The 552,213-nt window shown below is 39.0% G+C and overlaps 24 protein-coding genes, 5 long non-coding RNA genes, 253 other non-coding genes and 1 pseudogene across 286 annotated transcripts; 264 read left to right on the top strand and 19 right to left on the bottom strand.

Moving 5' to 3' along the window:
* Positions 1-27,083: 27,083 nt before the first annotated feature.
* LOC120326901 (uncharacterized) lies at positions 27,084-37,813 on the bottom strand. Its single transcript, XM_039393262.2, has 6 exons — positions 37,618-37,813; positions 36,796-36,936; positions 35,340-35,434; positions 29,729-29,894; positions 28,772-28,959; positions 27,084-27,909 (listed from the first exon to the last, which is right to left on the bottom strand). The coding sequence occupies exons 1-6, from the start codon at positions 37,775-37,777 to the stop codon at positions 27,745-27,747; spliced, it is 915 nt and encodes a 304-aa protein (XP_039249196.1). The 5' UTR covers positions 37,778-37,813; the 3' UTR covers positions 27,084-27,744.
* A 65,839-nt stretch (positions 37,814-103,652) lies between these two features.
* LOC144422134 (uncharacterized) lies at positions 103,653-108,757 on the bottom strand. Its single transcript, XM_078111970.1, has 2 exons — positions 104,842-108,757; positions 103,653-104,755 (listed from the first exon to the last, which is right to left on the bottom strand). Exons 1-2 carry the CDS (start codon positions 108,755-108,757, stop codon positions 103,653-103,655), a joined length of 5,019 nt encoding a protein of 1,672 aa, XP_077968096.1.
* A 56-nt stretch (positions 108,758-108,813) lies between these two features.
* Positions 108,814-111,130, bottom strand: LOC120337192 (uncharacterized). The gene is made up of 2 exons (XM_039404911.2): positions 110,583-111,130; positions 108,814-110,373 (listed from the first exon to the last, which is right to left on the bottom strand). The coding sequence occupies exon 2, from the start codon at positions 110,064-110,066 to the stop codon at positions 108,837-108,839; it is 1,230 nt and encodes a 409-aa protein (XP_039260845.2). The 5' UTR covers positions 110,067-110,373; positions 110,583-111,130; the 3' UTR covers positions 108,814-108,836.
* A 2,275-nt stretch (positions 111,131-113,405) lies between these two features.
* LOC120326909 (lysM and putative peptidoglycan-binding domain-containing protein 1-like) lies at positions 113,406-118,517 on the top strand. Its single transcript, XM_039393269.2, has one exon. The coding sequence runs from the start codon at positions 113,518-113,520 to the stop codon at positions 114,115-114,117; it is 600 nt and encodes a 199-aa protein (XP_039249203.2). The 5' UTR covers positions 113,406-113,517; the 3' UTR covers positions 114,118-118,517.
* Positions 118,518-118,549: 32 nt separating this feature from the next.
* On the top strand, positions 118,550-125,372 carry LOC120326894 (golgin-45-like). Its single transcript, XM_039393255.2, has 5 exons — positions 118,550-118,946; positions 119,805-119,939; positions 121,266-121,366; positions 122,252-122,388; positions 123,140-125,372. Exons 1-5 carry the CDS (start codon positions 118,551-118,553, stop codon positions 123,562-123,564), a joined length of 1,194 nt encoding a protein of 397 aa, XP_039249189.2. The 5' UTR covers position 118,550; the 3' UTR covers positions 123,565-125,372.
* Positions 125,373-127,134: 1,762 nt separating this feature from the next.
* On the bottom strand, positions 127,135-129,344 carry LOC144422038 (uncharacterized). The gene is made up of 3 exons (XR_013475118.1): positions 128,728-129,344; positions 128,114-128,200; positions 127,135-127,352 (listed from the first exon to the last, which is right to left on the bottom strand). It is a non-coding gene; the product is annotated as an uncharacterized LOC144422038 (long non-coding RNA).
* Positions 129,345-132,809: 3,465 nt separating this feature from the next.
* Positions 132,810-145,888, bottom strand: LOC120326920 (uncharacterized). Its single transcript, XM_078112306.1, has 12 exons — positions 145,509-145,888; positions 144,709-144,906; positions 144,239-144,314; positions 142,031-142,183; positions 141,306-141,426; positions 140,131-140,304; positions 139,718-139,815; positions 139,235-139,412; positions 137,819-138,015; positions 137,046-137,281; positions 133,954-134,217; positions 132,810-133,215 (listed from the first exon to the last, which is right to left on the bottom strand). Exons 1-12 carry the CDS (start codon positions 145,768-145,770, stop codon positions 132,824-132,826), a joined length of 2,349 nt encoding a protein of 782 aa, XP_077968432.1. The 5' UTR covers positions 145,771-145,888; the 3' UTR covers positions 132,810-132,823.
* A 1,759-nt stretch (positions 145,889-147,647) lies between these two features.
* LOC120326898 (PIH1 domain-containing protein 2-like) lies at positions 147,648-155,830 on the bottom strand. The gene is made up of 6 exons (XM_039393258.2): positions 155,631-155,830; positions 153,368-153,491; positions 152,088-152,212; positions 151,021-151,330; positions 149,797-149,933; positions 147,648-149,222 (listed from the first exon to the last, which is right to left on the bottom strand). The coding sequence occupies exons 1-6, from the start codon at positions 155,799-155,801 to the stop codon at positions 149,088-149,090; spliced, it is 1,002 nt and encodes a 333-aa protein (XP_039249192.2). The 5' UTR covers positions 155,802-155,830; the 3' UTR covers positions 147,648-149,087.
* Positions 155,831-158,108: 2,278 nt separating this feature from the next.
* On the top strand, positions 158,109-162,814 carry LOC120326918 (cyclin-dependent kinases regulatory subunit-like). Its single transcript, XM_039393276.2, has 3 exons — positions 158,109-158,527; positions 160,637-160,764; positions 161,296-162,814. Exons 1-3 carry the CDS (start codon positions 158,358-158,360, stop codon positions 161,340-161,342), a joined length of 345 nt encoding a protein of 114 aa, XP_039249210.1. The 5' UTR covers positions 158,109-158,357; the 3' UTR covers positions 161,343-162,814.
* A 3,283-nt stretch (positions 162,815-166,097) lies between these two features.
* LOC120326886 (cystathionine beta-synthase-like protein) lies at positions 166,098-188,890 on the bottom strand. 2 transcript variants are annotated; one of them, XM_078111494.1, is made up of 18 exons: positions 188,758-188,890; positions 186,468-186,559; positions 182,797-182,906; positions 181,531-181,665; positions 180,146-180,225; positions 179,464-179,598; positions 177,503-177,572; positions 177,051-177,142; positions 176,100-176,221; positions 175,551-175,639; positions 174,780-174,885; positions 173,403-173,474; positions 172,837-172,971; positions 171,659-171,767; positions 171,361-171,445; positions 170,814-170,882; positions 169,689-169,709; positions 166,098-168,839 (listed from the first exon to the last, which is right to left on the bottom strand). In XM_078111494.1, exons 1-18 carry the CDS (start codon positions 188,785-188,787, stop codon positions 168,754-168,756), a joined length of 1,638 nt encoding a protein of 545 aa, XP_077967620.1. In that variant the 5' UTR covers positions 188,788-188,890; the 3' UTR covers positions 166,098-168,753. The 2 variants fall into 2 exon arrangements, with proteins under 2 accessions (XP_077967620.1, XP_077967621.1); XM_078111495.1 differs by lacking the exon at positions 169,689-169,709.
* Positions 188,891-193,861: 4,971 nt separating this feature from the next.
* LOC120326908 (uncharacterized) lies at positions 193,862-198,545 on the top strand. The gene is made up of 4 exons (XM_039393268.2): positions 193,862-194,014; positions 195,263-195,424; positions 196,184-196,346; positions 197,518-198,545. The coding sequence occupies exons 1-4, from the start codon at positions 193,934-193,936 to the stop codon at positions 197,688-197,690; spliced, it is 579 nt and encodes a 192-aa protein (XP_039249202.2). The 5' UTR covers positions 193,862-193,933; the 3' UTR covers positions 197,691-198,545.
* Positions 198,546-198,690: 145 nt separating this feature from the next.
* Positions 198,691-209,770, bottom strand: LOC120326895 (inositol 2-dehydrogenase-like). The gene is made up of 8 exons (XM_039393256.2): positions 209,599-209,770; positions 208,470-208,593; positions 208,043-208,113; positions 207,064-207,175; positions 204,636-204,844; positions 202,684-202,820; positions 201,337-201,502; positions 198,691-200,288 (listed from the first exon to the last, which is right to left on the bottom strand). Exons 1-8 carry the CDS (start codon positions 209,699-209,701, stop codon positions 200,074-200,076), a joined length of 1,137 nt encoding a protein of 378 aa, XP_039249190.2. The 5' UTR covers positions 209,702-209,770; the 3' UTR covers positions 198,691-200,073.
* A 6,927-nt stretch (positions 209,771-216,697) lies between these two features.
* Trnav-uac (transfer RNA valine (anticodon UAC)) lies at positions 216,698-216,770 on the top strand. The gene has a single exon. It is a non-coding gene; the product is annotated as a tRNA-Val (tRNA).
* A 252-nt stretch (positions 216,771-217,022) lies between these two features.
* Positions 217,023-217,095, top strand: Trnav-aac (transfer RNA valine (anticodon AAC)). Its single transcript has one exon. It is a non-coding gene; the product is annotated as a tRNA-Val (tRNA).
* An 893-nt stretch (positions 217,096-217,988) lies between these two features.
* On the top strand, positions 217,989-218,061 carry Trnav-aac (transfer RNA valine (anticodon AAC)). Its single transcript has one exon. It is a non-coding gene; the product is annotated as a tRNA-Val (tRNA).
* Positions 218,062-218,163: 102 nt separating this feature from the next.
* Trnav-uac (transfer RNA valine (anticodon UAC)) lies at positions 218,164-218,236 on the top strand. Its single transcript has one exon. It is a non-coding gene; the product is annotated as a tRNA-Val (tRNA).
* A 252-nt stretch (positions 218,237-218,488) lies between these two features.
* Positions 218,489-218,561, top strand: Trnav-aac (transfer RNA valine (anticodon AAC)). The gene has a single exon. It is a non-coding gene; the product is annotated as a tRNA-Val (tRNA).
* A 57-nt stretch (positions 218,562-218,618) lies between these two features.
* Positions 218,619-218,691, top strand: Trnav-aac (transfer RNA valine (anticodon AAC)). Its single transcript has one exon. It is a non-coding gene; the product is annotated as a tRNA-Val (tRNA).
* A 1,286-nt stretch (positions 218,692-219,977) lies between these two features.
* On the top strand, positions 219,978-220,050 carry Trnav-uac (transfer RNA valine (anticodon UAC)). The gene has a single exon. It is a non-coding gene; the product is annotated as a tRNA-Val (tRNA).
* Positions 220,051-220,301: 251 nt separating this feature from the next.
* Positions 220,302-220,374, top strand: Trnav-aac (transfer RNA valine (anticodon AAC)). The gene has a single exon. It is a non-coding gene; the product is annotated as a tRNA-Val (tRNA).
* An 887-nt stretch (positions 220,375-221,261) lies between these two features.
* On the top strand, positions 221,262-221,334 carry Trnav-aac (transfer RNA valine (anticodon AAC)). Its single transcript has one exon. It is a non-coding gene; the product is annotated as a tRNA-Val (tRNA).
* A 102-nt stretch (positions 221,335-221,436) lies between these two features.
* Positions 221,437-221,509, top strand: Trnav-aac (transfer RNA valine (anticodon AAC)). The gene has a single exon. It is a non-coding gene; the product is annotated as a tRNA-Val (tRNA).
* A 309-nt stretch (positions 221,510-221,818) lies between these two features.
* Positions 221,819-221,891, top strand: Trnav-uac (transfer RNA valine (anticodon UAC)). Its single transcript has one exon. It is a non-coding gene; the product is annotated as a tRNA-Val (tRNA).
* Positions 221,892-222,424: 533 nt separating this feature from the next.
* Positions 222,425-222,497, top strand: Trnav-uac (transfer RNA valine (anticodon UAC)). Its single transcript has one exon. It is a non-coding gene; the product is annotated as a tRNA-Val (tRNA).
* A 252-nt stretch (positions 222,498-222,749) lies between these two features.
* Positions 222,750-222,822, top strand: Trnav-aac (transfer RNA valine (anticodon AAC)). The gene has a single exon. It is a non-coding gene; the product is annotated as a tRNA-Val (tRNA).
* A 309-nt stretch (positions 222,823-223,131) lies between these two features.
* On the top strand, positions 223,132-223,204 carry Trnav-uac (transfer RNA valine (anticodon UAC)). The gene has a single exon. It is a non-coding gene; the product is annotated as a tRNA-Val (tRNA).
* Positions 223,205-223,823: 619 nt separating this feature from the next.
* Trnav-aac (transfer RNA valine (anticodon AAC)) lies at positions 223,824-223,896 on the top strand. The gene has a single exon. It is a non-coding gene; the product is annotated as a tRNA-Val (tRNA).
* A 1,341-nt stretch (positions 223,897-225,237) lies between these two features.
* Positions 225,238-225,310, top strand: Trnav-aac (transfer RNA valine (anticodon AAC)). The gene has a single exon. It is a non-coding gene; the product is annotated as a tRNA-Val (tRNA).
* A 367-nt stretch (positions 225,311-225,677) lies between these two features.
* Positions 225,678-225,750, top strand: Trnav-aac (transfer RNA valine (anticodon AAC)). The gene has a single exon. It is a non-coding gene; the product is annotated as a tRNA-Val (tRNA).
* Positions 225,751-226,841: 1,091 nt separating this feature from the next.
* On the top strand, positions 226,842-226,914 carry Trnav-uac (transfer RNA valine (anticodon UAC)). Its single transcript has one exon. It is a non-coding gene; the product is annotated as a tRNA-Val (tRNA).
* Positions 226,915-227,623: 709 nt separating this feature from the next.
* Trnav-uac (transfer RNA valine (anticodon UAC)) lies at positions 227,624-227,696 on the top strand. The gene has a single exon. It is a non-coding gene; the product is annotated as a tRNA-Val (tRNA).
* A 252-nt stretch (positions 227,697-227,948) lies between these two features.
* Trnav-aac (transfer RNA valine (anticodon AAC)) lies at positions 227,949-228,021 on the top strand. Its single transcript has one exon. It is a non-coding gene; the product is annotated as a tRNA-Val (tRNA).
* A 263-nt stretch (positions 228,022-228,284) lies between these two features.
* Positions 228,285-228,357, top strand: Trnav-aac (transfer RNA valine (anticodon AAC)). The gene has a single exon. It is a non-coding gene; the product is annotated as a tRNA-Val (tRNA).
* A 309-nt stretch (positions 228,358-228,666) lies between these two features.
* Trnav-uac (transfer RNA valine (anticodon UAC)) lies at positions 228,667-228,739 on the top strand. Its single transcript has one exon. It is a non-coding gene; the product is annotated as a tRNA-Val (tRNA).
* A 383-nt stretch (positions 228,740-229,122) lies between these two features.
* Positions 229,123-229,195, top strand: Trnav-uac (transfer RNA valine (anticodon UAC)). The gene has a single exon. It is a non-coding gene; the product is annotated as a tRNA-Val (tRNA).
* Positions 229,196-229,446: 251 nt separating this feature from the next.
* Positions 229,447-229,519, top strand: Trnav-aac (transfer RNA valine (anticodon AAC)). Its single transcript has one exon. It is a non-coding gene; the product is annotated as a tRNA-Val (tRNA).
* A 309-nt stretch (positions 229,520-229,828) lies between these two features.
* Trnav-uac (transfer RNA valine (anticodon UAC)) lies at positions 229,829-229,901 on the top strand. The gene has a single exon. It is a non-coding gene; the product is annotated as a tRNA-Val (tRNA).
* A 538-nt stretch (positions 229,902-230,439) lies between these two features.
* On the top strand, positions 230,440-230,512 carry Trnaa-ugc (transfer RNA alanine (anticodon UGC)). Its single transcript has one exon. It is a non-coding gene; the product is annotated as a tRNA-Ala (tRNA).
* A 244-nt stretch (positions 230,513-230,756) lies between these two features.
* Positions 230,757-230,829, top strand: Trnav-aac (transfer RNA valine (anticodon AAC)). Its single transcript has one exon. It is a non-coding gene; the product is annotated as a tRNA-Val (tRNA).
* A 308-nt stretch (positions 230,830-231,137) lies between these two features.
* On the top strand, positions 231,138-231,210 carry Trnav-uac (transfer RNA valine (anticodon UAC)). Its single transcript has one exon. It is a non-coding gene; the product is annotated as a tRNA-Val (tRNA).
* A 633-nt stretch (positions 231,211-231,843) lies between these two features.
* Trnav-uac (transfer RNA valine (anticodon UAC)) lies at positions 231,844-231,916 on the top strand. The gene has a single exon. It is a non-coding gene; the product is annotated as a tRNA-Val (tRNA).
* A 634-nt stretch (positions 231,917-232,550) lies between these two features.
* Positions 232,551-232,623, top strand: Trnav-uac (transfer RNA valine (anticodon UAC)). Its single transcript has one exon. It is a non-coding gene; the product is annotated as a tRNA-Val (tRNA).
* Positions 232,624-233,153: 530 nt separating this feature from the next.
* On the top strand, positions 233,154-233,226 carry Trnav-uac (transfer RNA valine (anticodon UAC)). Its single transcript has one exon. It is a non-coding gene; the product is annotated as a tRNA-Val (tRNA).
* A 252-nt stretch (positions 233,227-233,478) lies between these two features.
* On the top strand, positions 233,479-233,551 carry Trnav-aac (transfer RNA valine (anticodon AAC)). The gene has a single exon. It is a non-coding gene; the product is annotated as a tRNA-Val (tRNA).
* Positions 233,552-233,859: 308 nt separating this feature from the next.
* Positions 233,860-233,932, top strand: Trnav-uac (transfer RNA valine (anticodon UAC)). Its single transcript has one exon. It is a non-coding gene; the product is annotated as a tRNA-Val (tRNA).
* A 633-nt stretch (positions 233,933-234,565) lies between these two features.
* Positions 234,566-234,638, top strand: Trnav-uac (transfer RNA valine (anticodon UAC)). The gene has a single exon. It is a non-coding gene; the product is annotated as a tRNA-Val (tRNA).
* A 1,339-nt stretch (positions 234,639-235,977) lies between these two features.
* On the top strand, positions 235,978-236,050 carry Trnav-uac (transfer RNA valine (anticodon UAC)). Its single transcript has one exon. It is a non-coding gene; the product is annotated as a tRNA-Val (tRNA).
* A 633-nt stretch (positions 236,051-236,683) lies between these two features.
* On the top strand, positions 236,684-236,756 carry Trnav-uac (transfer RNA valine (anticodon UAC)). Its single transcript has one exon. It is a non-coding gene; the product is annotated as a tRNA-Val (tRNA).
* A 1,239-nt stretch (positions 236,757-237,995) lies between these two features.
* Trnav-uac (transfer RNA valine (anticodon UAC)) lies at positions 237,996-238,065 on the top strand. The gene has a single exon. It is a non-coding gene; the product is annotated as a tRNA-Val (tRNA).
* Positions 238,066-238,317: 252 nt separating this feature from the next.
* Positions 238,318-238,390, top strand: Trnav-aac (transfer RNA valine (anticodon AAC)). Its single transcript has one exon. It is a non-coding gene; the product is annotated as a tRNA-Val (tRNA).
* A 308-nt stretch (positions 238,391-238,698) lies between these two features.
* Positions 238,699-238,771, top strand: Trnav-uac (transfer RNA valine (anticodon UAC)). The gene has a single exon. It is a non-coding gene; the product is annotated as a tRNA-Val (tRNA).
* A 633-nt stretch (positions 238,772-239,404) lies between these two features.
* Positions 239,405-239,477, top strand: Trnav-uac (transfer RNA valine (anticodon UAC)). Its single transcript has one exon. It is a non-coding gene; the product is annotated as a tRNA-Val (tRNA).
* Positions 239,478-239,729: 252 nt separating this feature from the next.
* Positions 239,730-239,802, top strand: Trnav-aac (transfer RNA valine (anticodon AAC)). Its single transcript has one exon. It is a non-coding gene; the product is annotated as a tRNA-Val (tRNA).
* Positions 239,803-240,112: 310 nt separating this feature from the next.
* Positions 240,113-240,185, top strand: Trnav-uac (transfer RNA valine (anticodon UAC)). Its single transcript has one exon. It is a non-coding gene; the product is annotated as a tRNA-Val (tRNA).
* Positions 240,186-240,722: 537 nt separating this feature from the next.
* Trnav-uac (transfer RNA valine (anticodon UAC)) lies at positions 240,723-240,795 on the top strand. Its single transcript has one exon. It is a non-coding gene; the product is annotated as a tRNA-Val (tRNA).
* A 252-nt stretch (positions 240,796-241,047) lies between these two features.
* On the top strand, positions 241,048-241,120 carry Trnav-aac (transfer RNA valine (anticodon AAC)). The gene has a single exon. It is a non-coding gene; the product is annotated as a tRNA-Val (tRNA).
* A 313-nt stretch (positions 241,121-241,433) lies between these two features.
* Trnav-uac (transfer RNA valine (anticodon UAC)) lies at positions 241,434-241,506 on the top strand. Its single transcript has one exon. It is a non-coding gene; the product is annotated as a tRNA-Val (tRNA).
* A 535-nt stretch (positions 241,507-242,041) lies between these two features.
* On the top strand, positions 242,042-242,114 carry Trnaa-ugc (transfer RNA alanine (anticodon UGC)). Its single transcript has one exon. It is a non-coding gene; the product is annotated as a tRNA-Ala (tRNA).
* A 244-nt stretch (positions 242,115-242,358) lies between these two features.
* Trnav-aac (transfer RNA valine (anticodon AAC)) lies at positions 242,359-242,431 on the top strand. The gene has a single exon. It is a non-coding gene; the product is annotated as a tRNA-Val (tRNA).
* Positions 242,432-242,739: 308 nt separating this feature from the next.
* On the top strand, positions 242,740-242,812 carry Trnav-uac (transfer RNA valine (anticodon UAC)). Its single transcript has one exon. It is a non-coding gene; the product is annotated as a tRNA-Val (tRNA).
* A 633-nt stretch (positions 242,813-243,445) lies between these two features.
* Trnav-uac (transfer RNA valine (anticodon UAC)) lies at positions 243,446-243,518 on the top strand. The gene has a single exon. It is a non-coding gene; the product is annotated as a tRNA-Val (tRNA).
* Positions 243,519-244,152: 634 nt separating this feature from the next.
* Positions 244,153-244,225, top strand: Trnav-uac (transfer RNA valine (anticodon UAC)). The gene has a single exon. It is a non-coding gene; the product is annotated as a tRNA-Val (tRNA).
* A 530-nt stretch (positions 244,226-244,755) lies between these two features.
* On the top strand, positions 244,756-244,828 carry Trnav-uac (transfer RNA valine (anticodon UAC)). Its single transcript has one exon. It is a non-coding gene; the product is annotated as a tRNA-Val (tRNA).
* A 252-nt stretch (positions 244,829-245,080) lies between these two features.
* Positions 245,081-245,153, top strand: Trnav-aac (transfer RNA valine (anticodon AAC)). The gene has a single exon. It is a non-coding gene; the product is annotated as a tRNA-Val (tRNA).
* A 308-nt stretch (positions 245,154-245,461) lies between these two features.
* Trnav-uac (transfer RNA valine (anticodon UAC)) lies at positions 245,462-245,534 on the top strand. The gene has a single exon. It is a non-coding gene; the product is annotated as a tRNA-Val (tRNA).
* A 633-nt stretch (positions 245,535-246,167) lies between these two features.
* On the top strand, positions 246,168-246,240 carry Trnav-uac (transfer RNA valine (anticodon UAC)). Its single transcript has one exon. It is a non-coding gene; the product is annotated as a tRNA-Val (tRNA).
* A 1,339-nt stretch (positions 246,241-247,579) lies between these two features.
* Positions 247,580-247,652, top strand: Trnav-uac (transfer RNA valine (anticodon UAC)). Its single transcript has one exon. It is a non-coding gene; the product is annotated as a tRNA-Val (tRNA).
* A 633-nt stretch (positions 247,653-248,285) lies between these two features.
* Positions 248,286-248,358, top strand: Trnav-uac (transfer RNA valine (anticodon UAC)). The gene has a single exon. It is a non-coding gene; the product is annotated as a tRNA-Val (tRNA).
* Positions 248,359-249,358: 1,000 nt separating this feature from the next.
* Positions 249,359-249,431, top strand: Trnav-uac (transfer RNA valine (anticodon UAC)). Its single transcript has one exon. It is a non-coding gene; the product is annotated as a tRNA-Val (tRNA).
* Positions 249,432-250,064: 633 nt separating this feature from the next.
* Trnav-uac (transfer RNA valine (anticodon UAC)) lies at positions 250,065-250,137 on the top strand. The gene has a single exon. It is a non-coding gene; the product is annotated as a tRNA-Val (tRNA).
* A 1,239-nt stretch (positions 250,138-251,376) lies between these two features.
* On the top strand, positions 251,377-251,446 carry Trnav-uac (transfer RNA valine (anticodon UAC)). Its single transcript has one exon. It is a non-coding gene; the product is annotated as a tRNA-Val (tRNA).
* Positions 251,447-251,698: 252 nt separating this feature from the next.
* Positions 251,699-251,771, top strand: Trnav-aac (transfer RNA valine (anticodon AAC)). Its single transcript has one exon. It is a non-coding gene; the product is annotated as a tRNA-Val (tRNA).
* A 308-nt stretch (positions 251,772-252,079) lies between these two features.
* On the top strand, positions 252,080-252,152 carry Trnav-uac (transfer RNA valine (anticodon UAC)). The gene has a single exon. It is a non-coding gene; the product is annotated as a tRNA-Val (tRNA).
* Positions 252,153-252,785: 633 nt separating this feature from the next.
* Positions 252,786-252,858, top strand: Trnav-uac (transfer RNA valine (anticodon UAC)). Its single transcript has one exon. It is a non-coding gene; the product is annotated as a tRNA-Val (tRNA).
* Positions 252,859-253,110: 252 nt separating this feature from the next.
* Positions 253,111-253,183, top strand: Trnav-aac (transfer RNA valine (anticodon AAC)). The gene has a single exon. It is a non-coding gene; the product is annotated as a tRNA-Val (tRNA).
* Positions 253,184-253,493: 310 nt separating this feature from the next.
* Trnav-uac (transfer RNA valine (anticodon UAC)) lies at positions 253,494-253,566 on the top strand. Its single transcript has one exon. It is a non-coding gene; the product is annotated as a tRNA-Val (tRNA).
* Positions 253,567-254,103: 537 nt separating this feature from the next.
* Positions 254,104-254,176, top strand: Trnav-uac (transfer RNA valine (anticodon UAC)). The gene has a single exon. It is a non-coding gene; the product is annotated as a tRNA-Val (tRNA).
* A 252-nt stretch (positions 254,177-254,428) lies between these two features.
* On the top strand, positions 254,429-254,501 carry Trnav-aac (transfer RNA valine (anticodon AAC)). Its single transcript has one exon. It is a non-coding gene; the product is annotated as a tRNA-Val (tRNA).
* Positions 254,502-254,814: 313 nt separating this feature from the next.
* Positions 254,815-254,887, top strand: Trnav-uac (transfer RNA valine (anticodon UAC)). The gene has a single exon. It is a non-coding gene; the product is annotated as a tRNA-Val (tRNA).
* A 529-nt stretch (positions 254,888-255,416) lies between these two features.
* On the top strand, positions 255,417-255,489 carry Trnav-uac (transfer RNA valine (anticodon UAC)). Its single transcript has one exon. It is a non-coding gene; the product is annotated as a tRNA-Val (tRNA).
* A 656-nt stretch (positions 255,490-256,145) lies between these two features.
* On the top strand, positions 256,146-256,218 carry Trnav-uac (transfer RNA valine (anticodon UAC)). The gene has a single exon. It is a non-coding gene; the product is annotated as a tRNA-Val (tRNA).
* A 252-nt stretch (positions 256,219-256,470) lies between these two features.
* On the top strand, positions 256,471-256,543 carry Trnav-aac (transfer RNA valine (anticodon AAC)). The gene has a single exon. It is a non-coding gene; the product is annotated as a tRNA-Val (tRNA).
* Positions 256,544-256,851: 308 nt separating this feature from the next.
* Trnav-uac (transfer RNA valine (anticodon UAC)) lies at positions 256,852-256,924 on the top strand. Its single transcript has one exon. It is a non-coding gene; the product is annotated as a tRNA-Val (tRNA).
* A 294-nt stretch (positions 256,925-257,218) lies between these two features.
* On the top strand, positions 257,219-257,291 carry Trnav-uac (transfer RNA valine (anticodon UAC)). Its single transcript has one exon. It is a non-coding gene; the product is annotated as a tRNA-Val (tRNA).
* An 863-nt stretch (positions 257,292-258,154) lies between these two features.
* Positions 258,155-258,227, top strand: Trnav-aac (transfer RNA valine (anticodon AAC)). Its single transcript has one exon. It is a non-coding gene; the product is annotated as a tRNA-Val (tRNA).
* A 599-nt stretch (positions 258,228-258,826) lies between these two features.
* Positions 258,827-258,899, top strand: Trnav-uac (transfer RNA valine (anticodon UAC)). Its single transcript has one exon. It is a non-coding gene; the product is annotated as a tRNA-Val (tRNA).
* Positions 258,900-259,763: 864 nt separating this feature from the next.
* On the top strand, positions 259,764-259,836 carry Trnav-aac (transfer RNA valine (anticodon AAC)). The gene has a single exon. It is a non-coding gene; the product is annotated as a tRNA-Val (tRNA).
* A 308-nt stretch (positions 259,837-260,144) lies between these two features.
* Trnav-uac (transfer RNA valine (anticodon UAC)) lies at positions 260,145-260,217 on the top strand. The gene has a single exon. It is a non-coding gene; the product is annotated as a tRNA-Val (tRNA).
* Positions 260,218-260,850: 633 nt separating this feature from the next.
* Positions 260,851-260,923, top strand: Trnav-uac (transfer RNA valine (anticodon UAC)). Its single transcript has one exon. It is a non-coding gene; the product is annotated as a tRNA-Val (tRNA).
* Positions 260,924-261,175: 252 nt separating this feature from the next.
* On the top strand, positions 261,176-261,248 carry Trnav-aac (transfer RNA valine (anticodon AAC)). The gene has a single exon. It is a non-coding gene; the product is annotated as a tRNA-Val (tRNA).
* Positions 261,249-261,557: 309 nt separating this feature from the next.
* On the top strand, positions 261,558-261,630 carry Trnav-uac (transfer RNA valine (anticodon UAC)). Its single transcript has one exon. It is a non-coding gene; the product is annotated as a tRNA-Val (tRNA).
* Positions 261,631-262,166: 536 nt separating this feature from the next.
* Positions 262,167-262,239, top strand: Trnav-uac (transfer RNA valine (anticodon UAC)). Its single transcript has one exon. It is a non-coding gene; the product is annotated as a tRNA-Val (tRNA).
* Positions 262,240-262,895: 656 nt separating this feature from the next.
* On the top strand, positions 262,896-262,968 carry Trnav-uac (transfer RNA valine (anticodon UAC)). Its single transcript has one exon. It is a non-coding gene; the product is annotated as a tRNA-Val (tRNA).
* Positions 262,969-263,220: 252 nt separating this feature from the next.
* Positions 263,221-263,293, top strand: Trnav-aac (transfer RNA valine (anticodon AAC)). The gene has a single exon. It is a non-coding gene; the product is annotated as a tRNA-Val (tRNA).
* A 227-nt stretch (positions 263,294-263,520) lies between these two features.
* Trnav-uac (transfer RNA valine (anticodon UAC)) lies at positions 263,521-263,593 on the top strand. Its single transcript has one exon. It is a non-coding gene; the product is annotated as a tRNA-Val (tRNA).
* Positions 263,594-263,902: 309 nt separating this feature from the next.
* On the top strand, positions 263,903-263,975 carry Trnav-aac (transfer RNA valine (anticodon AAC)). Its single transcript has one exon. It is a non-coding gene; the product is annotated as a tRNA-Val (tRNA).
* Positions 263,976-264,284: 309 nt separating this feature from the next.
* Positions 264,285-264,357, top strand: Trnav-uac (transfer RNA valine (anticodon UAC)). Its single transcript has one exon. It is a non-coding gene; the product is annotated as a tRNA-Val (tRNA).
* A 252-nt stretch (positions 264,358-264,609) lies between these two features.
* Positions 264,610-264,682, top strand: Trnav-aac (transfer RNA valine (anticodon AAC)). The gene has a single exon. It is a non-coding gene; the product is annotated as a tRNA-Val (tRNA).
* Positions 264,683-264,989: 307 nt separating this feature from the next.
* Positions 264,990-265,062, top strand: Trnav-uac (transfer RNA valine (anticodon UAC)). Its single transcript has one exon. It is a non-coding gene; the product is annotated as a tRNA-Val (tRNA).
* Positions 265,063-265,371: 309 nt separating this feature from the next.
* Trnav-aac (transfer RNA valine (anticodon AAC)) lies at positions 265,372-265,444 on the top strand. The gene has a single exon. It is a non-coding gene; the product is annotated as a tRNA-Val (tRNA).
* A 675-nt stretch (positions 265,445-266,119) lies between these two features.
* Trnav-aac (transfer RNA valine (anticodon AAC)) lies at positions 266,120-266,192 on the top strand. The gene has a single exon. It is a non-coding gene; the product is annotated as a tRNA-Val (tRNA).
* Positions 266,193-266,916: 724 nt separating this feature from the next.
* Trnav-aac (transfer RNA valine (anticodon AAC)) lies at positions 266,917-266,989 on the top strand. The gene has a single exon. It is a non-coding gene; the product is annotated as a tRNA-Val (tRNA).
* A 308-nt stretch (positions 266,990-267,297) lies between these two features.
* Positions 267,298-267,370, top strand: Trnav-aac (transfer RNA valine (anticodon AAC)). The gene has a single exon. It is a non-coding gene; the product is annotated as a tRNA-Val (tRNA).
* Positions 267,371-268,094: 724 nt separating this feature from the next.
* Positions 268,095-268,167, top strand: Trnav-aac (transfer RNA valine (anticodon AAC)). Its single transcript has one exon. It is a non-coding gene; the product is annotated as a tRNA-Val (tRNA).
* Positions 268,168-268,476: 309 nt separating this feature from the next.
* On the top strand, positions 268,477-268,549 carry Trnav-uac (transfer RNA valine (anticodon UAC)). The gene has a single exon. It is a non-coding gene; the product is annotated as a tRNA-Val (tRNA).
* Positions 268,550-269,183: 634 nt separating this feature from the next.
* On the top strand, positions 269,184-269,256 carry Trnav-uac (transfer RNA valine (anticodon UAC)). The gene has a single exon. It is a non-coding gene; the product is annotated as a tRNA-Val (tRNA).
* Positions 269,257-269,890: 634 nt separating this feature from the next.
* Trnav-uac (transfer RNA valine (anticodon UAC)) lies at positions 269,891-269,963 on the top strand. The gene has a single exon. It is a non-coding gene; the product is annotated as a tRNA-Val (tRNA).
* Positions 269,964-270,597: 634 nt separating this feature from the next.
* Trnav-uac (transfer RNA valine (anticodon UAC)) lies at positions 270,598-270,670 on the top strand. Its single transcript has one exon. It is a non-coding gene; the product is annotated as a tRNA-Val (tRNA).
* A 355-nt stretch (positions 270,671-271,025) lies between these two features.
* Trnav-aac (transfer RNA valine (anticodon AAC)) lies at positions 271,026-271,098 on the bottom strand. Its single transcript has one exon. It is a non-coding gene; the product is annotated as a tRNA-Val (tRNA).
* A 176-nt stretch (positions 271,099-271,274) lies between these two features.
* Positions 271,275-271,347, top strand: Trnav-uac (transfer RNA valine (anticodon UAC)). Its single transcript has one exon. It is a non-coding gene; the product is annotated as a tRNA-Val (tRNA).
* A 634-nt stretch (positions 271,348-271,981) lies between these two features.
* Trnav-aac (transfer RNA valine (anticodon AAC)) lies at positions 271,982-272,054 on the top strand. Its single transcript has one exon. It is a non-coding gene; the product is annotated as a tRNA-Val (tRNA).
* A 309-nt stretch (positions 272,055-272,363) lies between these two features.
* Positions 272,364-272,436, top strand: Trnav-uac (transfer RNA valine (anticodon UAC)). Its single transcript has one exon. It is a non-coding gene; the product is annotated as a tRNA-Val (tRNA).
* Positions 272,437-272,688: 252 nt separating this feature from the next.
* Trnav-aac (transfer RNA valine (anticodon AAC)) lies at positions 272,689-272,761 on the top strand. The gene has a single exon. It is a non-coding gene; the product is annotated as a tRNA-Val (tRNA).
* A 267-nt stretch (positions 272,762-273,028) lies between these two features.
* Trnav-aac (transfer RNA valine (anticodon AAC)) lies at positions 273,029-273,101 on the top strand. Its single transcript has one exon. It is a non-coding gene; the product is annotated as a tRNA-Val (tRNA).
* A 1,006-nt stretch (positions 273,102-274,107) lies between these two features.
* On the top strand, positions 274,108-274,180 carry Trnav-uac (transfer RNA valine (anticodon UAC)). Its single transcript has one exon. It is a non-coding gene; the product is annotated as a tRNA-Val (tRNA).
* A 1,242-nt stretch (positions 274,181-275,422) lies between these two features.
* On the top strand, positions 275,423-275,495 carry Trnav-uac (transfer RNA valine (anticodon UAC)). The gene has a single exon. It is a non-coding gene; the product is annotated as a tRNA-Val (tRNA).
* A 1,197-nt stretch (positions 275,496-276,692) lies between these two features.
* On the top strand, positions 276,693-276,765 carry Trnav-uac (transfer RNA valine (anticodon UAC)). The gene has a single exon. It is a non-coding gene; the product is annotated as a tRNA-Val (tRNA).
* A 630-nt stretch (positions 276,766-277,395) lies between these two features.
* Trnav-aac (transfer RNA valine (anticodon AAC)) lies at positions 277,396-277,468 on the top strand. Its single transcript has one exon. It is a non-coding gene; the product is annotated as a tRNA-Val (tRNA).
* Positions 277,469-279,165: 1,697 nt separating this feature from the next.
* On the top strand, positions 279,166-279,237 carry Trnav-uac (transfer RNA valine (anticodon UAC)). The gene has a single exon. It is a non-coding gene; the product is annotated as a tRNA-Val (tRNA).
* A 760-nt stretch (positions 279,238-279,997) lies between these two features.
* Trnav-aac (transfer RNA valine (anticodon AAC)) lies at positions 279,998-280,070 on the top strand. Its single transcript has one exon. It is a non-coding gene; the product is annotated as a tRNA-Val (tRNA).
* A 305-nt stretch (positions 280,071-280,375) lies between these two features.
* Trnav-uac (transfer RNA valine (anticodon UAC)) lies at positions 280,376-280,447 on the top strand. The gene has a single exon. It is a non-coding gene; the product is annotated as a tRNA-Val (tRNA).
* A 252-nt stretch (positions 280,448-280,699) lies between these two features.
* Trnav-aac (transfer RNA valine (anticodon AAC)) lies at positions 280,700-280,772 on the top strand. Its single transcript has one exon. It is a non-coding gene; the product is annotated as a tRNA-Val (tRNA).
* Positions 280,773-281,077: 305 nt separating this feature from the next.
* Positions 281,078-281,150, top strand: Trnav-uac (transfer RNA valine (anticodon UAC)). The gene has a single exon. It is a non-coding gene; the product is annotated as a tRNA-Val (tRNA).
* Positions 281,151-282,486: 1,336 nt separating this feature from the next.
* On the top strand, positions 282,487-282,559 carry Trnav-uac (transfer RNA valine (anticodon UAC)). The gene has a single exon. It is a non-coding gene; the product is annotated as a tRNA-Val (tRNA).
* Positions 282,560-282,811: 252 nt separating this feature from the next.
* On the top strand, positions 282,812-282,884 carry Trnav-aac (transfer RNA valine (anticodon AAC)). The gene has a single exon. It is a non-coding gene; the product is annotated as a tRNA-Val (tRNA).
* Positions 282,885-283,525: 641 nt separating this feature from the next.
* Positions 283,526-283,598, top strand: Trnav-aac (transfer RNA valine (anticodon AAC)). Its single transcript has one exon. It is a non-coding gene; the product is annotated as a tRNA-Val (tRNA).
* Positions 283,599-283,892: 294 nt separating this feature from the next.
* On the top strand, positions 283,893-283,965 carry Trnav-aac (transfer RNA valine (anticodon AAC)). The gene has a single exon. It is a non-coding gene; the product is annotated as a tRNA-Val (tRNA).
* A 1,137-nt stretch (positions 283,966-285,102) lies between these two features.
* Positions 285,103-285,175, top strand: Trnav-aac (transfer RNA valine (anticodon AAC)). The gene has a single exon. It is a non-coding gene; the product is annotated as a tRNA-Val (tRNA).
* Positions 285,176-285,479: 304 nt separating this feature from the next.
* Trnav-uac (transfer RNA valine (anticodon UAC)) lies at positions 285,480-285,552 on the top strand. The gene has a single exon. It is a non-coding gene; the product is annotated as a tRNA-Val (tRNA).
* A 398-nt stretch (positions 285,553-285,950) lies between these two features.
* Positions 285,951-286,023, top strand: Trnav-uac (transfer RNA valine (anticodon UAC)). The gene has a single exon. It is a non-coding gene; the product is annotated as a tRNA-Val (tRNA).
* Positions 286,024-286,715: 692 nt separating this feature from the next.
* Trnav-uac (transfer RNA valine (anticodon UAC)) lies at positions 286,716-286,788 on the top strand. The gene has a single exon. It is a non-coding gene; the product is annotated as a tRNA-Val (tRNA).
* Positions 286,789-287,264: 476 nt separating this feature from the next.
* Positions 287,265-287,337, top strand: Trnav-uac (transfer RNA valine (anticodon UAC)). Its single transcript has one exon. It is a non-coding gene; the product is annotated as a tRNA-Val (tRNA).
* A 630-nt stretch (positions 287,338-287,967) lies between these two features.
* Positions 287,968-288,040, top strand: Trnav-cac (transfer RNA valine (anticodon CAC)). Its single transcript has one exon. It is a non-coding gene; the product is annotated as a tRNA-Val (tRNA).
* A 512-nt stretch (positions 288,041-288,552) lies between these two features.
* Trnav-uac (transfer RNA valine (anticodon UAC)) lies at positions 288,553-288,625 on the top strand. The gene has a single exon. It is a non-coding gene; the product is annotated as a tRNA-Val (tRNA).
* Positions 288,626-289,255: 630 nt separating this feature from the next.
* Positions 289,256-289,328, top strand: Trnav-uac (transfer RNA valine (anticodon UAC)). The gene has a single exon. It is a non-coding gene; the product is annotated as a tRNA-Val (tRNA).
* Positions 289,329-289,622: 294 nt separating this feature from the next.
* On the top strand, positions 289,623-289,695 carry Trnav-aac (transfer RNA valine (anticodon AAC)). The gene has a single exon. It is a non-coding gene; the product is annotated as a tRNA-Val (tRNA).
* Positions 289,696-290,000: 305 nt separating this feature from the next.
* On the top strand, positions 290,001-290,072 carry Trnav-uac (transfer RNA valine (anticodon UAC)). Its single transcript has one exon. It is a non-coding gene; the product is annotated as a tRNA-Val (tRNA).
* A 252-nt stretch (positions 290,073-290,324) lies between these two features.
* Positions 290,325-290,397, top strand: Trnav-aac (transfer RNA valine (anticodon AAC)). Its single transcript has one exon. It is a non-coding gene; the product is annotated as a tRNA-Val (tRNA).
* Positions 290,398-290,702: 305 nt separating this feature from the next.
* On the top strand, positions 290,703-290,775 carry Trnav-uac (transfer RNA valine (anticodon UAC)). Its single transcript has one exon. It is a non-coding gene; the product is annotated as a tRNA-Val (tRNA).
* A 251-nt stretch (positions 290,776-291,026) lies between these two features.
* Trnav-aac (transfer RNA valine (anticodon AAC)) lies at positions 291,027-291,099 on the top strand. The gene has a single exon. It is a non-coding gene; the product is annotated as a tRNA-Val (tRNA).
* A 305-nt stretch (positions 291,100-291,404) lies between these two features.
* Positions 291,405-291,477, top strand: Trnav-uac (transfer RNA valine (anticodon UAC)). The gene has a single exon. It is a non-coding gene; the product is annotated as a tRNA-Val (tRNA).
* A 634-nt stretch (positions 291,478-292,111) lies between these two features.
* Positions 292,112-292,184, top strand: Trnav-uac (transfer RNA valine (anticodon UAC)). Its single transcript has one exon. It is a non-coding gene; the product is annotated as a tRNA-Val (tRNA).
* Positions 292,185-292,436: 252 nt separating this feature from the next.
* Positions 292,437-292,509, top strand: Trnav-aac (transfer RNA valine (anticodon AAC)). The gene has a single exon. It is a non-coding gene; the product is annotated as a tRNA-Val (tRNA).
* Positions 292,510-293,150: 641 nt separating this feature from the next.
* Positions 293,151-293,223, top strand: Trnav-aac (transfer RNA valine (anticodon AAC)). Its single transcript has one exon. It is a non-coding gene; the product is annotated as a tRNA-Val (tRNA).
* Positions 293,224-293,517: 294 nt separating this feature from the next.
* Trnav-aac (transfer RNA valine (anticodon AAC)) lies at positions 293,518-293,590 on the top strand. Its single transcript has one exon. It is a non-coding gene; the product is annotated as a tRNA-Val (tRNA).
* Positions 293,591-293,895: 305 nt separating this feature from the next.
* On the top strand, positions 293,896-293,967 carry Trnav-uac (transfer RNA valine (anticodon UAC)). Its single transcript has one exon. It is a non-coding gene; the product is annotated as a tRNA-Val (tRNA).
* A 760-nt stretch (positions 293,968-294,727) lies between these two features.
* Trnav-aac (transfer RNA valine (anticodon AAC)) lies at positions 294,728-294,800 on the top strand. Its single transcript has one exon. It is a non-coding gene; the product is annotated as a tRNA-Val (tRNA).
* A 304-nt stretch (positions 294,801-295,104) lies between these two features.
* On the top strand, positions 295,105-295,177 carry Trnav-uac (transfer RNA valine (anticodon UAC)). Its single transcript has one exon. It is a non-coding gene; the product is annotated as a tRNA-Val (tRNA).
* Positions 295,178-296,340: 1,163 nt separating this feature from the next.
* Trnav-uac (transfer RNA valine (anticodon UAC)) lies at positions 296,341-296,413 on the top strand. The gene has a single exon. It is a non-coding gene; the product is annotated as a tRNA-Val (tRNA).
* A 476-nt stretch (positions 296,414-296,889) lies between these two features.
* Trnav-uac (transfer RNA valine (anticodon UAC)) lies at positions 296,890-296,962 on the top strand. The gene has a single exon. It is a non-coding gene; the product is annotated as a tRNA-Val (tRNA).
* Positions 296,963-297,592: 630 nt separating this feature from the next.
* On the top strand, positions 297,593-297,665 carry Trnav-cac (transfer RNA valine (anticodon CAC)). Its single transcript has one exon. It is a non-coding gene; the product is annotated as a tRNA-Val (tRNA).
* A 512-nt stretch (positions 297,666-298,177) lies between these two features.
* On the top strand, positions 298,178-298,250 carry Trnav-uac (transfer RNA valine (anticodon UAC)). The gene has a single exon. It is a non-coding gene; the product is annotated as a tRNA-Val (tRNA).
* A 630-nt stretch (positions 298,251-298,880) lies between these two features.
* Trnav-uac (transfer RNA valine (anticodon UAC)) lies at positions 298,881-298,953 on the top strand. The gene has a single exon. It is a non-coding gene; the product is annotated as a tRNA-Val (tRNA).
* Positions 298,954-299,247: 294 nt separating this feature from the next.
* Trnav-cac (transfer RNA valine (anticodon CAC)) lies at positions 299,248-299,320 on the top strand. The gene has a single exon. It is a non-coding gene; the product is annotated as a tRNA-Val (tRNA).
* A 1,215-nt stretch (positions 299,321-300,535) lies between these two features.
* Trnav-uac (transfer RNA valine (anticodon UAC)) lies at positions 300,536-300,608 on the top strand. The gene has a single exon. It is a non-coding gene; the product is annotated as a tRNA-Val (tRNA).
* Positions 300,609-301,227: 619 nt separating this feature from the next.
* Positions 301,228-301,300, top strand: Trnav-uac (transfer RNA valine (anticodon UAC)). Its single transcript has one exon. It is a non-coding gene; the product is annotated as a tRNA-Val (tRNA).
* A 995-nt stretch (positions 301,301-302,295) lies between these two features.
* On the top strand, positions 302,296-302,368 carry Trnav-cac (transfer RNA valine (anticodon CAC)). Its single transcript has one exon. It is a non-coding gene; the product is annotated as a tRNA-Val (tRNA).
* Positions 302,369-303,267: 899 nt separating this feature from the next.
* Positions 303,268-303,340, top strand: Trnav-uac (transfer RNA valine (anticodon UAC)). The gene has a single exon. It is a non-coding gene; the product is annotated as a tRNA-Val (tRNA).
* A 911-nt stretch (positions 303,341-304,251) lies between these two features.
* Positions 304,252-304,324, top strand: Trnav-uac (transfer RNA valine (anticodon UAC)). The gene has a single exon. It is a non-coding gene; the product is annotated as a tRNA-Val (tRNA).
* A 205-nt stretch (positions 304,325-304,529) lies between these two features.
* On the top strand, positions 304,530-304,602 carry Trnav-uac (transfer RNA valine (anticodon UAC)). The gene has a single exon. It is a non-coding gene; the product is annotated as a tRNA-Val (tRNA).
* Positions 304,603-304,854: 252 nt separating this feature from the next.
* On the top strand, positions 304,855-304,927 carry Trnav-aac (transfer RNA valine (anticodon AAC)). The gene has a single exon. It is a non-coding gene; the product is annotated as a tRNA-Val (tRNA).
* A 305-nt stretch (positions 304,928-305,232) lies between these two features.
* On the top strand, positions 305,233-305,305 carry Trnav-uac (transfer RNA valine (anticodon UAC)). Its single transcript has one exon. It is a non-coding gene; the product is annotated as a tRNA-Val (tRNA).
* Positions 305,306-305,557: 252 nt separating this feature from the next.
* Trnav-aac (transfer RNA valine (anticodon AAC)) lies at positions 305,558-305,630 on the top strand. Its single transcript has one exon. It is a non-coding gene; the product is annotated as a tRNA-Val (tRNA).
* Positions 305,631-305,935: 305 nt separating this feature from the next.
* On the top strand, positions 305,936-306,008 carry Trnav-uac (transfer RNA valine (anticodon UAC)). Its single transcript has one exon. It is a non-coding gene; the product is annotated as a tRNA-Val (tRNA).
* A 294-nt stretch (positions 306,009-306,302) lies between these two features.
* Trnav-cac (transfer RNA valine (anticodon CAC)) lies at positions 306,303-306,375 on the top strand. The gene has a single exon. It is a non-coding gene; the product is annotated as a tRNA-Val (tRNA).
* An 88-nt stretch (positions 306,376-306,463) lies between these two features.
* On the top strand, positions 306,464-306,536 carry Trnav-cac (transfer RNA valine (anticodon CAC)). Its single transcript has one exon. It is a non-coding gene; the product is annotated as a tRNA-Val (tRNA).
* A 534-nt stretch (positions 306,537-307,070) lies between these two features.
* On the top strand, positions 307,071-307,143 carry Trnai-uau (transfer RNA isoleucine (anticodon UAU)). The gene has a single exon. It is a non-coding gene; the product is annotated as a tRNA-Ile (tRNA).
* A 630-nt stretch (positions 307,144-307,773) lies between these two features.
* Positions 307,774-307,846, top strand: Trnav-uac (transfer RNA valine (anticodon UAC)). Its single transcript has one exon. It is a non-coding gene; the product is annotated as a tRNA-Val (tRNA).
* Positions 307,847-308,098: 252 nt separating this feature from the next.
* Positions 308,099-308,171, top strand: Trnav-uac (transfer RNA valine (anticodon UAC)). Its single transcript has one exon. It is a non-coding gene; the product is annotated as a tRNA-Val (tRNA).
* A 294-nt stretch (positions 308,172-308,465) lies between these two features.
* Trnav-uac (transfer RNA valine (anticodon UAC)) lies at positions 308,466-308,538 on the top strand. The gene has a single exon. It is a non-coding gene; the product is annotated as a tRNA-Val (tRNA).
* A 209-nt stretch (positions 308,539-308,747) lies between these two features.
* On the top strand, positions 308,748-308,820 carry Trnav-uac (transfer RNA valine (anticodon UAC)). Its single transcript has one exon. It is a non-coding gene; the product is annotated as a tRNA-Val (tRNA).
* A 294-nt stretch (positions 308,821-309,114) lies between these two features.
* On the top strand, positions 309,115-309,187 carry Trnav-uac (transfer RNA valine (anticodon UAC)). Its single transcript has one exon. It is a non-coding gene; the product is annotated as a tRNA-Val (tRNA).
* Positions 309,188-310,182: 995 nt separating this feature from the next.
* Trnav-cac (transfer RNA valine (anticodon CAC)) lies at positions 310,183-310,255 on the top strand. Its single transcript has one exon. It is a non-coding gene; the product is annotated as a tRNA-Val (tRNA).
* An 899-nt stretch (positions 310,256-311,154) lies between these two features.
* On the top strand, positions 311,155-311,227 carry Trnav-uac (transfer RNA valine (anticodon UAC)). The gene has a single exon. It is a non-coding gene; the product is annotated as a tRNA-Val (tRNA).
* Positions 311,228-311,814: 587 nt separating this feature from the next.
* Positions 311,815-311,887, top strand: Trnav-uac (transfer RNA valine (anticodon UAC)). The gene has a single exon. It is a non-coding gene; the product is annotated as a tRNA-Val (tRNA).
* A 587-nt stretch (positions 311,888-312,474) lies between these two features.
* Positions 312,475-312,547, top strand: Trnav-uac (transfer RNA valine (anticodon UAC)). Its single transcript has one exon. It is a non-coding gene; the product is annotated as a tRNA-Val (tRNA).
* A 630-nt stretch (positions 312,548-313,177) lies between these two features.
* On the top strand, positions 313,178-313,250 carry Trnav-uac (transfer RNA valine (anticodon UAC)). Its single transcript has one exon. It is a non-coding gene; the product is annotated as a tRNA-Val (tRNA).
* Positions 313,251-313,599: 349 nt separating this feature from the next.
* Positions 313,600-316,460, top strand: LOC120333297 (uncharacterized). Its single transcript, XM_039400694.2, has 2 exons — positions 313,600-315,146; positions 315,501-316,460. The coding sequence occupies exons 1-2, from the start codon at positions 313,688-313,690 to the stop codon at positions 315,512-315,514; spliced, it is 1,473 nt and encodes a 490-aa protein (XP_039256628.2). The 5' UTR covers positions 313,600-313,687; the 3' UTR covers positions 315,515-316,460.
* A 3,098-nt stretch (positions 316,461-319,558) lies between these two features.
* Positions 319,559-319,631, top strand: Trnav-cac (transfer RNA valine (anticodon CAC)). Its single transcript has one exon. It is a non-coding gene; the product is annotated as a tRNA-Val (tRNA).
* Positions 319,632-320,164: 533 nt separating this feature from the next.
* Positions 320,165-320,237, top strand: Trnav-uac (transfer RNA valine (anticodon UAC)). Its single transcript has one exon. It is a non-coding gene; the product is annotated as a tRNA-Val (tRNA).
* Positions 320,238-320,531: 294 nt separating this feature from the next.
* Positions 320,532-320,604, top strand: Trnav-uac (transfer RNA valine (anticodon UAC)). The gene has a single exon. It is a non-coding gene; the product is annotated as a tRNA-Val (tRNA).
* A 294-nt stretch (positions 320,605-320,898) lies between these two features.
* Positions 320,899-320,971, top strand: Trnav-cac (transfer RNA valine (anticodon CAC)). The gene has a single exon. It is a non-coding gene; the product is annotated as a tRNA-Val (tRNA).
* A 293-nt stretch (positions 320,972-321,264) lies between these two features.
* Positions 321,265-321,337, top strand: Trnav-uac (transfer RNA valine (anticodon UAC)). Its single transcript has one exon. It is a non-coding gene; the product is annotated as a tRNA-Val (tRNA).
* A 294-nt stretch (positions 321,338-321,631) lies between these two features.
* Positions 321,632-321,704, top strand: Trnav-uac (transfer RNA valine (anticodon UAC)). Its single transcript has one exon. It is a non-coding gene; the product is annotated as a tRNA-Val (tRNA).
* Positions 321,705-321,998: 294 nt separating this feature from the next.
* On the top strand, positions 321,999-322,071 carry Trnav-cac (transfer RNA valine (anticodon CAC)). The gene has a single exon. It is a non-coding gene; the product is annotated as a tRNA-Val (tRNA).
* Positions 322,072-322,443: 372 nt separating this feature from the next.
* On the top strand, positions 322,444-322,516 carry Trnav-cac (transfer RNA valine (anticodon CAC)). The gene has a single exon. It is a non-coding gene; the product is annotated as a tRNA-Val (tRNA).
* Positions 322,517-323,051: 535 nt separating this feature from the next.
* On the top strand, positions 323,052-323,124 carry Trnav-uac (transfer RNA valine (anticodon UAC)). Its single transcript has one exon. It is a non-coding gene; the product is annotated as a tRNA-Val (tRNA).
* A 207-nt stretch (positions 323,125-323,331) lies between these two features.
* On the top strand, positions 323,332-323,404 carry Trnav-cac (transfer RNA valine (anticodon CAC)). Its single transcript has one exon. It is a non-coding gene; the product is annotated as a tRNA-Val (tRNA).
* A 294-nt stretch (positions 323,405-323,698) lies between these two features.
* Trnav-uac (transfer RNA valine (anticodon UAC)) lies at positions 323,699-323,771 on the top strand. The gene has a single exon. It is a non-coding gene; the product is annotated as a tRNA-Val (tRNA).
* A 294-nt stretch (positions 323,772-324,065) lies between these two features.
* On the top strand, positions 324,066-324,138 carry Trnav-cac (transfer RNA valine (anticodon CAC)). Its single transcript has one exon. It is a non-coding gene; the product is annotated as a tRNA-Val (tRNA).
* Positions 324,139-324,673: 535 nt separating this feature from the next.
* Positions 324,674-324,746, top strand: Trnav-uac (transfer RNA valine (anticodon UAC)). The gene has a single exon. It is a non-coding gene; the product is annotated as a tRNA-Val (tRNA).
* A 207-nt stretch (positions 324,747-324,953) lies between these two features.
* On the top strand, positions 324,954-325,026 carry Trnav-cac (transfer RNA valine (anticodon CAC)). The gene has a single exon. It is a non-coding gene; the product is annotated as a tRNA-Val (tRNA).
* A 294-nt stretch (positions 325,027-325,320) lies between these two features.
* Trnav-uac (transfer RNA valine (anticodon UAC)) lies at positions 325,321-325,393 on the top strand. The gene has a single exon. It is a non-coding gene; the product is annotated as a tRNA-Val (tRNA).
* Positions 325,394-325,687: 294 nt separating this feature from the next.
* Positions 325,688-325,760, top strand: Trnav-cac (transfer RNA valine (anticodon CAC)). The gene has a single exon. It is a non-coding gene; the product is annotated as a tRNA-Val (tRNA).
* A 535-nt stretch (positions 325,761-326,295) lies between these two features.
* Trnav-uac (transfer RNA valine (anticodon UAC)) lies at positions 326,296-326,368 on the top strand. The gene has a single exon. It is a non-coding gene; the product is annotated as a tRNA-Val (tRNA).
* A 294-nt stretch (positions 326,369-326,662) lies between these two features.
* Trnav-uac (transfer RNA valine (anticodon UAC)) lies at positions 326,663-326,735 on the top strand. Its single transcript has one exon. It is a non-coding gene; the product is annotated as a tRNA-Val (tRNA).
* A 294-nt stretch (positions 326,736-327,029) lies between these two features.
* Trnav-cac (transfer RNA valine (anticodon CAC)) lies at positions 327,030-327,102 on the top strand. Its single transcript has one exon. It is a non-coding gene; the product is annotated as a tRNA-Val (tRNA).
* Positions 327,103-327,396: 294 nt separating this feature from the next.
* Positions 327,397-327,469, top strand: Trnav-cac (transfer RNA valine (anticodon CAC)). The gene has a single exon. It is a non-coding gene; the product is annotated as a tRNA-Val (tRNA).
* Positions 327,470-328,003: 534 nt separating this feature from the next.
* Positions 328,004-328,076, top strand: Trnav-uac (transfer RNA valine (anticodon UAC)). The gene has a single exon. It is a non-coding gene; the product is annotated as a tRNA-Val (tRNA).
* A 294-nt stretch (positions 328,077-328,370) lies between these two features.
* On the top strand, positions 328,371-328,443 carry Trnav-uac (transfer RNA valine (anticodon UAC)). The gene has a single exon. It is a non-coding gene; the product is annotated as a tRNA-Val (tRNA).
* Positions 328,444-328,737: 294 nt separating this feature from the next.
* Positions 328,738-328,810, top strand: Trnav-cac (transfer RNA valine (anticodon CAC)). Its single transcript has one exon. It is a non-coding gene; the product is annotated as a tRNA-Val (tRNA).
* Positions 328,811-329,104: 294 nt separating this feature from the next.
* Positions 329,105-329,177, top strand: Trnav-uac (transfer RNA valine (anticodon UAC)). Its single transcript has one exon. It is a non-coding gene; the product is annotated as a tRNA-Val (tRNA).
* Positions 329,178-329,429: 252 nt separating this feature from the next.
* Positions 329,430-329,502, top strand: Trnav-uac (transfer RNA valine (anticodon UAC)). The gene has a single exon. It is a non-coding gene; the product is annotated as a tRNA-Val (tRNA).
* A 294-nt stretch (positions 329,503-329,796) lies between these two features.
* Positions 329,797-329,869, top strand: Trnav-uac (transfer RNA valine (anticodon UAC)). Its single transcript has one exon. It is a non-coding gene; the product is annotated as a tRNA-Val (tRNA).
* Positions 329,870-331,569: 1,700 nt separating this feature from the next.
* Positions 331,570-331,642, top strand: Trnav-uac (transfer RNA valine (anticodon UAC)). Its single transcript has one exon. It is a non-coding gene; the product is annotated as a tRNA-Val (tRNA).
* A 294-nt stretch (positions 331,643-331,936) lies between these two features.
* Trnav-uac (transfer RNA valine (anticodon UAC)) lies at positions 331,937-332,009 on the top strand. The gene has a single exon. It is a non-coding gene; the product is annotated as a tRNA-Val (tRNA).
* A 294-nt stretch (positions 332,010-332,303) lies between these two features.
* Positions 332,304-332,376, top strand: Trnav-uac (transfer RNA valine (anticodon UAC)). Its single transcript has one exon. It is a non-coding gene; the product is annotated as a tRNA-Val (tRNA).
* A 1,331-nt stretch (positions 332,377-333,707) lies between these two features.
* On the top strand, positions 333,708-333,780 carry Trnav-cac (transfer RNA valine (anticodon CAC)). The gene has a single exon. It is a non-coding gene; the product is annotated as a tRNA-Val (tRNA).
* Positions 333,781-334,806: 1,026 nt separating this feature from the next.
* Trnav-uac (transfer RNA valine (anticodon UAC)) lies at positions 334,807-334,879 on the top strand. The gene has a single exon. It is a non-coding gene; the product is annotated as a tRNA-Val (tRNA).
* Positions 334,880-335,084: 205 nt separating this feature from the next.
* On the top strand, positions 335,085-335,157 carry Trnav-uac (transfer RNA valine (anticodon UAC)). The gene has a single exon. It is a non-coding gene; the product is annotated as a tRNA-Val (tRNA).
* Positions 335,158-335,451: 294 nt separating this feature from the next.
* Positions 335,452-335,524, top strand: Trnav-uac (transfer RNA valine (anticodon UAC)). The gene has a single exon. It is a non-coding gene; the product is annotated as a tRNA-Val (tRNA).
* Positions 335,525-336,644: 1,120 nt separating this feature from the next.
* On the top strand, positions 336,645-336,717 carry Trnav-uac (transfer RNA valine (anticodon UAC)). The gene has a single exon. It is a non-coding gene; the product is annotated as a tRNA-Val (tRNA).
* Positions 336,718-336,969: 252 nt separating this feature from the next.
* On the top strand, positions 336,970-337,042 carry Trnav-uac (transfer RNA valine (anticodon UAC)). Its single transcript has one exon. It is a non-coding gene; the product is annotated as a tRNA-Val (tRNA).
* A 205-nt stretch (positions 337,043-337,247) lies between these two features.
* Positions 337,248-337,320, top strand: Trnav-uac (transfer RNA valine (anticodon UAC)). The gene has a single exon. It is a non-coding gene; the product is annotated as a tRNA-Val (tRNA).
* A 294-nt stretch (positions 337,321-337,614) lies between these two features.
* Trnav-uac (transfer RNA valine (anticodon UAC)) lies at positions 337,615-337,687 on the top strand. The gene has a single exon. It is a non-coding gene; the product is annotated as a tRNA-Val (tRNA).
* Positions 337,688-338,317: 630 nt separating this feature from the next.
* On the top strand, positions 338,318-338,390 carry Trnav-uac (transfer RNA valine (anticodon UAC)). The gene has a single exon. It is a non-coding gene; the product is annotated as a tRNA-Val (tRNA).
* Positions 338,391-339,049: 659 nt separating this feature from the next.
* On the top strand, positions 339,050-339,122 carry Trnav-cac (transfer RNA valine (anticodon CAC)). The gene has a single exon. It is a non-coding gene; the product is annotated as a tRNA-Val (tRNA).
* A 293-nt stretch (positions 339,123-339,415) lies between these two features.
* On the top strand, positions 339,416-339,488 carry Trnav-cac (transfer RNA valine (anticodon CAC)). Its single transcript has one exon. It is a non-coding gene; the product is annotated as a tRNA-Val (tRNA).
* Positions 339,489-340,022: 534 nt separating this feature from the next.
* Positions 340,023-340,095, top strand: Trnav-cac (transfer RNA valine (anticodon CAC)). Its single transcript has one exon. It is a non-coding gene; the product is annotated as a tRNA-Val (tRNA).
* Positions 340,096-340,606: 511 nt separating this feature from the next.
* On the top strand, positions 340,607-340,679 carry Trnav-uac (transfer RNA valine (anticodon UAC)). The gene has a single exon. It is a non-coding gene; the product is annotated as a tRNA-Val (tRNA).
* A 252-nt stretch (positions 340,680-340,931) lies between these two features.
* Positions 340,932-341,004, top strand: Trnav-aac (transfer RNA valine (anticodon AAC)). Its single transcript has one exon. It is a non-coding gene; the product is annotated as a tRNA-Val (tRNA).
* A 305-nt stretch (positions 341,005-341,309) lies between these two features.
* Trnav-uac (transfer RNA valine (anticodon UAC)) lies at positions 341,310-341,382 on the top strand. Its single transcript has one exon. It is a non-coding gene; the product is annotated as a tRNA-Val (tRNA).
* A 294-nt stretch (positions 341,383-341,676) lies between these two features.
* Positions 341,677-341,749, top strand: Trnav-uac (transfer RNA valine (anticodon UAC)). Its single transcript has one exon. It is a non-coding gene; the product is annotated as a tRNA-Val (tRNA).
* Positions 341,750-342,001: 252 nt separating this feature from the next.
* On the top strand, positions 342,002-342,074 carry Trnav-uac (transfer RNA valine (anticodon UAC)). The gene has a single exon. It is a non-coding gene; the product is annotated as a tRNA-Val (tRNA).
* A 294-nt stretch (positions 342,075-342,368) lies between these two features.
* Trnav-cac (transfer RNA valine (anticodon CAC)) lies at positions 342,369-342,441 on the top strand. Its single transcript has one exon. It is a non-coding gene; the product is annotated as a tRNA-Val (tRNA).
* Positions 342,442-342,735: 294 nt separating this feature from the next.
* Positions 342,736-342,808, top strand: Trnav-cac (transfer RNA valine (anticodon CAC)). Its single transcript has one exon. It is a non-coding gene; the product is annotated as a tRNA-Val (tRNA).
* Positions 342,809-343,710: 902 nt separating this feature from the next.
* Trnav-uac (transfer RNA valine (anticodon UAC)) lies at positions 343,711-343,783 on the top strand. The gene has a single exon. It is a non-coding gene; the product is annotated as a tRNA-Val (tRNA).
* Positions 343,784-344,035: 252 nt separating this feature from the next.
* On the top strand, positions 344,036-344,108 carry Trnav-aac (transfer RNA valine (anticodon AAC)). Its single transcript has one exon. It is a non-coding gene; the product is annotated as a tRNA-Val (tRNA).
* Positions 344,109-344,402: 294 nt separating this feature from the next.
* Trnav-cac (transfer RNA valine (anticodon CAC)) lies at positions 344,403-344,475 on the top strand. Its single transcript has one exon. It is a non-coding gene; the product is annotated as a tRNA-Val (tRNA).
* Positions 344,476-345,721: 1,246 nt separating this feature from the next.
* Positions 345,722-345,794, top strand: Trnav-cac (transfer RNA valine (anticodon CAC)). The gene has a single exon. It is a non-coding gene; the product is annotated as a tRNA-Val (tRNA).
* Positions 345,795-346,691: 897 nt separating this feature from the next.
* Positions 346,692-346,764, top strand: Trnav-uac (transfer RNA valine (anticodon UAC)). Its single transcript has one exon. It is a non-coding gene; the product is annotated as a tRNA-Val (tRNA).
* A 294-nt stretch (positions 346,765-347,058) lies between these two features.
* Positions 347,059-347,131, top strand: Trnav-uac (transfer RNA valine (anticodon UAC)). Its single transcript has one exon. It is a non-coding gene; the product is annotated as a tRNA-Val (tRNA).
* A 294-nt stretch (positions 347,132-347,425) lies between these two features.
* Positions 347,426-347,498, top strand: Trnav-uac (transfer RNA valine (anticodon UAC)). The gene has a single exon. It is a non-coding gene; the product is annotated as a tRNA-Val (tRNA).
* Positions 347,499-347,750: 252 nt separating this feature from the next.
* On the top strand, positions 347,751-347,823 carry Trnav-aac (transfer RNA valine (anticodon AAC)). The gene has a single exon. It is a non-coding gene; the product is annotated as a tRNA-Val (tRNA).
* Positions 347,824-348,117: 294 nt separating this feature from the next.
* Positions 348,118-348,190, top strand: Trnav-cac (transfer RNA valine (anticodon CAC)). The gene has a single exon. It is a non-coding gene; the product is annotated as a tRNA-Val (tRNA).
* Positions 348,191-348,717: 527 nt separating this feature from the next.
* Positions 348,718-348,790, top strand: Trnav-uac (transfer RNA valine (anticodon UAC)). Its single transcript has one exon. It is a non-coding gene; the product is annotated as a tRNA-Val (tRNA).
* Positions 348,791-349,081: 291 nt separating this feature from the next.
* Trnav-uac (transfer RNA valine (anticodon UAC)) lies at positions 349,082-349,154 on the top strand. The gene has a single exon. It is a non-coding gene; the product is annotated as a tRNA-Val (tRNA).
* Positions 349,155-349,448: 294 nt separating this feature from the next.
* Trnav-uac (transfer RNA valine (anticodon UAC)) lies at positions 349,449-349,521 on the top strand. Its single transcript has one exon. It is a non-coding gene; the product is annotated as a tRNA-Val (tRNA).
* Positions 349,522-349,975: 454 nt separating this feature from the next.
* On the top strand, positions 349,976-350,048 carry Trnav-cac (transfer RNA valine (anticodon CAC)). Its single transcript has one exon. It is a non-coding gene; the product is annotated as a tRNA-Val (tRNA).
* A 293-nt stretch (positions 350,049-350,341) lies between these two features.
* On the top strand, positions 350,342-350,414 carry Trnav-uac (transfer RNA valine (anticodon UAC)). The gene has a single exon. It is a non-coding gene; the product is annotated as a tRNA-Val (tRNA).
* Positions 350,415-350,708: 294 nt separating this feature from the next.
* Positions 350,709-350,781, top strand: Trnav-cac (transfer RNA valine (anticodon CAC)). Its single transcript has one exon. It is a non-coding gene; the product is annotated as a tRNA-Val (tRNA).
* A 535-nt stretch (positions 350,782-351,316) lies between these two features.
* On the top strand, positions 351,317-351,389 carry Trnav-uac (transfer RNA valine (anticodon UAC)). Its single transcript has one exon. It is a non-coding gene; the product is annotated as a tRNA-Val (tRNA).
* Positions 351,390-351,843: 454 nt separating this feature from the next.
* Positions 351,844-351,916, top strand: Trnav-cac (transfer RNA valine (anticodon CAC)). Its single transcript has one exon. It is a non-coding gene; the product is annotated as a tRNA-Val (tRNA).
* A 293-nt stretch (positions 351,917-352,209) lies between these two features.
* On the top strand, positions 352,210-352,282 carry Trnav-uac (transfer RNA valine (anticodon UAC)). Its single transcript has one exon. It is a non-coding gene; the product is annotated as a tRNA-Val (tRNA).
* Positions 352,283-352,576: 294 nt separating this feature from the next.
* Positions 352,577-352,649, top strand: Trnav-cac (transfer RNA valine (anticodon CAC)). Its single transcript has one exon. It is a non-coding gene; the product is annotated as a tRNA-Val (tRNA).
* Positions 352,650-352,942: 293 nt separating this feature from the next.
* Positions 352,943-353,015, top strand: Trnav-uac (transfer RNA valine (anticodon UAC)). Its single transcript has one exon. It is a non-coding gene; the product is annotated as a tRNA-Val (tRNA).
* A 294-nt stretch (positions 353,016-353,309) lies between these two features.
* On the top strand, positions 353,310-353,382 carry Trnav-cac (transfer RNA valine (anticodon CAC)). Its single transcript has one exon. It is a non-coding gene; the product is annotated as a tRNA-Val (tRNA).
* Positions 353,383-353,917: 535 nt separating this feature from the next.
* On the top strand, positions 353,918-353,990 carry Trnav-uac (transfer RNA valine (anticodon UAC)). The gene has a single exon. It is a non-coding gene; the product is annotated as a tRNA-Val (tRNA).
* A 294-nt stretch (positions 353,991-354,284) lies between these two features.
* Positions 354,285-354,357, top strand: Trnav-uac (transfer RNA valine (anticodon UAC)). Its single transcript has one exon. It is a non-coding gene; the product is annotated as a tRNA-Val (tRNA).
* Positions 354,358-354,811: 454 nt separating this feature from the next.
* Positions 354,812-354,884, top strand: Trnav-cac (transfer RNA valine (anticodon CAC)). Its single transcript has one exon. It is a non-coding gene; the product is annotated as a tRNA-Val (tRNA).
* A 293-nt stretch (positions 354,885-355,177) lies between these two features.
* On the top strand, positions 355,178-355,250 carry Trnav-uac (transfer RNA valine (anticodon UAC)). Its single transcript has one exon. It is a non-coding gene; the product is annotated as a tRNA-Val (tRNA).
* A 294-nt stretch (positions 355,251-355,544) lies between these two features.
* Trnav-cac (transfer RNA valine (anticodon CAC)) lies at positions 355,545-355,617 on the top strand. The gene has a single exon. It is a non-coding gene; the product is annotated as a tRNA-Val (tRNA).
* A 536-nt stretch (positions 355,618-356,153) lies between these two features.
* Positions 356,154-356,226, top strand: Trnav-uac (transfer RNA valine (anticodon UAC)). Its single transcript has one exon. It is a non-coding gene; the product is annotated as a tRNA-Val (tRNA).
* A 622-nt stretch (positions 356,227-356,848) lies between these two features.
* Trnav-aac (transfer RNA valine (anticodon AAC)) lies at positions 356,849-356,921 on the top strand. Its single transcript has one exon. It is a non-coding gene; the product is annotated as a tRNA-Val (tRNA).
* Positions 356,922-357,226: 305 nt separating this feature from the next.
* Trnav-uac (transfer RNA valine (anticodon UAC)) lies at positions 357,227-357,299 on the top strand. Its single transcript has one exon. It is a non-coding gene; the product is annotated as a tRNA-Val (tRNA).
* A 630-nt stretch (positions 357,300-357,929) lies between these two features.
* Positions 357,930-358,002, top strand: Trnav-uac (transfer RNA valine (anticodon UAC)). Its single transcript has one exon. It is a non-coding gene; the product is annotated as a tRNA-Val (tRNA).
* Positions 358,003-358,621: 619 nt separating this feature from the next.
* On the top strand, positions 358,622-358,694 carry Trnav-aac (transfer RNA valine (anticodon AAC)). The gene has a single exon. It is a non-coding gene; the product is annotated as a tRNA-Val (tRNA).
* Positions 358,695-359,206: 512 nt separating this feature from the next.
* On the top strand, positions 359,207-359,279 carry Trnav-cac (transfer RNA valine (anticodon CAC)). The gene has a single exon. It is a non-coding gene; the product is annotated as a tRNA-Val (tRNA).
* Positions 359,280-360,180: 901 nt separating this feature from the next.
* On the top strand, positions 360,181-360,253 carry Trnav-uac (transfer RNA valine (anticodon UAC)). Its single transcript has one exon. It is a non-coding gene; the product is annotated as a tRNA-Val (tRNA).
* Positions 360,254-361,251: 998 nt separating this feature from the next.
* On the top strand, positions 361,252-361,324 carry Trnav-cac (transfer RNA valine (anticodon CAC)). The gene has a single exon. It is a non-coding gene; the product is annotated as a tRNA-Val (tRNA).
* Positions 361,325-363,279: 1,955 nt separating this feature from the next.
* Positions 363,280-363,352, top strand: Trnav-cac (transfer RNA valine (anticodon CAC)). Its single transcript has one exon. It is a non-coding gene; the product is annotated as a tRNA-Val (tRNA).
* A 2,172-nt stretch (positions 363,353-365,524) lies between these two features.
* On the top strand, positions 365,525-365,597 carry Trnav-cac (transfer RNA valine (anticodon CAC)). Its single transcript has one exon. It is a non-coding gene; the product is annotated as a tRNA-Val (tRNA).
* Positions 365,598-366,542: 945 nt separating this feature from the next.
* On the top strand, positions 366,543-366,615 carry Trnav-cac (transfer RNA valine (anticodon CAC)). The gene has a single exon. It is a non-coding gene; the product is annotated as a tRNA-Val (tRNA).
* A 133-nt stretch (positions 366,616-366,748) lies between these two features.
* On the top strand, positions 366,749-366,821 carry Trnav-aac (transfer RNA valine (anticodon AAC)). Its single transcript has one exon. It is a non-coding gene; the product is annotated as a tRNA-Val (tRNA).
* A 499-nt stretch (positions 366,822-367,320) lies between these two features.
* Positions 367,321-367,393, top strand: Trnav-aac (transfer RNA valine (anticodon AAC)). Its single transcript has one exon. It is a non-coding gene; the product is annotated as a tRNA-Val (tRNA).
* Positions 367,394-372,392: 4,999 nt separating this feature from the next.
* Positions 372,393-372,465, top strand: Trnav-aac (transfer RNA valine (anticodon AAC)). Its single transcript has one exon. It is a non-coding gene; the product is annotated as a tRNA-Val (tRNA).
* Positions 372,466-375,081: 2,616 nt separating this feature from the next.
* Positions 375,082-377,489, bottom strand: LOC120326921 (uncharacterized). Its single transcript, XR_013475031.1, has 3 exons — positions 377,363-377,489; positions 376,549-376,663; positions 375,082-375,547 (listed from the first exon to the last, which is right to left on the bottom strand). It is a non-coding gene; the product is annotated as an uncharacterized LOC120326921 (long non-coding RNA).
* A 6,224-nt stretch (positions 377,490-383,713) lies between these two features.
* Positions 383,714-388,613, bottom strand: LOC120327156 (uncharacterized). The gene is made up of 5 exons (XM_039393582.2): positions 388,455-388,613; positions 387,456-387,551; positions 386,002-386,124; positions 385,292-385,480; positions 383,714-383,862 (listed from the first exon to the last, which is right to left on the bottom strand). Exons 1-5 carry the CDS (start codon positions 388,524-388,526, stop codon positions 383,752-383,754), a joined length of 591 nt encoding a protein of 196 aa, XP_039249516.1. The 5' UTR covers positions 388,527-388,613; the 3' UTR covers positions 383,714-383,751.
* A 101-nt stretch (positions 388,614-388,714) lies between these two features.
* On the top strand, positions 388,715-410,585 carry LOC120326877 (uncharacterized). Of its 2 annotated transcripts, none has more exons than XM_078111661.1 (14): positions 388,715-388,989; positions 396,945-397,114; positions 398,395-398,586; positions 399,271-399,362; positions 401,222-403,114; positions 403,595-403,697; positions 404,002-404,147; positions 405,467-405,559; positions 406,244-406,432; positions 407,016-407,078; positions 407,838-407,897; positions 408,673-408,723; positions 408,944-409,000; positions 409,435-410,585. In XM_078111661.1, exons 1-14 carry the CDS (start codon positions 388,910-388,912, stop codon positions 409,546-409,548), a joined length of 3,303 nt encoding a protein of 1,100 aa, XP_077967787.1. In that variant the 5' UTR covers positions 388,715-388,909; the 3' UTR covers positions 409,549-410,585. The 2 variants fall into 2 exon arrangements, with proteins under 2 accessions (XP_077967787.1, XP_077967788.1); XM_078111662.1 differs by lacking the exon at positions 388,715-388,989 and adding an exon at positions 390,987-391,092.
* A 3,345-nt stretch (positions 410,586-413,930) lies between these two features.
* On the bottom strand, positions 413,931-416,130 carry LOC144422008 (uncharacterized). 2 transcript variants are annotated; one of them, XM_078111688.1, is made up of 4 exons: positions 415,892-416,130; positions 415,305-415,451; positions 414,963-415,111; positions 413,931-414,190 (listed from the first exon to the last, which is right to left on the bottom strand). In XM_078111688.1, the coding sequence occupies exons 2-4, from the start codon at positions 415,418-415,420 to the stop codon at positions 414,066-414,068; spliced, it is 390 nt and encodes a 129-aa protein (XP_077967814.1). In that variant the 5' UTR covers positions 415,421-415,451; positions 415,892-416,130; the 3' UTR covers positions 413,931-414,065. The 2 variants fall into 2 exon arrangements, with proteins under 2 accessions (XP_077967814.1, XP_077967813.1); XM_078111687.1 differs by lacking the exon at positions 415,892-416,130 and having other exon boundaries at positions 415,305-415,810.
* Positions 416,131-416,228: 98 nt separating this feature from the next.
* LOC120326881 (uncharacterized) lies at positions 416,229-419,784 on the bottom strand. Its single transcript, XM_078111686.1, has 3 exons — positions 417,584-419,784; positions 417,093-417,207; positions 416,229-416,523 (listed from the first exon to the last, which is right to left on the bottom strand). Exons 1-3 carry the CDS (start codon positions 419,707-419,709, stop codon positions 416,392-416,394), a joined length of 2,373 nt encoding a protein of 790 aa, XP_077967812.1. The 5' UTR covers positions 419,710-419,784; the 3' UTR covers positions 416,229-416,391.
* Positions 419,785-425,089: 5,305 nt separating this feature from the next.
* On the top strand, positions 425,090-425,934 carry LOC144421949 (uncharacterized). The gene is made up of 3 exons (XR_013475062.1): positions 425,090-425,188; positions 425,709-425,780; positions 425,869-425,934. It is a non-coding gene; the product is annotated as an uncharacterized LOC144421949 (long non-coding RNA).
* A 3,314-nt stretch (positions 425,935-429,248) lies between these two features.
* On the top strand, positions 429,249-430,781 carry LOC144422029 (uncharacterized). Its single transcript, XR_013475105.1, has 2 exons — positions 429,249-429,476; positions 429,762-430,781. It is a non-coding gene; the product is annotated as an uncharacterized LOC144422029 (long non-coding RNA).
* A 1,911-nt stretch (positions 430,782-432,692) lies between these two features.
* LOC120344655 (uncharacterized) lies at positions 432,693-434,664 on the bottom strand. The gene is made up of 3 exons (XR_005569758.2): positions 434,551-434,664; positions 433,605-433,768; positions 432,693-432,829 (listed from the first exon to the last, which is right to left on the bottom strand). It is a non-coding gene; the product is annotated as an uncharacterized LOC120344655 (long non-coding RNA).
* Positions 434,665-436,869: 2,205 nt separating this feature from the next.
* LOC120326880 (RNA-binding protein 26-like) lies at positions 436,870-443,508 on the top strand. 2 transcript variants are annotated; one of them, XR_013475042.1, is made up of 4 exons: positions 436,870-439,228; positions 439,877-440,157; positions 441,280-442,517; positions 442,578-443,508. XR_013475042.1 is itself a non-coding variant. In XM_039393235.2 (3 exons), exons 1-3 carry the CDS (start codon positions 436,907-436,909, stop codon positions 441,485-441,487), a joined length of 2,811 nt encoding a protein of 936 aa, XP_039249169.2. In that variant the 5' UTR covers positions 436,870-436,906; the 3' UTR covers positions 441,488-443,508. The 2 variants fall into 2 exon arrangements, 1 of the variants encoding a protein (XP_039249169.2); XM_039393235.2 differs by having other exon boundaries at positions 441,280-443,508.
* Positions 443,509-453,915: 10,407 nt separating this feature from the next.
* On the bottom strand, positions 453,916-462,070 carry LOC120327070 (uncharacterized). The gene is made up of 7 exons (XM_039393461.2): positions 461,917-462,070; positions 459,969-460,041; positions 458,450-458,564; positions 457,810-457,858; positions 456,663-456,772; positions 455,960-456,043; positions 453,916-454,060 (listed from the first exon to the last, which is right to left on the bottom strand). Exons 1-7 carry the CDS (start codon positions 461,987-461,989, stop codon positions 454,049-454,051), a joined length of 516 nt encoding a protein of 171 aa, XP_039249395.2. The 5' UTR covers positions 461,990-462,070; the 3' UTR covers positions 453,916-454,048.
* An 8,635-nt stretch (positions 462,071-470,705) lies between these two features.
* On the top strand, positions 470,706-479,342 carry LOC120326915 (chitin-binding domain protein cbd-1-like). Its single transcript, XM_039393273.2, has 7 exons — positions 470,706-470,807; positions 472,142-472,211; positions 473,234-473,345; positions 474,359-474,419; positions 475,520-475,623; positions 476,369-476,452; positions 478,158-479,342. Exons 1-7 carry the CDS (start codon positions 470,726-470,728, stop codon positions 478,167-478,169), a joined length of 525 nt encoding a protein of 174 aa, XP_039249207.2. The 5' UTR covers positions 470,706-470,725; the 3' UTR covers positions 478,170-479,342.
* A 1,202-nt stretch (positions 479,343-480,544) lies between these two features.
* Positions 480,545-506,726, bottom strand: LOC120327165 (limbic system-associated membrane protein-like). Its single transcript, XM_039393595.2, has 10 exons — positions 506,590-506,726; positions 501,036-501,108; positions 500,278-500,405; positions 499,399-499,506; positions 488,588-488,716; positions 487,366-487,500; positions 485,990-486,119; positions 484,918-485,087; positions 483,935-483,973; positions 480,545-483,392 (listed from the first exon to the last, which is right to left on the bottom strand). The coding sequence occupies exons 1-10, from the start codon at positions 506,639-506,641 to the stop codon at positions 483,229-483,231; spliced, it is 1,128 nt and encodes a 375-aa protein (XP_039249529.2). The 5' UTR covers positions 506,642-506,726; the 3' UTR covers positions 480,545-483,228.
* A 3,990-nt stretch (positions 506,727-510,716) lies between these two features.
* LOC120327043 (vacuolar protein sorting-associated protein 29-like) lies at positions 510,717-515,499 on the top strand. Its single transcript, XM_039393426.2, has 3 exons — positions 510,717-510,900; positions 511,331-511,442; positions 512,191-515,499. Exons 1-3 carry the CDS (start codon positions 510,768-510,770, stop codon positions 512,495-512,497), a joined length of 552 nt encoding a protein of 183 aa, XP_039249360.1. The 5' UTR covers positions 510,717-510,767; the 3' UTR covers positions 512,498-515,499.
* Positions 515,500-518,532: 3,033 nt separating this feature from the next.
* LOC120326900 (rRNA 2'-O-methyltransferase fibrillarin-like) lies at positions 518,533-525,500 on the bottom strand. Its single transcript, XM_078111854.1, has 7 exons — positions 525,356-525,500; positions 524,581-524,742; positions 523,237-523,394; positions 521,682-521,852; positions 520,969-521,101; positions 520,268-520,380; positions 518,533-519,168 (listed from the first exon to the last, which is right to left on the bottom strand). Exons 1-7 carry the CDS (start codon positions 525,366-525,368, stop codon positions 518,998-519,000), a joined length of 921 nt encoding a protein of 306 aa, XP_077967980.1. The 5' UTR covers positions 525,369-525,500; the 3' UTR covers positions 518,533-518,997.
* A 341-nt stretch (positions 525,501-525,841) lies between these two features.
* On the top strand, positions 525,842-534,510 carry LOC120327024 (eukaryotic translation initiation factor 3 subunit F-like). Its single transcript, XM_078111813.1, has 7 exons — positions 525,842-526,000; positions 527,100-527,250; positions 527,540-527,683; positions 528,611-528,719; positions 529,972-530,091; positions 532,864-532,977; positions 533,397-534,510. The coding sequence occupies exons 1-7, from the start codon at positions 525,892-525,894 to the stop codon at positions 533,490-533,492; spliced, it is 843 nt and encodes a 280-aa protein (XP_077967939.1). The 5' UTR covers positions 525,842-525,891; the 3' UTR covers positions 533,493-534,510.
* Positions 534,511-535,481: 971 nt separating this feature from the next.
* LOC120326914 (uncharacterized) lies at positions 535,482-548,960 on the bottom strand. Its single transcript, XM_078111535.1, has 5 exons — positions 547,549-548,960; positions 545,406-545,548; positions 542,223-542,353; positions 540,442-540,508; positions 535,482-539,209 (listed from the first exon to the last, which is right to left on the bottom strand). Exons 1-5 carry the CDS (start codon positions 547,620-547,622, stop codon positions 539,076-539,078), a joined length of 549 nt encoding a protein of 182 aa, XP_077967661.1. The 5' UTR covers positions 547,623-548,960; the 3' UTR covers positions 535,482-539,075.
* A 375-nt stretch (positions 548,961-549,335) lies between these two features.
* On the bottom strand, positions 549,336-550,655 carry LOC120327000 (nicotinamidase pseudogene; annotated as a pseudogene).
* Between the last annotated feature and the right edge of the window lie 1,558 nt (positions 550,656-552,213).

Raw genomic sequence — 552,213 nt, 5'->3', positions numbered from 1 at the left:
CCAAATTCATGACCGATAACCGGACAAAAAAACGTGCTCTGTCACATGTTTGTCCACCGAAGTTAAATCCATCTAAAACTGTATGGTGTCATGGCATGCAGAATACAAAAAATCTTGCCAGGCGTTTGAGTCATGGACGGTTATTTACAAATATAGAAAACAAACATAAGTATCGGAAACTCTAGTTGCAAACACAAGAAATATCATCCGTGAGAATTCGATCACGGTTTTGGATGTTAAAGCTGGCTCGACACTACGCGTTAGGATTACATTTTCCATCTCACCTCCGTTTTGCCTGTGTGTATATGCGAGGGTATTGCTGGACGGGTGTCTCACAAATGTCGTGTCACACTTGTCCCACGTGTCCCAATTGTTCACGTTTCCAATTTGTTTCGCGTATCTCACTTGTCACACTTGTTTCAGGGCAAAGAATACAAGTGGAACACGTGATACACGACTTTTTCAACACCGTTGCCAGACTTCTCAGCGTCGTAGGGTGATTCACATGACCGCTGGTTGGTTACGACTTCATCAACAGTCAAGTCCATCTGAAACAAATAAGTCCCAAACTCAACATGGCCGACTAATGGGATTAGAGGACACGTTAGAATATGTTCCAAATTACCTGGAAATTCTGAGTTGAAGTAGAGAAAACAAAGCAGAAGGCCTAATTCATCCTCTTGGATTTTTTACAAGGATTTAGCATGAATCAATTTTTATTGAGAGCATTTACGGGCACTCCAGAATTATGTGTACCAATATGGCGGTAACTAATTTTGTTCACCTATTTTACATCAAGTTATGTGAGGGGACTGAAACCTATGAGCAGGGGGTATTATCACTTGACTAACTCGTAATAGAACTAAATAAAGAAAATCGGAATAAAATTATGGCCTAATTCTAACCTGGTACACACATTGCAGGAGTACCTATTTAAGAATAAAGCGAGCCCGACCCGTCCTCCTGAAGTATGCGCACCAAGATGGCGCACAACCTGAACTCAGGTTGTGTATCAGGTTAGGGTTTAGGGTGTGCGACATCTTGGCGCGCATACTTCAGGAGTACCGGGAACCTCCATATCCGCAAGGTTCCAGGCGTCCACAGTCAGGAGCTTTTAAAACGTTATAGAATTACGGAGATAACGAGTTAATAAGTAGTAGATCAAGTCATTATCATCACATAACTAGTGTTCTGGTAAAAAAAATTGACTTGTCATAACTTTTCAATTCATACCGCGTTTTCTCTCCCGAAAAATAACACTAGGGCTGATTTTCGGGGTATGTCTTTCATTTTCATATATTAAAAACAAAATTACAAAGTAGAGAAATACGAGACTTTCAAATAAATAAAATAGGAAAACCGATTTTCACTTTATTCTAAATAACACGTTCTTATTTAAAAAAAAATGCTCAATATAGACTATTGAAACGTGTAAGGGAGATTTCTTGCTATAAATTAGGGCAAACAAAAATTCACGCTATTGACTATAGGTCTTATTTTAAGGGGAGGGCTTATATTAGAATCATTTTTAAAATTCAGGTTAGGTATATTTTTTGGGCTAGGTCTTATTTTTGGGAAAACACGTTGTATGGTATGTTCGCATACTTTGCTAGTCAGCGACGCCATATCAGACAAAACTTGCCTGAGTCATAGACGATTATTTACAAATATAGAAAACGTAAAGTATCAGGAACTATACTTGCACACACGAGTATTGCACAGTATTTTCGTCTGTGAGAGTTTGATCACGGTTGGGATGAAAATAGATGTGACCACATGACAAATACAATGTACAGCATTATTGGTTTTCGGACGAATTACTAATGATTGGTAATTTTAAAAAACTGAAGGGAAGTAAAAGGCAAAATGCGTGGAAATGCATTCTAGGAAAACTCATTTAGACCGTTTTCTAGACTTTTATTAACTTAAAGATTACTAGGCTGTTATACTGAAACAACAGAAAAGGACAATTTACGTTAACCAAATAAAACCCTCGCTTTGCCACTCGACTATTAACATCTTCAGATCACCCAGCGATTGTGCCACCTTGGCCACAAATTTCATCACGTAAAATCAAGAGCAGCTTATCCCTACCCGAATAATATTTAACTCTTCTCATGGTCAATTTAATTTGTTCTACTCAAGTATTAATTGAAACAAACAATTATTGGACGGAAATTGAAAAAAAGGGAATATTAGTCCACGTCGTTAAGACTACTTCCTTCTCTCTGAGTCATTAGTATATATTCATTAATATATTGAACGTATATTGAAAAGGTCGAGCAATGTTCAAATAAAGGGACACGAAAACCAAAGTAGTACGGGTATGTATAGTAGTCACAGTAGACTTCGTCTGACAACTGAAGCGAGTCAGCGACCGCTGGGAGAGTGCAATTTTTAATTTTGACCTCGTCATCGCACACACAAACGAATCCCATAAACCAGGGCTACTCAACTATTTTTACCGAAGGTCCGCATACAAAACTTCAAAAATATTTGGGTCCGGTCTTTCCAGAAATTATATTTACGCATCCTTAAACACGCTATTCCTCGGCCGACTAATGATTATTAGCTAATCAACATTGTTTATTATGGCGGTATAGTTCTTTTCGTATATATTTAAATCTATAAAAGTGATTTTATAACTGGAAACTTCAAAAGTGGGGTTAATTAATGATCCGAAATAAAGGATTAGGCGCGGTCCGAATCGAATACCCGAAAGGTCCAGATTCGGACCGCGGTCCACCAGTTGAGTAGCCCAGCCATAGACCCCACGCAAATTTTCGGAATAGATAAAAGTAATAGCCTTCTAGAAAAAACACAATCTTTTAACTTCAATTGGTTCAGTAGTTAAAGAGAAAAGCGATTTTCTACAACAACAATTATAACAACATAACAATAAATGGATTTATAGCTCCCCCTCGTGTCCAACAAGTAGACTCGATTTGTGATGCACCCTTCAAACTGTTATGAAAGATAACAGGATAGCAATTCTAAGCTTTGGTAAACATAAGAACACCACAACTTAACATGGTAAACAATAGAATAACACGTATACAGTAAAGTAGGCAGTAGACAGAACTAGGGTAATCAAGAGTACATTGTTTATCTAATAATTACACTGTTAAGTAACAATGACACCACACAAAAAATGGTCTATGCGCACAGCTCAGAGTGATAAAAGTTAAAACAATTCTTATCATGCATTTCTGAATGCAATTTTTTCGAGGAAAAGTCAGCCACTCTCACTTACACAAATGTAAAGGGATCTCGTCCTTGAAAAAAGTTACCGGCAATCACTGGTTGGTAATGGTGATGCAAACCGCACCAGAAAATACTGATTGAATCGGCAGTTCACGTCAACACGGTCAAGAGCTTTTAGGTCAGAGGAAAACTTCTTCTACTTTTATAAAATTATTGCCAACATGTGGCGCTACAGAGCAAAATGTTCGCATTTTTACGTCTTGCGAGATTCTCGATGCATTTATTGGAAACGAAATGGAACCTATAGATCGTTTTGTAATGATGTTTTTGTGGATCATCTCGCTGTTACCGTATGAGAAAATCGTGTTTCTCTTTAATTACTAGACCTATTGCTTCGAAATTTCAGTGGTCAAAGATCGTATTTTTTGCTAGAAGGCTATTACTTTTATTTATTTCAAAAATTTCTGGGGCTCCATGGATTCGTTTTTTTATGTTCGATCATCAAAATTAAAAAATGCGCTCTTTATAGCGGTTTCGCGTTAGCGATCTTGTAGACTAGCGAAGTTGTGAAGCCTGTGGAACTGGTATGCTATTGTGACTGACCGCATACCCGTACTATTTCGAGTACTCCCGAAGTATTCGCACCAAGATATCGCACAACCTGAACATAGTTTGTGAACCAGGTTAGGGTTGTTCAGGTTGTGCGTCATCTTGATACGAATACTCCCGAAGCGCCCTATCTTTTGTCCGTATATTTTAGCATCGTACTGTTGTTTCAACAAATATTCTGAATCTGTGGAAGGTTTTCATTACAGCACGAGGCTAGAGAGCTAGTCATGCTTACACTAACATACACGAGTTATGCTACACAAGTGGCGCACCTACGCATTGTTAAAAAAATTGTAAATAATAGCCGTTGGAATCCACGCTAGATGGCGCGTAAGGGCAATAGAAAGATGGTATTTTGATTAAACTCCGTTACACTGTAGGAAGCTCGGATTTTTTGTAAAAAGCCCCCGCCACTAATGGAAAATATGAGATTTAAGAAAACAACCTAGCGTTTTTGAATAACAAATTAGTAATTATCCAATTAGCGTTAGGAATGATTTGAAAATGTTAATTTCGGCGCAATCTGCATTACTAACCCCAACTGCATAAATACTAATTTTCTTATTTTAAGCGTTGGCGGCGATGTTTTTTGATGGCAGTGACTTTGTACAAAAAATCCGAAAGCTGTACGATACAAAGTCTACTTTAGCTTGGCCAGGTATAGACGTTCTCATGGGAGACGAAGGACATCTGGAACATTCATCACACACAGTTATGAAATGAATTAAATAATAGAACTCAATAACCTTTCTCGAATAAGTGTAATGGAGTCATTTTATCGGCAAATTGATCGACTATAATAAATACTATAAGCGTATGCATTTTTTTCTTTACAAATCTGTTCTCATAATCTGTTAAGTCAGACTAGGATCATATGGAGACCCCCCTTACAACTTGTTTTATGGGCCGGGTGCCGCTATGACCCTTTCCAGGCCCGTCCAAGGGGACTGCAGGTCAATATTTCGTAGTGAAAATTCAAAAATTTGAAAATACACCCATTAGTTATGAAACCGCCAATTTTGGAAGTTTTGTTGTAGAATATGTAATTGTGACCAACAATTACACAATTAATGTCTATATTTGATCATAATAAATTATCCATTCAAAACTCTAACCGCATTTCATATAAATAATTCCAAAAATATTTATTCATAAATATAATTTCCACTAAATTTAGCAAAATTTGAATTTGATTTAACCGTTTCGAACTGCCTCATTAGTAATATGAATGCTATTATAAGTATAATTACAGGGATTGCTACATTAAATTTTTTTTTACAGGCTTTACATTTTCGCTCTATTGGAGGCCATTATATATATATAACACAAATAATTGCTATGTTAAATTGCGTTTCATATTCGGCCATTGATAATCATCCCGAGTTCAGATCTTGTCCAGCAAAATAAACACGTTCTCAGGTAAACACGAAAAAGGGGCACCACGGCAATTTTCATATCCGAAATTTCAACGGCGCCTCAATGTTTAATGAAATAAGTCGACTTAGACCTCAATATTGTCCCGGATAAAATAAATTTCCTATCGAATCGAAGAAGAAAACAAAGGAAAAAAAGTAACCAAAAACACAATTTTGCAGAGACGGTCGATAATAGAATAGTTTAAAAACCATAAGTATTTAATATAATAATCGATTGTTTATGTATCAAATAATTCTATTTTGAGTTAATCACAGTTTAATCGTATACAATTATATGGCCGCCCATAAAACTTTTGTTGAAATATCAGCATGATTTAGCAGCCCAGGAGTTTAATTATATATTTATACGTAAAAACAGAGTGCGTAAAAATAAAAGCTCAAATCTACCCCAAAATTGTTTATTTTGAACACTCAAAAATGTCAAAAGTTCAAATGGATAAATCAATTAAACAACGTTGTTGACTGACTTAACTTTTTAGTTGCGATTTTGATATAAAATCAGAGCATATGAAATGAAACTGGAATAAAAACCGAAATATTGTATTTTTGGCGATTAAGTCTACCCGGTAAATAGGACTAGGACCGTTTTTAAGTCTGAAAAATGGGTTCTCGCATATAACCTGCCAATAAGTCGGAGTAGTAAAATCGCTTTAACATCGGAATCTCAAATTATCATGAAATGCCTTTTGAGCGGTCGCGCGTTTGCGCATTGGCTAAAATAGCCAATAATGAGGTTTTCTTGTAGGGTAATATTCAATCCATAATGACTAGGGGAATTCAAAATGTCTTCAAATTTTATTCTGATTCTGTTCAATTCGCGATTGCGTCCACCATAAAAGAAAATTACCTAATACAGATTAAGGCGACACCAAAAAATGAAAATTACCATACTCGCCTAATAAGACGACCCCCCCCCCCCCAAAAAAAAAAAATCAGGCCAAAAATTTGGGTCTAGAAAAGCGACTTATTCGCCGGGAAATACGGTAAATCAAAACTATAGAATTACTGCGCTGTATTACGTGTTAGTTATTAGCTACTGACGCGGGGTTCGGAACAGTTCAGGTCGATGCGTCTAAGGAAAATGATATGAAGTAGTGAATTCGGCTCTTCTGAAAAAAGACCCGCCACTAATACAAATATGTGAGATTTGAAAACGAAAAAAAAACGCCATGTTTTTAAAATAACAAATTAGGGTATTCCCGAAGTATGTGAACCAAGATGGCGGACACTGGAACGTAGTAAGTGTACCGGGTTAGGTCATATTCTCAGGTACGAATACTACGGGAGTCACTTGGCTAGTCCTCGAAATTGTAATTGTACTAAAATAAGGAAAATTGGAATAAAATCATGGCCTAACCCTAACCTGGTACACATACTACGTTCCGGTGTCCGCCACCTTGGTTCACATACTTCGGGAATACCCTAATTTGTTATTTTAAAAACGTGGCGTTTTTTTTTTGTTTTGTTCAGTTGAGATTAAGAGTGATTTAAAAACGTGAATTTCCATCGCAATCTGCATTTCCTAACCCTAGCCCAACTAGATAATTGACATTTTCTTATTTTGGGCGTTGGCGAGGGTGTTTTTTGATGGGGGCTTTGCAAAAAAAGATACGTGAATTTCACATAAACGAAGTCCTATTGCAATTTGTTATGCATAAGATTGCTATATAGGCCTTTCATTCCACAGGGAAATTCTCTTTGTTTAAAGATAAAAAATATTGGTTGCTCCCGAAGTTATGTGCATCAAGATGGCGCACAACCTGAACATAGTATGTGTACCAGATTAGGATTCAGGTTGTGCGCAATCTTTGTGCACATTCTTCCAAAGCGCCTATTATTGCTATAAATACTACTCAACTGTACAAAAGCGGGAATGCGACATGCGACCCTATCAGAGGAACTTATAAAGATTGAACAAATAATGATAACATTGTGTTTATCCATAAAAATGAAGAAATAAACAGTTCCAAATTAGGCAAAAGAAGGAATTAAACTAAAAGGTTTGAAACCACTTGTCTTGAACATTTAAATTTGCCAGATGAACAGAGTACAAACCACTGGTTTAACTGAACTTAGATTAAGATTACGATATGGAAAGACCAAAAAAATCTGTGACAATTCAATTACATCGCGAAAGGCCGAACGAAAAGTCTGTGATATTTCAATCCAATTATTCGCGCTGCGCGTGCAATTTGTTACGCATATCAATGCTATATTCGTGTTGTATTGCATGGGGAAATTATCTATGTATTAACATCTCGTCAGAAATACCTTAAAAAGTGAAATAATTATCCCAGCTTGCGTCATACAAGTCTAAAGTACTAGTAATTTTGTAAGCTTTCGACTACTTATTTGGTGAGTTTGTGTAATCAAGTACAAACAGTCGAATTTCCGATATGATTATATAGCTATATACTGATTTCAATCTGTTTCTGAACTAGGCGAAGTTTTTAAGTTAATGGCGAATGAGAAGTCGGTGATATGTTTGATCCAATTATTCACGTTGCTCGTGCAATTTGACACGCATATCAATGCTATATCCGTGTTGTAGCCAATATGAAAAGTCTTTCCTCATTTACATGTTGTCGTCAAAAATATCTCAAATAGTGAAATAATTATCTCAGCTTGCGTCATACTAATCTAAATACCAATATTTGTATCTCTATGCGACTAATAATTTAGTAGTCATTCGCCTATTCATATGGTGACTAACAGAAAGATAAGCCAATAGAAATAAAGGCGATAAGAGCATCGACTTTAAATAGACACCGAGATTAGATCTCTAGGTGTGATGATACGTTGGGAATTATATAAAGATAAATGCTTTATAAATACATGGAATGTCCTAAATAGGGCGACCCAGAAAATAAACTTAAAATTTGTAATAACACGACGAAAATAGTTGAATGAATTTTCCAGTTTCACATGTTAACGAAAAGTATTTATGGAATTCATAATATTTATATGTAACTAGATAATTTTCCTCTCAGCCTCGCCCTCAATAATAATATTCTATGCGGCCAATAATGTAGTAGTTATTTACCTATTTATATAGTGACTAACATAAGATAAGCCAATAGAAATAAAGGCGATAAGAGCTTCGACTTTAAATGGGCACCCAGATTCAATCTCTCCATAGAGATAAATGTTTATATGAATAATTGGAATGTTTTAATTATGGCAATTCAGAAAACTCACATGGTTATGTCAAACAGTCACCGATAAGTGAAAATATTCGGTGCTTCTGTAGTATGCGAATAAAGATGGTGGACACCGGAACGTAGTATGTGTACCAGGTTAGGGTTAGGCCATATGTTCATGTACAAATACTACGGGAGTCACTTGACTAGTCTCCAAACTCATAATATAACTAAAACAAGGAAAATTGGAATAAAATAATTTTCTAACTCCAATCTTACACACATACTACGTTCCAGTATCCGCCATCTTGGTTCGCATACTACAAGAGTACCAAATATTGTATTAATAAACAAAAAGAATCCTTCAGTATTTCTTATCAAAATCATTACGCCGTGATTGAGAAGGGGAAATGGGATTCGAACACTAATTAAATACATTATTTATTTAAGTTCTTATACCGCCCATATATATATATTTCTTTTATTCAATTTTTACATTTTATACTTTTTCAGAAAAACATCATAATTCGAATCTTTAGCTCAGAGTTACAGGTTAACAAATTTTTCTTAATTTCAAATTTTCATTTTCACATTAAAACCTCTGTGAAGGAGAGATTCTTTACAGCATATACTAAAGGTGGCGTACGTGCTACTTTCAAGCAGTGGTGGGATTCAGCCGGTTCGCACCGGTTCTATAGAACCGTCTCATAGAATTTTATGAGATCAGCGAACCGGTTAGCATTACTGGTTAGCTTTACAGATAACTGTTTGTAACAGAACCGGCTGAAAAATATGACTTTTTTGAAGGAACTGGCTGACGAAAAATTTGAATCCCACCACTGCTTCTAAGTGCTAATATTGTTGTGTTACTGTAGCAATAATCTTAACATAGTCAATCAAAGTATATACGAACAATTGGAATTGATAACCTGCAATTTGTTGAGCATACTATTATTATATTCGTTTCGTATTCAAGGAGAAAATTTTCTCTGCATTTACATGAGGTCGTCAAAAATATCTTGAAAAGTAAAATAATTATCCTAACTTGCGTCATACGAATCTAAATATCAATATTTGTATTTCTATGCGGCCAATAATTTAGTAGTCATTTACCTATTTATATGGTGAGTAACAGAAGATAAGCTAATAGAAATGAAGGCGATAAGGGCATCGGCTTTAAATAGGCACCGAGATTGGATCGATAGGTGTGATGTTGGGAATTATATAAAGATAAATGCTTTATAAATTCCGAAATAATTTAAATTGGGCGACACAGAAAATAAACTCAAAATTTGTAATAACATGACAAAAATAGTCGGATGAATTGTCCACTTTCACATGTTAACGCAAAGTATTTATGGAATTCATAATATTTATATGAGACTAGTTAACTTTTCTTCTTAGTCTCGCCCTCAATAATATTATTTTATTCTTATCAAGACTGAGGTTAATTATCAAATGAACGATTATAGTGATGTTCAATATTCGTGAAATTCAATGATATTAATAGATGCCAATTAGTAAAAACAGTCATTTTGTTATAGTATATGATAATTGATTTGTGGTATGACTCCAGAAAGCAGACAAATACTACTCTCCATCTTTTTTTGATTGTTGGGAAATGATTTATGGTGGATCTTATCAAACATTTTTTACGCAATAATCGTTTTCCTTTGCTTTTATTGAATCTTGTTTTTAAACTTATTGAAAAAATGTAAAAGGAATTGCCTGAATCATAAATGAGAACTTTTCCTTTACATGAGAGTACGAAGATGAAATATCGTAAAGTACTAGGCACGCATATTAAATGATTCTACCCAATAACAACTGATCATATTTAATTTCTAGGTGTGACGAAATTTCGGAGTTATATTGAGATTTGAGCTTTATTGGGAATTTATCGGGAATTTATTTATTCAAATGCATCACTTTTTAAATCTGATTTGGTCTCATTATTAACGTGTTTGGATACTATTTTCAAATTTTTGTGAATTTTGGGAAATAATGATATGATAGATGTCTTATCATAACATTAGTTCCATGGGAAAACGTTTTATTGATAATTTTATAATTCTCAACATTTAATCGCGATGGAAAATAATTCATGTTCGAAATCATGATAAACGTGTTTGAATACTATTTTCAGATTTTTTGTGAATTTTCGCAAACATGATGGGAGATTTCATCGACCTTCAATTTATTGGAAAAATCATTTTTATTCGCTTTGATTGTATTTTTATTCATCAAACCAGCATGATTGCATAAGAGAGGAAACTTAAAATGAGAAGATATATGAGAAGATGAGAGTTATATTAGGATTCATCATTTATTAAAAAATATTTTTTTCAAATACATCATTAAAAATCTTATTTGAACTGGTGACGAATGTGTACAGATACTATTTACAATCAATTTTTTAATTTTGGAAAATAATCGGAAGAATTGCAAATTAAAAATTGGGTTTGATGCTATTTCCAACTTTTTGAAAAATTTTTTTTGTAAACAATATTTACAATAATAGATCATCGTTGAACTGTGCTACAGACAGCAGTCAAATGCTATTTTCACTTTTTATTAATTTTGGAAATATAACAATATGCAACATATCTTGTCAGGGGTTCCATTTCATTTGAACCCGCGTACATTTGAACCTACGACAATTGCACCTGCATACTATTGCACCTATAGAAATTTACATACGGAACCCATACTCACCCTATCAATTTTTGTGCCTAACTAGCGAGTAAAGATAATGTTTCATCATATTTATGAGAGGTGAAAATGATGCCTCACGAATGTAGGTCGTTGCAAATGGCAATAAAATTTTAATTTCCTTCTCTGACAGCAATGGATATTCGTCCGCAACACTCAACCAAAAACATGCAATGGGTTTTAGCACCCGCATATAGATTGAACCCGCGGATATACACATGAGTTCAAATGTACGTGGGTTCAAATGCACGGTCACCCTTGTCAGGACACTAATTCTATAGAAGAAATGTTTAGAATTGCTTTAATTAGATCATATTTATCAAATCATGTGTGTGTACAAGTATGAAGTTAACTAATTTTGTTCGCCTGTTTTACATCAAGTTGTTTAAAGAGACTGAAACCTATGGGCAGGGGGTATATTCACTTGGCTAACACACAAAGTCCTTGAACTCGTAATAGAACTAAAATAAGGAAAATCGGAATAAAATTATGACCTAAATCTAACACACACTACGCGAGTACCGTTTTTTAGCATGGTGGAGAAAATATTCTATTGGTTACCGAAATGGTTGACCTATCTCTTAGTCGATACAGTTGAAACAACGCGTAGTTCGAAGAAGCCGACAACAGCAAAGAGAAAATTGTCCATTGATATACAGAGTAATGAGAAATGTACACTCGAAGATTATGCATCCACGTTGTTCGTAAGAACTCCAGAATAATTTGTTTTTGTTGCTCAACTATTTTTGGCATCTATAAATATTATTTAATCGTTTCAGAACATCATCATTATGATTTGATTATTATTACCAACTGGAAAATCAAGATAAGAACAAAAAAATATTATTGGAGGCGAAGCTGAGAGGAAAAGCGCAAAAGTGTAAAGAGAAAAGTCCCTTTAAAAATCCTACGAATGAGAGCAAGACCATATATATTCAATATTTTTTGATGAGAATTTTCGGTAGTTTCAAGCCGAATGGAGTAAGACTGAAAAGCACTTTATTCTATTTATCATGTCCTGTCCTGCCCAGAAATGGACAAGGTTTTGGGACCAGGGTCCATGTGAGTGTGACGTAAAGAGTGACAATTTATAAACAATATTTACAGTGTTACAAAAACAAAAGTGGAAAACAATAAGCCTCGTGCCAAAACTAAATTTAATAGAAATCTCAACAAACTCCTAGAGCTATCATTTAGCTAAAACATCAAAATTTGGTTTTAATTTGGTTGCGGCAGCATCAGGCGGGCCATATTGAGATACCCAATGGGCCTGATTCGGCCAGAGGGCCTCAGTTCGTCCATGACAGTGTTAGACTGTACCCTTCAAGGAGTGCTTTCGCTCGATAACCAGAATTGGTTTTGGGGTCTCCTTTCACCCTGAAGTACGTTTTTTTTCTTTTTTTTTTCTGAATTTGTGTATGTACAGTTCGTATTCCCTGTATGGCAGAGAAATAAATTATTTCTTACGTTTACTTTTATAGTTTTCATAATACAATACTTAAATATATGGGCACGACGGTCGAAACGGAGCAGTATCAAATCTTTTACAGTGGATAGTCTTCCTCATCTAAAAACTGACTCCAATGACCACGGGATCGCCAAAATGCGATCGAGGAACCGCCACACGTTGCGCATTATTTTAAAGAAGTCATCACATAAAACTCTAAAGTAAAATAAGAATCCCATTGATTACACAAAAATGTTTAATGAAATAATAGCCCGCTAGCGACAACAATAAACGGAACCGCCACAAGGCGCGTAATTTTTGGTTTTGATTACGTCACCACCAAGTGAATAATGAATCCCATAGAAACCAAAGGTAATTTTTTAAATAAATAAAAGTCTTCTAGCGACAACAACAATCTTTAACCACTGAAAATGCCAAAGCAACTGGTTCAGTAATTAAATGGAAAGAGCGATTTTTTACAACAAGGAGAACAATACTAACAACAACAACAGCAACAACAATTTTACAAAACAACCCACAGTTTCACTCCGTGGGCAATAAAAGTCCAATTTCCTTCATTGAGCCACTTTTCTGATTAAATATTAAAATTTTTAAATGAATAATCAAGTATGTTTTCAAATATTTTCTCAAAGCAAGACCTCGAGAACTCACTCCTAAATTAAAGAGAATGATCCGTTAGCAAAATACAGGCGATCACTAAAATGCCAGAAGCTCCTGACACTATAAAGCAGGAGTTTCCAAACCGCGGCCCGTGGGTCAAATCCGTCCCGCATAATGATTTAAAATGGCCCGCCGAGCTTGAGTGAAAGCTTAGAGATATCACAAAGCAAACGAAAACTAGACGCTGAAAACGGACGTTTCGTTGATAAATGTCAGTGTTCGTATTTCTACAATGAAAAGAATCAGACTCCAGCGATTTATCTTCTTTGCCAACGAACTATTCGAGATCTGAAGGAATACGACATTAAGCGCCATTATGAGTCGAACAAACATGTTTTAAAAAAATGTCAAATAAAAGCGAATCCACAGAACCCCAGCTAAACCGTCGCGTACTTTCGGGCGCTACACTCTTCCGGCCCGCGAACACCCTTAGGATTCTAATTTTGGCCCGCGGCTAATAAAGTTTGGGAGCCCCTGCTATAAAGAGTAAGCTCAGAAAGGGCGAGGCTTGGATCAGTTCACAACAATGCGCTCAGGAAAACAGCTTTAAGAAGAGAATAAGCCTTTTGTTCCGATAATAATTTTCAAAACGAATCATAAGTTTACTTTCTGCCCAATAAATTGAACGATACGGAGGCGGAAGTAGGGTCAATATCAACCGGAAAACAGATTTGAGAAGGAAATTATCCTTTCGTCCCAACAGTAATTTTTCAAAACGAATCGTGAGTTCCCTTTCATGCCTAATAAAGAAAACAATGCGTATGCGGAAGTAAGGTCATGATATTCACAAGGTCATTACTTCCCGTGAAAAGTCGAAATTCCTATTTCAGTTGACCAAGTCCTAAATCTATTCTATATTTATTGATATAGACTCACCTAATTGTAGGAGTGTAGTCTTGATATAATTGACTTTTGTTGTTATTAAAACATGAAAATACATCAAGAACACGCTTTATTTCCGAAAAGGGTGAAATTTTCCAATTCTGGTGTTATCTCTATTGTCATCTCTTTAGTGTGACGCAAACGTTCCCAATTTGAGGCGCGTGCGCCTGAACTTAGAGATGCTATCTTATAGTAAATATCAATACTGTATATTGTTACACCACAATCGGTCTTTGATTTTGTTGTCTGCCTATAATTTCATTCATAATTACGTGACATATTTGTGCTTTTCCGTGGAATCGATGAAATTTTTTTGGGTTCGTTTATTTTTAGTGGGAGCGTTCTTAGGTATGACAGAACTTTCATTTTTATCTCTGTTGATACGAAAGACGATAGGACAAATTAATCATAATGTGATACGTGGGATATCGTTTTGTTTTCGATCCAAATTGAGTCTAGAAAATAGGTGATCGGCTGAGCGATCTAGATGGGTCTCAATAGCTCAATATTTGCTATCGCAGCATTTCCGGAACTATTTTTTGATTATTGCAACTGACGTAAAGCTCAACGGAAGGCATAAAAACAATTAAAATACTTCATTTACAACTAATTTTCGGAACTGACAAATAACACACAAAACCGCAAAAACGAGGCAATGTTTACAGCCATGCTTCAAAATCTATCTGATCGAATTCAAAAATTCTAATTGTTATGTCATCGTTGATTTTTTTCTTCTGATTGTTCATTGTTACAGTAATAAACAAGAAAATCAATGCACGGGGAAACATCTATAGACCCAGCGCTTACATGAACCACTCCAACACTGCGAACAGTCTCGCAAATAGCTTTTCCCCACGAGGTCAATCTTGTAAGACACGCGAGGCAATACAAGTTGCGAACGTGGTACTCTCGTAGTATGTGTACCAGGTTAGGGTTAGGCTATAATTTCATTCCAATTCGCTTTATTTTAGTTCTATTACAAGTTCGGGGACTGTTTTTGTTAGCCAAGTGAATATAACCTCTGAGTATATGCATCCGTCCCTTTACACAACTTGATGTAAAGTAGGTAAAATTTTAGTTACCTCCATATTGGCACACATACTTCTAGAGCACCGCGAACAGGCTGGGTCACTCACTTGGAGAATCTCGCAACTTGTTTGTGATAACAAAAAAGGAATACAGCACAAAAACTTTGTGTTCTGAATGTTAAATTGTTGGGAATTGATTAAGCCTTTTTTTAATATTCATTTATAAATAAACCACAGTTGCTCCGTCAATTACAGCATTATTAGCCACTAAAGATACTTATATATAATCATATAAAGATAATCTATTATAGTACATATATCTTGAAGTTTTCCATTCTTGATCATGTTCTTTTATTTTACCATTTTTGTATGCAATGTACCATTCAATTTCCTTTACTTCATACAGATATGTGGCATTGAAGATTGATTGATACTTTGAATTGAAATTTTGACGTTGTTTCATTGCGAATCCCAAAGCATTTTCCAACAGTTAATTGTATCATATTGGTGACCATATATTTGATCATTGCTGTCTTGTTTTTATTCATTATTCCAAATCTAATTTTTTTAAGCTAATATTTCACCTTCATGGGGAATTTAAAACACTAAAACAGTTCGTGTTTTGATTGTTATTACATAAGTTCGCTTGGAATCAATTGAACCTTCGAATTCAAACTTTGCCATCGTGTGAATTTAGGGACATCGATTGCACAACCATCGTGGCGCTATATTTAATAACTGTTTTCTTGTTCTATTTAATTTTCAGAATCTAATTTTAAGCTAATATTAGCATTATGAATCAAAGGACACGCGACAAACGTCCGAATTTTCTATTTATAGGTATATTTTGAAAAAGATAAAATCGAATTAATATGACTATTAGAATAAATATTGTTCGCGTGGGTTGTTTGTATTTCAGACTCGCAATTATAGAACAATCTTATATAAATGTTATGATTTACGTAAAACCCAAATTTATTTTTCAATCCAACATATAATTTCTGTCTTTCTGTCGATCGAGATTCGATTCTGGAATCATCAGGTATTCGAATATGACCAGCCCTAGTTGGAAGGAATTGAGTAATACGGTGAATTGCGTTGAGACCGGTCGAGTCGAGAACAAATTTATTTGACTTATTTTCATTGGTACTCCCGTAGTGTGTGTACCGGATTAGGGTTAGGATATAATTTTATCCCGATTTTCCTTATTTTAGTTCTATTACGAGTTCGGGGACTGTCCTTGTTAGCCAAGTGAATATACCCTCTGCCCATCCATAGGTTTCCGTCCGTTTACACAACTTGATGTATAATAGGCAAACAAAATCAGTTACCTCCATATTGGTACATACACTTCTGAAGCGCCCTTTTTATCAATGTAATAATATCGGTAATTCTAAATGTATAATCTGAAATGGCAATAATATGCATGCGTTGCATAAAATAAGTTTTTATTGTTGTTGTGAAAAACAATATAAATTGAGGCCGACATTCAAAAGGTTCCAAAAATAATACATATGTAGGGGCGTCATTGCGGTACACGCAAACTATCTTTTGCGGAATTAAAATAATGTGTTGTTGAGGCCACGTGTGACGAATTGCCATTCTTGTAAGAGTTTATGGAAACAAAGGAGCGATATCGCATCCACAACAACAACAAAAAACAGGACAAATGCTAAAATTTCAAAAAAAAAAAATTATTTGAAAGTATCACAAAGAAATAGATGCCCTTCAACACCAGGTCTTGCTTCTGGTTTAGTCATTTTCTTAAAACAGATTGTCTGGTTGTTTCTAGTATATTCTAGTTGGATTTAGTGGCTATACATATATCGTTTTTATTTTGTTCCAATTTTTCTCACGTCATCCGATGCTTCACCCCACTTATGAAACTTATGGAAACACATTTATAAATCCTTTTATTTTTGTATCTGTGTATCTGATAAATGATGCTATTTTATGTAAACTAGTATGACTCCATGCCATATTGGTACACACACTTCTGGAGCGCCCTTATTATCAATGTAGTATTATCTATAATTCTAATTATACAAGCTAATATGACACGTAGCCTTACTCAATTATATGCATGCGTTGGATAAAACTAATTTTTTTTTTCTTTTTTCGGAGAAAACAATATAAATTAAGGCCGACATTAAAAAGGCTACAAAATTAATACACGTGTGCGAACGTCATTGAAGTCTTGATAACATGTTTGTTACACACAAACTATCTTTTGCGGAATTAAAATAATGTGTTGCGGAATCGTGTGACGAATTCCCATGATTGGAAGAGTTTATAGAAACAAAAAACTAGAATCGCAACCCACAACAACAACGAAAACGGGACAAATGCTAAAATTTCAAACAAAAATTTATTTGAAAGTATCACAAAGAAATAGGTGCTTTTCAACACCAGGTCTTTCTTCTGGTTTAGTCATTTTCTTAAAACAGATTGTCTAGTTGTTTCTAGCATATTCTAGTTATATTTAGTGGCTATACATCTGTACTAATATACCAACAAGTTCTGAGAACCAATGACACTTTTGGACACAAAGTGGACCTATGGATTGTTTTGTTATTATGGTTTTTTTGATTGTATTTTTCTTCTCGTTGTTATGAAAATATCGCTTTTTTTAAGCAATACTGGACCAATTGCTTTAAAATTTTCAATGGTTAAAAATTGTATTCTCGCTACCTATATTTATTTTAAAACTTTCTCTGGGCCGCAAAACGTCTTTTTGTTGTGTGATGATCTTTTCAAAATTAACAAAAATTATTTGTAGCGGTTCTTAGACCTCTCTCGTGCTAATTTGCTACGCGAAAGTCGGAAGTTTTTTGACGGTACCGGTACCGTAAACGGCGAGGTATGCCACTGCTTCGCTTTTGATATTCGTGCGCATATATTTTCGCATCGTTTTCTTATTATTTTGAAATTACTACTTCCAAATATTATATATTGCAGCTGACACGTCATTCGGAAATTAATAATCAAAAATTTGAAGTTAGTTTCGTAGACCACCCTAACTAATATTTCCTGAAATACATTAACCAACACGATATTCTCTGCACGTAAGCTTTGCAATGTACGTAATGTATTCTTAATGTTGCCGCAAAACCCTTATCAGACCACGTCATCTCTATTGCAAATATATAGGCGCAACCAATAAACCACCCAATTTTAATATTCAGTACCAGAATACGAAAAAGGTTGTTCAACTTTTATTTTGTTCCAATTTTTCTCAGGCCTTTAGCATTAGGATTTACATATTCATCCCGGGGAGAGAAATACCGAGAAGACGACCTGTATACCCACGCAGGGTAATCATAGGTGCGGTGACGAACATATTCCTGGCGCGTAGCACAATGCGCCACGCCACTGAGCCTTAACTTTGAGTTTATGGAAATCCCTTTATAAATTTTTTGATTTTCGTGTTTGTGTATTTGATCAATGCTATTTTGTGTGAATTAGTACGACTCCATGCCAAATATAATTTTATAAGTTCAGGTAAATCTTACCAACTAAATACAAATAAAACATGAGGCGTGATTCATGGAACAGAGGACATAATAGCAATACAGAAGGACACGGCGTGAGCATGCTCCGTTCGTTGAGTATGTTCTCGTCAAAAATTGAAAACGGAAATCCGTGTGGTGGCGCATTCTTCTCAAAACCATCAACCAGGAAGGGAAATCTGGAAATATTCGATTGTCTTTATATGATTATAAGTGTGTTTTTTTATGAGTAAGAATTAATAATGCTGTAACTGTACCGATCAACTGTGTTTTATATATTATTGAATAGATAAAAATTGAAAAAATAAAAAATAAATCTGGAAATAGATGAAAGTACAGGCGTTACATGACGCATTTAAATACTGCACATTTTATTTATCAGTAGTTGCAAAGGAAAGCATTTTTGTTTCAACTAATTCCACAAGAACTTCCAAAATCGTTCATTTTTACCAACGAACAAACAATTTGATTCCATGAAAAAAAGTTTTGTAACCGACTTAAGAAATGTCTGATGACCATGATTAAATCTCAAATCGATTTAATAAAAATATTCGCCATTTCAAAATATTTTTGTGAGATGCTTCCACGCTTTTTCTGGGAACAGAGGTTTGCACAACCACTATGAATAGAAAAGAGAGTCATTTTACAAGAATTCGAGCTTTTTGAGTTGAATTTTTCAAAAATACGTGAGAACATTTTTACAAAGAGCAATTTAGTATCAATTAGGTCAATGTTTTGGTGAAGGGCGCAGTACTCCGAAGGATTGGCTTTCTCAAAATTAAAGATAAACATCAAATAATACAATAGTTCAATTTCAATTTTGTTATGAAGTAAGTTCTTAATATAGGTATCTTAACCAGGTCTGTTGTTTTTTACTCAGTTATTAAGTAATGTTACTTTATTCGGTGCTCCCGAAGTATGCGAACCAAGATGGTGGAAATCGGAACGTAACATGGGTAACAGGTTAGGGTTAGGCGATAATTTTTTTCCAATTCCTTATTTTTTTCCAATTCCTTATTTTAGTCCTATTATCAGTTTGAAGACTAGCCAAGAGCCTCCCGTAGTATTTATACCTAAAATTATGTCCTAACCCTAACCTAGTACACATATTACATTCCGATGTCCACCATCTTGGTTCGCATACTTCGGGAGCCCCCTTTATTCAATACACCTGTTGAGGGCAAAACAATATATATATGGTGTAGATAAGTTCCCTTTGCAATTTAAAACAAGAGAGCAACGCTCAAATATATGGACACGTAGACGAGAGCGAATCAGTCGGTATCTTACCAGTACCTTTGACGCTACCGGTACCATCAAGAAAATTCTAGATTTTCAGTAGCAGGAATTTTGCAGAATTAAAACGTACAGCCAGTCTCCAGGCGGACTAAAATCCGTGTTCCCGTGGTTAAAAAAAAATACAGAGAAAGTTTGAACGAAATATCAAATTTAATAGAATTCATAAAAAATTCAGAAATAAATAAAAGTAATAGCCTTCTAGAAAAAAATTCCATCTTCAAAGCAATTGGTCCAGTAATCAAAGAGAAAAGCGACTTTTCAAAAACGTGTCAAAGAACAAGAACAACAACATAATATTGAAACGAAGGATATGTCCACTACGTGTCCAATAAATCAACCATTTATGAACACCCAAAATGCTATTACACACGTATATGATAATCTAGATATACAGAACCGTTCATACCGTCGCGTCATAATTTCAATTTTGTTACAAAGTCAATTCTCAATATATCTTAACCAGGTTTGTTTTGATATGTGTTTATTCAAGTTCACTTTATGAACACCCTGTTTAACATACCAAACCGCTCAATAAATAATTCTGGGAATAATTGATTCATACATTCATTATAACACAATCATCAAGATAACAACGGAACGTGTCTTTTTACTCAAATTCCAAACTGCTATTCGTGTGAGGCCAATCATAGACATTAAATATTATTTAGATGACTCATGTAATAGAATTCATGGGAAGATGTAAAAGATCTTATCTTCAGGTTTGGCTTTTGACGATTTTTCCTTAATCGAGACTAAGTAGATCGTTTCGTGAATTCTGGCTTCAAGAATTTCAAAAATATAGTTTAATATTTTTCCACGAATAGTCTATTTATTTTTGTTACTTTGGTAATGTGTGTGTGGTATATATTCCAAAATATACCATGGCCATGAATAGTCGAAATATATTTAGATTTTAATATATCAATTCACAAACCTCCTACGACTTGATTTTATTTAACTGTTGAGCTTATTGAAGTAAAAAATTGAGTGCAATTGGCATTGGAGTACTCCCAAGAAATGCCATTCACCTATGAAAAAGTCTCTTCCGCGGTGAAGTAAGGTGATGAGTGGCAAATCCATCGTGTCTGCCGTATTAAAAATAAGAGATTGCCTTTTTTAAAACAACGTAAGGCCGTTTCGCGTATTTCAGATTTGAAAGTTTTAAAAAAATCACATCTTTTGCCACAATTAATCGGCTTAAACGATTTCAAGTTCCCATTGATAGCAATTTTAAATAGTAATTGTTTTTACCTGAAGGTGTCCGTGTAGCAACTCCTAATAACACACTTCACAAACCTCAGTGTGGCGCGATAGAGCGTTGAATATAACTGGGCTTACGTCACAAGTTTGAAGAGATTTCGAACCGATTGCGAAAGCCATCACTGGAATTTGCTTACGCGTGATGCACCATAATATTACCGCACGGTTTCAGGAGCTCAGCCTTTTAGTGGTTTTCTATAACTTCCATTAGAAATAAGTCTTCTTTTACTTTCGAGTGCGCGTGACCTTGTTTTAAGAAAATCTTATGACATGAGTTATTAGAAAATTCAATTAAAATTGAAGTAATGGCCTTCTAAAATACCACGATTTATCGAAATAGTTTTGAAAATGTAAACTAATAAGCCAGCTTTATGTTTTTCTTTATGCACCAAAGCACAATATGCATACGTATATATAAATGACTGTTTACTTGTATTCTGCGTTTTGAAAGCAACACGATAATTAAACAATACAGTTTTTAATGCCTAAACAGTCATACACAGAAGAACTTTAGAGAGAATTTTGAAGAGAAACTAAAAATAAAAAAATCGGCAATGAATGGATATTACACTTGTATGAGGGAATCTATTAACCAGTAGTGAAGTACAAAATAATATCTCGTCATTTCAAAGATTTTGACAAAATTATTAATAATCCGGACATCCCGAATATTTTAAATAAGATTCGGATATAATTGTAATTATTATTTCTAAATATGAAATTTTAATTGCGAATGTCCTAATATTATTAATATTTTGCGCGAAAATTATGATATTTTGTTTTGTAACAATAGTGACAATTAAATTTATTAATTCAATTGTTCGATCATAATAGTTAAGAACAATTCAATTTATTAACCTAATTGTTTGATCATAATTGTTAATAGATAGGATCCCTCATTTCCTTATTATATTATATATTATTACACATATTGTTGGTAATTTGAACATAATAGGAAAAAATAATTTGAAATTTTTAATTGATTAGTTTTTCTCCGCCCGTGTGTGGTATACTGTGCCTTAATTTATTAATTTTTCATCATATGCAACTTTCTTCAAAGGAATGTTTAAATTTCAATCAAAAGTCACTGATAGAAAAAGTTGCAAGTAGCCAATAAAAAAACAAAATAGGGCTACGCGCTAAGCCTGACTCAACTTTAAATTTAACTGGGTTGGCATAGTCGATTACACATCCTCCCCTAAGTTTCCTTCCTTAAAAATAACGATGCTCCCGAAGTATTCGTACCAAAATGGCGCACAACCTGAACATAGTATGTGTACCCGGTTAGGGTTGTTCAGGTTGTGCGTTATTTTGGCACAAATACTTCCAGAGCGCCATAATAACTGGGTATCTTTCCACGATTAAGTTGTGAGCCTTAGCTTCAAATATAATCCTATATAAGTAGTTGGTCTTGTGGTCCTTTTTATTGCATATTTTGGTATTCTTAACTCTATTTGTATATCTATTTGTATATTTCATGTCTGTTGTCCTACTATAACGCAGCAGTCCTAAACTGCAGCTATACTTGTTGGGGTGCATGTCGCACATCTGTGTCTTAGGCCAGCAAGGTATTGAGTATGTATCCCGCCTCTGTTATGCCGATTATTTTTTGCCAGATACTGTTACATTTTTGAGGAAAATAAACATGCATACATACATTTGTTTATTGGCAGCAATAATTCATCTTGTCAGTCATACTGGGCATGCTTTTATCTGAGTCATGTTTTGTTGGTGCTTTGTCATATCATTGTGTACTGCTTGTATCTGTAAAACTCATGATTTTGTTTGTGAAGCAATAAACTAAACTTAGGTTACGACGAGTCTCACATCATAATAATACTCGAAACGCTTTGTATGGATTTCCGTTTTCACTTATTCTAAGGAGGCTTATCATAATTAACGATTCCGTGCTGGAATTTGTCAAGCTGTGGTTTTGTGATCTAACAATAGGGTTAAGCGAATTGCAATTATTACGTACAAGTGGTCTAGTTTCGAAAATTTCGGAATAAAAACAATCGATTAGTGGCGGGAAACGTTGTCATTATAATTTCGATTTAATTGTTTTTGCTTTCGATTTGAAAATTTTTGTAGCATTTAGGAATATGATATTTTTTGCTAATAATTCGCTGAAATTGTAGGTCTGGCTTAAAACTTGTTCAATTGCCAAGTCAAGTTATTTTTTCCAACCAGTAATGAACAATCACATACAATATTCAAAAAAAAAGAGAGGATTATACGATTTTACTGGGGAAAGGTAGTCTCGGGGATTTGAGCTGGTTACCGATCAGTGACACCCAAATTGGAGCGGTTCTTCCAATATTAGTATTGACTTTTTACATACAGACAAGTTGTCTATTGTACTACATCTTGTCACTGATGGAAGAGATGAAAAATGTTGCAAAGAAAAATAAAAAAATGCTTCACATATTCTGATATCTGAAATAACGATAGGAAAATCAATCTCTTTATATACACAGAAATACCATGCGGATCTTTGTGGTTTGGTGCGTCCTACAAGACCTACACCATATGTTCTCGAAATGCCTCATACAAAGACCCAGTGCTACGAGAGAGAAGTCTAGAGTTCTGCGAGCGCTTTGTTCACTTACTAAAATACAGACTTGGGTAGTTTTGTACAAATAATCAATAACGGCATTCAATTAAATTTAACAACGGTAGTGTCGAAATGTATCAACATGACGGCAATTCAAATATGTCATTTTCTATAAGTTCCAAAAGATAACGCCCAATTGTAAATACCGCCTTGTTGCCACATTTTGACATTACTTCATTAATATGTTTGTCAAGTGTATTTTTAAAATACAAAGCAGCAAATACATCCGAGTCATTGAATAGAGTAATTTTAATTTAATCAGGAACTTTAATCGATAAGCAACAATTTTTACAAATTTATTGCGGGGCTCCGTAAATAATAATAGTAAAGCTCTTCACGGGCTCCTAACATCAAAAGTTTGACAGCCCCTGTCCTGCACAATTAGATTATGAATGGGGATGAATATATGACTTCATAACAATTTGAGTGGTCTCTTGAACAGAAGGTCCCAAAGCAATTAACAATAATCTCATGAATTTGATTAAAGCCGACCAATATGTTTTACCGCCTGGGATTAACGCGTTTATTATTTAAGCATCGCGCTAACGCTGGCATGGGCATACCACGGCCCGCGGGCCGAATCCGACCCGTTGGGTAATTGAATCTGGCCCGCATGATGCTGCCACAACCAAACTGGACCAAATTTTGATGTTTCAGCTAAAAAATAATACTAACTAGAGCTGCGTGCTGCTTTAACAGGCTTCCCGCGTAAAAAAAAAATGCATTTTATTGCTAGCTGAGAACTTCTGCACATTTGAGGTGAATTTCAAGTTTGTAGGACCAATTTGAAAAAATAATAATAATAAATAAATAATAATAATAAAACACAGGAATACAATAGGTTCCCTGCTGACAAGCAGCGGGAAGCCTAATAAAAAATAATAACACAAGGATTTGTTGAGATTGCGATTAAATTTATTTTTGGCACGAGGCTTATGGTTTTCCACTTTTGCATTTGTAACACTGTAAATATTGTTCATAAAATGTAACTTTTTACGTCACACTTACATGATCTGTCAGTCTAGGCGGGAATATTTTTTGGCCTGTGGTCCAAACCTTACCCACGTCTGCGCTAACCACATTTGGAATGAATAAATTCTATAATTTCGCACAAGTTTTATCAAAAGTGGCCTCAAACACGAGTTTTTGAACCGGCAAACTTGAAATACACAAACCCTGTCCGCCATTTTAATTGAATATAATTCTCCAATGTGGCATATAGCAACAGTCATCAACCAAAGCCTATTTTTCGGTTGCCTGTAAATTACCTACCATCTCAGTCATAAAAGAAAATAATCTTTCAATCTCTCGAAATAATTAAATTTATCAATCAATCGTTTCATTCATTCGTGTAAAAATACTCTGATCTGTTTTGAAACTTCGCTTTCGACCGAAAGTACTTAAACTTTACTATTTATATTTTTTCATCGCGAGTTGTTTTTCATTTCTTATCAGCTGTACCACAAACTGTGCTTTATTGAGTTTAATTAAATCGTATAGATAGGTTTTTCTCAGTTTTCGGTAACGCAAATCATTTTCCAATATAGTGTGACTAAAAACAAACCTATGAATTTAATATTTACTAGTGCAGATACCGATATGTATTTAATTGTTCAATACTTGAATATCAAAAAGAGCGTATTTTTGGTGGTTTTTAACAGTTTTTGCACGTTTTGGCATGATTTTTGTAGTTGTGGCCCTCCGCTTCATTATCTGTGGCCCGCGTCGCATTCGGAGAAAAATCAAAAAATCGCATTTCGTGTTGTTTCGTCATAAAATCAACCAAAAAATCTTCTGAAATATTGTTGCATCATTAATGTCACTGAATTGACTAGTGGTATGGCTTTCTGAGGCAACTAGCGAAGTTAAACGAACGAAGTTCTTGACACTATTGTGGCCCGCGAACAATGCAGAAGTAATTTTGTGGCCCGCGGAGCTGCCAATCTTGGACCACCATGCTCTAAGTCTAGAATATCTCCCAAATGACCTGAGTCTGGTTTTGTTTTGGCCATTTTGTGCATAATTTATATTTCATGTAAAAATGAAAATTGCAGTAAACAGCAAGTGGCCACTACCAAATCAAATCATATAAAACAAGTACAAGTAGTGAGCGCACGCGATTTAGTTTAAATTCGAGCTGTTATCAAACTTCATCTGCTTCACCTCAAACTAATGAACCCACTTTTGTATTTTCAGAAATAATTTATCAGACTATTCGATCAGTAAATACTTTACAAAAAGAAAAAAAAGTCATATGTCAGAATTACATCACAAAAATATGGCTAATACAAAAACTGAGGAATGCACCTCGACCTTTGTGCGTTCAAATAAAAAACAAGATGGCGGCGATTCGAAATTTCCTACTGAACAGACACTACACAACACTGCGAATGATTCTCACCTACATTGCTAAGCAAAAACTTTCAAACACATAGTCAGAATAAAATGAATTTATTTTCAGAAAAAATAATAAATTTTTCATTTATAACGATACATCAGACGGAACGCAAAAAAAAAACATTGAGGTATCAAAGGATGAATAGATTTCCCACTAAAGACGAAGATATGCAAAACATGCAGGGATATTGTCAACGAAATCTAGAATAATAGGACTCTTAAATTCGAATAAAACTTTTGATAATGTTTGGTAAGTAAAATAAAGGGTAATCCCGTAGTATGTGTACCAGGTTTAGGGTTAGACCATACTTTTTTCCGATTTTTCATATTTTAGTTCTATTACGAGTTCGGGGACTGTCTGTGTTATCCAAGTGAATATACCCCCTGTCCGTAGGTTTCAGTCCCTTCACACAACTTGATCTAAAATAGCCTAACAAAATTTTTTAACTCCATATTGGTGCACACACTTTTGGCGCGAAGAGGAATGAACTAATCTCTGAGCAACCTTTTCGATACTAACAGCTATAAATGCTAAAAGCTAGAATCCCAAGATCACAAACAAAAATGAATATGCGTTAATTCTCGGTGAAAAGCGAAGTCAGATACGATTCTATTTAAGTTGTAAAATTTGGAAGACGAATAAAATGCGATAATGTCCTGTGAGAGTGGACGGGGAACTTAGCTGCAAATACATATTGAATGTCGAAACCTAGAAACCACGAATTTCAATGAAAAAACATCCTTTCTCAATAGGAAGCGATGTACACTCGGGCATAAAATGGATGCTTCGAGCTAGAAAAAAAAATTCGGGTCGTCTTGGGTCAATGAGTACCATAGCAACAGCTCTGAAATCTATGATCATAATTGTATTATTTCAAATAATCTATCTGGGAAAATACTTGAAAATGGAACCATTCAGATTTTTTGATAGAATGATAAAAACAAAATAAAATTTATAGAAAAATAATAGATGAATAAAATAAAGAAAAATAAAAGTAACAAAATAAAATGATTTGCTATCGACCAAAATCACACTGTTAATAACTTATAGCAATTTTATTTGCAGTGGGTTTCATAGTTTCACTCGAATCGAGAAGGGCAAAACAAAACAACAAAAGTGGTCACTGATTGCCAAGATACTATAATTATAGAATAATCAGGATTCTTTTGTGAACAGCTTATAGGTTGCAAGATGCACAATGTCTTGGACTTTTGATCGGGATAAAAGTGGAAAAAAAGAGGATTTTAAAATTTCATCTCGAAATTTTTAGGGATAATTGATATCAAGGATTTGCTGAATAAAGTTTAATATTTCAGTATGGCATAAAAATATGGCTTCACTTGCAATTCTAAACAGTCAGAGATCCAGTCACAGCGCTTTATTGGAGTAGTTATTGTTGACTTTGAGGGATTTTCTAATCGAATAGGTCGCATAGATGTTCAGAATTCTGACCCGGGTTTCGATCTACATCGACCGGGTTTCCACACAACTTGATTTCTGTCGACTTCTTTCCTTCCGCTTAACATTAGTAATATTCCCGTTTACGTCTTGGTGCGTGTCGACGTTTCTTTATATCACTTCTCAGAATTATTTCATCGGAATAGCGAACATACGAATTTGAATCTGTCCACACCAAAACCGAATAATGTTCCCCAGGTGTCAAATTTTTGAATAAATGTTTTCTGGTTGGCTGTAAAAGAAAATTAGAAATATATTAATGAATGATCACATGGAACATAAACGAAATGTTCATTTTTGGCGCTCCAGAAGTATGTGTACCAGTATGGGGGTAACTAATTTTGATCGCCAACTTTACATCAATTTGTGTAAAGGGACTGAAACCTATGGGCAAGGGGTATATTCACTTGGCTAACACAGACAATCCCCGAACTCGTAATAAAACTAAAATGAGGAAAATTGGAATAAAATTATGGCCTAACATTAACTTGGTAAACACACTAGGATAGTACCAATTTGTCTTTGCTTCTGAATTAAATGAACTTGCAAAAACAATCTTACGTAGATCTTAGAAATATGATCGTAATGATCTTTTATTGGTGTAATATGATGTGTGGGTGGTTTTTAATCATATTTTGAGCATATTTCATTCAGTTGATGGGAAAGGGGGTCGTTTTTATCAATTTTTCACTAATTTTGCAAGAATTTTGGTATTTTCAGTGGTTTTTGCACGTTTCGCAAGATTTCTAAGAATTTTTGACGCTTTTTGGACGTTATTGCAAGGTTTTTAGTGGTTTTTAACTATTTTCCACGGTTTTTGCACGGATAATTCCTCACACATTTTAAGAAGTAAGATATTATTTGAAATGCAAGTGTGAAGGACAGACCAGTGCTTGCCACCGACTATAGTCGTTCTACCTCAATATATATTTTTTGAATTGAGAAATTGCTTTATTTGATTTCCCATGTGTTAAACAACCTAATTTAGATAAGTTCATATTACTAACTGCATTTTGCGTTATAAATTGGGTCATTTTTTTCGTAAAATACCAAAAATAATTTTTTTTTTTTTTTTTTTTTTTTTTTTAACTTACATATTTAAGTTGAACAATATCTCCGACCATCACCCAACCGAGGAGAACTTTTTCGTTTCTCAATCTCAGCATTAGATTGATTCCTGATGATTGCTTTCGTAGTGGGTAAGTTGATTTAATGTCCAGAATAACCATTGTACCGTTGCCGATTTGTTTCAAACGAAATTGGATTCTCTGCTTTTGGAGTTCTGTTGAAAAGAATATTTTAAAATGAACAGGAATGAAATATATTAAAGTTTGAGTTCCCTTCTGTCCGCTCATAAAGTTCAATGTGAATAATTTAATAGTCTTATGGCTAGTAGTTAGAGCAGGGATGTGCAACCTGCGCCTCACAAGAAAAAATTTGGCGCCCCACGGAGAAATACCAATTCTGAATAAAGGTGCCGCCCGCCGTTCCACCCAGTTATTTGTATCTGATCCTTGTGTATTAGAGGCTGCACACCCATGGCTTAGTGTATAGGGGTAATAAGAGGATCCGACACGCGGTGCACAACTTTTTAGTTTTGACATAAAACTTCATACATAGAAAAATCGACTTCCATGAAGCCCAATTGTTCCACCCTTGTGTATTGAAGGTTGCACACCTCTTAGTTTGAGCATTAGACGTATCTATATGTTGGCAGCGCAGGGTAAAAATCTCCCAGTGTCGGCCACATTATCGATATGTAAAAGCCACTAATGGCAATGCCAGTCTCTTCAAAGGTAGAAGCTCTAATCTAATCTAATAAAAGACTAATTATCAACAGCCTTGGATGGTGTGAAAACGTCAATAAAGAAAAATCAAATATTAGGGCCTATTTTTACAAATAATATCTTTCATCGTGAAAAAAATACAGTGTTAAAAAATTTCAGTTAAGTCAATAAAATTCTTCACATTTTTGTTTGAATTTTTTATATCTCACCAATTTCTCAATATTTATTATTATTTAAATAATAATATATATCAAATACACTTACGTTTACATTTGCTCGCTTGCTCCATCTTCTTATCTTTACAGCCTGGTATTTGGTAGTTGATTGTTTTCGCATATCCTCGCTGAGGAGTGATGGTAATCTCAATCATTTCACCTGGCGTAAGTTTTTCTTTGGAACACGTCATGTCGATTACGAAACTGTGTGTGGTCTGAAGGAAAGAAATTCAAATTTCAAATGAATTTGAAAGTATGAAAAACAAAGTATACAATATATAAATACAAAATACAAAAGAAAAAATTGAAGTTTTATCATTCTTGATCTTAAAAAGCGAAAAAAGCACTTCGTTGTCTCTCTTCGTGATTGTAAAATCGCGTGTTCTGGCTGCAAACAATACTCCTATCAGGAAACAGAACGACCATACGCAAATTTTATCAAGAATTTTGTGTGAAGCAATCATCATGAAAAATTCAAAAATACTATTTGTGTCTGTATTTTTCCTTATTTGTTTCAGATAGTATTGAATTAAACAATAAAATTGGAAAATATAAAAAAGATTGTTTTAAACAGTGAACTCAACCGAATCTATCGGTGTCTCACCGCATCGAAAACGCAAAAATTGATAAGATTTGTTAAAGCATTACGTAGTCGCCACATTCGTTTGAAAACAGAGTCTATGATCGATTATATTTTGAACATAGAATAGGCAGTGGCAGTGCTGGGAAAGAGGGAAGGGGGAGGGGGGGGGGGGGAGTCATTGTCTCATTATTTTTGAAAAAGTAGAAATGGCCCTAGTTACTCAATGGATTGACTTCGATTCGCCATCAAGTAATTGCCAGTGGAACTTAGTGATTGAATAGACTTCTGAATCGGGCTCAAGATCCATGACATGACTGGGTGGCTCGCGATCCGGAAATCGGTAGAAATTCAACCCTACGCTGAGTAAGGCACATCGATACACAAAAACTAAATTTCAATTACACGACCTGTCAAAGGCCCATCATGCCGAGAATACGCCATAATAAGATATTGATCAAATAAGAATTTATACGTTGGAAAAATTTGATAAGATATAATTCAATCATGGGCGCAATAGGAAGGATCTACATGAATTGTATCCAGAACCAGTATATGATGCTACACAGACAAATCGCGAAAATCGATGCTTCTTAAAAACAGTCATTACGAATTTAGCGCTAAATTTCAAGTGTACGGCCTGTCAAAATCGAGTGGCATTAAGAATGTAAAATGAAAGATTTACATGAGATAAGCTTATGAAATATTGTGTGGGTTCGATTGTTTGCGATATACATCCTATGCGCGTTACACCGAAACTTCGAAAATAGCAAATGAGCAATCGATGTATTTAATCACCTAAATCAAACAATGCCACGGCATTTGAATATTAAATTAAAACTTTCTCAATTCGTAAAATAACTGGCAACAAAAAAAAAACTTCAATTTGAAACGTGGCTCATCAAATTGTATGAAATTTTTCCAAATGAACGAAATCAATTTTATCAAAAGAATTGCGATAGTTTATATATTTTTCTAAAGATATATTCATCAGATAAACGAATGCTTACGGGCGATTGTATTATTGGTTTATGTAATAACTTCATGCTGGCATATATGAAAACTTAATTCTTTGAAATACTTAAATTTTCATTTTGCATAAACGCTTCAGCTCGATACAGATGATTCGTGCACTTGGCCCGCGGGCCAAATGCGGCCCACAAGGTAAAAGTGGGCGGCCCGCGGAAAAACGAGTTTTTAATTTAGTTTAATCTGATAGTGCGAGTAATTCCAATTCCTTTGCGCTGCAAAGCCGGCTATAGCCGAGTCCAATTCATTATCTATGACGTCACAATGCCCTAACAGACAGCTTGTGCGAAGCCAACAACGCGTGTCTTATGATCAACAACTAAAATTTTATACGTGCAATTACTAGAAAGCCTATGTTAAATAAAGGTGCGGCCTGCGGTTTCACCCAGTTATTTGTATCTGCTCCTTCTGTATTAAAGGTTGCACACGCCTTAATTATTAAGACTTTACACATTTTTTATAGCCCGTATCGTATATCACTGAGTACAATTTATCTAAAACGCACTCGCGCATGAGGTTTCGCGTAAAAGTACTGCCAACAAAATAAGGAAAAAAAATACTGAAAAAATAGCATTTAGAAGATCCGTACATGAAATTGTCTCAAAATTACCATCAATTTTACTTATTTTTCAGCAGGGTTTCTTTAAGCTAAATACTAAACGACCGAAAATCGCAGATTATTATCTTGACGCGTTGTTGTGAAGGACATAGGAAAGTGTGATGTTATCAGGCATATTTAGAAACATGATTTGTGGCTTTCTTCGAAACTAAGGATATTGTTTACAGGAAACCCATATTCAATGAATGAGTAGCGTATTAAAATTATTTCACTCTGATTTAGCAAAGATGAATTATTGAAAAAATAACAAAAGTAACTGATATTTACAAGTAATGACAACAAATAAAATTGAGTTTAGTAGGGCATGGATTAATTTCCTTTGACAAAACAATATTTAATCCATCAATATTGGATTTTGGATTAAATCTTGTTATGTCAGAAGAGTTAGCAGACTAAAAAGCAGACTAAAGATTAAAAAGCAGAATATTGTTACAAGTAACAGGACGTTTGCCTACAAGTATGTGGCAGAAGTTTTCCACGCGAAATTCAGTTACATGAAGAATTCACAATTTCATAAGTGTTTTTTTAATCATATAGGATTTAACTGTTTTCTCGCCAATTGACATTTACTAGTGCATAGTGTAACGCCATAATTCTACTTGACGGTAAAATTTGCTTAGAGTTGAGTGCCCTTCAGTGTCCACTATTAGCAAATTTTTTGCGAAAACTGCAAGGAACTTTCGCATTTTTAGAGATGCGAAATCGCCATAGTACATAGTGCATTTAAAAAAGTTTAAACAAAATCTAGGCCATCGATCTTGCACTAATAATTTCACTGCTGCACACTGGACTTCCCTTGTTTCTGAGCGAGTCCGTGCGATTATGATTAAAGTAATTCCCATTATGAAGACTTAATTTAATCATATGTAATTTTAACAGTGCAAGAAATAGCATTGCAGAAATACATATTCAAATAATATCATTATCAAGAAATGTGCCATCCAACTTTTAATCAAAGACCAATATATATATCAGGCAGAAACTATTCTAGTATAAATGACATGAATTTATTATTTTTCATCGAAAAGCTTGAGTAACACCGAAAACCGTTAAATCCTTCTATCGGCGTCACCGTGTTATTTGTTTAGCGCTTGACATGTTTACAGTTCCGCGTGTACGAGGCGTCGAGTTTCGAATTCGGAAGCAATTTTAATAACAGTTTACATGTATTTGTAAACACATAGATAATCCTCTCTGTGGTATCGTTTTCGATAATGTAATGTAGCGTTCTGTTTCGCCTTATCATGATTTTAACAATTTATATACAGTAATCAATGGTAATTTTATATGTTTTTAACGACGTCCATCTACGCATTTCGTTCAGGCAGCAGCAAGTGCGAATCTACTATTTTTGTACATACTGAATCTTTCCAGGTCGCCATTGTGTGTCCAATTTATTACACTCTTGGTGGAATGGTCAATACAGGGTTTGAACCGAGGTGTGCAATCTGCGAACATAGTTAAGTCAAACGTTGTAACCACTAGGGACTAGGCCATCAGCTTTGACTGTCGTTGGACCGCGAATTTCGCAAGATAGTATTTCGGATATATTAGTCTATGGCGTCTGTCGGTTATTTATATTGAAATCCTCTTTTATTATTTGATGATGTTTAGGTATTTATTTTTAAAACAAGTTGGCAAATGTCATTAACCATGGAACAACCTTTGCATTTCCAGCCGATTTTAATAAAATCTTTCAATTTACTATCTGAGAGTTTTTAATTCATATAAGGCTTTAAAAAAGCAACATGCGACGACATAATCAGGCTAACTGTAAATAAACTAATAAATTTATTAACGTAGAAAGGCGAAACTATAGAATACTTTGCTCAAAGAATTACGACGAGTAGTTAAAATTTAAGTTTCAAGCATATAAACGCGATGTTTTGTTGATTTCAACTTTTCGAATTTCTGTATGACGCAATTAATGACATCATCATGACAGCACAATGGGTTAACTATATTTAAAAAATTTCATTTCGCTGACATCTGTGCATATACTAAGACGATTGGCTCGATTTCTGATTACGAGCATATGAACACGATTTTTTGTTGATTTTAACTTTTCGATTTTCTGTATGACGCAATTAATGACATCATCATGACAACACAATGGGTTAATTAAATTTAAAAACGCTTTACTTCATTTTGCTGACATCTCCACATGTACTAAAAAGTTTCAAAGCAACAGAACGCAGTATGACTCAAACTACTGCTACTTATAAACAAACGATCACACAACGACGGTTGTGCCAATCTCCACAACCTTGTGTCATGACTTTCCTGACACTTCAATTTCAAGCGGTCATTTTATTTAATGAAAATTGGCTAAAAAATAATTTTACAACAGGACGATCCCACTTGATGCGAACAAAAAAATTACAATTCAAGTTTAAATGAGAATAATAAATAGTATGATACAAATTATATAAATAAAATGAAAGTTCAACGAATCAGTTTGTCATGACTTTTCGAAAGATGGCTCGAAACAAGGTCACATGATCCGCGAATAAATATAGAAAGATTACGAATAAAAGAGCCGTAATCCATAACGGATACGCTTATATTTGCCTGGGGAATTATTTGTGTTTGAAATTTGCGAATATAATAAAGTTCCAACATTCGACTGTAGTGCGTTTGTTTCTTCTTATATATTCTTTTTTTTCAAGTAATATAAGTGTATAATACTCTAATAATCAGCCTTGACACACATATTCATTCAATAACTGCGAATCCCATTCATAACAGTGACTTTGACTTGGATATCGCTCCATTCTGTCTTTACCAAAAACAGTGTTTATTCAATAGTATGTGTGACTTCATATTTATGAATGTTTTGTTGACAAATTAATAAATCTATCAATCTATTTTATAAGTTCTTTAAGTCTCCTGTCAGACAATATTTAGTTTCGAGTAATGCACCGTCCTATTTTAAATAGTACGCAGTGGCATTTTGAATTTTAGTAGTAGTTTACGACTTTGCTCATAGATAAGGTAGTAATAGAGAAATTGCAACCGATCACTGACTCGCAATTTTCTCACATATTGGTTTATAGACATTTCATGTTGATTAGAATTTTGAAAAATGCCGCTCGGCGGTGTGGCACATCGTGCTAAGCGTTATAAATTCGCTCGCCATCTCTGATTATCTTGCGCGAGTTAGCAGGTTCGAATCCTCATGAGTAAATTATGAACGAGAGGATTGCTGGACTCCTCGCCTCCGACTCACGTAATCGCTGACCGGTTACGGCATCCTTCATCAAGTCCATGTACCTGAAACAAATACCTGGCTAACTAATCCTATATTTGATATGGACTGGTAACCGTACGAGAGACCGTGGTTCGCCATATGATTAAGTTGTTTTATCGACTTTCCATCTCCCCCGGGATAAATATATAAATCGTATATTTTTCAATATAATGTCACACTACCTGACTTCTTTCCGGCTTTGGTGTTGATATTTTTCCACAGTATATCGGTTTGGACATATCTGCTCGAACATCAATCTCATATGATTGTGGGGAATCTGTTTGGAAGAATTTTGAATCGTTATTTTTACTATTTTATTTATGTTGTTACTTTTGCTCACCTAATTTAAAGCACCCTGGGTACGGTGATGGGCTTGGGTACCGTGGGTGTTTGACCTGGTCCAGTGTTGCAAATTTTATGGTAAGTGGTTCGGAAACGGTGGGGCGCGCCCCGCATGGGGGCGTAGACAATTTTCGGTGGGGTCGGGTATAATACGGGTCCATCCACGTATTTTCAACGTGTTTTTGAATAAAACATACTTTCGTCTTACTATCTGTAACTTATTGTTAGCTAGTTATATTCTTGAAGTGGGGCACGAGACTTGACAAATTCGTAAACGGGGTAAGACGAAAGCATGTTTTGTTCATAAACACGTTGAAAAAACGTGGATGGACCCGTATTAGACTTGACAAATTCGTAAACGAGGACGCGGCTTGAAAAGTTTGAGAACTAATGTTTTACATACATGAACATCAGATATACGATTTATTATATTTTATATTATTTTTGAAAAGTATTCGCTTCAACAATAAACTCGAATTTAAAATTCTAACATAATATAAAATCAGAAATTATGCCGTATTTCAAAACATAAATATTATTTGAATTCAAATAAAAATAGTAGCCTAACTAGATATATAAACATTGGTATCTGAAACCTAATTCTATTTCAGAATACACTGCATGGTATCATATGAAACCGCCCATTGAAATATATCCATTTAAAAATCGAATGCGGGAATGACGGTATTGATACCAAGTCGGCCAAAATTAGGACGCGATACTCATTACTGGCAATCATCATTGTTATTTTTGTGAATCATAGACAAATTAGACCATTCATACTGCTGAAGTTGGACCGGGTTTAGCGAGTGAAAATATATAGATTTAACGACTGATTTATAACTAGTAAAACACCGGTTACATTTTGTAAAAAATATCAGTTTTTGGTTATTACAGAAGCATAGTAAACACATTTACGTAATGCAAGTTTTACCCCGATGAAATCACCGATTAAAAATATATCTTACAATTTTAATGTGCCAACGTGTTGAGAAACCGTAGGAACTAACTATTCAGGCGTCGCAAAATAAAGTTATCGAGTAGCCTACAAATCCCTACGCCAACCACTGCACACATTGTTTAATTAATGTATTGCATCGATCCCAAGAGATTACGGGCTTCTAACAAACAGTAGCGACATTCAAAACATTAATTTTTTTTTGACAAACACACAAAGAGCGCATTAAATGTTCATTTTTTAGAAATTGCATCATTTCACTCTTTCTATAAATAATAACTATATTTCAAGGCGAATGTTACTCGCATGCTTCAATAAATATAAGTTACGATACTCACTCGGAGAAAGTGCATCAAACGCAATATTTAATGCAGGATCGCCAGCATTTGTGATGAAAAGAGTAACTTTTATGTTTTTAATCTTTGCTGGTGATGTCACTTGTTGCGCTGCTCTATTAATTCCAACGTACATCCCACAACCTAGAATAGAAATATTTAAATTCATAGATTTTTTGAACTTCTGATTTCCCTGCGTTAACCACCGCAGAGTCTCAGTGGTCCCGTAACCGCTGGTTGGCAGCGTCCAAGTTCAATTATCTGGTTAGATAAATTACCCAACCTGACCACTTTTATCGAATTTTCTATACACCAGTATATGAAAATTTTACAATATTCCCCAAACGCATAGGTTATAGCCTTGAACATCAAGGTGCTTCAGGAATTGAATGAAGACTAAATGAAAGTCTTCCATGATTGAGAAATTGGGTAATTACTTCGAAGCCAAGCCACGCAGAAACCTTGAAGTGGTCCTCAACTTAGTCTAACCAAAACGTGGTCAGCCCATCACCTGAAGCTCTATAGTGCTTTACGTTTGAGTGATAGCTTGCATATAGTTTTTCGGTCTTTCTAAGTCCTATGGCACCTTACGTATTACCAGTACGTTTTTAAAGGAGACACAATAATAGGCCTATTTGGAACCTATCATATCAACTGCATGCGTAAAAGTTAAGAGTAAACAACGGCAAACTGATTCATGATCATTGCCAAGATTTATAGTGCCCTACGTATGAGTGATTGCCACAGTTTTGAAAGTAAGAGTTCTGCATATTTCCTCAAATAAAAAACTAGAAACAAAGAAAAAAATTGTTAGCGCAGTATTACCTTTCAATGATGCTCTGTAGATCCCGGTAACAAATTTTGCTTGGCAGACCGACTCCCACGGCTGCGTAGGAGGGTACAGTGGGAAAAAGTCCGGAAAATAACTCCCGCATGCGTTGGACGTAAAGAATAGTAAAATCAAATATTCGATGAACATTTGCATCGTGATTGACTAGGTTTTCAATGTTAAATAGGTTTAATTAACTGAAAATTATGTTGCAATTGTAATATAAATTATTAAATATAGTTCTCAAATATATGGACACTAATGGGTTTCATTGGTATTGGTATGGTAAGGCAAGAGAACGCTAAGTTTGTCAAAAAAAAAAACGGCGGGAAAGCAATACAGAGGAGGTACAGCAATAAATCCATATTTAATTGAATAAAAAACAGCAAAAAAAATTAGTAAAGTATAGGCTCAATTGACTGAAAAATAATTTTAAAATTATCATATGAACTACAATAGAGAATATCTTGAATACATGGATACAAAAGCAAACCGGTGCCGATAATATACGCTAATGTTTGGTTTCTGCGGGACTTATCCTTCTTCTATGCTTTTGTGCCGGTGGATCCGTATGCATATAATGCAAGGATGCTTGTATATCTGAGGAAGTCTGATCAGACAAAACTTTAGAATTATATTTGTGTCAGTGTGCGCAGGACTCTTGAATCACTACCGATAACATAATCGCCATTTCCAAAAATATCTTTCTCTCCCGTCTAAACTAGAACTAAATCTGTACAACAGTTTCGGCGGGTTTGTCTTCAATACTCTCGCACATCACGTTATATATGACCGACGTTCATAAAGTTCTTTTTTCGCTCCCTTTTTTTTCACTTTTTTCGTAAAATAATAACCGAAGTCAATTATACCATTCATAATTTTACACGCCGTGATTATGTTAAGATTTCCCGCGCATTGGAAAGCTTCACATTCCCGCTAAATTTTAAAGCGGTTTCGAGGTGTGTTTGGACGCTTTAAAACAAGAATATATATATTATGTCGAGCACATTACCGCTTTTTATACATTAATACAGTGGTTTCAAAACTTTTTTTCAAGCGACCCAAACTTTGTAAAAAAATAAATTTTGTAAAATTTCGCGACTCAAGGATTTGCTCAAATACTAGCCGGTATGTAATGATCATGCCTTAAATTGTCACAAAATTAACTGACTGAATAATACCAGCAGATGCCAAGTTTTTATGCTGTGATACTTTCCATATATACAATTACTATTGTGCAACACTTCAATACAAATATAAAATGAACATAAAATTTACTCTAAAAAAAATAGAAGTAATTTTCAAACAAGCGCCCCAAGAAAATTTTCAAGCGAACAAATTTTAGGTCGCGACTCTTATGTTGGAAAACACTGCAATAATATATATGTGTATCTGTCTTTCGTGTCCGGAACAACAAATTATTCAACTGAATTGCTCCGATCGCCATTTGAATGGCTGCCTGTGCTATTCTACTCTAATTTAAAGTAGTCATCGCGAATAGAACGAAATGAAAGAGACCCGCTCGCTGCTTGAATTCAGGTGGCGATGACCCATCGAACCCTCATCAATTGCCATGAATCAATGTTTTTCCTCTTTTGTTAGTTTTATTATGTGTGTTTATTGCTTTACGTTGATTCTTGTACGATGAAAATGAATATCTGAATCCGTGCTCGTGACCCCGCAGAGAATCGCTCCACGATTTATTAATATATTAAGCCGCAGGTCAGCAATTCTCAATCGAGGGCCCGTGGCCCGACCTGGGGGCCACAAAGCGGTTAGAGGGGGCCCACAATGCTGGGAGCTGAACTGATTTTACATTTCTCTCTACAAGAAAACTCCCCGTTTTTTCTAGTTACATTGCTTGATAAGGTCATTTCCCAGGGTGTTTTCATTTCGTTGAGAATAAATTGTTTGAACATAATAGAATTTGGAATCTACCAAATATATATACCACTGGATAAAAAGGAGACCATGAGTGCTAATAGACTCGGAGAGGGGTCAAGAGCCATAAAGGCTAGGAACCACTGACATAGGCTTTCAATAAAGCCGCCATTCAGTGAGAAAAACTGCGCATAACCAATTGTTATGTTTCTGAAGAAGTAAACAAGACCGCCGAATCACACAGAATGATTGAACGTATATTTGTTTATTTGGTTCAGCTGGAACAAACATGTGATGATTACTCATTGAATTCGTGACACAATTTTTACAGTGGCATTAAAACAGTTCCGCGTCTATTTAACCACAGATTCCCTCGCAATGATTCATCTACGCTTGAACCATGATTACAGAATCGTGCGCAATCGACCGAGAACCGCAGGTAAAATTTACATTGAAAAACCCGCATTGAGGGCTTCAAATTTCCAGCAGTTTATATAATTATTCTGACTACGCGATGTATCATGTCTGGCGTGAAATGTTAAAACAATCATAATAATTTCAATTACTGCGCGTAGGCGCGTACTATTTGTGCTTAATAATAGAAATACCCCAACCAATTGCAAAGGTTAGATGGCATGACGCAAGTGCAATTTTCCATCGGAATAATTGCGGGAAAATAGTGAAATTTTTCAAACGATTTTACCCTGGCAAATCAGCGCTATCTAAGGAACGAAAATTGCATGAAAATTATGAAATATGCGTAGCCGGTTATAAGCAAATGACACACGTTGTCAAACGTCCCTAATTTCAAAATAGGCAAACGAGGTACTACGCCACATTTATAATGTGGCGTCAATAATAGTAATTTTGAAACTCTAAAACTCCCAATCTAATAAAATAGATATTAGAACCTTGGGTGTCGCTGCTTTGATTTCCAGCATCCCCCAGTAAAACTGTAATTATCATTCTCTCGCAAATTGTGTACAGTTTTTCACCGACTTTGTGTTCAATAATGAAAAATACCCAAACCATTGCGTGCAATTTACAGTTGAAGTAATAGCGCAAAATAGTGTAATTTTCTAAACGATGTTCAAGTTTGAATGTCCGCAGTGACGTCTGCACGCTGATTACTTCGTTGTTTCTATTTTTATATGCTTTGTGATTTCGATTCGGATAAAATAAGCTTACTCGATTTATTATTATATATAACAATTGCTGCCAGACAAACTATTACAATCATTTCATGGGGCCGGGCAAAACTTCTGTTTCTACATAATAGTCCCTGAAATAACAAAGTTGACGCCACAGGGCGATAAAAATTGAAAGACACATGAAATTGGACGATCAGAGCTTCGTTTGTGGAAAGACAAACAATCAAACTAAGGCTCGTTAGCTCAATTGCAATACAAATAAATGCATTCAATTGATGCACTTTTGCGTGGGTGAAATGTTAATAAAATTGGGGAGATTCGCGCGCATTCCAAGAACTTGCATGGCGCAGGTTCAACTTTGCGTTGGTGTAATTGTCCTTTGAGGAAATTCCGGTACATTAACGCTGTCTAGTAATTACTGAATACGCCATCACAGTAACTTGCGTTTCTAGCTGATTGGACTGGCTTCATGTTGGGTGAAATTGGATTGAAACTTGTAACAGACACTGAACACAACAAGGTAATATCCCTCCACTTCTTACACACTACACCAGGGGTTCCCAACCCAGGTCATGTGGCCCACAGAGCAGGCGGACAACATGCCAGGCGCGAAACTAATTTAACTTCCCTTTAACAAGAGAACTCGCTTTTCCTAGTTTCATTGCTTGATAAAGGTATTTCATTGGAGGTTTTACATTGTTGGGCATGAATTGTTTGGACATAAAGGGATTCGGAATCTACCCATAAAAAAAAATACTATAAATACCACTGTAATGTTGAACAGGAATGCCATGAGTGCTAAAACCCTCCGAAAGGAAGCCACGAGCAACAAAAGGTTGGACACCATGCACTGCTCTAGACTCTACCCGACGAAACTATCCTTATCAAAGCAATCGAGAGGTTGCAAAGTCGAAAAGAATTGAGTTGAATTAATTAAAATATCGCTGCGTAACTCGATCACAATTTTTATACATTAGAATGGTTGCAAGATCCGGGTGCAAATTTGCGTTGGTGTGATTGCCTTAAATTTGGGGAAAATTCGGCAAATTAACGCCGTGGAGTTATTACCGAAATGCGCCTTGCAGTAATTTCTATGCGGCTGCGATTAAGAGAGAGATAATTAAAGTATGTCCTGTGCCTGCCTACGCAAATTGATCTGATTCTATGTGTCTGGAAATATTTTTTCAACATCAGTTTTCCGTAATAGTGCAACAAAATAGCAGAATCCCATTCCACGTACTTCATAGAACACTTTCTAAGACTAAAGACTAAGCTCTAATAAAAGTTTGGGGAAACCTCAAATACGCTGAATAAATTATTTTTATTGTCGCCATAAACTCTTGATTTTATCTTATTCACAGGCTTGTCCATGGGACATATTTTTCTGTCCCATTCCCATCGAATCCCATAGCAAATATACCCGTCCCATCCCATCCCATGGGATCCCATTGGAATACAAGTCAACAAAAATTGTTAAACTTAGGTTTAGCATCTACTAAATAGGACTACATGTACGAATAGACATGCAAAACAACTAGATTTATGGACTTTGTTAACTTTATATTCATATCTATTATACATGTGTCCATCAGCCCCCTTCACAAAGTATATTGTTAATGCTGAATATATTTCGCTCTTTATACCTAACAAGAGAGCTATGCTCGAATATATGGACACCAAGTCCATAACGAAGTGGTTTACCATAATTTCCCCGAAAATCATACGGTTTTCCTGTCCCACGTGTCCCATGGGAAATACAAATGTGTGCTGTCCCATCCCATGGGACGTTTCTTATGGGCGATTCCCATGGACAAGCTTTCTTATTCAAGCTTTTTGTTTTGTTTGTCACATGTTTCTGCAATACATTCCTGAAATTTTCTTAAGAACAAGAGAGCTATGCTCAAATATATGGACACGTAGCATCGCATAATTTTGATGACGTAATAGCAAAAAAATAAAAGTAATAGCCCTCTAGCAAAAAATATAATCTTTACTCACTGAAAATTCAAAAGCAATTGGTCCAGCAATCAAAGAGAAAAGCGATTTTAAAAACGTGTCATAGAACAAGAACAACAAGAACAAGAGAGCTACGCACAAATATATGGACACGTTAGACCAGAGCGAATCAGTCTTTACCGGTACCTTTGACGCTACCGGTACCCTCAAAAAAGTTCTGAATTTCCAGTAGCAAGAATTTTGCAGAATCAAAACGTACAGCCAGTCATGACACTGACTAAAATCCGTGTTCCCATGGATAAAAAATAATACAGCGAAATTTTAGACGAAATATCAAATTTCATAGAATTCACGCAAAATTTTAAAATAATTAAAATTAAATGCCTTCTAACGAAGAAATTAATCTTTAACCACTGAAAATTTCAAAGCAATTGGTCCAGTATTCGAAGAGAAAAGCGATTTTTTAAAAACGTGTCAAAGAACAAGAACAAGAACAACAACAACATAATATTGAAACGATCGTTATGGCCACTAAACGTAGCCAATAAGAACAACAATAACATCATATTGAAACGATCGCCATGTCCACTACGTGTCCAATAATTAATGTTAGATCAAACTCCTACCTCGTCCTAAAGATCTAGTTCGAGATTGCTGTGATATCAGGGGCGAGCAGGAATTTTTAAAAACGGGAAAACTGAAATTTCTAATTGTGAAGTTGGACCGTAACAGCTCGCGGTTCCGTTGTTTTTTGCTTTTCAAAGAGAGGGATAGCCTGGCCCGCGTGTGTATCAATACAATCGACAAAATCAGAACGATGTCAGTTGATAAAACCATGGGTCAATGTCCCATCCCCTCGCATCTGTAGGGAAAACACGGCGTTCCGTATTGGCGATATTAATGTACATTGAAAAACAGTTACTGCCTCTATGTAGCGATCTTATCTTACAAAACTACCTGCAGAATTTTGATGCTGACACCTCAAAACAGTTACAAAGAAGAAAACGACTTTCTACGAAAGTTATGATGCTATTTATCATAATCCAAAAGTCGTGACCACCGCTTAAACATAGCGGGAAAAGTGCACCGAGTTAAGAGAATATATACAATAGCTTTGCTAAAGCCCGCAATATGTGATCAGGTAAAAACAACAGGTTACCATTACTTAGGCCTTGCCCAGATTTGGAACAGAATATTTGATTGAAATGCGTCGAATTTAAAGTGGCCACGTATGAAGAGAACGCAAATTCACCAAACAAGGGGTTCTAAAACTTTTGATGATATGGAGCCCGTGAAGTTGTTTATGCTTCTTCGGACATTTGAAATTTTAACAAAGTCAGTATTTTATTAAGTAAACGAAAAGCTCGCAAAACTTCCGTACGGAGCATTTTAAGAACATATACACTAGTCAACCACCATGTCCCACATTGGGGCATTCCAAACACTTTTCTAACTGATGGAGACATCAAGGATTCGTCTGTACATCCTGAGTTTGAATATAGACAGCTGTTCCATTACATTTGAACCCATGTACATTTAAACCCACGACAATTGCACCTGCATACTATTGCACCTATGGATTTTTTGTTTTGTTTTGCGGATATTTGAACCCATACTAACCCTCCCCCATGGGTTTTAGCACCCGCATACAGATTGAACCCGTGGGTATACTATACACATGGGTTCAAATGTACGTGGGTTCAAATGTACGGTCACCTGGATAAACATATGGTTCGGTCTCACACTCCATTTGAATGCTCTCTTCTGTACTAGGCTTTCGGTTTGTCATACACACAGCAGGTATATGCATGGATATATGTTCCCAATTTATCGCAGTCTCAACAAATCCCTTAAGCTATTGTTTAGCTAAAACATCAACATTTGGTTTTAATTTGGTTGTGGCAGCATCAGGCGGGCCTGACTGAATTACTCAACGGGCAGGATTTGGCTCGGCGGCCGGAGTTTTCCCATATCATCATATTGAGTAATGAAATGGGGGGACGGAGTCTTCATGAAAAAATAATGCGGACCAGCCGTGATATAATTTCAAATATTACCAGTAATTGGTAAAAAAGAACCAGTTTTTCTACAGTATACAAACAACAGACTAGAGAACGTTTTCCTTGGTATTGATCGCTTTCGCGAACCTATTTTTTGTTTTTTCTGCGGTGGTTTGTATTCAGCAGATGTCTCAAAAATATTTACGCAAATTCTAAATATTTATAGAGATTTAATGTTTCTATTTACTGTGAATTGTTTCTGCGGGCATTTGCTGGAGCCAGAAAAGGGAGAATCGAATCGCTCATGTATCTAGTATAAGCAGTACATGGATTTCATGTTTAAATATGCATAGTTCTGCTGGTTGATTTGTAAATAATTCGTCTTCATCGCAACGTTGTGGTTAGCTCTCCACGTTTATGCTCATAAACACAACGTGTTAAAAAATATGACATTTGCATTTTGGAAAATAAGTACAAAGTCCTCTGCGCCTTATTATTATGCGTTCACAGTTTATGCATTGAACTTAGGGCTGGGCATTTCGAATCAAATATTCGAATCGAATATGAAATTATTCGAATCGGTTCAGAGCAAAATTTCGAATTGCCGCCATCTTGTTTTTTTACTTTCCGCCAATGTTCGAGGTGAATTTCCCACTTTTTTTTATTGAAGCCATACTTTTTCAACGCAATTCTGACATATGACTCTTTTCTGTAGTGAAGTATTGATGAAAACGTGTTTGTTATTGTGTGTGAACGCTCAGCAATCTGCCTGAGTGATGTATTCTATGTTTTTGGTAATTTATGTGTCTGGAGGACCTAATACAATAAGAAAGTTACATACAATTTTATATCTCTCAAGTATTCGAAATTCGATTCGATTCGAAAAAATTATTCGATTCGATTCTGAAATCCTCAGATATTCGAAAATGCCCAGCCCTAAACTTAAACTTCTAGCAAAGTCATGCAACCCTCTACACTATGCATTTTTTTCGTGTGGAAATTCTACACTCCCAAATAAGTACAAGCAAGTGAAAGGATTCTAAAAACGTAGGTTTTCAGAAATCTTGAGGGTCTAAACAGCGTTCCAAATTACGGAAAATTGCTATGTATGATACAAATTTTTTTTACATCCCAAAAGGGGGGGGACTTCTCATGGGTACGCCCCTGGTGCTGGGCAGTGTAACCCCTAATGTGAAGACTCATACAGCCACCGTAGTAAGGTCTAACTTTTAAATCGCTCGGATATCGCACCCACAAAAAAATGGACACTTATAATAATCAACAAAGAGACGCATTGCAGCTTTTTCATTTTGGCACCACTCATCTAAACTAGCTTATGACACCAAATCCAAGTGCGGTTTCGGAACTAGTATTTGAAACAGAAGGATAAGCCTGGATTACTTTCTGTAAACCGTCATTCCATATATATACAACAAGTTTCTATTTTCTTCCTTGGAAATCGAAAATAACGATTTTACCTAATAACAACTCGTGACGGGTTATAAAGGTAAATTCTAAATGTAAATTCATGAAAACCAGAAGAGAAAAGATTGAATGGATACTTATGACAACGTATTATTAAGAGAATACGGATAAATATTGTTCCGAACGCCATCCTCATGGACTGGTTCCATTATCTTTGTACATGGGTGCAAATGTCCGTTGGTGCAAAAGTTCAGGGTACAAATGTCTGTGGGTGCAAAAGTTTGCAGATGCAAATGTACAGGGGTGCAAATGTAATTGGGTGCAAATGTACGAGGGTGAAAAGTACGTGAGTGCAAATGTACCCGGATGCAAATGTCCGTGGGTGCAAATGTCCGTGGGTGCAAAAGTTTGCAGATGCAAATATACAGGGGTGCAAATGTACATGGGTGCAAATGTTCAGGGTGCAAATGTACATGGGTGCAAATATTCAGAGCGCAAATGTACATGGGTGCAAATGTTCAGGGTGCAAATGTACATGGGTGCAAATGTGCGCGGGTGCAAATGTACGCGGGTACAAATGTCCGTGGGTGCAAATGTCCTGGATGCAGTTTACGGATGAAATTGTACGCGGGTGCAAATGTACGCGGGTGCAAATGTCCTGAGTGCAGTTTACGGATGAAATTGTCCGTGGGTGCAAATGTACGCGGGTGCAAATGTCCTGAGTGCAGTTTACGGATGAAATTGTACGCGGGTGCAAATGTACGCGGGTGCAAATGTCCTGAGTGCAGTTTACGGATGAAATTGTCCGTGGGTGCAAATGTCCTGGTTGCAGTTTACGGATGAAATTGTCCGTGGGTGCAAATGTCCTGGGTGCAGTTTACGGATGAAATTGTCCGTGGGTGCAAATGTTTTGGGTGCAGTTTACGGATGAAATTGTCCGTGGGTGCAAATGTTTTGGGTGCAGTTTAAGGATGAAATTGTACGTGGGTGTAAATGTGCTGTCACCACATGGCGTACTTTATAGCGGTTTATCGGACTATCGCATAGATAGCTTCTTGGAGACATCTCAATATTTAACCGGTGTAAAATTGAAAGACATTAATTAGGTGATTAAAGAGAATAGGAATAAAATGAGAAACCAATCTCATTTTTCTTATTTGTTATGCTTAGAACTAAGCTCGCAGACTAATTCGATGATTGTTGGGCACAAAATGGGCCTATGGATCGTTTTGTCATTTAGTATTTTTCTTCTTGATGTTGTTCCCAAGCGCTTTGAAATTCTCAATGGTTAAAGATTGTTGTTGTCGCTAAAAGGCAATTACTTTTATTTATTTTAAAACTTCCTGTGGGATTTGTTTTTATATTCGACGTTCTGTCTGACGACGTCATTGAAATTAAAAACTGCGCACACCGACGTGGTTTCGTGATCGCATCTCAATGATTTGGTGGTCATACTACCGGTACTGTAAAAGATTTGAGGTTACTTCGTTTTGGCTTTATTCTCTAGTTCCATGTAATTGTTCGCGAACGGGAACCCCAGTTACGTACACGGAGCCAAATTTCGTTTATTTTTTTTTTCTTGTTGATATTGTGGGATTTCCCTTTCTCACTGCTAATCTTATCGCTTTCCTTATTTAAACGTGTTTATCTGACTTTTGTAACTTGTTTTGATTGCGATTTCAAGTTATCAAAGATGTGATGGATTCTCTTATACAAATAACAAAAGATATAGTTACAAGGATTAAGTGCAGTATAGCATCACAAAACATGTTGAAAATCAATTTTACTCTTTTCTTCTAAGTTACAGACAACCGAAACCGTCCATCATTGTTTGTTTGACATAAATCTATTGGTTCAAACTCAAATCCGTGGCGATTATTGCGTAAAAGTTGAAATTCCGTGACTTTTTTGTGAGATAACAATACGATTATGACACCACATTGATACTAATAATAAAAAACACGATTCTGTCATCGATAATCAAATTAATTGGTTCTTTGAAAAACGAAAAATATTCAAAGCGAGTTGGATCAAAAAGCTATTGCGCAAAAAGCTTTATCACAGGAGACCTTTAGTTTCAGGCATGTTCTGAAATTTAGAATGAATAAAAAACATTTTTCCATGCCAGTTCGACATTGCATACCGAATTTATAACACTATCAGCAAAGTTACGGCGAACACTGAAATACCGAAAGTAAATGGTATTCTGCACAATTGCAGTGACGATTTACGCGTCAAAATATCATTGCTCAACACGATACTTGGAAAAATTCAGATCGGATAGTAGAAAGGGTTGAATTACCTAGATTACTTCGACTTTTAGGACTACTGCATACCTCCATAAAAACACTATTTTGAGTTCCAGGGTATTACTGTATAGAAAATTGAGGCATTTATGTCACTTTAAAAGGAAAAAAAAGTATTTGCTGTAAAGTTTTAATAAAATCATGGTATTTGTTGAACAAAAAGGGCATTCAGTTGTTTGAGATTTCTCTACTTGACACAAAGGCAAAGATATTTAAGATCTACTTCTCCTGAAACACTATTCACGTCCCAGGCTGTTCAAGTGTTTTTAACATAAATTTGTTGAAAAAAACAAATAAACCGATATTTGCGGAATTTATTTTAGATAATCCTGTTATTTATGGAACAAAAAGTTAATTATTATTTCCTCTACTTGACACGATAGCAAAGATATTTCCTAATCGGATTTATAAATGTTTGTATTTAGAACAGTCATTGGTTTTGTGTTTCCAGTTAATAATTACTTCTGCACAAAGCTCCTGTCGTAAGCGTGGCAAAGTTATTATGTTCTTAAATTATGTTCCATTATGTTAACCCTTTGTACAACGTATTATTAATCTTCTTATGAAATTCTTAAACAAGTATTGTTTGGTGATACATGGGTTAATATTTTAGTTTGACGAAACTGAAGCAGATGTCATATTTACAACTTGAACAGATGAAAATGAAAAAATAAAATTTTTTATTAGCATTTAGGTGTAATTATGTCAAAGCAGTACATTATACAACTACCGTTCGGCTATAAGCAAAACCCATGCAGGTAATGGCAGTTAAAATCCCGTATGACATTTTGCCTGGCAACGTTTGCTTACAAATAGATGTGCAGCAGAAATATGGAATTACTTCAAAATTAATGTTGTTTTTGCTTCATGTTTGTTGCAGTTTTGGTACAAGACGTTCGCGTGAGAGTCCCATCATTTTGTTTCTAAATCGTCTAGATTGTTTGCTTAGGTATTGTTTTGCAAACATTCACGTTCTGGGCACAAAACAAAGATTTTTCTCTTTTATTAATATTTATTTCAACAAACTTCAGCGACCCGCTTATTCCTTGATACAAAGAGCAGTTTTTCAAGTTTGGATGTTTAGCTTCGAATGCCATTCTCTCACAACCTGTATCTAATGAACGCCAAGCAGTGTTTTGTTGCGTAACATTGTTGTCGCCGAGAAAAAAGTAGTTTTTTCTTAACTGCTATAATGACGTTCAAATTTGCATTTCGAAGTATTGAAGTGCTCTTAAAGGACTATCCTTTCATTTTTTTACTGCTTCTGATTCCCCAAGGTCCGTTGTTTTACTTAAAGTTAAAATTTTATTTTTTTTTTAAATAAATTGTGCCCCAATGCCGGTTTTCCAAGAAGCATGAGAATTGTTTTTTCCATAAATTGCAATTATATGTCAACTGAAACATGATCAAAGACCGTTGTTTTTGGTAAAAGTTTTTTTAAAGTAAATTATGCCCCCCGCAGGTTTTCCCGCATGCAGAATAATTTTCTACCATAATTTGTAATTATATCTCAACTGAAACATGGTAAACCCATAGGCTGCAACTTATTTGCAAGCTATAACGTAAAAATAACAAATAGCAAGCCTATGGGACGACCATTACCTTGTATATACCAACTGGTCGCTACCTATTCCAATGGTTTGTATATCAGACAGAATTCATGCCAATCGGTGACCGTATATACATTTGAACCCATGTACATTTGAACCCATGCGTATATCCACGGGTTCAATCTATATGCGGGTGATAAAACTCATGGGTTAGGGTTAGCATGGGTTCAAATATCCGTGAAACAAAAAAAATTCCATAGGTGCAATAGCATACAGGTGCAATTGTCATGGGTTCAAATGTACGTGGGTTCAAATGTAATGGAACCATGTCAATCAGTTAGCATTCCAGTGAATTTAAACTTTTAAAACAACTTTGGAAACAACTTAATATTGCTTACAACAACATTATAATATCCTACGCTGTGGATTAGTTCACAAAAGCAGTGTTTATATAAATACGATAATGCATGTAAACATGGGAATACTTCACAGGATTTACATATTTATCATGAACTTTATTCTGAAGGGCGCCGTCACCGAGTAACCGACTCACGTGAACCATCTTACAACAGCAATCCTCTCACACATAACCATCACTGCTTGGGATTCGAACCTGCGAACCCATGAAAGATAATCAGGTACGGTGGCGAGCGTATTCCTAACGCTTCCACACCGCCGTTCGTATTGGCGTTGCAGTTTTTATGAAAGATTCGATATGCAGAAGTTCGTGGCGTTATGATATCGTTTATAGCACGAGAGGAGAAAGGAACTAGCACTGGGCATTTTAAATCAAATCCAGTAAATTGTTTAATTAAATCGGTTCAGATAAAAATTTCGAACCACCGCTTTCTTTTTTTTTTCGTTTGCCAAATGTCGAGACGAATCTGTCAATTTGTTTTGTTAAAGTCATAGTTTTAAATGCAAACTGACATGTGAAACTTCTTTTCCGTGTGATTTATTGATGAACCATGATTATCATTGTGTGTGAACACTAAGCAAACTGCGAGTGCCAGCGAGATTCGATTCGAAAAAAAATACTCGATTCGATTCTGAAATCACCAGGTATTGAAAAAGGCCTAGGAGAAAACATGCTCATCCCCAGCCCCTTACCCCAAGCTTTTAATGAAAGCTTGTAGTTAAACTTTGTAATTAAACTTAGTCGTTCAAGAAATAAGGATAAACTACAGATAACTTTGACATAAGTTTGTAAATTTTGACTGTACTATAAAAACACAAAGTATTTCATTTAAGCAAATGAACTGGTTGATTGTTAGCAAAGAAAACGAAAATTAAAAAGAAAACCGCATTACGAATATCAGCAAATCCATTTTTTATGTTTCATAATTCTAAGTCATTATTTCAACAGAAAAATAGATTTAAATCCTCGTATTTAACAAATGCTTTTTGTTCTCAACAAACCGAAAAACGTGGCTGAGCAGATCGGTGTCATTCGCCGTGACATTTAAAATTGTCGCGAGGAATTATTTTAAATATTCTGTAAACAAGCGTAAATACTTCTAAGTTAATCAGATAATACTTTGCGGGGAACTTTTGGATTTCAATTTTTTTTAAATGGCATGCTCTGATTTATTCACGTATTTGAGCGAATATTGTACCTACCCGTACCCCAAATTTCCTGAAATAATTGTCACCTAAGTTCTTAAATTGAGTTCAAAGTGCAAAGGTCAATTTATATTAAAAAAAATGTTTATAAACACGAAATTCAACAAGTAAACACAATGTAATAATATTTATGTTTCGACATCCGTATGAGGTTGGATTTACGAGTGAATTCATTCGTTTGAAGTCATAATAACATAACTGAGTCATTTTGTAGCTTCTCAGTTCTCATCTTCGTAAATGCGCCATTTTGTTAGTTAATATTGAAAAAAATTTAAATGTGCCGTGATGCGGAATCTTAAATGAACAGGATTTGAGCTCAAGTGAAATATTTGGCATGCCAAAAAACAGTAGCTCCCGACATATCAGTGGATGTCAGCAGAGGATCTTGTTTGAAACGGAAGGCGTGAAATAATCGTCGTGATCTTTTTTCTGAAAACTAGAAAAGACAAATAAAAAAGTTTTGGGTCGCAGTGGCCATACGGTTCGCGCGTTATGCTTAACTACGTAAGCGTCCACATTGAGGCCGGTTTTTGGTTCAGATCAGGGTTGCCATATTGGCTTTTTTAAACAAGTTTGGCGTCAGAATTTCCGTTTGGCTTTTTTAAGTCTCTTTTAGTGTCTATTAATAAAATCATATGAAATTCAATATTTAATGTGTAACAATAGCCTATTGCTTAGCTACTTAACATTTGGATTTCCCCGAGCATCGATTTCCATGTTGATTACCTTAACCATAACCATTTATAAATAATTGCAGTTTCTGCAGCCGTTCAGGCAGGGTTGTAAACATTTTCTCGTTTTTATAGTTTTGCGTGTTATTCGTCAATTTTTAATTCTGTTTCCAAAAAATAGTTAGATAACTTAACTCAGTAATTTTGATTATGCCTTCCCAGGAGCTTTAGAGTTTAGTTGCAGTAATCAAAATTTAATCTCACGAACAATGTGATTAGCTACGCTAAAAATAACTATCAGTAGTCCACCTGGAAGCGGCAGGCGGTTAGATAACACTGGCCAACACATTTTTTAATGCCCAAGGTTTCTAAGCTGATTTAAGTTAATTTAGGGGTGCTGAGTACGAGTTACTATATAAATTGTGTTTTTTCCTCTTCACATAAAGCTTGGCAGTTTGCTGATGCTCTTGAGAAAGATGGCGACTGTTTCAAATATATATATTTGCAAGAAATTTTCAGGTCTAACCGCAGAAAAAAGCTGGTATTCTTGATGGACCCCAGGTTCGATAGTTAATGAATGACGCAACTTTCTGTAATTTATGAATGCATTAATGGCGTTTACAAATGTAGTAAAAAATTACAAATGTAGTACGGAAATCATACTAGTTTTTTTCCTATCAGGTCAAATTGTTGAACTATTTTCTATTTTTTACTATTACTAATCAATTGGATGGATCTACAGATATAGATAGTCTGTCACAACTTCTTGTGTTTATATGCTATATTTACAATGAGGCTGTATCAAAAGATTTGTTTTTGGACACGTAGTGTACGTATAGATCGTTTTGTTATTTTGTTGGTATTTTTACGAAAAAGTCGCTTTTCTCATTAACTACTAGACCAATTGCTTTGAAATTTTCAGTGATTAAGGATTGGATTTTATTTTTTGCTAGAAGGCTATTACTTTTATTTATTTCATAATATGCAATGGGATTTGTTATTGTGTGTGATGACGTAGTCAACAATTACGCACCTGGTAGCGGTTCGTCTATCGCGTTAGTCGTGAAGACTGCGGTAACGGTAGAGTACTGTGACAGATTGCAAATCTGTACTACTTCGTTTTGGCTTTCATGTCCATATATTTGAGCAACGCTATCTTGTTTTGAAAATCGTTGGAATTGCATATCAAGGGTGGGGATAACACAGACAGTCCCCGAACTCGTAATAAAACTAAAATAAGGAAAATCGGAATAAAATTATGCCTTAACCTGGTACACACACTATATGTTTGCGGTGACACCTGTTACTGAAGAGTTATCGACATGACGGCTGATGTGACAAATTACATTTCCTTTGTCTTTTAAAGAAAAGTATCCAAAAGATTCGGCAAATATCTACTTTTGGGCTTCCAGTGTAACCGACAGTTTCAAACTTTGTAATTCGAAAATTGATTCGATTTGCAACAACTTGGTTATGTGAGACTGGATTCAGTGCAATGTGTGTATTCAAAACATCGAAATCGGTTGAAACTTGAAGATGACTTGCGCCTTTGCTTAAGTGAAGCCGCGCCACGATTTCAAAAACTCTCTGATGGCGAGCAAGCGCATTATCCCATTAATGAAATTTTGAAGTAATTTCTGTTAAAATAGATGTTACGTAAAAGTGATTGTTTTCTAAATAGTATTTTAATTTTTTGGTCATAAAATCATGCCTTTTAGTATTTAGGAAATCCTTGGGACGCGATAATGTCAGAAATTTTTAATTTGAAAAATTTGGGTCACCTGAAAAAAAGTCGGGAATCACTGGTTCATATGCGATGGTTTTTTCATCCCACAATAGCTCTTTGATTACAGCCTTGTTCAGAAATAGTGTGCTAATAACCTGAAAGCTAAATAACTCACTTTTATAAAAATCGCTTCTTTACAAATATATGCCACCATTTTGTTTTCTAGTCTGTTTCAAGTAACGTTGGATTCTCATAATAATGAGGCTATTTATTATTCATTATGATGAATGAATCAGCTTTATACGTTCTAAAAAGACAGCTGCTCAGAAATTTGGCGATACTAGACTAGATTGACAATATCCAGAATGGTTTTTGGTTTTATATTGGATGATTCCCAACGCTCATGGTGTGGTAGAAGCTAAACGCTAATTTGCTTCGGTTTTTGTTTATGACAGATATAAAAGTCAAAAGCGTCGAGCAGGTTTTAAAATTCAAATCAGAGCAAATATTAATTTGCGACACATACCGTTGTTTGCTTATTAAAGAAGTAAAATAATAAATTTATCAACATTTCTTTGATCGGTTACCGGAAAGGTGGTCTGCTAGTCAAACGGTTGACAGTTGTTCACTTTTCACAAATTGATTGGCATATGTTGAGTAACATTCACCATTTTGGTCGATAAAATCTTAAAGCCTTCTCTATCTAAAAACCACTTGTGAAATGCCAAAACGACGATGCGTATTTATAAAACACTTCTACAGGTATATTCAAATTACTGTTTATATTCACGGTAAAGAAAAGTAAAACACATAATACAGATTGAATGTATTAGCAATGGCTACATAATTAACTACGGATTTACGATGGATCAACAAACTGAAGTTACCACGAACCAAAAATTTCTCATTTGTGAAGTAATCCGAAGAACAATGTTCCGTTTCATATAAAAAGCTAGAAAACGAAAACAAAATAACAAGTGTATTACGCATTAGAACGGACTTTAAGTTAGTGATATATCATCTGCTTTTACGACATAGTTAAACCAAAAAACACCCACAAATTTTTGTGTCCAATTCATTTGTTTTTGAAACAAGAAATTTATTTTCTGTTTACTGCTACTACCACTTTTATTGAAAAATGGCATTTCGACGAAACAAAATCACATAAACATGTCAAAATTACATTATGAAAAAGATTGTATTATTTTCAATTAGAAGTATCGATCAAATAAATCGTTCCTGTCTCAAACACATTTTTCAAAAAATGTTAAAAGTCATTTTTAATTAAAAAAAAAAAATTACGCGCTCAGCAGACATTTTGCACCAATGTCAAGCACCAAAGAATATGATTTACTTCTGTCTTTTTTTTTTTTAACTCTTTTTGAATATTATCATCCCGTATTTCTCACTGTACGATTGACTGGATTTTTTTCCGTATAAAAGAAATGTCAAATTGATCTTGATGTTTACCAATAAGTCAGCTATTCGACATAAAAGTATTGCAAATGTCTTATTAGGAAAATCGTTCTTGTGTCGATAATTTTAACGGATTTAGACATTAGTTAATGAAACTGGGCGAGATATAGTTAATTGTACAAAAACGTCAATGTTATGTCGTGGAAAATATCGAACCCTTTTTAATTAAAAGAGGAAGCTGGAAAGCCGTTCGCCTTAAACTAGAATACCAAAATATGTCGAATTCATATTCAATTATATTTGACGCCAGATGTCATCAAATGTAATAGATTCATTCACAATTTTATTTTATCTATTTTAAAAGTATTCTGAATCTTACCAAGATTATATTTCGTATAAAGCAAGGCTGCCCGGCCCGCGGAACTGTTTTTTGCGGCCCGCCCTATAAAGTTTGTGAGCAGACTTTTTATGTTTTTACCATGTTATATATCAATATATATAGTGTTAAGTACGTTTCTGTTTTTGGTGTGATTATTCCTGCCATCTATCTACATTCAAATGCCGGTTCCTATTATTACGTATGTGTCAAGTCTTGCACCCTGGTGGTGGACATCGACGTCAGTTTTTTTTTTATTTCTCGCAGAACTGAGCGTTCTGTTCGACGAACTCGAAGGATATTGTGCCATCATTGAAGACGAACGCTGAGCGTAATTATAGGAATGAATTTGGAGCCTAAATTTGCGAATTAATTTTATTCTGATTTTTTTCTTACGTGTCTGCTTTGATCGTCTTTATCGCCAGCGTAAGATAAAATGTCAACAATATCTTTGGTACTGGTCCGGGGACTCATTGTCCTTTTATGTTGGTATTTTCTTTTATCAAATGTTTGGGTTAAATAAGATTTCGGAAATATCGTCACTGCGTATCCGTCAATAATTCTGATAAAATTGACTTAACGGCATCGCTGCATAATGGTCACGAATCAGTATATATAGGATAGGCTATTCGCCCAAAAATCTTTGTAATGTTACTTCATTAAATATTTGTATTTGTGTTTCAAATTTTACGAAACGACCCACTTAAACTAAATATTCCCGCAACAGTGGCGCTCATTTAAACATTGTCCACGCCCCGTGTTACCAGATATTCGAATTGTAAACTGCTATTCTAATATTCGACTAGATATTCGAATAATTTGCCAGCCATACTCAGTAACAAGAAAACAGTAATAAAACTGATTGATTTGATGTTAATAAACTTGTCTTTTACGTATTGTGAAAGTTACCTACACCGAAATCAGGACTTTGCTGGTATTAATGTTTGATACAAACGTTTGCGGCCCGCAACGAATTTCGACACATGAAAGTGGCCCGCGAGACGAAAAAGGTTGGGCAGGCCTGGTATAACGGAATGTCAAATTGAACTCGTTTACAATGGCAAGTTAAGTGAGTCATCTCTCAGTCAAATATTTTATGCATATATTGTGAAAAACGGCTTTTGGCAGATAATTGTTGTGAACGGTAAACTATTTGCAAGCTGTTTTTTTTGTTGGAAGTTTCGATTCGTAATGTTTTATGGCGTCAGCGAAATTTTGCTAATGTTGAAATTGCGTTGTCATTGTTTTGCATATTCACCAACGAAAGTTGGATTACCTTGTTGGTGTTTTATAACAAGAGAATGAATTATAAGTTTGCGGTGAAGGCTTATATGTACTGAATCCAGTAGTTCTCAGATCTGTGGTACGAGTACCACTAGTGCTGTGGTATGCGACCAGAGTAAAAAACACAAAAGTGGTACGCATTAAGTAAAAGGTTGAGAACCACTGTCGCAAAGCAGAGATAATCGCGATAAAAAAAATTTCATTAGGCGTTACAAAGACACATTTTAAAGGCATCCGAAAAATTTGTAATCCAGAATGACATTTTAATGTTTGATTGTTTATTACAAAATCGAGCCATTCCTATATTAATTGAAACACGAGAGAAACGTTTAAATATATGGACACAAAGCTCAAAACGAGGCGCTCCGGAAGTATGTGTACCAATATGGAGGTAGCTAATTTTATTCGCTTATTTTGCATCAAGTTGTGTGAAGGGACTGAAACCTATGGGCAGGGGGTATATTCACTTAGCTAACAGTCCCCGAACTCGTAATAGAACTAAAGTAAAAAAAACGGAATAAAATTATGGCCTGTCCCTAACCTCGAACACACACTACGGGAGTACCCAAAACGATGTATTACGGGAATGTAATTGTTTTCACGACTGACCACCAGAACGCAATGAGCGCGAAACCGCCGTAAGGTGCAAACTATTCAATTGATGACGTCTGGTAAGGTGCAAACTATTCAATTGATGACGTCTGCACACACACAAAAACTAATCCCAAAAAGCCCACAGAAATTTTTGAAATATATAAAAGTAATAATAGACTTCAGTTAACAACAACAACTTTTTCACCACTAACAATTTCGAAGAAAGTGATCCAGTGAAGAAAAAGAAAAGCGATTTTTTTATAACGATAAGAACAAGAAAAAAGGATGAAAACAAAGAGATCAACAACATTACACCAAAACGATCCATAGGCCCACTTCGTGTCCAACAGGTATATGGGCATATCGTGGAAAAACATGACAAAACAATGTAACGATAAGTGGTTTACCACTTTTGTGATTGGTGTGACTTTTCCAAATAATCTTGACATTTTGTGGTCCCCTACTTAGAAAAAATAATAATAACTAGTCATATTTTCAAAGCGTTACAATCAGTTATTTTATTGGTCACGTTTAAATATAAAAAGCCAACATGCGGAAACAAAATGATAAATGCATCACAGGCAAAGAATTAAACAAATCAAGGTTAATCTACTTCAATTTGGTGTAGTCACCGTGAGCAGTATATCGTAAACCCCGAAAGATATTTATCCTCGCTAAAATATCAGATCTTTAAACTTCAGCAGTTATTTGTTGAAAGCTTTAATAATCTGAGAGACGTTGCATAAATGCCGTATAAAAATCACTATTAATACATCCTGTGCCGCATAGGTCATTGGATTGTTCATTTCATGTTATGTTGTAAACTTATTGTCTGAGGAAGTCTGATTTTTGTCGGACGAAACGATAGAGAAATACATTGTGTTGGTGTGCAGCATGAATGCAGCTTGAATTTAATTATAGAATAAATGTTTGATGTCATCTTTTGAACAAACCTCGGATTATAAACTGCATTTAGGACGGGATCCTATTATAGGGTGGTGCGCGTAACAGCTGGTCGGTTACAGCCTCCTCCACCATCAAGTCCATGCTTCCGAAAACAAATAACTATCTAATCCCATACCCGACATGAAAAGGTGGCCGTGGTTCGCCATATGGTCAAGCCGTTTTATCGGTTTTCCTCTCCCTCGGGATAAATATGTATATCTCATCCCATGAGCTAAATGTCTCTTAGAGGGCTATTTGTTTCCATTTTTTTCGGTTCCATAGAATGGAAATTTCCTAAAATCATATTCTGCGCCACAAAGTCTACTTTCGGTAACATTCACGCAGAACGATTTAAAAGAATGAATGTTTGTTGTCAGTTTTTAAACAAAACTCCCGTATATAAACGGTATTTAAGACGTGCCCTTCTTAATCACAACACTCCCCTATTATATAAGCTAAATGTCTCCATTGTTGTTATTATATTTCGTGTCTAAATTTTATAAATTGTTGTGACAGCCATAATCTTCTAAGACAAAAAATACTTTATTCAACTAGTTTAAATAATTATTTATAGTTATTTTTATATCTTATTTTGATGAACACTTCTGATTATAATATAAATGTCTGCTCTTATATAAATAGTTGAAAGGATTATTCAAAATATATCAACTAAAACTGTGTAAACTAAAAATATTTATCACAAAAATCGGTGTCAATTTTAGGTCATGATAACTCGAGTGTCCGGTTTTCAGAAGAAATTTGCTCACTCTCTTAATTAAAGACTTTGTTATCGCAAATCATTTTTCTTTTCATTTTTTTTTTCTACAGCTGGGTAAATATCTTGGTGGACTTAATTTCTTACGAAAACCATGTTTTTAGAATCACGAAAACAAACTTTACACAGGTCTTGCCATAGTTATCATCCCTTTGTCATAATGGTTCGGTTTTCTGGTGCTAGGAGCCGTTTATTGTTTATCGGGCGTCTCCTGAAAATTCAGGTCGCCTCGACTGTAATTTCTTCCCATATTTTTTTTGCCATTTTTCCGACTTTTTTATGCTATTATCAATCACTGTTAGATTTATTTTCTTGGGTGTCGATGTTCGACAGCCAGTGTCGGTTTTCTCGCGGCTCTTTTCACCTCGACTTACCAGCTTCGCCTCTTTTTTCATCATATATTCATTAGTGTACGATATTTCATGTATGTTGGATAAAATACTGATTCCGTCTCCAAATACGCTCACTTTCTCAACAAGAGACTTGGTTTAGTATTTGTTTTTTTCATATCTTTGCATATATTTTGACAAAGTAAGTAACTTATTTTTGTAAACTTAACCTCTTAAAGCAAATCATTTTTAAAAGCTTTGCCTATACCATGCCACATCTTAAGACTTTTTCACTTGGGCGTTGAACGCTGAGGCTAAATTAGGCTTGCCCTCTGAATACGTGCCTTGTTTTACAAATATTTTTTTTATATTTTATTATTTAAATTGGTTTTCGTGAACTCATCTCTTACGTGAACCTTCTTAGCATGAATTCTTTTTTATTCAGGCTTTGGTTTCTGAATCTGAATATGCTCACTCAAATAGAAGAATTTTTACATTGCAGACAATTTTTGAAGTTTTCATTTCTTCTTCGTATTTTTTCTGTATATTTTGACAAAGTAAATAAATTGTATCTGCGAACTGAACTTTTCCAGAAAATCTTTTTCGGAAGCACAAACTTTACACAGGCGCGGCTCATCGTGCTAAGCGTTAGTAATGGGCTCGCCACCTCAATCCTGATTACTCTGCGTGGGTTCGAATCCCATGCGGGGATAGTTTTGTGCGAGAAGATTGCTGGACTCTTCGTCGCCGTAGGGTGGTTCACGGCTTCCTCCACCATAATTATGTCCATGCTTCCAAAAAAATAATATTACCTAACTAATCCCATACCCGACATGAAATGGTAACCGGACGAGAGGCCGTGGTTTGCCTTATGGTTAAGTCGTCTTTCCTTCTCCCTGGAATAAATATGTAACTCCGTTAAGTCGTCTTTCCTCCTCCCTGGAATAAATATGTAACTCCTTATCCACAGATCTTGGCACAAATTCACCCTTTTTTGATTTTGTACTTGTATTTCAAACCCAGATATTTACCGAGGCCTATCAAATCGTAATTGGGTTTCATCCTGATTGGCCCTGGAACTGAAAAACCACTTATCGGGCACGAAATGTACATATGAATTTGTTATTATGTTGTTGTTGATAGAATTCTTGTTCTTGTTGTTATAAAAAATTGCTTTTCTCAATACCAATACCTACTGGACCAATTGCTTTGAAATTTTCAGCAGTTAAGATTGTATTTTATTTTTGTATGAGATTCGTTTTTTTTTTGTGCGATGACGTCATAGAAATTGCGCAACTTGTGGCGGTTCCGCGTTTTGAAGGTCGAGCAAAATCGTTGAGACTGCAATACCGCTAGTCTATAGCACAGGTCGTCAACCTTTAGGATTGAAAGAGCAATTTGAAATTCATTTCATCAAAATCAAACCTAGACAGAGCCGCAACATCTACTCTAATGTCAGCGGCTATCAAAACTCTCGGAAAATCACTTTTGTGATGCAATAATTTAGTTCTTACTGAAAACAGGGCAAATGAAATACAGTTTGAATATAGTGTGACGCTAGAGCCATTGTGACTTTGAACCAGCGACGCACCCCTGGGTTTGACAGAATTAAATCACCTTAATGCAGTGGTTCCCAAATTCTTCATACCACGGCACACTATTGAGCCATATTCGCGGCACAAATATCACAAAACATGAACATTTTGCACTCATAAAGAAATTTTGCTAACAAATAATGAAAAACAAAGATGATCTGATAAGATTCGTCTATATTTAAACACATGTCATTTCCGAAAAGTGATAGTCGATAGATAGTCGAGCGCGAACAAATGGTGAATAGTTACCGATATTATAACTGTTTTCTTACAATAATGTACACGAGAGCGCCTTCGGAGCACCTCACAATATTGTAAAAGATGCGCGGCCGCGCGGATAATACGTGGTCTTCAAACGCACCGCCGCTCACGTTTTGCTCACCATGTTACGCCCTTATTATTGTCACAAGTATTCTCACTTTTGCACAACCACAAAATGCGCGTCTGTAGGTCGATATGCCAACATTCAATTGAATGCTAATTTCTAATTGAAAATTGGAATCACTTGAAATAAATAAAAAAATGAAATCTTGTCGCGGCACACCAATGCGACCCATTTTTACCGCTCGCGATTTATACTTTAGGAACCGCTTTGATGTGTATTTATTGAGAAATGTGACCACTTGGAATCACGGGAGCCAGAGCTCCGAGAACAAAGAGCCTGTGTACTGTGTCAAATCGCATACCCGTACTACTTTCTTTCGATTGTCGTGACAATATATTTGAACATTGGGAAGTTTTGTCTGCTTAAGAAATTTCAGTGGGTCTATTTGGTCTGTCTGTTCTCAATTAACTCTGTGTCACTACGTACGTATTCCTGTTTTACCGAAACTTGGTTATTTTTTTATTATACATGTCTAGCTTCACTTATTTTTGGCATTGATTCAACCACTAATTACGTACTATTTCTTTCCACAAATGTAGATACCATCGAATCATTCGTATCATGAATTCCCTTTCCCGATATAATTGGCATTTTTCAAACGTTTACTTAAATGTCATCGGGCAATTTACTAAATTTATATAATAAACTTAGATATGATGGAAGTGAAATACCATTTTCTAGGTAATTTTCAAATTATTGTACGAATAAGCAAAAGTAATCTGATATAACTTTTTTGATTTACCGAGAAAACATGGAAAAGTTCCACAAATGAGCCAAATTTAATGTTCTTTGTGTATCATTAAATAATCACAGAAGTTTCGAGGTTTATAAAATCGTCATCAGAATATTTCGATGGTTTAATGTATTTCGGCTTCTTTTTAAATACGTTTGTTGTTCTGGACCAGCGGTTTCTTTCCTTTTTCGATACAGTCATTTTTTCACTAACCGAAAATCTTTTTAATTAAGTAGTTTAACTTAGAATATCATTAAGCAATTTGCCGGATTTCTGAAATAAACTTAGAAATGATGAGAGTGAAATACCATTTTCTACGTGATTTTCGAATTATTGTACAAACCAACCAAAAATAATCTTATATAACTTTTTTGATTTACCGAGAAAACATGGAAAAGTTTCACAATTAAACCAATTTTAATGTTCTTCGTGTATAATTAAATAATCACAGAAGTTTCGAAGTCGTCGGAATATTTAGGTGGATACGGGTACTGCAAAAACCGTTTCAATTACGTGTGCTTTACCAGTTCAGTGTACTCTTTCCTTTTTCGATATATTCAGCCCCATTTGCACAATATCTTCACCAAAAACGTGAGGCAATTAATGAGATATCTGTAAAGGTTGTCATTTGGATAAAATTCCCACTCGTGTTTTCGGAATGACGCTCCAGAAGTGAGTGTACAAATAAAGAGGTAACTAATTTTCTTCGCCTACTTTACATCAAGTTGTGTAAAGGGACTGGAACCTATGGGCATGGGGTATATTTACTGGGCTAGAACAGACAGTCTCCGAACTCGTGATAGAACTAAAATGAGGAAAATCGGGATAAAATTATGGCCTAACCCTAATCTGGTACACACACTACGGGAGGGAGTACCTTCGGAATAATTTGACTGAATGCACTTCATCACCAACGTGTACGACATCATATAAATTTGATGAATGAACGCAAAATCATTTTTACTGACAAACTTATAAAATACTATATAGTAGTTTTTTGGACATGATAGAATCGCTTTTTCTATATCAGCAATTTTTTATTATTCAATAAATTATAGTCGCATATACTTAAAAAAAAATTCTGAAAGTTTTCGTGAAACAGTTTATCATTCAAGTTGGTGTGTAGGCCTATGAACTCTCTCGAAGTTTGCACCCTTATTCTTACTTTAATATTTTACCATCATTTTGTGTCATTACACATGTATTCCTGTTTTTCTGAAACTTGGTATTTCTTTATTACATGTCTAGCCTCACTTATTTTTGGCTTTGATTCAACCACTAATTACGTACGATTCCCTTCCACAAATGAAGATAATATCGAATCATTCCTATTATGAATTTTTTTTTCAGATATAATTGGCATTTTCCAACTTTTATTTAAATGTCACTGGACTAATTTGCTGGGTCTATAGAATAGACTTAGATATGATTGGAGTGAAAACACCATTTCTACGTAATTTTTAAATTATTGTACGGAATAAGCAAAATAATCTGATGTAATTTTTTTAATTTACCGAGAAAACATGAAAAAGTTTTGCAATTAAACCATATTTATTGTACTTCGTGTATAATTAAATAATAACAGGAGTTTCGGAATTTATAAAATCGTCATTGGAATATTTCGATGGTTATGGGTATTTCGTCTTCTTTTTAAATACGTTTGTTGTTCTAAACCAGCGTTTTTTTTTCTTTTTTCGATACATTCATTTTTGTACTAACCGAAAATCTTTTTAAGTAGTTTAACTTAAATGACATTGAGCAATTTAATGGATTTCTGGAATAAACTTAGATATCATGGAAGTGAAATACCATTTTCTACGTAATTTTCAAATTATTGTACAAATTAACCAAAAATAATCTTATATAACTTTTTTGATTTACCGAGAAAACATGGAAAAGTTTCGCAGTTAAACCAAATTTAAAGTTCTTCGTGTATAATTAAATGATAACAGAAGTTTCGAAATAATTTTCCCCGGAATCTTTCGCTGGATACAGTAATTGGGGACTACCTTTCAGATGCGTGTGCTTCACCTATCCAGAGGTTTCATTCGTTTTTCGATACATTCAGCCACATTTGCACAATATCTTCACCAAAAACGTGAGGCAATTGTTGAGATATCTGTAAAGGTTGTCATTTGGAGAAAATTCCCACTCGTGTTTTCGGAATGACGCTCCAGAAGTGAGTGTACAAATAAAGAGGTAACTAATTTTCTTCGCCTACTTTACATCAAGTTGTGTAAAGGGACTGGAATCTATGGGCATGGGGTATATTTACTGGGCTAGAACAGACAGTCTCCGAACTCGTGATAAAACTAAAATGAGGAAAATCGGGATAAAATTATGGTCTAACCCTAATCTGGTACACACACTATACGGGAGGGAGTACCTTCGGAATAATTTGACTGAACGCATTTCATCACCAACGTGTACGACATCATAGGAATTTGATGAATGGACGCAAAATCTTTCTTACTGACGAAATCATAAAATATTATATAGTAGTTCTTTGGATATGGTAGAACTGTTTTTTTGTTATCAGTAATTTATAATATTCAATACATTTTAGGGTACTCCCAAAGTATTCACACCAAGATGGCGCACAACCTGAACATAGTATGAATAACAGTTTGGGTTGTTCGTCATCTTGGTACGAATACTTCCGAAGCGCCCATTATAGTCGTATCTACTTGGAATATATCTGAAAAATTTTGTGAAACATTCTAATATGCATAATGGTGTGTGTAGGGCTGCTCATGAACTCTTTTTGAAGTTTGCACCCTTATTCTTACATTAATATTTTAACATAATTTTGTGTTAACTTGTTATTTCTTTATTACATGTCTAGCCTCACTTATTTTTGGCATTGATTCAACCACTAATTACGTACGATTCCTTTCCACAAATGTAGATAATATCGAATCATCCATATTATGAATTCCCTGTTCAGATATAACTGGCATTTTCACCTAAATGTCATGGGGCAATTTACTAAATTTATAGGATAAACTTAGATATGATGGAAGTGAAATACCATTTTCTACGTAATAATTATTGTACGGAATTGGCAAAATAATCTGATGTAACTCTTTTAATTTACCGAGAAAACATGGAAAAGTTTCGCAATTAAATGAAATTTCATGTTCCTCTTGTATAATTAAATAATCACAGAATTTTCGACGTTCATGAAATCGTCATCAGAATATTTCAATGGTTTTGGGTATTTCGACTTCTTTTTAAATACGTTTGTTGTTCTAAACCGGCGGTTTCTTTCCATTTTTTTTGGCTTTTTAGTAATTTAACTTAAATGTAATTTAAGAATTTTCTAGATTGAAAGAATAAACTAAGTCATGATTGAAGTGAAAACACCATTTTCTACCTGATATTTCGAATTACTGTACGGAATATGCAAAATATTCTTATGTAACCTTTTCAATTTACCGGAAAAACATGAAATGGCTCAACAAATGAGCTAAATTTAATGTTCTTTGCGTATAATTAAATATAACCAATAGTTTTGAGGTTTATAAAATCAACATGAGAATATTTCGGCGTTTACTTGTATTTCGACTTCTATTCAATATACGTTTGCACTTTTGAAACGGCCGTTTCTTTCATTTTAAGATAGATTTATTGAACATGCATTCAAATTCATCCATATATATATTTAAATACATTCAAAAATCCTTTCTCCACCATCTGATATTGTATTTTTAATTTACGAATCAGAATTTTTCCAGTCTCGGATCAATGTCTGAAAGACACGTCATATCCGAGTCGTATCGGTCCTAACGCTTCGTGGTCATGTCGCGGGGTGCAACAGTCATACATACTTGGGGGCTTTCGTATTCGCTATGTATTGCAAACACGCTAGTAAAAGACACAAGTTTACCCTCACTTTTAAAACAAGATATCTACACAATTAATAACTTTAGGTCAAACGCTCTCATTCAAAGGGTTACAAAACGAGCGTACCATCCTAGCTAGCACTTTCGTCTACGTGGTTTCATGAGTAAAGTTTAAAACGAGACTACTTTTTCGAATCAAATCTCAATAATCTGATTTTGAAACCAATTGAATTCCCTAAAGTTTTCTCCCAGCATTCGTTATGTTTTTGAATTAATTTTCAGTGTTCGTCGTTCTGTTCCCGAAGGATTATTAGAATATCATACTTAATATGCATTGAATGGAATGAAATATCACAACTAAAAAATATTATTGAGTATCAAAAATTTAGGATTGTCAAAATTTGGAGTTTTCCAAGTTATGTTAATGATTTGGTTCCTGTGAGACTAACTACTTCTTTCTATACTTCCTATCCTTTCCTTCTTCTATGCTTTTGTGCCGGTGGATCTGTATGTATATAATGCAAGGATGCTGTAACAGTAAAGAACAAAGATAACTATCCTGAGTGATTCAATACATAGTCTGAATGTATTCTGAAACGTTGTAAAAATATATTTGTGTTAGTATGCAGCAATACTCTTGAATCAATTAGGATTTCCAAGCTATGTTCCTAATTAGGGTTGCCAACTATGAAAAGTTTCAATAAAGGCCATAGATACCGTCATCATTTGTTTTGTAACTTGCAGATAAAAACAATAAAATGAAAATTATATACAAGCTAAAAGATATATTAAAACAATCTTCATGTGTTTTTCATTTAATGTTTATTTAACATTGACTCAACAATGTTAATAAAATTGTTATTTCTTTGGCTATTTGATCCGGACCAAAGCGAAGTTTAAAAGAATAATTAAAAGCTTGCAAATACATAAACGGCAATTTAAGAACGAAACAATATCGAACACAGTACTATAACTATCGGGCCAAACGACGTTGGAAAAAATGAAGGACAATAAGCATATTTTCTAAATACTAAAAATGACAAGGACCGAAAAGCTTAATTAAAGGATTGTCATTTGAAATAAAGGACGGTTGGCAACCCTATTCCTAATTGTGGCAAGTCAGACCGAAATTACCCGAGTTTCGAACAAGCCACAAAAACCTATAATTATTAAATAATATAAGTATATTCTATCTTCTTATGCCGCGAATACTTGATAACCCACAATTAAAAAACCTAAAAAGTTTTTTTGCTCTCAATGCCCAAACAATTTCATCTAGTGTTAGGATAATACCATCAATCTACTGAATGTCAAATTAATTAAGACGGCGGATGATGTAGGTATTGACATTTACAACGTCGTATTTGGAATATATTTCTAGGATTTATAAAGAACTTCAATATTAAAATATGTGCAACAAAAATGGGGGGTTTAAATGGGAAAATGTGTCCACCCAACTTCCGAGAAATTCAGAAATCGTCCCCAACCAACACATATTTAGACTCTAATATCACTCCATACCCCAGAGCATACAAAATTTAATAACAAAAACTCCGTCCTTGTGAGCTTCTTTACCTTTAACGTTCAACTTCCTAATTACTAATGTAAGTATGATAATATCAAAAAATAAAAACATTTTACCGATTGAAAGATTTCAAAATTCAACTCGAACATAGCGCTTTTCACGTTACCGAGGGGAAAGTCTACCGGAGATATTAAATTGCAAAGTGTTACTTTATTCAAGATTCGGACAAGCCACGAAAACTTAAAATCCAACATTTAAATGACATGAAAATAAAGACTGTTTCATTTCTTCTCAACTATTAAAAACTAGGACTGCGAATTTGGAAAAGAGTTTCTCCCCGAAATTGTTCTCAGTAGACAAATATATTGTCTTCAGCACATATCTCCAAGAATTCCGAATTTTTAAAAACAAAAATTTGGCGCTTGCAAGGCTTTGTATCTTCTTCTAAGAACACTTCACTACATAATAACTTCGGTGATCTGTGTCTTAAAATCTAGCAACGCATAGCAACGACATTTGACCCTGCTGGCTCTTTTAATAGCATAGTGTTTTGATTTGAAAGTCACACTTTGGTTTGTAATGCTTCAAGACTCTTAGTTGACGATTGAGCTAATAAAAGCCTAGTGTACAAGTTTGTTTCTTTCTGTATTAGGTTCATTACAATAACTATGGTAGGTAGAGAAATACGATTCCGGTTTCAATATTAGAAAAACTCTTACTTCACATTTATGCGATATAAATAGAATACACCAAACACCCAAAACAACTTTCTAATGCTACCTAGTGGTTTAAGTCAAAATGCGCCAGTGTTCATCTTATCTTTGTCCATTGTTGAAATCAATTCATATGTCCGAATGCCTTAACATCTTTATTACATCTCCCAATATAGTAATTACATCGTGGTGAAGGACACGTGCATATTGACTCATTAAATTCAACGAGACTCTTCGATTTTGCTGCGGGTAACTTCCGAAAAGGCTGAAAACTACTGACGTAATGCATGAACCGTTACCAGAGCAAAGGTGCGTGCAAAACTAGAACGACGATCCATAAAATTGGAATATATCTGAGTAATCTGGCTTCTTGGCAAATATTATTTGAATTCCTTTGAGGTTTTCGTTTTGATTCATATCTAACTCTCAGATAGAATGCGTCGTTCGAACACGATATGTATTGAAAAAAACACTGCTAGAATATCACAAACTAATAAATATATTATAAGTATCAAACAACAGAATTGCGAAAAGTTGGAATTTTCAGAATTAGGTTCCAAATTGCTGGGTTGTGGTAAGATCGACCTACATTATTAAAGCTTTGAACTAGCTACAAAATCTCGATAACACACAATTAAAAACCAAATATTATTAGGCTTTCCATGCCACAAAACTTGATAACCCAAAATTAAAAAATCTAAATATATTTTGCTACGTATGCACAACGATTTCGCGTTTTTTCATATTATAATATTGGATAACAACATCAATTTATTGAACGTCAAATAAATTATGACTGCGGATGATGTAGGTGTTAACATTTTTGGCGTATTTAGCAACTATTTTAGGAGACCAGAAAGCCGATAAAAGTTATTCAATTTATTTTGCACTATGTATCGCAAACCAAGCGTTTGGAGTCGGGGAAGAATTCATTCAGACTATGCAAGTATGAAAATACGATTCTGATTTCAATAACTGCAAAAACGCCAAACTCCACATACTTAGGACTTATCAAATCCCGAAATATTTAAAAGTAACTTGCTACTGACCTCTGTTAATCCACGTCATGCATACATTGTTAAAAATATCCTAAGCATTAGAGCAGTGGTTCTCAAACTTTTCAAGTCGTGCCCTCTTTTTAGAATTTGTTAAGTATCGCCCCCACCTCAAAAATAACTAGCTAACAATAAGCTACAAATAACAGATAGTAAGGCTAAAGTATGTTATATAAAGTATTTATTCAAAAAACACGTTTAAAACTTTTTGATGGATCGTAAATGATAAAATGAGTGAAAAGTAGACATTCAAAATAAGGCGGGAAAGATCAAATCTAACAAATATTTTTATTTTCAATTAGCTTCACGCCCCCTCAAAAATTGTCTAAATTGTCTTGGAAAATTTCGAAAACCACTGTATTAAGATCGCGAGATCTTATGAGATATATTTTGAATTGTTGTAGTGAGCCAGATCAGAATCTCAAACGAGCCGCAAATAAATAAAAACTACTATTTTATGCGCAACAAATTCACGAAGTATCATATTATTATTGGATAACAACAATCTGGTTAATGTCAAATAAATCATTACGGCGGATTTTGTAGGTGTTGGCATCTGTAGTTCCTCATTTATAATCTATAAAAATTGTTCCAATTTATATCATGTATTGCAAACTAGGAGTTTTGAATCGGAAAGAAAAATACTCAAAAACTAAATCAAGTTGACAAATATTTCGACCACGACTCACAAGTCTTCAAATTCTGACAGAAAAATTCGACGTTTGCAAGTCTCTTGTAACTTCTATTTGAAATATTCAATCATGAAGCCCGTCGAGAGAGTATAAAAATACGTACCGTGTTTTCCCTGAAAATAAGACCTACCCTGAATTTCAAAAATGATTTTAATATAGGCCCTTCAAATAAGACCTAGTCAATACCGCAATTTTTCTTACTTGGTCGATAGCAAGAAATCTCTCCCATACGTTTTAAATGATTAATCTAAAACGTGTGAGAGAGGAAAACGTATCTTTCGAGTAAATGGATATCATTTTTCATATTTTTTTTATATTTGAAAATCTCCTCGTTCTGTACTTTCTAAATACTTACCGATCATAAGATCGGTAAGTATGTTGATAGGTATTTGTCTGTTAGATACACGCGATATCTCACGAAAGCGAGGTTTAATCTGCTCCAAATTTTGCATGTGCAATTATCATATAGATTTTGGATGAATTATGTCGTATAATTAGCGATCTAGCTAATTAGCGGTGTGTGTCTAACCTAACTAACTTCGATCGATAAGTCTTCGGTCTCCGACCGATATTATCGTTTTGTTTTCGATAAATAAAATTATAAGACATCCCCCGAAAATAAGCTCTAGTGTTATTTTTCGAAAGAAAATTAAAATAAGACACTGTCTTATTTTTGGGGAAACACGGTATCACCAAGCTTAGGATATATAATAATAAATAAAGATCGTTCTATTTTGGAATATGCACAAAAAACATCCACATTTTCACAAACAACAAGAGGATTTTTGTAGCATCTGTTAAGAACATTTAACACCGTAAAAACTATTACATTACACGTATGGAATACCAGGAAAATTTAACAAACTCCACAGTCATCGAATTTACAAAGCAAATTTATACGAAGGCAGCTTTCTACTGCCATCTATTGGTCCGCGTCACACACACTTTACTCGGTACTCCCGAAGTATGTGAACCAAGATGGCAGACACCGGAACATAGTATGTGTACCAGGTTAGGACATAATTTTAGATACAAATACTACGGGAGTCACTTGGCTAGTCCCCAAACTCATAATAGAACTAAAATAAGGAAAATTGGAATAAAATTATGGCCTAATCCTAACCTGGTTGACATTCTACGTTTCGTTGTCCGCCATCTTGGTTAACATACTTCGGGAGTACCCACACTTTTATCAAAAAATTAGGACTGCCGAAAATGTTACAAGTCAGGTATTAAATTGCTTGTTTGCGGTGACTCAGACCTACATTATGTGGGATTCGAACCGGGCACAAAAACTTGATGATCCACAATCAAAAAACACAAAATAATATTTTACTTCTAATGCTCAACGATTTCACAAAGTATCATAAGAATAACATGAAATGATAATACCAATCCATTGGATCTCAAATAGGTTATAACGGCGGATGATGAAGGGCCAATGTATATTGTTGATATTTTTTGTTTTTTTAACAAGAAAATGGCAGTTTAAAATACGTTTCAGTTTCCTGTTTTTGCGACACTGTAAAATATACTGGGAATTTTTAAACGATGAGATTCCACTGTACGTCATCTCTTTTGCTTTTCTATTGGCTACAGTTTTCTCTCGTTTTCAATCAAACCAATCACATACGGCATATTTTCTCGCGCCAACGCCAAAACCTGTACCGCGCGCGATTGTCTCTAATCACGATCCTGCATTTTCCGCCGTTGACCAAGAAAGCGAGTTGCGGATGATCGTTGCCAGTTATTGAGAATGTTGATCACTGTAGGAGGTTTTAAGCTATTGTAGGCTATACCAGTATATTACCGACCTATTTCATAGCTATATGTCAGAAAGTTATCGTGCCTATTTCTAAGAAAAGTGCTTACTTTTTGAGTTGCGTGCTTATTTTGTCCTCGAAACAGTGGTGGGATTCAGCCGGTTCGCACCGGTTCTATAGAACCGTCTCACATCTTTTCCAAACGATTTCACCACGCAACTCATCAAAACAATTGTTCATGATTCAGACATTGAGTTAAGAAATTCACAAGTGCCAGAGCAAAGTCTGCAGCTATTGTCACAGGAGTTTTTGCTCCATATGCTCAGAAAAAATGCTGTCAGAACTTGGAGATCAGCTCTTTGCAATATCCGTTGATGCTTCCAACCACAACGAAGTGAAACCTTTACCTTTGGTTATCAGATTCTTTAGCCCTAGAGTGCGTCTGGTGCGTATTCTCGACTTGTGATCCACGCCCTGTGAGGCTTCGGCCCCTGTGACTTTAAGTGTGTCTCCATGGGCAATATTACTAGGACGCAGTAGGACTCACATTCCTTATAAGGTCAACAGGATGACGTCACAGCGCGTCCTTGTCCTCGGTTCTTCGTCCTAGTATTCAAGGCACTCTCATGCGTCATTTTTCGTTATAGACATTTCCGTACAATTTTTCTCGGGGATGCACCTGTGTTACACTGTTACATCTGTTGGTTAGTTATATGTCAGTATGGCCTGGCGTTGCAAAATTTGGTATTTTTGGTTAGCGGTACGGTAGGCTATATTACTGTACCGTGTTACCTACAAAATGATACCGATATATAAAATACAGCTGGTTTTCTGGTACCGATGCTGCACGGTACGTACCGTATTTCAACTTACTGACTTACAAACTTATGATAACGAATACGGCAAACGGTTTAAATTACGGTACGTCGATACCGATAAAGTAAACAACTTGTAATGTACGCACCGGTACCGTATCAGTGCATCACTTTGTCCAGGTAATCAAATCATTACTCAAGCTGTGTATTCTTGTTTTTGTATTACATGTCTATTAGGACAACTAATATAATTTTTGTAAATGTTGGGATTGTTTCAACAACTGACATCTCTGCATCTGATGGATTAGTAAGATATCCTTGATCTGATATACCAGGTACTGCTGTACTGTATAAAACGAGGTTTTACCCAAATATTGGATAACAAGCAAATACCCAGCAAGTAAGTAAACAAAAATTCTACATTAACTTTTTTAGTCTACCAAGGCAGCTGGACAGCCAGATGCCGATGAATAACTGAATAAAGTAATATTTTGCTTTATTTTTCGGTAACCTATCATATAAAAATAGTCATTGTTTCCAGAGCCATTGGACTTGCCGCAGCCACCTGCTTTGATTCAACTTTCATTTTTAGGCGTGAATTTTGTTTTTTTATGTGTCTGTACATAGTACATATATTCATGAACTATTTTATGTGCCTTTCATTACGAAATGTGTCCATTATAATGCTGTGCCTATTTATATATATATATGTTTTGTTACTTGGCACTGTTGTGAAGTTGTGTGCGTTCAGTGTATCTCCATGTTTGTTTTATTTACTTGTTTTTTTGTTGCTGTTGTGTGTTTTCAAGCATGTTTCTGTTTTATTGTATGTATGTTTTCAGTCTCCATCTCCATGTTTGTTTAATTCGTTTTTTCCATGTTTTGTGCGTGAAGTATATAATATTGCTATTAATAGCAATTGCTTTTTCTGTGGACCAGTGGGCAACAGATGGCAGAGCAAATATGTTAAGGTAAGGTTATTGATTTTTGTTTAGAATGTTCAATTGGTCACTTGAAGCAACATTCGATCTCATTGATGCCGCTAAGCAGGTGAAGTTAGTAGACAAAAGCGATTGCACTGCAGTAAAATATGTGGTAGTAATGAGGAGGTGGCAGGAATGTTAGTGGAGAAGGGATATTGCGATATACACGTGTAAGTTTTACAACAAAATAGAAAAATTTCGATGTTAGCCCGGTTTATAATAGGATTAAATTTTCTACACTCGCTACAAAAATAAGTTGCTTGAATAGTGTTACTGTGAAGAACAAGTGGAAGCGGTTAAAGGCGAAATATAATCACATTAGAACAAAAATATCACAATCTGGAGAAAGTTCCAGGTCTGCATTAATTTGGCCATATTTCAGGGCCATGCATAAGCTTCTTGGCTCTAGACCAGGGGTGTGCAAAGTGCGGCCCGCGGGCCAAATGCGGCCCGCAAAGGAATATTGTGCGACCCGCGGAAAAGTTGAGAAAATGACAGAAAGCTGAAAGTGAAGCAATTGCAGGAAGAATTAATAAGCCAGCGTTCGTGTTTATGGGAAGCTGGAGGGACATGACAGAAAGCTGAAAGTGAAGCAATTGCAGGAAGAATTAATAAGCCAGCGTTCGATGTTTCAAAAAACGCATAGCGATGGTGAAAAAGCAGTCCGATGTAGTTACCTAATTGCACATTGAATACCTCAAACTATGAAACCCTATTCTGACGGTAATTTTGTGAAGCAGTGCCTTATCGACGTCGCAGAAGAAATGTGCCCAAAAATTAAGGGGGAGTTCGAGAAAATAAGTCTGTCACGGTGGACGATAGCGAGGCGTATCGATGATATTGCTTGTGATATTAGTGACACACTCAGGGATCAGGTGAAGAACTTTGTTTCATGGAGTTTTGCGATTGACGAAAGTACGGACCAGAAGGACACAGCACAGTTAGCCATATTTGTAAAATGAGTGGACAAAGACCTAAACGGAAGAGCTACTGTCATTACAGTCAATGAAGGACACGACAACTGGTGCTGATATCTTTACTGAAGTATTTGATGCTTTTGACAAGTTTGGACTGGACTTGTCCAGCTTATGCGGTATGGCAACTGATGGTGCTCGATCCATGTCCGGAACTGGCATTGGATTCGTGGGTCTCTTGAAGTCTGCATTGAGGCAGAGAAAAATCAATGACGATATAGCAATATTTCATTGTATCATTCACCAGCAAAACCTGTGCGCGAAATCCTTGAAATTCAAACACGTCTTGAGCCCGGTTATTAAGGCAGTAAATTTCATTCGAGCACGATGGCTCAACCATCGCCAGTTTCAAAAGTTCCTGATTGCTCTCAACACCACTCATCAAGATTTAGTGTATTTTTCCGAGGTGCGTTGGTTAAGCAGGGGCTGCATGTTGCGACGATTTTACGAATTGAGGAAAGAAGTCGTAAATTTTTTGAAACTCAAAGGGCAACCAATAGCTGAAATGGAAGACAAAAATTGGTTGTGCGAGCTAGCATTCTTGGTTGATATAATTACGCACCTCAATGAACTCAATACAAAACTGCAGCGAAAAAGCCAATATGCTAATGAAATGTATAATCATATAAAAGGCTTTATGAACAAATTACGACTCTGGAAAGCTCACATACAGACAGATAATCTTTTCCACTTTCCAACTTTGAGGGACTGTGAAATGCATCCCGAGAAAAAGACTGATTTTGCAGGCCAGCTAGAAAATTTGTTGCATGAATTTTTGGATCGTTTTAAGGACTTCAAATCTCATGAACATTTGTTTGATATATTCTCTCCGCCATTAAACGCAGACGTTGTCAAAGCACCAGCTGATATCCAATTGAAACTGATTGATCTCCAAGAGAAGACAGATTTGAAAGCAAAATATTTGCAAATGAATCTGGGAGATTTTTACCGAAAACATCTCAACCAGGATAATTTTCCACATTTTAAAAAATTCATGGCTTCAAAAATGGCAATTTTCGGTTCAACGTATTTGTGCGAACAATTTTTTTCTAAAATGAGCGTCATGAAATCCCCCCTTTAGATCGGTTCAAACAGACGAACATTTGGAAAAAGTCGTCAGGAAAAGAAACCAGTTGCAAATTGCTCACTGAATTCATTTAAAGTCGTGTGAATAAATTAAATACAAAAATAAACTATTATTGGTATCTAACTAGTAACTACTAGAGCGCCTATGTTGCATAAAGGTGCGGCCCGCGGTTTAACCCAGGTTTTTATATTTGGCCCGCCTGTAAAATAGGTTGCACACCCCTGCTCTAGACCAAGAGTGCAGGTGAGCGGTGTGAGTGGTTAAATGATTTTGAAGCTAGCAAGTTTTGTAATTTTATGATTTTTATGTTTCACACTTTTTTATTATTTGCTTCTACTCAATTTTTTTTATCGCCGTGATTGGTATTTGAATAATCATTTATTTATGTTTTCAGGCTTTGGCCTCCATGATTGGTGTTGATACCAGTGAGCCGTCAAGCGTGCAAGGCCATAGTTTCGACGCAATCTTCACTCAGTTTGTGACTGAAATAGAGGGTCAGTACAGGATATTATGCAATGAAATTGGTGGGAGGGTTGGTGGCATCATCAAACACTTTTTTACCTAATACATTATTTTTAGTTGACAATCCGAATTGCAGCCTCTTGCTGAGTCGGAAGGCGAGTTGCATGCAACAGGAACTGCCTCAAGGTTTGTCGAAGAGTCATTTATAATTTTTTAGATTTATGAATAGCGTCTCCAAATCAAATTACGGTTTGAGGCAATGTATTTATAAATTGTTGTAATATGCTTTATCTTCAGTTGATGAAAGTATCAGTCATGCTCCACCAACTTCAAGGCAGAAGAAAGAGTAGCAGGGAAAATTACGGTTAGTGGAACCTAGATATATACGGTAAGAATTACTGGCTGATGGCGCATCATTGCTGTACTGATGTTTTATTTTATAACTTTCAGATTCCAGAACTGAATTATCTTGAGAGTATTTCGGGAAGAATGTGAAAAGGATAGGCTTGCATTCGCATCAGCTTCGGAGAATTTAACAAATAAAATATTAGAGAAACTATAATATTTATTCAACTATCACAAGGCAAAATTGAACAGAAATTATAAAATAACAAATTAGTCACACACGTCCATACAGTTCAAAAAGGTAGTCGGCAATGACCCCCTGGACGTTATTTTTAGCACCTTTGTCTCGAATGTTAATAGTTGGAGGTTGTGGCGCTTTTTGTATCTTTCCATGGCCTTTTGCGATTACGGAGCTGCATATGCAACCTTGTTCGAAGCGATTTGTAATCAAAAAAAAATTTGAGTGGATACAAAATTATAGTGCGAAAGAGACTAGAAGATACTAAGTAAGGGTATGATTCCTTTGTCATTTTAATTCTGCGTTCCTGCCGTTGTTAAGTACCTCCCAAAATAACCTTTAACACTCGTGCTTATTTTTGGCTCTAGGTAGATAGTAACCATGCTTATAGGCCTAACGTTATATGTAATTGCTCCAAATATGGATTTAAAATGTTCATTAACAACTTGTCAAAAAAATTTTCAAACTTCTAACGTTATTGTCAAGCATGTGAAAATTCATCTACGACACGGCCATAGAATAAATTTTTCAGTCACTGTGTGTCTTTTTTTATTCTGTGAAACCTTGTTTTCCAGAGGAATGGGCGTATTTACATTGCATTAACGGGTGGATTATATCTTGGCATTTTTCCATGAATTACTATTATTGCATGCGAAATGTCAGCGGTTTTTATCAACATCTTTGGCGTCTTTGTTTCCGAATTTCTCACAAGAAGAACTCGAAGATTTTCCGCAAGTTTTAAGTTATGTTACTGAAGCTGATCTAATAAAAATGATGAAGCCTGTCTCTGCGCGAAAACTATTAGGGTGCGGAAAAAGTGGAAACAGTCGACTAATGACGATTTGATGGGGTTTGGATAAGCTTCATCCACATCCTCGTCAATTACTACAAATAGCAGTGCGTCATATCATTTGCACTCAAACGAAAGCAGCTTATCAATGGCCGTATACCTGTAATAGTCCATGGCAGGAGTTTCCACAAAATTTAATTGTGAAAATGCATTGAGAGACTAAGGCCATCTCCAGAAAACAGGATGGAAATGATTCAGATTGTCATGAACATGTTTTTGAATGTATGAAAAAATCAAGCAGTAAAAATCTAGAACTAATAGGTCTTTCAATCTAAAAAGATATTCTAGGTCTTCCATTGATATGGTGGTGGTGAAAAAATTGGATCTGGGTATGGATCTTTGACAGATCAGTTGATCAACAAATTAAACAATTTAACAAGATTTCAAAGATTCAATCCATTGGCAGAAGGCTCAGCAAAGAAGCAAGGTACAAAAAGCATAGGCTGCCAATTTCGGGTAATGCATCAAAATATCGGGAAAAATTAGAATTTACGAAATCAGTAAAAGTTGCTATGGTGGGAGATATGATGAAAGTATCATATGGGGAACAAAGACGTGATATCAATAACGATTTGCCGGTTGTAGACATTCAGACAGGTTAGCCCTTCTAATTTGTGAATGAATTTCTAGACTAACTTTTCACCTACCTAACAGGGCAGCAGAATGAGTTGCTAAACAACCTAGACAAAAAATCGATCACAGTCAACAAGAAAGTAACATCAATAATGGATGTTCCACGTAGTGAATTACAGAGAGAAGTGCTTTTAACATATGTGGTCTAACTAAAAATCAAGTGAGACAATCACAAAACACCTAATAGGTCTATTTCCTCTGTATCAAACACCCCAATCTTGTAGGGACAAGCCACAAATTTGGGATTGGATTCATTTGTCTAGCCGTTTCCATCAGACTCAGATGAATGTTGACACCGCTGATAAGCTTATCGTTTAAACAAGTGTTTCCCAAAATGCGGCCGGGTAACGATTTAATATGGCCCACTGAAAGGGAAATAGTTGAATACTTCATGTTCTTACCTTTTTGCGTTCTGGATACCGCTACTTGTTACGTCATCATCAGTTTAAGCGTGTATATTCGTAACAATTCAGTTACAGTATACTGGTATATCAACAATACGTATCAGCTTCGGACCGAAATATCCTTTGCTTTTAACTCTGGCCAGGTCAACCAAGTTTGGGACTACTGGATTTAATTATCTTGCAAAGCAATCATGATGGCATGTTTAGCAATAAAATATGCCACTTCATACGGTGCTGTTAGAATCGATTTGTCCACCGGAACAAACCCGTGAGATACGATAACAGCTTTTGCATCAGATCTCACCCTCTTTTGTAGGAATTCATCCAAGTAAACTTTCTTAAATTGTTGGATGTCGGGATCAATTTTGAAAATGCCCAATATTTTTATTGAACAAGAAGATCTACTTTATCTTTGACGCCGCAGAATATCAGCACACTCTGACAGACAAAGATTTATCAATGTCTCACCGATGTTATGGGGCTTTTTGGTCCTTGCTATTCGCATGACAACTGCATAAGACGCAGTCACTATCGCTATTTTAAAAAAGCTGCGATTTTTTAGCAAACTAAGAATGGATTTTTCAAATACGTTGCTTCATTTAATAGGGATTTATAGAACCATTGGAAAAGTTCTTAAGGCAAACAATTGCGCCAGAGATCAAAATGAGTTACATGAGCAAAACGCGATCAGAATATCATGACCAACAACGTGATATTTCACCAAAATTTCGACTGGCTGAGTGGGAATCTTTTTCCGCTTCATGCCCTATATTGTGGTTTTTATTGTGTAATATTTATTAATAGGGTTATTGCGCGTACATTTTTAGTAGAGCATTTATTTCCCACCAGCAACCGCCAAATTCCTCGCTAATTTTCCACCGGTTGGGAATCACAAGTCTAAATAGAACATGATAAAAAAAAGGAGAAAAATTGAATTGTGATGATCCAAGATAATGAAATAAAACGACTCCCAGCACCGACAGTCAAGGTAATCATAGAGATAGCAGTCTCGCAATGATACCATTGTGAGGTACTGTGGTCTGCTTCAAGGTAGCAGTGCAACTGAGTTTCATCTACAGTGCGAAAATCTACTAATTGTTGAGCATACACACAACTGCACTAGAAACAAATTATTTAAACCTCTATTATAAGAAATAGGCGAGCTAGAACATGACAAAATCAGACTAGCTCTGACAAGCAGTTTACAACAATGCATTGAGAAAGGATTGGGAGCCTCGACTGATAGTAATGTTGTTACATCTTGGCATTCATTTGCATTATTTATTAGGTATTCACTTATGAACTATTTAAATATTTCACATTTATGTAAGTGTTGGATGTTCATTGATATGTTGACGGAAATAAAATTCTGCTGCTTGCATGTACGCTACAATTTTGATATGCCATATATGTGTGTTTCATTGTGAACTCCTTTGTTTCGGTCTCTTTCGTGAGCAATTGTTCAACTACTTTTATAGCATCTCTGATTTTCGACTAGCTAAAATGCATTTACTGTGAAGAATGTTTACTAACATATCCTGCTATGTGGTCTAGAATTTCGATTTTTTAGGCTGTGAGATTGGTGGTTGGTACGCTTTTAGATTTTTTAGTATTATAGGTCTGGTGTAGAAAAAACTAGTGAAGGGTTCAAGACTAGGGAAGGAGACCAACATTCTGTGCGGATAAAAGTTGTTTTTTGTATAAATTTCATAGTATTCTATTTCGTCGCCGATTTACATATATCTGTCTGACATCTCTCGCAATGCATCGCGCAAATTTAATGTCATACTTTCTTCTTGATCATCATGGTCGTTTGTAGGACGATTTCCATCCAGCCTCACATGCTGAACCTCTTCTAAGAATATTCAGTATTGATGAAGCATCTCCGCTGTAGCAGCCAACATGATATCATCGCGGACACACATCGAAGCCAAACTTTGAAAAAGTCAAAATAACAGGAAATAAAACATTTTGACTAAATTTGGCATATCGTAGAATGCAGACTTATCACGTTAAACAACCAAAAACAGCCGCTGGTTATCTGATCAGGTTAGACGAGTAAAAATGCAGAAAATTGAATACTTTCCACTTTGTGTTTGCTATTAAACCTTAATCAATTAATAAATAATACATACCCGACACCTGTACATCCTGCACTCGTGCATAATATCATCCTGGTTGGTATATATTGCCCAGTAGTATTAAATAGTTACCAACTGCCACAATTCCAACCACGTCGGATTGAAAGTGGCACTTGCGACAACTCTAAAAAATTAACAGACGTTTTATTACAAAAATTTTAACTTACCCTTTCCCGATATCTTCAAACAACACCGCCATCCTTTAGGGTAAATTTGCCTTCCATTCATGGAAGCACCACATTCATGACACGAACCAGAACACCACGAATTCTAGAAAAGTAGATCGTACGATGCGGCCTACTGTAAAATGCTTCGCCCTTTAAAAAACCTCTATGGTAAATAATAGGCTAGCACATAGACCTGTTACCATACGGTATCGGTACTGTATTCAAGTGCTTTGGTACCGGAGTAGTAGTTTTACATACAGAAACGAAGAAAACCCGAATGAACAAGAATAAAGGATACACACAATTAAACAACAGTTATGCAACAAAATATGTAGGTAATATTAAATATCGTGGCGAATGTGTTTTTCGACATAAGCACTACTGGTGCAACTACTCTTAAAATCTGCTTCCTTGCAAATCATCTTGCGGCAAAAAACTTGTTTCTAATGCAAAATTTTATTTAAAATTAGGATAACAGTTTTCATGTTAACAGGATGAAGAAAAGATTTTTTTGCCATAAATTTTAATTTTCAAATCTTAGCTGCTACATTTTTTATGGTTTTCCCATGTCATGGGGCGTTTTGTCATTTTTGCTGCAATATATTGAATATTTGTCAAGTAATGTTGCTACATTTTAACATTCAGTTGTTGGGTTGAACTATTTAAAATATTTTTCATTTCATTGATATGTTGAGGGAAATTTATTTGGTTGCATGTATTGAGATAGCTATTTCGATGTGTCCCACAAGCGTGTTTCATTGGGAACTCCTCAATTGTTCCAACTTTCACAGCATCTCTGATTTTCTTTCGTCAAAATGAGTTTTTGACTACCCGAAATGCCTTTACTGTGATTTAGCATATCCTGCTATGTAATATAGAATTTCTGTGCGATTGGTGGTTGTTACGCTTTTAGATTTTTTGTATCATAGGTCGAGTATATAAAACACTTCTGTAAAGAGTTCAATACTCGTGATGGAATGAGACCAAAATTCAGAGTTTTTTTGAACAATGTGGAAAGTATTCATTTTTGTCGGCTATTTGCGCATACATATCTATCCAACATCTCTCGCAATGCATCGCACATTTTTAATGCTTTGCCTGCTTCCGACAAGTAACTTGACACGATTCTGGTTCTTTGTAGGACAGACTGTGTCAACACAGGATATTTCCACAATTTTTAGTCCGATATTATCTCCTCAACAATCTCGACTTGGTCGGCGGCCCCAGCCACAAACGCCCGACGGAAGTGATTTTAGATGTGGCACGGGGACAGCATCACGAATTACGATGCGATTCCGTTCGCTTAGCAACTGTGCAATTCGGATACTTATTACAAGCAAGCAGTTCAGTTTATTTTTTGTAGCCGCAATCCCATATCTTTTCGGAAAAATCATCAAGCTTTTAACAGATTCTATCGCATTATATCATTCAAAGTGTGTTGTGGCATTTTGCTTCACCTGTGTGAGTAGCAAAATGTGCGGTTATAGTGGAAAAATGTTTATAAACATAAAATTTTCTAATATGACCGAAACAAGCTTACCTAGTCTTTGTGCACAGGGCTATACGGGTTGGGTTGAAAGGTATATAAAACGCAGTATAAAAAATAGTTATTAATTAGCGTGTAACGAATGCTCTTACTTTTTTTCACAATCCTTAACACAACTTATTCATAGATCTCTATGTCGCAATGCAATCCTCTGTTTGAAAAATGCAATCCACCACTCCACAGGTGGTTTGGCAGCATTCAAGTCGACAAGACGAACACAAAAGTAATTTGCGATCTTCTCCATTTGTTTATTGGATTATTTTCAATAATACCAATATAAAAATTTGTCCAACACAGAAAGACTACAACTCTATTTTCTTCGCAAATGAAAATTTCCCTAAAAGCGCGAGATAAACATTTTCCTGGGTATACCAGCTAAATCGCTCAAACGATGAGCCAGGCCCTTTTTTCCTTGCAGTTTTCGTTTCATAAATAGCCACAATATGACCAGCCCCAACAGCAACTGCTGGTTGCCTCATCTGATCAGACTAGCATATCTGCAGCAAATTAAAGACGTTTTATACTGTGTTTGATATTTAATCGTTTTTTTAAACAATCGATAAATACATCACCATGCATCCAACCAAACCGAACGTAGCTTTTGGCATTCAGCACTTGTGCGTGATGTCGTCTCGATTAGTATTTTTTCCCAATACGACAGAAGCGTGACTAATTGCCACAATTCTAAGTGGCTTCCTTCAAAAAAGTCCCCTCAAATTAAATATAATTTTGTTGAAGTGCCGATGCGAACGCAATCGAAACCTTGAATACCTGGTCTCCGCGCTAATTCTAACGAAACCTCATTGGTAGCGAATAGGCCCTTGGCGAGGCCCTTTTTCTCCTTGCAACCATCGTTTTATCAATAGCCACAATATGACCAGGTCCAACAACAACCGCTGAGCAATGTGTTGGCACAAGGCAAAAGAAGCATTCTCGTCATGTCATCCAACGACAACAAGTCATCTTCAGTTCCATCCATTGCATCCAATATGCCACATTTTTTATAAACGATTTTTGTACAGCGTCAACACTAAGATCTTCACAGGATCTCAAGACCCACTCACAGAAGGTGAGTGGTGCAGCGCGCATATTTCCAGCAGCAATGAAGGTTTGATGCTTACATTAAAATCCGTTTTATTTCCATCTAGCCCCACATCTCCAAAGTATACTCTCTCTTGATGTAACATCTCCGCTGCAGCGACCACATGGTACCATCGCGGACACACATTACAGTCAATCTGTACTAATTTTTATATCAAATAAAACTTTTTAAATTTCCATCTTTGCTTGTTGAAATTTTTTGCATGATAATCTTCTAACCTGATCAATATCCAAGCTAAAAAAAGACTCACCCAGCTTCTCTTGCACTTAACTCTGTGGCGATGTGCACTATCACCGACTATACACAATGGAACTGAAGATCTATTGAAGATGATATCACTCTGGGCCAGAATACAGTATTTAGTAAGAATCAACAGAATTTCAGATTTTGAAAGGCTCAGCCAGTCTCACCGATGGCACCATTTCAGAGTTTTTCTACTGTCCGGACTTTGGCATCGCGGACGTTACCTGTCATCTTGACACTGATGTCTCTGAATCTGATATTTACAAGACAAATAACACTACTAAATAATATTAAAACTGTAACTACTATTGCACAAACATGAACCAAACAAAACACATTGATTGCAAACACAACAGAAGGCAACAATTGGACGATAACAAAAAACATGAAATTCGATTTATATGAACATAAAAAACTGTAGCGTGATCGCATATTTATAATTTACACGTTGAACACATAACAAGAAGACTAAATGTAATCAAATACCTGTCAACTGAGAGGATACTAGCAAATACACATCAAAACAAATCATACAGTGGAAAACAAAAAATCTTTTTCCGAAAGTGAAACATGATTCCGGGGAATTAAAAGAAAAGTTACTATCTTGTACTTGTTGTTTGCTACAGCCTGAAGGACTATAGATAGGTACATTTTCCTATTTATGTAATCTCTTAGACCAGATCTCGGTGGTTTAGGATAAATGTGGCTTCTATCTATATTCTATAGCCCCAAAACATTGCAGAAACCCGGTTACTTGCTGGTTGCTTGTAGCAATGTTGTTTGCTTCAACAGTGTTGGGTAAATATATAAATTTCTTCTCATGTTCAACGAGACATTCAAAAAATCTACTCAGAAATGAATAAATTAGAATACAAGCAATCGTAAAAGTAATACAAACTCAACTATTGTTCAAATATACATACCTGTGCCGATACCTATGAACAGATATACGATGGACCCCAAACATGTTTCCCGTGATTCTGAACTCCGCTGCCATCTGATGAATTGCTATGCCGATTCTTTTGTCGAGTGGTATTGGTGTACGCATGCATCTTCTATCTGTATGATAGGAATGCAACAAAATGAGTAAACATATTGAATGTCCCATTGGTGCCTTGAAACTGTAATTTATTGCTTCAATTATTGTATGTAGTTTGCATCGTTAACATAAGACCATTCAATAAATTATTTCCCCGGCTTCAATTCGTCACGCAACAGTCTGGCTAACATATAAAATGTTTCTTTTCTTATTGTAAAGTTTGCAATCCAATTTTCATAGCTGTAATTATTTATCGCATTTTGCCACCAACCATCCGGTCATATTGTCAAAATTATTTTATATAATAATAGGGTACCGAGTTTGTGTAGTAAAGCGTAAATAGCATAAAAAATATACCGGTACTCCATCCATATTTTCCTGGGTATTCTTTCTGTTCCCCTGAGTCTGATCTGGTTAGATCTCGAACGAGCCTTCCTCACATGTCTCCGTTTCATAAATAATCTTTACCTTACTATTTCACACCGCTTTCTTCTTGGGCGGGAAGAATGTGATTAAGAGGATCAGGGGTATACATCAGTTAGTCCATCGCTCCCATGGAATTGTTGAAATGCATAATGGAACGTATACTAGTACAAAAATGTTTTTATGTAAAATTTGCCGACTTGGCACAAGGCAGTACAAGAACAAAAACCTCTGACAACCATCCAGTCTATAACAAATTCATAACTAATGAGGTGGATTATAAATCTATTGTGACGGGTAGCAGTTTGTTTACTCAAAAAGTAATTTCTAAAACGAAACCATTTGTTTTTATGTACTTTTATTTTAAATTACCAATCGTGTATTCGGCAGTAACCCTCGCTTCCCTTACGCGGGGTGGCTAAAAAGGTATTCATGAAATAAATACAAATGAGATTTTAACCTAATTAAAGTATTAAACATCTAAAAGTGTAACTCGTTAACATAAAAAACACGTACGGATTATCTAACTGAGTCCGCCCCTCAAAGAAACACTTCTTTCAGCCACATTAAAGAAAAAAAACAGCTGTATGCTCGCTTATGTTCATCATCTCAGGTTCGCCTATACTCATACAAAGATCTTTGTCGTGGAGGCAAGGCCAAAATGCTATTCCTCGTTTTTCTTCAATTTACGGAAAAGTATTCGTCTCAGATGAATTAGGATCCAGCAACTTGATACCGTATGGACTGAGTAGAATAATATGATAATTCAGCACCGCAGCAGAAGCTGAACATTCCTCCGTTGACTTTTTCATCTCCAGATGCACGCCTGTGTTGTATACACAAGAGCAAACAACTCACTATTTGTCTTGTTCGTGGTTGCAATTCCATATCGTTCCAGAAAAATCTTCGAACTCTCAACATTTCATCGCATTATATCATCCATTCGATACTGTGGCATTTTTTTTTGGTAAATTATAAGCCAATCTGTGTACAACCGGTTTAGCACTCGAAGTTCACAATACAACTGTTACTAATCTGAAAACACTAGAAGGATTTCTGAAAACTAGAAGAATGTTCTCGATTGGCAGGTTGAGAAAGTTTGTTGTTGGCCCACCCATTACCCAGTTAGAACGCCAAAATTTCTTCATTGGTTTTTGCACAAATATTAGTCATTTCCAAAAAAGTGCGCACACACCAAAATTTCTGCGCACACATATTACAAAAAATTAGAGGGAACATTGGTGTTGAGGTTACAATTATTTGTTGCGTCGTCGTGATCCCGCCAAATATATTTTAAATATATTCGTAACACATAAAAAAAAGTACCACAAATCAGTGTATACTATATATTTGTGCCTAATCTGTATTAATATTCTAGAATCTTGATCGAACAAAACTTTCTGGATTACCATCTTTGCTTGTTGGAATTTTTTATTCGTTTATCTTCTGAAGGTGTGCACCAGAGATTGTGCAAGTATCTCACTCAGCATCATCTTGTTCTGGAAATACCACGAAAAAGAGCTATTGTTACCTCACCTTGTAATATTACGTATCTTTCTTGCAACTGTTTTGTTCATCTCAAATATTTCTAGTTATTGATCCCTATACTTTTGAATCTATCAGTGTTTTGCATAATGACCTGATCAATATTCAAGCTGAAGGAAGACTCTTCCAGCTTCTCTTGCGGTTCGCTTTGGACTTGAATGTCACCCTCAATTTTATAAACGAGGGTGACATCTTCAGGCAAACTGCTAGATTTTCTTAAGTTAAGAAGGGGCCATATGTCACCTCATACTAATTAGAGCTAGCTCATACTAATACATTTAGCTTTTGTAATAATTACATATAAGTATAGCAAATTGTTTTTTCCACCTCCTTTTGCTGTATGAATTCAAAAACTCTAAACTACTCATTAACTCCTGTCTCTTTTTTAATTCATCCATTGCCCTGCTCCGACTTTCAAACGTCTCCTCTCTTTTCTCATCTCGTGTACCTATCTTTCAATGGCATCCACTTTGTCTTGCATTCTTTCACTGTTAAAACAAGAATACCGGTACTGTTATTTCAGGTTACATTTGACCTAAAATGACTGTCCTCTCTAGTCTCCGAATTACGAAGTACACTTACCCCTCCACGCCAACCTCTATCCATGCTTTTTCCTTCAAAATCTTGTTCCTGTAATCTATCACCTCGACTGCCCACAAAAAATTCTTCTCCCTCACCAACTCTATTAACTTTTCAACGTCCATATTTTCGCTCTGCGTAATTAACTAGGCTGCGATAGTTAGTTCATTTCAGCAGATGACAAAATGAAAATTCCCCGTCATTGTTAAGTAACAAGCTAAAGCTTTCGAGGTATGAACACCCTCAACGCAATTACGTTCCTAGCCAAACCTGTGCGTCAGTGTGAACGGGACCTAAATGCGTAAAACCAGTAAACAAACGTGAGTGAAATGGTAGACTGTCAATCTTGAACGGTACTAGTTTCCATGGCGACAATACCGGTACTGCATTTCTTTGTTTCAAAAACGTCACAATTGTGTTTCGCAAACCATAAGACCGTTGCAACACCGCACCGCGGCTTAGCCATCTAACCTCGCAAAAATACACCAGATCATTATGCTTATCACTCATCTATACGAGTAAACTTAGAATTGGTGTTGATTATGGCCTACTGTCTACAGTTTCCTAGTCAAAGTCATCTATCACCCATTGCTTAAATGTAACTTTTACGTCACGCTAACATGACCCGCCAGTCTGAATGGGCAGAATTCATGGCCTCATGTCCAAAAACCTTGCCCACCCCCGCTCTAGCATCGGGTTCCTTTCTCCCCTGAATGCGCGGGATATTTTGCTGCAAACGTGGTCTCATCCTTAACTCTTTATAATTTGTTGCCGTGCAGTGGCAGAAAGTCCCGTATCCAATTTGCAATATCCTTTTGCGTGAATATTTAACGTTATATTGAGAAAATGTTTTAAAATTTTGAAAGCGGCGTTGTGGCAATCACCAACATTGGCGCGGAATATAGTTTTTACTTCGCGTGAATATACGATTGCTTTCTTAGATGGATCGCACAAATTTTGAGGAAAGAACTATCAATTTTTAAATATCTATCATGCATGTAAGGCCGAAAAAGAATTAGCATCGATTGTGAGATTCAGCACTTTCCAAATAAACCAACGCATCTGTGCAGATTCCACAGTTTTGTTTTTTGTAAAACCAGGATCAGCTGGAGGCATTTGGTACCATCTCATTATGACATTAGGGTGTGATATAGTTAGATTCAAAACTTTTCTCACATATTGCTCTGCTTTATTTGAATAAAATTATTAAGTGAAGTTTTTTTCTCAGAGACTTTAACTCGAATTCAATGGATTTTACATGTTTGCGCAACCGATATAGTTTCATCTGAGAATACATAGGTCTTTTTTTAACTTGAAGGTGAATCAATGATCTGCGAGTATTGTTTAATTTCTCGGGCACTGTTTGCTGTGCAATTGAATGTAGATTTCATTCCACCGTCGAATTTGTTCATCAACCTGCAAGTGATATTTTAGATAGTAGTAGTAGTAATTTTCATCCATCAGTTCATGACTATGTTAAAATTAAAGATCTAGCAAATTGGGCACAACTGGTGACAAAAATTATTATTATACGACAGGAGTGGCCAACTTCTGATCGTTCGCGATCGACTAACTGGCCAGTGACGCTGTCGACAGAAACAATTATTAATGAAAATTGTTTATTTTAATAATTGGTCTCTTCGTTTTAATGAATGAACCAGTTTATTAATGCTTAATAAGAAATGCACACAAAAAAGAATGCTCCATTCGAGTCATCATATTCATATTGTTGATCTGCTTTTCAAAATCAGGCGTATATTCCATCAAGGACAGCTTCAAACAATCGGCCAAGTGGAAATTGGCTAGTACGGAACGTTGTTTAGTTTTTATAACATTCATAAATGAAAGAGCGGATTCACATAAATACGTTGACACAGAACAAGCATGAATATATTCCGCACATTTTTCAAGTTGTTGTATTTCGAACCAACGAACCTCCATAAGTCTGGTTCAGATGCTCGAGCCTTGAGAATTACGACTGCTTTCAGTGCTAACATTTCAAGATCACCTCTATCTAACGCAAATACATTACCTATTTGTTGAGAAACAGATGGCACGTTTGATCGCACGGTCACTTTTTGTGTTGTTAATTGGGTTAGTACGCCGTTGTCTTCCGCGTTGCCATCCAACCACAACAAGTCATCTTCAGTTTCATCCATTGCATTTGAGATGGCCCGTTTTCTAAATGACTTTTGTACAGTTTCAACCCTAATATCTTACCAGGATTTCAAGACCGACTCACAGACGGTGAGTGATGCAGCGCGCATCTATCCAGTAGCAGTTTGATTGCTAGAAACCATCCATTTATTACACTGAGTGGACTTGTGGATCTTTTTGGGACACGTTAGTGGACATAACGATTGTTTTAATAATATGTTGTTTTTGTTCTTTGACACGTTTCTAAAAAGTCGCTTTTCTCTTTGATTAGTGGACCCATTGCTTTGAAATTTTCAGTAGGTCAAGATGGAATTCTTTTCTAGAAGGCTATTACTTTTATTAGTTTCAAATATTCCTGTGAGCTTTATGGAATTCGTTTTTATTTTGAGCTTGAAGTCATCAGAATTTGTCACCTTGTGGCGATTCCGCAAACATATATTGATCCGTGATCAGCGAACAAGTTCCGTGGTCAAGCCTGCTTATAAGTTACCGTACCGTATCACAGTGAATTTCAGCGTAACGTGTCCATATATTTGAGCATAGCTCTCTTGTGTTATTATGTTCTTCTCCTTCGTATTTTTCTGTCTTCTCGTCGTTATGAAAAAATTGCTTTTCTCTTTAACTACTGCACCAGTCGCTTTTATCTTCAACTACTGCACCAAATGCTTTTCTCATCAACCACTGCACCAGTCGCTTTTCTCTTCAACTACTGCACCAATTGATTTTCTCTTTAACTACTGCACCAATTGCTTTTTTCTTTAACTACTGCACCAATTACTTTAATCTTTAACTACTGCACCAATTGCTTTTCTCTTCAACCACTGCACCAGTCGCTTTTCTTTTCAACTACTGCACCAATTGCTTTTCTCTTCAACTACTGCACCAATTGCTTTTCTTTTTAACTACTGCACCAGTCGCTTTTCTCTTCAACTACTGCACCAAATGCTTTTCTCTTCAACCACTGCACCAGTCGCTTTTCTCTTCAACTACTGCACCAATTGCTTTTCTCTTTAACTACTGCACCAGTCGCTTTTCTCTTCAACTACTGCACCAATTGCTTTTCTCTTCAACTACTGCACCAAATGCTTTTCTCTTCAACCACTGCACCAGTCGCTTTTCTCTTCAACTACTGCACCAATTGCTTTTCTCTTTAACTACTGCACCAGTCGCTTTTCTCTTCAACTACTGAACCAATTGCTTTTCTCTTCAACTACTGCACCAATTACTTTAATCTTTAACTACTGGACCAATTGCTTTGAAACTTTCAGTGGTGAAAGATAGTATTTTTCGCTAGAAGGCTACCGGTATTACTTTTTCGTATTCATATATTTGTAGCTCTATTGTTTTCATTCACATCGCGAACTGTTCCAGTAACCAACGATTTCGAATCTTTATTCTGATCATGAAATTTCCTAATGTTTTTCACTTCTTTGAAAGGGTTGAAAGAATTTATTACATTTGGCAAAGTAAGCAGGAGCAATTGAAAAATGCCAACAATAACACCTCGCCGTGGAAGACAAACCACGCAAATTGGTTGTAGCTTCCCATTCTGTGCCAACGGAGCACAAGCTGTCAATGTAAATTAAAACATGGAGAGATATGCCGCGGAACATAATATACTCTAGCTTTTTCCCACAAGGATTTCACCTTCATATCATACAACAATTTGCCAAATATGAAATAATTCAACTCAAGCATAGACATTCTAATATTTGATTACTGGCAACCAGTGTTCACTATTAGCGCACTTTTTTGCGAAAATTGCGAAGCACTTTGCAACTTTTTTTAGGGACTGCGAAATAGCACTTTTTTCCGATTTTGAAGAGAAATAGCACTTTTTTCCGATTTTGAATGGAATAAAAATTCAAAGTTAACAAATATTTTCGAGTATTAAGTTGACAAATAAGTAACATACTAGTACTTTTGTAACTCAAATCTGCATATCATAACGATATTTACCGGAATTCTAACCTATGAGATACAGACATAGGAGATAAAGCTTTTGCATTAACGGCAAAATTCTTGTTTATAATATGATTATTATACAAGCACACCGATTCCGCTTCTCCCGCAAAAAACGCTCCCGGGTGATTGAAACCAGATGTTGGAATAATAGGCAGTGCGTTTCTTTGAAGAGAGTGGTCATGTGACTATCAATGATATCGATGAATTCAAAATGACTATAAAAGTGTTACGTATTATAGTCACTTTGGATGAATTGTGACCAAACTGCACGATTTTCAAATCAGACCAAACTTTTAGCAGCATGTCACAGATTTGCAAAATCACCAAATTCACAAAATACCATTAAGTGCCATTTTATTGTAATCACAATGTTGAAAGGGATGTCATTTTCCGTAATTTTGCAATATTTACATAACTATTTCTCATTGATATGCGAGGACGGGTGGGCAAAATTCAATATTTTTTTGAATCGAATATTTTTAAGGAGTACCGAATAAACGTGGTGGAAACATTAAAAAATCGGCAACAAAGCCTTTTAACTGGTTAATTCCGTTGTAATCGCTAATTGTTCTTGTCACCGATCGTTTTGGCGGCGATATCCAGGTTTTGGGTAATCTATATTCCCGCCCTCTCTTTTTTACAAATATGAATTCTTGTGGGTCGGCGGACATCGAAGTTTTATATTTCGGGTTTACCCGTTCGTTCACATCGGCAACAGCTGTTGAAGACATTGAGGACTCAAATTAACATTTGCGTTGGCTTTAATATTACCTATCAAGATTTGTAAATTTACCGTCCCAATTTTATGCGAATGGTAATATTATTGTCCATACCGTGATGCAGATATTTATTAAGACGATAATTAACTTTCTCATGTATTTCTATGGTGATAAACTTCGCAAATCTGAAATTGTGGCAATCCTGAATGTTGATTTAAAATAGTGATTGAATAATTCGGCAATGAAGGCATTTTTGCTGGTCATAAGACGAGATGACGTTAATGAACAGCACTTCTTATACAGGATATTTTACGTATGCGACTTAATGCTAAAAAGATTGGGCTCGAGTGCTTTTTTTTCCGAGTGCTCGAGTGCCTAATAGAGGTCAGGCGCTAATTGTAACTAATTCCCTCAAGTTTCAACGTGTTTTCAACAAAACAATACCCCGGCGATAATTATAGCTAAAATGTTACCGAGCAATTCACAATTTTATTTATGGAATTTGCAAATTCACCAGTTTCTTGACGATTTTGATATTGTCACGCCCTAATTATTAGTGCAAAAAATACTCCCTTCCTTCGGCGGCGGTTTGGCGGGTTCTTTGTTCCATTCTTCAGAAAGTTCTGACAGGGGGGGATATAGAATACTGAATCCGGAGGGTTGAATCCCTGTCCACTTTCCGTTTTGAAATGCGTGAAACATTCTCTATTTTAAATTAAATGACGTTTCGCGGGCTAGAGTTCTCCCCGAAAATGATGTGTTCCAGACGTTAGTTAGACCATAGATAAAACATTAGATTAATAATTTTCGTGAAGCCCCGTTTTCGAAAATACAAAGTTATATCGCAAAAAATGCGTTATGATACATTTGGGATGAATCATTATTTACGGTTAATTCAGATCATATTTTACTCTTCATGACACCCGGTATCCGATAATACAGTTGTATCTCGAAAAATGTGTTTTGTTACTTTTAAAATAAAACATTTTTGCGATTAATTTAGATCATATTTTACTTTACAGGACACCAGTTTTCGAAAATACAAGGTTATATCGCAAAATGTGTTTTGTTACAATTAAAATAAAACATTTTTGCGATTAATTTAGATCATATTTTACTTTTCAGGACACCCGTTTTCGAAAATACAAGGTTATATCGCAAAATGTGTTTTGTTACATTTAAAATAAAACATTTTTGCGATCAATTTAGATCAAATTTTACCTTTCACGGCAACCCGTTTCCGAAAATACAAAGTTATATCACAAAAAAATGCGTTTTGTTACATTTATTTTGCATTCCCAATAAAATACATATTTTCCCTAATTAAGGTCGTCGATGAATCTGTTCCTGTCGTTCAAGCTCGACACACGTTTGGACGAGTGTGGGGCGGTTTTTTGGTCGACGATAAATTAAAAAGTTGCCACACGTTATTTGTATAACGATAATAACTGAAAATTAAGATGTTATAATAGAAGTGAATTTGTCTCAAGATGGTATTTTACGATTCCTGCCAACAGAAAATAAACACGCTGACAGGCTTGGTTATAATTGATATTCGTTTAATTTATTTTACACTATTACTAAACGCGCCAGACCAATTGCGACCATATAAATTGCAGTCGCATCGGTATGGACTGTATGTTTTCGGCGCTCTCGCATTAATAATAATTTTTAACAAAACAATACCCCGACGGTCATTAAAGCTGAATTCGTTACCGAATAATTCACAATTTTATTTACGGAATTTGCAATTTCAAGATCTCACTTGACGATTTTGATGATGTCATGCCCTAATTATTACTGCTTAAATGCCTCAAAATACAACAAATGTAATCATTTTCGACAATAACGGGCGCAACAATTCGTAAACGAGCCGTTATAACGAAATTCGCGATTGATTTTACCTCTCTCTTGTTTACATTTTTAACATCCCGCCGGCCACGTATGGTCGAATAAAATGTTCACATATTCGAAACATGACTTGGCCAAGGATGGAAGGGATCACTAAAGAGCTAATAGAAAGTACATACGCGAGGGTATGATATTAATATCGAGAATATTTGTGAGCATATCACAGGACGGAAATATTTTGCACCCGGCTGTTTGTTGGCAGAACAACGATACGCTAAAGTTAATTGATCGAATACAGGGAAGTATTTATTTATCATCTCACTTGCGAACATCGAGGTTTTGGCGGAATTGTACGATCATGTTGACTTTCTTAAATAATAACTTTTTCAATAAATGTTCATTTTACTTTTGCGTCTTTATTATATGTCGGGTTTTCATTTATTTTAAATTCGAAATTGTCCGAAATACTCCAACAGGTGTATAAGTACAATAATAATAGTACTTACCAAAGTACTTACCAGGGAAGTTTAATACACACGATGTGTAAAGGGCGTCGTAACTCCCGTTTATTAATTATAAATTTTTTTACATTCTGCTTAAAAAACAAGGGCAGTCATCTCACGTAACTCTCGCGACCAAATCTTTTTTGTTTTGTATGGCATCGTCTTGGCGACGAATTTATTGCCGACTGAATTTTAATTGTGTTTTAGGATAAGTTATTTTCTGTTTGTTGGTTTCTAAACTTTACAAACTTGGGTAGCAATTACTATTAATGTGAGATTTGTGCATATGAACGATTGAATATCGCGACTGGATGTCCGATATCTGAGAATGCGTACTTCTCTTTCAACAATAATTTTCAGGATATCAGCGTTCATGTGGTCGAATAAAAATTATTTATCAAATGGATTGGTATTTCGAGACACTCTCAAAATTATTTGGGATCCACTATCATATCATTCGTTTATTTTTTATATTCATGTTTTTCTCAAGAATCACCCTCGTTATATTTAGTGTACCTTCGCAAAAGAAAACTCTTATGTGTCATCGTTCCTATTAGTGTAATTGAAATACATGGAAACCTCGCAAGTGGCGTTGTGATGCGAATCTTTGATACTAGGTCAGCAGCATTACAAAGAGTGCTATTTATGAATACTGAAAGTACATGACATTACTAAACATTTTGCCAAAATATTAAGTTTTCTGCCCGATTTAAACAAACTCGCACACAAACCAAGGCATGTCGACATTTAAAAATTACTTGTCTTTGGGTAAGCTCTGAAATAGTATAATATAAATGTAAATGAGAAATTAGGTCACGCTAGTTCACGAAACGGGAGGATTTTCAAAGTGATCTTGTGTAATATTTCGGAGAAAAAGGTTTGAAAGGAAAGTAGGTCAGCCTATCTCCTAAAACAGGGGAGTATCCTGCGTAATATTTCGGAGGGAAGGTAGGTGAACTTATCTTTTAAAACAGCGGGTGGCGACTTTCAAAGTGGTTCAAAATCACAAATTTATAATTATCAGATTAGGTTTAGGGATAAATCCAAAGTTGAATTTCCAGCGCACCTAACCCTAATTAGTTGATTACTATTTATATTTGGGGGGGGGGGGGGTTATTTTGCACGGGATTTGTACAAACGATCCACCCTGTAACTAATATGGTTTCCAGCCTGCCTCGTGTCTGTTAGATGGTAGGAGTAACAAAGGTGAAAGTCTTTGCTGTTTAGGCGAGTAAGCAACTGACACCGTGATACATTGCATGAAAGTTTTGTCCGGGCAGGTGTTAGCAGATGTCATTTCGTTGCCGATGAATTCGCTTGTTTTAATTAAACATGAATTCGCTTAAAGGGAACTCGGTTAACGAAAAGGCTTCACTTTAATTCATAATATTAACCGGAGGAGCGCTTTTTTGAGTATCTATGCCGTTTTAAATGGGTTATATGAAAGGCTAGGGCACCTAACTTGTTAAAATCGGCAAAAGCACTTTCGCACTTTTTTTTTCGACTGCGAAGCACTTTCGCACTCATAATTTGCTTAGAGTTAACACTGCTGGCAACCATTATTCCATACTAGCATTGACGGAGCGTGTCTAATAAAGGTGTTTATTCAAACACACATCTGAGGGCTTTATAATGGAAGTCGGCCCACCGGGAATAGCTGCAACATCGGTATTACACCATTTAAAATCGGCTTTAATATTTTTACATAGGTGTGTTTCAATAAACATATCCAAACAAACATTGCTTTCAACAGTCATCCAGGACTATGCGCACACTCTCAATGCATTTTTGGTCATCCATCCGTTTTCCCTAATGAAGAAATTTCTCTCTAAGTAGCATATAGAAGATTTAATTTAAAATCATACTACGTTTCTTTATCACATTCTTCTACATGAGCATAAATTTTGTGGGACAAATATCGGAAGATCAATAAACGTTTGTTTACTGGTCATCCCTGTTCTCCTAGAGCTGTTTGTGCTGCTCCTACTTCTGTCAAGAAAATTCCGTTTCCAGTGCTAGCATCTTGCTACAGCCTAGGCAGCTTCTGGATCCAACACCAGCGGTTCTGGCTTGAATAGTCTATCCATAGCTTGATGTTTAAGTTAATTAAATTGTGGTAACCTAATTATTATTATTTTCGTTGCCGATGGGGCAACTTCGGCCAGATTTCAAATATTTAAATTCGGTCGTCACTCGTTTGCAATATCTTCACGCGCGGATGTTGGACATAATTAAAGGCCGTATTAGAAAAAACTCGTTGTGCCTTGTTCTCATTAGTTTTTGAAACAAATTTTCCTTATTTCTGATAATGATGGGCCGTCAAAGTATTTATTCTATTACTATTTCTTCGTTATTTGAACCGCGACATGAAGAAACAGTAATCATCAAAATACCCAACGAAAGTACATGAATACCAGTTTTCATTTTCAATCTGCCATTCAAAACTCTCTGCACTTTTCGGTTTCACATTGCATTGCAGCTTTTTCCAATGCCTTTAAAGACGTCGACATTGCAGCCGTTTTCTTTTCCAATGTCTTAACTACTGCACCAATTGCTTTTCTCTTTAACTACTGGACCAATTACTTTGAAATTTTCAGTGGTGAAAGATAGTATTTGTTGCTAGAAGGCTACCGGTATTACTTTTTCGTGTTCATATATTTGTTGTCCTCTTGATTTCATTCACATCGAGAACTGTTCCAGGAACCAACGATTTTGAATCTTTATTCTGATCAAGAAATCCTCTAATGTTTTCCCTCTTCTTTGAAAGTGTTGAAAGAATTTATGACATCTGTCATATGTAGCCAGTGAGCAGGAACGATTGAAAAAATCATCTCACCGTGGAAGACAAACCACGGAAATTGGTTGATATAATAATTGTTTAATGGAAGCTTCATATTCTGTGCCAACGGAGCACAAGCTGTTAACGTAAATTAAAACATGAAGAGAGATGCCGCTGCACAAGCTGCATAAATATATCCTCTAGCAGTCTAGCGTTATCAACACAAAGGTGTCATCCTCATATTGGACCACAATCTGCCCAATATGAAATCATTCAACTCAAGCACAGACATTTTAATTTTTATTTAAACACATCTAATGGCTTTATAACCGATGCCCGCCGGGAATAACTGCAACATTTATTTAGATTTCAACAGTCAGTTATCCAGGACTATGCGCCCACACTTCCTTAATGCATTCTTGGTCATCCATCCTTCCGTTTTCTTTAACATTTTCCAAACTAGAGCTAAATTTAGCAGTCTGCCAAGACGATGCGCCCACACTTCGTTGATCCATCTTTTAATATCCATCCGTAATCCTGTGCATGAGTTTTCATGAAGGAATTTCTCTCCAAACGTAACATATTTGGTTGCATCTGAAATCATGCTATCAGATTGAGATGATTTATGAAAATGATCATCAGGATAGAATATTTCCATTCCCTTCAAAACGAACATGGTGTCAAGTCTATTGTGACTGAATGAATATCTTCGATTGTTTTGCCTATCGCGTGAACTCTGTACCCCTTCTTGATTTAAATTTCATAGAATCCGATATCTAGGGTTTCTGTTTTTCTGGTAACACCTCCAGTACACTTGCTGAAGGGGGTGGGCGGGATAATCATGTAGGACACATGATAATTTCACTTTTAAACTAAAGTTCACCTTAAAATAAGATATAGATATAACGCTATTGAACTGCGCAGTAATCTGCATGTTGTGAGATTTGAGAAAAACACCCCCGCCGTTTTAAAACAACAAATTAGTAGTTATCTAGTTACAAATTGGTTATATGGCTTTTTATAAAAGATCCCTCCTATTATCTACCTCTATAAGTGACGCCCTTTAACCTGATGATATTTGAAGGCGACAATTACGTCCCGACCGAGATGCCCTGCCTGTAGACTATATAGCTGGCTGTATTTCTAAATTCCTTCGCCCAATATGATTGCCACTGACTTGCAATGTGTTAAATTTATTTGAAACCAATTAATCCAGTTCTTTTATTGAGTGACGAAAGATAATACTGTGTACTGTATATTATATTCTAATTCCGTGTGCCATTACCGTTACAATTCCGTGGTACCGTATATTTAAAGAATTTTTTGGGCTACCAACTACAAGTCTACATCTGTGAGAAAAACATGCTTGGTTCGAATTAAACTACGTAAATAAGCAGCTTACTAATCAATACACCTAAATGAACATCTACCGACAATAAAGCAAAGTCAGAGACCTAAATATTCTAATCTAAAACAGCGCTGCCAAATGCAAAGCGCAACCTAAAACAACTGGCTGACCTTGAGTCTGAGTCGTTCAAACGCGGGCTCTTGTCACGTGACATATATGTGACGTCATAATATGTGTTAAATGACCCCTGACATTGTTATGATTTAAAAAAGGGAAAGATTGATCGTTACAACCTCTTCCACTCCTTTCCTTGTGAAACTGCTGTAGAGAATTTTACGGCTTGTATGTCCACTGTTAAATATATTTGCGTAGCCTAAACTACTTTTCCAACTACTGTATTGTTAAAGTGTATTGTTACTATCAGAAAGGCACACACGTATGATAAATACTATTGCTTTTATACCTGTCATAGATATTTTAGGTCCTGTGACAATTGAAACATCAGTTGAAATATCTCGTGATATGAGTCAATTATGTACCGTATTATCGGATCAGGTACCGAACCACAGTCAAACATTTCACATAAAAACGTTACTAAATAACATGCGTCAACTTAACACCAGCCGAGTCGGGGTACAATTTTTGGTACAGTGACTGTCATATCATAGCCGTTTAGGGCTGATGGACAATTCGACTACACGGACAACTCACCAGGCCTAGGGTGGTGTAGCCAGTCTGCGGACAATTTCATTCAAACCGCTATAAAACAAAAACCAATATATCTAACCCGTTAATTTTTTCACCGTGGGTGCATTGGCGGCATTTATTCTACACGCTAAACCTCGTATTAACTTTCTACGACAAAGGGTTGAAGCTATACAAATCCCCAAAGTACGGCACTCGAAAGACGTATTTGCGACCGAACGACCAGTGTGCGACCACGGATTTCAAGCCTTGATCATCGTTTATGCTGCGTCGAAACTATCGCATACGCAGCCATACAGCAATCAAACAGACAAAACACGGTGGTCGCAAATTGGTTGACAATTGTTGGTCTTGTGACAGCGTGAAAACATTGGGCTTCTAATTGCATTTCTGACCGTCATATATTTCAAGAACACGGTTATTTCGAACAAAACTCGTTAAATTATAAACAAAGCACCACATCACAGCAATCAAACAGACGAAAACACGGTGGCCGCAAATTGGTTGACAAAGATATTATCGACGTATCGGAAATGCACACCCCCTATTCCCCCTCCTTCAAATGTAGAAACGCGAAACTTTCAAATATGGTTAAAAGAAACACAACTCTACCCACCTGCCAAGTTTCATCTTTTTATTTCTTATATTTGTATGGATTTTCAAGCTTTTGACAGCTACGAGTTAGTTCAGTGTCACCGCGCTGTGTTACGGTACCAGAACTTCTCTATCTTTAGAAGATCCTGTCTTGTGACAGCGTGAATTGAAATTGCAAGATGGTCCGTTGGACACAAAATGTCGTCCGATATCCGCAGAACGTTTAGTGACGTCATAGCAAACAAAAACAAATCTTACAGAGCTAACAGAAATATTTGAAATAAATAAAAGTAATAGCCTTCTGGAGAAAAATTTCATCTTCAACCACTGAAAATTTCAAAGCAATTAGTCCAGTAATCAAAGAGAAAAGCGACTTTTTAAATACGTGTCAAAGAACAACAACATAATATTGAAACGATCGTTATGTCCACTACGTGTCCAAAAACATCTTACATTGTGCTTTGCTTGAATCGGTGTCGTACAATCTTTTTGAAAACACGCTGGAATTTTCCGTCATTCACTGAATTGAAGGTATTATCCAAAAATAAATAATGCCATAAACACCTGGTGGCATTATTGATGAAGCCTAGTCACAATTTTCAGATGAATTTTTGATACCAACATCAATTTCAGATAATAAAGTAAGAATATGAGAGGAGGATTAATGAGGAGTGGTCGTTAAAATTATTAATCAGTGTAATGTATGTCCTTACATTTTTTTCTAAATGGGCATCCATGGATTGTTCTTACCTCTGTAAACAATATTCTTCAGAAAAATCAGCGGTTTATAGAAGTTTATTCGTTTACATTTTAAAATGTAACTGGCCATGGGAGGCGCAGTTCTTATCATTTCATGGTGGCTCCTGCCACGAACGAACGTGGCGTCTCTTGCCATGGTCGTATCTGAAATGCTGAGTAGTCAAGTGTTGTTTAAGGCCATCTGATGTTGCATATGAGACACAATGCAAAGATAGCATTGATGAGAACCTTTCATTTCGATGCACAAATACTCAAAGTTTTTAGACTTGAAATATGTATTAAACATCTCGTTGTTTCAATCCATTAAGGCAGGGGTCGGCAACCTACGGCCCGCGGAGTACTATAATCTGACCTGCGACGCTTCGTTGAAATATAGTAACAAAACAGCTGCTTTGACGATTATATTCTTTACATAACACAATTTATTTTGAGACACGTGTAGACTAAATTATATTATAACCTAACAAGTATATAATTCACAATTACTCGTTTAATGAGCCTATAATTTAGTTATAACTAGACAAAAAGCAACAAAACGCAGAAAAATTGATGCTAAGTGCAAAAGGTGCAAAAATGGCGCCGAAAATATTTAAATGTAATTTTTTGAGATGCAAGGCAATGAGAAAAAAATAAATCTATATTCTATTCGAGAGATGTAAAACTGCTTGATATTTATTACAAAACATATCATCCGTTGGGGTTTTTCAACTTTCTAAAAATATGTGCGCCCCACCAATGACTTGCAACCTCTAATTTTGGCCCGCGAGCGACAAAAGGTTGCCGACCCCTGTATTGGGGTATTTAAAGAGATCTTACTACATGCCTTGGTTTGTGGCAGTACAATTTTAGCCGTCATTGTTTCTAATTTGCTGCCGTGGTACCCACGCCTCATGCCATTGTTTTGTGGCAGCTAAAATGTCAGCCGGCATGGTCTGACCGTAGAGGCCATGGTTTGCGGCAGGTTCAGACGCCACAAAGTGGCGAAAACTGTACTTGGGCCATGGTGCGCTCCCGGTCTGCTGCACGCACTGAAGTTGTCGCTGCCTCAAAATACATGCTCGTCATCAAAATCATCTCCACAAAAATTAACATCGCATTCTATATCAATGCAGAATCCTTATTCAACCTTATTACGGATGCAGTTCATGACTCAGTTGTCAAATGATCGCCCTTCCCATCACGTCTTCTCAAGATTGGTTCATATTTGAATGACATGCAGCAAAACCAAACCCCCGATCCACTCTTCTAGCCCCTAACACAGGGGTTGCAAATGGCGTCCCGCGGGTCAGAACCAGTGGTTAGCTGTGGCCGGAACGGCGTTCCGGTTGTTGGACATTTTGCTGCATTTGCGTTTCTGTTGTTGAAATAAAATTGTGGTACAGTTTCTCTGATTAACTTAGTTATTAATTTATGTTTTGTTACATTATAAATCGTGTGTCTTTTTACGTCACATCACGCAAATAATTTAGTACAGCAGTAACGTGTAATAAACGTTTCCCAGTCCTTTGACCCCGTGGAAATTCTTTTTATACCTTTTTAATAATAAGTGTAGGCGCCAAATCGGAGTCGCTATCTAGCGCCAACACGCGTTAACGGACGGTTGCTCTCTGAATCGTTTCGAGACTCCACAATAAAAATACGCGTACAAATCGCCTTTTGAAATTTCTTGTTGTCACGAAAAAGGTACGTTTAAAATGCAGTGTACGTACGATTGAAATTCAATTACAGTTGAAAGTACGAATCAGTATACAGTTGTCAATTTGTACGGTTTTCTAAACAGAAATAAAAAACAGTCTCAAAATATGTCACACAATAAAACTTACCAAACATCTAACTAATTAGCACTTAAAAAACACAATATTTATCAATTTAGAATCACAAATTAATCGAAAAAGCCAAAAATACAGCACAATTGTTTACCTTAAAATTGCAGTTTCATATCACTAAATAAAACATAAAATACGATAAATCAAAGACTTACTTGACGATGTAGCCTTCAACTCAAAGAACAACCAATTATTTGACTGGAAGCTATTATTTCAACTAGCTCTATATTTGATCAGATCTAACAAATAAACACACAAAATATCATGAAATAACTACTTGCAACTGTTTTCCTAGCCTACTGAGAATAACGAACATCTAAACGCGAATAGAGCTGGGAAAGATTCAAAGGTAACTTTTACTAAATATATGATATGACTTAAAAACCCGGTTCCTGAGACCTCAAACAACTAAAAATCTAACAAAACTGGAGAGCAGACAATCACTGCCAACATTCCCGCCCAGAAAGCAGCGAGCGAAAGAACGAGCGTTGCCAGAAATAAGCAACAACACAAAGAGAGCTGGCCTAGCAACACAGGAAAAATTAGCATAATTCTATGTTCTAATTTGTTAATAGTCTGTAAATCGGGGTAGGTTGTCATCAGAAAAATATCATAAATTACACTAGTACTAAACCCTACTTGAGCAGCATTAGATATGCCCAATACAAACCTAGAAATAACTACAAAACAATACTAGAAACATGGCAACATCAATGTGTGAAATTATGTTGCAATCGCAGAATACGCAAATCACAAAATCAGTCAAGTGTGAAATAAACGAAAACAAATGCGAGGCGGTTTCATCCCGGCCCCTTGGAAATTTAAAATTTGCATCCACAAATTTACAAGATTTCCACACACTCAAAACACATCAAACACACTCAACAAACATGCCAGAAAGAAATTCTTTAAAACGAAATTGAAAAGTTACCAAATTATGTTTCATCACACTCACGCAGAAGTACAAGTTTAGTCACAGGGCGTTGGAATATGGAATATTTGGTTTGAACACCCACGGAACGAACCCTACCCTTGCTATCCTGGTAAGTTTCAATGACTCGTCCCAGCAACCAAGTGTTTCGTGGTTGATTCTCATTCACAACAAGTACAATGTCATCCTTTTGAAGATCTCGTTGCACTTTGTTCCATTTTTGTCGACATTGAAGAAGCGGAAGGAATTCCTTTCTCCAACGTTTCCAGAAAACATCCGCAAGATATTGGACTTGCTTCCAACGCTTTCGAGCATACATGTCCTTGGTGTCAAACACACCTGGAGGAAGCATTGGTTCCTCTTTCATCAGTAATAAATTATTTGGACTTAATGGAGTTAAATCTTTAGGGTCGTTCGATACTGTAGTTATCGGTCGTCCATTCACAATATTTTCGCATTCGCACATAAGAGTTCTTAAACTCTCATCTGTCAACACTTGTTCACAGCAAACAGCATTAAAGATTTTCCTTATAGTTCTAATCTGTCTCTCAAACACACCACCATGATGAGATGAAGCAGGCGATTGAAATATCCATTTGATGTTTTTCTGTAACAAATAATCATGAATTTGGTTTTTGTTCCAAGATTTAATCGCATCTCTGAGTTCTCGTTCACCAGAGACGAAGTTAGTGCCATTATCAGATCGCATCTCAATAACTTGACCTCTCCTTGCTATGAATCTTCTAAGAGACATAATGAAAGCACTAGTGTCCAGACTGTTTGCTATTTCCACATGTACAGCGCGCGACACTAAACAAGTAAAAAGCACACCATAACGTTTAACCTCGCTCCTTCCTTGCTTGATCAAGAATGGACCAAAACAATCCACTGCAACATATGTGAAAGGAGGTTTATCCGGTATCAAGCGATTCTCAGGTAAGTCCGCCATTAATTGAGATTCAGGAGGACGTTGTCTCTTCCTGCAAGGAACACATCCTCTCAAAACACTTCGCACCAAAGCATTACCTTTTACGATCCAATACTTTTGATTTATTTCAGCTAACACATATTCACGACCGTTATGACCAGTTGTTCTGTGGACATAATCTATTATTAAAGAAGCAATTTTACTTTCTTTTGGGATAATAATTGGATGCTTTGCATTAAACTCAACATTTGCTGCTCTGTCCTACCTCCTACACGAAGTAGTCCGTTTTCCAAGAATGGTTGTAAATTACATAAAGAGCTTGATTTTGGAATTTGTTTTCCTTTGAACAAAACATCAATTTCTTTTAAAAAGTATTTTCTTTGTTCATGCTTTATAATTTCCACCTCAGCCAGAATCATTTCTTCTACAGTTAAAGATTCAACAGGTCCAGATTTCAAATTGCAGTTTGATCCAACAATTGACTTTAATTTGTTTATGTAACGTAACATCCAAGCAATTATTTTCTTCAAGTGATGCCAATTTGAATATTTAGCAACGACATCATCAAGAACACATGGTTGATCTTTCACAACAGCAAAACATTTTTCAGGCAATTCTTTCTTAATTTCCAAATTTCCATCAGACACAGAATGTAAGAAATCAGGTTGTTCAGGCCACTCATCATGACATTTCCATAAAAAACTTGGACCAGATTTCCATTCCGGATAATTCAGGAAGGCATCCACTGACATACCTCTGGAGGCAACATCAGCCGGATTCAATTTAGATGGCACATAATACCATTGGTTAATTTCAGAAACTTCCTTGATTAGATTTACTCTGTTAGCAACAAAAGTTTTAAATACTTTATCCTCATTAGCCAAATAGCGTAACACCGTCGTACTATCTGTCCAAAAATAAGATGCAGAAATTTCAATTTTAAGCTCATTTCTGAAAAATTTATCATTGCGCGCAGAAATAGTTGCTGCACACAGTTCGAGTCTAGGTATTGTCGAGCCTTTCAATGGTACTAGCCTAGATTTTCCACAAAGTAACACACAGTGTATTTGTCCAGATGAATTCAACATCCTGAGATAAGACACAGCGCCATATGATTTTTCAGACGCATCCGAAAAATGATGAATTTGAGTTTCTACAACTTCACCGTAATCCACGGGTACAAAACATCTTGGTACATTAAATTCCTTCAGTTTAGGCAACTCAGAAAGCCATTTTAGCCATTCTTGTTCAACTCCCGGTGGTATTGGGTCATCCCAACTGAACTTCTGTCTGCAAAGCATTTGCATTAGAACCTTCACAGGCTGAAGCACTGGTTGTACCAGGCCCATTGGGTCAAAAATAGAATTCACGACACTTAACATGCCACGTCTATTACGAGGTCTCTCTTTAGGATTAACAGAGAAACACAAGATGTCTTCATCAACGCTCCAAATCATACCTAGAGCATGTTCAAGAGGTAAAGCGTCAACAGCTAAATTTAAATTTTTCAAATTCTTTGATCTCATATCTTCAGGAATTTCGGCAATAACATTGCGATCATTACTGATCCATTTTAAAACTTCAAATCCGCCTTTTGCGCAGACAGCAGAAATATTTTTCACGAGAGAAACGGCACTTTCGGCATTTGGTCTTGAATCGAAAAAATCATCCACATAGAATGAATCGTTAATTGCATTTATAACACTCATATCAAAATCATGTTTATTGTATTCGGCAGATTGTTTCAATGCATAATTACAGCAACTTGGGCTGCAAACCGTTCCAAATGGATAAGCTGTCATGCGAAATTCTTTCATGGGTTTATTTATGTCGCTGTCTTCCCACCAGAAAAATCTAAGATAATTTCTGTGTTTTTCGGGTACCTTCACTTGTAAAAACATTGAGCGAATATCTCCCTGTACAGCAACCACATTTTTGCGAAACCTTGACAGAACACCAACCAAGTTATTGGCCAGGTCCGGCCCCTGTAACAGAACGTCGTTAAGGCAGATTCCTTGAAATTTAGATGAGCAGTCAAATACTACACGAATTTTCTTCTTTTCAGGGTGATAAACGCCATGATGATTAATATACCAAATTTGACCTTCACTTTCAGTAGAATCAGAAACTTCTTCTGCATAGCCCATAGTTAACATATTTTCCACAAAATCTTTATATTCAGAATAAAAATTTGGATCCCTAATAAATCGACGCTTGAGCGATTCGGTTCGCTGTTTCACTTGCAAATAATTTGAAGGTAATTTCGAATTTGGATTTATAAATGGCAAATCAATTTCATAGTGCCCGTCATCTTTCAACTTAATAGATTCGCTCACCCTATCAAGGAACATTTGTTGTCGAGGGGAGATTTCTTCCTTTTCATTATTAGCCGAATCAATGACATCCGTGCACATTTGACACAATGGATGCACTTCATTTTTCACAAAATAATTACATGGATTACCTTGATTGTCATTCTTCTTAGGTGGACAACTAATCATCCATCCAGCAACAGTCTTAGATGCAAAATAGTCATGAGGGCCATAGGCAACTTCCAATGGTTTGTGCAATTTAGGATTATCCTTGCCAATCAAAAGACCCACTTCAGATTTAATATTTGGTATAACAACATTCTTAAATTCAATAAATTGATCCACGTCCTTTTGAGAGGGAATATCAGATTGCTCAACACCAATTTTATCGTTTGAAAATAATGGCGTCAATGACACATATTCAGATTCATCAAAGTCCGAAATTTCAAGACCTTTCACAATCATACTTTGTTTACTTTCAGTTTCATTATTTATTGTACGAACATTCAAATTTATCTTGAGACCATCAACATTTAACTTGTGCATAAGAGACTCACTTATGAATGAGCAAGTGGAACCATTATCAAAAAATGCGTTCGTCACAATAGCATTTTTGTCACCATTAACACGTACTTTAACAGGAATCACATTGAGCAAAACCTTTTCATTTTTAGATGTATTAACAAAAGCATTGAATTTGGTTTCAGTTTCAGGTGTTTGAGAGCCAAAATTTTTCAAAACAGGAGATTCATCACCTTTTGTCCCAGAATGATTAATTTGGATTTTGTCTGGAGGATGAAGAACCGTTGTATGTCTTCTCTTGCATCCTTCAACCTTACAAGGCTTTGTTCGCTTACAGTCTTTGCTCCAGTGACCAGGTTCGAGGCATGAAAAACAAAGCTTTCGGTTCCTGACGAACTCAATTTTATCTTCATAGCTCAATTCACGAAATTTAACACACTGATTCAAAAAATGATCTTTATTGCATTTAACACATTTTCGTACAGGCCTATCAACAACTGATGTAGCAAATGTTGATCTATAGGGTTTCAGACCTTTCACAGGGTTCGATTGCTTTGGAGGTGAGTTTGAATCATTAGAAGGCAGATTCGTGTTTTCACGAGTTCGTTTTCGAACATAATTCGCCAAATGTTCAACTGTTAAATTCACCTTCTTTTCATTTAAAACATCATCAACTACAGACAGCCACCCTGCCCTCCAAGAATGAGGCATTCTCATGGCCATCTTATCAATTGTCATAATAGATACATTATTATATTCAATTCCTATCAATGTATTCATACAGGACATCAGCTCTGCGGCGAACATTGTTAGGGCATCTTTATCAGCCAATTTTAAATTAGGACCACAGGAAACTGAATTTATACAAGCTTCCCCTATTTGATATTTTCGTCCATATGTTTCATCAAGCAACTGAATTGCTTCATTATAACATTCAGATCCACGATGCTGGCAACCTTTGACCAGTGCATGAGCAGGACCCTTTGTATATTTGAGCAAATACACCATTTTTTCTTTAGGGCTTTGAACTCTACTTCCAATTACAGTGTCAAATATATCCAAAAAATATCTGTACTCCGCAGCATCTCCAGAAAAAGTAGGGGGTTCCGAAGGTGGTAAACCAAACTGAGGTTGGGGTACATAAATTATTTGAGGGTATGACAAAACTTGATTAGGCATAACAGGCATTTGGGTCACACCTGTCAAAGGGACACTATTTGACAAAGTCACTACAGGTACAGAACTTGCTTTAGGAGCAGTATAGATTGGAATCTGACTAGCAATTGAAATAGGTGAGGTGAATGGTAAACTCACACTCATTTCAGGTATTCGAGTCACATCGTTCATAGTACACGCACTCACACTCACCCGGGGAGCTACGGTACTATCATTCAGCATACAAGAACAGGTAGTAGCCACTCCTGAACTAACATTCAACACATTTCTGGGACACATTCTCAACTGCAACATCACCACCCATAGTCACACTAACATTTTGTGGATTACAAATTTCAATTTCAGAGGCAGGAATAACCGACTCACCATTTTCCCCGGCGATGGTCCTCCTCCTACTCATGGTACTCAACATATTCGTTCTGGTGACTTGTGTGATCTGCGGTTGTGAAAATTGTGCAGTTGTTACAGGTAACATTACAGGTGCATTTTGTACATCGGGTTCAGGTTCTGATGGTGTAGTTACAGAATTTTGTGTCGATTGTTGGTTAGTAGTATCATTAGCAATAACAGCAGATGGGGATTTATTAACAATTATCCCACTTTCTGCTAAAGTTTCATTAAAGTCCATGTCCAATCCCAGCAGTTCTCGTCGACTTCTGTCTTCGATTTCTTGCAGGGTTCTTTGTTTACGTCGATCGAATGTAACGTTTTCGATCTTTCTTTTTTGTTGTATTTCCTGGCGACGACGCATAAATGCTTCTCGCTTACGTTGGTTTTCAATTCTAATTTCTTCCTCTTGACGTTGCTTTTCTTTTCTTATTTCTTCCTCCTCAACTTGTTGTTGTTGCAGGAGTTCTTGCCACTCCTTTTCCAGCGTCAAGTCTTCAATTTGGTTATTTTCTTCCCAAATTTCTTTTTCTTGTTGCAACCGGTTACCGAGCTGTTGTTTCTCTAGCTCAGTTTTTCTTTGCTGACTTATTTTTCGTGCTTCATAGATGTTTTCTATTTGCGACTCACTAAGAGCTGATTTTTGTGACTGGACAACAGATGTTGATCGATAACTTGCACTACGAAACGTTTTCAAGCTTCTTCTTTTTGAATTTCTTGACAAACAATCCCGAGTTAAAACAGTTGATTTCTTTTGTTTCACTTTTGATCTTGTGGTCATTACATGTGTGTTTGTTGACATTTCTTCAGCAACACAAGATGCTACAGACTTCTCTTTATTAATGTTCTTTCGCGAACTTAGGTGAGAAACTGAATCCACATCAGGTATTCTTAGGAACAAGTCTTTACTCACACCACTAGAATGATCACTCACAACATTTTCACTTGCCAATGCAAGACTTGATTTAGGTTGTGTTTCAACTGACATTGCAATTATTGTTGTTTCATGAACGTCTGATTTTGCAGAACCGTCATTTGTTGTTGAATCATCTTCATTGTCCTCGACATTTAAGTGAGCATCAGCCGTTGCCATTTTTAATTTAACTTCAACCAGGCAACTTCAGAATTAATGTGCAATTTTCTTTTCAGCTTTTGTGCAAACGTCAAAAAACTTATGTAGGCGCCAAATCGGAGTCGCTATCTAGCGCCAACACGCGTTAACGGACGGTTGCTCTCTGAATCGTTTCGAGACTCCACAATAAAAATACGCGTACAAATCGCCTTTTGAAATTTCTTGTTGTCACGAAAAAGGTACGTTTAAAATGCAGTGTACGTACGATTGAAATTCAATTACAGTTGAAAGTACGAATCAGTATACAGTTGTCAATTTGTACGGTTTTCTAAACAGAAATGGAAAACAGTCTCAAAATATGTCACACGATAAAACTTACCAAACATCTAACTAATTAGCACTTAAAAAGCACAATATTTATCAATTTAGAATCACAAATTAATTGAAAAAGCCAAAAATACAGCACAATTGTTTACCTTAAAATTGCAGTTTCATATCACTAAATAAAGCATAAAATACGATAAATCAAAGACTTACTTGACGATGTAGCCTTCAACTCAAAGAACAACCAATTATTTGACTGGAAGCTATTATTTTAACTAGCTCTATATTTGATCAGATCTAACAAAAAAACACACAAAATATCATGAAATAACTACTTGCAACTGTTTTCCTAGCCTACTGAGAATAACGAACATCTAAACGCGAATAGAGCTGGGAAAGATTCAAAGGTAACTTTTACTAAATATATGACTTAAAAACCCGGTTCCTGAGACCTTAAACAACTAAAAATCTAACAAAACTGGAGAGCAGATAATCACTGCCGACATTCCCGCCCAGAAAGCAGCGAGCGAAAGAACGAGCGTTGCCAGAAATAAGCAACAACACAAAGAGAGCTGGCCTAGCAACACAGGACAAATTAGCATAATTCTATGTTCTAATTTGTTAACAGTCTACAAATCGGGGTAGGTTGTCATCAGAAAAATATCATAAATTACACTAGTACTAAACCCTACTTGAGCAGCATTAGATATGCCCAATACAAACCTAGAAATAACTACAAAACGATACTAGAAACATGGCAACATCAATGTGTGAGGTTATGTTGCAATCGCAGAATACGCAAATCACAAAATCAGTCAAGTGTGAAATAAACGAAAACAAATGCGAGGCGGTTTCAGATGCTAAGTGCAAAAGGTGCAAAAATGGCGCCGAAAATATTTAAATGTAATTTTTTGAGATGCAAGGCAATGAGAAAAAAATAAATCTATATTCTATTCGAGAGATGTAAAACTGCTTGATATTTATTACAAAACGTATCATCCGTTGGGGTTTTCAACTTTCTAAAAATATGTGCGCCCCACCAATGACTTGCAACCTCTAATTTTGGCCCGCGAGCGACAAAAGGTTGCCGACCCCTGTATTGGGGTATTTAAAGTGATCTTACTACATGCCTTGGTTTGTGGCAGTACAATTTTAGCCGTCATTGTTTCTAATTTGCTGCCGTGGTACCCACGCCTCATGCCATTGTTTTGTGGCAGCTAAAATGTCAGCCGGCATGGTCTGACCGTAGAGGCTATGGTTTGCGGCACGTTCAGACGCCACAAAGTGGCGAAAACTGCACTTGGGCCATGGTGCGCTCCCGGTCTGCTGCACGCACTGAAGTTGTCGCTGCCTCAAAATACATGCTCGTCATCAAAATCATCTCCACAAAAATTAACATCGCATTGTATATCAATGCAGAATCCTTATTCAACCTTATTACGGATGCAGTTCATGACTCAGTTGTCAAATGATCGCCCTTCCCATCACGTCTTCTCAAGATTGGTTCATATTTGAATGACATGCAGCAAAACCAAACCCCCGATCCACTCTTCTAGCCCCTAACACAGGGGTTGCAAATGGCGTCCCGCGGGTCAGAACCAGTGGTTAGCTGTGGCCGGAACGGCGTTCCGGTTGTTGGACATTTTGCTGCATTTGCGTTCCTGTTGTTGAAATAAAATTGTGGTACAGTTTCTCTGGTTAACTTAGTTATTAATTTATGTTTTGTTACATTATAAATCGTGTGTCTTTTTACGTCACATCACGCAAATAATTTAGTACAGCAGTAACGTGTAATAAACGTTTCCCAGTCCTTTGACCCCGTGAAAATTCATTCTATACCTTTTTAATAATAAGATTTGTATTGAATTGCTATGGATACTCTTATAATTTTACACAAACATATTTTATATAATGTATTTGCAGTTCTGTAAACGTCCGCGTCGTGTTGGGAATATTTTACATTTTTGTGAATTAGGGCGTTCCGGTTGTTACAATTTTTCCAGCTCATCGCTGGTTCACAACCCGGCCCGCCAAACTATCGATTTTGACGTGGGCAAAAAATGCATGTTTTTTTTTTGTTCTTTTCACTGCGTTAAATCTTTCGACGTTTTCCTCGACGCCTTTATTACTGCAAAAAAATTGTTTTTTGACATGTTTTAACACATCAAAAATAATGAATCTGATCCAAGATTATCGAGTTCTTTGCCCTGAACGTTTTTACTCCCGTGACTCCAAATTTCGTTTCGTGTTTTCACTCGAGCGTAGTGAGCACGTGATGTTGGAGAATTTTACTCTAATGACGTCACGGGACAGCTGACTTGCTATTGTTCCTTATCTCAGTACGGTATATCTTCGGCATTTGTTTACTGATTCAGCTGTTTCGCTTTAGCGGAACCTAGTTCTCTGTATTAACGTCCTTATCAGTCTGATCTACTTTTAGTATTAGTTACAGTACGTCGGTAACGTATGTCTGTATGTGTGTTATAGAATTCTGGAGAGCCAGCAAACCAGATGATCAGAACTTGCTGAATTCAGGATTTGGTTAATTTGTTATTGGTGCTAAGCTAACCTTTTTGCTCAATAACAACTGCTAAAATCAGAAAATGGTATATACAGACATGGCAGTCTGGTCAATTAGTACTACAGTCTGACAGCAGGATGATAAGATCTAGTCTAGATAGTGAAATATCAGAATAGCCACAAAAGTCAGTGAACCACCGCGGTAGGGTGGTTCACGTAACCGCTGGTCGGTTACGGCTTCCTCCACCATCAAGTCCACGCCTCCGAAAAACAAATAACTAGGTTAACTAATCCCATACCCAACATGGAATGGTAACCATACGATAGGCCGTGGTTCGTCATATGGTTAAGCCGTCTTATCGTTTTTTTCTCCCCGAGAATGAATATGTAAATTCTATCCTATAATACTAACAAGTTTGGGACTATACTATTTTAATATTTTCGTATTTCAACTAACAAATAATGTGTCAGCGTCTGTTTAACACTAACAGTATTCGTATTTGTACTTATAGATATAAGTGTAATATTTAATAAATATACTTCTAATGTAAGAAAGCAAATCTGTAATCTGGATACTTTAATACCAGAGTTAAAACCCTGGAGTACAGATTTTGAAAAAGCAGCAAAAATGACTGAGTGGCAGTCAATCGTTTCTACAGGAGTGATACAGAATTCATACGGATCATTTGTGCGCTCAGGCAGAAAACCAGCGGAACCTCTCTTCCAACATTATGTCGATCCAGGCGAAACATTGCCAGGAATCGCACTAAGATTTGGAACTTCGACCGAAGAATTAAGAAGGATAAATAAACTTCATTATACGGATTCGATACAATCTCGACAATATTTATTAATACCAGGACAGAAAAATGGTGAATCATCACAAAATTCAGCAGTAAATAATGCAAAGTCAGAAAGTCCAAAAATTCTTTTGAAAAAGGGTAAAAATTCTGCGGAAAATGAGTCAAATTCTACGCCGCAAAAACCAACAGTAGCAGAAGACAGTGTCCATGATTTTCTTCAAAAACTTGATAAACAAATAAACTCAACAATGAAAGTGACATCAACGATGCTTTCTGAGAAAAGCGATATTGAAATTCGTAAAAATACTCACGCACCTTGTGCCAAATTCATGAGGAGAAAACCCTCGTTTGAATCGGCCACGAAAACAACTTTTTCAAACTCTAATTCATTTCATCAAGACACAGATGAGCTATTCCAACTTTAGTATTATTTATCTGTGTTTTTATAGCATATCTATTAGTTCAAACATTGAAAAATGTCATTTTTTACTTCACTATATCGCTGACACTTTTGGGCGTATGATCTGTAATTTGTTGTCCTTTTTTGATAAATCTCGTTTTAAAACAGCAATTTAGACATAGAACACAAACCTTTGTGCTACACTTTTCGCGCAGTATGTAGCAAGACTCTGTATATAAGGTGTATGTTTTCCTGTGCATTGATTTTGTAATCCTGACCAATCTTCAAAAAGTCAACAATGACATAACAATTGAAATTTCCGCTCAAACAAATAGTTGGCGTAGCAAAAATGTTAAATATATGGGGGAATTATTTTTGGAACAAGGGAAACGTCCATGTCCACAAGGTGACCCAAAAACAGATCTTAAAACAGTTTATTTGAAACATATTCTAGAGGGAACATAACTTTTGGGCAACGCTTCTTAGATTACTGAACCTTTGAGTGAGTGTTGAATAAATTGTCATAAATAAGTTTCATGGAGTATTAAAAAAATTTATAGGTTTTTTTTTCGAGTCTTCCTGAACACAATCATATTCGTCCAAATGTCTGAAAGAGATTCACAAATTTATTTATATGGTTTTTTTGGGTAGCAACTTTGGTTGTCACTATCAATTATGCTCCATTGTCCTCCTAGTGGTGAAAGTGGCAGAGACTGCGTAATAAATTTTTTAATAGTTTAGTAGTTGAAAAATATCAGGTGTTAGTTATGTAGTTGAAATGTGTTTTGTTCACACACATTATTATTTTCTTTTGATATATTTAATACTCACTTATTAATCATGTTGTCCTTGTAATTTTGTTTTTAACGACCATACCTAAAAGACTGCTTTTTTCACTTTTGTCAACATGCACTTGGTTTACGGGCATATACTGACATCCAGTGTTCCCTCTAAGGTGTGCGCGTGTGCGCGCGCACACAGCTTTCGGAGGGTGCGCACACGAATAGATTTACTGCGCACAAACATATTTCGATGTAATGTAACAATGTGCTCGATTGGCAGGTTGAGAAAGTTTGTTGTTGACTCACTTATTACCCGGTTAGAACGCCGAAATTTCTTCATTGGTTTTTGCACAAATATCAGTCATTTCCAAAAAAGTGCGCACACGCTAAAATTTCTGCGCACACATACTACAAAAAATTAGAGGGAACATTGCAGTGACATCCATTATAAATTCACACCTATTATGAATCACATGTATGTTAGTGATTGCTAAAAACTCCTCTGCTAGTGATTTAGATAGTTTTGAGTGACAGATTGTGAACTTTTGGGGTTAAACTTACCTTAAAAGAGAGAAAAATTTGTTTTATTGTTTCACACCAATGATGTTTTCAACATTTCAAATTTGACAGGCATTCATTAACGCGTAATATAATGACAGGGTAATCTGTATAGTCTTACTAGACTCACCTTTAGACTTGGCATTACAATGGTCATCCATAATAACTTTCCTCAGAGATGAGCTCCCTCACTTCCACATGACTTTGCTTTTAGTCAATTTTCATTTGTACTATATCTTGTATTCTAAATATTTTGTTTTGCATGGAGATCTCTAGCAAATTATTTTTGTTATTTTCTGTAGCAAATATGAGTTTGACGTCATTTGGTTTATGTATCCCCACTCGCCCAGGTGTTTAGTGTTCGATGTTTTGTTTACACTTCATTTTATCTCTAATGTGGTTTTAGGATAGCAACCATTGAGCCAGAATCCGACTTTTTGTCATGATTAGGGCTGGTCATTTCTCAATACTATTAGATTTCAAAATCTGGATGAAATATCTTTAGGATTTGATTTGGGAGTTAATAACATTATATCGGTTTCATTCAACTACAATTTAAGATTCAGTGAGATTGTATCTATTTGATGTCAAATAGCGTTTATTATGGTTGTTGAATAAAATAGGATTGGTTGGGCATTTCCAAATACTATGATATTTCGAAACTTGTGAAACCATTCTGTTGAATCAAATACTTCACTACGTCGTAACTTTTATATACGTTTTGAATCTTTCCGTGGAATTGGGGTAGTTGATATATTTTCAAACTAAAAAATAATTTCAAATATATTTAAAAAAGTAACCCCATATAAGGTAGCTGTCCCCCTGTAACCCTAGGAATGCAGGTAGATGGGCCAGCCCCTCAGAACTGCGCCCTTGCTCAAGAGAAAAAATACATGCTCGTCATCAAAATCATCTCCACAAAAATTAACATCGCATCGCAAAAATTAACATGCAGAATCCTTATTCAACCTTATTACGGATGCAGTTCATGACTCAGTTGTCAAATGATCGCCCTTCCCATCACGTCTGCTCAAGATTGGTCCATATTTTTTCAAGTTTTTTTCATACAACAATTAATACTATTCAAAATGGGTGTTTTTGTTCAAAAATACTGTTTTGTAATTTCATCATTTCTGCAGTAAAATCATGAAATTCAGGAAACTGACCGATAAGATATTAAAGAACCATATTTTAACAAACTTACTAAAATTTTAGCTTCAGTTACTAATTCTATTATGGAAAAATTATATGATTGAATCATTTTGAATGTTTTCTATACGCACATTGTTTTTTATTTACTTTTCCAAATCTACCTATATATAGAGTGGCATTTTGTGTTCTTCATCATGTTCAATTTTTGATGCTCCAGTGTGTTTACCAATATGGACTTATGGAGGTAACTAATTTTGTTTGCCTATTTTACATCAAGTTGTGAAAAGGGACGAAAGCCTATGGTGATATTCACTTGGCTAACACAGACAGTACCCGAACTCGTGATATAACTAAAATAAGGAAAATCGAAATGAAACTATCGTCTAACCCTAACCTGGTACACACACACAACGGGAGTACTTAATTTTTGACTAATAAAAATAGCACTAGAAAATTTCTTCCTCGTAAAGTTCTATCCTCGGATGGTTTTCTCTATGGCAGGGCTACTCAACTGGCAGACCGCAGTCCAAATCCGGACTTTTCGAGTATTTGATTCGGACCGGCCCCAATTCTTTATTTTGGATCATTAGCCCAACTTTACAAGTTTCATTTTATAAAATGCCCTTTATTGTTTTGAATATATATGAAAAGAACTATACCACCATAATAAACAATCTTGATTAGCTGATAATCATTAGCCGGTCGAGGAAGTGCGCGTTTAAGGATGCCGAAATATAATTTCTGGAAACACCGGACCCAAATAATTTTGAAGTTTTGTATGCGGATCTTCAGTAAAAATAGTTGAGTAGCCCTAAATTCTATGGTTCCGATTATCGCATTAGGTATTCTTTACAATTAATTGATGTCAGTGTTTGGTGCTCCCGAAGTATGTGTACCAGGTTAAGGCTAGGCCATAATTTCAGTTACAAATACTATGGGAGTCACTTTGCTAGTCCTTGAACTCGTAATAGAACTAAAATAAGGAAAATTGGAATAAAATTATGGCATAGCCCCAACCTGGTGCACATACTACATTTCGGTGTCTGCTATCTTGGTTCACATACTTCGGGAATACCCAGTGTTGATCCTCAATCCTAGATCTCTAAATCAAATCAGCATTGAGTAAAGTCTTAGTGGCATGGTTACTTTGTCACAAGTCTGAGTGATTCAATTTAGATCATTGCTCCCTAACCTTTTCCAGTTTTTGACCCACTTTTCTTGCCATTTTTTCTGTGCGACCCGCAATGAGATATTACTAAAAGAGAAAAAATAAACAATGTATCTCATGCAATTTAAAATCAATGTGAAACTTGAGTTCGCATATTGGACATTTTCAAACAAGTCCCCACATGATGACGGTGCCACAGTTTCATGATGTAATTGAAAACTGTATGTAACATTTGGAAATGCTTAACTTGCCCACCTTGAATAGCTTCGCCACTCACAGGTCGGGAAGCACTGATTATCATTGTATCCCCATGAAATAATGCAAAACTCGAAGTTGCACAATGGTTACAGACAAGCCCACACGTGATGATATTGACAAAATTTTTATGATGTAATGGAAAACTTTATGTAACGTTTGGAAATGCTTGATTTGCCCACCTTGAATAAGTGACTCACTATTTGGGAAGCACTGATTTAGATGACTTTGATCCATAAAAAAGGTGACTCTATTCGCCCCCATACTTGCTTGTATCCTTATAAAATTATATTCTTGTACTATTTCTTATTTTAGTCATGTATGTTTCATTTATATACTAATGTGTATGATTATGCTATTGTTCTTGTCAATATTATTATGCTGTCAGAATAGCTGTTTTCATGTACTTTATGATGTCATAATTATTATTTCTATTATAATTCATGAACACAATTTCATACTGTAAGCTGTGTAGACTGTGAAATTAATTTTTTTTAAATAAATTTTAGATCTATCGGTAGTTTTTATTAAAAAATAAAGAAAATGGCGAATGTACTGCTTCAATCGCCCTCTCAATTGAACATGGTACGGACTGCAATATCTTGCCCCACCACTCCGAGGGAGGTAGGTGACGGTATGGAAATGGATAAATCTGAAAAACAAGAAAATTTACTTCCCAAATATATAACCCCACTTTCAAAGACTTCGAGCGGGTACTCTACCCCAGTTTTACTTCCTTCTGACAAGATCACACTCTCTGCAAAATCACAAGTTCAAAGGTCAATAAGTCAGAGGTCAATTATGGATCAAGAGGAAGAGTTCCTGCACAGAGATTCCCTACCAAGTCCTGTCCCATCTGATGCGTTATCACCCAATATTGAAAAATTTTTGATCGAAGAGAAAGCGGCTCTAAAAGATCATCTGGAAATTCAAGTACAGGTGAGACTGGTTTTGTCAGAGTTTTCATCTATTTGATGTGTTTAAAAGAAAAGTATGTACTTCAGTTACCATATTTCTCTATGTATAATACTCACTGCCGGTGTCGAATTTTCATCTCTAAAATTAAGGGATGCGTATTACGCATTGGTATAGAATATTTCAAAAAAATCTGGACCTCCTGAAGTATGCGTACCAAGATGGCGCACAACCTTAACATATTATGTGTGTACCAGGTTAGGGTTCAAGTTGGACGACATCTTGGTGCACATACTTCAGGAGTACCAAAAATCTTTTATCACTTTTTTACACGCAATTGTCAAATAGGTATCACATGCATCCGTCTCATTTCTATTAGTTTTATGTGACAAAGTCTGTAATAACCAGATCACACCAGGGCAACGCAATATATTTCAATAACTTTAACTCGTTTTGACCACACGCCATCCTGGGGCTCCTGATTCTTGTTTTGTCCGTTTTTGACTGCGGGTTTCTTTTTGAAGTGGAACCTGTGCTTCGTCGCAAAAGCAGCGGTTTTTATGAAAGATTGAAAATAAATTTTATTTACACTAGAATATACAAATTCAAAAATGGAAATACTAATAAAATAAACAATTTTACAGATTTAAAAGCTCTTGAATTTTATTTGCTAATTTGGATCAGGGGTGTGCAAGTGCAACCTGCATATGCGGCCCACAAGGAAAAATTGTGCGGCCCGTGAAACAATGCTAAATTTAGTTTAATCTGGTTTAATCCAATTTTCTCCCAGTGATTTGAATGTGACCTAGCTGTAAAGGTTGCACTGATTTATATATTTCAATAATTACTATTCTAAAGCGATCATTCATTTTTTATTTCCAGGTTAATCAAGAACTCAAACGACTTCTAGTTGCTTCCATTGGTGAAGACATGGGTTTCCATTACGAGAGGATTGCAACAGAAAAAGCTCAACTTGAAATGGAAAACGAAAATTTGAAGAAAAAATTAGCTGCTCAGGTCTGTGTGATGAAGTTTTTTTACTTCTTGCTTTTAAGCAATTTGTCTAAATTGTTTTGCTTCCGTGTTAGTACGCTTTGAGTAGGAATGATCCAAGATTGTTTTTTCAAGAGAAGCAACAGAGATTCATCTCGTTACGAGCATCTATGACAAAATCCTGATTTTTTTGCTCTCGTTTTTTCAAGAGTTATATAATAGGTCGGGATAGACGAATAATGTCTTTTAAAAGAGCACTTGCAAAGTTGGGGACGGCACCAAGATGCAAAGATCTGCAACTGTGTAAAATTATATTACAGCATTTCCTGTCAGAGATTGCCAATTGAATAGGATAAGATTCACTGTATATCCTCGTGAATAAGCCGAGTTTGAAAAACTAAAAAGTTGCCAAACTAAGGGGTCGGCTTATATGCGCATGACTTTGATCACTCAGCGAAATGACATAATGCTATTTTACCGGTGATTCCAAGAGCTACAACTCAAACCATGCTAAGTTCTCACAATAAAGAGCGTACACACACGCCATTAGGATAGGATTTATATATTTATCCCAGGGGAGAAAAACGCCAATAGGATGGCTTGTAACTTATAGGGCATACCAAGTCCTCTCGTTCGATTACCAGTCCATGGGGAGTTTGTAGACAATTATTTGTTTCAGATACAGACTTGATGGTCGACGAGGAAGCCATACCTGACCATTTCAATCATTGATGCTTTACTTGAAGCAGATCAAGTTTACAATACAATTAAAACAACTGTGATGTATTTAATTCCACAGTTCTGTTGGTTCATGTTTAATAGAGACGTTGGCAGAAATCATTGTGTTTTTGGATTCATGCAAATTTAATTTAGTTTGATTCCCTGCTCCTCCGTTTATGTAAAAACAACATTTACTGTAATAATATTGTCAGACGTTAAAAGAAAGCTACTTTCCGTTCCAGCATAAATGTCAGATGCCTGAGATGAGACAAATTTTCAGACCTAAATATTCTATAAAGTTTAAATAAAATCATATCGAATATAACAAATTTTGGTGCTTCAGAAATATGTGTACCAATATTGAGGTAACTAATTTTGTTCACCTACTTTACATCCAGTTATGTAAATTGTAAAGGGACTGAAACCTATGGGCAGGGGGTATATTCACTTAGCTAACACAGGTAGTCCCCGAACTTGTAATAGAACTAAGATAAGGTAAATCGGAATACAATATGGCCTAATTCTAACCTGGTACACACAATACGGGAGTACCCAATTTTAAATCCCATAGCAAACACAAGAAACCTGCTATGTGACGCTGATCCATTTTTTCCACTTTATTTTATCCAGGAAGAAGAGGCTGAAAGACTGAACATTTCATGTGATGTCTGGAGAAGTAAATTTCTTGCAAGTAGAGTTCAATGTGATGAAACACAGGAAAACTTAATCAGGTTTGTTTAATTTTTTCCCATTCCGAAATATTCAAAGTGTTATAGCAGGGGTGCACAATTTTTCAAAATAATCTTGTCGCGTGCTACGCACAATTGTGGTATTGTAAATTACCTCCCGTAAAACAAACAAATTTCAATAATATTACATAATAACGAATATCTATTCATTGAAACAATTTAATTTCCTGAAAAAAAACTGCTGATTTCGATATAAACGTGATATTTCAATGTATACCATAAATATTTTTTTTTACAAAATCGTTCGCGTGCCACATTTGAGCGTATGGCGTGCCAAATTTGGCACACGTGCCCCGTGTTGTGCACCCCTGTGTTATAGTAAGAGTAAATCCTTGAGTAAAGCAAGAAAACCAGTTGGCTTCAATTAGTTTTGAATGTTCTCATCTATGACGGACTATAAATCTCTTCACAATTTCGAAATTTGCCCTTATATATATATTTTTTTATTTTCCCTTTTGCATTTAAGTATACTTTTGCACAGGGTTCGGGGGGATGTAAATCCTAGGGGGAGGGGGGGTCACCCACTATACGGGAGGTGTAGATAAATCTCTGGTTACATCAAAGGTTATATTGAATTTGCAGTCATCACTCAAAACACGCATTTCATAAATCTTGTGGACGTGGTATATACTTCTAATATAGGGTGTCCAAAATGTCTTACAAGTTCCTAAAATTGCAAAGGTAATTTATCGATACTTATATTATTTTGGCTCTCATAGATGTATTAAATGAAGTAAAATTACTTGAAAAATTACTGATTTAAAAACAATAAACTTGGTTAAGTTATAACAAAACATAACAAAATTGAAACTTTATGAAAACCCTGTAGATATTGGTTTTACTATTCAGTTTTAACAATTTTTCAAGACTGCAACGACGTCATCGTGAGTTGGAGACAGCAATTCGAGGATTATTACGGGAACATCGCATGAGATCAGAACATCTTGAAGAGATTCTCGAAACTTTGAAACAATTGCATGGCGCTTTGCAATGGGGGAAGAAAGGTTGGATTTTTTATATCTGGTAATTTTTTTTACAGTCAACTGTTCTGCAACGTCGTCTATGTGCCTGATGATTTCCAATGTGTACCAGGTTAGGGTTAGGCCATAATTTCAGGTACAAATACTACGGGAGTCACTAGGCTAGTCCCCGAGTTCGTAATAGAAATAAAATAAAGAAAATTAGAAATAAATTATGGCCTAACCCTAACCTGGTACACATACTACGTTCTGATGTCCGCCATCTTGGTTCACATACTTCGGGAGTACCAAGTGTTCTTCAACATGGTCTATGAGGCCTGAAGATTTCCAAAGCCTAGAGTTTTTATGGGCTTACAGTAGGTCCCAAGAAAAACGTATGGCTGAAGTTAAACCAAAGTTTGGAAGTTCAAGCTGATAAATATACACAAGGGTTTGTTTGGCCATTGTTTGGATCAATACTAAAGACCTGAAGTGTGGAATTTGTGCAGGGGCATCCCCGGGGGGAGGGGGGGTGCTTCCATTTGAAGTATAAAAAAAAATTCTGTATCATACAAAGCAATTTTTCATAGCTTGAAACGCATTTTAGATGTTCAAGACTCTTGAAAACCAAAGTTTTTTTGTCATCCGCCCGGATACGCTAGCTGTCCCCAGCTCAACTGGAATAAGAAATTTCAGAAACTCTCATTTAAATACTCTCGGCTACGCCTCTGGATCTATGTACAAAATATACAATATGCAAAGTTTCAGCTTAGTATTTACAACATTCCCTTTTTAGAAAACCAAACGAAATCAAAGAAAAGGGATTCAGAAATACCTGTGGATGAAGACTGTTTAAAACTGTCTAACTTAATATCGTCCCAATTACTGGGGTCGTCTCGGCCCATTACATCGAGGACAACAGGATACAAAAAATTCTTATCGTCATGGAAACGTATCGGCTCAACCGGAACCAGTCCACACACCATGCAACCCGAATATGAAGTCAAACCAACGCTTGCGGAAAAATATGTCTTACAATTGTTAAGAGAAAATGGCCCATCACCGACACCAAGTGTTCCAAAAAATTTAGAATATTATCCGAGTCCCGTTAATCGCAGAAGTAGTGGAACTGTTACCGGGAGGTTTCATCCGCACACTAAATATGATAACATAACTCTTGCTTGTTGCAGTAAATGTAAGGGAGAAATACATGTTATATAGTCTGGATTTTTCGCCCAATTCAATATAAATAAAATTGTCTGACCCTCAACTCACATCGAATATGCCCCTGTCTACGGTCCTTGTTATTGCAACATTTTAAAGCCTGTATATATATATAATTTATGGTGCTCCCGAAGTATGCGAACCAAGATGGCGGACATCGGAACGTAACAGGTTAGGGTTAGGCCATAATTTCTTTCCAATTTTCCATATTTTAGTCCTATTATCAGTTTGAAGACTAACCAAGAGCCTCCCGTAGTATTTATACCTAAAATTATGGCCTAACCCTAACCTAGTACACATATTACGTTCCGATGTCCGCCATCTTGGTTCGCATACTTCGGGAGCCCCTAATTTATAATATACATGTTTTTCTTCGATTTATGAATTGCTTGCACAAGTGCCTTGTGTGAATAAAACTTGTCAAAAATATGTGACAAGCGAGAATGTCGAAACGCCTTTCTAATGGTCTTTGGGCTACTTTCATTGATCTTAAACTGACTAGTACCGTAGGTGTCAATGTTTTCTTTTTCAAACGAATTTCGTTAAACAATGAGACTCATTTCTAAGTATAGTTGTGGTCAACCCCTGCATTGCCAATAGATACTGAAACTATATATATAAATGCGGCAGTACATACATTACACATGAGAACCACTAAAAAAGAAAGATATTTCAAAATGAGAATTAGATATGACTCCTTTAAAACTGATTCTAATCTGTCATAAGTTTCCAAACTTACTGATGAAGACTGTAAGCACTTTAAAATTTATATTCATTAGTAATAAGAGGCATCAAGTTCAATGTATTATTTTCAAGTTCCCAACATTACTCGGAAACTGAAATTTTTGTAAGATTATCCACAGTTCAACTGTTCGTGTATTTTATTCAACAAGTTTTATAATTTCTTATGTTGGAGATGTTATTGTTTTTGTGTAGTTTTAAATAATGATTAATTTCAAACTAGTTTTAGTTTTTCATTTCCAAGTTTTATTCATGTCAAATTTTTAAAATGCATTTCTGAGGTATGACTTTTTTCTTTCGAACATGGTATTGATATGTTATTTGGTGTGTGAGAACACTCATCGAACTGTCTGAATGATAGATTGCGTGTTTTCACTGATTTATGTCTCTTGAAGACCCATCAAAATATACCATACAGCTACATATCTTCCAATACTATGTATTCAAAAAATGCCCAGCCCGAAATTCGATTTTTTGTGACATGAAAATGTTTTGCAATGGCAATTTAAATGGTGATAAATGGATAAGGTGTGTCATGATCAAAGGTAAGGATGCCACTTTTGGATTTATGAATCCCATCTTTTTCAAAGCGAGAGACTTTGATTCAAGATTCGATTAAAAAAATATATATTCAGAAGCGAAGCGGCAAACCTAATTAAAAATATGCATTGCAATAATACTAATTAGGTATAGAATACTGTAAAATCTCCCCCCCCCCCTCCCCCTTCGCTCATCCCAAAAGGCTCACCTAGTTGGAAACGCCTCTACTATTGCATAAAATATGTCCAAACATTTTACACTGTTAGATATTTTCGTGAAGGTGATGATACTACGTGTAAATACAAAGTAAAATACCTTCCTTAAGTCCTCCCTGGTTTCACTAGTGTATATATTATGTCCAAACAGTAGAATGCGTAATTTATAACTTTTTTTAAATTTTATTCAAAGGTGCTAAATGCCGATGGTGCAATTATTCATATATCAGTGTTATGATGTAATAAAAGCTTTTTTTTGTTTGTGTCTACATATCTTATGATGTAATAAAATCTTCCCTTTTGTGTTCATATATCTGTGAAGGTTTTTGTAGGTTTGCGATTGTGACATCAGCAAGGATTTGTGGGCATTAGGTTTGAGATCTGACCGAGTATCCCGGGGGAGAGGAAAGCCGATAAGACGGCTTATCCATATGGCGAACCACGGCCTCTCGTCCGGTTACCATTCCAAGTCGGGTATGGGATTAGTTTTACTGTATTGTTTGTTTTCGGAAGCATGGACTTGGTGGTGGAGGAAGCCGTAACCGACCAGCGGTTACGTGAACCACCCAACCAGGTTGAGGTTAGGCGTTATTTTATTCCGATTTTCCTTGTTTTGGAATGCACCAGCACGCAATTCAAATATTATTGCCAACTTGATCGTTCCAATTCTACAGTGTCTCGTAGACGTATGGGATTTGAGGTACAATAATATTTATCTCAAAGGAAGGAAACTGTAGAAAATCATTTTATCACTCGTTGACCAAATTTATTAGTTTAGCTGAATGTGCCAACATGAAACTCATAACTACTTTATTTCATTATAAATATTTCTATAGTATACATCGAATTCGCTATTTCGAATAGTTTTCGTAGCACTTAGTCTTTCATCGGTTGCCGTAGCGTTCTCAGAAGTGAGTAGCTATTACTTCTGAGTGGATCAGCGCGCGACTCTGCGTAGAGCAAATATTCAAAACAGGGTGTGCAACCTTACAGAAGGGCAAGATACAAATAACTGGAAAGCTTGTTTCGTGCCGGACTTCATCTTCGATAAAAAAAAAACTTTTGCGTATGCAAGCCTTATTTAATATATATACTCTTGAATGTTAAGATCGCTTATTAAACTTAATGCTCTGAGAAAATAAATTATACTCCAAACCGTGGATCACTAAGGGAATTCGCAAGTCCATCATTCACAAAAATAATATGTTCAAAAAAAATTTTTTGAAAGGTAATACACTTCAGCGTCTCCACTTCAAAAAATATAAAAATATCTTAATGCACTTGCAGAGAAAATCGAAACAACTGCATTATCGCTATGCCCTCGAGAATAACCGGGGAGATATCAAACAAACTTGGAAAACTATTAACGAGATCATTAAGACTAAGTCCAGAGATGATACATCCATCTCAGAATTGAAACTCGAAAATGGTACCACAGTGACAGACCCCATCATGATGGCCAGTGAATTTAATGAATTCTTCTCAACGGTAGGAAAGAAACTTGCGAATAACATCCCTGGTAGCTCTAACCCTTCTACCGATTTTTTGGGTGTTCCGCTGCAAAACACCCTTTTCCTGGAGCCAACGACACATACAGAGATTCTTCAAACCATATTGAACCTGAAAAATGGAAAAGCAGTTGGCCCAGATGGTATTCCAACTTACTTTCTAAAACAAGTCGCTGATATCATATCGCCAACTCTGTGTCATTTTTTCAACTCATCTTTTAAATTAGGTATTTTTCCTTCATCGTTAAAGATTGCCAGAGTGAAACCAATATTTAAAAATGGCAAAAGAAATGACCCGTCAAATTACCGACCAATTTCCATTTTACCCTCCCTAGGCATCATTTTAGAAAAATTAATTCATAGTCGAATGCTGAATTTTTGTAAAAAATTTAACTTGATCAATAAATGTCAATTTGGATTCCAAAGCAATCACTCGACCAGCCACGCTATCTTGGACTTAACTTCATTTATTTATGATAAACTTGACAAAGGGGAATTCGTCTGTTGTACTTTCTTAGATCTGAAAAAAGCTTTTGATACTGTCGACCATGCTATTCTCTGTCCGGACGTTATCAATATGTGGAGTTAGATTCTCACAGGTCTTCGTTATTACCCATCCATTACGGAATTCCACAAGGTAGCGTATTAGGACCTTTGAATTTTTTAATCTTCATAAACGATCTTTCAAATTGTTCAAATTTCTTGAGCAAACTCTTCGCCGATGATGCCTGTCTGCTCGACAGTGCAAAGAATCTAATCTCACTGCAAGCCGAGGTGAACACTGAAATTAACAAAGTGTATAATTGGATGGTATGCAATAAACTTACTGTGAATGTTAAAAAATCTAAAGTTATGTTGTTTGGTCCTAAAACTCGAACCAGACATGAAAACTTTTCAATTAAAATCAGGGGTGTCACACTCGAAATTGTCCACTCTTTCAAATATCTTGGGCTTCTTATTGACGACAAACTAAATTGGAACACTCATACTACTGAACTGCATAAGAGACTGTCAAGAGCAGTTGGAATCCTGGGTAAGCTCAGACATTACGTCCAGGACTCAACTCTCCGAACCATATACTTCGCACTTTTCCAGTCTCATATACAGTATGCTATAACTGCATGGGGCTCCGCCACCCAATCAGCGTTGCACAGTTTGGAAGTTTTACAAAATAGAGCAGTTAGAATTCTCTCTAGAGCACCCATTCGATCTAACTTAAACACCCTATACTATAAGACCAGGGTGTTAAAATTAGCCGATATCTATCAACTAGAGATTTCCAAGGTCATGCATCAGTTTCATAGCAACCATTTGCCCGCTGCTTTCGACGATTATTTTTTTTCGCTCAGTAAAGTGCATGATCATAACACACGCTCTTCGACAAGGTCTAATTTATTTATACCCAGATTTTCTCTAAGCAAATCCCAAAACTCCTTGAAATATAAAGGTGTGGTAACTTGGAATAATATTCCCTTAAACTTACGTAACTGTAGTTATGACACTTTCAAATTCAAATACAAAAAATTCATGCGCTCCCTTTACCTTTCCACTGCCTCTACATCCAGTTGATGTTGTCCCAGCAAATCTTTTCGTCATTGCCAGCTCATCATTTGTCTCGATCCAAATCACCTGTAACAAAACAATGTCTCGTGTAAATATTCGTATTGTATTTTAGCTTATAATTTTAATTGTGTATTCCATACTGATGGGCTCAAGCCACTTGACAAGTATTTCTGTCACCAACACATTGTGGGTTGAGGTAAAGCCAAAAATTATATTACTAAAATTATATAACAAAAAAATATTGCAGGCATTTTGTCCTACTATTGAGCCCGCTTCTCAATGATCTTGGTCTCCTATTTAGTGTGTAATTTCTTGATATCTATTCTGTTAACTGCCAATGACAAATTCATGCCTACAGTCCAATGCCCATAAGTACACTTATTGTTACCATGCCATTTTACATGCCTCAACTGGGATCCAAACTTAATTGGCATCCTGATTACTTTCATTATGGGCAGTCAAGCCTAATGTTGTATTTGTTTTTACTATTTATAATGCTTCGGTAACAGTGATCCAGGTCAATTGTTTTTATCCTTTTGATTAACTTAATTTTTATAAATTTTCCTAGTCTACTTCTATGGTATGATACTCACTTCATTGTGTTGTATTAATACTGCTGAATATTTCGATGTATATTTTCCTCATGTCTATACAATTCCCGTATGTGAATCTTTGACTCCAGCATCAAAACACTTGTTAGTCCAGGTCAACATTTTAGCTTTTACACTACTAGCTTGTTTCTGCCTCTAAGTGTCAATATTTTGTTATTTGCATACTTGATTGGTACGGTATTCTATACTTTTACAATTTGTGTACTCTTAACATCCAGTTTTATTTCAATCTGGACACTTATATGCACACAATCGACTTGTGTTGCACCTTACCGTAGCCGAACTATTTACCTGCTATGACAACACTGCAAGTCTGTTTGGTTCACTTAATAATTTCCATGGTTACCTAGACTGTGGTGCATGGAGTCGATTTTCTTATTTTTAAACGGCGATTGCTTGGTTTTTACCGGGTCGCCTTGACGCATCGATTGCGTTTCTTTATTTATTTATTAAGTAATATATTTTGTTCGATTTAATTATATTTATCACGTTTTTGTTAGACTTCCCCGAGGGTGCCGCCGCTCGATAACCAGAATTGGTTTTCGGCGTCTCCTTTCACCCTGGAATGCGGTCTTTTATATTTCCTTTACTTGTGTATGTATAATTCGTACTTTCAGCTTGGTGAAGAAATAAATTACTGATACTGACTGACTGAGTTTTTGTTTCAATTTTCGTTTTTTTTGTACGAAGCCGCCGCCGCCAAAAAAAAAAAAAACCCGGCTAACGCTTAAAATTAGTAATTAATCTAGCCAGTGTTCCATCTCTGCCACTTCTCCGCAGCCGCATAATTTTTCCTTGTGGGCCGCATGTGGCATGTGGTCCGCAGGTTTCGAACCACTGACTTACACCAATAAAAAAGGCACTGTATTAATCAATCATCAATGCTCTATGATAGGTTTTCCATCTCTGTGTGAGGGAATGTTGCAAAACAACTAGATAAAACATAAATCTGATAGGAACAATGACTGGAATACAATCAGTAATTCCAGCTAGTGTTAGGAATGAAGATTGCGTTGGAAAGTTACATTTTTAAATCATTTCGAACCCTAATTGGATAATTACTAATTTGTTATTATGAAACGTGGGATAGTGTTTTCTCAAATCACACTTTTCATTAGCGGCGGGGGCTTTTTTGCAAAAAATCCAGTTTTTCTTCCGGTGCGGAAGGAAAAAAATCTTATCTTGATTGCCCGATCAAAACAATAACATTGACTGCGACGCTAATGACGCACAGCAGTTAATAGTGAATTGTTATGATTAACTTGTTCAGCCTTACTTCAAAATTGCTTCTATCGAAACCGCTATTTTGAATAATTTTCGTAGATCTTGGTATTTCATCGGCTGGCTTCTTAGCGTTACCAATGAGCCTTTACTATTGAGTGCATGCGCGCGCGACTCGGCATCAAAAATACAAATTCTTCAGTTATTCCTAAATAAGCCTGTTGCTGGTGATAGCTTAACAATTTTCGCATTTGTCTGGCCAACGACAAAAAAATAAACCAGAATATCGGTCAGAGACCGAAGACTTATCGATAAAGCTAGGGGATCCCGAAACAGCGCTTTTACTCCATAGTGACAACTTGTGTCCCATCACTACTTAATTAATAACTCGCTAATTATACGACGTAATTCGCCCAAAATCAATAGGCTTCTGGTCCGATGTGATGAATGCACATGCAAAATCTGGAGCAGATTCAATCTCACTTTCGTGAGATATCGCGTGCATCTAACAGACAGACATACAGACAAATACCTATCAACATACTTACTGATTAAAATCGATAAGTAAAAATGTCCGCTATGACGCGTGAACCAGTATTACTTGTGAGATAGGGAATCTGTCAGTCACCTGCGTAGATCGGATGCCTGCGGAGCATAAAGAAAATAAACGCTGACTGAAAAAGCAATTATAACTTAATTAACAAATATAAGTGTCGTCCCTTAGTGCCACTTCTCTCCCGCGTGGATTAAACTATCCGGAAATCTCCTATTTATTGAAATTATTCTATTCTATGAAAATATTTGGTCATTCTCAGTAACTATTGTTCTGTAGGGTATACTGTATTAGTTTAAATTTTACCATTTCATAAGCGTTTTGACGTAAGTCGATGAGATATATCAATATTCGCCTATTTCACATCAAATTGTGTAAAGGGATTTAAGCTTATGTGCAGGGGGATATTCCACTTGACTGACACAGACATTCCCTGAACTTGCAATAGAACTAAAAACAAAGAAAATCGGAATAAAATTATGGCCTAACCTGGTACGCACGGTACGGGAGTACCGAGCAGGGCCATCCCTTACACTACGTGTAGGTGTCTATAAAGTCTCTATAATTTAAAATATTACTAATATAAATATATATAATATAAAATATTCTTTTCTAAAATTGAATTAAAAACAATGAACACTTCGTATTCCTGCGACATCTCAATCAGACTTACTCACAAGACCAGCACATTAAAGAAGTAAATATCAAACATAATTCAAATTTTATTTTCCTCATGATGATTTTTTTTTGTAAATTAAACCAGTGCGCACTTCTTTTTCCTGTGACATCCCGATAGACTCATTCCAAAAGACCAGCATTGTTACAGAAGTGAATTTCTAACGTAATTCAGGTCTTATTTTTTTGTGAAGAAAAATTTTTTTTTTTTAATTTCAACTAGTGCACACTTCATATCCCTGTGATATCTCGATCAAACTTCCTCAGAAAACCAGCACATTACAAACGTTAAATTTCTAACATAATTGAAATTTTAGTTTCCTCGCGAAAGGTTGGCTATGATAACATTGTAAATAAAACTGTACATTGGAGGTTAGAAACGAAATAGAGGAAAACATGAAATAGCAAACGAAGCTGAACTGTCACACATTTTTTTAGGTTTTGGCTGTTGATGGGCGCCAGATGCTTCCAGTCACTTCTTCTCTTTTTTATTGGCCTTTGCTGCTGCCTTGGTTTCTTTCACATTAGCGCACTTTTTGATTGTTTCCTTGATGACTCCAACAGCAACAGTCTGTTGTGGAGTTATACCAGGGGTGTGCAACTTCTCATACAGCATGGCCGGATACAAATAACTGAGTGAAAGCGGGGGCGGCATCTTTATTTAACATAGGATTTCTAGTAGTTGCAAGCACAAAAATTTTGGTTGCTTGCACGTAACAGATTAAACTATATAAAAATTCGTCTGAATTCACGCCATTCAAAATAGTCACATCTCTGCGGGTTGCGCAAGTTCTCCTTGTGAGCGTATTTGGCCTGCGGTCCGCAGGTTGCACACCGGTCTTACACCATAAAAATAGCATTGTATTGACAAATCTTACAAAATTTTCAGCCAATGCTTTACGATAGAGGGTTCTCATCTCCACACAAGGGAATGTCGCAAAACAATTAAGATGAAAGATTATAAACTGATAGGGACAAGAACTGGAAAACAAATCAGTAATTCACGCACATCGCTGATTATAGTAACAGCAAAATATTTAGCTGCTTTATCATCTATTCATGTACTATTATTATTATAAACAGCTGGGATGTTTAAACATCGAGAATTAGAAGCCAGTGGTTCCCAAAGTTAATTGAACATTGGTCAAAATTAGAAGTGGAAGAATATTCGCAGGCCAGGAGAGCGGATTGTCCGCAAGGAGCCTATACCGGTATGTATATTTAATTTTACCGGTATATTCGAATTGATATGAATATACACACGCTCAACATGTCATAATAATCCAACAACTGGCTGTATCTAAAACGCAAAGAGGTAAAACATAAAGTGGGAACCACTGCTTTAGACGAACAGTCATTGGCACTGAAAAAGCTCCTGATAAAAATGTTTCGAAAAAGGCCAAAGTCAAAAATATGTTAGTTATCAGTTCAACAACCTAATAAAATTGTTAATAAAATGAAAAAACGAACAATCTATTAATGAATCTTGCACGGCCTGAAAGTTGAAAAATACAAGTCTTCAAATATCTTGATCAGTTATTAACATGAAAGCCTCTGCAAGACATACGCTCGCTTGAATTGACCCCAACAATTCATCTCAATAGAACAGGAACCGTTTATTTATGTCTTTTACGAGGAGGGTGGAGGGGGAGGCGGGGCTGGGGGCATCCCGAAAGGCATCATCCCCATACCCATATTATAACCCATGTTATTGTACCCCATACTATTGTCACCCATTCCCCACTGACTTATGTTATTAGAACCATCCGTGCTTGAGTTATTATTGCTTCCGCTACCACCAGGGGGCGGTGGTGGGACTGGACCGGGCCCTGGGGGCATGGGAGGTTGACCCATGCCATTACCCATGGGTCCCCACATGCCGTACCCCATCCCCATACTATTGCCGTAGCCGCCCATCATTCCTCCTCCCATCATGTTGGCTCCGCCCATCATATTGTTGGCTCCGCCCATCATGTTGTTTCCTCCGCCTCCCATCATGTTGTTGCCAGAATTCTGGTTACCTGAATAATATAATAAAAATTCTGACTTCATACTTGAGTATGAAAACATAATGGTTAATCCATTTCATGGAGTCTCAAGGTAAAATTGAAAGTCGGAGCCACAGTAGTTTATTTATAATTACTACGGAATTTTTAATATTTATCCGACATGAAAAAATATGGCAAGACAGACAGCTCAATTTTACATTTAACCACATACTCGTGAATCCTGATAGTATAGTTGTTACTTATCGATCTTAAGATCGGTATAGGAATTTGTCTGTCTGTGTGTTAGATGCATGCGATATCTCACGAAAGCAAGTTGAATCTGCTCCAAATTTTGCATGTGCATTCATCTTATCTCGGACCAGAAGCCTATTGATTTTGGGCGAATTATGTCGTATAATTACCGAGTTATCAATCAATTATTGATATAGTGATCTAGATTTTTGTAAAGCGAGAGAATTTTGAGAACCGCCGAGTGTGTGTGTGTGCGATGCACAGTGCACAAGTTACAAAAGCGGATGAATCGAAACTGCAGTTTCTGTTTTGGGGGATCCCCTAAATATCGATAAGTCTTCGGTTTCTAACCGATATTCTAGTTTAGTTTTTAAGAAAATTTCACTCTGAATTTGGCTCTGTTCAAGCAACCACTGGTATGTAAAAACATTGCCACTGTTTACCCAATTCGTTACACCTTGTTACCTTGTGAAGTAAGGTATAAACCCGACGCCAACAAAATTGATAAAAAAAACTAACCTGAGCCATCTTTCTTATCACTCTTGCTTCCTTTTTTATTATCTTTATCATCATTTTGGCCCCACTGATTCTGCTGCCAGCTCCCACTGTCCGAACTTGGGGGAGGTGGAGGCTGTGGGGCATTACTTGGGGGTGGAGGAGGTGGGGGGTTATTAAAACCTCCCATATTACCCCCACTACCTGAATTGTCCATGCCACTGGGTCCATATCCTCCCATATTGCTGTTGTCATATTGATTACCTCCCCATCCCATATTGCCACCACCTGAAATAATAATACAATATTATAAGACACAAAGTAGCAGATAGTTTTGCTTTTATTGTTGCTGCTCTTAGTTATTACTTATCGATTTTAATCGGTAAGTATGTTGATAGGTACTTGTCTGTATGTCTGTTAGATGCACGCGATATCTCACGAAAGCGAGATTGAATCTGCTCCAGATTTTGCATGTGCATTCATCTTATCTCGGACCAGAAGCCTATTGATTTTCGATGAATTATGTCGTATAATTAGCGAGTTATTAACTAATTAGTGATGGGACACAAGGTGACACTCAGGGTTGTCCAAAACGAATCGAATATTCGAAATTATTCGAATATCAAAGTATTCGAATACCTTTTCGGCTCATTTCCGAATAATTACGAATAGTAGTCACTTTCCGCCGTAAACACGGTGTTTCGTTTTACCGGAATCCTCAAACGACTTTTTACGCTTTCTCACGTATTGTAATGACGATGAAATAGAATCGGCATTTTGATTATTTATATTCAGCGCGAATGTACGCATAGTGTTTCGACACGTTTGCGTTGGTGGACATTGCCGACATTCGTCTTTTAATTCACAAAATCATTTCCATTAGTCGAAAAATCGACAATCACCGTATTTCCCGGATAATAAGTCGCTTTTCTAGACCCAATTTTGGCTTGATTTTTTGGGGGGAGGGGCGCCTTATTGAGAAAGTATGTTTATTTTATTTCTATGTGGCCTGCTTATTTTTCGCATTAGTCTTCTCAAGCATAATTTGTGTTAACCTTATATTTGGTTCTTATGGGTCTGCCAATCATGATATATAATCGTAGGCCGGTTATCGTTACTCAAAAGAGAAAACACGGCCACCGAGATAAAGTAAGTGATTTATGACCCTTTGGTTTTGCCGATTCAGCAGAAAACGACAGGGACATGAAACACAGCTGTGAAATAACCCGTGGACGTACCGCGTGGTACTTATCACATTCCAAAATTATTTCAACATTCGGGTTGATAGGTTGTCCAAAATGATTGCCGCTTTATAATTTAAATTTACCGCTTCATTGTTGAGAATAGATAATTCCGTGAGTATGGTTCTACCAAACAAACATGATCTGGTTCTGTTCTGACCCAATAAAATTATAGATTGTTCAAAATGATTGTGATTTTTACCTTAAAATTACCGCTTTATTGTTAAAAATAGTTAATTCTGTGAGTATGATTCCACTAAACATACGTGATCTGGTTCTAAACATTATTATTAGCGCATATTAGCATAACTGAACAACAGGGAACAATTTTTCTACCCGTCTTCTTGGTAGACTTATTAGCCGGGAAATACGGTATTCATAGCCGTAATTATTACGATATCCAATAAATTGTCACAAGTTGGGAAACAAGTTGATTTATTAGAAAGATACTTTCATCCGCTTTCTGGCAAATAATTTTGATAATGATGGTCAAAAGTATCGATAATGAAAGTATTAATACCAAATACCACAGGTATTTGTGGGCATGAAATGTGTGGTAAACTGCCCAATTATAATTAATTTCGGATTCGTATTTACAAAATATTAAAACTATTATAACTCAAAAATACAACGGCGATTTGTGGACTTGAATGTGTAATAAAGTATAAATTATTTTTCCGACTTGTTCCGACTTCCGACAATTTTTTCGTGAGTACGAAAATAAGAATCAAAAATTAATTATATTCGGGCACAATATCACGGCATTCTGTGGACATAAATTGTGAGGCAAACTCGCGATTGATATTAATTTTTGATTCCTATTTTCGTATTCACAAAATACAACGGTGATCTGTGGACATTGAATGTGTGGTAAACTACCCGATTATAAATAGTTTTTGAACCTATTTTCGTATTTATGAAATAATAAAAGTATTATTACACAAACATACAACGGCGATCTGCGGACTTAAAATGTGTGGTAACGTTCCCGAATATAATTACTTTTTGATTCGTATTTTTGTACTCACGAAAAAATTGAAAGTCTGAAAAAGAATTGAAAGTCTGAAAAAGAACTCATACTTTATCCCGCTTTTTGACAAATAATTTGGATAATGGTTGGTATTTAAAAGTATGAGCGTTTTACTAGGATGATTTTGTGTTGCGCAAGCATTCAAATCCATCACCGATACCACTATTTAAAATGCCTTGTCGTATTATTTTAATTCTGTTAATTAACATAACTCATGTTATATAAAATATATATCGCAATAATCCGCAAACATGAAATGCCTGGTAATATAGCCAGGTTGTAGATAGAAGTTATTCCATTGTTTATTGTATGAAAATTCCTTCATACACTTAGATTCTATCACTGGATTTTATTTTCGAAGTATTCGAAATTTCATATTCGAAAATAATAATTTCGAATGTATTCGAAATAGTGAACTATTCGGTATTGGCCATCCCTGGTGACACTATGGAGTAAGAGCGCTGTTTCGGGGGATCCCCTAACTTTTGATCGATAAGTCTTCAGTATTCGACCAATATTCTCGTTTAGATGTTGGGGGAAAACTTTTTCTTGTGAAAAAAAAACAGCTTTCTTTGTAACTAATGGACCAATCAATTATCTGAAATTTGTTTCGAATCTGTTTAGTGATCTAACTAAAAGAATTTAATCGAAACTCAATTTCAAATTGGTCAGAGTCGGAATGACCGAGTCAGTTTAAAATAACATTTTAACATCTTGTCAAAGATTATATAATTTCCACCGACATCACTTTGAACAAAGATTACTTTGACACTACTGTCCTTAATTAAAAGGACCCAGCTTTTTTCCACTGCCTACCTAAACACTAAATAAAAAAGCATTCCTACCTTCCATATCATTATTTGAGTTGAATCCACCATATCCGCCTCCTGCATTTCCGTATCCGTCTCCTCCAAAATTGTTCCCCCCACCTCCGTAATTATTCGGTCCTCCCCCTCCACGTCCACCATAACCTCCTCTACCCCCACGGAATCCTCGACCTCTGAAATTTCCGCCTCTTCCCCCTCGGGGACCCCCCCTCATCCATGGTGGAGGGGTTCCCATTAAACTCTGAGATGGTGGCCTAAAAAAAATGAAATGTCTCAATGAACTAAAATAATGGAAAGGAAGATATTTAAAAAAAAAATCTGGTTTCATTTTAATGTCAGATGGGGAGTTCCGAGTCATGGTGTTAATTTTATGAAATTTACTATGACCCGCACTCATCCTATGACATCACAAAGTCGCTTGCAAGTAGGAATTTGTGTGGCGTAATGATGAATTTCGTCGTATTTAGTGGGTATTTAGTGTGCTTTCTAAATGTTTCATTTTGATGTCAGTTTCATGTCGGTATTTGTTCATTTCACTGTTGTTTATGAAATTTACCATGACCCGCACTCTATGTGGGAATCGAGCAGCAGGTTTGGACCACCCTGGACTAGGTATTGATGTTTTAGATGTGGGGATTGGAACTGTTAGTACAGTTTTCATGTGAGCTTGTTAGGGATTCGTTCGCCAGGGATGCCTCTATTTCATTTTAAATTATTTTTATAGTTTTTCTGCAACATTTACTGGGGAATATCCCAGAATATTTTGATATATTGTATCTGGAATAACTTACCCTGGATATGGACCGAAATTAGTTCCCATCAATGGAGGAGGCTTATCATCATTTTTATTCTGCCCTCCACCGCCACCCCATGGTGGTCTTTGACCTCCAAAACCTCCCCCACCACCAGAACTCTTGTTCCCGCCTCCGGTGTTACTGTTATCAGAGGGTGGTGGTCCTTCTCCAAGCTCAGCCATGAGCGACAGGTACTGGAAATGGGAAAATAGTGTTAAATAGGATTGGGGTTGGCAACCTACGGCCCGCGGGCCGTATCGAAAAAATGTAATCTGGCCCGCGACGCTTCACTGAATTATAGTAACAAAACATTTGTTTTGACGATTATATTCTTCACGTAACACAATTTATTGTGAGACACGTGTAGACTAAATTATATATAATATAACCTAACAAGTATATATATATAACCTCACAATTATTCATTTAATGAGCCTATAATTTAATTATAATTAGACAAATCACAACAAAACGCAGAAAAGTTGATGCTGAGTTCAAAGGGTTCAAAGGCGCCAAAAATATTCAAATGGAATTTTTTTGAGATGCAATACAATCGAGAGATGAATCACTGATTGATTTTTATTATAAAAAGTATCATCCGATCGGTTTTCAAGTTTCTAAAAATATGTGAGGCCCGACAATGACGCAACCCTAATTTTGGCCCGCGAGCGATAATAGGTTGCCGACCCCTAGGTTAGGGGCTTGACTGTTGATGAATTGGCATAGGACACTTTCTATCATGTCCTGAACACCCCTGGGCACGAAGTCGCGAGCCTTATAGGAGATGATTTTGATTAATATATCAATAATCTTGTTTTAAGTGAATATGTAAAGTGCCAAATAACAATAAGGCTTTTATGACAAGAGCGATTCATTTGGTCTACATACATTTTTTTTAACATGTGATAATGGCAGTGAATAAGTTGGGATCTGGTTATCATATCATTTGCATCCAGTGGCTGCTAACACAGATATTCTGGTGCTCAAGAAGTATTCGTACCAAGAAGTATCGTACAACCTGAACATAGTAAGTGTACCAGGTTAGGGTTGTTCAGGTTGTGCATCATCTTGGTACAAATACTTCAGAGCGAATGACATATAACATATAAACAGAATATCGGTCAGAGACCGAAGACTTATCGATCGAAAGTTAGGGGAACCCCCAAAACAGCGCTCTTACTCCATAGTGACACCATGTGTCCAATCACTAATTAATTAATAACTCGCTAATTATACAACATAATTCATCCAAAATCAATAGCCTTCTGGTCCAAGATATGATGAATGCACATGCAAAATTTGGAGCAGATTCAACCTTGCTTTCGTGAGACATCGCGTGCATCTAATAGACATATAGACAAATACCTATCAACATACTTACTGATCGAGATCGATAAGTAATAATGAACATACCTCACTGTCCATTTTAGCTTTGTCAACCTGGTTCATGGGGGCTTGAGGGTTTTGTTGGAGCCCCATACTCGGAGCCATTGCCATACAATCTTGTGAAAGATGACCTCTGCCCCCACATTTTGTACACACGGTGGTGTTTGTGACATTCTGGTTCTCTGGTTTAAGCCATTCACGTTCTCTGCAATATAAAAAATAATGTTTGGTTGATGGTGCTTCACAATTTCTTCAGAGTATTGTAGACTTGATTGATAAAACTCAAAAATTTTAACAGGATTTGGTATACTCTACACAAAAATTCATAAGTCGTAAAGAGTGTTTCTTGAAAATTTGAATCACCATTCGGGTCACCACCTTTTTGAAGTAGCAGTATTACAAACTCTCATGACCTCCCTAACCTGGTACACACATTACAGAAATACAATTTTCTCTGGACACCCGTAATGGATATACCAGTTAATCACCTCAAAACACTTAAATCATTACCTTGGCAAAGCATCATCTCTCAAAGTTCCATTCAATCTGGCCAACTCCATGAGCTGGAGTTTTCTTAGATCGTTCTGACCTTCTGGCTGTTCAATTCCCTGTGTAAATGATATTTAACAATTTAATAAAGATGATACTATGCAATTCAAGAGTCTGCTGCACACTAACACAAATGTATTTCTGTAATGTTTCGTGCAGTTTAAAACCTGTTGATTTTGCTCAGACGAAACGTTACAGAAATACATTTGTGTTAGTGTGCAGCAGAACTCATTGAATTGCATATTATGGTATTCTTATTCCTGCTACAACATCCTTGCATTATACACATACAGATCCACTAGCGCAAAGGCATTGAGGAAGGATTGGGAGTTACTATCATGCAACCTCTACAAATAGTAAAAATAACACTATACCTGCTTTATAATCTTGTGAATCTCTTTGCTGGCTTTCTGCACACTTTCAATAGTAGTTCCAGTGATGAGGGCATGTAGTGGTTCATCTTCACCAGGTAATGGCAAACCATCTTTCCGTCCGATCTTTCCTTCTTTCACTGATCCTTTGCCACGAATCATGATTTTACAATTGCACTGGGATGCAGAATTAAATTATAGAATTTTAGGTTTTAAATTTGCACGAGAAATTAGCGTTTGCTGCTGTCATATGGGTGGTGTTTTATTTGGCTCTTATTTATAAATCTTGAGAATACTTATATACAGGGAGTCGATTCCTTGGCTTACGACGTTGTTTCTTTCTTGAGACGAGGTGTAACCCGAATTTCAGTGTAAGTCGGGACATTATACTGTACAGTACATAAAGTACTCTATACATATTGTACTGTATCAGAAACATCTGTTTTACGCTTTGAGTCCATAACAAAGGGCAAAAAGTTTAAAAAAAAACGATCAAACAAGTTACGAAAAAAAAGGCTCAAACAAGCAATATGGCGTACAGTATCACTGAAACTGTGTACCAGGTGACTGAAGCTTAATTATTATTCGTTCATAATCGTAATAGTTCGCAATTGTCTAGGTCGTTCACGATGTAAATGAGGAAAACCAATGAGCCCAAAGCAGTGATTTTCTTGATCACAATGATCCAGTTTAAGGGGCTTAGATATTACAGTACAGTATTAACTTTTATATTTTTATGGAGTGCGTTCGTAACCTCGAAACAGCGTTATGGAGAAACAGCGTAAGTCACGACCGCCGTAACGTGGGGACTCCCTGAAAATGCTAGGGATTAAATATTAGAAATTTTTCATATAACATTTTCATGGCTAGTAAACATCATACTGAGGTTCCAAGGATCGTGCATTAGGCATTCTAAAATGACACAAAGTCAAACTTGGTCCTTGGTCGCTCAAAGGACCATGGAGAAGTTTCCTGGGCCACAAAAAAGGCCACTAGATAGTAGATACCATTTGTGAATAAATTAAAATATAGAATAAACTCAATACGATTTTGTTCAATTCTTTGACTCTAAGTTTCTTTGCTCGGCTTTTTAATAACTGATGAAAAGAAAATTTTTCCTTGCGCAGAGCAGGGGTGATGAGTGATTAAGAATAACTGTACTAAACTGTCCCACCCACCTCTTTTTCAATCTTCTTCAATGTATTTCCTCTTGGTCCAATAAGCAAGCCAACAAAATTAATGCTCGGATTCAAATCAGATGGAATATTGATCTGCTCGCTAATGCGTTGGACGGGAGGCCTGGAATGGAGCAAGAAAAATTCATCAAAATTCTGATAGAAAACATAAAAAAGGCGGCTATCACACTTATTATCGTTATCAATTGAAGCTATTGATATAATATAACCGAAAAATATTATCAAATCACTGATCTAGTGACCAAATTAATACACAATTATTGTGTTGGCATAATAATTTGAGTTTAAAGAAAAACAATTCTTTCTGTCAATTATTGTTTAATTTTTTTAGTTCGGCCCCTGTAAAATCCTCTGCATTCACTCCATCTCGCATATAGTCCCTCAATCAAAGACATATGCTCTACTAATACACGTCAATCATTTTCTGTCTGGGCACAACTCTTTTGTCACATATGCTCTAGTATTATGGAACCAGTCAATTAAACATGCAGGAGTTGCTTTGCTTCAGTAATGACCAACTGCCTATTTTCAGAGAATTATTCAAAAAAATTTGACAACAAAGGATAATAGTTACATATTTATCTGGGGGAAGAGCAAAGACAGCCTCACGCCCGATTACCATTCCATGTTGGGTATGGGATTAGTTGGCTATTTGTTTTTCGAAGCATTGACCTGATGGTGGAGGAAGCCGTAACCGTAAAACTTACTTATAATCGACAGGTGGCTTATAGTTTTCATTTATTTTGATCATATCCTGTATCAGTTTATGACGTTCTTCTTCCAGTCTCTTTCTTGTTCTGTATTCCCTGGTATTCAGCCTCTTTCCCTCGTTATTGTAAATCGGTTCCGGAGAAGGAGACCTAAGAAAAAACAGGAATTACGCGCGTTATTCCAGCACTTCTTTCAAGTTTACTCCAATATGTAAGAGGGTCTATTTTTTATCTCTTTTTTTGACAGGAATCTTTCCATTTCAACAACCCCTAGTCCACTGGTTCTCAACCAGTGGACATGGCCCACTGCTGGGCCACGGGAACATTTCATGTGGGCCGCAGACCTATTAAAATTACTGGTCTTGTCGGTAAAGTTAGTTAAATTTGATGGTAGTAGCAATGAATGATGCTGTTTTTTGTTACAGGGTTGTAATTTCTCTCCTAATTATTATTAGTGTCTATTTTTCCAGAAAGAATTCTTTGTTTTTCTTGTAGATTTTATCTAGCATGAAAAAGTTAGTGGGACACACAATTTTTGTGCAACGAAAATAGGCCGCGAAAGATAAAGGTTAAGAACCACCGGCCTAGCCAATTTCTTACACCCTGGGTGATGGGATTTGAACCTCAGATTTTTAACACATTTTAACGGCGCTCCCGTAGTATGTGAACCAAGATGGCGGACAACTGAACAAAGTATGTGTACCAGGTTAGGGTTAGGCCATAATTTTATTCCAATTTTCCTTATTTTAGTTCTATTACAAGTTCGGGAACTAGCCAAGTGACTCCCGTAGTATGTGTACCTGGAATTATGGCCTAACCTGATCCACATACTACGTTCTGGTGTCCGCCATCTTGGTTCACATACTAAGGGAGTACCTTTTCAACACATTCACTGTTAAAATCAAGTGAAACTTCAAAAAATTTCTCAAGAAATGACATAGAGGCTATTGATAAAATTACTGGTAAAAATGCATAATTGTAAAAAACACAATTTTTTAGATGAAAATTGACGACCCATTGAACCCAAGCACACTTAGCAGCTGTAAGAAAGTTAATTTTTGTCGTAATAGAAGAAAAAAATCCTGAAAAATTTGGAATTAAGCCTGCTAGACCTGTAGAAAGGTTAGGCTGTAGAAAAAATAGCAAATTTAAGAGAAAAATTTAGGTAATTTGCTGTGAATAAACTGGTATCAGATTAAAATCATTTTTGATACTCTGCAGAAAAATTGATTATAAATTTGGGGAGGTACTTCCACTAAGAAAATTCATAAAGTTATCAGAATAAAATGGTTATTTAATGAAGAGGTCTTCTGCTGCGTAGCTCTCTTTGAAGTAGAGTTCTGCAGAATTCATGGTTGACTGGCCATGACGAGCGTTCTCACAATGCTGCAATGTAAGTGGCTGCATAAAGGGTTTTTGGGCACAATATGTTAGGTTATATTAAACATGGTTGGATTGTTAGAAAATAGATCAAAAATATATAATATTTACCATCTCTGACTACTAGAGTTTCATATTTTAGCTTAAAAAATAGGCCCTAGAAAAGCAACCTCTGAGATGGCTGGTACTTTACAATCACTGTAACCGTATATTCTCGCATATAAGCAGAATTAAAAATTCCAAAAAAGTTTCCAAACTAGTGAGTACGTTTCTATGCGCATAACTCAGGTTGGCTTATATGGGAATTTTCATAAATACCCCGTTTCGGGGAGCTGGCTAACATGCGACGGTATACAGTACTCAAGATTACTTAAATCTTTCTTTTATATATACTTACAGTTTTATATAATCTTTCAATTTATATTTCTACCCCTCAAACTAGGATATTAGGTTACGTTAGAAATTATTAAATAAAATGGCCATTTTATGGTTTCTTAAAAAACAAAAAAAAATTCATTTGCCTGATTGGTTTGTCAAAAAATGATCAGAGAATCGTATTGTTGCTTTCATAGTGGGATATATTTTTAATATATGCTGTACTTCGAATTAACTAAGAAGTGCTTCGCCTACAACTTTACAAAGTGACGAATCTCTTTTATTTATGAGTATATGCACATGACTTTGTTTTAGATAAATACCAATAAAAGGGTTACTAAGTAGAAAGTTGTAAAAAAATAATAAATTAAACAAAAATAGCAAAAAATTAATGTCACCACAAAATATGTAAAAACCCAAAGTGCTTGTTGCACTCAGATTTAACCAAACCTGTCTTCAGGGTTAGGTGAAATACCAAGGTCGCCAGATTTCAACTTTCTCGTCACATCTTCGATCTGTAGCTGAACTGTAATTTTCACGGTTATGAAACACGTTGAAAAAGAAAAAAGAATCGTTTGTTAGGGAGACACCAAGTGGAGCACCGATAGTGCCTCTGGTGTATTAAAAAAGAGTAAAAATCTATATTAATACGAAAAAATAAGAATTGAGAGCGTGAAACTCCTTTGAGACGTAATTCTTGAAATCCTATCATCCACCTAAAACCTGGCATCAGATACTTACCCAAGCCCTAGAAGTTAGAGACAGTTAATTGTGAATTTGAAAGATAAAAAACGTGTATAAAATGTAAAAACAAACTTTTTCAAACCTAATTGGGCCAAGAGAGATACAAAAAGATTCAATCTATTAAAAAAAAGCACAAAAGCGGAAAATTCAAAAAAATGAATAAAAAAGGAAATTACCTATGTATGCTTGTTGCTGTTCTTTACTCAAATTAGCAGGCATCGTGGATGGGATACCAGGAATGTCAGTTTTCACTTCCGGCGTCGACCAGCGGCTACGTTTCTTTCTTGGTCGGCCACGTTCATCAGACGTCTGCTGCGGCGTTGTAGGCATAGACGGCTGAGGTGGTGGGGCTTGCATTAGCGGTGGTGCTGGTGCTAAGAAAATATATATTACAGAGTTTATTGAGTATGACAATACAATCAAGACTTCGTTAAGTATCATCTAGATGCAGTAAGGCACAGTTTCCAAATTCCAATTATGTCCCCTCATTTTGGTTCAATAACACTAAACACTCCATGTGTCTCACAAGCGAGGGGCGAGTCGCACGACGGCAGATGTGTCATATCGCATCATACTAGTCTCGAAATATTTTACGTTAATCGCAGCCGTCACATGACCAAAACTGTCGTTTTTGCTAAAAACTGTATGCCATAGTAAAAGTAAAAAATTTTTTCCTTCTGTAAATCGGATTATTTTTTACAGAGGAATTCAATGATGACGTTTTTAGATCGTGCATTTTTTTAGTTTATTGTACAACTTCGTTTTAACAATGTCCAGACGTCGCCTCGCTCGACCTGTTAAGTGTACCGTACTGGAATGTGACTAATTTGAATATTCATGTCTTAACTAATACACTTTTAAAATATCAAAAAGCATTTCAAAAGTTGATAAATCATATCCACTAGTTTTAACGTTTTTATTTTTATCAAATGGCATGTTTGTTTCAGATACAAAAAATAGATGTTTACAAGCTTACCAGAGCTAAATTTCTTTTGTTGCAAGCTGGCAGCAGCAGCCTGGGCAGCCCTAAGTGCTGCAGCAGCATTACTGCTGACTGAACTTTGCTGTGGTGAAGGCTGGGAATGTTGTTGCGGTGGAGGCATTTGCGGTTTCAAAAGCGATGGTTGTTTTTCCGACGGAGGCGTCGCAGAAAATGTCCTTTTTGACCCAATTGCGGGGTTTCGCGGTCCCAGCGGAATCGCATTTGCCCCTGTAAATCCACTACCTCGTCTTGACATCTCGATAAACTTCTAAATCTACTAATGAATAGAGTTAATACGCTTATTTAAATGACAACAGCTCGCGAAAAGCTAAACGCAAATGGCGACGAACGATGCTTTGCGACGTGTGAAGGAAAAAAGCAAAGTCACGTGATCAATCTTCGACGAAACGTTCACAACTTTCGATCGCATTTCATTAATGAATATTACGAAGTATGTCAATATACTCGTTATTGATAATCTCTAACTGAAATTGTTTTAGGAAAGATTTCATTTTATAATTGCATTCGATAAAAGCTTTCATGAGGCGTTTTTCATGTGGATATCTGCTGTATGAGCGCTCGAAAAATCTAAAGCATACGGGCCAAAAACCTTGACCGTTCTTGTATACTGTATACTGACACACGCAACATATTGTTAATCAACCTGTGTTTTCAATTACAGTATTGTATATATTGGCATTTATTAACAAAGTAATAATATTGTTTGTTATTTAAATATCTTTGCTTCTCTGCATTTTACATCATCACACGTAACATGTCCAAATTTACATCACTTATATAAACGAACCTTGCTAAGCGGTTAGTAACTGATAAACTACGGTATGGCTATTTTTCAAGAATAAAATTTGAAATAATTTTCGAGTTTTTGACTGTTTCTACATCGAATATATCCATTATATTTCAGCTGAAACCGTCACACTTGATAGAAAACCGTTCTCCGGTTCGTGACGTAATATATCGGTCCTTTTCGTGTTGGTAACTCGAGAGTTTGGAAGCATGGCGAAGTCGAAGAATCATACGAGTCATAATCAGTCAAGAAAAGCTCATAAGAATGGAATAAAAAGACCAACTTCACAAAAATACCCTTCCCTAAAAGGAGTATGTCCAAAGTTTTTAAGAAACATGAGGTTTGCTAAGAAGCACAACAAAAAAGGAGCAGGAAAAGTAAAAGCCGAAAAATAAACTTTGATGTGACTTCAAGATTGGCTCGTGTGAGTTTTCGAAGCAATTGACGAATTTTGGACAATTTAGCCAAGATATTGAACTCGAGAAAATTTCGTGCTATGTAATTGTTTGTCATCAGAAATTCGAATATTGTGTTAGAAAATAAAATATGAGCTAATGGATCTGGTTTGTCTGTGATCTTGCTTCAGTCATCTCAAGTTGTGTAGTTTAACATCCTGACGGTACTTTTAGAATCAATTTCATTAATGATGTGGTCAAAGTACCAACAGTGTACAAGTGTGCCACCCTTTGACTTTCAGACTTCTCTGCATCTTGACTTAGCATTGACAGACTGGATATTTAAGAACTTAGGATCCAAAATAATTAGATAGAACAGTTGTTTATTAGTTGAGTTTTTCAAAGTGATGATTAAGATTATTTGAACGCAATTCAGAAACTGAATTCTACATATTCAATTTGAAAACAATAACAAGCAACCTAGGCATAAACCAACTACAGACCACAGGACCACCCATCGGGCCAGCTGTACGGACTTAACCACTTCAATTGCTAGTACTGTAGTACAAAATAAATCGAGATAAACGTTGGGTTTGGGCTGGCTTTACATCACTGTGGAATATCATGTGTTTGTGGCCCGCTAAATACCTAATGCTGCTTTCAAGGTTTCCTCCAGTTGTTTTTCTTGCCATGTTTAATAATGGATTCGAAATCGTTGCAGGGATAGTTATGTGCGAGAGGAACTACTTGCCACTGATTGGTTGCGGCTTCCTCCATCGCCAAGTTCATGCTATAGAAAACTGGCTAACAAATTCTAAAGCGTATATATGAATATTCCCACACCCGACATGGGGCGGCTTTCCTCTTTCCATGATAAATATGTGTATCCTATCCTACTGTACCAATCCTAATATTAGAAGGCCAATAAGCGAATGTAAAAACATAAATGTATTCGAGTTGAAGAATTGAACAACACTCTGGTTATTGATATAAATTAATGTAGTAATCGCATTAAACCCTTTTTCTCATGGCCCTATGGAACTGCTCCATGGACTCTTAGTGGGGATGAAGGCCCAGTGCAGCAGTTGGAGAAACCTAGGACTAGAGCTTTTGAACTGAAAAATTTACCTGTCATGTCTACGACTTTTGTAACTCCACGACTGGGATAGATATGTATTGATAGAACTTAAAAAAATATAGCTTAATCTGTTGATAAGACTCGCAGAATAATTTATAACTTTCATACTAGTTGAATAAAATTATTTTCAAGGAACAAAATAGTAAAAAATAAAATTTGTTACAAAATATCCCAACATTATATACTATGCATAGAGCAAATATATCACAGGATAAAACATAAAAGAGAAAGTCAACTAGGTGAAATTGTTATGCAGACCAGGGACAGAATAATACATTTTTCTCTCATTGCATTAATTGCTTGCTATATATCGATCGAAGAATTCACCATCCCGATTTTTCATTACTCCCATGATCGTCATAAATTATAAACATTTAGATAAAGCTTGAGAGGAAATTTTTTGAAGATCATTCATAGACTTATGAGGCATTTAAATTGATATACACACACTTATACACTTCATAAATAACTTTAATCAGCTGGATGATGAGATGGCCCAACCAAAAAAAAAAAAATGACTTGATGAATTCGGCATTTTTCAGACTTGATTTAATAATATCCAATTTGCAAGATCATGTTTTGCATTAAAGGAAATGGCATGGGATTAACATTTCATTGTGGTTTGCACAGAGAAGATGGCAATAAAAGTTGGTCGCAAACTGAAAAAGGTAGGGAAGCACTGGTGTGTGGAGACGAAGTCATTCTAAATTTCCCTGAGTTGGGCCAAAATTTTTTGGGTTTGAATGGTGATGAAAAAGTCAAACTTTTCAACAGAAATAGAGTCTCGATATTCACTTTGGAGGAACATTCAAAGCCAGACAAGACATTTTCTTATCAGATTTTGCTTAAATTAAACTCGAAGAGTATTTTCCACGTTCATCAACCACAGACTCTGACATATATTGAGTGTAGAGGACAGGTATATAGAGCTGTTCTGAATTTCCCCGAGTTGGGGCCAAATTTTTTGACTTTGAATGGTGATATAAAAGTGTAAACTTCTCTACAGAAATAGAATCTCAATATTCACTTCAAAGGAACACTCAAAGCCAGACAATACGTTTTCTTATCAAATTTTGACTTGGTAATATTTTCCACAGTGTTATCGTCAAAAGTCTGAGTCATCGTCTAAATTCTGAATTTCACCAAGTTGAGGTCGAAATTTTAGACTTTCGGTAATGGTGATAAAAAAGTCGAACTTCTAAAGAAACTCAAATAGCATAAAGTCTCAATATTCACTTCAATGGCACATTCAACGTCAGACAAGACGTTTTCTTATTAAACTTAGCTGAAGCGTCATCTTCTGATATTGCTGACGGAAATGTCAAAGTAAAATAGTATTTATCTTCTACAATGAGTTCCACTGATTCCTAAATTAAGAAAAAAAATTCCAATTATACTTTGTCATGCAAAAAATCACAGTAAATTCAGACAAACAGGTATATCATCGCAATTACCGAGAATAGAGGTCGCAAAGATCCAGATCTGGTCATCAGAAATCACTGACACCAAGATTTAAAACGGGTCAAAAAAAAAAAGTGGAAGAAAAATGTACACAAAAAGAAACTTGATGATACTATTTTCAATCAAAATTACCATTATTGCTAAGGTTTTCAGCTCGGCAGTGTGACGAATCGTGCTTGCTAAGCGTGAAGCACCTCTGACCTGTGTGGGTTCAAATCCCCTGATAGTTATGTGCGAGGGGATTGGCGAACTCCTCACCGTCGTAGGGTGGTTCACGTAACCGCTGGTCGGTTATGGCTCCCTCCACCATCAAGTCCATGCATCCAAAACATATGACTGGGTAATCCCATACCCGACATGGACTGATAACTGGACAAGAGGCCGTAGTTCGCCATATGATTGAGTTGTCTTATCGGCTTTCCTCTTCCTCAGAATAAATATGTAAATCCCATTCTAACAACATTAGCTAGCTACTGTTACCTCTGATATATTCAAATCACATTCTGCAACACTGGATACTGTAGGTAACTTAATCTTCAAGACAAACTTTGCCGGTCTTTCATTGTACTTTGGCATCTCTGTCAGTGTGTGCTCTGGTCTCGGCAGATGAGAGAAGTCTGTACATGAAGTTTGTTAGGTAAATGCAGTATCGTATCTACGTAAAATGACACCCATGGCGAAGCCCCTTATCGTTGGTTGACAATTTTAACGGCTGCTGTTGAATTGAGATATGTTATTATTTGAGTAAAACTATGAGTGTTAATTGTTTTCAACAGGAATATTAAAACATTTTACGAAAAACTTTAGTCGTTTTTGCGCCCATGACAATGGCGCCTTGCGGATACACTGGGTAAATGTGGCCCACGGGTTAAGGTGTTAGATTAAGTAAATGCAATTACAGGTTACATCTCGATTAGAATCCCATGGCCACTACCTTGCCGCGCGCGGGTGTAATAAATAGAATTGAATAGATTAACATCTATTGCATTTTCTAACCAACTTGTCAATGTCCAATCACAGGGAGTACCCAGAAATTTTTAAGGGGGAGGAGGAGGGGGGGCGAGGATTCTAAAATTTCTAATTGCCAAGTTAGTTCGTAACCGCTAGTGCGCCGGTCGGAAGCCATAAAACGAGTGTTTTTAAGAGCCATTGGGTTCTAAAGCAGTGGTCGGCAACCTTTTTTTGGCGGACCACCTTTATACAAACGAACTAATCTAATGTGATAAATTATATGCCCTAGAGAATTTATGTTGAAATCAAAAACAAAGGTGATACTATTCACGTAACGTATTTTTTTCGTTAAACCCACTTCGATATTTCGTTTTTGTATTTGTCATTTTAAAAACCCAACCTCACATAAAGATAACAATGGCATTGTACGTTTTCATGACATCTTTTTGCGGACCGGTAGTGACCTTTCCACAGACCGGCGATGGGTCGCGGCCCGGTGGTTGCGGACCACTGGTCTAAAGTTGTGAGAAGTTGCTATGTATCCGAATGACCCACCACACGATCACTCGCGTATTCTCCCGCAGTTTTCATTAACAAACAGTAAAACAGATTCAAAAAACCATTGTCTTGGCGATGTTTTTTGCTTTCTTTTTGGGAATTATTCAATTCGAAGAGAAATATTTGATATCGCTCACCGCTACTGCTAAGTGGGACTATGTGATCTTCTTTTGAGCAAATTCAATTAAAATCTACCTGTGTTAGTTTCTTTAATTTCTTGTATCAGATCCTTCTTATTCTTGCTTTTCTTTTCATCCCTTTTCCCTAATAATTCATCCATTTCAAATTTTGTGTCAATTTTTGCAGTATCGAGTCCATTTTCAGTTTTTTCATTCATCGATAATTTTTTTAGAAGATCTTCAGGAGAGTTGACCGTTTGGGCCATTTGTAAAATGTCTTTTTCATTTTGGATTTGGGAGTTCGTGATAAATAAAGTCCTTGGATCAGCCGGTAAATCCCCTTTATAAAGCTCTTTGTAATTTCTGTAGTCCCTTGAGATTTTCGTCTGAGAAATGAGTAGGATTTACATATTTATCCTGAAGGAGAGGAAAGTTGACAAGACGGCTTAATCATATGGCGAACCACGGCCTCTTGTTCGGTTACCAGTCTATGTCAGGTACAGGATTAGTTGGCCAGTTATTTGTTTTCATATGCATGAACTTGATGATGGAGGAACCAGCAACCGACCAGCGGCTACGTGAACCACCCTACGGCAGCGAAGAGTCCAGCAATCCTCTCGAACATAATTAACCCTGCATGGGATTTGGACCTGAGAACCACGCAGAGTAATCAGAGGTGCGGTGGCGAGCGCATCCCTAACGCTTAGCACGATGAGCAACAACGCGGAGATAATCAGCTAATCCATACCGATTTCATATGATCCTATGTCGGATATGGAGTTAAGAGTTTTAGTTTAAGAAAAATTGTTCCTAACATGTCACTATTCAGTTGAAATACTATCCTAGCAGAAGCTGTTCTTTTTCTCTCAGTTGGGAACTCAGAGCACAGGTTTGACCAAACTTACATTTTGAAAACTATATATTTCTCTTTTTAATGAGTTAGTCGTCACTTGCCATATTTCTCTAACAGGCCTTTGTTCGCTTTTAGCTGAGGACCTTGGTTTGAGCATATGAAAACCTACCTATAGCTCTTAACACACCAGAAGTTGCTTGTCACCCTTTTTTTTTCATAGTATTCTTACTGGATATGGATAGATGGAAACATGAATAAAATAACTTTTGAATTCAGAGAGATTTCAATACCTTTAACGTATCTTCAGTCAAGTTCAAAATTAATCCGAATAAAGCATTTTTATTCAGATCTGTATCGGTACATTCTTCGTATAATTTATCATTTATTGCTACAGGAAGAACAGTTTCCGTTTGTCCTAAATATATAGAAACAATGTGATAAATTTTAGGGAAAGAATCCCGATACTCATCTGTTATAACAGGGATTCTCAAACTATTTAAGCTGCGCCCTTTTTTAGAATTCGTCAAGTCTCGCGGCAACCGCAAAAAATTACTAGCTAACAATAAGCTACAAACGAGAATATCGGTTGGAAACCGAAGACTTATCGATCGATAGTTAGGGGATCCCCCAAAACAGAAACTGCAGTTTCGATTCATCCGCTCTTGTAACTTGCGCACTGCGCATCGCACACACACACTCGGCGGGTCTCAAAATTCTCTCGCTTTACAAAAATCTAGATCACTATATCAATAATTGATTGATAACTGATTTGATCAATAATTGATTGATTGATTCGCCCAAAATCAATAGGCTTCTGGTCCGAGATAAGATGAATGCACATGCAAAATCTGGAGCAGATTCAATCTCGCTTTCGTGAGATATCGCGTGCATCTAACAGACATACATACAGACATACAAATACCTATCAACATACTTACCGATTTAACAGATAGTAAGTTGAAAGTAGGTTTTATCATTCATATTTTATTATTATTAAAATACTATGGGGCGAATATTGCTTCGAATTATGATTGAATGCCAGTTTAGAGAACACCTATATTTATATATTCAAATAAAATTTTGACATTCCCCCCTATAGGTAATGCTGCTTGATAGCCATCACTGGTCTGTCGCGTCTCCCTCCCTCACACTGAAATCTAAATGTATATTTTCGGCCTGTGAAAAAATTAATTACTGACTGATTACTCTTGAAACATCCTAACATGGGCAAACTACGACCCCTTGGGTAATTCAATCTGGCCCGCCTGATGCTACCACAACCAAATTTAAAATAAATTTTGATGTTTTAGCAATAAATACCTCAAGGAATTTGTCGAGATTGCGATTACATTTAGACTTGGCACGAGGCCTATTGTATTTCACTTTTGCTCTTGTAACACTGTAAATATTGTTCATAATTGTAACGTTTTACACACACTTACATATGGCCCGGCAGTCTAGATGGGCAAAATTTTTGGCACCAGGTCAAAAAACATTGCTCACCCCTGCTCTATTCACATCTAATGACATTCAGTATTTAATTTAATTTGGACCTCCCTAAAGTACACACCGTTTTTCAACTTCTTAGATGTTTTCATTCCAGCAAATAATTTGACAGGTTCATCTTCAGTTTCAGGATAAGGAATCTTCTTCCATGCACAGATATTAATGAAAACAATTTCTGATTCATTTCCCTTCAAAAAAAAAATTACATCATTTTAAATTATTTTAAAATCTGATTTATGATGCAAAACTCTAATGCAGTGGTTCCCAATCTTTTATGGCTCATGGCCCTCACTCATGGCCTCCTGCTCATCATTTCAGTTCTATTTATAGTGATATTTTGGTTTGTAGATTCCAAATCTCGTTATGCTCAAACAATTCATGCTCAACAAAGTGAAAACACCCTGTGAAATAACCTTACCAAGCAATGAAAATAGGAAAAACAGCGAGTTTTCTTGTAATATAGGGCCACAGGCCCTCAGTTAGGATCCGCTGCAATAGGCCATCATATCCACAACTTCATATACCTAAGCGATAATGCATGAACACTCAAAAATCTATCTTTAAATGTTCTAAATCCAAAGCAGGGCATCAAAAATGCAGAGAAAAAAACGCACTGATAAAAGTATTTTGTTTTAATGGGTCCATTTATCTTTGTCAATGCATTCATGATTCCAATCCTAACCCATTAGATTTTTGTTACTATAAAAGTTTTCTTGGTATTAGTGGGTGTGAGGGGGGAGGGGTAGCTGAAAAAGGTTTATTATATCTGTACAAATACGAAAATATGTCCAGAGGAATTAGAATTACTGTTTTCAAAATTTTAGCTTTTCAAATATTTGAATATCAGTTTGATTTGTGGAAGTTTGCTATTTTTGAAGTGACGTAATGATTTTGTTATTAAGCAATGAAACGAGGAAGAGGGGGAGAAGGGTTCCCCGACTGGGAACCACTGCTCTATTGGAACTCTGAATAGCAGGGCACTGGGGATAAAAAGTTTGTGATCTAAGTTTGGCATTTTCTACTTTACATCAAAGCCAAAATCATCATTTTGAACTCCTCAGAGTCAACAGTTGGAACTGAAGTATAACTAACAAATATTTTGGTATAAAGCAGGGGTTCCCAAACCAGGGGTCGCGACCTCAAATTGGGTCGGAGTGATATTTGGGGAGGGTCGCAATCAGGTCATGGGGTCGGTGGAGTCGCTGAGGTATGGTAGAGGATGGATGTACAAATCATCTAAGATTTGACAAACCATGTTGAATTTAGCAGTTTGTAGCATGGCTTAATTAATGTAAAACAGGCCCATAGGCATCGCTCTATGCATATGCTACAAAAAATGTAGTTGCTTATTTTACTTAATACCACCACATGACCAAACTCAAAAGTCCAGTAAAAGAAGCTCTTCTAAAGTTTCATGAAAAATATATATATATTGACTTGGGGTCGCACTGGACACTTGAAAGTTGTGTGTTTGGGGTCGTCCTGAAAAAAGCTTGGAAAGCCCTGGTATAAAGAGTCTGAGCTACAGAAACTTGAAAAAATTGAGTGGACCAAGCCTTCTTTTTAACAGTCTACTAAAGAAGGCTCACTTATGCTCAAGTTTTCGTATTCAAAATTTGGTTTTCTTAGATTTGAGAGCAGGAGTCTTAACTTGGGATTGGGATCTAGAGTCTAAGACACTGGTTCTCAACCTGTGGGCCATGGCCCACTGCTGGGCCATAGAGTCTTTTCAAGTGGGCCACAAGCCTATCAAAAATTACTATTATTATTGGAAAGTTTGGTTTCATTTGTGTCATTATAGTCAAATTTTTATTGTAGTAGCAATGAATGATGCTGCTGCTTTTCATTCTAATCATTAAAGTGAAAGTATTTATTTTGGCAAAATTAGTCTTGTTTTTCTTGTAGTTTTTCCCTTGCATGAGAAAGTTAGTGGGTCACAGAATTTTCTTGCAACGAAAGTGGGCCACGAAAGAAAAAAGGTTGAGAACCACTGGTCTAAGATAAAAAAAATTTGTCAAACAGGAGTACGGAGACAAGACTAAAACGAGTAAACTTTTGTCAACTAAATGGACCTACAATTAAAACCAAAAATTCTGACACAAAGTGGGTAGTAAATAATGGTTCAGGTATTCAATGGTCGGTTACAAATTCGCTGACCATACATCTGGAATATTCAACTAGCTAACTATCAAATGTATTATGCCCTTAAAACTTAAACAAGATAGTTTCAAATAAAGCCACGTTATCGTCTTTTCAAAAAGAAAAATATTCTAATAATGTTTTGTCTTACAGTTTTGTTATACAATATATTTTGCTTTCATACTCACAAGAGCTTTTGTCTGTAAACAAATCCTTGGTTCAGGAGACGACGTAAATATTTTCTGTTCCTCCATTTGTTTTTCAATAAATTTTTTATACGCATCAGGGTCATTCTTCGCCAAGTCATCCAGTCGATTCCAAATATATTCAGCTTGATTTTTCATCTCTTTAGAATCCATATTGTTCTAGTGATTTTAATAATATTTCTGTAACTAAAATGCACGATATTGAAAGTTGGTATCGGGAGCATGAAAAAATTCAAATTAAGAAAAAACGAGTCTCGTGTAGTTTCGTACCTAACGTACTTCTAGTAGGCGTAGCATAATAATCTTTTGACATGCCAATCCTAACCCTCACGTGACTACGCCTTCCAAAAATTTCGTCACTACAACGTCACAATCACGTCATAGAGCTTGCCAAATACTCGTACGATCGCCTGAAATGGCATCCGCGCCGACGATAAAAAACTGACTAACGTCAGCAATCTCTCTCCTATCGGGATCGTTGCGACGAGAAAACGAGAGAAATTACTGTTCGATTTCGGGTTCTCATCTGCGCATCTTGGATGACAGTTCGCATAGTTTGAAGGGCTCTATTACGTCGTAGTGACATAATTTTTGGATTGTGTAGTCAGGTGGGGGTTAGGATTGACACATAAAAAAATTGTTATGCTACGCCAACTAGAAGTAACGTTGGGTACGAAACTACATGAGACCCGAAAAATCCTGGTACTCTGGATGTGAGAAGGATGAGAATTTTCAAGCTCATTTCAAACGAGAAGAAATACTGAAATAGATAAGAAAGTTCAAAGAGTGGGCAAATTACAGCCTGTGGCCCCAATCCAGCACTCCTGAGTGTTTCATCCGGCCCACTTATGCCTGCTGCTCAGTTTCATATTGAGCCTCCGGTCACCAAGCAAGTCTATTATCTGGAACCGGCCCACTTAGCAACAAGCAATTGCCCACCCCTAGTTCAAAGTTCTTAAGGTTCTTCTAAGGTTCATCACAGGATAAATATAATAACACTACCGGTATCCCTATTCTAATACAGTACCGGTAATACGGCTGCTGGTCTGTATTGACAGAGCTCAGACTTCTAAAAAATATACAGTAACTATTATAAGCTTATCGTTTCTGCAGCAAAAACTGAAGTATGACGTTTTTATCTTTATTTCCGATAAATAAATAGCTACCTGTCTATGTAACAATCTTACATCAAACACACGGCGATAGGAAGCAGTATTGAACAAAGCGACATGAATATTCCTGAATTCAAAATTCAAAGCTGCAGCGTCTCTTCGTCATGACAATAAAGAGTACCAAAACAGAACCGCGAGATGGGGATGAAGAGGTAATAAGCTGGTGGTGGTCGGAGTACAATAGCAAAACTAACCCATTATCCAAAGTTGCAAGAAATGACAAAATTATTTAGAATACTTGACTACAAGAAGTTAAAAAAATATTACATAATTTTTTATGGAGTTTTAATTCAGTTGCGATAATCGAGAATTGTTCCCAGATTTGGTAGACTAGATGGGACAACACTCAGCTATCATTATCTTCAAATGACAAGTGATTATTTATTTTGAATTGAAAAAGTGTTTAAAATATGAAAACTAGTTTATAATTGCGAATTTATGAGAAAATTCACAATATAAGCATACAAAATTGCAAGCATATTTAGGAATAAATCTTCTGGGGTCAAGGGTTAATAAGCGAGTTCATTCAGCCGTGATTGTCGTCTGCACCGTCTGCACCACAACATTCGGAAACTGCTAGTTTTTTGTTCTGATATTAGGGCCTAATTGCTTGCGAATCTAAATAGATTTATACCGTATTTTATATGCCACATTCGGTAGGATATGTAGTTCCTCGGACAGCTGTCAAATTCTCGATAATGAGGTAAGGTTAGAGTTGGCGCGGCGGTGTGGCTCAACGGGCTAAGCGTTAGGAATACGCTCGCCACCGCACCTCTAATTACTCTGCGTGGGTTCGCAGGTTCGAATCCCATGCAGGGATGGTTATGTGCGAGAGGATTGCTCCTCGCCGTCGTTGGGTGGTTCACGTAACCGCTGGTCGGTTATGGCTTCCTCCACCACCAAGTCCATGCTTCCGAAAACAAACAATACAGTAAAAACTAATCCCATACCCGACTTGGAATGGTAACCGGACGAGAGGCCGTGGTTCGCCATATGGATAAGCCGTCTTATCGGCTTTCCTCTCCCCCGGGATAAATATGTAAATCCTATCCTATCCTAGTTAGTGCAGTTACTTTGAAGAGAAACGGCTGCGTGCTGGTAGGATAACAGCTGTAGCCTAACATGTACTTCGGAAAGTAAGTGAAAATATTCTGGTGGGATGTTTCAAATGGAAACTATATATTTGTCAGAATTATGAATTATACTAGGAAAAGATCCGAAATACCGTACCGCAACATTATTTGTTGAAAAAGAACCCGGGAAAGTCAATATCTAACAACATTTTTTGTTATTAACAGTTTAGCATGCCCGTGACCAAGACTACCCTTAGGCTGTAGGCTACTACCGTTATTTCCTATATTTTATTTCAGTGAAGTTTTGACGATATTTACTTGGTTGAATGCCGCCTGCTGACGTTTGATAATCTTGTCTCTTTAAATTAGACAACTCGGTGTATAATCTGTCAAAACTCCGAGAATATCCGCAACACAAGCTCTGAATAACTCTCCTACTTTTCACCAAAATATAAACAAATAATATGGATATTACAAGAATGTGTGAACGTTTCAAAAAAGCTTGGTCAAAGAATTCCTCAGATACCCCAGAAGCTGTTTATTTAAGGTTAATCAGTATTAAGAAGCAAATGCAACTACTACAGTCTAAGATTGTTTATTCAACAAAATATGCCGATGAAGAATATGAATACAGGTAATGATTTATTTATCTATCACGATCTTATTGCGCTCGGATATTTGAGGAGACACTATTTTTGAATCTTTTTGACTTCGCAGTTTGCATTCCACAACAATTTATTGAAAACCTTGGGTGGGTGCACTGGGTGGATGATATGGGTTTATGAGCGACAAAACTGCTAATTAGAATTAAATATACTGACTTTGAATTTTAAGTGAAACTGCTGCTATCATTTAGTTCATCAGTCCCGCTTCCGCAAAGCAGTCGAATCAATTAAAACACACCCGCTCTTGTTGTTTCTCTGACTTGCTCTGATTTTGTTCTTCCGACTACAAAAAACAATGATGAATGGGTGGATGATGATGGAGACTTTTATAATTTTCTTCTGTTTCTTCTTCTCCCTTCCTGTTTTGTCCACTGCCTTGTGTCCTTCTTCCACTATCGTAGTCGGTATTAATTTCATGCTACTCGCAACCTCGCCAACTCGGTCATTCCGCTCTTGTTGTATGTACTACGTTCGCATTTTGGGCTGATTTGATAGGTCCTAAACCTATTTTGGATTACATGTTATTTATTAACTGCTTCTTCTTAGATTTACTTCCACTACTTTTTTTTACGTTTACTTAGATTTACTTCTCTACTAGATCTTCTTAGTAGATTAACTTAGATACTTCAGATCCTGCCCACGCCCACTTGGCCATCCATCCGGCTCATGAAACAGCTGCTCACTTTTGTTGTTGTCAGTCTCTCTGTCTTTGCACTCCTCACCTTGTTTTTGTTCTACCCTTTGGACATCTTCTACATATGACCTTCGTACTTTATAACTAACTATGTTTATTCTTAGCCACCTGTATCATAACTATTCCAGTTTATTAGCTGCTCTATCTACCTCATTTGGACCTACTCCTTCCCACACCCAACAACTCATTTTTCTTCGTAGCTCTTCCGTCTACTCCACTGTTTTTTTCCTCCTGAGCCATCTCTTTTCTCTCTTAGGCCTTTCCTCCGACAGCTCTCATTACGCTGTCTTTCCATTCTGACCTTTGCTCTCTCTGAACCTTACCTCATCCGACCTCAATCAGCTTACTATGGGTTCGAACCCGCTTTCGTACCTAGCCTACTGCCTAACAGCCCTGCACGCTTACCCTGCGCCATAGTTCTCGACGAAGCTCGGCGTGTAAGATTGGCCTTATAAACAAATATCTGCTAATTAGCGATGCATGATTGCACATGATTGCCTAATCAACACCGAGCACCGATCAGGGGGCGGAGTCAATTTTATTAAATCCGGAATCAGAGTTATTGAATAAAATTTTGCCCAATCCTCAGTTGGGTTCAATTTTATTTAAAACCAGAGCTGGACTCCGAGACAAATTTTTGTCAGCCAGATCCAGGGATCCTACTTTTTAATGGTCAGCGGATAGAAAAATTTTTTGGTCACACATTCCTGGTATTATTGTTTTCCGGACAAAGGTACGGTAGTTGAAGTTAGACTTTGTCAAGTTGTGGTCGGAGTCAATTTTATTTAGCTCGAAGCTGGAGTTATTTTTCTTCTACCACACAGTATTAATAGTCATATTTTCTTTTGATATTCGTATTATTGTTTTTGTTTTCTTGGGTTCTAGGCACACTCTCTCTCTACGGAATTATCATGTGTCGGAGTCAATTTTTCCCTCCAATCGGGGGTTGAAGTCAAATTTTGACAACCATGGGCTAGGTTCAGTTATATTCAATCACTCACCGTGAGCTTTCTCTTTTCTTTCGCCGCATAGTTTTAATATTGATATCATTCTTCCGAATTTAATCCTGAGTTTTTTCAAACCAGGGTTATTACTTTAGTCAATACATTTGATCAAAAATTTTGGCGCTCCAGAAGTGTGTGTACCAATGCGGAGGTAACTAATTTTGTTCGCCTACTCTGCACCAAGTTGTGTGAAGTGATTGAAACCTATGGACAGGGGGTATATTCACTTGACTAACACAGACAGTCCCCGAACTCGTAATAGAACTAAAATAAGGAAATTGGAATAAAATCACGCCCTAACTCTAAACTGGCACACATACAACATTTTTAATGACTTGTAATTGGTTTCTTTTTTCTGATGTTCATATTGTTTTTTCTAGACACGCGTTTCTCCCTCCAGAATTATCAAGAGTAATTCCCACTGGCCATCTATTGACGGAATCGGAATGGAGAAATCTCGGAGTCCAACAATCCATTGGCTGGGAACATTATATGATTCATAACCCAGGTAAGGTTGTGCGACTTTAAATTTTATTGATATTCGCACAAGTCGAATGTGATTTTTTATATTGGAATAGACTGTGAGGATGGTATTCACTGTGCTATATCGTTGTTGCACGGACTTCAATGATACAATAAGCCGTAAACGGCAAGTGTGTGCCATTCCTTTTTTTCAACTACATGCATTTGAAAATATCTGGCTAACTACCATATCCTGCATGGAGGTCGTTGTTCGACATATGATTAAACCGTCTTATCGGCATTTATCTCTCCGTGATATATATGTAAATCCTATTCTTCGGCACCTATTTTCGAACCTCTTGAGTTGTGGTTGAGCCCAAGACTTGAAGCGGACAAATTCATTTTTATTCACAGATGACTATAATTTGGATGTTGCAAGCCATTTTTGTAGAAACTGTTGAATGTTTTTAATCAGATTCAATATAGAAATATTCAACAGCACTGGTTAAATTTTCTAAATCTAGAAATATGCCAACACCCGTAAGTGAAATAAACAATTTTGTTCTTGTTATTTCAGAACCACACATTCTATTATTTCGACGATCGGTTCAAAGATGGCGATGATAAAGTGAAACCAAATTTTTATTTTTTATTCGAAGTTTATTTTTAAAATTACTTTCTTACGGTCCCGTTGCAAATCAGATAACGTCCACAATTTTTATAACGGTAGTACGGCAGATGTTTTTAATTTATCTTCATGTGATAAAGTTTTTTACATATACCGGCCAAAAAAGAAGCCACAAGCCCAAATATACGAGAGACATTTCGTCAGTAATGAGTCCAGGCTGTAAATTTGGAAAAACCTATCATCGATTCTAAACTTCGGACTGATATATCTTCGCAGGGGCATAGCCATAGGTATTGAGGGTCCCTTTTGAAATGTAAAAAAAAAAAACATTTTTGTGTATCATACATAGCGACTAGCTGTTACGGCCTAACATGGAGATTTAGATTAGAGATTTCACAACCCCCTTCTTCCTTAAATATTCCTGCTACATCCGTTGTCCTGGCGGTTATAACTCACATTTGACGAATACTTTCCTAATTCTAATATTAGACCTTGGGAAATCAGCGGGTTTATTTATCAGACAAAGCAAAAGCCCGATACATGATTATTCTTCCTATTTCCAATACGCTTGCTGCATTCCGTGATTTGCTTTCTTCCAGTTTTGTCATTTTATTGTAGATAGCCATGAATATTCTGTATATAGCGAATATATAAATAAACAGATAATATATTTATATGTGAGAAAAAGAGCGCCGAGTCCCAGATGTTGATTCTACCAGTCTACACTTCATTGATTTCCACTCAAAAAGCAATGAAGCGTATTTTCTCTAATGATTTATTTCATTTCTGTCATTATATTGTAGATAGCCTCAAATATTGTGTATATAGTGAATATATAGATAAACAGATAATATATTTATATGTGAAAAACGAGCGCCGAATCCCAAAAAATGTACATAGTTTTAAAAAAAATCGTGGCTATATTTAAGCCGCCGCGCCCCCTCTTTAGAATTTGTCATGTCTTACGCCTCACCTCAAAAATAACTAGCTAATAAGCTAGAAATAACAGATAGTACGGCGAAAGTATGTTTTATTTAAAATCCACGTTTAAAATACTTGGATGGAACGTAAAAATGCAAGATAAAGAATATAAATATCCAAAATAAAGCGGGTAGGATCAAATATTGCTTTCGAGTGAATTAAACAAAAATTCAAATTTGCAAGAAAACTTCAACTGTTTACTTAATTTTCTGAATGTTTTCTTCCTAATACCAATTACATTTGAATTCACATTTTTTCCGGATTTTGGCGCTTGTTTTTCATGCATGAGTAGTTTTGTAAACATAGTATATATTTAAGTGGGATATAATATATATATAGTATAATGTAATGTTAGTAATCTAAATATTTTAATTAAATGGAAAAATAGAATAAAATAGATTTTATTTATGTTATTTATTTCTGAGAGTTTAAGAAAAGTTTTTTAATCTTTTTTTATTTATTAGTTTTGTATTTTATTTGTTGCCCCTTTTACTGTTTTTGTGCTTTTTTATGAATTTGATTAATAAAAATAGAACGTTTTGCAAAGAAGATTAGTTTTGAATGAAAATTTTGGATTCTTCTGATCCGGACAGGTAGCCGAGATGCCTTGGTTTCCCATTTAATTTATCAAGCCGAATTATCATCTTTCTGCTCAACCAATATAACAATAAAATGCCGATCAGTCAGTAGTGCTGAATATACACATTGTGAAAGATGTTAATCGAGCCATTTATGGTAGGGATCTCAACCAGGGCTCTGTGATTCTTCAAGGAGGGCACATAGCAGTTGGAGAGGGGGCACAATTCCTCCTAGTTTTATTCCTTGATAAGGTTATTTCAAAAAGTATTTTCACATTGCTGAGCATGGATTGTTTGATAATAATGAGATTTGGAATCTACCAATCAAAATAACGCTATAAATACCACTGGAATGATAAACATGGGAGCCATGAGGGCTAAAAGTATCTGGAATGGGGTCATAAAAGGTTTAGGACCACTGCCTTGTGGGGCCACAGAAACTAAATAAAAAGTAAGAAATCGAATCCTCCAATAGTAGTATGCAATTCAAGAGTCATACTGAACACTAACACTAGAATATCTGTCAGAGACCGAAGACTTATCGATCGAAAGTTAGGGGATCCCCCGAAACAGCACTCTTACTCCATAGTGACACCTTGTGTCCCATCACTAATTAATTAATAACTCGCTAATTATACGACATAATTTGCCCAAAATCAATAGGCTTCTGGTCCAAAATAAGATGAATGCACATGCAAAATTTGGAGCAGATTCAATCTCGTTTTCGTGAGATATCGCGTGCATCTAACAGACATACATACAGACAAACGAATACCTATCAACATACTTACCGATAAAAATCGATAAGTAACAAGTGATCTTTTCTTGCCATTGTTGTAAGTAAACTGCTTGTCGGAGGAAGTCTGATTTCGGTCAGGCGAAACGTTACAGTACCAGGTATGACATCATGGACACCAAATCTGCGTTGACACAAGTCATGATTTCAATCCAATAATACCAAAATTTTGATACATTCGTCGTTTGCAAGACTTTGTAAAACTAGGGCAGGGGTCGGCAACCTACGGCCCGCGGAATAATATAATCCGTCCGCGACGCTTCACTGAATTATAGTAACAAAACAACTGCTTTGACGATTATATTCTTTACGTAACAGAATTTATTGTGAGACACTTGTAGACTAAATTATATTATAATATAACATGTATAAAATTCACAATTACTCGTTTCATGAGCCTATAATTCAATTATAATTATAGACAAACCGCAGAAAAGTTGATGCTGAGTGCAAAGGGTTCAATGGCGCCGAAATTATCCAAATGGAATATTTTGAGATGCAATGCAATGAGAAAACAAGAGAGCTACGCTCAAATGTATGGACACGTAGCGCCACCCAATGGCAATAATTTTGATGACGTCATAGCAAAAAAAAAGTAATAGCCTTCTGGAGAAAAATTTTATCTTCAACCACTGAAAATTTCAAAGCAATTGGTCCAGTATTCGAAGAGAAAAGCGATTTTTTAAAAATGGAGACGGAGACAAATAACAATAACAACAAAATTTTGAAACGATCGTTATGTCAATTTCGTGTCCAATAAATCTATATTCTATTCGGGAGATGTATCACTGCTTGATTTTTATTATAAAAAGTATCATCCGTTCGGTTTTCAACTTTCTGAAAATATGTGCGGCCCGTCAATGACTTGCAACCTTTAATTTTGGCCCGCGATCGACAAAAGGTTGCCGACCCCTGAACTAGGCAGGTGTTGCTTCTAGTTAAAAAAATTGAAAAAAAATCCCTTTTCAGCCATGAGTATACTGGACAAATGAAGTATAGCCACCAGAAATATTGGTTATATATATATTTATTTTTTTGGGGTAAATTTACCAATTTTTCAAACGGTCTGTCGATGACTCTAGTGTTGTCACGCGCCAGTAATAATTCTACGCAGAGGCTCTGTTACAATTTTTACCAGTTTTGTCATACAATTCTCGAGTAATACGGATCGTTTCCAATACCGGAGAGTCACGACTAAATTAATCAAGTGGCAAATCACGGCCTCTCGCCTGGTTACCAGTTCATGTCTGGTTCTGGTATGAAACCAGTTAGCCAGCTATTTGTTTCAGACTTGGAGACAGGGGAAGCCGTGGGCGACCAGCGATTACGTGAACCACTCTCTGGTGGCGATGAGCCCAGCAATCCTCTTGCACGCAAAGCAAGGTAATAATCGAAGGTGTGATAGCGAGCGTATTCCTAACGCTTAGCACGATGCGCCGAACGAAATCCGCTTCTACTGTAGGTCGACCCACGACCTAATATTTATTTCTCTGGCCCAGAAACAATTATGAACTAGCTATCGAACCAGTCCATCGGAGTTCTCCAAGACCTCGTTGTATCGTTAATACAGATTATGATCCAATAAATCATCCATAGGCGTGTGGTCTGAATCGGTGATATGGTCCAGGGCTACTCAACTGGCGGACCGCGGTCCGAACCTTTTGACCACTCAATTTGGACAGTCTATACTTGTTTATATTGGCAGCATATGCGAGGAGTCATAATGATGATTTGAAACACATACGCCATCGACCACATACCACAGGCGCGGCGGTGTGGCTCAACGGGCTAAGCGTTAGGAATACGCTCGCCACCGCACCTCTAATTACTCTGCGTGGGTTCGCAGGTTCGAATCCCATGCAGGGATGGTTATGTGCGAGAGGATTGCTGGACTCCTCGCCGTCGTCGTTGGGTGGTTCACGTAACCGCTGGTCGGTTACGGCTTCCTCCACCACCAAGTCCATGCTTCCGAAAACAAACAATACAGTAAAAACTAATCCCATACCCGACTTGGAATGGTAACCGGACGAGAGGCCGTGGTTCGCTATATGGTTAAGCCGTCTTATCGGCTTTCCTCTCCCCCGGGATAAATATGTAAATCCTATCCTATCCATTTTACCGGCGCCAACTCGCAAAAGCGCTCTTAAAATAGCCCCGAAAATTTTGCAATGATAAAGTATAGGAAAAATATTTTGGGGTTCAAAGGTCGGGGAAAGGTTCATGCCATTCCAACTTCGAGAAAAATCTTCGATGCGCCTAAACTTCTTTGAACCTCGCCATTATGGACAGACATCAAACTCCGGACAAATTTTCCAAATTGTGATTTCATAATATCGAGATTCCATGATTTTTCAATCAAACGCACAATGACTTTCTGTAATATAAATCAAGACACGTTGCAAATAATATTCCATTTTATTAACATTTAACTAGGATAAGGAAATGTTTTTCAGGATATATGCACATTCATGATGAGGTATCATATTTTATCCCGGGGGAAGGAAAGCCGATAAAACGGCTTAATCATATGGGGTATCATACCACACTCACCACAGTCTTTTGGTCGATTACTATTACTTTTATTTATTTCAAAATTTCGCGTGAATTCTATGAAATTAGATATTTCGTCTAAAATTTTGCTGTATTATTTTTTATCCATGGGAACACGGATTTTAGTCAGTGTCATGACTGGCTGTACGTTTTGATTCGGCAAAATTCTTGCTGCTGGAAATTCAGAACTTTTTTGAGGGTACCGGTAGCGTCAAAGGTACCGGTAAGGACTGATTCGCTCTGGTCTAACGTGTCCATATATTTGTGCGTAGCTCTCTTGTTTTTTTAGGTTATTGTAACGCGGCTGATACCAGTTCTAAACACGGGCAGATGTGAAGTTATTTGAAAATGAATCGATTTTCAAAAGGCACTACATCCATGATTGTCAAACTGGGCCTCCAGGGGGCATGAGCAATAGCCTTTACTTGGTAGCATTTGTGACTTAATTCTTTAAGTGAATTAACTATTATTTGTTTAATTTTTGACTTTGACTATTTTGTTGGTTTTTTACTATAAACTAAACTACTTAAATAACCATTTGGAACATGTTAAAAGCAGAACTAGGTATAAGCACTGGAAGTCATGAGAGGGTAGAGGCCAGTGGTGGGATTCAGCCGGTTCGCACTGGTTCTATAGAACAGTCTCATAGAATTTTATGAGATCAGCAGACCGGTTAGCATTACTGGTTACTGTCAATGACATTTTGTAACAGAACCGGCTGAAAAATATGACTTTTGTGATGAACCGGCCGACAAAAATTTTTAATACCACCACTGGTAGGGGACCCGAGGATCTCGTAAGTTTGAGATAATAAACTAGACACACAGTTTAGGAACCGTTACCAAATCGTTTTTCCACTAAACTAGTCCACATTGGAACACAGTAAAATAGTACGTGACACCCGGAAATATGCAGTAGTAATATTGCAACACCATCAATAATATATACACAAAAGAAGCTTAGAAAATCCTCGGCAGGAAATCTTTATGAAGCATGCTAAATTCAACTACAAAACGAAATAATGTATTAGTACTATTTGGAATGTCTCAAAAAGTAGGAATGTCATTAATTCTGAAAGGGCTCAATCACGAGTACACCATCTTTACGAAGCATGACCAAATTCAACTACTTAAAATATCAAAAACCCAACGTAAAATTCGGAACGTCTAAAAAAAGTAGGAATGCCATTTATTCTAAAATGCTGCTCATAAAATATTTAGTCGCCACATTTCATAAAATTTGTGTAGCTTGAAAAAAAGACCGAGAGCCACCGCCCTAACAAAAGGCAAGCAGCACAGACAAAACTTTGGTGTGACATAATGCTGAACCATAAAGATTCTGGCTCTTTCAAAATAATAGCTCCTTACAGCTGTGTACATGGCAAATCTTGGATTCAAAACAATTAACCAACAATTCGCATAACAAATCAAGTAGGCAATGTCCCAGACTGGAAAGATTCCATTCTCGCCAAACTGTCCAAAGCGATTTCCCAACTCGTGGGGAATTTTACTGTTATCAGGGAGCTACTTTTTACTAATCGATCTTGATCGGTAGGTGTGTTGATAGGTATTTGTCTGTTTGTTTGACACTTTCGTATGTTACGCGATATCTCACGAAAGAGAGGTTGAATCTGCTCCAAATTTTGTATGTGCATCCAGCTCGGACCAGAAGCCTAATGATTTTGGATTATGTCGTATAATTAGCGAGTTATTAATTAATTGGTGATACGGAAGACCAATAAGTCGGCGGTCTCTGATCGCTATCTCGTATTTTATATTGGTGCGATAGTTGCGCACAGCATCAGAAAATGATTCATTGATGATTGAATAGCAAACGGTAAAAGATTTTTTCAGGTATGGGGGAATGAAAGTTTCAAAATAGCCGAAGGCAGGAATGCATCGAAATAGGTTGATCACTGGTCCAAAGTACTGTTCATGGCAAATCATAAACCAAATATAATACTGCAACACCATCAAAATATATACACACAGAAACATTCATTTAATTTTGTTAGCGAATGCATATTTTAGAATATAGATTAGAATATCCTCACATATACAGCATGAGCGCGAGAAAAGCTGAAAATTTAAGGTCAGATGAGATCACGAATAAAATGTGTATCGGTAGGCTACAGTTTGAATTGAAACGAGTTAACCTTCGAAACGCTACACGAGCTTGGACTTCTAGGTTAAGGCACTAAAGTGCACGGACGACATTTTAAGCATCTGTGAGTGTGACATAACATATGTCTCTATAAAACTAACTGTAAAAGTTATTCTTTGAAAAAAAAAATATTTGCTTTACAAATGAGAGCGACCACCCTGTATTATGAACTGCCTGTCTGAAGTCTAGTACATTGCAAACCATAAAACCGAACGTATTATTGCAAATTATATAACGATAATATTAATCTGGGGTTACATATGCATATTTAGTTGCATATTTATTTTACCTAAAACCTTAGTAACTAGTATCGTACAACTACGGGAGAAAAATATTCGTTCATTCCTTGGGCGCATTTGTAGCAAGATAGCGACAGAAATCCACTGATGTCACTATTCCATAGATCTGTGATGAATGGCCATCTCCTGCAAGAAAAGAATCATATTAGATTTTTCACACAAAAGAGGAAAGATGATAGGACTGTGTTTTCAGACTTAAAATGAATTCCAAACTGGGAACGAATTTTATTGTTTTATTGGCAGAAATACAAAAATATTACTTTGTATTTGGTATGGTTTTAATAATATTCTTTAGTATTATTGTGATTCATATTTAGCTGTAATATACCAGTGACTAAATGAGCCATCCCCTGTGTTAAAAAGACATCCAACAATTTTTTTATTTCCACAGTAATTAAACCTGCGAACCTTAGCATACTAACTCCAAATGAGTCGATATAAAATGGTCCATCTTTAGAAAAAAATTTGTAAAAAAAGACATAACTGGACGCAGACACATGGACAGAGTAAAAACTAAGAACACTCAAAAAGGCATACATACGAATAAGATAAAATTTGGAATTATATAAATTAAATATAAGGAATTAAGATGGTACGACAGGAGCATAGCCAGGGAAAGTTGAGGCTAGAGGTTCAGGCCACCCTTTGTGAAATGTAAAAATAGCGTATTTCTGTCAAATACATAACAATTTTTCTTGGCTTGTAACACTTTTTAGACTTACATGACACTTGAAAACCCATGTTTTCTGCCCCCCCCTCCCCTTTTGGAAATTTTTGGCTACGACCCTGTAGTGTGGTATAGGTGAAATAGACAGGGCAACACTTGAGAGAAATGGAAAAGATAATTAAGTTAAATCTTATAGAAATCTCCAATACAAGAGTTTAAATTAATAAAAAAAAATTATCCGATATTGTTTTCTTGGACAAGACGAACAGGCAAATTATCTCACAATTACATGAAACAGTTAAAGTTACCATTTGTAATCTTTGCTCCTCCTTTAAACAAATATGGCAGGTTATTAGTTTTCCTAAGTGTTCAGTGAATTCAAATTAACAGGTTTAATATACGGTGATTCTCGATCAAATTGGCCTATACGTTACTGTTGCCACTTATGTGATGCCAATTATCCAACTCTCAGGTTTGTGACCTTCACAGGGCATCCATTCTATGGCAGTGTTTATTGATGTAGGGCTGGGGCCTCTATGAAGTTGGTATTACCCTGTGAGGACCAGACTGCCACAGAGATTTAGGCAAAAAGCTCTCGAGAGTTGTCAGTTTATCGGACTGTGAATAACTCGTTGCGCGTTCCATGAAGTCATTCGTAACTTTTGTGATGCATCACAAGACTTGGGACAGCTAACACTAGAGGGTGTGACTATTACTGGGTCTTGGAAAAATCTAAAAAAGGGTGCTAACTCGATATGGTTGCGAGTTGCTCTTGAATCCGAATTCGGGTAATGATTTTGAGCTATGGCCCGTACATGGGCACAGATAACTTGATCTTCATAGGTAGCAAACAGAAAAGAGATTTAGAAGAACTGCTCCGTAATTTTTATCCCAAATCAAGCGAAATTTTGTTGCAACTTTTTTATTTATTTCAGTAGGTTATTTTCTCAACATTTATAAAACTCTCTCAGAAACTTTTTGCATAGTTGAGATATTCACGTAACAGTGTCAAACATCATACTGAACTGATCAAAGACAACTTAAAGAAATTGACTGTAATTTACCTAATTCCTTGACTATAATAAATTTATTTTTCACTTGGCTTTTTATATTAAAATATTCTACTAAATTAAATTATGGAAATAGTTTAAATGATGAGCTGGGTATTTTTATTGATGAGTAGGAGCCACAAGTGTTGAGACACAACTATTCTATCACGTGAGCAAAATCTTGCTGTTGGTGGCTTGGTTAATGAAAATGCCCTCAATTTGTCAGCTTATGCGAGGTAGCCACATAGACACAAGTACTTTCAATTTGCTACGCATTTGAAGCTAATGAACCCCTTAAAATCTTTACGTGGTACTCTCATTGGAGGCAACTGAGTTGGAAAATGTAATTGCTTGGAGTGTATTAGATTTGCATATAAAACATACCGACAGGTTCAGCTCTCAAACTTTTTATGCTTGGTTTCAAGTCGGTCAATGATAGGTTGGCAATGTCACCTGAAAGTAGGAAAATATCATCAAAAATAAAATATTACAGGGCGATTTAGTGGAAAATAATGTTGAAATTGGACGAGATGGAAGCAAATAGTTCTGCTATTCTGGGTGAGAAATTACACATCAGAGTTCAGACTTATTCTGAGCTGTATTCCAAAGAAGAGAGAAACAAGAATATCGGTCAGAGACCGAAGACTTATCGATCGAAAGTTAGGGGATCCCCCAAAACAGCACTCTCACTCCATAGTGACACCTTTGTCTTCCATTCCACTAATTATACGACATAATTCATCCAAAATCAATAGGCTTCTGGTCCGACATATGAATGCACATGCAAAATCTGCAGCAGATCCAATCTCACTTTCGTTGGATATCGTGTGCATCTAACAGACAGACAAACAGACAAATACCTATCAACATACTTCCCGATTAAAATCGATAAGTAACAAGTAAAAAAAAACTAAGAAATCTTCAAACTTACATTGTAGCTTGCTATGCATCACAATCGCAAAATGATCAATTTCCAAAATTCGTGAAAGTTTCTTCAGGTTGTCTGTCATTTGAATCTGCCAGTAAACAAGAGACTAATGCTCAAATATATGGAGATGAAAACAGGTTCTGGTACTGTTAAGCCTTGGAGCTCTTGATTTTGCCAAAAAGATCGGCGGCAACGCTTGTACAGAGCCTTATAATTTCCTTATTTAGTATCTATTTGTACAGAGCTATGTTCCAGGTGACAAACGTATAAATAAATAAAATAATAAAATCAGACCACAAACCTCCTTGAATCCTTTGTACAAAGTCTTCGACACGGCATCGTTAGGAACAATTTTACCAGAAGTAAGATTACTCATCATGTTTCCCATTGTAACTGTGCCAAGAACAACACTGAAAACAATATTTTCCGATTACTATATATGCTCTTGCTGGCATTAGAATTTAAAATCTGAGAAGGCTATAATTTAGATTTTTCAAAACAGAAAGTTGAATTTCATAATTTTAAATTCATCAGTTTGATTCTAAATTTAAAGCAGAAACAAAGTTATAAATATCGAGAGCTGATTATCCCAAAGTCTGGAAACTGGCAACAAACAGAGTATAAACTTTTGCCAATCAGATGTAACTTTCTCTGAGAGCACAGTCCGAAGCATAAAAATTGCAATTCCGCGAACCAAACAGTTTAAGGTCAATCTCATATATTTGTTCGATCCCCGGGAATCTTATGATGATACTGCTTTTCCATTTAATTCTTGCAAATTCACAACCCATGGAAAACCCATACAGAAATACCCATTAACTAAAACATAAAATGGTATTGGAGGTACCGTGACAAAAAAAACAAAAAAAGAAATAGGCAACCAATTATATCACTGTTTATCTGCAACTGCAACAGATCTCAATTATCTGTTCAGTGTTCAACTTATTCAACTTTATCCATTTTTGCTCAAAACAACTCAGTATGAGCAGAATTAACAACAGCATCAAAAGAATAAAAATATTTTGTTTCTGAATTAATAAAAAATAGTAAACACGCGTTGTTTTATTCATGACGTGGCATAGTTAGTATTGGTATTGAGTATTAGGAGAAGTTGAAAGATCCCATTTTCATGTGTAATTTCTTTCAAATGCCTCGATTGCGTGAGAGAAAGGGGGCACTCCTTTAGTGTGTGTACCAGGTTAGGGTTATACCATAATTTTATTTCTGATTTTTCTTATTTTTGTTCTATTATGAGTTCGGGGACTGTCTGTGTTAGCCAAGTGAATATACCCCCTGCCCATAAGTTTAAGTGCCTTTACACAACTTAATGTAAAGTAGGCGAACAAAATTAGTCACCTCCATATTGGTACACACACTTCTGAAGCACTAAGAAAAGTTTACTCACGGTTACTTAATGCCTGTTCAATAAGGACTTTTCACGCTCCAGAAATAAAGTAAAAAATAAAAATTCAAACAAACCCGTTTCCGTCGACAACAGGTATCTGGTCAAATCCTTGTTCTTCCATAATCTGCAAGGTGGCGCCACATGTTGTTGTGGGGAGCACGGACACGGGTGTATGTAATTTTATCTTTGAGACTGGGACATCCCACCACCTAAGTATTTAAAAAAAATTATGTTTTTGGCAATGCTCTAAAAACAACTTTCACTTTAAAAAATGAGAGCATAGGATAGGATTTACATATTTATTCAGGTGGAGGGGGAGCCGATAAGACGGCTTAATCATATGGCGAACCACGGCCTCGTGTCCGGTTGGGATTACCTGGCCAGTTATTTTGTTTCCAGTTGCATGGACATGGTGGAGGAAGCCGTAAACGACCAGCTGTTACATGAGCCACCCTACAGCGGCGAGGAGTCCCCTCGCACATAACTATTCCTGCATGGGATGCGAACCCACGAAAAATAATCAGAGGTGCGGTGGCAACTGTACTTCTAGCCCTTAGCATGATATGCCACATCGTTGAACAAAGCCCTTCAAAAGTTGCCAATAATATGCAAAGTCCAATGATCAAGTTGGTGTTCTCACCATTTCTTTTCCATGTTCTTTTCAGGTAAGAAATTCCTCTCAATCATCCATTCTTCCTTCAAGAATTTGGTCCTGAATTAAAAATTAACAGATTGGGGATTCCCATTTTTCATGGCTTTTGAGGGGAAGCTCCCGAAGTATGTGTACCAAGATGGCGCACAACCTGAAAATGGTATGTGTACTAGGTTAGTGTTCAGGTTGCGCGACATCTTGACACACATCCTCCGGCAGCGCATTTGAGGGATATTTCATTTTGAAATCAGAGAAAAAGTTTTTCATGAAGGTTCGTTGACAAGAGTCTATATCAGTGGTTCTCGAACGGTGGGGCGCACCCCACAAGGGGGGGCGTAGATAATTTTTCCAGGGGGCGTGAAGCTAATTAAAAATAAAAAACATTTGATGATTTGATCTTGCCCGCCTTGTTTTGAATATTTACATTTCTTTACTGTTTTAGACTTTTAGAGATTGCAGAGAGCTGTCATGCTTGTATCTTTATTATCCTTGCTCTCTGTTAGTTCTAGCTTATTGTCAGCTAGTTATTTTTTGAGGTGGGGGGTGAGACATGAGATATTCCAAAAAAGTTTGAGAACTACTGGTTTAAATGTAGGACTACTAACTAACAAACTACTCAGGCCTCCTGATGGTCTGTATTGCTTACCCACATAATTGAAATCTTGAACAAGGTATCATTAAAGCTTAGTCTAGTCTGAAATTTAAGATTTTCTTTGAAACAAAAACAGGATTGTTCGTGCTGTTTTGAATATAATTAATATAATTTTTCCAGTGTATTTCGTTCATATGTGACAGCCATGTAGATTCCATCAATTAAAAACCTATTCCAAATTTAATTCCAATAGTCCAGTGTAGTTAGAAATCAATATCAAAAACTATTCTTCATTAATAAAACATTTTACAAACAACCTAGAGTGAAATTCTCAGGCCTTCATCTCATACAATGAAACCGAAATTTCAATATGTGACACCAACATGGTTAAAGACAACTCTCTAACTCTGACAGGGGCAATGTACGGGCAACTGGGTCATTCAATCTGTCCCATTTTGTTAACGTCCCCATAACGCTCTCTTGGTGTTATTATTTGTTAATAATTTAAGCATTTTTGCCATGTATCATTTACCGATGGTTCGAATAATCTGTTGCCGCCTTTGTTGAACCCTAATTCGTGGAGATTGATAGCTAAATTGTTACGTCACACTCACATGGCCCGCCAGTGAGAACCCTAATTCGTGAAGATTGATAGCTAAATTGTTACGTCACACTTACATGGCCCGCCAGTGAGCCAGTCTAAGTGGGCAATATTTTTAGCCCCTGGTTCAAAAACCTTGCTCATCTCTGCCTTAATTACAAGTCATACTTACATGTAATTCCTGACAGAATCAGGTAACAGCACAACACATTTCTGTCCTTCCTTTAATTCTCGACATGCTTGAAGTGCGATATGCATCGCTGCACCACTACTGCCACCTAGAAAACAAATCATACAATGTGATAGGATATCTCACATTTAGAGGGGAGATGGAAGTTCATAAGGTGACCTAATCATTTAGCGCAGGGGTGTTCAACCTGTCGCCCGCGGGCCAATGAGTCCCACAAAAAAAAATTGTGAGTGAACTTGCAAAGGGTACAATATATTTTTCTTCTGAGTACGTCTTTATGGTAAGCAACTTTTTTTTAAAAACGTCAATAAAGTGTAAATTTTTCAGGATAGTCCCAAGACAGGGGTGTGCAACCTGCGGCCCGAAAGCCAAATGCGTCCCACAGGAAAAAAATTGTGCAGCCCTCAGAGAAATGCTGATATTGAATGATGTGCGGCGCGCGAAACGAGTTTTTAATTTAGTTTAATCTGGTATGTGAGAGTAATTCCAATCTCTCACAATGTCCTAACAGCTAGCTTGTGCGAAGCGAACAACGCATATCATGAGATCAATAATCAAAATTTTTGTGCCTGCAACTACTAGAAAGCCTATGTAAAGGTGCGATCACACAGTTTCACCCAGTTTTACATATCTGGCCATCCTGTATTGAAGGTTACACATCCCAGATTCAGGGAATCACTGACATAAGACAACCACTGGCAATATATCCCAAGCAACAAGCAACTGGAAAGAATTAAATTTCATCAAACATACCGCATAAGAAACCTTCTTCTCTTATCAGTCTTCTTGCCATGATAAAAGAATCCTTATCAGCTGTTTTGTACCATTTATCAACAACAGACCTGATAAAAAAAATGAGTAGCGAGAAAACAAGAGACCAATAACTTAGCCCAAGGGCTCTCAAACTTTCATTGTTATCCGTGAGGTTGACTATAATTTACAAAGCCCACAATAAATTTGGCGCTCCTGAAGTGTGTATACAAATATGAAGGTAACTAATTTTGTTCGCCTACTTTACATTAAGTTGTGTAAAGGGACTATGCCCTATGGGCATAGGGTATATTCACTTGGATAACAAAGACAGTTCCCGTACTCGTAATAAAACTAAAAAAAGAAAAATGAAATAAAATTATGGCCTTACCCTAACCTGGTACACATAATGCGGCTACGCGAGTACCCAAAATTCAATTTGTAAAGGGACTTTATAGACAACCCGTATGGCAGTCCAATGGCTCTCTATAAGACCATTAAAATAACGATTGAGACCATATACATATCCTTATTCCTAACTACTTGACCTACCTGTCCAGTACCGTTGGAATGAAATCGTAGCCTGTTCCTTCCACTTCATAAAAACTAACGTCAGTTTCATTCAATTCGCCAGGTTGAGCTAGGATTGAGCCGAGAGGGTCGACCCCTACAACCTGAGAATGTTGGAATTATTATTAAACAAAATAGCAGTTAGGGTTAGGTTAAATTGTTACAAATATAAATATGTTTAAATTGTGATAACCACCTGACAATCGGCCGTATCTAGAACGCAAAACGATAAAACGATACAGTGGTAAACTATTTTACGGGCCATTTTAATTCGTTACACTGGCTGTAATAGGCCCACAGTCAACGGTTTGGGAACCATTGAGGATCAATCCTCATCATGTAGAAATGCTGAAATTATCATTAGATGGAATAGTTGTCAGGGTTACTTAATAATAACCCAATGGCACCCTTGTCCTGGGTGTAGTAAATAGGGTAAGCAATCCTGAACTGAAAATATTCTTTCTGGTCCTTCCGAAAAAATATAACCTTTCATATCAGAGACTGCTTGTCTAGAACAGCGGTTCCCAAAGTTGATTGCCCGGGGGCCAGAATTATGAATGGGAGGAAGGACTTCGCGGGTCGGGAGAGTGCTCGCAAGGGTCCTATACCGGTACGTATAATTAAGATACGGGCGTAATTGAATGTTACTGACATGCTTTTGATAATAACGTAACAATCGGCGGTATCTAGACTAGAACGCAAAATAACAAAAACAAAGTGTTATTAAACTATTCTACTTAAGTTCGACAGGCCCTATTAAAATAGATACACGGGTTATAATCGGCCCGTTGGCCATGGTTTGGGTACCACTTGTCTAGAACCTTGTTTAAAGTGAAGGCGTAAAAAAGTAGTGGCTCAAGCTTTCCAATAACCAACTATACACCATAGAAATTCACACACCATATAAAGAATTACGGTAAGTCCAATCATTACCTTACAGTTGGGAATCTTTTCTTTCATTTTTCTTCCAATCCCGCAGACTGTACCCCCAGTTCCTGCGCCCACCACCACCATGTCAACATGACCTAAGAATGGAACAATTATTTTGCTTTGAACTTAGCTTTACAAGAGGTGTTTTTTATCATCGTGAGAAGCCGAGAGTTGAACGACTCAATCGTACAAGAAACCTCTGTATATATGTTTCAGATGCATGGACTCTATGGTGGAGGAAGCCGCAACCTACCAGCGACTACGTGAACCATGATGTTGGAACCTACGTGAACCATGAAATCCAGCAATCTTCTCGCAAGCTTGCACATAATTATCTCCCCTGGCAGTGGTTTTTGTCTGGGGTTACGCTTCCCCAACTCTTTGTAGCATTGTATCGCAAGCGTTGAGTGTAGTATTACTTTAAAAATTAGAAGGAAAAAAATAGGAATTCAAACCTCCACATTGTTCAATTATTTCTTCTGCTGTTGTGTCATAATGGGCAACAGGATTCCCAGAGTTGATGTACTAGAAGAGAAAACAAATCTCATTTTAAGCCCTGCATGAAGATTTCACTGGTAATGTTAGGTTTGTTGCTCAAAATGAACAGTTTTCAAATGATAATTTGCAATAACATTTTAATGGAAGTGATGACATAATGGACTTAACTATGTTGGCATCAAAGGTCATAAATCTCAAGGTCAAATTCCATGTCCATCACCTTACCCAGGGTAAATTTGGCAGGCGATGCTGAACCATAAACATTTCAGGGTTTCCCAAACTTTTTGGGCTGCGGACCCCTATTTGCGAATCTTACCTATGACCTCTGACCCCATCATATGCCGTATCAACTACTGTGCTTAACCACAGGAATGGTGCTCCAGAAGTATGTGTACAAATATGGAGGTAACTAATTTTGTTCGCCTACTTTACGTTCCAGAACTCGTATAATAGAACTAAAATAAGGAAAATCTAAATAAAATCATGGCCTAATCATAACCAGGTACACATACTACAGAAGTAGGCTACCCAAGGGAAGATAATGTTTCATTTACAACACAATGACATTAATATGATAGATGAGGCTGCTTTTTAGTGCACGATTTCCACATATCTGATTGCAGGCTGTTTGCTTAAAGCACATACATAATAATTAAACATGATATGGCAGACTTCAAAGACGAATTTAATATTTGATATTGGATACTAACACTTACATCCCCTAAAACTGAAACGCTGCGACATCCAATGCAACAAAAAGCAACAGTTTGTAGGTTTTTACTATTGATCAGCTTACTATGAGGAAATAAATCAGGAAATATCAGATTTTAAGTGATCCCAACGTTAGGAAATGAAGTAGGTTCAAGTAAGCGTTCAAAAAGAGTTGCATAAGACCAAGAGAGGAATGCTCAAATATATGGACACAAAGTCCAAAAACAAAGTACTTTCCGTGACTACTGTTACTTACCGGTATCAATTAATCTTAGAGTCAAATCGGAAACAGCTGTCACACTTGACGGTTAAATAACTGTGTGCCCATGAGCAGCGGCATATCTACGCAACATTACGCCCATGGCAAAGTTTAAAAACGCGCCCCCTTGATAGTTGGTTGAAAATTTAAAATGACTGTTATTGAAATAAGATACTTGTAACTTATCATTTAAGTGAAAATACGAGTTTCAGTTTTTTTTTTCATTTGAAATTATTGTATATAAACAACATACGATTGAAACTTTTGGCCTTTTTTTTCAAACGACGTCGATGGCACGAGCCATGACTGCCAGACCCTAGATACACCACTGGCACTGCCGTGAATAAAAATAATTCAGGGGACCGACTGGACACCGCAAAAAAATTAGTTGTTTCCCTGATTGCATTGATATGAACTACTTCCAAGTCTAGCATCAAGTAGTACTTTATTTACGAATGCTCAGTTCTACACTGCAATTTTCAAACAGAAAATGATTGTACGTATTTCGCTTATATTCACAAAATTGGGTGGACAATAAAATAGGTAACCTTCATTGTATTTTCGGCGCCATTGAACCCTTTGCACTTAGCATCAACTTTTCGGCGTTTTGTTGCCATTTGTCTAATTATAATTAAATTATAGGTTCATTAAATGAGTAATTGTGAATTATATACTTTTTAAGTTGTAATATAATTTAGTCTACACGTGTCTCACAATAAGTTATGTTACGTAAAGAATATCATCGTCAAAACAGCTATAATTTGTTACTATAATTCAGTGAAGCGTCGCGGGCCGGATTATAGTACTCTGCAGGCCGGATCTGACCCGCGAGTCCTAGGCTGCCGACCCCTGGTGTACATGATGATGGATTTTGGGGCAAATTAACATACAATTATAGAATGTTACACTTTTATGCATGAGGATACATATCACAAATGGCAACCCTACCTGATCTAGAATAACTGCATTTTCAATCTCATTCTGTAACTTCTGAGCAACTCTGATATGAGATTCAGGCATTTCGAAGGATGCTGATGTCGGTGTACGAACAATTTCTGCTCCGAGAGCTCGGAGAACATTCACCTGAAATTGAAATAAAACAACAGAGTTACAGTGAGTTTCGCGAAAAAATTTCAGTGTTATGGGGATAAGTATTTATTGATATATAGGGTGTCCATAAAGTCTTAAACATTTCAAAAATTGCGAAGTGAATTTATCGATACCATTTATTGTTTTGGCCCTCAGATGTATTGAATAAAGTAAAAATACTGAAACAATTACTGATAAAAAAACAACAAACCTGGTTAAGATATATTGAAAACTGACTTCATAAGAAAATGGAAATTGTGAGGGGATCATATGAACACCTTGTACATTAATGATATTTTGTAATATTAGAAATAGAGATATCATAATATATTAATAAAGTGAGCCATATTCAACAGAGAAATTTATTATCGAAGAAAAATTAACCAAACATTGATTGAATTATCGATTTTATGCAATTTCAGAAATTTTATGAAGAAGATTTTGTGTGACTATGACATTTCAATTGCTCAAAATTACAAATTTCTGGATGAAAACATCCAAAAATATTCTTTGGCTTTACTTAATCATTAATCCCAATTACCTTTTCAGCGCTCATTTTTTCAGGCATTACAATAATGCATCTGTAGCCTTTCACTGCAGCTGCAAGTGCGAGACCAATTCCTGAAAAATATTTCATTTTATTTAATCTCCATTCTAATCTACTCAAGAAGATCCAAATGTCATACTATTGAACCACTGAACTACAAGGGAAACAAAAGTCCTATCTGCCAACATGGCTTTGCCCACAGCAGAGTTTCTCAATCTGGGCCCTCGGGCCCCCATGGGGCTTTTTAAACTAGGCCCTCGGACCCTAATGGGCCGTAAAAAAAGCAAAGCAATGGCTACATTAATTGAATATGCTCGATTCATTAAACGTAATGCTTTTTTTTTTTATATTAAATGAGGCAATAAAATTTTGAACAGCTTTTTCATTGAACAGCTGCTGGGGTCTGCTGTGTCATTACTTATCGAACTTGTTAAGTATGTTGATAGGTATTTGTCTATTTGTGTGTTTGTCTGTTAGACCAGTGTTTTTCAACCTTTTTCGAGCCAAGGCACACTTTTTTCAGTGAGAAAATCCCGCGGCACACCACCAGCTGAAATTATGGCGAAAATACCTAATATTCACAATATAAGTGTTATATTGTTAATATAACATTGAAGAAAGTTGTTGAATTGGACATCTTGAATAGTAATCAAATAAAAACAAAGACAAAAAAAATCGTCACCAGATGCTGCCACGGTCTGATATAGAACAGTACCACACGATTACTCTGCCGGACGCTACACCGCACAGACACACAACTTGGAGAAATTCCCACGGCACCCCTGACAATATTTAACGGCACACCGGTGTGCCGCGGCACCCCGGTTTAAAAACACTGTGTTAGACACTTTCGTATGTTACGCGATATCTCACGAAAGGGAAGTTGAATCTCCTCCAAATTTTGCATGTGCATTCATCATATCTCGGACCAAAAGCATATTGATTTTTGATGAATTATGTCGTATAATCAGCGAGTTATTATTTAATTAGTGGCGGGACACACGGTGTCACTATGGAGTAAGAGCGCATGAATCGATCGATAAGTGATGAGTCTTCGGTCTCCGACCGATATTCTCGTTAAGAATTATTGGAAATAGGGCTACAGATAATTTCAATTTTAACAACCTAAACCAGAGTGTGCAACCTACTCTGCGTTGCAAAGCATATAGCTGAGCTTATTATCTATCGTTACAATTCATAAGATCAAAACTAAAATTTTTTGTGCCTGCAGCTACTAGAAAGCCCATGTTAGATAAAGATACGATGCGCGGTTTCACCCAGCTATTCGTATCGGAGCCTCTTGTATCAGATAGCACACACTGGAAGCCGTGACCTAAACAAATTCTAACTTTGACTTTAGCTAACAAATAACTCCCTACCTGTATTTCCAGACGTAGGCTCGATCAAAGTATACCCAGGTTTTATCAGCCCAGATTTCTCAGCTGTTTCCACCATTCGTAAAGCAATCCTGTCTTTTACCGATCCGCCAGCATTAAAAAATTCACATTTTGCATCTAGAGAAATTGGAGATATAAATTTAATTACAGTAATAAAGAATGACAAAGTAGTAGTTAAAGATGACAAAAACTAATCAATTCATATTCGCAAACTTACAATTATTCTGTCAGTAGGCTATCCTTTATTTTATTTAGGAGCTCGGGACTTTGCTCTAAGGCTAAGCAAACATGCGACTCTTCTATCAGTATCCCTCATACTTATTGAGGGTTCGGGACCTTGTTTTGAGAAGATTCGTGAACAAGATATCAGTACTCTTTCCACTTTTAGTTGAGGGCTCGAGACCTTGCTTTAAGCAAACTCGCAACCTTTTCATCAGTACAATTTTTTTTTTGAGGGATCAGTTCCTTGCAGTGAGCAAACTTACAACCATTCTATCAGTTCTCTTCGCACTTTTAGTTGAGGGCTCGGACCTCATTCTAAGAAAACTTACAACTTTTCCATCCGTACCTTTTTTTTAATTGGGGGCCCCAAGACCTTGCTTTAAGCAAACTTGCAACTCTTTTATCATTAGGCTACTCTTTTCTTATTTCAGTTGATGGTTTAAGGCAGGGGTCGGCAACCTACGGCCCGCGGAGTGATATAATCCGGCCCGTGACGCTTCACTGAATTATAGTAACAAATTAGAGCTGTTTTGTCGATTATCTTCTTTACGCAAAAGAATTTACTTGTAGACTAAATTTTATTATAACGTAACAAGTATATAATTCACAATTACTCGTTTAATGAGCCTATAATTTAATTATAATTTAGACAAATGGCAACAAAACGCAGAAAAGTTGATGCTAAGTGCAAATGGTTTAATGGCGCAAAAAATATTCAAATGATCAGTCTACGGGCGCTGCTTAAAATTTAACTTCTGATCTGTGTGATAAAATGTGGTTCATCGGTCATCCATTCGATTTTTAACTTTCCAAAAATATGTGCGGCCCGCCAATGACTTGCAAATTCAATTTTGGCCCGCGAGCGACAAAAGGTTGCCGACCCCTGGTTTAAGACCTTGATTTGAGTAAACTGGTAAACAAAAAAAACTTATCACACAAAGTCTCCCCAACTTCCCTATTTGTAAGCTAATATTTTCAACTGTCAAGACAAAATTGTTTTTACAAATATCCTCAAGAAACACTCACATAGTTCACATTTCACTCCCTCAGTCTTCTCAATCCTGGACATCCGCACGAGAGGAGTGTCTCCTATCGCATCTAAGACAGATGTATATGCCTTTGTTCTATCAAATCGTCTGAAAAATAGGAATAACGAGTTAACGACTTAATATTTTTTAATGATTTTAGATAACTATTACAAGAAAAAGAAAGGGATGAGATGGCAAACTTAGGCAAGCAGTGAGATGACAAGGAAGTAATGTCAGGGTTAATAAACCGGCGCTCCAGAAGTGTGTGTATCAATATGGATGTAACTAATTTTGTTCGCCTACTTCATATCAAGTTGTGAAAAGGGACTGAAATCTATGGGCAGGGGGTATATTCACTTGTCTAACACAGACAGTCCCCGAACTCGTAATAGAACTAAAATAGGGAAAATCGGGATAAAATTATCCCCTAATTTGAACCTGGTACACACCATACGAAAGTACCAATAAGTCATGTATCCATAACTATAAAAAAAACGTGTAATCTTCTATTCTGAATGCATTATAAATGCAAATTTTCTTCTATGAAATATTTGAATCATTGCTGAATTGGAAAAAGTTCATAAAAACATATAATATTAATTAATATTTTCTTTCGTGAAATATTTGATTTCAATGCCAAATTTCGACATAATGCAAATTTATGAATGTGTCACTTGGAAGCCTTGCAAAGGCATAGCAGCAATGTCAATCACGTAACCGTGCAAAAGTGTCACAACAATATGCGGCACACGCTCACACAGCAGAAAAAAAACAGTCAATGTGCTGATTCCATTTCATCGTCATACGTGACAAAGAGCGGTAATTCGTTTAAAGAGTTTCCTCAAAAACGAAATATCTCACTGATGGCGAAAAGTGGCTATTATTCGAAAATCAGCAGAAAATGTTATTCAAATACTTTGATATTCGAATGTATTCGAATATTCGACTAGTTTTGGAAAACCCTGTAGAGTATGAATTCATATTTTATTCTATGAAACATTTGATATCGCTGTCAAATTAGGCATGTTCAATAAAACATACAGAACATAAAGAGAATCTAATATTGAATATAATTTTGAATCAATTCAAATAATCGTTTCAGAAATTCGTGACGGAAAATCATATCAAAACATTTTTTTAAAAGTTTTGGGTAATTATTGGAAAGGAAAGAGATTGAGACAGCAACATTTATCGATAACAATGTCAGATTTAAACTGCGTGTCCAAAATATGAAAATTAAAAAGTAGAAAGCCAATCATATACATATTTCTATGTCAAATCCAAACTTATTGATTCTCTCTTTTTTGTGTTTTCTGCCAAATACAAATCAATTCAGAATATATTTTTCAATCAAAATCTTGATTTAGAATAGGTTCACAAAAGTATACCAAACCAAATTGTTTTTACCTTGATAAGGTATTAATAACAGGCCTGGTATGAAACTAGGAAACCACAAATTTTGAGACAGGATGTACCGGTAATTAATTTGATACAAAACATGGCTTAATGGCTAGTTACAAATGCTCTTAAACTCTTATTGGCAATAATAGGGTACAAAATATAAATACATAGGTATTTGTTCATATATACTTTATAATATTATACCTAAGATATACCCCAGGGCTACTCAACTATTTTTACCGAAGATCCGCATGCAAAACTTCAAAATTATTTGGGTCAGGTTTTTCCAGAAAATTATATTTCGGCATCCTTAAACGCGCACTTTCTCGGCCGGCTGATGATTATCAGCTGATCAAGCTTGTTTATTATGGTGTTATAGTTCTTTTCATATATATTCAAAACAATGAAAATCAATTTATAAAATGAAACGTTAAAAGTGGGGTTAATGATCCAGAATAGAGATTTAGCTGCGGTCCGAATCAAATACTCTAAATGTCCTGACTCGGGCCCCGGTACGCCAGTTGAGTAGCCCTGGTATAGAAGACAAAGCCAAGGTTACTTCGGTTGTTTTAGGTCACCCTGTAGGCTATATATATATATATAAAATTTCACAATTGCGTCTCTTTTGAGCAAATACAAAAAAAACTACGTGCAAGATTGCAACATGCCTGTCGAAATATTGAAGCTCTCATCGACTTTCGATGACCTTAGTACCATAAGCAAACATTATTTCGAGTGTTGAAATATATTTAAACAGGAATATCAAACAGCAATGTTTGCCCGAGATAATATGACATTTATAAATTATGTGAAGTGGAAAAGTACAAGTGTTTTAACTTCTGGTTACTCGCGGTTGTGTACACAAAACCCGCATGCTGCAATGTAGCCGGCCTCGTAGATATGGAAGGGGGGTTACAATACCATGTGTTGATGATAAAGGAAGCCACCTAGCCATCGTTTATTCACCATACATGATGGTAATGAGAAAAGTTAAATGGGATCACATTCGTACAGATATGCACATCATGTTCGATTTGGAGGCACAATATTGGTGCTCCTGAAGTATGCGCACCAAGATGTTGCACAACCTGAACCCTAACATGGTACACAACATAAGTTCAGGTTGTGCGACATCTTGGTGCGCATACTTCAGGAGGTCCCAATTATTTATTAAAAGGATTAAAAGTCTGCAGGATGAAGTCCTGTGAAGAATCAATATGTGAGAGAGAAATTGCCAGACTTTTCTGGTGGTTCGCAATATACTCCTTTATCAGAGGTTGCGATTCACTCATTAATTAAGTTAGATAATCAGCGTCCTCAAACCACTATGACAAACATGAAAAAAACTTTCAATTGCATTCTAAATACAAAGAAGTTATGATTAAATATATAGACTTAGAGTAGGACGGGACACCACAGTAATAAAGTGAAGAGGGAATATAACCACATAAGAAAAGACAAGAGAATAATGTTCAAATATATAGACATGAATATACTAATGACTACCACGTTGCTGGCACAAATTTAGCTAAGTGTTCAAAAAACAGTACTGGATGTCATATGAAGGTGTGACCGCTAATTATAAAAACAATAAAAATTTGAATTGGAATACCTGGTCCTGTAATAATCGAAAATAAATTTAAAAAATAAAATAATACCCTTCCATTGATTTTCATACTGAAAACTTGAAATCAATTGGACAGTTGCAAGCAATTTTGTCACAACAAGCGACCCTAAGAAAAACAGCAATTTGACAAAATGATCCATTCATCATTTCCATGTCCAAAAAAATAAGTGAACTTGCTCAAGAATAGAATATTTTTGCATACTGGGTACGTCTTCTTGGAAAGCAAATTTATTTGAAAAACATCAATAAAGTGAAAATTTTAGTCCAAGACAGTGGTGTGCAACCTCACAGGAAAGGAATGTGAGGCCCGCGGAAAAGTGCCAGTTTTGAATGGTGTGCGGCACGCAAAGGGAGTTTTTAATTCAGTTCAATGTAGTATGTGCAAGTAATTTTATTTCCTTTACGATGCAAAGCCCCAAAGTTTCCCCAAGTATGTTCCCCAAAGTTTTTTTGCCAGCAACTAGTAGAAACTAAAAAGTTTATGTTTAATAAAGGTTCGGCCGCAGTTCCACCCAGTTATTTGTATCTGGTCCTGCTGTATTAAAGGTTGCACACAGCTGATCTAAGACAATAGAGCAGTGACAATGCTCTATATTTGACTAACTGGTGCGGTGAAATTACACAAAAACAAAAAAACTTACCTTTTATAATGCTGATGGGGCGAAGGCTCTGTTGTTCCGAGATGCCATGTACAACGAGGTGGACGATCGGGACGGATCCATGTTGCTTCATGCTGTAAGAGTAAATAAGGCACTTTAAAAAAAAAACAAGCCATAGTCGTACATATATTAGCCTATAAAAAAACCGAGTGGTATGAGTCGTACACCTATTAGCTTGACTATTTTACTTTTCAAAGAACTGGATAAATGGCAAATGGTGCATCATGCTAAGCAACTAGTTCACAACCAGTGGAGTATGGCCCACTGCTGGGCCAAGGAACGATTTTGAGGTGGGCCACAGAACTAAAATTGTTAGCTTTATTTGTATAACTATCCTTAATTTTAATTGGAGAACCAATGATTGAAGATGTTTTTTTTTGCTACTGAATGGTGTTTTCATTATAATTATTAAAAGAAAAGTGTTCATTTTCACAGAAGTATTTTGATTTTTCTTGTGGTTTTCCCCTCGCAATAAAAATTTAATGGGCCACAAGTTTTTTGTGCAACGAAAATAGTCCACAAAAAAAAAAAATTGCGAACCACTGTGCTAAGCGTTAGGAATACGCTTGCCACCGCACCTCTGATTACCCTGTGTAAATACGCAGGTTCAATGTTTGTGAAGGATAATTATGAGCGAGAGGATTGCTGGACTCCTCATTGTTGGAGGGTGGTTTAAATAGTGATCTTCAACCTTTTTCAGTTCATGGCCGCCGTTATGAGGTCATAGACTTAATGAACATCCGGTCGTTCAGGGGACATCTCGCTCTCACCAAGTTTGGTTGTTAGACAAATACCAGTAGACTGCTACGAATCAATAAGAGTTAAAAAATCCCGAATCGCATGCCTTCAATACTTTGTATTTTGCTTATAATATATTTAATATGCAATATATTTGGCAGACCGGCAGCAAGGTTGCCGTGGTTGAGAACCACTGGTTTAAATATCTTTTGGTCAGTTGAGGCTTCCTCCACCATCAAGTCTATGCATGAAACAGATAACTGGTAATTTATACCAATATTCGGCATAGGGTTCACCATATGATTAAGCCTTTTTATCAGCTTCCCTCTCCCCTAGAATAAATATGAAAATACTACTACTCCATAAATCTCAATGCAAAATTAAAATTCACAATTATTTAACATGGTCAACTTTTGGGTCGCGTCTAGTTTCGTACCTCTAGTACTTCTAGTGGATGTAGCATAACAGTTTTTGCACATGTCAATCCTAACCTCCATCTGACTGCGTCATTCAAATACAACATATCTACAACGTCACAGTGATTGTGACTAGAAGTACGAATCTAGACTAGACCCCAACTTTTAGTGATCGGGGCTCCCGAGGTATGTGAACCAAGATGGTGGACATCGGAATGTAATATGTGTACTAGGTTAGGGTAAGGCCATAATTTTAGGTATAAATACTACGGGAGGCTCTTGGATAGTCTTCGAACTGATAATAGGACTAAGATAAGGAAAATTGGAAAAAAATTATCGCCTAACCCTAACCAGTTACCCATGTTACGTTCCGATGTCCACCATCTTGGTTCGCATACTTCGGGAGCACCTAGTGATGTATGAATATGTTTTCGAAAATCTAAGAAATATTTCACAAACAAATTTCACAAAGTTTCACAAAAACCTATGATACCTTTTTACCCATACTCACACTCACACACACATGAAAAACACATCACAACAATTTTATTACAGAAAAATAAAGTTGTAAACAACACACGTGAGCACAGGAATATAATGGTCATTTGGTTAAAAATCCAAAAAATATACAGATATAAATACCCACAGTCACTGACAAAAGTATTTTCTTTACGATTTTTCTTTATCAATGCATTCATTCACCATTATTCGGCTGAATTTTGAAAATTTACAGCATTAGCAAGCAAAAAATGTAAATAGAAGAATTTATTGAAAAAGTTTGGTAACTGGAAAAGGGGTGCTTCCGAAGTATGTGAACCAAGATGGCGGACATCGGAACGTAACATGGGTAACAGGTTAGGGTTAGGCGATAATTTTTTTCCAATTTTCCTTATTTTAGTCCTATTATCAGTTCGAAGACTAGCCAAGAGCCTCCCGTAGTATTTATACCTAAAATTATGGCCTAACCCTAACCTAGTACACATATTACATTCCGATGTCCGCCATCTTGGTTCGCATACTTCGGGAGCCCCGAAAAAGCTACAAAAATGTTGATATTATTAAAACCATAACTCTAATTTTGAAAATAAATAGATTAAAACTAATAAACAAAATCTTACTCCATTTGTGCTTGATCCATTTTGAGCCATTGTTATATTTTCTGTGAAGAATGACTTTTGGATGAGAATGTACCGTACTTGTAATAATACTTGTAATTGTAATAATAAATTTTAAAGTATCTAGATGCTAAATTGAGGTTCAAAAAAATAAATTCATATAATTAGCTTCAGACATATTGCATATGAAAGTGATACCCTGTTTTTCAGTTATTGCACTACAGACAATTTTTTGATCTTTTTTTTTTATATATATTGTTTTTTTTTCTAGGTTTGATCATCTCCCCTCCCCCTCCAACAAATAAAAATCTGTGATAGATTTCATCTGTATTGCGACTATACGAAACGATATTATCTACTGAACTAGAACAACACATAAGACAGAGAGGTTCCACACAACAACAATTTAAAAAATAGTTTACGACGTGCCCATGTAAGACAAGTTAGATTCATCTAAGTCTGTAAGTCTAAATTAAGACAAATAGCAAAAAAATAAATTACAATAAATCCCTAACTCATCTATCACATTCACATAGTCATAATTTCTTCCTCTAGGGCAAATACAGAAATAATAAATGAGTCGCAAGTAGAATATTTATTTATGAACCCAAACAGTTTGATCAGATCAATACATTGTTTGAACTAGCTGGCGATTTTGATGACCTTTAAGCTAACCAGTTTTTTTGGCTGACATTACAGCATTAAGATTTATAGGTGTCACGATGACGATGTATACCCGAAAGAAGCAACAATGACATCCGCGTCAAGAGTTATAAAGGTCAATAAAAGTTATAAAGCGTCAATAAAAATCTAGATCGTGAAACATATACGGATATATACAAATATTAACACGCGCGAATTAACATTTCTATAACTATCTCGGAAGAGGAAAGCCGATCTGACGGCACTCCATATGCCAAATAATTATCTATGAATAAGGTTACATATTAAAAATATTATTGCCTACGGGCAGTGTAAAATTCGACGTCGCGTATGGGAATAGTTAACCTGTCCAAGACACATTGACTTGGCTAAGATTGATAAATTAGTTCAACCCAAAAATAAGTTCACTAGCGAATCGTCAAAAAAATTGTTAAGCTGCGTCCACTAGAAGTACGTTAGGTACGAAACTACATGAGATCCGAATCGTCCACGACGCTCGCAAAAACGCACAGGAAACGAACTTTTTCACAAGACGCTTGGATTTGCAGAGTATCTAACTCGACGTTTTTGGTAGCATCCGGATTGGTTCAAAATGTGGGCGGTGTCTTGCTCACTCATGCGATACTTTTAGAATTTCAGCGCCAAAATAGTTAATAATTTTCTAACCGAAGTATGTCAATTTTTCATAAAACTTTGTGGGTCTCGCACGTACTACAGCTTACTAAATTGTTGCGAAATATGAAGGATTGCGTTTCATCTTATGGCTTGATGCGACTGCTATGTCAGTGCTTATAAGTATTTGTTTATTTCGATTTCCGGGATACACAACACAACATACATAAAAAAAAAACATACACAAAACAACGAAGATTGAGTAAACTGGCAAAACCTCTTAATGGAAAAAGGATTTGTGGAAATACGTGTGTCAGTTCACCCATACTTGGGGTTACCATATTTTTGTGACCTCAAAGCGAGACGCCTACAAGGACCATAGCTGTGATTTTTTCAACTTTAAATTTACCGATTTCACATTAGGGGCCTACATTTGAAACCATCCGGACTGTCTTCATTGACCATATTGTCATCGAGAGTTCATGCGCTGTCTGTCTAAATTTCGGTTTCAGTTCGAAAAACAGAAAGGAATTTACATTGACGTTAAGCAACCTTTCGCAAGGAGGGCTCGGCAGTGTGGCACATCGTGATAAGCGTTGGAAAAAATGGCCACAGCACCTCTGATCAACCTGCGTGGGCTCGAATCCCATGCGGAGTTAATAATGTGCGAGAGGATTGCTGAACTCCTCGCCGTCGAAGGGTTGGTTACGGCTCTACCGTCAAGTCTATGCTGTCGAACACAAATAACTGGCAAACTAATCCCATATCCGACATGTGCTGGTAACCGGACGAGAGACTGTGGTTCGCCATAGGACTAAGCGGTCTTATCTGCCTTTCTCTCGGGATAAATATGAAAACCCAATTTATCTTCTTTCTGTACTACACGAATTCAGCAAAGATTGTCAATTCACGATATTTGATAACTCAAACATTTAATCGGAAATCCCATTGATCAGTCTCGTCGTTTCCTGAGATAGGAAACTTTTATAACAGCCAGCACAGCAAAACGGAAATATCGTTTTAGCAGCAAAACGCAGCAGAATTTTTGTGTGAAGAGTTCATATAATTCAATTCAATTTTATTACACCAGACCACCATGGTCAAATAACACAAACAAATCGATAAAGGATAGGATAGAACTTATCCCGGGATGAGGAAATCCGATAAGACGGCTTAATCATATGGGGAACCACGGCCTCTCGTCCGGTTACCATTCCATATCGGGTAAGGGATTAGTTATTTGTTTTCGTAAGCATGGACTTGGTGGCTGATGAAGCCGTAACCGACAAGCGGTCACGTGAACCACCCTACGACGGCGAGGAGTCCAGCAATCCTCTCGCACATAACCACCCCTGCATGGGATTCAAATCTGCGAACCTACGGAGAGTAATCAGAGATGCGAGAGAGGGACGAGCGTATTCCTAACGCTTAGCAGGATGAGCCACATGGCCGCGTTCGTTGTAGCTCACAGGTCCTCTTTATATCAAGAGGCCATGAGTGAGAAAGTATAGAATCGGAGATAGCCCGTCACAACATTCAATGTAGAGTTTTGCTGTCATCCATTGAAATTTCGTTCATAGCGTTGTGCGCTAGTAGCCTATTATATAGTCGAAGTCATGAACTCCCCTGTTTCATCGTTTTGAAAGTAGGGAGTCGAAAATATGACAAAACTAATCAAAGATTACCCATTGGGATGGTTTGATTACTTAATTTTTTCGACGACTCGATGACTTCATTTTGAAATTTTCATAAGAAATATATATATATATATATATATATAGGCCTACGGTACTTATGTTCTGTAATTAATTGATGCTGAAAGTTTAGCGCACGCTATAATTAATCTACCTCGCCGCATTAGGCTATGATTGAAAAGTGAAAGAATTACTCAAACAAATACTGTCCTTGCGAATTAGTGAATTGCAATGTCGAACGTCAACCGCATATGTTTCAAAAACAAGAAACTGACTGTAGAGTATATTCGACACAGAATATACCTGTAAACCGTCTTATACCATTTTGCATACCCGGGCGCGGCGGTGTGGCTCAACGGGCTAAGCGTTAGGAATACGCTCGCCACCGCACCTCTAACTACTCTGCGTGGGTTCGCAGGTTCGAATCCCATGCAGGGATGGTTATGTGCGAGAGGATTGCTGGACTCCTCGCCGTCGTTGGGTGGTTCACGTAACCGCTGGTCGGTTACGGCTTCCTCCACCACCAAGTCCATGCTTCCGAAAACAAACAATACAGTAAAACTAATCCCATACCCGACTTGAAAGGGTAACCGGACGAGAGGCCGTGGTTCGCCATATGGATAAGCCGTCTTATCGGCTTTCCTCTCCCCCGGGATAAATATGTAAATCCTATCCTATCCTATCTGACTTGGTATATACTTGGTAATAGAGTACACCCGGTTGAATAACACTGGGTTACGCTACCGGTACTGTGAATGGTTAGATGCTACCTTGCTTCGGCCTTCATGGTCAAATATTTGAGCATCGCTCCATTGTATTTTTGCACTATTGTTTTGTGTGGCATTGCTAGAGGCACTCAGTTTTCATAAACCTTACAATCGAGAATTGTCTCATTTGTGTTTTTGCAATGAATTAATCTTTTTTGTAAAGATAGCCTACAACAAATCTTTATGTAACTCTATGTATCTTCATTAAAAATATTGAATTGTATCGTGAGTGTTTATTTTACATTGTAATTGTAATTGTGTTTTCGGCAATGCATCAATCTTTATTTATTTAGATGCAACAACAAAATTTTCAAGTAACATTATGTATCTCCATTAAATAATATTGTACCTTATGACAACCAGGGTCATAATTTTTTTTATAAATTCTGATGCAGCATGACTCTTCTCGAATTGCATAGAAAAATTATAAATATTTAAACTTAATCGGGAGCATTATTGCTTTGTTCTTCTTTTAATCACTGTTTTCATAACTTAAAATCGAGTTACCAGTAAAAGTTATTGCCCTATTTCGTATCGTGTGTGTTTATTTTATTGTGTATGTTAACTGTTTTGTGCGCGTACGTTTTTAACTTTGCCATATTTCATACTTGTCTTATGTGTATCCCTGCAGTTTGTTCGTCCGTTTGTTGTGATGTTGTTTAATGCCAGAGCGACCAAAATAAAATTGCTAAATATTTCAAATCAATTAATCGTTTATTCGTCATCACAAAAAACTGATATAAAACATAAATATATATACTAATTAAGTTAATTGTGTGGCCGGAGTCAAGCAGCGACACCTACAACGCTGACACAGGTTAGTATGAAAAAGTAACTGAATGAGGCACAAATATTGAATGCCAGCAGTTGCGACGCCGTTCCTGAAATGTGTGTACCAATATGGAGGTAATCAATTTTGTTCGCCTACTTTATATCTAGTTGTTTAAAGGAACTGAAACCTATGGGCAGGGGGTATATCCAGTTGGCTATAACACTGACAGCGCACGACTCGTAATAGAACAAAAATAAGGAAAATCGGAATAAAATTATGGCCTAACCCTAATCTGGTACATATACTACGGGATTACCGTTGCGACAGTAAACTTATTTGCGACTATTAGGCAGATTAACTGATAATATGTAACTGTCTCGGAGAAATTCACTAAAAGCCAAAAAATGGGAGGAAAGAAAGGGAAAAAAAACGTGAAAAATTTATAGAAAAGGCGAATTCGGCTGAATGTAAACTAAAAGGTTTGACGTTAGGCAAGAATTGATTTTATCTTTAAATGACGTGTTACTATAAAACTGGTTACATTCTAACCCGTCATATGAGCACTTATATATATGAAAACCTGCCTTCGGGGTGAATAGTACGTGAGGATCGCTGCCATATAAAAGTAAATATCTCAAAATGGACAAACACAGTATTTTGGGACGACGAAGATGATGCTACCAAAGTTATTTACACTTTTTTGTTTGATTGCTCTAGCGAACAATGTTCAGGAAGCGACAGGAAAAAAACTGGTAAGTGACCTATGTTGTTAGTCTAGAATTCTAATTAAATACTGTTATAATCAGTGATGAGCTGTAGCCGGAACGCAGCGGAACGGCGTTCCGGTTGTTGGACATTTTACTGCATTTGCGTTCTTGTTGTTGAAATAAAATTATGGTACAAGAAGTCTAGTTTTTCTGGTAAATCTAGTTATTAATTTACATCACATCACGCAAATAGTTAGTACAGCAGTAACGTGTAATGTAAGTTGTTTCCCCGACCTCTGACCCCATTGAAAGTTATCCTATACTCTAATAATAACATTTGTATTGAATTGCTATGAATATTCCAGTAATTTTACACATGCCTATTTCAAATAATTTTTTATTAATTCAATTGCAGTTCTTTGACTCTATCTTAGGACAGACAAAACTTTCTGTTAACGTCCGCGTCGTGTTGTTATGATACATTTTTTGCGAATTAGGTGCGTTCCGGCTGTTACGATTTTTCCAGCTCATCACTGGCTATAATCAACAGCAAAAAAAAAATCGAACCATGAATGTTACATGACTGCTAAAACACCGATATCTAATTTACAATTTCGTCCGAATATGATTCTTTGCGCACTTGGGATTGAAAAAAATTGGCATTTTAAGTTAATTATTTGGGGTTTGCTATTAAATATACCCAACATCAGACGTGATCGACTACTCATGGCGATCGATCCGTGTTATATTACTACCGGCGCGGAATCATAGGAATCAAAACACTGACTTGGCTAATTTTGTAACTGTACAAAGAAACAATGACGGACATTAAAGGAATTTGACAACGGTCGCAATAAGGCGATAATTCGAATATTACATTATCTATAAGTTCCGATAGATAATGCCATATTTCGAATACCGCCTTGTTGTCACATTTCGACACTATTTTATTAATATTATTGTCAAGTGTCAAATCCATTGTGGGGCTTCGTAAATAGTAGTCAACCTTTTCACGGGCTCCATAACACCGAAAGTTTGAGAAACCCCAGCCATAAATAATTTGGTGATACTTCGTCATGGCTTCGTTTCCATATATTTGACCATTGCTCTCTTATTGTACACAAAATGGACCTATGGATAGCTTTGTTAATATGTTGTTCTTGTTGGTGTTTTTCTTCTTCTCTTTATACAAAAATTGCTTTGACATTTTCGGTGGTTGAAAATTGCATTTTTTGCTAAAAAGCTATTACTTTTTAGTGTTCATATATTTGAGCATTGCTCTCTTCTTTCCAGACGGCAAAGTATTGGACTGGCAAATTCAACATGGGCGTTAACCCCGCGGGAGGCTGGTATGCAGAAATATACAGAAGTCCGGAAAAGATCGGTCACCTTCCAGAGAGATATGGAATAAACGCAACTCGAGTCTTTAGCACACAAGCTTACTACCTATTGGAGGTAAAGTGGCGCCTAGTTCTATTACGAGTTCGGGGACTAGCCAAGTGACTACCGTAGTATTTGTACCTGAAATTATGGCCTAACCCTAACCTGGTACTAATATTACGTTCCGGTGTCCGCCATCTTGGTTCACATACTACAAGAGTACCGGTAAAGTTACTGAGATAAGAAGCTGTCGTAGATGCATAATTGGTATTTCAGATTGTTGGTGAAAGGATTCGCTTTTTTGTTGTTGTTGAAACGCGAGGCTACTGGGCATACCAGGTTGGCGTGCTACGACGTATTTTTATTTAAATAACATATATAGGTCGACTTTTTGTTACTATTTTCTTGTTAGACGTTCTTATGGGTACTGATCACTGATTCATATTTACCTAACTTTAGTTACCAGGTGGACGTGTTCGCTTTTTTGATTCTGTAGTCAGTTTTATTTTGTTTTTGTCATTTTTTTTCATCAACTTTTTTGCTGATTATGGAGTCAAAACTAGCCTATTACTCATAATTGAAAATTATTTTAATTTCGATGTCCGGGTCAAATTAGAATAATTTTGAGTTGAAATACGTTCAGCTATTAACTTAATATGCTATAGATGTGAATGCATAACAGTTTATGTATCTGAAACAAAATAACAAGCTAACTAATCCCAATCTCGACATGGACTGGTAACCGGACGAGGTATCATGGTTCGCCATATTATTAAACCGTCTTATCAACTTTTCTCCCTCGGGATAACTCTAAAAATCCTTTACTATTTCCAGGGCAAAGACTTTTATCCGTTCCATCAACTAAAATCGACACATTTATGGCATTTTTATCACGGAGCTAGAATAACTCTTTTCGTCATTGATCACGTGACTGGCGAACTTACTCGTCATCACATCGGAAAGTCGGCTAAAAACTTCGTCGTTGAAGTCAAACATGGTATGCCTTCTGTTACATATTAAATAGTTGACGATAGTTAAAAAAAAATAGAGAGCGATGCTCAAATATATGGACACGAAGACCAAAACGAAGTACCGTGTTACCCCGAAAATAAGACCTAGTCGATAGCAAGAGATCTCTCCTTCACGTTTTAAATGGATAAAAATCTATGTTTAGCTGGTATTTTAAATGAAAACGGAGTATTTATAAGTAAATGGATATCGGTTTTCATAATTTGTATATTCAAAAATCGCGTAATTCTCTACGTTGTAATTTTGTTTTTAATAAATGAAAATAAAAGACATCCCCCCAAAATAAGCCCTAGTGTTATTTTTCGAAAGAAAATTGAAATAAGACCCAGTCTTATTTTCGGTGAAACAGCGTAGCACGGTTATGCAATCTTTTGCAGTGGACTACCGATACTGCAGTATTCACGATTTCGCATGATCACCAGATTTCTAATTTCGATTACGTCATCGCACACAACAAAACGAATCTCATAGACTCATAGAGCATTTAGAAATTTTCGAAATATATAAAAGTAATGGCCCCCTAGCGACAACAACAATCGTTAACCACTGAAATTTCAAAGCAATTGGTTCACAATAAGAAGGAATATACTAACAAGAACAACAACATATTAACAACAAAACGATCCATTGGTCCATTCGGTATCCAACAATATACAGGGTGTCCATAAGTTCCCTCTTTACAATTTCAATTTTAATATGAAGTCAGTTCAGGTTTGTTGTTTTTTAATCAGTAATTGTTCAAGTATTTTTACTTCATTTGATCTGTGAGGGCCAAAACAATATATAAATATATATGTATGGTATCGATAAATTCCCTTTGCAATTTTAAAGTGTTTTAGACTTTATGGGCACCCTATATATATATATATATCCCTTGTCGCATTCTCAGTCGGAATTGGGACACGATAATTTTTATTCTTATTGTCGAAGGTGACTGGTCCAATCGGTGTCATCAGCTATGACGTCATATAAATAAAAATACAGTCGTATGACGTCACACAATTGAAATATACTTGTATGACGTCACATAAATGAAATATGCTCGTATGACGTCATATAAATGATATATCCGTAATTGAATTATAGACGTTTCAATCGCGATATCGAGACAATAATTTCTATTCATATTCTATTCAAAGGTGACTATTACGCTGCACGTTTGACATATCCCGGCCAGGGAAAATATTCGCTTCTTGGACTTACGACCACTCCTGGATTTGAAATTGAGGATTATTATCAACCAACAACTGAAGAACTGATTACAAAATATCCTCAACACAAGAAATTTATCAAGTCATTGACGAGAGAGTAGCACGGCTGAAGGATTTTTAGAAGAAAGCCCCCGCCCAAAAAATGGTACCCCCATAGTGTGTGTACCAGGTTAGAGTCAGGCCATGTTTTTATTCCGATTTTCCTTATTTTAGTTCTATTACGTGTTCGGGGACTGGCTGTGTTAGCCAAGTGAATATACCCTATGTCCATAGGTTTCAGTCCCTTTACACAACTTGATGAAAAGTAGGCGAACAGAATTAGTTGCCTCTATATTGGTACATACATTTCTGGAGCTCCCCAAAATACCCCCATCACCGAACAAAATTAAAAAAAAAAGTAATTTTATTCGGTTGGGGTTCGGGTAAGAAAAACAGATTCAAATTTCTAAACCATTCTTAATCTCAAGTAGAGGTTACGCGAGACTAACTCCCAATGCTTTCTTGTTGTTGTAAACTTCTTTTCCGAGGAAGTCTGATTTTGGTCAGACGGAACGTTACCAAAATGCATTTGTGTGTGTGCAGCAGAGATCTTGAATTGCATAGTATTCCTAAACCTGACTGAAAAATCACCAATTTATTTACAGTATTTTGAAACGCTTCGGGGATGTTTTTCTCCTATCTCGCATTCGAGTATTAGGGACGGGGGCTTTGTTGCGCAAATTCTACAAAACTGTTTTAATATTATGAAATTTTTAAGGATGAAAAGCCAATAAAAGAATTTTATCATTTTAAGTGGCGAGCGTTTTCTTAAAAACATCTAAAATATATACCACATTTACTTTACGGCCTAAGCGTTTTGTGCAACTATACCTTTAAGTTACGACAGTGTTTACCAACCTATGGGTCGCGACCAAAATCAGGATCGTCTGAAAATTTTCTTGGGTCGCTTGTTTTTTTTTTTTTAAAAAGCGTAAAAGTTACTAATATTGTTTTCTAGTGAATGTTGTCGTATATTTCATATTTGGCATTAAAATGTTGCTCAATAGTAATTGTATATATGAGAAGTGTCAATGTCTAAAAAGTTGGCAGCATCATTTTTTCTAAATGAAAAAAACCACCATTTCAAAAACACGCTAATGACAAACAAGCGCTGCCTTCTCACTTCGGTTAATTTATGAGGTAATAAGTGTTATGTTGAAATTATTGTGTTATATTAGTCATTAAGTTTGTGGCCATAAAAGTACTACATTCCGTTTAGTATTTGAGCAATCTTTGGGTCGCTTGATTTTACAAAATTCGTTCAAAAGAAAATTTGTGTCGCTTGAAAAATGAGTTACGACATACTGCTGTTTTCAATTTTAGCTAGAGTGAAATATATATTTGAGCATTGTTCTCGTGTAATACATGAGTGATATGAAATTATTCCGATAAAAAAAAATTTTGCCATATATTTGATTCCCAAATTATTCATTTTTATGTGAAATTCGTATTTAAAATTAATTCAAATTTTCCCCAAAACAGAATAAAATATCACCACCACCGAAACCAAAATGCACCATACATCTGAATTCTCCTGATATTATTCTGTCATTGCCCCTCTATTTTCTTAAGTCATGCAAAGTATCACCAGCCCCAAATTTAAAGAGAAAGGTAGGTTAATAATCTAAGACAGTGCTCTTCAACCTTTTTGTTATTGCGGAACCCCTGATATCATTTTTTGTTTTCTATGAAACCCCAAATAGCAAAAATAAAACACGAAATACTCGTAACACGAAATATTAATAATTCAAATAATTCTACTTCAACAGCGAAACAGAAAGAAAGAAGGTAACAAGCGTGAAATTCGATGACTAGGTTGTTCTTGCATTTCCTTTGGCAATCTACTTGAATCATGGCTCCACGGCGCTCAAAGCAATTCTCATAATCATGTCTACACTCTTTAAAAACTTCTTTTTTGTTTTCATCAGTTGTTAAAGCAGAAAATGCTGACTTATACAAATAGGTATTGAAAAACTGACACAGAATCTCATACTTCTTTTGCAATGGCTGTACCCTTTTTGTGCAGAGAAATCCAAAAATATTCCCTCCTAAGTTTTTCGAAGATTTTCTCCGAATTAATATTATTACGGATATCTAAGAGTCCTTCTTGCTGTTGCCCACTCAGGAAATTCATCCAAAAACGGAAAAGAAGAATAATCATTTTTGCAACTTTACTGGCCCAGCAGTCATTTTTTCCTTTACGCGGAACCTCTGAGGAACCCTATAAACTCACGGAACCCCACTTCATGTGTTGCGGGACCCTAGGTTTCCGCGGAACCCCTGTTTAAGAGCACTGATCTAAGATGAAGAGAGTCAACAGACCTTAGTGGCGCTATGAGAGCCCTCACATTGAAATTAGAATACTGAAACACTCGTAAGGCCTATGAAACAATAATATTCAAGCGGCAGCCTTTATTTATAAATTATAATTATTTTCAACTTTAATTAAACTCCATTTATATGATGCGCTCCGTTGCTCTTGACAGCGCCATTGGTTTTGGCGCCCCAAGTGTCAATTTCTGATAAAATATGCGGAAATTTCTTCTGGACAAATTCATGAACTTTGACCGGATTTCCTGTTGATAATGATTCATTCACTACGTGACAGCAAAGAGTCGTCCATATCGTTTCTCTTCCGACAACTTTTAATTTCGATTTACCTGCAATTAATGCGAGTATTAAATTTCTTGTATAACCTTAGTTGAAACAAGCGTTGAGTTGACTTGAGTCATTGATTATATTGAATCAGTCATCTAAATAAAATTAATGGGACACGTACTCCAGCCTCCCGCTTATTTGAAATTAAAAAAAGAAGCAAAACAGGGACCAGAATCTTTATGGCTTGACATTGCATACGAATTTATTACAGACATAGGCGTTTCAAACTTTTCTGCTGCCCTGATAAGGAAGCCCCTCTACTGTCCGGGACGAGTTACTGATAATAAAGTCTCTCATACCTAACTTCAAAAATAATTTGGTAGATAAACAAATTACAGATGTTGTAATACATGAAAATGAATAATTTGAAGGTCAAGTAAGAGTGAAATGTTTGTATTATTAATATTTGAATCATCAAACTATGCAACAAACTCACCCGTGCTGCATATGGCTCGGCACCTATGGCCCCCCTCTGGAAACGCCCATGGGTGCACCCAGGGGTCGACAAACTGCGGAAATAATTTTTGCGGCCCTCGAACTTGCATAAATGCATAAAACAAAAATTGGTCCTTTATTTATTATTTTCTCCACACCGATTTATGTGGTAACAAGTTTTATTGTACGGCGCTTTTTTGTAGTAAGTAGCATCAGTTGTATGTCGTTTACTTGGTGTTGCTTGTAATTATAAGTTAAGTACATTTTGATTTTTGAAATTTGCGACGAGCGTTAAACATTCATAAGTGCGTGGACGGAAAAATATTTTTCTTTTTTACGCATTTCAAATCAGTTTGCTTGATATGCCATGTCAGCATCGCAGTTATTAAGGGATTCAATGTAAACGTCATTACGAAGCACGTCATTGCAAATACGAAATTCGACCCCAAGAAGGTGCGAGTGCGTCATAATTTAAAGTTTAATGTGGTGATTATTCTTATGCGAAATAAATGGAACCCGCACGCTACCGCAAATGTGTATATTTAGCCCGCAAGTACATACAGTATGCCGACCACTGGTATGTACATTTTGAATAAAAAAAAAAAGAATCCCCACCTCTTACGACATCCATAAAGTGCATAACCTCCTGTCTGTATGATTCATTGTACCGGGACATACAGCTATCAAAAATAGGAGGAAGTGTGGTCCCGTGATCCCCATGAGTTTCATGGCATAGTGGACGAATGTTGCCGCCGCTTAGCATTCCTTTGCTACCGAAAACCTGAGGATAAAAGAAAAATTGTGTTAGGTATAGATCGATGTGAAATATAGCAATTTTGCAAGTATGCTACCAATAGACGTTTCCTCCATGATTGGGTACTTTGTTCACAGGACACGAAATAGACCTATTGAAGATTTTGCTAAATCGCTGTTGTTTGAATTGGAATGTTGCTTTTGTAGAAAATCGACTTTTACTCCGACTTAGGGTCAAGTCAATCAAATATTGAATGAGAAGAGACGCATTTTATTTTTCCAAATTTTTACAAATTCCTACGGGTACCACGAATTTTGTTGGTTTTTCATAATATACCTCACACTTTCATACGATATTAAATATTTAATAAAAAAATATTCTGACTCTGGTTACAGCAATTTTATGACCAAGTATATGACCAGTGTCACTTTTTCCCTAAAGATTAGAATAATGCTTCGATTCGGACTCGATTAAGTCGGAACAGAGACTTGACTTGGGCGTCTGAAATAATTTTGAAATAGGAAATAATTTTTTCTAATTTTAAAATAAAAAAAATCGGGTGGAGTTGTCTGTGATGCAACAATTGAAATTGCCGCTCACAGGCTTTTATATTTTTAAGCACGCTTGTAAAAGTTTGTTTGTTTTTAGTCTTATGTTTCATTTGGACGTTTTTGCTGAGTTTGGCTGTTGTACAGATTCCTGTTTTAAGCAAAAAGGTGTAATGTTCAATACAAGTGCAGACTAAACTTACTTTTAGGCCTGTGGTTCTCAAACTTTTTAGGCCACGCCCCTTTGTACAATTTGTCAAGTCCCGCGCCTCACCCCAAAAATGACTAGCCAACAATAGGCTGCGAATAACAGATAGTAAGAGAAAAGTATGTTTTTTTTTTCAAAAACACGTTGAAAATGCGAGGATGGAAAGTAAATATCCAAAATAAAGAAATGTAAATATCCAAAATAGCGCGGACAAGATCAAACCTGACGAATATTTCTATTTTCAATCAGCTTCAAGCCCCCTCAAAAAAATTGCTTACACCCCCCTTACGGAGCGCGCCACACCGTTTGAGAACCACTGCCTTAAAGAGAGTTCTCCCGGTGCTCCAGAAGTATGCGCACCAAGATGCCGCACAACCTGAATCATACCCGGTACACACCCACTATGTTCAGGTTGTGCGCCATCTTGGAGGTCTGTCTTCCCTTTAAATTACCTCAATTCTTTGGTCATGTCCGTACGTTGCCTCTCTATTGATGTCACTGTGACCAAGGGTGCCGTCAGGGAACTTCATCGTTATAAACAACTGGTCCACATCATCAATATCACGAATATCGTCAAAATGGGCGTGACCTGAAACAAAAGTGGGTGTGGTTAGCGTGAAACGCTTTTACACCCTTAAGACCCACGGTTCCAACCTCCTTCAAAATATTTGACATTATATTATACTTTTGGGGACAAGAAAATGGGGGCGACCGCCCCTCCCCCTCCCCGACTTTCGATTTTTTTCAAATTGTGCAACCATTATGCAACTTGCTGCAATATATCTGCCCAGGAATAGATCCACCGGAAAGGAAAATCCGATTAAAATATGCATATTATACTTCCAAGTAGTCCTACATATACTTCATAATTGGGCAGACTGCACCTCGCATGGGTTAAATACGCGGCTAGGATGTCATAAAAGCCGAAAAAATATTACACGCGACTTCGGCGCGCTCGTCATCCCCCTGGAGGCCGTATTGAATACAAATAAACGCTTGTACAGAGATATGTGTAGTAAAGCCAATTAATAATACGCGAGGAACGTAAAACGTGTCACGAACGGAATAACACACGCAAAAGGTGTCCTTGAGCGAGCGATAAGTTATCATCGTCATAATATTATTTTGCAAGATCGGTGAGCCATTATTGGTTAATAATTTTGTAAGATAAATTCTGATTGGTTAATTAGCCACACCCTTGTTTTCAGTCGATGACGCTTGTGTATTCTGTTGTTATCAAGAATTGACATTATTTGTTTCACTATTATGTAATTATAACTCTTTGAAAGCAGTGATGAAATTCAAAATTTCAAGAACGTTTTTTTTGTATCGAACTCACTAGCAGCGGGTTCACTTAATTTCAGGAAACCATGCCGAATAAATAGCGCTAAAACAAGAGCTGATATTGTGGAATTACAATAACGGGTTCGCTCCAGCACAATACAATTCTGCAACCCTTGGATCGCAGCACTGCTTGAACAACAAAATGAAAAAAGACGTGTGATATCCTGTTATTGCTTAACACGTCACTACATAGAGCCTGTGTAGTAGACAACACTTAAATCTTCCAAAATATAAATCTTCCAAATCCCATGTCCCACCCCCAGGTATTTTAAAATGTATTTTTCGCAATGACAAACCAGAAAGATCCTTCGCAAAATAGTAGTTTCTTACATATTGTTATATATCAGGGCTGCTTTTTATTCTGAGCGAAAGGCGCGAATCGTCTAAACGAGAATATCGGTCGGAGACCGAAGACTTATCGATCGAAACTGCGGTTTCGATTCATGACTCTATATTTATAACTCTATAATCAATAACTCGCTAATTATACGACATAATTCATCCAAAATCAATAGGCCCCTGGTCCGAGATATGATGAATGCACATGCAAAATTTGGAGCAGATTCAACCACGCCTTCGTGAGATATCGCGTGCATCTAACACACAGAAAAACAGACAGACAGACAGACACCTATCAACATACTTACCGATTTAAAGATCGATAAGTAAAAATGAAGTCTTACCTATTGCATGTATTTTATCATGGATTTGCCCCGCAAGCCATATTAACATATCCACATCACACTAATATCACATATTAATATACAAGATATTCATAAAGTACATTTACAATTTCAATTTTGTTATGAAGTCAATATATCTCAACCAGGTTTGTTGTGTTTTAATCAGTAATTGTTCAAGTATTTTTACTTCATTTAATACATCTGTGAGGACCAAAACAATATATGGTATCGATAAATTCTCCTCGCAATTTTAAAAAAATTGTAAAACTTTATGGACACCCTATACCCAGCATAACCTATGACAAGTGTGGCAAATCGGGAAGGACATTTTAAAGCAGTGCCTGAGAGCAATTTTTCATGAAATAAAATAGTCTTACCTATTGCATGTATGGTATCAGGGATTTGATCCGCGAGCCATATTAACATGTCCACATCATGTATGGCCATGTCTAATGCAATTCCTCCAGAAATTTTCAAATATTCTATCGAATTCCTTGGATGATCACGTGATACACTCTTCACGACCTTTAACCTTCCGACAACTTCCGGGATTTGGGAACGAATCGCTGCTGTTTGTGGATCAAACCTAGGAAAAAGGGATAAAATATATAAACCTTAGTTGCTAACACGGCTCCGAACAAGATGTTACCATTTGTTTTTTACAAGCGCTCTAGGAGTGTGTAACCAATACGGAGGTAACTAATTTTGTTCGCCCACTTTACATCAAGTTACAATTATGGGCGTGGTGTATATTCACTTGGCTAACACAGACAGTCCCCGAACTCGTAATAACTAAAATAAAGAAAATCGGAATGAAATCATGGCCTGACCCTAACCTGGTACACACACTACGGGAGTACCATCTTACACAAGAAAACGTCGCTCTGTACACGCCTTGAAACAAGGAACTACTAATACCTTGGTGAAAAAAAAATTATGTAATTGTGCGATATTAGTTTTACGGTGCTATTTTCACAGGAGCTCAAAGTTTCATGATTATGCCAGTAGTCGGAGTGATGAATCAGTTAATCAAAGTTATATTTTGCCGTAACAGGAAGTGAACGAATAACCGATGTTCATTAACCGTTGATTCATAAGTCCGATTTATTCATTTAAGTATTGTGATATCATTTTGACGCAAGAAATACAAAAATATTTTTCTTTTGAAGTACCGGTGTACCAGTACTTTACCGGTGGCAGTTTGCACAGAAACTTGCTCAAGTAAATATAGGGTGATTAATACTTTAATTCGTTAATATTTTATTTCACCGTAACCGAAAAAAAAAACGATTGACCGATGTTAATTAACCGTTGATTCATCAGACCGTTTGATTCATTTATTTGTAGCAATTTTTAAGACGCGATTTTGACACAAAAATACAAATTCGTGTTGCCGGTGCATCAGTACCTTTTTATTATTTTGCCGAAAATCTTCGGTAAACCGCAGTCATTTAACTGTTGCTTCATAAGTCTGGTTGATTCATACGTATAACGATTTTTATGACGTCTAGATACCGGTATACTAGTACTTTACCAGTGGGCGGTGGATATCTACCTGCACAGAATTTTGCTCAATATTAAGATGTAAAATGGCTCACACAAAAAGCGAATGACTTTTTGGCGCTCGTGAGAAATACACACATGCATATGACCGAAATACCCATTGCGTATGGGTGAGGTCCACGACACTATAGCGTGTATTGCATTTCTGACGAATTGACAATAGAGCTCAAAATTGACATTTCATGTTTTTTTGTCATGGTCTAAATTGTGTTTTACTCCTTTATGGTAATATACTTTCGTGAATGTTTGACGTCATCTGCTGCTGAAAAATGGTGTCGCTGACTCGCTGACTCTGATAGTCTTTTCACAGCCCCTCGTCCATTGCAGTTGAAACATTGTACGTTTTTTCGACAAATTAATTTTTTGTTATATGCACGCTGTTTGTTGCAGGTGAAAATAAATACCCGAATCTGTCGCTAATGGATACCACTTAATTTTATACGTTTAATGTAGCAGGTAATAGCATAAATCTCAACCTAACACGACCTCGGGCTGTCGGTGGGTAAGCGATATGGTGATATGGCGATATGGTGACTGGTGGTAGACCTCACGGTATCCATATTGTTACTTATCGATTTTAATCGGTAAGTATGTTGATAGGTATTTGTCTGTCTATCTGTTAGATGCACGCGATATCTCAGGGAAGCGAGATTGAATCTGCTCCAGATTTCGCATGTGCATTCATCATATGTCGGAACAGAAGCCTATCGATTTTGGTGTCACTATGGAGTAAGAGCGCTGTTTCGGGGATCCCCTAACTTTCGATCGATAAGTCTTTGGTCTCTGACCGATATTCTCGTTTATTTTAATGATACTTTTAATAGTGCTGACGTAGTTTTGTGCACCAGGACTATGATATTACGCGTTGGGTGTTCAAATGCTTCTTCATGTTATATGGACGTGTTCTATAACAAAAGATATAATTCGGGGATTTGTTGGCAAATTGATATTATTCAAAGGACATATATACAGTTCTTTGCGATGACTAATTAAAAATGATCTTGGGACGCCATAGCGGGGACAATATATATTATTAAGAGTTCGACGGTTTCGTTTTCCAAGCAAGTGTCGCGAAGTCAATTATCGTGGTGCCCAATTTTATGAAGATGATATTTCAAACGACAGTGGCCTGTTTATGGTCTGAACAGGATTATTTCACCACGGCATAGCAGCACCGTTTTGTCCTAACTTAAGTATAATTTTAAAATAATGTTAGATGGACGGGGCGGTTGATAATGTTACCTTTTATTAAAAGCGCAGAAAAGTGGTCTCTTTTCGTCTTCTGCAGTTTTGTAACAATTGACGATCGATTCCAGAGACAGTGCTAGAGGTTTCTCGCACATGACTGCTTTTCCTATAAAAATATCGAAGGTATAGGTAATATTGTTTACATTCTAGGTGACACTATAGAGCCAAACAGTAGCCAGGCTCCCGCCCCCATAAAAAAAAATTTCTGTGTAATGAATGAGAATTGTAGTACCTTGATATGAGACTTTATTCAACTTAAATCTAAAGCACACTTAGAATGAATTTAAAGTAAAATATAACACAAGTAAATGTTATTAAACAAGAAAACAAATACGAATCGAATTGCTGATGCTTACAGTAAGCGGCCGGATAGTTAAATGAATAAAGTTGAAATAATTAACACACTACATCTACAGCACAGCAATGATTGGTGTCTGATTTAAAACGCTCATGGAGTCATCGCTGGACTGCAGCTGTATAAACAAATAGATATATTGAGCTACATTTACAAAAGTTATTACATCCTGTATGATAGCAATTTTTCTTGGCTTGAAACGCTTTTTAGACCCGCATGACCCTTGAAAACTCACATTTCCTCCGACTCTCTAGCTGTTACGGTCTACCTCGACAATTAGGAATATTAGAACCCACCTTTGAAAGTTTCTGGCTATCAATCAATCAATCTTTTATTTGTCAACACAAAAAAACAAGCATATAGAAAACTGTTACAACAAACGAAATATACTGATCATGTGGGCTACGCTCCTGGAGTCAAAGAACCATGGAATACCATTTTGAAAACGCGTGTCGTTCAAGTACTTAAAATGTGACACTACATTCCAAAAACGTGACATATCATAAAAAAATGTACCGTTAAAACAGGAACATGTGATACAATATGTCGATCCCTTATGAGTACAGTTTAAGTACAAACTTTATTATTTTGAAGCATTTTTTTCCAAAAAATAAGTACCTTTCTTTAAAGCGGCTTTTACATGCGTCTCATGCATTTGCGTAGGACAGCATACAATAACGGCATCGACTCTATAATGAAATTATTACATAGTTAGTGTAATCTAAGAAAAAAGTTTGGTGCTTCAGAAGTATGCGCACCAGGATGTCGCACAACCTGAATCCTAACCGGTACACACATACTATGTTCAGGTTGTGCGCCATCTTGGTGCGCATATTTCTGGAGGTTTCAAAGTTTTACTCAAACACTTATATATTTCCGAAGCTAGTATTTATTTAACCTTTTCGGAATGTAAAAAAAGTATTATCTATCTTGCATACCAATTTTTGTAGCTTAAACATCGTCGCTCGGAACCTAATTAGAACCTTTTAAAACCCACGTTATCCAGCTAGCCGATATGGTCTAACTTAGCAATTCGAAATTTTACCTATTGTCCTCATACGCGGTATCGACGTCATCAGTATGTAGGGCCGTTGTTGAAACCAGATTGTATTCGTTTATGTATTCTTCCGCAAATGTCCTATTTACGTCAATGATATAAAGCAGCTGCACTGTAAGGAAAAAGTGGACGACTTAATCATAAAGCGAATTAATGATTTTCGTTCGGTTACCAATCTATGTCTAATAGCAGAGCAGGTAATCCGTTATTTGTTTCAGATGCATGGACTTGGTGGCGGAGGAAGCCGATCGCGCAATATTCGCTTATACCAGCGGTTCCAAAAGGAGGAGCCACGGTGCACTGTTCGCTGAGTACGCCTCGAAAATAAACATAAATGTGTTGAACATAACATAAATGTTTTACTGGTTCTTTTTTTAAATACTGTGTATATGAATCAATAATTTCATTTTATTGTCGCTTACTTTCTGTTACGATCTCAAAATTGAGTTATATTTCAGGGCAGCATTTATGCCTGTAAGTGCACCCTTAGTTTTTCCCTGATATTTGGCGCCACAAGAACAAAAAGTCTGGGAACCGCTAGCTTATACAATTATGCCTGGGCAAGAACTATTAATAAACATCTTTTGTTGCTCATAGGTGATTCTATCATATTTTCTTCGGCTCAGTCATAGATGGCCAAGTCGGTTATTTATCATTCTGGCAAAAAATTTTCAATATCAAACGTATTCCAAATTAGTTATTGCTCAACGGAGAAATTTCCAGAAATCATTAAGTTCATAAAAATAGGAATCAGTATGAATTATGTCTCCTGTCTCTGCTCCAAATCGAGAATATCGAATATAAGCAATTTCGGATCAATTCGAATCGTTTTGGATATCTATCGGGACTCTAAATCACCAAAATGGGCGTTCTAAAAGTGTGTGTAACAATATGGAGGTCTCCAATTTTGTTTGCCCACTTTACATCAAGTTGTGTAAAGGGAATGAAACCTATGGACAGGGGGTTTATTCACTTGGCTAACAAAGACAGTCCCCGAAATCGTAATATGACTAAAATAAGGAAAATCGGAATAAAATTATGGCCGAACCCTAACCTGGTACTCATACTACGGGAGTACCCCCAAAATATTGGTCGCTTATTACACTGTCATACTCACCTCTGGGTAATCGCAATATATTCGAAACATGAACTTTTCCAATCCTTCCGATGCCGATTAGAGCAACTCCTATTACGTCATTTTCATTTTTCACGTCACCCATGTTTGCGTAAAATTTTTTTGATTAATTCTAAATCTGTTTAAGCAATTCAATATGTAAGATTAGGTCTATGAAAAATAAAATTTCTTGAAAAATATTCAGTATCAATGTAGTGCTTTCCAACCGGTGTTCCGCGAAAGACCTTCCGCGTGAAATTGACGTCACGAATTTATTTTCTTGCTGACATATCTTATAATAACAAAATAAACGAATGGATATCAGAAATCAATAAGCACGTAACTCGTTGGTTTTAAGTCTGTTGTGAGTGAACATTGTTGCCTTTCAAATGATAGTTCCGGGTTCGATTCTCAGTCGACGTAATTTCTAATGACGGTTTGCCTAAATTTTAATGCAAACTCTGAAATCCCAGAATCAGGGTTTTCATATACGCAACCAAAATGTCGTTCCCAAAACTCGCGAAATTACACGTTTTCGCGCGTCCGGTCGGAACCACTGGCTGTTTCGATCCAACTTCGTGGCAAATAGAAATCTCAGATCCCCCTCCCCCCTTCTAAAATTTCGGACTACGCCTCTGGTCTACCCAATTCATGTTGCGTATTTGTGAGTCTTTGACAGTCGACCATTCCAAATAGTTTTTAAGTTCCAACAAATTTGCTAATTCACTCAACACAGCAGTAGCAGTCACTAACAAATCTCTTCAATTCGGTATAACCAACCCAATTCATTACATCCTATCTAAGCCCAGAATTTACTCCGAAGGTATATGTATTTCACTGCATACCTTTGCATCACTAAATTTTTAATTTGCGAATCGATACCTTCATCTCACAACCTCTCAGTAAATGTTTATCAACTTCCCATACCCCCAAGGCTGTCTGTGAAACTAGTAGTCCCAAAACGATAAATATTTTCCTATAAGTTTTGGGATTTAAAATTGCCTGCGGGTGGAATTAGACAGACATGAATGTTGTTTCTGCGTTGTTTCACGTTTTCGCTCAGAATAAGACGCCGTACGAGTAGTTAAGGATACCTTTTCATTCTCGCTATATTATGTAAACGCTATTCTTGACACTGTGAATCGAAAGAAGAAAAAATTTCGCGATAAATTGAATTAAAAAAAGCCAAGTCCAATGCTTTAGCCGTTAGGACAGTGTTTTCCAACTTTTTTTGGTCGCGGACTATTTTCTCACCGGTGAAAACCTTTGCAGACTCAAGGTGCGTTAATTGCAAGCGTACTCTGTGTGAAGAAGCAATAAAACCAAACACAACAGAGTTTTGAAGAATTTCAAAATCGAAAATTTGCCGCAATTACGCTTTGTTAATCAAGAGAGCCGACTTTTTTTTAGTGTATAAATGGCCTTTTCTGTCGCACAATATTCAATCCATGATAACGACGAGAATTTAAAATGTTTCTCTATTTCAATTTAATTGTGTTCATGGTCACTCGCGGTTGCGTCGACTGATGACAAGATGAAAGCATTACTTCTTTAAAATGTCGCGGCAATCTGCGATCATAATAATGTGAGAATATATTGCTCGATTATATTTAGTTTTGATACATATTTTTTGCGATCTTGAGAATTTGTTATCGCCGATAGAAAAATCCTATTATCTGCTATAAATTTTCAGAAAGTACAACTTGATTAGGTATTTATTGAAAATTTAATTGAAGTTTATTAGTAAATCAATAAAAAAAATATTTATCGCCTTGTTTCAATATTAATTTATTTGTGATCATTTTAATCTGCGGTTGTGTTGACGAATTAAAGCAAAGTGAATACTACTCAGAAAGTATCATGACAATCCGTGGACACAAAAAATGCGTGGTAAAGTGCCTGAATATATTTTGTTTTGATTCGCATTTTTGTGAATTCGACAAATCTGAGCTGTTCGTACAACACTTCCGGCGCTCAATGTGGAGGCAGAAAAAAAAAGAATCTTAAAGGAAAATACCCTGATACGTGTTCTATAGCACAGTGGTCGGGAACCCATGGCTCGTGAGCCATATATGGCTCTTTTGCTGACGGCATATGGCTCCCAGAAAAATCTAATGTTCTAAGGCTAAGCTTACTATTGTTACGAAATTTCAAACTTTTTTACAGCCAAATTTGACAGAAACGCTTGAGAACGCACGCCCAGCGCATGTCTATGTTATGTGAGAGAATTACCATTTTGACAAGCCTTTTGTCCGTTTGTACGTACCAGTTACAGTATTTGTCATATTTAGATCGGACTAGCGAAGCTAGTTTTCAAAATACTACGGATATGCCTAACCGAAAGAAGGGTGGTGAGTATCGTAGATTCCAACTTGTGCTACATGTGAGCAGCCGTTCAAGCGACGACAATGCAGCATCAATGGTCACATTAAATGTATATTGACATTGTATGTGTTGACTTTTAAGTAAAAATTTCAGGCTTGATTAAGTGAATAAATGCTATATGGCTCGCACAGAAATGCAATTGAAAAAATGTATTTTCATGACTCTCTTGACCAAAAAGGTTCCCGACCCCTGCTATAGCATTTCAGAAAAGGTCAAACGTCAATAGCATGAGCCAGAAGTTCCCATATTTTTCAAACACACCACGCATCTACTTTTCATTATACAAACCACCATTCACCAGCAAGAAATTTTCATCAGACATATACTTTCAGTGCTAATTTTGGCGCTCGGGGGGTATTCGTACCAAGATGACGCACAACCAGAACAACCCTAACCTGGTACACATACTATGTTCAGGTTATGCGCCATCTCGGTACGAATACTTCGGGAACATCTTAACTTTAACATATTTGATTATTTGACCCCAGAAGGTTGTGTTTATAGCGGTGCAGATTGCCACTCAAATACATAACTTCTTTTATAAGATATGATACAAATAGTTTTATAGCACAGCAGTTAGCTCGTTATTCTATAACTAATTTTATTTATTCGTTTCTATCAATTATTTTATCACCTGATATGCTGATTAGGATAGGATAGGATTTACATATTTATCCCGGGGGAGAGGAAAGCCGATAAGACGGCTTATCCATATGGCGAACCACGGCCTCTCGTCCGGTTACCATTCCAAGTCGGGTATGGGATTTAGTTTTTTACTGTATTGTTTGTTTTCGGAAGCATGGACTTGGTGGTGGAGGAAGCCGTAACCGACCAGCGGTACGTGAACCACCCAACGACGGCGAGGAGTCCAGCAATCCTCTCGCACATAACCATCCCTGCATGGGATTCGAACCTGCGAACCCACGCAGAGCAATTAATGATTATGCAGACGAAATAAACTTATACTCATAATAGCAAAATACCCCATCTAAGTTCGGGAACAGTCCCCTAAAATAAAGAGTACAGCGTACTGTTGGTACCGCTGCCATAAGCTAATATCACTACTGCACTTCTAAAGCACCTTGCAACAAGCAGATCAATTGCGAGGGACGCACGATAAGCGGATGTTTGCTGTGAAGTGTACGTTTATCGCTACGTTAAGTCGCGACTTTCGTGTTTGTTTATTTTATGAGCAAACGCAGCTAACCGTGACGGGAAATTGCAGGGCTATTTGCGCAATCAACTACGAATTAGGCAACTGAACAACTAAACAAATATCACACAATACGGCACCATTGTATAGCATGTGTGACTTCAAGCGAATAAGAGTGCACCGATATAAAATATGATAGGATGGGTAGTTTGAATTGTTATCCCGGTATAGATAGAGAGAGAGAGAGAGTTTATTATTTTTGTCAACCAAAATACAAATAATTTTGAAAAAAAAATTACACAGCATTTATTTTGGTATAGACTGGGAAATGGCGATACGACCAAAGGTCATCAAAGTCAGCCATCACCCATTCCAGCCAAATAATTATTAAGAAAAAATATATAAAGTAACCGTCGACTAGTTAACTACCAAATATTTAAACGAAGTATACTCTTAATACAAATAATAATGTAAAAATAATAGGTACCAGAAAAAATAATTAAAATGTAGAAAATTATTTAAAATTACCTTGAAAATTGAAAGATAGTAGCAAACAGTGGCTATGTGACAATTATGTGATGATTAGTTACATGTTTTATCATTATTGAATATTATAACTATGGACAAGTCTATAAGACCGCTCTCTATCAAATGAATGTGTAGTTAGTTCATGTTTAGACATAGTTTATCGTTTATTTTAATAAATTATTTTAGTTCTGTACAATACAATGACAAAAAAATATATTCATTTTTTTATTTGTTAGCATATTTATCTTTTTACTGAGTAAATGATTTAATGTCTCGCTTTTTTTACTTCCGACTCCATGTCTCGATGATTGTATGTATGTGTGTGCGTGTCCTAATCAGTTTTAATACTTTTGGGTGAGCGAACACGTACTACTTTTTTTTTATCAAGACCTTCCCATCTAAAATCTGAACGCTTTAAACCTTACTTGTGGTTTCGTTTGCTTTCCCGTTTCTATAAACAGTTTTATTTTTTTTTGTTTTTATGAATTATTTTATCGTCTATTGCTGATTATGGAGTCGAAATAAACTTACACTTGTTATACTTATACAATACGTACAGTTTATGTCAAAATTCTGAAAACACATTCAATGACACGAACAGAAATATGATAGAATAATATGATAGAACTCGGAACTTTGTATAGTTATCCAGGTATAGGCAAGTCGATGGGGAAGGATTTCGCAGCTAGCATCGCCCAATTCATGGCGTAACCTCAACCTCTTATGACGGTAATACATCTCACGTACAGCGGAAGTGATTGAAGGAAGTTTGCCACAATAAGGGGGATAGGCAGGGCTGCCATCGATATATATGAACCCAAAAATAAGGACATCAGGGAAACCTAATAATAGAATAACAAAGAACGAAATGTAATAAACAAAATGTATTCCTGTCAGTGCAACCCGTGTCTAATCATACTTTGCAAAGGATTTGCTCCAGCATTTTTTTTTAATTTTAGAAACAATCTGTTCCATCCCACTTGTTGTATTTTGACGAAAGTTACACGAACTGATTTTAACCGGTAGGCTTTTGTTTTGTTTTGTCATAGTGTCAATTAATTTGCTGTTATTAGATAATGAATGCGCGTAGCAATCAATGAGGTTATAAAATATCATTTATAGCAAATCAATCATTCGAATTGACCAATCTAAGTGCCTGGCATAAAAACCTGGACCCATAAAATAAGGACAAAAATAAGAATGTTTCCTAGAAATGAGGACAAAAATATTTTTCTTCAAAATAAGGACAAATCTTAGAAATAAGGACGTTATGGCATCCCTGGGCATAGGTGATTTCTTTTTGAAAGGAAATGATCCATAAAACTTCTTCCGACATAGTATGAACATGAAAGCTCAGGGCTGGATTCCAGATGTGTCGTTTGAATAAAATAGATGAGGCCGTTACTGTATTTGTTAAATTAATGTATAGTTCATGTTTATTTTATTTAACAAATTCGAATCAATTCTATACAATAAAATACATTATTTCGGCATTCTGAAAACCTAACACTCAATGACACGAACAAATTATATACCAGAAATGCCTGGAAAACGAGTAAAACCTAGAAATGAGGTTTATGACGTGAAATGCGGTGGTTCTGCGCGCCCCACAAGGGGAGCGTAGACCGTTTTCTGAGGAGGCGTAAAGCTAATTAAAAATAAAATTATTTAGATTTGATATTGGGTGCGTAGGGTGCTCCATGTGACCGCTGTCGGTTACGGCTTCATTCACCATCAAGTCGTATCTGAAACAAATAACTGGCTAACTAATCCTATACCCGACATGGACCGTGGTTCGTCATATGATTAAGCCGTCTTGGCGGCTTTTCTCTCCCCTAAGATAAAAATAAGTAAATCCGATCCTAATTTCGACTCCCGGGGAAATATATTTGGACTCCAGTGACTCTGTCCACAGCCGATATAACGATGCAGATCGGACGAGGCCGGCCATTGCCTCTAAAGAATTCTTCCCTATACCTTACCATTGAAAAAATTTTGCCGCTCATTTTAAAAGTGTTTTGGAGAGTTCGCGTGTACCAACTCGCTTACATGTTCAAACTATTAGTTTTATTGGAACCATTAAACCACGTGCCGCTTACAGCGTTACAGGTACTACTATATACCCAGTAGTGTGATTCAGCCGGTTCGCACCGGTTCTATAGAACCGTCTCACGGAATTTTATGAGATTAGCGAACCGGTTAGTATTACTCGTTAGTGGTAACTGTCAATGATTTTTTGTAAATAAACCGGGTGTGAAATATGACTTTTTGATGGAACCGACTGACAAAAAAATTGAATCCCACCACTGTGTATACCTAATTTTAGCCCAGTCTATCACATCCTTTGCAATATTGAAATTTACTTATTACAACTAAACTAAAGATCCTCAGAAGACATAAACCAACTAAGTTATTTGATTGACCACTATTTTTCGAAAATACGTATGAAAACTGACAAATACCACGCAAAGCCACGAAAACAAAGGCAACAACTATAACAACAATGCGTGGAAATCGTGCGAATGAAGTGTCTGAGCGACTCATTGTTGACTTATTGGACACGTGGACCTTTGGATCGTTTTGATATTATGTTGTTGTTCTTGTTGATGTTCTTCTTCTTTGTCATGATATATTCGCTTTTCTCTTTGAATACTGGACCAATTGCTTTGAAATGTTTAGTGGTGAAAGATTGATTTTTTTGCCAGAAGGATATTACTTTTGATTATTCTTAAATTTTCTATGAATCGTATGAGATCTGATATTTCATCCAAAATTGCGCTGTATCACCTTTTAATTATGGGAACATGGTTTTCAATCCGCCAAGCGTGACGGCTGACTGTGAAAATTCTTGCGACTGGAAACTCGGAAGTTTTTTGAGGGTATTGTACCGGTAACGTCGAAGGTAAGGATTGCTTCGCTCTGGTCCACGTGTTCATATATTTGAGCGTTGCTCTCTTGGTGCTGATTGGTCATTGTTAAGAACATAAACGAAGATATCGATTATATTGTCTTATCAATTGACGAGCGATTGCAAGCGTTTCCGTAGTGTAGTGGTTATCACGTTCGCTTTACACGCGAAAGGTCCCCGGTTCGAGCCCGGGCGGAAACAAGGGTTTATTATTTCCTTACTTCATTCACAAACTTCACGTATAAGTATTTCAAAGATACAATAGCTCAAATTTTGAGTCCTCCCGTCGGAGATGTTGCTCATCGTTCTAGGCGTTGGAATACGCTCGCCATCGCACCTCTGATTACCTTGCGTGGGTTTGCAGGTTCGAATCCCAAGCAGGGATGGTTATTTGCGAGAGGTTTGGAAATTTGGGAATTATGTATCGCAGAAATCCACACCTAGGCTCGTGTAGTTTCCGTAGTGTAGTGGTTATCACGTTCGCCTAACACGCGAAAGGTCCCCGGTTCGAGCCCGGGCGGAAACAAACCCTCCATTTGACTTTGTCATAATTCTTTTGTATTGACAACCGTCACGTACAAGTATTTAGAACATACAATAGCTCGGATTTTGAGTCAGTCCTCCCCTCGAAGGTGTTGCTCATCGTTCTAGGCGTTGGAATACACTCGCCATCACACCTCTGATTGATTACCTTGCGTGGGTTTATGGGAACAAGGTTTTTAATCCGCCAAGCGTGACGGCTGTCTGTGAAAATTCTTGCGACTGGAAACTCGGAAGTTTTTGAGGGTATTATATGGACAAGAGTGAACAGTCTTATCAATTGGCGTCTAGTGGCGAGCGTTTACGTCGTGTAGTGGTTATCACGTTCGCTTTACACGCGAAAGGTCCCCGGTTCGAGCCCGGGCGGAAACAAGGGTTTATTATATCCTTACTCCCACTTTTTTTTTTGAAAGCCACAAAAACAAAGGCAACAACAACAACAACAACAACAATGCTTGGAAATCATGCGAAAGAAGTGTCTGAGCGACTCGTTGTTGTCTTATTGGACACGTGGACCGTTGAATCGTTTTGATATTATGTTGTTGTTCTTGTTGATGTACTTCTTCTTCGTTATGATATATTCGCTTTTCTCTTTGAATACTAGACCAATTGCTTTGAAATGTTTAGTGGTGGAAGATTGATTTTTTTGTCAGAAGGATATTACTTTGATTTATTCCTAAATTTTCTATGAATCGTATGAGATCTGATATTTCATCCAAAATTGCGCTGTTACACCTTTTAATTATGGGAACACGGTTTTTAATCCGCCAAGCGTGACGGCTGTCTGTGAAAATTCTTGCGACTGGAAACTAGGAAGTTTTTGAGGGTATTATATATCCAAGAGTGAACAGTCTTATCAATTGGCGTCTAGGGGCGAGCGTTTCCGTAGTGTAGTGGTTATCGCGTTCGCTTAACACGCGAAAGGTCCCCGGTTCGAGCCCGGGCGGAAACATGGGTTTATCATTTCCTTACTTCATTCACAAACATCACCTATAAGTATTTCGAAGATACAATAGTATTATGTATCGCAGAAATCCATCCCTAGGCTCGTGTAGTTTCCGTAGTGTAGTGGTTATCACGTTCGCTTTACACGCAAAAGGTCCCCGGTTCGATCCCGGGCGGAAACAAAGGTTCATCATTTCCTTACTTCATTCACAAACATCACGTATAAGTATTTCAAAGATACAATAGCTCAAATTTTGAGTCCTCCCGTCGGAGATGTTGCTCATCGTTCTAGGCGTTGGAATACGCTCGCCATCGCACCTCTGATTACCTTGCGTGGGTTTGCCGGTTCGAATCCCAAGCAGGGATGGTTATTTGCGAGAGGTTTGGAAATTTGGGAATTAAGTATCGCAGAAATCCACACCTAGGCTCGTGTAGTTTCCGTAGTGTAGTGGTTATCACGTTCGCCTAACACGCGAAAGGTCCCCGGTTCGAGACCGGGCGGAAACAAACCCTCCATTTGACTTTGAATTATTTATCGCAGAAATCCACACCTAGGCTCGTGTAGTTTCCGTAGTGTAGTGGTTATCACGTTCGCCTAACACGCGAAAGGTCCCCGGTTCGAGCCCGGGCGGAAACAAACCCTCCATTTGACTTTGTCATAATTTTTTTGTATTGACAACCGTCACGTACAAGTATTTAGAACATACAATAGCTCGGATTTTGAGTCAGTCCTCCCCTCGGAGTTGTTGCTCATCGTTCTAGGCGTTGGAATACACTCGCCATCGCACCTCTGATTACCTTGCGTGGGTTTATGGGAACAAGGTTTTCTAATCCGCCAAGCGTGACGGCTGTCTGTTAAAATTCTTGCGACTGGAAACTCGGAAGTTTTTGAGGGTATTATATAAACAAGAGTGAACAGTCTTATCAATTGGCGTCCAGTGGCGAGCGTTTACGTCGTGTAGTGGTTATCACGTTCGCTTTACACGAGAAAGGTCCCCGGTTCGAGCCCGGGCGGAAACAAGGGTTTATTATTTCCTTACTCCCACTTTTTTTTGTTTGAAAATTTGTATGAAAACTGACAAATAACACGCAAAGCCACAAAAACAAAGGCAACAACAACAACAACAATGTGTGGAAATCATGCGAAAGAAGTGTCTGAGCGACTCGTTGTTGTCTTATTGGACACGTTGACCGTTGAATCGTTTTGATATTATGTTGTTGTTCTTGTTGATGTACTTCTTCTTCGTCATGATATATTCGCTTTTCTCTTTGAATACTAGACGAATTGCTTTGAAATGTTTAGTGGTGAAAGATTGATTTTTTTTGTCAGAAAGATATTACTTTGATTTATTCCTAAATTTTCTATGAATCGTATGAGATCTGATATTTCATCCAAAATTGCGCTGTATCACCTTTTAATTATGGGAACACGGTTTTTAATCCGCCAAGCGTGACGGCTGTCTGTAAAAATTCTTGCGACTGGAAACTCGGAAGTTTTTGAGGGTATTAAATAAACAAGAGTGAACAGTCTTATCAATTGCCGTCCAGTGGTGAGCGTTTCCGTAGTGTAGTGGTTATCACGTTCGCTTTACACGCGAAAGGTCCCCGATTCGATCCCGGGCGAAAACAAAGGTTCATCATTTCCTTACTTCATTCACAAACATCACGTATAAGTATTTCGAAGATACAATAGCTCGAATTTTGAGTCCTCCCCTCGGAGGTGTTGCTCATAGTTCTAGGCGTTGGAATACGCTCGCCATCGCACATCTGATTACCTTGCGTGGGTTTATGGGAACAAGGTTTTTAATCCGCCAAGCGTGACGGCTGTCTGTGAAAATTCTTGCGACTGGAAACTCGGAAGTTTTTGAGGGTATTATATAAACAAGAGTTAACAGTCTTATCAATTGGCATCCAGCGGCGAGCGTTTCCGTAGTGTAGTGGTTATCACGTTCGCTTTACACGCGAAAGGTCCCCGGTTCGAGCCCGGGCGGAAACAAGGGTTTATTATTTCCTTACTTCATTCACAAACTTCACGTATAAGTATGTCAAAGATACAATAGCTCAAATTTTGAGTCCTCCTTCGGAGATGTTGCTCATCGTTCTAGGCGTTGGAATACGCTCGCCATCGCACCTCTGATTACCTTGCGTGGGTTTGCCGGTTCGAATCCCAAGCAGGGATGGTTATTTGCGAGAGGTTTGGAAATTTGGGAATTATGTATCGCAGAAATCCACACCTAGGCTCGTGTAGTTTCCGTAGTGTAGTGGTTATCACGTTCGCCTAACACGCGAAAGGTCCCCGGTTCGAGCCCGGGCGGAAACAAACCCTCCATTTGACTTTGTCATAATTCTTTTGTATCGACAACCGTCACGTACAAGTATTTAGAACATACAATAGCTCGGATTTTGAGTCAGTCCTCCCTTCGAAGGTGTTGCTCATCGTTCTAGGCGTTGGAATACACTCGCCATCACACCTCTGATTGTTTACCTTGCGTGGGTTTATGGGAACAAGGTTTTTAATCCGCCAAGCGTGACGGCTGTCTGTGAAAATTCTTGCGACTGGAAACTCGGAAGTTTTCGAGGGTATTATATGGACAAGAGTGAACAGTCTTATCAATTGGCGTCCAGTGGCGAGCGTTTACGTCGTGTAGTGGTTATCACGTTCGCTTTACACGCGAAAGGTCCCCGGTTCGAGCCCGGGCGGAAACAAGGGTTTATTATTTCCTTACTCCCACTTTTTTTTTTGAAAGCCACAAAAACAAAGGCAACAACAACAACAACAATGCGTGGAAATCATGCGAAAGAAGTGTCTGAGCGACTCGTTGTTGTCTTATTGGACACGTGGACCGTTGAATCGTTTTGATATTATGTTGTTGTTCTTGTTGATGTACTTCTTCTTCGTTATGATATATTCGCTTTTCTCTTTGAATACTAGACCAATTGCTTTGAAATGTTTAGTGGTGGAAGATTTATTTTTTTGTCAGAAGGATATTACTTTGATTTATTCCTAAATTTTCTATGAATCGTATGAGATCTGATATTTCATCCAAAATTGCGCTGTTACACCTTTTAATTATGGGAACACGGTTTTTAATCCGCCAAGCGTGACGGCTGTCTGTGAAAATTCTTGCGACTGGAAACTAGGAAGTTTTTGAGGGTATTATATAAACAAGAGTGAACAGTCTTATCAATTGGCGTCTAGGGGCGAGCGTTTCCGTAGTGTAGTGGTTATCGCGTTCGCTTAACACGCGAAAGGTCCCCGGTTCGAGCCCGGGCGGAAACATGGGTTTATCATTTCCTTACTTCATTCACAAACATCACCTATAAGTATTTCGAAGATACAATAGTATTATGTATCGCAGAAATCCATCCCTAGGCTCGTGTAGTTTCCGTAGTGTAGTGGTTATCACGTTCGCCTAACACGCGAAAGGTCCCCGGTTCGAGCCCGGGCGAAAACAAACCCTCCATTTGACTTCGTCATAATTCTTTTGTATCGACAACCGTCACGTACAAGTATTTAGAACATACAATAGATCGGATTTTGAGTCAGTCCTCCCCTCGGAGGTGTTGCTCAACGTTCTAGGCGTTGGAATACACTCGCCATCACACCTCTGATTACCTTGCGTGGGTTTATGGGAACAAGGTTTTTAATCCGCCAAGCGTGACGGCTGTCTGTGAAAATTCTTGCGACTGGAAACTCGGAAGTTTTTGAGGGTATTATATAAACAAGAGTGAACAGTCTTATCAATTGGCGTCCAGTGGCGAGCGTTTCCGTAGTGTAGTGGTTATCACGTTCGCTTTACACGCGAAAGGTCCCCGGTTCGAGCCCGGGCGGAAACAAGGGTTTATCATTTCCTTACTACCACTTTTTTTTTTGAAAACTTGTATGAAAACTGACAAATAACACGCAAAGCCTCAAAAACAAAGGCAACAACAACAACAACAATGCGTGGAAATCATGCGAAAGAAGTGTCTGAGGGACTCGTTGTTGTCTTATTGGACACGTGGACCGTTGAATCGTTTTGATATTATGTTGTTGTTCTTGTTGATGTCCTTCTTCTTCGTCATGATATATTCGCTTTTATCTTTGAATACTAGACCAATTCCTTTGAAATGTTTAGTGGTGAAAGATTGATTTTTTTGTCAGAAGGATATTACTTTGATTTATTCCTAAATTTTCTATGATTCGTATGAGATCTGATATTTCATCCAAAATTGCGCTGTATAACCTTTTAATTATGGGAACACGGTTTTTAATTCGCCAAGCGTGACGGCTGTCTGTGAAAATTCTTGCGACTGGAAACTCGGAAGTTTTTGAGGGTATTATATAAACAAGAGTGAACAGTCTTATCAATTGCCGTCCAGTGGTGAGCGTTTCCGTAGTGTAGTGGTTATCACGTTCGCTTTACACGCGAAAGGTCCCCGGTTCGATCCCGGGCGGAAACAAAGGTTCATCATTTCCTTACTTCATTCACAAACATCACGTATAAGTATTTCGAAGATACAATAGCTCGAATTTTGAGTCCTCCCCTCGGAGGTGTTGCTCATAGTTCTAGGCGTTGAAATATGCTCGCCATCGCACCTCTGATTACCTTGCGTGGGTTTGCAGGTTCGAATCCCAAGCAGGGATGGTTATTTGCGAGAGGTTTGGGAATTTGGGAATTATGTATCGCAGAAATCCACCCCTAGGCTCGTGGAGTTTCCGTAGTGTAGCGGTTATCACGTTCGCCTAACACGCGAAAGGTCCCCGGTTCGAGCCCGGGTGGAAACAAACCCTCCATTTGACTTTTTCATAATTCTTTTGTATCGACAACCGTCACGTACAAGTATTTAGAACATACAATAGCTCGGATTTTGAGTCAGTTCTCCCCTCGGAGGTGTTGCTCATCGTTCTAGGCGTTGGAATACACTCGCCATCGCACCTCTGATTACCTTGCGTGGGTTTACGGGAACAAGGTTTTTAATCCGCCAAGCGTGACGGCTGTCTGTGAAAATTCTTGCGACTGGAAACTCGGAAGTTTTTGAGGGTATTATATAAACAAGAGTGAACAGTCTTATCAATTGGCGTCCAGTGGCGGGCGTTTCCGTAGTGTAGTGGTTATCACGTTCGCTTTACACGCGAAAGGTCCCCGGTTCGAGCCCGGGCGGAAACAAGGGTTTATTATTTCCTTACTTCATTCACAAACATAACGTATAAGTATTTCAAAGATACAATAGCTCGAATTTTGAGTCCTCCCGTCAGAAGTGTTGCTCATCGTTCTAGGCGTTGGAATACGCTCGCCACCGCACCTCTGATTACCTTGCGTGGGTTTATGGGAACAAGGTTTTTAATCCGCCAAGCGTGACGGCTGTCTGTGAAAATTCTTGCGACTGGAAACTCGGAAGTTTTTGAGGGTATTATATAAACAAGAGTGAACAGTCTTATGAATTGGCATCCAGTGGCGGGCGTATCCGTAGTGTAGTGGTTATCACATTCGCTTTACACGCGAAAGGTCCCCGGTTCGAGCCCGGGCGGAAATAAAGGTTTATCATTTCCTTACTTCATTCACAAACATCACGTATAAGTATTTCGAAGAGACAATAGCTCGAATTTTGAGTCCCCCCCTCGGAGGTGTTGCTCATCGTTCTAGGCGTTGGAATACGCTCGCCATCGCACCTCTGATTACCTTGCGTGGGTTTGCAGGTTTGAATCCCAAGCAGGGATGGTTATTTGCGAGAGGTTTGGAAATTTGGGAATTATGTATCGCAGAAATCCACACCTAGGCTCGCGTAGTTTCCGTAGTGTAGTGGTTATCACGTTCGCCTAACACGCGAAAGGTCCCCGGTTCGAGCCCGGGCGGAAACAAACCCTACATTTGACTTTGTCATAATTCTTTTGTATCGACAACCGTCACGTACAAGTATTTAGAACATGCAATAGCTCGAATTTTGAGTCCCCCCCCCCCCCCCCGAAGGAGTTGCTCATCGTTCTAGGCGTTGGAATACACTCGCCATCGCACCTCTGATTACCTAGCGTGGGTTTATGGGAACAAGGTTTTTAATCCGCCAAGCGTGACGGCTGTCTGTGAAAATTCTTGCGACTGGAAACTTGGCAGTTTTTGAGGGTATTATATAAACAAGAGTGAACAGTCTTATCAATTGGCGTCCAGTGGCGAGCGTTTCCGTAGTGTAGTGGTTATCACGTACGCATTACACGCGAAAGGTCCCCGGTTCGAGCCCGGGCGGAAACAAGGGTTTAATATTTCCTTACTTCATTCACAAACATCACGTATAAGTATTTCGAGATACAATAGCTCGAATTTTGAGTCCTCCCCTCGGAGGTGTTTCTCATCGTTCTAGGCGTTGGAATATGCTCGTCATCGCACCTCTGATTACATTGCGTGGGTTTGAAAGTTCGAATCTCAAGCAGGGATGGTTATTTGCGAAAGTTTGGAAATTTGGGAAATATGTATCGCAGAAATCCACCCCTAGGCTCGTGGAGTTTCCGTAGTGTAGTGGTTATCACGTTCGCCTAACACGCGAAAGGTCTCCGGTTCGAGCCCGGGTGGAAACAAACCCTCCATTTGACTTTGTCATAATTCTTTTGTATCGACAACCGTCACGTACAAGTATTTAGAACATACAATAGCTCGGATTTTGAGTCAGTTCTCCCCTCGGAGGTGTTGCTCATCGTTCTAGGCGTTGAAATACACTCGCCATCGCACCTCTGATTACCTTGCGTGGGTTTACGGGAACAAGGTTTTTAATCCGCCAAGCGTGACGGCTGTCTGTGAAAATTCTTGCGACTGGAAACTCGGAAGTTTTTGAGGGTATTATATAAACAAGAGTGAACAGTCTTATGAATTGGCGTCCAGTGGCGAGCGTTCCGTAGTGTAGTGATTATCACTTTCGCTTTACACGCGAAAGGTCCCCGGTTCGAGCCCGGGCGGAAACAAAGGTTCATCATTTCCTCACTTCATTCACAAACATAACGTATAAGTATTTCGAGGATACAATAGCTCGAATTTCGAGTCCTCCCGTCGGAAGTGTTGCTCATCGTTCTAGGCGTTGGAATACGCTCGCTACCGCACCTCTGATTACCTTGCGTGGGTTTGCAGGTTCGAATCCCAAGCAGGGATGGTTATTTGCGAGAGGTTTGGCAATTTGGGAATTATGTATCGCAGAAATCCACACCTAGGCCCGTGTAGTTTCCGTAGTGTAGTGGTTATCACGTTCGCCTAACACGCGAAAGGTCCCCGGTTCGAGCCCGGGCGGAAACAAACCCTCCATTTGACTTTGTCTTAACTTAATTCTTTTGTATCGACAACCGTCACGTACAAGTATTTAGAACATACAATAGCTCGGATTTTGATTCAGTCCTTCCCTCGGAGGTGTTGGGTTTATTATTTCCTTACTTCATTCACAAACATCACGTATAAGTATTTCAAAGATACAATAGCTCGAATTTTGAGTCCTCCCGTCGGAGGTGTTGCTCATCGTTCTAGGCGTTGGAATACGCTCGCCACCGCATCTCTGATTACCTTGCGTGGGTTCGCAGGTTCGAATCCCAAGCAGGGATGGTTATTTGCGAGAGGTTTGGAAATTTGGGAATTATGTATCGCAGAAATCCACACCTAGGCCCGTGTAGTTTCCGTAGTGTAGTGGTTATCACGTTCGCCTAACACGCGAAAGGTCCCCGGTTCGAGCCCGGGCGGAAACAAACCCTCCATTTGACTTTGTCATAATTTTTTTGTATTGACAACCGTCACGTACAAGTATTTAGAACATACAATAGCTCGGATTTTGAGTCAGTCCTCCCCTCGGAGTTGTTGCTCATCGTTCTAGGCGTTGGAATACACTCGCCATCGCACCTCTGATTACCTTGCGTGGGTTTATGGGAACAAGGTTTTTAATCCGCCAAGCGTGACGGCTGTCTGTGAAAATTCTTGCGACTGGAAACTCGGAAGTTTTTGAGGGTATTATATAAACAAGAGTGAACAGTCTTATCAATTGGCGTCCAGTGGCGAGCGTTTACGTCGTGTAGTGGTTATCACGTTCGCTTTACACGCGAAAGGTCCCCGGTTCGAGCCCGGGCGGAAACAAGGGTTTATAATTTCCTTACTACCACTTTTTTTTTTGAAAACTTGTATGAAAACTGACAAATAACACGCAAAGCCACAAAAACAAAGGCAACAACAACAACAATGCGTGGAAATCATGCGAAAGAAGTGTCTGAGCGACTCGTTGTTGTCTTATTGGACACGTGGACCGTTGAATCGTTTTGATATTATGTTGTCGTTCTTGTTGATGTCCTTCTTCTTCGTCATGATATATTCGCTTCTCTCTTTGAATACTAGACCAATTGCTTTGAAATGTTTAGTGGTGAAAGATTGATTTTTTTTTCAGAAGGATATTACTTTGATTTATTCCTAAATTTTCTATGAATCGTATGAGATCTGCCTAACACGTGAAAGGTCACCGGTTTGAGCCCGGGCGGAAACAAACCCTCCATTTGACTTTGTCATAATTCTTTTGTATTGACAACCGTCACGTACAAGTATTTAAAACATACAATAGCTCGGATTTTGAGTCAGTCCTTCCCTCGGAGGTGTTGCTCATCGTTCTAGGCGTTGGAATACACTCGCCATAGCACCTCTGATTACCTTGCGTGGGTTTATGGGAACACGTTTTTTAATCCGCCAAGCGTGACGGCTGTCTGTGAAAATTCTTGCGACTGGAAACTCGGAAGTTTTTGAGGGTATTAAATAAACAAGAGTGAACAGTCTTATGAATTGGCGTCCAGTGGTGAGCGTTTCCGTAGTGTAGTGGTTATCACGTTCGCTTTACACGCGAAAGGTCCCCGGTTCGAGCCCGGGCGGAAACAAGGGTTTATAATTTCCTTACTACCACTTTTTTTTTTGAAAACTTGTATGAAAACTGACAAATAACACGCAAAGCCACAAAAACAAAGGCAACAACAACAACAATGCGTGGAAATCATGCGAAAGAAGTGTCTAAGCGACTCGTTGTTGTCTTATTGGACACGTGGACCGTTGAATCGTTTTGATATTATGTTGTCGTTCTTGTTGATGTCCTTCTTCTTCGTCATGATATATTCGCTTCTCTCTTTGAATACTAGACCAATTGCTTTGAAATGTTTAGTGGTGAAAGATTGATTTTTTTGTCAGAAGGATATTACTTTGATTTATTCCTAAATTTTCTATGAATCGTATGAGATCTGCCTAACACGTGAAAGGTCACCGGTTTGAGCCCGGGCGGAAACAAACCCTACATTTGACTTTGTCATAATTCTTGTTTATCAACAACCGTCACGTACAAGTATTTAGAACATACAATAGCTCGGATTTTGAGTCAGTCCTCCCCTCGGAGGTGTTGCTCATCGTTCTAGGCGTAGGAATACACTCGCCATCGCACCTCTGATTACCTTGCGTGGGTTTATGGGAACAAGGTTTTTAATCCGCCAAGCGTGACGGCTGTCTGTGAAAAATCTTGCGACTAGAAACTCGGAAGTTTTTGAGGGTATTATATAAACAAGAGTGAAGAGTCTTATCAATTGGCGTCCAGTGGCGAGCGTTTCCGTAGTGTAGTGGTTATCACGTTCGCTTTACACGCGAAAGGTCCCCGGTTCGAGCCCGGGCGGAAACAAGGGTTTATCATTTCCTTACTTCATTCACAAACATCACGTATAAGTATTTCAAAGATATAATAGCTCGAATTTTGAGTCCTCCCCTCGGAGGTGTTGCTCATCGTTCTAGGCGTTGGAATACGCTCGCCATCGCACCTCTGATTACCTTGCGTGGGTTTGCAGGTTCGAATCCCAAGCAGGGATGGGTATTTGCGAGAGGTTTGGAAATTTGGGAATTATGTATGGCAGAAATCCTCACCTAGGCTCGCGTAGTTTCCGTAGTGTAGTGGTTATCACGTTCGCCTAACACGCGAAAGGTCCCCGGTTCGAGCCCGGGCGGAAACAAACCCTACATTTGACTCTGTCATAATTCTTTTTTATCAACAACCGTCACGTACAAGTATTTAGAACATACAATAGCCCGGATTTTGAGTCCTCCCCTCGGAGGTGTTGCTCATCGTTCTAGGCGTTGATATATGCTCGCCATCGCACCTCTGATTGCCTTGCGTGGGTTTGCAGGTTCGAATCCCAAGCAGGAATGGTTATTTGCGAGAGGTTTGGAAATTTGGGAATTATGTTTTGCAGAAATTCACCCCCAGGCTCGTGGAGTTTCCGTAGTGTAGTGGTTATCACGTTCGCCTAACACGCGAAAGGTCCCCGGTTCGAGACCGGGCGGAAACAAACCCTACATTTGACTTTGTCATAATTTTTTTGTATCAACAACCGTCACGTACAAGTATTTAGAACATACAATAGCTCGGATTTTGAGTCAGTCCTCCCCTCGGAGGTGTTGCTCATCGTTCTAGGCGTAGGAATACACTCGCCATCGCACCTCAGATTACCTTGCGTGGGTTTATGGGAACAAGGTTTTTAATCCGCCAAGCGTGACGGCTGTCTGTGAAAAATCTTGCGACTAGAAACTCGGAAGTTTTTGAGGGTATTATATAAACAAGAGTGAACAGTCTTATCAATTGGCGTCCAGTGGCGAGCGTTTCCGTAGTGTAGTGGTTATCACGTTTGCTTTACACGCGAAAGGTCCCCGGTTCGAGCCCGGGCGGAAACAAAGGTTCATCATTTCCTTACTTCATTCACAAACATCACGTATAAGTATTTCGAAGATACAGTAGCTCGAATTTTCAGTCCTTCCCTAGGAGGTGTTGCTCATCGTTCTAGGCGTTGGAATACGCTCGCCATCGCACCTCTGATTACCTTGCGTGGGTTTGCAGGTTCGAATCCCAAGCAGGGATGGTTATTTGCGAGAGGTTTGGAAATTTGGGAATTATGTATCGCAGAAATCCACACCTAGGCTCGCGTAGTTTCCGTAGTGTAGTGGTTATCACGTATGTTCTGTCTGTGAAAATTCTTGCGACTGGAAACTCGGAAGTTTTTGAGGGTATTATATAAACAAGAGTGAACAGTCTTATCAATCGGCATCCAGTGGCGAGCGTTTCCGTAGTGTAGTGGTTATCACGTTCGCTTTACACGCGAAAGGTCCCCGGTTCGAGCCCGGGCGGAAACAAGGGTTTATTATTACCTTACTTCATTCACAAACATCACGTATAAGTATTTCAAAGATACAATAGCTCGAATTTTGAGTCCTCCCGTCGGAAGTGTTGCTCATCGTTCTAGGCGTTGGAATACGCTCGCCACCGCACCTCAGATTACCTTGCGTGGGTTTGCAGGTTCGAATCCCAAGCAGGGATGGTTATTTGCGAGAGGTTTGGAAATTTGGAATTATGTATCGCAGAAATCTACACCTAGGCTCGTGTAGTTTCCGTAGTGTAGTGGTTATCACGTTCGCCTAACATGCGAAAGGTCCCCGGTTCGAGCCCGGGCGGAAACAAACCCTCCGTTTGACTTTGTCATAATTCTTTTGTATCGACAACCTTCACGTACAAGTATTTAGAACATACAATAGCTCGGATTTTGAGTCAGTCCTCCCCTCGGAGGTGTTGCTCATCGTTCTAGGCGTTGGAATACACTCGCCATCGCACCTCTGATTACCTTGCGTGGGTTTATGGGAACAAGGTTTTTAATCCGCCAAGCGTGACGGCTGTCTGTGAAAATTCTTGCGACTGGAAACTCGGAAGTTTTTGAGGGTAATATATAAACAAGAGTGAACAGTCTTATCAATTGGCGTCCAGTGACGAGCGTTTCCGTAGTGTAGTGGTTATCACGTTCACTTTACACGCGAAAGGTCCTCGGTTCGAGCCCGGGCGGAAACAAGGGTTTATCATTTCTTTACTACCACTTTTTTTTTTTGAAAACTTGTATGAAAACTGACAAATAACACGCAAAGCCACAAATAACAAAAGCAACAACAACAACAACAACAATGCGTGGAAATCATGCGAAAGAAGTGTCTGAGCGACTCGTTGTTGTCTTATTGGACACGTGGACCGTTGAATCGTTTTGATATCATGTTGTTGTTCTTGTTGATGTCATTCTTCTTCGTCATGATATATTCGCTTTTCTCTTTGAATACTAGACCAATTGCTTTGAAATGTTTAGTGGTGAAAGATTGATTTTTTTGTCAGAAGGATATTACTTTGATTTATTCCTAAATTTTCTATGAATCGTATGAGATCTGATATTTCATCCAAAATTGCGCTGTATCACCTTTTAATTATGGGAACACGGTTTTTAATCCGCCAAGCGTGACGGCTGTCTGTGAAAATTCTTGCGACTGGAAACTCGGAAGTTTTTGAGGGTATTAAATACACAAGAGTGAACAGTCTTATCAATTGCCGTCCAGTGGTGAGCGTTTCCGTAGTGTAGTGGTTATCACGTTCGCTTTGCACGCGAAAGGTCCCCGGTTCGAGCCCGGGCGGAAACAAAGGTTCATCATTTCCTTACTTCATTCACAAACATCACGTATAAGTATTTCGAAGATACAATAGCTCGAATTTTGAGTCCTCCCCTCGGAGGTGTTGCTCATCGTTCTAGGCCTTGAAATACGCTCGCCATCGCACCTCTGATTACCTTGCGTGGGTTTGCAGGTTCGAATCCCAAGCAGGGATGGTTATTTGCGAGAGGTTTGGGAATTATGTATCGCAGAAATCCACACCTAGGCTCGCGTAGTTTCCGTAGTGTAGTGGTTATCACGTTCGCCTAACACGCGAAAGGTCCCCGGTTCGTGCCCGGGCGGAAACAAACCCTACATTTGACTTTGTCATAATTCTTTTTTATCAACAACGTCACGTACAAGTATTTAGAACATACAATAGCCCGGATTTTGAGTCAGTCCTCCCCTCGGAGGTGTTGCTCATCGTTCTAGGCGTTGGAATACACTCGCCATCGCACCTCTGATTACCTTGCGTGGGTTTATGGGAACAAGGTTTTTAATCCGCCAAGCGTGACGGCTGTCTGTGAAAATTCTTGCGACTGGAAACTCGGAAGTTTTTGAGGGTATTATATAAACAAGAGTGAACAGTCTTATCAATTGGCATCCAGTGGCGAGCGTTTCCGTAGTGTAGTGGTTATCACGTTCGCTTTACACGCGAAAGGTCCCCGGTTCGAGCCCGGGCGGAAACAAGGGTTTATTATTTCCTTACTTCATTCACAAACATCACGTATAAGTATTTCAAAGATACAATAGCTCGAATTTTGAGTCCTCCCATCGGAGGTGTTGCTCATCGTTCTAGGCGTTGGAATACGCTCGCCACCGCATCTCTGATTACCTTGCGTGGGTTCGCAGGTTCGAAGCCCAAGCAGGGATGGTTATTTGCGAGAGGTTTGGAAATTTGGGAATTATGTATCGCAGAAATCCACACCTAGGCTCGCGTAGTTTCCGTAGTGCAGTGGTTATCACGTTCGCCTAACACGCGAAAGGTCCCCGGTTCGAGCCCGGGTTGAAACAAACCCTATATTTGACTTTGTCATAATTCCTTTGTATCGACAACCGTCACGTACAAGTATTTAGAACATACAATAGCTCGGATTTTGAGTCAGTCCTCCCCTCGGAGGTGTTGCTCATCGTTCTAGGCGTTGAATACACTCGCCATCGCACATCTGATTACCTTGCGTGGATTTATGGGAACAAGGTTTTTAATCCGCCAAGCGTGACGGCTGTCTGTGAAAATTCTTGCGACTGGAAACTCGGAAGTTTTTGAGGGTATTATATAAACAAGAGTGAACAGTCTTATCAATCGGCATCCAGTGGCGAGCGTTTCCGTAGTGTAGTGGTTATCACGTTCGCTTTACACGCGAAAGGTCCCCGGTTCGAGCCCGGGCGGAAACAAGGGTTTATTATTACCTTACTTCATTCACAAACATCACGTTTAAGTATTTCAAAGATACAATAGCTCGAATTTTGAGTCCTCCCGTCGGAAGTGTTGCTCATCGTTCTAGGCGTTGGAATACGCTCGCCACCGCACCTCTGATTACCTTGCGTGGGTTTGCAGGTTCGAATCCCAAGCAGGGATGGGTATTTGCGAGAGGTTTGGAAATTTGGGAATTATGTTTTGCAGAAATTCACCCCTAGGCTCGTGGAGTTTCCGTAGTGTAGTGGTTATCACGTTCGCCTAACACGCGAAAGGTCCCAGGTTCGAGCTCGGGCGGAAACAAACCCTCCATTTGACTTTGTCATAATTCTTTTGTATCGACAACCGTCACGTACAAGTATTTAGAACATACCATAGCTCGGATTTTGAGTCAGTCCTCCCCTCGGAGGTGTTGCTCATCGTTCTAGGCGTTGGAATACACTCGCCATCGCACCTCTGATTACTTTGCGTGGGTTTATGGGAACAAGGTTTTTAATCCGCCAAGCGTGTCGGCTGTCTGTGAAAATTCTTGCGACTGGAAACTCGGAAGTTTTTGAGGGTATTATATAAACAAGAGTGAACAGTCTTATCAATTGACGTCCAGTGGCGGGCGTTTCCGTAGTGTAGTGGTTATCACGTTCGCTTTACACGCGAAAGGTCCCCGGTTCGAGCCCGGGCGGAAACAAGGGTTTATCATTTCCTTACTACCACTTTTTTTTTTGAAAACTTGTATGAAAACTGACAAATAACACGCAAAGCCACAAAAACAAAGGCAACAACAACAACAATGCGTGGAAATCATGAGAAAGAAGTGTCTGAGCGACTCGTTGTTATCTTATTGGACACGTGGACCGTTGAATCGTTTTGATATTATGTTGTTGTTCTTGTTGATGTCCTTCTTCTTCGTCATGATATATTCGCTTTTCTCTTTGAATACTAGACCAATTGCTTTGAAATGTTTAGTGGTGAAAGATTGATTTTTTTGTCAGAAAGATATTACTTTGATTTATTCCTAAATTTTCTTTGAATCGTATGAGATCTGATATTTCATCCAAAATTGCGCTGTATCACCTTTTAATTATGGGAACACGGTTTTTAAATCGCCAAGCGTGACGGCTGTCTGTGAAAATTCTTGCGACTGGAAACTCGGAAGTTTTTGAGGGTATTAAATACACAAGAGTGAAGAGTCTTATCAATTGCCTTCCAGCGGTAAGCGTTTCCGTAGTGTAGTGGTTATCACGTTCGCTTTACACGCGAAAGGTCCCCGGTTCGAGCCCGGGCGGAAACAAGGGTTTATCATTTCCTTACTTCATTCACAAACATCACGTATAAGTATTTCAAAGATACAATAGCTCGAATTTTGAGTCCTCCCCTCGGAGGTGTTGCTCATCGTTCTAGGCCTTGGAATACGCTCGCCATCGCACCTCTGATTACCTTGCGTGGGTTTGCAGGTTCGAATCCCAAGCAGGGATGGTTATTTGCGAGAGGTTTGGAAATTTGGGAATTATGTATCGCAGAAACCCACACCTAGGCTCGCGTAGTTTCCGTAGTGTAGTGGTTATCACGTTCGCCTAACACGCGAAAGGTCCCCGGTTCGAGCCCGGGCGGAAACAAACCCTACATTTGACTTTGTCATAATTCTTTTTTATCAACAACGTCACGTACAAGTATTTAGAACATACAATAGCCCGGATTTTGAGTCAGTCCTCCCCTCGGAGGTGTTGCTCATCGTTCTAGGCGTTGGAATACACTCGCCATCGCACCTCTGATTACCTTGCGTGGGTTTATGGGAACAAGGTTTTTAATCCGCCAAGCGTGACGGCTGTCTGTGAAAATTCTTGCGACTGGAAACTCGGAAGTTTTTGAGGGTATTATATAAACAAGAGTGAACAGTCTTATCAATTGGCATCCAGTGGCGAGCGTTTCCGTAGTGTAGTGGTTATCACGTTCGCTTTACACGCGAAAGGTCCCCGGTTCGAGCCCGGGCGGAAACAAGGGTTTATTATTTCCTTACTTCATTCACAAACATCACGTATAAGTATTTCAAAGATACAATAGCTCGAATTTTGAGTCCTCCCGTCGGAGGTGTTGCTCATCGTTCTAGGCGTTGGAATACGCTCGCCACCGCATTTCTGATTACCTTGCGTGGGTTCGCAGGTTCGAAGCCCAAGCAGGTATGGTTATTTGCGAGAGGTTTGGAAATTTGGGAATTATGTATCGCAGAAATCCACACCTAGGCTCGCGTAGTTTCCGTAGTGTAGTGGTTATCACGTTCGCCTAACACGCGAAAGGTCCCCGGTTCGAGCACGGGCGGAAACAAACCCTACATTTGACTTTGTCATAATTCTTTTTTATCAACAACTTCACGTACAAGTATTTAGAACATACAATAGCCCGGATTTTGAGTCAGTCCTCCCCTCGGAGGTGTTGCTCATCGTTCTAGGCGTTGGAATACACTCGCCATCGCACCTCTGATTACCTTGCGTGGGTTTATGGGAACAAGGTTTTTAATCCGCCAAGCGTGACGGCTGTCTGTGAAAATTCTTGCGACTGGAAACTCGGAAGTTTTTGAGGGTATTATATAAACAAGAGTGAACAGTCTTATCAATTGGCATCCAGTGGCGAGCGTTTCCGTAGTGTAGTGGTTATCACGTTCGCTTTACACGCGAAAGGTCCCCGGTTCGAGCCCGGGCGGAAACAAGGGTTTATTATTTCCTTACTTCATTCACAAACATCACGTATAAGTATTTCAAAGATACAATAGCTCGAATTTTGAGTCCTCCCGTCGGAGGTGTTGCTCATCGTTCTAGGCGTTGGAATACGCTCGCCACCGCATCTCTGATTACCTTGCGTGGGTTCGCAGGTTCGAAGCCCAAGCAGGGATGGTTATTTGCGAGAGGTTTGGAAATTTGGGAATTATGTATCGCAGAAATCCACACCTAGGCTCGCGTAGTTTCCGTAGTGTAGTGGTTATCACGTTCGCCTAACACGCGAAAGGTCCCCGGTTCGAGCACGGGCGGAAACAAACCCTACATTTGACTTTGTCATAATTCTTTTTTATCAACAACGTCACGTACAAGTATTTAGAACATACAATAGCCCGGATTTTGAGTCAGTCCTCCCCTCGGAGGTGTTGCTCATCGTTCTAGGCGTTGGAATACACTCGCCATCGCACCTCTGATTACCTTGCGTGGGTTTATGGGAACAAGGTTTTTAATCCGCCAAGCGTGACGGCTGTCTGTGAAAATTCTTGCGACTGGAAACTCGGAAGTTTTTGAGGGTATTATATAAACAAGAGTGAACAGTCTTAGCAATTGGCATCCAGTGGCGAGCGTTTCCGCAGTGTAGTGGTTATCACGTTCGCTTTACACGCGAAAGGTCCCCGGTTCGAGCCCGCGCGGAAACAAGGGTTTATTATTTCCTTACTTCATTCACAAACAACACGTATAAGTATTTCAAAGATACAATAGCTCGAATTTTGAGTCCTCCCGTCGGAGGTGTTGCTCATCGTTCTAGGCGTTGGAATACGCTCGCCACCGCATCTCTGATTACCTTGCGTGGGTTCGCAGGTTCGAAGCCCAAGCAGGGATGGTTATTTGCGAGAGGTTTGGAAATTTGGGAATTATGTATCGCAGAAATCCACACCTAGGCTCGCGTAGTTTCCGTAGTGTAGTGGTTATCACGTTCGCCTAACACGCGAAAGGTCCCCGGTTCGAGCACGGGCGGAAACAAACCCTATATTTGACTTTGTCATAATTCTTTTTTATTAACAACGTCACGTACAAGTATTTAGAACATACAATAGCCCGGATTTTGAGTCAGTCCTCCCCTCGGAGGTGTTGCTCATCGTTCTAGGCGTTGGAATACACTCGCCATCGCACCTCTGATTACCTTGCGTGGGTTTATGGGAACAAGGTTTTTAATCCGCCAAGCGTGACGGCTGTCTGTGAAAATTCTTGCGACTGGAAACTCGGAAGTTTTTGAGGGTATTATATAAACAAGAGTGAACAGTCTTATCAATTGGCATCCAGTGGCGAGCGTTTCCGTAGTGTAGTGGTTATCACGTTCGCTTTACACGCGAAAGGTCCCCGGTTCGAGCCCGGGCGGAAACAAGGGTTTATTATTTCCTTACTTCATTCACAAACATCACGTATAAGTATTTCAAAGATACAATAGCTCGAATTTTGAGTCCTCCCGTCGGAGGTGTTGCTCATCGTTCTAGGCGTTGGAATACGCTCGCCACCGCATATCTGATTACCTTGCGTGGGTTCGCAGGTTCGAAGCCCAAGCAGGGATGGTTATTTGCGAGAGGTTTGGAAATTTGGGAATTATGTATCGCAGAAATCCACACCTAGGCTCGCGTAGTTTCCGTAGTGTAGTGGTTATCACGTTTGCCTAACACGCGAAAGGTCCCCGGTTCGAGCACGGGCGGAAACAAACCCTACATTTGACTTTGTCATAATTCTTTTTTATCAACAACGTCACGTACAAGTATTTAGAACATACAATAGCCCGGATTTTGAGTCAGTCCTCCCCTCGGAGGTGTTGCTCATCGTTCTAGGCGTTGGAATACACTCGCCATCGCACCTCTGATTACCTTGCGTGGGTTTATGGGAACAAGGTTTTTAATCCGCCAAGCGTGACGGCTGTCTGTGAAAATTCTTGCGACTGGAAACTCGGAAGTTTTTGAGGGTATTATGTAAACAAGAGTGAACAGTCTTATCAATTGGCATCCAGTGGCGAGCGTTTCCGTAGTGTAGTGGTTATCACGTTCGCTTTACACGCGAAAGGTCCCCGGTTCGAGCCCGCGCGGAAACAAGGGTTTATTATTTCCTTACTTCATTCACAAACAACACGTATAAGTATTTCAAAGATACAATAGCTCGAATTTTGAGTCCTCCCGTCGGAGGTGTTGCTCATCGTTCTAGGCGTTGGAATACGCTCGCCACCGCATCTCTGATTACCTTGCGTGGGTTCGCAGGTTCGAAGCCCAAGCAGGGATGGTTATTTGCGAGAGGTTTGGAAATTTGGGAATTATGTATCGCAGAAATCCACACCTAGGCTCGCGTAGTTTCCGTAGTGTAGTGGTTATCACGTTCGCCTAACACGCGAAAGGTCCCCGGTTCGAGCACGGGCGGAAACAAACCCTATATTTGACTTTGTCATAATTCTTTTGTATCGACAACCGTCACGTACAAGTATTTAGAACATACAATAGCTCGGATTTTGAGTCAGTCCTCCCCTCGGAGGTGTTGCTCATCGTTCTAGGCGTTGAATACACTCGCCATCGCACCTCTGATTACCTTGCGTGGGTTCATGGGAACAAGGTTTTTGATCCGCCAAGCGTGACGGCTGTCTGTGAAAATTCTTGCGACTGGAAACTCGGAAGTTTTTGAGGGTATTATATAAACAAGAGTGAACAGTCTTATCAATCGGCATCCAGTGGCGAGCGTTTCCGTAGTGTAGTGCTTATCACGTTCGCTTTACACGCGAAAGGTCCCCGGTTCGAGCCCGGACGGAAACAAGGGTTTATCATTTCCTTACTACCACTTTTTTTTTGAAAACTTGTATGAAAACTGACAAATAACACGCAAAGCCACAAAAACAAAGGCAACAACAACAACAATGCGTGGAAATCATGAGAAAGAAGTGTCTGAGCGACTCGTTGTTATCTTATTGGACACGTGGACCGTTGAATCGTTTTGATATTATGTTGTTGTTCTTGTTGATGTCCTTCTTCTTCGTCATGATATATTCGCTTTTCTCTTTGAATACTAGACCAATTGCTTTGAAATGTTTAGTGGTGAAAGATTGATTTTTTTTGTCAGAAAGATATTACTTTGATTTATTCCTAAATTTTCTTTGAATCGTATGAGATCTGATATTTCATCCAAAATTGCGCTGTATCACCTTTTAATTATGGGAACACGGTTTTTAATCCGCCAAGCGTGACGGCTGTCTGTGAAAATTCTTGCGACTGGAAACTCGGAAGTCTTTGAGGGTATTAAATACACAAGAGTGAACAGTCTTATCAATTGCCGTCCAGCGGTAAGCGTCGCCGTAGTGTAGTGGTTATCACGTTCGCTTTACACGCGAAAGGTCCCCGGTTCGAGCCCGGGCGGAAACAAGGGTTTATCATTTCCTTACTTCATTCACAAACATCACGTATAAGTATTTCAAAGATACAACAGCTCGAATTTTGAGTCCTCCCCTCGGAGGTGTTGCTCATTGTTCTAGGCCTTGGAATACGCTCGCCATCGCACCTCTGATTACCTTGCGTGGGTTTGCAGGTTCGAATCCCAAGCAGGGATGGTTATTTGCGAGAGGTTTGGAAATTTGGGAAATATGTATCGCAGAAATCCACACCTAGGCTCGCGGAGTTTCCGTAGTGTAGTGGTTATCACGTTCGCCTAACACGCGAAAGGTCCCCGGTTCGAGCCCGGGCGGAAACAAACCCTACATTTGACTTTGTCATAATTCTTTTTTATTAACAACGTCACGTACAAGTATTTAGAACATACAATAGCCCGGATTTTGAGTCAGTCCTCCCCTCGGAGGTGTTGCTCATCGTTCTAGGCGTTGGAATACACTCGCCATCGCACCTCTGATTACCTTGCGTGGGTTTATGGGAACAAGGTTTTTAATCCGCCAAGCGTGACGGCTGTCTGTGAAAATTCTTGCGACTGGAAACTCGGAAGTTTTTGAGGGTATTATATAAACAAGAGTGAACAGTCTTATCAATTGGCATCCAGTGGCGAGCGTTTCCGTAGTGTAGTGGTTATCACGTTCGCTTTACACGCGAAAGGTCCCCGGTTCGAGCCCGGGCGGAAACAAGGGTTTATTATTTCCTTACTTCATTCACAAACATCACGTATAAGTATTTCAAAGATACAATAGCTCGAATTTTGAGTCCTCCCGTCGGAGGTGTTGCTCATCGTTCTAGGCGTTGGAATACGCTCGCCACCGCATATCTGATTACCTTGCGTGGGTTCGCAGGTTCGAAGCCCAAGCAGGGATGGTTATTTGCGAGAGGTTTGGAAATTTGGGAATTATGTATCGCAGAAATCCACACCTAGGCTCGCGTAGTTTCCGTAGTGTAGTGGTTATCACGTTTGCCTAACACGCGAAAGGTCCCCGGTTCGAGCACGGGCGGAAACAAACCCTACATTTGACTTTGTCATAATTCTTTTTTATCAACAACGTCACGTACAAGTATTTAGAACATACAATAGCCCGGATTTTGAGTCAGTCCTCCCCTCGGAGGTGTTGCTCATCGTTCTAGGCGTTGGAATACACTCGCCATCGCACCTCTGATTACCTTGCGTGGGTTTATGGGAACAAGGTTTTTAATCCGCCAAGCGTGACGGCTGTCTGTGAAAATTCTTGCGACTGGAAACTCGGAAGTTTTTGAGGGTATTATATAAACAAGAGTGAACAGTCTTATCAATTGGCATCCAGTGGCGAGCGTTTCCGTAGTGTAGTGGTTATCACGTTCGCTTTACACGCGAAAGGTCCCCGGTTCGAGCCCAGGCGGAAACAAGGGTTTATTATTTCCTTACTTCATTCACAAACATCACGTATAAGTATTTCAAAGATACAAGAGCTCGAATTTTGAGTCCTACCGTCGGAGGTGTTGCTCATCGTTCTAGGCGTTGGAATACGCTCGCCACCGCATCTCTGATTACCTTGCGTGGGTTCGCAGGTTCGAAGCCCAAGCAGGGATGGTTATTTGCGAGAGGTTTGGAAATTTGGGAATTATGTTTTGCAGAAATTCACCCCTAGGCTCGTGGAGTTTCCGTAGTGTAGTGGTTATCACGTTCGCCTAACACGCGAAAGGTCCCCGGTTCGAGCCCGGGCGGAAACAAAACCCTCCATTTGACTTTGTCATAATTCTTTTGTATCGACAACCGTCACGTACAAGTATTTAGAACATACAATAGCTCGAATTTTGAGTCAGTCCTCCCCTCGGAGGTGTTGCTCATCGTTCTAGGCGTTGGAATACACTCGCCATAGCACCTCTGATTACCTTGCGTGGGTTTATGGGAACAAGGTTTTTAATCAGCCAAGCGTGACGGCTGTCTGTGAAAATTCTTGCGACTGGAAACTCGGAAGTTTTTGAGGGTATTATATAAACAAGAGTGACCATTCTTATCAATTGGCATCCAGTGGCGAGCGTTTCCGTAGTGTAGTGGTTATCACGTTCGCTTTACACGCGAAAGGTCCCCGGTTCGAGCCCGGGCGGAAACAAGGGTTTATCATTTCTTTACTACCACTTTTTTTTTTGAAAATTTTTATGAAAACTGACAAACAACACGCAAAGCCACAAATAACAAAGGCAACAACAAAAACAACAACAATGCGTGGAAATCATGCGAAAGAAGTGTCTGAGCGACTCGTTGTTGTCTTATTGGACACGTGGACCGTTGAATCGTTTTGATATTATGTTGTTGTTCTTGTTGATGTCCTTCTTCTTCGTCATGATATATTCGTTTTTCTCTTTGAATACTAGACCAATTGCTTTGAAATGTTTAGTGGTGAAAGATTGATTTTTTTGTCAGAAGGATATTACTTTGATTTATTCCTAAATTTTCTATGAATCGTATGAGATCTGATATTTCATCCAAAATTGCGCTGTATCACCTTTTAATTATGGGAACACGGTTTTTAATCCGCCAAGCGTGGCGGCTGTCTATGAAAATTCTTGCGACTGGAAACTCGGAAGTTTTTGAGGGTATTAAATACACAAGAGTGAACAGTCTTATCAATTGCCGTCCAGTGGTGAGCGTTTCCGTAGTGTAGTGGTTATCACGTTCGCTTTACACGCGAAAGGTCCCCGGTTCGAGCCCGGGCGGAAACAAGGGTTTATTATTACCTTACTTCATTCACAAACATCACGTATAAGTATTTCAAAGATACAATAGCTCGAATTTTGAGTCCTCCCGTCGGAAGTGTTGCTCATCGTTCTAGGCGTTTGAATACGCTCGCCACCGCACCTCTGATTACCTTGCGTGGGTTTGCAGGTTCGAATCCCAAGCAGGGATGGTTATTTGCGAGAGGTTTGGAAATATGGGAATTATGTATCGCAGAAATCCACACCTAGGCTCGTGTAGTTTCCGTAGTGTAGTGGTTATCACGTTCGCCTAACACGCGAAAGGTCCCCGGTTCGAGCCCGGGCGGAAACAAACCCTCCATTTGACTTTGTCATAATTCTTTTGTATCGACAACCGTCACGTACAAGTATTTAGAACATACATACAATAGCTCGGATTTTGAGTCAGTCCTCCCCTCGGAGGTGTTGCTCATCGTTCTAGGCGTTGGAATACACTCGCCATCGCACCTCTGATTACTTTGCGTGGGTTTATGGGAACAAGGTTTTTAATCCGCCAAGCGTGACGGCTGTCTGTGAAAATACTTGCGACTGGAAACTCGGAAGTTTTTGAGGGTATTATATAAACAAGAGTGAACAGTCTTATCAATTGACGTCCAGTGGCGAGCGTTTCCGTAGTGTAGTGGTTATCACGTTCGCTTTACACGCGAAAGGTCCCCGGTTCGAGCCCGGGCGGAAACAAGGGTTTATCATTTCCTTACTACCACTTTTTTTTTGAAAACTTGTAGGAAAACTGACAAATAACACGCAAAGCCACAAAAACAAAGGCAACAACAACAACAACAACAATGCGTGGAAATCATGCGAAAGAAGTGTCTGAGCGACTCGTTGTTGTCTTATTGGACACGTGGACCGTTGAATCGTTTTGATATCATGTTGTTGTTCTTGTTGATGTCATTCTTCTTCGTCATGATATATTCGCTTTTCTCTTTGAATACTAGACCAATTGCTTTGAAATGTTTAGTGGTGAAAGATTGATTTTTTTGTCAGAAGGATATTACTTTGATTTATTCCTAAATTTTCTATGAATCGTATGAGATCTGATATTTCATCCAAAATTGCGCTGTATCACCTTTTAATTATGGGAACACGGTTTTTAATCCGCCAAGCGTGACGGCTGTCTGTGAAAATTCTTGCGACTGGAAACTCGGAAGTTTTTGAGGGTATTAAATACACAAGAGTGAACAGTCTTATCAATTGCCGTCCAGTGGTGAGCGTTTCCGTAGTGTAGTGGTTATCACGTTCGCTTTGCACGCGAAAGGTCCCCGGTTCGAGCCCGGGCGGAAACAAAGGTTCATCATTTCCTTACTTCATTCACAAACATCACGTATAAGTATTTCGAAGATACAATAGCTCGAATTTTGAGTCCTCCCCTCGGAGGTGTTGCTCATCGTTCTAGGCCTTGAAATACGCTCGCCATCGCACCTCTGATTACCTTGCGTGGGTTTGCAGGTTCGAATCCCAAGCAGGGATGGTTATTTGCGAGAGGTTTGGGAATTATGTATCGCAGAAATCCACACCTAGGCTCGCGTAGTTTCCGTAGTGTAGTGGTTATCACGTTCGCCTAACACGCGAAAGGTCCCCGGTTCGTGCCCGGGCGGAAACAAACCCTACATTTGACTTTGTCATAATTCTTTTTTATCAACAACGTCACGTACAAGTATTTAGAACATACAATAGCCCGGATTTTGAGTCAGTCCTCCCCTCGGAGGTGTTGCTCATCGTTCTAGGCGTTGGAATACACTCGCCATCGCACCTCTGATTACCTTGCGTGGGTTTATGGGAACAAGGTTTTTAATCCGCCAAGCGTGACGGCTGTCTGTGAAAATTCTTGCGACTGGAAACTCGGAAGTTTTTGAGGGTATTATATAAACAAGAGTGAACAGTCTTATCAATTGGCATCCAGTGGCGAGCGTTTCCGTAGTGTAGTGGTTATCACGTTCGCTTTACACGCGAAAGGTCCCCGGTTCGAGCCCGGGCGGAAACAAGGGTTTATTATTTCCTTACTTCATTCACAAACATCACGTATAAGTATTTCAAAGATACAATAGCTCGAATTTTGAGTCCTCCCATCGGAGGTGTTGCTCATCGTTCTAGGCGTTGGAATACGCTCGCCACCGCATCTCTGATTACCTTGCGTGGGTTCGCAGGTTCGAAGCCCAAGCAGGGATGGTTATTTGCGAGAGGTTTGGAAATTTGGGAATTATGTATCGCAGAAATCCACACCTAGGCTCGCGTAGTTTCCGTAGTGCAGTGGTTATCACGTTCGCCTAACACGCGAAAGGTCCCCGGTTCGAGCCCGGGTTGAAACAAACCCTATATTTGACTTTGTCATAATTCCTTTGTATCGACAACCGTCACGTACAAGTATTTAGAACATACAATAGCTCGGATTTTGAGTCAGTCCTCCCCTCGGAGGTGTTGCTCATCGTTCTAGGCGTTGAATACACTCGCCATCGCACATCTGATTACCTTGCGTGGATTTATGGGAACAAGGTTTTTAATCCGCCAAGCGTGACGGCTGTCTGTGAAAATTCTTGCGACTGGAAACTCGGAAGTTTTTGAGGGTATTATATAAACAAGAGTGAACAGTCTTATCAATCGGCATCCAGTGGCGAGCGTTTCCGTAGTGTAGTGGTTATCACGTTCGCTTTACACGCGAAAGGTCCCCGGTTCGAGCCCGGGCGGAAACAAGGGTTTATTATTACCTTACTTCATTCACAAACATCACGTTTAAGTATTTCAAAGATACAATAGCTCGAATTTTGAGTCCTCCCGTCGGAAGTGTTGCTCATCGTTCTAGGCGTTGGAATACGCTCGCCACCGCACCTCTGATTACCTTGCGTGGGTTTGCAGGTTCGAATCCCAAGCAGGGATGGGTATTTGCGAGAGGTTTGGAAATTTGGGAATTATGTTTTGCAGAAATTCACCCCTAGGCTCGTGGAGTTTCCGTAGTGTAGTGGTTATCACGTTCGCCTAACACGCGAAAGGTCCCAGGTTCGAGCTCGGGCGGAAACAAACCCTCCATTTGACTTTGTCATAATTCTTTTGTATCGACAACCGTCACGTACAAGTATTTAGAACATACCATAGCTCGGATTTTGAGTCAGTCCTCCCCTCGGAGGTGTTGCTCATCGTTCTAGGCGTTGGAATACACTCGCCATCGCACCTCTGATTACTTTGCGTGGGTTTATGGGAACAAGGTTTTTAATCCGCCAAGCGTGTCGGCTGTCTGTGAAAATTCTTGCGACTGGAAACTCGGAAGTTTTTGAGGGTATTATATAAACAAGAGTGAACAGTCTTATCAATTGACGTCCAGTGGCGGGCGTTTCCGTAGTGTAGTGGTTATCACGTTCGCTTTACACGCGAAAGGTCCCCGGTTCGAGCCCGGGCGGAAACAAGGGTTTATCATTTCCTTACTACCACTTTTTTTTTTGAAAACTTGTATGAAAACTGACAAATAACACGCAAAGCCACAAAAACAAAGGCAACAACAACAACAATGCGTGGAAATCATGAGAAAGAAGTGTCTGAGCGACTCGTTGTTATCTTATTGGACACGTGGACCGTTGAATCGTTTTGATATTATGTTGTTGTTCTTGTTGATGTCCTTCTTCTTCGTCATGATATATTCGCTTTTCTCTTTGAATACTAGACCAATTGCTTTGAAATGTTTAGTGGTGAAAGATTGATTTTTTTGTCAGAAAGATATTACTTTGATTTATTCCTAAATTTTCTTTGAATCGTATGAGATCTGATATTTCATCCAAAATTGCGCTGTATCACCTTTTAATTATGGGAACACGGTTTTTAAATCGCCAAGCGTGACGGCTGTCTGTGAAAATTCTTGCGACTGGAAACTCGGAAGTTTTTGAGGGTATTAAATACACAAGAGTGAAGAGTCTTATCAATTGCCTTCCAGCGGTAAGCGTTTCCGTAGTGTAGTGGTTATCACGTTCGCTTTACACGCGAAAGGTCCCCGGTTCGAGCCCGGGCGGAAACAAGGGTTTATCATTTCCTTACTTCATTCACAAACATCACGTATAAGTATTTCAAAGATACAATAGCTCGAATTTTGAGTCCTCCCCTCGGAGGTGTTGCTCATCGTTCTAGGCCTTGGAATACGCTCGCCATCGCACCTCTGATTACCTTGCGTGGGTTTGCAGGTTCGAATCCCAAGCAGGGATGGTTATTTGCGAGAGGTTTGGAAATTTGGGAATTATGTATCGCAGAAACCCACACCTAGGCTCGCGTAGTTTCCGTAGTGTAGTGGTTATCACGTTCGCCTAACACGCGAAAGGTCCCCGGTTCGAGCCCGGGCGGAAACAAACCCTACATTTGACTTTGTCATAATTCTTTTTTATCAACAACGTCACGTACAAGTATTTAGAACATACAATAGCCCGGATTTTGAGTCAGTCCTCCCCTCGGAGGTGTTGCTCATCGTTCTAGGCGTTGGAATACACTCGCCATCGCACCTCTGATTACCTTGCGTGGGTTTATGGGAACAAGGTTTTTAATCCGCCAAGCGTGACGGCTGTCTGTGAAAATTCTTGCGACTGGAAACTCGGAAGTTTTTGAGGGTATTATATAAACAAGAGTGAACAGTCTTATCAATTGGCATCCAGTGGCGAGCGTTTCCGTAGTGTAGTGGTTATCACGTTCGCTTTACACGCGAAAGGTCCCCGGTTCGAGCCCGGGCGGAAACAAGGGTTTATTATTTCCTTACTTCATTCACAAACATCACGTATAAGTATTTCAAAGATACAATAGCTCGAATTTTGAGTCCTCCCGTCGGAGGTGTTGCTCATCGTTCTAGGCGTTGGAATACGCTCGCCACCGCATTTCTGATTACCTTGCGTGGGTTCGCAGGTTCGAAGCCCAAGCAGGTATGGTTATTTGCGAGAGGTTTGGAAATTTGGGAATTATGTATCGCAGAAATCCACACCTAGGCTCGCGTAGTTTCCGTAGTGTAGTGGTTATCACGTTCGCCTAACACGCGAAAGGTCCCCGGTTCGAGCACGGGCGGAAACAAACCCTACATTTGACTTTGTCATAATTCTTTTTTATCAACAACTTCACGTACAAGTATTTAGAACATACAATAGCCCGGATTTTGAGTCAGTCCTCCCCTCGGAGGTGTTGCTCATCGTTCTAGGCGTTGGAATACACTCGCCATCGCACCTCTGATTACCTTGCGTGGGTTTATGGGAACAAGGTTTTTAATCCGCCAAGCGTGACGGCTGTCTGTGAAAATTCTTGCGACTGGAAACTCGGAAGTTTTTGAGGGTATTATATAAACAAGAGTGAACAGTCTTATCAATTGGCATCCAGTGGCGAGCGTTTCCGTAGTGTAGTGGTTATCACGTTCGCTTTACACGCGAAAGGTCCCCGGTTCGAGCCCGGGCGGAAACAAGGGTTTATTATTTCCTTACTTCATTCACAAACATCACGTATAAGTATTTCAAAGATACAATAGCTCGAATTTTGAGTCCTCCCGTCGGAGGTGTTGCTCATCGTTCTAGGCGTTGGAATACGCTCGCCACCGCATCTCTGATTACCTTGCGTGGGTTCGCAGGTTCGAAGCCCAAGCAGGGATGGTTATTTGCGAGAGGTTTGGAAATTTGGGAATTATGTATCGCAGAAATCCACACCTAGGCTCGCGTAGTTTCCGTAGTGTAGTGGTTATCACGTTCGCCTAACACGCGAAAGGTCCCCGGTTCGAGCACGGGCGGAAACAAACCCTACATTTGACTTTGTCATAATTCTTTTTTATCAACAACGTCACGTACAAGTATTTAGAACATACAATAGCCCGGATTTTGAGTCAGTCCTCCCCTCGGAGGTGTTGCTCATCGTTCTAGGCGTTGGAATACACTCGCCATCGCACCTCTGATTACCTTGCGTGGGTTTATGGGAACAAGGTTTTTAATCCGCCAAGCGTGACGGCTGTCTGTGAAAATTCTTGCGACTGGAAACTCGGAAGTTTTTGAGGGTATTATATAAACAAGAGTGAACAGTCTTAGCAATTGGCATCCAGTGGCGAGCGTTTCCGCAGTGTAGTGGTTATCACGTTCGCTTTACACGCGAAAGGTCCCCGGTTCGAGCCCGCGCGGAAACAAGGGTTTATTATTTCCTTACTTCATTCACAAACAACACGTATAAGTATTTCAAAGATACAATAGCTCGAATTTTGAGTCCTCCCGTCGGAGGTGTTGCTCATCGTTCTAGGCGTTGGAATACGCTCGCCACCGCATCTCTGATTACCTTGCGTGGGTTCGCAGGTTCGAAGCCCAAGCAGGGATGGTTATTTGCGAGAGGTTTGGAAATTTGGGAATTATGTATCGCAGAAATCCACACCTAGGCTCGCGTAGTTTCCGTAGTGTAGTGGTTATCACGTTCGCCTAACACGCGAAAGGTCCCCGGTTCGAGCACGGGCGGAAACAAACCCTATATTTGACTTTGTCATAATTCTTTTTTATTAACAACGTCACGTACAAGTATTTAGAACATACAATAGCCCGGATTTTGAGTCAGTCCTCCCCTCGGAGGTGTTGCTCATCGTTCTAGGCGTTGGAATACACTCGCCATCGCACCTCTGATTACCTTGCGTGGGTTTATGGGAACAAGGTTTTTAATCCGCCAAGCGTGACGGCTGTCTGTGAAAATTCTTGCGACTGGAAACTCGGAAGTTTTTGAGGGTATTATATAAACAAGAGTGAACAGTCTTATCAATTGGCATCCAGTGGCGAGCGTTTCCGTAGTGTAGTGGTTATCACGTTCGCTTTACACGCGAAAGGTCCCCGGTTCGAGCCCGGGCGGAAACAAGGGTTTATTATTTCCTTACTTCATTCACAAACATCACGTATAAGTATTTCAAAGATACAATAGCTCGAATTTTGAGTCCTCCCGTCGGAGGTGTTGCTCATCGTTCTAGGCGTTGGAATACGCTCGCCACCGCATATCTGATTACCTTGCGTGGGTTCGCAGGTTCGAAGCCCAAGCAGGGATGGTTATTTGCGAGAGGTTTGGAAATTTGGGAATTATGTATCGCAGAAATCCACACCTAGGCTCGCGTAGTTTCCGTAGTGTAGTGGTTATCACGTTTGCCTAACACGCGAAAGGTCCCCGGTTCGAGCACGGGCGGAAACAAACCCTACATTTGACTTTGTCATAATTCTTTTTTATCAACAACGTCACGTACAAGTATTTAGAACATACAATAGCCCGGATTTTGAGTCAGTCCTCCCCTCGGAGGTGTTGCTCATCGTTCTAGGCGTTGGAATACACTCGCCATCGCACCTCTGATTACCTTGCGTGGGTTTATGGGAACAAGGTTTTTAATCCGCCAAGCGTGACGGCTGTCTGTGAAAATTCTTGCGACTGGAAACTCGGAAGTTTTTGAGGGTATTATGTAAACAAGAGTGAACAGTCTTATCAATTGGCATCCAGTGGCGAGCGTTTCCGTAGTGTAGTGGTTATCACGTTCGCTTTACACGCGAAAGGTCCCCGGTTCGAGCCCGCGCGGAAACAAGGGTTTATTATTTCCTTACTTCATTCACAAACAACACGTATAAGTATTTCAAAGATACAATAGCTCGAATTTTGAGTCCTCCCGTCGGAGGTGTTGCTCATCGTTCTAGGCGTTGGAATACACTCGCCATCGCACCTCTGATTACCTTGCGTGGGTTTATGGGAACAAGGTTTTTAATCCGCCAAGCGTGACGGCTGTCTGTGAAAATTCTTGCGACTGGAAACTCGGAAGTTTTTGAGGGTATTATATAAACAAGAGTGAACAGTCTTAGCAATTGGCATCCAGTGGCGAGCGTTTCCGCAGTGTAGTGGTTATCACGTTCGCTTTACACGCGAAAGGTCCCCGGTTCGAGCCCGCGCGGAAACAAGGGTTTATTATTTCCTTACTTCATTCACAAACAACACGTATAAGTATTTCAAAGATACAATAGCTCGAATTTTGAGTCCTCCCGTCGGAGGTGTTGCTCATCGTTCTAGGCGTTGGAATACGCTCGCCACCGCATCTCTGATTACCTTGCGTGGGTTCGCAGGTTCGAAGCCCAAGCAGGGATGGTTATTTGCGAGAGGTTTGGAAATTTGGGAATTATGTATCGCAGAAATCCACACCTAGGCTCGCGTAGTTTCCGTAGTGTAGTGGTTATCACGTTCGCCTAACACGCGAAAGGTCCCCGGTTCGAGCACGGGCGGAAACAAACCCTATATTTGACTTTGTCATAATTCTTTTTTATTAACAACGTCACGTACAAGTATTTAGAACATACAATAGCCCGGATTTTGAGTCAGTCCTCCCCTCGGAGGTGTTGCTCATCGTTCTAGGCGTTGGAATACACTCGCCATCGCACCTCTGATTACCTTGCGTGGGTTTATGGGAACAAGGTTTTTAATCCGCCAAGCGTGACGGCTGTCTGTGAAAATTCTTGCGACTGGAAACTCGGAAGTTTTTGAGGGTATTATATAAACAAGAGTGAACAGTCTTATCAATTGGCATCCAGTGGCGAGCGTTTCCGTAGTGTAGTGGTTATCACGTTCGCTTTACACGCGAAAGGTCCCCGGTTCGAGCCCGGGCGGAAACAAGGGTTTATTATTTCCTTACTTCATTCACAAACATCACGTATAAGTATTTCAAAGATACAATAGCTCGAATTTTGAGTCCTCCCGTCGGAGGTGTTGCTCATCGTTCTAGGCGTTGGAATACGCTCGCCACCGCATATCTGATTACCTTGCGTGGGTTCGCAGGTTCGAAGCCCAAGCAGGGATGGTTATTTGCGAGAGGTTTGGAAATTTGGGAATTATGTATCGCAGAAATCCACACCTAGGCTCGCGTAGTTTCCGTAGTGTAGTGGTTATCACGTTTGCCTAACACGCGAAAGGTCCCCGGTTCGAGCACGGGCGGAAACAAACCCTACATTTGACTTTGTCATAATTCTTTTTTATCAACAACGTCACGTACAAGTATTTAGAACATACAATAGCCCGGATTTTGAGTCAGTCCTCCCCTCGGAGGTGTTGCTCATCGTTCTAGGCGTTGGAATACACTCGCCATCGCACCTCTGATTACCTTGCGTGGGTTTATGGGAACAAGGTTTTTAATCCGCCAAGCGTGACGGCTGTCTGTGAAAATTCTTGCGACTGGAAACTCGGAAGTTTTTGAGGGTATTATGTAAACAAGAGTGAACAGTCTTATCAATTGGCATCCAGTGGCGAGCGTTTCCGTAGTGTAGTGGTTATCACGTTCGCTTTACACGCGAAAGGTCCCCGGTTCGAGCCCGCGCGGAAACAAGGGTTTATTATTTCCTTACTTCATTCACAAACAACACGTATAAGTATTTCAAAGATACAATAGCTCGAATTTTGAGTCCTCCCGTCGGAGGTGTTGCTCATCGTTCTAGGCGTTGGAATACGCTCGCCACCGCATCTCTGATTACCTTGCGTGGGTTCGCAGGTTCGAAGCCCAAGCAGGGATGGTTATTTGCGAGAGGTTTGGAAATTTGGGAATTATGTATCGCAGAAATCCACACCTAGGCTCGCGTAGTTTCCGTAGTTTAGTGGTTATCACGTTCGCCTAACACGCGAAAGGTCCCCGGTTCGAGCACGGGCGGAAACAAACCCTATATTTGACTTTGTCATAATTCTTTTGTATCGACAACCGTCACGTACAAGTATTTAGAACATACAATAGCTCGGATTTTGAGTCAGTCCTCCCCTCGGAGGTGTTGCTCATCGTTCTAGGCGTTGAATACACTCGCCATCGCACCTCTGATTACCTTGCGTGGGTTCATGGGAACAAGGTTTTTGATCCGCCAAGCGTGACGGCTGTCTGTGAAAATTCTTGCGACTGGAAACTCGGAAGTTTTTGAGGGTATTATATAAACAAGAGTGAACAGTCTTATCAATCGGCATCCAGTGGCGAGCGTTTCCGTAGTGTAGTGCTTATCACGTTCGCTTTACACGCGAAAGGTCCCCGGTTCGAGCCCGGACGGAAACAAGGGTTTATCATTTCCTTACTACCACTTTTTTTTTGAAAACTTGTATGAAAACTGACAAATAACACGCAAAGCCACAAAAACAAAGGCAACAACAACAACAATGCGTGGAAATCATGAGAAAGAAGTGTCTGAGCGACTCGTTGTTATCTTATTGGACACGTGGACCGTTGAATCGTTTTGATATTATGTTGTTGTTCTTGTTGATGTCCTTCTTCTTCGTCATGATATATTCGCTTTTCTCTTTGAATACTAGACCAATTGCTTTGAAATGTTTAGTGGTGAAAGATTGATTTTTTTTGTCAGAAAGATATTACTTTGATTTATTCCTAAATTTTCTTTGAATCGTATGAGATCTGATATTTCATCCAAAATTGCGCTGTATCACCTTTTAATTATGGGAACACGGTTTTTAATCCGCCAAGCGTGACGGCTGTCTGTGAAAATTCTTGCGACTGGAAACTCGGAAGTCTTTGAGGGTATTAAATACACAAGAGTGAACAGTCTTATCAATTGCCGTCCAGCGGTAAGCGTCGCCGTAGTGTAGTGGTTATCACGTTCGCTTTACACGCGAAAGGTCCCCGGTTCGAGCCCGGGCGGAAACAAGGGTTTATCATTTCCTTACTTCATTCACAAACATCACGTATAAGTATTTCAAAGATACAACAGCTCGAATTTTGAGTCCTCCCCTCGGAGGTGTTGCTCATTGTTCTAGGCCTTGGAATACGCTCGCCATCGCACCTCTGATTACCTTGCGTGGGTTTGCAGGTTCGAATCCCAAGCAGGGATGGTTATTTGCGAGAGGTTTGGAAATTTGGGAAATATGTATCGCAGAAATCCACACCTAGGCTCGCGGAGTTTCCGTAGTGTAGTGGTTATCACGTTCGCCTAACACGCGAAAGGTCCCCGGTTCGAGCCCGGGCGGAAACAAACCCTACATTTGACTTTGTCATAATTCTTTTTTATTAACAACGTCACGTACAAGTATTTAGAACATACAATAGCCCGGATTTTGAGTCAGTCCTCCCCTCGGAGGTGTTGCTCATCGTTCTAGGCGTTGGAATACACTCGCCATCGCACCTCTGATTACCTTGCGTGGGTTTATGGGAACAAGGTTTTTAATCCGCCAAGCGTGACGGCTGTCTGTGAAAATTCTTGCGACTGGAAACTCGGAAGTTTTTGAGGGTATTATATAAACAAGAGTGAACAGTCTTATCAATTGGCATCCAGTGGCGAGCGTTTCCGTAGTGTAGTGGTTATCACGTTCGCTTTACACGCGAAAGGTCCCCGGTTCGAGCCCGGGCGGAAACAAGGGTTTATTATTTCCTTACTTCATTCACAAACATCACGTATAAGTATTTCAAAGATACAATAGCTCGAATTTTGAGTCCTCCCGTCGGAGGTGTTGCTCATCGTTCTAGGCGTTGGAATACGCTCGCCACCGCATATCTGATTACCTTGCGTGGGTTCGCAGGTTCGAAGCCCAAGCAGGGATGGTTATTTGCGAGAGGTTTGGAAATTTGGGAATTATGTATCGCAGAAATCCACACCTAGGCTCGCGTAGTTTCCGTAGTGTAGTGGTTATCACGTTTGCCTAACACGCGAAAGGTCCCCGGTTCGAGCACGGGCGGAAACAAACCCTACATTTGACTTTGTCATAATTCTTTTTTATCAACAACGTCACGTACAAGTATTTAGAACATACAATAGCCCGGATTTTGAGTCAGTCCTCCCCTCGGAGGTGTTGCTCATCGTTCTAGGCGTTGGAATACACTCGCCATCGCACCTCTGATTACCTTGCGTGGGTTTATGGGAACAAGGTTTTTAATCCGCCAAGCGTGACGGCTGTCTGTGAAAATTCTTGCGACTGGAAACTCGGAAGTTTTTGAGGGTATTATATAAACAAGAGTGAACAGTCTTATCAATTGGCATCCAGTGGCGAGCGTTTCCGTAGTGTAGTGGTTATCACGTTCGCTTTACACGCGAAAGGTCCCCGGTTCGAGCCCAGGCGGAAACAAGGGTTTATTATTTCCTTACTTCATTCACAAACATCACGTATAAGTATTTCAAAGATACAAGAGCTCGAATTTTGAGTCCTACCGTCGGAGGTGTTGCTCATCGTTCTAGGCGTTGGAATACGCTCGCCACCGCATCTCTGATTACCTTGCGTGGGTTCGCAGGTTCGAAGCCCAAGCAGGGATGGTTATTTGCGAGAGGTTTGGAAATTTGGGAATTATGTTTTGCAGAAATTCACCCCTAGGCTCGTGGAGTTTCCGTAGTGTAGTGGTTATCACGTTCGCCTAACACGCGAAAGGTCCCCGGTTCGAGCCCGGGCGGAAACAAAACCCTCCATTTGACTTTGTCATAATTCTTTTGTATCGACAACCGTCACGTACAAGTATTTAGAACATACAATAGCTCGAATTTTGAGTCAGTCCTCCCCTCGGAGGTGTTGCTCATCGTTCTAGGCGTTGGAATACACTCGCCATAGCACCTCTGATTACCTTGCGTGGGTTTATGGGAACAAGGTTTTTAATCAGCCAAGCGTGACGGCTGTCTGTGAAAATTCTTGCGACTGGAAACTCGGAAGTTTTTGAGGGTATTATATAAACAAGAGTGACCATTCTTATCAATTGGCATCCAGTGGCGAGCGTTTCCGTAGTGTAGTGGTTATCACGTTCGCTTTACACGCGAAAGGTCCCCGGTTCGAGCCCGGGCGGAAACAAGGGTTTATCATTTCTTTACTACCACTTTTTTTTTTGAAAATTTTTATGAAAACTGACAAACAACACGCAAAGCCACAAATAACAAAGGCAACAACAAAAACAACAACAATGCGTGGAAATCATGCGAAAGAAGTGTCTGAGCGACTCGTTGTTGTCTTATTGGACACGTGGACCGTTGAATCGTTTTGATATTATGTTGTTGTTCTTGTTGATGTCCTTCTTCTTCGTCATGATATATTCGTTTTTCTCTTTGAATACTAGACCAATTGCTTTGAAATGTTTAGTGGTGAAAGATTGATTTTTTTGTCAGAAGGATATTACTTTGATTTATTCCTAAATTTTCTATGAATCGTATGAGATCTGATATTTCATCCAAAATTGCGCTGTATCACCTTTTAATTATGGGAACACGGTTTTTAATCCGCCAAGCGTGGCGGCTGTCTATGAAAATTCTTGCGACTGGAAACTCGGAAGTTTTTGAGGGTATTAAATACACAAGAGTGAACAGTCTTATCAATTGCCGTCCAGTGGTGAGCGTTTCCGTAGTGTAGTGGTTATCACGTTCGCTTTACACGCGAAAGGTCCCCGGTTCGAGCCCGGGCGGAAACAAGGGTTTATTATTACCTTACTTCATTCACAAACATCACGTATAAGTATTTCAAAGATACAATAGCTCGAATTTTGAGTCCTCCCGTCGGAAGTGTTGCTCATCGTTCTAGGCGTTTGAATACGCTCGCCACCGCACCTCTGATTACCTTGCGTGGGTTTGCAGGTTCGAATCCCAAGCAGGGATGGTTATTTGCGAGAGGTTTGGAAATATGGGAATTATGTATCGCAGAAATCCACACCTAGGCTCGTGTAGTTTCCGTAGTGTAGTGGTTATCACGTTCGCCTAACACGCGAAAGGTCCCCGGTTCGAGCCCGGGCGGAAACAAACCCTCCATTTGACTTTGTCATAATTCTTTTGTATCGACAACCGTCACGTACAAGTATTTAGAACATACATACAATAGCTCGGATTTTGAGTCAGTCCTCCCCTCGGAGGTGTTGCTCATCGTTCTAGGCGTTGGAATACACTCGCCATCGCACCTCTGATTACTTTGCGTGGGTTTATGGGAACAAGGTTTTTAATCCGCCAAGCGTGACGGCTGTCTGTGAAAATACTTGCGACTGGAAACTCGGAAGTTTTTGAGGGTATTATATAAACAAGAGTGAACAGTCTTATCAATTGACGTCCAGTGGCGAGCGTTTCCGTAGTGTAGTGGTTATCACGTTCGCTTTACACGCGAAAGGTCCCCGGTTCGAGCCCGGGCGGAAACAAGGGTTTATCATTTCCTTACTACCACTTTTTTTTTGAAAACTTGTAGGAAAACTGACAAATAACACGCAAAGCCACAAAAACAAAGGCAACAACAACAACAATGCGTGGAAATCATGAGAAAGAAGTGTCTGAGCGACTCGTTGTTATCTTATTGGACACGTGGACCGTTGAATCGTTTTGATATTATGTTGTTGTTCTTGTTGATGTCCTTCTTCTTCGTCATGATATATTCGCTTTTCTCTTTGAATACTAGACCAATTGCTTTGAAATGTTTAGTGGTGAAAGATTGATTTTTTTGTCAGAAAGATATTACTTTGATTTATTACTAAATTTTCTTTGAATCGTATGAGATCTGATATTTCATCCAAAATTGCGCTGTATCACCTTTTAATTATGGGAACACGGTTTTTAATCCGCCAAGCGTGACGGCTGTCTGTGAAAATTCTTGCGACTGGAAACTCGGAAGTTTTTGAGGGTATTAAATACACAAGAGTGAACAGTCTTATCAATTGCCGTCCAGCGGTAAGCGTTTCTGTAGTGTAGTGGTTATCACGTTCGCTTTACACGCGAAAGGTCCCCGGTTCGAGCCCGGGCGGAAACAAGGGTTTATCATTTCCTTACTTCATTCACAAACATCACGTATAAGTATTTCAAAGATACAATAGCTCGAATTTTGAGTCCTCCCCTCGGAGGTGTTGCTCATCGTTCTAGGCCTTGGAATACGCTCGCCATCGCGCCTCTGATTACCTTGCGTGGGTTTGCAGGTTCGAATCCCAAGCAGGGATGGTTATTTGCGAGAGGTTTGGAAATTTGGGAATTATGTATCGCAGAAATCCACACCTAGGCTCGCGTAGTTTCCGTAGTGTAGTGGTTATCACGTTCGCCTAACACGCGTGAACAGTGAACAGTCTTATCAATCGGCATTCTTGTTGATGTCCTTCTTCTTCGTCATGATATATTCGCTTTTCTCTTTGAATACTAGACCAATTGCTTTGAAATGTTTAGTGGTGAAAGATTGATTTTTTTGTCAGAAGGATATTACTTTGATTTATTACTAAATTTTCTTTGAATCGTATGAGATCTGATATTTCATACAAAATTGCGCTGTATCACCTTTTAATTATGGGAACACGGTTTTTAATCCGCCAAGCGTGACGGCTGTCTGTGGAAATTCTTGCGACTGGAAACTCGGAAGTTTTTGAGGGTATTAAATACACAAGAGTGAACAGTCTTATCAATTGCCGTCCAGCGGTAAGCGTTTCTTTAGTGTAGTGGTTATCACGTTCGCTTTACACGCGAAAGGTCCCCGGTTCGAGCCCGGGCGGAAACAGGGGTTTATCATTTCCTTACTTCATTCACAAACATCACGTATAAGTATTTCAAAGATACAATAGCTCGAATTTTGAGTCCTCCCCTCGGAGGTGTTGCTCATCGTTCTAGGCCTTGGAATACGCTCGCCATCGCGCCTCTGATTACCTTGCGTGGGTTTGCAGGTTCGAATCCCAAGCAGGGATGGTTATTTGCGAGAGGTTTGGAAATTTGGGAATTATGTATCGCAGAAATCCACACCTAGGCTCGCGTAGTTTCCGTAGTGTAGTGGTTATCACGTTCGCCTAACACGCGAAAGGTCCCCGGTTCGAGCCCGGGCGGAAACAAACCCTACATTTGACTTTGTCATAATTCTTTTTTATCAACAACGTCACATACAAGTATTTAGAACATACAATAGCCCGGATTTTGAGTCAGTCCTCCCCTCGGAGGTGTTGCTCATCGTTCTAGGCGTTGGAATACACTCGCCATCGCACCTCTGATTACCTTGCGTGGGTTTATGGGAACAAGGTTTTTAATCCGCCAAGCGTGACGGCTGTCTGTGAAAATTCTTGCGACTGGAAACTCGGAAGTTTTTGAGGGTATTATATAAACAAGAGTGAACAGTCTTATCAATTGGCATCCAGTGGCGAGCGTTTCCGTAGTGTAGTGGTTATCACGTTCGCTTTACACGCGAAAGGTCCCCGGTTCGAGCCCGGACGGAAACAAGGGTTTATTATTTCCTTACTTCATTCACAAACATCACGTATAAGTATTTCAAAGATACAATAGCTCGAATTTTGAGTCCTCCCGTCGGAGGTGTTGCTCATCGTTCTAGACGTTGGAATACGCTCGCGACCGCATCTCTGATTACCTTGCGTGGGTTTATGGGAACAAGGTTTTTAATACGCCAAGCGTGACGGCTGTCTGTGAAAATTCTTGCGACTGGAAACTCGGAAGTTTTTGAGGGTATTATATAAACAAGAGTGAACAGTCTTATCAATTGGCGTCCAGTGGCGAGCGTTTCCGTAGTGTAGTGGTTATCACGTTCGCTTTACACGCGAAAAGTCCCCGGTTCGAGCCCGGGCGGAAACAAGGGTTTATCATTTCTTTACTACCACTTTTTTTTTTTGAAAACTTGTATGAAAACTGACAAATAACACGCAAAGCCACAAATAACAAAGGCAACAGCAACAACAACAACAATGCGTGGAAATCATGCGAAAGAAGTGTCTGAGCGACTCGTTGTTGTCTTATTGGACACGTGGACCGTTGAATCGTTTTGATATTATGTTGTTGTTCTTGTTGATGTCCTTCTTCTTCGTCATGATATATTCGCTTTTCTCTTTGAAAACTAGACCAATTGCTTTGAAATGTTTAGTGGTGAAAGATTGATTTTTTTGTCAGAAGGATATTACTTTGATTTATTCCTAAATTTTCTATGAATCGTATGAGATCTGATATTTCATCCAAAATTGCGCTGTATCACCTTTTAATTATGGGAACAAGGTTTTTAATCCGCCAAGCGTGACGGCTGTCTGTGAAAAATCTTGCGACTAGAAACTCGGAAGTTTTTGAGGGTATTATATAAACATGAGTGAACAGTCTTATCAATTGGCGTCCAGTGGCGAACGTTTCCGTAGTGTAGTGGTTATCACGTTCGCTTTACACGCGAAAGTTCCCCGGTTCGAGCCCGGGCGGAAAAAAGGGTTTATTATTTCCTTACTTCATTCACAAACATCACGTATAAGTATTTCAAAGATACAATAGCTCTTATTTTGAGTCCTCCCGTCGGAGGTGTTGCTCATCGTTCTAGACGTTGGAATACGCTCGCGACCGCATCTCTGATTACCTTGCGTGGGTTCGCAGGTTCGAATCCCAAGCAGGAATGGTTATTTGCGAGAGGTTTTGAAATTTGGGAATTATGTTTTGCAGAAATTCATCCCTAGGCTCGTGGGGTTTCCGTAGTGTAGTGGTTATCACGTTCGCCTAACACGCGAAAGGTCCCCGGTTCGAGACCGGGCGGAAACAAACCCTACATTTGAATTTGTCATAATTCTTTTGTATCGACAACCGTCACGTATAAGTATTTCAAACATAAAATAGCTCGGATTTTGAGTCCTGCCCTCGGAGGTGTTGCTCATCGTTCTAGGCGTTGGAATATGCTCGCCATCGCACCTCTGATTACCTTGCGTGGGTTTGCAGATTCGAATCCCAGGCAGGGATGGTTATTTGCGAGAGGTTACGGAATTTGGGAAATATGTATCGCAGAAATCCATCCCTAGGCTCGTGTAGTTTCCGTAGTGAAGTGGTTATCACGTTCACCTAACACGCGAAAGGTCCCCGGTTCGAGCCCTGGCGGAAACAAACCCTATATTTGACTTTGTCATAATTCTTTTGTATTGACAATCGTCACGTATAAGTATTTCAAACATACAATAGCTCGGATTTTGAGTCCTCCCCTCGGAGGTGTTGCTCATCGTTCTAGGCGTTGGAATACACTCGCCATCGCACCTCTGATTACCTTGCGTGGGTTTGCAGGTTCGAATCCCAAGCAGGGATGGTTATTTGCGAGAGGTTTGGAAATTTGGGAATTATGTATCGCAGAAATCCACACCTAGGCTCGCGTAGTTTCCGTAGTGTAGTGGTTATCACGTTCGCTTTACACGCGAAGGGTCCCCGGTTCGAGCCCGGGCGGAAACAAACCCTATATTTGACTTTGTCATAATTCTTTTGTATCGACAACCGTCACGTACAAGTATTTAGAACATACAATAGCTCGGATTTTGAGCCAGTCCTCCCCTCGGAGGTGTTGCTCATCGTTCTAGGCGTTGGAATACACTCGCCATCGCACCTCTGATTACCTTGCGTGGGTTTATGGGAACAAGGTTTTTAATCCGCCAAGCGTGGCGGCTGTCTGTGAAAATTCTTGCGACTGGAAACTCGGAAGTTTTTGAGGGTATTATATAAACAAGAGTGAACAGTCTTATCAATTGGCGTCCAGTGGCGAGCGTTTCCGTAGTGTAGTGGTTATCACGTTCGCATTACACGCGAAAGGTCCTCGATTCGAGCCCGGGCGGAAACAAGGGTTCATCATTTCCTTACTACCCTTTTTTTTTGAAAACTTGTATGAAAACTGACAAATAACACGCAAAGCCACAAAAACAAAGGCAACAACAACAACAACAACAATGCATGGAAATCATGCGAAAGAAGTGTCTGAGCGACTCGTTGTTGTCTTATCGGACACGTGGACCGTTGAATCGTTTTGATATTATGTTGTTGTTATTGTTCATGTCCTTCTTCTTCGTAATGATATATTCGCTTTTCTCTTTGAATACTAGACCAATTGCTTTGAAATGTTTAGTGGTGAAAGATTGATTTTTTTGTCAGAAGGATATTACTTTGATTTATTCCTAAATTTTCTATGAATCGTATGAGATCTGATATTTCATCCAAAATTGCGCTGTATCACCTTTTAATTATGGGAACACGGTTTTTAATCCGCCGAGCGTGACGACTGTCTGTGAAAATTCTTGCGCAGAAATCCACACCTAGGCTCGCGTAGTTTCCGTAGTGTAGTGGTTATCACGTTCGCCTAACACGCGAAAGGTCCCCGGTTCGAGCCCGGGCGGAAACAAACCCTACATTTGACTTTGTCATAATTCTTTTTTATCAACAACGTCACGTACAAGTATTTAGAACATACAATAGCCCGGATTTTGAGTCAGTCCTCCCCTCGGAGGTGTTGCTCATCGTTCTAGGCGTTGGAATACACTCGCCATCGCACCTCTGATTACCTTGCGTGGGTTTATGGGAACAAGGTTTTTAATCCGCCAAGCGTGACGGCTGTCTGTGAAAATTCTTGCGACTGGAAACTCGGAAGTTTTTGAGGGTATTATATAAACAAGAGTGAACAGTCTTATCAATTGGCATCCAGTGGCGAGCGTTTCCGTAGTGTAGTGGTTATCACGTTCGCTTTACACGCGAAAGGTCCCCGGTTCGAGCCCGGGCGGAAACAAGGGTTTATTATTTCCTTACTTCATTCACAAACATCACGTATAAGTATTTCAAAGATACAATAGCTCGAATTTTGAGTCCTCCCGTCGGAGGTGTTGCTCATCGTTCTAGGCGTTGGAATACGCTCGCCACCGCATCTCTGATTACCTTGCGTGGGTTCGCAGGTTCGAAGCCCAAGCAGGGATGGTTATTTGCGAGAGGTTTGGAAATTTGGGAATTATGTATCGCAGAAATCCACACCTAGGCTCGCGTAGTTTCCGTAGTGTAGTGGTTATCACGTTCGCCTAACACGCGAAAGGTCCCCGGTTCGAGCACGGGCGGAAACAAACCCTATATTTGACTTTGTCATAATTCTTTTGTATCGACAACCGTCACGTACAAGTATTTAGAACATACAATAGCTCGGATTTTGAGTCAGTCCTCCCCTCGGAGGTGTTGCTCATCGTTCTAGGCGTTGAATACACTCGCCATCGCACCTCTGATTACCTTGCGTGGGTTTATGGGAACAAGGTTTTTAATCCGCCAAGCGTGACGACTGTCTGTGAAAATTCTTGCGACTGGAAACTCGGAAGTTTTTGAGGGTATTATATAAACAAGAGTGAACAGTCTTATCAATCGGCATCCAGTGGCGAGCGTTTCCGTAGTGTAGTGCTTATCACGTTCGCTTTACACGCGAAAGGTCCCCGGTTCGAGCCCGGGCGGAAACAAGGGTTTATTATTACCTTACTTCATTCACAAACATCACGTATAAGTATTTCAAAGATACAATAGCTCGAATTTTGAGTCCTCCCGTCGGAAGTGTTGCTCATCGTTCTAGGCGTTGGAATACGCTCGCCACCGCACCTCTGATTACCTTGCGTGGGTTTGCAGGTTCGAATCCAAAGCAGGGATGGTTATTTGCGAGAGGTTTGGAAATTTGGGAATTATGTTTTGCAGAAATTCACCCCTAGGCTCGTGGAGTTTCCGTAGTGTAGTGGTTATCACGTTCGCCTAACACGCGAAAGGTCCCCGGTTCGAGCCCGGGCGGAAACAAACCCTCCATTTGACTTTGTCATAATTCTTTTGTATCGACAACCGTCACGTACAAGTATTTAGAACATACAATAGCTCGGATTTTGAGTCAGTCCTCCCCTCGGAGGTGTTGCTCATTGTTCTAGGCGTTGGAATACACTCGCTATAGCACCTCTGATTACCTTGCGTGGGTTTATGGGAACAAGGTTTTTAATCCGCCAAGCGTGACGGCTGTCTGTGAAAATTCTTGCGACTGGAAACTCGGAAGTTTTTGAGGGTATTATATAAACAAGAGTGACCAGTCTTATCAATTGGCATCCAGTGGCGAGCGTTTCCGTAGTGTAGTGGTTATCACGTTCGCTTTACACGCGAAAGGTCCCCGGTTCGAGCCCGGGCGGAAACAAGGGTTTATCATTTCTTTACTACCACTTTTTTTTTGAAAATTTGTATGAAAACTGACAAACAACACGCAAAGCCACAAATAACAAAGGCAACAACAAAAACAACAACAATGCGTGGAAATCATGCGAAAGAAGTGTCTGAGCGACTCGTTGTTGTCTTATTGGACACGTGGACCGTTGAATCGTTTTGATATTATGTTGTTGTTCTTGTTGATGTCCTTCTTCTTCGTCATGATATATTCGCTTTTCTCTTTGAATACTAGACCAATTGCTTTGAAATGTTTAGTGGTGAAAGATTGATTTTTTTGTCAGAAGGATATTACTTTGATTTATTCCTAAATTTTCTATGAATCGTATGAGATCTGATATTTCATCCAAAATTGCGCTGTATCACCTTTTAATTATGGGAACACGAATTTTAATCCGCCAAGCGTGGCGGCTGTCTGTGAAAATTCTTGCGACTGGAAACTCGGAAGTTTTTGAGGGTATTAAATACACAAGAGTGAACAGTCTTATCAATTGCCGTCCAGTGGTGAGCGTTTCCGTAGTGTAGTGGTTATCACGTTCGCTTTACACGCGAAAGGTCCCCGGTTCGAGCCCGGGCGGAAACAAGGGTTTATTATTACCTTACTTCATTCACAAACATCACGTATAAGTATTTCAAAGATACAATAGCTCGAATTTTGAGTCCTCCCGTCGGAAGTGTTGCTCATCGTTCTAGGCGTTGGAATACGCTCGCCACCGCACCTCTGATTACCTTGCGTGGGTTTGCAGGTTCGAATCCCAAGCAGGGATGGTTATTTGCGAGAGGTTTGGAAATATGGGAATTATGTATCGCAAAAATCCACACCTAGGCTCGTGTAGTTTCCGTAGTGTAGTGGTTATCACGTTCGCCTAACACGCGTGAACAGTGAACAGTCTTATCAATCGGCATTCTTGTTGATGTCCTTCTTCTTCGTCATGATATATTCGCTTTTCTCTTTGAATACTAGACCAATAGCTTTAAAATGTTTAGTGGTGAAAGATTGATTTTTTTGTCAGAAGGATATTACTTTGATTTATTACTAAATTTTCTTTGAATCGTATGAGATCTGATATTTCATACAAAATTGCGCTGTATCACCTTTTAATTATGGGAACACGGTTTTTAATCCGCCAAGCGTGACGGCTGTCTGTGAAAATTCTTGCGACTGGAAACTCGGAAGTTTTTGAGGGTATTAAATACACAAGAGTGAACAGTCTTATCAATTGCCGTCCAGCGGTAAGCGTTTCTGTAGTGTAGTGGTTATCACGTTCGCTTTACACGCGAAAGGTCCCCGGTTCGAGCCCGGGCGGAAACAAGGGTTTATCATTTCCTTACTTCATTCACAAACATCACGTATAAGTATTTCGAAGATACAATAGCTCGAATTTTGAGTCCTCCCCTCGGAGGTGTTGCTCATCGTTCTAGGCCTTGGAATACGCTCGCCATCGCGCCTCTGATTACCTTGCGTGGGTTTGCAGGTTCGAATCCCAAGCAGGGATGGTTTTTTGCGAGAGGTTTGGAAATTTGGGAATTATGTATCGCAGAAATCCACATCTAGGCTCGCGTAGTTTCCGTAGTGTAGTGGTTATCACGTTCGCCTAACACGCGAAAGGTCCCCGGTTCGAGCCCGGGCGGAAACAAACCCTACAGTCCTTCCCTCGGAGGTGTTGCTCATCGTTCTAGGCGTTGGATTATGCTCGCCATCGCACCTCTGATTACCTTGCGTGGGTTTATGGTAACACCGTTTTTAATCAGCCAAGCGTGACGGCTGTCTGTGAAAATTCTTGCGGCTGGAAACTCGGAAGTTTTTGAGGGTATTATATAAAAAAGAGTGAACAGTCTTATGAATTGGCGTCCAGTGGAGAGCGTTTCCGTAGTGTAGTGGTTATCACGTTCGCTTTACACGCGAAAGGTCCCCGATTCGAGCCCGGGCGGAAACAATGTTTTATTATTTCCTTACTTCATTCACAAACATCACGTATAAGTATTTCAAAGATACAATAGCTCGAATTTTGAGTCTTCACCTCGGAGGTGTTACTCATCGTTCTAGGCGTTGGAATACGCTCGCCATCGCACCTCTGATTACCTTGCGTGGGTTTGCAGGTTCGAATTCCAAGCAGGGATGGTTATTTGCGAGAGGTTTGGAAATTCTGTCTGTGAAAATTCTTGCGACTGGAAACTCGGAAGTTTTTGAGGGTATTATATAAACAAGAGTGAACAGTCTTATGAATTGGCGTCCAGTGGCGAGCGTTTCCGTAGTGTAGTGGTTATCACGTTCGCCTAACACGCGAAAGGTCCCCGGTTCGAGCCCGGGCGGAAACAAACCCTCCATTTGACTTTGTCATAATTCTTTTGTATCGACAACCGTCACGTACAAGTATTTAGAACATACAATAGCTCGGCTTTTGAGTCAGTCCTCCCCTCGGAAGTGTTGCTCATCGTTCTAGGCGTTGGAATACACTCGCCATCGCACCTCTGATTACCTTGCGTGGGTTTATGGTAACACGGTTTTTAATCCGCCAAGCGTGACGGCTGTCTGTGAAAATTCTTGCGGTTGGAAACTCGAAAGTTTTTGAGGGTATTATATAAAAAAGAGTGAACAGTCTTATGAATTGGCGTCCAGTGGCGAGCGTTCCCGTAGTGTAGTGGTTATCACGTTCGCTTTACACGCGAAAGGTCCCCGGTTCGAGCCCGGGCGGAAACAAGGGTTTATTATTTCCTTACTTCATTCACAAACATCACGTATAAGTATTTCAAAGATACAATAGCTCGAATTTTGAGTCCTCACCTCGGAGGTGTTACTCATCGTTCTAGGCGTTGGAATACGCTCGCCATCGCACCTCTGATTACCTTGCGTGGGTTTGCAGGTTCGAATTCCAAGCAGGGATGGATATTCGCGAGAGGTTTGGAAATTTGGGAATTATGTATCGCAGAAATCCATCCCTAGGCTCGTGTAGTTTCCGTAGTGTAGTGGTTATCACGTTCGCCTAACACGCGAAAGGTCCCCGGTTCGAGCCCGGGCGGAAACAAACACTCCATTTGACACTGTCATAATTCTTTTGTATCGACAACCGTCACGTACAAGTATTTAGAACATACAATAGCTCGGATTTTGAGTCATCCCATCGGAGGTGTTGCTCATCGTTCTAGGCGTTGGAATACACTCGCCATCGCACCTCTGATTACCTTGCGTGGGTTTATGGGAACAAGGTTTTTTTAATCCGCCAAGTGTGACGGCTGTCTGTGAAAATTCTTGCGACTGGAAACTCGGAAGTTTTTGAGGGTATTATATAAACAAGAGTGAACAGTCTTATGAATTGGCGTCCAGTGGAGAGCGTTTCCGTAGTGTAGTGGTTATCACGTTCGCTTTACACGCGAAAGGTCCCCGATTCGAGCCCGGGCGGAAACAAGGTTTTATTATTTCCTTACTTCATTCACAAACATCACGTATAAGTATTTCAAAAATACAATAGCTCGAATTTTGAGTCTTCACCTCGGAGGTGTTACTCATCGTTCTAGGCGTTGGAATACGCTCGCCATCGCACCTCTGATTACCTTGCGTGGGTTTGCAGGTTCGAATTCCAAGCAGGGATGGTTATTTGCGAGAGGTTTGGAAATTCTGTCTGTGAAAATTCTTGCGACTGGAAACTCGGAAGTTTTTGAGGGTATTATATAAACAAGAGTGAACAGTCTTATGAATTGGCGTCCAGTGGCGAGCGTTTCCGTAGTGTAGTGGTTATCACGTTCGCCTAACACGCGAAAGGTCCCCGGTTCGAGACCGGGCGGAAACAAACCCTCCATTTGACTTTGTCATAATTCTTTTGTATCGACAACCGTCACGTACAAGTATTTAGAACATACAATAGCTCGGATTTTGAGTCAGTCCTCCCCTCGGAAGTGTTGCTCATCGTTCTAGGCATTGGAATACACTCGCCATCGCACCTCTGATTACCTTGCGTGGGTTTATGGTAACACGGTATTTAATCCGCCAAGCGTGACGGCTGTCTGTGAAAATTCTTGCGGCTGGAAACTCGGAAGTTTTTAAGGGTATTATATAAAAAAGAGTGAACAGTCTTATGAATTGGCGCCCAGTGGCGAGCGTTCCCGTAGTGTAGTGGTTATCACGTACGCTTTACACGCGAAAGGTCCCCGGTTCGAGCCCGGGCGGAAACAAGGGTTTATTATTTCCTTACTTCATTCACAAACATCACGTATAAGTATTTCGAAGATACAATAGGTCGAATTTTGAGTCTTCCCCTCGGAGGTGTTGCCCATCGTTCTAGGCGTTGGAATATGCTCGCCATCGCACCTCTGATTACCTTGCGTGGGTTTATGGTAACACGGTTTTTAATCCGCCAAGCATGACGGCTGTCTGTGAAAATTCTTGCGGCTGAAACTCGGGAGGTTTTGAGGGTAATATATAAAAAAGAGTGAACAGTCTTATGAATTGGCGTCCAGTGGCGAGCGTTTCCGTAGTGTAGTGGTTATCACGTTCGCCTAACACGCGAAAGGTCCCCGGTTCGAGCCCGGGCGGAAACAAGGGTTTGTTATTTCCTTACTTCATTCACAAACATCACGTATAAGTATTTCGAAGATACAATAGGTCGAATTTTGAGTCTTCCCCTCGGAGGTGTTGCCCATCGTTCTAGGCGTTGGAATATGCTCGCCATCGCACCTCTGATCACCTTGCGTGGGTTTGCAGGTTCGAATCCCAAGCAGGGATGGTTATTTGCGATAGGTTTGGGAATAGCTCGAATGTTGAGTCCTCCCCACGGAGGGGTTACTCATCGTTCTAGGCGTTGAAATACGCTCGCCATCGCACCTCTGATTACCTTGCGTGGATTTGCAGGTTCGAATCCCAAGCAGGGATGGTTATTTGCAAGAGGTTTGGAAATTTAGAAAATATGTATCTCAGAAATCCACCCCTAGGCTCGTGTAGTTTCCGTAGTGTAGTGGTTATCACGTTCGCCTAACACGCGAAAGGTCCCCGGTTCGAGCCCGTGCGGAAACAAGGGTTTATCATTTCCTTGCTTCATTCACAAACATCACGTATAAGTATTTCGAAGATACAATAGCTCGAATTTTGAGTCCTCCCCTCGGAGCTGTTGCTCAGCGTTCTAGGCGTTGGAATACACTCGCCATCGCACCTCTGATTACCTTGCGTGAGCTTGCAGGTTCGAATCCCAAGCAGGGATGGATATTTGCGAGAAGTTTGGGAATTTGGGAATTATGTATCGCAGAAATCCACCCCTAGGCTCGTGTAGTTTCCGTAGTGTAGTGGTTATCACGTTCGCCTAACACGCGAAAGGTCCCCGGTTCGAGCCCGGGCGGAAACAAACCCTCCATTTGACTTTGTCATAATTCTTTTGTATCGACAACCGTCACGTACAAGTATTTAGAACATACAATAGCTCGGATTTTGAGTCAGTCCTCCCCTCGGAAGTGTTGCTCATCGTTCTAGGCGTTGGAATACACTCGCCATAGCACCTCTGATTACCTTGCGTGGGTTTATGGTAACACGGTTTTTAATCCGCCAAGCATGACGGCTGTCTGTGAAAATTCTTGAGGCTGAAACTCGGGAGGTTTTGAGGGTAATATATAAAAAAGAGTGAACAGTCTTATGAATTGGCGTCCAGTGGCGAGCGTTTCCGTAGTGTAGTGGTTATCACGTTCGCCTAACACGCGAAAGGTCCCCGGTTCGAGCCCGGGCGGAAACAAGGGTTTATTATTTCCTTACTTCATTCACAAACATCACGTATAAGTATTTCGAAGATACAATAGGTCGAATTTTGAGTCTTCCCCTCGGAGGTGTTGCCCATCGTTCTAGGCGTTGGAATATGCTCGCCATCGCACCTCTGATCACCTTGCGTGGGTTTGCAAGTTCGAATCCCAAGCAGGGATGGTTATTTGCGATAGGTTTGGGAATAGCTCGAATGTTGAGTCCTCCCCACGGAGGGGTTACTCATCGTTCTAGGCGTTGAAATACGCTCGCCATCGCACCTCTGATTACCTTGCGTGGCTTTGCAGGTTCGAATCCCAAGCAGGGATGGTTATTTGCAAGAGGTTTGGAAATTTAGAAAATATGTATCTCAGAAATCCACCCCTAGGCTCGTGTAGTTTCCGTAGTGTAGTGGTTATCACGTTCGCCTAACACGCGAAAGGTCCCCGGTTCGAGCCCGTGCGGAAACAAGGGTTTATCATTTCCTTGCTTCATTCACAAACATCACGTATAAGTATTTCGAAGATACAATAGCTCGAATTTTGAGTCCTCCCCTCGGAGCTGTTGCTCAGCGTTCTAGGCGTTGGAATACACTCGCCATCGCACCTCTGATTACCTTGCGTGAGCTTGCAGGTTCGAATCCCAAGCAGGGATGGATATTTGCGAGAAGTTTGGGAATTTGGGAATTATGTATCGCAGAAATCCACCCCTAGGCTCGTGTAGTTTCCGTAGTGTAGTGGTTATCACGTTCGCCTAACACGCGAAAGGTCCCCGGTTCGAGCCCGGGCGGAAACAAACCCTCCATTTGACTTTGTCATAATTCTTTTGTATCGACAACCGTCACGTACAAGTATTTAGAACATACAATAGCTCGGATTTTGAGTCAGTCCTCCCCTCGGAAGTGTTGCTCATCGTTCTAGGCGTTGGAATACACTCGCCATCGCACCTCTGATTACCTTGCGTGGGTTTATGGTAACACGGTTTTTAATCCGCCAAGCGTGAAGGCTGTCTGTGAAAATTCTTGCGACTGGAAACTCGGAAGTTTTTGAGGGTATTATATAAACAAGAGTGAACAGTCTTATCAATTGCCGTCTAGTGGCGAGCGTTTCGGTAGTGTAGTGGTTATCACGTTCGCTTTACACGCGAAAGGTCCCCGGTTCGAGCCCGGGCGGAAACAAGGTTTTATTATTTCCTTACTTCATTCACAAACATCACGTATAAGTATTTCAAAGATACAATAGCTCGAATTTTGAGTCCTCCCCTCGGAGGTGTTACTCATCGTTCTAGGCGTTGAAATACGCTCGCCAACGCACCTCCGATTACCTTGCGTGGATTTGCAGGTTCGAATCCCAAGCAGGGATGGTTATTTGCGAGAGGTTTGGTAATTTAGAAAATATGTATCGCAGAAATCCACCCCTAGGCTCGTGTAGTTTCCCTAGTGTAGTGGTTATCACGTTCGCCTAACACGCGAAAGGTCCCCGGTTCGAGCCCGGGCGGAAACAAACCCTCCATTTGACTTTGTCATATTTCTTTTGTACCGACAACCGTCACGTACAAGTATTTAGAACATACAATAGCTCGGATTTTGAGTCAGTCCTCCCCTCGGAAGTGTTGCTCATCGTTCTAGGTGTTGGAATACACTCGCCATCGCACCTCTGATTACCTTGCGTGGGTTTATGGTAACACGGTTTTTAATCCGCCAAGCGTGACGGCTGTCCGTGAAAATTCTTGCGGCTGGAAACTCGGAAGTTTTTGAGGGTATTATATAAAAAAGAGTGAACAGTCTTATGAATTGGCGCCCAGTGGCGAGCGTTTCCGTAGTGTAGTGGTTATCACGTTCGCTTTACACGCGAAAGGTCCCAGGTTCGAGCCCGGGCGGAAACAAGGTTTTATTATTTCCTTACTTCATTCACAAACATCACGTATAAGTATTTCAAAGATACAATAGCTCGAATTTTGAGTCTTCACCTCGGAGGTGATACTCATCGTTCTAGGCGTTGGAATACGCTCGCCAACGCACCTCCGATTACCTTGCGTGGATTTGCAGGTTCGAATTCCAAGCAGGGATGGTTATTTGCGAGAGGTTTGGGAATTTGGGAATTATGTATCGCAGAAATCCACCCCTAGGCTCGTGGAGTTTCCGTAGTGTAGTGTTTATCACGTTCGCCTAACACGCGAAAGGTCCCCGGTTCGAGCCCGGGCGGAAACAAACCCTCCATTTGACTTTGTCATAATTCTTTTGTATCGACGACCGTCACGTACAAGTATTTAGAACATACAATAGCTCGGATTTTGAGTCAGTCCTTCCCTCGGAGGTGTTGCTCATCGTTCTAGGCGTTGGATTATGCTCGCCATCGCACCTCTGATTACCTTGCGTGGGTTTATGGTAACACGGTTTTTAATCAGCCAAGCGTGACGGCTGTCTGTGAAAATTCTTGCGGCTGGAGACTCGGAAGTTTTTGAGGGTATTATATAAAAAAGAGTGAACAGTCTTATGAATTGGCGTCCAGTGGCGAGCGTTTCCGTAGTGTAGTGGTTATCACGTTCGCTTTACACGCGAAAGGTCCCCGCTTCGAGCCCGGGCGGAAACAAGGTTTTATTATTTCCTTACTTCATTCACAAACATCACGTATAAGTATTTCAAAGATACAATAGCTCGAATTTTGAGTCCTCCCCTCGGAGGTGTTACTCATCGTTCTAGGCGTTGAAATACGCTCGCCATCGCACCTCTGATTACCTTGCGTGGATTTGCAGGTTCGAATCCCAAGCAGGGATGGTTATTTGCGAGAGGTTTGGAAATTTAGAAAATATGTATCGCAGAAATCCACCCCTAGGCTCGTGTAGTTTCCGAAGTGTAGTGGTTATCACGTTAGCCTAACACGCGAAAGATCCCCGGTTCGAGCCCGGGCGGAAACAAACCCTCCATTTGACTTTGTCATAATTCTTTTGTATCGACAACCGTCACGTACAAGTATTTAGAACATACAATAGCTCGGATTTTGAGTCAGTCCTCCCCTCGGAAGTGTTGCTCATAGTCCTAGGCGTTGGAATACACTCGCCATAGCACCTCTGATTACCTTGCGTGGGTTTATGGTAACACGGTTTTTAATCCGCCAAGCGTGACGGCTGTCTGTGAAAATTCTTGCGGCTGGAAACTCGGAAGTTTTTGAGTGTATTATATAAACAAGAGTGAACAGTCTTATCAATTTCCGTCTAGTGGCGAGCGTTTCCGTAGTGTAGTGGTTATCACGTTCGCTTTACACGCGAATGGTCCCCGGTTCGAGCCCGGGCGGAAACAAGGGTTTATCATTTCCTTGCTTCATTCACAAACATCACGTATAAGTATTTCGAAGATACAATAGCTCGAATTTTGAGTCCTCCCCTCGGAGGTGTTACTCATCGTTCTAGGCGTTGAAATACGCTCGCCATCGCACTTCCGATTACCTTGCGTGGAATTGCAGGTTCGAATCCCAAGCAGGGATGGTTATTTGCGAGAGGTTTGAAAATTTGGGAATTATGTATCGCATAAATCCATCCCTAGCAACACTTCCGAGGGGAGGACTGACTCAAAATCCGAGCTATTGTATGTTTGAAATACTTATTCGTGCCGGTTGTCGATACAAAAGAATTATGACAAAGTCAAATGGAGGGTTTGTTTCCGCCCGGGCTCGAACCGGGGACCTTTCGCGTGTTAGGCGAACGTGATAACCGCTACACTACGGAAACTCCACGAGCCTAGGGGTGGATTTCTGCGATACATAATTCCCAAATTCCCAAACTTCTCGCAAATATCCGCGTGAAGGCTGTCTGTGAAAATTCTTGCGACTGGAAACTCGGAAGTTTTTGAGGGTATTATATAAACAAGAGTGAACAGTCTTATCAATTGCCGTCTAGTGGCGAGCGTTTCCGTAGTGTAGTGGTTATCACGTTCGCTTTACACGCGAAAGGTCCCCGTTTCGAGCCCGGGCGGAAACAAGGTTTTATTATTTCCTTACTTCATTTACAAATATCACTTATAAGTATTTCAAAGATACAATAGCTCGAATTTTGAGTCCTCCCCTCGGAGGTGTTACTCATCGTTCTAGGCGTTGAAATACGCTCGCCATCGCACCTCCGATTACCTTGCGTGGATTTGCAGGTTCGAATCCCAAGCAGGGATGGTTATTTGCGAGAGGTTTGGAAATTTAGAAAATATGTATCGCAGAAATCCACCCCTAGGCTCGTTTAGTTTCCCTAGTGTAGTGGTTATCACGTTCGCCTAACACGCGAAAGGTCCCCGGTTCGAGCCCGGGCGTGAACAAACCCTCCATTTGACTTTGTCATAATTCTTTTGTATCGACAACCGTCACGTACAAGTATTTAGAACATACAATAGCTCGGATTTTGAGTCAGTCCTCCCTTCGGAAGTGTTGCTCATCGTTCTGGGCGTTGGAATACACTCGCCATAGCACCTCTGATTACATTGCGTGGGTTTATGGTAACACGGTTTTTAATCCGCCAAGCGTGACGGCTGTCTGTGAAAATTCTTGCGGCTGGAAACTCGGAAGTTTTTGAGGGTATTATATAAAAAAGAGTGAACAGTCTTATGAATTGGCGTCCAGTGGCGAGCGTTTCCGTAGTGTAGTGGTTATCACGTTCGCCTAACACGCGAAAGGTCCCCGGTTCGAGCCCGGGCGGAAACAAACCCTCCATTTGACTTTGTCATAATTCTTTTGTATCGACAACCGTCACGTACAAGTATTTAGAACATACAATAGCTCGGATTTTGAGTCAGTCCTCCCCTCGGAAGTGTTGCTCATCGTTCTAGGCGTTGGAATACACTCGCCATCGCACCTCTGATTACCTTGCGTGGGTTTATGGTAACACGGTTTTTAATTTGCCAAGCGTGACGGCTGTCTGTGAAAATTCTTGCGGCTGGAAACTCGGAAGTTTTTGAGGGTATTATATAAAAAAGAGTGAACAGTCTTATGAATTGGCGTCCAGTGGCGAGCGTTCCCGTAGTGTAGTGGTTATCACGTTCGCTTTACACGCGAAAGGTCCCCAGTTCGAGCCCGGGCGGAAACAAGGGTTTATTATTTCCTTACTTCATTCACAAACATCACGTATAAGTATTTCAAAGATACAATAGCTCGAATTTTGAGTCCTCACCTCGGAGGTGTTACTCATCGTTCTAGGCGTTGGAATACGCTCGCCATCGCACCTCTGATTACCTTGCGTGGGTTTGCAGGTTCGAATTCCAAGCAGGGATGAATATTTGCGAGAGGTTTGGAAATTTGGGAATTATGTATCGCAGAAATCCATCCCTAGGCTCGTGTAGTTTCCGTAGTGTAGTGGTTATCACGTTCGCCTAACACGCGAAAGGTCCCCGGTTCGAGCCCGGGCGGAAACAAACCCTCCATTTGACTTTGTCATAATTCTTTTGTATCGACAACCGTCACGTACAAGTATTTAGAACATACAATAGCTCGGATTTTGAGTCAGTCCTCCCCTCGGAGGTGTTGCTCATCGTTCTAGGCGTTGGAATACGCTCGCCATCGCACCTCTGATTACCTTGCGTGGGTTTGCAGGTTCGAATCCCAAGCAGGGATGGATATTTGCGAGAAGTTTGGAAATTTGGGAATTATGTATCGCAGAAATCCACCCCTAGGCTCGTGGAGTTTCCGTAGTGTAGTGGTTATCACGTTCGCCTAACACGCGAAAGGTCCCCGGTTCGAGCCCGGGCGGAAACAAACCCTCCACTTGACTTTGTCATAATTATTTTGTATCGACAACCGGCACGTATAAGTATTTCAAACATACAATAGCTCGGATTTTGAGTCTTCCCCTCGGAAGTGTTGCTCATCATTCTAGGCGTTGGAATACACCTGCCATCGCACCTCTGATTACCTTGCGTGGGTTTATGGTAACACGGTTTTTAATCCGCCAAGCGTGAAGGCTGTCTGTGAAAATTGTTGCGACTGGAAACTCGGAAGTTTTTGAGGGTATTATATAAACAAGAGTGATCAGTCTTATCAATTGCCGTCCAGTGGTGAGCGTTTCCGTTGTGTAGTGGTTATCACGTACGCATTACACGCGAAAAGTCCCCGGTTCGAGCCCGGCCCAAACAAAGGTTTATCATTTCCTTACTTCATTCACAAACATCACGTATAATTATTTCGAAGATACAATAGCTCGAATTTTGAGTCCTCCCCTCGGAGGTGTTGCTCATCGTTCTAGGCGTTGGAATATGCTCGCCATCGCACCTCTGATTACCTTGCGTGGGCTTGCAGGTTCGAATCCCAAGCAGGGATGGATATTTGCGAGAAGTTTGGGAATTTGGGAATTATGTATCGCAGAAATCCACCCCTAGGCTCGTGGAGTTTCCGTAGTGTAGCGGTTATCACGTTCGCCTAACACGCTAAAGGTCCCCGGTTCGAGCCCGGGCGGAAACAAACCCTCCATTTGACTTTTTCATAATTCTTTTGTTTCGACAACCGTCACGTATAAGTATTTAGAACATACAATAGCTCGAATTTTGAGTCCTCCCCTCGGAAGTGTTCTCATCGTTCTAGGCGTTGGAATACACTCGCCATAGCACCTCCGATTACCTTGCGTGGGTTTATGGTAACACGGTTTTTAATCCGCCAAGCGTGACGGCTGTCTGTGAAAATTCTTGCGGCTGGAAACTCGGAAGTTTTTGAGGGTATTATATAAAAAAGAGTGAACAGTCTTATGAATTGGCATCCAGTGGCGAGAGTTTCCGTAGTGTAGTGGTTATCACGTTCGCTTTACACGCGAAAGGTCCCCGGTTCGAGCCCGGGCGGAAACAAGGGTTTATTATTTCCTAACTTCATTCACAAACATCACGTATAAGTATTTCAAAGATACAATAGCTCGAATTTTGAGTCCTCACCTCGGAGGTGTTACTCATCGTTCTAGGCGTTGGAATACGCTCGCCATCGCACCTCTGATTACCTTGCGTGGGTTTGCAGGTTCGAATTCCAAGCAGGAATGGTTATTTGCGAGAGGTTTGGAAATTTGGGGATTATGTATCCGACAACCGTCACGTACAAGTATTTAGAACATACAATAGCTCGGATTTGTCCTCCCCTCGGAGGTGTTGCTCATCGTTCTAGGCGTTGGAATATACTCGCCATCGCACCTCTGATTACCTTGCGTGGGTTTATGGGAACAAGGTTTTTAATCCGCCAAGCGTGACGGCTGTCTGTGAAAATTCTTGCGACTGGAAACTCGGAAGTTTTTGAGGGTATTATATAAACAAGAGTGAACAGTCTTATCAATTGGCGTCCAGTGGCGAGCGTTTCCGTAGTGTAGTGGTTATCACGTTTGCTTTACACGCAAAAAAAAAAAAAAAAAAAAAAAAAAAAAAAAAAAAAAATTTACACGCGAAAGGTCCCCGGTTCGAGCCCGGGCGGAAACAAGGGTTTATCATTTCCTTACTTCATTCGCAAACATCACGTATAAGTATTTCGAAGATACAATAGCTCGAATTTTGAGTCCTTCCCTCGGAGGTGTTGCTCATCGTTCTAGGCGTTGGAATATGCTCGCCATCGCATCTCTGATTACCTTGCATGGGTTTGCAGGTTCGAATCCCAAGCAGGGATGGTTATTTGCGAGAGGTTTGAGAATTCGGGAATTATGTATCGCAGAAATCCACCCCTAGGCTCGTGTAGTTTCCGTAGTGTAGTGGTTATCACGTTCGCCTAACACGCGAAAGGTCCCCGGTTCAAGCCCGGGCAGAAACAAACCCTCCATTTGACTTTGTCATAATTCTTTTGTATCGACAACCGTCACGTACAAGTATTTAGAACATACAATAGCTCGAATTTTGAGTCCTCCCCTCGGAAGTGTTGCTCATCGTTCTAGGCGTTGGAATACACTCGCCATAGCACCTCTGATTACCTTGCGTGGGTTTATGGTAACACGGTTTTTAATCCGCCAAGCGTGACGGCTGTCTGTGAAAATTCTTGCGGCTGGAAACTCGGAAGTTTTTGAGGGTATTATATAAAATAGAGTGAACAGTCTTAGGAATTTGCGTCCAGTGGCGAGAGTTTCCGTAGTGTAGTGGTTATCACGTTCGCTTTACACGCGAAAGGTCCCCGGTTCGAGCCCGGGCGGAAACAAGGGTTTATTATTTCCTTACTTCATTCACAAACATCACGTATAAGTATTTCAAAGATACAATAGCTCGAATTTTGAGTCCTCACCTCGGAGGTGTTACTCATCGTTCTAGGCGTTGGAATACGCTCGCCAACGCACCTCTGATTACCTTGCGTGGGTTTGCAGGTTCGAATTCCAAGCAGGAATGGTTATTTGCGAGAGGTTTGGAAATTTGGGGATTATGTATCCGACAACCGTCACGTACAAGTATTTAGAACATACAATAGCTCGGATTTGTCCTCCCCTCGGAGGTGTTGCGCATCGTTCTAGGCGTTGGAATATACTCGCCATCGCACCTCTGATTACCTTGCGTGGGTTTATGGGAACAAGGTTTTTAATCCGCCAAGCGTGACGGCTGTCTGTGAAAATTCTTGCGACTGGAAACTCGGAAGTTTTTGAGGGTATTATATAAACAAGAGTGAACAGTCTTATCAATTGGCGTCCAGTAGCGAGCTTTTCCGTAGTGTAGTGGTTATCACGTTTGCTTTACACGCGAAAGGTCCCGGTTCGAGCCCGGGCGGAAACAAGGGTTTATCATTTCCTTACTTCATTCGCAAACATCACGTATAAGTATTTCGAAGATACAATAGCTCGAATTTGGAGTCCTTCCCTCGGAGGTGTTGCTCATCGTTCTAGGCGTTGGAATATGCTCGCCATCGCATCTCTGATTACCTTGCATGGGTTTGCAGGTTCGAATCCCAAGCAGGGATGGTTATTTGCGAGAGGTTTGAGAATTCGGGAATTATGTATCGCAGAAATCCACCCCTAGGCTCGTGTAGTTTCCGTAGTGTAGTGGTTATCACGTTCGCCTAACACGCGAAAGGTCCCCGGTTCAAGCCCGGGCAGAAACAAACCCTCCATTTGACTTTGTCATAATTCTTTTGTATCGACAACCGTCACGTACAAGTATTTAGAACATACAATAGCTCGGATTTTGAGTCAGTCCTCCCCTCGGAAGTGTTGCTCATCGTTCTAGGCGTTGGAATACACTCGCCATCGCACCTCTGATTACCTTGCGTGGGTTTATGGTAACACGGTTTTTAATCCGCCAAGCGTGACGGCTGTCTGTGAAAATTCTTGCGGCTGGAAACTCGGAAGTTTTTGAGGGTATTATATAAAAAAGAGTGAACAGTCTTATGAATTGGCGGCCAGTGGCGAGCGTTTCCGTAGTGTAGTGGTTATCACGTTCGCTTTACACGCGAAAGGTCCCCGGTTCGAGCCCGGGCGGAAACAAGGTTTTATTATTTCCTTACTTAATTCACAAACATCACGTATAAGTATTTCAAAGATACAATAGCTCGAATTTTGAGTCTTCACCTCGGAGGTGTTACTCATCGATTTAGGCGTTGGAATACGCTCGCCATCGCAGCTCTGATTACCTTGCGTGGGTTTGCAGGTTCGAATTCCAAGCAGGGATGGTTATTTGCGAGAGGTTTGGAAATTTGGGAATTATGTATCGCAGAAATCCATCCCTAGGCTCGAATGGTTTCCGTAGTGTAGTGGTTATCACGTTCGCATAACACGCGAAAGGTCCCCGGTTCGAGCCCGGGCGGAAACAAACCCTCCATTTGACTTTGTCATAATTCTTTTGTAACGACAACCGTCACGTACAAGTATTTAGAACATGCAATAGCTCGGATTTTGAGTCCTCCCCTCGGAGGTGTTGCTCATCGTTCTAGGCGTTGGAATACACTCGCCATCGCACCTCTGATTACCTTGCGTGGGTTTATGGGAACAAGGTTTTTAATCCGCCAAGCGTGACGGCTGTCTGTGAAAATTCTTGCGACTGGAAACTCGAAAGTTTTTGAGGGTATTATATAAACAAGAGTGAACAGTCTTATCAATTGCCGTCTAGTGGCGAGCGTTTCCGTAGTGTAGTGGTTATCACGTTCGCCTAACACGCGAAAGGTCCCCGGTTCGAGCCCGGGCGGAAACAAACCCTCCATTTGACTTTGTCATAATTCTTTTGTCTCGACAACCGTCTCGTACAAGTATTTAGAATATACAATAGCTCGGATTTTGAGTCAGTCCTTCCCTCGGAGGTGTTGCTCATCGTTCTAGGCGTTGGATTATGCTCGCCATCGCACCTCTGATTACCTTGCGTGGGTTTATGGTAACACGGTTTTTAATCAGCCAAGCGTGACGGCTGTCTGTGAAAATTCAATCAATCAATCAATCAATCAATCATTTTATTTCGGCTCTCTGACTAAAACGGAACAATACAAAAAAGTAAACAAACAACAAATACAGAGATACCTGGAAGGCGAGCATAACTTAAAATAAAGTTAAAAAACGTACAAGTACGTGCCCACCCACCAAAAAATAAAATAGAAATAATACGATTATACAAAAAAATATGGACACGATTCAAAATCGGGCAGTTCTTATAACTCAATTTAAAATGATAAAAGCCAAATAATTGCTTGAATCAGTGGATAATTTACATGGAGTAAAATAAGTGTTGCGCTTGAAATAAGACAGCAAAATTCAGGTAGATAAAATTAAATGTAATAGAATCCCAACGACCTCCTCCGTCTCTGATAGATGTTTCAAATGTTCGTATACGATTATGGTAGCTGAGAAATCGCCAGGATTAGCCTTGCAGTAAATATATATAAATAATGCTGATCTCGAATTCTGTATATTTTGGGTCTGAGATTCCTATATAGCATAGAAATAAACAAGTCAAAATCTATGGGAGACATCGCTCGCTGTCAGAAATGCAAAATATCACCAAAAACCTATCAAATGTGCAAGACAGATAAATAAATACATGGTTGAAAAGCAGCATGAAGTTTTGAATAATGGGAATAAAAATAGAGTGACAATAGCTGTGAATACAAATACCTAACAATGCGTGACAATGTTAGAAGAAAATAGTGACTAGTAACACAGGAAAAAACACAAAAAAGCTATATACATTGGAACTATTTACCAAAACAATATCCAAACACTGTCAATATTGGCAGGCAACATGGAGGTGTAAAATCATTTATTAAAACAGTGAAAGCAATCTCAATTACACACTCACACAAAGAAATACCATGAGCAAAAGTGAAACATTGATGTTACAGCAGAAAATTCAAATTATGCTGGTGTTCTAGGTGGTACATAACCACTTATTGGCAGCAGAAGAGGAAAAAATAGATATTGTCAAAATAATATCCAATTCTTGCGGCTGGAAACTCGGAAGTTTTTGAGGGTATTATATAAAAAAGAGTGAACAGTCTTATGAATTGGCGGCCAGTGGCAAGCGTTTCCGTAGTGTAGTGGTTATCACGTTCGCCTAACACGCGAAAGGTCCCCAGTTCGAGCCCGGGTGGAAACAAACCCTCCATTTGACTTTGTCACAATTCTTTTGTATCGACAACCGTCACGTATAAGTATTTCGAACATACAATAGCTCGGATTTTAAGTCCTTCCCTCGGAAGTGTTGCTCATCGTTCTAGGCGTTGGAATACACTCGCCGTCGCACCTCTGATTACCTTGCGTGGGTTTATGGGAACACGGTTTTTAATCCGCCAAGCGTGACGGCTGTCTGTGAAAATTCTTGCGACTGGAAAATCGGAAGTTTTTGAGGGTATTATATAAACAAGAGTGAACAGTCTTATCAATTGGCGTCCAGTGGCGAGCGTTTCCGTAGTGTAGTGGTTATCACGTTCGCTTTACACGCGAAAGTTCCCGGTTCGAGCCCGGGCGGAAACAAGGGTTTATCATTTCCTTACTTCATTCGCAAACATCACGTATAAGTATTTCGAAGATACAATAGCTCGAATTTTGAGTCCTCCCCTCGGAGGTGTTGCTCATCGTTCTAGGCGTTGGAATATGCTCGCCATCGCACCTCTGATTACCTTGCGTGGGTTTGCAGGTTCGAATCCCAATCAGGGATGGTTATTTGCGAGAGGTTTGGGAATTTGGGAATTATGTATTGCAGAAATTCACCCCTAGGCTCGTGGAGTTTTCGTAGTGTAGTGGTTATCACGTTCGCCTAACACGGGAAAGGTCCCCGGTTCGAGCCCGGGCGGAAACAAACCCTCCATTTGACTTTGTCATAACTCTTTTGTATCGACAACCGTCACGTACAAGTATTTAGAACATACAATAGCTCGGATTTTGAGTCCTTCCCTCGGAAGTGTTGCTCATCGTTCTAGGCGTTGGAATACACTCGCCGTCGCACCTCTGATTACCTTGCGTGGGTTTATGGGAACACGGTTTTTAATCCGCCAAGCGTGACGGCTGTCTGTGAAAATTCTTGCGACTGGAAAATCGGAAGTTTTTGAGGGTATTATATAAACAAGAGTGAACAGTCTTACGAATTGGCGTCCAGTGGCGAGCGTTTCCGTAGTGTAGTGGTTATCACGTTCGCTTTACCTTGGCTGATTACCTTGCGTGGGGATGGTTATTTGCGAGAGGTTTGAGAATTCGGGAATTATGTATCGCAGAAATCCACCTTTAGACTCGTATGGTTTCCGTAGTGTAGTGGTTATCACGTTCGCCTAACACGCGAAAGGTCCCCGGTTCGAGCCCGGGCGGAAACAAACCCTCCATTTGACTTTGTCATAATTCTTTTGTATCGACAACCGTCACGTATAAGTATTTCGAACATACAATAGCTCGGATTTTGAGTCCTTCCCTCGGAAGTGTTGCTCATCGTTCTAGGCGTTGGAATACACTCGCCGTCGCACCTCTGATTACCTTGCGTGGGTTTATGGGAACACGGTTTTTAATCCGCCAAGCGTGACGGCTGTCTGTGAAAATTCTTGCGACTGGAAAATCGGAAGTTTTTGAGGGTATTATATAAACAAGAGTGAACAGTCTTATCAATTGGCGTCCAGTGGCGAGCGTTTCCGTAGTGTAGTGGTTATCACGTTCGCTTTACACGCGAAAGTTCCCGGTTCGAGCCCGGGCGGAAACAAGGGTTTATCATTTCCTTACTTCATTCGCAAACATCACGTATAAGTATTTCGAAGATACAATAGCTCGAATTTTGAGTCCTCCCCTCGGAGGTGTTGCTCATCGTTCTAGGCGTTGGAATATGCTCGCCATCGCACCTCTGATTACCTAGCGTGGGTTTGCAGGTTCGAATCCCAAGCAGGGATGGTTATTTGCGAGAGGTTTGGGAATTTGGGAATTATGTATTGCAGAAATTCACCCCTAGGCTCGTGGAGTTTTCGTAGTGTAGTGGTTATCACGTTCGCCTAACACGCGAAAGGTCCCCGGTTCGAGCCCGGGCGGAAACAAACTCTCCATTTGACTTTGTCATAATTCTTTTGTAACGACAACCGTCACGTACAAGTATTTAGAACATACAATAGCTCGAATTTTGAGTCCTCCCCTCGGAGGTGTTGCTCATCGTTCTAGGCGTTGGAATACACTCGCCATCGCACCTCTGATTACCTTGCGTGGATTTATGGGAACAAGGTTTTTAATCCGATAAGCGTGACGGCTGTCTGTGAAAATTCTTGCGACTGGAAACTCGGAAGTTTTTGAGGGTATTATATGAACAAGAGTGAACAGTTTTATCAATTGCCTTCTAGTGGCGAGCGTTTCCGTAGTGTAGTGGTTATCACGTTCGCTTTACACGCGAAAGGTCCCCGGTTCGAGCCCGGGCGGAAACAAGGGTTTATCATTTCCTTACTTCATTCGCAAACATCACGTATAAGTATTTCGAAGATACAATAGCTCGAATTTTGAGTCCTCCCCTCGGAGGTGGTGCTCATCTTCTAGGCGTTGGATTATGCTCGCCATCGCACCTCTGATTACCTTGCGTGGGTTTGCAAGTTCGAATCCCAAGCAGGGATGGTTATTTGCGAGAGGTTTGAGAATTCGGGAATTATGTATCGCAAAAATCCACCTTCAGACTCGTATGGTTTCCGTAGTATAGTGGTTATCACGTTCGCCTAACACGCGAAAGGTCCCCGGTTCGGGCCCGGGCGGAAACAAACCCTCCATTTGACTTTGTCATAATTCTTTTGTATCGACAACCGTCACGTATAAGTATTTCGAACATACAATAGCTCGGATTTTGAGTCCTTCCCTCGGAAATGTTGCTCATCGTTCTAGGCGTTGGAATACACTCGCCGTCGCACCTCTTATTACCTTGCGTGGGTTTATGGGAACAAGGTTTTTAATCCGCCAAGCGTGACGGCTGTCTGTGAAAATTCTTGCGACTGGAAACTCGGAAGTTTTTGAGGGTATTATATAAACAAGAGTGAACAGTCTTATCAATTGGCGTCCAGTGGCGAGCGTTTCCGTAGTGTAGTGGTTATCACGTTTGCTTTACACGCGAAAGGTTCCAGGTTCGAGCCCGGGCGGAAACAAGGGTTTATCATTTCCTTACTTCATTCGCAAACATCACGTATAAGTATTTCGAAGATACAATAGCTCGAATTTTGAGTCCTTCCCTCGGAGGTGTTGCTCATCGTTCTAGGCGTTGGAATATGCTCGCCATCGCATCTCTGATTACCTTGCATGGGTTTGCAGGTTCGAATCCCAAGCAGGGATGGTTATTTGCGAGAGGTTTGAGAATTCGGGAATTATGTATCGCAGAAATCCACCCCTAGGCTCGTGTAGTTTCCGTAGTGTAGTGGTTATCACGTTCGCCTAACACGCGAAAGGTCCCCGGTTCAAGCCCGGGCAGAAACAAACCCTCCATTTGACTTTGTCATAATTCTTTTGTATCGACAACCGTCACGTACAAGTATTTAGAACATACAATAGCTCGGATTTTGAGTCAGTCCTCCCCTCGGAAGTGTTGCTCATCGTTCTAGGCGTTGGAATACACTCGCCATCGCACCTCTGATTACCTTGCGTGGGTTTATGGTAACACGGTTTTTAATCCGCCAAGCGTGACGGCTGTCTGTGAAAATTCTTGCGGCTGGAAACTCGGAAGTTTTTGAGGGTATTATATAAAAAAGAGTGAACAGTCTTATGAATTGGCGGCCAGTGGCGAGCGTTTCCGTAGTGTAGTGGTTATCACGTTCGCTTTACACGCGAAAGGTCCCCGGTTCGAGCCCGGGCGGAAACAAGGTTTTATTATTTCCTTACTTCATTCACAAACATCACGTATAAGTATTTCAAAGATACAATAGCTCGAATTTTGAGTCTTCACCTCGGAGGTGTTACTCATCGTTTTAGGCGTTGGAATACGCTCGCCATCGCACCTCTGATTACCTTGCGTGGGTTTGCAGGTTCGAATTCCAAGCAGGGATGGTTATTTGCGAGAGGTTTGGAAATTTGGGAATTATGTATCGCAGAAATCCATCCCTAGGCTCGAATGGTTTCCGTAGTGTAGTGGTTATCACGTTCGCCTAACACGCGAAAGGTCCCCGGTTCGAGCCCGGGCGGAAACAAACCCTCCATTTGACTTTGTCATAATTCTTTTGTAACGACAACATTCACGTACAAGTATTTAGAACATGCAATAGCTCGGATTTTGAGTCCTCCCCTCGGAGGTGTTGCTCATCGTTCTAGGCGTTGGAATACACTCGCCATCGCACCTCTGATTACCTTGCGTGGGTTTGCAGGTTCGAATCCCAAGCAGGGATGGTTATTTGCGAGAGGTTTGGAAATTTGGGAATTATGTATCGCAGAAATCCATCCCTAGGCTCGTGTAGTTTCCGTAGTGTAGTGGTTATCACGTTCGCCTAACACGCGAAAGGTCCCCGGTTCGCGCCCGGGCGGAAACAAACCCTCCATTTGACTTTGTCATAATTCTTTTGTATCGACAACCGTCACGTACAAGTATTTAGAACATACAATAGCTCGGATTTTGAGTCCTCCCCTCGGAGGTGTTGCTCATCGTTCTAGGCATTGGAATACACTCGCCATCGCACCTCTGATTACCTTGCGTGGGTTTATGGGAACAAGGTTTTTAATCCGCCAAGCGTGACGGCTGTCTGTGAAAATTCTTGCGACTGGAAACTCGAAAGTTTTTGGGGGTATTATATAAACAAGAGTGAACAGTCTTATCAATTGCCGTCTAGTGGCGAGCGTTTCCGTAGTGTAGTGGTTATCACGTTCGCCTAACACGCGAAAGGTCCCCGGTTCGAGCCCGGGCGGAAACAAGGGTTTATCATTTCCTTACTTCATTCGCAAACATCACGTATAAGTATTTCGTAGATACAATAGCTCGAATTTTGAGTCCTTCCCTCGGAAGTGTTGCTCATCGTTCTAGGCGTTGGAATACACTCGCCGTCGCACCTCTGATTACCTTGCGTGGGTTTATGGTAACACGGTTTTTAATCAGCCAAGCGTGACGGCTGTCTGTGAAAATTCTTGCGGCTGAAAACTCGGAAGTTTTTGAGGGTATTATATAAAAAAGAGTGAACAGTCTTATGAATTGGCGGCCAGTGGCGAGCGTTTCCGTAGTGTAGTGGTTATCACGTTCGCCTAACACGCGAAAGGTCCCCGGTTCGAGCCCGGGTGGAAACAAACCCTCCATTTGACTTTGTCACAATTCTTTTGTATCGACAACCGTCACGTATAAGTATTTCGAACATACAATAGCTCGGATTTTAAGTCCTTCCCTCGGAAGTGTTGCTCATCGTTCTAGGCGTTGGAATACACTCGCCGTCGCACCTCTGATTACCTTGCGTGGGTTTATGGGAACACGGTTTTTAATCCGCCAAGCGTGACGGCTGTCTGTGAAAATTCTTGCGACTGGAAAATCGGAAGTTTTTGAGGGTATTATATAAACAAGAGTGAACAGTCTTATCAATTGGCGTCCAGTGGCGAGCGTTTCCGTAGTGTAGTGGTTATCACGTTCGCTTTACACGCGAAAATTCCCGGTTCGAGCCCGGGCGGAAATAAGGGTTTATCATTTCCTTACTTCATTCGCAAACATCACGTATAAGTATTTCGAAGATACAATAGCTCGAATTTTGAGTCCTCCCCTCGGAGGTGTTGCTCATCGTTCTAGGCGTTGGAATATGCTCGCCATCGCACCTCTGATTACCTTGCGTGGGTTTGCAGGTTCGAATCCCAAGCAGGGATGGTTATTTGCGAGAGGTTTGGGAATTTGGGAATTATGTATTGCAGAAATTCACCCCTAGGCTCGTGGAGTTTTCGTAGTGTAGTGGTTATCACGTTCGCCTAACACGGGAAAGGTCCCCGGTTCGAGCCCGGGCGGAAACAAACCCTCCATTTGACTTTGTCATAACTCTTTTGTATCGACAACCGTCACGTACAAGTATTTAGAACATACAATAGCTCGGATTTTGAGTCCTTCCCTCGGAAGTGTTGCTCATCGTTCTAGGCGTTGGAATACACTCGCCGTCGCACCTCTGATTACCTTGCGTGGGTTTATGGGAACACGGTTTTTAATCCGCCAAGCGTGACGGCTGTCTGTGAAAATTCTTGCGACTGGAAAATCGGAAGTTTTTGAGGGTATTATATAAACAAGAGTGAACAGTCTTATGAATTGGCGTCCAGTGGCGAGCGTTTCCGTAGTGTAGTGGTTATCACGTTCGCTTTACCTTGGCTGATTACCTTGCGTGGGGATGGTTATTTGCGAGAGGTTTGAGAATTCGGGAATTATGTATCGCAGAAATCCACCTTTAGACTCGTATGGTTTCCGTAGTGTAGTGGTTATCACGTTCGCCTAACACGCGAAAGGTCCCCGGTTCGAGCCCGGGCGGAAACAAACCCTCCATTTGACTTTGTCATAATTATTTTGTATCGACAACCGTCACGTACAATTATTTAGAACATACAATAGCTCGGATTTTGAGTCCTTCCCTCGGAAGTGTTGCTCATCGTTCTAGGCGTTGGAATACACTCGCCATCGCACCTCTGATTACCTTGCGTGGGTTTATGGTAACACGGTTTCAATCCGCCAAGCGTGACGGCTGTCTGTGAAAATTCTTGCGACTGGAAACTCGGAAGTTTTTGAGAGTATTATATAAAAAAGAGTGAACAGTCTTATGAATTGGCGTCCAGTGGCGAGCGTTCCCGTAGTGTAGTGGTTATCACGTTCGCTTTACACGCGAAAGGTCCCCGGTTCGAGCCCGGGCGGAAACAAGGGTTTATTTTTTCCTTACTTCATTCACAAACATCACGTATCACGTTCGCCTAACACGCGAAAGGTCCCCGGTTCGAGCCCGGGCGGAAACAAACCCTCCATTTGACTTTGTCATAATTTTTTTGTATCGACAACCCTCACATATAAGTATTTCGAACATACAATAGCTCGGATTTTGAGACCACCCCTCGGAGGTGTTGCTCATCGTTCTAAGCGTTGGAATACACTCGCCATCGCACCTCTGATTACCTTGCGTGGGTTTATGGGAACAAGGTTTTTAATCCGCCAAGCGTGACGGCTGTCTGTGAAAATTCTTGCGACTGGAAACTCGGAAGTTTTTGAGGGTATTATATAAACAAGAGTGAACAGTCTTATGAATTGGCGTCCAGTGGCGAGCGTTTCCGTAGTATAGTGGTTATCACGTTCGCTTTACACGCGAAAGGTCCCCGGTTCGAGCCCGGGCGGAAACAAGGGTTTATTTTTTCCTTACTTCATTCACAAACATCACGTATAAGTATTTCAAAGATACAATAGCTCGAATTTTGAGTCCTCCCCTCGGAGGTGTTACTCATCGTTCTAGGCGTTGGAATACGCTCGCCATCGCACCTCTGATTACCTTGCGTGGGTTTGCAGGTTCGAATCCCAAGCAGGGATGGTTATTTGCGAGAGGTTTGGAAATTTGGGAATTATGTATCGCAGAAATCTACCTTAAGACTCGTGTGGTTTCCGTAGTGTAGTGGTTATCAAGTTCGCCTAACACGCGAAAGGACTCAAAATCCGAGCTATTGTATGTTCTAAATACTTATACGTGACGGGTGTCGATACAAAGGTCCCCGGTTCGAGCACGGGCGGAAACAAACCCTCCATTTGACTTTGTCATAATTCTTTTGTATCAACACCCGTCACGTATAAGTATTTAGAACATACAATAGCTCGGATTTTGAGTCCTCCCCTCGGAGGTGTTGCTCATCGTTCTAGGCGTTGGAATACACTCGCCATCGCACCTCTGATTACCTTGCGTGGGTTTATGGGAACAAGGTTTTTAATCCGCCAAGCGTGACGGCTGTCTGTGAAAATTCTTGCGACTGGAAACTCGGAAGTTTTTGAGGGTATTATATAAACAAGAGTGAACAGTCTCATGAATTGGCGTCCAGTGGCGAGCGTTTCCGTAGTGTAGTTGTTATCACTTTCGCTTTACACGCGAAAGGTCCCCGGTTCGAGCCCGGGCGGAAACAAGGGTTTATTATTTCCTTTCTTCATTCACAAACATCACGTATAAGTATTTCAAAGATACAATAGCTCGAATTTTGAGTCCTCCCCTGGGAGGTGTTACTCATCGTTCTAGGCGTTGGAATACGCAAGCCATCGCACCTCTGATTACCTTGCGTGGGTTTTCAGGTTCGAATCCCAAGCAGGGATGGTTATTTGCGAGAGGTTTAGAAATTTGGGAATTATGTATCGCAGAAATCCACCCCTAGGCCCGTGTAGTTTCCGTAGTGTAGTGGTTATCACGTTCGCCTAACCCACGAAAGGTCCCCGGTTCGAGCCCGGGCGGAAACAAACCCTCCATTTGACTTTATCATAATTCTTTTTAATCCGCCAAGCGTGACGGCTGTCTGTAAAAATTCTTGCGACTGGAAACTCGGAAGTTTTTGAGGGTATTATATAAACAAGAGTGAACAGTCTCATGAATTGGCGTCCAGTGGCGAGCGTTTCCGTAGTGTAGTTGTTATCACTTTCGCTTTACACGCGAAAGGTCCCCGGTTCGAGCCCGGGCGGAAACAAGGGTTTATTATTTCCTTTCTTCATTCACAAACATCACGTATAAGTATTTCAAAGATACAATAGCTCGAATTTTGAGTCCTCCCCTGGGAGGTGTTACTCATCGTTCTAGGCGTTGGAATACGCAAGCCATCGCACCTCTGATTACCTTGCGTGGGTTTTCAGGTTCGAATCCCAAGCAGGGATGGTTATTTGCGAGAGGTTTAGAAATTTGGGAATTATGTATCGCAGAAATCCACCCCTAGGCCCGTGTAGTTTCCGTAGTGTAGTGGTTATCACGTTCGCCTAACCCACGAAAGGTCCCCGGTTCGAGCCCGGGCGGAAACAAACCCTCCATTTGACTTTATCATAATTCTTTTGTATCGACACAAGTCACGTATAAATATTTCGAACATACAATAGCTCGGATTTTGAGTCCTCCCCTCGGAGGTGTTGCTCATCGTTCTAGGCGTTGAAATACACTCGCCATCGCACCTCTGATTACCTTGCGTGGGTTTATGGGAACAAGATTTTTAATCCGCCAAGCGTGACGGTTGTCTGTGAAAATTCTTGCGACTGGAAACTCGGAAGTTTTTGAGGGTATTATATAAACAAGAGTGAACAGTCTTATCAATTGGCGTCCAGTTGCGAGCGTTTCCGTAGTGTAGTGGTTATCACGTTCGCTTCACACGCGAAAGGTCCCCGGTTCGAGCCCGGGCGGAAACAAGGGTTTATTTTTTCCTTACTTCATTCATAAACATCACGTATAAGTATTTCAAAGATACAATAGCTCGGATTTTGAGTCCTCCCCTCGGAGGTGTTACTCATCGTTCTAGGCGTTGGAATACACTCGCCATCGCACCTCTGATTACCTTGCGTGGGTTTATGGGAACACGGTTTTAATCCGCCAAGCGTGACGGTTGTCTTCGTCATGATATATTCGCTTTTCTCGTTGAATACTAGACCAATTTCTTTGAAATGTTTAGTGGTGAAAGATTGATTTTTTTGTCAGAAGGATATTACTTTGATTTATTCCTAAATTTTCTATAAATCGTATGAGATCTGATATTTCATCCAAAATTGCGCTGTATCACGTTTTAATTATGGGAACACGATTTTAAATCCGCCAAGCGTGACGGCTGTCTGTGAAAATTCTTGCGACTGGAAACTCGGAAGTTTTTTAGGGTAATATATAAACAAGAGTGAACAGTCTTATCAATTGGCGTCCAGTGGCGAGCGTTTCCGTAGTGTAGTGGTTATCACGTTCGCTTTACACGCGAAAGGTCCCCAGTTCGAGCCCGGGCGGAAACAAGGGTTTATCATTTCCTCACTTCATTCACAAACATCACGTTTTAGTATTTCGAAGATACAATAGCTCGAATTTTGAGTCTTCCCCTCGGAGGTGTTGCTCATCTTTCTAGGCGTTGGAATATGTTCGCCATCGCACCTATGATCACCTTGCGTGGGTTTGCAGGTTCGAATCTCAAGCAGGGATGGTTATTTGCGATAGGTTTGGGAATTTGGGAATTATGTATCGCAGAAATCCACCCATAGGATCATGGAGTTTCCGTAGTGTAGTGGTTATCACGTTCGCCTAACACGCTGAAGGTCCCCGGTTCGAGCCCGGGCCGAAACAAACCCTCCATTTGACTTTGTCATAATTCTTTTGTATCGACAATTGTCACGTATAAGTATTTCGAACATACAATAGCTCGGATTTTGAGTCCTCCCCTCGGAGGTGTTGCTCATCGTTCTACGCGTTGGAATACACTCGCCGTCGCACCTCTGATTACCTTGCGTGGGTTTATGGGAACACGGTTTTTAATCCGCCAAGCGTGACGGCTGTATGTGAAAATTCTTGCGACTGGAAAATCGGAAGTTTTTGAGGGTATTATATAAACAAGAGTGAACAGTCTTATCAATTGCCGTCCAGTGGTGAGCGTTTCCGTAGTGTAGTGGTTATCACGTTCGCTTTACACGCGAAAGGTCCCCGGTTCGAGCCCGGGCGGAAACAAGGGTTTATTTTTTCCTTAATTCATTCACAAACATCACGTATAAGTATTTCAAAGATACAATAGCTCGAATTTTGAGTCCTCCCCTCGGAGGTGTTACTCATCGTTCTAGGCGTTGGAATACACTCGCCACCGCACCTCTGATTACCTTGCGTGGGTTTATGGGAACAACATTTTTAATCCGCCAAGCGTGACGGTTGTCTGTGAAAATTCTTGCGACTGGAAACTCGGAAGTTTTTGAGGGTATTATATAAACAAGAGTGAACAGTCTTATCAATTGGCGTCCAGTGGCGAGCGTTTCCGTAGTGTAGTGGTTATCACGTTCGCCTAACACGCGAAAGGTCCCCGGTTCGAGCCCGGGCGGAAACAAACCCTCCATTTGACTTTGTCATAATTCTTTTGTATCGACAACCGTCACGTATAAGTATTTCGAACATACAATAGCTCGGATTTTGAGTCCTTCCCTCGGAAGTGTTGCTCATCGTTCTAGGCGTTGGAATACACTCGCCGTCGCACCTCTGATTACCTTGCGTGGGTTTATGGGAACACGGTTTTTAATCCGCCAAGCGTGACGGCTGTCTGTGAAAATTCTTGCGACTGGAAAATCGGAAGTTTTTGAGGGTATTATATAAACAAGAGTGAACAGTCTTATCAATTGGCGTCCAGTGGCGAGCGTTTCCGTAGTGTAGTGGTTATCACGTTCGCTTTACACGCGAAAGTTCCCGGTTCGAGCCCGGGCGGAAACAAGGGTTTATCATTTCCTTACTTCATTCGCAAACATCACGTATAAGTATTTCGAAGATACAATAGCTCGAATTTTGAGTCCTCCCCTCGGAGGTGTTGTTCATCGTTCTAGGCGTTGGAATATGCTCGCCATCGCACCTCTGATTACCTAGCGTGGGTTTGCAGGTTCGAATCCCAAGCAGGGATGGTTATTTGCGAGAGGTTTGGGAATTTGGGAATTATGTATTGCAGAAATTCACCCCTAGGCTCGTGGAGTTTTCGTAGTGTAGTGGTTATCACGTTCGCCTAACACGCGAAAGGTCCCCGGTTCGAGCCCGGGCGGAAACAAACTCTCCATTTGACTTTGTCATAATTCTTTTGTAACGACAACCGTCACGTACAAGTATTTAGAACATACAATAGCTCGAATTTTGAGTCCTCCCCTCGGAGGTGTTGCTCATCGTTCTAGGCGTTGGAATACACTCGCCATCGCACCTCTGATTACCTTGCGTGGATTTATGGGAACAAGGTTTTTAATCCGATAAGCGTGACGGCTGTCTGTGAAAATTCTTGCGACTGGAAACTCGGAAGTTTTTGAGGGTATTATATAAACAAGAGTGAACAGTTTTATCAATTGCCTTCTAGTGGCGAGCGTTTCCGTAGTGTAGTGGTTATCACGTTCGCTTTACACGCGAAAGGTCCCCGGTTCGAGCCCGGGCGGAAACAAGGGTTTATCATTTCCTTACTTCATTCGCAAACATCACGTATAAGTATTTCGAAGATACAATAGCTCGAATTTTGAGTCCTCCCCTCGGAGGTGGTGCTCATCTTCTAGGCGTTGGATTATGCTCGCCATCGCACCTCTGATTACCTTGCGTGGGTTTGCAAGTTCGAATCCCAAGCAGGGATGGTTATTTGCGAGAGGTTTGAGAATTCGGGAATTATGTATCGCAAAAATCCACCTTTAGACTCGTATGGTTTCCGTAGTGTAGTGGTTATCACGTTCGCCTAACACGCGAAAGGTCCCCGGTTCGGGCCCGGGCGGAAACAAACCCTCCATTTGACTTTGTCATAATTCTTTTGTATCGACAACCGTCACGTATAAGTATTTCGAACATACAATAGCTCGGATTTTGAGTCCTTCCCTCGGAAATGTTGCTCATCGTTCTAGGCGTTGGAATACACTCGCCGTCGCACCTCTTATTACCTTGCGTGGGTTTATGGGAACAAGGTTTTTAATCCGCCAAGCGTGACGGCTGTCTGTGAAAATTCTTGCGACTGGAAACTCGGAAGTTTTTGAGGGTATTATATAAACAAGAGTGAACAGTTTTATCAATTGCCTTCTAGTGGCGAGCGTTTCCGTAGTGTAGTGGTTATCACGTTCGCTTTACACGCGAAAGGTCCCCGGTTCGAGCCCGGGCGGAAACAAGGGTTTATCATTTCCTTACTTCATTCGCAAACATCACGTATAACTATTTCGAAGATACAATAGCTCGAATTTTGAGTCCTTCCCTCGGAGGTGTTGCTCATCGTTCTAGGCGTTGGAATATGCTCGCCATCGCATCTCTGATTACCTTGCATGGGTTTGCAGGTTCGAATCCCAAGCAGGGATGGTTATTTGCGAGAGGTTTGAGAATTCGGGAATTATGTATCGCAGAAATCCACCCCTAGGCTCGTGTAGTTTCCGTAGTGTAGTGGTTATCACGTTCGCCTAACACGCGAGAGGTCCCCGGTTCAAGCCCGGGCAGAAACAAACCCTCCATTTGACTTTGTCATAATTCTTTTGTATCGACAACCGTCACGTACAAGTATTTAGAACATACAATAGCTCGGATTTTGAGTCAGTCCTCCCCTCGGAAGTGTTGCTCATCGTTCTAGGCGTTGGAATACACTCGCCATCGCACCTCTGATTACCTTGCGTGGGTTTATGGTAACACGGTTTTTAATCCGCCAAGCGTGACGGCTGTCTGTGAAAATTCTTGCGGCTGGAAACTCGGAAGTTTTTGAGGGTATTATATAAAAAAGAGTGAACAGTCTTATGAATTGGCGGCCAGTGGCGAGCGTTTCCGTAGTGTAGTGGTTATCACGTTCGCTTTACACGCGAAAGGTCCCCGGTTCGAGCCCGGGCGGAAACAAGGTTTTATTATTTCCTTACTTCATTCACAAACATCACGTATAAGTATTTCAAAGATACAATAGCTCGAATTTTGAGTCTTCACCTCGGAGGTGTTACTCATCGTTTTAGGCGTTGGAATACGCTCGCCATCGCACCTCTGATTACCTTGCGTGGGTTTGCAGGTTCGAATTCCAAGCAGGGATGGTTATTTGCGAGAGGTTTGGAAATTTGGGAATTATGTATCGCAGAAATCCATCCCTAGGCTCGAATGGTTTCCGTAGTGTAGTGGTTATCACGTTCGCCTAACACGCGAAAGGTCCCCGGTTCGAGCCCGGGCGGAAACAAACCCTCCATTTGACTTTGTCATAATTCTTTTGTAACGACAACAGTCACGTACAAGTATTTAGAACATGCAATAGCTCGGATTTTGAGTCCTCCTCTCGGAGGTGTTGCTCATCGTTCTAGGCGTTGGAATACACTCGCCATCGCACCTCTGATTACCTTGCGTGGGTTTGCAGGTTCGAATCCCAAGCAGGGATGGTTATTTGCGAGAGGTTTGGAAATTTGGGAATTATGTATCGCAGAAATCCATCCCTAGGCTCGTGTAGTTTCCGTAGTGTAGTGGTTATCACGTTCGCCTAACACGCGAAAGGTCCCCGGTTCGCGCCCGGGCGGAAACAAACCCTCCATTTGACTTTGTCATAATTCTTTTGTATCGACAACCGTCACGTACAAGTATTTAGAACATACAATAGCTCGGATTTTGAGTCCTCCCCTCGGAGGTGTTGCTCATCGTTCTAGGCATTGGAATACACTCGCCATCGCACCTCTGATTACCTTGCGTGGGTTTATGGGAACAAGGTTTTTAATCCGCCAAGCGTGACGGCTGTCTGTGAAAATTCTTGCGACTGGAAACTCGAAAGTTTTTGGGGGTATTATATAAACAAGAGTGAACAGTCTTATCAATTGCCGTCTAGTGGCGAGCGTTTCCGTAGTGTAGTGGTTATCACGTTCGCCTAACACGCGAAAGGTCCCCGGTTCGAGCCCGGGCGGAAACAAGGGTTTATCATTTCCTTACTTCATTCGCAAACATCACGTATAAGTATTTCGAAGATACAATAGCTCGAATTTTGAGTCCTTCCCTCGGAAGTGTTGCTCATCGTTCTAGGCGTTGGAATACACTCGCCGTCGCACCTCTGATTACCTTGCGTGGGTTTATGGTAACACGGTTTTTAATCAGCCAAGCGTGACGGCTGTCTGTGAAAATTCTTGCGGCTGGAAACTCGGAAGTTTTTGAGGGTATTATATAAAAAAGAGTGAACAGTCTTATGAATTGGCGGCCAGTGGCGAGCGTTTCCGTAGTGTAGTGGTTATCACGTTCGCCTAACACGCGAAAGGTCCCCGGTTCGAGCCCGGGTGGAAACAAACCCTCCATTTGACTTTGTCACAATTCTTTTGTATCGACAACCGTCACGTATAAGTATTTCGAACATACAATAGCTCGGATTTTAAGTCCTTCCCTCGGAAGTGTTGCTCATCGTTCTAGGCGTTGGAATACACTCGCCGTCGCACCTCTGATTACCTTGCGTGGGTTTATGGGAACACGGTTTTTAATCCGCCAAGCGTGACGGCTGTCTGTGAAAATTCTTGCGACTGGAAAATCGGAAGTTTTTGAGGGTATTATATAAACAAGAGTGAACAGTCTTATCAATTGGCGTCCAGTGGCGAGCGTTTCCGTAGTGTAGTGGTTATCACGTTCGCTTTACACGCGAAAATTCCCGGTTCGAGCCCGGGCGGAAACAAGGGTTTATCATTTCCTTACTTCATTCGCAAACATCACGTATAAGTATTTCGAAGATACAATAGCTCGAATTTTGAGTCCTCCCCTCGGAGGTGTTGCTCATCGTTCTAGGCGTTGGAATATGCTCGCCATCGCACCTCTGATTACCTTGCGTGGGTTTGCAGGTTCGAATCCCAAGCAGGGATGGTTATTTGCGAGAGGTTTGGGAATTTGGGAATTATGTATTGCAGAAATTCACCCCTAGGCTCGTGGAGTTTTCGTAGTGTAGTGGTTATCACGTTCGCCTAACACGGGAAAGGTCCCCGGTTCGAGCCCGGGCGGAAACAAACCCTCCATTTGACTTTGTCATAACTCTTTTGTATCGACAACCGTCACGTACAAGTATTTAGAACATACAATAGCTCGGATTTTGAGTCCTTCCCTCGGAAGTGTTGCTCATCGTTCTAGGCGTTGGAATACACTCGCCGTCGCACCTCTGATTACCTTGCGTGGGTTTATGGGAACACGGTTTTTAATCCGCCAAGCGTGACGGCTGTCTGTGAAAATTCTTGCGACTGGAAAATCGGAAGTTTTTGAGGGTATTATATAAACAAGAGTGAACAGTCTTATGAATTGGCGTCCAGTGGCGAGCGTTTCCGTAGTGTAGTGGTTATCACGTTCGCTTTACCTTGGCTGATTACCTTGCGTGGGGATGGTTATTTGCGAGAGGTTTGAGAATTCGGGAATTATGTATCGCAGAAATCCACCTTTAGACTCGTATGGTTTCCGTAGTGTAGTGGTTATCACGTTCGCCTAACACGCGAAAGGTCCCCGGTTCGAGCCCGGGCGGAAACAAACCCTCCATTTGACTTTGTCATAATTATTTTGTATCGACAACCGTCACGTACAATTATTTAGAACATACAATAGCTCGGATTTTGAGTCCTTCCCTCGGAAGTGTTGCTCATCGTTCTAGGCGTTGGAATACACTCGCCATCGCACCTCTGATTACCTTGCGTGGGTTTATGGTAACACGGTTTCAATCCGCCAAGCGTGACGGCTGTCTGTGAAAATTCTTGCGACTGGAAACTCGGAAGTTTTTGAGAGTATTATATAAAAAAGAGTGAACAGTCTTATGAATTGGCGTCCAGTGGCGAGCGTTCCCGTAGTGTAGTGGTTATCACGTTCGCTTTACACGCGAAAGGTCCCCGGTTCGAGCCCGGGCGGAAACAAGGGTTTATGTTTTCCTTACTTCATTCACAAACATCACGTATCACGTTCGCCTAACACGCGAAAGGTCCCCGGTTCGAGCCCGGGCGGAAACAAACCCTCCATTTGACTTTGTCATAATTTTTTTGTATCGACAACCCTCACATATAAGTATTTCGAACATACAATAGCTCGGATTTTGAGACCACCCCTCGGAGGTGTTGCTCATCGTTCTAAGCGTTGGAATACACTCGCCATCGCACCTCTGATTACCTTGCGTGGGTTTATGGGAACAAGGTTTTTAATCCGCCAAGCGTGACGGCTGTCTGTGAAAATTCTTGCGACTGGAAACTCGGAAGTTTTTGAGGGTATTATATAAACAAGAGTGAACAGTCTTATGAATTGGCGTCCAGTGGCGAGCGTTTCCGTAGTATAGTGGTTATCACGTTCGGTTTACACGCGAAAGGTCCCCGGTTCGAGCCCGGGCGGAAACAAGGGTTTATTTTTTCCTTACTTCATTCACAAACATCACGTATAAGTATTTCAAAGATACAATAGCTCGAATTTTGAGTCCTCCCCTCGGAGGTGTTACTCATCGTTCTAGGCGTTGGAATACGCTCGCCATCGCACCTCTGATTACCTTGCGTGGGTTTGCAGGTTCGAATCCCAAGCAGGGATGGTTATTTGCGAGAGGTTTGGAAATTTGGGAATTATGTATCGCAGAAATCTACCTTAAGACTCGTGTGGTTTCCGTAGTGTAGTGGTTATCAAGTTCGCCTAACACGCGAAAGGACTCAAAATCCGAGCTATTGTATGTTCTAAATACTTATACGTGACGGGTGTCGATACAAAGGTCCCCGGTTCGAGCACGGGCGGAAACAAACCCTCCATTTGACTTTGTCATAATTCTTTTGTATCAACACCCGTCACGTATAAGTATTTAGAACATACAATAGCTCGGATTTTGAGTCCTCCCCTCGGAGGTGTTGCTCATCGTTCTAGGCGTTGGAATACACTCGCCATCGCACCTCTGATTACCTTGCGTGGGTTTATGGGAACAAGGTTTTTAATCCGCCAAGCGTGACGGCTGTCTGTGAAAATTCTTGCGACTGGAAACTCGGAAGTTTTTGAGGGTATTATATAAACAAGAGTGAACAGTCTCATGAATTGGCGTCCAGTGGCGAGCGTTTCCGTAGTGTAGTTGTTATCACTTTCGCTTTACACGCGAAAGGTCCCCGGTTCGAGCCCGGGCGGAAACAAGGGTTTATTATTTCCTTTCTTCATTCACAAACATCACGTATAAGTATTTCAAAGATACAATAGCTCGAATTTTGAGTCCTCCCCTGGGAGGTGTTACTCATCGTTCTAGGCGTTGGAATACGCAAGCCATCGCACCTCTGATTACCTTGCGTGGGTTTTCAGGTTCGAATCCCAAGCAGGGATGGTTATTTGCGAGAGGTTTAGAAATTTGGGAATTATGTATCGCAGAAATCCACCCCTAGGCCCGTGTAGTTTCCGTAGTGTAGTGGTTATCACGTTCGCCTAACCCACGAAAGGTCCCCGGTTCGAGCCCGGGCGGAAACAAACCCTCCATTTGACTTTATCATAATTCTTTTTAATCCGCCAAGCGTGACGGCTGTCTGTAAAAATTCTTGCGACTGGAAACTCGGAAGTTTTTGAGGGTATTATATAAACAAGAGTGAACAGTCTCATGAATTGGCGTCCAGTGGCGAGCGTTTCCGTAGTGTAGTTGTTATCACTTTCGCTTTACACGCGAAAGGTCCCCGGTTCGAGCCCGGGCGGAAACAAGGGTTTATTATTTCCTTTCTTCATTCACAAACATCACGTATAAGTATTTCAAAGATACAATAGCTCGAATTTTGAGTCCTCCCCTGGGAGGTGTTACTCATCGTTCTAGGCGTTGGAATACGCAAGCCATCGCACCTCTGATTACCTTGCGTGGGTTTTCAGGTTCGAATCCCAAGCAGGGATGGTTATTTGCGAGAGGTTTAGAAATTTGGGAATTATGTATCGCAGAAATCCACCCCTAGGCCCGTGTAGTTTCCGTAGTGTAGTGGTTATCACGTTCGCCTAACCCACGAAAGGTCCCCGGTTCGAGCCCGGGCGGAAACAAACCCTCCATTTGACTTTATCATAATTCTTTTGTATCGACACCCGTCACGTATAAATATTTCGAACATACAATAGCTCGGATTTTGAGTCCTCCCCTCGGAGGTGTTGCTCATCGTTCTAGGCGTTGAAATACACTCGCCATCGCACCTCTGATTACCTTGCGTGGGTTTATGGGAACAAGATTTTTAATCCGCCAAGCGTGACGGTTGTCTGTGAAAATTCTTGCGACTGGAAACTCGGAAGTTTTTGAGGGTATTATATAAACAAGAGTGAACAGTCTTATCAATTGGCGTCCAGTTGCGAGCGTTTCCGTAGTGTAGTGGTTATCACGTTCGCTTCACACGCGAAAGGTCCCCGGTTCGAGCCCGGGCGGAAACAAGGGTTTATTTTTTCCTTACTTCATTCATAAACATCACGTATAAGTATTTCAAAGATACAATAGCTCGGATTTTGAGTCCTCCCCTCGGAGGTGTTACTCATCGTTCTAGGCGTTGGAATACACTCGCCATCGCACCTCTGATTACCTTGCGTGGGTTTATGGGAACACGGTTTTAATCCGCCAAGCGTGACGGTTGTCTTCGTCATGATATATTCGCTTTTCTCGTTGAATACTAGACCAATTTCTTTGAAATGTTTAGTGGTGAAAGATTGATTTTTTTGTCAGAAGGATATTACTTTGATTTATTCCTAAATTTTCTATAAATCGTATGAGATCTGATATTTCATCCAAAATTGCGCTGTATCACGTTTTAATTATGGGAACACGATTTTAAATCCGCCAAGCGTGACGGCTGTCTGTGAAAATTCTCGCGACTGGAAACTCGGAAGTTTTTTAGGGTAATATATAAACAAGAGTGAACAGTCTTATCAATTGGCGTCCAGTGGCGAGCGTTTCCGTAGTGTAGTGGTTATCACGTTCGCTTTACACGCGAAAGGTCCCCAGTTCGAGCCCGGGCGGAAACAAGGGTTTATCATTTCCTCACTTCATTCACAAACATCACGTTTTAGTATTTCGAAGATACAATAGCTCGAATTTTGAGTCTTCCCCTCGGAGGTGTTGCTCATCTTTCTAGGCGTTGGAATATGTTCGCCATCGCACCTCTGATCACCTTGCGTGGGTTTGCAGGTTCGAATCTCAAGCAGGGATGGTTATTTGCGATAGGTTTGGGAATTTGGGAATTATGTATCGCAGAAATCCACCCATAGGATCATGGAGTTTCCGTAGTGTAGTGGTTATCACGTTCGCCTAACACGCTGAAGGTCCCCGGTTCGAGCCCGGGCCGAAACAAACCCTCCATTTGACTTTGTCATAATTCTTTTGTATCGACAATTGTCACGTATAAGTATTTCGAACATACAATAGCTCGGATTTTGAGTCCTCCCCTCGGAGGTGTTGCTCATCGTTCTACGCGTTGGAATACACTCGCCGTCGCACCTCTGATTACCTTGCGTGGGTTTATGGGAACACGGTTTTTAATCCGCCAAGCGTGACGGCTGTATGTGAAAATTCTTGCGACTGGAAACTCGGAAGATTTTGAGGGTATCAAATAAACAAGAGTGAACAGTCTTATCAATTGCCGTCCAGTGGTGAGCGTTTCCGTAGTGTAGTGGTTATCACGTTCGCTTTACACGCGAAAGGTCCCCGGTTCGAGCCCGGGCGGAAACAAGGGTTTATTTTTTCCTTAATTCATTCACAAACATCACGTATAAGTATTTCAAAGATACAATAGCTCGAATTTTGAGTCCTCCCCTCGGAGGTGTTACTCATCGTTCTAGGCGTTGGAATACACTCGCCACCGCACCTCTGATTACCTTGCGTGGGTTTATGGGAACAACATTTTTAATCCGCCAAGCGTGACGGTTGTCTGTGAAAATTCTTGCGACTGGAAACTCGGAAGTTTTTGAGGGTATTATATAAACAAGAGTGAACAGTCTTATCAATTGGCGTCCAGTGGCGAGCGTTTCCGTAGTGTAGTGGTTATCACGTTCGCTTCACACGCGAAAGGTCCCCGGTTCGAGCCCGGGCGGAAACAAGGTTTTTTTTTTTCCTTACTTCATTCATAAACATCACGTATAAGTATTTCAAAGATACAATAGCTCGGATTTTGAGTCCTCCCCTCGGAGGTGTTACTCATCGTTCTAGGCGTTGGAATACACTCGCCATCGCACCTCTGATTACCTTGCGTGGGTTTATGGGAACACGGTTTTAATCCGCCAAGCGTGACGGTTGTCTTCGTCATGATATATTCGCTTTTCTCGTTGAATACTAGACCAATTGCTTTGAAATGTTTAGTGGTGAAAGATTGATTTTTTAGTCAGAAGGATATTACTTTGATTTATTCCTAAATTTTCTATAAATCGTATGAGATCTGATATTTCATCCAAAATTGCGCTGTATCACGTTTTAATTATGGGAACACGGTTTTAAATCCGCCAAGCGTGACGGCTGTCTGTGAAAATTCTTGCGACTGGAAACTCGGAAGTTTTTGAGGGTAATATATAAACAAGAGTGAACAGTCTTATCAATTGGCGTCCAGTGGCGAGCGTTTCCGTAGTGTAGTGGTTATCACGTTCGCTTTACTCGCGAAAGGTCCCCAGTTCGAGCCCGGGCGGAAACAAGGGTTTATCATTTCCTTACTTCATTCACAAACATCACGTTTTAGTATTTCGAAGATACAATAGCTCGAATTTTGAGTCTTCCCCTCGGAGGTGTTGCTCATCTTTCTAGGCGTTGGAATATGTTCGCCATCGCACCTCTGATCACCTTGCGTGGGTTTGCAGGTTCGAATCTCAAGCAGGGATGGTTATTTGCGATAGGTTTGGGAATTTGGGAATTATGTATCGCAGAAATCCACCCATAGGATCATGGAGTTTCCGTAGTGTAGTGGTTATCACGTTCGCCTAACACGCTGAAGGTCCCCGGTTCGAGCCCGGGCCGAAACAAACCCTCCATTTGACTTTGTCATAATTCTTTTGTATCGACAATTGTCACGTATAAGTATTTCGAACATACAATAGCTCGGATTTTGAGTCCTCCCCTCGGAGGTGTTGCTCATCGTTCTACGCGTTGGAATACACTCGCCGTCGCACCTCTGATTACCTTGCGTGGGTTTATGGGAACACGGTTTTTAATCCGCCAAGCGTGACGGCTGTATGTGAAAATTCTTGCGACTGGAAACTCGGAAGATTTTGAGGGTATTAAATAAACAAGAGTGAACAGTCTTATCAATTGGAGTCCAGTGGCGAGCGTTTCCGTAGTGTAGTGATTATCATGTTCGCTTTACACGCGAAAGGTCCCCGGTTCGAGCCCGGGCGGAAACAAGGGTTTATTATTCCCTTACTTCATTCACAAACATCACGTATTAGTATTTCGAAGATACAATAGCTCGAATTTTGAGTTCTCACCTCGGAGGTGTTACTCATCGTTCTAGGCGTTGGAATACGCTCGCCATCGCACCTCTGATTACCTTGCGTGGGTTTGCAGGTTCGAATCCCAAGCAGGGATGGTTATTTGCGAGAGGTTTGGAAATTTGGGAATTATGTATTGCAGAAATCCACCCATAGGATCTTGGAATTTCCGTAGTGTAGTGGTTATCACGTACGCTTTACACGCGAAAGGTCCCCGGTTCGAGCCCGGGCGGAAACAAGGGTTTATTATTCCCTTACTTCATTCACAAACATCACGTGTAAGTATTTTGAAGATACAATAGCTCGAATTTTGAGTCTTCCCCTCGGAGTTGTTGCTCATCGTTCTAGGCGTTGGAATATGCTCGCCCTCGCACCTCTGATTACCTTGCGTGGGTTTATGGGAACACGGTTTTTAATCCGCCAAGCGTGACGGCTGTCTGTGAAAATTCTTGCAACTGGAAACTCGGAAGTTTTTGAGGGTATTAAATAAACAAGAGTGAACAGTCTTATCAATTGCCGTCCAGTGGTGAGCGTTTCCGTAGTGTAGTGGTTATCACGTTCGCTTTACACGCGAAAGGTCCCCGGTTCGAGCCCGGGCGGAAACAAGGGTTTATTTTTTCCTTACTTCATTCACAAACATCACGTATAAGTATTTCAAAGATACAATAGCTCGAATTTTGAGTCCTCCCCTCGGAGGTGTTACTCATCGTTCTAGGCGTTGGAATACACTCGCCACCGCACCTCTGATTACCTTGCGTGGGTTTGCTGGTTCGAATCCCAAGCAGGGATGGTTATTTGCGAGAGGTTTGGAAATTTGGGAATTATGTATCGCAGAAATCCACCCCTAGGCTCGTGTAGTTTCCGTAGTGTAGTGGTTATCACGTTCGCCTAACTCACGAAAGGTCCCCGGTTCGAGCCCGGGCGGAAACAAACCCTCCATTTGACTTTGTCATGATTCTTTTGTATCGACACCCGTCACGTATAAGTATTTAGAACATACAATAGCTCGGATTTTGAGTCCTCCCCTCGGAGGTGTTGCTCATCGTTCTAGGCGTTGGAATACACTCGCCATCGCACCTCTGATTACCTTGCGTGGGTTTATGGGAACAAGGTTTTAAATCCGCCAAGCGTGACGGCTGTCTGTGAAAATTCTTGCGACTGGAAACTCGGAAGTTTTTGAGGGTAATATGTAAACAAGAGTGAACAGTCTCATCAATTGCCGTCCAGTGGTGAGCGTTTCCGTAGTGTAGTGGTTATCACGTACGCATTACACGCAAAAAGTCCCCGTTCGAGCCCGGGCCGAAACAAAGTTTTATCATTTCCTTACTTCATTAGCAAACATCACGTATAATTATTTCGAATACACAATAGCTCGAATTTTGAGTCCTCCCCTCGGAGGTGTTGCTCATCGTTCTAGGCGTTGGAATACACTCGCCATCGCACCTCTGATTACCTTGCGTGGGTTTATGGGAACACGGTTTTAATCCGCCAAGCGTGACGGCCGTCTGTGAAAATTCTTGCGACTGGAAACTCGGAAGTTTTTGAGGGTATTATATAAACAAGAGTCAACAGTCTTATCAATTGGCGTCCAGTGGCGAGCGTTTCCGTAGTGTAGTGGTTATCACGTTCGCTTCACACGCGAAAGGTCCCCGGTTCAAGCCCGGGCGGAAACAAGGGTTTATTATTTCCTTACGACCACTTTTTTTTTAAAAACACGTATGAAAGCTGACAAATAACACGCAAAGCCACGAAAACAAAGGCAACAACAATAACAACAATGCGTGGAAATCATGCGAAAGAAGTGTCTGAGCGACTTGTTGTTGTCTTATTGGACACGTGGACCGTTGAATCGTTTTGAAATTATGTTGTTGTTCTTGTTGATGTCCTTCTTCTTCGTCATGATATATTCGCTTTTCTCGTTGAATACTAGACCAATTGCTTTGAAATGTTTAGTGGTGAAAGATTGATTTTTTTGTCAGAAGGATATTACTTTGATTTATTCCTAAATTTTCTATAAATCGTATGAGATCTGATATTTCATCCAAAATTGCGCTGTATCACGTTTTAATTATGGAAACACGGTTTTTAATCCGCCAAGCGTGACGGCTGTCTGTGAAAATTCTTGCGACTGGAAACTCGGAAGTTTTTGAGGGTAATATATAAACAAGAGTGAACAGTCTTATCAATTGGCGTCCAGTGGCGAGCGTTTCCGTAGTGTAGTGATTATCTTGTTCGCTTTACACGCGAAAGGTCCCCGGTTCGAGCCCGGGCGGAAACAAGAGTTTATCATTTCCTTACTTCATTCACAAACATCACGTATAAGTATTTCGAAGATACAATAGCTCGAATTTTGAGTCTTCCCCTCGGAGGTGTTGCTCATCGTTCTAGGCGTTGGAATATGCTCGCCGTCGCACCTCTGATTACTTTGCGTGGGTTTATGGGAACACGGTTTTTAATCCGCCAAGCGTGACGGCTGTCAGGGAAAATTCTTGCGACTGGAAACTCGGAAGTTTTCGATGGTATTAAATAAACAAGAGTGAACAGTCTTATCAATTGCCGTCCAGTTCTGAGCGTTCCCGTAGTGTAGTGGTTATCGCGTTCGCTTTACACGCGAAAGGTCCCCGGTTCGAGCCCGGGCGGAAACAAGGGTTTATTATTTCCTTACTTCATTCACAAACATCACGTATAAGTATTTCAAAGATACAATAGCTCGAATTTTGAGTCCTCACCTCGGAGGTGTTACTCATCGTTCTAGGCGTTGGAATACGCTCGCCATCGCACCTCTGATTACCTTGCGTGGGTTTGCAGGTTCGAATCCCAAGCAGGGATGGTTATTTGCGAGAGGTTTGGAAATTTGGGAATTATGTATTGCAGAAATCCACCATAGGATCATGGAGTTTCCGTATTGTAGTGGTTATCACGTTCGCCTAACACGCGAAAGGTCCCCGGTTCGAGCCCGGGCGGAAACAAACCCTCCATTTGACTTTGTCATAATTCTTTTGTATCGACAACCGTCACGTACAAGTATTTAGAACATACAAGAGCTCGGATTTTGAGTCCTCCCCTCGGAGGTGTTACTCATCGTTCTAGGCGTTGGAATACGCTCGCCATCGCACCTCTGATTACCTTGCGTGGGTTTGCAGGTTCGAATCTCAAGCAGGGATGGTTATTTGCGAGAGGTTTGGAAATTTGGGAATTATGTATTGCAGAAATCCACCATAGGATCATGGAGTTTCCGTAGTGTAGTGGTTATCACGTGCGCTTTACACGCGAAAGGTCCCCGGTTTGAGCCCGGGCGGAAACAAGTGTTTATTATTCCCTTACTTCATTCACAAACATCACGTATAAGTATTTCAAAGATACAATAGCTCGAATTTTGAGTCCTCACCTCGGAGGTGTTACTCATCGTTCTAGGCGTTGGAATACGCTCGCCATCGCACCTCTGATTACCTTGCGTGGGTTTGCAGGTTCGAATCTCAAGCAGGGATGGTTATTTGCGAGAGGTTTGGAAATTTGGGAATTATGTATTGCAGAAATCCACCCATAGAATCATGGAGTTTCCGTAGTGTAGTGGTAATCACGTTCGCTTTACACGCGAAAGGTCCCTGGTTCGAGCCCGGGCGGAAACAAGTGTTTATTATTCCCTTACTTCATTCACAAACATCACGTATAAGTATTTTGAAGATACAATAGCTCGAATTTTGAGTCTTCCCCTCGGAGTTGTTGCTCATCGTTCTAGGCGTTGGAATATGCTCGCCGTCGCACCTCTGATTACCTTGCGTGGGTTTATGGGAACACGGTTTTTAATCCGCCAAGCGTGACGCCCATGACGGCGTTCCCGTAGTGTAGTGGTTATCACGTTCGCTTTACACGCGAAAGATCCCCGGTTCGAGCCCGGGCGGAAACAAGGGTTTATTATTTCCTTACTTCATTCACAAACATCACGTATAAGTATTTCAAAGATACAATAGCTCGAATTTTGAGTTCTCACCTCGGAGGTGTTACTCATCGTTCTAGGCGTTGGAATACGCTCGCCATCGCACCTCTGATTACCTTGCGTGGGTTTGCAGGTTCGAATCCCAAGCAGGGATGGTTATTTGCGAGAGGTTTGGAAATTTGGGAATTATGTATCGCAGAAATCCATCCCTGGGCTCGTGTAGTTTCCGTAGTGTAGTGGTTATCACGTTCGCCTAACACGCGAAAGGTCCCCGGTTCGAGCCCGGGCGGAAACAAACCCTCCATTTGACTTTGTCATAATTCTTTTGTATCGACAACCGTCACGTACAAGTATTTAGAACATCCAATAGCTCGGATTTTGAGTCCTCCCCTCGGAGGTGTTGCTCATCGTTCTAGGCGTTGGAATACACTCGCCATCGCACCTCTGATTACCTTGCGTGGGTTTATGGGAACAAGGTTTTTAATCCGCCAAGCGTGACGGCTGTCTGTGAAAATTCTTGCGACTGGAAATTCGGAAATTTTTGAGGGTATTATATAAACAAGAGTGAACAGTCTTATCAATTGGCGTCCAGTGGCGAGCGTTTCCGTAGTGTAGTGGTTATCACGTTCGCTTTACACGCGAAAGGTCCCCAGTTCGAGCCCGGGCGGAAACAAGGGTTTATCATTTCCTTACTTCATTCACAAACATCACGTATTAGTATTTCGAAGATACAATAGCTCGAATTTTGAGTCTTCCCCTCGGAGGTGTTGCTCATCTTTCTAGGCGTTGGAATATGTTTGCCATCGCACCTCTGATCACCTTGCGTGGGTTTGCAGGTTCGAATCTCAAGCAGGGATGGTTATTTGCGATAGGTTTGGGAATTTGGGAATTATGTATCGCAGAAATCCATCCCTGGGCTCGTGTAGTTTCCGTAGTGTAGTGGTTATCACGTTCGCCTAACACGCGAAAGGTCCCCGGTTCGAGCCCGGGCGGAAACAAACCCTCCATTTGACTTTGTCATAATTCTTTTGTATCGACAACCGTCACGTACAAGTATTTAGAACATCCAATAGCTCGGATTTTGAGTCCTCCCCTCGGAGGTGTTGCTCATCGTTCTAGGCGTTGGAATACACTCGCCATCGCACCTCTGATTACCTTGCGTGGGTTTATGGGAACAAGGTTTTTAATCCGCCAAGCGTGACGGCTGTCTGTGAAAATTCTTGCGACTGGAAATTCGGAAATTTTTGAGGGTATTAAATAAACAAGAGTGAAGAGTCTTATCAATTGCCGTCCAGTGGTGAGCGTTTCCGTAGTGTAGTGGTTATCACGTTCGCTTTACACGCGAAAGGTCCCCGGTTCGAGCCCGGGCGGGAACAAGGGTTTATTTTTTCCTTACTTCATTCACAAACATCACGTATAAGTATTTCAAAGATACAATAGCTCGAATTTTGAGTCCTCCCCTCGGAGGTGTTACTCATCGTTCTAGGCGTTGGAATACACTCGCCACCGCACCTCTGATTACCTTGCGTGGGTTTATGGGAACAAGATTTTTAATCCGCCAAGCGTGACGGCCGTCTGTGAAAATTCTTGCGACTGGAAACTCGGAAGTTTTTGAGGGTATTATATAAACAAGAGTGAACAGTCTTATCAATTGGCGTCCAGTGGCGAGCGTTTCCGTAGTGTAGTGGTTATCACGTTCGCTTCACACGCGAAAGATCCCCGGTTCAAGCCCGGGCGGAAACAAGGGTTTATCATTTCCTTACGACCAGTTTTTGAGGGTATTATATATACAAGAGTGAACAGTCTTATCAATTGGCGTCCAGTGGCGAGCGTTTCCGTAGTGTAGTAGTTATCACGTTCGCTTCACACGCGAAAGGTCCCCGGTTCAAGCCCGGGCGGAAACAAGGGTTTATCATTTCCTTACGACCACTTTTTTTTTGAAAACACGTATGAAAGCTGACAAATAACACGCAAAGCCACGAAAACAAAGGCAACAACAATAACAACAATGCGTGGAAATCATGCGAAAGAAGTGTCTGAGCGACTTGTTGTTGTCTTATTGGACACGTGGACCGTTGAATCGTTTTTTGAAATTATGTTGTTGTTCTTGTTGATGTCCTTCTTCTTCGTCATGATATATTCGCTTTTCTCGTTGAATACTAGACCAATTGCTTTGAAATGTTTAGTGGTGAAAGATTGATTTTTTTGTCAGAAGGATATTACTTTGATTTATTCCTAAATTTTCTATAAATCGTATGAGATCTGATATTTCATCCAAAACTGCGCTGTATCACGTTTTAATTATGGGAACACGATTTTAAATCCGCCAAGCGGGACGGCTGTCTGTGAAAATTCTTGCGACTGGAAACTCGGAAGTTTTTGAGGGTAATATATAAACAAGAGTGAACAGTCTTATCAATTGGCGTCCAGTGGCGAGCGTTTCCGTAGTGTAGTGGTTATCACGTTCGCTTTATACGCGAAAGGTCCCCAGTTCGAGCCCGGGCGGAAACAAGGGTTTATCATTTCCTTACTTCATTCACAAACATCACGTTTTAGTATTTCGAAGATACAATAGCTCGAATTTTGAGTCTTCCCCTCGGAGGTGTTGCTCATCTTTCTAGGCGTTGGAATATGTTCGCCATCGCACCTCTGTTCACCTTGCGTGGGTTTGCAGGTTCGAATCTCAAGCAGGGATGGTTATTTGCGATAGGTTTGGGAATTTGGGAATTATGTATCGCAGAAATCCACCCATAGGATCATGGAGTTTCCGTAGTGTAGTGGTTATCACGTTCGCCTAACACGCTGAAAGTCCCCGGTTCGAGCCCGGGCCGAAACAAACCCTCCATTTGACTTTGTCATAATTCTTTTGTATCGACAATTGTCACGTATAAGTATTTCGAACATACAATAGCTCGGATTTTGAGTCCTCCCCTCGGAGGTGTTGCTCATCGTTCTACGCGTTGGAATACACTCGCCGTCGCACCTCTGATTACCTTGCGTGGGTTTATGGGAACACGGTTTTTAATCCGCCAAGCGTGACGGCTGTATGTGAAAATTCTTGCGACTGGAAACTCGGAAGATTTTGAGGGTATTAAATAAACAAGAGTGAACAGTCTTATCAATTGGCGTCCAGTGGCGAGCGTTTCCGTAGTGTAGTGATTATCATGTTCGCTTTACACGCGAAAGGTCCCCGGTTCGAGCCCGGGCGGAAACAAGGGTTTATTATTTCCTAACTTCTTTCACACACATCACGTATAAGTATTTCAAAGATAAAATAGCTCGAATTTTGAGTCCTCCCCTCGGAGGTGTTACTCATCGTTCTAGGCGTTGGAATACGCTCGCCATCGCACCTCTGATTACCTTGCGTGGGTTTGCAGGTTCGAATCCCAAGCAGGGATGGTTATTTGCGAGAGGTTTGGAAATTTGGGAATTATGTATTGCAGAAATCCACCCATGGAATCATGGAGTTTCCGTAGTGTAGTGGTTATCACGTACGCTTTACATGCGAAAGGTCCCCGGTTCGAGCCCGGGCGGAAACAAGGGTTTATTATTCCCTTACTTCATTCACAAACATCACGTGTAAGTATTTTGAAGATACAATAGCTCGAATTTTGAGTCTTCCCCTCGGAGTTGTTGCTCATCGTTCTAGGCGTTGGAATATGCTCGCCGTCGCACCTCTGATTACCTTGCGTGGGTTTATGGGAACACGGTTTTTAATCCGCCAAGCGTGACGGCTGTCTGTGAAAATTCTTGCAACTGGAAACTCGGAAGTTTTTGAGGGTATTAAATAAACAAGAGTGAACAGTCTTATCAATTGCCGTCCAGCGGTGAGCGTTTCCGTAGTGTAGTGGTTATCACGTTCGCTTTACACGCGAAAGGTCCCCGGTTCGAGCCCGGGCGGAAACAAGGGTTTATTTTTTCCTTACTTCATTCACAAACATCACGTATAAGTATTTCAAAGATACAATAGCTCGAATTTTGAGGGAGCACGGTTTTTAATCCGCCAAGCGTGACGGCTGTCTGTGAAAATTCTTGCAACTGGAAACTCGGAAGTTTTTGAGGGTATTAAATAAACAAGAGTGAACAGTCTTATCAATTGCCGTCCAGTGGTGAGCGTTTCCGTAGTGTAGTGGTTATCACGTTCGCTTTACACGCGAAAGGTCCCCGGTTCGAGCCCGGGCGGAAACAAGGGTTTATTATTCCCTTACTTCATTCACAAACATCACGTATAAGTATTTTGAAGATACAATAGCTCGAATTTTGAGTCTTCCCCTCGGAGTTGTTGCTCATCGTTCTAGGCGTTGGAATATGCTCGCCCTCGCACCTCTGATTACCTTGCGTGGGTTTATGGGAGCACGGTTTTTAATCCGCCAAGCGTGACGGCTGTCTGTGAAAATTCTTGCAACTGGAAACTCGGAAGTTTTTGAGGGTATTAAATAAACAAGAGTGAACAGTCTTATCAATTGCCGTCCAGTGGTGAGCGTTTCCGTAGTGTAGTGGTTATCACGTTCGCTTTACACGCGAAAGGTCCCCGGTTCGAGCCCGGGCGGAAACAAGGGTTTATTTTTTCCTTACTTCATTCACAAACATCACGTATAAGTATTTCAAAGATACAATAGCTCGAATTTTGAGTCCTCCCCTCGGAGGTGTTACTCATCGTTCCAGGCGTTGGAATACACTCGCCACCGCACCTCTGATTACCTTGCGTGGGTTTGCAGGTTTGAATCCCAAGCAGGGATGGTTATTTGCGAGAGGTTTGGAAATTTGGGAATTATGTATCGCAGAAATCCACCCCTAGGCTCGTGTAGTTTCCGTAGTGTAGTGGTTATCACGTTCGCCTAACTCACGAAAGGTCCCCGGTTCGAGCCCGGGCGGAAACAAACCCTCCATTTGACTTTGTCATAATTCTTTTGTATCGACACCCGTCACGTATAAGTATTTAGAACATACAATAGCTCGGATTTTGAGTCCTCCCCTCGGAGGTGTTGCTCATCGTTCTAGGCGTTGGAATACACTCGCCATCGCACCTCTGATTACCTTGCGTGGGTTTATGGGAACAAGGTTTTAAATCCGCCAAGCGTGACGGCTGTCTGTGAAAATTCTTGCGACTGGAAACTCGGAAGTTTTTGAGGGTAATATATAAACAAGAGTGAACAGTCTCATCAATTGCCGTCCAGTGGTGAGCGTTTCCGTAGTGTAGTGGTTATCACGTACGCATTACACGCAAAAAGTCCCCGTTCGAGCCCGGGCCGAAACAAAGTTTTATCATTTCCTTACTTCATTAACAAACATCACGTATAATTATTTCGAATACACAATAGCTCGAATTTTGAGTCCTCCCCTCGGAGGTGTTGCTCATCGTTCTAGGCGTTGGAATACACTCGCCATCGCACCTCTGATTACCTTGCGTGGGTTTATGGGAACACGGTTTTAATCCGCCAAGCGTGACGGCCGTCTGTGAAAATTCTTGCGACTGGAAACTCGGAAGTTTTTGAGGGTATTATATAAACAAGAGTGAACAGTCTTTTCAATTGGCGTCCAGTGGCGAGCGTTTCCGTAGTGTAGTGGTTATCACGTTCGCTTCACACGCGAAAGGTCCCCGGTTCAAGCCCGGGCGGAAACAAGGGTTTATTATTTCCTTACGATCACTTTTTTTTTGAAAACACGTATGAAAGCTGACAAATAACACGCAAAGCCACGAAAACAAAGGCAACAACAATAACAACAATGCGTGGAAATCATGCGAAAGAAGTGTCTGAGCGACTTGTTGTTGTCTTATTGGACACGTGGACCGTTGAATCGTTTTGAAATTATGTTGTTGTTCTTGTTGATGTCCTTCTTCTTCGTCATGATATATTCGCTTTTCTCGTTGAATACTAGACCAATTGCTTTGAAATGTTTAGTGGTGAAAGATTGATTTTTTTGTCAGAAGGATATTACTTTGATTTATTCCTAAATTTTCTATAAATCGTATGAGATCTGATATTTCATCCAAAATTGCGCTGTATCACGTTTTAATTATGGGAACACGGTTTTTAATCCGCCAAGCGTGACGGCTGTCTGTGAAAATTCTTGCGACTGGAAACTCGGAAGTTTTTGAGGGTAATATATAAACAAGAATGAACAGTCTTATCAATTGGCGTCCAGTGGCGAGCGTTTCCGTAGTGTAGTGATTATCTTGTTCGCTTTACACGCGAAAGGTCCCCGGTTCGAGCCCGGGCGGAAACAAGAGTTTATCATTTCCTTACTTCATTCACAAACATCACGTATAAGTATTTCGAAGATACAATAGCTCGAATTATGAGTCTTCCCCTCGGAGGTGTTGCTCATCGTTCTAGGCGTTGGAATATGCTCGCCGTCGCACCTCTGATTACCTTGCGTGGGTTTATGGGAACACGGTTTTTAATCCGCCAAGCGTGACGGCTGTCAGGGAAAATTCTTGCGACTGGAAACTCGGAAGTTTTCGATGGTATTAAATAAACAAGAGTGAACAGTCTTATCAATTGCCGTCCAGTTCTGAGCGTTCCCGTAGTGTAGTGGTTATCGCGTTCGCTTTACACGCGAAAGGTCCCCGGTTCGAGCCCGGGCGGAAACAAGGGTTTATTATTTCCTTACTTCATTCACAAACATCACGTATAAGTATTTCAAAGTTACAATAGCTCGAATTTTGAGTCCTCACCTCGGAGGTGTTACTCATCGTTCTAGGTGTTGGAATACGCTCGCCATCGCACCTCTGATTACCTTGCGTGGGTTTGCAGGTTCGAATCCCAAGCAGGGATGGTTATTTGCGAGAGGTTTGGAAATTTGGGAATTATGTATCGCAGAAATCCATCCCTAGGCTCGTGTAGTTTCCGTATTGTAGTGGTTATCACGTTCGCCTAACACGCGAAAGGTCCCCGGTTCGAGCCCGGGCGGAAACAAACCCTCCATTTGACTTTGTCATAATTCTTTTGTATCGACAACCGTCACGTACAAGTATTTAGAACATACAATAGCTCGGATTTTGAGTCCTCCCCTCGGAGGTGTTACTCATCGTTCTAGGCGTTGGAATACGCTCGCCATCGCACCTCTGATTACCTTGCGTGGGTTTGCAGGTTCGAATCTCAAGCAGGGATGGTTATTTGCGAGAGGTTTGGAAATTTGGGAATTATGTATTGCAGAAATCCACCATAGGATCATGGAGTTTCCGTAGTGTAGTGGTTATCACGTTCGCTTTACACGCGAAAGGTCCCCGGTTCGAGCCCGGGCGGAAACAAGGGTTTATTATTTCCTTACTTCATTCACAAACATCACGTATAAGTATTTCAAAGATACAATAGCTCGAATTTTGAGTCCTCACCTCGGAGGTGTTACTCATCGTTCTAGGCGTTGGAATACGCTCGCCATCGCACCTCTGATTACCTTGCGTGGGTTTGCAGGTTCGAATCCCAAGCAGGGATGGTTATTTGCGAGAGGTTTGGAAATTTGGGAATTATGTATCGCAGAAATCCATCCCTAGGCTCGTGTAGTTTCCGTATTGTAGTGGTTATCACGTTTGCCTAACACGCGAAAGGTCCCCGGTTCGAGCCCGGGCGGAAACAAACCCTCCATTTGACTTTGTCATAATTCTTTTGTATCGACAACCGTCACGTACAAGTATTTAGAACATACAATAGCTCGGATTTTGAGTCCTCCCCTCGGAGGTGTTACTCATCGTTCTAGGCGTTGGAATACGCTCGCCATCGCACCTCTGATTACCTTGCGTGGGTTTGCAGGTTCGAATCTCAAGCAGGGATGGTTATTTGCGAGAGGTTTGGAAATTTGGGAATTATGTATTGCAGAAATCCACCATAGGATCATGGAGTTTCCGTAGTGTAGTGGTTATCACGTTCGCTTTACACGCGAAAGGTCCCCGGTTCGAGCCCGGGCGGAAACAAGGGTTTATTATTTCCTTACTTCATTCACAAACATCACGTATAAGTATTTCAAAGATACAATAGCTCGAATTTTGAGTCCTCACCTCGGAGGTGTTACTCATCGTTCTAGGCGTTGGAATACGCTCGCCATCGCACCTCTGATTACCTTGCGTGGGTTTGCAGGTTCGAATCCCAAGCAGGGATGGTTATTTGCGAGAGGTTTGGAAATTTGGGAATTATGTATCGCAGAAATCCATCCCTAGGCTCGTGTAGTTTCCATAGTGTAGTGGTTATCACCTTCGCCTAACACGCGAAAGGTCCCCGGTTCGAGCCCGGGCGGAAACAAACCCTCCATTTGACTTTGTCATAATTTTTTTGTATCGACAACCGTCACGTACAAGTATTTAGAACATCCAATAGCTCGGATTTTGAGTCCTCCCCTCGGAGGTGTTGCTTATCGTTCTAGGCGTTGGAATACACTCGCCATCGCACCTCTGATTACCTTGCGTGGGTTTATGGGAACAAGGTTTTTAATCCGCCAAGCGTGACGGCTGTCTGTGAAAATTCTTGCGACTGGAAACTCGGAAATTTTTGAGGGTATTATATAAACAAGAGTGAACAGTCTTATCAATTGGCGCCCAGTGGCGAGCGTTTCCGTAGTGTAGTGGGTATCACGTTCGCTTTACACGCGAAAGGTCCCCAGTTCGAGCCCGGGCGGAAACAAGGGTTTATCATTTCCTTACTCCATTCACGAACAACACGTATTAGTATTTCGAAGATACAATAGCTCGAATTTTGAGTCTTCCCCTCGGAGGTGTTGCTCATCTTTCTAGGCGTTGGAATATGTTTGCCATCGCACCTCTGATCACCTTGCGTGGGTTTGCAGGTTCGAATCTCAAGCAGGGATGGTTATTTGCGATAGGTTTGGGAATTTGGGAATTATCTATCGCAGAAATCCACCCATAGGATCATGGAGTTTCCGTAGTGTAGTGGTTATCACGTTCGCCTAACGCGCTGAAGGTCCCCGGTTCGAGCCCGGGTCGGTAGAGCGTTGGACTACGAGGTGGCCGAGTGGTTAAGGCGATGGACTGCTAATCCTGAACCTTACTATCTGTTAGTTGTGGTAGAGCGTTGGTTAAAGCGCCTGTCTGTCAAACAGCATGGATTACGCGAAAGCAGGCAGTGCAACAACAGGGAGAGAAGCAACAACCCGGGACTATTCTGCGGCTGTCGCATCGAACCCACCAGTAGAAACATCACCAGGAGAAGCAAGACCAAGAACGGTTTTCCTTAAAACGGACACGGAATTCACCTTCGCCTCAATAATGGAATTACTGAAAAACAATGAAAAAACTAAGGAATATAGAAACGAAATTAAGGGATTATATGAGACCCGCAAGGGCCAATGGATTTTAACGTTTGCACCTACGGACGGTCCAAATAACAGCTGCAGGGAAAGTTTCTTGGAAGCTACACAAGGACAAATTAAAACAGCAGAAGCACAAATCGCTGTACAAATGCCGAGCGATGCACCCGTAAGGATTTCAGTGAAGGATATACCTCACGAAATATCCTATGACAAAGCTGTTCATACGATCAACCAGCTGGGTTGTGGGACAGTAAAGAGTGCTATTAAGAATTGGCACAGAGGGACTGATGTATATAACGGCTACATAGCTTTCATAATAGAGGGTTTTAAAAAGGAACGATTACCAGACTATGTAGTGTTCAAAGGCCTCAAATGTAAAACATATCTTCCGAAAGAACTATACATTCCAAAATGTGGAAGATGTCTACAATCTGGACACACATTCATAGACTGTAATAACGAGCCTGTCTGCAGATATTGTAGACAGGCTGGACATTTACAAAAGGACTGCCAAACAAAAGCTAGAGACTTTCCAGCCATAGGAAATTACACAAAAACCTGGACTTTTCCCAAACAAAGGAGGACGCAACCGATAATTCCTACAAATTCACCTAGCAAAACAAAACAAAACAATGGAAACACCAAGCAAAACCGACCGGTAATTACACCTAATCAGGTTAATTGCCAATCAACCGAAGAAATTACACCTACAAAGAACAAACAGGAAACAACGCAAGGTGGCAAGGATAAATCCATCTCCGAATTTTCTCCGTCGGCCTCTGAACTACGTGAAATAAGTGACTGGTCGGAATGTGAAGATGTCGGAAACACAACAAGTCCGAGTCAAACCCCCCAAAAAGACGCGCAACTTGGAGAATCGCCCAAAGACGCACAACCTGGAAATACCCATCAAACACCTAAACAACCGGAACCGAGCAGAAAACTGAAACAAACTTCGACCATCGGCAATACGCCTTTCCACCCTCCACCGAAAGGGAAGGCCTATGTTAAAGTCATGGTCCATAAATATGAAGCGCACGACACAACAACGTCTTTATTTAGCGACGTTCCGGATGAAATTCTCTCTGCCCCAGCAGTTCTAGGAAATAACGAACACATAGTAGATCTGACGGACGCAAACCTGGACAACTCCGACCTGAACAATAAAAGAAATAGAGAATCGTCATCGGAATCATCCTTTTCGGCTACAACAGAAACAAAATTGACTGGAAAAAATAAAAAAGGAAAGCGTAAGTGAATGAAACTTTTAAAATTTTCAGAAACTGCTTCTTATACGTCTACTGACGTACAAACTTATAAACTATAATTCGGGATATTATTTGCTTATACCATAAATAGTAGCATACACCTTTTTACTAGGTATATATGGCTAAGGTGAAGATTGTTTCCATGAACGTAAATGGTCTACAACACCATAGATATGAATTGGACAAATTTATAGAAACGGATAAGCCGAATGTCCTTTGTATACAAGAGGCCCATAAGGTCGACAAGGCCCTCATGACCCAGTGGGCGAATGATAAAAAATATAATATATATTATAATACTCTGGATAGGAATGAAGGTTTCCATACCTCTTACAGGCAAGGCACGTTGATAATGGTTAAAGTTTGTGATACCATATTGCCACCAACTTACACCACACATATCACACATCGGTGCGATAGTATAGAAATAGAAATGGACAAGCGGATCATCAAGATATTCAATGTTTACGCCCCGGCGAAAAACGGCCCTCATAAAACGGAGTTCTACCAAAATCTCGCCAACATTCTAAGTAATTACTGCGAATCAAATTACTTAATAATAGTCGGAGATTTCAATGCCGTCCTGGACATTCGTGACGTCACAAATGCCAACAACTTCAAAATGCGACCCCCTGAGAAAATCTTCCGAAAATTCGTCCTACAGAACAATATATTCGATACCTATCGTGCAAAATATCCAAACAAACAAATCTATACCTTCCACTTCAAATCGCAAGGACGGAGAATAGACCGGATATATAACTCGGCCAATGTAAATAGCATCATTTCGGACATAACCCATATACCCAACACTGTTTCGGATCACATACTATGCCCACAAATTACACTAGAACAAACCAAAAAGGTTCGATGGGGCAAAGGAACGTGGCGCAATAACACCGCGCTATATAAGGACCCCACGTATATCACCATCATCCAAAATACATATAAAGACGCACTCACGGATATCGAAAACTTTGATTACTTGTCGGACTGGTGGGACTATGTGAAAAAGAGGGTTAAAAAACAAACCATTGCCTACTCGAAATTCCGGACACGTGACCACAATAATAGCTTAATGCAAATTCGAAAAAGATTTGATATACTAATCAATGAGGGGAAAGCGGAAAACATGATCGAAATCAAAAGGCTAAAATCGCAGATCGAGATAATTCAAGATGAACGAAACAAAAGGGACATACTAATGGCAAAAATGAAAAACCTTGAAGAAGGGGAAAGGCCCACCAAAACCTTTTATGAAAAAATCCGGCGCAGATCTAGGCAAACAACAATAGAAGAGCTGGTGACAAATGACCAAAATGTGAAAACAAATCCCGGGGAGATCATATCAATAGTAGAAAGTTTCTATAAGAACCTATGGGGCAAAGAGAATATAACGCAAGAACAATACCAAAATCGTTATCTAAACTTTATGGGCTCTTCTAAAATTGCAGATGAGGATAATATCATACTAGAAAGTTATATCTCACAAGAAGAGGTATATAGGGCGATAAAATTTATGGGAAACGATAAATCCCCAGGATTTGATGGTCTATCCAAAGAATTCTACCTGACCTTCTGGAACTCTATTAAAAAGCAATTTACTCAACTTATGAATAACATATTATATTTCGGCCAAATACCAAAATCTGCTACCATAGCGAAAGTTAAATTAGTATACAAGAAGGGAGACAAAACAAATTTAAAAAATTGGAGGCCAATCACAACGCTCAATGCAGACTATAAAATCCTATCAAGAATCCTTGTTAAACGATTAGAACCGGTACTAAACAAAATCATAAGTCCATCCCAGAAATGCGCACTCAGGCAAAGATGTATGGAAGATGTTCATTATAATATAGACGCTATAATTAGACACTGCAAAATGAAAAATATCCCCGGATCACTAATAATAATAGACAATCTTAAAGCTTTTGATAGAGTGAATCATGACTTCTTATTTAAAATTTTACATCAAATTGGACTTGGAAATAGAATCTCAAAAGCAATTAAAAGCATGTATTACGGAATTAAAAGTCAGGTAGATGTAAACGGTAGACTCACGCAGGAAATCGATATAGGGCAAGGAATTAGACAAGGATGCCCGTTAAGTATGCTTCTCTACGCCATCAATATAGAGCCCCTAGCAAGATCGGTACAATTAAATGCCAATATACATGGTATCCAACTGGGGAGATACGAGCATAAACTCGATCAGTTTGCTGATGATATCACGTTCGCAGTTAGAGATCAATTATCTATTACAGAAATCTTTCACGAGCTAGACAATTTCCATTTAGCAACAGGACAAAAAATAAATAAAGATAAGACCGAAATTCTCTGTATTACAAAAGAATCGCATAATTTAGTGAACAATTCGCCACATGGGAACTACATAAAACAAAACACCATAATACTTGGAATACAATTTGGAAATATGGACTTAAACAATATGTGGCAGGTAATCGAAAATAAGATGATACGAACCCTAAATTACGTTAAGCTGCGAAACCTCACCTGGTATGGTAAACTGATATCAATCAACTCCATGATTATGTCTGTCATAATCTTCCATACGAGAGTAAAGAGAATCCCGAAAACGTATATAAAGAAAATCGAGAGTGCGCTGTTTAAGTTCCTCTGGCACCCGCAAAAGATAGAGGCCATTAGCAGAAAATCGCTACAAAGAATGTGGAACGATGGTGGGATCAATATGATTGATGTTGATGCAAAAATAAAGGCATGTGCAGTGGAAAAAATGAGATACATCGTGGGTAACGAACCCCTAACTCAATTTTGACAAATAGAGGCATTATACTCTTTGGGATCCAGAGTCAAGCAAATTAACAAGGATAGATACACCAACTCAATGCCCCACAGCAATACTATTCCAGAGCAATGGGCATACATCCTCGACATCTATAAAGAATTGAATTTCTCGCAATCCACCTGGGAGGTTGCAAGACATAAAGACCTGTACATGAAATTGAAGAACAACAGGACAGCCAAAGACAAACAACAGCTGCTGAATGTGAATTGGGAAGAAGCTCACCTATTTAACCATGATTATAAAAATAAGTTTACTAACGCGGAACGAATAATCTCGTATCGCATTATAAGAGAGGGGTACATATTCGGCGATCGCTTGAGGGGAATGTCCCTCAGGTATGATGCTCTCGGAAACTTAAAAATATTAGGCTGCAAATTTTGCAAAGGGCCTGTAGACAATACAGGACATATAATTATAAACTGTAAATCAACGAGGAAATATGCGGTAAAACTTTTAAAAATTCTTAACAGCGTACTAAGCAACTCCATCAAAATAACTCTAAAGGAAATATTCTACAATAGTTACAGGGGGCATAACCAAATAGTAGTCACCAAATGTTATGTAATATGGAAAAAGAACTTAATTGGCACCAAAATAAGACTGGATATCCAAAATAAATATTTGACCCCTATGGACGATGACATAATTTCAAAAACAATATCTCACTTTACGCAATTTTTAAACACAATGGAGAACACTTTTACTAACCTTAATTTTCTCGGAATAGTAAATAACTGGAAGGAGATCCTAAATGGATATTCAGCTACATAACGCAATCCACCATAAACAAAAGCATATCTGCCCAAGTGGACTCTGCAATCTTATTCATTTTTTATGTCGGAAATACCATCACATATTAAGCGGACGTGATGAATCGGAAGCTTCACGGTGGATGTCATGCTGTGTGCGTGTTAAGCGTCACGCAGTATGTACGGAAGCCGGGGGGCGGAAGTTGAGCTATGCTATGCATGGTGCAGGCGGAAGCCCTGGGCGAAAGTTATGCTGTGACATACAGTGTATACCGAACCCCGGGGTGGAAGTTTGTGCTGTGCAATGGCGCGGCAGATACTGAAGCCTCCATAAGTTTATGACTGCTGCTTATGCAGTGGCATGCTTATGAAGCGTTATACCGATATGACACGGATATGACGTGGCATTAGACACTGATCTGTGCCTTGGAAAATTCTGATCCGCAAGATTAAAAAAAAAAAAAAAAAAAAAAAAAAAATTTACACGCGAAAGGTCCCCGGTTCGAGCCCGGGCGGAAACAAGGGTTTATTATTCCCTTACTTCATCCACAAACATCACGTATAGGTATTTTGAAGATACAATAGCTCGAATTTTGAGTCTTCCCCTCGGAGTTGTTGCTCATCGTTCTAGGCGTTGGAATATGCTCGCCGTCGCACCTCTGATTACCTTGCGTGGGTTTATGGGAACACGGTTTTTAATCCGCCAAGCGTGACGGTTGTCTGTGAAAATTCTTGCGACTGGAAACTCGGAAGTTTTTGAGGGTATTATATAAACAAGAGTGAACAGTCTTATCAATTGGCGTCCAGTGGCGAGCGTTTCCGTAGTGTAGTGGTTATCACGTTCGCTTCACACGCGAAAGGTCCCCGGTTCAAGCCCGGGCGGAAACAAGGGTTTATCATTTCCTTACGACCACTTTTTTTTTTTGAAAACACGTATGAAAGCTGACAAATAACACGCAAAGCCACGAAAACAAAGGCAACAACAATAACAACAATGCGTGGAAATCATGCGAAAGAAGTGTCTGAGCGACTTGTTGTTGTCTTATTGGACACGTGGACCGTTGAATCGTTTTGATATTATGTTGTTGTTCTTGTTGATGTCCTTCTTCTTCGTCATGATATATTCGCTTTTCTCGTTGAATACTAGACCAATTGCTTTGAAATGTTTAGTGGTGAAAGATTGATTTTTTTGTCAGAAGGATATTACTTTGATTTATTCCTAAATTTTCTATAAATCGTATGAGATCTGATATTTCATCCAAAATTGCGCTGTAGCACGTTTAATTATGGGAACACGGTTTTTAATCCGCCAAGCGTGAAGGCTGTCTGTGAAAATTCTTGCGACTGGAAACTCGGAAGTTTTTGAGGGTATTATATAAACAAGAGTGAACAGTCTTATCAATTGGCGTCCAGTGGCGAGCGTTTCCGTAGTGTAGTGATTATCATGTTCGCTTTACACGCGAAAGGTCCCCGGTTCGAGCCCGGGCGGAAACAAGGGTTTATTATTTCCTAACTTCATCCACAAACATCACGTATAGGTATTTTGAAGGTACAATAGCTCGAATTTTGAGTCTTCCCCTCGGAGTTGTTGCTCATCGTTCTAGGCGTTGGAATATGCTCGCCGTCGCACCTCTGATTACCTTGCGTGGGTTTATGGGAACACGGTTTTTAATCCGCCAAGCGTGACGGCTGTCTGTGAAAATTCTTGCGACTGAAAACTCGGAAGTTTTTGAGGGTATTAAATAAACAAGAGTGAACAGTCTTATCAATTGCCGTCCAGTGGTGAGCGTTTCCGTAGTGTAGTGGTTATCACGTTCGCTTTACACGCGAAAGGTCCCCGGTTCGAGCCCGGGCGGAAACAAGGGTTTATTTTTTCCTTACTTCATTCACAAACATCACGTGTAAGTATTTTGAAGATAAAATAGCTCGAATTTTGAGTCCTCCCCTCGGAGGTGTTGCTCATCGTTCTAGGCGTTGGAATACACTCGCCGTCGCACCTCTGATTACCTTGCGTGGGTGTATGGGAACACGGTTTTTAATCCGCCAAGCGTGACGGCTGTATGTGAAAATTCTTGCGACTGGAAACTCGGAAGATTTTGAGGGTATTATATAAACAAGAGTGAACAGTCTTATCAATTGGCGTCCAGTGGCGAGCGTTTCCGTAGTGTAGTGGTTATCACGTTCGCTTCACACGCGAAAGGTCCCCGGTTCGAGCCCGGGCGGAAACACGGGTTTATTTTTTCCTTACTTCATTCACAAACATCACGTATAAGTATTTCAAAGATACAATAGCTCGGATTTTGAGTCCTCCCCTCGGAGGTGTTGCTCATCGTTCTAGGCGTTGGAATACACTCGCCATCGCACCTCTGATTACCTTGCGTGGGTTTATGGGAACACGGTTTTAATCCGCCAAGCGTGACGGTTGTCTGTGAAAATTCTTGCGACTGGAAACTCGGAAGTTTTTGAGGGTATTATATAAACAAGAGTGAACAGTCTTATCAATTGGCGTCCAGTGGCGAGCGTTTCCGTAGTGTAGTGATTATCATGTTCGCTTTACACGCGAAAGGTCCCCGGTTCGAGCCCGGGCGGAAACACGGGTTTATTTTTTCCTTACTTCATTCACAAACATCACGTATAAGTATTTCAAAGATACAATAGCTCGGATTTTGAGTCCTCCCCTCGGAGGTGTTGCTCATCGTTCTAGGCGTTGGAATACACTCGCCATCGCACCTCTGATTACCTTGCGTGGGTGTATGGGAACACGGTTTTTAATCCGCCAAGCGTGACGGCTGTATGTGAAAATTCTTGCGACTGGAAACTCGGAAGTTTTTGAGGGTATTAAATAAACAAAAGTGAACAGTCTTATCAATTGCCGTCCAGTGGTGAGCGTTTCCGTAGTGTAGTGGTTATCACGTTCGCTTTACACGAGAAAGGTCCCCGGTTCAAGCCCGGGCGGAAACAAGGGTTTATTATTTCCTTATTTCATCCACAAACATCACGTATAGGTATTTTGAAGATACAATAGCTCGAATTTTGAGTCCTCCCCTCGGAGGTGTTACTCATCGTTCTAGGCGTTGGAATACACTCGCCACCGCATCTCTGATTACCTTGCGTGGGTTTATGGGAACAAGATTTTTAATCCGCCAAGCGTGACGGTTGTCTGTGAAAATTCTTGCGACTGGAAACTCGGAAGTTTTTGAGGGTATTATATAAACAAGAGTGAACAGTCTTATCAATTGGCGTCCAGTGGCGAGCGTTTCCGTAGTGTAGTGGTTATCACGTTCGCTTCACACGCGAAAGGTCCCCGGTTCGAGCCCGGGCGGAAACAAGGGTTTATTATTCCCTTATTTCATCCACAAACATCATGTATAGGTATTTTGAAGATAAAATAGCTCGAATTTTGAGTCTTCCCCTCGGAGTTGTTGCTCATCGTTCTAGGCGTTGGAATATGCTCGTCGTCGCACCTCTTATTACCTTGCGTGGGTTTATGGGAACACGGTTTTTAATCCGCCAAGCGTGACGGCTGTCTGTGAAAATTCTTGCGACTGGAAACTCGGAAGTTTTTGAGGGTATTAAATAAACAAAAGTGAACAGTCTTATCAATTGCCGTCCAGTGGTGAGCGTTTCCGTAGTGTAGTGGTTATCACGTTCGCTTTACACGCGAAAGGTCCCCGGTTCGAGCTCGGGCGGAAAGGCGAGCGTTTCCGTAGTGTAGTGGTTATCACGTTCGCTTCACACGCGAAAGGTCCCCGGTTCAAGCCCGGGCGGAAACAAGGGTTTATCATTTCCTTACGACCACTTTTTTTTTTTTTGAAAACACGTATGAAAGCTGACAAATAACACGCAAAGCCACGAAAACAAAGGCAACAACAATAACAACAATGCGTGGAAATCATGCGAAAGAAGTGTCTGAGCGACTTGTTGTTGTCTTATTGGACACGTGGACCGTTGAATCGTTTTGATATTATGTTGTTGTTCTTATTGATGTCCTTCTTCTTCGTCATGATATATTCGCTTTTCTCGTTGAATACTAGACCAATTGCTTTGAAATGTTTAGTGGTGAAAGATTGATTTTTTTGTCAGAAGGATATTACTTTGATTTATTCCTAAATTTTCTATAAATCGTATGAGATCTGATATTTCATCCAAAATTGCGCTGTAGCACGTTTAATTATGGGAACACGGTTTTTAATCCGCCAAGCGTGAAGGCTGTCTGTGAAAATTCTTGCGACTGGAAACTCGGAAGTTTTTGAGGGTATTATATAAACAAGAGTGAACAGTCTTATCAATTGGCGTCCAGTGGCGAGCGTTTCCGTAGTGTAGTGATTATCATGTTCGCTTTACACGCGAAAGGTCCCCGGTTCGAGCCCGGGCGGAAACAAGAGTTTATCATTTCCATACTTCATTCACAAACACCACGTATAAGTATTTCGAAGATACAATAGCTCGAATTTTGAGTCTTCCCCTCGGAGGTGTTGCTTATCGTTCTAGGCGTTGGAATATGCTCGCCGTCGCACCTCCGGAAGATTTTGAGGGTATTAAATAAACAAGAGTGAACAGTCTTATCAATTGGCGTCCAGTGGCGAGCGTTTCCGTAGTGTAGTGGTTATCACGTTCGCTTCACACGCGAAAGGTCCCCAGTTCGAGCCCGGGCGGAAACAAGGGTTTATTATTCCCTTACTTTATCCACAAACATCACGTATAGGTATTTTGAAGATACAATAGCTCGAATTTTGAGTCTTCCCCTCGGAGTTGTTGCTCATCGTTCTAGGCGTTGGAATATGCTCGCCGTCGCACCTCTTATTACCTTGCGTGGGTTTATGGGAACACGGTTTTTAATCCGCCAAGCGTGACGGCTGTCTGTGAAAATTCTTGCGACTGGAAACTCGGAAGTTTTTGAGGGTATCAAATAAACAAAAGTGAACAGTCTTATCAATTGCCGTCCAGTGGTGAGCGTTTCCGTAGTGTAGTGGTTATCACGTTCGCTTTACACGCGAAAGGTCCCCGGTTCGAGCTCGGGCGGAAACAAGCGTTTATTTTTTCCTTACTTCATTCACAAACATCACGTATAAGTATTTCAAAGATACAATAGCTCGAATTTTGAGTCCTCCCCTCGGAGGTGTTACTCATCGTTCTAGGCGTTGGAATACACTCGCCACCGCATCTCTGATTACCTTGCGTGGGTTTATGGGAACAAGATTTTTAATCCGCCAAGCGTGACGGTTGTCTGTGAAAATTCTTGCGACTGGAAACTCGGAAGTTTTTGAGGGTATTATATAAACAAGAGTGAACAGTCTTATCAATTGGCGTCCAGTGGCGAGCGTTTCCGTAGTGTAGTGGTTATCACGTTCGCTTCACACGCGAAAGGTCCCCGGTTCAAGCCCGGGCGGAAACAAGGGTTTATCATTTCCTTACGACCACTTTTTTTTTTTTTGAAAACACGTATGAAAGCTGACAAATAACACGCAAAGCCACGAAAACAAAGGCAACAACAATAACAACAATGCGTGGAAATCATGCGAAAGAAGTGTCTGAGCGACTTGTTGTTGTCTTATTGGACACGTGGACCGTTGAATCGTTTTGATATTATGTTGTTGTTCTTATTGATGTCCTTCTTCTTCGTCATGATATATTCGCTTTTCTCGTTGAATACTAGACCAATTGCTTTGAAATGTTTAGTGGTGAAAGATTGATTTTTTTGTCAGAAGGATATTACTTTGATTTATTCCTAAATTTTCTATAAATCGTATGAGATCTGATATTTCATCCAAAATTGCGCTGTAGCACGTTTAATTATGGGAACACGGTTTTTAATCCGCCAAGCGTGAAGGCTGTCTGTGAAAATTCTTGCGACTGGAAACTCGGAAGTTTTTGAGGGTATTATATAAACAAGAGTGAACAGTCTTATCAATTGGCGTCCAGTGGCGAGCGTTTCCGTAGTGTAGTGATTATCATGTTCGCTTTACACGCGAAAGGTCCCCGGTTCGAGCCCGGGCGGAAACAAGAGTTTATCATTTCCATACTTCATTCACAAACACCACGTATAAGTATTTCGAAGATACAATAGCTCGAATTTTGAGTCTTCCCCTCGGAGGTGTTGCTTATCGTTCTAGGCGTTGGAATATGCTCGCCGTCGCACCTCCGGAAGATTTTGAGGGTATTAAATAAACAAGAGTGAACAGTCTTATCAATTGGCGTCCAGTGGCGAGCGTTTCCGTAGTGTAGTGGTTATCACGTTCGCTTCACACGCGAAAGGTCCCCGGTTCGAGCCCGGGCGGAAACAAGGGTTTATTATTCCCTTACTTTATCCACAAACATCACGTATAGGTATTTTGAAGATACAATAGCTCGAATTTTGAGTCTTCCCCTCGGAGTTGTTGCTCATCGTTCTAGGCGTTGGAATATGCTCGCCGTCGCACCTCTTATTACCTTGCGTGGGTTTATGGGAACACGGTTTTTAATCCGCCAAGCGTGACGGCTGTCTGTGAAAATTCTTGCGACTGGAAACTCGGAAGTTTTTGAGGGTATCAAATAAACAAAAGTGAACAGTCTTATCAATTGCCGTCCAGTGGTGAGCGTTTCCGTAGTGTAGTGGTTATCACGTTCGCTTTACACGCGAAAGGTCCCCGGTTCGAGCTCGGGCGGAAACAAGCGTTTATTTTTTCCTTACTTCATTCACAAACATCACGTATAAGTATTTCAAAGATACAATAGCTCGAATTTTGAGTCCTCCCCTCGGAGGTGTTACTCATCGTTCTAGGCGTTGGAATACACTCGCCACCGCATCTCTGATTACCTTGCGTGGGTTTATGGGAACAAGATTTTTAATCCGCCAAGCGTGACGGTTGTCTGTGAAAATTCTTGCGACTGGAAACTCGGAAGTTTTTGAGGGTATTATATAAACAAGAGTGAACAGTCTTATCAATTGGCGTCCAGTGGCGAGCGTTTCCGTAGTGTAGTGGTTATCACGTTCGCTTCACACGCGAAAGGTCCCCGGTTCAAGCCCGGGCGGAAACAAGGGTTTATCATTTCCTTACGACCACTTTTTTTTTTTTTGAAAACACGTATGAAAGCTGACAAATAACACGCAAAGCCACGAAAACAAAGGCAACAACAATAACAACAATGCGTGGAAATCATGCGAAAGAAGTGTCTGAGCGACTTGTTGTTGTCTTATTGGACACGTGGACCGTTGAATCGTTTTGATATTATGTTGTTGTTCTTATTGATGTCCTTCTTCTTCGTCATGATATATTCGCTTTTCTCGTTGAATACTAGACCAATTGCTTTGAAATGTTTAGTGGTGAAAGATTGATTTTTTTGTCAGAAGGATATTACTTTGATTTATTCCTAAATTTTCTATAAATCGTATGAGATCTGATATTTCATCCAAAATTGCGCTGTAGCACGTTTAATTATGGGAACACGGTTTTTAATCCGCCAAGCGTGAAGGCTGTCTGTGAAAATTCTTGCGACTGGAAACTCGGAAGTTTTTGAGGGTATTATATAAACAAGAGTGAACAGTCTTATCAATTGGCGTCCAGTGGCGAGCGTTTCCGTAGTGTAGTGATTATCATGTTCGCTTTACACGCGAAAGGTCCCCGGTTCGAGCCCGGGCGGAAACAAGAGTTTATCATTTCCATACTTCATTCACAAACACCACGTATAAGTATTTCGAAGATACAATAGCTCGAATTTTGAGTCTTCCCCTCGGAGGTGTTGCTTATCGTTCTAGGCGTTGGAATATGCTCGCCGTCGCACCTCTGATTACCTTGCGTTGGTTTATGGGAACACGGTTTTTAATCCGCCAAGCGTGACGGCTGTCAGGGAAAATTCTTACGACTGGAAACTCGGAAGTTTTCGATGGTATTAAATAAACAAGAGTGAACAGTCTTATCAATTGCCGTCTAGTTCTGAGCGTTACCGTAGTGTAGTGGTTATCACGTTCGCTTTACACGCGAAAGGTCCCCGGTTCGAGCCCGGGCGGAAACAAGGGTTTATTATTTCCTTACTTCATTCACAAACATCACGTATAAGTATTTCAAAGATACAATAGCTCGAATTTTGAGCCCTCCCCTCGGAGGTGTTACTCATCGTTCTAGGCGTTGGAATACACTCGCCACCGCACCTCTGATTACCTTGCCTGGGTTTATGGGAACAAGATTTTTAATCCGCCAAGCGTGACGGTTGTCTGTGAAAATTCTTGCGACTGGAAACTCGGAAGTTTTTGAGGGTATTATATAAACAAGAGTGAACAGTCTTATCAATTGGCGTCCAGTGGCGAGCGTTTCCGTAGTGTAGTGGTTATCACGTTCGCTTCACACGCGAAAGGTCCCCGGTTCGAGCCCCGGCGGAAACACGGGTTTATTTTTTCCTTACTTCATTCACAAACATCACGTATAAGTATTTCAAAGATACAATAGCTCGGATTTTGAGTCCTCCCCTCGGAGGTGTTGCTCATCGTTCTAGGCGTTGGAATACACTCGCCACCGCACCTCTGATTACCTTGCCTGGGTTTATGGGAACAAGATTTTTAATCCGCCAAGCGTGACGGTTGTCTGTGAAAATTCTTGCGACTGGAAACTCGGAAGTTTTTGAGGGTATTATATAAACAAGAGTGAACAGTCTTATCAATTGGCGTCCAGTGGCGAGCGTTTCCGTAGTGTAGTGGTTATCACGTTCGCTTCACACGCGAAAGGTCCCCGGTTCAAGCCCGGGCGGAAACAAGGGTTTATCATTTCCTTACGACCACTTTTTTTTTTTTGAAAACACGTATGAAAGCTGACAAATAACACGCAAAGCCACGAAAACAAAGGCAACAACAATAACAACAATGCGTGGAAATCATGCGAAAGAAGTGTCTGAGCGACTTGTTGTTGTCTTATTGGACACGTGGACCGTTGAATCGTTTTGATATTATGTTGTTGTTCTTGTTGATGTCCTTCTTCTTCGTCATGATATATTCGCTTTTCTCGTTGAATACTAGACCAATTGCTTTGAAATGTTTAGTGGTGAAAGATTGATTTTTTTGTCAGAAGGATATTACTTTGATTTATTCCTAAATTTTCTATAAATCGTATGAGATCTGATATTTCATCCAAAATTGCGCTGTAGCACGTTTAATTATGGGAACACGGTTTTTAATCCGCCAAGCGTGAAGGCTGTCTGTGAAAATTCTTGCGACTGGAAACTCGGAAGTTTTTGAGGGTATTATATAAACAAGAGTGAACAGTCTTATCAATTGGCGTCCAGTGGCGAGCGTTTCCGTAGTGTAGTGATTATCATGTTCGCTTTACACGCGAAAGGTCCCCGGTTCGAGCCCGGGCGGAAACAAGAGTTTATCATTTCCTTACTTCATTCACAAACACCACGTATAAGTATTTCGAAGATACAATAGCTCGAATTTTGAGTCTTCCCCTCGGAGGTGTTGCTTATCGTTCTAGGCGTTGGAATATGCTCGCCGTCGCACCTCTGATTACCTTGCGTTGGTTTATGGGAACACGGTTTTTAATCCGCCAAGCGTGACGGCTGTCAGGGAAAATTCTTACGACTGGAAACTCGGAAGTTTTCGATGGTATTAAATAAACAAGAGTGAACAGTCTTATCAATTGCCGTCTAGTTCTGAGCGTTGCCGTAGTGTAGTGGTTATCACGTTCGCTTTACACGCGAAAGGTCCCCGGTTCGAGCCCGGGCGGAAACAAGGGTTTATTATTTCCTTACTTCATTCACAAACATCACGTATAAGTATTTCAAAGATACAATAGCTCGAATTTTGAGTCCTCCCCTCGGAGGTGTTACTCATCGTTCTAGGCGTTGGAATACACTCGCCACCGCACCTCTGATTACCTTGCCTGGGTTTATGGGAACAAGATTTTTAATCCGCCAAGCGTGACGGTTGTCTGTGAAAATTCTTGCGACTGGAAACTCGGAAGTTTTTGAGGGTATTATATAAACAAGAGTGAACAGTCTTATCAATTGGCGTCCAGTGGCGAGCGTTTCCGTAGTGTAGTGGTTATCACGTTCGCTTCACACGCGAAAGGTCCCCGGTTCGAGCCCGGGCGGAAACACGGGTTTATTTTTTCCTTACTTCATTCACAAACATCACGTATAAGTATTTCAAAGATACAATAGCTCGGATTTTGAGTCCTCCCCTCGGAGGTGTTGCTCATCGTTCTAGGCGTTGGAATACACTCGCCGTCGCACCTCTGATTACCTTGCGTGGGTTTATGGGAACACGGTTTTTAATCCGCCAAGCGTGACGGCTGTATGTGAAAATTCTTGCGACTGGAAACTCGGAAGATTTTGAGGGTATTAAATAAACAAGAGTGAACAGTCTTATCAATTGGCGTCCAGTGGCGAGCGTTTCCGTAGTGTAGTGGTTATCACGTTCTCTTTACACGCGAAAGGTCCCCGGTTCGAGCCCGGGCGGAAACAAGGGTTTATTATTTCCTAACTTCTTTCACAAACATCACGTATAAGTATTTCAAAGATAAAATAGCTCGAATTTTGAGTCCTCCCCTCGGAGGTGTTACTCATCGTTCTAGGCGTTGGAATACGCTCGCCATCGAACCTCTGATTACCTTGCGTGGGTTTGCAGGTTCGAATCCCAAGCAGGGATGGTTATTTGCGAGAGGTTTGGAAATTTGGGAACTATGTATTGCAGAAATCCACCCATAGGATCATGGAGTTTCCGTAGTGTAGTGGTTATCACGTTCGCTTTACACGCGAAAGGTCCCCGGTTCGAGCCCGGGCGGAAACAAGGGTTTATTATTCCTTTACTTCATTCACAAACATCACGTATAAGTATTTTGAAGATACATTAGCTCGAATTTTGAGTCTTCCCCTCGGAGTTGTTGCTCATCGTTCTAGGCGTTGGAATATGCTCGCCGTCGCACCTCTGATTACCTTGCGTGGGTTTATGGGAACACGGTTTTTAATCCGCCAAGCGTGACGGCTGTCTGTGAAAATTCTTGCGACTGGAAACTCGGAAATTTTTGAGGGTAATATATAAACAAGAGTGAACAGTCTTATCAATTGGCGTCCAGTGGCGAGCGTTTCCGTAGTGTAGTGGTTATCACGTTCGCTTTACACGCGAAAGGTCCCCAGTTCGAGCCCGGGCGGAAACAAGGGTTTATCATTTCCTTACTTCATTCACAAACATCACGTATTAGTATTTCGAAGATAAAATAGCTCGAATTTTGAGTCTTTCCCTCGGAGGTGTTGCTCATCTTTCTAGGCGTTGGAATATGTTCGCCATCGCACCTCTGATCACCTTGCGTGGGTTTGCAAGTTCGAATCTCAAGCAGGGATGGTTATTTGCGATAGGTTTGGGAATTTGGGAATTATGTATCGCAGAAATCCACCCATAGGATCATGGAGTTTCCGTAGTGTAGTGGTTATCACGTTCGCCTAACACGCTGAAGGTCCCCGGTTCGAGCCCGGGCGGAAACAAACCCTCCATTTGACTTTGTCATAATTTTTTTGTATCGACAATTGTCACGTATAAGTATTTCGAACATACAATAGCTCGGATTTTGAGTCCTCCCCTCGGAGGTGTTGCTCATCGTTCTAGGCGTTGGAATACACTCGCCGTCGCACCTCTGATTACCTTGCGTGGGTTTATGGGAACACGGTTTTTAATCCGCCAAGCGTGACGGCTGTATGTGAAAATACTTGCGACTGGAAACTCGGAAGATTTTGAGGGTATTAAATAAACAAGAGTGAACAGTCTTATCAATTGGCGTCCAGTGGCGAGCGGTTCCGTAGTGTAGTGATTATCATGTTCGCTTTACACGCGAAAGGTCCCCGGTTCGTCCCCGGGCGGAAACAAGGGTTTATCATTTCCTTACTTCATTCACAAACATCACGTATAAGTATTTCGAAGACACAATAGCTCGAATTTTGAGTCTTCCCCTCGGAGTTGTTGCTCATCGTTCTAGGCGTTGGAATATGCCTGCCGTCGCACCTCTGATTACCTTGCGTGGGTTTATGGGAACACGGTTTTTAATCCGCCAAGCGTGACGGCTGTCTGTGAAAATTCTTGCGACTGGAAACTCGGAAGTTTTTGAGGGTATTAAATAAACAAGAGTGAACAGTCTTATCAATTGCCGTCCAGTGGTGAGCGTTTCCGTAGTGTAGTGGTTATCACGTTCTCTTTACACGCGAAAATTCCCCGGTTCGAGCCCGGGCGGAAACAAGGGTTTATTTTTTCCTTACTTCATTCACAAACATCACGTATAAGTATTTCAAAGATACAATAGCTCGGATTTTGAATCCTCCCCTCGGAGGTGTTGCTCATCGTTCTAGGCGTTGGAATATGTTCGCCATCGCACCTCTGATCACCTTGCGTGGGTTTGCAGGTTCGAATCTCAAGCAGGGATGGTTATTTGCGATAGGTTTGGGAATTTGGGAATTATGTATCGCAGAAATCCACCCACAGGATCATGGAGTTTCCGTAGTGTAGTGGTTATCACGTTCGCCTAACACGCTGAAGGTCCCCGGTTCGAGCCCGGGCCGAAACAAACCCTCCATTTGACTTTGTCATAATTCTTTTGTATCGACAATTGTCACGTATAAGTATTTCGAACATACAATAGCTCGGATTTTGAGTCCTCCCCTCGGAGGTGTTGCTCATCGTTCTACGCGTTGGAATACACTCGCCGTCGCACCTCTGATTACCTTGCGTGGGTTTATGGGAACACGGTTTTTAATCCGCCAAGCGTGACGGCTGTATGGGAAAATTCTTGCGACTGGAAACTCGGAAGATTTTGAGGGTATTAAATGAACAAGAGTGAACAGTCTTATCAATTGGCGTCCAGTGGCGAGCGTTGCCGTAGTGTAGTGGTTATCACGTTCGCTTTACACGTGAAAGGTCCCCGGTTCGAGCCCGGGCGGAAACAACGGTTTATTATTCCCCCACTTCATTCACAAACATCACGTATAAGTATTTTGAAGATACAATAGCTCGAATTTTGAGTCTTCCCCTCGGAGTTGTTGCTCATCGTTCTGGGCGTAGGAATATGCTCGCCGTCGCACCTCTGATTACCTTGCGTGGGTTTATGGGAACACGGTTTTTAATCCGCCAAGCGTGACGGCTGTCTGTGAAAATTCTTGCAACTGGAAACTCGGAAGTTTTTGAGGGTATTAAATAAACAAGAGTGAACAGTCTTATCAATTGCCGTCCAGTGGTGAGCGTTGCCGTAGTGTAGTGGTTATCACGTTCGCTTTACACGCGAAAGGTCCCCGGTTCGAGCCCGGGCGGAAACAACGGTTTATTATTCCCTTACTTCATTCACAAACATCACGTATAAGTATTTTGAAGATACAATAGCTCGAATTTTGAGTCTTCCCCTCGGAGTTGTTGCTCATCGTTCTGGGCGTAGGAATATGCTCGCCGTCGCACCTCTGATTACCTTGCGTGGGTTTATGGGAACACGGTTTTTAATCCGCCAAGCGTGACGGCTGTCTGTGAAAATTCTTGCAACTGGAAACTCGGAAGTTTTTGAGGGTATTAAATAAACAAGAGTGAACAGTCTTATCAATTGCCGTCCAGTGGTGAGCGTTGCCGTAGTGTAGTGGTTATCACGTTCGCTTTACACGTGAAAGGTCCCCGGTTCGAGCCCGGGCGGAAACAAGGGTTTATTTTTTCCTTACTTCATTCACAAACATCACGTATAAGTATTTCGAAGATACAATAGCTCGAATTTTGAGTCCTCCCCTCGGAGGTGTTACTCATCGTTCTAGGCGTTGGAATACACTCGCCACCGCACCTCTGATTACCTTGCGTGGGTTTGCAGGTTCGAATCCCAAGCAGGGATGGTTATTTGCGAGAGGTTTGGAAATTTGGGAATTATGTATCGCAGAAATCCACCCCTAGGCTCGTGTAGTTTCCGTAGTGTAGTGGTTATCACGTTCACCTAACTCACGAAAGGTCCCCGGTTCGAGCCCGGGCGGAAACAAACCCTCCATTTGACTTTGTCATAATTTTTTTGTATCGACACCCGGCACGTATAAGTATTTAGAACATACAATAGCTCGGATTTTGAGTCCTCCCCTCGGAGGTGTTGCTCATCGTTCTAGGCGTTGGAATACACTCGCCATCGCACCTCTGATTACCTTGCGTGGGTTTATGGGAACAAGGTTTTAAATCCGCCAAGCGTGACGGCTGTCTGTGAAAATTCTTGCGACTGGAAACTCGGAAGTTTTTGAGGGTAATATATAAACAAGAGTGAACAGTCTCATCAATTGCCGTCCAGTGGTGAGCGTTTCCGTAGTGTAGTGGTTATCACGTACGCATTACACGCAAAAAGTCCCCGTTCGAGCCCGGGCCGAAACAAAGTTTTATCATTTCCTTACTTCATTAACAAACATCACGTATAATTATTTCGAATACACAATATCTCGAATTTTGAGTCCTCCCCTCGGAGGTGTTGCTCATCGTTCTAGGCGTTGGAATACACTCGCCATCGCACCTCTGATTACCTTGCGTGGGTTTGCAGGTTCGAATCCCAAGCAGGGATGGATATTTGCGAGAAGTTTGGGAATTTGGGAATTATGTATCGCAGAAATCCACCCCTAGGCTCGTGGAGTTTCCGTAACGTAGTGGTTATCACGTTCGCCTAACGCGCGAAAGGTCCCCGGTTCGAGCCCGGGTGGAAACAAACCCTCCGTTTGACTTTGTCATAATTCTTTGGTATCGACAACCGGCACGTATAAGTATTTCAAACATACAATAGCTCGGATTTTGAGTCCTCCTCTCGGAGGTGTTGCTCATCGTTCTAGGCGTTGGAATACACTCGCCATCGCACCTCTGATTACCTTGCGTGGGTTTATGGGAACACGATTTTAATCCGCCAAGCGTGACGGCCGTCTGTGAAAATTCTTGCGACTGGAAACTCGGAAGTTTTTGAGGGTATTATATAAACAAGAGTGAACTGTCTTATCAATTGGCGTCCAGTGGCGAGCGTTTCCGTAGTGTAGTGGTTATCACGTTCTCTTCACACGCGAAAGGTCCCCGGTTCAAGCCCGGGCGGAAACAAGGGTTTATCATTTCCTTACGACCACTTTTTTTTTTGAAAACACGTATGAAAGCTGACAAATAACACACAAAGCCACTAAAACAAAGGCAACAACAATAACAACAATGCGTGGAAATCATGCGAAAGAAGTGTCTGAGCGACTTGTTGTTGTCTTATTGGACACGTGGACCGTTGAATCGTTTTGAAATTATGTTGTTGTTCTTGTTGATGTCCTTCTTCTTCGTCATGATATATTCGCTTTTTTTCGTTGAATACTAGACCAATTGCTTTGAAATGTTTAGTGGTGAAAGATTGATTTTTTTGTCAGAAGGATATTACTTTGATTTATTCCTAAATTTTCTATAAATCGTATGAGATCTGATATTTCATCCAAAATTGCGCTGTATCACGTTTTAATTATGGGAACACGGTTTTTAATCCGCCAAGCGTGACGGCTGTCTGTGAAAATTCTTGCGACTGGAAACTCGGAAGTTTTTGAGGGTAATATATAAACAAGAGTGAACAGTCTTATCAATTGGCGTCCAGTGGCGAGCGTTTCCGTAGTGTAGTGATTATCTTGTTCGCTTTACACGCGAAAGGTCCCCGAAAGGGTTTGCAGGTTCGAATCCCAAGCAGGGATGGGTATTTGCGAGAGGTTTGGAAATTTGGGAATTATGTATCGCAGAAATCCATCCCTAGGCTCGTGTAGTTTCCGTATTGTAGTGGTTATCACGTTCGCCTAACACGCGAAAGGTCCCCGGTTCGAGCCCGGGCGGAAACAAACCCTCCATTTGAGTTTGTCATAATTCTTTTGTATCGACAACCGTCACACGTACAAGTATTTAGAACATACAATAGCTCGGATTTTGAGTCCTCCCCTCGGAGGTGTTACTCATCGTTCTAGGCGTTGGAATACGCTCGCCATCGCACCTCTGATTACCTTGCGTGGGTTTGCAGGTTCGAATCTCAAGCAGGGATGGTTATTTGCGAGAGGTTTGGAAATTTGGGAATTATGTATTGCAGAAATCCACCCATAGGATCATGGAGTTTCCGTAGTGTAGTGGTTATCACGTTCGCTTTACACGCGAAAGGTCCCCGGTTCGAGCCCGGGCGGAAGCAAGTGTTTATTATTCCCTTACTTCATTCACAAACATCACGTATAAGTATTTCAAAGATACAATAGCTCGAATTTTGAGTCCTCACCTCGGAGGTGTTACTCATCGTTCTAGGCGTTGGAATACGCTCGCCATCGCACCTCTGATTACCTTGCGTGGGTTTATGGGAACACGGTTTTTAATCCGCCAAGCGTGACGGCCGTGACGGCGTTCCCGTAGTGTAGTGGTTATCACGTTCGCTTTACACGCGAAAGGTCCCCGGTTCGAGCCCGGGCGGAAACAAGGGTTTATTATTTCCTTACTTCATTCACAAACATCACGTATAAGTATTTCTAAGATACAATAGCTCGAATTTTGAGTCCTCACCTCGGAGGTGTTACTCATCGTTCTAGGCGTTGGAATACACTCGCCATCGCACCTCTGATTACCTTGCGTGGGTTTATGGGAACAAGGTTTTTAATCCGCCAAGCGTGACGGCTGTCTGTGAAAATTCTTGCGACTGGAAACTCGGAAATTTTTGAGGGTATTATATAAACAAGAGTGAACAGTCTTATCAATTGGCGTCCAGTCGCGAGCGTTTCCGTAGTGTAGTGGTTATCACGTTCGCTTTACACGCGAAAGGTCCCCAGTTCGAGCCCGGGCGGAAACAAGGGTTTATCATTTCCTTATTTCATTCACAAACATCACGTATTAGTATTTCGAAGATACAATAGCTGGAATTTTGAGTCTTCCCCTCGGAGGTGTTGCTCATCTTTCTGGGCGTTGGAATATGTTTGCCATCGCACCTCTGATCACCTTGCGTGGGTTTGCAGGTTCGAATCTCAAGCAGGGATGGTTATTTGCGATAGGTTTGGGAATTTGGGAATTATGTATCGCAGAAATCCACCCATAGGATCATGGAGTTTCCGTAGTGTAGTGGTTATCACGTTCGCCTAACACGCTGAAGGTCCCCGGTTCGAGCCCGGGCGGAAACAAACCCTCCATTTGACTTTGTCATAATTCTTTTGTATCGACAATTGTCACGTATAAGTATTTCGAACATACAATAGCTCGGATTTTGAGACCTCCCCTCGGAGGTGTTGCTCATCGTTCTAGGCGTTGGAATACACTCGCCGTCGCACCTCTGATAACCTTGCGTGGGTTTATGGCAACACGGTTTTTAATCCGCCAAGCGTGACGGCTGTCTGTGAAAATTCTTGCGACTGGAAACTCGGAAGTTTTTGAGGGTAATATATAAACAAGAGTGAACAGTCTTATCAATTGGCGTCCAGTGGCGAGCGTTTCCGTAGTGTAGTGATTATCTTGTTCGCTTTACACGCGAAAGGTCCCCGAAAGGGTTTGCAGGTTCGAATCCCAAGCAGGGATGGTTATTTGCGAGAGGTTTGGAAATTTGGGAATTATGTATCGCAGAAATCCATCCCTAGGCTCGTGTAGTTTTCGTATTGTAGTGGTTATCACGTTCGCCTAACACGCGAAAGGTCCCCGGTTCGAGCCCGGGCGGAAACAAACCCTCCATTTGAGTTTGTCATAATTCTTTTGTATCGACAACCGTCACGTACAAGTATTTAGAACATACAATAGCTCGGATTTTGAGTCCTCCCCTCGGAGGTGTTACTCATCGTTCTAGGCGTTGGAATACGCTCGCCATCGCACCTCTGATTACCTTGCGTGGGTTTGCAGGTTCGAATCTCAAGCAGGGATGGTTATTTGCGAGAGGTTTGGAAATTTGGGAATTATGTATTGCAGAAATCCACCCATAGGATCATGGAGTTTCCGTAGTGTAGTGGTTATCACGTTCGCTTTACACGCGAAAGGTCCCCGGTTCGAGCCCGGGCGGAAACAAGTGTTTATTATTCCCTTACTTCATTCACAAACATCACGTATAAGTATTTCAAAGATACAATAGCTCGAATTTTGAGTCCTCACCTCGGAGGTGTTACTCATCGTTCTAGGCGTTGGAATACGCTCGCCATCGCACCTCTGATTACCTTGCGTGGGTTTGCAGGTTCGAATCTCAAGCAGGGATGGTTATTTGCGAGAGGTTTGGAAATTTGGGAATTATGTATTGCAGAAATCCACCCATAGGATCATGGAGTTTCCGTAGTGTAGTGGTTATCACGTTCGCTTTACACGCGAAAGGTCCCCGGTTCGAGCCCGGGCGGAAACAAGTGTTTATTATCCCCTTACTTCATTCACAAACATCACGTATAAGTATTTTGAAGATACAATAGCTCGAATTTTGAGTCTTCCCCTCGGAGTTGTTGCTCATCGTTCTAGGCGTTGGAATATGCTCGCCGTCGCACCTCTGATTACCTTGCGTGGGTTTATGGGAACACGGTTTTTAATCCGCCAAGCGTGACGGCCGTGACGGCGTTCCCGTAGTGTAGTGGTTATCACGTTCGCTTTACACGCGAAAGGTCCCCGGTTCGAGCCCGGGCGGAAACAAGGGTTTATTATTTCCTTACTTCATTCACAAACATCACGTATAAGTATTTCTAAGATACAATAGCTCGAATTTTGAGTCCTCATCTCGGAGGTGTTACTCATCGTTCTAGGCGTTGGAATACACTCGCCATCGCACCTCTGATTACCTTGCGTGGGTTTATGGGAACAAGGTTTTTAATCCGCCAAGCGTGACGGCTGTCTGTGAAAATTCTTGCGACTGGAAACTCGGAAATTTTTGAGGGTATTATATAAACAAGAGTGAACAGTCTTATCAATTGGCGTCCAGTGGCGAGCGTTTCCGTAGTGTAGTGGTTATCACGTTCGCTTTACACGCGAAAGGTCCCCAGTTCGAGCCCGGGCGGAAACAAGGGTTTATCATTTCCTTATTTCATTCACAAACATCACGTATTAGTATTTCGAAGATACAATAGCTCGAATTTTGAGTCTTCCCCTCGGAGGTGTTGCTCATCTTTCTGGGCGTTGGAATATGTTTGCCATCGCACCTCTGATCACCTTGCGTGGGTTTGCAGGTTCGAATCTCAAGCAGGGATGGTTATTTGCGATAGGTTAGGGAATTTGGGAATTATGTATCGCAGAAATCCACCCATAGGATCATGGAGTTTCCGTAGTGTAGTGGTTATCACGTTCGCCTAACACGCTGAAGGTCCCCGGTTCGAGCCCGGGCGGAAACAAACCCTCCATTTGACTTTGTCATAATTCTTTTGTATCGACAATTGTCACGTATAAGTATTTCGAACATACAATAGCTCGGATTTTGAGTCCTCCCCTCGGAGGTGTTGCTCATCGTTCTAGGCGTTGGAATACACTCGCCGTCGCACCTCTGATAACCTTGCGTGGGTTTATGGCAACACGGTTTTTAATCCGCCAAGCGTGACGGCTGTATGTGAAAATTCTTGCGACTGGAAACTCGGAAGATTTTGAGGGTATTAAATAAACAAGAGTGAACAGTCTTATCAATTGGCGTCCAGTGGCGAGCGTTTCCGTAGTGTAGTGATTATCATGTTCGCTTTACACGCGAAAGGTCCCCGGTTCGAGCCCGGGCGGAAACAAGGGTTTATCATTTCCTTACTTCATTCACAAACATCACGTATAAGTATTTCGAAGACACAATAGCCCAAATTTTAGTCCTCCCCTCGGAGGTGTTACTCATCGTTCTAGGCGTTGGAATACACTCGCCACCGCACCTCTGATTACCTTGCGTGGGTTTATGGGAACAAGATTTTTAATCCGCCAAGCGTGACGGTTGTCTGTGAAAATTCTTGCGACTGGAAACTTGGAAGTTTTTGAGGGTATTATATAAACAAGAGTGAACAGTCTTATCAATTGGCGTCCAGTGGCGAGCGTTTCCGTAGTGTAGTGGTTATCACGTTCGCTTTACACGCGAAAGGTCCCCGGTTCGACCCGGGCGGAAACAAGGGTTTATTTTTTCCTTACTTCATTCACAAACATCACGTATAAGTATTTCAAAGATACAATAGCTCAAATTTTGAGTCCTCCCCTCGGAGGTGTTACTCATCGTTCTAGGCGTTGGAATACACTCGCCACCGCACCTCTGATTACCTTGCGTGGGTTTATGGGAACAAGATTTTTAATCCGTCAAGCGTGACGGTTGTCTGTGAAAATTCTTGCGACTGGAAACTCGGAAGTTTTTGAGGGTATTATATAAACAAGAGTGAACAGTCTTATCAACTGGCGTCCAGTGGCGAGCGTTTCCGTAGTGTAGTGGTTATCACGTTCGCTTCACACGCGAAAGGTCCCCGGTTCGAGTCCGGGCGGAAACAAGGGTTTATTTTTTCCTTACTTCATTCACAAACATCACGTATAAGTATTTCAAAGATACAATGGCTCGGATTATGAGTCCTCCCCTATGAGGTGTTACTCATCGTTCTAGGCGTTGGAATACACTCGCCATCGCACCTCTGATTACCTTGCGTGGGTTTATGGGAACACGGTTTTAATCCGCCAAGCGTGACGGCTGTCTGTGAAAATTCTTGCGACTGGAAACTCGGAAGTTTTTGAGGGTATTATATAAACAAGAGTGAACAGTCTTATCAATTGGCGTCCAGTGGCGAGCGTTTCCGTAGTGTAGTGGTTATCACGTTCGCTTCACACGCGAAAGGTCCCCGGTTCAAGCCCGGGCGGAAACAAGAGTTTATCATTTCCTTACGACCACTTTTTTTTTTCGAAAACACGTATGAAAGCTGACAAATAACACGCAAAGCCACGAAATCAAAGGCAACAACAATAACAACAATGCGTGGAAATCATGCGAAAGAAGTGTCTGAGCGACTTGTTGTTGTCTTATTGGACACGTGGACCGTTGAATCGTTTTGAAATTATGTTGTTGTTCTTGTTGATGTCCTTCTTCTTTGTCATGATATATTCGCTTTTCTCGTTGAATACTAGACCAATTGCTTTGAAATGTTTAGTGGTGAAAGATTGATTTTTTTGTCAGAAGGATATTACTTTGATTTATTCCTAAATTTTCTATAAATCGTATGAGATCTGATATTTCATCCAAAATTGCGCTGTATCACGTTTTAATTATGGGAACACGGTTTTTAATCCGCCAAGCGTGACGGCTGTCTGTGAAAATTCTTGCGACTGGAAACTCGGAAGTTTTTGAGGGTAATATATAAACAAGAGTGAACAGTCTTATCAATTGGCGTCCAGTGGCGAGCGTTTCCGTAGTGTAGTGGTTATCACGTTCGCTTTACACGCGAAAGGTCCCCGGTTCGAGACCGGGCGGAAACAAGCTATTGAACATATTCACAAATGCAAAATATGATATTTAAGAAAAACATTCCTGACGGCGATGTGTTTTCCTCTCCATAAAATGTCCTTACCCCTGGAATAATGACCCGTAAATATTAGTAAGCGGACGCGCGTTTCCGTAGTGTATTGGTTATCACGTTCGCCTAACACGCGAAAGGTCCCCGGTTCGAGCCCGGGCGGAAACAAACCCTCCATTTGACTTTGTCATAATTCTTTTGTATCGACAACCGTCACGTACAAGTATTTAGAACATCCAATAGCTCGGATTTTGAGTCCTCCCCTCGGAGGTGTTGTTTATCGTTCTAGGCGTTGGAATACACTCGCCATCGCACCTCTGATTACCTTGCGTGGGTTTATGGGAACAAGGTTTTTAATCCGCCAAGCGTGCCGGCTTACTGTGAGAATTCTTGCGACTGGAAACTCGGAAATTTTTGAGGGTATTATATAAACAAGAGTGAACAGTCTTATCAATTGGCGTCCAGTGGCGAGCGTTTCCGTAGTGTAGTGGTTATCACGTTCGCTTTACACGCGAAAGGTCCCCAGTTCGAGCCCGGGCGGAAACAAGGGTTTATCATTTCCTTACTTCATTCACAAACATCACGTATTAGTATTTCGAAAATACAATAGCTCGGATTTTGAGTCCTCCCCTCGGAGGTGTTGCTCATCGTTCTAGGCGTTGGAATACACTCGCCATCGCACCTCTGATTACCTTGCGTGGGTTTGCAGGTTCGAATCTCAAGCAGGGATGGTTATTTGCGATAGGTTTGGGAATTTGGGAATTATGTATCGCAGAAATCCACCCATAGGATCATCGAGTTTCCGTAGTGTAGTGGTTATCACGTTTGCCTAACACGCTGAAGGTCCCCGGTTCGAGCCCGGGCGGAAACAAACCCTACATTTGACTTTGTAATAATTCTTTTGTATCGACAATTGTCACGTATAAGTATTTCGAACATACAATAGCTCGGATTTTGAGTCCTCCCCTCGGAGGTGTTGCTCATCGTTCTAGGCGTTGGAATACACTCGCCGTCGCACCTCTGATTACCTTGCGTGGGTTTATGGGAACACGGTTTTTAATCCGCCAAGCGTGACGGCTGTATGTGAAAATTCTTGCGACTGGAAACTCGGAAGATTTTGAGGGTATTAAGAAAACAAGAGAGAACAGTCTTATCAATTGGCGTCCAGTGGCGAGCGTTTCCGTAGTGTAGTGATTATCATGTTCGCTTTACACGCGAAAGGTCCCCGGTTCGAGCCCGGGCGGAAACAAGGGTTTATCATTTCCTTACTTCATTCACAAACATCACGTATAAGTATTTCGAAGACACAATAGCTCGAATTTTGAGTCTTCCCCTCGGAGTTGTTGCTCATCGTTCTAGGCGTTGGAATATGCCTGCCGTCGCACCTCTGATTACCTTGCGTGGGTTTATGGGAACACGGTTTTTAATCCGCCAAGCGTGACGGCTGTCTGTGAAAATTCTTGCGACTGGAAACTCGGAAGTTTTTGAGGGTATTAAATAAACAAGAGTGAACAGTCTTATCAATTGCCGTCCAGTGGTGAGCGTTTCCGTAGTGTAGTGGTTATCACGTTCTCTTTACACGCGAAAGGTCCCCGGTTCGAGCCCGGGCGGAAACAAGGGTTTAATATTTCCTAAATTCTTTCACAAACATCACGTATAAGTATTTCAAAGATAAAATAGCTCGAATTTTGAGTCCTCCCCTCGGAGGTGGTACTCATCGTTCTAGGCGTTGGAATACGCTCGCCATCGCACCTCTGATTACCTTGCGTGGGTTTGCAGGTTCGAATCCCAAGCAGGGATGGTTATTTGCGGGAGGTTTGGAAATTTGTGAATTATGTATTGCAGAAATCCACCCATAGGATCATGGAGTTTCCGTAGTGTAGTGGTTATCACGTTCGCTTTACACGCGAAAGGTCCCCGGTTCGAGCCCGGGCGGAAACAAGGGTTTATTATTCCCTTACTTCATTCACAAACATCACGTATAAGTATTTCAAAGATACAATAGCTCGAATTTTGAGTCCTCCCCTCGGAGGTGTTACTCATCGTTCTAGGCGTTGGAATACACTCGCCACCGCACCTCTGATTACCTTGCGTGGGTTTATGGGAACAAGATTTTTATTCCGCCAAGCGTGACTGTTGTCTGTGAAAATTCTTGCGACTGGAAACTCGGAAGTTTTTGAGGGTATTATATAAACAAGAGTGAACAGTCTTATCAATTGGCGTCCAGTGGCGAGCGTTTCCGTAGTGTAGTGGTTATCACGTTCGCTTCACACGCGAAAGGTCCCCGGTTCGAGCCCGGTCCGAAACAAGGGTTCATTTTTTACTTACTTCCTTCACAAACATCACGTATAAGTATTTCAAAGATACAATAGCTCGGATTTTGAATCCTCCCCTCGGACGTGTTGCTCATCGTTCTAGGCGTTGGAATACACTCGCCATCGCACCTCTGATTACCTTGCGTGGGTTTATGGGAACACGGTTTTAATCCGCCAAGTGTGACGGCCGTCTGTGAAAATTCTTGCGACTGGAAACTCGGAAGTTTTTGAGGGTATTATATAAAAAAAGAGTGAACAGTCTTATCAATTGGCGTCCAGTGGCGAGCGTTTCCGTAGTGTAGTGGTTATCACGTTCGCTTCACACGCGAAAGGTCCCCGGTTCAAGCCCGGGCCGAAACAAGGGTTTATCATTTCCTTACGACCACTTTTTTTTTTTGAAAACACGTATGAAAGCTGACAAATAACACGCGAGGCCACGAAAACAAAGGCAACAACAATAACAACAATGCGTGGAAATCATGCGAAAGAAGTGTCTGAAAGACTTGTTGTTGTCTTATTGGACACGTGGACCGTTGAATCGTTTTGAAATTATGTTGTTGTTCTTGTTGATGTCCTTCTTCTTCGTCATGATATATTCGCTTTTTTCGTTGAATACTAGACCAATTGCTTTGAAATGTTTAGTGGTGAAAGATTGATTTTTTTGTCAGAAGGATATTACTTTGATTTATTCCTAAATTTTCTATAAATCGTATGAGATCTGATATTTCATCCAAAATTGCGCTGTATCACGTTTTAATTATGGGAACACGGTTTTTTAATCCGCCAAGCGTGACGGCTGTCTGTGAAAATTCTTGCGACTGGAAACTCGGAAGTTTTTGAGGGTAATATATAACCAAGAGTGAACAGTCTTATCAATTGGCGTCCAGTGGCGAGCGTTTTCGTAGTGTAGTGATTATCATGCTCGCTTTACACGCGAAAGGTCCCCGGTTCGAGCCCGGGCGGAAACAAGAGTTTATCATTTCCTTACTTCATTCACAAACATAACGTATAAGTATTTCGAAGATACAATAGCTCGAATTTTGAGTCTTCCCCTCGGAGGTGTTGCTCATCGTTCTAGGCGTTGGAATATGCTCGCCGTCGCACCTCTGATTACCTTGCGTGGGTTTATGGGAACACGGTTTTTAATCCGCCAAGCGTGACGGCTGTCAGGGAAAATTCTTGCGACTGGAAACTCGGAAGTTTTCGATGGTATTAAATAAACAAGAGTGAACAGTCTTATCAATTGCCGTCTAGTTCTGAGCGTTCCCGTAGTGTAGTGGTTATCACGTTCGCTTTACACGCGAAAGGTCCCCGGTTCGAGCCCGGGCGGAAACAAGGGTTTATTATTTCCTTACTTCATTCACAAACATCACGTATAAGTATTTCAAAGATACAATAGCTCGAATTTTGAGTCCTCACCTCGGAGGTGTTACTCATCGTTCTAGGCGTTGGAATACGCTCGCCATCGCACCTCTGATTACCTTGCGTGGGTTTGCAGGTTCGAATCCCAAGCAGGGATGGTTATTTGCGAGAGGTTTGGAAATTTGGGAATTATGAATCGCAGAAATCCATCCCTAGGCTCGTGTAGTTTCCGTAGTGTAGTGGTTATCACGTTCGCCTAACACGCGAAAGGTCCCCGGTTCGAGCCCGGGCGGAAACAAGGGTTTATTTTTTCCTTACTTCATTCACAAACATCACGTATAAGTATTTCGAAGATACAATAGCTCGAATTTTGAGTCTTCCCCTCGGAGGTGTTGCTCATCGTTCTAGGCGTTGGAATATGCTCGCCGTCGCACCTCTTATTACCTTGCGTGGGTTTATGGGAACACGGTTTTTAATCCGCCAAGCGTGACGGCTGTCAGGGAAAATTCTTACGACTGGAAACTCGGAAGTTTTTGAGGGTATTATATAAACAAGAGTGAACAGTCTTATCAATTGGCGTCCAGTGGCGAGCGTTTCCGTAGTGTAATGGTTATCACGTTCGCTTCACACGCGAAAGGTCCCCGGTTCAAGCCCGGGCGGAAACAAGGGTTTATCATTTCCTTACGACCACTTTTTTTTTTGAAAACACGTATGAAAGCTGACAAATAACACGCAAAGCCACGAAAACTAAGGCAACAACAATATCAACAATGCGTGGAAATCATGCGAAAGAAGTGTCTGAGCGACTTGTTGTTGTCATATTGGACACGTGGACCGTTGAATCGTTTTGATATTATGTTGTTGTTCTTATTGATGTCCTTCTTCTTCGTAATGATATATTCGCTTTTCTCGTTGAATAGGATAGGATAGGATAGGATTTACATATTTATCCCGGGGAGAGGAAAGCCGATAAGACGGCTTATCCATATGGCGAACCACGGCCTCTCGTCCGGTTACCATTCCAAGTCGGGTATGGGATTTAGTTTTTTACTGTATTGTTTGTTTTCGGAAGCATGGACTTGGTGGTGGAGGAAGCCGTAACCGACCAGCGGTACGTGAACCACCCAACGACGGCGAGGAGTCCAGCAATCCTCTCGCACATAACCATCCCTGCATGGGATTCGAACCTGCGAACCCACGCAGAGCAATTAGAGGTGCGGTGACGAGCGTATTCCTAACGCTTAGCCCGTTGAGCCACACCGCCACTAGACCAATTGCTTTGAAATGTTTAGTGGTGAAAGATTGATTTTTTTGTCAGAAGGATATTACTTTGATTTATTCCTAAATTTTCTATAAATCGTATGAGATCTGATATTTCATCCAAAATTGCGCTGTAGCACGTTTTAATTATGGGAACACGGTTTTTAATCCGCCAAGCGTGACGGCTGTCTGTGAAAATTCTTGCGACTGGAAACTCGGAAGTTTTTGAGGGTATTATATAAACAAGAGTGAACAGTCTTATCAATTGGCGTCCAGTGGCGAGCGTTTCCGTAGTGTAGTGATTATCATGTTCGCTTTACACGCGAAAGTTCCCCGGTTCGAGCCCGGGCGGAAACAAGAGTTTATCATTTCCTTACTTCATTCACAAACACCACGTATAAGTATTTCGAAGATACAATAGCTCGAATTTTGAGTCTTCCCCTCGGAGGTGTTGCTCATCGTTCTAGGCGTTGGAATATGCTCGCCGTCGCACCTCTGATTACCTTGCGTGGGTTTATGGGAACACGGTTTTTAATCCGCCAAGCGTGACGGCTGTCAGGGAAAATTCTTACGACTGGAAACTCGGAAGTTTTTGAGGGTATTATATAAACAAGAGTGAACAGTCTTATCAATTGGCGTCCAGTGGCGAGCGTTTCCGTAGTGTAGTGGTTATCACGTTCGCTTCACACGCGAAAGGTCCCCGGTTCAAGCCCGGGCGGAAACAAGGGTTTATCATTTCCTTACGACCACTTTTTTTTTTTGAAAACACGTATGAAAGCTGACAAATAACACGCAAAGCCACGAAAACAAAGGCAACAACAATAACAACAATGCGTGGAAATCATGCGAAAGAAGTGTCTGAGCGACTTGTTGTTGTCTTATTGGACACGTGGACCGTTGAATCGTTTTGATATTATGTTGTTGTTCTTGTTGATGTCCTTCTTCTTCGTCATGATATATTCGCTTTTCTCGTTGAATACTAGACCAATTGCTTTGAAATGTTTAGTGGTGAAAGATTGATTTTTTTGTCAGAAGGATATTACTTTGATTTATTCCTAAATTTTCTATAAATCGTATGAGATCTGATATTTCATCCAAAATTGCGCTGTAGCACGTTTTAATTATGGGAACACGGTTTTTAATCCGCCAAGCGTGACGGCTGTCTGTGAAAATTCTTGCGACTGGAAACTCGGAAGTTTTTGAGGGTATTATATAAACAAGAGTGAACAGTCTTATCAATTGGCGTCCAGTGGCGAGCGTTTCCGTAGTGTAGTGATTATTATGTTCGCTTTACACGCGAAAGGTCCCCGGTTCGAGCCCGGGCGGAAACAAGAGTTTATCATTTCCTTACTTCATTCACAAACACCACGTATAAGTATTTCGAAGATACAATAGCTCGAATTTTGAGTCTTCCCCTCGGAGGTGTTGCTCATCGTTCTAGGCGTTGGAATATGCTCGCCGTCGCACCTCTGATTACCTTGCGTGGGTTTATGGGAACACGGTTTTTAATCCGCCAAGCGTGACGGCTGTCAGGGAAAATTCTTACGGAAACTCGGAAGTTTTCGATGGTATTAAATTAACAAGAGTGAACAGTCTTATCAATTGCCGTCTAGTTCTGAGCGTTACCGTAGTGTAGTGGTTATCACGTTCGCTTTACACGCGAAAGGTCCCCGGTTCGAGCCCGGGCGGAAACAAGGGTTTATTATTTCCTTACTTCATTCACAAACATCACGTATAAGTATTTCAAACATACAATAGCTCGAATTTTGAGTCTTCCCCTCGGAGTTGTTGCTCATCGTTCTAGGCGTTGGAATATGCTCGCCGTCGCACCTCTGATTACCTTGCGTGGGTTTATGGGTACACGGTTTTTAATCCGCCAAGCGTGACGGCTGTCTGTGAAAATTCTTGCGACTGGAAACTCGGAAGTTTTTGAGGGTATTAAATAAACAAGAGTGAACATTCTTATCAATTGCCGTCCAGTGGTGAGCGTTTCCGTAGTGTAGTGGTTATCACGTTCGCTTTACACGCGAAAGGTCCCCGGTTCGAGCCCGGGCGGAAACAAGGGTTTATTTTTTCCTTACTTCATTCACAAACATCACGTATAAGTATTTCGAAGATACAAGAGCTCGAATTTTGAGTCTTCCCCTCGGAGGTGTTGCTCATCGTTCTAGGCGTTGGAATATGCTCGCCGTCGCACCTCTTATTACCTTGCGTGGGTTTATGGGAACACGGTTTTTAATCCGCCAAGCGTGACGGCTGTCAGGGAAAATTCTTGCGACTGGAAACTCGGAAGTTTTCGATGGTATCAAATAAACAAGAGTGAACAGTCTTATCAATTGCCGTCTAGTTCTGAGCGTTCCCGTAGTGTAGTGGTTATCACGTTCGCTTTACACGCGAAAGGTCCCCGGTTCGAGCCCGGGCGGAAACAAGGGTTTATTATTTCCTTACTTCATTCACAAACATCACGTATAAGTATTTCAAAGATACAATAGCTCGAATTTTGAGTCCTCACCTCGGAGGTGTCACTCATCGTTCTAGGCGTTGGAATACGCTCGCCATCGCACCTCTGATTACCTTGCGTGGGTTTGCAGGTTCGAATCCCAAGCAGGGATGGTTATTTGCGAGAGGTTTGGAAATTTGGGAATTATGAATCGCAGAAATCCATCCCTAGGCTCGTGTAGTTTCCGTAGTGTAGTGGTTATCACGTTCGCCTAACACGCGAAAGGCCCCCGGTTCGAGCCCGGGCGGAAACAAGGGTTTATTTTTTCCTTACTTCATTCACAAACATCACGTATAAGTATTTCGAAGATACAATAGCTCGAATTTTGAGTCTTCCCCTCGGAGGTGTTGCTCATCGTTCTAGGCGTTGGAATATGCTCGCCGTCGCACCTCTTATTACCTTGCGTGGGTTTATGAGAACACGGTTTTTAATCCGCCAAGCGTGACGGCTGTCAGGGAAAATTCTTACGACTGGAAACTCGGAAGTTTTTGAGGGTATTATATAAACAAGAGTGAACAGTCTTATCAATTGGCGTCCAGTGGCGAGCGTTTCCGTAGTGTAGTGGTTATCACGTTCGCTTCACACGCGAAAGGTCCCCGGTTCAAGCCCGGGCGGAAACAAGGGTTTATCATTTCCTTACGACCACTTTTTTTTTTGAAAACACGTATGAAAGCTGACAAATAACACGCAAAGCCACGAAAACAAAGGCAACAACAATAACAACAATGCGTGGAAATCATGCGAAAGAAGTGTCTGAGCGACTTGTTGTTGTCTTATTGGACACGTGGACCGTTGAATCGTTTTGATATTATGTTCTTATTGATGTCCTTCTTCTTCGTCATGATATATTCGCTTTTTTCGTTGAATACTAGACCAATTGCTTTGAAATGTTTAGTGGTGAAAGATTGATTTTTTTGTCAGAAGGATATTACTTTGATTTATTCCTAAATTTTCTATAAATCGTATGAGATCTGATATTTCATCCAAAATTGCGCTGTATCACGTTTTAATTATGAGAACACGGTTTTTAATCCGCCAAGCGTGACGGCTGTCTGTGAAAATTCTTGCGACTGGAAACTCGGAAGTTTTTGAGGGTATTATATAAACAAGAGTGAACAGTCTTATCAATTGGCGTCCAGTGGCGAGCGTTTCCGTAGTGTAGTGATTATCATGTTCGCTTTACACGCGAAAGGTCCCCGGTTCGAGCCCGGGCGGAAACAAGAGTTTATCATTTCCTTACTTCATTCACAAACACCACGTATAAGTATTTCGAAGATACAATAGCTCGAATTTTGAGTCTTCCCTCTCGGAGGTGTTGCTCATCGTTCTAGGCGTTGGAATATGCTCGCCGTCGCACCTCTGATTACCTTGCGTGGGTTTATGGGAACACGGTTTTTAATCCGCCAAGCGTGACGGCTGTCAGGGAAAATTCTTACGGAAACTTGGAAGTTTTCGATGGTATTAAATAAACAAGAGTGAACAGTCTCATCAATTGCCGTCTAGTTCTAAGCGTTACCGTAGTGTAGTGGTTATCACGTTCGCTTTACACGCGAAAGGTCCCCGGTTCGAGCCCGGGCGGAAACAAGGGTTTATTATTTCCTTACTTCATTCACAAACATCACGTATAAGTATTTCAAACATACAATAGCTCGAATTTTGAGTCTTCCCCTCGGAGTTGTTGCTCATCGTTCTAGGCGTTGGAATATGCTCGCCGTCGCACCTCTGATTACCTTGCGTGGGTTTATGGGTACACGGTTTTTAATCCGCCAAGCGTGACGGCTGTCTGTGAAAATTCTTGCGACTGGAAACTCGGAAGTTTTTGAGGGTATTAAATAAACAAGAGTGAACAGTCTTATCAATTACCGTCCAGTGTTGAGCGTTTCCGTAGTGTAGTGGTTATCACGTTCGCTTTACACGCGAAAGGTCCCCGGTTCGAGCCCGGGCGGAAACAAGGGTTTATTTTTTCCTTATTTCATTCACAAACATCACTTATAAGTATTTCAAAGATACAATAGCTCGGATTTTGAGTCCTCCCCTCGGAGGTGTTGCTCATCGTTCTAGGCGTTGGAATACACTTGCCACCGCACCTCTGATTACCTTGCGCGGGTTTATGGGTTTATTTTTTCCTTACTTCATTCACAAACATCACGTATAAGTATTTCAAAGATACAATAGCTCGAATTTTGAGTCCTCCCCTCGGAGGTGTTACTCATCGTTCTAGGCGTTGGAATACACTCGCCACCGCACCTCTGATTACCTTGCGTGGGTTTATGGGAACAAGATTTTTAATCTGCCAAGCGTGACGGTTGTCTGTGAAAATTCTTGCGACTGGAAACTCGGAAGTTTTTGAGGGTGTTATATAAACAAGAGTGAACAGTCTTATCAATTGGCGTCCAGTGGCGAGCGTTTCCGTAGTGTAGTGGTTATCACGTTCGCTTCACACGCGAAAGGTCCCCGGTTCGAGCCCGGGCGGAAACAAGGGTTTATTTTTTCCTTATTTCATTCACAAACATCACTTATAAGTATTTCAAAGATACAATAGCTCGGATTTTGAGTCCTCCCCTCGGAGGTGTTGCTCATCGTTCTAGGCGTTGGAATACACTCGCCATCGCACCTCTGATTACATTGCGTGGGTTTATGGGAACACGGTTTTAATCCGCCAAGCGTGACGGTTGTCTGTGAAAATTCTTGCGACTGGAAACTCGGAAGTTTTTGAGGGTATTAAATAAACAAGAGTGAACAGTCTTATCAATTGCCGTCCAGTGGTGAGCGTTTCCGTAGTGTAGTGGTTATCACGTTCGCTTTACGCGCGAAAGGTCCCCGGTTCGAGCCCGGGCGGAAACAAGGGTTTATTTTTTCCTTACTTCATTCACAAACATCACGTATAAGTATTTCAAAGATACAATAGCTCGAATTTTGAGTCCTCCCCTCGGAGGTGTTACTCATCGTTCTAGGCGTTGGAATACACTCGCCACCGCACCTCTGATTACCTTGCGTGGGTTTATGGGAACAAGATTTTTAATCCGCCAAGCGTGACGGTTGTCTGTGAAAATTCTTGCGACTGTAAACTCGGAAGTTTTTGAGGGTATTATATAAACAAGAGTGAACAGTCTTATCAATTGGCGTCCAGTGGCGAGCGTTTTCGTAGTGTAGTGGTTATCACGTTCGCTTCACACGCGAAAGGTCCCCGGTTCAAGCCCAGGCGGAAACAAGGGTTTATCATTTCCCCACGACCACTTTTTTTTTTTTGAAAACACGTATGAAAGCTGACAAATAACACGCAAAGCCACGAAAACAAAGGCAACAACAATAACAACAATGCGTGGAAATCATGCGAAAGAAGTGTCTGAGCGACTTGTTGTTGTCTTATTGGACACGTGGACCGTTGAATCGTTTTGATATTATGTTGTTGTTCTTGTTGATGTCCTTCTTCTTCGTCATGATATATTCGCTTTTCTCGTTGAATACTAGACCAATTGCTTTAAAATGTTTAGTGGTGAAAGATTGATTTTTTTGTCAGAAAGATATTACTTTGATTTATTCCTAAATTTTCTATAAATCGTATGAGATCTGATATTTCATCCAAAATTGCGCTGTAGCACGTTTTAATTATGGGAACACGGTTTTTAATCCGCCAAGCGTGACGGCTGTCTGTGAAAATTCTTGCGACTGGAAACTCGGAAGTTTTTGAGGGTATTAAATAAACAAGAGTGAACAGTCTTATCAATTGCCGTCCAGTGGTGAGCGTTTCCGTAGTGTAGTGGTTATCACGTTCGCTCTACACGCGAAAGGTCCCCGGTTCGAGCCCGGGCGGAAACAAGGGTTTATTTTTTCCTTACTTCATTCACAAACATCACGTATAAGTATTTCAAAGATACAATAGCTCGAATTTTGATTCCTCCCCTCGGAGGTGTTACTCATCGTTCTAGGCGTTGGAATACACTCGCCACCTCACCTCTGATTACCTTGCGTGGGTTTATGGGTTTATTTTTTCCTTACTTCATTCACAAACATCATGTATAAGTATTTCAAAGATACAATAGCTCGAATTTTGAGTCCTCCCCTCGGAGGTGTTACTCATCGTTCTAGGCGTTGGAATACACTCGCCACCGCACCTCTGATTACCTTGCGTGGGTTTATGGGAACAAGATTTTTAATCTGCCAAGCGTGACGGTTGTCTGTGAAAATTCTTGCGACTGGAAACTCGGAAGTTTTTGAGGGTATTATATAAACAAGAGTGAACAGTCTTATCAATTGGCGTCCAGTGGCGAGCGTTTCCGTAGTGTAGTGGTTATCACGTTCGCTTCACACGCGAAAGGTCCCCGGTTCGAGCCCGGGCGGAAACAAGGGTTTATTTTTTCCTTACTTCATTCACAAACATCACGTATAAGTATTTCAAAGATACAATAGCTCGGATTTTGAGTCCTCCCCTCGGAGGTGTTGCTCATCGTTCTAGGCGTTGGAATACACTCGCCATCGCACCTCTGATTACCTTGCGTGGGTTTATGGGAACACGGTTTTAATCCGCCAAGCGTGACGGTTGTCTGTGAAAATTCTTGCGACTGGAAACTCGGAAGTTTTTGAGGGTATTAAATAAACAAGAGTGAACAGTCTTATCAATTGCCGTCCAGTGGTGAGCGTTTCCGTAGTGTAGTGGTTATCACGTTCGCTTTACTCGCGAAAGGTCCCCGGTTCGAGCCCGGGCGGAAACAAGGGTTTATTTTTTCCTTACTTCATTCACAAACATCACGTATAAGTATTTCAAAGATACAATAGCTCGGATTTTGAGTCCTCCCCTCGGAGGTGTTACTCATCGTTCTAGGCGTTGGAATACACTCGCCACCGCACCTCTGATTACCTTGCGTGGGTTTATGGGAACAAGATTTTTAATCCGCCAAGCGTGACGGTTGTCTGTGAAAATTCTTGCGACTGTAAACTCGGAAGTTTTTGAGGGTATTATATAAACAAGAGTGAACAGTCTTATCAATTGGCGTCCAGTGGCGAGCGTTTCCGTAGTGTAGTGGTTATCACGTTCGCTTCACACGCGAAAGGTCCCCGGTTCGAGCCCGGGCGGAAACAAGGGTTTATTTTTTCCTTACTTCATTCACAAACATCACGTATAAGTATTTCAAAGATACAATAGCTCGGATTTTGAGTCCTCCCCTCGGAGGTGTTGCTCATCGTTCTAGGCGTTGGAATACACTCGCCATCGCACCTCTGATTACCTTGCGTGGGTTTATGGGAACACGGTTTTAATCCGCCAAGCGTGACGGTTGTCTGTGAAAATTTTTGCGACTGGAAACTCGGAAGTTTTTGAGGGTATTAAATAAACAAGGGTGAACAGTCTTATCAATTGCCGTCCAGTGGTGAGCGTTTCCGTAGTGTAGTGGTTATCACGTTCGCTTTACTCGCGAAAGGTCCCCGGTTCGAGCCCGGGCGGAAACAAGGGTTTATTTTTTCCTTACTTCATTCACAAACATCACGTATAAGTATTTCAAAGATACAATAGCTCGAATTTTGAGTCCTCCCCTCGGAGGTGTTACTCATCGTTCTAGGCGTTGGAATACACTCGCCACCGCACCTCTGATTACCTTGCGTGGGTTTATGGGAACAAGATTTTTATTCCGCCAAGCGTGACGGTTGTCTGTGAAAATTCTTGCGACTGTAAACTCGGAAGTTTTTGAGGGTATTATATAAACAAGAGTGAACAGTCTTATCAATTGGCGTCCAGTGGCGAGCGTTTCCGTAGTGTAGTGGTTATCACGTTCGCTTCACACGCGAAAGGTCCCCGGTTCGAGCCCGGGCGGAAACAAGGGTTTATCATTTCCTTACGACCACTTTTTTTTTTATGAAAACACGTATGAAAGCTGACAAATAACACGCAAAGCCACGAAAACAAAGGCAACAACAATAACAACAATGCGTGGAAATCATGCGAAAGAAGTGTCTGAGCGACTTGTTGTTGTCTTATTGGACACGTGGACCGTTGAATCGTTTTGATATTATGTTGTTGTTCTTGTTGATGTCCTTCTTCTTCGTCATGATATATTCGCTTTTCTCGTTGAATACTAGACCAATTGCTTTAAAATGTTTAGTGGTGAAAGATTGATTTTTTTGTCAGAAGGATATTACTTTGATTTATTCCTAAATTTTCTATAAATCGTATGAGATCTGATATTTCATCCAAAATTGCGCTGTAGCACGTTTTAATTATGGGAACACGGTTTTTAATCCGCCAAGCGTGACGGCTGTCTGTGAAAATTCTTTCGACTGGAAACTCGGAAGTTTTTGAGGGTATTATATAAACAAGAGTGAAAAGTCTTATCAATTGGCGTCCAGTGGCGAGCGTTTCCGTAGTGTAGTGATTATCATGTTCGCTTTACACGCGAAAGGTCCCCGGTTCGAGCCCGGGCGGAAACAAGGGTTTATCATTTCCTTACTTCATTCACAAACATCACGTATAAGTATTTCGAAGATACAATAGCTCGAATTTTGAGTCTTCCCCTCGGAGGTGTTGCTCATCGTTCTAGGCATTGGAATATGCTCGCCGTCGCACCTCTGATTACCTTGCGTTGGTTTATGGGAACACGGTTTTTAATCCGCCAAGCGTGACGGCTGTCTGTGAAAATTCTTGCGACTGGAAACTCGGAAGTTTTTGAGGGTATTAAATAAACAAGAGTGAACAGTCTTATCAATTGCCGTCCAGTGGTGAGCGTTTCCGTAGTGTAGTGGTTATCACGTTCGCTTTACACGCGAAAGGTCCCCGGTTCGAGCCCGGGCGGAAACAAGGGTTTATTTTTTCCTTACTTCATTCACAAACATCACGTATAAGTATTTCAAAGATACAATAGCTCGAATTTTGAGTCCTCCCCTCGGAGGTGTTACTCATCGTTCTAGGCGTTGGAATACACTCGCCACCGCACCTCTGATTACCTTGCGTGGGTTTATGGGTTTATTTTTTCCTTACTTCATTCACAAACATCACGTATAAGTATTTCAAAGATACAATAGCTCGAATTTTGAGTCCTCCCCTCGGAGGTGTTACTCATCGTTCTAGGCGTTGGAATACACTCGCCACCGCACCTCTGATTACCTTGCGTGGGTTTATGGGAACAAGATTTTTAATCTGCCAAGCGTGACGGTTGTCTGTGAAAATTCTTGCGACTGGAAACTCGGAAGTTTTTGAGGGTATTATATAAACAAGAGTGAACAGTCTTATCAATTGGCGTCCAGTGGCGAGCGTTTCCGTAGTGTAGTGGTTATCACGTTCGCTTCACACGCGAAAGGTCCCCGGTTCGAGCCCGGGCGGAAACAAGGGTTTATTTTTTCCTTACTTCATTCACAAACATCACGTATAAGTATTTTAAAGATACAATAGCTCGGATTTTGAGTCCTCCCCTCGGAGGTGTTGCTCATCGTTCTAGGCGTTGGAATACACTCGCCATCGCACCTCTGATTACCTTGCGTGGGTTTATGGGAACACGGTTTTAATCCGCCAAGCGTGACGGTTGTCTGTGAAAATTCTTGCGACTGGAAACTCGGAAGTTTTTGAGGGTATTAAATAAACAAGAGTGAACAGTCTTATCAATTGCCGTCCAGTGGTGAGCGTTTCCGTAGTGTAGTGGTTATCACGTTCGCTTTACACGCGAAAGGTCCCCGGTTCGAGCCCGGGCGGAAACAAGGGTTTATTTTTTCCTTACTTCATTCACAAACATCACGTATAAGTATTTCAAAGATACAATAGCTCGAATTTTGAGTCCTCCCCTCGGAGGTGTTACTCATCGTTCTAGGCGTTGGAATACACTCGCCACCGCACCTCTGATTACCTTGCGTGGGTTTATGGGAACAAGATTTTTAATCCGCCAAGCGTGACGGTTGTCTGTGAAAATTCTTGCGACTGTAAACTCGGAAGTTTTTGAGGGTATTATATAAACAAGAGTGAACAGTCTTATCAATTGGCGTCCAGTGGCGTGCGTTTCCGTAGTGTAGTGGTTATCACGTTCGCTTCACACGCGAAAGGTCCCCGGTTCAAGCCCGGGCGGAAACAAGGGTTTATCATTTCCTTACGACCACTTTTTTTTTTTTTGAAAACACGTATGAAAGCTGACAAATAACACGCAAAGCCACGAAAACAAAGGCAACAACAATAACAACAATGCGTGGAAATCATGCGAAAGAAGTGTCTGAGCGACTTGTTGTTGTCTTATTGGACACGTGGACCGTTGAATCGTTTTGATATTATGTTGTTGTTCTTGCTGATGTCCTTCTTCTTCGTCATGATATATTCGCTTTTCTCGTTGAATACTAGACCAATTGCTTTGAAATGTTTAGTGGTGAAAGATTGATTTTTTTGTCAGAAGGATATTACTTTGATTTAATCCTAAATTTTCTATAAATCGTATGAGATCTGATATTTCATCCAAAATTGCGCTGTAGCACGTTTTAATTATGGGAACACGGTTTTTAATCCGCCAAGCGTGACGGCTGTCTGTGAAAATTCTTGCGACTGGAAACTCGGAAGTTTTTGAGGGTATTATATAAACAAGAGTGAAAAGTCTTATCAATTGGCGTCCAGTGGCGAGCGTTTCCGTAGTGTAGTGATTATCATGTTCGCTTTACACGCGAAAGGTCCCCGGTTCGAGCCCGGGCGGAAACAAGAGTTTATCATTTCCTTACTTCATTCACGAACATCACGTATAAGTATTTCGAAGATACAATAGCTCGAATTTTGAGTCTTCCCCTCGGAGGTGTTGCTCATCGTTCTAGGCGTTGGAATATGCTCGCCGTCGCACCTCTGATTACCTTGCGTGGGTTTATGGGAACAAGGTTTTTAATCCGCCAAGCGTGACGGCTGTCAGGGAAAATTCTTGCGACTGGAAACTCGGAAGTTTTCGATGGTATTAAATAAACAAGAGTGAACAGTCTTATCAATTGCCGTCCAGTTCTGAGCGATCCCGTAGTGTAGTGGTTATCACGTTCGCTTTACACGCGAAAGGTCCCCGGTTCGAGCCCGGGCGGAAACAAGGGTTTATCATTTTCTTACTTCATTCACAAACATCACGTATAAGTATTTCAAAGATACAATAGCTCGAATTTTGAGTCCTCACCTCGGAGGTGTTACTCATCGTTGTTCTAGGCGTTGGAATACGCTCGCCATCGCACCTCTGATTACCTTGCGTGGGTTTGCAGGTTCGAATCCCAAGCAGGGATGGTTATTTGCGAGAGGTTTGGAAATTTGGGAATTATGTATTGCAGAAATCCATTCCTAGGCTCGTGTAGTTTCTGTAGTGTAGTGGTTAGCACGTTCGCCTAACACGCGAAAGGTCCCCGGTTCGAGCCCGGGCGGAAACAAACCCTCCATTTGACTTTGTCATAATTCTTTTGTATCGACAACCGTCACGTACAAGTATTTAGAACATACAATAGCTTGGATTTTGAGTCCTCCCCTCGGAGGTGTTGCTCATCGTTCTAGGCGTAGGAATACACTCGCCATCGCACCTCTGATTACCTTGCGTGGGTTTATGGGAACAAGGTTTTTAATCCGCCAAGCGTGACGGCTGTCTGTGAAAATTCTTGCGACTGGAAACTCGGAAATTTTTGAGGGTATTATATAAACAAGAGTGAACAGTCTTATCAATTGGCGACCAGTGGCGAGCGTTTCCGTAGTGTAGTGGTTATCACGTTCGCTTTACACGCGAAAGGTCCCCGGTTCGAGCCCGGGCGGAAACAAGGGTTTATCATTTCCTTACTTCATTCACAAACATCACGTATTAGTATTTCGAAGATAAAATAGCTCGAATTTTGAGTCTTCCCCTCGGAGGTGTTGCTCATCTTTCTAGGCGTTGGAATATGTTCGCCATCGCACCTCTGATCACCTTGCGTGGGTTTGCAGGTTCGAATCTCAAGCAGAGATGGTTATTTGCGATAGGTTTGGGAATTTGGGAATTATGTATCGCAGAAATCCACCCATAGGATCATGTAGTTTCCGTAGTGTAGTGGTTATCACGTTCGCCTAACACGCTGAAGGTCCCCGGTTCGAGCCCGGGCGGAAACAAACCCTCCATTTGACTTTGTCATAATTCTTTTGTATCGACAATTGTCACGTATAAGTATTTCGAACATACAATTGCTCGGATTTTGAGTCCTCCCCTCGGAGGTGTTGCTCATCGTTCTAGGCGTTGGAATACACTCGCCGTCGCACCTCTGATTACCTTGCGTGGGTTTATGGGAACACGGTTTTTAATCCGCCAAGCGTGACGGCTTTATGTGAAAATTCTTGCGACTGGAAACTCGGAAGATTTTGAGGGTAATAAATAAACAAGAGTGAACAGTCTCATCAATTGGCGTCCATTGGCGAGCGTTTCCGTAGTGTAGTGATTATCATGTTCGCTTTACACGCGAAAGGTCCCCGGTTCGAGCCCGGGCGGAAACAAGAGTTTATCATTTCCTTACTTCATTCACAAACATCACGTATAAGTATTTCGAAGATACAATAGCTCGAATTTTGAGTCTTCCCCTCGGAGTTGTTGCTCATCGTTCTAGGCGTTGGAATATGCTCGCCGTCGCACCTCTGATTACCTTGCGTGGGTTTATGGGAACACGGTTTTTAATCCGCCAAGCGTGACGGCTGTCTGTGAAAATTCTTGCGACTGGAAACTCGGAAGTTTTTGAGGGTATAAAATAAACAAGAGTGAACAGTCTTATCAATTGCCGTCCAGTGGTGAGCGTTTCCGTAGTGTAGTGGTTATCACGTTCTCTTTACACGCAAAAGGTCCCCGGTTTGAGCCCGGGCGGAAACAAGGGTTTATTATTTCCTTACTTCATTCACAAACATCATGTATAAGTATTTCAAAGATAAAATAGCTCGAATTTTGAGTCCTCCCCTCGGAGGTGTTACTCATCGTTCTAGGCGTTGGAATACGCTCGCCATCGCACCTCTGATTACCTTGCGTGGGTTTGCAGGTTTGAATCCCAAGCAGGGATGGTTATTTGCGAGAGGTTTGGAAATTTGGGAATTATGTATTGCAGAAATCCATCCCTAGGCTCGTGTAGTTTCTGTAGTGTAGTGGTTATCACGTTCGCCTAACACGCGAAAGGTCCCCGGTTCGAGCCCGGGCGGAAACAAGAGTTTATCATTTCCTTACTTCATTCACAAACATCACGTATAAGTATTTCGAAGATACAAAAGCTCGAATTTTGAGTCTTCCCCTCGGAGTTGTTGCTCATCGTTCTAGGCGTTGGAATATGCTCGCCGTCGCACCTCTGATTACCTTGCGTGGGTTTATGGGAACACGGTTTTTAATCCGCCAAGCGTGACGGCTGTCTGTGAAAATTCTTGCGAATGGAAAATCGGAAATTTTTTTGTATCGACAACCGTCACGTATAAGTATTTCGAACATACAATAGCTCAGATTTTGAGTCCTCCCCTCGGAGGTGTTGCTTATCGGTCTAGGCGTTGGAATACACTCGCCATCGCACCTCTGATTACCTTGCGTGGGATTATGGGAACACGGTTTTCAATCCGCCAAGCGTGACGGCCGTCTGTGAAAATTCTTGCGACTGGAAACTCGGAAGTTTTTGAGGGTATTATATAAACAAGAGTGAACAGTCTTATCAATTGGCGTCCAGTGGCGAGCGTTTCCGTAGTCTAGTGGTTATCACGTTCGCTTCACACGCGAAAGGTCACCGGTTCAAGCCCGGGCGGAAACAAGGGTTTATCATTTCCTTACGACCACTTTTTTTTTTAGAAAACACGTATGAAAGCTGACAAATAACACGCAAAGCCACGAAAACAAAGACAACAACAATAACAACAATGCGTGGAAATCATGCGAAAGAAGTGTCTGAGCGACTCGTTGTTGTCTTATCGGACACGTGGACCGTTGAATCGTTTTGATATTATGTTGTTGTTCTTGTTGATGTCCTTCTTTTTCGTCATGATATATTCGCTTTTCTCTTTGAATACTGGACCAATTGCTTTGAAATGTTTAGTGGTAAAAGATTGATTTTTTTGTCAGAAGGATATTACTTTGATTTATTCCTAAATTTTCTATAAATCGTATGAGATCTGATATTTCATCCAAAATTGCGCTGTATCACGTTTTATCTATGGGAACACGGTTTTTAATCCGCCAAGCGTGACGGCTGTCTGTGAAAATTCTTGCGACTGGAAACTCGGAAGTTTTTGAGGGTATTATATAAACAAGAGTGAACAGTCTTATCAATTGGCGTCCAGTGGCGAGCGTTTCCGTAGTGTAGTGAATATCATGTTCGCTTTACACGCGAAAGGTCCCCGGTTCGAGCCCGGGCGGAAACAAGGGTTTATCATTTCCTTACTTCATTCACAAACATCACGTATAAGTATTTCGAAGATACAATAGCTCGAATTTTGAGTCTTCCCCACGGAGGTGTTGCTCATCGTTCTAGGCGTTGGAATATGCTCGCCGTCGCACCTCTGATTACCTTGCGTGGGTTTATGGGAACACGGTTTTTAATCCGCCAAGCGTGACGGCTGTCTGTGAAAATTCTTGCGACTGGAAACTCGGAAGTTTTTGAGGGTATTATATAAACAAGATTGAACAGTCTTATCAATTGCCGTCCAGTGGTGAGCGTTTCCGTAGTGTAGTGGTTATCACGTTCGCTTTACACGCGAAAGGTCCCCGGTTCGAGCCCGGGCGGAAACAAGGGTTTATTATTTCCTTACTTCATTCACAAACATCACGTATAAGTATTTCAAAGATAAAATACCTCGAATTTTGAGTCCTCCCCTCGGAGGTGTTGCTCATCGTTCTAGGCGTTGGAATACGCTCGCCATCGCACCTCTGATTACCTTGCGTGGGTTTGCAGGTTCGAATCCCAAGCAGGGATGGTTATTTGCGATTGGTTTGGAAATTTGGGAATTATGTATCGCAGAAATCCACCCATAGGATGATGGAGTTTCCGTAGTGTAGTGGTTATCACGTTCGCCTAACACGCTGAAGTTCCCCGGTTTGAGCCCGGGCGGAAACAAACCCTCCATTTGACTTGGTCACAACTCTTTTGTATCGACAATCGTCACGTATAAGTATTTCGAACATACAATAGCTCGAATTTTGAGTCCTCCCCTCGGAGGTGTTGCTCATCGTTCTAGGCGTTGGAATACACTCGCCATCGCACCTCTGATTACCTTGCGTGGGTTTATGGGAACACGGTTTTTAATCCGCCAAGCGTGACGGCTGTCTGTGAAATTTCTTGCGACTGGAAACTCGGAAGTTTTTGAGGGTATTTATATAAACAAGAGTGAACAGTCTTATAAATTGGCGTCCAGTGGCGAGCGTTTCCGTAGTGTAGTGAATATCATGTTCGCTTTACACGCGAAAGGTCCCCGGTTCGAGCCCGGGTGGAAACAAGGGTTTATCATTTCCTTACTTCATTAACAAACATTACGTATAAGTATTTCGAAGATACAATAGCTCGAATTTTGAGTCTTCCCCTCGGAGTTGTTGCTCATCGTTCTAGGCGTTGGAATACACTCGCCATCGCACCTCTGATTACCTTGCGTGGGTTTATGGGAACACGGTTTTTAATCCGCCAAGCGTGACGGCCGTCTGTGAAAATTCTTGCGACTGGAAACTCGGAAGTTTTTGAGGGTATTATATAAACAAGAGTGAACAGTCTTATCAATTGGCGTCCAGTGGCGAGCGTTTCCGTAGTGTAGTGGTTATCACGTTCGCTTCACACGCGAGAGGTCCCCGGTTCAAGCCCGGGCGGAAACAAGGAAACAACCTCTTTTTTTTTTTGAAAACACGTATGAAAGCTGACAAATAACACGCAAAGCCACGAAAACAAAGGTAACAACAATAACAACATTGCGTGGAAATCATGCGAAAGAAGTGTCTGAGCGACTCGTTGTTGTCTTATTGAACACGTGGACCGTTGAATCGTTTTGATATTATGTTGTTGATCTTGTTGATGTCCTTCTTCTTCGTCATGATATATTCGCTTTTCTCGTTGAATACTAGACCAATTGCTTTGAAATGTTTAGTGGTGAAAGATTGATTTTTTTGTCAGAAGGATATTACTTTGATCTATTCCTAAATTTTCTATAAATCGTATGAGATCTGATATTTCATCCAAAATTGCGCTGTATCACGTTTTAATTATGGGAACACGGTTTTTAATCCGCCAAGCGTGACGGCTGTCTGTGAAAATTCTTGCGACTGGAAACTCGGAAGTTTTTGAGGGTATTATATAAATAAGAGTGAACAGTCTTATCAATTGGCGTCCAGTGGCGAGCGTTTCCGTAGTGTAGTGGTTATTACGTTCGCTTTACACGCGAAAGGTCCCCTGTTCGAGCCCGGGCGGAAACAAGGGTTTATAATTTCCTTACTTCATTCACAAACATCACGTATAAGTATTTCAAACATACAATAGCTCGAATTTTGAGTCCTCCCCTCGGAGGTGTTGCTCATCGTTCTAGGCGTTGGAATATGCTCGCCAGCGCACCTCTGATTAACTTGCGTGGGTTTGCAGGTTCGAATCCCAAGCAGGGATGGGTATTTGCAAGAGGTTTGGGAATTCGGGAATTATGTATCGCAGAAATCCACCCCTAGGCTCGTGGAGTAATCGGTAATTGTATGTGTGATTGTGTGTCTCTTCTTTGAGCAAAGATATTATAAGGGAGGGGCATTTTATTGTTAAACTACTTGAGTGAAAAATGAAGACCCGAACAAGAATAGTAATACCACAAGAAATACAAAGCAAAATCCCCCCCCCCTTCCAAAATAAAAAAAGACACAAAATTTTGCTATGTGAAGAAATTCTTCCGAAATAGCGAATTGACCAAATAATGATAAAAGCAATGTCGATGTTATTGCCATCCCTATTATAATGTCTTATCAATTGGCGTCCAGTGACAAGCGTTTCCGCAGTGTAGTGGATTTATCAAGAAAGCGTTTCATGCTACGAAAAATGTACTATGTATGATACAAAAAGATGCTTTTATTTCTTTTACAGTTTGAAGGGGGAGGGTGTCGACCCTAAAATCCCGCATCTTCGAGCATGTTTCTTCAAAAGCTTCTGTTGTATCAATTTTCAAATTCTAGTCATTATGGTGTCCCGGAATAGTTGAACACAAAGTTGGCAACCTTAATTCTGCAGGAGACAGAATTTTAATTTTCCAAAATCAAAATTTGGGCTGAATTACAAATTTTTGTTCGGCGTTATTTAAGCTCTTATGGCGTGTACTTTGCTAGACTCGGAAAAAGCGTATACTGCTTTAAAATCTCAATACCAGCATTTGTGAACGCCGATTCCAACGATCTGACAATCTACAGGTATGATAATATCAGTGGTCTAGGATCTTTTATACAAAGTTCCCGCTACTAACGATATAAATAAGACAATGTAATTAGGATGGCAATTACATGGTCAGAGCGTTCCACAAGCGATTATTTTCTTTGTTTTGTCAGAAAAAGTTAGACTATGATCTAACGAAAGCTAACAAATTTATTTGCTATTTTGTAAAATGTAATTACGCTGTTCCCAAAAATAATTCGTCTCAGTTATACAATGTTTGGTGCCATGCTTTTTACAACTTTTCTCGAACATAGGTCACGCGAAATCACACTAAGGCAAAGGTTATTGATTTCTGATTCAATCCTAACTCCATCCGCAAATCTTTTTGCCCTACTGGAGAACGGAGTGCAGAAAGATAAGCCATTATGCAACCGTTTCCGTAGTGTAGTGGTTATCACGTTCGCCTCACACGCGAAAGGTCCCCGGTTCGAGCCCGGGCGGAAACAAGCTATTGAACAAATTCACAAATGCAAAATATGATATTTAAGAAAAACATTCCTGGCGGCAATGTTTTTTCCTTTCCATAAAATGTCCTTACCCCTGGAATAATGACCCGTAAATATTGGTAAGCGGACACGCGTTTCAGTAGTGTAGTGGTTATCACGTTCGCTTAACCCGCGAAAGGTCCCCGGTTCGAGCCCGGGCGGAAACAATTTTCCAATTGTTAAGATTCTTCTATTTAATTTAAGAGTCTTGCTGCACACTAACACAAATGTATTTCTGTAACGTTTTGTCTGATCGAGGTCAGACTTCTTCGGACAAGCATTTCACAGAGGTGCTACAAAATCTATTTATTATAAAAATAGAATTGATTGCAAATTACAATAGGAAAAAGGGGATCTAGAGAAGAAAACTCATTAAAAGAACATCAAACAAAAATCCAATGTGAAACTTTTATGCTTTTTTTAGGTCTGTCTGGCGCGGAATAAAATTCTTGACGTGTTCAGCGAACGCACTCAATTTTCAACTAAGCAGGTCATGCCAAACAGGGAATCAATAGCGTTCCGCGGAGACAGACTTTTATTTTTCAAAAATCAAAATTTGCGATGAATTACATCTTTTTGTTGGGCTTTATTTGAGCACTTACTGCGCGTACTTCGCTAGACCCCGAAAAGCGTATGATACTTAAAATCTTGTGACAATGATTCTTTTATAAATTTGTAAAGTAGAGGTTTCGTCGGGTTCATCATTTCAATCCCTCTGCAGTTGATCGATCACCTAAACAAAATTAATTTATATTACGATGATAAAGTTGTTGCTAACTTGGCACCAGGCTCAAAATCCTGCTGTGCATCACCCGGAAAAGATCTCAGCCACTCATGCTTTTTCTGCGCGACTCGTGACCACATGCCGGGTCGCAACAAGTTCATATCTCGGTGGGTGTCATGGTGAAGCTCTGGAATATCAGACTGTTCTTGACATTTTTCTAGTTTAAACAAAGAAATAGCCAAAACGTTTTATTTGGATGGTAACATTAATCCAGGAAAGCATGCAGAACGAAGAAAAGCAAGCATGCTGATTTTCAGGTTTCTGAATCTTGCGAGATTTGACGGAGCGCTTTCGCGATTAAGCGAAAAGTGTGATTACTCGGAGCCCAGACGTCGCCAGGTCATATCGCACCTATCAAATAGCAATAGGATGGCGGGAGATAAATTGCGTAATACGTAAATTCGCCTTTTCCGCTACGGTAAAGCGATTGAAACGGTAGAAAAACAACAAAATGAAATTTCCCGCGGACCGACGGTTGGGAACCACTGAACACTCATGTATCATGTTTGTGAATAGGGTAAAGCGATGAGGAAAGCGATTGTTTCCGTCCGGGCTCGATCCGGGGTCCTTTCGCGTGTAAAGCGTAACCACTACACTACGGAAACGCTTGCCCTTTCTAGGTACTTAATAAGACAATAGAATTAGGACGGCAGTGTTTTATAATAATGATTCTTTTCGCTGGAGTCAATTCCAAGTTTCACAACTCGGGAAAAATTTTTCACAATCGCGTTTTCAACTAATCTGGTCATGCCAAACAGGGTACCAATAGCGTTCAACTCCGCAAGAGACAGAATTTTATTTTTTCAAAATCAAGATTTAGGCTGAATTACCAATTTTTGTTCGGCGTTATTTGAGCGCTTATGACGTGTACTTTTCTAGACTCGGAAAAAGCGTATAATGCTTTAAAATTTCAATACCAGCATTTGTGAACGCCGATTCCAACGATCTGACAATCTACAGGCATGATAATATCAGTGGTCTAGGATCTTTTATACAAAGTTCCCGCCACTAACGATATAAATAAGACAATGTAATTAGGATGGCAATTACATGGTCAGAGCGTTCTACAAACGATTTATTTCTTTGTTTTGTGAGAAAAAGTTAGACTATGATCTTACGAAGAAATTTATTTTCTATTTTGTAAAAAGTAATTACGCTGTTCCCAAAAATAATTCGTCTCAGTTATACAATGTTTGGTGCCATGCTTTTTACAACTTTTCTCAAACATAGGTCACGCGAAATCACACTAAGGCAAATGTTATTGTTTTCTGATTCAATCCTAACTCCATCCGCAAATCTTATTGCTCTACTGGAGAACGAAGTGCAGCAAAATAAGCCATTAAGCAACCGTTTCCGTAGTGTAGTGGTTATCACGTTCGCTTCACACGCGGAAGGTCCCCGGTTCGAGCCCGAGCCGAAACAATTTTCTAATTGTTGAGATTCTTCTATTTAATTTAAGAGTCTTGCTGCACACTAACACAAATGTATTTCTGTAACGTTTTGTCTGACCGAGGTCAGACTTCTTCGGACAAGCATTTCACAGAGGTGCTACAAAATCTATTTATTATAAAAATAGAATTGATTGCAAATTACAATAGGAAAAAGGGGATCTAGAGAAGAAAACGTCGTAACTCATTAAAAGAACATCAAACAAAAATCCAATGTGAAACTTTTATGCTTTTTTTTAGGTCTGTCTGGCGCGGAATGAAATTCTTCTCGGGAAAAATTTTTCACAATCGCGTTTTCAACTAATCTGGTCATGCCAAACAGGGTACCAATAGCGTTCAACTCCGCAAGAGACAGAATTTTATTTTTTCAAAATCAAGATTTAGGCTGAATTACCAATTTTTGTTCGGCGTTATTTAAGCGCTTATGGCGTGTACTTTGCTAGACTCGGAAAAAGCGTATAATGCTTTAAAATCTCAATACCAGCATTTGTGAACGCCGATTCCAACGATCTGACAATCTACAGGCATGATAATATCAGTGGTCTAGGATCATTTATACAAAGTTCCCGCTACTAACGATATAACTAAAACAATGTATTTAGGATGGCAATTACATGGTCAGAGCGTTCTACAAACGATTATTTTCTTTGTTTTGTCAGAAAAAGTTAGACTATGATCTAACGAAAGCTAATGGATTTATTTGCTATTTTGTAAAAAGTAATTACACTGTTCCCAAAAATAATTCGTCTCAGTTATACCATGTTTGGTGCCATGCTTTTTACAACTTTTTTCAAACATAGGTCAAGCGAAATCACACTAAGGCAAAGGTTATTGATTTCTGATTCAATCCTAACTCCATCCGCAAATCTTATTGCCCTACTGGAGAACGAAGTGCAGAAAGATAAGCCGTTAAGAAACCGTTTCCGTAGTGTAGTGGTTATCACGTTCGCTTCACACGCGAAAGGTCCCCGGTTCGAGCCCGGGCGGAAACAAGCTATTGAACAAATTCACAAATGCAAAATATGATATTTAACAAAAACATTCCTGACGGCGATGTGTTTTCCTCTCCATAAAATGTCCTTACCCCTGGAATAATGACCCGTAAATATTAGTAAGCGAACGCGCGTTTCCGTAGTGTAGTGGTTATCACGTTCGCCTAACACGCGAAAGGTCCCCGGTTCGAGCCCGGGCGGAAACAATTTTCGAATTGTTAGGATTCTTCTATTTAATTTAAGAGTCTTGCTGCACACTAACACAAATGTATTTCTGTAACGTTTTGTCTGACCGAGGTCAAGCATTTCACAGAGGTGCTACAAAATCTATTTATTATAAAAATAGAATTGATTGCAAATTACAATAGGAAAAAGGAGATCTAGAGAAGAAAACGTCGTAACTCATTAAAAGAACATCAAACAAAATTCCAATGTGAAACTTTTATGCTTTTTTAAGGGCCGTTTGGTGCGGAATGAAATTCTTGACGTGTTCAGAGAACGCACTCAATTTTCAACTGAGCAGGTCATGCCAAACAGGGAACCAATAGTGTTCCGCGGAGACAGACTTTTATTTTTCAAAAATCAAAATTTGCGATGAATTACATCTTTTTGTTGGGCTCTATTTGAGCACTTCTGCGCGTACTTCGCTAGACCCTTTCCATAAAATGACCTTACCCCTGGAATAATATTAACAAGCGGCCGCACGTTTCCGTAGCGTAGTGGTTATCACGTTCGCCTAACACGCGAAAGGTCCCCGGTTCGAGCCCGGGCGGAAACAATTTTCCAATTGTTAAGATTCTTCTATTTAATTTAAGAGTCTTGCTGCACACTAACACAAATGTATTTCTGCAACGTTTTGTCTGACCGAGGTCAGACTTCTTTGGACAAGCATTTCACAGAGGTGCTACAAAATCTATTTATTATAAAAATAGTTTTGATTGCAAATTCCAATAGGAAAAAAGGGATCTAGAGAAGAAAACGTCGTAACCCATTAAAAGAACATCAAACAAAAATCCAATGTGAAACTTTTATGCTTTTTTTAGGTCTGTCTGGCGCGGAATGAAATTCTTGACGTGTTCAGCGAACGCACTCAATTTTCAACTAAGCAGATCATGCCAAACAGGGAACCAATAGCGTTCCGCGGAGACAGACTTTTATTTTCAAAAATCAAAATTTGCGATGAATTACATATTTTTGTTGGGCTTTATTTGAGCACTTACTGCGCGTACTTCGCTAGACCCCAAAAAGCGTATAATACTTAAAATCGTGTGACAATGATTCTTTTATAAATCTGTAAAGTAGAGGTTTCGTCGGGTTCATCATTTCAATCCCTCTGCAGTTGATCGACCACCTAAACAAAATTAGTTTATATTACAATGATAAAGTCGTTGCTAACTTGGCACCAGGCTCAAAATTCTGCTGTGCATTACCCGAAAAAGATCTCAGCCACTCATGCTTTTGCTGCGCGACTCGTGACCACATGCCGGGTCGCAACAAGTTCATATCTCGGTGGGTGTCATGGTGAATCTCTGGAATATTAGACTGTTCTTGACAGTTTTCTGGTTTAAACAAAGAAATATTCGTAACCTTTTATTTGGATGGTAATATTAATCAAGAAAAGCATGCAGAACTGAAAAAGCAAGCATGCTGATTTTCAGGTTTCTGAATCTTGCGAGATTTGGCGGAGCGCTTTCGCGATTAATCGGAACCGAAACACAAAACGTGTGATTACTCGGAGCCAAGACATCGCCAGGCCATATCTCACCTATCAAACAGCAATAGGATGTCGGAAGAGAAATTGCGTAATGAACCAACGTAAATTCGCCTTTTCGGCTTTGGTAAAGCGATTGAGACGGCAGACAAACAACAAAATGAAACTTTCCACGGACAAGCAAAAAAGCTTCGCGGACCGGCGGTTGGGAACCACGGAACTAGGTTACATAAATGGATGTTTACCCAAGAATCGATATTTTCATTTATATCCCTAACAACGATCAATCAGCAATAAGTCAACAATGACGTGTCAAATGCAATTCATGCAGTCGCTCAAATACTTCTTTTGCTCGGACAGATTTCCAAGCATTGTTGTAAAAATGGCCTTGTTTTTGTCCAAAGGTCCACGTGTTCAATAAGACAACAATGAGTCGCTCAGACACTTCTTTCGCTCGATCTCCACGCATTGTTGTAATTGTTGTTGCTTTGTTTTCGTAGCGTTGCGCGTTATTTGCCAGTTTTCAGTTGTGTTCCTGAAAAATAGTGGTAAATTAATTAACTCAGTTGTCGATATGTCTTCTAAGGACCTTTAGTTTAGTTGTTATAATTAAATTTCGATACCGCAAACGTTGCGATAGACTGAAATTTGCTATCAGTACTTGTAAGCGGCACGTGGATCATTGGTTGTAATAAAACTGATAATTTTGAATATGTAGTTTGGATTTCTGCCCATTGACAAATCATCCTTGCCTACTATGTCTCTTTACTTAATATCCCGAAATGAAACGAACAGATTTTTCTCAAAGTGATTTAATCCAGATATCAGTGAGACAAAGTGACCTGACAAACAATAAAGATGAATATTAAAATGAGTACAGGCTACCAGGCACAATACAAAGCAAGAATATACCAATTCACTTACATTTAAATGAGGCTTTGTCAGAACAGAATATCCCAATGTAAGAAACTTAGGAAATAGATTATTCATACCCAATGACTACTGGACTATAGCACCATTAACAAGCTTTTGAGAACAGATCTAAAGACAGACTAAAGCTCTAGACCAGGGGTCACCAACCTTTTCGAGGCAGAGGGCTACTTTCTAGGTGCAGATCAAGCTGCGGGCTACCAGTTTAATGTACACAGTCAGTTTGCTCAATTAAGCTTCAAATATTGATAATTACTGGTATTTAGTCAAGTAGAAGCGCAGATAAACTTTAGGAGGATTCTTAAGGAAATCGAACGATTATCACAGCATATCAAATAAATTTTTATCAATGACACTTGCATTTCAAAACTGAGTGATTTGAAATTGATTTTGAAGTGATCACTACTATAATACCCTAGGAAATCACAATGTGATTGGATTATTCACAAACACTCTGCACAGTCCAAAATAAAATGGACTCAACAGTTGTACTATCAGATGTTGCAGAGTGTTGTACTCCGACGTGTAACTTGATGGTCTCGCAACCTGTCGCACTGAAAGTGCGAATGCACAGTCTAAATCAGAAAACGTTGCACGTGAGGTGGAAGTTAAAATTCTATGCGTGGGAGACCGACTGATGAGCATTTCCACTATGTAGGGTAGGGCAGATGAGGTAGGTGATTAGCACGTTAGTCAGGTATCCCTGTCCGCATGACGCAGAAAATTTTTGGAAACGATCGGGCCAGAGGAAAGGGGTCAAAACGGGGTTTTTGTGGCCCGAGGCTGTTCATTGGTCAATCAGCTGTCAATCAAGTCACGCGAGAGTGATTTAGGGGTTTAGAGGCCGTTTAGCTAAGTTTCCGGGGCCGGAAAGCGTTTGCCCGAGTATTAGGAATTTTTCCAAGTCTTTTTGGCGGTGGGGGCTGTGCCCCCACGCCCTCTGTGGTGAGAGAACTCGTGCAAAGCCACGCCCACTTAGGTTCTATCGTTTTTAGGCAATTCTGAGGCATGTGAATGGGATTTTGGGCCAAGATTTGCCTAATTCTCAAAGAGTATAAATATTTGAAATTTTCTTTACTGAGAAATCGGTGTTTCCCCCTCCCAATAGCCCTCCAGTGGAGTAAGAAGGTTGCGCACTTAAAAATGGAGCTATTGAGAAATGAAATAGATAGGTATGGTTGGAAAAATTTGTTTAACATTTTTTTGAAGAAATTTTTGTTCTCTTACTCCCCAGTCACGCTTTAGTGATTTTGGCTTATTGCAGGACTCTGAAAGGACATATTGAGAAAGTGAAAGCATGGGCATATTTGGAAAAATTATTTGAATCCATTTTAAAAGGAATTTTTTTTCTCCAACTCTTCAGTCATGCTCCAGTGATTTTACGTTATATCTCGAGAATGGTAATAGGGAGAGAGGCCATATCTGGGTCATACAAGTTAATTGAGGTCTAATTTATGTCAAAAAAAATTCGTCACGGTTGAGTGATCACGGGCCCTAAAATTAATAAAACTTGATTTCCATTGAGGGTGATCGGTTTCTAACCTGGTATTTAAAATATTTAATGGACTAAAAAGGTCGGGGGCACTGCGCCGGACGAATGCCGCCATTCGTCCGGCGCAACGACCAGGGTCTTCCAACAAAATCAGAACAAACACCTACTTTTTACCTTACTAAACACATTTCTTTACATTTCCCCCTCGCGGGTAGCGAAGCGACCGACCCCTGGATACTGTAACTCTGAGCGTGTTTTGCAGATTTTCATCAGTGAGGCGTGTTCCGTGTTTGTTCCTGGTGGAGTGAGTCGCGGCGGTGTTGATGGTTACAACAATTAATATAGTGTCATTCCCAGTTTCCATATAAATGTGATTTAGACAAGAATAGCAGGACCAAATTTGATTGATTTAGCTTACCTTTAAGCGCCGTTATTAAGCTTAGTTTGGAACAGACCTGCGGGCGACTCATATAGTCTTCACGGGCGACTTGGTGCCCACGGGCAGCGCGTTGGTGACCCCTGCTCTAGACAGTTAACCATAACAAGAAGTAATCAAGTAATCAGCAAATAGACGCGATGCAGTGAACCATACGTAAACACACCAAAAGTAAGTAGTACCGAGATAAATTAGTCAAATGTTCAAACCAATATGTAAACGAGTTCATAAGCGAGAACTCTCTAAAACACTCCTGAAAATAAGCGGCAAAATTTTTCCAATGGTGAAGTATAGGAAATTTTTCGGGGTCAATGGTCAGGGAAACGTCCATTGAATTGATATGCAGCAGGACTCTTTTTTCACATAGAATAGTCATCTTCATTTTGGCTTAGGGTTGCCAACCGTCCTTTATTTCAAAGGACAATCCTATCAAGCTTTTCGGTCCTTGTCCTTTTTAGCATTTAGAAAATATGCTAATTGTCCTTTATTCTTTCCAACGTCGTTTTGCCCGATAGTTATAGTACTGTGTTCGATATTGTTTCGTTCTTAAAAAATTGCCTCCGTTTATGTATTTGCAAGCTTTTGATTATTCTGTTCGATTTCGCTTTGGTTCAGATCAAATAGCCAAAGAAATAACAATTTTATTAACATTGTTTGGGTCAATGTTAAATAAACATTGAATAAATAAACACATGAAAATTGTTTTAGTATATATTTTTAGCTTGTATCTAATTTTTATTTCATTGTATTATATCTTTCTTTCCTGCAAGTTACAAAATAAATGATGACGGTAATCTATGTCCTTTATTGAAACTTTTCATAGTTGCCAACTTTATTCTGGCTGCAGCATCCCTGCAATATATTTTCAACTAAGCAGGTCATGCCGAACAGGGAACCAATAGCGTTCCGCGGAGCCAGACTTTAATTTTTCAAAAATCAAAATTTCGGCTGAATTACATATTTTGGTTGGACGTAGTGTCGTGTTTAACTCAAAGCTAAGACAATCAAAATGATAAAGCACTGTGGATGTAATTGCCATCCTGATTGAATTGTCTTATCAAGCATTAATGTAACTGTGGCCTTAACGCAAGCGTTTCTGTGGAACATAGTATCCTTGCAAACGTATCCATCAGCACAAATTGGTAACTCTGTTTGAATAGTTGAATCGGTAATTATGTATCGCAGAAATCCAGACTATGGGTCGCGGTGTTTCCGTAGTGTAGTGGTTATCACGTTCGCCTAACACGCGAAAGGTCCCCGGTTCGAGCCCGGGCGGAAACAAACCCTTTGTTTTGCTTGGTCAGAATTGTTTCGTATCGGCAACCGTTTTATTTTAAATCGAACCAGTTGCATAACGGAGAACAAATTCAAATACATGTATTTCTGTAACGTTTCGTCTTTCCAAAGTCGGACTTCTTCAGAAAAGCATAATTCACTTTCGCAAAAAAAATACATTTGTGTTAACAACTTGATGTGCAACACGATTCTTGAATAACTTAGAATAGTATACTTTGGCTGCAGGACCCTTTCATTATACGTGCACGGACACCAGCACAAATTAGTCACTTTGTTTTGACTGAGACTTCATTAATTATGTATTGAAAAAATCTAGCGTGAGGTGTCCGCCATCTTGGTTCACATACTACAGGAGTACCAAAAATTCTACCTATTGCAACATTTTCCATGAAATATTTCGCCCAAAATTCTATTTTTGTTAAGATTGCTCGAATTGTCATATCACCTCTTACCCATCTAAATAAACGACTAACGGTAAAAATATTAGTAGTCCAGAGGTGCTAGGAAAGCTATTTATTATAAAAATATTCGTGATTGCAAACTACAATAGAAAAATAAAACGTAAAATACTCTGATATTTAATCTCCATAAATAAACTTCCAAACGACACGACAATGTACAGTCATTATAATATCAGCGGTTTATTGCGTATGTTGGCATCCAGTGATTTCCCTATCGCCCTATTCGGGGGTCACGTAAAAAATTGTATTACTCAATATGAATCCACCAACACCACCACCCTGATTCCTAGGATTTATTCATTTTATCCCTCATTCAATAATGTTTATTCTAACCTGTAATTAGGGCTGGGCATTTCGAATCGAATATTCGAATCGAATCGAATAGTAAATTATTCGAATCGGTTAAGAGCAAATTTTCGAATCGCCGCCATCTTGTTTTACTGTTTCCGCCAATGGTCGAAGTAAATTTCTCAATTTTTTTTTATTGAAGCCATATTTTTTCAACACAATTCTGACATATGACTCTATTCTGTACTGAGGTATTGATGAAAACGTGTTTTTTTTATTGTCAGTGATGTATTCTATGTTTTCAGTAATTTATGTGTCTGAAGGACCTAAAATGATAGGAAAGTTACATACAATTTCATACCTTCCAAGTATTCGAGATTCGATTCGATTCGGAAAAATTATTCGATTCGATTCTGAAATCATCAGGTATTCGAAAATGCCCAGCCCTACCTGTAACAGCGCTGTAGGTGTCGCTGCTTGCGGACCTTCTTAGGTCCCTCGCGACTCGGGTCACGCAAAAAACATAATTAGTACTGTAATTTATTCATTGTGTCATTTTTTGTTTGAAGTTGTTTTTGTGGGGACAAAATAAACGATTGATTGATTGATTGATTGAATATCCAGTAAGTGTCTCATATTCCGGCGAAAATGATCAGTCAATCACATAACACATTTTTATAAGTTACAAATAGTTTTATCGCTAATTCCAAAATATATACCATTCCCTAAATTTAGCCCCCCCCCCCCTAGAATCCAGCTTAGAGTCAGACCAAAATTTCAGGTACACATACTACGGGAGTCACTTGGCTAGTCGCCGAACTCATAATAGAACTAAAATAGTGGGAATTGTAATAAAATTAGGCCCTAACCCTAACATGGTACACTTATTACGTTCCGGTGTCCACCATTTGGTTTCACATACTACGGGAGCGCCGAAAAAAAGGATTAAATACTTTGATTTGTAAATGGAACATAAACCCGTAAAGTGATATGGTCGCGATGCACCAGTGGTTCGTTGTTTATTACAGAGTAAAGAGTAAGGCTGGGTATTCGAATACCTGATGATTTCAAAAGCGAATCGAATATTTTTTTCGAATTAAATCTCTAATACTTGGGAGATTGGATGCGACTTTTCTATTTATTAATTTGTCTTGTCAATAAATGAATTACTGAAAACATGGAATACATCACTCAGACAGATTGCTGAGCGTTCACACACAATAAGAAACACGTTTTACCAATAACTCACTACATAAATTGGTCATATGTTCAAATCGCGATTAAAAAATGGCGCTTCCGAAGTATGTGCACCAAGATGGCGCACAACCTGAGCCCTAACCTGGTACACATACTATGCTCAGGTTGTGCGCCATCTTGGTGCACATACTTCTGGTTTCAATAAAAAAAATTGGGGGATTCACCTCGAACATTGGCGAAAAAAATATGGCGGCGATTCCAAATTTTGCTCTGAATCGAATAATTTACTATTCGATTCGAATTGCCCAGCCTTAGTAAAAGGTGAACATCTTGAGTTTGAACTCAACTAAGGTACAGAGCTCTGAGTAATTGCAAGAATTACTTTAAGAACCTAGGCTCTAGTGCAGTCCAGCCCCAAACGGGGGGGGGGGGGCATTTTTTTGAGGAGACCTGAAGTCCATTAAAAATAAAATTATTTGTTAGATTTGATCTCGACCGTCTTATTTTGAATATTCACATTACTTTTTTCAACTTGTTTTTTGAATAAAATATACTTCGCCTTACTATCAGTTATTTGTAGATTATTGTAAGCTTGTTATTTTTGAGGTGGGACGCGAGACTTGACAAAATTTTAAAAGGGACTCGACCTAAAGAGTCTGAGAACCACTGCCCGGTGAGTTGTTCAGCTTTCAACCTTGGGTACTACAAATTTTAAATCAATTAGTCCATTGTTTGCGGAGAAAAATGTGTTCTCAAGAACATTTTTTTTTCAAAGTGATGTACATGTAATGGTGCTCCCGTAGTATGTGTACCAAGACGGCGCACAACTTGAACATAGTATGTGCACCAGGTTAGGGTTATCAGGTTGTGCGCCATCTTGATGCACATACCACAGAAGCGCATGTAATACACTTCATGTCCAGTAACAAGATAGAAAAAAAACGACAATAATAATGAAAATATATATTGTGCAAAAGTAGAAAAATACTTTCTATAACAAACTAATTATATTTAAAACTACTTTTCCACGCTTCAGTGCACTTCATACGAACAAAGATATACGCTTCAATGCACATCGCACGAGAAAAAATTCTGCCATCTTCTCATGGGTAAACGTATGTCTGTAAATATATAAAACTTAGGTTAATAGACAATTATTTTGGAACCGTAAATAGCCTCACCCAAGGTGTAATAAATTTGGCAGGCCATGTGAAACTAGGAAAATTTTAGTATTTCATAATATATTAACACCTTAAGTATCAGTGCGGGCTTTGGTCGGAGTGAAGAAAAACGAAGTAAAATCACTCCGGGAACGTTTTGTCTAATCTTATACCCGGCATGGACTGGTAACCAGATATGAGCCATCTTATATCGTCATATTATTTCACCGTTTTATCGGCTCTCCTCTCCCCGAATTAGATATTAAATTCATATCTTCTATCTATCTTCTCTTCCTCAGTGGGTGATTATTCAAAGCTTTGCTCGGAGTGTTGCCATATATAATTTATATAACTAATATTATAACCGATAACAGCAGACAAAAGCCATATTATATCGTCATATTACTTCACCGTCTTATCGAGTTTCCTCACCGACGAAATGATTATTAGTATTATCTTTCTAATACTTATACGTTCTTTGGCCCGACCCACAGCGGTAAGAATTGAAAATGTCGCCCAATTTCATAATAATAACAATTGTAAGTTTATATGAATTTCATTGTATGATAAATGAGAACTACAAGCACAATAGGAACTATTTAAAAAACAAAGACAAAGAAAAGAAATTTTTCGGACGAATTTTTGTCACCCTGTGTATGGCAGGTAACCCAGCAAGTGGTCCAATATACAGGAGTTTTAGGCCCTCCAGAAGTATGTATATCAATATGGAGGTAACTCATTTGGTTCGCCTACTCTCATAGTCACCGAACTCGTTATAGAACTAAAATAAGGAATATCGGAATACAATTAGGGCCTAACCCCAACCTGGTACCCATACTACGGGAGTACCAAATTTTGACCTTGATTACCGATAAAAAAAATCGGAAATTTCGTCCCCTAGGAATTCCTAATGTTGACGCTTATTCCACAGTAATTTTTAAATTTCCATTAAATGGACTTACCCCACACGGTGGCGCTGTCAAGTAGTGGTGATTACAAGCTTGAAGATCAACATCAAAAACTACTCCGGGTGTCTTGCAAGTCACTTTATATGCTTCGAACTCATTATAGGCACACCTGTAAATTAAAGATCACCATTAGATTGTATAAGTAAGTAAGTAATTGGAAAATTTAAGTGTGTTCGATTTATTTTAGGTCACCATGTATAAAAAGATATTAGGATACAATATAATTTACATATTCATCCCGATAATTCGGCTTAAACATATGGCGGCCTCCCGCCCGGTTTACATTCTATTAGGGCTGGGCATTTCAAATCGAATATTCGAATCGAATCGAATAGTAAATTATTCGAATCGGTTCAGAGCTAATTTTCGAATCGCCGCCATCTTGTTTTCATCTTTGCGCTAATGGTCGAGATGAATTCCCCATTTTTTTTTTCATTAGAGTCATATTTATTCAACGAAATTCTAACATATGACTATTTTCTGTAGTGAGTTATTGATAAAACGTGTTTGTTATTCTGTGTGAACGCTCAGTAATCTATCTGGGTGATTTATTCTCTGTCTTTAGTAATTCATTTGTTGAGAGGATCAATTACTGTAATAAAGTCGCTTAAAATTATATATTTTCAAGTATTCGAGATTCGATTCGATTCGAAAAAATTATTCGATTCGATTCTGAAATCACAAGGTATTCGAAAATGCCCAGCCCTACATTCTATGTCGGGTATGGGATTAGTTAGTTATTTGTTTTCGGAGGCATGGACTTGATGGTGAAGGTTAATTCATCTGCGTATTATTAGTTGTTACATACCAGTAGTATTCCTTGCACGTGTAAGGGCTGCTGTAGCGAGTCTGTTCAGTAAGGTTGTATCCCGCGCAGTCGAACTCTGAAGATATATATTGATTTACTGATAATGTTGAAAGCCAGAGTAAAAAACAGTAGATTCCAAACTCTAAAAGTTCAACTTTTCTTAAATTATATATTTGAACCTTGGGTGTCGCTGCTTGATAACCAGCTTTGGTTTCTCGCGACTTCCCTTCCCCAGTAGAAATGTTTAATTATCATTTTCTCGGAATTTGTGTTCTATTGTTGTTAAATTTACTGGTTCGAAAAAAAAACTTGACTTGATTTATAGCAAGCTGCGATGGCCTAGCACAGGGTGGTCCGAGGCTGTCCGCTTCGCGGGCCACAAAATTATTTTTGCATTGTTCGCGGGCCACAATAGTGGCACTATTATGTTAACAGTACAATACAAAACAAACACTTTCATTGTGCATACATACACATTGATCATTATTTGTCATATATCGTGCTAAAACAAGCAAAAACCACCGGAAAACTCGATGATATTTTTATTGTTAGCACATTTTTCCGACCAAAAAATAGAAAGTTTAGATTAGCCAAGCACATCATTCAACTTCGATAGTCATAACACTAGTGAATTCAGTAACATTAGTAATGCAACAATATGTCAAAAGATTTTTCTGGTTATTTTTACGACAAAACAACATCAAATGTTTTTTTTATTGCCTTTCAGCATGTGCGACGCGGGCAACAGATATTGAGGCTGCGGGCCACATGTGGCCTAGTTCACGTTAAAAATGCTATGGTGACAGCAAAGTTACGTGAATCGTCATGTTTTTTCACCGAAGAAATCCTAATTCCGGATTGTTACTCACTCTCCAGCATTATTAATGATAAAATTCGGCATTGGTATGCGAGCGTGGCTTTATTTGATCCTATTTATTGTCTCGAAATTTGTGTTTTAAACTAGTTTTAATAATTGTGCTTTGAATAAATAAATGTAATATAATAAAAAAGCACGATTGACTTACTTAGGCCCGCCACTGCATTTTGAATGTTGAATGTGGCCCGATACCAAAAATAATTGCCCAGCCCTGATATAGAGTGTAGACATTGTTTGAGGAACATTAGGAAATCACGTTAATTATGTGACCGTCAATTTAAATGATAGGATATTTAGCGGCGTGGCAAACAGTGAGTCCGGTCCAGATTGGCTGGTTGGCGTTACCCTAGTTCAAGGGTTCAACCTGTGGGCCAAATACGGGCCACAAGAAAAAATTGTGCAGCCCGCGGAGAAGTGCAATTTTTGAATGGTGTTCGACCCGCGAAACGAGTTTTAAATATAGCTAAATCTCGAAGTTGCGCTTTACGTTGCAAAGCCTATACATGAGTCCTGTATACCCCCTGTATATTATTACACCCCTGTCATAATTAAATGTAGTCGAAGGCTACAGTGGAAAGCTGACAAACTAATTTCGAATACTCCAGTACCGCAGCACTGTATTTCTGTAGCCTGAGGCAATAAACTAGGAGGGACGCTTACCAGCCAATTTAGACAGTTGTTTGCCATGCGCTAACTATCCTAACCCTAACACTCTAGAAATTAATTTGTTGAGATTGCGATTAAATTTGGTTTTGGCACGAGGCCCATTGTTTTCTACGTTTGCTTTTGTAACACTGTAAATAGTGTTCATAAAATGTAACTTTTTACGTTACACTTACATGACCCGCCAGTCTAGGTGGAGTCAGGCATGTTTACTTATTGATATTGGAGTCGAGAATCAAAGTTATCGGTTTCGGAAACCGGAGCTGAGAGACAAATTTCGAATACTTTTGATTGACGATTTTAACTTTCAATGATGACAATCGATGCCTCAAAAAACGAAACAGAGTACTCACCGTATTTTGTTACTTTAGGAAAAGTCCCCTCGAAATCTGGAAAATATTGAAAAGGAAATCGTTATTGCAAAGTAAAAGGAAGGAAGGATGACTGCTCGCACAACTAGGATACGGCGTTTTCTTCAAGCCTTCGCTGTATATGACAGTCACTGAAATGAAAGAAGCTGCAATTTGCGTAAAGAAAGAAATCTTTATAATACATTAGGTCTGTGTTTCCCAACGTTAATTGGCCGGGGCCCAAAATCAGGAGCGCAAGGATATTCGTGGGTCGGGATAGGAAAGCGCCGCAAAGGGCCGATTCTGGTACGCATAATTAAGATACTGATATAATTGAATTGTTACAATTATACACGTTAATAATTACGTAACAATTGGTGGTATGTAGGTAGAACGTGAAAAATTAAAAAACATGAAGTGGTAAAGTATTTCACTCAAGTACGGCGGTCAATTGGCCCATGGCCCCGGTTTGGGTGCCACTGCTCTCACAAAGCGGTGGGGGGGCCACGGGCTCCCGTCTGTAAATTGATGATATAAAAGATTGCATTCTAATTGAACACTACTTAATAATATAGCTGTTAATACTTACCAGGGTCGGGTGTCTGGCTCGTCGTATATCCAATAATGTTGGCCAGTAAAAGTACAGTCATCGATTTAAGAAGGATTGCCAGCATATTTATTTAATTTTTTAACAGTATTAAACTTTAAAACGAACAAAAAACTTTTTTTCACAACAATGTTCGATTCAGACTTGACCTGCAAATTTTTTGACTGTACTTCGTCGCATCTGGGAGTCAAGAAATCGTGTCGTAAAAAAAATGGCAATTCGGAAGAATGTGAACCAAGATAGCGCACAACCTGAACATAGTATGTGTACCAGGTTAGGGTTCAGGTTGTGCGCCATATTGATGCACATACCTCCGGAACACCCAACCTGAACCCTAACATGGTACACATACTTTGTTCAGGTTGTGTGCCATCTTGATACACATACTTCGGGAGCACCAGAAAATCCTATCCTTACAACTCGGAACAAAATAAGTCATAGATAAAAAGTTAAACCACGGGGGCAACTTACTGAGATAAGCTACTTAGCCGGAGCCTAAAAAACTCAATATGAAAAACTATTAATAAAAACATTTTTTTCACGACAGCTAGTCCAACGGCTAGGCTAACGTTTATATAATGATAAGAAGCACAATGTAACAATCTGGGTCATTATGACGTTTTTTTTATCGATATTTCCAACGAAAATTTATATTCATAAAACTGCAGTCGTGGGCCAGATGAAACATTTCGGTGAACGGGATTACGCGCGCCGTAATTGCTTACCCACATGATAAACAAAGGCGCCAGCTCATCCGTACATCGCCTAAAACTGAACAAATCCTAAAACTGATTAACTATCTCAATACCCAACCCAATATTCGCCCGACTGTATAACACCTTATCGGCTTTCCACTCCCTGGATAAAAATAAAATCTACTCATTCAATCCACGGGCTTTATGTGGGGAAATATAAAAAGAAAAATGGCCTATAATCTGACAAGCTGTTCCCATACCCAACTTAGTTAGAGGGCGACGATCTCGCTACGTCTTATCGCCTTTACTCCCCGAAATAAAATGGAAATTAGACTGGCCTAGTGGTCCTCAATCTTTTTTGTCGTGGACCATTTTTGCACAATAATTCCACAACAATTCCATGGCCCATTTACTTTTTAATGCCGGAATAGAACTACAAGAAAAGCAAACTATTCTTCCCGCAGCATAGGCACTTTCATTTTAATAATAATAATACAAATTACCAATCTGCAGCAAACAACAACAGTATCATTTATTGTTACTCTAATCAAAATTTAACCACAGTGACACAAATGAAACTAAATTTTTGAATAACCCGCGCAATTATCTATAACATGGGTCGGCAATCTTTTGTCTCTCGCGGGCCAAAATTGACGTTGCACGTCATTGGCGGGCCGCACATATTTTTATAAAGTTAAAAACCGAACGGATGACCCATGATTCAAATTTTCCACACCGATCAGAAGTTACATGTTAATAAGCAGCGCGCGAAGACTGACCATTTGAATATTTTCTGCGCCATTGAACCCTTTGCACTTAGCATCGACTTTTCTGCGTTTTGTTGCCATTTGTCTGATTATAATCTAATTTTATGCTCATTAAACGAGTAATTGTGAATTATATACTTGTTACGTTACAATATAATTTAGTGTTTCAAAATAAATTCTGTTACGTAAGGAATATAATCGTCAAAACAGCTGTTTTGTTACCTTTAACTCAGTGAAGCTTCGCGGGCCGGATTACATTGTTCCACCAACCGGATCCGGCCCGCGGGCCGTAGGTTGCCGACCTCTGATCTATAAGTTCCTGGCCCACCTGAAAAAGTCTCTGTGGCCCACTAGTGAGTCATGGCCTACTGGCTGAGAACCAGTCAACTACACAGAGTCGCAAGCTTAGGTGTATTCCGCATTACTTTCAGTTTAGCATTTCAGTTTAGGCAAACAATCTGAATTATTACGCAACAAGACATTTAACTCGAGTAGCAACTCATTAACTTTTGTGTCTAGAACCAAACTTAAGAAATTACCTGTGGCCACACATGAAATAAACATAACATAACTATCTTATATGGCAAATGAGTTGGCCGAGACTGTGTCGAGATTAAATTAGTTTTCAGGTTGACTATTTAAATATTTGTGTAAAATGATAATACCTCTTCTAAATCAATAAATTTCGAGTAAATCTAACCGACCCCACGCAAGGCAAGCGCGATGAGACAAAAGATCATTGTTTAAATATATGAGCCATGGAGGTCATAGGTCGCATAAAATTTATTTCCGGGTGTCTTAAAAGTGTTTCCGCGATTTTTTTGTACTACGTGTCTATACCTTTTTCGCTCCAAACAAAGCTCTGCATAATCAGCAATAAAATGAGTAGGTAATGGCGTATCGGAAAGAATCCGGTCCCATTATCGACCGGATATATCCCATTATCATTATCAAGTCGGTCGAGGCTGCATGTGCGGAGCCTTGTTCTGAGTGTAAAAAATAGTAGAAAATTGCCCACTGATGATGTAATACATTTACCTAGGCGTGCTTAAAAAAAATCGTGGCCAAAGACTTCCAAGTTGATAAAAATGTTCACTCGAATTCAAAATTGTCAGGAACGTGAAACACTCAAAGTCACGAAACAAACACTCGTTTTCAACGACCTATGCTGTTGACACTCTTCATATATTTATCTTGTCACGTACAAGTACTTGATTTTGCGGGTTTTTGCTCGTGTCACACAACCTGTGGTTTACCTGTTTGAAATTAAATTAGCGATAGCTTCACAGACGACTCCAAACTGCAGGTCACTAGAATGCTGAATATACAATTATTGGCGTTAAAATTTCTGGCAAAATACGACCAGTTCTACTCCTAAATGCATCCAAATCTTTAATTCCCCCACCACGCGAAAATGGAATGTTGCGTCAAAATTTGCAATCCGAATCTTTAATTTTCTCTCTTTCTTGTTGTACTAAAATTACACCCCGCAAAAATATAATTTTACAATTACATTTCAACTACTTACAGCAGCGATCTCCAACTCAAAACATGTCGCTGGCCATTTTCTGAAATTTATTGACCAATAAATTAGGTACAAAAATGGGTATCTGAATCGACTGAGTGTATTGTGTTAAAATTACACTTAAATCTTTCAGCAAACGAGACGTGAAACTATTCATTTACTTGGGCTGGATATTTGCATTCGATGTTTGGCGTTATGTTTTTGCGTTGGTTGCTAGTCTTAAGACAGCATGCAAATACTCGTCCGTTAGTCGTGTGCGGAGGGCTGACTTGCTAACTTTCATAGTTGAAAAAAACCGCTTGCAAACTTAAATATTGCCAAACGTCGCAGGTATGCAACGTGAATAGGCAATTGGCTTTGCAAACATTTTCTTTGGGCACAATGAACTGAATGAAACTCGTTTATTTCGTCACAAGAAACATGCGAAATGAAATTGTTGTATTTAACAATAGAATAACACATGAACGTGGTAAAGTGGAATAACAGGGGGGAAATTTTTGCTTCACTTTTTACAGTTTGTCGGACCGGACTTTTGATGATAAATGACACGATAAAACTTACTAATAGTTAACATCGTATTTTTTTGTGGAAGAATTTTAACTATGACGTGGGCCACAAAAAAAGGCCTGGCTGGCCGCATGTTGGAGATCCCTGACACAGCAATAATCAGCGAAGTTTACAAATCTTCAATTTCCCCCTTTCCTTACTGTTCTAATATTATAACCAACAAAAATATATTGTTAAAATTACATTTCAACTACTTACCTACAGCTAAAATCATCAAAATTTGTCATCCAAATTTTCATTTTTTTTATTTTTATCGTTTTAAAATTGCACTACACAAAAATGTAATGTTACAATTTATACCAAAGGGAACACTGATTTATTTCGTAAATTGTACAAAATTATTTGATTATTCTAAACTTGACTTGATTTATATTTGATCCATCTTTTCCTGGCCATTGGAATTGATACGCCGCCTCTGTCTTGTGTCCGTACCAACGAAGATGCCCTTGCTGCACAAAAAAAAAACGAGAATATCGTTCAGAGACCGAAGACTTATCGATCGAAAGTTAGGGGATCCCGAAAACAACGCTCTTACTCCATAATTACACCTTGTGTCCCATCACTAATCAATTAATAACTCGCTAATTATACGAAATAATTCGCCCAAAATCAATAGGCTTCTGGTCCGTCCGATATGATGAATACACATGCAAAATTTGGAGCAGATTTAACCACGCCTTTGTGAGATATCGCGAATATCTAACAGACAAACAGACAGACAAACAGACAAATACCTATCAACATACTTACCGATTAGAATCGATAATTAATAATATATATGAAGCTGAGTATTTTCAAATATCTGATGATTTCAGAATCGAATCGAATATTTCTTCGAATCGGTAACCAGGTAAATATAAGATTTTAATATTTATCCTAGGAGAGAAGAAAGCCGATTGGACAAGGGACCTCCCGAAGTATGCGCACCAAGATGGCGCACAACCTGAACTCAGGTCGTGTACCAGGTTAGGGTTCAGGTTGTGCGACATCTTGGTGCGCATACTTCAGGAGTACCCTTTTTTTATCATATGACGAACTACGGCCTATCGTCCGCTTACTAGTCCATGTCGGTTATGGGCTTAGTTAGCCAGTTATTTGTTTTAGATGTATTGACTGTGAAAGTACATGCCTGATCGTGAAATATTGATCATTTCATTATAGCCAACAAGCCGCCTATAGGTAGCAAGGTACCGCTTTTATACTGTGTCCATTCCAACAAGGCATCGCAAACCACTTGGTTTGATTTCCATACACATTCACGCGCAAGCATCAAAAAATATTTGCTACTACAGAGTGGTCGCTAGAAAAGCAGAAAATTTGAAGGTCAAATGAGATCACGAATAAAATGCGTGCTTACTCATTACTTATCGATTTTAATCGGTAAGTATGTTGATAGGTATTAGTCTGTATGTCTGTCTGTCTGTTAGATGCACGCGATATCTCACGAGATTGAATCTGCTCCAGATTTTGCATGTGCATCATATCTCGGACCTGAAGCCCATTGATTTTGGGCGAATTATGTCGTATAATTAGCGAGTTATTGATTAATTAGTGATGGGACACAAGGTGTCACTATGGAGTAAGAGCGGGATCCCCAAACTTTCGATCGATAAGTCTTCGGTCTCTGACCGATATTCTCGTTTCTTTTTCAATACGTTTTTATTTCTTCAAGGTTCTAGGTTGATTTAGGTTGAAACCTTTCAAGATTTATCCGATTTCTATTTTGACACTCACATCATGAGAAAACAACTCTGTAAAAGTTATTCTTTGTAAAAATGAATAGCCGTTCGACAAATTTTCTTTTTTCCTGGCGACCACCCATTTTAAAAGAAAAAGTCATAGATAACGGAACTCAACTGCATTAATTTTTTCACTCACCTTGCATGGGGCGTTCTTTATGGGCGGGAGCTTGGGTAATCCTGGTTGCTGGACTTTAGTCCAGTCATGTAGTGCGTGATGTCTATCCATATAATCTGTTCGCATTTGTGACGTATTGGTAACGTAAGAATGCAGAGAATCAGATGGCTGACGCGGCCCAATTGGCACCGATTTCAATAAATGTATGCCCTGTCAAAAAAAATCGTGAACACAGAGATTGAGGCGGAAAACTAAATCATCACAGATTCTTGGTAGAAGAGAAAGGCGTGTAAAACGTCTATTCAAGGAAGGACGAGGATTTTGGCACATGGGGCCAAAAAATTGCTCATGTAGACTGGCGGGCCATGTAAGTGTGACGTAAGATTTACATTTTATGAAGAATATTCACAGTGTTGAAAAATCAAAAATGTTAAACAATAAGACTCGTTTTAAAACTAAATTTATTCGCAATCTCAACAAATTTCTTGAGCTATTTTTATTTGAAATAATTTCATTTTAGTTTGGTTGTGGCAGCATCAGGCGGGCCAGATTGAATTACTCAACGGGCCGGATTTGGCCCGCGAGACGTAGTTTTCCCGCGTCAGGTCTATATTGAATATTTTTTTTTAAATAGACAAAGAAAACTTTAGTTTGATCAGAAATTCCCCCTAATGTATCATTTAAATATTTACGTTTACATATATATATATATATATATATATATAATTTACCATGATGTTCTTTAGTTCGCATTTCCTTTGCTGATAAACTTGATTGGTTAAAAAACTGGGCGTGTCTCCGAATGATGCTTGATGAACGGTCAAAGGGCATTTTCGCTCTGTTCGATGAAAAATCTGGAAAATATTTTTAGCTGAGTACAGGATTCAATGGAAAGATTTGCGGGCAAGCGTGACGGAACGGAGTGTTCCCATATTTCATGAAAAGTGTTCCCAGGAATTAAAATTGAACAACAAAATATTCGGCGGAATATCGAGTCCCATGGGACTCAGGAATAATTTAGAAAAACAAACGAGAGATTCTTAAACATATGGACACGAAAACCAAAACGAAGTATTAAGGAAACTAGAAACGAATGGACCTTTCCCCGACCATCGACTTCCTTGTTTAATTCGTGACATTGGCCAATCAGCAAGATGCAAAAAGTGAGGTAACAATGCTCCCTTTTCGCATACACTCAGACAGATTTCCTCGTTTTTGAACTCTATTCGTTAGTTTTCAGTTATGTTTCGGAAATTTAAATATAAATCAGATAATTCATTGATCACCCTGTCTTCTTAGGAGTTTTAATTTAATTGCAGTAATGAAAAATTAGTGTAGAAATAGCTAGCTAGAATGATAGACTAGGCTAAAATTCTTTACAGGTACTTTTAAAAAAACAGATTGTTGTATGCGATGAATCATAATGATAGTTTGACACTTATACCCCATTTTACAGGCGCCAACTCGCGAAACCACTCTTAAAATAAGCCCCTAAAATTTTGCAAATGGTAAAGTATATGGAAAAATTTTTGAGGGTCAAAGGTCGGGGAAATGTCCATCACATAGAGCCCACAGAATTTTTTGAAATAAATAAAAGTAATAGATTTCTAGTAAAAAATCAATCTTTAACTACTGCAAAGCGATTGGTCCAGTAGCAAAGCGGATTTTCCATAACAACAAGAACAAAAATACTACCTTCTTGTCAGTGAACCCCGACCCCTCGAATACCATTATGGGTTAGTAGCAGGGGCGCAGCCAGGGGTTAAAGGTCAGACCCAACTCCCCACATAGCAATTTTTCGTAGATTGAAACGCTATTTAGAACCCCATGACTTTAAAAACCACACGGACCTGCTAGCTGTTACGGTCTAACTTGGAAATTAGAAATTTTCAGAACCCCCCCCGTCCACTTTAAAAATTCTTGGCTATGCCAAGGGGCGTATTTTTATCTGCCAAGTTAGATCGAAAAGGCATGCGGGTCCGATCGAACGCTGGAATACCCGTCTTGGGGTCTAAAAAGCATTTGAAGCTACGGAAAATGGCCATCAATGATACAGAAAAATGATTTTATTTTTTTTTACTTTTCAAAAGGAGGGGGAGGGGGGTCGACCCGAAAAACCACCCTCTGGCTACACCACTGGCTATGTCCCTGGCGTAGTCTGATTCAGGTCCGATTTATCACTTACTTCAGAGGGTGGCAGTTGAAACCTTCGTTGTCTGCATATTATTTTCTTTGGCATGTTCAATTCAAACGTAGCATGATATGTTGTTGAATTTGGGATCTGAAAAACGTTTGTTCAATTTTTGAGACGCAGTCCTTACCACTTAATGGCAGCTCCTGCCACGAGTGTACCACGCCTTCTCCTGCCATGGTTTTATGGCGTTATTATCGGTATATTTACAAAGTCATGTACAATATTTTAGTTTATCATGCGTAATTATATCTACTTAAACCTAAACCTAACCCCAAATCCACCCAAACTGTATCCATAAGAAAAACGTTCCAACTTACCCAATATTCATCACCACCCGGGGCAGCCCTGCCATTACAGCGGACATGCCGTGGTTACGGCAGCAAAATTGGTGGTATTCGTTTTGCTGCCGTTACGACGGCAGCCTGCTGTTGGTTTGTGGCAGCTGAAAAGTCAGTCGCCGTGGGTTTGGTCATAGCGACCATGATTTGGAAATCCCACCATGGTTTTGCGGCAGTTCTAGACGCCACGAAATACTTGAAACTGCACTTGCAATTTTTGCTAACTTTCGCAAACTCAGACATTCCGGATACTGTAATTAATCACAGCTGGGATTTCACGCAAGTGTGCTAGAAGCAACATCGCAAACCCTCGATTAAAATAGAAATAGTATTGGCAGAAGAGTCTCGAGAGCTTTATATAGCTTGAAAAAAAGTCTTCAGCAGTTGACACTAGACTTGAAACAATCTAAGTTAACACTGTCAGGGAAACGGCCAGGAGGAAACGAATCTCACGAAGCTGTCTGTTACGGCTTTCTCTACCATCAAATCCATGCTTTCGAAAACAAATAACCGGTTAACCATACCCGACGTGAACTGGAAATGTAGGTAAAGTTGGGTGTACGGCATTAAAATTTGTTTTTCCCTTTTCAGGTCTCCAAGTACTGTTATCGCTATTTCACGAAGCCGCAATATAACCTGTACTGTGGCTCACCTTATCATATCCAAGTACGACGCTTGTCGTGGTTCCTGCCTTGGTGCTGATGATTGGTCGGTTCAGAGCCATGGCGGTTGATTATCTTTGAAAAAAATTGAGCAAAAATGAATCTAAATCTCAAATCGGAGGAATTTGGCCTAAAATTTTACTTTACATTATTTATAAGGCTTAATTATTGCGCCATAAATAAATTTATTATTACGAAATAATCAATTGTTGAGTAACAATGCTATTTTATTGTTTGTGAAACAGCTGATAGATTTTGTTCAATTTGAAAAGATTTTTGCAGCAAGTTAACGCTGTCGCCTGCTACCTATGTGTGGCTGTTTTTAACAAGTTTAGCTTAAATTTAGTTAGGTTTTTAGGGTTTTACTGAATGTACAGAGATTTTGAATAAAGAAGTTGCCGTGAAAAAGATTTTTTGCTGATTAACTCGACAAATAACCATCAAAATGTCAGGAGAAGCTCAGGACTCGCAACCCATCTGGACTCGCCCATCGAGGCATAAAAGAAAGAGACGAACGAGGGCGCAGTAAGTCTCTATATTTATTTATAGCCTTCCTAGTGTCTTTCCATGGCGCAGGAAAAAGGATAACGTTAGTTTAGTACTGATAATGCTCCACTATTAATTTCCTAATTCGCTTTTCTTCAATTATTTTAGGCTAGGATTAGACAGGTTATTGTCCCACACACTTAAGATAGGATTTTACACATTCATCTTGGGGGGAGAGGGAAGCAGAAAAGATGGCTTAATCGTATGACGAACCACGATTCTCGTCTAATTACCAGTCCAGGTCGGATATGGAATTAGTTAGCCAGGTATTTGTTCCGGATGCATGGACTTGATGGTGAATGGAAGCCGTAACCGACTAGCAGTTCCGTGAACCACACTATCTGTGAAAGGCGAGACAATAATAAACTCGTTTTATTTGTCCTAACATAATAATATAGTGACAGTACCGATAGTTTATCGGAAGCATTATTGGCAATTGCAATCATTTTCAAACGTAAAAAGGATCATTCGTAATTTTAAGTGTAGTCTCTACTCATCGCCAGAAGTTGAACGGAGCGTGACTTGACAGAATAGTCTCTTAGCAACGAAGCAATGATGTTATTTTACGCTTCATTTCGGATTCGAGAATTGAGTAGTTTGGTAAATAAAGTCGTAATAAATTTGATAATCTGTGTAAGTCGGAAATCAATTTTTAACAACTTTCTATTAGCCTACACTCCAGTCCAATCATTTGAACCGGAACGTGTGTGGTACCTACGGATCACAATATATTTAATATACTAATACCGCTATTTTACGTCTCATTTCGAATTGAGTATTTCAGTAAACAAAGTCGAAACAAGGAATAACGATAATACTGCGAAGAGTCGTGAAACACTTAAAAGCCGGCAGCGTTCTGTTAGTCCACGCTAAAATTGCGCAGATTTCGGTTTATGTCCGAGCTTTTAGTTCACGGTGTTCTACTGTTTTTGTGAGCCCCGTGTCTTCGTAACATACGATATTCTGATGGAATCAGGTTTGTAAATTTAGTTTTCTGGTTCAAAACTCGAGGCAAGCCCCGAAAATCTTAGACGACATGGCTACCGACAACGATAACCTGCCAATTATGGGCCTAATACAGCATACGAAGTTTGTTTTGATCACTCTGATTTACATTACAAAAACAAAAAATCATAGACACTCACAATGTGACGTCCTAATCCGATCTGCCCGGTCGTTGATTATTGATTGACCATGTCTGGACGTAATTTTTTTTTTATACGTCTTATACACCTTTTACTGCGAACAATGCATCTATGAAGCTACTACAAGTTTGGAAGAGCGGAAATCTTCATTTTTACATTAACCAATCCATAGGGTGTCCATGAAGTCTTAAATTTTATTTTAAGTGCAAAGGGAATTTATCGATACCATATATTCTTTTAGTCCTCACAGATGTATTAAATGAAGTAAAAATACCTAAAAAATCACTGATTAAAAACAATAAACCCGGTAGAGATATATTGAGAACTGACTTCGTAACAAAACTGAAATTGTGAAGGGACTTTATGGACACTCTGTGTTACACCCATAAGTCCAACGCTTTAACCACGAAGCCACCGTGCCCACGTATTATTCACTTGCGTCTATTGTTTTCACATTTGAATTGGTCTGGTGTTACGTAAATTGCGGCTTAAGTTAGGATAGGGTTCATATATTTATCCCGTTGAAGAGGAAAGCCGATAATACGGCTTAATCATATGGTGAATCACGGCCTCTCGTCCGGGTACCAGTCCATGTAAGATATGAGATTAGTTAGCCAGTTACTTGTGTTCGTAGGCATGGACTTGATGGTGGAGGAAGCAACCGACCAGCGGTAACGTGAACCACGTGTTAAAACATATGCAAAGTTTATAAATGCGAATTCACGAGAAACTTCTCAATACAAGCATCAAAAATTTTGCAAATGTTATTAAGTCACGGGTCCGAAATCATAAAATCTCGTCCGGTTACCAGTCCATGTAGGATATGGGATTAGTTGGCTAGTTACTTGTTTTCGAAAGCATAGACTTCCGAGGCATGGAGTTGGCGGAAATGGGCGCTGGAACCTAGATTTTAACCCGTGATAACGGCATAGTTACGGTAAGACTAACAATTCAACGCTAGGCCACCTGGTCCATCTATGATTCACTTATGTCTATTGTTTGTTCTTTTTGAATTGGTTTGGTGTAACGTAAATCGTGGTATTTTATCAAAACATCCACAAGACAATAAAACGCTCATTGTTTTGTCTCGTAGCATTGTGGTTACGAGTAACTCGACACTCGAGTGGAATATTCCGCCTAGCATTAAGTTGTCGGGTAGTAACGGACGCCTAAAAGCTGTTTCGCGTGTAGAGTAATCGCTTTGAGCGTGTGGGTGGCAGGAAGGTAGCAATAGGGATGGATATATGGCACGAATTGATAGTTATTCGAATGTTCTTCTGAGGCAGGGTTATAGGCAGCATGTTAGGAAATGATGTCGCTATATTGTCCAAGTCGCTACATAAATAGCCCCCTCTGTAGAGGTTATTAGGCCGTGGTATGGAATAGGGGTATATATATATGGTCCTGAACGCTTTTGAATGACATACTCTGTAGATAGAGACTGGAAGGCAATATAGAAAGTTAAAAATAAGGATTGGTATGTGAGTCCAGTCGTCTATTAAATGACCTTCTTCGTAGAACAGTTAGAAATATGGATGAATATAGGTTGCCTAACGCTATTCGAATGATATCTACCGTGCTTTACTGTCCGTATTAGACAGTTATAGGATAGGATTTACTCATTCATCCCGGGGAGGGGAAAGCCGACAAGACGGCTTAATCTTATGGTGAACCACGGCATCTCGTCCGCTTACCATTCCATGTCGGGTATGGGATTGGTTAGTTGTTTGTTTCGGAAGTAAGGGCTTGATGGTGGAGGAAGCCGTAACCGACCAGCTGTTACATGAACCACCCCTACGGCAACAAGGATTCCAGCAATTCTCTCGCATATAGCTATGTGCGTATTTCCAACGCTTAGCACGTGTGCCACATCGCCATTATACAGACAGCGAGTTTTCGGCGGGATTGACTTTGATATAATCTAAGGCTTCAATATATTACTTGACATACTGAAAAAAGTAGGCACGCTAAATTATGCATACGTAAAGCCGAACTACCGATGTCAAATTACCCAAATACGTTGTTCAACTATTAGGGTAGGATAGACCATAAATTACTTCTTGATTGTTGTAAACTGCTTGTCTGAGGAAGTCTGATTTTGATCAGCCGAAACGTTACAGAAATACATCTGTGTTAGTGTACAGCAGGACTCTTGAATTGCATAGTAAGGTATTTCTATTCCTGTTACGGCATTCTTGCATCATACGCATACGGATACACTAGCGCAAAGAATTGTGGAAGGATCGGGAGTTATTGTCTCCCTTTTTAGTTCAGACTTCCAGACTATTGCTCATAAATTTTTAATCGTGTTTTGATTATAATACGATTATTAACGATTTTCTATCGGCGGGAAAAGGATTTTTTAAGTTTATCGTAAAAGTACATTGTCCTCATTGAAACGTGATACCAAATAAACGGTACTCATGAAGTATGTGTACCAGGTTAGGGTGAGGCCATAATTTTATTCCGATTTTCCTTATTTTAGTTCTATTACGAGTTCGGGGACTATCTGTGTTATCCAAGTGAATATACCCCCTGCCCATAGGTTTCAGACTTTCAGTCCCTTTACACAAATTAGTGTAAACTAGACCAGGGCTACTCAACTGGCGGACCGCGGTCCGAATCCGGATCTTTCGACCATTTAATTTGGACCGCGTCTGCTTGTTTATTTTGGCAGCATAAGCATCGTTTTAGTTTTAGATGATTTTGATTCAATTTAATACACAGCTATACAGTTTGTCGTACTAATACCGATGTGCAACATTTGTTTCCATGTTTGCGAGCCATTCATTGCTCTCGTATTAAACGTAATATTGCGTTTCGTTTATTTAAAAGAATAAATTTTCTGTAATGTCCGGACCTCAGTCATTTTGAAGTTTTGTAAACGGATCTTTGATGAAAATAGTTGACTGACCCTGAACTAGACAAACAAAATTAGTTACCTCAATGACACACACTTCTGGAACGGCGAATAAACATCTCATCATGGTGTTATGAGTTAACCGGGGTAGGTAAAATTCTCAGATCTCGAGTCGCGGGTCATTTTAGTAACGAGTTAAAGACAAGTTTCTATATTAGAGCAGGGTTTCCCAAACTGTTAAGATCGCGACCCCCTTCAATGTATAGGATGTCTATAAACTCTCCATTTTTTTTAAATTGCAAAGGGAATTTATCGATACCCTATATTGTTTTGGCCCTCACAGATGTATTAAGAAGTAAAAATACTTGAACAATTACTGATTAAAAAACAACAAACCTGGTTAAGATATATTGGGAACTGACTTCATATCAAACTTAAAATTGTAAAGAGAATTTATGAATATTTTGTATTAAAATTTTCCGCGACTCTTATCGGGTCTTATGATCAAAGACGGCATTGTTATGCATGCGCCCGCTCCTCTGATCCTATGTATTCTATCGAAATCGTGAGATTTATGTTTCGCACTAATTTTTCAATTGTGATTCACATCAAAAGTCTAAAAAAAGAACAATACAAATGATACTTTGTGTGAAATTAGTGTACTCTTTGCGACCCCTAAAATTCATGTGAGCCATGAGTGCTAAAAGACTCTGGAAGGGAGCCTCGGGCTATAAAAGGTTTGGAACCACTGCTATACACAGTTATGAGTACGCTTCTCGTGGGGCAATGGAAATCATCTCGCACTATTCGTGTACCACCTGCTCATGGAATTTTAACAAGTATATCGCGCTCATCTCCATTAGTTTTAAACTGTGAAATTGGCGAACAAGCGTTTCCATGCTACTTATCCCAACCTCACGCGACATCCAAATGCATAATTCATGCGTAAATGCCCAGTTTCAAAGCCATTGCCGTTGAGCGAGTGGCGCGAAAAATTGTTTCCGTTAAAGATTATTCTTTCCAAGAAATAGGTGTTACTTTAAATGTTGTGCTTTCGATTGGGTTTCTATGGGACTAACTACCGGTACCTATCCTTCTTCTATGCTTTTGTGCCGGGGAATCTGTATGCATATAATGCAAGGATGCTGTGGAAATAGTAAATATAACTATCCTAAGTGATTCAAGAGTCTTGCTGCACACTAAAACAAATATATTTCTGAAACGTTAAAGAAATATATTTGTGTATTCTGTTGTATTCGAGGAGAAAATATGACGTTGAATTTGGTGTAAATTTAGTAATATTGTCCGGTTATTGGGTATTATTGTAATATTTATTTCAGCACTTATTATAAACTAATGAAACTGTAAAAAAGTGAGAAAGCAAGTTTAGCATAACCCTGGCTATATAGCAGAAATAATATTTTGTATTCGTTATAGTTTTACTAATATTGTTTAGTTAATTAGTATTATTATTACAATGTATTTATGGACACGTACACGTTATATACAATTTAAACTACAAAAAGCCACAAGGCGAGTTAGGCATAAAACACTGGCTAATACAGAAATATTATTTCGTAGTAAGTGTAGTTTTGTTAATAATATTTAATTATTCAATAATATTGTAATATTTACCTTTGCGTCTATTGTAAACTAATGAAACTGTACGAAAGTCGAAAAGAGAGTCGGGCATAACACTAGCTCATGCCGGATTACACAAATAAATTAATCGGTGTAGTTTTACTAATATTGTTCAGTTATTTAATATTATAATATGTATATTTATGGACACATTATTAACTATTTAGACTACGCATAACAGTTGGTTAGTTATCTTTTACGTGAACGGGATTCGAACTCGCAAAAAAATATTTAAGATTTTTATATGTAAAAAATTGTTAATCTAGGCTTTGACTTTGGTCAGATAAAACGTTACAGAATTAATTTTGGCAAAGAATCTAACAATATCATTCTGTTTGAATACGTATAACGGGATTCTAAGTCCTAACACGCGAAGCTTATCATTGCAACTTATGATGGAATAGCGAGCGCATTCTCATATCGCTCATCACAATGCGCCAGTCAACAATTTTAGACTTCCCGACCTCGCTGTTCGGCAGTTTCTTGCTACTAATGTTGTCTTTATTGGTTCAAATATAGTTTCAGTATTAGTCACTTCAATTTAGAAACAAGCAATATGCATGAAGTTACCGCTGACGCTCGTTCACCTAGTATCAAAGAAACGAATGTTTGATTTTAAGGCCCCGGATGTATTCGTACCAAGATGACGCACAACCTGAACAACCCTAACCTGGTACAATACTAGGTTCAGGTTGTGCGCCATCTTGGTCCACATACTACGAAAGTACCGATTTTTGTACTTATTAAAGAACGCGTAGAGGCAAAGTTAACCAGCGCTTAGTTAGGAATTTGATCTCCTTTATTTTTTTAGTGTGCGAAGCAGCCACGGTTTTTGCAGGACGGATTCCATTTTATTCATTTTCGTTTTTTAACTGTATTCACCAAGATCCTTATCTGGGGCACGATCTATTGCTCAAAAATATCGATAATGTAGTTGTCCGCGGCGATACTGTCGAGTTGACCGTTGAAATCCCGCCAATATTTGAGTGTGACGCTTAAAAACACCTTAAATCAGTTCAACTTTTAAACCATATTAAATAGCATTTATCCATCGGAAAATCGGCTTTCGTCCTATATAATAACAAAAGCATGTTCAGTGTAAGACTATTTTCTAATTATTAAAAATGCTTAAAAGCACGCCAATAGCATTGATTTACACGGGCGCTGATTCTCTTATGTTACAATAACAAGGCGCAATACGGTTTTGGTAATTATCGAAAATGATAGATACACGGTAAACCTCCGCTCAATTATTAAAGGCATTTATACAACCCTTTCATTTTATCTAGTATCTGAAGCAACCTAGTTTAAAATATCGTTTTTGACGGACTAAATCCATTTCATTTGTTTTCGCCTTGCGCTGTATTTACCAAAGATTCTTATCTTCTCAGGCACGATTTACTGCTAGGGAATAGTGACAAAGGTGAATTGGCCGTTGAGAGCCCGCCGATTTTAGAAAGTGACCGGTAAAGATGAGCGCGTATTTCAATAAACTATTGCAAGTAAGGGTAGAGGACGTGGATTCAAAACCCTAATCGGACTAAATTCAGTGTTTTGCGCCAAAGTGAAACTGGTCGTTAAGGTTTAGTACTGCCATATATATTTGTGACTGACTGTCTGTTCAGAGCAAATTGCGTGAAAAAATCGTGTGCAGACTGACCGCTCTCTATGTGGGGAACAACTTACGGTACCTATTATTGAATGCATGTCTACTGTCACATTTGGTGCGATTTTGTTGAGACAATCTGTACAATACCAACAGCGCTATCCATTAGTAGCTACTTGCATAGTATCGTTTTGGGATTTTACAAAAAACAACATAAATTTCATGTGCTCCCGAGGTATTTGCATAAAGATGGCGCACAACCTGAACATAGTATGTGTACCAAGTTAGGTTATCAGGTTGTGCGCCATCTTGGGGCACATGTTTTTTTGGTGAATGCTCTCAACTATGATTGCTTGCCCAGTGCCTTGCTTGAAGCCATGGTATAAAAAATGTATGCACTAAATCACTGCTTGCCTGAGGCCCTGTTTAGAGTAGACCTGTACGAGCGCGTTATTGTACATTTTAACTTTATCGTCAGTTATGCTTGCCTTCTAGGTAAAATTTTGATTGCTCCTGTACTATTCAGTTCACAACCTGAACATAGTATGTGAATGTGTACCAGGTTAGGGTTATCAGGTTGTGTGCCATCTTAATCGGTTGATTAAAGACGGAAAAACAAATAAGAAATAAATCAGCTTTGTTTTGGGCAAAATAACCCCAAAATTTTCTCTTGCTTTTCCAGAATTGATTACGTCGAGATGTCTGTCAGGTACGGTTCAATAAAGCTTCAAGTTCCGCATGGATTTAAAAGTCTTCTGGAACATCTAGCAAGGGAGATACTGCGTGAACAACCCAAGAATATTCCCGAATTTGCCGCCGCATATTTCAAGCATTTACTGCAGAAGCGTGAAGGTAACAAACAGGCATTTATCCCGGGGAATCAGAAAGCCCATAGGACGGTTTACTGTGTCTAACTTCACACTAAAATGATATAGAACTAGAATGATTTTATTTTCCTTATTCTGTATTTACAATGTATACTTTTGCATGAAAAAATAACCACTGACTGACTTGACGGCTTAATCGTATGGTGATATGAACATGACGTCTTCCCGACCGGTTACCATTACATGTCGGGTATGGGATTAGTTATCCAGTTATTATTTGGATAGGATAGGAGGATTTACTTATTTATCCCGGGGGAGAGGAAAACCGATAAGACGGCTTAATCATATGGCGAACCATGGCCTCTCGTCCGGTTACCAGTCCAGGTAATGGGATTAGTTAGCCAGTTATATGTTTTCGGAAGCATGGACTTGATAGTGGAGGAAGCCGTAATCCGACGATTTTCGTTACACACTTCGCATCATTCGGACTTGATTGCTCACAAGATTTATCCATCGTTATTCCTAACGGGTGCGCTAGGCACATCGTGCTTATCGCTAGAAACACGGTTGCCATGGCAAATGATTACACTGTAAGGCTCTTGACAGGTTCGGAAGAACTGATATACTCACTGTCGTTGCTTGGTTCCTAAAAATGCTGGCTGAACATAGTTTTATATTCGTCACTGTAGCGCTACAATCTTTCAACATTGTTTTATATTTGTGTTAATGTTGCCATGGCATCTGATACTTATACCATAAACTTATAAATATCAACTATTCTATATCTGAACTATTTTGGTAACCGGACAAGGATCCGTGGTTCGCCATATGATAAAATTGTCTTATCAGGTTTTCTTTCCCCCTGGGTTAAATATAAAGGATCCTATTCTATTATTATGGGTCTGCTGACCTCCAAACAGGACCAGACTGCAGCTTGGGATTTAAGGCTGGCTTTTTTATATTAGGAGGCCCCCAGTCATTGATAAATGCTCATTCCATTTCGAACATAGGTTTTGGGCATTTGACTTGAATGTATTCATCTCTTAGAAAGGAAAAAGGTACCGTAGTGTGTGTACCAGGTTGGGGCCATAATTTCATTCTAATTTTCCTTATTTTAGTTCTATTACGAGCTCGGGGACTGGCTGTATTAGCCAAGTGAATATATCCCCTGCCCATAGGCTTCTGTCCCTTCATACAACTTGATGTCGAGTAGGTGAAAAAATTAGTAACCTCGAAAACTGACAAGGTGGAAATATTTGATCCATTCTAGTCATCTTTATCCTAACATTATTTATCGATTTCCAGATGGTCGTGCAGATGAATACTTAGTGAACGAACGTATAGTAGAATCAGAAGTCACTTTACCAAGCGCAGTGGAAGCAGAACCAGAGCCTGCACCACAAAGTTACGAAGAAGTCACTCAGGAACCTGTCTCAGCTCCGGCTGAAGATGAGCAAGTTACTCAACAAGAAGAAGAAGAAGAAATGCCTGATCTTGGTGAGTTGTTTCTGCTTTAACCATTTTATAACCAAAAGTGAAAATACTCAGTAAAAGGAACTAGTCAATTCACATTGGTTTAGCTTTTTTGAATCGTTCACATCAATTATTAATTGATAGTCAATCTTATACATAGTGGTGAATATTGGGGGGACTCTGATGCTCTAGGCAATCAGTAACGGAATTGTAATCTTCCGATTGTCAAAAACATCGCACAGTATTATTTATTGGTTCTCCTTATTCATCATATCTGCGTAATTCACATTGGGTATGGATTAGGGCAGCGGTTCCCAAACTTTTCCTTTATGCTGCGCCAAATTATCGGGGGAAAAACTCATGGCGCACTTCCCCCCAAATAAATTGCTGACCATAACTAAATGTAAATTTTGTGATTGTAAATGTGTATTTTACAATGTTCAAAGTTTGTACACATGTTGACCTAAAGAATAATGGCAATGTCAACAAAACAACATAATGGCATAACATTTTGAGATCTTAAAATCGTGTTGTGCCAATCAGTGGTACGAGACATTACTGGGCGCAGTTTAAATTGGGAGCGATTTCTTCATTTGAAAATTATTGTATTTAGAATGTATATAAAATAGTAGGGTATTAGGTGTTGGACATCTTTATGAAATAAATTGCACGGGATAAATATTGAAATCATTTTTTTTTCCCCAACAGAGGATCCAGAGGTACAAAAAGCAGCTACCATGATCCAAGCATCATTCCGAGGATTCAAGACAAGAAAATCAATATCACCTTCCAAAGCTCCTGTGAGTCTCATTTTCTAATTCTTTACCCATCTGTAGACTGCATGAGTTTGAGTTTTACTTGCTCTTGAAAGTGTTGTGAGCACAACCATCACTATACTGCTGGTAACCCCTCACAAGGTCGCAGGTTCACATCCCATGACACACATCACCCTCTTACTTGGGTTTAGAACATGGATGTCCAAAACATATTGCATATTTAAATTGCTTTGAAATTCTGCGTTTTAGATCTTTAAAATGTTAGGTCCCTATTAGTGTGTTCAAAAACCATATGATAAAAATCTGCAGCTGTGGCAAAGGATGACCAGCAATCTGATGTGAGCATGCCATAACACATACCCTAGTGTTTCACAACCATTTTAAATTTAATTTCACTTCATCTAGAAGTCTATTCTGTAGAGCGGTGTTTCCCAACCAGTCGGAGGTGTTTTCAAATGTTACATACAGTTTTCGATTAGATCGGGAAATTATGAAACGATATAACAATTAGAATTATGCATCCTTATCAGACTTGATCTGATAATATCCAATATGCAAGATCAAGTTTCGCATTAATAGTAAATTGCATTGTTTCTTTTCTGGTATAATAATTGTAAGTGGTACAGAAAAAATGGCCATAAAAGTGGGTCCCAAACTAAGAAATTCCAATAAAAGTTGGTCTCAAACTGAAAAAGGTCGGCAAGCACTGCTGTAGAGTGTTTTCACTAATTGCATGCACACTTGCTGGGGCTGAGTGTCTTTTGAACATTGCAATTGGTTTTACTTTTGCTTAATCACTCTAATCTCCCCAGATTGGGTTTTCATATTGTTAAAAAAAAGAGGTGCTCCCGAAGTATGCGAACCAAGATGGCGGACATCGGAACGTAACATGGGTAACAGGTTAGGGTTAGGCGATAATTTTTTTCCAATTTTCCTTATTTTAGTCCTATTATCAGTTCGAAGACTAGCCAAGAGCCTCCTGTAGTATTTATACCTAAAATTATGGCCTAACCCTAACCTAGTACACATATTACATTCCGATGTCCGCCATCCTGGTTCGCATACTTCGGGAGCCCCAAAAAAGATATTTATTTAAATTTGAAAGCCATGAAAATTGAGCCTCAATTTTCTAGGAAGAAATTTAATTCAATCTTCTACATGGCAGCTTCTAAAAAATCTCTTGCCTGATGTAATTATAATAGTTATCATTAAAGTTATTGCTTGTAGTGCTTAACACAATATGCTTATAGGCCAGGGGTGTGCAACAGCCGGCTCTCGGGTTGCAACCCTGCCCGCCATGCCATTTAGTGTGGCCTCGTCAACACTCCATCGAGCATAAAAACCTGATCCGACAGGTTTATGTTTAAAAATGTTGCACATCCTGGGTTAAATAAACACCCCTGTTATAAAGTGTAGCACAGGTGGTCCAAACCCAGGCCCGCGGGCCACATGTGGCCCGCCATCTCATTATCTGTGACTTGCGCCGCATTCGGAGAGGAATCAAAAATCGCATTTTGTGTTGTTTCGTCATAAAATTAACCGAAAAATCTTTTGACATATTGTAGCATCACTAATGTAACTGAATTGACTAGTGTTATGGCTTGCTGAGGCCACTAGCAAAGTTAAACGAGCAAAGTTCTTGGCACTATTGTGGCCCGCGAACAATGCAAAAGTAATTTTGTGGCCCGCGGAGCTGCCAATCTTGGACCACCCTGGTATAGTGCACTAACATGTAACTCACAACAGCTCTTTTTTTCTCATCTACTCTTGTGTGGATCACTAACATCCGCTCCACAATTGCTATGTGTGCTTGATCATTTTTACAATCATGGGAACAATAATGGGGTCATACAATTGTGACATCATCAACATGATGACATCAGACTCAGAAAGATATAGAGCAGTTACAAGACCAAGCTTGCAGCAGTTCTTCGTTCGAGAGAAAAGCAAGCGATGCAACAACAGATAAAACAGCTTTAATAGAAGCTCTTGTACAATCAGGAGAGAGTTTAGATAGTATCGGCCCTCCTAGTTCGTTATGCGTTGTGCAGAGCGATACGCAACAAATAGAAGAGTTGAACGCGCCAAGTGAATCATCCCTTGTTGTCAGAGAGACGTTAGATGCAGCATCACAGCCTGAAAGTATACGCAGACACTCAGACATTGGTCTGCTGGAAGTGGTGGGACGCCAGGCTCAATCGAAGCCACCAGTAACATCTTCACCTGTTGTCTCCACCCCTCAGAAAGTTTCTGAAGTGCCAATTGAGCCAATCGAGGTCCAAAGTAGGAATGATGCTGAATTAGACCATGCTGCTGTGTGTCAGTCATTGGTCTGCACCAAGACAGGTCTAGATGCAGCAGAGCCTGCTGAAGAGCCATCTGCGGTTGAACCAGTCGCTGAAGAGTCTACGGCTGAACCATCTGCTGAAGAGCCTGCTGCCGAACCAGCCGCTGAAGAGCCTGCAGCTGAACCAGATATTGAAGAGCCTGCCACAGAACCAGCTGCAGAAGAGCCTGCAACTGAGGAGCCTGCAAACGAACCAACCACTGAAGAGCCTGCAGCTGAACCAGCTACTGAGGAGCCGGCAGCTGAACCAGTCGCTGAGGAGCCTGTATCTGGACCAGCTGCTAAAGAGCCTGCAGCAGAACCGGTCGCTGAAGAGCTTGTAGCTGCACCAGTTGCTGAAGAGCCTGCAGCTGAACCAGCTATTGAAGAGCCTGCAACTGAACCAGCTGCTGAAGAGCCTGCAACTGAACCAGCTATTGAAGAGCCTGCAGCTGAACCGGCTGCTGAGGAGCCTGCAACTGAACCAGCCGCTGAAGAGCCTGCAGCTGAACCTGTTGTTGAAGAGCCTGCAACTGAACCAGTCGCTGAAGAGTCTGCAGCTGGAACAGTTGCTGAAGAGCCCGCGGTCGAACCAGTCACTGAAGAGCCCGCAACTGAACCAGTTGCTGAAGAGCCCACAGTTGAACCAGCCGCAGAAGAGCCGGCAGCTGAACCAATCGCTGAAGAGCCTGCAACTGAACCAGCTGCTGAAGAGCCTGCAGCTGAACCAGCTACTGAAGAGTTTGTAGCTGAACCAACTGCTGAAGAGCCCGCAGCTGAACCAGCCGCAGAAGAGCCGGCAGCTGAAGAGCCTGCAACTGAACCAGCTGCTAAAGAGCCTGCAGCTGAACCAGCTACTGAAGAGTTTGTAGCTGAACTAACTGCTGAAGAGCCTGCTGGTGAACCAGCCGCCGAAGATCCTGCAGCTGAAGAGTCTGCAGCTGAACCAGCCGCTGAAGAGCCTGCAACTGAACCAGCCGCAGAAGAGTCTGCAGCTGAACCAGCCGCTGAAGAGCCTGCAGCTGAACCAGACGCTGAAGAGCCTGCAGCTGAACCAGACGCTGAAGAGCCTGCAGCTGATCCAGCCGCAGAAGAGTCTGCAGCTGAACCAGCCGCAGAAGAGCCTGCAGCTGAACCAGACGCTGAAGAGCCTGCAGCTGAACCAGCCGCTGAAGAGCCTGCAGCTGATCCAGCGGCAGAAGAGCCTGCAGCTGAACCAGCTGCTGAAGAGCCTGCAGCTGAACCAGCCGCTGAAGAGCCTGCAGCTGAACCAGCCGCTGAAGAGCCTGCAGCTGATCCAGCCGCAGAAGAGCCTGCAGCCGAACCAGCCGCTGAAGAGCCTGCAGCCGAACCAGCCGCTGAAGAGCCTGCAGCTGAACCAGCCGCTGAAGAGCCTGCAGCTGAACCAGCTGCTGAGGAGCCTGAACCAGCACTGCAGGAATCTGAAACGGTAATAACCGGGATTAGGGAGGGTAATAACAGGGACTCTAGTGGATATTCAGGAGGTATTATGTTTGATTCCTGGTGAGGTAACCAATAAACTTTGTAGTCTAGTAGATGCATGCCATTTTGAATTTGCTTGTGGATTTTGTAGGACAATATCACTAATCAGTAATTTGCTTGCTTCATTAATTCTATGAACCCCTTAATAATAATTGTTTCAATTCCTGGCAGAAATTTCCATCATATTTAATTCATTGAATCATGAGCAAAATTTGCTTTTTATGAATTGGCAATGCTTTAAATATTTCATACAATATTCCTAAATTTTACTTGAACAGTACTAAGTATAATTGTCTTATTCCGCCATGTTGAACAGGACAATTTTTCTGAATTCTCTAAATAACCCGAATACTATGCGACTGGAAAAGACATGACTTACTATGACAGTTGCCAGTTTCATGAAAATTAAAATTCATTCTAATATTAGAAAGAAGACGAAACTGCAGAATCACAACCAGCACAGGAAGAGGCTCCCGTTGCTGCCCAAGCGGAAAAGACGGAGGAAGCAGCTCCAGAGGCAACTGAAGGAGGTTCGATTAGTTATATTGAGACAGGATTTTCATATTTTTTCAACCTACCAGCGGTTAAGTAAACCACTCTATTGGTGTTTGTTACACTGTCGGAAAACATGTGTTTTTTAACGACGTGAATGTCTGAAAAGTGTACCAACCTGCGAAAAGTTGCTATGAATGATACATAAAAAAATTTTTTTTTTCAATTTCAAAGGGGGGGTTATGACCTTTCACCTGTCCCTGGCTGGATTAAGTGATCAGTTATTCACTCAGAGTGCAAGAACTTGGTAATTGAATTAAAATACTCTGTCTTTATATCTAGCCATCCCAGAAACAACAGCAGAGCAAGATGAGACTCCGCCGGCAACAACTGCAGAAGAACCACAGGCGGAAGCAGCTGAGGAACCACAGGCCGAAGCAGCCCCAGCAGAACAAGTTGAAGCTGATGTAGAACCTATCCAATCTGAGGTTTGTTTGGCATGACAATTCCAGCTTTTCATGAGTTAGCTCAAGCTTGCCGAAAGCGAGGTCACCAATCCTCGACAAAAATTAGGAGACCTTTGGGAGGATAGTTACAAGTGTCTGTGTTATAGGTCTGCAAGATTAATCTTACCAATAGTCTCGGTGGTGTGACGTATCATGCGAAGCCTTAAGAATTCGCTCGCCATTGCATCTCTGGTTGCCCTGCGTGGGTTCGCAGGTTCTGGGATAGTTATGTACGAGAGGATTGCTGGACTCTAACCGCCGTAGGGTGGTTCATGTAACCGCCGGTCGGTTATGGCTTATTCCACCATCAAGTTCATTTGTCTGAAACAAATATCTAGCTAGCTATTGCCATAATTGACAAGGACTAGTAACTGGATTGACCAGCGTCAGTGATTTGCCATATGATTAAGTCGTCTTTTTATCTCTTCTTTCCTCCAAAATGAATATGAAATTCCAAGTTTAAGGCATCAACGTAATTAATGGGGTTATACCCAGTAGTGGGATTCAGCTGGTTCGCACCGGTTCTATAGATAATTTTATGAGATCAGCGAACCGGTTAGCGTTACATGACTTTCCGTGACAGAACCGCCTGAAAATATGACATTTGTATGATGGAACCGGTTGACAAAAAATTTGAATCCCACCACTGGTTATACCTAACTGACGTCACACGCTATTAAAGATGCCAGGTTCGAGTCCTATGTTTACCACCTCACTCAGGGTGTAATAATTTGAGTAGATTCCAGTACTCAAAAAATAGCACATCATTTCATATCAGTGGTTACTAGGTTCGATTCGGAGAGCAAGGTATAAAAAGCATCAGAACAAGGCAACATGAACTCGCTCAGAAGGAAAATTATCGGCAATCACTAAAATGCAGAGAACTACTGAACCCATATAGAACTATAGTGATGCATTAGGTGAAATGAGAAAGAATTGGATTTTGAATTAAACATCACGGGAGAGAGGAATAGTTACCAGTTTAATGATAGTGTAGGATTTACATAGTTACCGGGAGAGAGGCTTATATGGTGAACCACATCATCTTGCCCGGTCACCATTCCATGTCGGGTATGGGATTAGTTAGTCAGTTATTTGTTTTCAGGCATTGGCAAGTATATTGCCAACGTTAGCACGATGCCCCACACCGCCGAGCCAGGGAAAGGCAAGGCGCGGACGGGTGAGACGCTGAAGGGGCTCAATCCATATTTTCTTGTTCAGTTGTTGGTCTGTGCTGTGTACAGGAATATTTGTTTTGGTTGCATTAGCCTAGACATGAATCCTTATTTTCTTTTATAAAGGCTCCAGCAGTTGTGACAGGAGAGACACTGGCAGCTGAAACAACTGATGCCCCTGCTGTAGCTGAAGAAACAAAGACAGAAGAAAAAACTGAGGTTTGAAGGCCCTGATTCTGATAAAAAAAAATTATTAAGGTGTTTCAATCCACATAAGGCTCTAGACCGGGCATGGGCAAACTACAACCCGCGGGCCAAATCTGACCCGTTGGGTAATTCAATCTGGCCCGCCTGATGCTGCCACAACCAAACTAAAAACCAAATTTTGATGTTTCAGTTAAAAAATAACTCAAGGAATGTGTAAGATTGTGTTTCAATTTAATTTTGGCATGAGTCTCATTGTTTTCCACTTTTGCTTTTGCAACACTGTGAATATTGTTCATAAAATGTAACTGTTATGTCACACTTGCATGGCCCGCCAGTGTAGATGGGCAAAATTTCTGGCCCTAGTTTCGAAAACCTTGCCCACTTCTGCCCTAGACAGGCATACAGGCCTGGGAAAAAAGGAGTCTAATGACATTTGAAGAAAAATGATTTGAATCAGTGGTGGGATTCAATTTTTTTGTCAGCCGGTTCCATCACAAAAGTCATATTTTTCACCCGGTTCTGTTACAAACAGAACATTTACAGCAACAAATAATGCTAACCGGTTCGCTGATCTCATAAAATTCCGTGAGACTGTTCTTTAGAACCGGTGCAAACTGGCTGAATCCTACTACTGATTTGAATTCACGATTGAGGCATCACCAAAATTACATAAATGAAAATAGATTTACATTTCAGGAAGCTGCCGAGCCTGCTGCAACAGAAGTTGAGGCTAAGCCTGCTGCAGCAGAAGTTGAGGTTGAGCCTGCTGCTGCAGAAGTTGAGACTGAGCCTGCTGCAGCAGAAGTTGAGGTTGAGCCTGCTGCAGCAGAAGTTGAGGCCGAACCGGCAGCAGCAGAGCCACAAGCTGAAGAAGCTAAACCAGAGGTAAGACAGCAAGCAAAGCTACGTTCGATCTTACATAAGACATATTCTATACCTTTATCTACACAAGGCCCTGGACATGTGTAAATATATACTGAGTTGGTAGAAATTCAAATCTCAAGTCAAGTCCATGCTTCCGAAAACAAATAACTGACTAACTAATCCCATACCCGACCTGAACTGGTAACCGGACGAGAGGCCGTGGTTCGGCATGTCATTAAGTCGTCTTATCTCTTTCTTCTCCCCAGGATAAATATGTAAATCCTATCCTATGTTAACCAATCTTTATGTGTAGTGTGAAAGGATAGGATCTCACAATCTGACGTATATTGCCTTTTGTTAGACCATGGGCATCTCACAAAGGTATTGTTGTGATACTGCCTTGTCACTGCTATCTCCATGGTTACGATGTTAGCGGTGTTCGGAGTCATCGTTTCTTTTGTACGTGAACCACCCTACGACGGGGATAAGTCCAGCAATTCTCTTATACATAGTTTCAGCCTCCTCCATTTTTTGTCCAAAATAATGGAATCAAATTTCTAGTTTCAGCCATCCTCCAGTTTTTAAAATCACTTCTTCATCACAGGACCCAGCAGAAGAAACAAAAACTGAGGAACCAGCAGCAGCTACGGAGGAAGAAAAACCTGCGGTAAGTACAATTGTACAAAAAATGTTGGCGCTTCAGAAGTGTGTGTACCAATATGAAGGTAACTAATTTTGTTCGCCTGCTTTACATCAAGTTGGGTAAATGGACTGAAACCTATGGACAGGGGGTATATTCACTTGGCTAACAAAGACAGTCCACAAACTCATAATAGAACTAAAATAAGGAAAATCGCAATAAAATTATGGCCTAATCCTAACCTGGTACACACGCTACTGGGGCACCAAATTTTTTACTCTGTATATTATGTTTCATATTACGTGACTGCTTTTATCTAGCTTTGTTTGGGGGAAAATGCACGAGTAAGCGTTGTATGGACCTTTCCCCGACCTTTAACCCCAGAAAAATCTTCATAGGATGATATAAATTTATATACAGATCTTCTTTCGGGTGGGTTTCTGGTTTTTGAAAAAAGTTTTATCCCATCTAATGCATTTTTGACTGGAGTCTAATTGTGTCAACTAGTTTTTCGTGTCATCTTGGATTTGGTGTTCATGTATCTGAAAACATATGACTGGCTAACTAATCCCATACCCGACATGGACTGGTACCCGGACAAGACGTTGCAGTCAGCCATATGATCAAACGGTTTCATCGGCTTTCCTCTCTCCGGGATAAAATGTAAATCATATCTTATGCGCTTTTGACTCAAATCTAATCAAGTCATGTTGATTTGTGTAAACTAGTTATTGTTGTCATCTCGATTTCCTAGAAAAAAGTTTCGAATTTTTTTTTCATCCACAGGAAGTAACAGAAGAGGCTAAGGCAGAGGAACCAGCAGCTGCAGAGGAAGAGAAACCAGCGGTAAGTTGACTTTGCATAGATCTCAAATGCAATGCCCCATGGGATGGGACTGGCTCGGTGGTGGGGCACATGGTGCTAAGCGATAGGGATACGCTCCACACCCCATTGTAACATTCGCTGGTTTGAAACCCCGGAATAATTATGTGCGAAAGCATGAGTGGATTGCTGGACTACTTGTCGTCGAATGGTAGTTCACATGTGTACGGCTTCCTTCACCATCAAGTCCACTCATCTGAAACAAATACCTAGCTAAGTGATCCCATGCTCGGCATGAACGGGTGACTATTAAGCACTGTTGACCCTATGCCAATTCCTAAAGCTTTCGGTTTTTCGAAACTTAGATTGTGATTAGACAATGTGAAAGGCTTGAAAAAAGCATCGTTAAAATCAGCATAGATGTATCGGGCATTGTTGCTCATGTACATGAGTGTGCAACCTTTAATATAAGAGGGTCAGATACAAATAACTTGGTGAAATCGTGGGCTTTCTGGTAGTTGCAGGCGCAAAAAAAAATTTGGTTCTGATCTTTTAACAAGCGCTTGTTCGCTTTCCACAAGCTAGCTGTTACATCATAGATAATATATTGTACTCAGGTATAGCCCTTGCGCAGCGCGAAGGGATTGGAATTACTGGCACGTACCAACTAAATTAAAAGCTCGTTTTGCGGGACGCACATCATGCAAGATTGGTACTTCTCCATGGGAGAATTGTCACACCCCTGATTTAGCACAATAACTGATGAACTACTTTCAAAAATAATTAGTATTTTTGACAGGAATCTGAAGACAAACCAGCTGAATCTGCTCCAGAAGCTCAAACTGAAGAGGTATGAACTATTTCTTATAAAAATGTAGCATGGATTTTATTTTAATTTATCATATGCCTGTGGTTGTGTGCAGTAGTGGAATTCAAATTTTTTTTCGAAGTCCTAGGTAGGCATGGGAACAAGTGACCATCTATTTGTCCCGGATGAATTAACTTTGTAGTGAACACGAGAAACATTGATAAATCATACCCGCTTAACATATCCCATCTTCATGTTACAGAAAACGGAAGACAAACCAGCAGAGTCTGAATCCGCTCCAGAGGCTGCAGCTGACGAGGTAAAATATTTTACTGGTTGCTCTCCCTAGAATAGGGGTGGACAATCACACGAGGGCTGTATCCGGCCCACTTTTGCCTGAAATTACGGCTATAGCTTTTATGGATATAAATTTTCTGTTGAAAATAATATTGAATCGTCTAGTAAAATAAATATTGTAATTTCCCACGCTCTGAATATAATGTGTAAAGCAAGCCACATATACCCCATCCTCGCCAACCCGAATTAGTAATTAGTGGAGAATAATAAAAGCGAAAGCAAACAGCGATCTGAGGAATTAGCACAAGCAGTTTAAAGTCTGATGGAAACAAGCGTTTGCACACATGCATCAGGCATGTCAGCCCTAACAATCATTGTCATACTTGGTACACAAGCACGCTTATAGTATAACACATAATAAGTCTACCCTATTAATACAAAAATTTCTTAATTTAGACTAAACCTGAGGAAGCAGCAGAGCCAGAAAAGACTGAGGAGGAGCCCTCAAAACAAGAAGAGAGCCCTCCGGAGGCTGAACAAAGCGTATCCATGGCTGAAGAAGCAACATGATTTTAGTTTTTATAGTTTCATTTCTTTAAATCGCACTGTGTTTTTCTTTCAACCCAACAAATTTTGTCTTGTTTTTTTCCAGCGAGCAAACAAAGTAAAATTAGTGACTGAATTTGTAGTCCGGCTTATTACTCAACAATAGCTTTCTTGACGCTCCCATCAATAATGAGTCTCCTTTGCTTCCGAATATGCATAACCGTCCTTTGGATATTCTCTGGAAAAATGATAAGTTTTCTTAATGAAGACTCGAGTTTTTGGATGGTGGACGCCATTTATCTGGAATTTTTTTTCAAGATTTTTTTTTACGCCTTGTATACGAGCAGCATTTATATACATTGGGACAATCTCCTTTCCAGGGGCATAGCCAGAAGGTTGAGTGATTGCCATGTCGTCCTGTAAAGAAAGCATTTATCTGTAATATAAATACCGGTAGCAATTTTTAGTAGCTTGCAACGCTTTTTGACCCTCAATACCTGGAAATTCACACGATTATCTAGCTCAGGGCTACTCAACTGGCGGACCGCGGTCCGAATCCGGATCTTTCGACTATTTGATTCGGACCGCACCCAATTCTTTATTTTGGATCATTATCCTCACTTTTAAAGTTTCATTTTATAAAATGACATTTATTGTTTTGAATAAATATGAAAAGAACTGTAACACCATAATAAACAATCTTGATTAGCTAATAATAATCGTTAGCCAGTCGAGGATGTGCGCGTTTGCGGATGCCGAAATATAAATTATGGAAACGCCGGACCTAAAAAATTTTGATGTTTTGTATGCGGATCTTCGGTAAAAATAGTTGAGTAGCCCTGATCTAGCTGATTTGGTCTAACTTTGCAATTAGAAATTACTGGCTACGTCCCTGAATTAAATAAGCCTGGAGAACAGAATAAAACTTGCTTATATAACCCTTGTTTGGAGTGGAATGAGGAAAACCCTATTTGCGTTCTTGTGTTTTATAGAAAATTTGTTGGGTTCTGTATTATAAATACACAAATGTAAAGTCACTGTTTTATAATATAAAATAAGCAAATGTTGTGTGTCATTTTATTAACAATTTCTAGTTGGTGATTAGACAGAGCCCACACACACAGCCAGGGTGATGGTTTTGGGGTTGGACCCCCCCCCCCCCCCCCCTTTACTTTTGAAATAAAAAATAGCATCTTTCTGTATCATGCATAGTAATTTTTCGAAGTTTGAAACGCTTTTTAGACCAACAAGATTCACGGAGACACGTTTCCCGGCGTTCGGCCGGACCCCGCTAACTGTTTCGATCTAACTTGGTAAATAGGAATTTTAGAACTCGACATTTAAAAATTTTTGGATACGCCCCTGTCCCCTGTATGTAGATTGTTACGGGCGAGACGATTGCAGGATGGTTCACGTAAGAACCAGTTGGTTACGGCTTCTTCCACGCCAAGTCCATGCATCTGAAAATAAATAACTGGCTAAGCTCATACCCGACCAACATGGACTAGTAACAGGATGAGAGGCTGTGGTTTGCCATATGATCAAGCTTTATCATCTGCTAAGAAAATTTTATCTTGCTCCGCCCTCAGAAAATTTTATCTTGTTCCGCCCTCCTCTGTTACCTACTTGCTGAATACCCAGTACCACTTGCAAGAGATAATCATTCATCCTCCAAAATATTTACTTCCTATTGTAAGGAGAACTTTCATATCCCGTTTTGACTGCGCTCCCGTAGTATGTGCCCCAAGATGGCAGATGCCGGAACGTATTAAGTGTACCAGGTTGGACATAATTTCATTCAAATTTTCCTTATTTTAGTTCTAGTACCAGTGACTCTTGTGGTATTTCCACCACATTACATGAGTACCGTTTTGACATCACACAAGCTACAAACAACCACACTTTCCAATATAGAGAATGTTTAATTAAGCAAAAGAAAAAGGTTCAAGAATAATAAAGAAATGATAGTAGACCACAAGAAAGTACAAGCAGAATAGAAATATTCCTAAACCAACAAAGTGGAGATTTTATTTCAATACTCGAGCATACAACTTTGGATAGGGATCTGGAAATAGGGTCCTTGGCTTCAGTTCACCGGAGGATGCGGATACCTGATTATACAAGTTTACAACTTTGATAAGGATATAGATTCAGAACCCTGGTCCGAGGAGGCAGTTGTATGAAGTGGAGGGCTGGAGTGGGCACATAGTTTTGAATAGTTGCTAATGCTGATAATACTAAGGATTCGGAAAGTGGGTTCTGGCGCTAGTTCAAGAGGGCTGTTATATGAGCTATTTTCAAACTGTGTCGGGTGTTAGAATATGCTTTTGATTCTAGTAATTAATTGACTTAGCATTCGCGAGAGATAAAAAAGGCACGCAGACACTTAAGGTGCGTTTACACTGGATGCGTCGCGGCGCGGCGCGGCTTCTGGTCGCGCGGGGCAGGTGTTTACATAGCGCGCGTCATTTCTTCACCACTCAAGGGCGCTAGAGGCGGTTGCTTAGGAACATTGACGCGGGAAATTCAGCTAGAATTTCGTCTGCTTCCCACTCCGCTACAAAATTTACAAATATGCCACTTTCGAAAAGGAAAAGATTGGCAATCGCCCTTTATTTGGCAAACAATACGGAGCAAAAGCAAAGGGAACATTGGGTTCATCCCATATTAAAAAGAAGGAAAGAACTTGGTAAGTTCAAATCATCGCCCTATGAAATTGCGTGGTCTTTCCTCAAAATACTAATATAAGATTAATTAATCATAGGCTATCTTATACTGTTTTCTTCATCTACCTGTGTATTGAACAGACGGTAGAGCTTGAAGTTGAATAAACATTTATCTTTCATTTAATATTACTTTCTACGCAGGTGAGTACCATAGACTTGTCCAAGAAATGAGACTTGAAAGAACGGTTGCATTTCGTAACCAATACCGCCTGGACCCTGGTATGTTTGATGACCTGAGGAGTCTAGTGGCTCCTTACATAACTAAAACCACGACTAATTTCCGAGAACCTATATCTCCTGAAGAGAGGCTTGGAATAACATTAAGGTGAGCAATTACTGTATATTCAAACCATGTAGCAAAATGTATGTGGAAGAAAATATTCAAATTATAACACATCCACATAGAACTATTAAAAACAAAATAAACATAACATCAAATAAAAGTGCACATATATCATATTTCAGATTTTTAGCAACAGGGGATTCTTATACCACAATAGCAGATTCATATAGGACATCGAAATCAACAGTTTCAGGAATAGTTACAGAAACTTGTGAGGCAATTTGGACATCACTCAAAAAAGAATATTTAAGCCCGCCAACAGTTACAAAATGGAAGCAAATCGCTGAAGAGTATGAGAAAAAGTGGAATTTCCCACATTGCATAGGGAGCATAGATGGGAAACATATACAAATTCAAGCACCGGTGAATTCAGGGTCCCTTTATTACAATTACAAGCACACCTTCAGCATTGTGCTAATGGCCCTTGTCGACGCCAATTATAATTTTGTTTTTGTCGATGTGGGAGCTTACGGAAAGCAGAGTGATGGAAGTGTTTTCTCCCACTCTGCTCTCGGTAAGCTCATGAATGAAGGGGCCCTGAATTTGCCGGATGAAACAACGCTTACTAACAGCTCAAAAAAGGCTCCCTATGTGATAGTGGGGGATGAAGCCTTCCCACTAAAGAAGCACCTGATGAGACCATACCCGGGGCGAAATTTGCCAATTGATGAAAAAGTTTTCAACTACAGGCTATCCAGGGCAAGGCGAGTAGTAGAAAATGCATTTGGTATAATGAGTGCGAAGTGGAGAGTTTTTAGGAGGCCCATGGGTGTGTCGCCACAAAACGCAGAGTTGGTTGTGAAGGCAGCATGTTGTTTGCATAATTATGTAAGACGCCATACACTGATAGATGCAGGTGAAGTGGATAGGGAAGACCTGGAGGGAAACATAACAAGAGGAAGTTGGCGGGTACAACAGTTTTTTGCCCCTGCAAAGGCAAGGTCGCAGAAATAGTGTAGGGGCGGCGGCTGTTCGCGACAGCTTTAAAAATTATTTCATGGTTGATGGAGCTTGCCCCTGGCAATTTCAAAGAGTCAGAAGGACATGAAAAGTTCCTTTTATCTAGCTTAGTGGTTACCATCGAAAAAACATATTACTGAATGAGAGATTTTACATTTGACACGCTACACTAAAATATTTCAAGCTGTAATCAATTTGGAAAATAATCCAAATTTTTCATCAAAGAATATTTGAAAATAAACAGCAGCAGAAAGATGAAAATCATGCAAATACTCCATGAAGCTGTAATGAGAAATAGCCAGAATGAAAAAGCATACTGCCTGAACAAATAATAAAATGGTTGAGGTAAACTAACAATAAAAAACATTAAAATTTTTTAGAAATTGAGTTCTTGTTTAGAGAAGGTTGCTCAAGTTTGTACGGAGTCAATTAAATTTAGTAATGTACTGTAATTAAGATAAAAAAACGTTTGAATTTATTTTCTAATTTTTAAGTGGGAAATTGAATTTGAATCATTTCTCAAATTCAGCCTCATGGAGTAATTGCATGATTTTCATCTTTGTTGATGAAGCACGCTCAGGAGACAGTCTTTTCAGCTGTGGTAGAAGTGAAAGAAGGAAGAATTTGTCTGGATCATCTACAAATAAATATATATAGTATCAATATTCTATACCATTACGTGTTTATTGGACACGTAGTGGACATAGTGAACGTTTTGTTGTTCTTAGACTTAGTCTTGTTCTTCTTTGACACGTTCAGAAGAAATCGCTTTTCTCTTTGGTAACTGAACCAATTGTTTTGAAATTTTCATTGGTTAAAGATAAAATTTTTCCCCAGAAGGCTATTATTTTTTTTTGCCAAATATTTGAGCATACCGTATATACTCGCCTATAGGTCGCACCACCGTATAGGTCGCACTATTAGTTTTGTGTTAAAAAAGTTTGATTTTGATTTGACTCGCACATAAGTCAAACTGAAAATCTACGGATTTAAAAAGCCCTTTTCCTAGATTTTTGCATAGGTATCTTCCTATTTTGTTTTTTTGTAGGGCAAAATATAATCAAAATATGTTAATGACGCTCATAATTTTATATGGTTAGAACCAGGTCAACTGTAATAGATGCGTGCGGCGTGTTACGATTTGTAGAAATGGCCTATATCCAAATTTTTGTAAAATCGTCTGTATGTCGAGCGGATAGGTCACACCTATATTTTTTTTTAAAAATAGGTAAAAAGTTGCGACCTATAGGCGAGTATATACGGTAGCTGTCTTGTCTATATGAGCATGCTATGCATACGCTCCCTTTAATTCTACAACATAATAAACTAATCTCGATCACACCATATCATGTGTGACCGTAGATAAAACATGAAACAAAAACGATGTTCGAAAAGGTTAAAAAAATTACCATCCTTCTCCTCCTCAAGAATTTTCAAAATCCGCATGTTCACTTCTTCCTTCCTTTTTTTTGGTGTCGGTGCGACAGAAGATGACCCAGACACTTCTTCCCCTTCTACCACAGCTGATAGAGTGACAAGTTCTAAATTTGAGGACGTTCTGAAATATGAAATAGAAAAGGTCCTGAAATAACTTCAAATTAATAAAGAATTTAACTTGTACCAAATTGAACAGATCCTTTCAAAACATGTGATAGATATATCATTGAAATAGGCACACACTTTTCATCATAGTAACATATCACAGCAGCTCAATATTTACTCTTGTGCCGATTTTATGCAAAATAACTTACTTTCGATGCTGCACGAAGGAATCTAAAAAAGTCATGTGTTCAAATAGATGCCATTTATTCGTTGAAACGCCTCGGGGTGCCCCTGACTCCATGGTACTTTCATTTTTATTTTTCATCTTGACTTCTCTTGCCTGCTGTCCTAAATAGCTATATCAGATTGTGGTGTTAGTTGAGCAAAGCAAGCTTTTATTTTCAATTTGGTGTACTTGAAAATATTTTAGACAACGTGATTTTGCCATCAAGATAAATCCAGCAATGCTCCTATCTCCGCCCAATTGTTGGATTTGATATTAACATCACGATAATGAGGACTCATGTCATACAGACATGGTCTAGATTTCACCTCATTTATTAAAAGCTCTTCAAACGACATGACTGTGAAACAAAGTTTGTAATGAATTCGAAATACAATTGTTGTTAGAATTCATACCGGTACCGGTATAGCAAATAGTAAAGACTACAATCCTTCACTAGTACTTGCAATCAATTTTATTCTGACCTAGATAACGGTACCTAATTTGGATATTTAACTTATAAATTACGATAAACGGTACCTAATTTGATATTGCAGTTATAAAATGCGGTACCTTCTGATCTAAGCAGAATGTAAAACCACTTCCCACGGGAAGCAGCCGACACCGCCGCAAAAAAGCACGTGGAATTCGAAGGTCAGTCGCGCCGAAAAACGCTCAGCGAGAGAATCAGCAGCGGCACCGCGCGTCGTCGTTAGGTGCCGCGCTTTCAGTGTGAACGGCGTCACTTGAAACAATGGAGAGCGATCTCGAGCGCACTTCGCAACGCGTCGCGACGCATCCAGTGTAAACGCACCTTTAAATAGAAATTTAGTTTTATCAGGATTGGCAGTCGGATTTAAATTTTCTTCATAATAACCTGAAGTCAACAGTCAAAATTTATAACCAAGAGTTGTTTCTGACTCAAATTTATTCATACTCTGTGGTCACAGGAGGCAGTTGTATAAAGTGTGAGAGCTGGAGTGAGCACTCAGTTTTGGATAATTTAACTCAAATCAGCACAACATTGTAATTAGATGCCACCAAGCTATCCAGATGGCAGTAGAATATCCTTTTCATTGCATTCCGACTAATTCATCACACAGTTTCATCAACTCCTTGTTGTCATCTTTCTTGTGATCAAGTTCAGTCTGCAAACTTTTAACTCTCAATTCGACAGTACGGATCTTCATTTGTATGTTGTTGAGCTAAGAAATGAAAAATATGATGAGGCCATGTCTCCTGAACAGGTAGATCCTTCCCAGCGAGGAGTTATGGGAGTAATTTTTCTTTGTATTTGCTGAAGTAATACTAATATTTTTTATTACTACAGAACAGTGGCATAGTCAGGGGGTGGTTTTGCGGGTCGAACCCCCCCCCCCCCCCCTTTATAAATGTAAAAAAAATAAAATCATTTTCCTGTATCATAGATAGCAATTTTCCGTAGCTTGAAATGCTTTTTAAACCCCCAGGACCAGGCTACTCGATTGGTCCCGTTAGCAGAACCCCCCCCCCCCCTTTTTAAATTTTGGCTACGCCCCTGCTACAGAAATACTAAGATACATTATAAACTACTGGTACTTCAACTGTATAAAAGCAGGAGTGCGGCTTGCGCGCAAGACTAGCTAGCAATCCAATTAATGCTGAATAAATAGCATTTTTTTATGTATAATGAGGAGGAATAAGAACATTTTGAAAATGCTTTTTGATTAACTTATTTCTGTCCATATTCCTTCCACAACTAGTCAATAAAAATTTTGAAGAGTTAAAAAAGTACCTGTGCTGCAAAATTGGCTTCAACTTCAGCCTTTTCAGCGCTGATTTTTTTCAATGTTTCTGTTGTTTCTTTTTCCAATTCAATGCTCTTCTTTTGACTTGCCATACATTTAGCCCTGAATAGAGGATGGGACTAAGCATTAAAATTGTCAATTACTTTTTACTGTAGTTTTTTACAGTTTCAGATTTACAAGTTTGACAGAAGTATTTTTTGGAGTCACAGCATTAGTCAATGAATTGTATATTAACCCTTACGGGGACAGCCTGAAGCCACTGCAACCTGTGCAGTCACAAAGCGTTTTTTCTCGTTTAATTAAACTCGCGTCTGCTCGTCCGTAAAATCGGTAAACATCAAACACGGTAATCTCAATTGGTATATTCAGGATAAGTCGTTGCGAAGTACACCTCACGGCGAAGGCTCATCATTACACAATTTTTGCGATTTCCTGCTTTGCTATACAATTCTGTAGCGCCGAGATTTAAATATGTTACCTAAATTCAGTTATATATTCCTTCTGTTTCAACTCATTTGCTTGAAGATTTGTCGTCATTTTTTGAAGAGTTTCCGTTTTCTGAAATAATACACTGGAAGAGCGAGTGAGATTCTTAAATTTCAAATCAATCTTCTTTTTCTCTTCAGTATAAAACGTGAATTCTTCTTTATTATGCTTCTTTTCCTCTTCTAATTCATTCAATCTTTTTTCGTATCTTTCTACACAATCTTTCGCCGCGATTTCCGCAGAGCGAGTCTCGTCGACTAAATCGTTGTACCGTTTTTCAGCCTCGTCGCGCTCTAGTGCCCACTTTTCTTTTTTACGTTTCAAAACTCGTTGAATATCTGCTTCTGAGTATTTTAAAACTTCAATTATTCCGTTATCGGGCTTTAAAGCGGTAGGATGTTGAAATCCGGGCGAAACACTTCCAATACTGTCACTTGCAGATCCACGAGCTACATTTGAAGCTTCAAAAATGCTCTGGTCGACTCCAATCTGCGACGGACTGTCACATAACAAATCTGGTTCTCGTGGGCTGATTATAGCTGGCTCTTCAGCAACATCTTCTGGAACGGGCGTAACTCGGCCTGTGAAATCAATAATGTCGCTTTTTCGCCCGAGTAAAACAAGAGATTGTCGGTTTACGAGACCTTGTAGTAATGGATCGAATTTCATGTACAGGGATTGTTTACGAAGGTCGCCAGAAATACCACCTGGTGTTTGCTGTTCCAAAAAGTCAAGGTCAAGCTGACCTTGCTCGAGTAATTTTGAGCCGTCAACAAAAGCCGAGTTCCCAAAGGTCACATCCACTTCGCGTAAAGCGTAATTCGAGGCCTGTGGCGCTAGTTCGAACACACTCACATTTGCAGAAGTGTTCAGAGCATCTAGACTTGAATCTTCTTTCACTGCTCCTTGTAAATCTTGTTGGTCTCGAGAGTTGGGGTTAGGTTTGAGCGCATTTTTGGGTGAAAATGGATCAAAATCTTCCGGGATATTATCCAGATCGAAGCTATATGCTCTGGTCCCCAAATTGAATGGATGCTTGGAACCATTTTGATTAGGACCGACTGATTCCTCATCCAAAGTACTTTGCGATTTTGATTTTGGTCTAGTTGTTTTGGGTCGAACACTCATTGGCTTTCTTAATGCAGAAGGATGTCTCAAACCACTTGTGTTAGGTTTGATTGTGACACTAGGTGTCGCACTACCCTCATTGTCGGTTTTATCTGCAATAAAAGATCCGTGGTCACTGATATCAAGTGTTGCATTCATTCCGCACATATTAGGGGTCATAATCTCTGTACCAGGGGTCATGACATTTGACCTCTGTGTCACAGTTTTTGCAATTGGACTAATCACAGCATTCGAATCACATACTTTTGAAATAGGTGTCATAATCTTTGATGCAGGGGTCATAACTTCAGAATCGGGCAAGGCGGAAGGAGGTATAGGTACTGAGATAGGGGTTATGACATTTGTCATTGAGGTCATGTCCTTTGAACCCTCAGGTTGGGACTTGTTTGCTTTGGATATGCTGATATCAATAGCTTTATCAATCATTTCGTTGACGTATTCTTTTGCACATTCCTTGTATTCTTGGTGATCGAGTTTAGTAATGACTTCGACCCTCTCCCGCCATCGTAGATTTTCATCCAACTTTCGTAAGCTCTCCCATTTGTTGTCATTTTTGTTTTTTTGCGAGCTTTTTTCTTCTTCATTTTTCGCTACTTCTTGAGACGAGACACCGGGTCTGCGAGGTGCAATTCCTTTCTTTATTGCTGGCATTCCATTCCCTGTTTTAGGGGTGTCTGTAATCTTCGAGGGAGGGACCATTTTTCGGGCCACCGCGGGTACATTTTCTGACCCACTATAGCTTCCATTTATAGGAGTAATTTCTTGCAATGCCGTGGCAGAAGGGTTCAAAATCAAGCCCCCTTTTTGTCCCAGAAGAGGGGTTCTTTTTGGGGTAATAAAACTGACTTTAAGTTGCTTATGTACAGGTGTTTGTAGCATAATAAGATTGTCTTTTTGTGAAGGTTTTAGTATTGAATTTGGCAATTTTAACGGCGATAGTTCTAATAAATCGCCCTCAGCCAATGTAGGATTCACATTCAAGTTTTCCATGGTTGACAATAATAAGACAATCCCTGAATTCCCTAATGAAGTTCCAACTTCTAACTTAAATAAACTAGAACTGTATAAAATTCAAAATTACACTTTAAATTAATTCCTGCCATATTTTTAACTATAGCAGTAATCATTAAAAAGGTTCCATTACATTTGAACCCACGTACATTTAAACCCATGACAATTGCACCTGTATGCTATTGCACCCATGGAATTTTTTTTGTTTTTCGGATAGTTGAACCCATACTAACCCTAACCCATGGGTTTTAGCACCCGCATATTGATTGAACCCGCGAATATACACATGGGTTCAAATGTACGTGGGTTCAAATGTACGGTCACCATTAAAAACGGTGCGAGACAGAAGAAAACAAGGTTAAACAATGTTTATTAGAGATCTTAAAAATATTGCTTGGTCATTCAGTTGATATAAAATGAAGATACCAATAATTCATTTAATTACCATTCTGAAAATACGCACTATAAACTACTTAAAAAAATTAAAAGATATATGAAAAATCCCATTTCGGGGTGAGAGGGGATGACAAAACAGATTTTACTAAGACCAGTTTGACTGAGGAAGACAATCTGAAAACCTAGAATAAGGTTTATAATGTCAGAATTCGAGAATTGGTATAAATTCAAAACAAAAATTATTGTTTTAGGCTATATCAGTAAAAAACTTATACGGTACCTGTATACAGTTAAATGGTTATGATAACTAAAATATATACTAATATCTGCATATAAAACTCCTCATTAACAGACACATAAATAACTAAATCATTCCCGAACACGTATTTTTACACGCATGCAGGCATGGGTTTCTGTATTTATAGTCTACAATCCCATTTCAGCATTTGTACCGTACGTACGGACCTGCATACATGCAACGAACGACAGTCGATATAACCGCCTTGTAAGCACATTGATGCATGAAAAAATACAATCCTCTCGAAAGTAAGTAAACTACAAAGACGAATAAATAGACCAGAACCCCGACGTCGAATATAATTAGCAACTTTCAAACTTTGCAAAATCTACCTTTTCGTATTTCCAGCCAAGAATATCATTGGGTCGCATATGTGACGTCATGACTCTTTATCGCTCTTGAGTGCCCACCTGCGGTTATGTTTTCTTGCGAGATGAAAAAGACTGGAAAGAGAAAGAGAGAGATTTTATTTCCACAAAAAAATGTTGTTGCTCCCGAAGTATGCGAACCAAGATGGCGGACATCGGAACGTAACATGGGTAACAGGTTAGGGATAGGCAATAATTTTTTTCCAATTTTCCTTATTTTAGTCCTCTTATCAGTTCGAAGACTAGTCAAGAGCCTCCCGTAGTATTTATACCTAAAATTATGGCCTAACCCTAACCTAGTACACATATTACATTCCGATGTCCGCCATCTTGGTTCGCATACTTCGGGAGCCCCAAAATGTTAAATGAAGGCGACGATAGGATTTTGATATGAGGAGATAGTCGATAAGACGGTTGTATCATTTGACAAAACACGCCTTCTTCTCTGGTTACCAGGCAATGTAGGATATAAAAATAGATGATAATTCTTATATACATAATTAAAATAGAGAATATGGGGAGAGCTGACTCTGATGACCGTATGGTGGTACCGGTATCGCTCCTTCCAGTCTATACCAAAAAACTTTACATGTTTATTGTATATATTTTTATTGTTGCTATTTCATTATTTTTCTGGTTGACGAAAAATAAATCTCTCTCTCTCTCTTTCTCTTATTAGTGGTGAAGTTATTCACGGCGAAGAAAGTCGTAATCAGCCATCAGTTACGCGAATCACCTTGCAACGAGAGGAGTCCTCGTGTAATATGCCGCACGAGTTTCAAACATGCAAACTCACCCAGGATAAGAGTTGAGTTGGAAAGCTCATTCCTATTGCTTAGCACGATGTGCCAACCCTCAGCTGGTTTTACGCCCCAACGTTTGCTTAGAATATGAACATAATGTAATCAAATCAGTGTTTCATGTACAGGTTGTTCAGTCAACCAAGGCCACGTAAACTACCCTGCGACAACGAGGAGTTCTGCAATTTTTTTCGAAATTGACATCGGCTAATCAACAATGTTGACGCCTCACGTCAAGAGATAAACCGTAGGCGTGGACTCTCTATGGCACTGCATATGAGCTTCTTCCGCCAACCAAGTGCGAACATGTCCGTCAATGAATTAATTCATTACATAACTTTAAAAAATGAATCGTCAATTTTACGAAACACGTGCTTTTAGTTGGATGTAACGTTAAAGTAGTAGTAACGGACATCACAACGGACGTTAAATAAACAAAAGTACTGTAATAAAAACACTAGACATACGCAACGCAACAAAAGTAAACTCGTTTGAGAGAGAAATTTATTTACGCAAAAAATGTTAAAAAATACAATATTGCAGGTTTTTATAGAAATACTGTGCAGGGAACAATTTCAAAATTGAATTGCGTAGATCAGTATGCAAGAGCTTTGCAGATCATCGAGGCTTCTACCATTTTGTTTACAATGTGAAAATACTTAAGAATGAATTGTACTAATATAAAATTGAATAAGACAAAAATGAGTCGGCACTCGGCATATAATTTTTTTCACGATTCGACACATTATGTCAGGTGTATTTTAAAGTGCAGAGGGCGTATGTTCCCCAGCTATTCATTTTAGGGGGGGGGGGGGGGGGGGGGTGTTTAGGGAGTGGTAAATATTTTGCTACAGTGTGGAGTGGAGAATTACAGTGTGGAGTCCCACCTCAAAATTAGAGAAGGGAATTACTGGCAGAGGGCGTGTGTGAAATTAAACAATATACGACACTGTGATCGATCTAGTACAGTAGTGATCACATTCACAGAACCTGACTCGGTATAGAAAATATTACAGATTCAATCCCTATGAAACATTGGCACTATCGAGTTCCCTGAAAATAGTAGGCTTAATGGATCTTATTTCAATTTTCTTCCGGAAAATAACACTAGGGCTTATTTTGGGGAGATGTCTTGTGTTTTCATTTATCAAAAACAAAGTTACAAAGTAGGAATTACGAGATTTTCAAATATACAATATATGTAAACTGATATCCATTTACTTATAAATAACACGTTTTTATTCAAAATTCCTGCAAACACATAGATTACCAATCATCTAAAACAGGGGTCACCAAACATTTTTGACCGCGGGCCGGGTATGACTCAAACTGTGTTGAAACGGGCCGGATGAATATTTTTGTCAATGCAATCCAATAAATTCACAAAAGTTGGGAAAGCCATTCAATTCATTCAACAATATATATTCTACATTTCTGAAGACTTGAATATTAAATTCTATCTATATCACAGAATAAAGATTGAGAACATCCCAGGAAAACAAATATACAAGATTTCTATATCTAGACAACTATCCTTAGTTTAGCTGTTATTAAAACGTTGCTATCATGAATTAGAAATGTTGCCGTCACGCCGTGTTGGAATACCGCTCATAAAAATGACATCGGATTGCCTGCTGTATCTTGGAATTCCATGAAATTGACATAATTTAGATAAAATAAATAACTATTATCTGGTATTTGAATTTTTCCATTAGCGCATAAATTTTCCAACATTCGGAGCTTTTAAAAATTACGCTCAAGTTATACGTAGTACAAATTAATGATATTGTCTATGGACACCAATAAAATTTATATAGACGTGTGTATTTCTTGCCTAACTTGATACTTACCAATTTTTATGAAGTTTGTACAATCAGAACATCGTTAATTATAACCCACATTTAACAACTGTCAAACTATCATGCACAACTCCAGCGTTTATTTGCGACGATCTTTCGGCGGTGTCAATGACCGTTGCCAGAATAAAATCCTGAAATAGTCTTAATATTCCATTGATGTGACGCACATCGAAAGATTGGTGATTGATAAGTGTTCTTTTTTCATATTTATTACAGTTCTTATCAAAAAAGTAATACAATCCTTATGGAAATAATTGGCCTGTCGGGCGGTACTAAAATTCCGATATCTCCGCTATTTCTTGACCGTTTTTATTAAACTTTTTTTTTAAACTTTTTAAAAAACTTTGCGTGCCGGTAGAGAATTTTAGCCTATTTTGTCACAGCTATTTCTAGAGTAATTTTTCATTACTATACTATTAAAACTACAACTCCTAAGGAGGCAAATGATGATTGACTTATTTGATTCATACTCCAATTTCCGAAACACAACCAAAAACTAACGAATAGCATTCAAAGCCGCAAAAACGAAGTATTGTTCACAACCACAACTGAAAATCTGTCAGGGTGACAAAAGTGTCTGAGAGGATGCGAAAAGGCCTATTAATACGTCACTTTTTTGCATCTTGCTGATTGGCCAATGTTACGAAATAAACAAGGAAGACGATGATGGGGAAAATCTTCATCGGTAAAAAATTTAGCCATTTTTGCGTGTTATTGCGGGCCGGATAAAATGACGCCGCGGGCCGGATCCGGCCCGCGGGCCGTAGTTTGGTGACCCCTGATCTAAAACGTGTAGGAGAGATTCCTTGCTATCGACTAAGTCAAAAAAAAATTCGCGCTTTCGACTAAGTCTTATTTTAAGGGTACGGCTCATATTGAAACCATTTTCAAAATTCAGGATATGGCTTATTTTCAGGGTAGGTCTTTTTTCGGTGAAACACGGTATATTACATCTAAATAATCATACCTGACTTTCAAAACTATCGAAGCGTTTCAAATGACAAATTATTGCAAATAAGTTTGGGTGTTCCTTATTTTCTAAAAATTCCCTCCGCCTTTTGTAGAAAGTACACTAAACTTGACTTTCACATTCATATCACGGTTAGGGAAAACTTTGAAATCTAATTTTACTTGTGTAACGTCAAAAATACTCATTCACGTGGACAAGTTTACGGTCGGGCTTTACAAATCGAACTGAATACTCGAAAGCTCATCGGAATTGTTGTTTGAATTTCTAAATATAATTCCTTGCAAGTTTTAAAAAGTAATTTAAACCCTAATTAGATTTGATCATTCATATATAATCAATGAATAACGTCACTATTGTATTGTTGATGAATGAAATCATCCGAGACTTGACTGCAGAATTTTCTTCATGATAAATTTACAAGGTCCTCGATCTTCCCCTAATTATATATGTATTAACCGTTATATTTGCTTCAAATATTGCTTGTTTCCCGCCCCGGCAGTTATCCACTGGTATGTTCTGGCTGTTATCTTTCAGTAGAAATTTTCGATGTGACCAATGACATTAAACAACATGATGCGCAACTGCGGCATTTTTGGCCGAAGATCGTATCCGATAGCACGCTCCAATGCACATACTTGACGAGACGAAAACGAGCGGATGTGTTCTGCTTTCGAGCATAGCACGGATGGTTTTCGTGCCAGCTTTGACAGTTGTTGTCGATTTTAATGAAATTTTGGAAAGTTGAGGTAAAAAGAAATCGGAAAAAGGTAAGGTAAATACTATTGTTGTATGTCACACACGGGCATAGCACTGTTAAGTACATGTGGGAAAGCCAGCTTTTGTCAACAACTACGAAGTTATTAATTCAGTACGGTACGTAGTTGGCCATCTGCCGGAATTGCATAGTTACTTACCCCTTATGGTTCCAAATAGTTCATGCACCTTCATTTAGATTTTTTAATCAGTCAGGATATATACTCATTGGTCTAACATACTATTACGCATTAACTTTTATTTGCGTATTGAATCAAAAGGTTAAGAAGTTCACCTAACATTACACTCATACCGGTTTATATTGTATAATCTGATCTCTCGAGTACTTGGAGCCACGAAGGCTTGTAAGTTTCTGACTAAACCCCTTTATTAGTTGGTTTATATACCAAATTCAGTAAAACATTTTTTACATGAATCATGAGATATTGGATTTATTAGCTTTCCCATTCTAAATCATATAGACTGCTTTATTTATTCTTAACGAAAATTAATAAATCTCCTATCTTTCTTCAGATGTGAAAGTTGTGGACGAACCTGTCTAAGCATTGTGAGACTCCTGCAGCACAAGAGGCAATAGCAAAAGTAGTAAGTATATCAATCAAGAAATTAAGCCGACATAAAGTAAAACTTTCAACTATTCGTCTAATCTCAATTTCCTATTATTTATTCACAGGACAACTATAGCAGAAGGGGAGATATCAGAAGTATGGCGACATATCAGTGACAGTGTGATTCCAAGAAATATAATTAGAGTGCTCCATAAATGTTTGCAATAGAAGAACAACCTATGGAGGCATGCAAAGACATTTGCCCCTCCGGTAGAGTTGTGTATGGCCCCACATCCCACATGGCCCCACATGAAGGGCTTGAAGGAAATAACTAAAAATTCCAAAGCGTAAGATTGCATAAGCGATCTTATTTGTAAAAAGACACAAAACACGCCAGACATATTTAAAACAGCTTTGGAAAATGGTTCATCAACTTTTGGTAGTACTATGGAAGAAATTCAGGAAAGGGTATAATCGTGATTCATGATAAAATACTGTTATATATATTTTAGACAACTTCAATCTAGACCAGGGATGTCAAACTCGCGGCCCCAGAGAACTTCCACTGCGGCCCTCGAACGCTTAACAATAACTGTAATAGTATATTGGAAGTTTTTTTTTTATCTAAATGTATTAGATTTTTTAAACCTTTCAAAGTGAAATTGATTATTCACACAGAAAACAATTTACTGAAAGTCGTTTTGGAAAATTAATTTATATTTTGTTCACATTTTGGCCCAATTAAGAATACACATCAAGCGAGCAAAAGAATACTTGAGTGATTAAATTAAACGCAAAGTACATGAAGGTGGCATTTTCGAAGAACATGGGAGTTGCAATATTTCTGCATTTTACAAAATTCTCAAGCACATTGTTAGGTCAATATATTTAGATTACCGTAAGTCATTTTTAGTGTATGAATTATTCTTTTCTTATCCAAAGCTTGTTCAAAAATGATTTTGAGCGTTGTACATAGAATTTTATGATTTTTTATAATAAATACAGTAACTTGCAATAACAGTGGAATGCAAATATTAATATGTAATTGCATTTGAAATTAAAGAAAATAATAAAACTTAATCCAACTGTTTAGTGTCATCACAATAAAACTATCTTAAAAATATCTTTCAAATATACATTATCAAAAACTGTTTGAGGCCCTTTTTACAATTTCCAAAATGCAATGCGGCTCTCAAAAACCCATGAGTTTGACACCACTGATCTATTTCAGACGATTCAAGCATTGCTTTGGGAAATAATATCACTTCAATTAAATTGAAAAAAATCTCACTGTATTAAATGCAAAATCGTTGCTCTCATAAAGGTAAACCAATTCAGCCACTGGAATATATTGGCCTTCACAAAGCAATGGAGGCAAAATTGAGAGTTCATGAGCTATGAACTTTTGTTCTTTTCTTTGTTTTGAACTTTTCATACTCCACAGCCCCTCTTAGTTTTTTTTTTAATTTTAATTACCATGTGATGGTCATACATATCTTTAACTTGTATTTTCTGTCATGATGTTTTATCTCAATGTGTCAAACTATTAATTAGTGTGCACTTTTTGCTTCCAGATGACATAAATGTATTGTCTTGTTTATTACCTCAGCTTGGAGTATTGACAAGAAAAAGGTGCCAGTAAATTACGTAAAATTTTTCTTAACTCTTTGTTATAATCAAAATTCACAATTAATAGGAATTTTAAACAGCCAACAATCAATGAGAATTATATGCAAAATCCCCCAGAATAAATTTGTCTTCTTAAATCGGAGGAAGGCAAAACATATATAGGTAGTTTCCATCCACACAAGTCTTTCAAGAAGACTTACTCGAGCCAAACTAAATGAGCATCTTCAGGTGATCGGTAAGGCTGCAAGTTGAATTCAGCCCTGTTAAACTATTGCATAGAAGATAATATTAATTAGTGGGCTATGAGCTAAATTCCTAAATTTAAACAAACCTATCTACGAAGCATTATGTTCCATCGATGTGACCTACGATTACCTGAATATGTAATATGTCTAATAAATTCACCTATTAAAGCAAGTTCGATAGGTGCAAACTTTGTGTTATGGAATTGTATCACAGCACCGTTAGGGGGAGGAAGAACAGTTTTGCTGTTTTGTATGACACCCTCTTTAAATGAAATTTCAATGTTTAAGCGCAAACATCAAAATTACTAATTTTGAACTTTGTCATTATCTGCAAAATGTTCCACACAAATCCTTCCGCTATCGCGTTTGTAATCTTCTCTGATAAAAAAAAAACGTCTATGGTGTCCAAAATTGCTCTTTACAGCTTGTCTGCCATTCCAGCTTTCCAAGCTAGCAAAACTTTTTAGATATAGGGATTATTTTCTTTCGTTACAGGTGCAAAAAGGCAGGTACTACACGTAAAGAAGACGCCGAGTATCAAAAGCGAGCGGAAAACGGTCGCGAAAGGCGACGAGAAATATATGCATTGGAGCGTATCATGAAATACAATCTTTCGCTCGTAGCCTTATGGAGTGACGTCAGAGTTGCCTATCATGTTGTTTAATGTCATTGATGTGACAAACAATATCCAACCAGCTCAATATATAGGATGTTGAGTTAACAATGCTAGTATTTATTAGATAGCCTCCTACATTGCATGCAAAACAAAAAAAATGTTATAAAATGAGCTTACTAGTAGTCGAACCCCAGACCTAAAACCTGAAAATATCAAATAGGATTCATTACTTTAACCATCTTATAGCCAAATCCCAAAAATATTCTGTAAGAGATCTATGCAACCATAGATTTTACATAACAACAAGATGACAAGCACCGTACTTTTACGTCGTCACCTACACCATCTAGTGGTAGTTTACTACTTTGGACTTTCCACGGTGAGCGCTAGCGTTGTTACCGCGCTTTTGCGTTCTCAGAAGTAGGCCGCGAGCCGAGGCCATTTATCTTTCAGTTTCGTAGCGCACATCAGGTAACTACCTGAAAATGATTTTAAAAAGTTCCTTAGAAATTTAGTAACAAATATTGCCTTGTTCCCACTTCCAAAAGTTGCACGTTTTACAGAAAAGACGCTTTTACTACAATAAATATGTGTTACCATCTGTCCTATTTTCTCTGCTTTTCCGGTATCATGGGCCAATGAACGCAGACTTCTGCACGACGTAACAGTCAAGTTAGTCAGCTGTAGGTGGATCCCCAGTGGTCGGATGAATATCAGATGTACTCAACTGCTAGCTTTTGCGTTGAGTAGCCTTTCCATAGTTTTTTTCAGTTACCGGTAATATTAGTCCAGTTATTCTAAGGAGGTGTTGAAAAGTATAGGTAAGATATTAAACACTTGTATATCCTTGCCATAAATAGCAATTTTAGTTGAGCACTAGATCATAAGACGTTGTTAAATAGGTACCGTACGGTGCGGTAACTCCAAGGAAGGCTAGACCTAGAATAATATGTCACAAACAACGATATTTTCTGGCTTGCATGAAATGTTTATGATTAATTTAATGACTCTTCTTGACTATTCAGCAGACTTATACTACTAGGCTATATAGGCCACAGCATATTTGGAAATAGAAATGAATGGCTGTTTCTGTAATGCACGGTTGTGTGAAAGAGAAGAAATTAATCAATTTTACTAATGTCGGTTGGTCTAAATCTAAATTCATAGAGTCGACAAGAACCTGGGAAGCAATGATAAGTTATGCCGGAGTGGAAAGAAAGGTAGCATTGGAAATGATTGAGAGGTGAGAAATGAAGTTGTAGACAAACAGTTGATGTTTCAAAATATAGTCTATAGTCCATACTCATACTGTCATAGGACATTTCAGACTGTGATATATCAAAATTTAGTGTAGATATAGTCTAGTAATGGTATGCAAACACTGCTGGACTGTAGAACATGCAATGAGCATATATACGCTCATTTAGTACATCAGATAAAATGCATTATGTATTCAAGGTATTAGTTAGTATTTAGGGGTATTTTTAAAATCATACTGCTCCAAATATTATTTTCTTCCTTATTTTAGATACTGTACTACAAAAGAAAACGGCAATGTTCCACCAATCCGACCTAACGCAGGCTCTGATCCCTGCTGCTATCAGTGCTATAAAATGGATTAAACAAGAAGTCTTGAAGCTTAATGGTATATGAGAATCATAATAGTTGCAAACAGCTTAGATGGGCTATTCATATTGAAATACTTTAGCACTTTTCTGCAATTGGAACTGCCCATCAAATTCATGTTGGAGACTTCATTGAGATTTTCAATTCATTTTTTTCCCTCGACTATGAAGATCTTTTGAGGTTAACGAGGTATTAATAAATAAAGCTGAGGAATTTGAAGAGGATATGAAGAATGTAAATGATACCAGGGCACGTCTATTTAACACTGTCAAACATAAGGATTATACTCTCCACCCAACAATGATTCACTGAAGAAGCATGTGGCCCTCAAATCAGTTCTTGAGTTGGCAAACTGCAAAGAAAAATAGTCAAAATAATTTATGAAAGTGTGCCAAAATCAACTTAAATTGTTTAAACGGATTTTTGTTTTTGTATTGACTGCAGAAATCACAGTACACCTATAGAGGAAAAGTCGATTTTTGAGATAGTGGATTTCGAAAACAATTCAGAAGAAAGTGAATTAGATATTACAGTTGATTTAATAAGTATCATACATTTGTTTTTTTTTTCGGACATTTGTTAGTGTCGTAGTCCTGTTTCTAGAAATATTATTGCCTTTGTTCAAATACATAACCACATAAACTAAAAAAAGATTAATTGTAAATTGTAATATTTCTGTTCACTATGTTATGTACATATTGTACATTCATTTAATGTTCTTGACTTTTGCGGTAAATTTTCTAAGTGAGAAATAACTGATTTATTTGTGTTTTCGTGCTCACGATGTTAATTTGTGACTTCATTGCTTAAAAATAAATACGTTTGATACTTGATAGCTTCTATAAAATGGATGTAGCTTTTTATGCTGTTCTTGTTGTAAACTGCTTGTGGTTATTACATAAAATTTATTCTCAAATGTGAATCAGCGTTGTTGGTGTCACTGCTTTCGAGGTCACTCCCGACTCCTGTCACACAATTAAAGTATTTTTTGTTGTTGGTTACATGTATGCCATATTTTTCGTAATCTACCTAATAAATTATGATTGACTGAGGAAGTCCGATTTTGGTCAGGCAAAACATTACAGGAATACATTTGTGTTAGTGTGCTGTAGGGCTCTCGAATTGTATAGTTCTTATGTATGCGTTGTAAACTTATGGTTATTGAATTTCCGGGAACCTCTTATATTCAATTTCGCACCAGGATTGTGGAACAAGCTGTAATGCGTTCATTATGTTCGTTTTCACACAAAACTGAAGAATTTATTTAGTTACCAGATGTGCGCTACGAAACTCATTTTCTGGGCGTTTTCATGGTTTCGTCTCACGGCCCATATCCGTGGTAAGGATCTACAAGTGTTTAATAATTTACTTATACATTTTTCAACAACGTCTTGACATAACTTAACTAATAATAACTAAACAGGGCTATGGAAAGCCTGCCCAACTCAGCGCAAGGTCGAGCAGAAATAACTAATATTCATCCGCTCGCTAACAGCTGGTTTAATTCAATTGTTACGTCATGCAGAAGTCATTGTTGAGTGCCGACAATGTAGAGAATATAGGACAGATCGTAGCACATATTTCTTGTAGTAAAAGCGTCTTTTCCGTAAAACGTGCAACTTTTGGAAGTGGGAACAAGGCAATATTTGTTACTAAATTTTTAAGGAACATTTTAAAATCATTTTCAGGTAGTTACCTGATGTGCGCTACGAAACTCACTTTCTAGGCGTTTTTCAGGGCCTCGGCTCGCGGCCTAAAGTATGGGATGGAGTTTTCATATTTATTCAGATGAATTCGAAGAGGGTTTGACAAATTTATCTGGTGGATAAAATAGATATCAACTTACTACTGGTTGATTTGGAATGGTTGCCACGCGGAACAGTAGCGGTACCCAGTACCGGACCTGTATTTTACTGCAGAGTAGCCATGTAGCCTCACGGTTTTGAAGGATTTTCATGGCACCTATACGACAGAAACTACCGTATTTTAATGATTCATACTGTACCTGGCAGTAGTTTAATCCTACTAACATGATATCTACTAAACATAATACTTAAAAACGTAACCTTCCTATCCTGTGAGAAATCTAATATGAAGTCATTTCTTTTTGAGGTTTTTAATGATTTATGACAATATTATAATCATATTTTAATAACGATATTGTATAACATATTCTTCTCAAATTTGGATACCTTTGAGATGATATGAATAAAATACTTCTATGCACCGATATAGCGTAGCCTACGTAAATAAAACTTTTTGATTACCGGTATTTTATTTAAAATATTTTGAAATCTTAGGCAAATATAACAGCATAAAATTGCAAGTTGTTCATTACTTGAAATCTTTTGGCATTGCAAAAATTATATTATAGCCCGTTTTTACAACAATTTACTTTTATGATTTAATTATTTTAAGAATATCGTATTATATCATCAGGCATTACAGATATTTGTTTGAATCTAACAAAAAATACTTATAATAGGGATTTTAAGACTATTTGAAATACCCTATAACAACAAAACTTTATGGAAATTGAATATTCCAGTTCAGACTTGTGCATAAGAGTTCATCTGACAGTTTGGCGGAATACTAATTAGCAACTTTCAATAAAAACTAAAAATGAATGTGTCTTTGAGCATACATATATACTATTTACATACTGATAATCATATTTAAATAAACACGGTCCTAATGCGCCTGAAAATTAAGTAATTATGTTCATTTTGATAGCGGGTGACTTCGATCTTATCACGATCTCCCAGTCTATACTAAAAACAGTCGCTTTGGACTTTATGTATTAATCCACGCTCTTTTTGCAAATCTTGTTGTCAAAATATCAAAACTGGAACATGCGAACTTTTGCCATAATAATGTATTATGGGATTTTTAAAAACATATCGACTTCCACATTTAGACATATGTGCATTGTTGATGTGAGTATCAATGTTGGTAAATCCATAGGAAGGCCTGGAAAAGAAAATCATATTTCAGATCCTGTATAAAGTATAATATAGCTATTTGATGAATACCGATACTTTTGGCTGGTTGTTCAGTAACCTTTGCAAACTGTACCTAAATTTGGATATGTATTACTCGAATTGTTTATTTTTCATGTCATGCATGTTTTTGCGTCATTCTGAAGCTTGAAATGTCCATACCAATGACAATCACTTAAAATATACTTTATAATTGTTTTCAAATAGATATCAGTTGTTGGGATCATGCCGGATAAATTCATGGACAAATTTTGATACCACACATGACATTACATGAATAATGACCGATTATCTGACTTCAGGAAAAGCACAATGTAAGACAATTTGCAATACTTGTAACCACATGTTTCTGTGTCAGCATTGTTTTTATTTTACTAAAAACAATTGTGCTTGTATTACCAAAATGAAGGCAGGAAATTTAGGAGTATTGAGTATTATAATCATTGAATTGCTGGCAGATGATGTAACAAAACAAATAAGTTCAAGAATATACTATATAATAGGCCAGGGATGGCGAATCTTTTTCAGTGAATGGGTCAAAAATTATATTTTTATCGCGGAATAGAAGAGAGTGGGTCGATATTTGATCAATGTTTGTATCTATAAGAAACTTCTGAAACAAATATTATAAGCTTCTGTTGGTGTTGGTGTAGTTTTGGGCTTTACTTATGCAGCACTTCTATCATGAAGTTTTTATGGCACTTGATTTTATGAAATTAGAATAGGAAAACATTCATATAACCTACCAAAAACGTTTTGGATGATGCAGCAAATTATTTTACGGTTCCAAAGAGTTTGGGAGGGAATTCCACTCTGACAGTGTTATATTTTTCGATCAGCTTCCAACCGAATTGAGGTTCTTTTACACTGCCCCATTGTTATTTCAGATTTCCATGTTTTTCTTTCAAGTCTGAAAGATATTGTTTTTTCAATGGCATTGTAGGCAAGAAACTAATAAAATTCATGACTCTATAGTGACACGGCTTGTCCCATCACTAATTAATTAATAACCCGCTAATTATACAATTTGCATATGAGCGATCGCAGCCCTGACTGCCCAATTGACGGTACATAATAATAGTTTAGTTATGGTTAGAATATTTTTAGGCTGATTTATCAATTTTTATCACTGATATGTTGGCATTTTTTCATTTTATTTGTGCCATGGCGGGTCACGAATAAAACGCGGTGGGTCACCTTGTGACAGTGGTTCGCCATCCCTGCAATAGGCTATATAGCAAGTTTTATGATATAATTGACGATTGTTCAATTAGAAATATTGTACAGTATTTTCCATCTTCCAAACATGTTTTGTCATTACTTTTTATGAGTAAATCTTTTACACATAAATTTAGGGTTTGAAGAAATCCTGGTCGAATCTAATGCTGCAAAACCAAATGAACAAGTGGCAGAATTATAACGAATTTAATTAACATTTGATTGTCATAGATCACAATTGACAAGTGTCATTACTTTTTATGAGTAAATCTTTTACACATAAATTTAGGGTTTGAAGAGATCCTGATCGAATCTGATGCTGCAAAACCAAATGAACAAGTGGCAGAATTATAACGAATTTAATTAACATTTGATTGTCATAGATCACAATTGACAAGGAAGTGGTCTATTATATTTGAATGTTGCAAAAAAGACAATCTGTCACAGGAAAACAAGAAAACGTAGACGACTCACATTTTGCAAATCCTCTGCTATGAGAGTGTTCTTCGCATATGAAAATATTATCTCGATGCCGGTGTTTATTCCACGCCAAACAGTACACTATTGACTGCACAACATTAAAATGGCTATTCCCTAAACCGTAGACGATATCATTACATTAATGGGAGCTTATCACCAATGAGAACACCTGCTAAACAAAAACAAGAAATTGTTTCAAGACTAAATTGAGCTCACTTCCAGTAGATGCACCAAGTGTTTTCCAGTATAAAATTAGGTGAATTGTGATATTTATATTTTGAAAGAAAGTTTCAAATCTTGTATTTTTGCTGTGTCTGAGCTGTGTATTGGACTTTTTTAGGGAAAAAATTAAAGGTCCATCAATTTGTTCGATGCCAGTAAAAAATATAATTCCCTTCCCATGGCCTTGTTTATCATTCCAGTGGTATTTATAGTGTTATTTTCATTCGTAGATCCAAATCCCATTATGTTCAAACACTACATGCTAAACAAAGTGAAGACAGTGTGAAATAACCTACTGGTGGCTCCCTCCAAATACTCTATGGGACACAGGCCCTTGGTTGATATGATATAAAAACACCGGTAACTAAATTAATTTAGATGCAAAACTCCTTACGGAGAACGAATTGATTGCAGTTGCCTCGCTAATTTGGTCCAAGGCTGTTTCTGGCATAGGTCCGTTGGTACCGGTACAGTGCGTCACCATTTAAGGCTTTCCTTGATGATATTTTGAACAGATGCTTTTCGCGTGATGATCTTCCGGTATATCCTACCATTAACGCCTTTCTCTACCACTTCCCGCATACTTGTTCTCCATTATTACGAAGATTCTTCAAGGTTTTCTTACTGAACACGCCACTCTACCCGCGTTCCGCCGCAAAAAAGTTGTGCAGAGGACCAAAAGTAGTAAACTCCCACTAGATGTCAGCCTGTGGCCAACAGATTCACGTTAAATTATAATAAATAAACAAACAACATTTTATGCAGGCAATCCTCTTCTTTTTGTTTTTCGTTTTTAAAAAGATAAAACTTCTCTCCAGAAGGCTATTACTTTTTTCGATATGACGTCATCAAAATTACGTGGCCCCACGTGTCCATATATTTGAGCATAGCCCTCCTGTTTAATTATAGATCAAATGAAAATTTATTTATTAATATTGTTTACTGCAATAATTTATCTAAATGATTTGCCATGATATTGTTATGTATTACTGTGATGTATTATTTATTGATTGATACTGTTTATTGCAATTATATTGCAATATTGTTTTATTTTATGAAATGCAATAAAAAAAAAAAAAAAAAAAAAAAAAAAAAAAAAAAAAAAAAAAAAATAATAAATAAACAAAGGCAGCTTGACGTCTTGTTGTTATACATTGTCTTTGATGCAACTCTCCAATGCGTAGCTTTTTTTATTCCTTATTTACATACGTTTAACTGTGAATCTTAATAGTGAACTTAGATGAAGCTGACTCTGATGACCTTATAGTCGTATCGCTCCCTCCAGTCTATACCGAATCAACTTTGTGTATATTGTATGTATTTTTTCGTTTGTTTTCTGGTTGACAAATAATAAATCTCTCTCTCTCTTATATTTCGATCAATAACTGGGCCTTGGCCGGTATTTAGTAGCACCGATTCTGCACGGACGTCGTGTTGTGCGCGATGCTGTTCGCTGTACATTCATGTTGAGTTTCCTTCCGTCTGCGTTTTTCCATATTACCGGTGTAGGATTTTCGCTTTAGGTTTCGGTAGCGGTACCGGTGTGTGAATTTTGAGTTTGTTAAATTTTGCAGTTACTGTAGTTTCCATTTCCTGTTATATTGGATTATTTGGATGACACCGGTGTCGAGTTGCGGTACGTTACCGGTGAACCAGCTTCCAGAGCTTGAGACACAGTTCAGCAGCCGGGCATAACTGTATGGTATCCGTGATTCAGTGCCTGCGGCCACAAGTTTGCAGTTTTTGTCGTTTGAAAACTATTGAATTTATTATGGCTTGCTTATCAGCTTCTGACAGTACCGGTATGGTATCCGCAGTCCGTAATCTTAAACCAGTAAACCCATCCACTCTATCTCAATAAATACCGGTATCTTTCAGTTTTGTGATCAACCATATAATTCTGGATCTGTCTCTTCCAAAAATAGTACCAGTAATTTTTTGTCTTACAGTACCGGTACGGCAGTCACTCGCTGTCAGTAGGTAGTGCTTTTATACACAGATACAGTTATGTTTGAAAAAGTTACCGTTTTTACTATTCAAAATATCTAAGATGGATATGATGATTTGTAATTCAATTTTTTCCACAGAAATATAGTTTAATACAAAATTCCGATTATTTCAATCTAAAATGGTGATAATTGAAAAGCTAGACTCATTGAGAATATGGCTTGTAAAGCGACTAACACCAATGTGCGACGCGGACCCAAGCGCTCTCGCAAAATACGTTATAGCGTTGATCAAAAAAGATAAGACCGAAGAAGAGCTTCGAAAATTATGCGAAGACCAGCTCGAAGTCTTCTTACAAACTGAGACAAATGCTTTTGTGTCGGATTTATTTGAAACTTTGGAAAGTAAAAGTTATGTCGAAAATGAAAAAGAAGAGACTACGCCACCGAGCACAACGGAAACTCAAGAAATTCCTGGATTGGGTGATATCAAAGAACCAAAAAAGGCAACGAAACGAAGATTACAACGACCATCTCCGATTCGACATCGCTCACGAAGTCCGTATGATCGTCGCAGACGTTTTAAACGCTCACGATCACCACGAGAGAGACGTCGACGTTATCGTAGTCACTCTGGATCTCCAAAAAAGATTCGTTTTTCACCGAAGCGGCGTTCACCAATTCGGAGGTCACGATCAAGGTCACCGTATCGTAGAGGTCGTAGGACAAGGTCATTGTCATCAAGTCGTTCTAGATCATCTTCAAGATCGCCAGACTCTTCTCGTCAACGTCTGACTTCGAGCAACGATCGAATTGTAAAGAAAAAACGATGCTGGGATTTTGAACAAAAAGGATTCTGTATTTTGGCCGACAACTGTCCTTACGACCATGGTGCAAACCCTGTGGTAGTTGATGACTCTGCGATATCCTCAACTGGCCGACCGAAAATTACCCCAATCACAGCTCCACCTCCACTTGTCGGTCCTCCTCCTGCCCCGCCGATAAAACCAAATGTGCCACCCCCAATGATGCCTCCATTTTTGCCCCCACCACCGCCAGGGTTTCCTGTTCCCCCACCAGGGCTAAGACCCCCCATTCCGCCACCAATGCCTCCTCCACCACCAGGGGGAGGTATAAGAATCCCACCACCCGGATTACCTCCCCCACCTCCGAGATCGCAACCCCCTCCAGGATACAACCCAGAGGCCCCAGCAATGACATATCGGCCTAGTATGATTTCTAATATAGCCCCACCTCGTATACCCGGAATAGAGAATAATTTACCTCCCAACATTGTCAGAATGGGGAATCCCCCTCCCAACGACGGTGGTTTTGTTAAAAGAACAATATACAATAATGCACCACCCGGTGTTCAAAACACAGGGGTCGTGAACAATTTCAATAACAATACGAAATTGATAATACGAAAAATACCCCCATTGTTAAACAATATTACCAAATTAAATGAACATTTTTCACAGTTTGGGGCGATAAATAACATTCAGGTTCGCTTTGAAAATGATCCACAGTGCGCCCTAGTGGAATACGCAAATGTGAACAGTGCACGAGCAGCAAAACGAGATACCGGCGCAGTAATGAATAACCGTTTTATTATGGTTCATTGGTTTAACCCCCAAGCTAGTAACGGTCGTGGTCCATCGAGCCAAACTCAACAGCGCCCTTCGGTGAAAGAGCGTCTTGGAATCTTACCCAACCCGAGTCAACTCAAATACACCGCTCCGGTGAAAGATCAGAAAGTAGCTGCAAATGAATCTGTAGTTGCAGAAGGGACAATTTTTCGTACCATTTCCAACCCAGATGCTCAGAGTTCTGCCTCGCCATCAGTTCCCGATACTGCCTCTAGTGTCCCTAAAACTCCGAAAGATAACTCAGCAACTCGAGCCAGAGTACAACAAGCACAGCAAGCTACAAAAGAGAAACTTTTAGCTCGTCAAAAACTCGTCATGCTGAAAAAGATCGAACTACAAAAACAAAAACGCGAGCTTTTACAGGCCCAAATGCAGCAGCAAAAACTGTTTTTAAACAAAATTAAAGAGTCGAAAAACATGCCACCAGGAGAAAAATTAAAGCTTCTGGAATCATTAAAAACACTCACTGCATCTATTGATAAGCTGAGGACATCTTTAAAGGGAGAGAACATTCGAACTCCGCAAACGGAGGTAAAAGAAAAGCAAAAACTAACACAAAAAGAACTCCTTGACGCTGAATTGGATTTATACAACGCTTCGTCTACAGGAGAAAACACAGTAAATCTAAAACAAAAATTGAATCAATTGAAAATGGAAGCGTCATCTCTAGGTTTGGTAAATGCTTACAAAGGCTATCAACCCGCACAAAGAGGGCGTGGTAGAGGCGCGTATATGCACCGAGCGAAAGCCCCAAGAGTTTTTAGCGCGTCTGCGAACCTGGATAGACGACCAAGGGAACTGAGAATAACTGGTTTCCATGACGATGAAAAGGATGAATTAGTTTCTCATTTAGCGGTGAGTTGACATTTATGTGATTGTAATGTTGTTTTTTTTAATTTTTTGAAGGCAGTGGTGGCTAAAATCAAGATGTGTGGGTGTGGGAAGCCTAGTGTTTTTTGCATTTACAAATTGTAATGAAATTGAATTAGCGCCACCTAATGCGGCTCCATCGCCGAGCAATCTGAAGATGTTAATAGTCACGCGACAAAGCGAGGGTTTTATTTGGTTAGCGTGCGTCAAGATTGCTACATCTTGTAACTTGTTCTATTTTTCTTGTTTTAGTATAGCAATAATGTTAAAGTTATGAAAAGCCTAGAAACTGGTCTAAATGAGTTTTCTTGAATGGTTTCACTATGCAAATTTGCTGAAGTAGAAGTCTGAGATTGTTTTAATCCACTTACTAAGTTCTCAGCTGCAATGGCTTAACGCTTGAAACATTAGACAACTATGTTGGCAACTGGCTGGGCATGGCCAGATGCGAGGGGTCAAAGTCAGACCCCTCACCCCTCTTTTGAAATATAAAAAAAAATCATTTTTTCGTGTCATACATAGCAGTTTTTGTAGTTTAAAATGATTTTTAGACCCTCATAACACGCTAGCAGTTACGGTCCAACTTGGCAATTTCTTGTCCAATTTATCAATCTTTTGTTATTCATTTTACAGAGATTTGGAGAAATCGAAAATTTTGTTTTTGACGAGGATGGTATCACATGCACTGTTAAATTCAGCTCTCGTGCTCAGGCTGAGATGGCGTCTCAGCACGGACCTATTTTTAAAAACCGACGTCTGATTGTCGTATGGAATTCTGGTTCGATGCCTGCTCCACAACCTGTTCCAACCCAAGTGACGAATGTGGTAGATTCACCAGGGGAACCCCCAGCCGAGGAAGATGAAATATTGGTGGTTCCCCCAAATGAAGAAAAAGAGGAGGAAGATGACGAAACGTTAGTTGAGCTTTTTATTCTAAATGTTTTTTATAATTGCACCGGCTAAGGGCCAAACATTTTGCCCTCCCAGACTGGCGGGCCATTTAAGTGTGACGTAAAAAGTTACATTTTACGAACCATATTTACAGTGTAACAAAAACAAAGGTGGGAAACAATGAGCCTCGTGTCGAAACTAAAATCAATCGCAATCTTAACAAATTCCTTGAGTTATTTTTCAGCTAAAACATCAAAATTTGGTTGTGGCAGCATCAGGCGGGCCAGATCGAATTACCCCACGGGCTGGATTTGGCCCTCGGGCCGTAGTTTGTCCATATCAGGCCCAAATGTGTTTCGCGGGTTTCAAAACCATGATCATGATATCTGAGTTTTGATTTTGAATCATAATTTTTGAGCTTTCAATTCTAATAAAACTTATAAACCAATGTTGGAAATTAAATGCTAATAAATTATAAAGGATAGATGTTATTATATGCACGAGAACATTATAAATGTGAAATAATACCTAGCGTATATCCTCGTATATAAGCAGAGTTTAAACTCAAAAAAACTCGAACCTTACTTTGAGCCAGTTGAATCGCGAGTTGAACACAATTAGATTAAAATTTAAAGACAGTTTGAATTCTCGTAGTTATTATGGTCTGAATATTATGCTACAAGAAAACGTCATTATATGCTATTATACCCAATGTGCAAACGTGGCGACCGCTCAAAGGGCATTGCATAGTAATTTGAGATTCCAATGTTGATGCGATTTTACTACCCGTCTTATTGGCAGGTTATATGCAAAAACCCATTTTTTCAGGCTTGAAAATAGGCCTTATTCGCCGGGAAATACGGTATATATACATTTGTGGGTAAACCTAACTTACTTCCCTACTACTACTGCTCAATTCAGCCCAATATAGCTATCTGTGCATTGTTTTTAAATTTAGATAACGCACTCGGGTATTCTACATTCAGTTCCATATTTAAACCTTTAAGATTAGGTTTTGCGTTACTTTTCTAACACTCTGTAATAAATATCATCAAATTTCACCAAATTTTAAACAAATAATTCCAGACGGACGTCTGCCTGTAAACGCTACTTAACATTATTAACAACATTTCGTATTTCATTAGTGACAATGTCCAAGTCCACATTGGCGATGTGACAGTTAACTACCCACCGGTGACCGAGATAGAACCTGAGGGAGACGATGATTTAGAAGAAGACGGATACATCGACGAATTAGACGAGGACGCTCTCCTCGCTGCGGATTTCGACGAAGAAGGGGAAGAACTTGGAGAGGAAGATTACGAGAGTGAAATACGGTCATGGAGACATTGATAGATTGTTTGAACTGTAATAAAAAGGGTCAAATGACATAACAATTGACTTACAGGAAGTATTCCTGGAATTGAGATATTAAAGGTCAAGTGATGTCACAATGACTGAAAGGAAATGTTCTAGGAATCAAAGTTCAAATCACAGTTATATTTGAAACTTATAAAATCATTTATCAGAAACTGTGTGATAGTATTTATGAGCATCAGATTTTAAACAAATTCGTTTAATGCAGTGGTTACCAAACCATGGCCTGCATGCGCTATTTTAATTTAGTTCAATCTGGTACATGTGATGCTTTTTTTGAGGCCACAACTACTAGAGAGCCTATGTTAAATAAAGGTGTTTCACCCAGTTATTTGTATCTGGCCCTCCGGTATTGAAGGTTGTGCATCCCTGTTTTAGTATATTCAAATTGAATTTAGAATACTTATACTATTTTTGGACCCCCTCAAGTATGCGCACCAAGATGGCGCACAAACTGAACTCAGGTAGTGTATTAGGTTAGGGTTCAGGTTGTGCGACATCTTGGTGCGCATACTTCAGGAGTACCCTATTTTTTACTATTCTTTTTACAATAATCTTGTTAGGTTTTTTGGTAGTTTATAATCTCACTGGCATTTGCAATTTCAAACAACAGTGGATTAATTGCTTGATCAAAGAAAAAATAGGTTTTGCCTTTCGAAAATTGGTATAACATTCAGGGTACAAGTGAACATTGCCCGCCCACATGGAGGTTCCGCAGCGTTCAAATATTCGGCAAAACATAATATTTTGTGAGTTGTTGATCTAAGCGAGGAATGGCCAAAACCGAATATTTTACTATTTTGAATACATTATGAGAAAAAATTTTTGAATATGAAATATCAAATACATTCTAAATTGGGGAGAGTTTATATGCAAAGTTAGGATATCCTGTAGTATATGCTCCAGGTTAGGGTAAGTCCATAATTATATTCCAATTTACCTTATTTTAGTTCTATTACGAGTTCAGGGACTGTGTTATCCAAGTGAATATACCCCCTGCCCTTAGGTTTCAGTCCCTTAACACAACTTGATGTAAAATAGGCGAACAAAATACCCCTGCCCTTAGGTTTCAGTCCCTTAACACAACTTGATGTAAAATAGGCGAACAAAATTAGTTACCTCCATATTGGTACACATACCTCTGGAGCGTGAAAATTACATAAATTACTATATCTTTATGTTGGTTAATTACATCTAAAATGACACAAATATAAAACGTCGCTTGTTTTCCTGTCTACCAATTGAAATATCGTACATTTTGATATACTTCTCTGACGGCTCAAAATCCTTAATTTTTAAATAAAAATGTTTTAAATTATTTCTAAATTCAGAAATTTACTATATCGAATATAATGAAATTAGAATGTATCCGATATCGATTCGTTTTCGATATCCCTGGATTTAACTGCCATTTCAATGAGAGTCTATTAAATGGGCAATAAATAAAATTAATTGGGCCATTAGGAACAGGTGCATGTGACCCAATATCTGTCAAAATATGGTTGTAGATTTTTATTGGGGCTCCCGAAGTATGCGAACCAAGATGGCGGACATCAGAATGTAATATGTGTACTAGGTTAGGGTTAGGCCATAATTTTATGTATAAATACTACGGGAGGCTCTTGGCTAGTCTTCGAACTGATAATAGGACTAAAATAAGTAAAATTGGAAAAAAATTATCGCCTAACCCTAACCTGTTACCCATGTTACGTTCTGATGTCCACCATCTTGGTTCGCATACTTCGGGAGCACCTTTTTATTGTCTGCTATGGCATTATTTTTAATATTTTTTGTTCTTTTTTATTTAATTTTCCTTGTGAAGGGATACGAAAGCCTCACCACAATGCTACAGAAAATTTATCGAAATAATTTACTTTTCTAGAATACTTGGATCAGTGATTCTCAAACTTTTCAAGCTCCGCCCCCTTTTTAGAATTTGTGAAGTCTCACACCTCATCTGAAAAATAACTAGTCAAGAATAAGCTACAAATAACAGATAGTAAGGCGAAAGTATTTTTTATTGAGAACCAATAATCTAGATAGAACCTCGAATAGCGAGATAAATGTCGCTGCATCCCAAACGCACATATTGACTGTTCACATAATACTGTGGCTTACATAGTAGAATATGATCATAATTCACAGAACCATATATTCGGATCTGTAAAAGGTATACATAGAAGAGATGGATGAGTTTGATGTTTGTTTTGACAATTTTGTTTATCTGAGTGTTATAGTGTCGCAACTTTGAAAATATTTTCAGCGATTTCGGTGTATCTAAAGAACAATAACTGTTAACTGCTGCTGATATAAAGAACTTAATCTTCTAGGCAAACTGATTTTTTTTTTGTCGGAAGTGTTTTGAGTGTGTACGTGCCTATAGCCAGGGGGGTACCCCCCCCCCCTCATCCCTTTTGAAATTTAACAATACCTGCTAGCTTTTATGGTTCAACTTTGCGATTAAAAATTTCAAAACCATTTTTTTAAATAAAAAATCTTGGTTACGTCCCTGCTTATATGATATCAAGCCTTATTTTTTGTTGATGCTGTCTGAATCTTGGGTGTCCAGAACTAACCAAATATTCATCAGATAATTTTTGAAAAGTGAATTGGCACAATAATTTTTTTTATTATAGAATTTGATAAATGCTGTTTTATGACAACTGTAGCGACATAATCAAAATAATGATTGTCTGAGTTCGAATAGTCGAGAAAGCCTTAGTAATATCTTTTGGTGAATTGGACCATTAATGTGTCTGTTTTCTTGTGGTTAACTGATAATTTTTACAAAATATAGGAAATTTGCCTTATCTGGTAGTGACTGTTGAAATAGACAGACTAATCCCTTGATCTGAGGCATATACTTCCTTAATTGAGGGATATTTTATAGTGAATTCTTAATTGGGCACTGTATCTTAATTAAGAGAGAGTGCTCGGTGGAGACTAATGTTGAAAAGGTTTATTACTAAATACCGTATTATAACCTACTTCAATCATTTTTGCGAATTTGGGGGTTGTTCAAATACATCTCAATTGTACCCCAATCGGGGAACTTTGTGTAATTTCACCCCCAATTTAGGGCTTTTGCTAGATGGATACTGGTTCAATTAACATATGGGTACATGGATTGGCCCCCGATCGGGGGACTAAAATGTGATTGCACCCCTATTTCATGACAATCATCTGGTAGGAGTCCGGTTTTATCATATATATACATAGGCTATTGATATCCCTTCATTTTGTTTTTAATTCCTATTTTCATTGTATGTTTCATGAAAAATATAATTTGACGGAGAAGCCTCGGAGTTCAAATTAAAAAAAAACTTCTTTTGTATTATTTTGACTGGCTATAGATATAGAATAATTGTGAAGGTACCGTACACGTGTTACTTGAACGTTCCTATTGATTTAGAAATTTCATTTGTCATATGGCGAATCGCGCCCTCCTGCCACTTGGGGGTGTAGGAATAGTCAACCAGTGAATTCGTCAAGATGCCAGAGGATTATTGAGTTTTGTTCAAATTAAAAAAAAACATCTTTTGTACCGGTACCGGTATCCAATTACTGGCTATATAGAACGATAATGAAGGAAATACTTCAAAGGGTTTTTAATTTCGAGCGCTGCGGTGTGGCTCATCGTGCAGAGGAATATTGAGTTTTGTTCAAATTAAAAAAAACATTTGTACCGGTATCCAATTACTGGCTATATAGAACGATAATGAAGGAAATACTTCAAAGGGTTTTTAATTTCGAGCGCTGCGTTGTGGCTCATCGTGCTAGGCGTTAGGAATACGCTTGCCACCGAACCTCTGATTACTCTGTGTGGGTTCGCAGGTTTGAATCCCATGCGGAGATGGTTATGTGCGAGAGGATTGCTAGACTCCTCGCCGCCGTAGGGTGGTTCACGTAGAGTCTAGACCAGAGGTGGGCAACTTCTTTAGTCGGCGGGCCAGATGTGGGAAAATGAAGGACTCGGCGGGCCGGATGATTACAAAAAATACTCCGACATCCAATCTTTATTAAATGTTCATGGTGATGCCCTGGAATATTATACTGTCTATCTTGATACGTTCTGGTTTAAATGAAGAAATATTCATAACCTTTTATTTGGATGGATTTGGATTAATCAAGTAAAGCATGCAGAGCGAAAAAAGCACGCATGCTGACTTCCAGGTTTCTGAACCTTGCGAGATTTGACGGAGCGCTTTCGCGATTAATCGGAACCGAAAGAGCAAAAAGTGTGATTACTCAGCGCCAAGACGTCGCCGGGCCATTAATACCGCACTTATCAAACACTAATATGACGGCGGAAGAGAAATTGCGTAATAAACCAACGTAACTTCGTCTTTTCGGCTTGGCTTCGGTAAAGCAATTGAGACGGTAGAAAAACAACAAAATGAAATTTCCCGTGGACCGGCAAAAAAGCCTCGCGGACCGGCACCGGTCCACGGACCGACGGTTGGGAACCACTGATCTGAAGCATATAAAACTTTTATTGTGTAAATGAGTTCTCAATAAAACCTCCCCCAATAGTTTTCTGAGATTACATCGAATTTTTGAAAATATTATTTGACAGGCAAATTTTTCTAATAGTCATCTTCAGTGAGAAACTTAATCACTTCAGAAAATAGGGTGGGAGTTGACCTCATGGTCGTATCGCTCCCTCCTGTCAATACCAAAGCAATTTTATTCGTGTTATGTATTTTTTTCGTATTGATGACTGTTTGTTTTTGGTTGACAAAATAATAAATCTGTTTATGTCGATATGGATTATGTTTATGGACTGTTTACAACGCTTTCTGCTTCGACCTGATATAGTTTGTTTAACAAGTGTGATAACGCAATTGTTTTGTTCACTAAGGTAATTGTTTATTTTACCAACTTGCACTGACAGTGCGGTGAGAGTAGAGCGATCGGCAACTTTCATGAATGATGCGTCGGACCACATTACAGGGTGTGGTTTGGATACAGTCAGCGGGCCGGTCAAAATCTCGTCGCAGGCAGAACCCGGCCCGCGGGCCGTATGTTGCCCGCCCCTACACTGTAGATGGTTACGGCTTCCTCCACCATCAAGTCCATGCATCTGAAACAAACAACTGGATAACTTCATTCCCGACTGAACTGGTAACCGGACGAGAGTCCGTGGTGTGCCATATTGTTAAGCCGTCTTATCGACTTCCTTCTCCCCCGGGATAAATATGAAAATCCAATCCTATCAAAAGTTGAATACCTTTTATTGTGTGACAGGAGCACGAGGAACCCATGAAGGTGTCCGCACAATGGACAATGTTCGCATCGAAAATCATTTTCGTTTCAATGTTGAACTTAAATGAAATGTAAAAAAAAAAACTTTTTTGTGTCATACACAGCATTTTATTTTTGTCAAAATTGGAATAACCACAAGATAAAAAGGATTAAATAATGTTATTGAGCTAAAGAATGAATAGGGTTAGTGAAAAAAATACGTTCAATGGATGCACTGAACACACAAAAATTATTTTTTGTTCCATTGGGACGCGCAATCGTATCGTGTCATCTGGATTATTATTTTATCAAATAAGCTAATATTTTGAAATTGCTTCGAATCGGAATTCTGAAACTCACAGCACTAAAGACATGATCAGACAACGTTTGCAGTCGGTGGTCTACGACGAATGCCACAAACTTAGGGTTTCCTTATTTATTACTGGTATGGAGAACAAAACCAAGCGAAAGTCTAACATATGTCAGCAAGATTCCAGCCTGATGTATAAATGTTATGAATTATGATGTTCCCGCGAATTTGGGAGGAATGTCAGTATCCGCGCCCATAGACCTCAGAGAGAAAATAAAAGAACATTTCAACCTTAAAATACTAAAAATCTCAAATCAGTGATTACAAAGATAAACCACTTTTTTCACAGCAACAAGAAGAACAACAGCAATAATTTGTATGTATGTTTATTCGTCTCGTAATAGTGATAAATGAACAATTATTCTTAGTTAAGACGGGATGCATGCACAAGACCGTACTGGCCTAACACACAAATGTGCGGCATGCACCCTTTTTAACAAATATAAAACAAAAAACATTAAATTAAATGTATATAATATGGTCCCTTACATAGTCAGTTGTGCAAGGTGGGGCAATGGGTCGTTTGGTGTGGTGAAAGTGGTAAGGGTGGAGTATACAAAACTGTTTATACAGAGGAGTTTATAAGACAAGACAATATATATAAATAGAGACAACACAACACCAAATAAACATATACATAACAACGAAATCAAAATTCAAGCACAAATACAGCACTTTTGAGTGGTGAGACCATATAGTATGAATGGGCGAAGTATAAGAGATTAATTTACCAAACCGATTCATAGACCCAAACCTGGTCCAATAATTCAACGGCCACTGTCAGTACCCCCCTTTTGCAGTAGCAAATACAGCACTTTTGAGTGGTGAGACCATATAGTATAAATGGGCGAAGTATAAGAGATTAATTTACCAAACCGATTCATAGACCCAAACCTGGTCCAATAATTCAACGGCCACTGTCAGTACCCCCCTTTTGCAGTAGCAAATACAGCACTTTTGAGTGGTGAGACCATATAGTATGAATGGGCGAAGTATAAGAGATTAATTTACCAAACCGATTCATAGACCCAAACCTGGTCCAATAATTCAACGGCCACTGTCAGTACCCCCCTTTTGCAGTAGTAGGGAAACACCCACCCTATAACTTCAATTAAAGCTGATGGTCAGCCAAATGCATAACAAATTTTAATCAGTTACAAATAGTTTTATCGCGAAGTGCAAAATATCTACCACCCCAAAATTGGAAACACTTTCTTTAAAATGGAAAGCTCACTATGTCATCTTAAGTTGGAACATTTTATGTGTACAAACAATGTAACTCTTCCCGTTTCGCTTCATAAGGTTTTTAAGACTCAGTGTCTGTATTTTCGTCAGATATTTAGAATAGAATAGCAATAATCGTGTTTCCAATTTAACGTATGATTGGAATGGAACTTGTTCGTGATTTCATTTTTCAAAATTGTCATTTTATCATGGTAGAATTGGCAATATATGTGGTCTAATTTGGAAACAGTTCTCATGCTTATAAATATTTACGGAAGTTCAAAGTAATACATAAAAAAAATAGGCAAAATTTATTGGTCTTGATCGTCTAAACCAGGGCTTCCCAAACTAGGGGCCGCGGCCCTGGAAGGGGCCGCGAAACGAATTTTAGGGGCCGCAAAGTAAGCACCAATTTAGTATTACTATATCTATTGTCCTTTTCCAGACTCTTGATTCGAAATACAATTATTAAAAATAATGTGAAACAAAAATTTCACGATTCCTAATGAACACATTATCATACTGTGTAAATAAGACAGTGTCTTCAATTTTATTTCGAAAATAACACTAGGGCTTGTTTTGGGCATATGTAGAGAATAACGAGATTTTTTATTATACAAAATATACCGATTTCCATTTCTTATAAATAGCACGTCTTCATTTAAAATAACTGCTACATATAGATTATTAACCATTTAAAAAGTAGATTTCTTTCTATCGACTAGGACTCAGTGGTTTTCGAACTTCATTGTATTGTGACGCCCTCCAAAAATATGCTCAAGTTACGACTACCCGTGAAAATACGTATTGATACCTTTCAATAAAAGGCTTTTTTGCAATGAATTTCATATGAAAGAACAAACAAAACTTAACGACAGTCAGTGAAATCATACTTAATGGGCCTTGGTAGAAAAGTCTGCTTTATATAAAAACGAAATCGCAAAGGGGATAGGAGACCGCAACGCTTTTTGAACCAAGAAAAATAATCTTTATCTACAGAAAACCGAATTTTCAGAATTAAACTTTTTTATTGTAACACCATCACAGGTAAGATCGATCAAATTTTCCCCTTTTTCTGTAAAAGTAGAAGATATGGGTTGTTTGAAAGGTTCACGAATCACGAAATTTTGCGACGTCCTAGCAAAATTGAAACGGCGCACTTCCACGGGATTAGGTCAAAAAAATTTGCGCTATTGACTAAGTCTTTTTTAAAAGGGAGCGCTTATATTAAAGAAATTTCTAAAATTCAGGCTTGGTTTTATTTGCGGGGAAACACAGTAGAATCACCGCGCTTGCATAACAATGCCGGCGTTAATAATTGTTAATTAAGCTAGCGGTTCCCGAAGGCGATTTGCTAAGTGCGCCTCAAAATTTATGACATATTTTATTTATTCTGAATGTTTTATTGTTTCTCATTGTTGTGTTGCCAATGATGTGTATACAAATCAAATTCATTTTACTGTTCTATGATGTATACGCTCTGTTACTTCGGGTATCCTACATGCTGCAATTTCGTAGGCTGCAGTTTATTCATTTGGTGAACATGAGTGATTTTTTTAGCATCTTAGAGAAAAACCAGGCAGAGATAAGATAAGTACATATTAACGATGACAAAATTGTGTTTTATTATCAGGCAGCATATTTTTCGTATAGGTGCGCCATGAGTTTTTTCCATGATAATTTGGCGCCACACAAACCGCTGTCTTATGCTAAGTTTGATCAATAAGAGTGAACAATCCCGGAAAAGGACCATGCCGTCGTCGGTGGCCAGACATTGTAATCCATCATTTAGGCCTGCATAACAAACATTGAGCCAAGGCTGGACTTGCTATGCAGCAAAAAGTATTCGCACCCATTACACTGAATAATTAAGTAACATTAATCTTCATAAATAGGTGCTTGTGATTGAGTAGGCCTACTAAAAGTTGAGATATAGCTGTGTCAATAAAACATCAAAAATGCATATTTCGAGCTGTTTAGCATTATTAGCGCAAACAAGGGCCGCGGAAAATTTTAATATATATATTAAAAGGGGCCGCGAGCTCAAAAGTTTGGGAAGCCCTAGTCTAAACAACTCGTTTCATTGAACATTGAGGCCTTTTAAAAATTCTAAGGAAATTACTGCTTTTCTCATTAAATACTGGGCCAATTGCTTTTTCAGTGGAATTTTCATTGGTTGAAGATTGTATAATTCGCTAGAAGGCTACTACTTTTATTTATTTCAAAAAAGTGGAATGGGATCTATGGGATTTGTTGTTTGTGTGCGAAGACGTCATCAAAATTGAAAATTGCGCTCATTGTGGCGGTTCCATGTTCGGGTTAGTGGCCAGGCGTAGTTGACAAGACTGCCGTACCGGTAGTCTACTGTGATAGATTACATATCCGTACTACTTCATTTAGGTTTTCGTGTCCTTATATTTGAGCATATCTCTAGTCTACTGTGACAGATTGAATACCCGTACTACCGGTACCTCGTTTTGGTTTTCGTGTCCTTATATTTGGGCATATATCTAGTCTACTGTGACAGATTGAATATCCGTACTACCGGTACCTCGTTTTGGTTTTCGTGTCCTTATATTTGAGCATATCTCTAGTCTACTGTGACAGATTGAATACCCGTGCTACCGGTACTTCATTTTGGTTTTCGTGTCCTTATATTTGAGCATATCTCTAGTCTACTGTGACAGATTGAATACCCGTGCTACCGGTACCTCGTTTTGGTTTTCGTGTCCTTATATTTGGGCATATCTCTAGTCTACTGTGACAGATTGAATACCCGTGCTACCGGTACCTCGTTTTGGTTTTCGTGTCCTTATATTTGGGCATATATCTAGTCTACTGTGACAGATTGAATACCCGTACTACCGATACTTCGTTCTGGTCTTCGTGTCCTTATATTTGGGCATATATCTAGTCTACTGTGACAGATTGCACGTCGTCGATTGTAACGTCGTCGTATTACGTATAATAATAGTAATAGTAATAATAATAGTAATCAGAATAAGTTAACTACTGGCTATCGAGCATCTGTGAAGATATGAGGTTTGCATGACATGTATATGAATCTAAGGTGTAGTAACATCGACAAGTCAACTAAAACTTATATCTACGGGAAGCTATACACACAGCTAAGCTAATTCATCAGTTGTTGAACGCGTAAGTTTAAATATCTTCGATGAACCCTAGTTATTTTGGCGCTTCCGTAGTATGTGCACCAAGATGGCGGAAACCGGAACGTAGTATGTGTACCAGGTTAATGTTAGGCCATAATTTTATTCCAATTTTCTTTATTTTGGTTCTATTACGAGTTCGGGGACTAGCTAAACAGAGACGTAGCTTAGGGGGGCAATGGGGTACATATGCCCCCGGGCGCCAAGGTACAGGGGCACCATAATGGGGCTTGCAAAAATTTCACAACAAGGGTATAAAAACTGTCACAAGCTAGATAGCACCGGCGGCAGACATCTAGTCTTAGTACATGGCAAACTGCACACTTGATCAGACCACTTACGTCGAATGCCGACGTCATCAGGCACAGCTCGCGCACGTCAGATTTCCATCGTAATTACATGGCCAAAAAATCTGGCCGGAAAACAAAGCAAAATTTGATTTGGTAACGTTAGGTAACAAAATGCACCGGGTTAATTACGTGGTTCTGTATCGTTAAGTTCTTGCCTGCGCACTCCGATGTAACTTGATATTAGTTCTGTGCTGGAGACAAAAGGCAACGGCGAAGTGCTGGTAATACATGTTTTGAGTAATACGTGGTTTTGTATTTCGTGGTTGTCAAAGTACCGTACTTTGCGGCAGAGTTACACAAAATATAATATACTGTGCTAAAAAAAACAATGCCTGTGAACGGTCTTTTAGCTAATTGAAACTTATTTTGTCGAATTCGCGTGCATCAATGGGACAGGATCGTCTCAGTGATCTTGCACTTCTAAGTGTTGGAAAAAAAAAAACAGATTTTGATGACGTGTTAACCAGTTTGCGACAGTGAAATCAAGAAAAATAAATTCATTGTAGACTATGTAAATCATCTTTGACAGTTTGGCATTATGGACATTTGCTATATTTTGTATAGCTTTGCTTCTTCTTTAAATAAAATGTTTCATCAAAATTTGAATACACATATAATATACATATATTTTTGAATAAATAATAAAATATATAAATTTAAATTTACATATCGTCACGCTAATAACCGAATTGCGTAAGTCATTTCTAGCAGTTTTGAGAAAAACGTAAAAGACTTACTAATGATATTGTTATGCCATTGAGAGTCAATAATTTGCCATGGTTCAATTTTTTGATCGTAGCCGGATTTAAGTTAATTTGTATGACGCAGTTGAGTGACGTCATAATGGTGCACTGTGATTTTGGCTGAAATGTGGTATGACTTGGGGACATAAGCAATTTTGCAACTTTGACCAATTTTTATAAATGATAAAGAGTATTTTCAACTGTGAAAAAATTATTGCAACTAAAAAATGTAAACTATCAAATCATGTAAAAAAGTGGAAAATTACTATGGACTCATTTTTTAAGTGCAATTGTGTTCATATGGCATTGTATGTATAAAAAGTAACGTTTTTGATAATAAAAAAAAAACTTTTGCAACTTTACTATATGCACCAGTTCTGAAAACTAAACATTCAATAAACGAATGTAATTATTCGTATCTACACTGTATATCCAAAATAGCTAATCAGTTTCAATTACATTATATTTTATGTTTAAAAATATATATTTCATCAATATAAAACGTTCTGCACACCCACCGAAATAAGACTAAGATTAAATATGAAGAATGAAACAGCAATGCATCCAGTATAAAAGCCAACCAAGGTGAATTGGACTAGGACAGTGAATATCACAAGTGCACGTCTACCTATACTGTAGTAAAAATTCAAATTATTACGCGCTAAGCTAGAATCCGAGATGCAAAAACTCGAAAATACTTCGCCGAGGGTATTTTGCCTTTGTGACGTCACAATAGTCCTGCGGTAACAATGATAATTCATTATGACTGAACAATTGCACGAATGTGCATGTCATACTAAATCTCCATTTTTATGAGTTTCGGAATTTTTAAAATAAAATCTGAGTTAACAGACAGGTGCGCAGCATTACATAAATTACCTACTTTATAAAAAAAACTTGAAATCGCCAAAAATGACTTGCGCAATTCGGTTATTAGCGTGACGATATATAATTTGTTTTTACATATACAATTAAATCTAATAGAAAATATAATTAAACGTGGAGGTCGGGGCGCAAATTTTATAGTTTGCACCGGGCGTAAAATATTCTGGCTACGACTCTGTAAACAAATGACTCCCGTAGTATTTGTATTCTCCCGTACCTGAAATTATGGTCCAACCCTAGCCTGGCACACATGCTACGTCCCGGTGTCCGCCACCTTAGTGCACATACTACGAGAGTATCGTTATTTTTACTGGAATAATGGGTAATCCATTCCTGGCCCACATTAATAAAGCCCTCGACTATACCACGCTAAAAGTCCCCTAACATCTATGCCGCCCAATACACAGAGCACAAATGATTTAAATTCGGAAATGTATTCAATTATTAAATGTATTTATTTCATAAAATCATAATTAATTTTTAATCAATAATTAATTAACAATGATTGAAAGTTGAGTTGAGACGAATGCCTTCTTCTACTCCACGTCCGATTAGTAGATGCACTGTAAGATAGTAAAAAATAGTTTGTCATGTATAAATTTGATTGTTAGTGGTGCGGCGACCTTAGGGCCACCCATCGCTAATTATAAGGGAAAATTATCGGTGTTACCGTATTATAGGACCATAGGTCGCACTTTCAAATCCATTTTTCCTCAAAAATCAGTCGTGCGTCGTATAGAGCAGTGCGCGTATCAAGGTACAATAATTTCGTTAGAAATTTTAGACTTAATCACGCATTTAACTTGTTAAAGAACATTTAATTTGTTTAGTTGAAATGAACGTAATGTATCATCGTTCGATATATATATGAACAAAAACCCTTTGACGAAAAATTTTAATGTGATGTTGGATGGTTCCCCTACATTTGAACCCACGACATTTGCACCTATGGAATTTTTTTTGTTTTACGGATATTTAAACCCATACTAACCCTAACCCATGGGTTTTAGCACCCGCATATAGATTGAACCCGCGGAAAAACACATGGGTTCAAATGTACGGTCACCATGTCGGATTTATATAACTTTTTCGTGTATCACTGCCATAAATGAAATTCATTTGGGGCCCACTAGAAAATGCTCGGCCCACAGTTTGCCGTCCATTGAGGTACAGATGCTTTATTGCAGGGGTCGACAACCTTTTGTCGCTCGCGGGCCAAAATTAAGGGTTGCGAGTCATTAGCGGGCCGCACATATTTTTAAAAGTTGAAAATCGAACGGATGATACTTTTTATAATAAAAATCAAGCAATGATACAACTCTCGAATAGAATATAACGGTAGTTTTATTTTCCCAATGCATTGCATCTCAAAAAATTCCATTTAAATATTTTCAACCCTTTACACTCAGCATCAACTTTTCTGCGTTTTGTTGCAATTTATCTAATTATAATTGAATTATAGGCTCATTAAGCGAGTAATTGTGAGTTATATACTTATTTGGTTATAATATAATTTTGTGTCTTACAATAAATTCTGTTACGTAGAGAATATAATCGTCAAAACAGATGTTTGGTCAGTGAAGTGAAACGTCGCGGGCCGGATCCGTAGGTTGCCGACTCCTGCTTTATTGCCTACGCTCACAAAGTACCAGTACCGGTTGCGTTTTCAAGTCCCGATGCGCCTTATGTAGGGAAAAATCCCCAATCAATTCATTGACAGTGCGTCTTATAGACCGGTCCGCCTTATGGGCCGTAATATACGGTGCCTAATATAAATCATGACCTTGCAGAATTTTGATAATATAAGTAGTCTTGTAAAATGTAGTGACGAATTCATTTTTATGAATTCAATTTTCTTATTTGTTGCCAGAGCTGCGTTATATAGTGGGGTTAGAACATCGACACTTTTTTGAATGCCTTTCCGCGAAAAAATATTAGTTTGTCGGCAGCAGAATAGAAAAATCAACGACATTACGCTAAGGCTTGGCGGTGTGGCGCATCTTGCTAAGCGTTAGGAATACGCTCGTCACTGCATCTCTGATTACCCTTCATGGGTTTGCAGGTTCGAATTGCATGCGAGGATGATTATGTGCGAGAGGATTGCTGGACTCCTCGTCGCCGTAGGGTGGTTCACATACCTGCTGGTCGGTTACGGCTTACTCCACCATCAAGTCCATGCTTTCGAAAACAACAAATAACTAATTTCATACCCGACATGGAATGGTAACCGGTCGAGAGGCCGTGGTTCGACATAGGATTAAGTCATCTTATTCTTTTCCTTTCCCACAGGTGAAATACGTAAATCCTGTCTTAAGGTGATATAGAGATAGGGTGCTCCCGAAGTATGTGCACCAAGATGGCGCGCAACCTGAACATAGTATGTGTACCAGGTTATGGTTCAGGTTATGCGCCATCTTGGTGCATATACTTCTGGAGCGCCAGAAATAGGAATCGTGACTTACATTAGAATCTTCGCATCCAGGGACATTGGCGGGCCAATCACAATATCCAAGAGTTTTGTTGAATACAAGACCAGATGGGCAGTTCTGTAAGTAAAAAAGTTGTATAACAACATATCAGTATTAACCATTAGGCAAAATAAATGGTACTCCCGGAGTATGTGCACCAATATGGCGCACAACCTGCACCAAGATGGCGCACAACCTGAACCTAGTAAGTGTACCGGATTAGGGTTTTCAGGTTGGGCGCCACCTTGGTAACCCTAACCTGGTACATATACTAGGTTCAGGATGTGCGCCATATTGGTGCACATACTTCTGGAGCGCCAAATAAACACGTGCTTGAGAAACAAGGGAAGCAATTCGAGGCGATTCGCAGAAATTTTCATAGATAGACAATTTTTCAATGATGACCCAGCGTTAATGAAATAATTTGAATAGATTAGCTGAAAAACCTGAGTTTTCAAAAGTGTTCACAGTTAAAAAAGCATTTCAAGCTACAAAAAATTGCTATTTATGATACAATTTTTTTTTAACATTTCAAACGGAGGGGAGGGTTTCCGAACCTCCTGAATACGTGCCTGTATACAAGGATCTAATTTTACACGTAAACTCAAAGTAGGGCACTGAACGAGCAGGTATTGATTCAATACATTCTGGGCAAATTGGAAGACATGGGGTTTGAACCTATAGTCTTATACTTTACCTGGGCAGTCGTGGTTTCCGGCTCTGTTATCCCGCTGCAGGAATAGAACTTGGTGCAGCAATCCTTCACTGGGAAGGTACCTTGGTTTTTTCCATCACAGAGGTGTTGTGCTGCAGGAAGAAAAATGTTTAGCGAGGTAATTATCTTTATTTTGTGTGTGTGTGTGTGTAGGGAGGGGGGAAGTTATAAATAAAAGAGGCTCATCTCCGAGCAAAGGTCACTCGGGATAGAATTTACATGGTTGGGATTCGAACGCGCAAGCTTTCAACATGAGATGCTATTACAGTTAGGCGCTTTAGCTAATACGCCACAGTTCCCGCCCACTTTTCACCTAGTTTAGTGACAATAAGTAAAAATTTTGCCCATCTAGACTGGCGGGCCATGTAAGTATGAGGTAAAACATTTTTTGGACAATATTTACAGTGTCACAAAAGCAAAAGTAGACAACGATAAGCCTTATGCCAAAACTCAATTTGATCGCAATCCTTGAGCTATTTTTTGGAGCTATTTTTTGCTTGAGCTATTTTTTGCTAAAACAGCAAAATTTGGTTTTAGTTTGGTTGTGACGGCATCAGGCGGGCCAGATAGAATAACCCAACGGGCCTTATTTAGCCCGCGAGCCGTATTTTGCCCATGGTTGTGTTAGAGCATAATGAAGATTCTATAGTAACTCTTGCCAAACAGTGGGTGAAGAGAGAAGTTCAGAATTAGAATACCGTAATACAGCGTACAGAAATATTTTAACCGTGTACACCAGTCGTGCCCAACCTTTATGGCTCGTGGCCTCCTTGCGAAGGCTCATGATGGCCCGCCTGTTTATCTTTCCATTATTTACAGTGTTAATTTGATTGGTGGATGCCAAATCACATTAGGTTCAAACAATTCATTCCCAACAAAGTGAAAACAACCTGTAAAATAACCTTATCATGCAATGAAAATAGGAATAGTTTTTGGAAATTTCTTGTAAAGGGGGAATAAAAAAAGTTTTCGCCTAGCATTGGGGCCCCTACCAACGGCTGTGACCCCCTTGTTGGGCTACGGGCCCTGGGTCGGGAACCGCTGGTGTACACAATGTGGAGAAGCAATAAGAAATTGCATGTAAGTAACAAGACAGAAATTGGGATGAGAATAAAAATGTTTTACTCACGTGTTGGGTCGATGGTGTTTACTGGACCTCCTGTTGCAGTCGTTGCAGTCTGTAGTTCAATGATAAAACAGATATTTTACAATTAACAAACGAGAATATCGGTCGGAGACCGAAGGCTTATCGATCGAAACTACGGTTTCGATTCATGACTCTATAGTGACACCGCGTGTCCCATCACTAATTATACGACATAATTCATCCAAAATCAATAGGCTTCTGGTACGACATATGATGAATGCACAATCTGGAGCAGATTCAATCTCGCTTTCGCGAGATATCGCGAGCATCTAACAGACAGACCGACAAACAGACAGACAAATACCTATCAACATACTTACCAATTAAAATCGATAAGTAATAAAGAGGTTGTTCCAATGATAAATTTTCAGATACATCAAACTCAGTAGAGAATTTTTAGGGAGGGGCAGAGGGGTCTGAAATATATATTTGCCAAGTTAGATCGTAAAAGCTAGCAGGCCCGGAAAACGAGTGTTTCAAGATCCTGTAGGGTTTAATAAGCGTTTCAAACTACGAAAAATTGCCGCCACCCCCACTTTCCGGCTCCCCCTGTTCAATTGGAGGTGGGAGGAGGGGGGAGCGGAACTGCAATTTTGTGGAGCCTTGAGGTAGAAATACTTACTCCACACGGTGGGGGTACGCTGTACTCGAATTCACATCTGGTGGTGGGATCATAATAAACTTGGCCAGCAGGACAGGTGTACTTGAAGGCCTCTGTATAACCTGGGACGCCGCACCTAGAGTGAAATGAACAGTGTATTATTATTTTATGGAGTTACCGCAAAGCAATATGGCCGGCGCTCCATAAGTGTGTGTACCAATTTGGAGGTAACTAATTTCGTTCGTCTATTTTACATCGAGTTGTGTAAAGGGACTGAAGCCTATGGGCAGGGGTATATTCACTTGGCTAACACAGACATTCCCCGAACTCGTAATAGAACTAAAATAAGGAAAATCGGAATAAAATTATGGCCGAACCCTAGCCTGGTACACACACTTCGTTAGTATCGACTTAATAGTGTTGTAATCGCCGGTTACGATTTCATGTGTGATACTTCAGTTAGGGCAGGCGATGCTGGGAGAATTCCAAAGTCATATGAAAGTGGCCACTGATTCTTAACAATATCTTGAAGAATCGCTCCACAGACGTATTTTGCTGTCGAAGTTATCCAATTTCAAAGGCATATAAGCGCGCATTTTCATCTCGTTTGGTTTATTTGGTGAAAGGATTATTGATAGCAAACCAGATTTTCAGTAAATCGTTCAAAAATGGTGTTTAAAAATGGCGAATACCCCCCAGATCCAAGTAATTTATAACTAGTATCTCCCTACCAATGCTTGAGTTCGCATTTTCTACATTTTCATGTTATCGTGAACGGAGTAGACTTATGAATCGTTTTTATTGGACACGTCAGTGTACATAACAGTCGTTTCAATAATATGTTGTTGTTCTTGTTATTATTCTTCTCCCTCGTCATGATGAAAACGCTTTTCGCTTCGAATACTCGACCAATTGCTTTGAAATTTTCAGTAATTAAAGATTGATTTTTTTGCCAGAATGCTATTACTTTTACTTATTTCAAAAAATTTCTGTGAACTTCAAGAGATTCGTTTTTAAGTGTCAGAATAAAAAAGAGCGACACCTTGTGACGTGTCCATATATTTGAGCACAGCTCTCTTGTCTTATGAAAAAATCATTTTTTCTCATTCACTAATGTAGTAATTCATTTGAAATTTTTAGTGGTTAAAGGTTGTAATTTTTCTTAGAAGGCTATTAATTTTATTTGTTCTCAAATTTTCTGTGAGATCTAGTATTTCATCTAAAATCCGCTGTATAATATTAAATTATGGAGCACGTTTTATGATATTGTGATGACAGTCTTCCACGTTTTATGACATCGTGGTACCGGAAGTTTCCTGTGACCGAATGCATACCCCGTACTAAGGCGTTTTTGACTTCGTGTCCGTATATTTGAGCATCGCTCTCTCGTTATTAAGGAATATTGATATTAGTTAATTTGATAGAAATGCCCACGCTCTTGATTAAGTCTTCCAGTGCCGTCTCTCGGAATTTAAAAAAATCGAACTTCCGTTTCAACTTCCGTATTAATTTACGTAACAACACCCAATCAGGTACTTACCTATAAAACTCGTCACAAGATGTTGGGCTCGGATAATACGCATCGCCTGCCGGATAATCAGCGCAATTGAATTCTGAAAAATGTTATTCAGTTAGTTATGGTAAATAACATTTATGATGGTGAAGCATAGGTTCATAAAGGGTACTCCCGAAGTATGTAAACCAAGATGACGGACACCGAAACGTAGTACGTGTACCAGGGATTAGGCCATAATTTTATTCCAATTTTATTTATTTTAGTTGTATTACGAGTTCGGGGACTAGCCAAGTGACTCCCGTAGTATTTGTACCTGAAATTATGACATAACCCTAACCTGGTACACATACTACGTTCCGGTGTCCGCCATCTTGATTCACATACTTCGGTAGTACCTCTCAAAGTGCTATATACGGAGCCCCAGTTATATTTTAGAGACACATAGCGCACCTCCTCGAGCTATTCGTTTACTTATTAAAATACTGACTTGGCTAATCTTGTAACTTTACAAAGAAACAATAACAGCAATAAAAAATTTGACAACGGTAAATACATGTAAGTCATTAAATAAAGTATTTTTAGTTTATTCGAGAAGATTAATCGGTAAGTGGAAATATACTTTTTTGCTTTTATTTTCATAAATTTATTTTGGGGATCCGTAAATGATAGTCAACCTCTTCATGGGCTCCATAACATCAAACGTATGAGAACCCCTGGTGTATATCATGAACAGTGATGGATTAACTATTAAATGAGAATATCGGTCGGAGACCGAAGACTTATCGATCGAAGGTTAGGGGATCCCCCAAAACAGCGATTTTACTTCATAGTGACACCGTGTGTCAGATCACTGATTAATTAATAACTCGCTAATTATACAACATAATTCATCGAAAATCAATAGGCTCTTGATCCGAGCTATGATGAATGCACATGCAAAATGGAGCAGAATCAACCTCGCTTTCGTGAGATATCGCGTGCATCTAACAGACAGACAGACAAAAAAACAAACAGACGAATACCTATCAACATACTTACCGATCTTAAGATCGATAAGTAACAAAATAAGCACTTGCTTAGGGCCGTAGGGGGAACACGGGAAAACAATTCGAGTTGGTCAGGCGACGCAGATATCAATATTGGGCCGGTTGAAATGAATTTCTCAAGTATCATCTTGAACCTCTTTATCAATGCTTGCAAGTGTAAGAACATTTTTTGAAAACCAAAAAATCATGCAAATTAATCGTAATTTGGCCCTCAATTAGCAATGGAAACTGAAACTTACTTATTTAATTTCAGATAACGCACAACACTAGTTTCATTATTATCATTTTTGTACACATGGCACCAAAATCGTAAGCGCTTATGGCCTCTGAAAAGCATAATCCGGCTCTGACCAAGATCCACTACAAAAATGGCGGATCGCTGACATGAGGTCCCCAGCGAAGCTGTTGAGTTACAAAGCATTGAGGTGGACGAGATGGAATTGTATTTCTATAACTACCCGAAGTCGGAGTTTGAATTCGTCAATTTGATTTTCCCTGAGTTCAAAGCTGTAGTTGATTTGTAACTGGAAGTCGCGGCGAAGATATTTCTTAATCCGTAGTCAAACTTTTCTCAGCCTAAATATCGAGATAAGATACTGCGGCCCTTGAGGTAACAAAATCATAATACCACAGGACATGATCAAATAATGCCTTTGAGAGGCTCTGAGCCAGAGGTCCCCAAAATTGATTGATAGCCGTTATAAATTGTTTCCGGCTCCGCAGCACTGGTTTTACATTCCAGGGGAAGGGGCTGGAATTCGGGGAGTGGCAAAAATATCGACCAATCCCTGAACTCCGACCCCCTTCTTCCCCCTGAAATGCAAAGCTGAAGAACATACTGTACTGAGCCGGGGGCAAAGGTCAATTATTTCCCGCTCCGCAGCTCTTGTTTTAGGCTTATCAAATAATATAGAAAAATTACTCACCGCTCGGTGGAACAGTAGGATTCTGTGCAAAAGCACATCCGACGAAAGCAAGAACAACGGTGAAACGTAACATTATGTTTGGTAATTTTTCACAAAACTGGTAATATAAGAGGGTATATTAAAACATAAATTTTGCTGTTTTTTTATAATTCACGGGCACACCTAATATGACATTCGGAACAATTTGTTTAAATTTCATATGACATTAGCAGAAGTGTAACCAGAAATTTTTAAGGGGGGGCGGGGGTTCTGAAATTTCTATTTGCCAAGTTGGATCGAAACAGCTAGCGAGTCCGGCCGGACGCCGGAAACGTGTGTTTTCATGAATCTTAGGATCTAAAAAGCGTTTCAAACTAAATTGGGGGCTCCCGAAGTATGCGAACCAAGATGGCGGACATCGGAACGTAACATGGGTAACAGGTTAGGGTTAGGCGATAATTTTTTTCCAATTTTCCTTATTTTAGTCCTATTATCAGTTCGAAGACTAGCCAAGAGCCTCCCGTAGTATTTATACCTGAAATTATGGCCTAACCCTAACCTAGTACACATATTACATTCCGATGTCCGCCATCTTGGTTCGCATACTTCGGTAGCACCCTAAATTGTTATGTATGATACAGGAAGATGCTTTTATTTTTTACATTTCAAAAAGAGGGGGGAGGTTCCGACCCCCAAAATCACTCCCTGGCTGGACATTGGGTACAATTCGTTCAAAATTCCATATGACATTTGATAAAATTATTATCAGATTTACGTGCTATCTTCGGTAATTTTCGTCAGTGAATTCGGAGATGGAGTCGTAGTCAAACTAATTTACAATTCAAAGTAGGGAATTGGAATCCAAACTTGTGTTTTTAATCTAGAGCCGAGAGAAGTTAAATTATGAAATTTCCCTAACTCTGCGGCGCGGATTAATTACATGCATCATTGTTTCGCAAACCTTTATGGCTCGTGACTCCCTTCCGGGGGCTTTTGGTACTCGTGACACCCACCCCCCCTCGCCCTGTTCATCATTCCTGTGGAATTTATACTGTTATTTTGATTGGTGTATTCCCAAATACCATTTTGTTCAAAGAATTCATGTTCTACAAAGTGAAAACACCTTGTGAAATAACGTGATCACGCAATGAAACTAGGAAGAAACTAGGAGTGTTTTCTTGTAAAGTTATAGGAAAATCAGTTTTGCGTCTAGCATTGTGCCCCCCCCCCCCTCCAATTGCTGAGTGCCCTCTTGGGGGCCACCGGCCATCGCTGCCCAACGTTGAGCTACATTGCATAAAATTACTTTGAAAGTTTATAAAAAATCGCGACTATATATCGCGGAAGCACAACTTAAAACTGTATCACTCTACTGGCTTTTTTTTTCTTTCTAAAATCAAGTTTTAAAACTCAAATCTATTAATATTTCGCATTTGAAAGAACTCGGAATCGAACACAGGTCCCTCAACTCTCGCTTGTCTCTTGTTATTCAGCCAACTTCGACAGCATGGTTCGCCACATTATATATCCTTTAGGAAGCCTTACTTATATACGAGTCAAAATTGGCCTAATGTGTTATGAATATATTAGCTTTACGGGAGTAATTCCTCTGAGTAGCAGATTGCATTTTCCCATGTCGTGTTAAGACGTTTATTGCTTCACAATTCTTCGTCAAAGTGATGTAATAATAGCACCATAACATGTAATAATTGTTTAACAATAAGCCGCGAAATGGCTTTTACGTAATTAAGCGAAATGTGTTTGCCAAACACGGTCGGATAAACATTGACGTATAATACACACGGCCATGTAATTTACAGCATTAAACTGTGCGCACAATATTCAGTTCAACCATGGGCTTTACAATAAGTCGCTGAAACAAGGGAGCAATGATCGAAAATATGGGCACGAAAGTCGCAAAACGGTACCGGTGCAGTAGTGCCTTACTTGAGTACCTCATTTGCTGGAAAGATTGGCGAAACGGTAACGGTACGGGAAGGCCTTACTTGAGTATCGAGTTTGCTAAAAAGATCGGCGAAACGGTACCGGTACGGTGAGGTCTTACTTGAGTACCGGGTTTCCTGAAAAGATCGGCGAAAGGGTAACGGTACGTAGGGATTTGTTCAAAAAGAATTGTTTTAAAAAAATGTTTTAAATCAAGTTTTTTTTTTGCCTGTTTTGTTCCAAATGGCTGTACTATTCGATTTTTTTGCATTAAATAGGTAGCCAAGCGCTTCTTATTTGCAATAAATCCTTCAAAACGCCACAAATATAGATGAAGGCACATGCACACCTTCTCAAGCTGTAGCTTTTCTTACTAAAAATGTCTCTCTGATATCTCGGATAAACATTCTGGTTGAAATATTATGACTTTGGCGGAGATACAAACGTGGCGATAAATGTACGCAAAAGAAGTAAAAGTTAAAATAAGAATTTTTACTTACATTTTTGATATTATAATTCCGGCTGCGTGTGCAGCTGCCAGAATGCAACGTTTTGGCGTAGTTTCGCGGCGATGTAAAGGGTATTTCAATGAAAAATACAAAAAATACAGAAAACAAATTGATAAAAAAGAAACCCCCTTACATGAGCACCGAGTTTTCTGAAAAGATCGGCGAAACGATAACGGTACGGCCTTACATGAGCACCGAGTTTTCTGAAAAGATCGGCGAAACGATAACGGTACGGCCTTACATGAGCACCGAGTTTTCTGGAAAGATCGGCGAAACGGTAACGGTACGGCCTTACATGAGCACCGAGTTTTCTGAAAAGATCGGCGAAACGGTAACGGTACGGCCTTACATGAGCACTGAGTTTTCTGAAAAGATCGGCGAAACGGTAACGGTACGGCCTTACATGAGCACCGAGTTTTCTGAAAAGATCAGCAAAACGGTAACGGTACGGCCTTACATGAGCACCGAGTTTTCTGAAAAGATCGGCGAAACGATAACGGTACGGCCTTACATGAGCACCGAGTTTTCTGAAAAGATCGGCGAAACGGTAACGGAACGGCCTTACATGAGCACCGAGTTTTCTGAAAAGATCAGCAAAACGGTAACGGTACGGCCTTACATGCGCACCGAGTTTTCTGAAAAGATCGGCGAAACAGTAACGGTACGGCCTTACATAAGCACCGAGTTTTCTGAAAAGATCGGTGAAACGATAACGGTACGGCCTTACATGAGCACCGAGTTTTTTGAAAAGATCGATGGACAAGCATGCGAAGCGGTCAAGCAATACAAAAAAAAGTGAAAAAAATAATGAAACATCGGGTCCCTGTCAACTCAGAAAAAAATTTGAAAAAAATAAATAAAAGCAAAAGCCTTCGTCATACTTTTCCATCTTTATGTAATGAAAATTTAAAATTGATTCGAGTCGAAAAAAATTGTTGTTTCCGACTCAAGAATTTGGAAAATAAGACTTCGACGTGTGCCACCATATGTTAGTCAACTTAAAAGTTAATTGTTGGAATAATTCAAACTGCTCGCGTACCACTTGAAAAGCTTTCACTAGTGCAGTAATTCTCGCCCTTTTTTTCGTCGTGTTCCACTTTTGTTGCACAAAAATTCTGTGACCAATCATTTCCATTGTTCAGCACGAAATGCTATTTTGCGAAATGCTTTTATTTGTCCTTTTGATAAAAAAAAAAATTCTCATGCTAAGGAAAAACTAAGAAATACGAAAAATTCTTTTTGAAAAGATAGACACTTCATTAAATAAGAAAAATGAGAATTGCCACCCACAGCCAAAACTAATTTATGATTAATTCTGGCAAAAAATTTCCTGTAGCCCAGAAGTGGGCCATGGCCCACTGGTTAAGAACCAGTGCACTAGTGGTACGCGTACCACAGGTTGAAAACCACTGGTTCAGGGGAAAACTTCTTTTTTAGAATCAGCAAACATTCAGAACTAGATCCGCCTTCACTAGTTAGGACCAAGAAAGTTGAGAGGAAAACCATAACTCGTTCAAACCGGTATGGACTGAAATTTGTTTTGAAGGTCATTCTGAAGATTATTCATTCCACTTTTACCCTAAATCGTTGACGGAGCTTTTGGGCAATAAACAGTCTAGACGTGGGTACATAAATAGACTCGATACTTTGACTGCTTACTCTCAAGCCAGCTCAAACTGGTTTAAACCGGTATAAACTGGACTTAATTTGAAGGTTATACTGGAATTTTCCCAACGTTCCAGCGTCTACTCTCAATCGTAGGCGCGGACAGTCTAGAGTTCGACGTTGGTACAGAAAAATATCCGTTATCTTGACTGCTTACTTTCTAGTCAGCTCAAACTGGTTTAATCCGGTACAAACTGAACTTTATTTGAAGGTTATACTGAAACTTTTCCACCTATTCAACATTCACCCTAAAACGTAGGCGGGGTTTTTGGGCGATAAAACAGTCTAGACATGGTTACAGAAATAGACTCGATACTCCGTCCCGACCGTCAGAGCTCAAATAAATAAGGCGTGTGAGTCGAACATATGGCGATGTTTTTGAAGTAAGCAAGGGTCATGTCTGGGGCATCTGGAAACGCCTATTCTACGTGACGCGTCTTCAACAACACGTAGTCGTGCCCAGTGATTTCCCTACACCCACGCTATAGAAGTGAACACCCCCCTATTTTTTAGATGTGGCATCATACTTTAATCCATAACGTAAATAAAATTGTATCTGAATATCCAGAAAGTGACTCATATTCCGGCGAAATGGTCATTGAAATACATAACACATTTTTATAAGTTACAAATAGTTTTATCACTAATAACAACCCCTAAATTTGGATGCACCCCCCTGAAATAAAAGCTGGGAAACATACTGGTCGTGCCCATGGCTCTGAACAAGGCCCTGTGCAAGCAGCCACTGATATCTCACAATATGTAAGAAGCTCCCTTCAATTTATAAGGACTGTGACATTTTTTGGTTCAGCATTTGTAACCCAATTTATTACATCTTTGGTGAGGTGGTGGGCGCGGGATTTGAACTCGAGACGTCCAACCTGCAATTCCAACATTGTTGAGTCTATTTTTTTAACACTTTTTTATTATTAAATTGGGTGTCCATAAAAATTTTTTTAAATTGCAAATGGAATTTATCGATACCATATATTGTTTAGACCCTCTCAGATGTATTAAATGAAGTGAAAATACTTCATACAATTACTGATTAAAAAGAAAAACTTGGTTAAGATATATAGAGAACTGACTTGGAAATTGTAAAGGAACTTTATGGACACCCTTTATAACACACCGTTAATCAGTATAGTTACAGGATTTTCCATAACTAATCTTAAAAAATAAGCATAATCATATAGAGACAATCAATTATTGTGCATAATATATATATCTTAAAAAATTTCCATATTTGATAATGTACTTTTATTTTTCCATTTTTGTATGCAACGTACCGTTCAATCTCTTTCACTTCAGAAAGATGTGGTAAAACAGCGTTTGGCACTTACTTTCCTGTTCCAGTAACACATGATAGACTCAATTACTGGGCCCGACCCTTAAAACTCAATACGAAAAAGTTTGATTAAAAAGCAGTTAATTTACAAATACTTGCAAGTACTATGTAACAATCGAGTCATTATGACGTTAATTTCAACGGAAACTTATATTCATGAAAACTATAGTCTTAATTCAAGCAGACACAAGTGGGCCAGTTGAATCACTTCGATGGGCCCACGGGCCGTATTTTGCCCACCCACGTGGTTGAAAAATTGAACAGACTAAGTCTGAGGTTTTAAAAATTAAACCATCACACAGTGTTCCGCACGCCCTCCTCTTCTCGGAGGCACCTTGCTATCTATTTCCTAGAAATACAGGTCGGCGAGATATAAAATGTCAATAGTACCATTCTCCTTACCTCTGTTGTATCCCACATATTGGAGTATCAAACTAGTGGAGGAAAACATACTGGCCTTCTCTCCTGTCACGTTTCTTTGTCTGTGATGGTTTTGGATGTGGACGTAGTCAGAACTTTTCAAAAGAAGGTTAGCGACCCGATATTTATTAGAATTCAAAGTTCTTGATTCCTAACTCCAGAAGTTTCACTTCGTGATATTAAGCTTTTATTAGGCCAGCGATTCCCAAACTTACTGTTTGTTCGGCGCGAAAACTCAATTCGCGGAATACTCACACGGAAATTTCTTTTTGTTATGTTTACCACAATTCTGTTAAATTGCGCGGCGCACATAGCAACTCGCCGCGACGCATCTTTGGGAATTGATGTATTAGACCAGGGTGGTCCAAGGTTGTCGGCTCCGCGGGCCACAAAATTATTTTTGCATTGTTCGCGGGCCACAATAAAACCAAGAATAGGTAAACAGTGCAATACAAAACAAACACTTTTTTTGTGCAAACACATAGTTATCAGGCATAGCCATTCTAGGATTTTTAGTTTCTCTGATGCCTATATTGTTAGCATATATTCCCGACCAAAAAGTTAGAAAACCAGATAACAATTTAGACTGACAAGCACATTATTTAACTTCGCTAGTTGCCTCAGCTAGCCACAACACTATTTAATTCAGTGACATTAGTGACGACAATATGTCAAAAGATTTTTCTGATTAATCTTATGACGACGAAACCACACGAAATGCGATTTTTTGATTACTCTTCGAATGTGACGAGGGTCACAGTTAATGAAGCGGCGGGCCAACCTTTTTCGTTAAATCCCTACCTTCGATATTCATTGAACTCATTATATACCACTCTATCACAACAATACGCATAAAAACTACCATTTATGCACAAGTCGCACTCCCGCTTTAGTAAAGTTCAAGTCAGTGGTCCCAAAGTTGATTGACCGGGGGGGGGGGGGGGGCAAAATTAAAAGCGAAAGGGTATTCGCGGGTCAGAGAGAAGAGAGGGCCACAAGATGCCGTTACGGTACGTATCATGAGGATCCCGGTATAATTGAATTGTTATGAATATACATGTGCCTACTGTGATAATGACGTAACAATTGGCGATATCTAGAACTCAAAACGGGTACATTAAGTTTGGCGGGCCATATTAAATTGTAACGCGGGCCGTAATAAGCTCACGGGCCGTACTTTAATACATCTCTGAGGGCCGGAACAATATATGGTATCGATAAACTAACTCCCTTTGCAATTTCAAAATTTTTTAAGATTATATTTTGCGCTGCGATTAGGGCCGGGCTTTTCGAATCGAATAGTAAATTACTCGAATCGGTTCAGAACAAAATTTCGAATCGCCGCCATCTTGTTTTTTTCTTTTACGTCAATTGTCGAGATAAATGTCTCAATTCTTTTTATTGAAGCCATATTTTTTTATGGCAAGTCTGTATTGAGTTATCGATGAAAACGTGTTTTTTATTGTGTGTGAACGCTAAGCAATCTGTCTGAGTGATGTATTTTACGTTTCCAGTAATTTATGTCTGGAGGACTCAATAATACAAAAAGAAAGTCACATACAATTATATATCTCCCAAGTATTCGAGATTCGATTCGAAAAATATATTCGATTCTATTCTGAAATCATCAGGTATTCGAAAATGCCCAGCCCTAGCTGCGATGTTTTTCATCATTTATTTTTTGCCACATTTAATCATAAAATGTCGATGGAATTGAAGGAATAAATGCATTTGAACGAAACATTTACTTGAAATTATCGTACTTTCCGCAAATTGTACCTAAAGTGGAGGACTTCCTCTCCGATCCTCCCTGATTGGGAGGGGGTAAAAATTGGGTTATCGCATGAACTTCGCTGTGCCAACTTAACAAACAATTGTTTTGTGATAATGATGCTATTATTACCTACCTTGGACGAAGTATTGTGACATAACAAGGGCTTGGGACACGTGATGGGAATTTACATCTGTTGTTACCTCCTTGCTTAGAAATATGTTTGACCCGATTATGGCCTGTACATAATATACTCAAAATTAGGGTATATATGGAGACGTGGAAGACCGTCTTTCATTGATATAAGCTGGCTTTGATCGCTTATGCGAGAATGCGGCTGTTTAAGAGGCCTAGGGTTCGAATCCAAGTTCTTGCGTAAAATTTAAATTCGTTCTGTTTACTTGTGATGGAATTTGAGAATGCACAACTGTGCGAGAGACCCAGAGTTTGAATTAACGTCGTCCTACAAAATTTGAATTCGGTCATATGTAAGAAGTGTATTTTAAAATTATGGCTTCAATAAAACAATTGTATAATTCATCTTGAAGTTACGTGGACAACAAAAAAAAGCAAAATGGCGGAAATTCGAAATTTTTGTTTGAATCGATCCGGATAATTTACTATTCGATTCTAAATGCCCAACCCGTGTGATAACGCACGGGCTTAGTGGCAATAGGACAATGGGCTTAGCTTTTCCTTTGCAGCGTGGACTTTAACTTTCATTTCAACCGCTTTCAAGTGAAAATTTTGTCTCCTAGGTAGACCTGTATATATATGGCTCTTTGTACGCTGGAGGTCACAATTTTTAGCAGCGATTTTTTTATCAGTGCGCTTCAATTTTAAATGATGGCTCGGTAATTTTGGCAAAATTGCAACTCTTCTATTAACATTACTTCTCTTTTAGTGATAAGAATAATTATGCGCATGGAATTGCTGGACTTTTGACCATTAAAGGGTTGCCACGTTACCATTGTGTTTGCGTTACGCTTCCGCCACTATCAAGCCCATGCGTCAGAAACATTCGCGAGCGTAGCCTTTTTTTCAGACCCCCTACCCCCTTCGAAAATATTAGGGTATGCCCCTGTTCCTCAAAATAAATAGAATATTTCTATCTTATTTTGATAATAATTTTTTTTTTCTACATGACAGTATCGTATTGATTCAAAAAACATTATGTTACGATTTTTCGTTGTTCTTGTTCTTGTCGGATGTGCATTCGCACAGTCCACAGAAGTGCCTACCGTGCAACCGAGCGGTGAGTACATTTTTGGGTACTCCTGAAGTATTCGCAACAAGATGTCGCACAACCTGAACCCTAACCTGGTACACAACCTGAGTTCAGGTTGTGCGCCATCTTGGTGTGCATACTTCAAGAGGTCCCATTTTTGGGTACTCCCGTAGTATGTAAACTAAGATGGCGGACATCGGAACGAAGTATGTGTACCAGGTTAGGGCTAGGCCATAATTTCATTCCAATTTTCATTATTTTAGTTCTATTACGAGTTCGTGGACTAATCAAGCGACTCCAGTAGTATTTGTACATAAAATTATGGCCTAACCCAAACCTGGTACACATACTACGTTCCGATGTCCACCATCTTGGTTCACATACTTCGGGAGTACTCATTTTTGTTCTATTTTATCAGGTGTTTTCATGACTGTACTTCGTTTCGGAGTAACAGTTTATTTCAAATTTCCACTCATTGTAGGAATTTCTGAGTTTATTAAGTCAAAATCGAAAGTTTGAACAATTCGGCTTGCCACACTGAGTTGATTTTTAAAATTAGATTTTCTATAAACAAATCTTGAGTTTTATTTTTTTTAACGACTTTACAGTACAATGCTCTATATACATACATATTCACTGTTACGCAAGACATACTATCATTGAGCACGTAGTGATCCTATGAATCGTTTTGTTATTACGTTGTTCTTTATTATTGTTATGGAAAAATCGCTTCTCTCATTATTGACCAATTGGGCTTCATGGAAGTCAGTTTTCCTATGAAGTTTTATGTAAAAACTAAAAAGTTGTGCACCGCGCATGCTAGCTGTTGGGGCACTGTTACTTCATCGGCATCGATAAATTGGACTCTGGTATAGGCTTTTCAACGAAAAGTAATGGAATTACTTATGCGGTATGTTTGATGAAATTTAATTCTTTCCAGATGCTTGTTGCTTGGGATATATTGCCAGTGGTTGTCTTATGTCAGTGATTCACTGAATCTGGGGTGTGTAACCTTCAATACATGAGGGCCAGATATAAATAACTGGGTGAAACAGCGGGTCGCACTTTTAATTTTGATTATTGATCTCATGATATGCGTTGTTCGCTTCGCACAAGCTAACTGTTAGGGCATTGTGAGAGATTGGAATTACTCCCACATACCAGATTAAACTAAATTAAAAACTCGTTTCTAGGGCCACGCACTATTCAAAATTGGCACTTCTTCGCGGACCGCTCAATTTTTCCTTGCGGACCGCATTTGGCTCACGGGCCACAGGTTGCACACCACTACACAATCTACCGCATTGATATCGATATAAGAGACATGTTAAGGTTTCTTTTTTACTTAATTCTTTTTTCAGTATTCGACTGCTCCAGCTTGAATCACGTGGATGGCAATTATGCTTCTTCGAACTGCACCCAATATTACAGGTGAGTTAATAGTGTTTCTCAAATTTTCAAGCCGCGTCCCCTTTTTAGAATTTGCTAAGTCTCGCGCCTCAAAAATAACTAGCTAACAATAAGCTACAAATAATAGATAGTAAGGCGAAAGTATGTTTTATTCAAAAAACACGTTAAAAATGAACATAAATATCCAAAATAAAAAAAATAAAATATCCAAAATAAGGCGCGCAAGATCAAATCTACCAAATATTTTTATTTTCAATTAGCTTCACGGCCCTTTAAAAATTTGTCTACGTCCTCTTTGTGGGTCGCGCTTTAACGTTTAAGAAACGCTGGACTATAATGTGTTCTATACTCTCAGTATTGGAGTAAGCGATACGATTATATTTTACAAGAGGCTTTTCACGTCTTTAGTTATGAACGAAACCATGTAATAGCATACTGATATCTAATGAGCTGTTGTTCTTAGAAAGCCCGGAAACCTTTCCTGTCAGCGTTGCCCCCCAGTAATTATACCCTCAGCTAGGTGGAGGGCAATTTAAACCCGAGTTTTCTACTTACGGTGCCATCCTCGATGAGTCTAACGCTTCAACCGCTAGGCGGTTCCCAATGGGTTGCGCGGTTGCTAAGTGCGCCGCAAAAATTAACAGAATTGTGTTAAACAAAAGTAAAATATGATCAAAAATTTTACATATTGTATTTATTTTTTTATGTCGGTTCTGTTACGTTGTGTCCGCCTCTATTGCTAAGCAATTGTTGAGCGTTTTTCTCTTTCATAATTTGGCGCCGCTCCGTTAGGCCATCGCCATGGTGGTACAGAAGTTACTGAAAATCGCCCAGCTTTTAATACGCTAGACTTGAACCATGTTGGCATCGCAGTTCAAAAATATTGATTTGAAATTTTGCAGCCCCCGTATCACCCATGTTGTGATAAATTGGGTGAACGGAATAATTTGGGCGCTCCCAAAAAAAAAAAGGTCTTTATATATCAGAAGCCCGATACGAGGTAAAAATACCTTATATTGGCTGAGTAATTTTTTGTTTCTTAGATGCTACCCCGGATCTGCCAATGCACTCGTCTATACCTGCATCGAAGGAACAGTTTTCAACGCGGTCTCCGGCGAATGCGACTGGCCATTTAACGTCGCGCCACCTTGCGGAGTAAGTGCATTTCTTCACAGTGATTTCCTTACACCCCCCTCTTTGGGGGTTGAATATCGCTCCTGAAATTTTAAGTACTTCCTCCGCCCCCATACATGTAAAGATATAAGTTAACGATAGTTTTATCCCTAATAGCATACTATCTTTAATATTCTCTGTGGGTGGACCATCTAACCAACTTCATACATTTACCTGCGCCACACAAAAATGCGGAATATGGCTATTGCTTAGCGATACAGTAATATGGGCGCCGGGCAAAACGACGAAAGATTTGACGCGGCGACGAGAGCAAAAAAAACACAACTTTTTTTACCATATGATCGACGTTTTGGGCATAAACTGTCAGATTAGGATTTTATGCTTGATCGGGAAAAATCTGAATATTGACAAGAACTACACTAAAATACCTGACGGGCCGGGTTGTGGCCCACGAGTCACCTGTTGCGCATACCTGGTTTAAACCTTTAAACACTAGGCCTATCGTACCCACAAGAGAGAAAGATAATAGAAATATGGCCCGCGGTGGAATACAAAATTATAAGAACGGTTTCTTTTTTGTATCGAACTCCCTAACAACATGGCCAGTTGTCGCATGTTGTCGCTACGGGAGCTGCATTTACATATCATGCTTTACATCAATGATTCACAAACCGCCGCCCGTGGGCCAATTACGCCCCGCGTGCAATTTAATATGGCCCATCAAACTTGAGTTGAATAGTTGTTCAACATCTGTTGTTTATTCTTTTTGAGTTCCAGATACCGCCAATTGATACGTCATTATCACAGTTTTTAAGCACGTGTATATACGCAACAATTTAGTTCGGTATCTTATCTATTCAGTATCTCAATTATACGTACAGGTACCGGTGCAGGCCCTTTATGTGTGCTTCCCACTTCTGACCCGCGGATATCCCCCCTTTCGCTCTTAATTCCAGTTACTTTGAATGCTGTTTGAGTTCAAAAATATCTGGGTTTATGTTCCAATTGCTAATAAATAATCAATTTCGTTACAGACATGGGACGGTACTGGCACCACTGGCGCACCATGGACTGGCATTCCAGCAACACCAAGCCGTAAGTTTATTCAATATTGTTTCTAAATAATTCTAGTAATATTATTCCGATTTTCCTTATTTTAGTTCTATTACGAGTTCGGGGACTGTCTGTGTTAGCCGAGTGAATATACCCCTGCCCATAGGCTTCAGTCCCTTTACACAACTTGATGTAAAGTAGGTGAACAAAATTAATTACCTTCAGATGATCAGCCAAATACATAACTCATTTTGGCGTTCTCGAAATATGTGCACCAAGATGGCGCACAACCTGAACCTTAACCTGGTACAAGTACTATGTTTAGGTTGTGCGCCATCTTGGTGCACCGATCCCCAAATTTGGAAGCAGGATTCCCTGTCAAGGTTATCCAAGAAGTTTATAAGGCGTTCCGGAAGTATTTGTACCAAGATGACGCACAACCTGAACAACCCTAATCTGGTACAAATACTATTTTCAGGTTGTGCGCCATCTTGGTACAAATACTTCGGGACCACCGTTTATAACATATGCTTGAAAAAGTGTTATAGTGATAAAAAAGAACTAAAACATAATAGTAATACCACAGAAAATACAAAGCAAAATACGTCCCCTCAAAAAATGCTAAATACCTCGCTGGGAAGGAATTCCACCCGGTTGGTCTAGCTAGGCTGGGCAGAGTTTTCGAACCGGGGTCCAAAAATGTAAGTGTGACGTGAAAGATTATATTTTATGAACAAAATGGCAAGAAAGCTATGAACATAAATGAGAGCGTTATCGGTACGTTAACAATCTTTGTCGGCACTAAATTAAATTCCGAGACTGAGCGTGCAAAAGAAAAAGGTGTGAGAAGAACGCCAACGAATCGAGTGAGCGAAAAAAAACGTAAATTTTTGTCGAAAAGCCGCGATTACTAGCCTTCCATTGGTACATAGGAAAACTTTGTGACACTTTTGGTTAACTAGCTATTACATATTAAAAAAGGGTATGAAAAGTCGCTTCGCACCAGCGGAAATAAAGGGTCTTCCCAAAAACATAAAAGTCTGCGGCAACCAAAAATACAAGTTATGGCAGCATCAAGCGAATTTGGCCAGTAGTTTGCCCATGTCAGGCCAAGAATAATACATGATATTTTATATTTCTAGCCCACCAGTGCTTAGGAGATCCTAACAACGAAGCAGTGCCAAACTGCTGCACCAAATACTACAGCTGCGCCGATGTCGTTGCTGGGAACAACGCTCATGTGATGGTAAGTTAAAGGTGGAGGCAGTGGTGGGATTCAGCCGGTTCGCACCGGTTCTATAGAACCGTCTCGTGGAATTTTATGAGATCAGCCAACCGGTTAGCATTACTAAAAAAAACATATAACAGAACCGGCCGAAAAATATGGCTTCTGTGATGGAACCGGCTGACAAAAAATTTGAATCCCACCACTGGGTGGAGGATCTGGGGGTGGGGCAAGATTGTTACGGCTCCCTCCACCGTCAATTCAATATACCTGAAACAAATAACTGGCTAATCCTACATGGTTATCGGTTCACCGCTCTTTTTGAAATTATGAATGAATAATAAAATCGTATCCTTCATATATGAACCGACTATTGAACTATCGCACAGGGATTTCCCTAGACCTGGGGTTGACAAGGTTTTTGGACCAAGAGCCAAAGATTGTGCCTATACCTCGACTGGCGGGCCATGTAAGTCTGACGTAAAAAGTTACATTTTATGAACAATATTTACAGATTTACAAACGAAAAAGTGGAAAACACTAAGCCTCGTGCAAAAACTATATTCAATCGCAATTTCAACAATTTCAATTCCTTGAGCTATTTTTTGTCTAAAAACATCAAAATTTGGTTTCGGCAGCGTCAGACGGGCCAAAGTGAATTACTCAATTACTCTCGACTCTGGAGAGTTTCATCGGGTTTAGCACCAACAAAAAGGTTGAAATCCACGGGTATTTAAGGTTATATAAAAAATAATTTACATTTCAGGACTGTCCATCAAACACAGTATACAACCCAGCGACTGATGTTTGTGACTGGCCACACAATGTTCCAGGATGTGAGACATCCGCTGTAAGTATAACATAATAGAATGATATTTCTAATATTCCGACTACTTTGCTATAAACTTTCATAAACATAATCAATCGATTTAATATTGTCAGTAACTTCAGAAGGAAAAAGTCCCTATAAGGCTATCAATTCATTCATTTTAAAATTTTAAGCAAGTTTACAGCCGCTCCCAAAGTATGTGCACCAAGATGGCGCACAACCTGAACTCCAACCTGGTACACATACTATGTCCAGGTTGCGCGCCATCTTGGTGCACATACTTCTAAGCTCCGTTTTACAACGCTCAAAATTTCACTCCTAATTACTTATCGATTTTTATCGGTAAGTATGTTAATAGGTATTTGTCTGTTTGTCTGTCTGTTAGATGTACGCGATATCTCACGAAAATGAGATTGAATCTGCTCCAGATTTCGCATGTGCGTTCATCATATGTCGGACCAGAAGCCTATTGATTCTGGATGAATTATGTCGTATAAGTAGCGAGTTATTAATTAATTAGTGATGGGACACAAGGTGTCACTATGGAGTAAGAGCATTGTTTTGGGGATCCCCTAACTTTCGATCGATAAGTCTTCGGTCTCTGACCGATTTTCTCGTTTTGCTGTTTTTCTATAACAGTGCTTCCCAACCCGAGTCCATCGTTTAACAGTAGTATGGTTCAGGGCTACTCAACTGGCGGACCGCGGTACGAATTCGGACCTTTCGACCATTTAATTTGGACCGCGTATGTTTGTTTAGTTTGGCGGCATAAGCATCGTTTTAGTTTTAGATGATTTTGTACAATTGATATACACAGCTATACAGTTTGTCGTACTGGTACCAATATGCGACATTTGTGTCTTTGTTTGCAGGCCATCATTTGACGTTTCGGTTATTTAATAAAAAAAAATATTCTGCATTGTCCGGACCCCAGTAATTTTAAAGTTTTCTAAACGAACCTTTGGTGAAAATAGTTGAGTAGCCCTGGATAGTTTATGGAGGTCACTAATGAATCAAAGGTAAATATTCATCGCCTTGAAGTCCCCGCGGAACGGCTTCTGCAAGTGCTTTTTCATAGATATGACCGTTAAAGAGGTCTGCTATAAAATCTCACTGAGTAAAATTTATAGAATCGGTAATTTAGGGAATGAATAAAAGGTAAATCCCGCGTACAATGGACTTTGTTTCGTTTTCAACGAACGAAAATTTGCGATTTACAAAGCCTAACGTAGCGTTTTTAATTTATCGCGAGTCTCCTATAACAAAACTCATATTGTTTTTGGCTTTATTTTCAGTATCTTATATTGCTGCTTTTCAATTAAAAAATGTGTTTCGCGGATTCACTAATTTTTTTTTTTTAGCATCTCGCCGCCAATGAATGTATATATAATAACTTTCACATGAACCACAATACTGTGATGGTACAAAAAAATAATGTTATCGTTATCGTGGCGCAAGACAGACATTACTTACTTATGTTGAAGGAAATTTGTCGTGTGGTCAATTGAATAAAGTAAAAACAGCAAACCTTAAGTCAAGATATAGTGAGAACTGATTTGAACAAAATTAAAATTGTAAAAGAACTTTATGGATACCCTGTACATCTAATAATCTTTTATTAGATTCAATTAAATACTTCAGTGGTTAGTTCGAATTATTCTAACCCCACCATGACCATATCAGTCATTCTGTCGTGCCATATATTCAATAATTTCTCTTTTTTTAGTGCACTCTCTAAGCCGTTCAGAAGTTTACAGAAGCAAGTCATACAATTTGACGAAGAAAATTTAATTTCTTGAAATTAATTTAAGCAAACAAGAATAAGTAATAAAAGTATTTGAATATAAATCGAATTGTGCTTTTTCCGGGGCTTAGTGGTCAGAGCAATGGTTTCCAGCTTTTTTCAATATAGCCCTTCCCCCTCTTTTTCCTGATTCCTGATCTCCCCCCTCAATATGCAAAAATATTGTTTCCTTATTTTAGTTCTATTACGAGTTCGGAGACTGTCTGTTTTAGCCAAGTGAATATACCCCCTGCTCATAGATTTTAGTTCTTTTAAATGTATTGAATGAACTAAAATTACTTAATTAAACAATTACTGATTAAAAAAACAACAAACGTGGTTAAGATATATTGAGTACTGACTTCATAACAAAAATGAAATTGTAAAGAGACTTTATAAACATCCTGTGCTACAGCAAGTACAGAATTCCCGGTTGGAAAACGTAGGCGTATGGAATGCCGAACCCGAGGGCAGGGCCTTGTTCTGAGTGGAAGTCAGCTGGTCAGGAGCTGTTTTGCCGGTTCAACAAATAGAAAAAAATCAGTTACTAGAGACGTTACTCTCTCCCGGGATAAATATGAAAATCTTATTTTATCGCGATGTCCATTTTCTGAAAGCAACAGCCGATGCATTTTTTGAACCTCCTGAAGTATGCGCACCAAGATGGCGCACAACCTGAACTCAGGTTGTGTACCAGGTCAGGGGTCAGGTTATGCGACATCTTGGTGCGCATACTTCAGAAACACCCATTTTTTCAATGAAATGAGTCGGCTTTCGGTACTATCCTTTCAATCCCCCATTTCTATATTAGGTTAAATTGTTGCCCCATCTTTTTCTAACATTAACAGAAGTGGTGAATTAGCCTAACCTGATGACAGCGTGGAATTTCGTATTTCCATGTCTCTGACGCTTAAATCCACAGACGAGCATGATTCGTTTTCATTTTTTAAACAATTATGACACAATGGATAGAATATACAATGTTGACATTATGACGAAATAAAGATAGCGACGTAATAAATAATTACAGTGGAAATGACACAAATAATCAAAAAATAGTAAAATTAACTGCAATACAACAGTAATTTAAAACAGTATTTGCTACTCTAAAATCTGCAAATAAAGAAAAAAAAAGAAAAAAAAAAAAGTTTATTTTTCAATACAGTTTGATCGAAGCAAAGTCCTGATCTCTCAACTAAATATGGGAACAGTACTAATAGAATAGTTTTAACTATTTTAGGAAACCATTATTTAAAAAGATTTTTTTTGTAAAATGTATCTTGAAATTTTAACGTAGTAAATTTGGGAGTAGATGCATGAAAATGACTCACAAGAAATTTAAAAATATGAAATTTAAAAAACTGCATTTGGAACTGGAATGTATGGGACTGCGAATCTTAGAATAAAGAATGTAAAGATTATCAATTACACGGCAGTGATAGTTGCGAAATGATATATTTGGGATTCAGTAATAGTTTACCCTGCGCAGGGTTCTGAATAAGCATCAAGGTATATATAGGGAAGAGCAATATATTGGGAAATCGGCGCTCGGGAAGTATTCGCACCAAGATGACGCACAACCTGAACCCTAACCTGGTACATATACTATGTTCAGGCTGTGCGCCATCTTGGTACACATACTTCGGGAGCACCGGTAAATCAATACATATTGATAAAGATTCAATTTGGAAATATATAAGATTTTTTAAAAAGGAAAAAAATCTGAATTTGAAATTACGTTAGTCATGGTTTTGATGCAATGCAGTAATGATACTGAGAAATCAGAAAAATCCGTTTTGGATGAAGTACACTGGTAATAGACTAGTATTAGATTCTATGGAAAAGATTTGATTATTTTCTTCAAAATTTTCATTAGGAGCATTGAGAATATTTCAATAGGCGTTCAATAGGAAAAAGTCTAAAAGAACAGGTTTCTCTCAGATCAAGGCTAAAGACGAGCAGCCACTCAGAAATTGATGATAAGTCAATTTCGAAATATTGAATAATTATAAATTACAGAAAAAGGAGCAAAAATCAATTTTTTTTGTTCACACAGCGCTTTTTCACGCTTTCAACTGCTGCAACAAGGCGCTTTATACAAGAACCTATTAGTTACTATCTTTAAAAATAGAGAAAACTTCTGGTAAACGGAGAAAAAATTACACCTAACAATAGTCATGGTTTTGCTGTAATGCAGTGATGATAATGAAAAAAAAACGACTTAAATCAGCTTTTAAAAGTTTTTAGATGAAATGCATTTGCTGATAATAAGAAAGATAATAGACCATAGGATCATTTCGAAAGTTCTGGTTTTTCCATAGTAAATAGTCTTTTTAAATCGAAGGCTGATGCCTGATGCCTTCTTGTTCTAAGTCAGTGGTTTCCAAACTGGGAGTAATTGGGGTAATCTGGCAATTTCAGGGGGTAATCCAGACGCTCACGGTTTAACAATTTCTTTTGTAACTCCGTACTTTTGAATAGTCTGCGGAAAATCGCATCTATAGTCAATGAGCCTAGTCTTCTAGTCACACACTTCGTAGGGGCATTATACCAATCCTTCGGCTACAGATTTTGGGCGAGAATGGGCTACAGTATAGCATCATAAATTCTAATCAGAATATGCAATAGGTAGTGTTAATATTATCACCATTGTTGATCAAAGAAAAAGTGATAACGATATGACTACTGTTTTTTTTATGTGAGGAGTAATTGAGCTTTTGGAAATTCAATTTAGGGGTAACGAACGATATCAAAAAGTTTAGGAACCACTGTTCTAAGTGAAAAAATAAGAATATCGGGTATATTTTAATTCGAGTTATGTCAAACAGTAAAACGTGCAGAAGCTTATGTATATTTTTAAAAATTGATATATAAAACAGTTTAAGAAAATGAGGGGGAAAAAGCCTCTTGACCTTTTTAAAGGGCATAGTCATGGTTTTACTGCAATACAGTGATAATACTGCAATACTAAAAAATGGGCATTGGAATATTGGATAGTTTGAAACTGAGTTGTACGCAAAAAAAAAGTGGCGCTCCGGAAGTATTCGCACCAAGATGACGCTCAACCTGAACAACCCTAACCTAGTACCCGTACTATGTTCAGGTTGTGCGCAATCTTGATACGAATTCTTCGGGAGCATCAAAAAATCCATCCAAAAATCAGTTTATATTTATTAAAATTGAATTTGTAGATGCGTAAATGGGTCTGAGAGAGTTGCAGATGAATAGAAAGAAAAGTATTTTGGGACATTTTCCAAATACCTTGGTCATGCTTTTGCTGTAATACAGTGATGATACTGCAAAAATGAGAAATGAAAAAAAAATGATTGAAATCGTTTTTAGAGGTTTCAACTAGAATTCCATTTCTAATATTGGAAAAGATGATGAACCGTAGCATCATTTGAAACATTCTGGTTCTTTCAGAAATTCTTTTCACATCAATAACAGCTTCTGCAGAGCCTTGCCTAGAGCATAATTGTGAAAATTTGGAATATTTGATGTTTTTTAAATTGAATTATGCTAAACATGAAAACAGCTAGGAATCAAATATTTTAATGAAGATTGAATGAAAAATGCAAAAATACTAAGGATGAATAGAAAAAATCTTTGCTTGGTCATGGTTTTTCTGCAATACAGTGATGGTACTGCAATAATGTAAAATGAAAAATAAGTAAAATTAGTTTTCAAAAGTTATAAGATGTAATCCATTTGCTGAGAATAGAGAGTTAATGGAGCTTTAATCTGTTTAATAAATTGTATTTGCAATATAAAAACGGAGAGATCCAGTTCTTTTACAAATTGCAGATTCTCACATATGAATGGCAGCTTGGTCATAGTCTCTGCGCTGGAAAATCAATGCCTATTAATAAAGGCACAATTTGAAAATATAGAAGGTTTTTAGAATAAGGAGAGAAAATCTGAATTTGAAATGACGTAGGTCATGATGGTCTTGTTGTAATACAGTAATGATACAGCAATAATGAGAAAAAACAGTTTTAAATGAATTTCAAGTTCAGTAAAGTGTACTAATGTACTATTATTAGATATTATGAAGCAAGATTTGATTATTTTCCTTAAAAATTTTCAATGGGAGCATTAGGTTTCAATTTCATAGTGCCAAGAATATAGCATAATCATAATACAGTTTTATGAGGCAAGGTGGGCATGTTAACTTAAATACGATAGTGAAGCAATATTGAATGAAAAACAGGATAGCGATTGAATGATAAAACATTTACAGTGAAAAATAGTTCAGAATGTCATGTTGAATTTAGAATCATATGAACTACGCTAAATAGAAGGTAAAATAAACAGTGATGACTGGTTCCACTAGAGGGCCCCGAAGCGATTTTCTGGAGGCCGTGGGCAAAGGTCATCACATCACCATGACTAGAGCAATTGAAGTAAAACGACTGTGATATCTTTAATTCTTAGACAGCATAACTATGATATTTTCACAGGGGATCTGGGGGTCACAAGTCCAAAACTAACTTAGTAACCAGACGAGTGAAGTCAAGTTTATTTTTTCCAGTCAGTAAAAAATCTAACACAAATTTCGAGAAAATGATAATTCCACAGTTTTATTGGGGAAGGGACGTCGCGGGGAGCCAAAGCTAGTTATCTAGCAGCGACACCCAAGGTTCAAATATTTAATTTTGAAAAATTGAAATTTTCAAATTTGGAATCTACTGTTTTTGACGGTGAGTATTATAAATATATCATCCCATTAGCTTGGCTCTCCCAACCCTCTTGGAAAAATGAAATAGTGTGATTCAAACTACTGTTGATTACCCTACCTTAGTTTGAGGTTAGTTTTCTTGTAGCAGATAATTCTTTATGTGCGCAAAGATCCAATAACGTACTGTACTTACAATAACCTTGACTGGACTAGTAACCAAACAAGAGAGCGTGGTTTGTCTTGGTATTAAGCCCCACATACCAGCTTTTCTCTTTCCAAAATAAATTTGAAATCATGTTTTAAAACGAATAATGAACAAAAAAATTAAAAATACGCTTAAATATGAAACATGGTAACAATTTTTAGTCCTAAAAGTGGTGAAAAAATAGCGAATAATTTGGTAAAAGTTTGAATTTTAATTGAAGATTTCCCTGAATTACCATCCCCATCTTCTTTGTCTGATTTCTGACCATTTGCTCTGTTTTGAAAACCGGCAAACACTGTGAAAAAAGAGAGAACTTTAACCTTTGAACTCTGACCTGCCAAGATATCATTTTAACCAAGTCTGTTATAGTCAAGTCCAAATAAGTCTACCGGTGCCAAGGAGTCACTTTTTTGGCATTTAATACTTTTGGAATTTAGCTGGGATTTTTCTGAAATTGAGGTGGTCATTTTATTTAGTTAAACAAAGGTTGATTTGAACTGAGAAATAAACAACGAGAATATCGATCGGAGACCGAAGACTTATCGATCAAAACTGCGGTTTCGAATCATGACTCTATAGTGATACCGCGTGTCTCATCACTAATTAATTAATAACTCGCTAATTATACGACATAATTCGTTCAAAATCAATAGGCTTCTGGTTCGAGATATGATGAATGCACATGCAAAATTTGGAGCAGATTCAACCTCGCCTTCTTGATATATCGCGTTCATCTAACAGACAAACAAACAGACATACAGACAGACAAATACCTATCAACATACTTAAGTAATAATAAACTAAATGAATCATAATCCAAAATAAAATGTAACTTACCAACATGGGGCGGTGGCCTTGTTTCCTCTGGTATAACCCCTGAAATAGCAAAATAGTTGTATTAATTAAATAATTTTAGTGCTTAAATATTTAGGCCTAATATTGGAATAGTCAATAAGTTCAAAGTAATGTAAGTATAGATTAGCGCTCATAACAGACAAGGCGTGCTTGTGTAATAAATGTAATATGATGATAAAGAATAGTATTAATAGTTAGGATAGGATTTACATATTTATCCCGGGGGAGAGGAAAGCCGATAAGACGGCTTATCCTTATGGCGAACCACGGCCTCTCGTTCGGTTACCATTCCAGGTCGGGTATGGGATTAGTTAGTTACTTGTTTTTCGGAAGCATGGACTTGGTGGTGGAGGAAGCCGTAACCGACCAGCGGTTACGTGAACCACCCAACGGCGGCGAGGAGTCCAGCAATCCTCTCGCACATAACCATCCCTGCATCCCTGCGAACCCACACAGAGTAATTAGAGGTGCGGTGGCGAGCGTATTCCTAACGCTTAGCCCGTTGAGCCACACCGCGCGCCAAGTTTAGAGTTCGCACCTCTAATTATCTTGTGTGGGCTCCTGGTTGGGATAATTATGAGCGAAAGGATTACTGGATTCCTCACCATGGTATAGTGGTTCACATTCCGCTTGTTGGTTACGGCTTCCTCCACCATCAAGTCCATGCATCCGAAACAAATAACTGGCTAACTAATCATATCTGATATGAACTGGTAACCGGACAAGAGGCCGTGGTTCACCATATGATTAAACCATATTATTGGTTTTTCTTTCCCTCGGGTTAAATGTGTAAATCCTATCCTATCCTGAATTACATCAAATACAAAGTGATATTTCTCTAGTAGTGGCCATTGTGTGCAATATGATGAAGCTGTCTTATCGGCTTCCTCTCTCCTGGCACAGATATAAAAATCCTACAAATACAAATCCAGGAAACCCATTGGTCATTATTGGCTGGTACCTACTTTTTAATACGACAGTGGTATTAATAGTTCCCATCCTGTTTGTTGCAACACAGACAAAATTTCCGAAATCATCGAGCGCAACTTGCTTGATTATAAGTTTGGAAGTCACAGTGTTCCCTTGCTTAATATTCAGAACACGAATCCGGTTTGTTGGTCTTTTACCTTCGTATCTAAAAGTTTATACAGTTAGATTATTGTTGTTATTGAGTTAGATTGTTAAAGGTAAGAATGCCACTGTAATGCTTTGATGTCTCTTGTTCAAACTTTGAACCAGGATTGATCCTTAGATTATTTGGGAAATTCCTACCTGCGTATATTTTGCAACACTTCATTCAGCCCTTACAAATAAAAACTGTAATATTTTTTCACTACCGTATTTGCTCGTTTTGTAGCCCGGGCCCATATTTTTTTAACAAAATTAAGCTAACCGGGCCCTTATTCTAACCGGCCTTTATTCAAGCACGGGCGCTTGTTATTTTTAAAGTAAAATTATACACAAAAAATACAGTAAAATTCAACGGTGTTGTGACAAAAGCGCTTCTTATTTCCTATTGTTCTCTACCACTGAGAAATCAGCTTTTACATTGGGCGGGTATTCAAGCACCAGCCCTTATTTATTTTTAAGTTCGGTTCACACAGGTGGCTATTCAAACAGGCCCTTATCAAGATCGGGCGGTAAAACGAGCATATACCGTATATTGTTTTTCAATATTTAAAATATCCTTATCTAGTGAAATGGGACATAACTCGCAAAGTGGATTTTGCACAGTTTGAATGTTTAATATTATGTACAGAAATAATATAACACTATAAATGTAAACAATACTAGTGTAGGGTGGTTCACGTAATCGCTGACCAGCGGTTCCGTGAACCACCCTACGGAGGCGAGGAGTCCAGCAATCCTCTCGCACATGATCATCCCCGCATGGGATTCAAACCTGCGATCCCACGAAGGGTAATCAGAGATGCGATGGCGAGCGTATTCCTAATGCTTAGCACGATGCGCCACACTGCCGAGCCACTAAAAATCCCCTCAAAATTCATCCCCTCGATAGGGAGGTGGAGTACTTACACATATCCCGAGTGATGCCATGTTATAGAAGGCACTGGTACAGCAGATGTCGTGCATTGCAGAACCGTTTCTTGACCGAGAGCTTGTGAGACGTCGTTGTCCGTTTTATACATATTTAGTTCTGGAGGATCTGTGGAAGAATAAGCAATACAATAACTCGAGGATAGGACAAGATTGTAGGGGTGAGAAAAGTCAATAAAATTTCTCATTCCAGGGTTTCCCGGTACAGTTATAGTTTTCTGGACCCTTTGGGTGACTATTAGACTAATAATAATGTTGTGTAAGATCATCCCGGCTATGAGAAATGCTTCTTATCAAATCTTCAAACAGAAAATTGCTTTGAGTGTGGGATATATGGAGCTGTAATTGACTTTCTCCCTATTTAGTGAAGCTATTCCCGTATCTTACTGAAACCTTTTATCAGATGCAGTTTTTATGCCATCTTGTCATGTTTTGTGTTCCTCAGAATAACAATGAAAAATTGTTATTGCCACCGCTAATTTTCTGATATGCGTTAGATTGATTTGGCCTTTTTATTGAAACAATCAACAATATTTAAGCCTACTTCCCGTTTTCTTCTTTACCAGTATAAATAGGAAAATAAATATCCATCACAAGAGACTAATGCTCAAGTAAATGAGCTCAAAATATAAAATGACTAATACGGTCATCACAATGTCAGCATCCAAATCGTATTGAATGGTGAATGCTGTGAATTATAGAAACCAGAAAAATTTTGGATGGAATATTATGCCCATAGAACAAAGTTTGGAAAGAAAAATAAAAGTAACAGCCTTCTTTTTCCATCTGAAAATTCAAAAACGATCAACTACTTAAGAAAAAAGCAACTTTTCAGATGAAGATCCTGTACTTTATATTCAAAAGTATAATTTAGGATAATATAAAAAAGTGAAACTTTCCAGTTAGGCAGAGAACTCCAACTCAAAATCTTGGTGCAATCAGAACCAATTTAACCTTTTCGATCATTCTAAAAACTAGGATAGGATAGGATTTACATATTTATCCCGGGGGAAAGGAAAGCCGATAAGACGGCTTATTCATATGGCGAACCACGGCCTCTCGTCCGGTTACCATTCCAAGTCGGGTATGGGATTAGTTTTTACTGTATTGTTTGTTTTTGAAAGCATGGACTTGGTGGTGGAGGAAGCCGTAACCGACCAGCGGTTACGTGAACCACCCAACGACGGCGAGGAGTCCAGCAATCCTCTCGCACATAACCATCCCTGCATGGGATTCGAACCTGCGAACCCACGCAGAGTAATTAGAGGTGCGGTGGCGAGCGTATTCCTAACACTTAGCCCGTTGAGCCACACCGCCGCGCCATGTATGATAAATGATCCACAATAGGTACTTACATCTAACAATGACTCTGATCCTATGAGTTACAGGAGCAGCAATCTTGTTATCAGCCGTGCATTCATAGATACCGGCTCCTTCCCGAGTTATCCCACTCAATGGAAGATGTGGCCCGGTACCTCTGTTCCCATCCGCTAAAATAATAGAATTGAGTAAGTGACTTGTGGTTAGAACATTGGGTCAAACTATGATGGATAAAGGATAAGGATAAAGATTTGTATTATTCCCAAAATAGTGGTCCTTTGTCTAGGGCAGTGGCCCGCCGCTTCATTATCAGTGGCCCGCGTCACATTCGGAGAGGAGTCAAAAAATCGTATTTCGTGTTGTTTCGTCATGAAATCAAACAAAAATTTTTTTGACATATTGTTGCATCACTAATGTCACTGAATTGACTAGTGTTATGGCTTGTTGAGGCAACTAGCGAAGTTGAACGAGCAAAGTTCTTGGCACTATTGTGGCCCGCGAACAATGCAAAAGTAATTTTGTGGCCCGCGGAGCTGCCAATCTTGGACCACCCTGGTCTAGGGTCATAGCCAAGAGATTTCAAAAGAGCTGCCTGAAATGTCAAAGTGCCAAGTTGGACCATAACAGCTAGCAGGTTCGGAAAACAAGAGTTTCCCAGTCTTGATTGTCTAATAAGCGCTTCAAGCTACAAATGCATGATACAGAAATATACCAGCTATGGTGCACATAACCCATATGGTGCAATCGTCTAAAGTCTGCAAACAAAAATGGGCTTGCTGATTATCAAGACATTCCAACCCCTAAATTAGGGGTTTTCAACCTGGGAAGATTTCCAGGGGTACTTGGATGACAGTCGAGTTTTCGTGTGTTGCTTTTTTTTAATATCCTTCAACAAAGAAAGTAACTACAAGAGGAAAATAAATGCAAATTGAAACTCAGCGTACATTTTCCCTGATTTTGCGTTGTTGTGATTGTGACGCGACAATGTGAAATGCACGGCTTGGCAGTTGTACAGCAAATTGTTAGCCAATATATCACAATTTAGTTTGATGTCTGATTACTGGGGGTTCGCGTTGATTGTTTCGTGACTCAGGGTGTTCGCGTTGATAGTTTCGTGACTCGGGGGGTACTTGACAGAGAAAAGGTTGACTAAATGGATAACTTCGCGCATCATTGGATGCTCACTTGAGAATAATTTACTATGCGATTCAAAACACCGAGTCTCATTCACAATGTATATCTCAAAAAGTGATTTACCTGACGGCACTAAATGTCTCCATGTTATTTTAGGTTCCGGTTTTCCTGTGGCCATGCATGTTAATGCACCTTTTCCTCCTTCATCAAGAATAAGATCTTGAGACACTTGAGATGTAAAACGAGCAGGTACTAGAATAAAAAAAAAATTATAAAAATTGTATTGTGAAAAAAAGGTGTAACAGTGTTTACGTTAAAGAAATTATGAGTGCAAAGGTACCTCGCAAGCAATGTTCCCTCTAATTTTTTGTAGTATGTGTGCGCAGAAATTTTGGTGTGTGCGCACTTTTTTGGAAATGACTAATATTTGTGCAAAAACCAATGGAGAATTTTTCGGCGTTCTAACCGGGTAATAAGTGGGCCAACAACAAACTTTCTCAACCTGCCAACCGAGCACATTTTTACATTACATCGAAATACGTCTGTGCGCAGTAAATCTATGCGTGTGCGTGGCCTCTGAAAGCTGTGTGCGCGCGCACACGCGCACACCTTAGAGGGACAACTGCTCGCAAGTCCAAAAAATGTGCACAGGCCAAATTCAACAATTTAGGTGCCCTAGATTTCGTTTTAAATATATTAGGTTCTTGTAAAAGGGTACTCCGGAAGTATGTGTACCAGGTTAGGGTTAGGCCATAATTTTATTTATGATCGGATCGTATGGTACAGTTGGCTATGGTTCCGGTTTAACATTGCTTGTAGTAGACATGTGATTTATCATAGTTAGGCTTTCTAATGAAATATCCACCGATATATAGTCAAGTACTTCTATGTTTGCAAGAATTTGCAAAACACGATGGCGCACAGTTTGGCAACCACTCTTCTTGACTTATAGGCAATTTATTACATCCTGTCTGAAGAAATATGGCAAATTATCAAAAATATTATCAACAATAAAATCCAAGTTTTGACAACTTGAGTCTGGATTATAATAACATTTCAAGGAACAAAATAAATGTTTGTTTAGTCTGTATTTATTGCTTATTCAAATAATTGACTATTTCAATATAGAGGGCGCCAGCATAAGTTTGATATATTATGGTATCAATTTTCATTCAAATGACCTCTTTCGAAGAAGGCTGTTGCGCTGCTGAAAAAATAGAAACGAATGTATTGTTCCAATTGCCATTTCAATGGCTTCCTCCATAAATGGTTCAATGGTCTGTCTCAAGATGCACAGTTCTGATTGTGAACATACATATCAAGACGCAATGTAATTATAAGAGTAGATTGACTCGTCGGCGTGGCACATCGTGCTAAGATATAGGAATACGCTTGCCACCACACCTCTGATTAGGTTCCATTACATTTTTCCTCAAAAATCAATTGTGCGCCGTATAAGGCAGTTCGCCTTTCATAATACAATAATTTCGTTAGAAATTTTAGATTTAATCACGCATTTAACTTGTTAAAGGACATTAATTTGTTTAGTTGAAATGAACGTAATGTATCATCGTTTGATATATATATGAACCAAAACCCACGACAATTGCACCTGCATACTATTGCACCTATGGGAATTTTTTTGGTATTACGGATATTTGAACCTATACTAACCCTATTCCATGGGTTTTAGCACCCGCATATAGATTGAACCCGCGGATATACGTGTGCAAATGTACGTGGGTTCAAATGTACGGTCACCTTTGATTACACTGTGTGGGTTTGCCAGTTCGAATCATGTGGGAATGATTATGTGCATTGCATTCAAAAACACAAAGTTACAGGATTAAAAAACTAGTGTAAGCAATAAGACTTTTTTCATAGTAAATTTGAGATAAAACTAAGTCATCTACAGATAACTGTATTCAGCACTTTTATGTGCGGAAAAAGACTTTGTTAATTTTGTTCAAGAAGTTGAATATTACAGGGCCATAGTATTGGGCAAACAAATATTTACATTACACAACTCAAGTTAAAATATATGATCTTTTTTCATAGCAAATGTTTGAGTCGCCCACGCATAATTAAAGTTGGCAGTTTCAGCTTTATAAAATACTACATATCTGTGAGAAAAAAAAGACAAGCTACTTCAATAATTACAGAGCCATACTTTGAGAAAACTTAAATTTAGATTTTCACAACTCAAGTTAAAATACATTTTCCATAGCAAATCTGAAATCCCACCTAGACGCACGCCTATACATATAGTCATCGGAATTTGGCGGTTCCACCTTTATAAAATAATACATATCTGTGAGAAAAATGAAGATGGATGGAAAATTTTGAAAAGTAAAAAGCCTTGCTTTGAACAAAACATTACAACTCATGTTTACTTTACAGCGCTCCAGAAGTATGTGTATCAATATGGAGGTAACTAATTTTGTTCGCCCACTTTACATTTGGTTGTGTAAAGGGACAGAAACCTATGGGCAGAAGGTATATTCACTTGGCTAACAAAAACAGTTCTCGAACTCGTAATAGAACTGAAATAATGAAAATCGGAACAAAATTATGGCCTAACTCTAACCTGGTACACAAACTACGGGAGTACCAACTTTACAACTTGAATGGTTGCTTGAAGTTACAACTTTCCAACTCAAGTTAAAATATATCAATTTGTTTACAGCAAATTTTTAAATAAAAGTACGCCGCCCACACATAATTAGAGTTGGCGGTTTATGTGCATAATCTCTTGGACACTTAACACCTCTCTTAGTGGCTCTTATCCCCTAAATTTTGAAAGATAATTGCGATGTTCTCACTATTTTTTTCTTAGAATAATAAATATTTCAAGTACTTCTTAAGTAGTTCGTTTCTCACAAGAAAACATCAAGTACTGCTAGAATTTTTGAAAGAAAATAGAGCGTGACTAAATTGGGTAAGTGGCGCGAAACTGGGGATACTCAGACCCTTAATAAAAATAGTCTCTTTATATCAGTAAAAATCCTAGATATGGTAAATCATGAACTCATTGCAAACGATGTTGAACTAAAAAAATTCTAGTATTCTAAAATCAAATAAATGTCTTCCTAATAGTATGTAGGCATACTTGGAATAAAAGCTCACTCAAAGGGATTGTGTGAAAGTGAACCCCTACAAATTTTGACAAATTGGCGCGGCGGTGTGGCTCATTGTGCTAAGCGTTAGGAATACGCTCGCCACCGCACCTCTAATTACTCTGCGTGGGTTCGCAGGTTCAAATCCCATGCAGGATGGTTATGTGCGAGAGGATTGCTGGACTCCTCGCCGCCGTAGGGTGGTTCACATAACCGCTGGTCGCTTACGGCTTCCTCCACCATCAAGTCCATGCTTCCGAAAAACAAGTAACTAACTAATCCCATATCCGACATGGAATGGTAACCGGGCGAGAGGCCGTGGTTCGCCATATGGATAAGCCGTCTTATCAGCTTTCCTCTCCCCCGGGATAAATATGTTAATCCTATCCTAAATTGGGAAGTTATTGGTTATAGCAAATCTTGGCTTCTGGATATCTACTTGTACAGGGCTTTGTTCAGAGCAGTAAAGTAACTCCCTATTTCATAATTTCATTTTTTTCCTATAATTCAACCGGAATAAATCTAATGTTCCCATAGTTTAAAAAAAATCAATATCATTACAATGTCTAGCATAAGTTATGAGTTTTCAATCAATAAAACTGGCATCTGTCACATTTTTAATCATCATTAGTCCTGCTAAACCTCTGTTTTAATCCCTAAAATCCCTTGTACATGAAGTTGTAGTCTGTCTAACTTACATGGATTACTAGACCAGAGCTAACATAATAAATTGACTTCTGATTTAAAAGTTTTATATAAGTATTATTGAAGGACTGTGGGATATAGATTTTATAGTTATCTTGAAAAACACTTAGTGTTATATTTTGCTTTATAAAAAACTGGGGCGTTTCCACACAAGGGGGCAGGAGGCTTTCATAATATATTGGCTTCTGATATAAATTTCATAGTTATCTTGATATTATCTTAATAGTATCAGGTATATTCCCTCATAAAAACAGAGGTGTTTCAACATGTTTCAGTCTAAACAAGGGACTGTGAAGATATTTAGGATGGCCAGAATATTTCCATCCTGGCATTGACTACCAATTTGTAGCAGCCTGGGCTGGTAGGGATGAGGCTGAACAGTAATTACCATATTTACCAATATCCATACCAATTACCATATACAACGTATCCGAGGCCAAACATTCTGTGTTTACATAACAAGAGTTTTAAAACAACGAAGCAAAACTTTTATTTGAAAATTACAAAAAAATAGGTACCGGTACTATTTAAACTAACCGCTTAAATATACATTTCCCACATTTTCTTGAAACAGCTTTCTAAAGTTTCAGCCGATTCAGTTAAAACCAATTATTAAATGATAATTATTCTGTATACGTTGTCCCTGTAAAGTAAATATTATTTTTTATTTACCGGTACCTGTAAATGATATAATATCTTAATCTGCGGATCATGAGGTCATCACTTCCTGTGACCCCAATTATGCTAATGCATCTTTGCTTATATTTATCTGCGTCTCAAAACATTCTCATCAAATATTAATCCCCGTCCACAACACCTTGACAGCTTATCTATATTTTATGTGATAAGCGTGTCACCAGAACACGTTTGCTATCAAAATTCCTTTGTCATTTGAAAATTAAATTTTTACAAAAAATGATTAAATGGGGACCAGGACAGTTATTCATGAATACATCTCAGACATTTTGCAAAAAATTTTCTGCCCATCACCTCACCTAGGGTGTGATTAAATTGCTATTCCTTACGAAGATGTAAAGATTTCGAGGCACTCCAGGTGTGTACCAATATGGAGGTAACTAATTTTGTTTGCCTACTTTACATCAAGTTGTGTAAAGCGACGGAAGCCTATGGGCAGGGGTATATTCACTTGGCTAACACGGCCAGTCCTCGAACAGGTAATAGAACTAAAATAAGAGAAATCGGAATGAAATTATGCCCTAACCCTAACCTGGTACACACACTACGAGAGTACCTATTTTATTACACCCTTGATGAGGTGATAGGCATGGGGCAAAAACCAAAGATCTTTTATGGCAACATAAGTACCGTCCAATGCCCTTTTTTTCCACTAAACACTATTTTCTCTCCACACAACTTTTAAAATTATAGATAAGCCATTTTCACTCAACTTTGATCGAAAATATTGGAGTTGTTTAACATTGTTGTAGGATGTGATGTTACTTGTTGTAAAAGCTGACCAAACATCATGAAATATTAATTGAAAATGAGAAAAGGGACAAATTACAAATTAAATTAAAACGATTACTTGTGATGTGAATAGAATTGGCAAAAAGCTTAATAATAAAGAATTTCATATTCATTCTGAGGAGAAAAAGTCGGTGAGATGGCCCAATCATTTGGCAAATGTTATCAAAGGCGTAGCTAAGAAGGTTCTTGCCATCCCCCTACCCCGAAAAAAGCAGCATTTGCAGTGAGACATTTCAACACCATTTTGGACTACAGTTGAACTTTGAAAAATTTTGGGTTGGCTACGACCTACTGTTTGCTTATTAATCTAGAAATATCATGAATAGAACTGGCGTTAATCTTAGAATAAAGATGATATCAAAATATTGATGTTTATTTGAAGTATTTGCAAAGGATTTTGACTGATTTGAATCTATGTCCCACAGTACAATTTGCCAATTTTGAGAAATTATGAATGTGGGAAATTAGAATGCGATCATGCCTGTTAATAGATTAATCTGTGGGTGGGTGGGGAGGACCGGAGGCTAGAATACGTAGGTTTCCAAGTGTCTTGAGCAGTGGTTCTCAACCTTTTACTGAACGCGTACCACTTTACTGTTTTTATTATGGCCGCGTACCACCGACAAAGCTCCTTTTTTGGCCTGGGGAAAAAGACGCAAGGTGTATTTTATAATGTGGCACTACATCCTTTGTGGCGTAACACGCAAAACAAACAAGAAACATGCCATATCGCTTCATTTAAGGTGGGCAATAGCGGGCGAGGGCGATCTCTAAAGACAAGGACCGATAGCGCAAAGTGCCATGGACGTTTCCCCGACCATTGACCCCGGAAAAATTACTCTTATACTTTACTATTGCAAACTTTATGCTTATTCTGAGAGTGTTTTGGTGTGTTGGCGCATATAAACTGGTTTACGTGTTTGAAACCATAATTTTTATTATAGTTAATCAACCATGTGCCGTTTGCAGGTACTGATATAGCTAAGTTTAGCCTTGTCCATCGCAGCATTTGCGAGATTCAATTTTGGGTACTGCAACTGAAGTAAAGCTCCGCGGAAGACTTAATGACAATTAACTTAATTAATTCACTATTATTTTCTTGAAACACAACTGAAAACTGACAAATATCACTCAAAACTACAAAAACGAGGCAATGTTTGCAACCATACTTGAATATCTGTTTGAGCGACAGAAGTGTCTGAGCGGCTGAGTGCAGAAATTGCATTTGTTACGTGTTGCGTCATTATTGACTTATTGCTGATTGGTTATAGTTACGGAAATAAACGAGAAAACTGATGCTTGGGGAAACATCCATAAACGCTGTTCAGCGAATATATACAGCAAGGAAGATAAAGCGTTGCCGACACATCTTAGCCAACTGAAAGGTTAATTGTTGCAATAATTCAAATCTGCTCGCGTACCACTTGAAAAGCTCACGCGTACCACCAGTGGTACGCGTACCACACGTTGAGAACCACTGGTCTTGAGGGTCAAAAAAGCACCTGGAGGCCCAAAGGCGTAGACAGAAATTTTCAAAGGGGGGGGTTCGGAAATTTTTATTTGCCAGGTTAGATCGAAACAGCTAGTTGGTCCGATCGAACGCTGGAATATGCGTGTTTTTAGTCTTAGGGGTTTAAAAAGCATCAATGATACAGAAAGATAATTTTATTTTTTTTACATTTCAAAAGGGGGGGGGAAGTTCGACCCGCAAAACCATCCCCCTGGCTAGGCCACTGCTCGGAGCTATGAAAAATTTCTAAGTATGATACAAAAAAAAAAAATTTTTTTTCACTTTAAAATGGGGGGTTTTGACCCACCGCCCAACCAGAGAGACCGAGAGGATGGTTGAGATGTAAACGTGATTTGTGATATAAAAAGAATTGACGAAAATGTAGATTAAACATAAGTTCTGTATGTCAGAACTGGTATCTGTGACCAACGACTACTTGTTTAATGCTTTATTCAGAGAGTTATACAAGACTCAATTTGTGCCGTAAACAGAATTAAATTCTATATTACAATACAGACTATTTATGAAGTCCTGTATCAAATTCAGTGAAAAAATTTGATGTGCTTTGCGCAATTGAAGGAGTATTAAATGAAGTAAAATAGCTTGCATAAACACTGAATAAAATTAGAGATGTACTGATAATAGCCATGTTGTATTAAAAATGATGATGTAAAAATTTGGCAGCAAAAAAAGCCAATTTAGTTGAGCCAAGTTGGCTGATAAATAGTGGGGATGGATTAAAAAGCTACATACATTGGAAATATCAGCCTACATTTAGCTGATACAAATACCGATACATCTCTAATCAAAATAACACATACCTGGTTAAGATATATTGAGAACTGACTTCATAATAAAATTAGAAAATTCCTTTATGAACACTCTGTATTTTGAAGTCATAAGATATATTATATCTGTTATAATCCTGATATTGTGTCATTAATAATTAATAAGAATATTACTACAGTCTACAGTACAGTTGCATGTAAGACAGATATGATTATGTGAATGAATGTGATTCCTAGTTTAAATGATTGATATATCATTAATGTACTTTTTATTCATTCAAACTTTTGGGGGTCTGGCCATCTTGACAATTTGTCAGGGACAACATAATGAGTGGGGGGGCAGTTATTGAAATAAAGCAGGTGTTCTCAACCTTTTTTCTGTTAAGTACCCCCCCCCCAGAGTGACGAAACAATCAACGCGAACCCCCGTAATCAGGCAGCGAACAAAATCGTGATATATCGACTAACAATTTGTTGCAACAACAATTTATTGACCATAGGTAACTAAATTAAATCGTCGCGTTGATATTAATGTCTTTGCCGTCTGCCTAATGAATGAATTCTTAAAATCTTCCCAAGTTTCAATAAGCATAATCGCGTTCTCCAGTGCTCAAAGAACGCTGTCTTAGAAATTTCAGTTTGTCTGCAAAACGGTGAATTTCACATTGTTGCGTCACAATCGCGACAACGCAAGATCAGAGAAAATCTATGTTTCAAGTGGCACACATTTTCCTCTGGTAGTGATATAGGACATTAAAAACAGCAACACACAAAAACTCGACTGCCTTCCAAGTACCCCTGGAAATCTTCTTGTGAACCCCAGGTTGAGAACCCCAGGAATAAAGCAACTGACTTGTTGGTTAGTGTGTATTCCTGTATTTTAGAATTGAAAATATTTGCAAAGACTTTTGGCTTCTACACAGGGGGGTAGCCAGGATTTATCAAAAGTGGGAGAAAGAAGGAGTTTGAAATTTTTACCTTCGGGGCTCCCGAAGTATGCGAACCAAGATATCGGCGGACATCGGAATGTAATATGTGTACTAGGTTAGGGTTAGGCCATAATTTTAGGTATAAATACTACGGGAGGCTCTTGTCTAGTCTTCGAACTGATAACAGGACTAAAATAAGGAAAATTGGAAAAAAATTATCGTTTAACCCTAACCTGTTACCCATGTTACGTTCCGATGTCCGCCAACTTGGTTCGCATACTTCGGGAGCACCCTAACTTCCAAGTTAGGCTGTAGAATGATCCAATCGTGAATACATCTGATATTTCATGATTGAATTATTCTTAGTATTTTTTTTAACATATTGCTCAAGTTCGGTAAATAGAAGTATCAAGGCCTAGCCAAGTACGATTGGATGTTGTCCTTCTGTACCTTCAATTAAGTGGTATTGTTTGATTTTTTTAAACTATTTGAACAAATAAAAGTTCCTCAGAAAGAAAAAAGAAATCTCTGTGAATCTAAATTAGGGACAATTACTAAAATGAGAAGAAAACCTTCAACAACCTTGAAAAAAAGTGTTCCAAAATATCAAAAATGTTGACATAACCATTTTCATTCAGAAATACAAACCTAATTCATAATGCATGTCTACTTAAATAGGTTTTGAAAACAAGATAAAGCACTTAACAGATCATAAATATGTGGGATGTTTAAACATTGTCTCATTTGATTAATATTTTATGAGTTTCATCTCTATTTTCAGGTGAGGACTGGTAGCCGTGAGAATTTAATGCCCAATGGTCTGCTTCGGCGGACTTTATAGAATAATATTATCGAATATAAGATATTGGATATACTCTGGATTGGAGTAAGTATTTGATGTAGGGTAGACATATTCCTCCATCTACATAAGAATTCACTTATCACTTATTCACGAGTTTCACACTGGCTAATGACTTACAAAATTGAACAAAATTTACTATTCTGAATACATTATGAAATAATATCATCGAATACAAAGTACTAAATATATTCCAAATTAATTCATTTTCAACAGAAATTGGAAGAAATCATTATAAAGATAATACGAGTTTCTCTATCTACAAGGCACGTTAGCACAATGCAGGGAGGAAGATTATGTTCCAAAAAATTGTAAGTTTCTTTGCCATCACAGAGTACATGTCACACTTCCCCCTTGGTACCATAAAATATGACATATTTTTGATGCTATGATGCCACGTTTTTGTTGTTATTATACTGCCACATTTTCAACAATATGATGTCACATTTTCGGCACTATGATGCCACATTTTTGTTAATAAACTTTCACACTTTCAGTAAAATGTCACATTTTCGGCACTAGAATGCAACGTTTTTGGTACAGTGCCATATTTTTGGTACTCTAATCTCATATTTTCCCAGCTATTTTTATATTTTCGGGGACTCGTCAGTCATCACGCTGCTTAATTTATAAAAAAACTTGTCATATTGCAGGACTCATTATTCAATATTTAATATATCCATCCATGAGTCATAAAGAGTCAAATTATTTTAATGAATATTTCAAATTGTAAATAGACTCTGCACACACCATGGAAATCACAAACTAAGTATACACTTGATCACAAGTCCAACAGCCATTAAAATATTGAATTCCATGTTAGAAATCATATCAGCTATTAAAACTATCAGTACGATATAATATCAGTTTCAATGATATCAGATTGATTTAATTTGATACGCTAGATATTAAATTTTGTCAATAATATAGTGTGGTAATTTTAGCAGAAACAACTTTTTATGTGGTTGATCTTTTTCGAGATGAGGCCTTCTGTGCCAGCCATGTATTTTGGCTTAAAACGTCATTATAACAAATTTCAAAACTTATATTAGAAAGCAAAATCTGCTTAAAATGTGAAAAAGAAGTGATTTTTTTTGTCCCAAATCAATGACAAAAAGTTTCCAAAACAATATTTTGGTCCACTTTGTATCCATAAAACCAGACACCACAATCAAGAATATGACACTGTAACATGGCCAAGAGGTCAAAGTCATAGATAAAGACGCCTTTGATGCACTGGCTAGCAAACTAAACATGTAACTTCTAGGTTCACAAAGTGCTCCATACAGACCCCAAGGCTCAGTGAGAGAAACCTCCGCCTCGACGAGCTATTTGTTCACTTATAAAAATACTTAATATTTTTCAAATACAATCCGATCATTATTAAATAAAATGATATTAGCTTACCCAGGGACATTAATCTTTAAATAAAAATGTCTATTTTTTATAAGTATATTGTGAGGCTTTGTAAATAATAGTCAACCGCTTCACGAGCTACGTAACACCAAAAGTTTAAGAAACCCCTGGGCTCTAACTCACCATTTACTTTCAAATTGATTGACATCTCCATCTCTCTTCCATGGTAGAGTGTGCAAGTGTATTTGCCTTCGTCATAAGCTGTGATTCTGTTCAGTTGGACTGAATATTCTAGAGAAAGAGAGAGAGAGATTGGTTATTTTGTCCATCAAAAATCATTCATAGTAACAAAAAATAGTAACAAGCAACAAATTATCCAATTCAAGAGTCCATGCTGCAAACTAACACAAATGTATTTCTGTGCAGCTGGAGTCATGAATTGCTTTTGCATAATATGGTATTTTCCTGCTACAGCATCCTTGCATTATACACATACGGATCGGCTAGCGCAAAGGCATTGAGGAAGGATTGGGAGTTAGTCTCGCAGAAACCTATACTGAAAGCAACATATTATTTTGTTTTGAGTGCAACCATACAGACTTCAAAGTCAACTCCCACCATATTACGGTAACTCTTGGGCTTTGGATTACCAGTTTAACAGGACTACTGATAATTGATGAGGTTAAACGTTATGGGATTCATTTTCCTATATGGGATTGTGATTAAAAAGAAAACAAAAAACACATTGTTAGTTACCGAATAATGTTCCTGAGTAAACTAAAATGACTTTATTTAATGACTCGGATATATTTGCTGCTATGTAGGCTACTTAAAAACTATTCAGTATTTTAATAAGTGAACGAATATCTCGCCTAGCCTCGAAGTTTCTCATTGAGCTCTGGGACTCCGTATGGTGCACTTTGAGATAATAGGGTCACAGCACAAGCAAGGCAACCAAAAGGACCATTTGTCTGTGCTCTCTCCTTTCATGTTATTAGGTGCTTGTCTAGAGCCTAGTTTAAACTATTTGGGCACTCGAATGGTTATAAAAAACAAACAAACCTTGAGCATTATTCACGTCTAACGTTATCCGCGGATCGAACGAATATTTTGTCGCGTCAGCATAAATTACTGATGTCCCGTTAGTCCATGTTCGTCTTAGTCTACTGTTGCCATCCGTGAACCGACATCTGTAGAAAAGCATAACAGGAAAGTTAGACTGGTACAAGGTTCCTAAGACTGAGACTGTAGCCGCCTTAAGGGTAATAGAACATTTCCTTGTGGCCAGGTATTATTTAATTTGGCTATATTTAATCTTTTGCCTTTACTAGTTGGCTTTTTCATTATTATTGGACATGGCACAATAAAATAACTGATAAAAAATTTATTCAATTTGCAAAAACCATTTTCCTGCTAAATGCGACCAAATATAAAATATATATTTAATATTTTTTATTTTATATCCTAAGTAGAGGTTCCATAATTTGGTTTAGTCATTCAGTTAATAGTCTCTCACAAGCAGTTTTTATTATCATTTATCCCTCAAAGGAAAGTTGATCATGTGACTTAACCAAATGGCAAACCATGGGCGGAAATATCGGATCTCTTAAAGTATGTGCACCAAGATGGCGCACAACCTGAACATAGTATGTGTACCAGGTTAGAATTCAGGTTGTGCGTCATCTTGGTGCACATACTTTGGGAGCACCCCAAAAACCTTTTCCTAAAAGTAGTAGCTAGCCATGTATTAGTAGATGATTATCATGAGATTTGTTTAGAGTGAAATTTACCAAAAGAAAAACAAATTCATTGATATTCACCTCAACATGACCATCCCTCCTTCAATTGCTGTTATTTCTGTCGGAGATTTAACAAATTTGGCAGCTGAGATTTCTGAATAATAAATTACCACAATTATTAGATTAGAATATCAATACAAATACAATTAAAATAGGCTTGCGGATAAGAAGGGATGTCTGAGACAAATTGGATTTGATGTGAACTTCCTGAATATTTTTAATTTGATTGCATTTCATAATATGACTGTGGGTCACTTTGCAAATGCATGCACACTTTACAGTGATAAAAAAATTCAACAACCTCATGACGTAATTTCAAAAATAGCAAATTGTCACAAATCAAACTTGTTATTCTACTATTTAAATAGCCATCAATTTTGGAAACAGTAACTCAAATTTCTATAAACATATTTTCGTATTTGCACAGAAATAATAAACCTTTTTCAGCTACCCCTCACTAAAATTAAAAAAACTCATAAATCAGCCGAATATGATAAAGTTAGGGTTATAAATGATTTTTTTGGGGGGGAGGGGAGGGGGAAGTGTAACTGGTAAAAGTCCCAATCCTCAATGAAAAATTATGTTGACCGTACATTTGCATCCGTATATGTGCGCGGGTTCAATCTATATGAGAGCGCTAAAATCCATGGGTTAGGGTTAGTATGGGTTCAAATATCCGTAAACAAAAAAAATTTCCATAGGTGCAATAGTATACAAGTGCAATTGTCGTGGGTTCAAATGTAATGGAACCAAAAATTATTGTTACAGTTATTTTTCCCACTTTTGATATTAAAACGCTGATACCGATATTTGTTCAATTCTCAAAGATCCTTAGCTAGTACCACTCGCGGCTCACACCCTGGCTTTTTACAGTTTGAATTGATATATATCGATCTTGATCGGTAAGTATTTTGATAGGTATTTGTCTGTTTGTTTGTTCCACTTTCGTATGTTACGCGACATCTCACGAAAGTGAGATTGGATCTGCTGCAAATTTTGCATGTGCATTCATCATATCTCGGACCAGAAGCCTATAGATTTTGGATGATTTATGTCGTATAATTAGCGAGTTATTAATTAAATAGTGATGGAACACGCGGTGTCCCTATTGTGTCAGAGCGAAGAAATCGAAACCGCAAGATCGATAAGTCAACGTTCTCCGATCGCTATCTACGGTAGATTATAATGTGTTCAAAAATATGTACTTGTACTACAATAACACTGAATAACTAAACAATATCGGACCTTTTCCAGTTATCCTCTACCCACTAAATGGTAAAGGCATTGATAAGATGAATGAACCCCATAAACAAATTACTTTTATTAGTGAGTGACCAAGGACATAATTTTGTTCTCGCACAGAAAAGAATTCCTGAGCCACCTTATTATGCAACAATCAATAAACTTAATTTAAAACAAAATGGATTTTATTTCTTTAATTTAAGTTTGAATGTTGCAATTAGGGAGATTTAATTATAGGATTTTATTGATTTTTAGGGAAATAAAAAGATTTGTCTGGGAAGTAATTATGAATGAAATTAAATGTGGGAATAAAAAGGAAACAGTGGGCATAATGGCTTACTGTTTAATTCAGTGGTTCCCTACCTTTTTTTTGTCGATTTTGAAACTCTTCATTCCTCGCTCACCATAAATAAAAACAACGTCTGTTGTTCAATTTTAGAGGATCATTATGTACCTCATACAGAGTTTAGAAGCAATTATTTTGGGAAGGACCGCAACATTTCCCATTGGAACATTCAGCATTGTCTACCCAGTTCATTACGCTTTGAGTAAGGTGGGCATTCAATTCGAATCAGAGCTGTACAACTCTGATACTGACACAGATAAGTCTAGTCCTTTACCTGCTAGGTACTTATGTATCAGTGAATAAAAAGGAAACGATGGGCATACGGCCTACTGTTTAATTCGGTGGTTTCCAGCTTTTTTGTTGCATTCCCCATGCATGGCACCTCATCCAAAGAAAAATCTTTTAACAGTGTTTTTTGATCTGAACAATGCCCCGTACGTGTAGCCACTCTAGTAATCCCATAGAGTATGTGTACCAGGTTAAGGTTAGGCCAGAATTTTATTCTAATTTTCCTTATTTTAGTTCTATTACAACTTCGGGTACTGTCTGTGTTAGCCAAGTGAATATCCCCCTGGCCATAGGTTTCAGTCCACTTACACAATTTGATGTAAAGTAGCTGAATAAAATTAGTTACCTCCATATTGGTACACAGACTTCTTATGTGAGGAGCTATTATTTTTAAGAGAACAAGAATATTTTGCGGTTTTGCATTGCCTACCAGTTTGTTTGTGTAAAGTGATGGACAAGGAATTGAATGAATGTGTAACACGCAACACCAACACTGCGCTCTAACCGCTTGACCAAAACAAAAATCCACATGGCCAAATTAAGAACCCAATTACGTAACACTTGCCCAGAGCTCTGTTCTGAGTGAAAACATATGATAAAAAAGAGGAGTGCCTGCTTGTCTATAATTATCCTTGTTCAGAGTAGAGCGCTTAACGTTCCATAAAATCAAGAGAGTTTGTGTGCAGGACACCCCTGCTCCACAAAGTTTGAAAATAACAACGCCCACTTCACAGCCCTAAATGTAGGGATCGAATGGTCTGTCTGAAATTGATTTATTTAGTATTTTTTATACAGCGTTTATTCCAACTTTTTGCTTCAAACAACGCCCCATGCAAGCAACTACTGATTACCAATGATATATCAAGAGGAAACAATTATTCAAAACGACCGTGATCTTACTGATTCGGCATTTCTTACCCAATTTATTACACTCTCGGTGAAGTGGGGGCATAAGATTTAAACCCGAGCTGTGCAACCCATGCTGCAAATATAGTTAAGTTTATTAACACAGTTAAGTTTGGCGACTTCGGAGCTATCCTTCAAGCCCTTTACATTAAATACCTTCAGATAGATTTGAAGATTAAGGCCTTATTAACGCTGATAAAAAAAATTTGCTACAGAGGTTTCAAAGCAAATTAAAATATAGCTATAGCACTTATCACCTTATCAATAAAAGCGGAACAAAAGCATATACAGATACTGGAATTAATTCTGGCTGTTTGATGTCAGATTAGAGCAAAGATAAAATCAATCAAAAATGCCCGTTAAGAATTATTCAATCGGGAACCTACAGTCTGATGTGGCCACAAAGAAATCAATAATTGTTTAAGTGTCCTGATCCCCAGAGAGAGAGATTGAAGCATAATAATGGGATTAGACATGATTTAGGGGCCTAAGCTCCATTTTTGATGCCTTGCTTTGGATTTATAACATTCAAAATAGATTTTTGACAGTTCATGTATTATCGCTTAGGTACATGAAATTGTGGGCATGATAGTCTGTTGCAGGGGTCGGCAAACTTTTGTCGCTCGTGGGCCAAAATTAAAGGTTGCAAGTCATTGGCGGGCCGCACATATTAAAAATTGAATGGATGACCGATGAATCACATTCTATCACACAGATCAGAAGTTAAATTCTAAGCAGCGCGCGAAGACTGAACATTTGAATATTTTTTGCGCCAATAAACCATTTGCACTTAGCATCAACTTTTCTGCGCTTTGTTGTCATTTGTCTGAATTATAATCAAATTATAGGCTCATTAAATGAGTAATTGTGAATTATATACTTCGTTACGTTATAATATAATTTAGCCTACACATAAATTCTTTTGCGTAAAAAATATAATCGACAAAACAGCTATAATTTGTTACTATAATTCAATGAAGCGTCGCAGGCGTATTATAATGCTCATATTATATTATATTGCCAGATCCGGCCCGCATGCTGTAGGTTGCCGAGACCTGGTCTACTGGTTAATGCATTGAATTTGACTGGCATTGCAAGCGACCCCCTATCCCTAAATTACCAAATTTTGGTTATATCATGATTTATTTTTGATAAATCAACGTGGTAAAATATGAAAATCAAAAAGATGTTTGTCTTCCAAAAGTGGTATATCTCTGTTATCGCGGACTAAAGTTTTTATTGTGTGTATATATATATATATTTATGTTTAAAGGCCGTTATGTTGACCCTTATTCAATGCTGTTTTGTAGGATTTGGACTTCGACCACTCACTACATGTAAGGCAAAAATAGTCTTTCGATCTCTTACTCCGGCTACTGCGCTGGCGGTCGGCTGCGTTTTGTAGCGTGCCCTGTTTTATGCAGTGTTATATGCTGTTTTAATTGTGAAGTTGCCGTACAATAAGCAACAAATCCGGAATCTTTGCGTCTTCTGATTCATCTACAACCATAGTAGCAACATTTTGTTACCGTGACACTTTGAACCTGCTGTCCCTTGTCTAAAGCCTAATTCAGACCTATGTTTCGTTCAAATAAACAATAGTGTTTTCCTAAAAAATGACTGTCATAACACCTCATAGTGATTAATGAAGAAACATATTTTTTCATAAAGTGCTTCACATTTTCTCTTTAAAAAATGACCAGACAAGCAGACATGAGTTCAAAAAATGGCGAGCAGAACTGCTGAGCGGGCCAAAAATTTAAAAAAATTGTTGTGAATCTAAGAAACACTGCTTATATCTGAATATAAGTCTTCTTTCCACGTTTCTTTGGTGGTCACTTCTCCACAGCTTCGTTCAGAACTATATTTGTGATCTCTGATGGACAATTATTTTTATACACAATTTTCAGACGTATGATGACTATAATACTAAGCTTCTAATGTTCAAATTTATAATAATACCGGACGAGAAGTCGTGGTTCACCATATGATTAAGCCGTGTTATCGGCTTTTCTCTCGCCAGAATAAATATATACCCTATCCTATAATCAACCACACTGAACGAATATTCATGTTTTTTTGTTTAGCCTTACAAAAACAAAAACAAATGAAATAAATTTAAACATCTTAGTTTTCCATCAAAACAAGACAGCTGGATTTATATGGGAAACACAAAAACAATTTATCCTCATTTATAACAATCAATATCACAATCTCTAGGGAGCCACTAAAATGATATTAGATAAAAATTGGGTTGTTTTGTTATGCAGGGAATTCTGGCATGGCCTATTTTAGTAACATTCCTGTTCCTTCACCATAAAGATTCATTGGAGCGTGTATCGTCAGAATATTCTCATATAATTATATAAGCACTGCTGCAATGATATTTGGTGTTTTTTCTATAAAGTGGACAGAACACAGAAAGCTTATCACTAATCTCACAATTATAGAATGAGTCGCTCTCTTCAATAATCTTTTCAAGTCTTCAGAATAGTTTGAGTCCTACTTAACAATCTATGTATAATTTTCATTGGTATTAGTGGTTACGTATGCTTTTTCAATTATTAGACGTATTCTATTACAAAATGAATACTTTTATATTATAGGTATATTTCGTTAAGTTATTCAGTTATTTATTTGTGAACAAATTGATAATATTTTTGGAGTATATATCCAGTTCTCTGCAATAATTAATTAAAATAAGCTTGGAAAGTCATAGGCAGGGGGGGGACAAATACCTCTAAAAAAATTAGTGGCATTTAATGCAATAAAAAGCAAAATATTCTTTTTTACCTGAGATGAAGATTGCAAAAACAAGGATAAGGATATGCTCCAATGACTTCATGATTGACAGTTCCGGTAAGCTCCGCCTTCAAGATAAAATCTTCTACAACCCAATGTTATAAAGGCATTACAACTACAAAATTCCTGTCAAATAGAAATTATATTTTATTTCATTTAGCATAGTCAAATTTACGTATACAGTATCATATATCCCATGTACAGCGTTGTTGGGTTGTTGGGCCTATGTTAGTGATCTCCTTTGCCCCCTCACACTTTTAATAGGTTATCATAAAAGACATTTGGACACAAGGCTATAGCATCAGAAAGTATTTCGAAAACTTCATTTATTGACAATGATGCACAAAACATTTTCCCCATGACGAAAAAATATTGAACATCATAAGATTGAAGAATCAGAACTTTAACAAAAATTCAAAAATTTCACCAAAATTTTTCATAAATTGACTTAAAAACAATTCATCTTAAAGTACTGCAATCGTCGTATTCAATTAACTAAACAAAATTAGCCTATCATTATTCAAACCCTTCTTCATGGATACACACCAGTAATAAACTATGCAGCAAACAAAGCGCCCAAGAAAAAACTGCTAAAACAATTAGTGAAATTGACATATACTTGTCTAAATAAATCGCGCGACGACGACGAACGAATTTATACCATGCTTATAATTTTTGATTTTTCCTAAATAGATTTAATTACTTTCTGTAACCATGGCGATGATAGTTTACAGTTTGAACTATGATCGTTCATATTGCATTACTTATAATAAAACTCTCTACCACGCCACCGAAACAGAAGTCAAAATAAAATGCCAAAAAATACATGTACGCTCCTCACATATTACGCCGACACATACATTATTGTTATTATTTTTTAATAGTGCTTATAACTGGCGTAATTAAATGTTTCTACCCGTTATGAGAACGTATTCTATAACAAAAGATGTAATTCTGGAATTTGTTAGCAAATTGATAATATGACCGGTGCCTCATTTTTCTGTACTTCTGAATATGGGACTTTGCCAACTAGTTAACTCGTTTTTACATCGATGGTATAAAATCATATTTTATTATAAAGAACAAACTCAAATAACATCGCAAATGTCACGTAATTCCAGGCGCGATCCGTCGTCGTAGGTTGCCGATCGGCCGTCTGATTTTCGACCAGACATTTGCGAGCGCAAGTTTAACGTCTAACGTCCTTGAAGTAATTCTAATGACTGAACATCTTATCGTTATCTAGTATTTAGCCTATTAAGTCTTGATCTACGATTTTGCCGTTTTATTTTGCCGTCAATTTTCGTAACTCAAATAAACGAGAGTGTGTTTCATAATCTTCGATGACAATACTTTTATTATTTTCCGCCTCTCAATCACGACGGTAATCGGCTCTGGTCTAATAACGAGTGGCCATCTGTTATTAATTCAGTTGACAGGGTTCGGAGAATCTCATACATTTCTAAACTTTCCAAGCTTGCAAACTAATAGCATACAACAAGTGCATTGATCAAATTGCTCACCCAGTCCATTTAGCTATACCAAAATGTGTTTTATGGGGTTCCATTACATTTGAACCAACGTACATTTGAACCCATGACAATTGCACCTGCATAATATTGCACCTATGGAAATTTTGTTGTTGTACGGATAGTTGAACCCATACTAACCCTAACCCATGGGTTTCAGCACCCGCATATTGATTGAACCCGCGGATATAGACATGGGTTCAAATGTACGTGGGTTCAAATGTACGGTCACCGTTTTATGGCCCTACTGTCACCTAGAACTGAACAGCATAGAAACTAACTGCGTCGAGGACCGCTCCGTCCTTGATTGTAACATTTTAATTTTCTTCAAAGTATTTTCGCGTTCGGTTTTTGTTCCCTTTATTTCCAAGTCCCTAATCTATGAGAACACGCCGTAATAGGTGCGTAATTTACCGGGTGGGCGCTAACTGTGAATACATAAAATATCTCTTCATTTACTCCAATTAGAAAAGAAAAAAAATAACTATCCCATAGATTATAGAACACGTATATACGTAACAAAACTATACAAGTGAATATTCCATTGTAGACTACTCGCTGCTATCCTCGCTTCTACAGTAGTTTCGTGTGGTTGAAATAACGTCTACCGCCGTACTCCCTATTGTTGTAAACTGCTTGTCTAATAAAATGTATGTAATTGTAAATGCAAGACCTTTTAACCACACGATATGTTAGGTAATATGGTTCTTGCTATAGTATCCTTGAAGTCTGTACAAACGGTTCACTAACACAAATGAAAAGAAAACGGAGCAGTAGAATGAGGTGCAGTCGATGTATCTCACTCAATACCTTTCCATCTAAAACCTTACTTGAAGTCTTGTTTGCTCTCCCGATTCTACGATCAATTTCATTTATTTTGTTTTCTATCAATTATCAATCAATTATCTATCAATTTTATCGCCTTTTATGCTGATTATGGAGTCGAAATAAACTTATACCTATCTGTTTTGATTTTCTGTTACAATATCATTGCAGCATATGCATACAGATCCGCCGACACAAATTCTAAAATATAGCAGCAATAATTACCCACGGCCAAAAATCACCTAAAGTCTACCCACTGGTACAGAAGAAGTACCGTGCTTCAGTGCACGCTGCTTTAACAAACTGTTCTAGTCCTAAGTTTCGTCTTTCGCAAATTCACATACGTAATGCAATGGTCGCAATAAACACAGTTGCGAGAGAGAAAATGACATTTATCGATCGAATTCATCGATCGCTTTTCAAGTCCAATTCAGTTTTATTTACGGCCGATAAACACAATTTAAAAGTAAATTTAGGTCAGTCGAACGTAAAGAACAGAAGTCACGGCAAGGCGTCGAGTCAATTTTGAAATAATTTAAACATTTAAGCGTTTTCCTAAACGTAATTTAATATGCAGAATGGCCACATTAATTTTTGATTACGCGAGACGTATACATCACGTGAAATAAACAGATTAAAAATGCAATCGCTTCATCCAACTAATTCTTTCGTTCATTTTATGGCACAGCACAAAAAATGGACAATATAAACAAGGGCAACGGCAAGATCGAGACGAGAAGATAAATATGGCGCTCCACAAGTATGCTTACCAATACGGTGGCCATTTTACATCAAGTTGTGTAAAGGGACTGAAACATATGGGCAGCGGAATATTCACTTGGCTAACACAGAAATTCCCCAAACTCATAGTAGAACTGAAATAAAGAAAATCGGAATAAAATCATGGCCTAACCTTAACCTGATACATATACTTCGGGAGTACCATAAATATTTTTGCGAAATATGAATGAACCCAATTGAATACTCCGTGATCTATTATCTCAAAAGCTACAACAACCTAAACGCGACAATAGCAAAAATGAAAAGTATATTCTCTCGCAACTCAGGTTGACTGTCAACAGATTGGGCGCAGTTTCACGAAAATAACAAGTGCACGCATTCCTCGCGCAGTCTTCAAGCATGTAATTTCATTTTGAAGTCGGACAGTTGTCAGGGGAATAAACGCGTTTTTTGCACAAAGTCGCCACTACTCCATGCTGCCAATCCGCGGATATAAAACACGATCAGCTTGTGTGGCATGCGATTGATATTTTGAGGCAGGTACGTAATGCCACATCCACATGAGAGAAAGAGAGAGATTTATTTTCCGTCAACCAGGGATCTCAAAAATATACCTATTCAATGTATATTAACATAACAAAATATACAAATTACCGGAATTTATAGAACATATTGAAAATTTGTGTAATACAAAAAACAAAATGTAAGAATAACCATACTTTTATATTATAAAACTTGACTAAATTATTAAAGTCGTTGAGTGGCACATTTTTGGAGTCACGGTGCCTCTGCTTTACTTCAGTTAACCATGGTATTATAATATCCTTCTGCATTAGGAAGATGAGAGCAAACGATAACTAGGGTGGGATTTACATATTTATCCCGGGGGAGAGGAAAGGCGGCGATAATATGGCAAACCACAGCCTCTCGTCCGGTTATGATTCCATGTCGGGTATGGGATTAGTTAGTTATTTGTTTTCGGAAACATGGACTTGATGGGAAAGTAAATATTTCGCTCAGTTGTTACTTTATTGTTTCATAGGTTTATAAATAAATAAATAATTTATAATAATAATGGTTCTTGTATTAGTTGTCGGAGACATTCATATTCCACACAGAGCTTCGGGATTGTCACCAAAGTTCAAGAAACTTCTTGTCCCAGGGAAGATTCAGCATATATTATGCACTGGGAATTTATGCACAAAAGGTATGCTTGATTACATTACTTTTCATACTTGGATTCATTTCTGGGCTATGATTTGAGATTGTTTATATACAATACTATACAATTTTATTGTATTTATTGTTTTATTGTATTTATATCTAAGGATTAATTCAATATATTTTAATTGCAGACTTGTTATTTTTAAAAACAAACATTCCAACTTTCTTTGATACATCCTATTTTTGTATTTCTTCTCTTGGATCAGTTTAATCTTCTATTGTACTTGTGAGAAGTACATGTTGCACAACTGTCTTCGGCTATTTAGTTTCATGTTGCATTCTCTAACCTCATTTGCAGATTTGGCTTTCTTGATTTGCTGTTTGTGTACTGTTATTCTCTTTTTAATTATGATGGAGTTTAAAATAAATTAATATCAAAACGCTAGGATGTTCATTTATCAATTTATCTTCAGATTCGTTTGATTATTTGAAGACATTAGCAAGCGATGTTCATGTCGTCCGTGGAGATTTTGATGATAATGTCAATTACCCAGAACAAAAAGTTGTTACTGTGGGACAGTTCAAGTAAGAAATATTTTTGTTTGTTTCTTCGTAGAGAGTCTGCTGCCATGTCTGTCGAAAATTACATCTCCTTCCTCACTCCTTTTGAGCCACTTTAAAATATAGCTCTTAACTGCAGTAGTGAAACGTAAATATGGTGTTTTGTATGTTTCCTGAAATAGGACAAAAGCCCCAAGGGACCATAATTGTTTTAGTTAGACTGATTATGACTCGAACTCAAGATCTATATTCTAGGACGTCATCATGATGAAACATGTTTGATTGCATATTATATTACTTTTGACTGAGTTGGTGTAGTTCGAGCACAGTGCTCGGCAAACTGTGGGCCTCCAATAAATTTCAATTATGGCAGATTGGCAGTGATTCACAAAAAAGTTCTATAGATCCAACATTACATATTTTTTTGAAAAATGATTTTTGTTGATATATCAAACGGATAAACATTACATTACTTTCATTCCAACTAAACAATTTAAATGTCTCTTAATACCAAGTTTATTAACTGGTTAAATTTAAAATTTTCGAGCAATGTTGGGCTTTCAATTTTATTATTCGATCCTCGCATACAAAACGTTGCCGACCGATGGTGTAACGCACGCAGGTCCATGTCTTGTGTAGGCAAAGACTCATTGCATGCAGTTTTACTCTGAAATAAGGAAGACTGTCCTCCTCTGACGGGCACGGGACATCATTTACTTTTTAGGAGCTCTGTAGAATTGTGTTTTTATGTAATTTGACCTATTAATTTCAGGATCGGAATGTGCCACGGGCATCAAGTTGTCCCATGGGGAGACACAGAAAGTCTAGCAATGGTTCAAAGACAGCTTGGCGTTGACATTCTAATCTTTGGCCACACCCACAAATTCGAAGCTTACGAGCATGAAGGGAAATTTTACATAAATCCAGGGAGCATTACAGGAGCTTATTCACCTTTATCATGTGATATTACCCCTTCATTTGTACTTATGGACATCCAGTCTAATACTGTCGTAACGTATGTTTATCAACTTCACGGGAGTGATGTTAAAGTCGAACGTATTGAGTTTAAAAAGCCGTAATTTTATTCTATTTATCTGCAATTTTGAAATAATCATAAAATATGTTTTAGAAATTTCTGTTGGAATGTCCCCACAGGTTTTTGATCTTAGGATAGGGGAATGAATCAAATATTCTTATATACAAAATAAAAATCATTTATATCCGATAATAAACACTGATTCTAGGAATAATATTTTCATTCGAATAGGTTTGGAGAGAAATAAATCCAAAATTCTTAATCAGCTCTGGCTTCAGACTATGCAGAGGCCTACCCAAAGGGAGTGGGTCAGAACTATAGCCTAGTTTAGAACATACCGTATTTGCTCGTTTTGTAGCTCGGGCCCATATTTTTTCAACCAACTCACTAACCTGGCCCTTATTCAAACCGGCCCTCATTCAAGCACGGGCGCTTGTTATTTTCGGTCGTTCTAATAATTGATATATTGTTAATTCCAGTTCTCAAGTATGATTAAAACGAGAATAAAAAAAAATTTTGACTTTTTCTACGCACTGCAGGTACAAATTCGCAAAAGAAGAAAAGTTTTGCGACGCCCTATTAATATTGAAACGGCGCACTTGTCGTAACGCCCAGTTTGAGAACCATGGTGTTACGTAATCAATGCTGTTATGTACTTGGACGCCTAAGGCGTGAGCGTTATCTACAGGCGCTTAAAATTCAACATCGTTGTGACAAAAGCGCTTCTTATTTCCTATTGTTCTCTACCACTGAAAAATCTGCTTTTACATCGGGCGGGTATTCAAGCACAAGCCCTTATTTATTTTTATGTTCTGTTCATACGGGCGGCTATTCAAACGGGCCCATAATCAAGATCGGGCGGTAAAACGAGCATATACGGTACTTCATATTCAGTATGCAAAAACATTTTTTCCAAATGTATCCTAGATAGAAAACTATCCCGGTTTAGACTTCTTTGCTTACTGTAAGACTAAGCCAAACCAATTTTCACTGCAACTTCAGCAAAGTCGTTCATTCTTAACTATTTATTTATCATGATCATATTATATCCTATATCAGGGTGGTCCAAGGTTGTCGGCTCCGCGGGCCATAAAAATATTTTTGCATTGTTCGGGGGCCACAATAGTGTCAAGAATAGGTGAACAGTGCGATACAAAACAAACACTTTTATTGTACAATCAAATATCAGGCTTAGCCATTCTAGGCTAATAGAATCCGCATTCGATTTTTAGTTTCCTATGATGCCTATATTGTTAGCAAATATTCCCGACCAGTAAGTTAGTAAGCCAGATAACAATTTAGACTGCCAAGCACATCATTCAACTTCGCTAGTTTCCCCAGCTAGTCATAACACTATTTAATTCAGTGACATTAGTGATGACAATATGTCAAAAGATTTTTCTGATTAATTTTATGACGAAACAACACAAAATGCGATTTTTGATTACTCTCCGAATGTGACGCGGGCCACAGATGATGAAGCAGCGGGCCACATGTGGCTCGCGGGCCTGGGTTTGGACCACCCTGTCCTATATATATCTAGACATGAATCATAAAATTCTAAGCGTACAGAAGTTCTCAACCACGGGGTCCATGGCCACCCAAGGGGCCACAATGCTAGGCGCAAACACCATTTTACTTAGTCCCCATTATTTCTAGTTTCATTGCTTGATAAAGATATTTCACAGGGTGTTTTCACTTCGTTATTCATGAATTGTTTAAACATAATGGAATTTGGAATCTACCAAAATGCCAATGGAATGATAAACAGTGAGGCATGAGTGCTAAAATCCTTTGGAAGGGGGCCCAGCCATAAAAGGTTGAGAATCACTGCTACGCGTACCGTTTCATATTTTTTATGATACTGATATTTTCATGGGACTATTTGTACTATAATGTCGACCACAGTGTGCCAGTTTGCATTATTTTGTTAATTGAAACATGCAACGCTGTGGATTGCATGGGACCAGGGCTGGATTAACCATTAAGCAAAATAAGCACATTTTAGGGCAACAAAGGAAAAGGGCCATGACAGATATTTCCATGGATGAATTTTCAATGGGTGCATTAGTGTTTAATAAAGTAATTTCTGAGTTGGTCAGGTGATCCTGACCTCAATATTGGCCCTGTTGAAATAAGTTTTTTTTTTCGGAAGTTCGATTAATCCAAAGTTCGCCTACAATTAGTAGAGAATACTTAATCATACTTAAGATAACATGGAGTACTGGTTCCGCTAATGTTATTATTTTTATATAAGGCGCCTACGGCTTAGCATGAAACTACAAACCATTTGAAACTTCAGTGTGATGGGAAATTTTGTCTCTGCTTTTTGGGTTTGACATTTCAATTTTTTGAGATTTTGATTATAAATTTGGTTTGTTAAAGCCATGTCACACACTGTCATTTAGAAACAAAGGAAACTCATCTCTTGAGTAAAGCAGGACAGCCAATGAAATACAAATTTTGAAAAAATTCAATATTCATGTCATTGAGTATTTTAACTCTGAAAGAACCTGACTCAAAAGTCATGAATTTGGACTTTTATTCCCATCAAGTTTGAAAATTTGGTACTCTTGTAGTGTGTGTACCAGGTTAGGGCATAATTTTTTCCAATTTTCCCTATTTTAGTTCTATTCAGGTTGGGGACTGTCTGTCTTAGCCAAGTGAATGTACCCCCTGCCCATAGATTTCAGTCCACTTACAGAATTTGAACAAAAGGCGAACAAAATTAGTTACCTCCATATTGGCACACATATTTCTGGAGCGTCAAAAATATAATTTTTACTCCCGAGCATAAAAAAAATGAATAAAAGGATGATCTAATATGTGAGGTTTTGTTATCTCTCCCAAATTAAGCAAGTTTACCTGCTGCTTAATTTTGCCTCAAAATATTGCAGAATAAACTGCATTAGAATTTAATGTATTTTATTCTGTCTGTGTATCTTGATTATTGCTATATTGATTCCAGTGTGCTTTGTTACTTGTTGTCATTTATTTTATCGTCATTTTGCAATATATTATTGAAGATTAAAATTATTAAATCAATTAGGACTGTTTTTATTGGAGAAGCCTATTGAGCAAGGATTCTCAACCTTTTTTCTGTCAAGTACCCCCGAGTCACGAAACAATCAACGCGAACCCCCGGTAATCAGACACTGAACAAAGTTGTGATATATTGACTATCAATTTGTTGCAACACCAATTTATTGACCATATGTAACTAAATTAAATCGTCTTGTTGATATTATTGCCCTTGTCATCTGCCTAACTAATAAATTCTTAAGCATAATCACTTCTCCAATGCTCGCAGCACGCTGTCTTTAGAGATTTCACAGTTTGTACGCAAAGCCTCAGAATTTCACATTGTTGCATCACAATCACAAGGTTCACAACAGCGCTAGATCATGTAAAATCTACGTTTCAATTGGCGTCTAGTTTCAATCGGCACTCGTTTTCCCATGGTGGTGATGAAGGATATTAAAAAACAGCAACATACAAAAACTCGACTGTCATCCAAGTACCCCTGGAAATCTTCTTGTGAACCCCTGCTGTAGAGAATAATAAAGATTAGCTGGGACTTCAGAAGAGGGAACTTGACAAACGACTAGGGCAGTGGTTCTCATCCTTTTTTCTTTCATTGCTCATTATCATTGCATAAAAATTTGGTGGCCCATTCATTAACTTTTTGCAAAATGCACATTTTCTCTTAAATAGTTAGCAAAAAAATCATCATTATCATCCATTTCTACTACAATCAAATTGTACTACATTTTCAATCAATGACTCTAGCAAATTTTTAATGTTTGTAGCTCACCTAAAGATGACATGACTGGTTGAGAGCTCGTGAAAAAGGGTGAATAAACTGGATTTTAATATATTGAATTAGGTATTGTTAAATCAGAAAAAAATGTCTGCCATTAAACATGGGGATTACTGAAAGAACCAGAAGCAAACATAGGCATTGTTGGCTTAAGGAGGAGAGATGGTAGAAAAGAAGGCTTTGACACAGCGGTTTCCAAGCAGGAGCCAGTGGCCTCCAAATTGGCCACAAAGCAGTGGGAGGGAACCACAATACTAGGTGCATACTAATTTCACTTTACAATTCTTCCTAGTTTTATTGCTTGATAAGGTTATTTCAAAGGGGGTTTTCACTTTGTTGAGCATAAAGTGTTTGAACGTAATGGGATTAACTACAAATCAAAATAACAATATAAATACCACTGTAATGATAATCAGGGAGTTCACAAGTGCTAAAAGGCCTCTGTATGGGCCATGAATCATGGTTGGTTGGGAACCACTGCTTTGACAAATAGCAAATAGGGTTTATTAAACAGCGTTTTTTTCATTTTTAAACTTTCTGCCGGATAGGAGAATGTCTCGCAGATCATGGCAAAATGGACATTGCACAACTTGGGGCTATAGAACATAAGGCTTTGGTAACCAGGGTTCTCATAAACTGGATTTTTGGTAAATCGCAGGCTCAAAATCAGTCAGGAGATGGAAAACGTGCTTTTATTTATTAGTAGTCAGAATCAGTGTCAATTTAGTTTTACCACAATGACCTTATTTTTGACTCAATTATGACTTTTGAGCAATTATGAAATCACAGAATTGGTGAGCAATTCAACACACTACATAAATCCATTCTTTCACACATAACTGTTGGACAAGCAGCTTTTGTGCAAGCTGTCTCCCTTCTGTTCAAATATGGGATAAGAAAAGTTCTTCTGTCGGTTCAATTCTTTAGTAACTACACCTCAAAATCGAATACGAATAGAGACTGATGTGACGTGACGTGTTTTAATACATAAAAGTCTGAAAACCTATTGGTCGATATTACAATGCATTTTTAAGTCATCTCTCCTCATGGTTACTGATTGTTTTTTAGGGATTGTCTCAGTTTCATTTTATCGATGTCCAATCTGTAATCTGCTTCATAAAGCTTTCCAAATCATATGAGAAAGATCATGAGAGGCCGGATTCCCCGATCAGATTGGTATCGACGGTAACAAGCAACATGCATGTACACCCAGGAATAAACTTATTTTGGAGCAATGTTACACCAACCGCTAAAATGTCTGTACTGCAGGAGTATGTGAACCAAGATGGTGGACACTGGAACGTAGTATGTGTACCAGGATAGGGTTACGCCATAATTTTATTCCAATATTTATTAAAAGTTTGGGGACTAGACACGCGACTCCCGTATAATTTGTACTTAAACATTATGGCGTAATCTCGGCTTGGTACACATACTACATTCCGGTGGTCGCCATCTTGGTTCACATACTTCTCGAGTATCAAAATGTCAATAGCTGTTGCACACGATTAAGCTACCTTCACCAGCCTTTGCAGAAAACTCAAACATTTCTGTTTTTCCATTATTATCATTGTATTAGAAAGATAAAATGCTGATACAAAAGCAGCATTTAAAAATTCACACCAACTAAATACCAAGTACAGAAGAAATCATGATGTATCGATATTATGTGTGACAGAGGACCATTTCAAGGGATATCCATAACAAATCGAATATAGGAACTGATTTAAGTTTGTCTCCTGTAGAGATGATTCCAGAATACCTAATGTGTTTTTATTTCTAGTTACGTAAACCACATTGCTAGATTAAAACTTCAAGAGCAAAAATATGTGTTTCTTGAGTGTGGTAGAGAGTTATTTTAGCCTTTTGGATGTTGAAAACGAATCGAATATTAGAACTGATTTAATATTAATTTCATTTTAGTTTGGCTTGTGTTTTGTAATTTTTCTTTACCATGGCAGTGGTTCAACTATCTTCTTCCAAATTCAGAATAGTTCCAACTGTTCCTACAATCAAGAATTCAATTTTTATTTCGATTACATTCCAATATTCGATCATTTCTGGGCATCCTATTTTGCTCAACAGTGAAATCTAGAAATCGTCTTCTACAGTCACGCAAATCCATTCCATTCAAAACCTCAAATGCATCACATTTGCTAGAAAAAACTTTTGTTTATGTTTTTTCACAAAAAAAAAACAACTCGACAACTTTGCTTTGACACATACAAAATAGTTGATCTTTTTAAAATAGGGGCTATGTAAGGGGATTAAAGGCACACTGACATTCAATATTCGGCACTCCCGAAGTATGTGCACCAAGATGGCGCACAACCTGGACCCCAACCTGGTACACATACTATGTTCAGGCTGTGCGCCATTTTAGTACACATACCGGAGGTCCCAAAATGTGGTCGACATAAATATTTAGCTTTTGGTGCCATGCTATATGGGAGTGGAACGGTGAATGGGAATAAAAAGCCCAAAAAAATAAGAAATTTGTAGAGCAACGGTATATAACCAATGTCCTATGTGTATATTTATCGCATTATCCCTGACTGAAAATTTAGTCTAGATAATTGTATTGATAACAGTTGGTTCAATGCGTCCCCAATTTGAGCCACGATAAACACGACCCCAGTTCGAGTCACGGTGGCTAATAAATGCACCATAAGAGCTGGGATCACGATTGGCAGTGTTAAACTCATTTAAAGTCTCAAAATCCCTCATTCTTCCTTTTTCGCTGGTGGACGATACATTCCAACAACGACAGCGTGATCTCTCTCGTAGGGTTCAAGGGTCAGCTGTTCTTTCGGTTTCATTTTTTCCATCTTCATTTTCTTTACCTCGGAAGCAAAAACTGCTTCTGGTTTGGCCGTGGAGTCAATACAAGAGGCCTGTAAATTGGGACATTTTTAGAAAGGATTGACTCTGCTGGTCAAGTGATCAATTTGGAAAGTGCCTTTGGTGAGAACCATAAAAGCAAATGAGTCCTTGAATAACTTTATGTTTTTATGTGTGATTCATGACAAAATGGATGTTCTGTGCATGAAGTTTTCTAGGGAAAGACTAGAAGTACTTCATTCTGTATGAGGCTTCTGTAAATAAGCAGCCACTGATACACCTATCTTGACACCTTCATTTTAACATAGGCTATCCAGTAGTCGGGCCGAACACTGTTCAAAATTGGCACTTCTCCGCAGGGCGCACAATTTTTCCTTGTAGGCTGTATTTGGCCCCTGGGTTGCAGGTGCACACCCCTGTACTAGGTCATCGCCCCCACAAACATTGTACATAAGGCAGGAAAAGCAGCTATGAACCTTTCCCCGACATTTGACCCCCGAAAAATTCTTCCTATACCTTAACATTGCAAAATTTTCGGGGCTTATTTTAAAAGTGGTTTCGCGAGTTGGCGCCTGTAAAATGGGGAATGTGTTTCAAACCATTATTATGATTCATCGCATACAACAATCTGTTTTGTGAAAGTACCGGTAAGAACTTTTAGCCCAGTCTATCACAGCTATTTCTATACTAATATTTTATTACTGCAATTAAATTAAAACTCCTAGGAAGACAGAGTGATCATTGAATTATCGGATTTATATTTAAATTTAAGAAGCACAACTGAAAACTAACTGATAGAGTTCAAAAACGCGAAAACGAGGTAATGTTTACAACCACGCCTGAAAATCTGTCTTAGTGAGAAAAGTGTCTGAGCGAATGCAAAATGGGGGCATTGTTATGTCACTTTTGCATCTTGCTGATTGGCCAATGGCACGAGGTAAACAAGGAAGTAGATGCTCGGGGAAAGGTCCATTGATACACAAGGAGCTACTTCTGTGGGGGCCCGAAACTTTTTGGTTCGACATGCCTACATGAGTTATTGTGCCTCGTGTGGTAGGTGTGGAGTTTGGAACTGAAATTTTTAACCTGTGACATTGTCTGGTCTAGCAGTATCCATCATAAAAAAATTGAGAAAATGAACCAAATATTCACCTTTATAGAAATTACAAAATGTCCGCCGTTCTTTAGAAAATGGTGAGCATTCAATGCTACGATTCTTGTTTGGTCAGGTTGTGCAACGTCAGCAAATATTGTGTCCACCATGTCTGAAATAAAATATAAATTCAAGTGTCTTGAGAGATTTTTAGCACCATTTTTTGGTTACTCCTGAAGTATGAGAATCAAAATGGCGGACACCGGAACGTAGTTAGTGTACCAGGTTAGGGTTAGACCATAACTTTATTCCAATTTTCCTTATTTTAGTTCTATTACAAGTGCGGGACTAGCCAAGTGACTCCCGTAGTATTTGTACCTGAAATTATGGCCTAACCCTAACCTGGTACACATACTACGTTCCAATGTCCGCCATCTTGGTTCACATACTTCGGGAGTACCATTATTGATAGTGGAGAATTTTAAACCCCCCTTATTTCCAAAGGGCAAGAATCACACAGAGATAGTGACAATATTTTGAACTCAGAGTCGTAACTTCAGATTTCCAAAGTGGATAGATTAGAAGTTTTAATAAAAGAAAGAAAAGTAAGTTGACCCGAAACTCCCAACAAACAACCAAAGACCAAAGTTTTCTTTGGGACCCTCAGAGTGTTAATTACATGTTTCCACTTATCCATTTCCAAAACTTCGATCCCTTCAGATACTGACTAAGAGTCTAAAAAAATTTGCAAGTTACATACCGACGAGCATTCTGTACTTGTGTGGATGTCTGGCGTCTTCAATGATTGGAATGATATTCGTTCGTTTCTTTGCAACATTCAATAAATCGCGACCCGATCTGTGAGAGAATTCAACTGCATATACAAGGCCTTCCTGTGAAAAGAAATGGAATTTTTGGGGGTTCTTTTAAAAAACACAGACGCTCTTTATATACCAGTGGCAACCATTCTATTTATAACTCTAATATACCAAACTAGAATTGCTTGAAGTGTCGGCAATTCCCAATTTTCAGACATATTATGGTGAGTTCATTTTGTTCAAATTATAAATGATATTTAATTAAATAAATATGTTTACCATACCGGTCCTACAATATCAGACACATGAGATGTTGTCCCATAATTCTATATAGTTTTGGTAGATTTTTGCATTACAACAGTTGTCCATAACTTTGCTCAGAATTAAGCTCCTTAAAGAGGGCACATTACCCAACTTCAAGCAAACTCTCTTAAAACTAGAGCTGCATGCAGCTTTAACAGGCTTCCCACGTAAAAAAAAATTGCATTTTATTGCTAGCTGAGAACTTCTGCACATTTGAGGTGAATTTCAAGTTTGTAGGACCAATTTGAAAAAATAATAATAATAAATAAATAATAATAATAATAAAACACAGGAATACAATAGGTTCCCTGCTGACGAGCAGCGGGAAGCCTAATAACAAATCCCAACTTACTGGTCCTACAATATCAGACACATGAGATACTGTTGTTCCTGATGCTGCTCCTAAATAAAGAACCTTGCATCCTGGTTTCATATGAATGTGGCCGATTCCTCCTAGAACTGCTGCAGCAAGTTTTGATCGATATGGATTCCACGCTCTGTATTCAATCTTTATGCCATCATTCTGTAATTATATAGTTGAAGTTGAGTGAATATCGTTCTTCCATAAAAAACAAGAAAGTGATATACAGAGTGTCAATATAGCCTTTTTTAAAACTGCAAAGGGAATTTGTCGATGCCATATATTGTTTTGGCACTGACAGGTGTGTTAAATTGAATTGAGAACTGATTTCCTAACAAAATTAAAATTGTAAAGGGACTTTATAGAGCAGGGGTCGGGAACCTTTTTGGTCAAGAGAGCCATAAAATATACATATTTTCAATTGCATTTCCATGCGAGCCATATAACATTTCTTCACTTAATCAGGCCTGAAATGTTTACTCAAAAGTCAACACATACAATGTCAATATACATTTAATGTGATTTCTGATGCTGCATGTAGTCGCTGCGGGCCTTGAACGGTTGCTCACATGCAGCACAAGTTGAAATCTAAGATACTCATCACCCTTTTTCGTTTAGGCATCTCCGTAGTGTTTTTAAAACTATATCGCTTTGTGAAGTCACAATATATGTTCCAGATTCCCCTTGTTTGTCACAATGCCTGTCTGGTAATTATCTTACACAACATAGACATGTGCTGGACGCGCGTTCTCAAGCGTACTGGGAATTTCCTGCCAAATTTGGCTATAAAAGAGTTTGAAATCTCGTAACAATAGTAAGCTTAGTCTTGGAACATTAGATTTTTCTGGGAGCCATATGCCGTCACCAAAAGAGCCATATATGGCTCGCGAGCCATGGGTTCCCGACCCCTGTTATAGAGTATAGACGCTCTGTATAAAACATGTGTTAAAAAAAGTTTCCTCTTAACTATCATGGTCCTTCATCCAAACGTATCAACATGTTTACACACTCCAGTTAATTGGATTTACATATTTATCCTGGGAAAGAGAAAAGCCGATAAGATGGTTTAACCATATGCCAAACCAGGGCCTTTTGTCCGGTTACCAGTTTATGTTGAGTATGGAATTAGTTAGCCAGTTACTTGTTTTCGGAAGTATGGTAGTTCGTAAGTTATTTTATAGATATTTTTGTGGGTCTTGTTTTAATGAGAAAAACCGAGAATTTACATTTCATTGAATTACATTGGATACTGCTTGTAATAACATCCAGAACACACCATGGTCGTGTATTTTGAGTGACTAACCAGTGAGCTATTTTCATACCTGACTTGGGCTGAAAAGATATAGTTTTTCTCATTATTAAATCAACCTATTGGCTTTCCCATGATAAAATCACCTCTTTAAAATCGACCAAAGCAACTTCGCAATTTTTTTTTTAACTGCGAAACACCATAGTACTCCTAACTTCCTTACAGGGAACACTGTTCCCCAAGATAAATCATATTTAATCGAATATATTCATAAAAAAAACATTCAATTTCACGAACCTCAACTTCCACTTTCTTTTCTCCATAGACGGTGTTCCCGGGTACAAGATTTTTCGTCAACAAAGCGTCATCTTTTCCTCTAGCTACGAATATTCCTGGATGCTTATGGGGTTCAACAACCGTTGACCTTCCACCTCTGAACCCTCCTCCACCTCGACCTGCCATGAATAAAGTCAACTTCAATGTAATATCACAGAAAATGCCATCACATGGCACAAACAGAAAAATTAAATCAAGCAAATGCTGCAATAATGACTTCAGTAAAATTTGCTAGAGAACAGCAGTACAAGCACTTTCACGTTAGAAGTTCCAGTGGCTCTTGGCATTTCAGAGGTCGGTTGCAACTTTGCTCAAAAATTAGTCTGCTTTACTTCTGATTGAGTGGGCGTAGTTCTTGGCAGGAGTGTACCCAGGTGGGTTTAGGGGTCGGAACCCCACACTTTTGTGAAAAAAGGATTTTTCTGTGTTATACATGAAAATTTTTCCTATCCTCAAAACGTTTTTTTAGACATTTAAGTCTCTTGAAAACCCACATTACTGCTTCCAGCCGGACCCGCCAGCTGTCTAACTCAAGTGCAGTTTCAAGTATTTTGTGGCGTCTACAGCTGCCGCAAAACCATGGCGGGATTTCCAAACCACGGCCACTAAGACCAAACCCACGGCGACTGACTTTTTAGCTGCCACAAACCAATAGCGAGCTGCCGTGGTTACGGCAGCAAATCGAATACCACCAATTTTAATGCCGTAACCACGGCAGGTCGGCTGTAATAGCAGGGCTGCCCCTAATCTGCTGATGGTGATAAATATTTGGTGAGTTGGAATGTTTTTCTTATGGATACAGTTTGGATGGATTTGGGGTTAGGGTTAGGGTTTAAGTAGATATAATTTCGCATGATAAACTAAAATATGGTACATGAATTTGTAAATATACCCGTAATAGCGCCATAAAACCATGGCAGGAGACGGCGTGGTACGTTCGTGGCAGGAGCTGCCATGAAGTGGTAAGAACTGCGCCTCGTCTAACTTGGCAATTAGAAATTTCAGAACTCCCTCTTAAAAATTCTTCTGTTGTCGTTCGTAACTCTGATCAAAGAGGAGTATCCTTCATATTCAAGTGACTATAAGTGTCTTTGCTTTGGACAAAAATGTGATGTGAAAATGAATGCTTTGAGTGCTTAATAACGCCAAACAAATCTTTTATGCGTCACACAGACTTTAATGTTAATTACATTAAAATTTCACATCACATTTTTGTTTGGAGTTATTTGAGCAGTTGCGGCGTTCACTTAACTACACCCCAAAATCCTGTAAAAATAACATTGATAAAGAGTAAGTCCAACTTACCACGGGGTCCTCCTCTACCCCCGCCTCGGCCACCAAATCCGCCACGCCCACCTCCGCCAAATCCACCACGCCCACCTCCACCTCTGCCACCGAATCCGCCTCTGCCGCCCCCTCTTCCTCCTCCTCTAAAACCCCCTCTGCCGCCACCTCTTGGTGAAAAACCTGAAAAAAATGAATAAAAGAAAGTTTTAAACAATAAATATGAGATGAACCCGAGAAACTTAGAAGCACAAAATAAAATTGAAAGATTCAACGTACTTTTGATAAGGATAGGATTTACATATTTACCTAGAGAGCGAAAAGCCAATAAGACGACTTAAACATATGAGCATAAATAACAAGTGGAAACCTATCAAATATTCTTGTGACACATAATGTTCAGATGTTACTCTATTATGCTTACTTAAACAAACAACACATCACTGCTGTACCGTAAAAGCGCCCAACTTCGGACAGTTCCTAACTTCGGACAAAATTTTTGAACGGCCATATCTTGGATAAAACGCGCCGTATATTGCTAATTTTAATTATTATAGGTTGCGCTGTTATATTACCGTACCACATAGGTATAAGTTTATATCGACAGAATAATCAGCATAACTGGCGAAAAATGATTGATAAAAACAAATAAATAAAACTGATCGCAGAATCAGGAACGCTAACAAAACCTTAAGTAAGGTTTACCTTCAATTTATGAAAATATCACACAAGTGTTGAGCCAGCATAATTAATATACAAAATACTATATTTATATTAAACACATCAAATAACTCACCAGGTCTCCCCATTTAGAAGATAGCACAAAATCCTTGATAAAGTTCAGTAAGTCACAACGCGAATGCAAACCAAGAGCTAACGAAACTTTAACAGCGCAAATGCAGCCAAGAGACCAGCGTGAACAACACACGTGCAATGGTAAGAGTCACTCAGTCGTATCATTTTGCTATATACGTCATGTTTCGTGATGTAATTTTGAGGGTACGTTATGAATTAAATATTTAAAAATATAGATAAAATTATAATAAATATATTTATATGTTTGTTTTATCTTTATATAATTTTTTCAATAGCTGGAGATAAATGATTTTTGTATAGTTGAACACGGAACCACAACCGATAGTTTCCTGAGTAATTCACTTGCATACAGTTACAAGCCGAATCCCAGGTTTTTGAGTTCACGCCTCGAGTATTCGAAAAATACCTGTTAAATCTTACAAATCTTATCTATTTATGATTTTAAAAGATTTTAATATTGTGCTAATTTACATATTTTCCATCAGATAACTCTTAGTACATTATAATATTATAAAAATGTCGGAAAATCGGCGGGTCTGCGTTCACCCTGTGGTTTTATTCACCATTATTGACAGTTTCGAAAGGAGGAAAGAAGATGCAAAAAGAGTAGTAGGAACACTTTTAGGTAAGAATTGTAAAATTAGTGCTTTTTAATTGTAATTTAGTTATGTGACAATATTAATTCATTAGTAATATTCATTTGTGCTTTTTTTCTGCAAGTTTGATTTTGTTCTTGTGCAATCATGAGTATTTCAAAAGGAAATCAACCTATAAACAAGTCACTGGACAAGCAGAGATCTAGAGAGCTCCTTTTAACTTTTCAATTTTAAATATTTTTATTTTAATTGCTTCAATTAATTTTATGAATACTTCAAATGGCTTCTTCGTCAATTCGATTATAATATTAAAGTATTCATATTTCTTTTTTCACTCGTATCGTGAATATTTTAACTTCATAATCAGCATACAAAACGAAGAAATAATTGATAAAAACAAAACAAAAACGAACAGAATAAAGGTTGGAAAAAGGAAAACATTAAAACTTACAGAATCAAAATATAAAAGTGATGGTAGAGGAAATGGCTTTACTGACAGTAGCATTTTATGTTGCTCTCATTTCCTATCACATTGCTGATTTCTCTATGTCAGGGATGGCGAACCACTTACCCGCGGGTGACAAAGTGACCCACCGCGTTTTATTCTTGACCCGCCGAGGAACGAATAAAATAAAAAAAATGCTAACATATCAGTGATAAAAGTTGATGAAAATGGCTTTCAATTATTCCAACAATAACTAAACTATTATAATGTACCGTCAGTTGGCAGTCAGGGCTGCGATCGCTCATATTCAAATTGTTAATTTTCGGGTCGGTATGGTAATTTTCCAAACTCCTAATCTTGTACGGTATCTTGTTTTTGGTAATTCGTACTCTAATTTCATAAAATAGGGTGTCATAAAAAGTCCCTGATAGAAGAAGTGCTGCATAAGTAAAGCCCAAAACTTCACCAACACAAACAGAAGCTTAGGTTCAGGAGTTTCTTATAGATACAAACATTGCTTAAATATCTGTGACCCACTCTCTTCTGTTCCGCGATAAAAATATAATTTTTGACCTATTCATTGAAAAAGGTTCGCTACCCTTGCCCTATGTCTAGGTTAAATCTTGTTGGAGAAAAATATGTCATGACATGAGCTCATCAAATCTTATCCTAACTTCTTCCAGGTACTGTTGATGCAAACGCAGTTACAGTCACGAATGCTTTCTGTGTTCCTCACACAGAATCAGACGATGAAGTCGCATTTGACATGGAGTACGCCAAGAATATGTACGACCTTCATAGGAAGGTCAATACAAATGAAGTGATCGTTGGATGGTAAGAACAGTTTTCCACATTTGGTTTGTTCCCAAGCACACTTCTCAGATTTCAAGGATGTCCTCAGGAGAATATTTATATAACATAAAAATTAAATTTTTTTTTCAACGGGGCATCTGGTAAGACGACAGACGCATTAAAAATGACGATTTCGCAGTCTTTAAAAATAACTGCGAAGGTGTCACTCACATATCGCAAAAAAAGTGCGCTAATAGTGAACACTGCGGTGCATGATACCAATAATAATAACATTTTTTATCAATAAACACTTCTATTTATTCTTCACCAGGTACGCGACTGGGCATGACATTACCGAACACTCTGTACTTATCCACGAGTATTATACGAAAGAAAGTAAAAATAAAATGCCAGTTCATCTCACTGTTGATACAACACTGACTAACGGAGAACTTGGATTCAAAGCATACATAAGGTGGGGAGTAATGAATAATAAAAAAAATTTCATGAGAATTTTTTCAAGGCAAGGTAATAATGCACTCCCACTCAGAGGTAAAAAAGATTTGGTTCTGAGTGAAGTTGCCTTGAGCTACTGTAAGTCTGAAACTATGTAGATTTATTCATTATAGGTTAGTAAAAGCTGATTGACGAGACTTTAAGCTGTTTAAATCAGGGTTGTCCAAACTCAGGCCCGCGGGCCACATGTGGCCGGCCGCTGCATTATCTGTGGCCCGCGCCGGAATCAGAGGGTAATCAAAAAATCGCATTTGGTGTTGTTTTGCCATAAAGTTAATCAGAAAAATCTTTTAACATATTGTTACATCACTGATGTGACTAGTGTTATGGCACTTTTTTCCAGTACACCTGTAGTATGCGTCACAATAATAGCGGACAACGGAACGTGGTATGTGTACCAGGTTAGGGTTAGGCCATAATTTTATTCCAATTTTCTATATTTTAGTTATATTACTAGTTCTGGGACTAGCTATTTGTACGTGAAATTATGGTCTGACTCCAACCTGTTACACAAACTACGTTCCTGTGTCCGCCATCTTGATTCACATACTACAGGAGTACCATTTTCCGTCGAAATCTTACACTAAATGTAGATATAAAAAGACTTATGCAGGTTTTTTTTGGTGGTTTTTGCATATTTTAGCTTGACAAAAGACAAATACTGACAAGTACTTGTTTTGTATTGCACTGTTTACCTATTCTTGGCACTATTTGTGGCCCGCGAATAATGCTAAAATAATTTTGTGGCCCTCGGAGTTGACAACCTTGGACCACCCTGGTTTAAATCTAAAAGTATGATCAAGGTTGAACACAATTTTATATCAATTAGGTGCCAATTTAAGTGATCCTGGAATACAATAATATATATCTTTTCTTTTTACACAAGCTCACCCATTGGAGTCCCAGGCAAAACCCAAGGAATGATGTTCACACCCGTTGATGTGAAATTACTTCAATACGATGCAGAGAGGGTTGGAGTCGACAGAATTCAAACTGTAAGTATTTATGACTCCTTGCACCACCCAGATCTACGCATCTGCAATAATCAACTTACTGAAACTGCAAGACCCTAGTACTCACCAGGCGAGATTAATGTCTTCATAGGATCTTTATTTGTACAATTTAGTTCAAAGCAAGATACAAGCTCTCACGACCCCTTATGTAATAATATCGGTATTTCTGAAGTATGCGTACCAATCTGGCGGACCCCAGAACGTAGTATATGTACCAGGTTAGGGTTGGGCCATAATTTTATTACAATTTTCCCTATTTTAGTTCTATTACGATTTCAAGTGACTCCCGTAGTATTTGTACCTAAAATTATGGCCTAACCCTAACCTGGTACACACACTACGTTCTGTTGTCCCTCATCTTGGTATGCATACTTCATGAGCTCAATATATCATCATTTTGTAGAAAAATATCAGATTATGTTGGACACAGGACTTGGAAACAACTCAACATTGATTAAAGTGCATTATTGTCTTTCCCCTCACTCTGTGATATAATGATATGATCTCCACAATAAAATTTTATTTGATAATTTGTCAAAAAAAACTAGTAAATGTTCATGAAATTAATTTTCATTCCTGTGCAGCAGCTTATGAATCCCCCATTATGCTCTCGCTATGATATAAATGCATAGTTAATCACAAAATATATTATTTTTTAGAACAGAGTTTCCCAAACTTTTTGAGCTGCGGACTCCTATTTGTGAATATTAGTTTTGACGTACCCCCTTCCTATGTCGTAACAATTTCTGTGCTTAACTAACGAGGAAGGATAATGTTTCTAGAACAGTAGGATACAACAAAACAACGTTAATGTGTTTCGCTGCACAATTTTTGGAGCAATTTGTGGCAAGCAAACTCGTAGGTCCGACTTTACGCAAGTCTCACCTGTATTTTGCCATCATATTGGTGATAGCTGAAAATGCTGCCTCACACATGTAGGTCGTTTTAAAATAAAATTAATTGCATTTTCTGACAGCAATAGATATTCATCCGTATCGCTCAACTAAAGCAAAACAATGGCCTTTTTGATTGAAATCAATCATCAAAGATCTACCAGACTCTTCTTATATTGTTGCGAACCCCCTGTGCAGTCATCACGGACCCCCAGCAGGCCCCAGTTTGGGAAACCCTGTTCTAGAATAACAAATTAGGATGGTATTCCAGGACACTTCTTCCAACAAGGCCGTTAAAATACATAAAAGAAAAACTTTCGCATAAAAAAAAAATTTTCCAGGGTTGCACAAAGAAAGCAGGTGTAGTAACCGTACCATCAGAGTTCCAGCATGTAACAGAAGCAATCGAAAACTTAACTTCAATGCTGGATGTCTGTTTGAATTATGTCAAAAGTGTTCAGGTATGCTGGTGAATTCAGGGTTGTCTGAAGTAAATCACATATTTAAATATCAATATTTAATAAAATTGTGATAGTGTGCAGCGGGGGCTCCCGAAGTATGCGAACCAAAATGGCGGACATCGGAATGTAATATGTGTACTAGGTTAGGGTTAGGCCATAATTTTAGGTATAAATACTACGGGAGGCTCTTGGCTAGTCTTCGAACTGATAATAGGACTAAAATAAGAAAAATTGGAAAAAAATAATCGCCTAACCCTAACCTGTTACCCATGTTACGTTCCGATGTCCGCCATCTTGGTTCGCATACTTCGGGAGCACCGTGCAGCGAGACTCTTGAGTCACTTAAGATAAAAAAAGCACTGAGTGTTTAGTCAGCTAGTCATTTGTCCCAGATGCTCTGACTTGACGGTAAAGGAGGCCGTAACTAGGGATGGGCAATATAGAATACCGAATCCGGAGGATTCGAATCCCAAAGTATTCGAATCCAACGGGATCCGATAACAGGATTCGGTTTCCGCCTCTCTGGCGCCAAGCGTCAATTTTTGTATTTCGGGTTTCTAATTTATCAATTATAGACGAGCGTTTTTCTCGCGTGGAAATCTCTCTCGTTTAATTAAACTTGCGTCTGCTCGCAAAGAACCCGTAAATCGGTAAACATCAAACACTGTAATTTCAATCGGCATATTAAGGACAAGAAGTCGGTAATATAACCTCACGGCGAGGACTCGTTATTGCACCACTTTTGCGTTTTCCTTCTTTGCTACCCAGCTAGCGTTATTTGTGCCGACTTATTGGTGATATTCCGATAATCTGAATGCAACAATCTTTAATTGTTTACAGACGTGCCTTGCCTCATTTTAAATTAAATGATTTTTCGCGACCTACGAGTTTTCCCAAAAAAATGATGCACGTAAACCAAAAGCCAGGCGTTAAATGTTATAACATTACTCGCCATTAATTTAGATCAAATATTATTCACGAATAATTTTATTATACCATTTTCCGAAATACAAAGTTATATCGCAAAACGCGAACAACTCTCACATTTAAATTTCACTCTTAAAAGATTACATATTTTTCGGTCCGTTTCTATCGTTCAAGATAGACGCACGTTTGATCGAGTAGTCTGTAGTATTTTAGCCGCCGATAAATTTTGAAAAAAGTTGCCGCATCTGGCGAAGATAGTGACGTATTGAATTTGAGTAGGGCTAAGTCTGGGTAGATAATGATTAATGATAACATTTCTATCGTTCAAGATAGACGCACGTTTGATTGAGTGTCTGTTGTATTTTAGTCGCCGATAAATTTTGAAAAAAGTTGCCGCATCTGGCTAAGATAGTGACGTATTGAATTTGAGTAGGGCTAAGTCTGGGTAGATAATGATTAATGATAACATTTCTATCGTTCAAGATAGACGCACGTTTGATTGGAAGTCTGTAGTATTTTAGTCGCCGATAAATTTTGAAAAAAGTTGCCGCATCTGGCTAAGATAGTGACGTATTGAATTTGAGTAGGGCTAAGTCTGGGTAGATAATGATTAATGATAACATTTCTATCGTTCAAGATAGACGCACGTTTGATTGGAAGTCTGTAGTATTTTAGTCACCGATGAATTTTGAAAAAAGTTGCCGCATCTGGCGAAGATAGTGACGTATTGAATTTGAGTAAGGCCAAGTCTGGATAGATAATGATATGTAACGATAATCATAGAAAAATGAGTTCGTCTTCAGATGTTATTACATAATAACTAAGTACGAAATCGCGTTTACGGGAACTTGGTTTTACGTGTCTTGCTCTCACAGAATAAAAGGTTGATTTTAATTGATAGTGGGTAAATTTAATATTTTGCAACGGCGCATAGGTTGCATTGGCCACACGCTGGTTCTCAGCGGGTTCGTTTTAGTATACTCGGCAGACTTACATTAATAATGATTTAACGCCGTTTCATGTCTATTTTGTATTTAACCGCTTACTATTAAAGTGTGTAAAGCGTGTCTTAATTTAGCATATCGGTATTTATTAGTATTTAGGGATTACATACATCTTTGGAACAATTGAAGGCAAAAAATATTGTAATATTCCTAAATTTTATTGTCCTGGGAACTGCCTGTTTAGTATCAAATGAAATCCAATGTTCAGGACATTTCCAAATAGATGATACATTTATAGTAAGTAATACATTTGCAATTTTTTACCATCTAAATCCAGCAATGTAGAAATTCCCACTATTTGAATAAGTATAAAAATAGAATAGGATTCGGTATTCTGGATTCGATTTAACTATTCTAGAATAGTAAATTATTCTACATTGCCCATCCCTAGCCGTAACTGACCAGTGACAGTTAGCAATTGATAGCATTTGAATATCAATTTCATTTATTCGAAATGAATAACTGTTTAATAATAACTGTACCCATATCCAACATGGACTAGTAACTGGACGAGAGACTGTTTGCCGTATGAACCGACTTTCCTCTCCCCCAAAAAAACATTTTATCGACCAGTACGGTATATGGGAATTAACCTGCTGGAGTACGGATAAATATATGACATCGATCTTCAATTGATTTGCCTATGTAGACATATTGAATGCCTTATAGGCAGGAGATTTGATTTTTAGGGAAGCGCACAAAAAGTTGACTAGTACCGTCAATCGACTTGTTCTTTCAAATGGTGATAAATGTGAGATCTGTGCACTGTGTGTTCCCAAAATTTTGGTGACAGTCTAAAAAGTATTTGTTGAGATATTTTGAACAATGTTTTTTATTTCAGGATGGGACAACACCTCCAGATTCTAACACTGGCAGATTTCTACTTGATCTTATTTATTCAGTTCCACATCTCTCAGAGAAGGAGTTCGATACAATGCTGAATAATAATATAAATGTAAGTGTGAACCTGGTTGCTGTGATATACTGTAGTTTGGTAATTTAACAGGTAATTTATATCAAGGGTGGGCAAATTGCGGCGGCATCTGACCTACCGGTGTGTTTCTAAATTGATTTTGAAGGTATTGATGAAGATCATGTCATAATGATCCTGATTGATAGATTGTGCTTCTTGTTATTATATAAACGTTAGTCCACATGGTTTTTATTCATAGTTTTTCATATTGAGCCATGAGCCTCCGGCCCCGTAATCAAGTCTATTATGTGTAACTGGCCCACTCATGGGTGGACATGGGGGTATCTTCAAACTGTATCGCATATATATCTGGGGCCGGCATTGTGACGACTAGGTCAGTGGTTCCCAACCTATTAGGGCTTGTGGCCTCGTGTAATCTTTTATTTTGTCTTTTTCCGCAGGATCTTCTCATGGTTCGTTACTTGACCAATGTTCTACAAGCTCAGTTGACATTGAATGAGAAATTGGTCAACACCTCTCTCATACAACAAACATAAAGCTATTAGACAATTTTATTTGAGGATTTTCATTTTTTGGGCTTGGGATTATAGTTATTATTTCGCTTTTAAAAGAGAATTGGGAGACCAGATGGTTGCTTTTTGCCTTTAAAGATAGAACCGAGAATATTTGGATCATAGAGACAAATTAGAAGATGTTGAGGAAGATTTATTGATTAATTGATTTGCTTGTTATTCTGTGGTCATTTTCATTGAATCTCATAACTTTTTACACTTGTGAGTTGTGACTGCTTGCATCTCCCCCAGAGTTTTACCAAATTAAGGCTTTCTAAGAGTGTATATGTACAGTGAGTGAAAATATTCCAAATTTTTGTGGTATTAATGAAATCATAAATTAGGAAATCGATCAAAAACAGCAGGTTGGGGATTGGAATTATTATCGCTCTTAGAAAAATGGGGAAACGTTTTGGCTTCAGAGGGACCACCAGGGAAACAATGAATCATGAACACAAATCTATCATAAAAATGTCTAATAAACACTATGATTTCCTGACTAACTATTTTGGGTCCTTGTTATCAATAGTGTGACATTTTATGCATGTTGGAGTTTTTGGCTGGTTTCCCACTTTTAGGGTTCAACGTCCACAGGGTGCATGTGTACAATATATAAACAAAACGAGGGAAAACTGCAGGTTTAGGGATATAATCATCAACCCCCTTTTAAAACAATTGGAGTCTGTATTTTTACTGTCAATATAAGCATCCCGAAAAGATCAATCATAAAGTCCAAATATACAAATCTTGATGCTCGTTTCATATTATAGATTTAGGTCCAATAAATATTAGGTATTAAACTTTTTTGGGCCTCCACATTTGAATTCTGTGATATTTCACACTTGTGGTTCCCTTCTGGTTGTTTGAAGGGGGAAAAATAAAAATTGTTTCAGGATTTATATATGTTGTGAAATATTTGAATACTCTTCTTTTGCTTCAGTGTCTGTATTGAAATATCCGTGTAAAAAATCATTTTGGTGCAGAATAAAAGACAAGTTAGCCATATGTGTGTTTTAAATTTATAGGATGGCCGGTTTGCAATTGGTCATTGGAGTTCATGGGGTGTATATATGCCATTTAAAAAAATTCAAATGCTCTATTTCTCCAGCGTCTGTTCTCCAGCGTCTGTATTGAATAATCAAAAAAGAACTTATTTTGGCGCAGAATGAAGGTCAGATTAACTATATGTGTGATTTGAATTAAAAAGCTGGTCGGTTAGCAGTTCTGGGTATTGCAGTCTTCAGATGTCGAATATAAACCAGGCATTGTAGGCTGTAGTCAATTCCCGATAGGCTGTTCTTTTAATTTGGCTTCATTTTCACAGGTTTCACCTATGCAAGGCCCCAATATTCCAGTGTCTGGACAGACGACATTTTAGTTGAACAAGAGCATTTTAGTGAGCTAATAATTGCATTTTTGCGCGTAGTCAGGAATCGCAAAATTAAAACAAACTTGCCTGCCTGCCTTACTCTTTTCTCTGTGTTACGCTGATTTGCGTATTAGTTTGAGGGATAATCTAAGACTAATTGCTTGATTAGGGGAAGGGCCGCTATAGTTCCCTGGACAGGGGGATCGAAACCCTAGAAATGTAAAAAAAAGCATTTTTCTATATCATACACAGCAATTTTTCGCTTTCTTTGAAACGCTTCTCAGACCCTCAAGACTTTAAAATCAACGTTTTCCTAGCTGATAGGCTCTAACTTGGGAATTAGAAATTCCAGGGCCATCAGAGAAAAATCGCAATACTGCAGATTTGGTGAGCTATAGCAAAGCTTGTGAATCCGCCTCACTTAGCATTGAAACTTCAGTGTTTTTATTTTGAAAACCAGACTAGGGCTTAGTCATGTATTGTCAAATCTACAATTTTGCCAAATCAAATGAGCTAATTGCCCTTAGTTAGGTGAGCCATGACTGCGATAGCTTTTCTAGAAATGAGAATTTTTGTACACAACTCGCTCAGTGTGACAATAAATGAATGCTTCGGTAAATTATATTTAACTCAAATAAATCTTCTTGAATTCAACCTAAAGTCAGGCGAAATGTTACAGAAATACATTTGTGTTAGTGTGCAGCAAGACTCGTCGACTGCTAACCGACTAGCTTTAACTCAAATAAATCTTCTTGAATTCAAACTAAAGTCAGGCGAAATGTTACAGAAATACATTTGTGTTAGTGTGCAGCAAGACTCGTCGACTGCTAACCGACTAGCTTTAACTCAAATAAATCTTCTTGAATTCAAACTAAAGTCAGGCGAAATGTTACAGAAATACATTTGTGTTAGTGTGCAGCAAGACTCTTGACATCATTGCGTTACACGCATACAGATTCACTTCCACAAAGACATTGAGCAAGGAAAGGTTAGCTTTGCGTAACCCCACTGATATTCACATTAAAGTTGCAAAACACATTAGAAGTTATGTCACTCATATTACTACCATGCACAACAACATAAAAATCATTATAGGTGCATTCAGTGTATTCAAACTAAAAATGTGAAATGAAAAATACAGTGGAAAGAAGAGACAGTGTGTTGCTACTTGCAAAGTAAATTAGAAGCTGGTTACTGTCCTGATATTGTCCCATCACTAAGTCATTGATCATACCCAGGCTGGGTTACTATCCAAGCCTTACTAAGCCAGAGGTGTGTACCTTTAATACAGGAAGGCCAGATACAAATTACTGGATGAAATCGCGGACTGCACATTCATTTGTCACAGGCTTAACAGTAGTTGCACGCCAGGGATGGCCAATACCGAAGAGTTCACTATTTAGAGTACATTCGAAAGTAAAATTAAGTAAAATACGCTTATCTATTGTATATGAAAGAATTTGCATACAATAAACAATGGAATAACAGGCTATATTACCAGGCATTTCATATTCACAGATTACTGCGATATATATATTAGAATAGTAACGCTTTCATTTTTTTTCAGTCGACGCAACCATGAGTTACGTTTAAATTAGATTCAAATTAATACGACAAGGCATTGAAATCAATAATTAATTAAATTCAGTCACTTTGCCACACATTTTAAGTCCACAAATCGCCGTTGTATTTTGAAGTAATAATACTTTTATTACTTTGTGAATATCAATCAAAATTAATTATATTCGGGCACTTTGCCACAGTTTTTTACGTATGCAAATCGCCGTTGTATTTTGAAGTAATAATACTTTTATTACTTTGTGAATATGAATCAAAATTGATTATATTCGGGCGCTTTGCCACACGTTTTTAAGTATGCAAATCGCCCTTGTATTTAGGAGGAATAATACATTTATTACTTTGTGAATATGAATCAAAATTGATTATATTCGGGCACTTTGCCACACATTTTAGGTCCACAAATCGCCCTTGTATTTAGGAGGAATAATACTTTTATTACTTCATGAATATGATTCAAAATTGATTATATTCGGGCGCTTTGCCACACGTTTTTAAGTATGCAAATCGCCCTTGTATTTAGGAGGAATAATACATTTATTACTTTGTGAATATGAATCAAAATTGATTATATTCGGGCGCTTTGCCACACGTTTTTACGTATGCAATCGCCCTTGTATTTAGGAGAAATAATACTTTTATTACTTTGTGAATATCAATCAAAATTAATTATATTCGGGCACTTTGCCACACGTTTTTACGTATGCAATCGCCCTTGTATTTAGGAGAAATAATACTTTTATTACTTTGTGAATATGAATCAAAATTAATTATATTCGGGCACTTTAACACATTTTATGTCCACAAATCCCCGTAGTATTACAAAGTAATATCATAACACTTTTATTATTTTGTAAATACGAATCAAAATAGGAATCAAAAATTAATAATATCGGACAGTTCACCACATATTTTATGCTCGCAGATTGTGGACACAACCATAAGTAAGTTACGTTAAACATAACTAAATTAATACCTTATAATAATTTTATATGCTGGCATCGGTCATGGATATGAATATTTTGCTCAACACAAAATCATCCTAGTAAAAAGTCGAAAATTTTATCTATCATTAACAAAATTATTCGCCAAAAAGCGGGAAATAGTATGAATTATTTTTTCTAATAAATTCACTTGTTTTTCCGACTTGCGACAATTTATTGGGTATCATAACAATTACGACATAAAATAATCTTCAATTTTTGGACGTAAAGAAAATGAATGTGTAAATTAGAAGCAGTGTAGGGGAATAGCGGCGATGTCCACCACACAATCGTGCAAGGGTGTCGCAACACACGCTTGCACAGAATATAAACAACCCTAGTGCCGATTTTATTGTCATTACAATATGCGACAAAGCGCAAAACTTCGTTTGAAGATTCCCGCAAAAGCGAAAAACCGTGTTTACGGCGAAAAGTGGCTACCATTCGAAAATCAGCCAAAAAGATATTCGAATACTTTAGTACGTCTTTGGGAAAAGAATTTTTTTGTTTTTTTGTTTAGTTTATCCTTTGCATGCGAAAGTTAATGAGCCTCAGAAGTTTTATGCAACGAAAGTGGGTCATGAAAGAAAAAAGGTTGAGAACCACTGTGACCTGAGCAAAGAAAGGTGGGCAATAACTTCTTCTTAACATATCTAAAACAGGGTGGGAGATGGAGCGGACCAGAATATTAGTTGTGGTGCAATAACAAGATAGTACCATCTGTTTAGCATTGAGACTTCGGTATAATGATAAAAATAAAAAAAATGATAGAAAAATACTGCGTTTAAAAAATATAAAATGGATAGACTGGTAATTGCTAAATTATTTGAGACTGCCATGATTTTGCAAGACTTGAAGAAATACAGCATATGCACACACTAGCAGAGAAAAAGATGGACTTAGGTGTGGTGACCGTACATTTGAACCCACGTACATTTGAACTCATACATTTGCACCCGTATATTCGTCGTTTCAATTTATATGCGGGTGCTAAAATCCATGGGTTAGGGTTAGTATGGGTTCAAATATCCATAAAACAAAAAAAATTTTAATAGGCGCAATAGTATACAGGTGAAATTGTCGTGGGTTCAAATGTAATGGAACCTTAGGGGTTACTTAATAATAAGAAAATGGATTGAATTAGTTTTTTAAAAGGTAGGTTTGTGGAGATAACCCTAAATTGACAAAAAATTTGATTACCGTAAATAATTCTGAATACCTTGAGTTTTTTTTATCATAGCGAAATCCTAGTAATTTCCAAAACATATTCTGTAAAACTGCTCATAAAATATCAATTTCATCCATCGTTATTTTTAACAGTGAATAGAAACTGTAAATTCAATTACAAATTATAGACTTTTATATTATCAGAAAATCAAAAACCTTAGACTAATTATCACACATGCAATCATGATCCCCAAAGTCCCCATGACCATAATTCCTTATTTAGTTTTCTCATTAGGAAGATCGATACAGAAGGGAACTGCTTAGACCATTTTTACAGTGGATGAGTACAAAATCATGTTAAAAAATTTAATCAATTATGCGATGAAGTACTTTTAGAAATTAAGAGAAACCATAGTCTTATTGTCACACCCACACTTTGGGTCACAAAAGCCCCTCAGTCCCCCCTTATCCTCACACTACATGCCATAAACAAGAGCAGCACAATGTAGGTTCATAGCAGATGCCTTGTCTTGCTTTCTCATGAAGGACAGAGTAAGGTTTCCAAGCTTCAATTATCCAGAACGGTGCAACAAGTACGAAGTAACCTGGAAAGTAAAAGATAGTTATTTTGAATGAATAATTTTTAGTTGACTTGTGGGTAGGGCTGGGCATTTTCGAATACCTGATAATTTCATAATCGTTTATTTTTTTCAAATCGAATCTCGAATACTTGGGCGATAAAAAATTGTATGTAACTTTCTTATTGTATTAGGTCCTCCAGACACATAAATTACTGAAAACACAGAATACATCACTCAGGCAGATTGCTGAGCGTTCACACACAATAAAAAACATGTTTTCATCAATAACTCACTACAGAAAAGAGTTATATGTCAGAATTGAGAAAATATGGCTTCAATAAAAAAAATTGAAAATTTTTCATCTCGACCATTGGGAGAAAGAAAAAAAAACAAGATGGCGGCGATTCAAAATTTCGCTCTGAACCGATTCGAATAATTTACTATTCGATTTGAAATGCCCGGCCCTAGTAGTGGAATTTCATATTTAACCCTGGAGACTGGAACCTGGCAGGGATTTTCAGTTAACACTCCACTCCAGACATGGCAATACTTCACTAGGTAATTGTTCCAGATGCTTGTTTAGTGAGAGAAGGTGTGACCAAACAATAGTTTTGTTGAGGTAACTGCAGACGCTAGGAGCCAAGCGGAGGAAACTCATCTACAAGTATTTTGTGATGAGGGAAACAGCATAGCACAATTCAACCTCAAAACTTGGCTAACTAATCCCATACCCGAAATGAACTGGTGACGGGGCAAGAGGCTGTGGTTAAGCCGTCCTATCGGTTCTTCTCTAATTATGTAAGTCCTATCGTAACTCAATAAAGCAGGGGTTGGCAAACTATGGCCCGCGGGCCGGATGTGGTATAATTCGGCCCGGCCCGCGACGCTTCACTGAATTATATTAACAAAACAGCTGCATTGACGATTATATTCTTTACTTGACAGGATCTGTTTGTTTGCAGTTTAGTTCGATCCAACCAAAAAATGCTATTCGAAAAGATCAGATTTAAAAATTCAGATTGTCACTGATTGTGCAAAATAATCTATTTGAAATGTTCAGAATCAAAATATATTACATGAAAGAATTCTAGAACAATTGACCCTACAAAAAAAAAGATATTTCTATCGTAATTCAAATCTAAAAAATACCATTGAATTTACCAAATTCAAAAAATAACTATTCTCATGTCAGCTTTCTTGCCCATAAGCCTGAAACTGTGTCTATTATTATTCTTACATACAGTGACACAACTTACCTGTGCATATGAGAGTTAGTATTGTGCTGACATAACACCAATAGTACAGTTCTGTAGTTGTTTCAGACTGAAAAATATTATTTAATAAACTCAAATTAGTAATGGCTAAGTGATTAAAGCAGTAGGCCAAGAAATCCCAGAATACCAAGCTGCATAACCATAGCAAACAGTAACGAAGTAAATATATATCATTATTCTGGGCATTGCAAAGGGTTGTAATGCCATTGCAAATACATTATAGACCAATAATAAATAAGGCCTATAAGTTTATTTCGACTCCATAATCAGCAGTAGACGATAAAATAATAGAAAAAAAATAACTGAAAAATAACTTCTATTCAATTAATCACTGTCACCATTTTCCCCTCGCTTGTCGTTTGTTCTTTATATAACTTATATACATTTATCCAAATATGCCTTTTTTATAAATTTATACTTGAGTTGTTTTTCTTTTTTTTTTTCTATTATATGATTTTAGTGAAGTTGTGTTTGCTGCGAATTTTTTCAATGATTCAAAATATGTTCACCATAACGACTATTGCATAGTCAATGTTTGTAGCAAATGTAGTTATTTTTTTACACTGAACCAGTGACAGCGCTTTAGGTGTCGCTGCTTGAAGACCTAATATGGTCCTTCGCGACTCCTGTCGCACAAATATCATTATTATTATATTTATTTCCTGTACCAATTTTTTGTGCATTTGATGTTTTTGTGACGACGAATAAATGATTGATTAATGATTAAAAATTAAAGCACGCACGCACACACACACTCATACAATCATCGAGACATGATAAGGTTGGAAGTAAAAAAAGCGAGACTGAACATCAATTAAGCTTGAGCTCTGTATTTTGAGTGTTCATTCATCCAGAACCCAGAGAATACAAGTCTGTGTGCTCAGAACAAATAATCTGACAAGGCAAACGAATACCAGTCCTATACAATACATGGCAAGAGTAAATATTTGTCTAAGTGAAAGCATGAATTGAATTATCGATCTGAATTTATAAAATGGGTGTTTCACCTATGTCAGCCAAATTATCTAGTTGTCACTTTTTAGAATACAGATAATCAAATTTTCGGTACAATTTGGTAGAATCTAAATTCTAAATGTTTTTATTGATTATTTTATCCCCTGATATGCTGATCATGGAGTCAAAATGAACTTATTCTCATTTACAGCGTGTCTAAAAAACTTTGCCCGAGTTCATAGTGAGAACACTTGAAAACATCTTTGTCTTTGTGTTTATAAACAATTCTTATTATGCTTGTAGTTCTCATTTATCATACAATAAAATTTATTTAAACTTTGATTGTTAATACTATAAAATCATGCAAAATTTTTTGGACACTCTGTCTTATATGAAGTGCTGAGTGTTCTCTGTATTCAATACGGCTTTTCCGAAGCAAACCATCCTACAAGCCGATTTTGATGGGCATGTTATAGGCTCGGCGGTGTGGCGCATCATACTAAGCATTAGGTTAATTAGGGTTCACAGGTTGAAATCCCATGCGAGGATAGTTATGTACAAGACGATTGCTGGACTCCTTCGTCGCTGTAAGGTGGTTCACATAACCGCTGGTCGGTTACATCTTCCTCCACCATCAAGTCCATGCTTCCGAAAACAAATAACTGGCTGACTAATCCTAGTAACCGGACGAAACGCCGTGGTTCGCCATATGATTAAGCCGTCTTATAGCTTTCTTCACCCCCAGGATAATAATGAGATCATTGAAAAGACTATCCATTGATAATTTTAAATATAATTCGAATACTTACACATGCAGTAGCTTGAAACGTATAAACTGTTGTTACAAGCCCAAGAATGAAGGAAAGGATTCCGAATACGTGAAATGCCAAATTCACTATTCTCGGTATCGGCTCAAACAAAGTGAAGAGAGTCCCAAAGCCTGTGTAATATATAAAAGAGTCACGATAGCCAAAAATAAATATTTTTTTTAATTTAACGCTTATTTATGACTTTTGCTCCGAACAAGGCCTGTACAAGAAACTGATTATGTGACCCTATGAAAAGCTGCTATTATTTATAACGAGCTAAATCGATTTGTCACTACCTCAGTGCCTCCCCAGTTTATCACACCCTTGACGAGATGGCGGGCATGAGATTTGAACCAGAAATTTGTAATCTGTGATGCCATCACAGCAAAGTTATAGCGCTTCACCCATGAAGCTCCCAAGAATGCACATCAGGGACATGTATACTCCACCGTTACCTCTGTTACCACACCCACCTACCCTTCTTGCACAACTGTCTGTATAAGGGACCATATTATACGTATTTGATTTACCTTATTATAATTTATACATATCAAAAGGGGTGTATGCCGCTCATTCGTGTTTTAGGCCAGTATGGTCTTGTGCATACATCCCGTCTTCAGTATTTATGACTACTAGGGCTGTCCAAGCGAACCAAATATTCGAAATCGAATCGCAAATTATTCGAATCGTTTTTCAGCTAATTTTCGAATCGCTAAAATTAGGTACCGGTACATGAAGCGGAAACCACCCTTACGGGATGTTTTTCATCGGGCAAGCGGCGGCGCTCCGAGCTCAGACCACTTTCGCTCCCGGCTTAATTGGTTTCCCGATATTTCTCTCGCCTTCATGTTGTGATAAACATGTCATTACTAATGTCATTACTAGAAATGGCACGTGATTAGCCATTTCTACATGGTCATCATAACAAGTTATAATTGGTCATGACGTTTTTGAGAGAGAACACGGAGAAAAAGGAGACAATTTAGAAAACGATAGTTCTATAAATAGAATAGATTTGAAGCTGTCGAGTTAGTTATCATAGGAACATGGTACAGGCAACTTAACCCTTTCCATGCGATTTTTATTGAATAATCGTATTTGCTACGCCGATTTTATGCATTTGTACCCCCACAACTGATCGATCTACTAACGAAAAACTAATGATCCTCTGCTGCCCACTGACGGCTCGTTGGAAAGCTTATTTGAAGAGCTTGCAATTGGCAATTAAAAAAAAATTTTTTTTCAAAAGTGGTGGTCTGAGTCACAAACCGGATAAAAAAAAAGCATTTTTTTTTCTTGGGAGTTGAAACTTCAAAACGTGATAAAAAATAGAAATATTCGCTGAATCCTTTACTGTTACCGCTTCGTGGTTGGCAAACAATAACATAATATTGCTGTAGCAATTTCGTGATCTAACTCAAAATACTTTGGTAGATGGAAGGGATAATATGTCTTCTATTACCACCCAAAATACAACGAAATTTCAAAAATTTCAAAAACACTCCCTCGTTCCACCGCAAATAAAATTCCAGTCGTGAACGAAAGCGAGATTTACCGTCGCTTATGTTAATCCCGTAGAAGACTTCTTGTCAATAAACTAAAACCAGGAAAAACTAGACCAACAGTTTGCGACCGATTGCTAAATAAAACAGTGGAGTACATCAACGTACCCGCCGCAATCTAGCGAGTTTTGTCGTTGGTACGTATCCGTGCCCACCGCACGGAAAGGGTTAAAGCTGAAACAGGTGTTTTGGGATCCTTATGATGGCAATACCTTCTTTGAATGGAATTTGTAATTTATTATGATAGCATTACTGTATTATCCATCTATATACCAAGACAAATAATTGCACTCTTGCATTTTGATGGCTGTTGTACACTAACAATATTATAGTCATCAAATAATATTGTCATCAAACTAGCTTGGAATTTTTAAATGAAATTTTGAACTTGAGCAACAGTTTTATCTATATTGATGGTTGTCATTATTTTGCTGGAATTTACACAAAAAAACATAAGACTAGTGAATAGGATTAAAATAGCATCTACAGGCTTTACATGTCCTATTAAAACTGAATCCATCAAAATTGAGATTGCAATTTTTGAATATTGCAATTTTTACTCTTAACACTCAACAGTTTTCGAGACCCAAATTTTGGAGTTCTCCAATTTTTTTGACCAGTCCATACAAGCGAGTGATCTCCTTTCATAAATCTAAAAACATTGTATTGCAAAATACCAGCAGTAAGTAAGATGTAACTGCACATACGTTACCACAACATCGAAGGGCAGGCGTTTATAGAGACAGATTAAATATTGCGCAATAATATTCGATTATTCGGTTCGATTCGGCGAAAATATTCGATTCGATTCGAATCAAAAAATTATTCGATTTTGGACAGCCCTAATAACTACTAATTATTTTATATTGCTTTTACGAGACGAATAAACATACATACATCAGTGTTTCCCAACCTATCACGACCCAAAACTGGGCCAACTTGGAATTTTCTTGGGTCGCTTGTTTCTTTAACAAAAACTTAAAAGTTACTGTGGGGAAATAAATGTTATATAAAAATGATTGTTTATATTAGTCATTTACCGTAATTTTGCTGTCAAAATGTATTACATGTCGTTTAGTATTTAAACATATCCTTGTGTCTTGAGATTTTACAAAAAATTATCTTTTAAAAAATTTGGGTACCTTGAAAAAAAGGTTGAGAATCACTGCACTATATCACCCAGTGTGTAATAAATTAGTTCGGCAATGCTGAACCAAAAACGCTTGAACCTAAAAAGTCAGATTCATGGTAAAATTGGTAGTTCAAGCGCAACCTTTCCTCACTGAATTCAGGAGCCCCTACAAATAAATTCTTTCTTTTTGCCTTGAGCCGAGGATGTGCAACCTTCACTACAGGAGGACCAGATACAAATAACTGGGTAAAACCGTGGGTCGCACTTTTATATATCTATTAGTTGCAGGCATAACAATGTTGGTTATTGATTTTGTGACATGCGTTGTTCTCGTCGCACAATCAAGCTGTTGGGCATTGTAACATCATAGATAAATTGGTTGGGCCGCATAAATTTTCCCAGAGGGCCGTATTTGGCCCACGGGTTACACACCCCTGCCTTGAGCAACTATTTACTAAACTGATATTATAACAATCAAATCTCCCTTACCGACAGTGAAGAACAGGAAAATAGTGCTGGCCACTAATATAGAAAGCAAGGGTTGTTCGCACGCTCGTTCCGACCTTGGCAGCAACAGAATATACAACTCGGGAATCAACAACGACAAAGAAATAATGAGTGCAAGTATCCGACTGAAAATAAAATTTATGAGATTAATATTTCAACTTTACAAAACAAGAATAAAATAATACAGGGTATCCATAAAGTCACAATCAACCAGTGGCCGTTTTACTTTTCCGAAATTGAAGTATCTCACAAAAAGATTCCAGTGTTAATTAATTTACACTTATGCATGCAAAAAACACATATATATATATATATATATACAGGGTGTCCATAAGTTCCCCTTCACAATTTCAATTTTGCTATGAAGTAAGTTCTCAATCTATCTTAACCAGGTTTGTTGTTTCAATCAGTAATTGTTTAAGTATTTTTACTCCATTCAATACATCTGTGAGAGCTAAAACTAGGCTATATATTATGGTATTGATAAATTCCCTTTGCAATTTTAATTTTTTTTTAAGAATTTATGGACACCCTATTTTGGGTGCTCCCGAAGTATGCGGCGAACCAAGATGGCGGACATCGGAACGTAACATGGGTAACAGGTTAGGGTTAGGCGATAATTTTTTTCCAATTTTAGTCCTATTATCAGTTCGAAGACTAGCCAAGAGCCTCCCGTAGTATTTATACCTAAAATTATGGCCTAACCCTAACCTAGTACACATATTACATTCCGATGTCCGCCATCTTGGTTTGCATACTTCGGGAGCCCCCTATTTTGTTTGATAATAAAATAGGTATATCATCAAACCTCCCAAAGACAGGGATGAAAGCAAAAATTCTTTATTTTCAATATTGAATTCATAACATTAAAGTTTTTGCAACAACTAGCATCACTTTTTTGCGAAGATACGAGCATAGCGGTTCTCAAACGCAGAGCAGTCAGAGGGGGGCCACAATGCCACACAAAAAATGATTTCACTCTTACAAGAAGACTCCTCGTTCCTCCTAGTTTCATTGTATGATAAGGTTATTACTCGCGGTGGTTTCACTTTGTTAATCATGAATTGTTTGAACATAATGGGATTTGGGTACTTCTGAAGTATGCGCACCAAGATGTCGCATAACCTGAACCCTAACCTGGTACACAACCCGAGTTCAGGTTGTGCGCCATCTTGATGCGCATACTTCAGGAGGTCCGAGATTTGGAATCTACCAATCAAAATATCACTATAAATACCACTGGAATGATAAACAAAGGGCCACAAGTGCTAAAAGCCTACTGAAGAGGGTCTCAAGTTGTTTCAAATTGCTCGGCGGTGTGGCGCATCGTGCTAAGCGTTAGGAATACGCACGCCACCACATCTCTGATTACCCTTTGTGGGATAGCAGGTTCGAATCCCATGCGGGGATGATCATGTGCAAGAGGATTGCTGGACTCCTCGCCGCCGTAGGGTGGTTCACGTGACCGCTGGTCGGTTACGGCTTCCTCCACCAAGTCCATGCTTCCGAAAACAAATAACTGGCTAACTAATTCCATACCCAAACCTGGACTGGTAACCGGACGAGAGGCCGTGGTTCGCCATATGTTTAAGCAGTCTTATCGGCTTTCCTCTCCCCCGGAATAAATATGTAAATCCTATCCTATGTTCAAAGTAGTAGTAGTAATATATATTCATCACCATGTTAAAATTAAAAACACATTTACAAACAGAAGCAAAGTATTTTGTTATTCACAGATAAAGGGAGTCACAGAAAACCTCAAGAAGTTATCTAGCTGTGACAACATATGGCGTATTGCTGCTATTAAAGGATGAATATAACAATAAAAAACTGCATTAGTCAATTGTTTATCAAAGTTAAAATAAGATGGATAAAAAATATCTCAGACTTTAGATTCATTCCATCAATACCGTGCTCCAGTAGTATGTGCACCAAGATGGCGGACAATGGAGCGTAGCATGTGTACCATGTTAGGAGATCTATTACGAGTTCAGAGACTAGCAAAGTGACTTCCGTAGTATTTGTAACTGAAATTATAGCTTAACCATAACCTGGCACACATACGTTTCGGTGTCCGTCATCTTGGTTCACATACTACATGAATAGCCTACCCAAAAATACTTACAATTTGACTCTGTTATTCTTTGGGAACCATCTCGTCATGTGAAACAGTATGTGAGGATAGAAATAAAACCACATATTTCTTCGTGTTCTATATTACTAATAATACAGGAATATATTGAAAATATACAAGACACAAAAATAAGAAATCTAAGCGGCATGATATATTATTACTATGAGGGGTGCTACTATAGTAATAGGGGGGCATAAGGGTACATCCCCCCCCCCAATATTTTTTAAATGCAGATATATCAGTGGCTACTTTATCTGGCTTTGTTCGGTGCAAAATGCACGTGTGGGCATCTTTTTAGGTCATTATACAGAAAAAAATTTGAAATCCCCCCCTTGAAATTTCGAGCTGGCTACGCTTTGGTATACTGTCTCGCAGTTGGATCTCGATAATTTTAATCACGGTTAGGAACTGAATTCTATGAGAATTTCTTTATGTGGTGAGATCATGTTAAGCAAGTGGCAAACAACAGTAGTTCCTATATGGGTATGAGAGCATTAGTAATTAGGATCAATGAGCCTATGGGAGAGAATAGATCAACCGGTGGGCCATGGCCCACTGCTGGGCCCAGGAACATTTTCAGTGGGCCAAAGGTAGATTAAAAATTGCTGGCTGCTGATAGAGTTAGTTAAATTTGATGGTAATAGCAATGGATGATCATGTTTTTGTTACAGGGTGGTAATTTTCGCCTAATTATTATCAGTGTCTATTTTTCCAGGAAGAATTCTATGTTTTCCGTGAAGTTTCCCCCCCCAGCACGAAAAACTTAGTGGGCCACGAAAGAAAAAAAGGTTGAGAACCACTGGGATAGATGATTGGACAATTCAATAATTTAGTGAAGCATGGTATCTGTCTGCTCAGGGGCGTAGCCAGAGAGAGGGGGTTCTGAAACTTTAAATTGCTGTTATTGGAGTCAGACTGTATCAGTTAGCGAGTCTGATCGGAGGCGGGAAAGCGAGGGTTTTTAAAAGTTGTGAGGGTCTAAAAAGCGTTACAAATTACGAAAAATTGATATTTATGATACAGTGAAATGCTTTTTTTACATTTCAAAAGACAATTACTCAAAAAACTATTTAAAATTTGCTGAAAACTTTAAACCAAAAAAGGTTCACAATGTTTGAATTAAAAGCCATTGTCGAAATCAAAATTGATATTACAGAATAGTCAAGATAAAATTTGCATATTCCACATTTTTACTTTTCAGGAAGATATAATCATGCCAATATAGACTAGACGTAAGACATGCCAATGTAGACTAGACGCAGTGGCGTGTCTATAAATGAGGGAGGGGAGGGGCAAGGAGGAACCCGCCCAGACAGCACGTTATAAGGTGAGTTTGTTGATTAGCTTGGTGATTTAAATAATAATATTTCACTCTTACTTGACCTTCAATTTATTTATTCTCATGTATAACAACAAATTGTTTTTCCCCAAAATTATTTTCGAAGTTAGTTATAACAGGCATCATTATCAGAAACTCGTTTAGGGCAGCAGAAAAACTTGACACGCCACTGACTAGACAAGGAACATGCCAATTTAAACTAGACATGAAAAGTTACATAATCACACCTGAAGCCAGTAGGCAGAATAACAATAACCAAGTCGAGTTTTATATTTCTGACATTACTTTTGTGAAAATGATAGAACTCATCCTGAAGAAGTATTACGAAATATTACATGAAGTGTAATAATACACTAAAAATATATGAATAAAAAAAAAAACATTTATATCTATTAACGTGAAGAAAAAGGCTTAGTGGCATTGCTTTTCGAGATTGGAACTTTTTACCTCAAGCGCTGTGATAAAATATTACATGAGAGTGCACAAGAAGTAATTAATATATACAGAGTACACACAACAAACAAACAAATATTACAAATATACAGAAGAAATCATATTCATTACTGCATAAAAAGTATAATAGAAAAAGCTAAGATATTCTAACCATAACCGAATAACGTTGCTTATGATTCAATTATCAGTTTAAGTTATTAAAGTTGATTATTCAAATATTCTTTGTTGATTTTATGAAATCCTAGTTGCCAGTCTTTCTAACAAAAGAAAGATTAGGATTTTCATATTTCATCTTGATACCCAGTTTTTCAAGCTTAAAATTCTGGAAATTGTATCATACATGGAATTATATTGAAAAGTCCAATATTAGCTCTGAGTTTCTTTGTTTTTTGGAACATCCTCACTAGTTACAACTTTAATCCCTGCTTCCTTCATGTCTTTGAAAGTTTTTTCGATATTTTCTTCGTGTACTCCACGACAGCAGTCCTCGATAATATACGTTTCAAACCCAAGGCTGTGAGCATCAAAAGTTGTAAAATTTACGCAAACATCTGTCGCTAGTCCACACACATACACTGTTGAAATCCTGTTATCTCTCAATACTGATTGCAAAATAGTTTCAGAGCGTCGACCATTATCGAAAAAAGCAGAATAGGAATCTATGTTTGGATTCAAGCCTTTGTGTACAACTACACCTCCTTCCACAATTTTCAAATCCTTATGGAATTCAGCTCCTTCTGAGTTCTGTAGACAATGTACAGGCCACAGGTCTTGCTCCACGACGGTGCTATCAACATCATAAATAACATGGTCAAAAACGCAAGGATTGGTAAGATCACATTTGTTGTCCATATGGGGATGAAATAAATGAGTGTTAGACACAAATGAGATGTGATTTGGAGGGTGCCAGTCTTTTGAATAGACCACCAAATCCCAGAACGGCAATTTCACAAGCTCATTAATTTTCGGCACAACTTCTTCCCCCTTATGTTTTGAAGGGCAGTTACACAGTGCCAGTGATCCAGAAATAAAATCATTTTGAACGTCGACGACGATCAGTGCTGTCTTTTTTGTAGCATTTCCGTTTGAGTGAGAAAACATCCTTGTTGGCCAGCCCTGAAAACCTAGACTAGTAAATGCTCGTGTCAGCCAATTTCCGCACATATTTATATATCGACAGCGTTTTTCTTTCTCTCGAAAATATACAAACACAAAAACATTTAGTAATAATTAACAACCTTGTCGCGTATTACAAAACAGTTGCGTCTGCTTTGCGTAACTCGCGGAACTAAAATCTGTCACGCAACGTCAGTGTCGCTGCGGAAACGACGCTAAACCACGGAAAGAGGAAATGAACTCAACTCGCCATAGTTTGGAAAAAAATAGATTTGATAGATATATTGAATCTTATGCTAAATAAAATTGCGCAATAAAATATCAGCAAGTGTTTCTTATAAGATTCAAAGAGGCTAATTAACTGTGGCAAAAAGTTCAAGATATGAAACACGCGCCAGCTCACCTTTGTAGTAAACGAGCCCGAACAGTAATGTAATAAAATGGGGAATTCTAACATTTTTTGAGGAGTTTGAAACAGCAAAATTGATAATAAATGCTATATACTTGTTTTGAGACCTAAGCATGACTTTAAGTTTTCGGTAACTAATTATGGAAGCGGCCGCGAGTATATTTTTTCAAGTGGGCCTACTGCATAGCCGATATTTGATTCTCCTTCCATGACAACACGTACGCGTGGATTTATTTTACTGTGTCTATTTTTATTCAGGATAGATAGATTTACATATTTATCTTGGGGGAGAGGAGAGCCGACAAGACGGCTTAATCATATGGCGAACTACGGCCTCTCATCTGGTTACCAGTCCCGGTCCTTTTATTTGATTCCTTTATTTGTTTGTATTCATTTGGGCCGTACACATGTATTCATCGTGACTTTTTATTTGTGTTTTTGATATGTGCCTTTCAGAACAAATTGTATTAAACAATGACATGTCGTTACGTATCATTGATCAAATCAACAGCATACATACATGTTCATTGATCAAATCAATTATACTCAAACGAGACTTCGGGCATGCCGATGGCAGTCGCGATAACAAATCGCGCTAAATATTGCTTTCTTTATCTTTCCATGCTTGAAATCATGCTGCATCACGGTACTTAGTTCTAGGTGTTTCATGGGTACATACCGTGTTTTCCCGAAAATAGGACCTAGTCTGAAAAATGGGTGCTCCCGAAGTATTCGTACTAAGATGGCGCACAACCTGAACATAGTTTGTGTACCAGGTTACGGTTGTTCAGTTTGTGAGTCATCTTGGATACGAATAGTTCCAGAGTGCCGAAAATAGTACCTACCCTGAATTTTGAAAATTATTTTATTATAAGCCTTCCCCCTAAAATAAGATCTAGTCGATAGCGCGAATTTTTTTTTGACTTAGTCGATAGTAAGAAATCTCTCTTACGCGTTTCAAATAATTTATAATCTATGTTTAGCAGTCATTTTGAATAAAAACGTGTTATTTATAAGTAAATGGATATCGGTTTTCATAATTTGTATATTTGAAAATCTTTTAATTCTGTACTCTGTAATTTTGTTTTTGATAAATGAAAATAAAAGACATCCACCCAAAAATAAGCCCTGGAGCTATATTTCAAAAAAAAAAATAGAAATAACACCCTGTCTTATTTCCGGGGAAACACGGTAGTAATTATTGGAAAGAGTGTGAACATACGGAACTCAACTGAAATTATCGCACGTCCATTTTTAGAACAATTTCCGTATTACGTCTCACAAAACAGTTGCGCCCGCTTTGCCTAACTCAAGGAACTAAAAGTACTCGAGCAAATTT

This window comes from Styela clava, chromosome 4 (assembly GCF_964204865.1).
Source record: "Styela clava chromosome 4, kaStyClav1.hap1.2, whole genome shotgun sequence".
Taxonomy (NCBI): Eukaryota; Metazoa; Chordata; class Ascidiacea; order Stolidobranchia; family Styelidae; genus Styela; species Styela clava.
The sequence above is the reverse complement of the archived record's forward strand: the minus strand, read 5'-3'. Positions and strand labels throughout refer to the sequence as shown.

Bases quoted from the DNA above. Each gene is read 5' to 3' on its own strand.
- LOC120326915 (XM_039393273.2), top strand. From the start codon at position 470,726: ATGTTACGATTTTTCGTTGTTCTTGTTCTTGTCGGATGTGCATTCGCA. The intron at 470,808-472,141 runs GTGAGTACATTT...TTCTTTTTTCAG, and splicing joins GCCTACCGTGCAACCGAGCG to TATTCGACTGCTCCAGCTTG. The intron at 475,624-476,368 runs GTAAGTTAAAGG...TTTACATTTCAG, and splicing joins GGAACAACGCTCATGTGATG to GACTGTCCATCAAACACAGT.
- LOC120326877 (XM_078111661.1), top strand. From the start codon at position 388,910: ATGTCAGGAGAAGCTCAGGACTCGCAACCCATCTGGACTCGCCCATCG. The intron at 398,587-399,270 runs GTGAGTTGTTTC...TTTCCCCAACAG, and splicing joins AGAAGAAATGCCTGATCTTG to AGGATCCAGAGGTACAAAAA. The intron at 403,698-404,001 runs GTTCGATTAGTT...CTTTATATCTAG, and splicing joins TCCAGAGGCAACTGAAGGAG to CCATCCCAGAAACAACAGCA.
- LOC120326886 (XM_078111494.1), bottom strand. From the start codon at position 188,787: ATGGCTCAAAATGGATCAAGCACAAATGGA. The intron at 177,143-177,502 runs GTTTGAATTCCT...TTCCATTCTTAG, and splicing joins AATAATTGAACAATGTGGAG to GTCATGTTGACATGGTGGTG. The intron at 174,886-175,550 runs GTATGTTTGATG...TTTGTTTTCTAG, and splicing joins AGAAGAAGGTTTCTTATGCG to GTGGCAGTAGTGGTGCAGCG.
- LOC120327043 (XM_039393426.2), top strand. From the start codon at position 510,768: ATGGTTCTTGTATTAGTTGTCGGAGACATTCATATTCCACACAGAGCT. The intron at 510,901-511,330 runs GTATGCTTGATT...ATTTATCTTCAG, and splicing joins TGGGAATTTATGCACAAAAG to ATTCGTTTGATTATTTGAAG. The intron at 511,443-512,190 runs GTAAGAAATATT...TATTAATTTCAG, and splicing joins GTTACTGTGGGACAGTTCAA to GATCGGAATGTGCCACGGGC.
- LOC120326920 (XM_078112306.1), bottom strand. From the start codon at position 145,770: ATGTCAAGACGAGGTAGTGGATTTACAGGGGCAAATGCGATTCCGCTG. The intron at 140,305-141,305 runs GTGGGTGGGACA...TCTGCATCCCAG, and splicing joins TGAAGAAGATTGAAAAAGAG to TGCAATTGTAAAATCATGAT. The intron at 139,413-139,717 runs GTAATGATTTAA...TTTATATTGCAG, and splicing joins AGAGATGATGCTTTGCCAAG to AGAACGTGAATGGCTTAAAC.
- LOC144422008 (XM_078111688.1), bottom strand. From the start codon at position 415,420: ATGAAAAATAAAAATGAAAGTACCATGGAGTCAGGGGCACCCCGAGGC. The intron at 415,112-415,304 runs GTAAGTTATTTT...TTCATATTTCAG, and splicing joins TCCTTCGTGCAGCATCGAAA to AACGTCCTCAAATTTAGAAC. The intron at 414,191-414,962 runs GTAATTTTTTTA...ATTTATTTGTAG, and splicing joins TCTTGAGGAGGAGAAGGATG to ATGATCCAGACAAATTCTTC.
- LOC120326914 (XM_078111535.1), bottom strand. From the start codon at position 547,622: ATGTGGTTTTATTTCTATCCTCACATACTGTTTCACATGACGAGATGG. The intron at 542,354-545,405 runs GTAAGGGAGATT...TATATTACACAG, and splicing joins TTTCCTGTTCTTCACTGTCG to GCTTTGGGACTCTCTTCACT. The intron at 539,210-540,441 runs GTAAGTTGTGTC...TTTACTTTCCAG, and splicing joins ACTAACTCTCATATGCACAG to GTTACTTCGTACTTGTTGCA.
- LOC120327165 (XM_039393595.2), bottom strand. From the start codon at position 506,641: ATGAAGTCATTGGAGCATATCCTTATCCTTGTTTTTGCAATCTTCATC. The intron at 487,501-488,587 runs GTAAATCACTTT...CTATTATTTTAG, and splicing joins GAGACATTTAGTGCCGTCAG to CGGATGGGAACAGAGGTACC. The intron at 486,120-487,365 runs GTAAGTACCTAT...ATTCTTCCACAG, and splicing joins GATCAGAGTCATTGTTAGAT to ATCCTCCAGAACTAAATATG.
- LOC120333297 (XM_039400694.2), top strand. From the start codon at position 313,688: ATGGATTACGCGAAAGCAGGCAGTGCAACAACAGGGAGAGAAGCAACA.
- LOC144422134 (XM_078111970.1), bottom strand. From the start codon at position 108,757: ATGAACGATGTGACTCGAATACCTGAAATGAGTGTGAGTTTACCATTC. The intron at 104,756-104,841 runs GTAGGACAGAGC...CTTTAATAATAG, and splicing joins CGGACTACTTCGTGTAGGAG to ATTATGTCCACAGAACAACT.
- LOC120326881 (XM_078111686.1), bottom strand. From the start codon at position 419,709: ATGGAAAACTTGAATGTGAATCCTACATTGGCTGAGGGCGATTTATTA. The intron at 417,208-417,583 runs GTAACATATTTA...TCCTCTATTCAG, and splicing joins GAATATATAACTGAATTTAG to GGCTAAATGTATGGCAAGTC. The intron at 416,524-417,092 runs GTACTTTTTTAA...TTCATTTCTTAG, and splicing joins AAGCCAATTTTGCAGCACAG to CTCAACAACATACAAATGAA.
- LOC120326909 (XM_039393269.2), top strand. From the start codon at position 113,518: ATGACTGAGTGGCAGTCAATCGTTTCTACAGGAGTGATACAGAATTCA.
- LOC120326918 (XM_039393276.2), top strand. From the start codon at position 158,358: ATGGATATTACAAGAATGTGTGAACGTTTCAAAAAAGCTTGGTCAAAG. The intron at 158,528-160,636 runs GTAATGATTTAT...TGTTTTTTCTAG, and splicing joins GATGAAGAATATGAATACAG to ACACGCGTTTCTCCCTCCAG. The intron at 160,765-161,295 runs GTAAGGTTGTGC...TTGTTATTTCAG, and splicing joins TTATATGATTCATAACCCAG to AACCACACATTCTATTATTT.
- LOC120326901 (XM_039393262.2), bottom strand. From the start codon at position 37,777: ATGCAAATGTTCATCGAATATTTGATTTTACTATTCTTTACGTCCAAC. The intron at 29,895-35,339 runs GTAGTGTGACAT...TCTTTCCTTCAG, and splicing joins CAAAGCCGGAAAGAAGTCAG to ACCACACACAGTTTCGTAAT. The intron at 28,960-29,728 runs GTAAGTGTATTT...TCTTTTCAACAG, and splicing joins GCAAGCGAGCAAATGTAAAC to AACTCCAAAAGCAGAGAATC.
- LOC120327156 (XM_039393582.2), bottom strand. From the start codon at position 388,526: ATGGCTCTGAACCGACCAATCATCAGCACCAAGGCAGGAACCACGACA. The intron at 386,125-387,455 runs GTAAGTGATAAA...AATATTTTCCAG, and splicing joins TTCAACTGCCACCCTCTGAA to ATTTTTCATCGAACAGAGCG. The intron at 383,863-385,291 runs GTGAGTGAAAAA...TTTTTTGTGCAG, and splicing joins TAAAGAACGCCCCATGCAAG to CAAGGGCATCTTCGTTGGTA.
- LOC120327070 (XM_039393461.2), bottom strand. From the start codon at position 461,989: ATGTTACGTTTCACCGTTGTTCTTGCTTTCGTCGGATGTGCTTTTGCA. The intron at 458,565-459,968 runs GTAAGTACCTGA...ATTTCACTCTAG, and splicing joins TCTTGTGACGAGTTTTATAG to GTGCGGCGTCCCAGGTTATA. The intron at 456,044-456,662 runs GTAAAGTATAAG...TTTTACTTACAG, and splicing joins CGGAAACCACGACTGCCCAG to AACTGCCCATCTGGTCTTGT.
- LOC120327024 (XM_078111813.1), top strand. From the start codon at position 525,892: ATGTCGGAAAATCGGCGGGTCTGCGTTCACCCTGTGGTTTTATTCACC. The intron at 526,001-527,099 runs GTAAGAATTGTA...AACTTCTTCCAG, and splicing joins AGTAGTAGGAACACTTTTAG to GTACTGTTGATGCAAACGCA. The intron at 532,978-533,396 runs GTAAGTGTGAAC...CTTTTTCCGCAG, and splicing joins TGCTGAATAATAATATAAAT to GATCTTCTCATGGTTCGTTA.
- LOC120326898 (XM_039393258.2), bottom strand. From the start codon at position 155,801: ATGGATTCTAAAGAGATGAAAAATCAAGCTGAATATATTTGGAATCGA. The intron at 152,213-153,367 runs GTGTGTACTTTA...CTATATATTTAG, and splicing joins ATCTAAGAAGTTGAAAAACG to GACAAACGGAAACTGTTCTT. The intron at 149,223-149,796 runs GTAACAGTAGCT...TTCTTAATTTAG, and splicing joins GTGATTTGAATATATCAGAG to GAATCAGTGGAACTCATTGT.
- LOC120326908 (XM_039393268.2), top strand. From the start codon at position 193,934: ATGATGCTACCAAAGTTATTTACACTTTTTTGTTTGATTGCTCTAGCG. The intron at 195,425-196,183 runs GTAAAGTGGCGC...TACTATTTCCAG, and splicing joins AAGCTTACTACCTATTGGAG to GGCAAAGACTTTTATCCGTT. The intron at 196,347-197,517 runs GTATGCCTTCTG...TTCTATTCAAAG, and splicing joins CGTCGTTGAAGTCAAACATG to GTGACTATTACGCTGCACGT.
- LOC120337192 (XM_039404911.2), bottom strand. From the start codon at position 110,066: ATGGCAACGGCTGATGCTCACTTAAATGTCGAGGACAATGAAGATGAT.
- LOC120326894 (XM_039393255.2), top strand. From the start codon at position 118,551: ATGGCGAATGTACTGCTTCAATCGCCCTCTCAATTGAACATGGTACGG. The intron at 118,947-119,804 runs GTGAGACTGGTT...TTTTATTTCCAG, and splicing joins ATCTGGAAATTCAAGTACAG to GTTAATCAAGAACTCAAACG. The intron at 122,389-123,139 runs GTTGGATTTTTT...TTCCCTTTTTAG, and splicing joins TTTGCAATGGGGGAAGAAAG to AAAACCAAACGAAATCAAAG.
- LOC120326900 (XM_078111854.1), bottom strand. The intron at 521,853-523,236 runs GTTCGTGAAATT...ATATAATTACAG, and splicing joins AAAAGAAAGTGGAAGTTGAG to AATGATGGCATAAAGATTGA. The intron at 521,102-521,681 runs GTAAGTTGGGAT...TTCTTTTCACAG, and splicing joins TGTCTGATATTGTAGGACCA to GAAGGCCTTGTATATGCAGT.
- LOC120326880 (XM_039393235.2), top strand. From the start codon at position 436,907: ATGGTGATAATTGAAAAGCTAGACTCATTGAGAATATGGCTTGTAAAG. The intron at 439,229-439,876 runs GTGAGTTGACAT...TTCATTTTACAG, and splicing joins AATTAGTTTCTCATTTAGCG to AGATTTGGAGAAATCGAAAA. The intron at 440,158-441,279 runs GTTAGTTGAGCT...GTATTTCATTAG, and splicing joins GAGGAGGAAGATGACGAAAC to TGACAATGTCCAAGTCCACA.
- LOC120326895 (XM_039393256.2), bottom strand. From the start codon at position 209,701: ATGGGTGACGTGAAAAATGAAAATGACGTAATAGGAGTTGCTCTAATC. The intron at 204,845-207,063 runs GTAACATTATCA...CCTTTTTCCTAG, and splicing joins TTCTGCGCTTTTAATAAAAG to GTTTGATCCACAAACAGCAG. The intron at 202,821-204,635 runs GTAAGACTATTT...CTTTTGTTTCAG, and splicing joins TGATACCATACATGCAATAG to GTCACGCCCATTTTGACGAT.